Source organism: Pimephales promelas, chromosome 6, assembly GCF_988280905.1.
Source record: "Pimephales promelas chromosome 6, fPimPro1.hap1.1, whole genome shotgun sequence".
Taxonomy (NCBI): Eukaryota; Metazoa; Chordata; class Actinopteri; order Cypriniformes; family Leuciscidae; genus Pimephales; species Pimephales promelas.
The window spans coordinates 28335682-28792689 of NC_142774.1; the positions used below are offsets into that span (position 1 = coordinate 28335682).

Genomic DNA, 457008 nt, shown 5'->3' on the forward strand with positions numbered 1-457008 from the left:
AAAAGAAAACAAATGTTGAGAGTAAAACAGATAGACAGATAGAATAAAGTGAAGCATATCTAAATTAATATAACTGTTTAATAAATTACCCATTTTGAGCAGATTCCTGCACCTCGCACGGGAAACGGCACGGTCCGTCACGTGTTCTCCCGGAGCAATGCCCCATATGAGAATCTGTTCTCACAGATCCATGGACTGCATCAGAAGATCACTCAGCCAGGAATACACAATAGCCTTGTACAATAGTATACAAATATTGATGGTACCGAAGTTTGTGAGCTAAAGCAGAAAAGGATAAAAGCAGACGTGTCTGGGAAATTGAACAGTCCCTTGTGTTCCTGCGCATCATCGCTTAAAAGTTGCAGCCGGTGTCTACTGTCGGTTATTTTCGTGTTTTCGGGAAACGTGTTTACAAACGCAACAATGTTTCTTTCTTGTTAAGACATGCGTGCTGACTTGATGAATGGCTCATCCGTGCTTCAAATGGAAGCGCGCGTAATCTGACTGGAGTCTGTGGACGGGCTCGCGCTTTTTCTCGGCGAACTGGAATCCATTGTATTAACGCGAGCAAAACATCTGTCGATGATTGGGAGACGGCTGCTGAAAACTGAGAGAGGAAGAGCAAAACCCCTAGCACAGCTAGAATAAGCCTTGTGTTGCGTTAAACATACGACACCACCTGTCCTGGAGAGGACGGAGGACACTGGAGGGTGATAGTGGCCGTGGACTGGACATCACCGTGAACCTTCACCGCCGGGACAGAAGAGAAAGAGACGAAGAGAGAAAGAGTAACGGGCTCCGTGATGGCATCAACGTGGTTTTTATGTCTCTGTCTATTTTGGCTGTGCGTGACAAGTAAGAAGCTATGGCAACTAGTTTTTCAATAACACTTTTTTATATAAGGCTGTGGTTTGTCTTATATATTCAGAAAATTAGTAATGACAGCACATGAATTAAGCATGCAGTACTTTTTATTACAGACATTGGTAACAAGGTGTTTTTCTTTATCCTTTGTACCCTCCTCTCTCTCTCTCTCTCTCTCTCTCTCTCTCTCTCTCTCTCTCTCTCTCTCTCTCTCTCTCTCTCCCCCCTAATGGATGTGATCACGTGGGACACGTGCAGTGAGAAACTTGTTGGTTAAGTTTATTTTTTTGTTTGTTCATCAAGTATGTCAAATACGATTCTTTTCATGTTTCTGAAACTTAACAGAGGTGATAAGTAGTTTTTACACTGCTTCAGAAGACCTTGGATATAGTGCTTGAGTTGTATGGACTACTTTTGATGCTTTAACAGGGCGAGAAAAGAGTTTGAAGGCCACTTTCATTGAAGAGCGCAACATTATTTTACTCCTCCTTTAGTATTCCATGCAAGAAATAAAACTATATAGGTTGGATATTTTATATATTTAACCTTTGAACTACATTTGATTTTGTCAAACACACAATCATACATACAGACAAATGTGTCATATACAAACATTTAAAGAACCTGCATGTAGATAATGTTGTGAAAGTATTTAAGACATTTATTGGGCTAAATTATTTCATTTTAGGTAGTTCATATGTCCATAGACCCTTTCATATAAGTTAAAGTAAATTAAGTAAAAAGAGAGCAATGTTATCACAGCATTCCCTTCCCCATACTCCAGTAAAAAAAATCTCATAACACAAATTAGAGTGTTATAAAGAGTCCATAGATTTAGACTTTTCCACTGCATTTCTGTAGAGGCATGGATTTAGATTAATTGTATAACAAGCATTCTGTTTGTTTTACATAAAAAAATATGGTCCAAGTCTTTGTGACAGTTTGTACCCACGGCAAGACAGAAAAACTTCTGTACAACATCCGTAAATGCCATGGTCAACCGTATATGTTACTGTTATATGTAGCAGTTCCGAAGAGACAAGATAAGGATCGATGTGCATATATAACTTAATAAAGATAGCATACAATTTGGATTTATTTGCTGTCTTCATTCAATTACATCTGCACATTGAAAAAAAAAAAACATAAATCATAAGATACAATGAATATGTATGAACAAAAAAGCAAAGGCACACAACAGTAACAATAATATCAAAAACAAAAATTTGTCATGGAATTGTTGCCAAGACTTTGTAAACAATATACATGTGAAATCAATTTCTAAAATGCAAAGAACATACTATATATATATATATATATATATATTTGTGTGTGTGTGTTTGTGTATTAGTTATGGTTATGCTTGTGTAATATTATTACTATACTGTAGGAGAAGACACATAATGTGGGATGAGAGCACTTAACCTCCACTAACATCCATTAACACGAGCAATCATGACAAAAGCACACAACCTCTTCACAGGCAGTTCATATAAATTACAGCTCAACGAATAGCCACAAACACACACGTGTAGTGTAAATTCTTTTCATCTTTGATTATCATCTCTTTCACAAGTTGTTGCTTATGATGTATCTCTTTTACACAGTCTTTCTGTAAATCTACTTTTAGCTGTAGTGAAAGACTTTACACTTGGGTTCTAAAATTTTTTTTAAATTGATCTCACCTAAATGTTTGTTTTTACAATGGGGTAATTTTTTTTGTTAAGAGTTTGTGCAGCCCATGGAACCTTGATTTCAATCTTTTAATTAAATTGAAAAAGTGGCACAAATAAATACAATAGATTTATTATTAGGAACGAGTCGAATGACACTTTGGGGAACACCCCTTAGCGTAGCGCCTCTGCAGCATGAATGAAACTAGACCAATTCTGATTGGTGTTGCGTCATGAATGTATGACGGCATAAGCAGAAACTACAAAGAGACGCCAGAACACAACAGTGTTTGCCAGTGTTGTAGTCGAGACCACCTCACTCGAGTCCGAGTCGAGACCGAGACCAGAGACGGTCGAGTCCGAGTCGAGACCGAGACCAGTGAGGGTTGATTACCTAATTTACTTTTATTTACTAAGAGAAATACTTTTTTTTTTTTACTGAATTTACTTAGAGTTTAAAAAATATGATCAGTTTAGGGTAAAAAGGCCACATAGTAGGTGGTGTTTAAAGTAATTTTATTACAATTTGTCATGCGCAGTTGCGCACTAGAAAATAACCAATCACTGGGCGTGTCAATCAATTTAAAGAAATATTTTTTTAACATACATTAATAATCCTGAAAAATATTTTGAATTGAACTCGAGTGGACTCGGGAATAAGTCTGAGTCCTAAAAAAAAAAAATGTTCGAGTACGAGTCAATTCCGAGTCCAAATGCAGACGAGTCCATGACAAGACCAAGACCATTAAAATATGGTCTCGAGACCGAGTCCGAGACGAGTCCGAGTCTCGAGTACTACAACACAGGTGTTTGCTTCTGTAATCAAACGCTACCAGGCAGGGGAAGGTGTGGCGAAGTGAAGCAGTTCTTGTTCCCTTTCTCAGGGAACAAGGGACAGTTGTAACCCAAGACGTTCCCTTTCGAGGGAACTCAAACTGTGTCGAATGACAGTTGGGGGAACGAGTACCCACTATGCCACAACGCACCCAGTCTGTCCTAGTGTGAAGCTGCTCACAGGCACATTTAGGACAAGAGCACAAGAGTGGCAGGCATAGACGGAATGTCCAGACTGTAAAACTTAATAAAGGTATGGGGGATGGTCCATCCTGCTGCATCGCAGACCTCCTGGATCAGGCCCCCCGAGAGGAGGGCTCTAGAGGACGGCATGCCTCTGGTTGAATGAGCCCTCACGGCCAAAGGTGAAGGCAAATTGTGCACCTGGTAGGCCAAAGAAATAGCATGGACAATCAAGTTGCTGATGGTCTGTTTGGAGGCGGGAAGTCCCTTCTTGGGCGACCCAAAACACACCAACAACTGGTCTGACTTCAGCCATGAAGAGGACCTCTGAGTATACATTTTTAGCACTGTGACAGGGCAGAGCTGATCTAGTCTCTCGCATCTGCCATCACGTGAGATGGAGAATGAAAAGCCTGAGCCCCTGTCCCGGGAAAGAAAGGCAAGTCCCAATGCTGAGGTTGCAGCACAGAGAGCAACCTCAACAACCAGTTGTGTAAATCGTGGAACAGACCACATTCCTCACGTGTGTCCAACTCCCTGTTCTAAATTACAGTAACATGTGGCCAACTGATGTTAATACGCCAATAGTTGCTAATACATCCCCAAAATCCCCGCCCTTGACGCTGAATACGTCTACTCAGAGAAGGTGAGAGAACATCGAAAATGCCAGATTAATCTCGAGAAGGTGCCTCAGCAGCCTCAAGATCCCCTGTCAGATCCATTTGCAAAACCCATGAAGAGCATCGCCCGCACCACGGGGCTCGCGAGCCATCTTCGTCAAAAATGGCCAGGCAGGAGCGCAGCGGAAGCCTCTCGCAATCCTCGCAAGTAGCCCCCTCGAGAGCTGCTCGCGCATGCTGCACTTCCAAACAATGCACGCACATTTGGTGTGTGTCCCCACCCGTGATGTAGCAAGGGTAGGGAGGCACACACAGAGTGAAACTTGCACTTGCCATTATAATAATTATAATAATAATCCGTTTTATTTATACAGCGCCTTTCCAGAGCTCAAGGATGCTTTACAATAAACAAACAACAAAAAAGGCAATAGACAAAGACAACAAACAAACCAACAGTAGGTAGAGGAGAGTGTAAAAAAATGTAGTACAACTTAAGAATTATGACTTTCAGAAAACAAGTGTTTTGAGCATGGATTTGAATTCAGAAATAGTGTTAACAAAGCAGAGTGATCGGGGAACATATTTCCAAATTTTGGGTTCAACAACACTGAATGATCTGCCAATGATCTGAATCATTGAAGCCAGACGATGCCAAGGAACGACGAGAAGGCTGGAGTCAGGGGATCGTAGTGAGCGGGTCGGGGTTTAGGGGTGGAGCCGGTTACAGAGATGGGGGGAGCCAAGGTGCAAAGATTTAAAAGTGAGAATTTAGAATTGAATACGGTAAGCCACAGTAAGCCAGTGAAGATCATGCAACATTGGGGTGATATGTGCAGAACGCTTGGTATGGGTGATTATTCTGGCAGCAGAGTTATAATATGAAATGCTTGTGACAAAAAACACCAAATAAGGCCGACAAGTTCAGACAGAGAGTGCTTGCTGAAGAACAGAAAACTTAAATACTTTTATGTGCCAGCGTCTCTTTGTAGCTTCTGCTTATGTCGTCACACATTACGTCATGACCGTAACACCAATCAGGATTGGTCTAGTTTCATTCATGCTTCAGGTGCACTACACTGAGGGGCGTCCCCTAAAGTGTCATTCGACGCAGTTCGAGTTCCCTCGAAAGGGAACATATCTGAGATTGCGCGAGCACGGGATATTTTAAAATTGTTTGAATGTTTAAACTGGTAAAACTTAAAAAGATGTGAAAATGATAAATGTTAGTTACTATACAATGATGGGCCGATTGTGCAAGTGAATATTCTGTCATGTCCCGACTCCTAAACAGCGCTTGACGTTTGCTTTGTGCACTGTGCAAAGAGAGAAGACACAGCACCGCGAGCCCTGAATATGGAAAAGAATCGATTTTGAATCGACCACATTTTAAAAAATCATTCATCGAAAAAAAGGTTTTGCCCAGCCCTAATAGAACACAGGGGCTATATATAATCAGGTGCAAACAGGCTTAACAGGGTAAGGAGGACATGAGACACACCTGGGGATCCTAATCAACATGCAAAACTACAATGAACTACAAACATGGCACTGGGACAGGAAATAAAACAAAAGTCCAGACAAGACATGGGGAAATATGTTATTCTACATTATTTTAGCGATTCAATGTGAAAGTATTACAACTATTAGATGTTGGTGACATGACATTAACAGCATTTAGTTTCAGTCTTTGAATTTGATTAGCTGAGTGGCGTTCCGAGAGTTTTGATGTACAGTCTAATGCTGCGTTCACACCGAACGCGAATAGCGCGTCAAATTCGCGCCTGATGCATCTAGTTTGATGCTTCACCATTTTGTGTTAATTCACGTCGAGTGAAACTGACGTGTGTAAAAACAATAGTTTGAAGCGAAATGTACACGCGTGACGCACGTCAGAATCGAAATCCGTTGGCGGCCATTGTTTTTATGTTTCATTGTTTTTATTCATCGAGAGAGTCACCGCTCTGTATTTGCTCTGGAGAGCAGAACAGCAGCGTGGGGATCATCGTCGCCGTATATTTGTGTCTACCGGACCCTTTGGAGGTGAACCGTTTGGTGAGTTTCACCATTTGCTCGCTCCAGGAGTTGCGCTGGATAACGGCCGCTGTCAGCGGTACTTCCGCCTGTCACTCGTCCAGTTTGATGACCTGTTGTCCCGCATCGGAGCGAGGATCACCCTCGCCCTCATCCATCTAATCCATCATATTCGCGTCTTCCGCGCCGCGCTCTACGCCTCATTCGCACCGCAGGAAATTTTACACGCATAACGCGTCTTTGCATTGACTTAACATTGAAATCATTCGTGCCTGACGTGCTATTCGCGTCCGGTGTGAATGCACCATAACAACACTGGGAGTTTTCACTGTTTGTATCAGTCTGCTTGCCTTTGTCTGTGAGTAAGTGGTGGAGATTGTTTTGTTACTCGTTCTACAGTTTTTATTGTTACGCTTGGTGGTGAAATGGGATGAATATTAAGTAGGAACACGATTCATTCAAAAATTCACTTGTATTTAAACTACCATTCAAGATGTTGGGTTCGGTAAGATTTATTTATGTTCCCTTTTGAGGGAACTCGCACTGTGTCGACACATTGGGGAAACGCCTTCAGCTCAACGCGTCTGAAGCCTGTATGGAACTTGTCCATTCTTGATTGGTGTTGCGTCCGGACGTCAGCCGCGACGTTGCATGTGATGGTTCTTCAGCAAGCGTTATTTTTGAAACTGTGTGTCTTATTTGATGTTATTTGTTCTGTAAATCAAAAGGTATTAAGATGGAAAATAAAGAGATGCAGTTCATACAGTGTGCGTCCCCTTGCCTGCGCTACTTAAACGAGGGTGACACACACGTGCTCTGTGTTGTTTGTCTGGAATTGGAGCATGCATGGGGAGCACTCAAGGGCGCTGTCTGTGCAAATTGTGATCAAATGCCCCTGAGAATACTCCGTTCCCTCCTCAGTCTGTTAGATGAATCAGGCCAGGCATACGCTCCCTGTGGATCAAGGTGCGACGACTGCATTCATGGGGATCGCAGAGAGATCTGGCCGATGATGTTGAGACGGCTTCTTGCTGTCCCGCTCGCGAGATGGAAGCCTGCCCAGCGGCTTCTTCTGCCCGCAATGAGGACCTGATGTTTGAATTATCTGGTTCTGAGGAATCAGATAGTTTGAACATAGAGGTAGGGGAATGTGAAGCTCCATTGTCACATTCTCCTGCCTTTGAGAAGCTGCTGGAGGTTGTGACCCGGGCTGCGGGTAAATTAAAGATCGACTGGCCACCACAAAAGCAGGAAGTGGCAAAAAAAAGTATGCTGGATGAGCGCTTCCTGCAAGCCTGGCCACAACCTTCACGCCAGAGTCTCCCGTTTTTCACTGATCTCCACAATGAGGTGTTGAGATCGTGGAACAAGCCCTTCTCTTCTCGTCTGTCCAGTCCCAATATGCATATACGTATATTCCTCAATAATGGGGTCGAAAGAGAAGGGCTGTGGGACGATGCCTCGGGTTGAAGAGACTTTTGCATCCCATCTTTCGCCCGATGCTGCATCGTCCCTAAAGGCTCCGGCGCTTCCCTCCAAGCTCTGCTGTACCACTTCGCCGCTGGTTGGGAAGGCATATATGGCGGCGGGTCGGGCTGGTGCATGCCTGCACACAATAGGGCTTCGGCAGGCATACCAGGCCAACCTCCTCAGAGAGGTGGATGATAGCAGGGAGGTCGCCTTCGACGATATTCGGGAGATGCATTGAATGGTCCACTTGTCTCTCCGTGCTACCAAAGAGATGGCCCACAACATTGGCCACTCTATGGCAGCATTGGTAGCCACAGAGAGACACCTGTGGCTGAACCTGTCGGGCATCGGGGACAAGGACAGGGCCTTCCCCCCCGATTTCGTCTTCTGGCCTCTTCGGCGATGCATCAATACTGTCATCGAGAGGTTTCAGGAGTCGAAACGACAGTCAGCCACACTAAGGCACCTAATCCCTGCCATCGTTCCAAGTCTCATGGGTCTGCTGCCAGGGGGCAGTCCCATGAGGCCGCTGCCAGCTCCTCACACCTGCAGCAGCAGAAGGAGAGTGTTGCCTCTTGCGCTCCCCCAAGAAAGGCCTGGAGCCAGGGGCAGCACTCTCAGTCGAAGTCCTCCAAACTAAAGGCAGATCTGAGGACTGTCATTCAGGCGAGGAAGGCTTCGCCAAAGAGGTCCTGACGCGTTGCGCAGGCCTCTGAGGGTGGTTCCCTCCATGATCGAGCTCGCTCCTTCAAGGAGCCCCCAGGAAATCGATATGTTGCTCCCACTGTTAAGTGCGCCTCAGGGCACATTGTTTTCAGCGAACGCAAATTGCAGTATCTGCCCAAAAATGTTGCGGCTCTGTCAAGTGAGTTCCTTCTCACAAGGTACGCAGGCATGGTCTTTGTCTGTCGGAGAAATGTTAAGTCGGTTAGTTCCTGCCAATCAAATGCTTCAGGTCACCAATATCTCAAGCACAACACGCGAGGTCAGTCTCGATCGACTGATTCCCCTTGCAGATTATTTAGACACCTGGAAGGGTCTTCAAAATATATCTCAGTGGGTCCTGCACACAGTGGAAAAGGGATACAGAATTCAGTTTGAGTATCGCCCACCTCGATTCAATGGGGTGATTCATACACTGGTCAGTCCAGTCCAAAGAAGTTCAGTCTCTCTTGGCAAAGGAGGCCATAGAGTAGGTTTCTCCTCAGGAGAGGGAAGACGGGTTCTACAGCCGGTACTTCATAGTTCCCAAGAAGAATGGAGGTTATGACCTACTATAGATCTCAGGGTATTGAACCGGTCTCATTTTGAACCAGTATCTCCAGTATTGAACCGGTATCTCTGGTATTGAACCGGAGATACAAGTTCAAAATGTTGACCATACCCATGATAGTGAGTCAAATCAGGTCCGAGAACTGGTTTGTCACAATAAATCTAAATGATGCTTACTTCTATTTCCATCCTTCCACAACACAGGAAGTTCCTAAGATTTGCTTTTAGTGGTGTTCTTCCATTTGGCCTAGCACTGTTGCCTCACACATTCTCGAAATGCATGGATGCTGCCCTTGCTCCTTTGAGACTTCAAGGCATTCGCATCCTCAACTACATTGACGACTGGCTCATTTTGGCAAAGTCAGTAGAAATGGCAGTTTAACATTGAGATGTTGTTCTGAACCATCTATGGTGCTTAGGGTTAATACTCGATGTCAAGAAAAGTTCATTAATTCCTCTACAGAGAACTAATTTCCTGGGGTAGTGTGGGATTCAGTCAAGATGCGGGCACAGTTGTACTTGTGCTCACATTTGTACTTTACTCGTGTACACACCATCTTGACCAGAGTTACGAGTCTCAGGCTAGGTCAGGCCATCACTGTCAAACACTTCCAAAGGGTTCTGGGCCTTATGGCAGCGGCGTCAGACGTGATCCCTTTTGGCCTGCTGTACATGACGGCCCTGCAGTGGTGGCTCAGGACCAGAGGGATTTTTCCAAGGGGCGACCCTTTTCGCATGATCAAAGTAACGCGCAGTTGCCTTTGTTTTTTGGTAATGTGGAAGAAACCAGGGTTCCTGTCCCTAGGCCCTGTGATGGGGGCACCATGTCAGAGGAAAGTTTTAACCATGGATACATCTCTCACAGGCTGGGGTGAGTGTGGCTTCTCAGGGAACGAGGGACGTTTTCTCTTATGATCAACAAGGCTACATTTATTTTATGAATACAGAAAAAGAACACAATTTGAAATAACTTTTCTAGAAGCAATAAGACTTTAGTTATCTTGACATCAGATGAGCTTCATTAAATTTACAGTGGCATCACAAAGGACCATCTAGCCTCCAGACTCGTTGGTCTTAGGGTATGATTCTCACTTTGGGTGCGAGAGGTCTTGGCTTCAAAACCTGGAAAAGCTCTGCAGTTTTAGAACGAGTGGCAGAGGCAGCCAAAAAAAATATATAAATATTTTGTGGAATTATAAATGTCTTTACTAACACTTAATTTCATCCTTGCTGAATAAAAATATTATTATTAAAAAGTATTAATTTCATTAGAAAAAAATCTTACTGATTAAATGATTGTAGCCTACATGGAACAGTTTGTATCTACCTTGGCTTTGTTCGGGACAGACAATATTGTGTCTAAAATGTAATGCAAATTGTAAAATATTAAAGTCTTGTTTATTTATAAACATGCTCATATTTTTATTAGTGGTTTTGGAACTGATAACTGCATTTGAATCCACTGCAGCTCATATAGACATTGAAATAGTGACAAATAGAATCAATAAATTGGATATTAGGGTTTGAATCAGATGCTGCAGATGTTTTTTCTGTCTTATGACGTATTGGCCAACTCCTGGAAATGGTGGTCACAGATGGGTCTAAGATTAGAGGTAATAGGTCAGACACACTCGTTCATTGATTGTCGTTCCAGAGTCATATATGGCTTTTGCATGGGAATATCGCCCTTGAAGACCGAGTTACACAAAAAACAAAAAAAAAACAAAAACAACAACAACACAAACTGATAAGTGGATCTGGACTTAGTGTTGCTTAAAGGGTTAGTTCACCCAAAAATGAAAATTCTGTCAGTATTTACTCACCCTCATGTTGTTCCAAACCTCTGTGTTTATTTGTTCTGCTGAACACAAAGGAAGATATTTGGAAGAATGTTTTAAAAGGGGGTTGACTGCTTTTTTTCTTTGCATGATTGTATTTATGGGGTGCAATATAACATGTATTCGTGGTTTTTCTTTTTTTCAAAGTCTTATTTTTCATAAACTTCACCTTTATTGTCAGCCGCGCTCTCCTCTGTCCCCTGAACGAGCGGTTCACTTCCTGATTCTATGAAAACACTCCCCCAGAAACACGTAGTGGGCTCAGATGGGTTAGTTTGGCCTGGTGTGTTGTGATTGGCTTAACTGTCGCTCACGTTGTCCGGAAGGTTAACGGCCATTACCTTTACGGGCGAAACGTACATGTCATAAGCTCCAGATGAGCCGGTCCAGATGTAAATATGTGTCGAACTGCACTATCAGTTTCAGGCATAATCAGACCGAGAAAGCCGCGATGAAGAGAGTCAAGCAGAAACTCACCACATACTACAGCTCTTACTAAACGTTTCTGAATGATAATTTGCTACATTTTTTAACTTTATACACGTTTATTTTACACAATAGCATCTGCCTGGCAACAATAGCAACTCGTGAGCTTAGAATTATAAGGTTCTATCTCCACTTTTGGTCGAAATTGAGTTTTTGACATAATCTGATCCATTAGGTGTTTATTAATGCCTGTGTGGTGTTATTTTTGTAAAAAAAAAATATTTTGTTAGTAGTTATTAATAAAATAAAAAGGTTCCATCTCACAAAAGATAAACCGAGTTGGGATTATAAGGTTCTATCTCCAGTAGATTCAATATCCAATCAAAACCCTGAATGAACACGGACGGACCAATCAAAACCCACCTCTTAGCTCTGTAGCCTGACAAGATTGTGAGTAAGATTGTGTTTTGTATAAACACTGCTTTGTTTTGCGGTACTGGAAAAGTATCTGGGAAACCAACGGCACAGAAAGAAAATGTGGCATAAAGACAACTACAGAGAAAATAATTTTATACGAAAACACCCTTCAATTTAGGAAGTACTGTACAGGTGCTAAGGAATGCAATTGTCAGGTATTAGGTATTTATTAATGCCTGTGTGGTGTTATTTTTGTAAAAAAAAAAAATATTTTGTTAGTAGTTATTAATAAAATACAAAGGTTCCATCTCACAAAACATTAACCAAGTTGGGATTATAAGGTTCTATCTCCAGTAGATTCAATATCCAAGCAATGCAACTGTGACTGTTTATCCTGTTGAGTCCTGGACAGTGCCTCAGTGGGTCCCATTGTCTAATCTGTCTAATATTTATCCATGTTCAAGTACATGCCTGCAGTTAACAAAGCATACTACAAGGCAGTATTTAGAAAGTAAAGATAGAAGGTTGGAAAGAGTCATGACAACATAAATTACATAACATGAAGTACATCATACATAACAAAACAGACATACAGAATAATAAGGGATGAAAACATAATTATCATGATGTTACAATATTTTGTGTTAATCTACTAAATTAAACGTTTTTAATGTAAGATGCTTCCTAAATGTTTTTTTTTTTTTTTTTACAGTACAGAGGAGTGAGGTGTAGTAATGTGTAATTACTCCATGTCCATGTTCTTTGAAAATATTTTTTTTTTCTTACAAACTTGCTTGCTTGGCTTTGATACTATACTATTATATTATCAATGGTTATATACAATTATTCTTTGAAATGTGGGGTTTTATTTGTAAAAGTGGAGATAGAACCTTATAATTTCAAACAGAATCAGAGCTCTCAGACTTAAAAGGTTCTATCTCCATTGGGGTCATCTTAAAAAGTCCCATTTCCAAATGTGCCAGGATTTTGATATTTTATTCACAAAGTACCTGTAGGGTGATGGTCTTGTTGAGCTATAATAGAAGATTATACTACATAACAGTTTTGCCAGCTGGGATGTAAAAACTTTGATGCTCAATATCTCAGAACTACCCTAAATGGAGATAGAACCTTATAATTCTAAGCTCACGAACTGACTGGCTACTAATGCTATACTCAAACAGCGTTGGCATGTTTACGTTCTTGATCAAATCGAAAACAACGTCATAAAGAGAAAATAACGTCATAAATAGAAAATAACCTCATATATACATGAAAAATATGTTTAAAACATTAGTACTTATAGAAAATTCAGGTCCATAATGTTTGTACGCGTTTTTCGTAGACACTAAATAGCATAGGCTAACTAGTAGTGGCTATAAAGCCAGCGCTGGCATTTGAAAAAAATAAAACACAAGGCTACGTCTGGAATTATACATGCAAATACATTTAAAATGATGAAGTCTACTTAGCCTACTTACAGGTTGTGGCCCAACACTGCTGCCTCTTGTTTTAAAGTCAGAACTGCTTCATGTTTTAGTAACAGTTTCTTTTTGAATCCGGTGTTGAACTCGTGGAGATTCTGGAAGCTGCCTTCCGTAAAAAGCGCAGCACAGAGAGCTAGATCACGATCGTCATTTTCAGGAACATAATCAAACTGTAACTGTAAATTGTATCCATTGTTGAGGAAGTATAGCGTCCATGGGAAGCCCGAACACAGAAGACCTGACAGCTGCGTGAACACACTCGACGAGTCGACGTGCCTCAGAAATATGCGCATGCCATTTTCTGCATATTCTGAGGGAGGTGCTGATGCAAATGTAGGCTATGGGTTAGTGTAGTGACATACCATAACCCAGCTGTAGTCCAGCTGTAGTCCCTTTTTATAGGCAATATACTTCCTGATTTTTAAAAGACGATATCTCTGCTTACACTGAACTTTCAGCGCTGCAACTTTGCAGATACTGTTCATGCACCAAAATTACACACTATTTAAAATGAAAAAAGTGAAATCGCAGTCAACCCCCCTTTAATCAAACAGATTTCATTCCCCATTGACTACCATAGTATGTATTTTTTCCTACTATGGTAGTCAATGGGGAATGAGATCTGTTTGATTAAATCATTCTTCCAAATATCTTCCTTTGTGTATAGCCGAACAAATAAACACATAGAGGTTTGGAACAACTTGAGGGTGAGTAAATACTGACAGAATTTTCATTTTTGGGTGAACTAACCCTTTAAGGAGACAAGCCATCCAACATGACTAAGGCTCAGCATAGCCTCATAAGCTAAAAGGTGTGTGTGTGTGCGCGCACGTGTGTGTGTGTGTGTGTGTGTGTGTCTGTTTTTGTTTGTGTGTATCTCTTCTGGTGTGGAATGGATCATAGCAATTGAGTCTGACACAATCTTGGATTCATGATGGGAACTAGGTGTGTGTGTGTTTGTTTGTGCGTTTGTGTGTCAGTGTTCTGTTTTGGGAGGAGTAGAGTCACTGGAGATCTGGTTCCACATGCAGTGAGGAAATGGCATGTGTTTGTGTGTGTGTGTGTGTGTGTTTTCTTTTCTTTTTTTGCTACAGTCTTGGCAAGTCATTGTTTTGCCATGTCATTAGCACACTCCCTTCTCAGTGGTGGGCTTATGAGCTTTGATGGGATAAGATTCATAGTAAAATTATTCTGACATGTTTGTGTTGTTTGCTCTGCAGTGAAAGCAGACATTTTTAACCTTTTCATGATATTCTCAAAAACTCAAGAACTATCACTGCTTTGTGACTTTAATGTCTTTCGATGAATATCTGAATATCCCCATGTGGATGTCTGTCTGTGTTTGTTTATGTTAGTGTCTCTTGCTGCTGATGCAGAGGAAAGGCTGGTAGATTTTCTGCTTGGTCCTGAGCGCTACAATAAACTTATCCGGCCTGCGGTTAATAAGAGTCAGCAGGTTACTATTGGCATCAAAGTCTCTCTTGCACAGCTCATTAGTGTGGTAAGTGTTTCTCTCTCTCTCTCTCTCTCTCCTCTCTCTCTCTCTCTCTCTCTCTCTCTCTCTCTCTCTCTCACACACACACACACACAGACACACACACCAAAATATTAGAGCAAAAAACTACTGACCCCAAATATTTGAATGGTAGTGTATATAGTTAATATTTTAGGCATTTAGTATAGTATCCAGAGCAACTTAAAAAAATAATATTAAAAATGTTTTACAAATTTAAATAAATATTATAAAATGTTCTTTCTTTAAAACGTTTAAAGTATTTAATGTTCATGTCACAAGCACAATACATGCAATACATCCATGGTGCACCAGAAGAATGCCCTTGACTTAGAGACTTAAGGTACATTTAGAGTGATGGGTATATTCACTGTGACACTGTACTCTAACCAGGCATAATGCCACAAAGTGACAAGCAACACAACAATTTGTTTCTATATTTGTCCGGTTGCATTCTGTATCTCCGCCTACTGCAAAATTTGTTCTACTCAATTTTTCAACTCTGTGATTCAGACAGCTGTATATTAAACAGTAAATATATTCAGACTGACTTCTACTCATTGTGAGGATGCTGGAACCCTGCCATGTTCATGTCTGATTAGGACAGTGTTAGTGCTCATGTGGGTGATACAGGTTTTAAGCCTGGATTATGAAATATCCTTATCATATCCAAACAAATTTCTGTCATGAAACTCTAGATGGTACAGGCCAATAGCTCAACCTGGTTGCAATCAAATCATTATCTATAGTGCACAGCTGATTGGTTCCCGCTGTATTAGTATCCAATTGTATCAGTAGCCTGCTGTATCAACCTGTAGGGTTACAAATTTATTATTAAAATGTTTAATTTAGATTCCAATACCATAGTATATAAACTGAGAAAGTTTATCAGTGTGCATTTGTGATGCGATCTGGGAAAACCCACCACATATATTACAGGTTTTAAGACCATATTAAAGCTGGATTCAAGCCCTTTCCAAATCTTTATTTATGTTTTTATTTATTTCATCATTTGTCTGTAACAAAAGTTGTGGTTATCTGAAGTCGGCCGATTTCTGATTTTCAGAAATGGAATTTTGAGAAAAACAGGTTTAATTAACTGTCACGTCCTGCTAGCGGGGCGACTGTCGCTCTTTCCCTTTCAAGGGAACTTTGAGCTGCCTCGAACACTGTGGGAACGCCCCTGTGTTGTGCGTCATGAAGCACGTATGGAATCAGTCCAATGGTGAGATGGAACGTCATAGGCGGGTGACGTCATCGACCAGGAAACTATAAAGCACCCCAAAAACACAAGCGCATATGTGAATCTGTCTCAGTGTGAACATTGTCTGTCCTTACATACTCTGCACCACACAAACAATTTATACTAGAGAGACTATGGCAAGCGAACAGCAATTTAAGAAGTGTGTTCCTCCCTGCTCGCGCTATCTAACGGGCAGGGATACACACATTCTTTGTGTTGTTTGTTTGGGAGTGCAGCATGCCCAGTCAGCTCTCGAGGGGGCTGACTGTGAGCACTGCGAGTGTCTGCCATTATGGACGCTCCGCTCCCACCAGGCGCTCTTCAAGGAGAGTGGTTTGGTGCACGCTCCCCTCGGTTCGGGTCCCGCTTCTGCCGAGGCAGCGGCGGCGCTTATCGTGGGATCGCAGATGGATCTCTCAGCGGGGTTAGAGACGGGCCCAGCCTTATCTCTCCCATCATCTGTGAGATCCAGTGCCTTAGCTCCGGGTTCGGAAGCACGCTCTGCGGTTCCTTCTGCTCGGGCTGAGGCACCAGTACCGCAACTATCCAGTTCAGAGGAACTGGATGTTGTTAGTATTGCGGGAAATGTGGAGGACTCGCAGCCTTACACGTTTTAACGAGAGCAGTAGAGAAACTCATTATTGAATGGCCATTGACTAAGCAGGAGTGCGTATCAAAATCGAAATTTTTGCCGTCACGAGTGCAACCTCCACGCCTGTGCCCGCCTTTTTTCACGATCTCCACACCGAGCTGTCGAAATCATGGAGAAAAACGGTTTCTTATAGTGTTTAGTTCCCAGACGTCTACTTACTCAAATATTATGTGGGCTAAGGCAAATGGGTATGGTGCTATGCCGCGGATAAAAGAGATGCTTGCGAGGTATCTCTCTTCCGAGGCTGCATCATCTTTCAAGACACCGGCATTACCCACCAAGCCTCTAAGAAACACCTCGGCTTTGGTAGGTAAAGCGTATATGGCGGTAGGTCAGGCTGCATCATGTCTGCATACTATGTCCATCTTTCAGGCATACTAGGCTGACCCAGACAGGTCGGTCTGAGTATTTCACAATCTGATCAGTTACTGGGATTTTCATGCACAAACATTTCTAGGGTTTACAAATGGCGTGAAAAGGGAAAAAACATCCAGTATCCACCAGTCCTGTGGGCGAAAATGCTTTGTTGATGCTAGAGGTCAGAGGACAATGGGCCGACTGATTCAATCTGGCAGAAGAGCAACTTTGACTGAAATAACCACTCGTTACAACCAAGCTATGCAGCAAAGCATTTGTGAAGCCACAACACACACAACCTTGAGGCGGATAGGCTACAACAGCAGAAGACCCCACTGGGTACCACTCATCTCTACTACTAATAGAAAAAAAGAGTCTACAATTTGCAAGAGCTCACCAAAATTGGACAGTTGAAGACTGAAAAATGTTGCCTGGTCTGATGAGTCTCGATATCTGTTGAGTCATTCAGATGGTAGAGTCAGAATTTGGCGTAAACAGAATGAGAACATGGATCCATCATGCTTTGTTACCACTGTGCAGGCTGCTGGTGGTAGTGTAATGGAGTGGGGGATGTTTTCTTGGTACACTTTAGGCTCCTTAGTGCCAATTGGGCATCATTTAAATGCCACAGCCTACCTGAGCATTGTTTCTGACCATGTCCATCTCTTTATGGCCACCATGTACCCATCCTCTGATGGCTACTTCCACCAGGATAATGCACCATGTCACAAAGCTTGAATCATTTCAAATTGGTTTCTTGAACATGACAATGAGTTCACTGTACTAAAATGGCCCCCACAGTCACCAGATCTCACCACAATAGAGCATTTTTGGGATTTGGTGGAACGGGTGTCACAGTGCCTGGTTGTGTTCCCTTGTTTTCACCAGAGGTCCTCGTTCTCGCGGTGTCCTTCACATTTGACTTCATTTCCCAGCATTCTGTCTGTCACTGTCACTCATCAGTTCATTGCACTCAGCTGTTCCCCATAATCGTTCCCAGCTGTTCTGTGTTAGTCTTGTTAGATGTGTGTATTCCTTGTCTGTGTTAGTATGAGTCGTTGTTATATGTCACCACCTTTGAGGTCTGTTTTCAAGTTTGTTTGTGTTTTGTTTTTTCTTGTTTTGGACTGCTTTGTTGGATTTTGACCCTTGTCTGGCTGACTACGATATTTGGATTACCCTATTAATAAACTGCTGCATTTGGATATCTGTCCCCTGTGTGTGTTCGTGACAACGGGAGCTTCGTGCCCTGGATGTGCATTCCACAAATCTCCATCAACTGCAAGATGCTATACTGTCAATATGGGCCAACATTTCTAAAGAATGCTTTCAGCATCTTGTTGAATCAATGCCACGTAGAATTAAGGAAGTTCTAAAGGCGAAAGGGGGTCAAACACAGTATTAGCATGGTGTTCCTAATAATCATTTAGGTGAGTGTATATTCCTTAGTCAGACTTGGGTAAGATACAGTGCTGTGAGTCTTGATGACTGCAGCTACCAACAGCTGGTGTTCTCAATAAAGAATTCTGCTGAAGATACACCCGAGTCTCTTGGTCTTCGCTTCTGAGTTATCAAACACTTTAGAAGAAAAAAGTTTACAACAAACCTTAAAATACAGCACTTGGTTAGCATTTTTGCCTTAGCAGTGCAACACACTTTCAGAAACCCTCCACCTTCCCCAGCTTTACCTGTATAGATCTGTTACAGGTAATTTATGTACAGCAGCATATCTTACTTGCTCACAGCAGTGTGTCATGTATGTATTAGCAGTAGCAAGTCCTGTACTTGCTCTGCAGCAGCAGCAGAAATAAAGGCCACGTTTACACAAAGCCGGGTATTTAGCAAAAGGAATATTTCCCCCCTCTCCGTTTTCAAAAAATAACATCGTTCACACACCAGCATAAATATGCCGTCGAGCGCCATCATAACTATGCCAAACCTATTGGCGGCAGTGTAGGGGTTAAGGATAAAGCCATGAAAGCCAATCAGAATCCTCAGAATCGAAAAGAGAGAACCTAAAACGCTGTTTCTCCCAGTTCACACGACAACACATAACCAGCGTTTTCAGAAATCTCCACATTGAGTTTAGAAATAATTGTTTTCTGTGATAAAAATGGGGTTTTCGTGTAAACGAGAGGCCAATCCACAGGAAATATCTGCGTTTTCCCTTTGTGTAAACGGGGCCAAAAGCAGCAGCGTAGCAGATCTATTCTGGCAAGACGAAACATTTCAACATTGCCATAGCCATTACCATGCCCCATGCCAAACAGATTTGTCATGCCAGAAATAATTTTCTTTTCTTTTTTTTTCACTTTTGCTTACAACTCTGCTAGATAAGCTAAAGCCCTCCTATGGCCAGAGTGATGTTCTCCCAACTATGCTGTTTAAGCAGGTTTTTGATAGTATTGGCCCCTGTGTTGTGGAAATGATCAATACTTCTCTTTTAACTGGGGTGGTTCCTGACTTTTTTAAACATGCTATTGTTGAACCTGTTCTTAAGAAGCCCAGTTTAGACCCATTGCAACCCTCGAATTATAGGCCTATATCTAAACTCCCTTTCATGGCAAAGATTCTAGAGAAAGTGGTAGCAGAGCAGCTTACTAATTTCTTAGAGATAAATGATATCTTTGATAAATATCAGTCAGGTTTTCGTAAAAAACATTCTACGGAAACTGCACTGGTGAAAGTTTCAAGCGATATTTTGATGTCTGCTGATTCTGGGAAGCACACAGTGTTAGTTTTGTTGGACCTTACATCTGCCTTTGACACTATTGATCACAATATTATGCTTAATAAACTTCAGGCTCTATTAGGGATATCCGGATCAGCTCTAAAATGGTTTTCATCTTACCTTACTGGTAGAAGTTTCAGTGTTTATATAAATCAAAAAATGTCAGATACTGCTGGTTTATCGAGTGGTGTTCCTCAGGGTTCTGTCCTGGGACCTATTCTTTTCCTTCTGTATATGCTCCCTCTAGGACAGATAATAAGCCAGTTTCAGGATGTCTCTTATCACTTGTATGCAGATGACATTCAGTTATACTGTTCCTTTAAGCCTACTGAGTTTTTTTAAACTTTCATCTTTGATGAACTGTCTGAGTAGGATCAAGCAGTGGCTGAATGACAACTTTTTAATGTTGAATTCAGCCAAGACTGAAACTTTAATTATTGCCCCTGAGCAGAGCATCCCTCAGATAAAGCAACACATTGGTGACTTAGGTTCGTCTGTTCAGCCCAGTCTCAGAAGCTTAGGTGTTGTTTTTGATGCGGCCATGTCTCTGGAGAAACACTCGAAAGATCTTATTAAAAACTGTTTCTTTCAATTAAGGAACATTTCTAAGATAAGAGCCTTAGTGTCAAAAGCCGAGTTGGAGATGATCATTCATGCTTTTATCTCGTCTCGCTTAGACTATTGCAACAGTCTTTTTATTTGCCTTAATAAGAAGGATCTTGGTCGTCTCCAGACTGTCCAAAATTCTGCTGCTAGGCTTTTAACCCACACGAGTAAAAGGGCACATATTACTCCCGTTTTAGCTTCACTTCATTGGTTACCAGTGAAACTAAGAATAAACTTCAAAATTTTGGTCCTAACTTTTAGAGCCCTACAAGGACAGGCACCCCCATACATCGCTGACCTGATACAGCTGCGTACATCCTCACGTAGTCTGAGATCAACAGGCCAGAGACTATTAGTTGTCCCCCTTTCATATTTTAAAACTAGGGGGGACCGTTCATTCCAAGTTGTTGCACCCAGGTTGTGGAACGCTTTGCCTCCTTCCATACGCGGCTTGAATTGTGTGGAACAATTTAAAAACCATCTGAAAACTCTGCTTTTTAAAGAGGCTTTTAACTAGATTGTAGGGTGGTTAGGCTGGTCTAATGTGTACGTATTGTTTATTTTATTTATTTTATGTATTTTATTTTGTTTTGTGATGCAATGTATTTATGAGAGTTGTATGCTTTCATTTGTTGTGAAGCACTTTGTGATCTTCATCTGAGAAAAGTGCTATACAAATAAATTTTACTTACTTACTTTTTTTTACTTACTTACAAACTAGGGCTATGTTTACACGGAAATGATTCGGAAGAGAAAACGCAAAAGTGGCGCGTTGCTTTATCACTTTTTATTCTGCGTTTAGACAAGCGTTTTGGGTGTGAAATCCGCGTGCAGATGGTGACGCAAAAGTCTGTGAAATTCACTGTAGCATGCACTCCAGGCGGCTATGTGCATACTACAACAACACCAAGCCCGCGCGCCTGCGTACAACCTTCACTGTCAAACAAACCTTTGTGTTTTTACCGTTTACACGGGAACGCGGCGGTGGAGCGTTTTAAAGATTTCCACTCTGGAGGGTGGTTTCACTTTTTTGCGTTTTAAAGCCCCAAAAATATGGTCGCCATGTAAACGGAAGGCACATCCAATAAAATATTTTTACGTTTTCACCTGCGAGCGTTCTCGTGTAAACAGGGCCTAAGACTGTCAAATGATTAACATTTGTAATCATATTAATTACATAATGTGCGTGCTAATTAATTAATCTAGTTAATCGCATCAAATTTGCATTTTTTTCCCCCAAAGGATAATTTAAAATCATTGTGTTAAATGAGAAAAACATCAAATAAACATTACAAAAAGTAGCTTTAGAAAGAAATATTTTATCTGATTGAACATAAACGTTTAAGGTCAGTAAAATAAATTAATTTGTCTGAGTATTTTTATTATTGTTCATATATTAACTGAATTCAGTTGTAACCAATGGAAACCAAAACAGTTTGGTTACCAACATTCTTGAAAATATTGTGATGTCATGAGAGGCGATACATTTCTCAGCGGGACAGTTCAAGTAGTGCAAGGACACAAAGTTCAAATGCAAACAAGGATTTTATTCAGTTCTTTGGAATTATCAGATATAGCGTTCCCAACTCAAAAGTGTAACTAAGGATCAGGTCGGGCTTCAACAGTCAAAACTTAAAGGATACCCAGACTGATCTCATGAAGTAGCGTGTGTATGACACGCCAATTCGTATTTCCATTTTTGGCGTGCTATCAACACGCATAATCGCTTTTCAGCGTGTTTATGAACGCCGTTGACTTAACGTTATTACTGTATATATGACTTACCTCAACCCCGTCCCTAAACTTAACTGTCACTGGGGTTAATGGCATTTATGACTGTTCCCTCACCATCCTAGGAAAAAAAAAAAGATAGCTCCTCAGATGTAGATGTAGATGTACATTTTGCTTCGTTTCGCTCGTACATTTGACGGCGTGTACAGACACGCGGAATGACGTGGACGTTAATGGCGTAGACATACACGCATACACGCGGATACACGCGGATAGCTCAAAATGCGTAGAGATAACACGCTAATTGACTCGAAAGTGGCGTGTATGTTTACACAAAAGTCATGATGTCATGTTGGGATACCTCTGATGGTGAAATCATAATCTTGTTTCCCTCAGGAACGTAAACTTTCAACGTCTTTTCCAACTTTACATCAGTCCGTGCTGCAGCCCTTTGGCAAAGCCAGCCGTACGTCTTTCAGATGTCTGGTGAGTATTTCCAACCTTCAGTATTCCTCATGGAAACGATCCTGGCGTGGTCTTGGTTTTCCACAGAGAGCACAACCTGAAGCTTGACTCCCCAAACCTCACACACCCAGTCACTGTGTCTCTAACCCTTAAGTAGGCCTTCAGCTCATCAGACCCTGATCAGTCTCAGGTGTGCAGGAACTTTGTGTATTGAGGGGTGGAGTTCCCGCCATCACCAACAGATGGAGCCACAGCTGTTTGTGGTTGCAGCCACCTCAGGGAAATGTAGCGCCCTTCCAGGACACAGCCTCTCGTGACATCACAATATCTTCTGTTATGTTCTGAAAAAGAAAGAAAATGAAAGAATTAAAATTTTTGGGTGAACTATTTTTAAGGAATCAGACAATTTATTTGGACAAAAAGTGAGCGGGTGAACTGGAAGCAGGTAAGCAAGAAGTGCAATGATGAATCGGAGTGTGGGATGCTAGCGGTGAATGGAATGCATCTTCTTACAGGAATGCTGATGGGTCGATGAAGACATGTAATGCAAGATCGCTGGAAGAATCACACGGAGGAGAATGAAGGCAAGATGCTGGAGAATGATGCTGGAGTAAAGGTTGGAGATAGATAGCTGGAGAATTCAGGTAGGTTGTTGCAAGGTAGGGCAAGTAGTCCTCTTCATACAATGAGACCTGACAGTGAACTGTGTGTGCTTTAGTATTGGCAGTGATGAGGGTGATGAGGTGCAGGTGTGTGTGATCAGAACTCAGGTGAGTGCGATGTGATTGGCTGGTGAGAGAAAACACTTCCTGCCCCACTTTAGATCTCCGCCGCTCTTCCATGAGATGATGGGACCATGCTGCACATGCCACGGGCACCCTAGGATCACCTCAGTGGTGGAATTCTCTAGAATCAGGAGATGGAGGGACTCTACATGGAGCTGACTAACATGTAGTTTGATGGGACCAGTGCTATATCGGACATTCTTGTGGCACAGTGGTCGCCCAGTCGCCGACTGGACCTGGTAGATGGTCTGAGTAGTGGTCGTCGGCAGGTTGAGTTGGCGGCAGAGCTTTCTGGTGATGAAATTCCCAGCTGGCCCAGAGTCAAGGAGGGCATGGACTGGGAGAGATACCTTTGAAGCAGTAAGGGTTACAATGGTAGTGATTGGTTTCAAATACTTGATAGGAGTCAACAAAACACTCACCATGGGATGTGGAGGACAAATGGGGCATGCAGTGATGATATGCCCCCCAGCACAACAATACAGGCAGAGCCCCTAGGTTAGCCGTCTCTGCTGTTCAATAAACAGCTCTGTTTGGCGCAGGAAGATAGATGGTGTTTGACCCTGGTGTTCTTCAACACATGACTGCATTCGAGTGGTGAAACAGATGGACGGTTGGATGAAACTTTCTAAACCGATGGCATCGCCATAATGCCGCGAGATGCAGCCGCACTTAAGGATTCAATCCCTGCCGATAGGTGGTAAGGAGCGAGCACTCATTTCAGCCACTGGCGGCCGCGGGGGTTCTGAATTTAAGAACAGAATTATTAATTGACAGATTCCCTTGACGGAGATGGTAAAGTTGGCCACCTATTGATGAATCAAATGTTGATGGGTTGATGAAGGTGTGGAATGCAGGATCGCTGGAGACTTTGGAGACACGGCGGAAGGACGAGACACTGGGAGAATCACACGGGGGAGAATGGAGGCAAGACGCTGGAGAATGACGCTGGAGTAGAGGTTGGAGATAGATTGTTTGAGAAGTCAAATTACAAGGTAAGGTAAATAGTCCTCTTCATACAAACAAGACCGGGCAGTGAACTGTGTGTGCTTTAGTCGTGCTGATGATGAGGTGCAGGTGTTTGTGATCAGAACTTAGGTGAGGGAGTGGGCTGTGATTGGCTGGTGAGAGACCCTGGCAGATCTGTAACAACTATCTGTAACAACTCCCTTTATTTTTTATTTTATAGGGAAATATGAAATATAATTTTTAATGAAATGATATCCTTAATGTGTTGTCCTCACTGCAGTGTAGCAACTGTAGCTATACAACCAGCTAACTCTGATGCAAAATGACGACAAGTCGTAGTGAGCGATTTCTTGCTGTTTACTGTGGCTTTAACATCATCTTACATGACAGAGTGAAAACTGTAACAAAGAAATAAAGATTGACTGTTTTAACATAAATCTTGTCTGAAGAAAAATATCTGTATATACATGTAAATAAATATTGTAACTATGTGTAGTCTTTCCTTTTTAAACACTATTGTAACATTAACTTATTAACATAAAAATGAATTTTGTACTTACGACATTGCCTCAAGTGCTAACAACATATGAATTACATGTGCTCACATTCTGTCAGCTTCCTTACTTCTATACAGGAAATGACCTCTTACCCCAAACTCCAGGTCTACGTCATATCAAAATAAAAGTCCCTAATATTTTGCCTTAATGGCAACACACTTAATAAGAAACTAAGTAGGTGTTGGTAAATGCCTAAATGAGTAAATTATTGAGTCATTCATTCATTTGATTCGTTCATTAATGTCTTTATAAATGAGCCATTGAACCATTGGTTCAACCGATTCGTTGAAAACACTGATTCATTCAGTAATGACACACCACTTTGTGTTGCTCAAAGACGCACAGCAGTTCTGCTATAATTTATAGGTTCATTTGCAAAATGTAGCAAAAACAGACTATATTGTGTCTAAAATAGATCAAATCTATTATAAAATCAATCTTATATAAAATCAATATCACATTTGCACATGTTATTCAGGACAAAGACAGCACTCGTGTGATACTTGTTAATCATGTCATGTTATACTGCTTAACTATATATTTTGATATAAATTTGATATAAATTTGACAAAAACTTATACAGGGGTTGCCCCAATATCTTGTCTTTTTCAGACAATCAATATCTTTTTAGGGGCATTCTAACTGTATTCTATTGTATAGGCTACATCAAGCAGTGAGCTGTAACCCAGGATCATGATTGTCACCAGTCAACTGAATGAAGGTGAAAGCCCTAATACAACATTCAATGTTCTGTTCTTTTTACAGAATGAGAGGGAACAAATCATGACAACAAATGTGTGGCTGACGCAGGTAAGCTTACTGTCTATGTCTGTGCACTCATCTAGACAGTGTTATAATACAGTCAAATGAGCTGTCATGTCTGTAAACACAGCACATAGCGGATTTGAGTTGAAATTAAATTATACTTAATTTTTAGGTCATTTCTGTTGCATGATGGAAAATCCTGTTTAACCGAGTGAATGCATTTAGCTGTTCTGTTTAAAATGAATTTGGTACATCGTCTTTTTTTTTCAACAGCATTTTCAACCACATTCTACTTTTTTCTGTAGGAGTGGAATGACTACAGACTGGTGTGGGATCCAAATGAGTACGATGGCATCAAAAAACTACGAATTCCATCGCAGCACATCTGGCTCCCTGATATAGTACTCTATAACAAGTATGCCATAACTGTAACCAGTAGCATAATCTGTACTGTATAGACTTCCATTCAAACGTTTGGGGTCAATAAGATTATTTAATGTTTTTGAAAGTCTCTTATGCTCACCAAGACTGCATTATAAATACAGGTAAATTATAATATTAGTAAATAATAATAAAAAAGTAATATTGTGAAATATTATTACATTTTAATTACATGGATTTCTCTGCAATGTCATCACTGCTTGCGCATGCAACCGGGAGGCTGAAAAAAGACGTGCTTTGTGGTTTCGTGTAGTAGGCTAGTAGCATAGTGGTGGTGTCTGAAATGTAAACAAGTGTAACGTAACTAAAGGCAAATTCAGGCTGTCCAGTAGATGCTGCACTGCTAACTTTGGCTATTACATTACTAGCTTAACATGATAATTCATACATACTGTATATCACAGTAACACTGCAAAATTAAAAACAAACAAATAGATCCAACTAAGATCACGTTTTATTGAGTCAGCAGTTATATACAGTACAAACAATACAAACAATAAGGAAGGCTTCAAGAATTGAATTGAGTTGTATTGCCTGTATTTAATATATTTTAAACAGCAGCCATATCACCCTGTAGCCCAAGAGTGGTTGCCCCCTGAAGCTAAACAGGGCTGAGCCTGGTTACTACCTGGATGGGAGACCATCTGAGAAAACCAGGTTGCTGCTGGAAGAGGTGTTGGTGAGGCCAGTAGGGGGTGTTCACCCTGTCGTCTGTGTGGGTCCTAACGCCCCAGTATATTGACGGGGACACTATACTGTCAAAGAGCACCGTCCTTCGGATGAGACGTTAAACTGAGGTCCTGACTCTCTGTGGTAATTAAAAATCCCAGGATGTCAAAATCCTGGCCAAATTTGCCCCTTGGCCTCTGTCCATCATGGCCTCCTAATCATCCCTATATATACTAATTGGCTTCATTAATTCGTCTCCTCTCCACCATTAAGCTGGTGTGTGGTGGGCGTTCTAGTGCAATATGGCTGCCGTCGCATCATCCAGGTGGATGTTGCACATTGGTGGTGGTTGAGGAGATTCCCCCCTTCCATATGTGAAGCGCTTTGAGGTCCCAGAAAAAGCGCTATATAAATGTAACGAATTATTATTAAAATGTAATTTATTCGGTAATACTCATAAAATAAGTAATATTATAATATAATATAAGACTAATAATAATAACTACGCGCTAATAATCATTAGTTAAGCATGAGTAAACAGTTAATTCATCATTCATAAAACATTAATATACATTATAAGCAGTTTATAAATACAGCTATAAATGATTTATTCTTGATTTAAAAGCATATCTATAATGTGTTTAATAATTGTATTTGCATCCTTTATTAATGATCAATTTATCATTTCTAAATGAAGAATTACATTTTTTATAAACCAGTTGCCAGTGGAACTCTTAGATTACAGTGGAACATAAGATTACTTATAACATGTAAGTAAATGATTAATAAACTATTTAAATGTACAATCATATATCTTATTATTCAGAGTCAGACATAATAGTGACGGTTACTTAGTGTGTTAATGCTTTATATGGATTTATGCTGTAATTCAGGGTTAATATGGGTAGTTATTAAGCAAAGCATTTCTAAAGGAGATTTAAAGGCTGTTAAATATTTGTATGTACTGTATCACAGTGTTGTGTTTGTTACATTTTACTGTTTAGAAGATTGATGTGCCTTTAAATCTCCTTTATAAATGCTTTACAAGGCATGAATAGTCCTCACTTTAGATGAGCTCACAAAATAGTTAACTGACCTCTACTAATTGCTTTATAACTACCTGTATTTACTATGAATGACAACTCTTAAATAACTGGTTTATAAAATGTAATTCTTCATTTAGAAATTGTTAGTTGACAAAGTATGAAAATACAATTATTAAGCACATTATATGCTTATAATTTAAGAAAAAAAGCATTTACAGCTGTATTTATAAACTGCTTGTTAATGTCTATTATACATTATGCTTATAATAGACATATGCTTTATAAATTATTAATTAATTGTTTACTAATGCTTAACTATTCCTGTGATGACAAAGCTGAATTTTCAGGAGCCATTACTGCCACACTGTCCTTCAGAAATCATTCTAATATGCTGATTTGCTGCTCATGAAACATTTCTTAGTAATCAATGATGAAAACGGTTGTGCGGCTTAATATTTTTATGGAAACCATAAAGCATTTTTCTTTTTGATGAAAAGAAGGTCCAAAAGAACAGCATTTATTTGAAATATACTGTATTTTTACAATATGCACTACCGGTCAAAAGTTTTAGATCAGTAAGATTTTTTATGTTTTTAAATGAAGTCTCTTCTGCTCACCAAGGCTGCTTTATTTGATGAAAAAAAAAAAAAAAAAACGACAAACAGTAATATTGTGAAATATTTTGACAATTTAAAATAACTGTTTTCTATTTTAATATATTTTAAAATGTAATTTGAAAGCTGAATTTTCAACATCATTACTTAGAAAGTTCAAAAGAACAGCATTTATTTAAAATATAATCTTTTCTAACATTAAAAAAATGAATAAAAGTATTTTCTAATTTCTTTCCCCCCAAAATAAAAAGTAAATTCTTACTGACCCCAAACTTTCGAATGGTAGTGGTTAATGTTACAAAAGCTTTCCATTTCAGATCAATTCTGTTCTTTTGAACTTTTTTATTCATCAAAGAATCCTGAAATAAAAATGTAAAAAACTGTTCAACATGGATAATAATCATAAATGTTTCTTGAGCATCATATTATAATAATTTCTGTAGGATCATGTGACACTGAAGACTGGAGTAATGATGCTGTAAATTCAGCCTTGATCACAGGAAAAAATTACACTTCATATATTCACATAGAAAACCGCTGTTTTAAATTGTAATAATATTTCACAATATTACTGTTTTTTTTTTTTGATCAAATAATTGCAGCCTTGAAGAGACTTCTTTTAAAAACATAAAAAAAATCTTACCGATCTAAAACTGTAGTGGTAGTGTATATATTATATATTCAGTTTATACAGTATATATATATATATATATATATATATATATATTAACAATGTAAAAGTCTTTATAAATTATATATAATTATAAGTATCAGTTTAAATAATTATTTATATATTTTTCTCTTTACAATTAAAAATATGCATGTTGAAACTGATAAAATAACTACATAATTTAAACACTTTTGCTGGATCACATACTGGCCATTCTCATCACTAAGCACTGAAATACTGTATATACAGTACTTACATTCATTATAGTTATATACTGTAATAGTGAATTCTCTAATGCATATCACAACATCTGATGAATTGATGTTTGATTAGTAATAGCTTGGAGCAGTAAATTTGGAAAGAGTTATTTGTGCCTTCACAGTTGTTCCCATCCATAAGCCGTGTAAACTTTTAGGATGATTTGAAGCTTTGATGCAGTCACAGTTTAGTGACAAATTCAATACAACAAGCAACTGTCACTGTTCCAAGACACTGGTTACTGTAATTATGCTAAAGAGTTGCCCGAAGCAAAAGCAGTTGCCTCCCTTGTTGCTGTTCTTTCAGGTCGTTCATGTCTTTGCACTTGACGAAGCTCAAAAGAATGAAAGAAATAAATGAAGATGAATGACAAGCAAAAAAGTTTAAACTGCTTGATCTAGGTCAGATGTTTGTTCCTAATGGAAGCATTGTGTGTTATATAATCCCCATTTTAGTGGATAAAAATGGAGGATGCACTTGCACATGTTCATTGCTTAAATGGGTAAATTGGGTGGGATGAGACTAATTTGCTTAAGAGGCATTTCCTCATGTAAAGAGACACTGGTGCATGTAATCCTTTGCTAAAATAAGCATTGTGTTTCTATGCTAATTTTAATTAAAAAGCTGTACACTAATCATTTTCAAAGGGCACAGAGAAAAAGAGAGATCCTGGATTAAATATCTTTATAATTAATGCATATTAATTCATATTAATCAGGAACTCTGTGTGACGAGGAGGTGTTTTTAACGTCTCATGTGCATGGGTTTTTCAAGCTAGGTTCTGCAAGTGCACTCTCAGAAAAAAAAAAAGTACAAAAGCTGTCACTGGGGCTGTACCTTTTCAAAAGGTAAACTTTTGTCCATTTTTTGAGCTAATAAGTACATTTTAAATGTTAATATGTGCATTTTAGGTGCTGGTATGTACATTTGAGGTGCTAATATGTACACTTTAAGTGTTAATATGTACATTTTAGGTGCTAATGTGTATATTATAATATGTACATTTTAGGTGCTGAGATGTACATTTTAGGTGCTAATATCTCAATTTCATGAGCTAATATGTCCATTTTAGGTGGTAATATGTCCATTTCATGAGCTAATATGTCCATTTTAGGTAGTATGTACATTTTTAGGTACTAATATGGACATTTCAGGTGCAATGGAAAAGGTACAGCCCCAGTGACAGCTTTTGTACCTTTTTTTCTGAGAGTGTGCATGGGGAAATTTGAGAGCAAAAATATAAAGATGCTTACAAAATGATTAAGGACAAAGAAAGTTAACTTGTTGTTTTATTCTCTTGTGATATAAATGTAATAATTTTGAACACATCAAATTTTATTTTACAACAGGTTCATCACAATTATATTATTTGATTTGACAGCTGTAATTAAAATATATTACACTAATAGTGGGCATAAAAACATGCGCTAACTTAATACGTCAACTTAACACCATATGAATATTCTCCAAATAAGGGAAATATTCAAGGGAATATTCATATTTGGCAATGGTTGGCATCAAAAAGTTTGAAAAACCCTCTGCCAGTGAATGCATTTTGGCACTGTAACACACTTATTGTTTTTTTTAAACAGTATTTACTTGATCTATATTTAGAATGTATATTCTGTTCTTTTGCAGTGCAGATGGCGTGTATGAAGTATCATTTTACTGCAATGCAGTTGTCTCCAACACCGGTGACATTTTCTGGCTGCCTCCTGCCATCTACAAGAGCGCCTGTGCAATTGAAGTCCGTAACTTCCCCTTTGATCAACAGAACTGCACCCTTAAATTTCGTTCCTGGACGTACGACCGCACAGAACTCGATCTTGTCTTGACATCTGATTTTGCCAGTCGTGATGACTACACACCCAGCGGCGAATGGGATATTGTGTCTCTCCCTGGCAGAAAAAACGAAGACCCCACTGACCTCACATACCTTGATGTCACTTACGACTTTGTGATCAGGCGCAAGCCTCTTTTCTACACGATTAACCTCATCATTCCATGCATCCTCATCACTTCTCTTGCGATTCTGGTTTTCTACCTTCCTTCAGACTGTGGGGAGAAGATGACGCTTTGTATTTCAGTTCTTCTGGCTCTTACTGTGTTTCTGCTCCTGATTTCGAAGATTGTTCCGCCAACATCACTGGCTGTTCCATTAATAGGGAAGTATCTGATGTTTACTATGGTGCTGGTCACATTTTCCATCGTGACGAGTGTGTGTGTGCTCAACGTGCACCACCGTTCTCCATCAACCCACCATATGCCCGAGTGGGTCAAGCGTGTGTTCCTGCATAAGCTTCCTGCTTTCCTTCTAATGCGACGACCGGGAAGGTCTAATGTACGCGAGAGGTTTAGAAGGAAACACAAGCAGAAATCGTTTTCCACTGATGCAAAGAGCATAAGGTTGGATGGAGACTCACTCTTCTTAAGCGATGACCCTGGACGTGTATGTGGGGCATGGAGGGTCGGCGATCTTCCTGAGGGGTCGGGCTTCAGGCAGAGAGTTAAAGTCAGACACGACCCAGATGTGGATGAGGCCATTGAAGGTGTGAGGTTCATTGCTGAACATATGAAGATTGAGGATGATGATGAAGGGGTGAGAATGGTTTTGAGATTATTTATTAATTGACTTATTAAGTGTGCTTCAGCACTAGCAGTTTAGTTTAAATCAGGGCACTGTTTGCATGAAAAATTGGTTATGTGAATGCTGTCTTGCCGACCCAGGAGTGCACCGGATTATCGAGGCTAAGACTATCTGTAGACATCCTTAGATTAACAAAGCACATGTAAGGGATGACAGTGATGATGATTTACCTTGAGCGTGCACTGTAACACTGTGTACTGTGCACGCGATGCAACGCCGCGACACGCGATAATAGGTATCTTTTCCATGTTAATCAGAATTTTTGTCCTAACCAGCGGCGGCGACATTTTCAAACTATTAGCAATCAATTAATTTAGAATTTAAAACTGAACTGTGTTGAATGAAACATTGGGGGAACGCCCCTCAGCGTAGCGCCTCTGAAGCATGAATGAAACTAAGCCAATTTTGATTGGTGTTGCAGCATGATGTAACGTGTGACGCCATACAAGGAAGTTACAAAGGGATGCAGGCGCACAATAGCGTCCGTTTTCTGTTCTTCCGCAAACACTCTCTTTTGATGTGTCTGTCTTATTTTGGTGTTGTCTGTCTCAGTATCACACACATATATAAAGAAATGGCAAGTCAAAGTTACAAGCAGTGTGTCAATCCCTGCCCTTGATACATCACTGGTGGGGATACACACCAATTGTGTGTACATTGTTTAGGAGCGCAGAATGCGCAGGCAGCTCTCGAGGTGCGTCCCTTCACCACGCCTTCCCCTGCCTGGAAGCGCTTGCTTTATCACAGAAGCTGATGCTGTTGTGTGCCGGCATCCCTTTGTAGCTTCTGTGTCTGCTGTCACACGTGATGTAATGATGCAACACCAATCAAGATTTGCATAGTTTAAGGCACTACACTGAGGGGCGTTCCCCCAAAGTGTCATTCGACACAGTTCTCGTTCTCTTTCTCAGGAAATAAGGGTTACAGTCGTAACCCAATACGTTTTTTTTTTTGTAAAGTATTATTATTAATTTGGTGCTATTGGCACAAAAGAGTGAATGAAACTTGCATCTTCTGTATGTGCATTGCATAACACCGTGTCCTCCTACCCAGATGCAATGCGATAAGATTCCAGCGACAAGCAATTTGCCTGTCTACACCAGATGTGACGTCACTACAAGATGTGTCAAAATCAATCAAAACCCATAGCCAATCAGAACAGGTTGTGGCGGGCTCTCGCGACAAATGCACAGCACCAGAAAGTAATCCTGACGGCTCTCGTAAGAAAAGGGATAAGTAGCCTACATAATCAGATTCACAAATATTACAACATTTAAAACATTATTAAAATTACATACTGAGTTACTTAAACAATCTTTGTCAAAGAATACACCTGTTTTTTCACAGTTTGAATGTTCTTGTTTCCATTCGTTTAATTTCAAGATCTGTGGAAATTATCCATTGTTTCTTTTACGGCTACAAAGCTGGGAGCACTACATGATGTTCATAGTCACATTTCACATTTTTAACATTAAATAAAGCTCATAAACAGTGCATTATCATTGCTACGCTGCAATGCATTCTCACTCCAAGGCGTCACCTTTGACCATGCTTCAATATTTGACGTCAGTTACATGCGATCCTACGGCATCATCTTACTGACGCTAAAGGAAAGCGTCAGTTAGATGACGCGGTTAGGTTTAGGTCTGGGATGGGGGTAGGGTTACACGCAATCCTAGGGCGTCATCTAACTGATGCTAAAGGGCGCCTAAAGCATCAAATATTGAAGCATGGTCAAAATGCTTCCCAAGGCGTCAGTTAGGTGACGCCTTGGGGGTGAGAATGGGCTGCACACTTTGTGTTTGTTGTTCTAGCGCGACGTCGTAAAAAAAATAGAAACTGTTTCTAAAATAGAGTTGTCGCGTGTCACGGCTGGTTAGGACAAAAACTGATTAACATGGAAAAGATACCTTTCATCACACGATGCGAAGCCGCGTGATAGTTAGGACACGGTGTTTGCTGTAAAAGCAACAATGGATAATTCACATCAGATTAAACAATTGTGTAAACTGTGAACAAATAATTTTATTCTTAGATAAAGATTGTTCCCTATCGAGGGAACTCAACACTGCGTCGATAAAATCGACTCTTTGGGGACGCTCCCTAAGCGTGCGCCTCTGAAGTATGAATGAAACTAATCCAATCCTGATTGGTGTTGCGTCGTGACGTAACATGTGACGGCATACCCGGAAGTATAAAAGTGACGCTGTCACAACACACACTAGCTTTCGCTCTTCAGCAAGCGCTTTATGTTGAAACTGTCTGTCTTATTTGGTGTTGTTTGTCTTATTATTGAAAGAAAGTATGGCCAGTGAACAATTCAAGAGGTGTGTGCATCCCTGCCCTCGTTTCATCACGGGTGGGGACGCACACTCTCTATGTGTGTATTGTTTGGGAGTGCAGCACGCACGGGCAGCTCTCGAGGGGGCTGCTTGTGAAATGTGTGAGGCTTTGCCTATTAGAGTGCTGCGCTCCCGGCTGGCGTGCTTTGACGAGCACGGTCAGGCTCGCGTTCCCCAGGGTTCCGGTCCCGCATATGTCGAGGCGATGCGGCGACTGAGATCCTGGGGTTCGCAGCGGGATCTGGCGGAGGAGAGTGAGAATGCTGAGGCATTTTCTCGCTCGCCATCGGCTGGTCCCGCAGCCTCTGAGAGTGGTGTGGGAGCCCGCGCTGCGGTTTCTCCTACCCGCGATCAGGTCCCGGTGCTTGAGCTGTCTACTTCTGAGGAAGGGGACGTGCTCAGCATCGATGCGGACGACCGTGATCTCAGCACGCCATCACGCGGCCTGGGTTATGAGGAGCTGGTGGAGGTTGTGACACGCGCTGTGGCCAGACTAAACATCAGCTGGCCACAACATGAGCAGGAAACGCAAGTCACCAGTAAAATGGACGAGCGTTACCTGCAGCGCAGGTCACAGCCTCACCGCCGGGGTCTGCCGTTTTTCCCTGATCTCCATAAAGAGATCTCGAGAACGTGGGAAAGACCGCATTCGTCCCGTATTTCGAGTCCCAATGTAATAGATTACAGCAATGTTATGGGGGCTCGAGATATGGGATATGGGAAGATGCCGAAGGTGGAGGAGGCTTTAGCGAGCTATCTCTCTCCCGAATCGGCGTCTTCCCTAAAGACCCCGGTGTTGCCTAGTAAGCCCTGCAGAGAGACATCTGCATTGGTGGGCAGGGCTTACATGGCGGCGGGTCGGGCTGGTTCGTGTCTGCACTCAATGGCGATTTTGCAGGCATACCAGGCCGACCTCCTGAAAGATTTGGATGAGGGGGAGGGGCCTACTCCTGAAGATGTCGCGGAGTTGAGGAAGGCCGCAGATTTGTCTCTCCGGGCCACTAGGGAAGCGGCCAGCGCTATTGGCCGCTCTATGGCGGCCATGGTGGCCACGGAGAGGCATCTGTGGCTGAACTTATCCGGTATTAAAGAAAAGGATAGGTCCTTCCTGCTGGATGCGCCGCTTTCGGCTTCTGGCCTGTTCGGCGACGCCGTTAATTCGGTTGTCGACAGGTTTCAGGAGTCGAGAAAACAATCTGCGGCGTTCCAGCAGTACCTCCCCCGGAAAGCGAAGGCCAAATCTAGTAGGGGGGGGCAAAGCAATCAGCCCCAGCCATCAGCCAGCTCCTCCCACAGGGCAGAGCAGAAGGAGAGCGTTTCCTCTAGAGCCCCCCCTCCGGGGTCTTGGCAACAGAGGAAACGCTCCCAAAAACCGAAGTCCTCCAGCCAGAGGGGCGACCTGAGGGACGTCATTCAGGCTAAGAGGACTTCGGAAAAGAGGTCCTAGCCAAGGCAGGACTTCAGAGGGCTGCCCCCTCCGCAGTGAGACAACCGAGGTTGTTCTCACAACGGGGCCCTCTAGGAAAAGATGCAGGTCCGCCGTTAACAGCGCTTCGGGCCGCATCAATTTCCAGCGAAAAGACACCAGAGGCCAGCCTCGAGAGGCTGGTACCCTTAGCAGATTTTGTAGAGGGATGGTATCATCTTCCCAACATATCTCCATGGGTCCTGCAGATAATACGAGTTGGGTACAGACTGCAGTTCGCGCACCGCCCCCCCAAGTTCTCTGGGGTGGTGCTCACTGCGGTGGTCCCAGAGCAGGCTCAGGTGTTGGAACAAGAAGTACAGACTCTGCTGTCGAAAGGAGCCATAGAACGTGTTCTTCCGGTAGACAGGGAGTCCGGGTTTTACAGCCGGTACTTTATAGTTCCAAAGAAGGATGGGGGGTTAAGGCCAATTTTGGATCTCAGGGTGTTGAACCGGTCTCTGAGAAGGTTCAAATTCAGAATGTTGACCATTCCAACAATCGTGAGTCAAATCAGATCCGAGGACTGGTTTGTCACGATAGATCTGAAAGACGCCTATTTTCACATCTCCATCCTTCCTTGTCACAGGAGGTACCTGAGGTTCGCTTTCGGGGGCGAAGCATACCAATATCGGGTTCTTCCGTTCGGCCTAGCACTCTCTCCCCGCACATTTACCAAGTGTATGGACGTGGCCCTTGCTCCACTGAGACTTCAGGGGATTCGCGTATTGAATTATCTCGACGACTGGCTTATTTTGGCCCAGTCTCGGGAGATGGCAGTTCGGCATCGAGATGTCGTTCTTGGCCATATTCAAAAATTGGGGTTAAGACTCAATTTGAAGAAGAGTGTGCTAGAACCGTCCCAGGGCACGACCTTTTTGGGAGTCGTGTGGAACTCGATTACAATGCAGGCACGTATGTCTCCCGCACGTATCGAGTCAATTCTGGCGATGGTGTCCAGGGTGAGGCTAGGTCAGGCCGTCACTGTGAAACACTTTCAAAGGATGCTGGGCCTCATGGCAGCGGCATCCAACATTATTCCTCTGGGCCTCCTTCACATGAGGCCCCTCCAGTGGTGGTTGAAGACCAAGGGGTTCTCACCCAAAGGAAATCCGTTCCGTATGATCAGAGTAACGCGCAAGTGCCTTCAGTCTCTGCAAATATGGAAGAAGCCTTGGTTCCTATCCCAAGGGCCAGTGTTGGGGGTGTCATGTCGCCGGGAAACCGTTTCGACAGACGCCTCCCTTACGGGCTGGGGCGCGGTCATGGACGGCCGCTTTACCAGGGGTCTGTGGCAGGACCATCATCGCACTTGGCATATAAATTGCCTGGAGATGATGGCGGTATTCAAGGCTTTGAGGAGCTTCCTCCCAGACATCGAGGGTCGCCACGTCCTTATACGGACAGACAATACGTCAGTGGTGGCCTATCTGAACCGACAGGGGGGACTCAGATCGCGCCCTCTGTGCAAACTGGCGCATCAGATTATCCTTTGGTCCCAGGGAAAGATATTGTCAATAAGGGCAATGTATATCCCAGGGGTTCAGAATCGGGGAGCAGACATCCTGTCGAGGCAGGGGCTGAGGCCCGGGGAATGGAGACTTCATCCGGATGTGGTGAAGTCGATATGGGAGAGGTTCGGACCGATGGAAGTGGATCTGTTTGCGTCTCGAGAGACGTCCCACTGTCCACTTTGGTTCTCCCTCTCACATCCAGCCCCACTGGGGTTGGATGCCATGGTACAGGCTTGGCCGAGGCTTCGCCTGTATGCTTTCCCCCCGATCGCTCTGCTCCCAGGGGTCCTGGAGAGGGTCCGTCAAGAGGGCATCAGTCTACTTCTGGTTGCCCCGAGATGGCCGACACGAGTATGGTTCTCGGATATAATATCACTCCTCATAGCTCCGCCATGGCTGATTCCTCTGAGGAGGGATCTATTGTCTCAGGCGGAGGGCACAATCTTCCACCCTCGCCCAGAGTTGTGGAAGCTGTGGGTCTGGCCTCTGAGGGGGTTCAGTACCTAAATGCTGGCTTATCAGCTGAGGTGGTTGAAACCATACTTAGCTCTAGGGCCCCATCTACCAGGAGATTATATGGCCTCAAGTGGAAGGTGTTTCACACTTGGTGTGGAGAACGAAGGTTGGATCCAGTAAACTGCCCAGTGGCTTCAGTTCTGGAATTCCTTCAGGATCGTTTCTCTGCGGGTCTCTCCCCGTCCACTCTTAAGGTGTACGTGGCTGCCGTTTCGGCTTTCCACGCGCCAGTAGATGGTGGACCTCTGGGGAGGCACCAGTTGGTCATTAGGTTTCTCCGTGGTGCTTGGAGGATGAGGCCGGCGATCAGGTCCAGGGTGCCTGCCTGGGATCTGGCAATAGTTCTGGAAGGGTTGTCCCTCGCTCCCTTCGAACCTTTAGAGTCGGCTTCGCCTAAGGACTTAACGTTGAAAATGGTCTTTCTCTTAGCGATTACCTCTCTTAAGAGGGTGGGAGATCTCCAGGCCCTGGCGGTAACGCCAGCTTGCTTGGAGTTTGCCCCTGGCAAAGTAAAGGCCTTTTTGCACCCGAGTCCGGGCTACGTGCCTAAAGTTCCTTCGAGTACGGCTCGCTCTGTAGTCCTTCAGGCATTCCATCCTCCACCTCATGTGTCGGCGGGAGAAGAGAGGCTTCACTTGCTCTGCCCCGTCAGAGCTTTGAGTGTATACTTGGAAAAGTCTGCTTCTTGGAGAAGATCTGACCAGTTGTTAGTATGCTTTGGGTCACCTAAGAGGGGGCTCCCGGCGACCAAACAAACTATAAGTAACTGGATTGTCCAGGCTATTACTGAGGCTTACAAGGTGCGTGGGGTTCCTTCACCTTTGGCCTTAAGGGCTCACTCGACTAGAGGCATGGCTTCCTCTAGGGCCCTTCTGTCGGGAGTACCTCTGCAGGAGATTTGTGAGGCAGCCGGCTGGGCTACCCCGCATACTTTCATCAGGTTTTACAGTCTCAGCCTTCCCAGTACGCCCGGTGCACACGTACTCGGCCCTTGCTGAGTGCCTAATCAGTTTCACTCTGGGGCGGGTCTGTTCGGTGCGTGGCCTAGTGGGTACTCGTTCCCCAAAGAGTCGATTTTATCGACGCAGTGTTGAGTTCCCTCGATAGGGAACGTCTCGGGTTATGACTATAACCCTTGTTCCCTGAGAAGGGAACGAGACACTGCGTCGTGTTGCCACGCCCCCTTTTCAGACCCTTGAGCGTCTTGCTTCATCGCGAGGCTAGTGTGTGTTGTGACAGCGTCACTTTTATACTTCCGGGTATGCCGTCACATGTTACGTCACGACGCAACACCAATCAGGATTGGATTAGTTTCATTCATACTTCAGAGGCGCACGCTTAGGGAGCGTCCCCAAAGAGTCGATTTTATCGACGCAGTGTCTCGTTCCCTTCTCAGGGAACAAGGGTTATAGTCATAACCCGAGACGTTTTCAGTAGCATGTGTTTTCTTTGTATTTTAAATAATGTTTAAATTGTGTATCATTTGTGATATTGATTATGTAGCCGACAACATTTTCTTGCGGTTGCCGTCAAGATTACTCTCTGGTGCTGTGCACTTTCCGCGAGATACCGCCCACATGCTGTTCTGATTGACTGTGGGTTTGATTGATTTTGACGCATCACGCAGTCGTGTCGCATCTAGTCTGGACTGATAAATTATTTGTCGTTGGAATCTTATCACATCGTGTCTGTGTCCTAACCATTTTCCTTACTATTGCTGTTTAAAATAATAATAATAATGAATGAAATCTGTTTAAATGTTGTTTCTTTTGTATTGTTGTTTAATATGCCAATTGTTATAAAGCATTTATGCTTCCAAAAGACTGTAAAAAAAAAATTTAAAGTCTGTGTAAACACCTTGTACCATAATGTGTTTATAAATATTTATTAATGAAATGAATTAATGAAATATTTATCCCTTACAAATACCAAAAGAATCATTAACCATTAAAAAAAGTTAATTCATTACAATTCCTACATCCCTAGACATACTAAGTCTGAAGTGTGGATAAAAATACCAATACCAGACATGAAAACATTGTGCTAAAACACGTTCAAAGCTTACTAAACCACTCAGGGTTAAGCTCATCCCCAATTCCCTAATTTCCACCATGACTATACATATATGTTGTAATTAATATGTTTTTTTGCTTGTATGTGTCATGCAGATTATTGAGGACTGGAAGTATGTGGCCATGGTGATTGACCGGCTCTTCCTCTGGATTTTTATCCTGGTGTGTGTCGTCGGCACACTCGGACTCTTTGTTCAGCCTCTCTTTCAGAGCTATAACACCCCCGTGGCAGAGGAAGTGTGAGTCACATTTCTTTCTCTACTCCTTCTCTTTAATTCATGATAGAGGAGTGTTTGGAGGCCAATGCCTTCTGGAGTTTTGTAAACTTCATATGCATTTAAAAATAGGGTCACCTTCAATGTGGAAAAGTTTTCTGACGTTTACTGATGCATCTGCTTCTTCTTTTTTTCCTCCCTTCCCTTTCCCATGGTGTTTTTCTCTTTCCTTGGTCTTCCTTTTACAGATATGGGGATTTCTAAAATATCTGCTGAAAGATCCTGTGACTTTTGGACAGAACTGTTGACCGAGTTTTGACATATCACAAACACAAATCCACGTTGTTCAGCAGAACATAACCATTGTGGGTTGAATTCACTAAACTGTTGCACCACTTTAGCTATGGTGAACATAAATCTTATCCACAGAAATCTACGCAAACATAAATCTTATTCACAAACCACCTGCAATCCAAGCTGGTAAAAAATTGCATTTTGCATTCAAATTAATTGGTTTCTATGGAGCACCCAAAGGGACGTGGTGGTGGTGGGCAAAAAAAAATTGGATGGGAGATTTTCAATTTTTTTTAATCTTTTGAGTTCCCCCGAGAAACTTTGCGTTCCCTCGCAAAACTTTTGCATTCCGTTGCAAAGATATTTGCGTTCACATTCAAAGTTATTTGCGTTCACACGCAAAACCTGTTGTGAGCTCGGACAGACACTTCCTGTTTAATGTCCTGCTGGCAGTGTTTCAGAGCTCCACATGTTAATGGAGTGTTTCATTATGTTTGAACTTTGAATCAAATTTAAAGAAATGCAGTCAGTGCTTAACTCAACGAGTTCAGTGAAGTTGGCAATATATTCACATAGACTATTCAAACTTCGCGTTTAAATATTCTTGAGCTAAACGTTGTTAAAACACAAACAACACCTGTTTACAATCACAGTAACATAGACAACGAGCAACAACCCAATTCTCGTCAAAACAAGTTTTATAATATAAATGTCATTAACCAGACGATTGAAAGACGAAGTCCGAATAAGGGACCATCTGCAAAGTGCAAATCCCAAAAACCTTCTGCATCTTTGAATCGAGAGAGTCCATTTGTACAGTAGAGTACATAAACTTTAAATCCCTGTTAAACAATCCTATATAACCTAGGATTAAATCCTATATAACCTAGGGTTATAAATTATATGATACATACACCGGTGGGTATTTTTTCAATGTGTTTGAAACTTTTAACCGTTTCACTGATACTTCAATAACTTGCAATTAACTTCTTTAACATTAGCATGGAAAGTAAGTATTCCATTGCTATGGAAACCACTGAGACAAGGTCGATATATATACACTAGATGTCACCTTGTCTACGGCAGTTCATTGGAACAAATGTGTCAATAGAGCCGCCATCATGGAACAGGGGAGCCCCTCCTCTTTAATGCATAACGCATATTTATAAAGTTTGTTTTGAGGAGAATTTGGTTGTAGTTCGTTGTCTATGTTATAACACAAGCAACGTTGTCAAAACACAAACGACACCTATTTAACACCTATTTGTAAATAGGTGACGTTTGTGTTTTTACAACGTTGGCTCAAGAATATTGATACGGGAAGTTCAAATAACCTATGTGAATATATTGCCAACTTCACTGATCTCCTTGAGTTAAGCACTGACCTGACCGCATTTCTTTATATTTGAGTCCAAATTCTATGAAACGCTCCATTAATGTGCAGAGCTCTTAAACACTGCCAGCTGGACATTAAACAGTAAGTGTCTGTCCGAGCTCATGACAGGTTTTGCGTGGGAACGCAAATATCTTTGCGAGGGAACGCAAAGTTTCTCGGGGGAACGCAAAAGTTTTGTGATGGAATGCAAAAGATTTGGAAAAAAAGTTCTCCCATCCTAAATTTTTTTCCACCACCACGTCCCTTTAGGTCCTCCGTAGTTTTCTTTGGTAACCACCTTTCTATGCAAATTATTAGGCTTCTTATAGAATGTGTATTAAAAATGAGTGCTGTGTGCCTGGTACAATTAACATTGTGCTATTATTGACCTTAGAAAGCAAGTTGTAAACACAATTTTTTATAAAAGGTTTGTTTGCATTTTCTATTGAACATAATAGCAGTAAATTATCAAATGATGATTAATTGGAGTAAAGTACTAATGAGCCAGAAAATCAGCCATTAACTGATTTGAATAATTCCTTGATGAAAATGAACCCATGAATTCCTCCCATGTGTCACATAACAAAATGTATGGCTTACCTAACGTAACCTTAGTTTTCTCTAGAAGAGGGAACTAGTACTGCGTAAGTTAGCTTACGCTATGGGAAAGATGAATCTTTTCAAGCTATTGATACCAAAATATTATCCTTAATTTTGTATTCATTGTCAGTGCAGCACCTAGAAGACCTAGAGCAAGCTGTCTAGTGTGCTCATTGGCTGCCCTGCGCCAACTGCAGCAGCCTACCACTGAGCCCGGTGTGACGTCATGTCCAATAAGGGGCACTTGCTCCCTAATCGCATCTTAGCCCGCCAGAATGGGCGTGGCTTAGCGTATATAAGTGGGGTTTTCATCGACTGAAGCTAAAGTCGCTCTTGGCGTGAACACAGCAGGTTACGCAGTACTCGTTCCCTCTTATAGAGAGAACCGAGGTTGACCGATATATTCTCTTATGAGAGGTTCTCTCGTATTGTGTAAGTTAGCTTACGCTACAGGAACCCTTTGTCAACGCCGTGTGTGCCAAGCATCCACTTCATGAGTCCCAGGGAATCCAGGGGATCCCAGATAAGCGGGGAATAAGGCGTTGTGGGCTGGCACAAGTACATAAGCACTCAAAGGGAATACAGAGCGGCGGCACCGGTCGGTATAGACATGTTGCATATTAACCCAATATAGTGCAGCTCAACCAGGAGAGCTAAGTCATGTGAGAGTAGCCTGCGCACGATCAGATCTGGACAGAACATACATCTCACTTATACTGACAGAAGTTTAGCTTGCAGCTCTAGACTGTGCAACCGTGTTCATCACTCCTTCTGGCAGGATAACGGGTATCCATTGATCAACCATGCGTGCAGAGACCAGTGCTCTGGATGAGAATGCCAGATTGAGCCGCAAGCTTGAGAGAGGAGATCTGTCCTCACCAGAATCGGAATTGCGTTCCCCCGAGAAAATTTGCGTTCCCTCGCAAAACTTTTGCGTTCCGTCACAAAGAGTTCAAACGTTCACAAGAGTTCAAAAAGTTCACACTCAAAGTTATTTGCATTCACACGCAAAAGTTTTGCGTTCATATCTGTCCTCACCATAATGTTTTTGATAGCCGCGTCAGCACCGGGAACCAAGTTTGGTTCTCCCATCGCGGAGCTATAAGGAGCACCGGGTGGCGCGTTTCCCAGGAGAATAATGTCCCTGGACAGTTTGTCTGGGCCGTCGTTCAGGTGGCCTGGTACATGCGCAGATGCTGCTGAGACCAAAGAGGTGGCCTTCTGTGAGATTGCAGAGGTTCCTGGATCTGACACCACCTGAACGGTTCACGTAGGACACCACAGACATGTTAGAATATGATGGTCCTGTATGAACGGGAGAAGGCGCTTCAGTGCATTCGACCGCTATCATTTCCAGACAGTTTATGTGAAGGAGCTTCTCTTGGTCTGACCACAGGGCAAATACCAGTCTGCCCTCAAAGAGAGTGCCCCAACCTGAGTTGCACGCATCTGTCGAGATGACCTTTTGATATGAGACAGCTCCCATCATCACCCCCTGTTGATACCAGTCGGCCGCTAACCAGGGCTGCAGAGCCATAATACAGCTCTGAGTCACTCTGATTCGTTCGCAGCGAGAGGCCCAAGCTCAGCGAGATGCTTGAGCGTTCAGCCAGCATTGTAGTGGGCGCATGCGCATTAAGCCCAGCTGGAGCACACTGCACTGCAGAAGCTGAGGCCATACAGCCCATCTTCCTCTGAAATGTCTTCAGAGGGGCAATACTGCCCTTCTGGAAAGACACGGTCAGGCATCGAACACGGCACAAGCGCTGTGTCGATAAACGAGCCGTCATAGCCATAGAATCCAGTTCTTTTCCCAAAAAGGAAATTGACTGGCTGGGCAGTAAGATGACTGAGGAGCACTGATCTGTGAGATAAAAGTTCTATCTCTGACTGTGCCAGAATCAGCCAATCGTCTAGAAAGTTCATAATTCGCAAGCCCTGATTTCTTAAAGGGGCGAGAGAATGTATGGTGTGCCAAAGACAGGCCGAACAGCAGGACAGTGTATTGATATACCTGGAATCTCAAGAATGGCCTGTGATGGGGTATTATCTGAAAATAGGCATCTTCCAGATCGAGAGAGATAAACCAGTCCCTCGGGCGAACGTGCACGAGGATTTTCCTGGTCGTAAGCAATTTGAACTGTCTTTTCACAAGAACTTTGTTCAAATGGGGGTGGTGATGGCGCAGTGTATAGAACACATGCCTTTGGTGTGAGAGATCCGGGTTCGAATATAGCAATTGTACAGTAAGTCGCTTTGGATAAAAGCGTCAGCTAAATGAATAAATGTAAATGTCTCAGTTCTTAAATAGGTCTGAGTGTCCCGTCCTTTTTGGTACGAAAAAATAACGTCTGGAAAAGCCTGACTCGCTTAGAGAAGGTGGTTAAAGTTCTATGGCAGCTTTGCTATTTCTGCGTGGAGTAGATGTGCTACTTCCACATTTAGTGTCATCGCGGTCTGCACTCGTAAGCGCAGGGGACTGTGATCGAACTTTAGTGAATAGCCCTGCCTTATTGTGCTCAGCACCCATTCGGATACCCCTGGAATCGCTTCCCACGCTTTTACATGTGTAGCTAGGGGCTGAATGGCCTCCGGGTTCTGATCGTCGCACTGCACCGGAAGTATGGGTGATCTTCCTGCAGCAGCGGCTTCTCTCGAAATCCAGCGATGCGAAGAGCTTTGTTGAAGAGATGAAAATCAGGGAGACAGCCTCCGAGCCCCACTTATATACGCTAAGCCACGCCCGTTCTGGCGGGCTAAGATGTGTTGAGGGCACAAGCGCCCATCATTGGACATGACGTCACGCCGGGCTCAGTGGAAGGCTGCTACAGTTGCCACAGGGCTGCCTATGAGCACGTAGACAGTCTGCTCTAGGTTTGCTAACTGCTGCACTGTGTTGACAATGAATACAAAAATTAAGGATACTTTTTTGGCTTCAATATCTTGAAAAGATTAATCTTTCCCATAGCGTATACTAACTTATGCAATAGGAAAGAACCTCTCTTAAGTGTACTCTGCACACTACACTCTCAAAGCTATAAACCAATGATCCTGTCTCTTTAGTTAAGAATTTCTCATTTGAACAGTAATAGCATCTTACGACAGCTGTCAGTGCCACTCACTTGAAATCTCTGCAGCCAAATTGTTGTATAACTATAATATTTATATGTTTTATGTAGTGTTCACTTTTATATTTTTTCAAGGCACACATTCTCTTCTATCAAAGAAGGTTTACAGGGTTTTAAGAGCAGGAAGATTTTCAGAGATCTTGATACAAGGACTAATTTTTTTAAGATGTTTTTCTCTTTCTTGCTTGACACACAAACTGTAGTTCACTCAAAATTGTTTTATATGAACATTTGATTAATGGCTTGAGTAATATCTGGAAATAAATCACATTTTAATTGCCTTAAAATAAAGTTTCATGCTGTGATCAAAAAGCACCTCACCACCACAACATTAAGATCAATAGACTTTTCAAACTAAGCATTGTAATTATAAAAATAATCAAATAAAAAAATGTTTTCCTTCATTTTTTTCACTGTTACTTTTTTATGTGAAAGCAGTTTCTTTATCTCGCTTTTACTGTTCTGTTCATTCTCTTAATGCACATTCAACTTTTATGTCCCATCTTTGAATCGAGAGAGTCAACTTACAGTAGAGTACATAAACTTTAAATCCCTGGTAAACAATCCTATATAACCTAGGATTAAATTCTATATAACCTAGGGTTATAAATTACATGATACATACACCGGTGGGAATTTTTTCAATGTGTTTGAAACTTTTAACCGTTTCACTGATACTTCAATAACTTGCAATAACTTCTTTAACATTAGCATGGAAAGTAAGTATTCCATTGCTATGGAAACCACTGAGACAAGGTCGATATATACACTAGATGTCACCTTGTCTACAGCAGTTCATTGGAACAAATGTGTCAATAGAGCCGCCATCATGGAACAGGGGAGCCCCTCCTCTTTAATGCATAACGCATGCTTAGAACCCCAAGGCGGAATCTAGTGTATATATCTATGGACATGGGTGTGCTGTCCATTTCAAAGTAGTCTTCCCTATGTCATTCATATTCCCTGTAAAGGGGTAAACCCTTATAGCAACAACTTAACCCTTTCAAATATTACCATGTATGATTACATTATTATAATTGCTTTTAATATTATTAGGGTTAATATTTGTTTATTTTCGGCACTTATACAGTTTATAATTATAAGTACACAATATTCCTTATTAAAATCAGTTTAACCCTGTAAAGCCAAAGAAAATGAAATAATAGTCAGAAGAATTGAATTATTAAAAATTAAACAGTTAATAGAACTTTTAGAAAGCATATGAAAGAAATCTTTAAAAAAATTGCATGTGTATATTTTGTCGAGTATTACATTTTATACATCAGGCTTTTATGGCACATATATTATGAAATAGGAGAATATGGAGATCAAACTTGAGGAGGAAAAAGTTTTATTTAGAGGCCTGAGAAAAATACAATTTGCTGCAGTTGTTGACATTTATATTGCCAAAAAGTAAGATGAAATTCTCATAGCTTATAATGCAAATTAATGAGATCTTTAAAACAGTTTAGTAGACTGCTTACATTAATGAAAATAAATATCAGAAATTGTCATTCTATGGTCGATCGTATCGGAAGTAAACAAGGGAGAGACGTACCCATTTACACCTGGTGTTTTTATCCATCTCTTTTGTCCAGTTTCAACCTATTTTGTCCTGATTTCTTCGAGGAGAGGGTCTATTGGCAGCTCTACTTCGATCAAATGGACACAATAAGCTTGCACAATTGACATGTGAACACGCACGGAGATGACAGGAAAACATACGGAGAGCATCAGCTTTTTTTTCTGCTCTGATAGCCACAAGACCATGCCAAACGTTGGAATGAGTGCATGTTAGAAATCAGGAATGGTGAGAGACCATTTTGCTTGATACATTTTTCGTCTTCCAACAAAACTTTGGTTTCCTGCCAACTGTCACGATTAGCCACGTACCTCCTGGGTGATTACGGACTCCATTTCCCAACATGCATCTCCCTGGACTGATTTCACCATACACCTGCACCTCATGTTCAAACACTTATTTAAGCCACCCTCACACAACACTATGTGCTAAGTCTTGTTTTGCTGCTATGAACATTTCCAAGCTTTTTTCCATGCATTTACCTGCTAGTTGTGACCTTATCTGTTCCTGATCTTCTGCCTGGTTCCTGTATCCTGTTTGTCTACTGCCTGCCCTGATATCCCGCTTGTATATTGACCACGATTTTGCCTGATCTTCTCTGCTGTGTTTGTTGGTGTATGACCCTTGCCTGGTTACTACTCTGTTTAATAAAGACAAGCTGCACTTGGATCTAAATAACTCCTGTGCTTCGTAACAGAAGACTTAGCCACACCAAGATCCAGCAGTGATGCCATGGGATACAGCAGTACAAATCCTAGTAGGTCACTGAATGGCATCATGGAAGCAATGCCCACACTAGGGTCTGTTCCATCCTGGCCCCCGATCTCTCTGGTCCACCCTGGCCCCCTGACACCAACAAAGTGTAAATACCATCTGGCTACCGCATTTCCAAAAATGTTTATGCCTTTAGTCAGAAGGTGGAGAGTAAGCAGTCTTTTGTGGCTGTTCGAACACATTTGACCACATGCAACGCCGAATGCGTTTACGACTACCTTTTAGGTACGTTAAAAACGTTTTAGATGATGATGATGCCATGCCATCTTCTTCCGCTTCATTTGGGGCCGGGTAGCGGGGGCAGCAGTCTAAGCAGAGATGCCCAGACTTCCCTCTCCCTAGACACTTCCTCCAGCTCTTCTGGGAGGACACCGAGGCGTTCCCAGGCCAGCCGGGAGACAGTCTCTCTAGCGTGTCCTAGGTCTTCCCTGGGGCCTCCGCCCAGTGGGACGTGCCCGGAACACCTCCCCTGGGAGGCGTCCAGGAGGCATCCGGAACAGATGCCCGAGCCACCTCAGCTGACTCCTCTCGATGTGGAAGAGCAGTGGCTCTACTCTGAGCTCCTCCCGGGTGACCGAGCTTCTAACCTTATCTCTAAGGGATCGCCCAGCCACCCTATGGAGAAAGCTCATTTCGGCCGCCTGTATCTGGGATCTTGTCCTTTCAGTCATGACCCAAAGCTCATGACCATAGGTGAGAGTAGGAATGTATATTGACCGGTAAATCGAGAGCTTTGCCTTACGGCTCAGCTCCTTCTTTACCACAACAGAATGGTACTGAAGGGGTGGTCAAAATCCCTTGCCTCTTCAGCATATATATATATATATATCATAATATCCTCTTGAATGATTATGTATTTCTTTTATAAAATCAATAATTAAGTATATTCATTGTTACTTAATCATTTATTGACATAAATGTATTCTTTGTGCTTTTGCTTGTGAAATAATATTATTAAATGCATGCTGATGTACATGCACAAGTCACCAGCTTCTTTTAGGTGCACAAGGCCATTTGTCTCTTTCTCTGGTCTCAGGAGAAAGGTTTATGGATCCTAAAGGCGTCGTGAACACATATGTCCACCACATATGATACTTCTCTGTACAGATGGTCAAGCTCTATTGAGCATTGCTATATTGAACTTTAATTGTTATATTAAAATGTATTCTTTCTATTATATTTGCTTTCTGATGAGCAAATGTTATCTGTTTTTCTCCCAAACAAGTGAATGTTTTACCATTATGTTTTGGTACACTTAACTGATAATAAGCCGCTCAGACTCTCTTCAGCCTTGATAGGAGCTCTTATTTGCTAGTGTCCTATGTGAATGCGGTAACAGTGAAAATAATAGGGAAATAGGGATTTTGGTTTATGTTTGAGTGTTAAAACATAAAGGGGTCATTGAGTCCAACAGTTTAAGGCACTATTTCTTTGTTGAAGTCTTACTCCAGTTAGACTAAAGTTCAGTGCTAGTCTTCTTGGTTGCAGGTTAAGGAACCACTGCCATTATTGGAGATTGAATAAGTTGTTGTTCTGGACACACTGGCGCCAGCAACCCAAATCTATAACCTGGAAGGTCATGACGTGCCTCATCGATGGAGATATGTTTCGTCTATCTGTATATGTGTGGAAAATGACTGTGTTTATCTATATCGTAGCCAATGAGAATCATTCAACGTGTAAGCAATGATGTAGCTTAGACCTTGGAAACAGTATAACTGCTGTGATCTTTGTAACTGTAAGGGGGCGGCCTACGAACTCCTGAGTGAGTCTTGAAGCTGACTTCTGCTGATGAAATGGCAAACTATGTTCAGTAAAACTTTCTTTAATTTTTATAATTCCGACTCCGGGTCTTCATTCTTCATATCTGGTTCTGGGTCCTTTAACTGTTAACCCCTAACAGTACATCGACCGCATGGCTGCAGAAGCTGCACCGATCTGTCTGTCAATCTCCCGTTCCATCCTTCCCTCACTCGTGAACAAAACCCCAAGATACTTAAACTCCTTCATGAGGAAGGAATTCTACACCAACCTGAAGTGAGCAAGCCCCCCTTTTCCGACTGATGACCATGGCCTCAGATTTGGAGGTGCTGATTCTCATCCCAGCTGCTTCACACTCGGCTGCAAACCTTCCCAGTGCATGCTGAAGGTCCTGGTGTGAAGGGGCCAACACGACAACATCATCCGCAAAGAGCAGAGACGAAATCGTGTGGTCCCCAAACCTGACACCCTCCGGCCCCTGGCTGCGCCTAGAAATTCTGTCCATAAAAATTATGAACAGAACCGGCGACAAAGGGCAGCCCTGCCAGAATCCAGCATGCACTGGGAAGAAGTCTGACTTATTACCGACAATGCGAACCAAGGTCCTGCTTCAGTCATCCCATATTCCCGGAGCACCCTTCACAGGCCGCCTCGGGGGACACAGTCGAATGCCTTCTCCAAATCCACAAAACACATGTGGACTGGTTGGGCAAACTCCCATGAACCCTCCAGCACCCTGTAGAGAGTATAGAGCTGGTCCAGTGTTCCATGGCCCGGATGAAAACCACACTGCTCCTCCTGAATCTGAGGTTCCACTAATGGCCGTATTCTCCTCTCCAGTACCCTGGCATAGACTTTCCCAGGGAGGCTGAGAAGTGTGATCCCCCTGTAGTTCGAACACACCCTCCGGTCCCCCTTCTTAAAAAGAGGAACCACCACCCCGGTCTGCCATCCCAGAGGCTCTGTCCCCGACTGCCACGTGATGCTGCAGAGGCGTGTCAACCAAGACAGCCCCACAACATCCAGAGACTTGAGCTATTCAGGGCGGATCTCATCCACCCCCTGTGCCTTGCCACCGAGGAGTTTCTTGACTATCTCTGTGACCTCAGCTAGGGTGATGGACTAGTCCACCTCTGAGCCCTCAGCCTCTGCTTCCTCAATGGAAGACATAATGGCGGGATTGAGGAGATCCTCGAAGTATTCCTTCCACCGTCCGACGACATCCCGAGTTGAGGTCAACAGCCGGCCACCCCTACTGTAAAGTAATGATGGAGTAATGATGATGATGGTGATGAATTTTATTTATAATGCACTTTATATTTGACATCAAATCTCAAAGTGCTTACAAAAATAAAAAATAAATACACTGACACTTACGTAAAACAAATAAATACGCAGAAATACTTAAAAATACGCTTTCCTAAAAAAAAAACATCCGTAGTCTTGGGAGCTCTGAGTTGTTCTGGAAGGGCATTCCACAGACGAGGAGCGGATGCTTTAAAAGCCCTGTCGCCCATAGTCTTAAGTCGTGTCCTAGGTATAACAAAGAGATGCCGTTTGCCTGCACTAGTCTTGGTAGAGGTGTTTCGGGAAAGGAGATCAGTGAGGTATGTGGGGGCCGCACCATGCAGACAGTAGTGAGTGTGCAAGAGGATCTTATATTTTATGCGGAAGTGAACAGGAAGACAGTGAAGGGATTTAAGAATAGGAGTAATGTGTTCATGTTTCCGCACCCTCATTAGGACCCAGGCAGCACTATTCGGCACAAACTGGAGGTTTTGGAGGCTCCTACCGGGGAGTTCCCACAGCAGTGCGTTACAGTAATCCAGCCTGGAAGAGACAAAGGCATGGACGAGCTTCTCTGCAGCTGAAAAGGAAAGAGAGGAACGCAGTTTGGAAATATTACGGAGATGAAAAAACGAGGTTTTACAGATTGAGGTGACATGATTGTCAAAAGAAAGGTATGGGTCAAACTTGACCCCAAAATTAGTAACGGAGGGAGAGAGAGAGAAATAGTATTGCCAAGAAAAGAAACAAGTGTGAAAGGAGATGAACTTAATTGGTGAGGTGTTCTGATTTGGATAGCTTCTGTTTTAGAGCCATTCAGCTGCAGAAATTTTTGATTCATCCATGCCCCGATCTCCTCCAGGCAGGAGGCGAGGTGGGAAATGATGGCAGAGGGGGAACCGGAGGGAGTGATATGAAGATAAAGTTGTGTGTCGTCAGCGTAGCAATGGTAATGCATTCCATGCCTGCTGACGACACGAACAAGGGGAAGCGTGTAAATAGTAAAAAGGTTTGGACCGAGTACGGAGCCCTGGGGGACCCCACAGGTAACAACGTGAGGTGAGGATTTTGCCTTCCCCAAGGCTACACACTCAGTCCTATCTGTAAGATAGGAGCGAAACCATTTTCAAAAGACCAGGAGAAGCGGTGAACAATCAGCACCAGCGTCCAGAACACAGACCATTTAGACACGTAGAGCTGTCTCGTAGAGGGAGCTTTAGACTGGGTGATCGTGTTCATAACTCCTTCTGGCAGGACAATGGGTTTCTGTTGATTAACCATACGTGCAGAGGCCAGCGCTCTGTATGGGGATGCCAGATCGAGCCGCTAGCTTGAGAGATGAGGTTTCTCCTCACTGGGATCGGCCACGGGGGTGTGCATGACATCCGTGTTAGGTCTGGGAACCATGTTTGGTTCTCCCATCACGGGGCTATAAGGAGCACCAGGCGGCACAATTCCCTGATTCTCTTGATTACCTGTGGTAACATTGAGTTTGGAGTGAAAGCATACTGTGGGAGGCTGGGCCAGAGTTCGGCCAGAACAGTCCATTGCTCACCGTCACAGAGAGGCACCTCTGGCTGATGCTCATGCCATCCAATGGAGGGCAGGTAAAGCTGTGCTGCGACCGCTTCTTCCACTTGCGGAATAGAAGTAAGTTTCATGTTTCCCTTTATTGTGATTGTAACCTGTACAACAAAATTAAAAGTACCAACCAGTTGGTGCATCAATAAAATCAATAATAATAAACATCAAAAATAGAATAATAAATAACAATAAAAACCTCCCCAACTTATTGGAGATACACACACTACCATTCATACTGTCATAGTTGTGTGGAAATTGTCTTTAATAATGCTCTGGGCTTTTTTGACACAGCAAGCTCTGTGAAGGTCAACCATGTGGCTGTAGCTATGGCGTCTTCTGTGGACCTATTAGTTCTGTATGAAAACTGTCCGAGGCCAGGATAGAGCAGCTGTCGAGCCGTGCTTAGAGCAGGATAGAGCAGCTCTGAGTTGTGCTTTTATACGCTAAGCCACACCCACTTGAGTGGGCTGTGATGCGTAGTGGGCGTGAAACGCCACCATTGAGCGTGACGTCACGCCAGGCTCAGTGGTAAGCTGCTGCAGTTGCTGCGGAGCAGCCAATGAGCGCGATAGACAGCCTACTCTAGGTCTGCTAGCTGCTGCACTGCAAAGAATACAAAGAATACAAAATTAAGGATCATTTTTGGCTTCAATATCTCGAGAAAAGATGACTTTACCCGCAGTGTAAGCTAAACGCAATACGAGAGAACCTGTTGTAAAATAACTGGAATGCATCATGAATGTAAAAAATTATTATTTATTTATTATTATATTTATATGTGAATCTTACAATGTGTGTGTGTGTGCATGAATGACTTCAGTTGTTTGCGCATCTTTTTTCATCTGTAAAATCCAAGTATCCAAGCATCTATAAAAGTATTCATCTCCAGTGTGTACATGAGCATGGGAAGCCTTTATGTACTACAATACTATGTCGTGTGTATGCACATATAAACAGAGACACACTGTCTTCATTTATGGTCTGTTCGGGTGCCTGCATTCATCTTTTCATTGCTTTTATCATTGTGAGTGGTTGAATGATAACATAAAACTTATAAGACCTAATGGAAAATCCTCTTCTTTACTCGTCTGTTCAGTAGTCTACATGTCAACAAATTACACCCCCTTCCCAGAGTGGATAACACTGTATTGCTTAATTCTCTAGAAAAGGCTCAGAAGCTGTTCTTGTGGTAAATCTTCACTTAAGCAGATCTTAATTTGACTGACTCTAAATTATTTTAAAATAAGGAGACAATTAGAGCTACATAAGAATATTGTGGCTGTAAAGTAAAAAGAATGGGGGGGGGGGGGGTCCTTTTAATGTCGAGAGACCATCATTTGTATGGCCTGTCTGTTCAATTTATATATTTATTTTTTTATTTGCACATATATTTTCTGCTGCCCATAGCGATGATGTCCGGGGGGAAGATTTAACATGGGGGAAACTTCATTGCCTCAGCAGAGACAGCCGTTGTTGTCTGCAATGCTGCTGATCAGCAAAAATGCTTAGTGTGCTGAGATATCGACGTCTCATATTTACTGTCAGATTCCCACATATGCATTGGTGCATTCTGAAGTGTGGAGAAAGAAGGGATATGTTTGTTGGTCCCAGTGAATCTTGAATTAAATGAATAAACTATGAGCAACATAATAATAATAATAATAATACAGATTTATACTCAGATGGAGAGATACCAAACATAGCAGGAATTGTGCATGCGTTGTTGGGGAGATGTGGGGATGAGATGAGTGAGTGAGGTTGTATTTTGGAGGGAACACTTTTATTTATTTCTTTAATTTATTTTTTATTCTAAATTTATTGCCCAATTCGATTTTTAGCACTGCTAATTTGATTTCATTTTTTTTTTTTTTTTTTTTTAGGAATTGAATACTCTCACTAAATTCTATAAAAGTTCACAAAGCCTCCAGAGCTCTTCAGATTATTCTAGAATGTTTGCTTTGGGCTAGAGTGTGCCAGGCTTGTTTTGCCAGACTTATCAGAGCAAACTGCTTGGCCCTTCAGCCAAACCAGTCTTCTGCAGCATTGACAGACGGCTCTTTGCATGTTGTTTTGCTCTTATTTTACTCCTGGAAAACTGCCCATCTTAAAATGTTGATGGAGTCAGAGAGAAAAAAAGCATAGCATATGAGAGAAAGCATATGACAAAGTAAACTATAAATACCATTAGAATGGGGTAATCCGAGGAGCGACTGCCACTCAGACACACACACACACACACACACAGAAATATACACATAATTTCATTAGCTTGTGAGCCTCTCCCAGATATCTCTCATTAAATATTGTCTTAAGGTCGCACATCCCCAGAGGCTTATGACTAGCTGTGCTTGCGTTTGATCACTCTTGCTGTCATTGAAGATTAAAAATAAGAGAGTGCAGTGACGTTTACTGCTAGCAGTAACCAACACAAGCATATAATGACTCCTTAACACTCTGTTAGTAGTCTAGTCTATAGGCTTACACAAGGTTAAAATTACGGGCATGCTTTGATTAGATAATTGCTCCCTTTTTGCTGTATTTTTGCTTCATTAAAATAAATGTTATTTTATTTCAAGAATTTCATAGTTGAATTCAAAATGACTCCTGTCTCCATTTAAATGTCATATGACGCATGTTTCTTGTGACCATAATACTCACTTTCTTGTGAGTTTATTTAATTAGTGCTCTAACATTGTTCAACAGTTGACATGCATATCTTTTCATTTTTTTTGCTTGTATACATATTTCATGTCATTTCCAGTACATCTCGAATGATATATTGTATTTAATGTCATCTTGTGATGCGAATGACATTTGCAATAAAATGCAATAAAATGGCTGACTTGATAATGCAAACTTCATATCTATAATTGTATATATCATAAATACACAAATGTATTTATAATACTTGTTTCATAAATTGAAATAAAATATGTTGACTGGAAATCAACCATAACAACAATTTATGGTGCATACATAAATTGTATATATTTGCCATGAAAAATTAAGAAAAATTGTATGTTTCAATAAATAAAGTTATGTAAAATACTATAAATGCTTGAAGTTTAGCAAATGCACATGTAGTGTTTTGCACATACAGTGTAATCTCTTACTTCTTCTAAATCTATAATTCACCCATGTGGATGAAATTGTATTTTTATTTGTATTTTTATGATCTTCTCTTGTGTTCCGCTGCACAAGAAAGTAATTTGACGCATGTTGGTAACCAAACAGTTTTGGATTTCATTGAATGTATATGGATGAAAAAAACACATTCTCAGACATTTCTCAAAATATCTTATTTTACATTTCACAGAAAAATAAAGAAAATCCATTGGTAGGAATTCGGCATGAGGGTGCAAAATGATGACAGAATTTTCTTTTTGGCATGAAGTATCCCAACTATTACTAAAAATCCGGGAATGACCTGTCATTGATAAATTATTTCAGAAAAGACAATCTCAGGTTACAACCAAACAATTAACTGGCACTACATCTATTTACATATTCTTCACTATCTATAAACACTTTATAGTGATTAGGCTCACTCTGGTAGCCCATGGCAAGAAAAAAAAGTGAGTGAGAGGTAGAAAAAGGGAACAGAAAGAGAAAATCTACTTCATCCCTTTACTGTCACAGCCAGTAAAAGTCATGGTGGCCTCTGTGCTTCCTGTAAGCTGGTTAAAGACTGGCAATACTTCGGGTCACTGTATTATTTAGCTGCAATACTGTATTTGTCTCTGTGTGCCTCAGTATGTGTTTATAGTGTAATGATCTTCAGAAAAGTATTCAACATGTTCAGTCGGCAACAACAAGCTCAGACAGACTCAGACAGGGGAAACGCACTAACGCCGCCTTCTCACTGTCAGTTGAAATCAGCTCCATTATACGCAATACACCCCCAACGGACGTCGTACTACTCAGTGAAAAGCGTCGTTAGCGGGTAAAACAAAAATGGCGGAGAGATTAGAAAGGTTGATTGTGTCAGTTCTGTATCATCTCTCTGATGAGGGTTACAGAGATTTTAATAGGAAGGCTGCTGCGTGAGGAAAGTTGCTCAGGACGTTGACATGTCAGATCGGCTAAAAAATGTGTGGTATAATGTCAATAGTTCAATGTCTGCCTACAATTTAATTTTATTAACTGCCCTAACAACGTAAGAAAGTCATGAAAATAAAAATTGACATGACAACTTATCGTTATAAAATCATTATTTATTTTATTAAAAGTTACGAATTCAGGTTTGTTTATCAGTACCGTAGCAACGCTCAACTTCCACTGGAATTGTCGGATAGGAACCGTCCGTAGCTAGCCTGCCCAGCTCGAACCCCGCCCACAACATTTTTTGGTCAGGAAGTTCGGTCTGGACTCGATCCATTGAGGAGTAATTATAATCAGGCAAAAAGTGTTCACGCCAATCAAATTGCCGGGGCGGGCTTTATACGATGATGGACAGGTGATCTGCAGGGACGTTATCATCACGTTATCAAATAACGCTTGACTGGTTTCCCTCAGAGATGACTGCAGCTGGAGAATTGAGATGTATAGATTCCGCTGTCACGTCTGCATTCAATTTAACAGAAAACTGCAATCGATCGGAAAGATATTTTTTGCCGTCCTTCCTACATGATTTGGGAAAAGTGTAACTTATCAGCTGGCTCTGACGGTCGCTAAGAAGATGGGACGTAATGTAAAGCCTGTGGTCGTTGTGGTTTCTCCTTTGGTCGCACTCATGGAGGACCAAGTAAAAGAAGCAACACTCGCTATTTTACTTCCAAAATAAGTAAGTTCTGTAGTTGACAAATGTATGCAAAGTATTTGACTTACTGCGTTGCTCTGATTGGTTGTAGGTCTACCGACTATGAAATTAAGTGCAGAGTTTTTTTTTTCTGGTTCGGTTAAGACACGCCTCATAATCAAAGCCCTACGGAGCAGTTTCAGAGTATGACGAAGTCAGGCTAGTCCGTAGCTTTTCGCAAGAGTTCAAATTTTTGAACGATGACCAACGGACACAGTTTTTTTAACACGTGCTAATCCCCCGTGATTTGCACGTGATAACACCCTGTCGGCGAGCTCAACGATTTGTAAATCGGGCTTAAAATCATGTAGACAGAGGCAGAGCCGTCTCAGCTGCTGCACCATCCCTCTGGAACACCCTCCTCAACCACATCAAACAGTCAAGCACTGTTAACATCCTTCAAACAGGCCCTCAAAATTAACCTCTTTGAACTTGCTTTTTGCTTTTAACAGACTTTCCCTGTTCTTCATCCCTTCACCCCACATCTCTTGCTTTGCATTGGTTTATCCATGTACCTATGTGTTTTTTTTTCATTTCTTGTGCTAGTTATGTAACCATGTCTATATACACTGTTTTTTTTTTTTTATTGACGTAAACCAACCATGTAAAGCGTCTTTGAGTGCCTAGAAAAGCACTATAAAAATTAAATATATTATTATTATTATTATTATTGAGGCTGTTTCCTTCTTGGCCCAGTCCTTTGGAGGCTTGTCGGCTAGAGTCCTCTTCAGCATTAAATTATAGAATGAGACTGTTTAGTAAGTTTGCATGGCTGCATGGCTGCATGTTCCCACCCCCTCGGTCACTACAAGAAAGTACTATTAAAACTTAATTTAGGAAAAATACTTTGTATTAAAAATCTTTATATTATCTGGCTTCCTATCAATGCAATAGTGAATAACAACTGTCTGTGGTCTCCCAGTGGCCTACACTATTGGGAGTTTAGTGTTAAGTGATTTATTTACAAAACAAAAGATAACATGTAGGGCCTATGACTTCATATGACTCCGAAAGCATTATTTTTGTCTTACATTTTTGTATCAAGGCTTGATTAGATGTTGTGGGAAGGAGGCGGGAACCGGCGAACATTCAAAGACTTCAATAAGTTACGTAAAATAAATAAATACAAAATGAAAGTGAACACAGCAGCCCCTCACATGATGCATGCATCCTTCAAAATGAGCTGAATGAAGTGCATGAAATGAAGGTTGCATTCCAAGGATTCTTTGAATTCAGATGGCCTTCAGCGGCGCTTGATGACGTGGCAGCTGATATAGCCTTACTAGGATGCAGCCTTTCATTTAAGAAGTACTTTACGTGTTGATGAGACCACTTTGTCTCTTACGATGATGAAGTTCATCATATTACAAACAGTAGATGGTGGTTTACAGTGAGTTTTGAGTAAAAGCGTTGTAATGATCTCATGGATTTTCATGTGTTGCTTGATGCTAAAGCTAGAATTTACCTGCTACCCAGGTACGTTTATATTTCATGATGTATATGTTGTCAAAAGAATTCATGTAAAGAAAATGTTTTGGGTTTTTCTTTCTATAAAGACTTTCTATTTAGACTTTTACAATGTATATCGGAATCAAAGGGATGTGAATGGGTAAGCCACATTCCAAAAAAGTAAAGAATGCCAAAACTTACATTTGACAAAAGTGTTCTTTCCATCTTTCTACTGACAAAGTCAAAGTAAAGGCGATATTTCCATCCACTGAATGTAAGCTTTTCCATATTCCTAGCTAGCCTGCTGCAATGGCAAGTGTGGGTATCTGCAATGGTGATGTCACGTGTATGTGCTTGCCCTCCTCCAGAGCCCCCTCCCTCCTTGCTCAATTGGAAGTTGTTATGACGCAGCACGGGGTGTAATGCTATGTGTAATCGGTTTTGTTTTTGTTTTCTCAGTGTTCTGCTCCCATTTTGCCTGCATGATTTGCTAGTTAGTTTCCTCGTTTGTTAATTAGTCTTACACACATGTTTAGTCACCTGGCTTTTTCAGTCAATAATCCCCAATTTATTTAAGCCCCCAGTTTCCTGTGTTTCATTGTCCGGTCTCTTGTCCGGTTCTTTAGCAATTTCCTGTCTTTTAGTTGGTGGCTTATAATAAAGTCTATTTTGTTTCTTTACTCCTTCGTCTTTTTTTTTTTTTTTTTTACATTGAGATATACATGTTTATGTGGTTTGTAACGTGGTTGTTGTGCAAGTGTCAAAGATGAATTTCTGTCCACTACATCTGAACAGACAATGAAGTTAATCAAATCAAATTCGCATTCATGTTATATGCCTATATATAGATGTCAGTCGTAGATGATGGACTTGATTTTTGGTAATTGAGAATGAACAGGTTGGAATTCATTAACACACACACATTTCACCATGACATCTGACGTTTACGATGTATTTGTGAATCAGGGGGGTATTGCACAAAAGCAAGATAAGGGATTAAGCTGGGATTTTCCAGTTATCCTGGCTGAATTTAGCCCTGACTCGGTTGCACGAATGGAGGCTAAATTAATCTACATTAAGTTACTATGGAGATTTACACTTTGCAGCTAGCCTGCTCTAGAGCAGGCTAACAACCAGGCTAAGATTAATCCTAGTGATTTATCGACTAGTTCCTCCCTAAATCCTACTAGATATTAATGTTTTAGTTACTTTATGCTCCTGCATTAAAATACTATACTGCCATTCATCTAAGAATGCGTACTGATATTTTAGTTATTATTAAAAACTGCTGTTCATTTCACTGTCAGAGGTTTGATGAATATATTATTTGAGATTCAAAGCGTTTATTGGCATACACCTGCAGTGAGGAAAGCAGATTTTCCTGAGCAATTATAACTTTGCTGTCCACAATAAATGCCAACACAATGCAAAAGAACTATACTATACAATATGAGAAATAGAAAGACTATGTATATCTATGCAAATATAGAGTAGAAATGTATAGTTGAATGATAAAAAAAATTATAGGCTATTTTATTGCAGTTGATGAGATAATAAGAAATGGCTCATTAAGTTGTAAATGTGGTTTCATGTAACAACAAGGTCAATATATAGTATATATAGACTAAAGATTTGTTTTTCCTATTCACAATGGCTTGCCCTTTGTTGGATGATGTAGTTGATGAGGAAGTTTTAATACTCAGACGAGCATTCAGCCATGAAAGAGTCATCCGAGATAGGGCAGACCCATTGGAATCACTGGCTTCCCTTTATAGGCCTGTGGTGCTGTGCTGTGGTGAAGTCTTGGGTTGGAGGGCCACCCCCGTACCAGATATATGACTTTTTTTTATTGCTAAAATCAGCACAGACGATTAAATGTCAGCAAACATGTCACCATGTTCTCTGCAGAAAAGTCACTTACCAGCCTGCAAAATATTCTTGTATTTAATCTAGACTTTCTGCCAAGACCTTTTTTGGCCAGACATGTTTGTTCTTTAAGAGGAATAGATACAAATGATAAAATAGATTAGATGGATAAAAATAGTGCAAAATATCTGATTATAGATTACATTAAATCAATTAGAAACAAAACCTACATAGAAATAGATAAGAGTAAAAAGATTAAAGAGATAATAGACATAAAATAAACTAAATATATAAAATATACACATAGTAGGTAAGTGTTTGCAATTATTCTTCATGTTAAATGTATGTCCACTGGTCACATTTAAGGCAAAATATACAATTATTTTTTTAAATGACAAGTAACTCCTCAAATTGTAATTATGAGGGTTACAATGGAGCACTGCACACTCAAATGCTCGGTTGTTTTAAACCAATTTTGGGTCAAATATGGACAAACCCAGCTGTTGGATTGAATTTATAATTGCATTTTTAAATCCAACATTTGGGTTTGTCCATATTTGACCCAAAATTGGCTTAAAACAACCCAGCATTTTTTTAGAGTGTGGTTATTTATGGACTTAGCATTCAATCGGTCTGCTATTGTTTGCCAGGCATTCTCTCTTTGTTTTATTACAGCATCTGAATTGGCTTTTTTACATATTATATGTTTCATTATATGTTTCACTTATACGTTTCCACAAGAAGCTGTTGCTCATTAGGTGAAAAGTATGCCGCACGCGTCCATTTTTGGATCGGTGATTCTGTGATCGATTTCGCGCTCTTTTTAAGAATGCCGTGAATGTTCATTTATCAAAACTATATACACCTGGCTTGACATAGCCGCGCGTTCTCATCCTGGCTCAGCAAACGTGCAACGGATTAAGCCAGGATGCACTGATCAGACTAGGTCAAACCGCGACTGTTCAGTTATCCTGGCTTTCTTAATTCTACTTTTGTGCAATACCCCTCAGGAGAAGAGTTTTCGGGAAGGTCTCTTTACGCGCAAATCACTCTCATATTTACATATTTATGAATGAGACTCACTGTGCGGAACTGCAGGCACTCCGGCCAACGGTGACGTCACGCGCATACCCTCTATTTATAATTTCTGAACATTGAATCTCAGAATTTATTCACCCTTTTCTCATGGTTTCTCAATAGAGTTCATACAAATATAGAGTAGAAAAGCAATAATTCTAATCATTTGCTCATTGCAACGCAGAGTGACAACATGCCCCGCCTGCACAACTGGGACAAAGTTCTCTTAAATATAGGATTTAAACCCGGCTGGTCTGTCTTCTGCTGTCACACCAGCATTCAAGAACTGTCTCAACTGATATAAGATAAAATATTATCAGACTTGTTTAAAATTAACACAAGAAACTTACTTCTGCTATGGTTAAATAAATGTTCAGTAATATCTTAAATACATAGGCTATATTTTTTAAATTCTATAGTGTTGATATGGCAACTAGAAAATGCATCCGCTAACCTCCATAATGTGTCGTGTTTAAAATCAATGCCAGTTGGAACTCCTAATCAAATGATAACATTAATTACTGCCAGGTGGTGGTTAATTAATTGAATTAACGAGATGAATGCGTTCCTGATATATTAGAGTCTGAAGAGCGGCTTGATAAAGGTTAGTCTTGGGTGAGCTGTCCTCGTGGCTGTGAGAGAGAGAGAGATTTGTGTTTGGAAGAAGCTCATCTTCACCCTTTTTCACTTTGCTGTTGATGGACTTAAAGAACCAGGTAAGTACCATTAGGCTTTGACGTGAACAGAAGCATCCTGTTTTTATGTTGGAGTTGTGTACTAAACTTTATAGATTGTGAAAATAAGCTTGGTTTCTTGTATGTTAACTGAACTTCTCTACAGGCTCCTCGGGTAGATGGAGATTTGGTGCTGAAGGTTGAAGTTCAAGGGGCGGTTGCGGTTGCCTAGGTCTTTGTGTCTCACTGCCTCATTGCTTCTCTGGCTACGTGGTGTGCTCCACCTCCATCACCTCCGGTAATCCCCTTGGTAGTGTTGGGACTCTTCACTCCATGGCTACTCCATTCTGTGCCGCCGCCGTGGGATGCAGTCCTGACTGTGGGCTGGGTCTCAGTCTGCCCTTCCCTGCTCAAGGCCATCTCCCTGGCTGTCACCACCACCTGCACCAACCTTTTGCATGGTTCTCTTCGGCTTTTTTCTCGTCCGTCCGTCCGTGTCCGTTCGTGTCGTCCGTTCGTGTCGTCCGTGTCGTCCGTCCGTGTCGTCCGTCCGTCCGTGTCCGTCCGTCCGTGTCGTCCGTCCGTCCGTCGGTCCGTGTCGTCCGTCCGTCGGTCCGTGTCGTCCGTCCGTCCGTCGGTCCGTGTCGTCCGTCCGTCCGTCCGTCCGTGTCGTCCGTCCGTCCGTCCGTGTCGTCCGTGTCGTCCGTCCGTCCGTGTCGTCCGTCCGTCCGTGCCGTCCGTCCGTGTCGTCCGTCCGTGTCGTCTGTCCGTGTCGTCCGTCCATCCGTGTCCGTCCGTGTCATCCGTCCGTCCGAACAAGCCGTCCGTCCGAGCCGTCCGTAGCTGGAGGAAAGGTTGGTGCAGGTGGTTGTGACAGCCAGGGGGGATGGCCTTGAGCAGGGAAGGGCAGATGAAGACCCAGCCCACAGTCAGGACTGCATCCCACAGCGGCGTTGCAGAATGGAGTAGCCATGGAGTGAAGAGTCCCAACACTACCAAGGGGATTACTGGAGGTGATGGAGGTGGAGCACACCACGTAGCCAGAGAAGCAATGAGGCAGTGAGACACAAAGACCTAGGTGACCGCGACTAGGCCACAGCGTCACAGAATGGAGTAGCCATGGAGTGAAGCGTCCCAACACTAGTCTCCCAAGTCTTTGAGGTGAAAAAAATACGGTAAGTTGTTGTGTAAGGGAAGTTCAATGACAAATCTGAGGCCTTAATCTAAAGCACTTTGTTTCTGGTTTAGTTTTGCCCAAGTTTGATGTGACCGTAAACACACCGCAGACCTACAGCGTTGCAGTTATGGGACTGAAAGTTGAGTTTTGTGCCAAGTGAGTGATGCTTTATTTTTCTTGTCTTGTGGTTGGTCAGTTCTTTTTTTTTTTTTTTTTTTTTTTATCCTTTTGCCAGTGCTTGACTTAATTTTGTCTTTGTTCTCCTACCAGATGAATGCCACGGGCTGTGCCTCTATTACTGTTGATGCGTCAGTGTTTTTCAACACCAAATTTGAAGACCAAATGCAAGACGCATTTCTTGTAAATGTAAACGTTACTGAGGAGGGAACAGGTGAGCTATTGGCTGATCTGAACCATATACTCTTTATCATCTTTACAAGACATCCACTTTAAGCCACAAAGTTGATATTTTTCACTGTTTGTTTGGACTTTCTCTCGCAGATGTAATGGTGTCAAAATCTGCAATGGAGTCCTTTATAAACAAAGCTGTATATCTCTTGGAGGGGAGCAACTGGCCCAACAAACTGCTGTTGAATCGAACCACAAACAAGAATGGACGGGCTGCGTTCTCCCTAAACACTGCTAATCTTAAGGCTGATCTGAATCTGGTGGTACGACTTGTATTTTGTAAAAATTAATACTTTCTCTAGCATGATACTGATTAAGTTTGATCTTCCCCAGGCGAGTGCTAATCCAGAGGTTTTTTTTATGGTTCTAAATCGCCATACTTCACTACAGATACAAGGTTTGTTCAGCTTCTCCTACCTGTTTCTCCTAACTATAATGAAGCTCAATCAGCAGCTCAAATGTGGTGCTTTGTTTCCAGTGACTGTGGCGTATTCATTTGTTGGAGAGGCTGGTAGCTACAGCGCTGACAATCTATATGGTGAGTGGACATTAGTTTTGTAGTTAAGTTTGCTGGTCTGTTTGTTCCACAACTTGCACACCTATGTCTTCTGTCAGGTCTTATCCAAAGGAGTGATCATCCTCCATGGATTTCAGACGGTTAAAGCAAAGGCTGGTGATGCAGTCACAAGTGGCTCTGTGATGTTCCAGTTGTCTGTCAGCGTTGATTATGGCTCCAGCAGTGCAGATTCTGGTCTACAGCGTTCTTCCCAGTGAGAATGTAGTTGCTGCTAGTGTGCCGTTTGGGACTGAAATGTATTTCCAGAACCAGGTACTGTATGATGTGGCTATTTTTCAATTTGGGAATGTTGGTGTGTGTCCTACAGCTTGTTGGTCCTTGTTCCAGGTGTCTGCAGTTTTCTCCAGCTACGGCTGTTCCTGTGGAGGGAAACGTTCTGACTGTTTCTGCTCAAGCAGGATCTCTGCGTGGTAGATCAGACCATCCGGATCATGGAGCCAGGAAGACGTCTGAGAGCTGAGAGGCTGTCTGTGTGCCTCAATCAGGTTTTTTGTTTGGGCTTTTAATCTGGATATTTCAGTGTGTGGCACTTCTGATTAGAATGCCACTTCAGTTTATCCCAGTGTCTGAAGTACAGGGGCCTGAATTTTTATCGCAACTTCAGTGTCGGTATATCTGTTAGTTTGATTTTTGCTCTAGAAATTGGTACGTGGCTTAAAGCTAAAATGGAAAAATGTAGTCTTGTGTTGTGATCTTTTAATATGAAGGACGGGCGTCCGTCCGTCCGTGCGTGCGTTTGTGCGTGCGTTTGTCCGTGCGTGCGTTTGTCCGTCCGATCCTTCACAAAGACCCAGGCACCGCAGAATGGAGTAGCCATGGAGTGAAGAGTCCCAACACTAGTCTCCCAAGTTTTTGAGGTGGAAAAAATACGGTAAGTTGTTGTGTAAGGGAAGTTCAATGACAGATCTGAGGCCTTAATCTAAAGCGCTTTGTTTCTGGTTTAGTTTTGCCCAAGTTTGACGTGACTGTAAACGTGTTGCAGTTATGGGACTGAAAGTTGAGTCTTGTGCCAGGTGAGTGATGGTTTATTTTTCTTGTCTTGTGGTTGGTCAGTTGTTTTTTTTTTTTTTTTTTTTTTTTTTTTTTTTTTATCCTTTTGCCTGTGCTTGACTTAATTGTATCTTTGTTCTCCTACCAGATGAATGCTACGGGCTATGCCTCTATTACTGTTGATGCGTCAGTGTTTTTCAACACCAAATTTGAAGACCAAATGCAAGACACATTTCTTGTAAATGTAAACGTTACTGAGGAGGGAACAGGTGAGCTATTGGCTGATCTGAACCATATACTCTTTATCATCTTTACAAGACATCCACTTTAAGCCACAAAGTTGATATTCTTCACTGCTTGTTTGGACTTTCTCTCGCAGATGTAATGGTGTCAATCTGCAATGGTGTCCTTTATAAACAAAGCTGTATATCTCTTGGAGGGGAGCAACTGGCCCAACAAACTGCTGTTAAATCGAACCACAAACAAGAATGGACGGGCTGCGTTCTCCCTAAACACGGCTAATCTTAAGGCTGATCTGAATCTGGTGGTACGACTTGTATTTTGTAAAAATTAAGACTTTCTCTAGCATGATACTGATTAAGTTTGATCTTCCCCAGGCGAGTGCTAATCCAGAGGTTTTTTTTTATGGTTCTAAATCGCCATACTTCACTACAGATACAAGGTTTGTTCAGCTTCTCCTACCTGTTTCTCCTAACTATACTGAAGCTCAATCAGCAGCTCAAATGTGGTGCTTCGTTTCCAGTGACCGTGGCGTATTCATTTGTTGGAGAGGCTGGTAGCTACAGCGCTGACAATCTATATGGTGAGTGGACATTAGTTTTGTAGTTAAGTTTGCTGGTCTGTTTGTTCCACAACTTGCACACCTATGTCTTCTGTCAGGTCTTATCCAAAGGAGTGATCATCCTCCATGGATTTCAGACGGTTAAAGCAAAGGCTGGTGATGCAGTCACAAGTGGCTCTGTGATGTTCCAGTTGTCTGTCAGCGTTGATTATGGCTCCAGCAGTGCAGATTCTGGTCTACAGCGTTCTTCCCAGTGAGAATGTAGTTGCTGCTAGTGTGCCGTTTGGGACTGAAATGTATTTCCAGAACCAGGTACTGTATGATGTGGCTATTTTTCAATTTGGGAATGTTGGTGTGTGTCCTACAGCTTGTTGGTCCTTGTTCCAGGTGTCTGCAGTTTTCTCCAGCTACGGCTGTTCCTGTGGAGGGAAACCTTCTGACGGTTTCTGCTCAAGCAGGATCTCTGCGTGGTAGATCAGACCATCCGGATCATGGAGCCAGGAAGACGTCTGAGAGCTGAGAGGCTGTCTGTGTGCCTCAATCAGGTTTTTTGTTTGGGCTTTTAATCTGGATATTTCAGTGTGTGGCACTTCTGATTAGAATGCCACTTCAGTTTATCCCAGTGTCTGAAGTACAGGGGCCTGAATTTTTATCGCAACTTCAGTGTCGGTATATCTGTTAGTTTGATTTTTGCTCTAGAAATTGGTATGTGGCTTAAAGCTAAAATGGAAAAATGTAGTCTTGTGTTGTGATCTTTTAATATGAAGGACGGGCGTCCGTCCGTCCGTCCGTGCGTGCGTTTGTGCGTGCGTTTGTCCGTGCGTGCGTTTGTCCGTCCGATCCTTCACAAAGACCCAGGCACCGCAGAATGGAGTAGCCATGGAGTGAAGAGTCCCAACACTAGTCTCCCAAGTTTTTGAGGTGGAAAAAATACGGTAAGTTGTTGTGTAAGGGAAGTTCAATGACAGATCTGAGGCCTTAATCTAAAGCGCTTTGTTTCTGGTTTAGTTTTGCCCAAGTTTGACGTGACTGTAAACGTGTTGCAGTTATGGGACTGAAAGTTGAGTCTTGTGCCAGGTGAGTGATGGTTTATTTTTCTTGTCTTGTGGTTGGTCAGTTGTTTTTTTTTTGTTTTTTTTTATCCTTTTGCCTGTGCTTGACTTAATTGCGTCTTTGTTCTCCTACCAGATGAATGCTACGGGCTATGCCTCTATTACTGTTGATGCGTCAGTGTTTTTCAACACCAAATTTGAAGACCAAATGCAAGACACATTTCTTGTAAATGTAAACGTTACTGAGGAGGGAACAGGTGAGCTATTGGCTGATCTGAACCATATACTCTTTATCATCTTTACAAGACATCCACTTTAAGCCACAAAGTTGATATTCTTCACTGCTTGTTTGGACTTTCTCTCGCAGATGTAATGGTGTCAATCTGCAATGGTGTCCTTTATAAACAAAGCTGTATATCTCTTGGAGGGGAGCAACTGGCCCAACAAACTGCTGTTAAATCGAACCACAAACAAGAATGGACGGGCTGCGTTCTCCCTAAACACTGCTAATCTTAAGGCTGATCTGAATCTGGTGGTACGACTTGTATTTTGTAAAAATTAAGACTTTCTCTAGCATGATACTGATTAAGTTTGATCTTCCCCAGGCGAGTGCTAATCCAGAGGTTTTTTTTATGGTTCTAAATCGCCATACTTCACTGCAGATACAAGGTTTGTTCAGCTTCTCCTACCTGTTTCTCCTAACTATAATGAAGCTCAATCAGCAGCTCAAATGTGGTGCTTTGTTTCCAGTGACCGTGGCGTATTCATTTGTTGGAGAGGCTGGTAGCTACAGCGCTGACAATCTATATGGTGAGTGGATATTAGTTTTGTAGTCAAGTTTGCTGGTCTGTTTGTTCCACAACTTGCACACCTATGTCTTCCGTCAGGTCTTATCCAAAGGAGTGATCATCCTCCATGGATTTCAGACGGTTAAAGCAAAGGCTGGTGATTCAGTCACAAGTGGCTCTGTGATGTTCCAGTTGTCTGTCAGCGTTGATATGGCTCCAGCAGTGCAGATTCTGGTCTACAGCGTTCTTACCAGTGAGAATGTAGTTGCTGCTAGTGTGCCGTTTGGGACTGAAATGCATTTCCAGAAGAGGGTACTGTATGATGTGGCTATTTTTCAATTTGGGAATGTTGGTGTGTGTCCTACAGCTTGTTGGTCCTTGTTCCAGGTGTCTCTGCAGTTTTCTCCGGCTACGGCGGTTCCTGCGGAGGGAAACGTTCTGACGGTTTCTGCTCAAGCAGGATCTCTGCGTGGTAGATCAGAGAGCTGAGAGGCTGTCTGTGTCCCTCAATCAGGTTTTTTGTTTGGGCTTTTAATCTGAATATTTCAGTGTGTGGCACTTCTGATTAGAATGCTACTTCAGTTTACGCCAGTGTCTGAAGTACAAGGGCCTGAATTTTTGTGCGTCCGTCCGTCCGTCCGTCCGTGCGTGCGTCCGTGCGTCCGTCCGTCCGTCCGTCCGTGCGTGCGTCCGTCCGTCCGTGCGTGCGTCTGTCCGTCACAAAGACCTAGGCGCCGCAGAATGGAGTAGCCATGGAGTGAAGAGTCCCAACACTAGTCTCCCGAGTTTGAGGTGGAAAAAATTCGGTAAGTTGTTGTGTAAGGGAAGTTCAATGACAAATCTGAGGCCTTAATCTAAAGCACTTTGTTTCTGGTTTAGTTTTGCCCAAGTTTGACGTGACCGTATACGTACTGCAGACCTACAGCGTTGCAGTTATGGGACTGAAAGTTGAGTCTTGTGCCAAGTGAGTGATGCTTTATTTTCTTCTCTTATATACTCCATCATCTTTACAAGACATCCACTTTTAGCAACAAAGTTGATATTCTTTACTGTTTGTTTGGACTTTCTCTCACAGATGTAATGGTGTCAATCTGCAATGGTGTGCATTACAAAGAAATCTGTATATCTCTTGGAGGGGAGCACATGTAAGCTTGATCGTACATTCTTCATTTCAGCATAAAACACGCTGAATTAGACTTTAAATATTACCTTTTGATTATGTGGAAATATTCAATTTGGTTTCATCTGATAGTTAATTTAAAGTGAATGTGTAAAAAACCTCAGGAAACTTACAGCTGCTGGACCTGTATAATATGTCTATCTTCATGCCATTGCATTACTTTTATATTGTTCAGTTATTACTGTTTCTGATTCATTGTATTTATATTCATTATTGTTCATTTTTAGAGCCCAGAGCACCAACGAACTGGCCGGATGCATGGAGAATCAGGATGCCTGGAGGCAATGATGGAAGGCTAGTCTGAGGACGACTTGGATAGAACCACACCCATACTGATGTATGAATCGAAAGACGAGAGTAAAAAAAACCTTTATTGTGGAACAATCTGTAGCGGTTGTCACCCAGTTCAAGATCCGCACCTCAACAACTTTCATACAAAATTTGGTCCTTCGAGCCGGAGCAGACAGCTACTACAGCATTACCATGTCTAGAACAGAAAGACAGGCTACGTCAGTGCCACCAGTGGTTCGACCACGTCGACAGGTCATCCCACCAAGATACTTGGATGACCTCTATGTTGATTACACAGTGCCACATCAGTTACTACATTCTGATGAACATCCTACAACTGCTGCCACTGGAAAACCTGGTAAAAGGCCTGCATTTAAAGAGTTCACATGTATTGAAAGCGGACCAGAACTAACGAAAAGTACAAGCACTGGATCAAGTGAGAGGAGTTCGTATGTGGAGACATATCAAGATTTGTCACCGCCGCGGCCAATGCCCCGTACTCTGACTTCTCCAAGGTGAATAATGCAAATCAGAGAGTTCTCTCCTCAAGTCCATATACAGCAGCCACTGAGGGCAGGCCAGTTCTGCCTAGAGATCAAGACGATTCTCCTCAGCCCATGAGGGCACTGTCTGTAGATTCACGAGGTGACCTTCTGCATTCTAATTCTGTCACAAAGAGATTTATTGTCTCACTGACAACCTAGGAGACCTGAGACTACCAGGCTCGGCAACTCTGCTAACTTCAAGTCATCCTTTCTCTTATGAACCAACTCAATCCCAACACAAGCTAGCCCATCAAGAAGATGCTACATATCCTCAACCTGTTATTAGGCACAGAGATGGACCACATGGTTACTACAACACAGACCACAGACCACAGAGGCATGGCCGTAACTATAGGTCCACTGACAAAAAAGATCTTGACTTGAGACTTGACTTGGACTTGTGGCAAAAGACTTGAGACTTGACTTGAGCTTGCCCCTCAAAGACTTGAGACTTGACTTGGACTTCCAAAAAAACATGACTTGTGAACATCTCTGCTTCTGATTCAACATCTTAACCAATATCCCGCAGCTGTTCAGTTTATGCCTCAGGACTACAGTCAAGAGACGGCAGCTATGTATGGGACTTATAAAGATCATAGTCTGAACTGCAAATCCGTGTGCTATTTCCCTTCCACTGAACCATGCGGTTATCAGCAACCTTATCATGGGATTCCAGCTACAAGTCCAGTCTATCAAGATGACAGACTTACTCTAAAAGATACATTAGCTCACCATGCACATGAGAGACACTCAGACAGTTATGGTCAATCAGCTCCTAATCCTACAGACAAATCAAGCTTCTTGACCCAGCGACAGTACGCAGATTACGCTCAGCCTGAGACATATCAGCCATACCACCCAGTGCGCCCTCCTTCTCTTCCATATCCTCATGTAGAGCCCACCTACAGAGGTCCTATCCCCACCATTCCTCATTTTTGCAGTGAAGATCCCAGAGAGTTTGCACGACTCAAAATTGAAACGTTCTGTAGCAAATTCTCCAGTTCAAGCACCAAATACTCGTTGATCATCTGAAACGGGAGGATGCCTTGCTTATTGCAGACTCGTACTTCAACAGCTGGTACCCATACACCAACACCATGAGGTCTCTAACTGCACTTTATGGTCAACCACATCAACTCGCACTACAAAGAATTGCAGAATTGATAGATGGCCCAAAAATCAGGAGTGGTGAAACTTTTAGAATGTTTGTCCTCAATGTGCGTGCATGAGTTGGAATGCTGGACCAACTTGGAGCTAAAGGATGGACAGAGCTCAAATGTGGGTCACATGTTTCACATCTCCTTGTCAAGTTGTCTCATGATCTTAAAGCAAACTTCAGAAGGTTTGTTAACCCCATTCAGAACCCAGTTCCAACACTGATAGAACTTGAATATGAGCTCAGAATACAAGAGGATGAGTCACAGAACGTTCGTAATGTAAGCAGAGCCTACTCTCAGCCACAGAGAGAACAGCAGAGGAATTGCAAGCCGGTTCAACGATTTGCTACTGTCTTGGATGGTGGCGAACAGAGTAAACTAGCAATTGTTACAGCAGTCAAGAAGGAGAAACCAACAAAGTACTGCCCCTTCTGCAACACTGCAGCATTACTTCAATCAGTGCGCTAATTTCAAACTGCTGAATCAAGATCAAGTGGAGTCTTGGCTGAAGTCAAATCAGACGTGCTTTAGGTGTGGCCGTGACCACCAGATCTCACAATGTTGTCTTGAAGTCAAATGTGAAAAGAGACATTTAGAATGTGAAAAGAGACATTTCATTCTCAGTAGCTTCTGCATTTCAGCCAAACAAATCCTTCACCATTGAAAGAGCTTTTACAGCCAAAGAACTGAGCCTTGCAAAACGCACTTACCCTGATAAGTTGCTGCAGAAGAAATACAGATATCTACAAGGCTCAACCACTCTTACTCATTGGCTCAGATTATCCACATTTAATCTGACCCGGACCCGTCGTTCATTTCAAAAGTTGGACCCGGACCCGTGCAGACCCGAGAAATGGCATAAATGTACTGCCCGGACCCGACCTGGACCCGTCTATTATTTGAAAACTGGACCCGAACCCGACAGGAAGACACAAACCCTACTGGACCCGACACGAGTTTCGAAAAATAAAACTTTTTGTCTTGCCTAATTTTAGTTGTCGTTGTCTCACTTCCTTGTAACGTTACCTGACTGATGCATTACAATCCACCGACAAGAAAGTTCTAGGCTATCCATGTTATTACTCTCATTTTTCCAAGCTTAATCCACTCATTATTTCAGCTTTAAAAGTCCACTTGATGTCACGGTGATGGATGACAAATGCAACCTTGGCACATTCTCGAGTTAACTCGCATAATAACTTTAACTGTTTGCCCTTTTGAACTTTAATAACGATTGCTTGTTGCTTTCAGCTTGATCATATCTGTAAATATATATCTCTAAATATAGTAAATGGTATATAAATATAAATAGTCTCTGTTATTATTCAGGAATGAGAGTATAGTTTCTAGTCATATCAGCCTAGAAAATCGCAATTCGTCAGTTTTAATGCACGATGTAACAGAAGAGTCATGCTTTAAATAGGAAAAATATAAAAACACTTTGGTCATTTTTTTTTCTTAGAAATGCTAATGGTCTAGTGCACTTCAATGATGTATGCTAAGCTATGCTAAAAGTGCTACTGCCAGAACCGGAGATCGGCTGAATAGATTCAGTAAATGACTGAACTTATTTTTAGATGAATTAGTCAAGTCACATTTATTTATATTGCACTTTTTATAGGTTTTTTTTTTTAAAACGGTGATATTGTGCAATTTTTTTTTTTATATATATATATATATTTTTTTTTATTTTAGGTAACACAATTCAGGTCGCTTTAACACATTCGTTAAAAAAAAATCTATGAAAACAAAATTGATTGAAAGTTTCTTTCTGCCACAGATAAAAAGTCATTTCTGACTAGCATGTTTAATATCTCGCAATCCTGCCTTTAATTCTGCCAGAAAACATCACCTGATGTGCTTTATCGGCTTTGAATACGAGCTGTCCTGTCTTTAATGTTGTCCGGCTGTTAGCATGAAACGCTAGCCTGAGGCGAACGAGTGCGTCTCGTGTGAAGCAAGCTAGGCATGCTAGTTTGCATGAGCTTCAGTCACTGCACACTTTATTTTACTCTTCAGTCTTATCTTCCTACTGTTTCCTCTTTTAAACCATACGTTATGTGCAAAAAACCTCCTCTTCGGTCCTGTCTGTCTGTCGCAACATGTCGTCCTGCAGGTTTCGCTGGTTGTGCGAGTCCTTTTCAGATAATCCCTCTTCTATCTACACACTTCTGCTTAAATGTAGGATGAATTACCATGGTAAACCTAATTTACACCAAAATATCAAGTATTTACCACGGTAAAATCATGATGTATATCTAACTTTTTACATGGTATTCATAATCTAAAAGCTGAATAAATAAGGTTTCCATTCATGTGTGGTTTGCTAGGATAGGGCAATATTTGGCCGATGTACAACTATTTGAAAATCTGTAATCTGAGGGTGCAAAAAAATCTAAACATTGAGAATATTGCTTTTAAAGTTGTCCATTTATGTTGTCGATTTTGCTGCATCCACTCACAAAAAAAAATCTTTTACATTTTTTACATTTACTAAATATCTTCATGGAACATGATCCTAATCCTTAATCCTGATCCTTAATATCCTAATGATTTTTGGCATAAAAGAAAAATCGATAATTTTGACCCATATAATGTATTGTTGGCTATTGCCACAAATAGGTCCCTGCGACAGACTGGTTTTGGGGTCCAGGGTCACATATGGCAGTCTATTCCATACACTGAGAGTGTGAATGTATAGCCTTGGAAAAGAAAACAGCACAATATCAGTCAGTAACTGTAACAATGTTGGTTAAGAGTGATATCAAATATATTTTTCTTTCTGAGACATATACAAGATTTTTGTTTTTATTTACCAAGATCTTGACAGGAGCATTTGGTTTGTGGGGTTGTCAGAGGCTGTGATGATGGTCTCTGTCTGGATTTCTACCCAACACCAGGCCAGCAATGCACCCATAATGGATAATTGTGATTCCAGATATTCCTGCTAGTAGTGAAGAATAAATGCACTCAGGTACAATCGTCTAGGTATTGTAGATATGTGAGGTGAATAATTTACAAGGCCATAAAAGTCCTATTGAGGAATGCAACTTTATTTTTTCTATTTTTAATATGCACTACAAGATGGCAATTCGGTTCCAAAGATAGAAGAAGCTTTTAAAGGAGTGTTTGGGATATGGCATGGTGGGTGGGGACTGGAGAGACAGGAAAAGCAAACACGCAGATTCGAGAGAGAAGGGTAGGGAGAGAAGAGAAAAGAGTGAGACATTAATGGCTCTACGAGTCACCAAGTCTTGCTTTTAGGAAGCCATGAATTAAAGATGGAGGAAAAAAAGGAAAGGAGCAAAAGAGAAGAAAAAAAAAACCATAGAGCAATACTAGTTCCACTGCTGATTTATGATGGACACATCACCCATGAATCCACTTCTGAATCCTAATGGCAAAGAATGAAAATGTAGTTTTAGTTCAATTTGACAGAGATTGTAAACCGCAATATTTGGCCGATATACAACTGTTTGAAAATGTGTAATCTGAGGGTGCAAACAAATCTAAACATTGAGAAAATCACTTTTAAAGTTGTCCATGTTTGTGATTTTGCTAAATCCACTCACAATATTCACAGTAGGAAATTTACAAAATATCTTCATGGAATATGATCCTAATCATTAATCCTGATCCTTAACATCCTAATGATTTTTGGCATAAAAGAAAAATCAATAATTTTGACCACCCATATAATGTATTGTTGGCTATTGCCACAAATATACCCGTGCGACTAGACTGATTCTGGGGTCCAGGGTCACATATGGCAGTCTATTCCAAATACTGAGAGTGTGTATAGCCTTGAAAATGAAAACAGCACAATATCAGATTGTAAACCAACTTCTTAAACTCCAATGTTAATATAGTTTTATTTATATAGTATATTAGTATAGTGTTTATATATATATATATGTATATATATGTACATATATATATATATATATATATATATTGTTTTTAATTTTAAGTAAGTAAGTTTGAGAACATTTGAGTAAGTTTACTCACTCTCATGTCCTTACAAAACTGTATGACTTTCTTTCTTCTGTGGAATACAAAAGAATATATTTTGAAGAATTTGGGTAAACAGTTTTGGTTCCATTGACGTTCATTGTTTTTTTGTCCATAATGGAAGTCAATGGGAACCAATACAGTTTGTTTACCAAGAGGTTTGGAATGACACAAGTTTCATTTACGAGAGTAAATGATGACATGATTTGTATTTTCTGATGGATTTTCCTTTTAACAATAACATCAGTACATTAAAAGTTTTCCCTTTAGTGGCAAAAGAACATCAACAGTATTTAAGGCACAAAGCCCTATGTGACAGGATTAAACATTTCTTATTCAAACACTTCTCACATCATGATAAACTATATACTGCTTTTGCATAAATGAAATTAGATTTGTGTTGTCATTTTTGACATTAGAGCTGTAGTGCTCCTAGAGATATAGGCTGGAGTCATGTCTTGATCCACTCACACTTTTGATCCACTCACATTTAAACACCACTCACTTTATTGTCTAAGGCTTTATGTCGAGCGTCGGGACGGACCAAACTGAAAAACAGGTCTCATCGCATCCGCTTGACAGAGAAAGTGTTAATGGCTGTAAGACCTGACTACGATATCTATGGATTTTTAAGGTAAACAGCTAACCTAGTTCATTTTATTATTGGCATTTTATTCATTTAAATATCTAAACGTTACTGTGAAGAAGAAAAAATATAAAACGTTTAAATATCAACCTATCAAGGGACATTGGTTATGCTAATCTTTGCTTGCTCCTTTTAAGTTATCTTGAGTAAAACCACAAAAAATTTCATGAAGCACATACAAAAGACCTGGACCGGAAGCGATGCGACCTGTTTCACAGAATGCGGAAGTAAGTTGTGCATAGAGCCCATTGAAGGCAAAGAGCTAAAAATATTGTAAGAATCATAAAGCTACAAAGTATCATTAGTATCTGCCAACCTCTAAGTATCAACCTAATGATAAGTCAGTTTATGTTTACAGACACCTACATTTTCAAAAACAGGGAAAGCTTAATAGACACGGCTTCAACCACAACTCAGTGTTTAGGACCATGGACAGCGGCAGTGCTGTAGCCATAAAATGGTCTAATTCTCCCATAGTATAGAAAAAATATACTGCTGCAACTGCTGTTAAATTAATAATGGAGTTATAATAATAGTCAAATTAGTAAAAATTGAGATCTATCTATCTATCTATCTATCTATCTGTCTGTCTGTCTGTCTGTCTGTCTGTCTGTCTGTCTGTCTGTCTGTCTGTCTATCTATCTATCTATCTATCTATCTATCTATCTATCTATCTATCTATCTATCTATCTATCTATCTATCTATCTATCTATCTATCTATCTATCTATCTATCTATCTATCTATCTATCTCTCTCTGTCTGTCTGTCTGTCTGTCTGTCTCTCTGTCTAATGGCAATCTAAAAAAATGTTCTTTTAAAATCTCTTTACTGAGTTCACTGAGTGTCACTGCAAAACAAAAAACATTTTAGAGCCGTCATTTTTAAGAGTGTATACTGATAAAACTTTTGAATGTATATGCTCTGTATTGTGCTAACATGAAGATTTGTGTTATGATTAGAATGCAACAATTTATGAAAAAAATATTATGCCAAGCATGTTTTGTAAATGCTGCCTATGACTCTTTCATTGTAGCTTACTAGTTCAATACAATTTGCTGAAATAATCACCTAAACTGAATTTGAACTGATTTATTTAATTTAAATGGAAATATGTGTGAGAAGGAAAAAAACAAAAACCCTTGATTGAACTAATTATGTAAAACAATTGATACAGGGCTCAGGCTCTTGCAGCACCTGCTCCCTCTAGCGTATGCACTTTGAGAGAGACAGAGAGAGAGAGAGAGATACAAAATCAACACAGACTGTTCCCCCACATGAAAATCTAACACAAACAAACTCCTATACCTGTGAAACGCAGGATGTGAAAACATATCAACTAGGTATACAAAGCCGAATGAAAAGGGCAACGAATGGGAAATGCAATAAATATATTTATTGTATGTTAACTTATCTATTATAATTATCAACATTTGGCAAAGTTATTACGCCAATTAAGCTTTAAATTAATTGAAATAGAGCATATAGCCAAATAAACTGAAACATCCACCAATAAAGCAAAGACAGCAACCCGAACAATACAGATAAGCTTGATAATTGACAAGATAACTTATACATTATCATATTTTTGGGAAAAGGTATGCTGCTATTAGCACTTGATGAAATTAAAACATTTATATTTATCCTGTCATTATACAAAGGCTTTAAATAAGGTCAAATATCTCTCTCTCTCTCTCTCTGTTTTCTAGCCATTTGCACATGATGATTGTAGTTTTACGGTCTCTTTGCTTGTGCACATCAGTGAAACATCAGAGTGTCCATCTCTCATTATCATCACAGCAAACATACACAGATAAACACAGCCTTTTGTTGGGAAAACAAGAGCACAACAACAGCTGCTGCGCCATGTGTGTCCCTTTAGCCTATACATACGTTTGAAAGTTAAATATGGATTCACACAGATTGAAGACCTTGAGCTGCTCCCTGAGATTTTTTTTTTGTTTGCTCTGCATAAATAAAATGAGATTTAAAACACATTTTAAATAACACTCAAAGTTTTATGGCTAAATTTAAATCAATATTCTAGAGGCTTTTCCCATGGCACTTGGTTAGTCACCTGCTGAGTTCCACCAGCCACGAAGTCTATCGACTGCTCTGCTTTTAAAACTTGACACAAAACGTTATGCAACTCAAAGAGCCTCTTCCATTTTGCAATTAAAGGAAATAAACCTCGGACTTGTTTCTCTCAAATTTTTTGCCTAGGGTGATGACAACATGTTGGAAGAGTTCAAGTAGTAAGTACAATGTATATGTTGTTAAATGCAACTGGTTGTTACTACACAAAGATGCAACTGAGCACATTTTACATTTATACTATATCATGAAGTAGCCTTAAAAAAAACCTTTAAAGTTATTCTGTCATGACTACAGTCATGTTCCAAATATGTTTTAATTGTCTTGTGTGCAACACTGGAGAAATATATTAGGATTTGTTTTTACAGTTATAAATGATGACTGAAGATGTAAGAAAACAAACAAAAAAATACAAATAAAATAAAGTACACATATAATAATGTAGTATGATACTGTAGACACAAAGTAGGCTACAGTATTATAAGTTGTCCAAACAAAGCTCCCTGTAGCCATGCATAATAGCTCAAATTGAAGTCGTGAAAAATTTGGCACTTTGATAAGAATTAGGAGTTTATGGAATGGATCTTGATTCGGAATATCAATAAATCTGCTTAAAAGGGAGTTTACAAAACTGATCTAAATGATTCGACTTGCTTTATCACACAAAGCTATCGTATTGATTTACAAGATAGTTATTGTTCATGGACTACCTACTTTTGATTTTGCATCTTTTTAAGGCTGTGTTTCTTCAGTCACCATTCATTGGCAATGCAACCAAATAGAAGGCTTATATTTTTCCAAAATGTGTTCTTTTGTTTTCTACAGACTATCTTGCAGGACGTCGACGATGAGTAAATTATAACATAATTATCATGTTTGCATGAATTACCGCTTTAAATGGCTGTATAAACGACTCTGTGATTGTGCGTCTCATTAATGACAGTTTCTTGAAGACGTGGGGAAGGATGAACGCGCCCAGGGGGAGGGACGAAATCAAATCCACCTCACCCGCTTTCTGCTCGCAAAAAGCACAACTCAGCCACACAACCGGGATCCGCAACCATCCTTTTTACAGGTTGGTCCTTCTCGATTCATTCACGAATTTGTTGCTTTCTTTTGGAAAAGGAGACGGACTCCCTAACTGCGAAGCTCGATGAATTCTGCGGGGAGAGTGACTTTGTTTTTTCTTTTAATTGCCCTGATCACGCAAGGTAAGGTCCACTGTATTCAGTTTATTAATACATTTTATGATTGCAATAACTTTTGAAAAAGTATAATTGCTCAGCTTCTTTTGTGAACACTGACCTCGTGGTATTGTGATCAAGCAAAAACAAAAAAGAGAAAAAAAGTATAGATTAGGCTATATGCTGTCAGTCGTGAACTATAGTAAACACTGTCCGTAACAAGTAAACTTGGTGAGAATGTAGAACATTTTATCAGTTCCCATGATGTATTTTTTCTTTTTTTTCTTTTTAAGAATGGTTCGCCCAAAAGGAAAATTCTTCATACCCTCATGTAGCTATTTAATTCTAAACCCTTATGACTGAATTTCTTCTGTGGGGAAAAAGAGACTCGGTCATATTTTACTTTTATTATGTGGAAAAGAGTGCAACGAAAGTGAATGGTAATTGCTCGCTTTAATCACTAGCCTAATATTCTGCCTAACACCCCCTATCCCACGGAAGTCAGAAAGGGTTTAAACTGCATTGTGTTGAATAAGTTGTGACAGAAATTTTGGGTAGCCTAAATCATCCCTTTAACATGGTTTCGTTAATGCAAAATGACCAAAACTGCTAAAGTCGTTTAGCATGTTATTTTGTAATCAGCGTGACAGTGCTCAATTCGTATTTGTCAAAAGGTTAGGAATTTGGATTTGATAGCTATCTTATAGATTTATGCTAAAGCGTAACATTTTAAAATAGTCAAATTCATTCACGCTGCTGGCGTGCGCGCGGAACGCGGAGTTTGGGGCGCATATTTTTCTCGCTTGGAAGACAGTAACTGCGGGACATATTTTAGACAACAACGATAGCACAATTGTGTTTAATCGCTTTAAAGCCTTTTATCGGCTGAATGAAACCGGTAGGTGAGCCTAGTGGCATTTTTATAATTAAATGCGGGTTATAATCAGTTCGCTTTTCATTTTCGTCAACATCCGCTTGTGCGTCAGAGCTTTGAAATATTTAAGTCTTCTCTGCTCAGAAAAAGCTGTGTACCTTGAGTTTGCAACATATCCACGTTTGGTCGTCTTCACCAGTTTTTGTCACTGGATTAAGTGTCTGCTGTTAGTTTCCCTCCCATCTTGTTTGGTTTAGGTGGTAAATCTGGATCTACTGTAAATAAGATGCAAGATGCTTCACTTTTTGTCACTGCCATGCATCCATGTCACTCAAGAGTGAGTCACACTATAAGGGGATAAACTTAGAAACAGGCAAAGACTCAGAGGACACATACTGCTTTGTTCTTTCATCCTGTTGAGTTATCACATTGTTCAATTGCTTTTGCTGTTGTTAGCTTTGAAGAGAAGAGCTGTCTGAGGATGAACTCAACTCCAGCTATTTTGTCATTTTTGCTGCAAGCATTCCCTCCATGCTGGACTGGTTACAGGGCCAATGTATGAAGTGAGAAGGAAGGAAGAGACAGACAAAGAGATAGAGTTTGAATAAAGGCACACGAGTGGCCATAGGAAAGGTTTCTCTGGAGATATCCACAAATATGAAGTTTTGGAGAGTGCTGTGGGGAGTTACTAATATAGGCTAGTACATATTGTATGCCAAAAGATTTTCTGTGGAATAGTCATGAACTTATACACTCATTATCATCAATGAGTATATTTTAATATATATATACAGTATATATATATATATATATATATATATATACATGTTTCAGAGTTGGGCAAGGCCAATGCAAATATGAAGAGTTCAGATGCAAAAGCCTCTAAATGCCATTTGAAATGTTCTTCTAAAATGACCATTTTTATCAAGCTTGTATATTTAAGTTCAGTAATTTCACTTAAATGACAATTAATAGGTAATCTTCATTGCCATTTTTTAAGTGAATTTACTGAACTTAAATATACAAGCTTGATAAAAATTATCATTTTAGAAGAAAATTTCAAATGGCACTTAGAGGCTTTTGCATCTGAACTCTTCATATAGTAAGATAAGCCAATGTATATTTGTAGGTATAAGCAAAAGAATTGCCATTTTATAAATCATGTCAATCTCAAAATAAATATAAATGCAATCTCAATATGAATGCCAATCTCAATAAATCAAATGCACGGTCTCAGCACGAGCTGTTCTAAGATTCAGTGCTTTGTGACGTAGAATTGAGCAAGGGGTTTGATTGACAGTGTGGTTGTGGCATAGACCCTGCCCTCGGTGATCTGTACACCATCCTCCATTGTTTTAACGACAGCCGGTAATGATACTGCAGTCAAACGTTTGACTGGGTTAGCGTTATGCATCCACTAGATGTGCTAAAGGCAGCGGTTGGCCGTCAGGGCCAGCAAGGCCTTCTCTGCTGGCCTAAACACGATCAGAATCACTGACTTCCACTTTAATATATTTTTTTTCCAAGAATGAGAATTAAATTATCCCCAATAGTTCGTTCTTTTAATATCACAGCTTTTCTCTTGGTTGCGCTGCTTCTAGTAGTGTCTTTTTATGTTAGAAGCGAGCTTATATCCAATCATATTTCAGCCATCATGCGTTGCCAGGGTCAAATAAATCTGCCCGGAGGCCTTCAGAATCGACAGTGCGGCGTCTGTAACTTAAAATGAATGGCAATGAAACGGATCCATAAGATTTAATCAGCCAATCAGATTTCGCTTTGACTGCAGCGGGGCCATCTAGCTGGCATTTAATAAGGTCTGTATTTTCACGTTCTTTGATTGGATGCTCAGAGCGCATAGTATCTGCATCTGTAGCGAACTGCTTAAACTAAAATATATTCCTAATAGTTTGTCAACCCACAAATTAATGTTTCTTTCCCTCCTCGACCCCCAGCAGAAAAAATCCCTTATTCAGCCTGAGCTAAACGCAGATACGGAACTCTATTCAATCTCTCCGGGTAAAAACAGAACTGACTAATGTAAGTTATGCCATGAATGGTTCTGAAGGCAAAAGTACCGCTGATCGCGTTGATTTTGTTCAAAACTCTGTGCGAGAGCATGGGGCAGCTGTACACATAGTCATGTTTTGCGGTGACTGTGTGCTTCTGTCGAGCAGGCACTCTCAGCCATAAAGTGAATAAAAACTGCTAGAAATATGACGAGACAGAAACGACATTGTTGGAACTGAAACGCAGATAGAACCTGTAGTCTTCTCGAGGAAAGAAATAAGGATGGATTTTGTGTAAAAAAATAATCTTGGTAAGTATAATATGCTTTTTTCCCCGTGGTCAATATGACTTTCTTCTTAATTTTTCTTTTGAATTTATGATCGAAGCTTAATTTTTTTTCAAACATTCATACTATTGTAACGTCTGAAAGGGACTATTGTAACCCTTGAACGACAAGATAAGGGAGGCTCCGTTTCTTATAAATATAATAACTTATAATCGGATTCGGAACGAAGAGTCTTTGCGCTGATACACTATTAAAAGTTATAAATTCAGGTAGGACAGAAGGCCTAAGTGTGAAATGCACGGACCGCCACTGGCTAAAGGGAATGTAGCGAGTGCGCAGCGCCGGAGGCGAGGCGTTTATTAGTAAGCGTGAGCATGCTGGGGCGGGCACGTAACTTACATTCGCAGCCTGACTCATATTCATTCGTGTGCGACGGATCGCTGACCGCAACAGCTGGCTGTTTTACATGAGACGACCCGGTTACTGTGAACAGGCAGCACTTTATGAACATTCTGTGACGTGCGAGCTGCGCGGGGGACAGTGTGTCTGTTCATGTGTCTGTTAGTAAGAGTGAGCGCTCGTGAGCGGGCACGTGACTTACAGACATAACCTGATTTATACGAGGTTGAACTGGCCATGTGACAGAGCGGGCATAAGATGGACACGAGCATGAGTTCGAGGGCGAATTTAATAACGCGGAGCGTTAGTAACCGATTGATCCAATTAACCAACTGAACCATATAAAAGGCGCTCCGGATTATAAGGCTTATAGTGCGGAAAATACGGTATTTATATATTCCGATTCAAACATGTACAGCAGAATGATACAAAACAGCGGGTCTCTCACTCTCAGCCATTCTGCTTAGACCGACTGCCATAGGTATACAAGTGATGCCTTCATCCAAAGGCAGGGCAGGGATATGCAGCTCATTTACATTTAAGGTCGTACACACCAAAACAGCTCTTTTTAAAACAGGCCCCAAAAATGACATTTTGACATGACAATGACATGCCCACCCATCCACGATGTTCATGTCTTTAGTGGAAAGTAAATTATGTTTTTTGAGGAAAACATTGACACAATGGACTTCAACAGAAACCAACGTAATTACGTAATGCCTGGCACGTCACAGACCAGCACAAGATGAACAATTGTGGTTAAAATGTATATACATTTTAATTTTTTTTAGAAAATGACCGATCTCTTCACTAGATAAGACCCTATTCCTCAGCTGGGATTGGGCAGATCCCTTTGAATCACTTCAAACTCTTTGAAACTGCATTGATTTGGACTTCGACAATTTGGTTACCTTTGAAGTCAATTGTGTGGAGAAAAATCCTGAAATGTTTTCCTATTTTCCTAATTTTTTTTCCAATGAAGAAGGAAAGACATGAACATCTTGGATTGCATTGGGGTGAGTAAATTATCACAATTTTAATTTTGAGGTGCACTAATACTTTAAATACAACTTAAACACAAAGCATTGCTTTCTGATGATATTAGACGACCCAGTCCCATCCTGGGTCTGAACACACAGTCAAATCTCCAGTCATAAATTTATGCCATTAACCCCAGTGACGGTTAAGTTTAGGGATGGGGTTGAGGTAAGTCATATCTTTTTTTTACCTAGGATGGTAAGGGAACAGTCATAAATGCCATTAACCCCAGTGACGGTTAGGTTTAGGGACGGGGTTGAGGTAAGTCATATATTTATATAACGTTAAGTCAACGGCGTTCATAAACACGCTGAAAGGCGATTATGCGTCTTGATAGCACGCCAAAAATGGAAATACGAATTGGCGTGTCATACACACGCTACTTCATGAGATCAGCCTGCAATTATCTAATCAACCAATCACATGGCAGTTGCTTCAATGCATTTAGGGGTGTGGTCCTGGTCAAGACAATCTCCTGAACTCCAAGCTGAATATCAGAATGGGAAAGAAAGGTGATTTAAGCAATTTTGAGCGTAACATGGTTGTTGGTGCCAGATGGGTTAGCATACGTACTTCACAATCTACTCAGTTACTGGGATTTTCATGCACAACCATTTCTAGGGTTTACAAAGAATGGCGTGAAAAGGGAAAAACATCCAGTATGCGGCATTCCTGTGGGCGAAAATGCCTTGTTGATGCTAGAGGTCAGAAGAGAATGGGCCGACTGATTCAAGCTGACAGAAGAGCAACTTAGACTGAAATAAACACTTGTTACAACCGAGGTATGCAGCAAGGCATTTGTGAAGCCACAACACACACAACCTTGAGGCGGATGGGCTACAACATCAGACGACCCCACCGGGTACCACTCATCTCCACTAATAGGAAAAAGAGGCTATAATTTGCAAGAGCTCACCAAAATTGGACATTTGAAGACTGGAAAAATATTGCCTGGTCTGATGAGTCTCAATTTCCGTTGAGACATTCAGATGGTAGAGTCAGAATTTGGCATAAACAGAATGAGAACATGGATCCATCATGCCTTGTTACCACTGTGCAGGCTGCTGGTGGTGGTTTAATGGGGTGGGGTATGTTTTCTTGGCACACTTTAGCCCCCTTGGTGCCAATTGGGCATCGTTTAAATGCCACAGCCTACCTGAGCATTGTTTCTGTCCATCCCTATTTGGCCACAATGTACCAATCCTCTGTTGGCTACTTCCAGCAGGATAATGCACAATGTCACAAAACTTGAATCATTTCAAATTGGTTTCTTGAACATGACAATGAGTTCACTGTACACAGTCACCAGATCTCATCTTTGGGATGAGGTGGAACGGGAGCTTCGTGCCCTAGATGTGCATCCCACAAATCTCCATCAACTCTATCATAGATTATATAAACTATCCTATCAATATGGGCCATCATTTCTAAACAATGCTTTCAGCACCTTGTTGAATCAATGTGACGTAAAATTAAGGCAGTTCTCGAGGCGAAAGGGCTAATAATCCTTTAGTTTAGAGTCTGTGCCAGACTCGTTGCTGGCCCCTGCCTGGCCACCCCTATGAAAAAATCCTGGCTCCCCCACTATTGAGGAGGAACATCCTTAGGGGAGGATAGCTTTTTTATCCACTCAAATGCTCCTTTTCTATAGCTGCACATCTGTGTTTTGGTACTGAAGAGAGAAATCAATGAGATTCCAGTAGGGAGCGAAATTGTTGGAGCTAAACCTCTCTGCTCCAAACGAGGAGAAAAAGGCAAAAGAAAGTAAACAAAGAAAAGAGAAAATCACCTCACCTCGATGATGAGTTTAAAGTCATTTTTCGAATCGTTCTCATTCGTTTTCTTTCTTTCTCATACCAGCATTGCCATCTCCGTTTCAACTCCGGAGGCTGGATTATTTATACATGGTGTCAAGGGTCTTGGAGCCCCAGGACCCTGCACTCGCACAATTCTATGTTTCAGTGTGATCAGAGGTAACGCTTCAATTCATTTTGTAGGGTGAACTGAGAGAAGAAATTATAATAGATGATTATAATTTCTCCAAGTTTATCTTTGAGACCAGGAGAAAATGTCACTTTTTAAAGAATGGATGACAGTGCTTGAAATGTGAATATTTCCAGGTGGCTTAGTGTCATTCCTTGTGCGTTCGGAATTAGTCACAAACTCACATACTCTTTGTTCCAGATTGAAGCTACACAGCACACGCACACACACACACACGCACGCACTACAGATAGTGACGCATGTCCTGACAGCACCTCACACACATACAGAAAAACACAGTCTGCAGTGGGGAACAGGCATGTGTATGCTACTGCAGGCTCAAGTCTCTAAGCAACAAGGACAGCTCACCTGTCTGATTCTATCTGTAATGCTTTTCCTCCACTGACAGAGAAACACACTCAGTGTCCTACTCCCTTTGAGGGAAAGGACAGAGAGGAGTGTTTCTCCCTTTCGCTTTCTCTCACTCATTACTTCTAAATGAGGGCATATGTGTTCAGCAGCAGTTCAGGAATAAGATGGCTTTATATTATCATAGATGACCCTTTAGTCTTTCCAACCAAATGAACACTCTTCATTATCTCCATCAAAACAGTTTCTGGAAAATTCATGTATTTTGGTTTGGCGGTTAAAATCATATACAGTTAAAATGATTAATTAATATTGATTTTGTTTTTATTTATATTGCACCAATTGAAAAAAAAAAAAAAAAAACCTAAAGCAGTTTTTACAACACATTTTACAAAAAAAATAAAATAATAATATATATATATGTGTATATATATATATATATATATATATATATATATATTTAAAATTCCATATTGGGACTTAAAAAAAATCTAATATATAAAATATCTGTTTTCTTTTTACCAAAAAATAAAACAATTAACTAATTGCAGTAAAGAGGGAATAAATTCCACGGTGACTCATCCCTGTGGCTTTTTCGGATGTAATTGCAATTTTAATGGGCTTCAGTGCTGAATCGTGGACTAAGTCATATGTTGGGCTTAACTGTTATGTACTGTAATTTTAACCACAGCTATTTTTGATCAGCCTCCATCCTCAATGTGGCCACTGATAGCTTTCTTGCAATTATGATAATGTATGCAATTTCTGCTCCATTCTACATTTTTATGTGAATTGGGCTCTGAAATGGAATAAATGTGATAATATAATTATTTGATAAACGTGTTAATACAAAATATTATCAGTTTTTCAAATATGTTCATGATTTGCCAGTTTTAGTAAATGCACAGAATCTTCCAAATTCACCAAGGACACTGGACAATGGTATAAAATGTGAACATATTTTCACATCCTTTTTCCAAACCTATATGACTTTTTTGTGGAACAAAGAAGGATATGTAAAATAATAATAATAATAATGATAATAATACATTCTATTTTATTTTTAATTTTTTGAGGGTGAGTAAATCATGATAGAATTTTAATCTATTGGTGAACTATCCTTTTAAGTTTCCCACCAGGGTCTGCATAAGAGTTCAACTTTAAAAGATTTTATGGTCCATGCAGACACTGCCCTACTTTAATTTAAAAGGGTTATCTTAAGCTTGATGGGGTTCAGAAAATTAACTCTAAACTTCAACACTCTGCTTTGTATCTAATGCATTTCAGTGAGGGTTAAGTCCATTTAATTAATGGAAGCAAGGTCTTGCTATCCTTGGCTAACCCCATTAACAGAGGGTGCCATTGGAGAGTTAACTAGTTGAAGTAATTAGAAGAGGAAACTAAAAGAAGAGACATACACACATGAGACAGCAGCACTGAAGTGTCCATGAGTGTGTTTGGGTGTTTCTGTTTAAAGATCACAGCATATGGCTTTTCTATAAGGCTCACTCCATTCAGTCATATTCCATTTTTGCTATAGGTTTACAGAAGTGATGTTTGCTGCAAACAATTTTTTCAAACTGATTACTTCAAAGTCAATTTATGTTATATCACTGCTAATCCAATATTTAATATAAATCTTAAAAGTTAATTTGTTGCAACAATACATGGAAGCCACTGTTTTAAGAAAACAGCTTTACGCTTGTATTGAAAGATTCTTTCAGAACTTTACCACCAAGTTACAATTTACACACTATTGAATATTTGAACATTGCATCATTACATTTAGCTGAAATGTAACCCCATGTATGGACTAAATATTTACTAGAGACAACATTCACTATTCACCAGCATATTTACTAAACAGTTATAAAATAAGCTATCAGTAAGAATAAAATGGCAGAGTGATTGAATTACAACAAATATTAGACAGAAGAGACATCATTCATAGAGATACTGTATATTATAATGTTAACCTTCGCACTCATTTATACTTTAAGAATGATGTTAATAATTAGTTTTAGTGTCTCTAAACGATTGTATTTCGCCCTATCGACAAAAAGATAATTAAATAAATGTGTATTATAAAATTATTATTTTAAAATGTATTTATTTGATACATATTTTAAATATTTATTTATTTCCTATTCTTATTTGAGATTTAGTTCCTATATTTTATTATATATATATATTAGGGCTGTGCAAAAGTTAATTGCGATTAATCGCATCCAAAATAAAAGTCTGTGTTTACATAGTATATTTGTGTGTGCTGTATATAATTATTTTGTATATATAAATACACACATGCATGTATACGTTTAAGAAAATGTGTTATTCCTATATAAAATATTTATATTTATATAATATAGATTATGTATTTATATATATATACAAAATTTAAGCGCAAATAATTCTAAAAATATATACATGCATGCATAGGTATTTATATATACAAAATAATTATATACAGCACACTCAAATATATTATGTAAAACAGACTTTTATTTTGGATGCGATTAATCGCAATTAACTTTTGCACAGCCCTAATATATATATATATATATATATATATATATATATGTATATATATATATATATATATATATATATATATATATGTATATATATATATATATATATATATATATATATGGGTGCTATATGTACATTTTCTTCTAAAATGATTTTTTTTGATTGCCTGTGTGTGAAGGGTTTGTAATCACACATTACAATGATCCACTTGTCGGGTTTTGCTATTACCTCTGAGGCCAGTTCCCTTTCGTAGTCACTCAGAGTTACGTCGGATGACGGAGAATGGGGGTTTCCCTTGGGGGTTTCGAATGGGGGTTTCGCGACAGGCACGCGAGCCACCTTGCCTATGTCTGCATACTGCCGCAACGAGCTATACATTAATTCAAAATTAAGGATAATTTTTGGCTTCAATATCTTGTGGAAAAGAGGCTTTCCCTTTGCGTATGATATTACGCAGTACTCGTTCCCTCTACTAGAGAGAACCGAGGTTATGTTTGTAACAAAGCAGGTTTTCAGATATGCTGAAATAATGGTAAACTGTAATGAAATAACAAGGTAAACTAGGCCAACAACATATATGAGACATGAAATGAATACAAAAGACTGTTCCAGAATAACAAAAAGTAGGTGCTTTAGGATGTAACTTTTATTTTATGTACTAGAGCTACAGCTGTCTAACATCACTCATCCCACTACTATCATATTGTTCAGAATACACATTTCCAGACATGTTCAGTACAATGTTACTTCCTACAATCTTACTGTTACACTGAAATTGTTCCCTCTAGTTCACTAAATGTTTTTGTTATGTTATCCATTTCTCATATTATACATTCACCTATGTTGACATTGCTGATTGTGAAAGATACACAAATACTTAGTGAAATTCTTTATGCTAGATAGCACCACAAATGTAACGGTATCATGGTACGAGCATGGAGCATTAGTTCAACGTCAAGCTGAATAAAAGTAGCCTATTATTGTAACGTTGCAATACGAGTTTACATGAGTTACCAGCATGATGTGTGATGCTTTCTCCGGTGTGTTGAAAGTCTCAGTGTGGCCGTGTAACATGAGTGCTCGATCTTGTGTTCGAGCATGCACAAGAGCACAAGCATTCTTTGAAAAATTCTTTGCAATCTGAAACATCACCGATAGAGGCTGCTAAGAAACACATATAGCAGCTTTAACTATAATTAGTTATTAATTTTTATATATATCATCTTTCAATTGATAAGGAAAAAGTTGAGGCAAAAGAAACAAAAGTACACTGACAAGTATCAAGATACACTGAAATGTAAACTTCTGGACATTGCATATGTTTAGAAAATTTGAAAGCCTCTTTTTGCATTAGTACAGGCTAACCTCATATGTGACTACTTGCGACCCATACCCTGTTCTTGACTCGTTGGGTGTTCTTCAGTGTTTCTTCAGACTTTTCTAGGTCCATCAGAGTGCACTATTTTAAAGTGGTTCCATTTTCCACTTGATTACATCTGGTCTCTTTGGTGATGCTGATGATGACCTCTAACCTTGAGAGCTATATTTGGACCCTATAGTGTCTGGTGGTAGGACTTTGGCTCTGACCCCAAGGAATATGCTAAAAGCAACCAGAGTAAACACTCACATTATAACAAAACAACATGCATTCGAAATATAAAACAAAAAATAGAGTGAGGGACAATCAAAAACAGCAGAATTTTCACGGATACAAGTACAAAATTATTTGCCCGTTTTGGATTACTGACAATAGCTGACAACTGTGCTTGTGTGTGTGTTTGTGTGTGAATTAAAGGGCACCTATTATGCCCCTTTTTACAAGATGTAATATTGGTCTCGGGTGTCCCCAGAATGTATTTGTGAAGTTTCAGCTCAAAATACCCCATAGTTAATTAATTATAACCATTTGAAAATGTCATTTTGGGGCCTGATTAAAAATTAGCTGTTTTGGGTGTATACCACCTTAAATGCAAATGAGCTGCATATCCCCACCCTGCCTTTGATGAGGGCGTAACTTGATACCTATGGCAGCCGGTACTGAGAGAGTGAGACGCCTGTTTTGTCTGTCATTCAGCGTACGTTTGAATCGGAATATATAAATAGTACGAAGAGACTCCGGCAGAATAAACACAAATGAGAATGGACCAGTACGTCTCAGTATGGTTATTTGATACATTTATGTACTAATAGAGTTGTAATAGCGTCACATTTGCAATTATGGATGTGGAACACACACACACAGACACACACAAACACTAACGCTGGCACAATTTTTTGAAACTACATACACATTCTGTGATAAAGTTTGCTACGTACAAGCGAAATTACATTTATGCGAGGGAACTGTGGCGTCATGTTTACTTGTCATACAGGTGCTTCTGTGGCAAATGTGAGAAGATGGCTAACTTAAAGAACAACAACATATATGCAGTTTTTAATACAATATCTTTAAATATAAACGTGTGGTTACAAACTATACAAACAATGTTTAAATTATATACACTGACATCCAACGACGACAACAACTTTAGACGCATTTGTTGTTGAATTGGCTGACAGACTGAAATGACTATTTGCTCAAAAATCATAAAATACACTTACTAGAGGTGACGTTGGATCGCAAACAGTAGATGACGATCCACTCTTGAGGATTAACTTTTAAGCTACAACAACAGGATTAACCCACGAGTCCACGACAGAACACTTATGTTTCCAAGAGACATTACCGGCTGTCGTTGAAACAATGGAGGATGGTGTACAGATCACCGAGGGCGGGGTCTAGGCCACAACAACCACACTGTCAATCAAACCCCTTGCTCAATTCTATGTCACAAAGAGCTGAATCTTAGAACAGCTCGTTCTGAGACAGTGCATATGATTTATTGAGAACCATTTAATAAAAAACCACTGGGTGGATTTTTATCATTCTAGGGTGGTTTTGCTCACACACTGCCAACACACATGTTCAAACACCATGTAAAATTGAATTTTCCATAATAGGTGCCCTTTAAGTAAATATTTTGTACAATAATCACATAAATTCAGCCAATTTAGCTTACTTGCTTTCCTTGAAATAAAGATATCAACCATGTTCTCTTGATTTGCTTTGGTTTTGAAAACCATATCACTTTTACATACATTACATTCCTGATTCTGAATGTTACTGTACTACAGGATGTGCCTCATTCTTTGTAGTTTCTATTTCGCCATCCACTGTATAATGAATGAAGTCTGTCCCTGGGTCCCACCCAGTGCACTGCATACTAAAGTAAATTTATGTTCCTGTATGTGTGTTTATCTCTGTATGTGTGTGTTTGTGCAGATTGTATATCATCTAAAGGAGAAGACAGGCTGTTTCGTCGTTTATTCAGGAGGTATAATCAATTCATTCGGCCAGTCGAAAATGTGTCTGACCCTGTCACTGTGGAGTTTGAGGTCTCCATCTCACAGCTTGTTAAAGTGGTAAGAAAAACTGTCCATGGTCTCAAAACATTTAACCCGATTTTTGTTCAGACATTTGTGATAAAATGTAACTCTCACTTGAATTGTGGTCAGTATTACTAGCACTACATCATATATTGGTTATTAGTCAGTATAAACATTTTTTAATGATCAATATATCAGTACTGTATATTTAATTGTGAATGCTTGCCCAGTTTTACATGTTTTGTCTGCAATCATTGAACACTCACTTACTTTAAATCTTTAAAAACAATAATTTAATATATAACATATATTTAATAAGATTCAAATGTTATATTTAGCCAATCTTAACTGGACAGACTTTTTATATATTTGTGCATATTTGGTTAATATTTATCTAAAGAAGGAACCCACTAATAAATCCAATTACAAATTAAAGCTGCAAGCAGCCTTTGCGGGGCCAAGCCCTGAAAGGGACCACAAGCAGAACAAGTACAACAAGCACATGTTCTTTCTCAGACAGACACCATGTGTAGAACTGAAACGACTTTTCCACCACTTAAGGCCACAGTACCTCTTGCGGTCTGGGCATGTGCCACACGGGATTCGAACCCACGACCGCAATGGTTCGGGATTCGTGACACGTGGTTTAGCAGCTTGCGCCACTCATAGGATATAAATTACAAAACTGCAGAGGAGAGGCTTCAGTATAAGAATAAACGCACAAAATTATGTTAACGTGATTAGCATGCTAAGCTAGCTCAATGCTAATATAGCTTATGGTCATCCTGTTAGCTGAAGAGCCCCATTAAAAAGAATGGCACCTGGTTAGCATGCTGAACAATTATTATGCTAAGCTAACTAGCATAAGGCAACAAACACAGGCTAGGTCAATTTTGGAGACGAATATCTCAAAAACGGTAACGAATATCAAAAATCTGTTCAGTCATTTCTGTGCGGCTCGGTCCAAAGATCATCTGACCAAATTTTGGAAAAATTTGAGCAAGATCTGAAGGAGGAGTAGCGAAAAAATGGTTTTTCATTTGCTCCAATATGGCGGACAGTCACTTTGTTGGAAAATGAAAAATGAGACATCGTTAGAATCGGTATAAGCCAAGGAACATATTGATATAAAGAAATTAAATTTTGAACTATATTTGCAAAAGTTATAAGCGTTTTTACAAAAAACCTTATAACTTTGTAACACTAGGTGGCGCTGTCATCAAACTTCTCATGTACCTTTGGGCCATGCTAATGATGATCCATACCAAATTTGGTGAAGAAATTTTTAAAAGTTTTAAAGATATTGCAAATTATGACAAAATTCAAAATGGCGGACACGAGGTACATCCCATCATGGCAAAATTGATATCCACGGATTCGTCTAAATATCATTTGACCAAATATTGGACAAAATTGAACAAATTTTGAAGGAAGAGTAGCAAAAAAACTGAATACTGTACTTTTCAAAATGGCGCCTACTGTAATGGGCGGAGTCTTAATGTATGACATTGGTTGTGATCAGCATGATGAGTGGAATCAAGTGTACTATGTTTCATGTCTCTAGACCAAAGGGTTCAAAAGTTACAACAATTTTAATGTTGAAATTTTGAACTGGTGGTGGCGCTATAGAGTTGGGGCTAGAGACTCAAAATTTGGCTCAATTACTTTTCATGATGATCTCTATAAGTGTGCCAAATTTCATCATTTTCCTACTTACGGTTCATAGGGCTGCCATAGACTTCCACCGGGAAGAATAATAATAATAATAATAAATATAGCTGCAAGCAGCAATGCAGGGGCCAAGCCCGGAAGCAGCAGCAACTCCGACATTTGGAAAAAAAAAAACTGTTGGGTCAGTAGTACAAGTGAAAATAACCTCATAATTAAGATTTTTTTAATATATAAATTTGCTGCATGTTATATTTTTGGAAGTCCTTTCTCAGACAGACACCATGTCTAGAACTGAAACAACTTTTCCACCACTTAAGGCCACAGTACCTCTTGCGGTCTGGGCATGTGCCACACAGGATTCGAACCCACGACCGCAATGGTTCGGGATTCGTGACACGTGGTTTAGCAGCTTGCGCCACACAGAAGACGCAAATAACTGAGCTGCAGAGGAGATCCTTCAGTATAAGAATAAGCACACAAAATCATGTTAACGCAATTAGCATGCTAAGCTAGCTCAATGCTAACATAGCTAATGGTTATCCTGATAGCTGAAGAGCCGCATTCAAAAGAATTGCACTTGGTTAGCATGCTAAACAATTATTATGCTAAGCTAACTAGCATAAGTCAACAAACACAGGCTAGGTCAACTTTGGAGGCAAATATCTCTCAAACGATAGCGAATATCAAAAATCTGTTCAGTCATTTCTGTGCGGCTCGGTCCAAAGATTATCTGACAAAATTTTAAACAAATTCGAGCAAGATTTGCAGGAGGAGTAGCGAAAAAATGGTTTTTCATTTGCTCCAATATGGCGGACAGTCACATTGTTGGAAAATGAAAAATGAGACATCGGTGGAATCGTTATAAGCCAAGGAACATATTGACATAAAGAAATTACATTTTGAACAATATTTGCAAAAGTTATAAGCGTCTTTACAAAAAACCTTATAACTTGGGAACACTAGGTGGCGCTGTGATAAAACTTCTCATGTACCTTCAGGGCATGCTAATGATGATCCATGCCAAATTTGTTCAAGAAATTTCAAAGAGGTTTAAAGATATTGCAAATTATTACAAAATTCAAAATGGCGGACACGAGGTATAGCCCATCATGTCAAAATCGATATCCACGGATTCGGCATGATCCAAGGAATCCATAGATACCACATTTATGATTTTCTGAAAAACTGTTCAAAAGTTATTGGCCAAAATAGCAATTTTGCATATCTCATGACCCGTAGGTGGCGCTATTTCCAACTTTGGTATGGATCCTCAGAACATGCTTCCGATGAAGCATACCAATTTTCGTTTCGATTGATTCAATTTTGGCCGAGATACAGCCTCTTAGCCAAATTTGGGTGCACCTCGTTAAGTTTGCGACACCATAACTTTTGAACAAAGATGAATAAAAAAAATCTGTTCAGTCATTTCTGTGCAGCTCAGTCCGAAGATCATTTGAGCAAATTTTGGACAGAATTGGACAAAATTTGAAGGAGGAGTAGGGAAAAAACTGAATACTGTACATTTCAAAATGGCCTCTACTGTAATGGGCGGGGTCTTAATGTAAGGTATTGGTTGTGATCAGCATGATGAGAGGAATCAGGTGTACTAAGTTTCATGTCTCTAGAGCAAAGGGTTCAAAAGTTATAACCATTTCAATGTTGAATTTTTGAACTGGTGGTGGCGCTATAGAGTTGGTCCTAGAGGGTCAAAAATTGGACCAATTACTAATAATAACCATCACTACAAGTGTGCCAAATTTCAACATTTTCCTACTTACGGTTCATAGGGCTGCCATAGACTTCCATTTACGGAATAATAATAATAATAAATATAGCTGCAAGCAGCAATGCAGGGGCCAAGCCCGGAAGCAGCAGCAACTCCGACATTTGGAAAAAAAAAACTGTTGGGTCAGTAGTACAAGTGAAAATAACCTCATAATTAAGATTTTTTTAATATATAAATTTGCTGCATGTTATATTTTTGGAAGTCCTTTCTCAGACAGACACCATGTCTAGAACTGAAACAACTTTTCCACCACTTAAGGCCACAGTACCTCTTGCGGTCTGGGCATGTGCCACACAGGATTCGAACCCACGACCGCAATGGTTCGGGATTCGTGACACGTGGTTTAGCAGCTTGCGCCACACAGAAGACGCAAATAACTGAGCTGCAGAGGAGATCCTTCAGTATAAGAATAAGCACCCAAAATCATGTTAACGCAATTAGCATGCTAAGCTAGCTCAATGCTAACGTAGCTAATGGTTATCCTGATAGCTGAAGAGCCGCATTCAAAAGAATGGCACCTGGTTAGCATGCTAAACAATTATTATGCTAAGCTAACTAGCATAAGGCAACAAACACAGGCTAGGTCAACTTTGGAGACAAATATCTCTCAAACGATAGCGAATATCAAAAATCGGTTCAGTCATTTCTGTGCGGCTCGGTCCATAGATTATCTGACCAAATTTTGGACAAATTCGAGCAAGATTTGAAGGAGGAGTAGCGAAAAAATGGTTTTTCATTTGCTCCAATATGGCGGACAGTCACATTGTTGGAAAATGAAAAATGAGACATCGGTGGAATCGATTTAAGCCAAGGAACATATTGACATAAAGAAATTACATTTTGAACAATATTTGCAAAAGTTATAAGCGTCTTTACAAAAAACCTTATTACTTTGGAACACTAGGTGGCGCTGTGATAAAACTTCTCATGTACCTTCAGGGCATGCTAATGATGATCCATGCCCAATTTGGTCAAGAAATTTCAAAGAGGTTTAAAGATATTGCAAATTATGACAAAATTCAAAATGGCGGACACGAGGTATAGCCCATCATGGCAAAATCGATATCCACGGATTCGGCATGATCCAAAGAATCCATAGATACCACATTTATGATTTTCTGAAAAACTGTTCAAAAGTTATTGGCCAAAATAGCAATTTTTCATATCTCATGACCCGTAGGTGGCGCTATTCCCAACTTTGGTATGGAACCTCAGAACATGCTTCCGATGAAGCGTACCAATTTTCGTTTCGATTGATTCAATTTTGGCCGAGATACAGCCTCTTAGCCAATTTTGGGTGGACCTTGTTAAGTTTGCGACACCATAACTTTTGAACAAAGATGAATAAAAAAAATCTGTTCAGTCATTTCTGTGCGGCTCAGTCCGAAGATCATTTGAGCAAATTTTGGACAGAATTGGACAAAATTTGAAGGAGGAGTAGGGAAAAAACTGAATACTATACATTTCAAAATGGCCTCTACTGTAATGGGCGGGGTCTTAATGTAAGGTATTGGTTGTGATCAGCATGATGAGAGGAATCAGGTGTACTAAGTTTCATGTCTCTAGAGCAAAGGGTTCAAAAGTTATAACCATTTCAATGTTGAATTTTTGAACTGGTGGTGGCGCTATAGAGTTGGTCCTAGAGGGTCAAAAATTGGACTAATTACTAATAATTACCATCACTACAAGTGTGCCAAATTTCAACATTTTCCTACTTACGGTTCATAGGGCTGCCATAGACTTCCATTGGCGGAAGAAGAAGAATAATAATAATAAATATAGCTGCAAGCAGCAATGCAGGGGCCAAGCCCGGAAGCAGCAGCAACTCCGACATTTGGGAAAAAAAAACTGTTGGGTCAGTAGTACAAGTGAAAATAACCTCAAAATTAAGATTTTTTTAATATATAAATTTGCTGCATGTTATATTTTTGGAAGTCCTTTCTCAGACAGACACCATGTCTAGAACTGAAACAACTTTTCCACCACTTAAGGCCACAGTACCTCTTGCGGTCTGGGCATGTGCCACACAGGATTCGAACCCACGACCGCAATGGTTCGGGATTCGTGACACGTGGTTTAGCAGCTTGCGCCACACAGAAGACGCAAATAACTGAGCTGCAGAGGAGATCCTTCAGTATAAGAATAAGCACACAAAATCATGTTAACGCAATTAGCATGCTAAGCTAGCTCAATGCTAACGTAGCTAATGGTTATCCTGATAGCTGAAGAGCCGCATTCAAAAGAATTGCACCTGGTTAGCATGCTAAACAATTATTATGCTAAGCTTACTAGCATAAGTCAACAAACACAGGCTAGGTCAACTTTGGAGGCAAATATCTCTCAAACGATAGCGAATATCAAAAATCTGTTCAGTCATTTCTGTGCGGCTCGGTCCAAAGATTATCTGACAAAATTTTAAACAAATTCGAGCAAGATTTGCAGGAGGAGTAGCGAAAAAATGGTTTTTCATTTGCTCCAATATGGCGGACAGTCACATTGTTGGAAAATGAAAAATGAGACATCGGTGGAATCGTTATAAGCCAAGGAACATATTGATATGAAGAAATTACATTTTGAACAATATTTGCAAAAGTTATAAGCATCTTTACAAAAAACCTTATAACTTTGGAACACTAGGTGGCGCTGTGATCAAACTTCTCATGTACCTTCAGGGCATGCTAATGATGATCCATGCCAAATTTGGTCAAGAAAATTCAAAGAGGTTTAAAGATATTGCAAATTATGACAAAATTCAAAATGGCGGACACGAGGTATAGCCCATCATGTCAAAATCGATATCCACGGATTCGGCATGATCCAAGGAATCCGTAGACACCACATTTATGATTTTCTGAAAAACTGTTCAAAAGTTATTGGCCAAAATATCAATTTTGCATATCTCATGACCCGTAGGTGGCGCTATTCCCAACTTTGGTATGGATCCTCAGAACATACTTCCGATGAAGTGTACCAATTTTCGTTTCGATTGATTCAATTTTGGCCGAGATACAGCCTCTTAGCCAATTTTGGGTGGACCTCGTTAAGTTTGCGACACCATAACTTTTGAACAAAGATAAATAAAAAAAATCTGTTCAGTCATTTCTGTGCGGCTCAGTCCGAAGATCATTTGAGCAAATTTTGGACAGAATTGGACAAAATTTGAAGGAGGAGTAGGGAAAAAACTGAATACTGTACATTTCAAAATGGCCTCTACTGTAATGGGCGGGGTCTTAATGTAAGGTATTGGTTGTGATCAGCATGATGAGAGGAATCAGGTGTACTAAGTTTCATGTCTCTAGAGCAAAGGGTTCAAAAGTTATAACCATTTCAATGTTGAATTTTTGAACTGGTGGTGGCGCTATAGAGTTGGTCCTAGAGGGTCAAAAATTGGACCAATTACTAATAATTACCATCACTACAAGTGTGCCAAATTTCAACATTTTCCTACTTACGGTTCATAGGGCTGCCATAGACTTCCATTTACGGAATAATAATAATAATAAGAAAACTAACAGATACAATAGGGGCTATCCCCTTCGGGGCTTGGCCCCTAATAATAAGAAAACTAACAGATACAATAGGGGCTATCCCCTTCGGGGCTTGGCCCCTAATAATAATAATAAGAAAACTAACAGATACAATAGGGGCTATCCCCTTCGGGGCTTGGCCCCTAATAAAACCAACAGATACAATAGGTGCCTCTGCACCTTCGGTGCTTGGCCCCTAATCATCATCATATTGTTAAGCATTATTGAAAAAAAGAGAATCAAGCAAAGCTGAGAAATTTGCGTCAAAACACTAGAAGATTCTTGTCCAAATAAATTTGTTGTGTAAACTAAAGCTCAATCAAATGCAAGCACGTTTGACCTCTTAGTTAGATCACCCAAAAATGAAAATTATGTCATTAATGACTCACCCTCATGTTGTTCCAAGCCCGTAAGACCTTCCATCATCTTCGGAACACAGTTTAAGATATTTTAGATCTAGGATGTACTCACACTAGCCAGTTTGAACCATGCCCGAGTGCGTTTGAGCACCAAAGCTCGGTTCGTTTGACTAGTGTGAGTGCTCCGAACCGTGCCCGGGCGCGGCTCGATTAGCTTGGAAGAGGTGGGCCAGAGCACGGTTCAGTTGGACTCGGGCACAGTTCGCATGCAGTGTGAGCGCTAACCGTGCTGGAGCTTGGAACAGGATGCGTGAAATCATGGTTTTGGGAACTGTAGTCCGTAATCAAAGCTGCAAAGTCCTTGCTGCACCTCAGCTGGTAACTTGCAAACCTCCTCATACGAGCAGCACGATTACGTGAAAATTTTCGCGCCACTAAGGCGACACATCTGTTTAACAACAGGCTGTGAGAGGGCTGTGGACCACCGTGGACCAAATGACACAAAATTATCTACAAAGACAACAGAGCGATGGACTCCATTGTGTTCAGAGAGCGCCGCTCTTCTTGTTTATCCCGAAACCGTCGCACCATAATGACGTAAGCGTGCTCCGGCACGAATGCTGCTGAAACCCTATGTGTGTGCAGGCCAGAGGGGGAGTGGGGAGGGGGGACAATCGTACTCGGGCCCGGTTCATGGCAACCGTGCCTAGTGTGAGTACACCCTTAGTCCGAGAGCTTTCTGCCCCTCTATTGAAAATGTATACTGTCCTTGTCCTGAAAGGAAATAATTAATACATCATCAAAAGTAGGCCATGTGACATCAGTGGGTTAGTTAGAATGTTTGTATGGAAAATACATTTTGGTCCAAAAATAACAAAAACGACGTCTTTATTCAGGATTCTACTCTCTTCCGGTTCTGTTGTCAATCCACGTTCAGTGACGCTGGCAACATAAGACACTGCTGACATGTTATTTGGTGCGCTCGAGCTTCGTTTACAGTCTGAAGGAGATGCGCTCTGTAAACAAAACAATCTTCACAAACATGTCTAAAGGATTTCGACACAGAGCAAGACTTGCATTTTTTTGCCCAGGCATATTTATTTAAACCCAAATACACGAACACACCAAATGCAACGCGTCTTACGTCAGCAGCATCACTGAACATGGATTGACAACAGAATCGAAGACAATACAATGCTGATTAAAGTAATGGTTTTTGTTATTTTTGGACCAAAATGTATTTTCGATGCTTCAAAAAATTCTAACTAACCCATTGATGTCACATGGATGTCTTTGATGATGTTTTTATTTCCTTTCTGGACAAGGACAATTTACCGTACATACATTTTAAAAGGAAGGACAGAAAGCTCTAAGACTAAATCAAAAATATCTTTAACTGTGTACCGAAGATTAACAGTAGTCTTACAGGCTTGGAACGACATGAGGATGAGTAATTATTAATGACATAATTTTCATTTTTGGGTGAACTAACCCTTTAATAAAGCTCAATATAGGATTTATGTAAGGATATAGTGCAAAGTTGTTTTCTCCACAGGGTGCTTTGTGTAATTCTGTGCTGTTTTCAGTTTTGAGGGCTTTTTGTTTCATTTACTGTGGTCAGAAAGTGCAATTGAGTTAAAAGCCTTTGTGCCCCGCTGTTACAGGAAGTAGTGCAGACTCTGTGCATTCCCTGGCGTCATACAAATTCAGCATGGCTCTTATAACTCCTGGATTAAATTTCCACTTTACCAGGGGAAAGAGTCAAAGATAATCATCACACCTTTATTCTTGCTGCACACACCTGAGAGATTAACAAGCCATAACCCACCACTCTATGCAACAGAATCCTGGATTATAGATTATACTCACTCACAGGATTGAGAATTTCTGCTCAACAAGGTTTTTTTTGTGTGTGTGTGTGTGTGTGTGTGTGCAGATGTTTTCTAGTGAATATGCAGAAGCTATTATCACTTTTGAGGTTACTGGGATTAATGGCATACAGTATGCAAAATTAGCCCTCTAAACCCCTTTTCTGGGATCTTGTCAGATCTTCCTTTCCCATTAGACAAGAACTGTATTGATTTTGTTGCTATGTTCCATTCTAAATAATAGAGCAAGGCTGTCTTCTTTCTTCTTCGTCTTTCTCTTTGTCTTCCTCTTTAAAGGATGAAGTCAATCAGATCATGGAAACAAACCTTTGGCTGAGACATGTAAGTGATGTACGTGTGCAGCATGTACTGTTGCACCTTGTGCATGTCATTGTTGTCTCATTGACAGTCATAATGTACTGTGACAAGAAAATGTACATAGCACAAACATTCAATAGGATGATATTGAGTAATGCAGGGAACGAGGAATAAAGTAGATATATAGAGTAGATGGAACAGATGAGAAGGTATCTATGTAAATAATTGAAAACTGAGATGTACTTTAGCACAGTTGTTATCTCCAAAACGAATGGAAAGAAAGAGGTTAAAAATATGCTAAAATATGTGCAAAAATGGTTTAGTCTAACTAGATCAAACAATTCAGTTTGGTTTTAATAATCAGCTAAATAATAATAAAAGGTTTTTCACAGTCAGAAAAGTTTTTTTAATTAGTTTAATTAATTATTTTAATTTAGAACTTTATTAATTTAGTCAACTTATTTTTCACCATATACAATATGAATTCATAAATGTCTAAAGTGCTGCATATTTTTTTCTTTTATAATGAAAATAATATTGCACCCAATTATTAGTAATTGGGTTTCTTTGGAAATGTCTGGTTATATTTAAATTCTACAATAGTTAGTTCAAGATGCTCCTGCATGACCGCTAAACTTACTGCTTAAATTAGCATTTTTGTATTTTTTGCACATTTTTCTAAGAATGTCTGTGCTTATGTTAAAGGATTAGTTCACTTTTGAAAAAACTTTTGCTGATAATTTACTCACCCCCATGTCATCCAAGATGTCCATGTCTTTCTTTCCTCAGTCGAAAAGAAATTTAGGTTTTTGATGAAAACATTCCAGGATTTTTCTCCATATAATGGACTTCAATGGGAACCGGATGGTTCAAGGTCCAAAAGACAGTTATTAACTGTTTCAGATGCAGCTTCAAATGTCTTTAAACGATATCAGACGATGAATAAGGATCTTATCATGCGAAACGATCGGTTATTTCAAAGCTTATTCCAAAAATGTAACTTTTCTAAGGACAAATGCTAGCCGTGCTCTATTCTGTGAGGCGCGTTTGTAACGTCACGTAATACGTAATTACGTTCAAAAGGTCACGGGCGACGTAGCCGGAAGTACAGAATCAAAATCGTCCGACATCGTTGTTTTACCTTTTAATTCCTTTTTTGTAAACGGCGTTTGAGTTAGTTTTCACGTTCAACCTATGCGTTCAACTTGTAAACACTCTGACTCTGTACTTCTGGCTACGTCGCCCGTGACCTTTTGAACGTAATTACGTACTACGTGACGTTGCAAACGCGCCTCACAGAATGGAGAAAGGCTAGCATTTGTCCTTAGAAAAGTTACATTTTTGGAATAAGCATTGAAATAACCGATCGTTTCGCATGATAAGACCCTTATTCATCGTCTGGTGTCGTTCAAAGACATTTGAAGCTGCATCTGAAACTGTTATTAACACTATCTTTTGGACCTGAACCATCCGGTTCCCATTGAAGTCCATTATATGGAGAAAAATCCTGGAATGTTTTCATCAAAAAGCTAAATTTCTTTTCGACTGAGGAGGAAAGACATGGACATCTTGGATGACATGGGGGTGAGTAAATTATCAGCAAAAGTTTTTTCAAAAGTGAACTAATCCTTTAAACCCTTTAGTATGGTACAACTACAACACCTGATAGCAGTATCTCGGTATCAACATAAAGAGATAAGCAGTCTTATTGAGATATCTCTACATAGAGATACCCAAAATACCAGCACAAAATCACAACTATACAATAAACCACTGTAAACATTTTCAGCTCTGTATTCACATCTGATAGTAAATGGTAATATACAATATACCTGTTCAAACAGAAAAAGCATTTTTCCCCTTGCAGATGGAGTGATGTGCACACACAAAAACACACTTAAAGACTTTTAAAGACTATGATAGGGCACGGATGACTGAGGAACACATACCAGTGTAAATCCTAGATGTAATATTTTGTGATTTTGTCATAGATATGGAATGACTACAAGCTGAAGTGGTTACCAGTAGAGTTTGATGGAATTGAGTTCATCAGAGTTCCATCAAATAAAATCTGGAGGCCTGACATTGTACTTTACAACAAGTGAGTAAAGTATTCCAACTTAACATGCAACTTGTATAAATTTAATATTAAAATATTAGAAATGTAGTCATTTGAGGGATATTTTAAAATTCTTAATTTCTTTTGGAGCGAAATGAGCATCAACAGAGCTAATAGTCATATTAGGGTTAAATTTCATAAAATCATAACATTCAAATATTCTTTTTCTGACACAGTGCTGTTGGGGACTTCTTGGTGGAAGACAAAACCAAAGCTCTGTTGAAATATGATGGAACCATCACCTGGGTCCCTCCTGCAATCTTCAAATCATCCTGCCCTATGGACATCACTTACTTCCCCTTTGACTATCAGAACTGCTCAATGAAGTTTGGTTCCTGGACCTATGACAAGGCAAAGATTGACTTGGTTCTCATTGGCTCAAAGGTCAACCTTAAAGACTTTTGGGAGAGTGGAGAGTGGGAGATCATTGATGCACCCGGTTATAAGCATGACATCAAGTACAACTGCTGTGAAGAGATCTACCCAGACATAACATACAGTTTTTACATACGCCGACTGCCCCTCTTCTACACTATTAACCTTATCATCCCCTGCCTCCTCATCTCATTTCTGACAGTACTCGTCTTCTACCTTCCATCAGACTGTGGCGAGAAAGTGACATTGTGCATCTCTGTACTCCTCTCTCTCACTGTGTTCCTTCTTGTCATAACAGAAACCATCCCCTCCACCTCACTTGTGATCCCTCTGATAGGCGAGTATCTTCTCTTCACCATGATTTTCGTCACCCTCTCTATTGTCATCACCGTCTTTGTATTGAATGTGCACTATCGCACCCCCATGACCCATACTATGCCTAGCTGGGTACGTACTGTCTTCCTCCGAGCTTTACCCCGCATCATGCTTATGCGCCGGCCTCTCGATCTATCAGAGTCCTCTGGAAAAGTAGGACTAGAAAGCGGGAGCTCTTCTGCGACTGGAGCGGGACGAGGTGGAGAGGGAAAGAAGAGGAAAAATAGTGGATCCCAACAGGGAGCGATGAACTCTTTGGAATTTGGAGAAGGGAAAGCAGCATTAGAAGGAAAGAAAGGGGGATGCCCTTGTCACCCAATGAAAGAGGCAACCGAGGGTGATTGTGGGAAAGTGAGTCGTCAGTTGAGTCCACAGGCTATTAACACAGTTGTGGCTTTCTCTGTGGTGTCACCAGAAATCAAACAGGCTATTGAGAGTGTGAAGTACATTGCTGAGAACATGAGGAGTCGCAACAAAGCCAAAGAGGTAAAGGGGTTCCTATTCACTCAGTCAATACAATCTGTACAACACATTGACTATGAAAAGATTGTTCTCTTTGGATAAACACACCGCCAAAATTCTATTCCCCTGCCAACATATAAGGTTCCTTGTCATGTAACTTATCTCCATTTGCAATAGAGCTTTTCTGTCACACAAAGAGTTGTGTTTCACAACTATCACATTAGTGTAGCTGGGCAGCAAACTAGACTTTTGCGCCTGCTTGAGCTGATGACCCCTATGATAGTAGTAGTCAAATTAGGCTTCCTGTTCAGTGCTCTATTTTGTCCAGGCATCTGTGTATATCCTGCTGACAGATTGGTGGGAGTTACATAGTCTCATGGAGGGAAAACATGGTATGCTGACATCATTAACCTACATTTAATACTCTCCTCCCATATTTTTTGCGCCTGAAAGGGAAACTCCTAGAAATGCATATGCAATAAGGTCAGCGTCTTTACTAAATCCTTACATTAGTTCTACCAGAAAGACTCCATAACAAGTCTCCAAAAAATACCATAACAAGTATATATGTAACACATATATAACACATTGATTGATAGCCCAGCAAGTAATAAAGTTCTTTGGCGTAGGACCCGTCCATAGGTTGGGTCCGGACTCTGCATTTCCTGCCTGAAGACGAAGGCAGGGGCGCAGCCGAACCCCTGGGAGGTATAGAAAGGGACCATCCTGGTGGTGGAGGGGAGGATGGAGAGGAAGGCACCATCCTGGTGGTGGTGGGGAGGATAGAGGGGAAGGAACCATCTTGGTGGTGGTGGGAAGGATGGAGGTGAATGAAAACATCAGCATCTGCAAACTCAAACATGTGTAAGTACTGGTCTTACACAAGTGTTAGACACGATTGGATAGATGAGAAGGTAATATGTGATGCTATTGAGTCTTCCTGGCAGAACTTACGCTAAAGCTTCCATTTTTTTTAGGCCAAAAGTGTGTTTGCGCTGGCACTAGCTGTTAGTATATCTGGACCTTAGTGTTTCCTATTTGCTACAGTTCTGCTCACCCAAGCAAAGGGGGAAGTTCTGCATCGCTATCCAGAGCTGTAGGCTTTGAAGTCAATATTGTGGGCTCAGTGTTGTTTCTAGAGCTCACAATGGCGAAGCCTCTACAAACAGTCTATTTTTTATTCATTTTTTCCCTTTTCTATAACTCTAAAAGTCTAGAAAATCTTTCAGCACAGACTGATCTCATGAAGTAGCATGTGTATGACACGCCAATTCGTATTTCCATTTTTGGCGTGCTATCAACACGCATTATCGCTTTTCAGAGTGTTTATGAACGCCGTTGACTTAACGTTATTACTGTATATATATGACTTACCTCAACCCCGTCTTTAAACCTACCCGTCACTGGGGTTAATGGCATTTATGACTGTCCCCTTACCATCCTATAGGAAAAAAATGATCGCTCCCCAGATGTAGATCTACATTTTGCTTCGTTTCGCTCGGACATTTGACTGCGTGTACAGACACGCGGAATCACTCGGACGTTAATGCTGTAGACACACGCATACACGCGGATAGCTCAAAATGCGTAGAGATAACACGCCACTTGACTTGAAAGTGGCGTGTATGTTTACGAAAAAATGTTATGATGTCATGTTGTTCAGCATGTCATATGGAGGTGAGGTGCCTTAAACTATCCAACAATATGTCTAAGACCTTTTCAATTGTTAGATTAAATTGTTGTCTGTTTTGCCAATCCAGCTCATTGTACAGTGCAGTCAACATCTTTCTCACTGAATTGTGGAAGCTATCTCTTGGCTTGTAACAGCCCGAGGGTTTGCACAGACATTCAACTCGTGGGATGGCTGTTTCCAAGCTGTCATATTTATTCCTGTTCTGTATTTGCTAGATATTTGTCCTTTACTCAAAGTACTGCACAGAGTAGAGCAACTATATATATAACTATGAATACATAATGACTGTCCCAGAAGCAGGGGGACGATGCGCATCTATGAACTGTGGGAATGACGTACACAGCAGTATTTGTATTTCTACCAGGTGGATGTACACTGAAGTTGCCTGTAAAGTCCTGTAATATGTTGTTAATTGCTGTAAAATAGATTACAGTATAATACTGAAAAGCAATTTACAGTTAATTGTTGTATGTAAAATACAGCAATTTGTAGTAATCCCTTTTCTCGAGAATGCTGAAACCAAAAAAATTATCCTTAATTTTACATTAAATTAAAACGCATTGCTGCACAAAGCAGACCTAGGCGAGGCAGCTCGCATGCCTATTGGTTGCTCTGCAGCAACTGCTGCAACCTATCGTGGGACTGTACTTGACGTAAGCACCAATGAGTCTACGTCATGTTCTGCCAAAAGGGGCGTGGCTTATGTCTATATAAGCAGAGTCCAGATAGGTTGTTCTTTGGTTTTTCATACTGAAGCAAAACCAGAATGCAGCACAAACATGGCAGGGTTACGCAACACTCGTTCCCTCATCTAGAGATAACCGAGGTTGAGTTTGTAACCAAGTACGTTCTCTTACAAGAGTACTTCTTTGTTGCATAAGCAAGCTTACGCTACGGGAACCCAATGTAAAGCGCCATGCGTGCTAGGGTAGTCCACACATGGCCCCAAGGGCATGTGCCCAGGGTTCACATGATAGTGGGTAATGTCTAGGCCAACGAGGCGTGGGCCTAAGAATATAACATAGCATAGCACAGTATAACAGTAAGGACGAAGTCAGCCTGAGCTGCATGATGAAATAATGGTACCGTCTGTCAATCAGGAAGTTTTTTAGGCTGAAAACAGCTTAGCCTGTAGCGCAGGAACTTTCAGGTTGTAAAACCTTATAAATGTAGACGGAGAGGCCCAGCCTGCTGCCATACAAGTTTTTTGGAGTGAAACCCAACTGGACCAGGCCCATGAAGAGGCCATGCCTCTAGTGGAGTGGACCCTAACGCCTAAAGGGCATCGAAGGCCCTTCGACTTATAAGCCAGAGTGATAGCGTCAACTATCTATCTGCAGAGGCTCTCTTTCGAAGCGGCAAGCCCTTTAGTGCAGCTGACAGATGAAATAAAAAGCTGTTCTGACTGCCTGCAAGCAGCCGAATGCTCAACGTATATTCTTAGCGCCCACTATCAGATCCTGGGAGGGCTGACAGTGAAATGACTTGCTCTCTGAACAGAGTGGAGAGCACTTTGGGGACATAGCCTTGTACTGGTTTGAGAATGACTTTAGAGTCGTTAGGCCCAAACTCAAAGCACGTAACGCTCACAGAGAGCGCTGGTTGTAACAGGTCACCCACTCGCTTAACTGAAGCGAGAGCCATAAGAAAAGCGGTTTTGAGCGAGAGACACTGCAGATCCACAGACTGCAGTGGTTCAAAGGGATTGCTTTTCATAGCATCTAGGACCGTGAAAAGGTTCCAGACCGGGACCATTGGGAGTGAGGAGGGTTTAGCCTCCTAGCCCCTCTAAGGAAGCCGACGATGAGATCATTCCTCCCCAATGACTGGCAATGCAAGGGTTTTATAAACTCTGCTATGGCTGCATAATACACTTTGAGCGTCCAGAAGCTTCTGTTGGAAGGAGAGAATCTCTGTAACGCCACAGCACTGTGGGTCTAGGTTTTTAGCTGAGCACCACCCGGAAAACTCTGACTAAGTGAATACCAAAATCAAGTGTGATTTCCAATAGTCAGTGTGTTGTACTTTGTTTCCCTTTGGGAACAGTAATTGCATGCTTAACTGTACCTTTAGTCACATGGTAATGCATGAAGTGCCATTGTTCCATCCACTTGTCCATTAAGATATCATAATGTCTTTACAATAAAGATCCTTTATTACCCATTGGAAGAAGGTTCCCACTTAGTGCCTGACTCAAATTCCAATATCATACCATGTTTTGGTTGTAATATCCTCAGAAGGACAGGTTATAGATCACAGACATCAAGCATAAGCTTACAGACTCCTCTACTCTCAGTGGAAGTGTTTACTGAGTGCTTCACTGGCAATAAGTGCTTTAGATCCCTCAACAGAGAAATCACACTTTGATATGGAAAGTCTCACCACTTAATCCTTCATCTTCACTCTTGGCTCAGAGCTTCACTACTGAATCAAATTTGCATTGTAAAGCGCCCAGTGCCTAAATATATGCAGGTAAAATGTTTAGCTCAGCTCTACTTATAGTAGCACAATATAATTGAACTTATCCCTGTCACTGTGTAGTTAGTAAACATTCTGGACGTATTATAGGCCTGCTTTTCACTCATTCTCATCCTCACTTTGCCATTTTCTCCTCCATTTACCTTGCTTTCACATTTCTCATTTTCCTTCTTTCTCTTTCTTTCCTTGTTACCTCTGACCTCTCTTTTCTTTCATTTATTAACCTTCCGTATCTCTTTTTTTGTCTATTTATTGTGTGCCCTTTCTCTCTTAGGTGGAGGATGATTGGAAGTATGTTGCCATGGTGATTGACCGCATCTTCCTTTGGGTCTTTGTGCTGGTGTGTGTGCTGGGAACTCTGGGGCTTTTCCTACAACCTCTAATTGGCTTCTTCTCGTAATTAACTATGGAACACAGATGCCAGCTTACCTATTTTAACCAACACTTATCGGAGTCACTGACATGACCACATAAATCCATATATATGTAGTGACGGTTTTCCGTCACTACAACAAAGCTCTTTTAAAGCTATATACTGGTTTCCTTGCACAAAAAGAAAATAGCTAATCAGGTGTTCTGATTTTCAATCTGCCACTAATCAATTGAAGACTTAATGACTGCTTTTTGCCTTTCTAATCACCTTCCATCTTGAAGCACTGCAATGCCCATAAGAAGACTAATAAGACTGATTGGTGCTCTGTGTCCACTACTTACAATTCCACATTCCACTTACAAGTTCTGATTACAGGCACATCATATGTGGTGTTTTATACCAAACAACAAGACCATCTTCTCTCAACCAACTACTCAACAGTCACTCAGGAAAATCTGCAACAGGCAGTGGTGTTTTCCTTGCCAGGGGGAATAGAGGAAATCTAGTTAAAAAAGTGTTGTGTAGATTAGTTCACCAAAATATCTGAGGATAAACAGTGAGCTATGTGATTATGGGATGAAATTAGTCAAGAATTGTGTTATCTCCAAATAGCTGTGAGTTGTAGCATGGCTGCATTCCAGAATAAAATGACTAATCAGGTCCATTTATGCCAAATAATTTGTGTTTATAATGAGATTTATTTATTTTTTTTTTCTCAGTGTGTCACATCCTATGATACTGCATGGTGAAGTTTTTATTTTATCATTTGAAGCAGATGTATTGACCATGATGTCTAAATCTATAACTGATTTTAGTTCTGTGCAGGCTATTAAAATGACTGCTTTTCCTCCCTCTCTTACACTCATGCTCTCTCTCTCTCTCTCTCTTGCTCCATCAGAGACATAATCCCCTCTTTAATACCAGCATTTGCATTTTTTTCCACTACCACTTGTCAGCTTCTAACAATTTTGTAAAACATTTTTTTTAAACAGATGTCTTTCAAATAAAATAAGTTTTTTTTTTTTTGTTGTGCACACTATCATCTCTCTGTCTTACTGCCTTGTGTGTTGAACTTAGCAAGCAATGAGTGTGATGTCGTGCATGACTGGGAAACGCAGTGTATGTCTGTGAAACGCACATGCTTATCTTGGTTTGGCTGCTATAGCAGCAATTTAAAGTGCCTCTGGTTTTATGATTGGTTTTTAGCAGTATTAGCTCTTTTGAAGTAGCAGATTTGTATAATCATTTCCTAAGTGTAAAAGCAGCTTCAGAATATCTGACTTAAAGGTGCCGTATGCAAGATTGTGGCCAAAACTGGTACTTTAATCACTTTCAAATTACTGTAGAGCGGTGCATCCGTGAATCAGCAATTCATTCATAATTCCATGTTTAAATTACTGAAAAAGACTTTTTTAAGAATGGCATGTGTTCCTACAGGGCTATCTTTTGAGAGAGAACAAAGATATGGCAAATGTAATAGGGTAGAAACACTATAGAAAGACTGTGCTGTCTCTGAATTGTTTTTTTTATGTTCAGGAATGTCTATTTTCTTCTTTTCTTAATATCAGCAGAATACCTTGAATCAATATTGACTCAAGCATACAGACTGCAACAGCATCTTTGATATGTGCCAACATTTGGCCTTGGCTCTAAAACCTCATGTAATGCATTAATTCCAAAGAAAAATATTCATTCACATTGATTCAGGGAAAATAGGTAATTACCAACATTTGGCTGGAATTTGCATTACACTAAATATCATAAACCGCTTCGCTTACGACTGTAACCTCGGTTCCCTGAAGAGGGAATGAGCGTTGCACTTTGCATGATGACGTCTTGAAGCAGATGTAAAACTGATGTAAAATCAGTCCAATGGTGTGGCTGAACATCATATAGAAACTATAAAGCCTGCTCGAAAACAAAGAGTGGCAGCTTCCTAAAAGTCTGAAGTAGTCGCTGACAGGCATGTAGGATATATGCCAATGTGATGCAATGCTCGTTCCCTCTTCAGGGAACCGAGGTTACAGTCATAACCGAGGCATTCCCTTTCAAGGGAACTAGTGTTGCGTCGAGATTAACGCTATGGGAACGTCTAAACCAACGCCACCATAGCGGCGAGTGTCTGTCCAATGTGAAATCGTACAAGCAGCACTAGGACGAGAGCACCTGAGACCCTGCTGTAGAGTCAAAGTCCAAAGATTAAAACCTGATGAATGTATGGAGGACCACCCTGCCGCATTATATACATTTTAGAGGGCAACTCCTGATATAAGGGCCTTAGATTCCGCCATACTCTTAGTAGAGTGGGAACGAATAGCTAAAGGTGAAGGCTGTCCGGCCGACTCATAAGCAAGTGAGATAGCCTCGACCACCCACTTGCTCATTCTTTGCTTAGATGCAGGGGACCGTTTGTTAGGGGGCCCGAAACATACAAACAGCTGTTTAGATTTACGCCACAGGGCAGCTCTGTGGACATAAGCATCTGGCGTCCAAACTGGGAAAATCAGATTATTCTTTTCCTGGTCTGAGTTCTGGAAGGGAGGAGGACAAAAGGCCTCCAGCTTAATTTATCTGGCCACATTAGTGTGGACCTTTGGAACATATCCTAGATAACTGGTCTAGGATGGCTTTAACCATGGAACAAACGCTTTAACCATGCCAGGTTCAAATTCCAACCACTAGGGAGCAACCGACAGTGCTTGCAAATCTTCTATCCTTTTAAAAGAAGAGATAGTGAGGAAGAACAAAGCTTTCAATTTCAGGAAATTATCTGGAACCTCCTGCAGTCACAAAGGGAGCCAGGGAAAGCCTTTGAAGGACAATGGCCAGATCCCATGTCGGCACCCCGGTACGAGCTGTAGGCCTCAGCCTCAGAGTACCACGGAAGAAACAAGATACCAACTGGTCTTTTCCCAAAGGTATTCCACCCAAAGGAATGTGCTAACCACCTATGGCCGCCACATAACACTTTAAAGTGGACGGGGATAGACCTGGAGTGAACCACTCCTGCAGAAACTCCAGCACTGTACCAACTAGGCAGTTAACTGGGTCCAACTGAAGGTCACTACACCATAAAGTGAAAACGCTCCACTTTAATGCATAAGGTTTCCTCATGGAGGGAGCTCTGGAATGTAGAATGTCCCTATGAGCTGGGCCCCCTCAGAGGCCAAGCCCACAGGTTCCACAGTTCCAGTCGGAGGAAAAATATCGAGCCCCCTGCTTGGGACAGAATGGGTAGCTCCATTGGATGGCATGTTGAGGAGAGACAATAGACCAGGGAACCATACTCTGCCCGGCCACCACTGGGCTATAAGAAGTAGGTGAACCTGGTCCCTGCGAACTCTCTCCAGAACTCCCAGGATCAGACCGATCGGGGGAAAAGCCTTCAAACGTAGCCTCGGCCATGTTTGTACCATAGCATCAAGTCCGAAAGGAGCTGGATGCGGTAGGGAGAACCAAAGTGGAAATTGAGACGTCTCTCGAGATGCAAATAGATCCACTTGTGCCTGGCCAAACACCCTCCATATTTGCTCCACCACCTCAGGCTGGAGCCTCCATTCCCCGGGCCTCAGCCCCTGTCTTGACAGAATGTCTGCTCCTATAATCTGGGCCCCAGGGATGTAAGCTGCTCTGAGTGACAGTAGCTTCCACTGGGACCACAGGAAGATTTGGCATGCCAGTTTGCAGAGTGGACACGATCGCAAACCCCCCAGGTGATTTATATAGGCAACCACCGATGTTGAAAAGCACATGGTGGCCTCTGAGGTGTGCAAGAAAATTAAAATATCGCTAACATCTCTAGACGGTTGATGTGCCATGAGATGGTGGTCCCTCCACAGACCCTGAGTTGAGCGCCCTTCTAGGATTGCTCCTGAGCCCTTGAGAGAGGCATCTGTCATTAGCATCTTACGACGATAAGAAGCTCCCAGCACGAGACCCTGGACAGGAATCAAGGTTTCTTCCACATAACCAGGGCACATATGCACCGCTGCGTAACCCTGATCATGCCCCTCGGGGAAAACCCTTTGGTCCTGAGCCACCACTGAAGGGGTGTATCATGTTGGACACTGCTTCCATCAGACCCATCAGTCTCTGAAACTGTTCGAGTGAGTGACTGGACTAGCCAGTGAGTGACTGGCCTAACTATATTCTTCAGCCAAAAGTAAGCACACTCTTTTTGGCTTTTAGCCGTATGCCCAACTCTTTCATGTGGGCGGGAACGACATCTCGATGCTGAACCGCCAACTGATTCCAACTGAGCCAGAATCAACCAATCGTCAATGTAGTTCATGATGCGAATACCCTACTGGAGCATAGGCACCAGAGCTGCATCCACACATTTCCTGAAAGTGTGGGCTGATAATGCTAGGCCAAATGGAATAACTCGACATTGGTAAGCTTTGCCCTCAAAAGCAATCCTCAGGAACTTCCTGTGAAATAGAAGGATGGAAATGTGGATGTATGGATCCTTGAGATCTATCGTGAAAAACCAGTCCTCGGATCTGATCTGTGGCACGATTTGTCTCAGTGTTAGCATTTTTAACTTTATAACGAACTAATTCAGCACTCGAAGATGCAACCCTTGCGATTTTTTTTTACTTATTAAACCTTTCACGCGTAAGTTTAAAATATTCGAACTGACCCCCCAGCGTGAGTTTTTCAAGGCGACCGTTATTTAGAACTTGCCACTTTAATGTTTCCATGGTGACACGTCATTGCTTGTCACTTGACAACCGCAACACAGTGCTGAATGAATGATGATCTGCTTTTATGTAATTTTTCCTTTTTTATTAAAAATATTCACAAATGTATTAGCTATAGAATGAAACACTGATATTCCGATTGTCAAATATGTGCAAGTGGATGGGTTTTGTTGTTTAAACATCTTTATAACAATTGCGTTAGTTCAGCTGTATGCACAATGGGCGGCACCGTTTTAGTTTGTTTTACCGTTCAGAGAATCGGATCTGTTGGATTTACAACGTCAATTCCTCCACTTCTCACGAAATACATGAAAGTAAGTGGCCGGTGAAATGGGAGAAGAATAGGGTCAAATGTTAAGCTACTTACACAATGTGTATCTGATATGAATAAAACGTGCCGTCTTATTATAATTGAAATGATTGTTATTGGCGCTTCCATAGACATCAGTGTGTTTTTAACTCAAAATCATTGTTTTGCTAGTACTTATTTGTATTTAAATGTCTGAAACCTAAAATAAACATTATGTGGTTGAAAACACTCAATAGTTATGATATATGACAGCACTGATAGCGTCCATCTCTGGCTCAGTGCCAGCTAACGCGCGAGAGCAAGTTTGAATTTAGCAGTTGACGTGATGCACTGACCGTTCTAATCACACCGGTGTGATCAAACGCTCCAGGGACCAGCCAAGACTGATCACACCGGTGTGATTGTACGTGTGAAAGGGTTAAATGCCCCCATTACTAGCGTTATACGCTAAACAGTTTTTAGAGATAAAACTCTTTACATTCGATTACCATGAAAACAAATCTCAGAGAACGGTCAACTAGGTACCAATGTTTTATTAGACCAAAGGTTCATTTTGCGCCGGAGTTCTCCTTTAATAGTTTCCTGGTTCGTGACGTCATCCGCGTCTGACGTTCCGCCACACCAACGCGTTCTCATCCCAAAGCGCCATATAGGACGCTTTTGCAAAAGCGTAAATATCCAACGCACATGGCACCCTTTAACGTCTAATGAGACGCTTCGGTTAATGGTTAAGTTTAGGTATGGTGTTGGGTAAGGGTTAGACCACTAGGGGACGCCTTCTGCCCAAATATATCTGCGTCTCATTTCACGTTAAAGGGTGCCATGTGCGTTGGATATTTACGCTTTTGCAAAAGCGTCCTATATGGCGCTTTGGGATGTGAACGGGCTCGCCACACCATTGGACTGATTTTACATGTGCTTCACAACGTCATCACGCGAAGTGTTCCCATAGCATCAATCTCGACGCAACGCAAGTTCCCTTGAAAGGGAACTGCTCATTATTGATGTATGGCTTCAGGGAGCAGATGCACTTTATCCTAGGTTTTATGAAAATCACAGACTAATGCTGGAAAATGACTTCGGGTTTGTTTGTTTGAGCATTAGAGGGCTGTCAAGGGGAAAATGCACCATATCTGCCCCTGTGTATGTGTGTGGAAAATCATACCTTGAGGACACAATTTAAAGCATAATACAAATAACATTTGGGGTATAAGTGAAGTGCTTTGTCTGGCACTTGCTACCACACAAACAAAATGCAATAAACTTTGCACAGTCACACAGAATAAAAAATCACAGTTGTTGTCCTTCACATACTGTAGGTCTAGAGTGAGTTTGAAACACATAATAGTCCAAGATCTGTGTATTCTTTCAGTGATCATAATAAATGTATTTATACATTTAGATGTATTTTGATGAAAACGTGACATGGACAATTAGAGAATTGTTGTGGATAAACATCAAGTTAATTTTCTTGATAGTTTGCAAATAAGAGTGCTAATCGAAACCCCATTTCTCTCTATCACCCTCTTCCTTTCTGTGTTTTCATCTGAATCATTATACAGATTACTGTGGATGTGATGCCATATCTGAAATTAACATTTGTTTGTGCATTTGCATGTTTTTGCATTTGTATTACTCTCCTTTTGTCATTTATTCCTTTGGTTGCTTACCAAACTGGATGTGTGTGGCTCAGCATGAGAGCACATAAGATGTTTAAATAAAATGCACGTTTACCTTCCTTCAATCCTATCTCTTAGAAGATTTTTTTTTTTTTTTGCAGTGCTTAAATTCTGAGGTCATGCTTGCTTCAAAATACTGCATTTCCGTCCTTCCTGGATTAGTCAGGCAACATTGTGCTGTTGTCATATTATTGTTACCCTTGTTATTGTAGTTACCCTTGTTTTTGAGCTCTTTGTTGTGGTGTGCCTTGGTCTCCATGGTCCAGGCTAGTCCCTATATATGGAATCTGAAGCTTTTGTCACTGCAATAGCAGCCAATAATCCAATAGCAAAGCCTCCTTCTCCAAGCGTATTGTGTATGTGTTCTAAAACACACACACATGAACAAACACTGATGGGATGAGCCAGGTTCCTGTAGTTTGTGTTCTTTTTGTGAGAGCTCAAATATTAGGGCATGGTAAAGGGGAAGTTTGACTTTGTCTGCTTTATAGTGAAGCAAACACTTGAATCACTTTTTTGAAGGCAGCCATTCAGAACCAAGGACAGCGGCCACTAATCACTAGCACATGACAATAAAGAAAAATAGCAGAACAGAACATGGCTGGCAAAACACCCAGAGAGTTAAATAGTACGAGTATCCATAAGAAGAGAAGGTTATCTATATGACTATCTATGGCACCTGCTGTCCCTCTGCTGTGTTTTTACATGGTCCCCTAGATGATTAAATTGTACCATCTCATAGTAGAGACCAGGGATTCTTATTAATGCCAAACTCAAGGCTAGTGATCATAGTATAACATTCTAAACCAAAGACCCCAATCATATTGCTTCCTACAGCAACAACGCACCTTCATAACTCAAACACAGATTTGGCTGGTCCGTGTTGGACTGACCAATTTGTAATATGTGTCTTCAAAGGAACTGTATGTTTCTCAACTATGCTTCAGAGACAACATTTTCCCAAGAAATTAGTTAAATCTGTCAAAAGGGATGTTCTTACAGGTTAAATGATTCATAAATTAAGTAATTTTTGCTTCATGTCTGTGGTGTCCTCATTTAGATAGATAGGTAAAAGTGTGTGTACAGGTTTGTGGTCCCCACAAGAATAGTAAAACCTGAAATTATCTTTATTGTGGGGACCAGTTAATGTTAATAAATGGATAAACATAATTAATGTTTTAATTAATAATTAAATATGCAAAAACATTTCTGCAAGGGTTGGGGGATAGAACAATATCTGTATCTTAGTATTAAAACAATGGAAGTTGATAGAAAGCCCCACAAAGATATAAAAAATAAATGTGTACCTTTTTAACCATTTTGGACACAATATAGCAAAAACACATTTTGGGAACGTATATCAAGTCATCATGTTATATAAATTGTAAAAATGAAGAACGTTTCCTGTTAGGGATATGGTTTTGTTATAGTATTTATAATCTGTATAGCAGTAAAACAATACATGTATATAGATGTCCCCATTTTTAGCTAGCAACATAATTGTAAAAATGTTTTTATACATCATACCTCAGCTATTGTATCATGCTCAACATGGTGTTGAATACTATCACACAGATTTTAAAATATGATTGTTTGAGCAGATGCTTTCACATCATTTTTAGTCCACTGATAATAGGCTTTATTGTCACCACATCACTTCTCACCACAGAGAAAAGCACACAGCTGTATCCCTCTCTGAATTTGGAAAGTTTGTAGATGCAGTATCCATCAAGTAGCTGAAATATTATAATAATAAAACATTTCTCCACCAAAAAGGTTTTTGCTAAGTAAGAACTGTATTTCTTCAATAACCTCCATTTTAAATTTGTGTTTGTATCCGTGATATTCTCAAGAGGTGGCACATAAGTCAGAAATAGTGTTTTAGAGATCTCTAAGGACAGCCTGTCGTTTACATTAGCATTGAGGCGTTTCACTCACCCTGTCTCTCTTTCTCTTCAAACTACATAATAAAATCTTCTCTCGTTTCCTGTTTTGATCAGGCATGCAGAATCATTTCCTAAGCTTGACTGACTTGTTTGGTTATTATCTTGTCACTGCTGGTCTTTCAAGGACATCACCTCATTTTTACTCACACACTTAATGCTGCACTGATGTATTTGCCCTTGTGTAGGGTCGTTCTCAAACAGTGGAAATGAAAACTCAAACTTTTTAATGTCACCGGTTCTTTTGTGTTTATGCTGTTATTTTATTTCTTTTTCTAACAGACATATAAAGCAAAGCTGATGAATGTTTGTTGTTTTCCACACACACACATAGAGGCACAATGAAGGGATAAAGAGCTTTTAAATGTCTAATGGATCTCTCAGAAGGTTTTAACAAGGATATGTTCTATAGATAAATCAATGTGAGCACTCTTTCTAAAAGCAGTGTGCTCATCACTGAAGTAATTTCCGAAAAATTACACAGTAAGAGAATATTAGCTATTGGCACAGTATAAAAGGGCCCCAGGTGTGATTTTTGGATGGTTCATCTGCTGGAGCCTCTTCTGAGTTCACAGTCCAACACACACAAGCTAAATCCGATGCACAGTCACATTCAGATGTCATTCATTCTTCTAAATATGCCACCCCTGTCTCTATTCAGGTTAGATTGGAAACCTATAAAACATATCATAGTGTAATTTTTAGGTCACCGAAAATGCATGAGGAAGAGAGTAAATTCTCATGCAAACTTGTGTGCAAATTCACTGACACGCATCTCAGTCAAGTCATCTGGAAGTAAAGGGAAGAGCCTATCACTCAATAATTCATTCTAGTGTGCAGAGCTTCTGTTAGATTATGCTTGTCCATTCCACACAGCATCTTTTTTTACTACCTCTCATAAACCAGCTCTTTGTCATTACAAATCTCTTTAATTATGGTGTTATGCTGCTATTAACAGCAGTAATGCTAGAGTTGTTATGTTTTTGTTCAAATTAAAGGGGGATCTAAAGGACCACAGGAGGACAATGTCCGTAATTGAGGGCACTTACATTAAATGCCCTTACTTTCCAAACTGCCTCTTTGTTATTATACACTGGTGAGTTGATTCAAGAGGTCGAATTTGAGGTATTTTGATTATCATAACATTTAAAAAAAAATTATAAATGAGAACCACTGATTCTATCAGATATTTTGACACAAAAGACAAAGACCATTTGCTTACAATATCCAATACAATTGATGTGTTTATAAAATGTATTAATTTTATTATACATTTTAATTCGTTTTATTCTAGTTTTTATTTTAGACAAACTTTTTACCACCATTTTGCATGTAGCTTTATACTACAAATAAATATGATATAACTGTTTTATTAAAATCTATATTTTTTATATTGTATTATGAAATATAGTTGTTTTTTTTACATGTTCTTCACTAAAGTTTAATACAAATTAATATGATTTTATTATAAATTTTGAAAAAAAATCCTTAATGGGCGTTTTAGTCCTGGCATACTCAAATATCAACTATTTGTAAAAATGAAAAATCTCACATGTATTTGATGTGAAAAGCTTACACTTGACCTGGAAGAAATGTACAAAACTGATTTCACAGCCTCCCATACAACTCTCCTGTGCTCCATTAGAGAGAAGGTCTGTATTTCTCTCTCTGTTAGTCTCAGTTTTATCTAGTCCTCCCCCTGCTGATAAACCAGTGCAGCTCAACTCTGCCATAAGTATCGTGCTCATTGCTCTCTCACAGTCAGAATGGTTTGATCTGGCCATCCAGCACTTTGTTCATTAGCAGCATGTTAATGCTGAGTCACATGCCCCTTTCAACCACTCTAACGGACTAACAGCCTTTTAAATTCCATTTACAGTGACCAAGGCTCAGCGGTGAACCTTTATGATTATAGGGCTCTAAACTGACTGTGTTGTGTCTGTCTGAATAAACTGTGGCGTGAGACAGAGCCTCCCTTGTGATTTATTAAATGACTGCACTGCAGGTCAGTCTTTTATGTGACTATGTGCATGTGATTTGCATTTTGATAAAGCTTTCTTTTTAAAACAGGTGTAAAGGGGGGCATAATTTTTGGGAGTTGAGATGACTTACAGAATACACATACACATACATGTATGACCTGGAGGGGGGTGCATATAGAGAACACTGGGGTATCCAGCATGTAGGGTGGAATATTTCAACACCAGGAGTGGCAGAGTGGCTTGCCAAGGACAAGACACATGCTCACATGCTTACAGTGGAACTACACATATGGGGGTAACCCCGAGGGAGGCGGTGCCTAGCCAATTGAGAAAGCTGCCAGAGGCAAAACTCTGGCGTTGATGTCAACAGCGCTGGAGGAACTCAGGGCTTGTGAGGCTCACCTGAGGAGAATTTTGCACTTATCCAGTCTGTGGAATGGAATGGCGAGCATAAATATGTAAAAAAAAGCAAAAATATGACGTCGACGCAATTTTCACGTCGAATCATCGACGCGCCGCTACAGCACTAACCCCCACACAAAAGCAGGGGTTGACTGCTTTTTTTCTTTGCATGATTGTGTTTATGGGGTGCAATATAACAATTTATTTGTGGTTTTTCTTTTTTAAAAAGTCTCATTTTTCATAAACTTCACCTTTATTCTCAGCCGCGCTCCCCTCTGTGCCCTGAACGAGCAGTTGACTTCCTGATTCTATGAAACCACTCCCTCAGAAACAGGCAGTGGGCTCAGATTGGTTAGTTTGGGCCGGTGTGTTGTGATTGGCTAAACTGTCGCTCACGTTGTCCTGAAGGTTAACACCCATTACCTTTACGTGCGAAACGTGCATGTCATGAGCTCCGGTCCAGATGTAAATAAGGTAAATAATGGTGTCGAACTGCAGTATCAGTTTGAGGCAGAATCAGATAGAGAAAGCCGCGATGAAGAGAGTCAAGCAGAAACTCACCACACACGGCTCTTACTAAACGTTTCTGAATGATAATTTGCTACATTTTTTTACTTTATACACGTTTGTTTTACACAATAGCATCTGACTGGCAACAATAGCAACTGACTGGCTACTAAACAGCATTGGCATTAGTTTACGTTCTTGATCAAATCGAAAATAACGTCATAAAACATATATACTTGAAAAATACATTTACAACATTAGTACTTATAAAAAATTCAGGTCCATAATGTTTGTACGCATTTGTCGTAGACACAAAATAGCATAACTAGTAGCCTAGTGGCTATAAAGCCTGCGCTGGCTTTTGAAAAAAAATAAAACACAAAGCTATGTCTGGAATTATACATGCAAATACATTAAAAATGATTAAGTCTTAGCCTACTTACAGGTTGTGGCCCAACAACTGCTGCCTCTTGTTTTAAAGCTGGAACTGCTTCATGTTTTAGTAACAGTTTCTTGATGAATCCGGCGTTGAACTTGTGGAGATTCTGGAAGCTATTTTCTGTAAATGTGCAGCACAGAGAGCTAAATTACGATCGTCATTTTCACGAACATAATCAAACATAAATTGTATCCATTGTTGACAAAGTACAGCGTCCGTGGAAAACTCGAACACAGAAGACCTGACAGCTGGGTGAACACAACACACTCGACTAGCCGCAGAAATATGGTGATGCCCTTTTCTGCATATTCCGGAGGGAGGGGTTGATGTAAATGTATGGGTTAGTGACGTCTAAAACCCAGCTGTAGTCCCAATCGAGTCGTTTTTGTAGGCAATATACTTCCTGATTTTTAAAAGACGTTATCTCTGCTTACACTAAACTTTCAGCGCTGCAAGTTTGCAGATACTGTTCATGCACCAACAGCAACATTACACACTATTTAAAATGAAAAAAGTGAAATCGCAATCAACCCCTTCTTTAATGACTGTCCCACTACTGGATTTAACACAGAGCTCACTACCAGTTACAAAGGACACTGTAACAGTCAGTCACAGGCAATTCTAGTTGCATTTTTCATCAATTCATTTCTTAAATTACCCATTGACTGTGTTCTGGCCCGCCATCTAGAAGATTCAAAATATTTTTTGGCCCGATGCCAACCTTACTTGCCGACCTCTGCCATGGGCGCTGGGGTCTTGTCCATGAGCCAGCGGCAGCATGCCCATTGCACATGGCACCTCAGCCTGTGGTGGAGGCATCTGTTGAGACAACAACATGCCTGGAAACTCGTTCTAAGGGCACTCCGGCCCGTAGAAAGCTGAGGTTCGTCCAGGGGGTGAAGGTCTGCCGACAGGTCCGTGTAACTGATACTCAGAGCGTGCCGTGTTGCCATGCCCACCTCGGGACTCGGTCGCAAAGCCAGAGCTGAAGCAATTTCATACGAGCAATTTGAGTGGTGTGGGTGAGCATGGGTGAGCATGTACGGGTCAGCTAATCTGGTTCCGTCCATTAAAATGAACTTTTGAACTTTTTTGGCCAGAGGGATCGTTCTGCCTCCACCTAAGCCATGCCTGCAAAAAAACCTCATCATGTTTACTCACTGAAAAGGAGTCTATTGGAGGACTCAATAGCGGTGACAAATGTGAAAAGTTTATTAGTAAATATTGTAACACAAAATAAATGATTCTCCATATGGTGGTTCCTGTGCGCTCTGCACACAGACAGAGAAGACCACTGAGAGGAAATTAGCACAGGATGACACAGAAAGACAGGCCCCGAGTCCAGCAAGCGAAACAATGCTGCTACAGGCTCCTCGTCTTAGGTTCCTGAGCACAAACTCAAGCAGGTGAGTAACTGAACACACAAGAGATCACAGAACATGAGACAAACGCACGGCAAACTGATCAACTGACAACAAGAAGTTGACACAGCTGGAAATATAAAGGGTAAGGGAAACAAGCAACAGATAGAGGAGATCAGCTTGTGATTGTACACAAAGTGCTACCAAGCAGCACTGATTGCTCAATTCACAAGCTGCAGAAAATGACAGGACCCTGACAAAAGAGAAGAACCAGTGACAAACCTTGACCCATGACAATTTGTTACGGAAGTAAATTTTTCATCTCTGTTTTTGATTTTATTTAAAATTAGACAAATCTGATTTTAATCTTATATCTGTTATTTAACAGTTGAGATAGTTTTTTAATGCTGATCTAATCAGCAGAAGACACTAGTCGGGTTTAAAGGAGAACTCCGGCGAACAATGAACCTTTGGTCTAATAAAACATCGGTACATAGTAAACCGTTCTCTGAGATTTGTTTTCATGATAATCGAATGTAAAGAGTTTTATCTCTAAAAACTGTTTAGCGTATAATGCTAGTACTGGGGGCATTGACTAAGTAAAAAGAAATCGCTATTTTATACCACTAACAAGGCTCAAAATAGCCCCACACTCACGCAGTAACATAATGAGGCTCCATACATGTAAAACGAAGCATTGGGAACTTTGTAAGTGTACAGACCGTTTAATAAGAAGATACTTTATGAAGACAGTTCACAATACATTTATTACATTATTACAGGTGCATCTCAAAAATGTATTATAAAATTGTGCTGCACCACCAGAACAAGACTAACAGATTAAATTCTCAGGAAACCTTTGCAGGTGTTGAGTTGATTAGCTGATTAGAGAAAAAATTATTTGTTTTAAAATTCTAATACATTTTGCCATTACTATATACTACTGGAGTTTTGATTTCCATGAGCTGTAATCCATCATCAAGATTAAAACAGTAAAAGGCTTGAAATATTTTACTTTTTTATTACTGTAGAATATATTAAAGAGGCTGCATGCGTTTCCTGAAATTTAAACTCGCGACTGACACCTGTGGCCAAAAAACAGAACTGCTCTTCCTTTCTGCTCGCTCTCGCAACGCGCGCTTTTACGTGCACACTTCACTAGCCATCTGCTGCAAGGAGGTCAACATTATGTTTACCGAGGTAAGAGCATTGTTTGAGATAAAGTGTTCTGCTTGCGAGTGTAGGCTACTTGCTGACTAGCGGTGGTGGCATAGTGATCTGAAACGTTTAACATGAACGCGCTTGACGTCACATCCGCAAACAGCGCGGGAAAAGTCCGACCCGACAGAAAATAGGAAAAATAGGATACAGGCTTATAGGTGCACCCACTGTGAGCGGACAAGGTGTCAGTATGCTCATCAGGAGAAGTTTTAGTCATAAATGGTAAAATAAAAAGGGTATTGTTATGTTTATTTTGGGGAAAAAGCTGCATATAGCCTCTTTAAAGATTTACTTTTTAAATTAAAGTATGAGGGGAAAAAATACTTATTAACGATATTGATGCATCTGTAACGTGACTTGTAATTGCTGTCATCAGGAGGAAATATACTTTCTCATGTCTTTCTAATCATCTTTAGCACTATATTTCTAAATTAGTCTCTGTGCCGAGATTAGATGTGAAGAGTTCAGAATGCAAAAGCCTCTAAGTGCCATTTGAAATTTTCTTCTAGAATGATCATTTTTTTTATCAAGCTTGTATATTTAAGTTCAGTGATTTCACTGTAATTGTTATTTAAGTGAAATTACTGAACTTAAATATACAAGTTTGATAAAAATCATCATTAAAGAAGAAAATTTCAAATGGCATTTAGAGGCTTTTGCATCTGAACTCTTCATGTGTCCCCCAAATCATCAGACAATTATCTGCCCATCTCTATTAGCAACTAATTTCTCTTAATAACACCTAACGATAACTTGCTAACCAGCAGCAATAAAATCACTTAACTCAAGTGTTAAGTTACAACAGTGGATTCACAAACCAGTAAAACTTGTCCATGGTTCATCTGACGCTGCTTCTGAATCTCTCTCCAGCCGGTGAGGTTTAGTTTTCTGTATAAAAAACTTTGTTGTGTCCATAATAATCTATGTAAGCTCACTACGACGCCAGTGAAACCAGTCCCTGATGACAACCATAGACATCATGATGACAATGACGACGAATTTCTTCTTCGTTAGTTTTTATTGGCAGTTGAGGTCCCAAATTGGTGCTAATAATGGGGCAAAGGTGGGCTACACAAAAAATCGTATGTGGCCCACATGGGTGATTGACCCACAAATAGCCCTAAAGAGCAAATTAAAAAAAAAAAAATGTTGGTAACTACAAGATTAGCGTTCTTTCAAGCAGTCTTCTATGATAGAGCTTCCATATCTATTTATACAGAACAAGTCCCAATGCTGTTGATAGCTAAATCAAAGAATTATTGACGTTTACAAAGTTCAGCCACAGAGGCCTTACTCAGCTACCCCTACGCACACTAACACAATGCCACAAACACCAAACTTCTTTGAGGAGTTATGCAGCACAATTCATCTGCCCACAGGGTGAATCTAATGAAAGTAACTCCCTATCTTTCTAATCCTTCTAGCCCTCTTACTGTGCCCCGCAGCTGTGTGTGCGCACTCAGAAATGAGCACAGTATGCGTCACTGCATGTGTAACATTCAGAACATGCAGTTTCTGTTTTGATTTTTTGTCTTTTCTTGGTCAAGAGGGCACCAAATTCAAAAATGATTTTACATTTTGAATATATATGATCCACTTTCAATAAAGATTAATGTTGAAATGGGTGAAGTGCTCCTTTAAGAAATCATGTTGATTTCACATACTTATATCACTGACAACTGTAGTCCAGCCAGGATATTGTCATTTAAAAACAACGCATTCTCACCCCAAGGCGTCACCTTTGACCATGCTTCAATATTTGACGTTTTAGGCGCCCTTTAGCGTCACTTACATGACGCGATCCTACGGCGTTATCTAACTGACGCTAAAGGAAAGCGTCAGTTAGAGGACGCGGTTAGGTTTAGGTGTGGGGTGGGGGTAGGGTACACGCGATCCTAGGGCGTCATCCAACTGACGCTAAAGGGCGCCTAAAGCGTCAGATATTGAAGCATGTCCAAATGCTTCCCAAGGCGTCAGTTAGGTGACGCCTTGGGGGTGAGAATGGGCTGTTAAAAACTGATGTTGATGTTGTCATGTTGTGTTTGGTCTGATGCGTCACCCTCCACCGATCTACTAATCAATAAGTCAGTAGTGTCGCAGCATCCGGGTTGCCAGCTCTGAGTTACCACATCTGCAGATAAAAACGTGTTGGATAAAAAAAAAATGTTGGATCCTGCAGCCTATCTGGCAACCTTGAGTCAGGTGGGAGGGGGAGGGGATACACTGCTCTACAGTAATTTGAAAGTGATTGCAGTACCAGTTTTGGCCACAATCTTACATAAGGCTCATTTAAAATATTTCTCTCAGTCATATTTTAATTTTAAAGCACGATTTGCATTTGAAAGTCAAAAGTAATTATTTTTATGTGGAACAAATTATTTTATGTTAGTACATTAGTCATTGGACTTCATCCACTTCCTTCACTTGTAGTTTTTCATATTTGAGGTTTTTTTTTTCATCAATCATAGCGCTACCTGAACAACGTGATCTCATGAGAATACGTATGTATTTATACGTAAAGTGTCGTTCTATCATACGTATATATAATTACGTTTTATATGCGCAGAAACGTATAATACTGACGTATTTACAGTACTAAAACGTAAAATATTTACGTATTGACAGCACAAAAACGTAATTTATTTACGTAGGCTATGAACAAATCCACCGACGTACACATTGTACGTATCACAATTTATGCATATTAATATCGTAGCAGCATTATGATTTATGCATATTAATATCGTAGCAGCATTATGTTTTGACTCTGTTGCATTCCACTGTCTTATTAATGAAGTTTTCAGTCGCATTTATTGATATAATACTCATAAATATGAACATTTTGCTCGTTTCGCCTGCATGTTGTTAAACAATACACTATAAAACCTTAAAAATACAGTCTTTAACGTTAGCTACTCGTTCAACCATTTTGTAATAGTTTATTTACCTTGAGACACATAAAGCGTTTTCTCCTATAAAACACAACAAAAAATCACAAAAGACATCAATTTGATTAGTTTGATGTAATCCAAATCTTTAGAATCCATAGTTGTTTGTAAGAAACAACTCCTAATTCAGCCTCTTATCCAGTCGCGATCTCTCCATTCTCAGCAGCGACCGTACATGTCAAACCCCGCGCTGATGAATTCAAATTCAAAAATTGCGCCCTTGAGAAGCGATACGTCATGTTTTACGGCAGTGATATCAAACGTTCATTGGCTCTTCCCTGCTTCGTCACAGTTTGCGACATGAAGGACTGTGCCGGTTGGTTAGTTTAGTTCATTTGAATTTTGAAATGGAGAAGCGCGAACCGAAGCCGGATTAACATTTTCATTATTTAATTTCTGCTCTGTACTTTATACAAAACTATTACAATACTGCCAGAGACAGAGAGAAGACTGCGACTGCAACGCTTCATCATGTGAACGGCTTTTGGTATCGGTTTTCGACATTTTTGCAATAAATAAATTATTGTGATTATACTTGTCTGTTAGTTATGTTTTTCTTAATAATTGTAGTTTGTTACGTAGTTTTAAGGAATTGTTATGGGTAACGTTAGGTTTAGGGGTAGGATTGGTGGCTCAAAATATATTTTAATGTTATATTGTTAATAAAACTACCCTTTCCCAACACCTGTCCGTTACGTTTTATCCTTTTTTATATTAAGTATAAAATGGGTATGTTTAGGTTTGGGATTAGGGTTACGGGATCTTACATGTATGTATAAAATGATAAAAAGGGAAATTATACAGATATCTTTATGATATAGAATATACGTAAATAGTTTACGTTTTGTAGCTGTAAAAACGTAATAATGTTACGTTTAAATGTTGCAGATACGTCTATATTATACGTTTCAGCACCTATCCAAACGTACTGAAAAGTACGTTTTCTATCTTTGCAAAAAACGTAAAATACCTACGTATTAACAATGAGACCAGGCTGACCTGAACCAAGCCAGCTAATTTACTGCCTCACTGTCCAGTCAGTGAATGTAATATGAAGATAGTAGGATATCATAAGCAGTAAAAGATACTTCCAAGCTGCCTTCTTGAGAAGGCATCTCAGTTGCAAAATGTGACAAAAACATTAACTAGGTGCAGGTTTTTTTCCTTGCTCAAAAACGAGGCGGAGGAGGTCAAATCCTGATAATGTATTTATTGTAATATAGACCATAACTGTGCCTGTGCTTCCCACAGTATATTTGTTGGTGGAGCCCCCCATGTCACAGTCCTCGTCTGCACCTTTCTGTCTGTGTCTTCTGCACTACACGTCCCAGGATCCTCTTGTCTCCATACCTGAACTCACTCCCTCATCAGCCACCTCTTCCTCGTCTTGATCATCTGTGTCACCTGTTTTCACATCGTTATGTTTGATTCCTGCTTGTATTTAGTTCCCTCTGTTTCATTCAGTCTTTGTCGGTCGTTGTTGAATGTTACCCTGTGTTGCATCCGTTTACCTTCTTCTTGCCTGTTATTTATGAGTAAAAGCTATATTCGTTTGTATCTGGACTCCTTCTGTTCTTCTGCCTGCACCACACCGTGACAGATCGACCGACCACAAAAGAAGAGACAGCATGGGGATTATGCACAGAGTAGCATATATATATATATATATATATATACTGAATATATTACTGTATTATTTCTATATGCAACCACATATACACTCACCTAAAGGACTATTAGGAACACCATCAATTTCTCATTAATGCAATTATCTAATCAACCAATCACATGGCAGTTGCTTCAGTGCATTTAGGGGTGTGGTCCTGGTCAAGACAATCTCCTGAACTCCAAACTGAATGACAGAATGACAAAGAAAAGTGGTTTTAGCAATTTTGAGCAAGGCATGGTTGTTGGTGCCCGACCTGCCCGTCTGAGTATTCACAATCTGCTCAGTACTGGGATTTTCACGCCCAACCATTTCTAGGGTTTACAAAGAATGGTGTGAAAAGGGAAAAACATCCAGTATGCGGCAGTCCTGTGCGGACATGCCTTGTTGATGCTAGAGGTCAGAGGAGAATGGGCCGACTGATTCAAGCTGACAGAAGGGCAAATTTTCCTAAAAATTGCCACTTGTTACAACCGAGGTATGCAGCAAAGCATTTGTGAAACCACAACACGCACAACCTTGAGGTGGATTGACTACAATAGCAGAAGATCCCTCATCTCTAGTAGTGGCCAAATGAAGCGTTTCTAAGCATTATTGCTTTCTGATACAATCGTGTGGAAAATGGTGAATTACTTGAAGCTTCATTCAGATAAAAATTGCTGTATAAAATAAAATACAAGTAGGCGTGTGTTAACGCCCAGTTTATGAGGAGTTTACCAAAGCGATCAAAGCTGAAACAGTGTTAGTGCTGTGAAACTCATTTATGTAGGTGAATTTTACAGATATGAATTTCATGTCTTCACTTTGATAATAAAACATTAAGCATGATGTGTATGTAATTATTTCTTTAGACAAGGACAAAAGATCAGACTAGCTTAAAAAAGTTGGAAACCATCAACAGAAATGGTTTCAGTTGAAATACCAATAGGAACCATTTGCTCCATTTGCAGGAACCATTAAATCCAACAGAATTTCTATAATGGTTTCAATGACTATAGAAACCACATTACTGCTTCTTTCCTGTGGGAACCAGAACTCTATAACTTGTTTTCTGGTGGGACTGATATTTTTGTATGTTGAAAAAGATGTGCTTGTGTAACTGGTTGAACTTGAATAATGTAGCAAAGTTTTATGACCATATCATTCAGTACATATGTAAAAAGAGTTGTATGCAGAAATGTCAGAGAAGTAATCTTGTTCAGGAAAATAAGTTTAAAGTGTTCCCAAACTTGCGAACGACTTCTCTTTCTTGATGGCTCCATCATAACACTAAAATAAACTCATTCAAATAATATAATAACGCCAATCCAAACACTGACTACTACATACGGTGTTGGCATGGTTTGACTTCACTTTTATAAGAAATTCAGCCGCCAGATTTCAAACCTGTCGACACTGGATCACGTTCATTGGTTCATTGCAAGGACCATTCGAGTTGCAAGCAAGCTTCAGAGCGTCGGTGTCAGATGCAACATCACTACTCATCTCCATTACAAATAGGAAAAAGAGGATTACAGAGCTCACCAAATTTGGACAGTTGAAGACTGTAAAAATGTTGCCTGGTCTGATGAGTCTCGATTTCTGTTGAGACATTCAGAAGGTAGAGTCAGAATTTGGCGTAAACAGAATGAGAACATGGATCCATCATGCCTTGTTACCACTGTGCAGGCTGGTGGTGGTGGTGTAATGGAATGGGGGATGTTTTCTTGGCACACTTTATGCCCCTTAGTGCCAATTGTGCGTCATTTAAACACAGTATTAGTATGGTGTTCCTAATATTATTTTAGGTGAGTGTACGTACAGACAGTAAGGCAGAAATAGGCTTTCATAGTTGCTAATTTGATCACAGTTGTAACGTTTTATTTTAAAAGTTCTAAATGTACTTGCATGACATTTTCATTAAAACGAAGTATAGTATAAGCTCATTCATTGACCTTTAACCATTGGTTACCTAATCCTAGTGTTCTGCAGCAAGACATACTTATCCTATGACTAATCACTGTTACATCAGTAAATATCCTCAGTGTATTTGCCATAATTATAGATGCACTCTGAGGCTGGTGCCTACAGCTGTTGTCTGTTGGAAAAATAAAAATCCCAAATGAAAATCTTTTATTATAAATACATGCTTGTACAGTTACTAAAGCAGTTTAAGTGTGAACATCTTCCATTGACAATCTCCAGTATGTGAGCGGGTGAAAGGCCATATGTGAGTGTCCTCTGTATGGTGGTATGGCGAAGCAGAGCGCCTGTTGTTAAAGCAGCCACACCACTGCTCTCTGTGCCTTTGCAGCAACTGGAGCAGAAAATCGTCTCTTCATGCAGTGCTAGATTACACATCTCTCCACAGACTGTGTCTGTTTCAGCAATGCACAATCTCCTTGTTTTTTTTTTTCTGTTTGTACAGTTCACGTTGTTTCTTGTCGCCCCACTTTGTGTAAAGCAGTGTTCTTATTTTCATGTCCTGGCGCCCCACCACTCTGCCACATTCCCTGAAAAGTGGACTGTTGAGAGCCTCGAAATAACTCGGTGCTCGAACTCAACAACGTGTCTTTTTATTATTCACTCACTGGTCACCTATTTCACTACTTTTATGTCATCATTGCTTGTATTACATACAAGGGCTCCCTCTAGCGGATTACTTAGAGCACGACATACCGCTCCCTCTAGCAGCTTACCCAGAATGCCCCTCTCTCTTAACTTCTTCTTTTTGAAAAAAAGTTGCCAGCCACCTCCAGCATTTATGATAATTTTCACAAAAGTGTCATGGCCCCTAGAAAATGTTGTTTAAATATCTAAATATGCAATATAGAACATACCCTCTTCTTAAAAAAAAAGTTGTATAGCTTCATGCATTCTTTTTATAAATACTTGAATTTGGGAAAGTTTCATAAAAAAAGCAACATTTTGAGCAAAAGCTTGAGAAAATCAAATTGTTGTCAAAGACTACGTCTGGTTGGGATTCAACGATGATCAGAAGGTATGAATGAAATGCAGGTTTCAGTTTAGATACATGAAAGACGGGATGAATTCTCCTGTACGCAGGAGGAAGTTTCAAACTGCCACCGGACTAAGGATCTTGGTAACACAGTAAATGGGACAATGAATTTGGGAGCAAGTTCATTAGAAACGGACCAGAGTGGAATGTTCTTAGTTGAAAATCACACTTTTTGACTAACGACATATTCCAACCCTATCTCAAGACCAAGTCGTACTAATTCGACGAATGATTAAAAAGTGTCTAATTCGTAACAATTCATACGACCTCACTCGTACGAATTAATACGATTTTGCTAAATCGTACATATTTTACGAATTGGCCAATTCGTATGAATTCGTACGAATGACCTACCCCTTACCCCGCCCCTAAACCTAACCATCACGTGGGTTTAGACAAATCGTATGAATTAGTACGAGTGAGGTCGTTCGAATTAGTACGAATTAGACACTTTTTAATCATGCGCCGAATTCGTACGATTTGGTCGTGAGATAGTGTTGCATATTCATGTTACTTCGACCAGTGGCGATTGGCCTTAGTCTTGGTGTGCTGTTGGTGCACTTGGAGAAGAGTCTGGGCTCTGTTCCAAGTGTAGTGGCACCTCTGGATGAAGGCATGTGCGGAGGGGACAGCGACTACGGATTCCAGACTAGGAAAAATTGGTGGCTGGTAACCTAAACTACACTCAAACGGAGAGAGGCCAGTAGATCACGCTGGCAACAAGCTATTAGCATACTCAAACAGTGAGAGCTGGCTCCAGGAGGAAGGATTCTTTGATACCAAACATCACAACACTTTCCAAATCTTGGTTAGTTGACCAACAAGTTGACTTGTAGTTGCTAAGTTACATACAGTCAGTTGAATGTCTGTTGGGAGACCAACAAAATAAAGTGTTAGCAGATATTAAGCTGACTACTAATACTCTAATGATAGTTAGTTGACATGTAGCGGCAAAGTTACTTATAGTTGAATGTCTAAAGTGGACTATCAAAATAAAGTGTTACCGATTAATTACTTTATTGTTAGTGCAAATTCATGTACTACAATTACTAAATGACTAGTGATAATGATGTGCCTCAACAAGTAAAGTCATAACATAATGATACCTTTGCAAATGATTAGCTAATGATTAATTAAAGCAGACAACTGGAAGTTGAAGTGCATAGCTTTGACTAATTGTGGTAATTAAAACATTAATTTACAGTATTAGTTAATAAAATATGTTATTAAGGAATTAATACTCAATGACACATTGAATTAATATCAATTCATGTATTACTTAATCTATAAATCATATAGAGTCTTCATTAGTTGCTGATGCAGTAATCATTAATTAATGGTTTAGTTCTTCATCAGTTATGATTATCTGTGCATTAGTTAAGCATGAAATGATGCATATTAGTGCACCCGTATTACCGTAGTGTTACCGTTGAGTCCTTGTTTAATGTTACGGCACTTGATTGTTACTATGGAGATCTGTACTTGGTTTGTTTTCTGTTTCTGGACAGCCTTTGTATGATATTGAACCTGGTGACTACGATTTTGGATTATCCCAACCACTGCACTTGGACCCTTACCTTTTGTGTGAGTGTCATGACAACTATATAAACACATCTCAACATTTCAGTAAGATCAACATTTCAAGATCAACATAAGTCAACATTTGAACACACACAATTTATAGACAAAATGGGAGTAGCTGAACTTCTGTTGTGTATTGTTCTAGCTTTGAGTATGAAGATGTGCTTGGCAGAGTGTGTTGGAGAGATCAGGTGCTGGATTCTCTTGCTGTTTGATGAGCTTTTCATGCTTAATTAGACTCACATTTCACACATCGAAATTCAAAACCTCCTTTTCTTAGTTGTTTTATGCTGATGTGTGATTTAGTTGGCCAGTGCCCATCAGTTTGGGGCTCCCTCGTGGCTCAGCATGGGAAAACATACAAACTCTTTTACACACGTGTGCACGCACACACAAGCATGCATGCAGTATAAAGGTTTAAGTGTGTAACAGGATCCCTGCTGGTCTCTGTTGATCTGATCAGTAGAGAGTCTTAATTAGTTATGGGAGATTTACCCAGCATGCTCTTTTAAACTCATGTCTCGTTGCACTCTCTTCTTTCTCACAGTCTTACTCTCCTTATCGTTCTCCTTTACTTTATTTTATTTTACTTTTAAACTGTGTTAGTCTTTTGTCATGTATAGATTAGCAATCTGATAATAGTACAGCTGATTAATTTCGTTTGTGTTCTTAAGTTGCATGTCTTGGAAAAATATTTTATCTTGTGCATTACAATCTCTTATATAACATTATTATTCCATACCTTATTGTTTCACTAATAAGTTTAATTGCCTATATAGTGTTAGCATGCTATCTTGTTTTCATATCTTTGACCAGCCGACAGGCTAATCTCTTATTTAATTACATGGATATTAAGTGTTTGGCTGTGTCTTAGATTTATTTTTCAGGCAGACCATATAATGATAATAAAAATCCTGACTGGGCCCTGATTCTAAAGTTAGTAGTGGTAAACACTCCTACTGTAGGTATTAGCAAATGAAAAATAAAGTGTCTTTTTTTCTGTTTCAATATATTTTCAAAGCTGTGGCTGAAAGTCACACTTATTATGTCTGCAAACCTTGTCAGTGCATATTGTAAGGTGGGTAGGGTTCTTCTAACTATGAGCATGAACACAGTATTCTGTTTGCATTAGCTTAAATTTATTCAAAATACTGCCATAATGTACTGCCAGATGTAAATTTATCTTGTATTGATTGAAGAATATAAAATAATAATTTACTGAATACAATATGGGGAACTAAATAGTATATAATAGAGATAAAAATATAGACAATACTATAGTTTAAGTTTAAATGAAGGCATTTTGCAACATTCCAAATGCAAAAATGAATGTGTTTGGACGAAGCTCAGGAAAAAATTGTGTGCTTTGTGTGGTCAGGCACTGTCCACTTCCTGGCAACCATTAGCCACAATCTTGTTTTTTTTTTTTTTTTTTTTTTTCAAAGTATGCTCTGGGTGGAGAAGACACCTTCAACAATGTGTAAAATTTTGCTTTGGAGGAAGTGGGTTTAGATTTGCAAGACAAAAGGGACACACCCATTTGCATTAAGCTTTGTATTTTTAGAAACCCAGTCATATTTTTGAATGGTCATGGTTTATTCCCTTATTTTCCCCTAAGATGGGAGAAATAAGGATTTAAGTGTTTTACTTCCTGCTTATCATGACGTAAAAATCTTAATTGTGCGTCATAATCAGCAGGAAGTCACCTTTCATTGAAAAGTGAGACTACAAAGTTAGCTCCTCATTATTCATGAACAGGAGGCGGCTGCCTGTCATGGTCGAGGAGCCACTGTCACTGGCTCGTTATGCGTTACGGACATAGATAGAGTCCGTCTGCTGCAGAGAATTTCAACAATGGCAATTTCTCCTGAACAAAATCTGTGAATCAGATGAGCACACAGACGTTTATGTTGTGATGTGAACCATCCTAGTTTCGTCTGACTGAACATCCAGGTATCATGCAGTATATAAGGAACAAATACAAAACTAAAGTATAATCCAGCAGCCCCTCATTGACAACTGCTGTCCACACACAACAGAAACAAAACACAACATAAAATCAGGCCTGTTTCTCTCTCGATCTGCTGTCGTCGCTCCTCATTTTATGCTTCCGTGAGAGATGCGAGACCGGTCGGTGCATCTCTGTCACATCCCTCTCCCCTCGCCCTGCTCGCCACACCCAACAAACTAGAAATTTAGTGTGAAATGAATTTCAAACTCTGGTGACAGCTAACGTTAGCCTTGTAGACGCAAGAGTGATTTGTCTAATGTTTGTGCTGTTCTGGATTAGTGGGAGTGGCTTGCGGAGATATGCAATGTGGTGCACTGTGGGAGTTGTTGTCTTACATACAAATGTGCCCTTCAGTTATTTTCTGTCTTTTCTCGGTCAAGAGGGCACCAAATTCAAAAGTTCTTTTACATTTCGACTACATATATGATCCACTTTTAATAAAGATTAAAGTTGAAATGGGTGAAATGCTCCTTTAATTGGCATTATTTATTATTATATAGTTATTATTGGTAATAAAAAATGTGCTTGAGAGGATTAGTGAATGAATTTGGCATGAAGATTTTCTATAGATTTGATGACGAACAAACGAGTCGCCGACGGCCGAGAGATATTTGGCATGCTAAATATCTGGACCTGTCAGCGATTCACAATCCTGCTGTGTGAAAAGTGTTCTGACTGAAAACTACATCGGTGATTACCGACAGCCAATGAGAGAGCAAGATACAGAGCAGAGGAGTTATAGATTACATATCAACATAGCATTGTTTCAGAATTACTTTTCTATTTGGACCCAAGAATGGAAGAAAAATTAGTAGGCTATACATTTAGCAGGAGCACCTGTGTCTGTTTGACGTTTCGTCTAAGCTGCGGGTCGAAAAAGAAAAAGTCTCAGGTGAGAACTCCGGTATTTTACATGTGATGTCGCATTGTTTCCTTGTCACATCTCGCATGTGTTTGTTGTGAAACATATGCAGTTTGCGTGCAGTGTGCTAGACAGAGTTGTCAGCAATTCTTCCTATTGTAAAGTCATGCAGTGTGAAACCTTCTGTCGCCGATCCATCATGCAGTGTGAACACAGCAGCGACTGCTGGCCAAGATTAGTCATGCAGTGTGAAAAGAGCTGCAGAATACTTTGAAAATCGTGCAGTCTGAACTCGGCATAAGCTGAATCATCTTTATGTTCCCTCCAGTTCTACCAGCAGGGGCTACCAGGGCCAAAACCTTGACCCCCAACAGACCGCAAAATGATGGCATATTTTTGTTTGCATCACCCTGGTCCGCTTAACAAAAACTAATTTTCCTTTGCTTTTAGGTTTTTGCAGAAAATGCTGTAAAGCTCTGTGATAATAATTCTTACATGATCAACATGATATCTTCACAAATGAACACAACCTTTGAATTTTTAAGCCTAAAAATGATCACCAGAAGTATTAAAAAGCTAGACATAAGCTATAATGAACAGTGGGTAAAAACATATGCTAATATAAAATACAATAATTAGTAATAAAAAAAAAAACTCCCCCCTTTGATTTTCCACATGCTACTATAAACTCTCACATGATTAAGCAAAAAACAGTTGAGAACCAATGTCTTTACCAAAAGTACATTTTCGTTTCGAAGACTGGTTTGTTTATCCCCTCCCCTTCTAGAGGCGAGCGCTTATTTCACTCTGCTCCGCTGCAGCTGCTCCAATGAAGGGCATCTTTCTCGACATCACGTAAACGCCGATTGGGGAGAGATCAGAGCGTCTTCCTCCGTTGTTCGCCTCAGATGGAGCAGGCTAAAAACACTCTGTTGATGATTAATTTATAGCTTCATCACACAGCAGGTTGCAGTAAGTCTGATAGTTTAACAAAACGGTCCGGTGTCCGGCCGTATGAATAAAGGACAGCATATATGTATACCCCCCTTTGTCGATGACAGGGACTCACAATTCAAACAGCATGAAATAATTCAATTGCACGAAGGAACTGAATCCGGGAAGACAGCATGCAGTTACAAATCTCCGGTCTTTTGCTCGTAATGGCTGTAGCCTATGCAACGATAGAGGGTGAGTAATGCAGACGATCTTTAAGAGTTTTCCTGCGTTTTCTCTGCATGACATTCCTCAGTTAAATGTCTTTTATACGAATTACTGAAATTATGTACGTGCTTTCGGTTCCATTGTGACTTCAAATGTTAATTTAGACAATTCATAAATGATCAGAATGAAGCAAGATCAGTCAAGCATATACTAGCCGTTTTATCTTCAACCCTGAATGATGCAAAATATATCTTTCCCATGCTTAATTTACGCTTATTGTTTGACTTCTAGCGCCCTCAATTGGGTCACTGAGTTATAGATGTTGTGTGTGACCTGTTCAAAGTCACACAGCCATACACTTTTAATGGTTTCTCATACCCACTCTTTATTTTGAACCAGCTGTGAAGCTTTAAAGAATAATTTTAACAGAATAATTTGTTTGTCTGGGTTTGGCAGAGTGTGTAATGTGAAGATGTGGGGTTCTCAATGTGGAGGCAATGAGTGCCTTCATCTGCAGCTTTAATCTGAAAATGGAGCTGCTGGACTGGATGTTCATCGGTCAGCAGCACTCAGGAGAGAAATGCTTGACAACAGCTTTTCTCTTCCTCTCTCTGTTCATTTTTTTTATTTTATTTTTTAAACAAGAGAAATGTAAATCAAGGGGAAATTGCTGTCAAACTTGGCATTCGTTGATTCACAGATTTGCAGTTTTGCTCAAATGGAAATTGTGTAGGCCTATGCTGTTTCATATAACACAAGGCAAGGCCTGTAGGCAATATTACATTTGTAATCTTGCTGTTGCTCTGAATATAATCATGGGCATGACTCTGAGTTATAGTCTCACACTAATATCCATAACAGCTTGATTGAAAGTGTGATTTAACTTTTTTATACAACAGTTCAAAAAAGGAGTTATTGTTTATTGTTTATTAACTTTTTAATTTTAACATGGCTGGTTATTTTAATTTGACCCCAAAGAAATCAAAGTCAAAATGATTTGACTGTAGTGCCATGAAAATTATTTATTTTGACTCTTGTCTTTTGACTCAGCTCTAAAATGTACCCAAACTATCTTTTACCCTTAAAATCTTGCTTTGACCAGATGGCTTGCTGTAGGGGAGGAGAAGAGGTCGTCTGTTCACATTTGCAGCCAATGAGTAATGAGGTCAAGTCTGTGAACATTGCCCACATAAATATGCAAATAAATCCATTTCTTTCATGATTTTTATTTCATACTGTAATACTGTAATAAGGAATTATTTGCCCTGAAGAGTCTACACAATGTTGCAACAGATGAATGCCATTGTCCTTGGACTGAGAAGGCTTGGCTATTCATAGTGAATGTGCATTTCTGCTCTTTTGTGTATGAGGTTCTATGAATTGAAGCTTGTCTTGAGTGCATTAAAGTGGCTTTGAAAGTCCTGATGCAATGGACAAAAATCTTAATTCTCTAGAGAAAAAAAGAGGAACTCATTAACACAGAGAAATGGAAAAAAAAAAGACTCAAGCATTACCATTTTCTCACAAAATGTTAACCTGTTCTTACACTGAAATAGGTTAAAAGGGCTAAAATAACATACACTTCAACATGAATGTACAAACACACTGTCTGTTTTTCACTCTTTCTCTCACCCTCCTCCACTTTCTTGTCTTTTGATTTACACATCCCTGTCCACTCCCTAGTTGGTTGAATCGTAAACCCTGGAGAAATGGCCTGCCCTGCATAGTCTTTATTTATGATGTCATTTCATATACTTGCTGTTCCAAGACCCACAATCATTAAGGTGATGGAGCACAGAATCGTGTGGCACTAATGATGGAGGTGCCAGGCATGCGTGCCTGTGCATGTATGCATATATAAAAAAAAAAAAGTAATTACACGAATAGTACACATATATACATATGTAACTCCTTAGAGTTTTACACTGGTTTACACTTTTGTTAGTTATATGCAGTACCATAGTTTTCCTGTTGGGGCCGCTATATGAACTGGTTGACTGAGTCGTAGATATTGAGAGAAGACTGTTTATTGCTGACACCAAGGGGGAAATCCACCAACCGGAAACTGAAGCCTCCCTGGGGGGGTCGCCATTGGTTATCAAGCCTTCACCTGCTGTTTGCATTCCATTGACTCCCATTCATTTTGGTGTCACTTTGACAGCAAGTAACTTTACATATGAGGCATTTAAAGACTCCATGTGTCCATTGTTTATTTCTAAAGAAACACGACAATGTATAAAAGGCTCCATTACCTTGTATCTTACGTTATGGCCCCATAGAATTAGTTTTTGTTAAAATAGGCTAATGATTGCGTCATAACCATGTGACTCTCTGTCGCACAGTAGAGAAATTACGGTATAGACAGGAGGAGAAGCTTGTGGGCAATCGGTTGGACGTGGAGGCATAAGGTCCGATAAAGTCGAGGGAGAAGCCCATAGAGAGTCATAAAGTTGATCCTGCTGCTAGCTCATGGACAGCTCCTACTCACGCTCTCAGTCTCTGCAAGATTCAGAAGGGAATGATTCAGATTCAACTGTAAGACAGATTACTCACGTCAAGCTCACTTTGGGCCTGCGCAGTACGCTTGGCCATCAGGAAGTGATTGACTAATTGACTTCACTTTTTTCCATTGAAGTCTATGGGATCGCTGTGTCCATTTCTTTTACTGTCGATGGCTGATCGATACTGATGTGTACGAGGTGATCAACCACTGCTTTTGAAGTGTCATTTTAATTTTATTCTTGGACCTTTCAGACACAACCTGGCCTAAATAATGCTTTTCTCCATTTCAGATAGGGTTGTGTTGGAACAAGACATCAATATATGAACTTGCATGTACCATTGTTAATTGTGAGTGTTCTTTTTTTTATCAACATGATAAAGAAATGTATTGAGCCGATAAAAGCAACTTTTAAAAGCTTTATAAAAATGTTAGTGAGAACCGGAACTGACAGTGTGTCGTTTCGATGAAAATAGATTGACTACCTCCTGGCTTAGGGTTAGGTTATCTCCATATCAACCCCACCACCTTGGGTGGAGTCTCCATTCACCAGGCCTCAGCCCCTGCAGGATCTCTACTCCCTGATTCAGGTAACCGGCGATGTAGACTGCTCTCAGGATCTGGTGTGCCAGTTTGTAAAGTAGGCACGACTGCAGACCTCCCTGATGATTTATGTAGAAGACAACCAATGTGTTAGTTGGCTGTCTGGACAAACACATTATGGCCCCTCAGGTCTGGGAGTAAGTGTTTCAACGGTAAAAAGACAGCCATCATCGTCAGGCAATTTATGTGCCAAAAAAGATGATGACACCTCCAAAGACCCTGTATTGACCCTCCATGATGGATAAAGCACACCTGACATTGAGCCTTAACCCCAATTTCTTCATGTGGGCTAGGACGACTTCTCCATGCCAAATCGCCATCTGCTACAGTTGAGCCTGAATAAAACTTTCGTCAATGTAATTCAAAACACAAATGCCCTGGAGTCACAGAGATGACAGAGCTGCAGAGTACCAGAATTGGGAAGAACCCAATACTGGTACTTTTCACTTCTGAAAGCAAACCTGAAGAACTTCCTGTGTTATGGAAGTATGAATACATGGAAGTATGCGGCCTTGATATTTATCGTGACAAATCAGTCCCCGGATCTGATTTGAGTCAAGTTTAGTTTCAATGTCAACATTTTGAACTGTACGTTTTTAGTGTACGATTTAACAGGCACCGCCACAGATCTAAAATTGGATGCAACCCCACAATTCCTTTTTGGAACTAGTTGTAAATCTTGGATTCTCTTTTGGGTGGAGGAACATGCTGTATAACCTCCTTACCCAAAAGAGCTCAATAGCAGATTTCAATACCAGAGCCTGCTCAGGACTTACCACTGTGGATAGGACCCTGTTGAACCAAAGTGGACAAGAACAAAACCGAATGGTCTGGAGGACCCATTGTTACACATTTGGCAGAAGTTTCCTTGCTGCTAGATGGTCTACTAAGGGAACCAGCCTCTCAAGACTGGTCTTTGGTATATTTCGAGTAGTCAGCTCAGCACCCTGAAGCCGATGGCCAGCAGGGAACAACCGTCCTGGCTTCTCTAAAGTCCTCCTCGAAGGGCACCAGTCTCCCAGTGCTCCAACATCTTCAGGCGGACACTGAGACCTGAACTCCCTGGAAAGCACCAAGGTCGGCAGGGTTGAGGCCTGCCCTCAGAGGCCTGACAATACTGGCATCAGGGCCTCTTAGCCAAAGACTTCTTAGTGAGAATGACGGTCCTCAGATCCATCTTTCCCTTTGATGACGGCCAAGGTTGCTCTTGTCCCTGGACCTTAAAGGGGCACTTGGCAACTCTAGTCATTTCTTCACTGATTTTCACTTTTATTGTCACATGTTGTCTCATCAGCTCCCTCTACAACCGTGTGGCGTATATTTTCACAACACCGTCATAAACAAACTCACTTGCAGCACCTTTCTACCGCAGCTCATGTGCTTTTGTTATTATCGGAGCCGGCCTACTTTATAGTGTGGTTAATACATCATACACTGTATTTCATATATTTATGTTGAATTTCTATCAAGCAGTTTGTGTTTCTCACTCGTTCTCGCTTCTCACAAGACTTCTATTTCCAACTTACTGGGACGTTAGCCCCCATGTTGCAAGGTTGGTTTTCCACTCAGGGACGCTGGGGGGAGCAGGGAAGGTCACCATTCTCTCCAGAACGGGTTATTAAACAATTCAAATGATTTCTAAATGGTTTTATTAAGTTGAAGTAGTTGCCAAGTGCCCTTTTAAGGGACAATGCCATATCAAGGGACAGATATCTCACATGCGTCAGTTCCATCTTATTAGGCATTGCCCCATACCTGTGTTATTTCAACCCATTCTGTTTGAATAATTTGTAATTTGTTGGCTGAAAACACAGGCATACAGACAAAAACAGCCAAAAGACCAGCTTAATTCAGTGAAACAATAATTTCAGGGACATTGCAAGTGTTATGGAATGCAAAGTCAGGAGAGGAAGATGTCAGGTGAACAGTGAGTTTTATTGAAAACAACAGAGGGTGAGGATGATAGTTGATACCGTGGGTGACTAGGCAGATGAACAATGGTGGGAATGGAGACACTGTAGAAGGACGAGACACCAGAGATAGACAGATTGCTGGAGACATAGAGACTCCACTATATGTAAACGAGATCAGACCATGAGCTGAGGTGAAGAGTGTGCATTTATAGAGGTGATGATGAGGTGAAGGTGTGAGTGATCATGAACCAAGGGTGACCAAGGAGAGTGATGAGAGATGTAATGCAGATCTGTGAAACCATCTAGATTTCCAGCTTCCAGTTCATCTAGATTTAAACCACATGTACACCATCCTACACTGACTACAAACACATTTCCTATCAAGTATGGCTATAAAAGATAGAGCAAATCAGAGTAGGTATGGGGCAGAGAAACATGTGCAGCCTCCCAAATAAAAAAATCTAAATGAAAAAATGCCCATCCTTGTGGATATGTGTGTAGTTGTAGAGTTCTCCTGACGCTCTCTGTAGTGCTCTTGTCTGAGGTCATCATATCATGGCAATGGTTGTGTCAGCAAAAGGAACTCTGAGGAGCCTGGGCCAGCTGTCACTTCATGACTCTGTGCTCATCTAACACTTGTGTGAGAGTGTATCTGAATTTAAAGTGTCATTCATCAAGACGGCATATCAAATGTGGACCTACTTTCTACATAACCAGACAGATATGTTTATGTATAGGCCTATACAGCACTGAAAATTAGCATGGCAGCTTTAGATTATACTATACCTTATCAGCACATGCCACTTCAGGCTTTAGTATCATTAGTTTTTTCTAAACTGATCTCATATTGTTCCACCCTTTTTCTAGCTCCTGAAGAGTTTGTCTCATTGGCTGAGATGGAGGACACTTTGTTGCGGAATCTTTTTCGGGGCTATCAGAAGTGGGTGAGACCTGTCCTTCACGCCAACGACACGATTACCGTTCGCTTTGGTTTGAAGATCTCCCAACTGGTGGATGTGGTGAGACGCACACATATTCACTATAAAATCTGATCTTCAACTAAGTCACAAAATGAATGAACAAATAGCACACACATAGGGATTGATGATAACAATATCATATCGAGATTGCGTTCAAATGTTTCTTACCCCGATAACAATTATAAGCCTTGGACATTTTTACTCGATGTGGATTAACAGCCTATCATGTAGTACAAATGAACACAACTCCCAGTCTGTGCATGCCACTAAAGAGTAATTTTTGTGTCTCTATGTGAATGAACGGTGCGGTTTAGTCTGATACGTAAACTCACACACTTGTGACGACCAGTGTTTTCAGCGTCTGCCATCTCAATATATGAGGACAGAGGACGTGAACATATGAACTTTATCTCCAGAGCTGCTTTGAGAGTCACTTCACAAGATTTTCACAATTTAATTTGAGAAAAATGGCCATCGAATACAATAAGATCTTCATGACAAACCATCAAAATAAAACCTCAAGAAATGATGACAGAAATAAATCAAAATTGTATGTAGAAATATCATTTTTTCATCTATCTTGTAAATTTGCAAAAAAAAAAAAAAAAAAATCTGTTTTGTTGTTAATTAATTGTTATCTTTTCATTTGATTACATTTTAAAAGCTTGATTAAATTGTTAAAGTTTAAATAAGTTTATATTAAATTATAAATCATAGAATGACAAAAATGACTTAAAATCAGTTGTCATCTTGGAATGGCATTCCCCTGTTTTTTTTTTTTTTGTTTTTTTTTTTCTGATTTTAATATTCACTCTGAAATATGACATAATGCTGAAGTCAGTCGCAAATTTAATTGGACCAGCCTGGTCTCTCTCTCAACTGATTAGTTTTGGCAGGATATGAGAGTGGCTACTCAGATCATAGTTCTAGACTATATTTACTCAACACATCATCATGGCAACCAGCTGTATCACATTTTGCACAATTTTCCTCTTCTCTCTTTTGACCCATGGCCATGTATTGGTCCTGATTAGGCTAAGCATTCAAGAACCTGATTGAAAATGCTAGTGTGTGTGTAATATTACTAGATGTACTTTTATCATGCCATTCCACAACACAATAGTTCCATAAATGCTTTACCAATTTGGCAGTTTGAAGATCATTTGTGTCAGTGGTTATGTAGAACCCTTTTTAAAAAGAATCCAGGAGACACTGTTTGGTTTGTGGTCGAATATAAATAGATGTTAAAATGAATCTATTAATACTATTTATATAATAGATTATACAGTAGTATTAAAGTATTTAATCATTTATTCACCTTCAAAGAGGGTGGTACCATGGAGAAAAAAAACACAGATCACTATCCCTTTAATATATCATTTAATATTGTTTGTTTCAACATTACATTGATTATAACAGAGTAGGCTATACCTCTGCTGTACATAATAATTTTAAAAAGACTGATACAGAGAACTGTATTTTAAATCAAAAACACAATGCAGCAGTAATTTGGAAAATTACAGTAGGTTTCTATTAGGGCGACTATCGTCAAATATGATTGACAATTAGCCTACAGTTTGGATTTTATTGGTTCTGTTCTGGGCAGGAGCTGCAATAACACCCTTTGGGTAAACAGAACAGAACCAAAATGATTGTATTGCAGATATCATTAATGTCAATATTTTAATGTACAGCATTATTCGAGAGTTTAGTCTGATTCAAGGGGAATCAGGATGCCAAATCCTGACTGGACGAGAGGAGGCGGATGGAGGAGGGTATTTCGCTCCTAAGAAGTACGTCCCTTTAAGCTACTCCCAGTTGCCCACGTTAAATAAAATGTTTAATCTTTTACCTATGAAATATTAATTGCCTTTGCATACTTCACAGGAATCAGAGAAAGGCAAACACCGTTCTTGGTGATCATTTGATCTTTATTGTAGAGACAAGTTGTTAATACAGTTACATTTGATTACTTATTCACAATTATTTCTATTTTTTTTAAAAACTGCATTTACACTGTCACGCGTTCACAAAACAATTCATGCTGAAATGTGCTATATAAATAGTTTGATTGAAATGGATGGACATGGACCTAATGGACCTAAACTGCCTAAGAATCATATTGTCTATACTACTATATATAGTACAATATGTACTACTATATGTCCCTCTTATTTTATCATCATGACTAGGTAGTATAAGTGTCTGAACGCTTATTTTGATATATAAATGTGGTTAATGTTTTAGATTTCTAACATGCATTGGATGTCATTCCTTTTTGTTGTTTCATTAGGGGAGGGAATGTGACACAGAATGTGAACAGACTAAATTGTACTACCATGAACAATTCAAACTTATTATGATCAGTACCAATTTGTTTCTGTCATTATTCTTTAATTGAAAACTTGGAAAGACGTGGCTTAACGAAGATCGAGAATTTCTCACTGGCAGTTACAACTTTATTGTGGAGTTCTTATGTGCTCAACTTGTGAATTTGATCATATCGCAAAGATGGACAGAAATAGATTTTTGGGCTAACTATCCCTTTAAAACCTTTCATTCACATAGAGTAGAACAATGGGTGTTAAAAATGTGGCCTATGCAATCAGGACGTCGGAAGCTGTCCAAATCTACAGTAGTGTTTACATCCACATCACATCCTGCCAACTAAGATGCCTTAATCTGATTGTTTTTTTTTGTTTTTGTTTTTGTTTTTTGAAGACTGCTTATGATATCCCACAATCATGTCCGTGTTTTTCAGTGGTTTGTGGAAATAATAAAAATGGCACCCAATAAAGAATTTAATTATTAAAATAGTTTATAAATGTTCTTTTTTTATTTTTATTTTTTAGAAATAAACTATAGTACATATTTTAGCCACTAAATATTTGCTTAATTATGTCTAAATCTCACTATAGACATGACCAGGATGATCAGCGTGACAGTATGGGGCTTTGTTGGAAGCTTGTTTCTGAGCAGTGAGGCAGCAAGGTTTTTTTTTTTTTTTTTTTTTTTTTTTAGGATTCAGTCATACCCTATATATATATATATTTATATATATATATATAATTTGTCCTGCAGAGCCACCTGATGGTCATATCCTGTAATCAACATGATATTCAGCACTCACCTTGTTGTCATGATTCGACAGTGTAAATTTTCTGGCACTGAACACTGTGGGAACAATTGATTTTCACACCACATCACACGTATTATTTATACACCGTTCTGTCTCAGTATATTGGTTCCTAATCAGGGTCTGAATTTTAATTTAATGAAACAAAAGACATAAAATACTATCTTTTTAGCTGCATATATAAATAGCACAGCTGAGTTAATCCTCTGCATAACACAAGTAGGTCAATGGTGAAATATTTTGAGGCTTTGCGAGAAATAGTGCATTTGGGTTAATTTAAAACATGTTATATGCTTCAAGCTCATTTTTCGTGTAAACGCATTTTTGCAACTATCGAAATATTTTCACCTTTCATTGTGTATTTTCTTCATTTCTCTCTTCAGGATGAAAAGAATCAACTAATGACTACAAATGTCTGGTTGTGGCAGGTAACCCAAAGAAATGTGGCTTTCATTTTTAAGTATGTCGCAAAATACCTTCTTGATTCATGCATGGTCTCTTTCTTGTAGGAGTGGACAGACTCTAAGCTTCGTTGGAATCCAGAAGATTATGGTGGAATCACCTCCATCAGAGTGCCCTCAGAAACTATCTGGCTACCAGATATCGTTCTTTATGAGAAGTAAGTCTTTTTATGACCTCTTATACGTATATAATGTCATACAGGTGCTCAAATTAGAAAATGCAGTTGTGTCTTTACTTCATCTAATGTTAATCGGAGTACAATTGGCCAGTTTTTGTGTGCTTGTTCTAGATTCACAATTTGTATTTAAAGCACCCTGTCTAATGATCTATAACATATTTAAAAAAAAATTCAAATACTTATTAGAATAGAAATTGAAGAAAAAAAACATTTATTAATTAAAATATTTTTTAACTGCTCCATCTGACAGCATTATTGTTCTTTCCAAATACATGCACAATAATATAATTTACCAACCCAGCAGCATTACAGTAGCAATGTAAATCACAAAATCTTTGCCATATTGGTAACATTTTACAATATGTATAATATATAATAGTAAATTACTTACAAATATTTTGGAAACTATTATTTTTTTTAATTCATGGTTTAGTCCCTATAGTGAGTTCTTCATTCTGTCACTGAAATTAACAAAATGATTATTGTTTAATTAGCTCACATTAAGAGTTTTATAATGTTTTTTATGCTTTGTTAACTACTTATTAACTGTAAATAGTTCTCACTTTAGATTAAGTCACGGAAAATCTAAAACGATTTCATTAAGTGCTTTAAACCAACCTTTATTGGACATTAATTGCATTAGTATCAAGTGCTCCTTAAAATGTTTGCAAATACGTTAAGCTATTGTTGGATAACTTACAGTTAAGACCCAGGACCAGATATAATGAAGACCAGGGTCCGGTTCCTCGATAACGCTAACTCTTTGCACGCTAAGAAGACTCAAAGAGATATATCTTACCAAAGTTGTTTGTTCCTAAGTGTGTTCCTCAGTTGGCATCGATTGCTCAGGAATCGATTTTCCACTTCACGCAAAGGTGCATTACGGCGTTAAGAAAGACAACATGTTCTATGCAAATTATTCCAGTAACATTTTTTTTATCATAGTTATCAGTAAATATTAATTAAATTTTCAAATTGTCAGTAATGTGTTCACACAATATGTTGTGGCGGGTAGACGAACGTATCCCTCGCTAATCATCCACCCTCGTTATCCCGTTGTGCCGCTTCTTGACATGGGTTTAACAACTTCTAAAAATTATGTAATACACTTTTATATTAATGGTAGCACTTTACAATTAGAATTGATTGGCAAGCAGCTGCAGTTAGTTCTGTTTAATGCGGTATTGATTGCCATTGGTTAAGGAATAGGTTAAGAACTACTTAGCGATAAGAACGTTTTGGGGAACTGGGCCCTGGAGTCTGTGTTGCCATCAACTGAAGCAAATTTTACTGAACAATAGTTTGCTGCTTGGTAAATGGTAAAATGGTAAATGGCAACTGCATTTATATAGCTCTTTCATAGACCTAATGGCCACCAAAGCGCTTTACATATTGCCTCACATTCACCCATTCACACACTCATTCATGCACCGACGGTGCTTCATCAGCATAAGTCAGCTTCAAACTCAGCGAGGAGATTTTAGGTCAACACAGGTCACTAAACTACGTCATCATCAGGTCAGGTTGAATGATTCTGATTGGTTAGGACATAGATAAACATCCACATATGGGCTGTTAGTCAGAATCATATCTCCATTGATTATCTGGATGACACCCAGGATCCCTGAGGACACACATCTGAGTTTCTAGGCTCCAGTTTGTCTGTCAGATGGTCATTTTATCTCCCCTGGGGGCCAGTTGCTCACCTCACAAACATCAGGTCCTATAACAGAAGGGTACTGACAAACACGCACACCCACAGACACACAGCTTCTTCAAGGTTAAAGTTGGTCGAGCTCTTGCTCCGATCAGGAAACTTTCCTAAAACATACTGAGATGTACTTTCTCTCTGTAAGAGGTTCAGACAAAATGTGTCATTATTCTCAAGTGATCGAAGATGAAAAGTTAATTAAATGCTTGAAATAAGAATTGGTCCTGTATGAGACAGGCCTATGTGACCCCTAAGCTGTCAGAGTCAGCTAGAACTGTAATTTTTTTTATTTCTTTTTATTTATTTATTTTTTTAACAAATGTTGGGTGCTACTCTCAAAAACAAATCACTTAAAGGATATGTATTGAAGCGACAGTGGATTCCAGAATCCAACCTCTTCACTATGTTCCTGCCTTAACCTTGTACCTTAAGGGATGTATTTTATGTATTGTATGCTGTCAATAGACTATTTTTTTTTGTGTTTATGCGAATGTAAGTAAATATGTGTGGTAGAAAAAAATACAAACAAATACTCATGAGATCACATTGTTAAAATACATCAGTTGGGGTTAGAGGATAGAATATACTATTGTTTGTATAATATAAAAATCTATATTTCAATGGAAAGTCCCTATAAAGTGTGTCAACTAATGTGTGTGTGCTTAATATATTTGTAAACATTTTAAGAAACACTTAATATGAATGCAATTAATGTCCAATAAAGGTTAATTAATGACATTTTCTGACCTAATCTAAAATGAGAACTATTTACTCCTGATAACAATTTAAACAACTGGTTTAAAATACTAAACATTTATATTAGGTTAATAAGTTATAAAACATAAATAAAATATTTAAAACATTATTTTTATGAGCTAATTAAACAATAATAATTTTGGTAATTACAGTGACAATGAATGAAGAGCACACTATTTGATATGCTATTAATATATTAATAATGTAGAGACTACATATAAATATTAATAAGCTATAAATGAATAGTATGCAAATGATTTGTACATACTTTATTACTGTATACTTAATATAAAGTATTACTGCAATGTCCAGAACCTCTGAGCAGTATTGACATCTGCATGGGCAATAACTACTCACAATTTCATTAAAAAAAAAAAAAATGAAATATAGTTGCTAATATCATCTCTCTCTCTCCCTCTCCATCTCTCTTAGTGCTGATGGCCGGTTTGAAGGGTCTCTAATGACCAAAGCCATTGTAAGGTCTAATGGTACCATCATGTGGACTCCTCCTGCCAGCTATAAATCCGCCTGCACCATGGATGTCACCTTTTTCCCCTTCGACAGGCAGAACTGCTCGATGAAGTTTGGATCATGGACATACGATGGCACTATGGTGGACCTGACCCTGGTAGATGCATATGTAGACCGTAAAGACTTCTTTGACAATGGCGAATGGGAAATACTGAACGCCACCGGCCAGAGGGGCAGTCGGCATGACGGCATTTACTCCTATCCCTTCGTCACATATTCGTTCATAATGAAGCGTCTCCCTCTCTTTTACACACTCTTTCTCATCATCCCATGTCTCGGCCTGTCCTTTCTTACCGTGCTGGTCTTCTACCTTCCCTCGGATGAAGGAGAAAAGCTTTCCCTTTCCACATCGGTCCTTGTGTCTCTCACTGTGTTTCTTCTCGTCATTGAAGAGATCATCCCATCTTCCTCGAAAGTCATTCCTCTGATAGGAGAATATCTGCTTTTTATCATGATCTTTGTCACATTCTCAATCATTGTAACTGTCTTTGTCATCAATGTCCATCACCGTTCTTCTGCCACATACCATCCCATGGCACCATGGGTTAAGAGTCTTTTCCTCCAGAGATTACCCAGACTGCTCTGCATGAGGGGGCACTCTGATCGGTATCAGTACCCAGACATCGAGCTAAGGAGCCCAGAGCCAAAACGAGGGATGAAAAAAGGGCAACAGAAGAGTGCCGGAGGTGGACGAGGGGGGTTAAAGGAAGATGATAACCAGGACTGGATTGCCCTGTTGGAGAAAGCCACTAACTCGGTGCACTACATTTCCAGACACATCAAGAAGGAACACTTCATCAGAGAGGTACCACTCAATCAATTATAAAATTATTGATAATAGGTGCTTGCTTTATACTATATATTTAATGTATTTGTGTCTGTTTGTTTCTCAGGTCGTTCAGGACTGGAAGTTTGTGGCTCAGGTGTTGGACCGGATCTTCCTATGGGCCTTTCTCACAGTTTCTGTGCTTGGGACAATCCTCATCTTCTACCCGGCTGTGCGGGTTTACCTTAGCTCATCGTAAAAACCCACTAGATTTCAGCCTACCTAATCTCTTATGACCCCTTTGAAATATATGTAGTTCCCACAACACCATAGTAATCCTTCTAAAAGTCCTTTTCTGATCTAGCCACATCTGTAATCCGCCACAAATATAGCTAATCTCTCTCCCTCCTAGATCCTGTGTTGAAATATCTAGACTGAAAATAGCAAAACTCAGCTGAAATGAAGTGTAGGAATCTTCTTCCCATTAAACATATAACTGAGAGGCAGCTGATACAGTTGGAGGGGTTTGGATCGGTGTATAATCACTTTGAAGGGATCATGGTTTTAATAATCTTCAATAAATTGACTTTATTGTGATGTATGAGGTAAAACCACATGTCTTAGGCTTCTCATTTTGCTTTAAGATTTATTTATTTATAAAATTATTTATAAAAATTATTTACCTAATATTTTTACAGGTTTAATGTGTCCACTGTCCACTATGTACTGTAACAAACCTAATTGTATTTCTTTTTTTAATTTAATTCACCACTTTTGGAATGAAAATGCAATCTGTATGGAGTTTAATCAGAAATGATCACCATGCAGGCTTAAACATATATTAATCTTATTGCTCAGCTCACATTTTGTATAAGGTGTCTTTAACTACTATACTTACATCATCATCATCATCATCATCAATAATAATAATAAATGCTAGGTACCATATAGTTTTTGTGTTCATGTTGTACAATGCAAACACATAAAGGGTAGGGTTAGGGTAAGGTTTCAAGGTATGGTTAGGTTTAAGGGCTGGGTCAACAATGTTATTCTAAATGTAATTACAGAAAATTAATTACATGCAGGAGTTTTAAATACGATGTATGTGCACAATAAATGCATTGTAACAATTGATTAATTTAAATGTTAGTACATAGTTGTTAAAGACACTTCATATAAAATGGGCCCCTTTAACTAATAATATAAAGTTTCTCTGGATGATAACTTTTTTTAGTAAGCATAATCAATTATAATAGGATCTCTCCTATGGGCACATGTGATATTTACTGTACAGTCTATAATCTATTTTCCTAGTTTTTAGTACTGTTAAATGCAGTAGTATCATGCCTTTGGATGGCATTATGCATATGTACAATTTATTCAGATGAGGCCATGCATAATACAAAACGCACGTGTATGTATGTACAATATTCCACCATTTGGGATTTTTAAAAATAACTTTGCACTGGCACATATGGTTTTATAAATTTTAATATCTGTCATTTGCACTCACGCTTACTTTTTAGGATAAAGTCTAGGCCAAGTGTTACACACAAGGCCCTAGATCTTTATGGATACTGTTGCTGATCCAATGGTAAGAGCATTAACTGATCACAACTACTTGTTTATTAGCAAGGACTGGATTATGACACCCTCCTTTGTTTCTGGTCATTGTTGCTGTACCATAGTCTTATGTTGTTTGCATATTTAATTGTACAAAAACTATTAATAAATAATCTTGTCAGTGACCTGTTTTCTAATGTTTTATACTCCACAGTGTCACATCAGAAACATTTCTCTGGTTCAGAATAGCCTGGCATTTTGCATTGTAAACTGAGTAAATCAGTGTTATTTATTATTTATCCCTTAAATCAGTGTTTCCCAACCCTGGACCTGGAGGCAAACCAACACTACACATTTCCAGACTCTTCCTAATCAAGCACAACTTATTCAGCTCATTAGTAGGGACTACATGACTGGAAATGTACCCTTCAGGAAGAGGGTGGGGACACAATTCCTTAAAGGTGGGGTAGGCGAATTTGTTCCAGAATCAATTTAGCCAGCAGCCATATCACCCTGTAGCCCAAGACTGGTTGCCCATTAAAGCTAAGCAGGGCTGAGCCTGGTTAGTACCTGGATGGGAGACCTTCTGAGAAAGCCAGGTTGCTGCTGGTAGAGGTGTTAGTGTGGCCAGCAGGGGGTGCTCACCCTGTGGTCTGTGTGGGTCCTAACACCCCAGTATAGTAATGGGGACACTATGCTGTCAAAAAGAGCACCGTCCTTCGGATGAGACGTTAAACCGAGGTCCTGACTCTCTGTGGTCATAAAAAATCCCAGGATGTCTTTCGTAAAAGCAGGGGTGTAACCCCGGCATCCTGGCCAAATTTGCCCAGTAGCCTCTGTCCATCATGGCCTCCTAATCATCCCCATATACACCAATTGGCTTCATCACTGTCTCCTCTCCACCAGTAAGCTGGTGTGTGGTGAGCGTTCTGGCGCAATATGGCTGCCGTCGCATCATCCAGGTGGATGCTGCACATTGGTGGTGGTTGAGGAGATCCCCCCCTTCTATGTGAAGCGCTTTGAGTGTCCAGAAAAGCGCTATATAAATGTAACGAATTATTATTATTATTATTATTAATCATGTTATGCTGATTGAAAGTCTCTTCACATCCTGATAGCATTCACTAAGTTAATTGGTCGAAATGTATTATGTATATATCTTCTTTGGAAGATGTAGGACCATAAATTTCCATCCAATCCTGTCTGTCAGCATATGGATTTTTAATAAATTTTTTTAATTAATATTTTAATTAACATTAATTAAAATAATGCTTAAGGTTTAATGTTTAAGGACCAAACTTGTTTTTTTTTTTTTTTGAAGACTAGAAGAACAATGTTCAGTTTACATTTGCGAGAAAGTAGATATTGGCAACTTGTATATTGTTAGTTCCTCTCAAAAGCATCCATTGCTATTCTATTTATTATTCTGTCATATAAAAGGCAACATGAAATCTTACCGTACATGATTTATCAATACACTCTGCCTCTCCAATGACTTTTCTTAGTGGCTTTCAAAATATAATTACAGAAGTAAAATGAATGCATGTTGCCTTTCGTATTCATGAAGACTGTGTATTTAATGTCTACATTACTGAATGCTTCTTTTGTATTGCATCAAAGAGAAATTATTCAAATGCACTGCAAGGTGTTGTTGACAGTGTGTTTTGGCTTCTTGATAGACAGGCCTCGCTTGGGAGTGATATTAACAGAGCATGAAAAATTTCCATTTCTAGAGCATGCGAATTCCTCCGATATGTTTTCAAGTCACATCTGGGCTCTGTTATCATTGAGCAACCGATAATGTGTAAATGGTAGATTGAATTTCTCGCGGTTGTGCCATCCCTTTCTTTTCAAAGCATGAGCTGTAGGTGCAATCTCTTGAGGCACGTGCTCTTGCAAATCACACAAGCTGTTCTCTATCAAAATTCATTGTTGACTATTATCAATATCATTTTAATGCATGTCATAAAAATACTTTCTTTTCTGTTCAAGCCAACATAGGCTTATATAGCCAACACAGCATACTATATGTTGTCCTAACATCTAAAATTATGGTTGAAACATGGTTTTCTAGGGGAGATGAGTGGCCATATACTGAATGTAACTGAACCAAAAATAAACTTCATGATGGGATAAGGGAAATTTAGAGAGAGATGTGTGCCTGCAACAGATATATGCAAAGGTAGGGGCATCCCAGAAAGACATCCCATATACTGAGATGTTGAAGTCGGCCAAAATAGAACATGATAATATTCAAATCATAGTAGATTAGTTTATATTTTAAGTATTTATTTGCCATCATAAATACAGCTCTTCTGGATATATTATTTGAAGAAAGCATAATGCAATTCTAGACAATGCTACAACATTATTCACATAAAATAATTTAATTACAAAATGCTTAATGGACCTGTCCTTTAATTGAAACAAACCTAAAACAGACAGGCTCAGGTTTTAAATAGTCTGACTTCATCTCTTCCTGTATAATTCAGTAGAGGAGATGTTATGTGGTGTGACAGCACTGGTGCTTGTGCAGTCTCAAGTCAGAATCCTAACAAGTTTTCCTAACCTACTTTACAATCCACTCTCAAAGCTTTATTTCTTATTTTACAACGGTCAGAATGAATCTGTTATGGATTAATATGAATGCTTGAGTCCTTAGAAAAACAGTGTGCACTTTAGTTTGCACTAAATTTAAAGTCTAAATATCTAAATGGATTGGTTGTTTGTGGGGTGAGATGAGAAAACAATGTACACATTTAAATAATTTAGCATGTGCAGGATGATGATGCATCAGCTAAAGTGTTATTAAGGGACACAAATAGAAACATTTGCTAATTTAGTTGTCACCGGCTAAACACAGTTGAAAGAAAAAAAAAAGATTCAACACACACACACACACACACACAATTAAATCTGATTCATGTCACACGGTTAGCCTATATATTTTAATGAATAGTGTGATCTAACTAATGGAATTCCTGAATAATAACCCAGGAATTACTGAATAATAACCCAGTAAATTACAATAAATATTACCAGGCTATTTAAAATTTTAAGACTAGTAACTACATGCCATTTGGGACCTTTTGTCCCAATTTCTTTCCCCCAAGAGGTGTCTAGTTATGTATTTTCACTATATACTGTATAAAAGTTAACATTGCAAAATGAGTAATAAATAAAAAAAGAAGCATGGCTTGCCAACAGATGGCAGCATAATGACATTAGATGGAAATGACATGCATCTTCATGACCAACATTACTTGTGAAAGAGCGTTGACTTACACAATACACTTATCTGCTAAAAAGAATTTAAAAATAAATGTTTTTACTGAGGTAAAACTACACTACAACTCTCTCAGAATGGGTTAAAGCTAATTTTCTGTTCTCATTCCTGCCCTTGATGTGTTCTAGTGTTATCATTAACTGATATTTGCAAGTTAATGTTCATTTATAATATGCAATGCAACTTCAGGTTTGCATTTTCAGGAAATCAAAATCAAATTAATTCCCATGTATCTATATTCTGATCATTTATACAGGCACAACTGTTTCATATGGTTAAACAATAGTTTGTTGAAACTTCACATCATGTCTAAATCAGGTAGGCTACCATGGTAACATGTTAGTTAAAAAGGACCTAGTGTCATCTGCTAAAAGTAGCATGCACACACACACTCTCAACTGTGCTACATCTTTATCTCTATAAAAATTAAATATGAAGAGTTCAGATGCAAAAGCCTCTAAGTGCCATTTGAAATTTTCTTCTAAAATGATCATTTTTATCAAGCTTGTATATTTAAGTTCAGTAATTTCACTTAAATGGCAATGAAGATTACCTATTAATTGTTATTTAAGTGAAATTACTGAACTTAAATATACAAGCTTGATAAAAATAGTCATTTTAGAAGAAAATTTCAAATGGCATTTAGAGGCTTTTGCATCTGAACTCTTCATATGTTCTGGGGTGCATGATGCATCGTTCATAAAGTAAGCTTTTTACAAAGTGAAATCAAGAAAGCTACTATTTTTTCCTCATCTCTTCTTTTTGAGTTGATTGAGGGTCAGTCACAGTTTGATTCTGTTTCTCTCTTTTTTCTCTGTTTTTTCCTTGCCTTCTGCCCTCCAATCTCTGGAGCTTTTATTCCAATCTTCTGGAGTCATATTCTTTCTCATATGATGAAAGGTGAAAGAGTAAAAGATAGGGAGAAAGATATGGAAGCCTTGATAGTGTGCCCAGGGTCGTCTGAGGGGTTATAAGGGTAATCCAATATAAATCTATGCCTGGAATGCTTCTGTCACATCACATCTCTCTCTCTCTCTCTCTCTCTCTCTCTCTCTCTCTCTCTCTCTCTCTCTCGATAGCAATCGGAAATGAATTTGCTGCACAAATTATTTTGACTGCATCAAGGATGAATAAGTCTATTGTTGTCTTTCTGAAAGAGTTAACTATGGTGGATCATTTAGTTGAGTGTGGTGTATCAGTGAGAGATAATTTTATGCCTGAACTGCCGCTGTCCAACTTATCAAAAAAGGTGATTCTTTCAAATATCGAAGTGCTGCTGGTGATCGTTTAAAACAGGATGGTACAGAAGCTGTTGGTGTTGGAATCTGAGGGAGCGACAAATATGATGTATTCACAAATACTAGATAACTTGTCGCACAATTCTAGAGATGGTTTGGAAAATGGTGGATTCTCTCGTTGTGATTCTGATAGTGAATACTCATATAGTTGCGGAGGCAGCATTGATGCAACCTCTCAGGGAAGTTTCACTACTACAACAAATGCATCCTACGGTTGGACAGTTTGAATCATTTTCTTGATTCTACATAAAATTATTCGTGTGCCATTGCCTTGAGAAAAGCTACTTTAGAAGAACTTGATAAACCGAAACGTTATCGACTTAAGAAATTCATGTGTGATGTCAGAAAAAGAATGAAGACTCGATCTATGAAACGCTATTAATGCCGCATTCCAGGCAACCTGTAAACCTGGTTTACCAACCTGTTACCCGTGAAAGTGCACTGGAACGGCATAACTTGTGACTTCCCACCCATAAACTCGTACTAGATCGATGTACTCCCAGTTACGAGGTCTGACATCACATAGCCCGCGAAACCATACAAAACAACAATGGCAGCCCCTACAGATGCAGTGTTTCTGCAGGCGGTACGGTACGGTGTGAATACACTTTAGGACAATATAACATTAACTAGTTTTCAGTCCATTGAGTGCAAGGATAAATTAATACCATACATTTCCAAATATTCAAGTCAAATAAAACAGCTTATCTTGCCTTATGCACCGTTTTTCCTCCTCCGTTTCCCTCAAATAAACAAGGAGTAAGCACCTTTGGTGACAGAAATTATTTCAAATGCGCATAAGCACCGTATGGTCCGCCATGCTGCTTTGTTTACATCTAGCTACCACAATTCTTTGCACTCAGGTAGTTTGACCTGACTGACCTGGAATGCTACTAAGTTGTGAGTCGTGGTTTGAAGTCGTGATTTGAGTGCTCAAAAACCTGCCTGGAACACAGCATTAGATTATGATGAGTTTTTTGGGGTTTTGTGCTATTGCGCTTTGAATTTCTTTATCTTATCCCCATGACTTCATTTAATATTGGTTATTTATTTATGGGTTAACTGTACTTTAGATCAAGGTGTGGATAGGAATCATGAGGAACTTCATGCTTGTTCGGATGGAGCTCTTAGATCTTTAATTAATTTGTCATAGTTTTACTGATTTATGGAGAGACCATTTTCCATGGGTTAGGCAGTATACCTGGCTCAAACAGAATTCTAATGAAATATTTGCAGCAAGACTTGATCGGTTTTATGTGAGGAAAGAGTCAGATTTAAAAAAAAAAAAAAAAAAGTCCTGAGATAAGAAGAAAAAAAGTCAGGAGATAAGAAGTATTTTCATCAGTTATAACTTTCTAATGGACAAAAAATAACTGATCAACAGGAAATCAATGCTGTTGCTTTGTATTTTTATAAGAAATTGTATTAGGCAGAAGCATGGGATGAATCTGTTGTAAATGCGTTTCTATGTGACCTTCCTCAGGTCCTAGAACAAGATAAAAAAGATTTAAAGAGTTCTCTTGATTTTTCTGAGATTTCAAAAGCAGTTTTAGAGCTGAATCTGAAAAAAGTCTCATGGGATAGATGGCCTGACAGCGGAGTTTTAAAAATTGTTTTGGAATTTGATGGGACAGGATTTGTATGAAGTTTTATTTTAGAATGTTTAGACCAGGGGATTTTTCTTCTGAGCTGCAGAATAGCTATCTTGACACTGATCCCAAAGAAAGGAGACTGTTTTTTTGAAAAATTGGTGCCCTGTATCACTTCTAACTGTTGATTTGAAGATATTGTCAAAGGCTATAACAAATAGATTAAAGCAATTCATAAGTGTTATTCTTGAAGCTAAAACCTATTACGAACAATATTTGATAATCTTTTTTTTTTTTTTTTTTGATAAGAGATTTGATATCTATTGGGAATAGAGATCCATTGGACATAGGTTTTCTTTCTCTTGATCAAGAAAAACTTTAGAGGCTTTTGGTTTTGGGTCAATTTTGTTTCTCTTATTAAGCTTCTGTATATTAATATTTACAGTATGCTTAGAATTAATGGTCCCTTGACCAGCCCCTTTCCTGTATCTCGAGGCATATGACAGGGGTGTCCACTTTCTGGATTATATGCCATTTCATTCCAACCATTGTTGGTTTCTCTAAGGAATAGACTACGTACTGTAGTGTGAGCTGTTCTGGTTATCCAGATTTAACCCCTTTTAAACTTACAGCATATGCTGATGATGTCACTGTTGTTGTAAGCAATGTTGATGATATAGACATTAACAACACAATTTCTTTAAAAAGCGACATCTGCACGTATAAACTGGGAGAAATGTACAACATTATTGATGGAAGAATGGAGAGAAAGTGGACCTCTTCAGTTACCTCAGCAGTGTCAGTGGACTCGAGATGGTCCTTGGGATTTACTTAACTATATGGAGAAAAGTATAAGTATAAGAAAAGTATAAGTATATATTAAGTATATGGAGAAAAACTGGGAGTGCTTTTCTGACCAAGTGATCGAGAGAATCCAGAGCTGGAGATGGATTCTTCCACAGCTCTCATACAGATGAAGAGTTTTGATCATCAACAATCTTGCAGCTTCAATGCTGTGGCATAAACTCGTAGTTTTGAACCCTCCTGAAGTTTTCCTCTTTCCTCATGAAAATACAAAAGACATTTGTTGAGGTTTTTCTGGAAAGGCCATCACTGGCTTCCACCTGAAGTTCTTTATCTGCTGGTAGCAGAAGGGGAACAAGGCCTCATCCATGTGGAGTCAAAGATGAAATCAATGAGACTACAAACATTAAAAAGATACTTTATTGGACAGATATTGTCTTGGATACCATTCAGTCTCATTTTTCTTCAAAATGTGACCAATGTAAAGCTGGACAGACAGTTGTTCCTAATTGAAAAGTGCTATGATCTAGAAACTCGTATGTCTTGTGTTGACGTCTATGCATCAGTGTTGAAAGCATGGGGATTGTTTGAGATGATAAGAGATAACAATGAACATTATGGTTTTATGGTAATACAATTAAATGTTTTGAATTCATGTATTGCAATGTTTTCTAAAGCAGGGATGATAAGAATTATTGATTTGTTTGATTTGCACAATGGTCAATGAAAAAGTGTGCAGACTATTGCTGATCAAGTTGATCTTGGATCAGTTTGGATATGGATGGTTTTATGAATAGTCTTAAAGCCTCTTTTACTTCTGGATTTTTGTCCTTTTCAAAGGAGTTTATTTACAATGATGCAGTGCCTCAGACGTTTCCTGTTTTAAAAGTTATACCCCTCTTGTTGAGGGCTTATGAAGCATTGGAGTTTCAAGCCCTTGGAAAAAAAAAGGTTTTGTATCAGATGTGTGCAAAAGTGAGCATTTAAGGGAAAGGGTTTAGTAAACGGAGGATTTATCTTTCTGCCCCTGAGGAAGTTACTCTTTCTTGGACACTTTTATATAAGCCTCCAATTCCAAAGAGAATGGGGATCTTCAGTGGAGGATCATTCATGGTATTCTGGCCACTAATAATTTTTTTTTCCAGGTTTAATCCGTTGGTTTCATCATGTCTTTTTTGTAATGATACTGAAAATGTTTTTCATTTATTTTGTGATAGTTTTCATTTAGTGCCTTTGTTTGTGTTGCTTAATGGAATGATGTGCAAACTTGGGTGTCGATTCAACAAGACATTATTTATTTTTGGAAACAGTTTTAGACGTTCTTGGCAAAGGGAGTGTAAGCTTGCCAATTTTTTGTTGGGACAAGCTAAACTTGCTATTTTGAAATCCTCTCAATGCAATGTGATGTTGATTAAATCACTGGTAAAATCTCTAGTAGTTACTGAGTATACGTATTATCAGCAACCAAAAAAAATGTTATTTTATTTGAAAAAATATGGGGTGTTAAAAAAGCAATTGTTACTGGTCATGAATCTGGTAGTTTGGTTTATCACTAAACATTTATTTTATTTGTTTTGTTTTGTTATCTGTGTTAATTTTGTTTTGTTTTGTCGTTTGTCGTTTGTTGTTTTCTCTGTACAAATTGAAGGAAAGCTGAACAAATGTGAAAGTTATTGAAAGTCTCTCTCTCTGTACTTTATAAGCTCATGTTATCTCATTTCTTTTTGTTGTAATATTACGTCCTAGTGTGTATATAATTGTTTTCAAACATTTGCAGCATTTATAAACTTCGTATAATACATAATGAAATTAATAATTAAATATTATAAAAACACATTCATTTTTTTTTTTTTTTTTTTTGTGAAAGCAGGATGATTCTAAAGACTAGATTTAGCACAGATTACAATCATTTGTTTCCTTAATGAATGTGTTGAAAATTTTAGTGGAACAGTTTCCAAAGTATTTAAGCTAAACTACATTTCCAATCCAAAGGAAAGTGTGATAATTTTTCAATATCTCCAGTGAGTACTTCACATCACATGTTTGTAACCTCTAATTTCATGGCCAAAGGCTATGTTTAAATATATACGTGTATTCAGCCGAATGCAAGATTCATGGCTGTAGGCTGACAGTAAGGAAATGACTTCTGACTCCAAGAAGAAGAGGGGAGCGGAATGAAAATAATGTGTTTATTGTTCTGCTAAGTTAAAACGCTCTCATTTTCATACAATAAAAGTTAGTTCATGCGCTCTGAGTCAAGCTGACAGAGCATGAGGCTTGCCTATATTCCCCAACTGCTCTCTGCACTCGTCTGATGCTGAGAGACAGTTGTGCAAAGCTTGTGGATGCCGTGAGAAGGAGAAGAGGGAGAGGTCACATACCGGTGTCTGCACCGATGGGGTTTTGGGGACTGTCAGTTTCAATGCACTGCTCTCTCATTCATAGTCCTGTGTGAGAATGAATGTCTGCCAGCCAGGGCACCAGTGTGTGATGAATCTGGTTGCAATTCATGCGGCTGCAAAGTGCAGTATGTAAACCATATGTGCTCCAAGGGTCAGTTTAATTTTTCTTCATTTAACACCAAGCATAATAACGTGTTCAAATGGATTTTACCGATAATCATTTTGTACTGGTATTCTCTATCCATTTATTGGATAAAGAATGTATTGGATGGCTTATAATGACAATGCAGAAAAAATGAATCTATAAAACATTGACTGGATTATCGGCTAACAAAACTGTGCCAACAATACCATTTAGCATTAAAGTAAAACAACAAACATTATTATATTTCATGGTGGGCCCAGTGTTGGCACGGTATGGCCTCAAGCCCATACCGTGCCTACATTGTACTTTAACTGATGAAAAGTTAAGCATTATATAATATGATGCTGTTGGTTAATTTCACTTGGCAAACTTGTCATGAATTGTTACCATAGCATTTCATTAGAAGATATTCATTATTTCATTAGATATTCATTATTTCATTAGAAGATATCTCGAGGCCACGAGTTAGTATCTCGTGGCCACGAGTTACTATCTTGAGGCCACGAGTTACCTTCTTGAGGCCACGAGTTACTATCTTGTGGCCACGAGTTACTATCTTGTGGCCACGAGTTAGTATCTTGAGGCCACGAGTTACTATCTTGAGGCCACGAGTTACTATCTTGTGGCCACGAGTTACTATCTTGTGGCCACGAGTTACTATCTTGTGGCCACGAGTTACTATCTTGTGGCCACGAGTTACTATCTTGAGGCCACGAGTTACTATCTTGTGGCCACGAGTTACTATCTTGTGGCCACGAGTTACTATCTTGTGGCCACGAGTTACTATCTTGTGGCCACGAGTTACTATCTTGAGGCCACAAGTTACTATCTTGTGGCCACGAGTTACTATCTTGTGGCCACGAGTTACTATCTTGTGGCCACGAGTTAGTATCTTGAGGCCACGAGTTACTATCTTGAGGCCACGAGTTACTATCTTGTGGCCACGAGTTACTATCTTGTGGCCACGAGTTACTATCTTGTGGCCACGAGTTACTATCTTGTGGCCACGAGTTACTATCTTGTGGCCACGAGTTACTATCTTGAGGCCACGAGTTACTATCTTGTGGCCACGAGTTACTATCTTGTGGCCACGAGTTACTATCTTGTGGCCACGAGTTACTATCTTGAGGCCACGAGTTACTATCTTGAGGCCACAAGATAGTTATAATTATTTTTTTTTACCAAAGTGGGACTAGAGGGGCTCCGTAAAAGTCAATATGTGGCGGTCAGCGCTGATAATGTGGTGGGCTGCCACTAATAAATGTATGGGAAACACTGTACCGGTTATCACTCAGATAAACATAGGCTATTTTTAATTCCGCCGTCTCCCTCATAGGAAACCTTGACATTTTTATTTTTAAAAATTGCGTTTGCTCCCTAGGTCAGGTTGCACCCCACAGCTCACCAACCTGCTCATCACCTTAACTTTCACTGCATTTGTAGTCAATGCCATATTATCCAGTAAACACTAATAAACGAACAGAACGGAAGTTAACTTTGGGCCAGCTCATCACCATGGCAACGCGTCTGATGAAAGCGTCTATAGCGAACTGTATAATTTGTATAGTACATTTCTGAAATACATTAATTGGATGCATTCAGCTCTGATGTAGACAATGTGTATTGTAGACACTAGGGCTGTCAACTTTAGTCGTTTAGTCGACTAATCGGTCGATGCCGTCGTGGTCGACTGACATTCTTATTGGTCGACCAGTTGCATATTTTTTTTTTTTTTTTTTTTACCAATAGAAGGAATTTTTCAATGACTTACTCCTTGATATTTATTCATTTATAAGCAGTTATTTATTACTGTATTCTAAATATAATTAGCCTATGTTTTGTCCCCAACTTTAAAATGCTTTAATTTAGGCTATTTTTGTAACTGCGCCACAGTTTAGCGCACACACATAATACACTCGACTCGGGAACCGCACCTGTGTCTGGCTGCGCTGCTGCTCGCGCTCGGTAAGGGATGCTGTATTCATTCAGTTAGAACGCTGCTTGTTTTGGCTTTAGTCGACAAAATGTCCAGGAAATATAAATCTTTTGTCTAGCTGCATTTTAAAACAAAGACGACAAGACTGTGGAGGGAGGCGATCGCGTTGCCATTATGAGCGCGCAAGTCGCGCGCCTACATTTAAAATCGAACTTGAGCGCGCAAAAGACGTGAGCAGCCTTTTAACGGCTATATCATGCTGACTCAATAGATTGTGTTTTCTTAATGTTTTCGTTTTTATTTGTACACTTGACGCATTTGAAAATAGCCTAAATAATGCAACAAAACGAAAATAAACCTATACGCGGTCCTACAGCCTATTATAGGATTGTTTTTAAGTTATTTGGGTTTTTTTGAGTGTTGTTTAAAACGCCTTGATCGTCAGGACTAAAGTTAACCCATAGCTTTGAAAGTAAAGAAGAATATAAAGCCTGTAAACGAGAGCTTTTGTTGGGATTTTTCATTATGTGGCAGATAGCAGTTATATTTTTTGCAGCGTGTGGTGTGGTCAGGTGCGCGATTGGGACTGTACTATAGACCTAGGACAGAGCTCTTCACTTTTTGCAGTTAAAAAATCACTTAATTTTCAAAGAATTGTATTATTATTATAGTTTTATTTATTTGTGATGTTTTTTCGTTGTTGTTTTATAAATGCTCAATGACAATTGTTTAAAAAAATGTTTAATCAAAACATCACGTTTTTTTTTTTTTTTTAGTCGACTAATCGTTGAGCAGGACTCGACTTTGGTCGACTAAGGATTTCTTTGGTTGAATACAGCCCTAGTAGACACATGCATTTTCTGAAAAATTGGTTTTGAAGGTGGTATTGTGAAAAGTGATATACAAATTAATGTGAACTGAATCGAAAATATTAAAAAGCTTTTTGTAGACACTGTCAATACCCGGTCTGCGGTATCTGCAGTCAAGACACCTTTGACTTCGCATTCCCTCGCGAATACGGCTTTAAGTGCTTTGTTCATATACGGCACAATAATGACAGGAATCATGAATTAAACCACAGAAAAAAATCGACCTTCCGATAATTAGGTAGCGTCTTTAACCTCGAAAATAAATAAACGAGAGGAATATAATACCTTAGCTATTTCAGATTTAGTGCAGCGACAACAAACACCAGATGATGCGCTCGGGCTGCAAATTCATAACCAAATAATGATCCATGAAGAACATTGCCCAATAAGAGGCGTTTAAATCTCCCCTCGGATTCAATACTTTAAACGCAGATTTTACAAGCATCATATCGTGCTTTCAGCATATTAACCACAGCAAGCGACGGAGTGAAATTATTTCTGCGGATAGCGCGTGTCCAGGTGGCGTCTTTACGCATGTATAAGCGCGCGCAATCCTGCAAAACTGTTTATTGTAATGCATAGTTATTGGACTTGGCTGAGATTGATAACCAAATAAAAGAAAAAAAAAACAGTTTGTGGGTCCCAGTTTATAAGGATAACATGCTGATTATAGACAGAATGATCTTGCATTACGGAGTGTTTGAGAAATTAAAAGCAAGCGAGAGAGAGAGAGAGAGAGAGAGAGAGAGAGAGAGAGAGAGAGAGAGAGAGAGAGAGAGGAGGGCGCAAGCAAGTGTTCCACCTAAGCACACAGCTCGGATGCTGACAGACTAAAGTTTCGTCGGCTTGTGTGAATGAGGACAACTTCCAATTAAAAGAATGATGCAGTATCAAAGACATTTTGGAATTCTACACCTTGGATTTTTTTTATGGACGTCATTTTGTATTAAAGGTAGGTGCTGCTGTTTTCTACTTGTAATTTGCGTAACACAAGCTTTAGTAAAAGTGAACTCCTCGAAGGTGCATATGAGTTGCTTTTCCTTATGAGTTTTCCTTTCTAGAGTTGCTTTTATAACCTACAGTGTAACTTGGTGTGAATAGTATAGGCTACGTTGCTATTTAGGCTATATGACAAAATAATTACTTAGACTGAATTAGATCCAGGATGGATCATTTAATTGTGTAAAAATATGACCATTTAACGTTATGTTTGTTTTTATGTTCTTGCGTTTTTGTGTTCGACCTCGTAAAACCCCGCAACATCTGGCATGATCGCACTGACGCATGAACACTGACAGAAATATAGTTAACCCTTAAAGAGTTTAGTATCCTGGGGGATACAGACATTTAACAGGCTGTAGGGGGAGGGGCTATGGGGGGAGAGGCATTATTTGGTTGCAGTTGATGAGAAACACTGATGGGGTGATGGGTCATGTAATCATGACATGTGACTTTTTGCTATAACATTCCAAATATTTGTATCAAAATCCAAAATGGCAGCATATATGGACAAAGACACTCGCCATGAGCTAAGTGTTTTTATATTTTTCACGATTATGCTATTTTAGAGTGATTTTGTTTTAGAAAGTAGTTTTTTAAGGATAGTTTTACATGTTCTTGTTGTTATTTTCAAAATAATCTTCTCACAACTTTGATTATTAGGCATTGAATGTTTGTATCCCGGGGGATAGATTGCCCATATAAGGGTATTTTCCAGGGCTGATCACTCACAGATATTCTCATGTTTTGAGGCCTGTTCTCTACAGATATTGAATAGGATAAAGGTTTTGGATGTGCCAGGATGGGCAGAAATCCATCATGTGTCAGAAGTGCAAAGTCAGGCTTTGTCTGGTCACTGGTCAGCCCCCCGCCACCCCCCCCCCCCTTTTTTTTTTTTTTGAGAATGGGGGTTAAATGCTCTATTCACACTTAAATGGTTATAATTCAAGAATGCCTTGGAATATATACCCAAGTTTGGTCTTGTTTAAAACACTTAGCAGATTATTGCTGAAGTGAAAACACTTCAAAAAATGAAAGTATGAAAAAGTTATGGAAGTTTTAATTCACAGTAAATCAAATATACTGTACTATGTGTTTTTTATTTTATATAAAATATATATTTTACAAAATATTTTTACTCTAAAATTACTATAAAATCAAAGCCATAAATCTAACCAAGTTATGTTCCAAATTTGAAGTTGATATCACAAAAATTGAAGTTCCCATGAGATTTTGTTTAGGCGTAGTACCAAAAATAGCCACCGGGTGCCATTGAATTCCATTGAATTTAGTTGTGTACATTCTGCCTTAACAAATTAATACATTTCTGTCCAAATATCAATTTTGTCACAAAATTTTGAAACTTGAGACCTTTCTGACAATATGTGTTTTGTCAAGATTAGAAAAGGTTTTGATCATAAATTATGAAATATAAGGATGCCCAAAAGGGGAGGAGCCTCATAAAATAAGTACCGTTTCTATGGTAACGCAACGTTCAATTATAAAATGGTTTTCACTGGATGAATTCTGAGTTTATAAGCTTTCAAATGATACCTAATTTATGATAACTACTAAAATATGTGATATAATAAAAAAGGCGATAAAAAATATTATTATATTTTAGAGGATAATATATACATATATATTATAATTTTTTGAGGATAATGTTATACTATACTTTTTATTTTTTATTGAAAAATACTAGATGATATGTTTTATTATGAACTTTTAGCATAAAAACAGAAGTTTTTCAATGATTAAAAGTGGGTGCATCAACTTTTTGTGACAAAGGTCAGACCTCCTGTTATGATGCAGATTTTTTTAGGTGCACTCTTGTCATAAATTCATTAATTACTCTTCCTACATAATTTTTTAACACAAAACAGGGGTCGAATATTTAATTAGAAGTCTTAGACCTTTCCAAAAATATATAATTTGTCATAATTAGATTAGGATTTAATAGAAATACAGTGAAGTAAAGTTAGGCGTCCCGGTACCGGGACGGTGACAGTTAAGGGGTTAAAAAGTTATGAAATATTAAATGTATATCCTACATAGGCAATGCATCTTGGGAGAAAAAGTTCATTTTTTTCCAATTTTTCTAATGTTGTATGGATAACATGAAAAATTGTAGCTAATTAATTGTTCATTAAATGTTTTAAAAGTTGTCATATTAACTACAATTAAAAAAATAATAATAAATTGCAAAATGTAACCCTAAATGGGCAATGTATCTCGGGAGATACAGAGTATAACTTAGAAACTATAGGTCATATTTTGAAAAAAAAAAATTATGAACTCTGCCATTTTAGTCTAGATACATACAAAAATAGCAATGAATCATTTTTCCATCAAAATTATTTATACTTGCCCCTTAAAGGGTTAAACATCCTTAGATCTGCTCGCCAATACGCCGATGTGAGACAAGCAACCAAGTAGCCTTCACGAGGGATTTATAGGCTAACATAATTTTATGGTAGGCTATTATAGACTATATGCGCCCTCATTAAGTGCATGTCTTGACTTTTGATGCTTTCAATTAACGCCTTGGTCAATAAATCTTTTATGCGCTAGTGATATTAGGCTATAGGCTACCTGAGTGGCATTTAATATTGATTAAATCACGTTTCAGACAAAAATTGACGAGTTGGTAGGCTATGCCTTTGCTGACACAGAAATGTGCTCCAAAAGAAACCAAAGCATCAATATTTGTTTGTAAACACAGGAAAGCAGACTGATATAAACAGTGTGATGTTGACTGTATAACAGCACTTTTGGAACACCACTCGAAACTTTGTATAAACCTCTCTCACACACATTGGAACTGTTCCTCTAAATAGAACCTGTCATAAAAACATGTAGGACTTGGTTTGTGTCATGATTACTTTTTGGATAAGCAACACATTCTGTTCCTGAGACATGAAAGAGGTCTCTTGGTGTTCTTTTATTCCCCTTGATGCCAAAAGCTTGATTAAAACTCTCAGATTGATATTGTCTGGACAGTCAGTATCTGTGTGTGGGTTTTACTTCTATCCATTTAAGGTCTGGGATTGCCCTAAAACTATTTACAGAGGTCACTCTCACACAGCTGTGCCAATTATGGTAATATTATAATGCGGACTGCAGATTTCTTTAAAAGGTAAAACATTTACAGACAAGGGCCTCTGGATACCTGGATCACTCATGTACATTCTTTAATAATGAAATTATGAGCAATGTTGTGTGAATTCAAATAGAATTTTTTTGAAAAATCCGACCCCAATTCTAACGTCAGTGGGGCATGAGCAGAAAATGTAAATGAGATTGCACAAATTCATACGAATTATCCACCAATTCACAAAAATATAAAAAAGTACAAATTGCCACGAGAGTGTGTTGTCCTTACACATTTCAAATCTGTATTCTTTTTTTTTTCTTTTTCTGTGACACTGACTCGCTGTTTAAAAACTGTTTTGTTGTTAACGGCATTGGTATTTTCCTTATATTGCCACCACTCTCCCAGCTATCATGGAGGGTTAGAATTATACCATGACCTTAAAATCCCATATACCAGAAGCTTACACTAATTGGCTGAGAGAAAATGGTCAACATGCAAATTAAAGAGAGGATGGAAGCAGTCATATGTTTTGCACCAATGGAAATGGCTGGAGAGAGCCAGGCCTCATCATCATGTCAGTAACATACCCCACTGATTGTATCAATATTTACTTTCAAAATCCTCACAAAAATGCATTAATCCTTCCCTTTGCTTCCACACGTCTGGGAAGCTCTTCCAATAGATGTTGGATCATAGACGCAGTGATTGGCTCTAATTCAAATGCAAGAGCAGCAAGTGTTCCAATTCATTGCATGGGTTCAGTATGGTTTAGGTCTGAGCTTGAACACCAAACCCAGTAAACTATTTCTTCATGAACCTCACTTTGTGAACTGGGCCATTGTACATCAAGTTTTCTAAAGGTTTAATAATTGGTGATAATTTAAAAATAAATCATGTGAATAAAATAATTTATAAGTGACAAAATTGTAATTTTTGACATAAAGAGTTCCTTGAGCCAAGAACTCTATGGTTTTATTTAAAAAAAATTCTAAGAGTATGAGACATGGAATTAAGATATATTCATATAAATTACAGGAAAACTAGCTAAACCCATTAACTCACACTTACAAATGATCAGATAAAATAGTATGCGTATTTGGCTGTACGATTCCGTTTTTTGAACAGAAACAGTGACACGTTGAACACACTGTTCTGATGACGCAAGAGTTGCAACTATGGCAGCTGAGAAGGCCGTTCTTTTTGTTCTTGGTGGAGAAAACTAAAACACATCTATTTAGCCTCACGTACTGAATTTATTTGTAGTTCATACTGTTTTAATACCCTGTATTTTCTAATCATTTTTAGGAAAAGCACTTAATTACCATTGTTTATTTCTACACCAAATGTCATAGACTTGCAATAAACAACTACATCATTATGTTGATATCCTATATTTTTACAATAAAATTTACAACAAACATGTCTTCTAATATCCTCAGTTGTTGCGTATACCGAGCTGCATCGAACACATTTGTAAATAACTTTCCTTGAACCCATTGAGCGAGTTCACTATAATACAAAGACTCTATTTGTCCATTATTTATTTAAAAAAAAAAAAAAACACGACAATGTATAAAAGGCTCCATTACTTTGTATCTTACGTTACAGGCCCCATAGAAGCTCTTTTTGTAAAAATAGGCTAACGATTGCGTCATAACCACGCGACTGTCAGTCGCACAATAGAGACATTACTGTATAGACAGGAGTCTTTTACTGTCTATGAGGCAATTGGGGGACATGGAGGCATAAAGTCCAGGGAGAAGCCCATAGATAGAGAGTCCATAAAAGCAACTGGACAAAATATTGCAACGTTTTTGAGGTATTAGGTGATTCACATTTGTCTTGGCAGTTGGCGCAGCTACTAGAAGATTTACAACTGTCAGACTGTCATCAAGCTCAGTCGCTCAGACATCAGGCAGGAGGGGCAAAAATCAGGCTTCAGTCTTCTCTGTTGAAATCAATGGGGTCGTTGTGTCCATTTCTTTTACTGTCTATGATCTCAAACCCCATTGCACACCGTTGCATGCCGTTTCCAGGAAACATGGCGTTCAACCAGGAAACTGTAGTAAAACATTGCGCTGCATTTTGAACTTGAACATAATGATTGGGATGACATGATTATTGGAGTTAGGTGATGATTGGATAGATATTTTGAAAGTATTCCTCACAACTTTTTTAATAAAACATCATTTAGAGGGGTGGTAAAATATGATTTCACTTTTCTAACTTTAGTTAGTGTGTAATGTTGCTGTTTGAGCGTGTGGAACAGTATCAAAGTTACAACGCTCAAAGTTCAAAACAAAGGAAGATATTTGCTTTTAAAGAAAAGGACTACAATAAATGGCTGGTAGGGACTACATGAGATTCCCTTAGTGACATCACCAACCCTAAAATGTACATAAACCCGGCCCCCCGGGAACATGCAGTCCACTGAGAAGAGGAAGAGTTGTATGAGATTTCTGAGTCAGCTCAAACTTTAGCATCCATCTTTTGACAAAGTCACTCTGTGTGAATCTCACAACAGTTCCTATATGAGTGATTTATTGATTACATGCCAGAATATCCTAATTGAAGAGTTACCTCCAGATCAGCAACATAAATTCATCAACTAACCATTCAGAGACGTCCTGTTGTATTCTACATGTTGCCACTTCTGTGTTGTATTTCACGTTTAGTCTCTCCATCTTTGACTGACTCCATTTTAACATTAACAAGGGAGAACAGTTTCTGTCATTTTAGTCTGTCTGTGTGAGGTAATCGCAGCTGCTAACACACTCGAGCTCTTGAAACTCCGCCCTCTGACAAAAGTGACACCTTTAACATGCTATATAAAAATATCTGTGGGGTATTTTGTGCTAAAACTTCACACACACACACACACACACACTCTGGGGACATCAGAGATTTATTTTACATCATGTGAAAATGGCATTTTACCACCCCTTCAATGTCTTTAGCTGCTGTTTAAGGTTGCCAAGCAACATAAATTGTCACATTATGGTAGAATTGGTAGAACTGGTATTCATATATCATAGTGGTTTTGTGCAGGGTGAATCCAATCAGATTTTAGACTCTGTTATGTAATTTACAATTGTATATAAACACAAAGCTGTGGTAAAGGTGCCTCTCCTAAATGAGCTCTAAATTAGACGTCTAGTTCTCCAGCGTATATCACATTCACATACAACATCTGAAACCTTCTGATGCAGATTGCATCGCAAAAAAAAAAACAATTTCAATAAAGCCAAAGTTCCACTTTGAAACCAGCATACAGTACACTAGGGCAAAAATACTATGGTATCCTTGAGCACAATGCATATATAGGGCTCGTCAATCCTGTCAACGCATTCTCATCCTTTAGCGTCACATAGAACGCTATATGACAAAACGGAGCTACGTACATGGCACCCGTTATCATTAATATAACATGCGCTGTGATGGTTAGGTTTAGGTGGGGTAGGGTAGGGTAGTCTCATATTACGCGAAAGGATTTATGACGCTTTGGGTTCACGTGAATATTAACGATAAAGGGTGCCATGTGCATAGTATATCGCCGTTTTGTCATATAGCTTTCTATGTGACGCTAAAGGATGAGAACGGGCTGATCCTGTTCATGTAAATCTTTAAAGACTAGTCTGAAACTAATAAGCAGGAATCTGAGTTCAGTTGCAATCCCACACCAACATATCTAATGGTCAAGCCTTCCAGAAGACTTGTACGCAAACAGTTGCAAAATACATTGGATAGTTGACTTTATTTAAACAAACAAAAGTCCTGGTATGTGAGGATACATTCACATTCACACGCACACACACACACTCCAGGGGATGGAGTTGGGAAAAACCTAGTGGTATACTGAAGGAGAAGATTAGGCAGAGGCATTTTTTTTTACCTCTTTGTGCACATCCAGAGACTGTTCTGTACGCATTCATCACTTATAGTCCACTTAAAATATTGACCAAATAATCATGATTATGATCTTTGCAATAATAGAGCAGCCCTAGATGCAATCATTTAAATACATTGCTCCTAATATAGATCCTTTTTGGCATTCCACAATAGTTATTGATGAAAAATATTTGGCAAAAGCATTTTCTACCTCTTTGTGCACATCAAGTGACTTTTCGGTATGCAATAAAAATCATCACTTAAAGCAATTGGCAGCCAGAAGAGTGAGAAAAGGAGAGGAATAACATGAGCCATTAAGGTCTTAAGACCACATGCATCATCATCATGCATTCATTTAATGCTGCATATAGAAAAAAAAAACAGAAAAAAAAAACTGTTGCAATCAGTCATTACAGGAAAGGTCTGCTTTTCTTAATATTATAGAGCAGAGGTTCCAAAATTGTCATGCTAGGATCCACTAAAACATTTTAAACTGAATTATGTGCATTAAATAAACACATTTATTCACTATTCAAATATACATACACATACCTATACTTTCAGGAAGACACAGGGATCTCACTTCTCAAATTCCTTCTAAAAAAGTAGCTTATATTATCATTAAATACTAATTAACAGTTTACTAGATAAATTGGATATTTTAGAAATGGATTTAGAGTAAATCCTATCAACAGGTAGTAAGTTTATAAGAAAATGTAATTTTAATCATCTTCATTTACAACAAAAAATCTGTTACTTGTCATCTGATTACATATGTAACACATTACTTTTTTAATATTCTGTAAATTGTTATAAAATGAAAAATAAACATTTTACTGATTAGGCCTAATTTTCCACTTATATTAAGGATGAATAGCAATTCAGTTAAAAAATCCATCCATGATTCAACCGAGGCATCAGTATAGATAGATATCAAATATTTAACATCATAACAACATATTTAAACAATAAATCAAAAGGGGTTTATTGAACACTGAGAATGCGTTGATCTGTGTGATATGTGTGTGGTTCTACAATAACATAAAGAAATAATCAGCATAACATGACTTGACTCTTATATAAAAATAAATCACACTATACATCACATTGCATCACACTATATAATGCTTTAAAATACAACTTTCCAAATTTAGAATGCAGTTTGGCGCTGTCGCTTTAAGTAAACATAATCGGCACGTTGAAACCGAAAGTGTCCATATGAATATCACACAGCGCTCTATACTCCATATGAACCTAACAAACAATTAAAAATAATATCATAGTAACATAAATAAACTGGAATGGAAAAGGCTGAAGATATCCTCAATTGCGGTATTATATTGTGAATGGGCCTACAGCTTGTGAATGCACCGGGCACTCTCACTGTTCATTCTGACTAACTAGAGGCCAAATACCAGATTGCCATTGGAAATAAAGAATATGATTAAAAAGGATTGTCTGCTAACACAGTCTCATCCCAAAAAGTCATATAACTGACGTTTTGGGACGTATTTTGACCATACGTCAATATCAGCCTTTTTAGGGCCCCCTTAAACGTCGGTAGATGGCGATCCCGGGCCGTCATACAACTGACGCTTTACCTTTAACGTCAGTTAAGTGACGGGTTAGGTTTAGGGTTAGGTTTAGGTATGGGGTAGAGTTAGGATCCCATAACCTCATCTACCGACGTTTAAGGGGGCCCTAAAAAGGCGAATATTGACGTATGGTCAAAAGACGTCCCAAAACGTCAGTTATATGACGTCTTGGGGTGAGACCAGGTTGTGTCTGCTGATCAAATCAGGTACTCACAATCAGTAGCAGATCGGTTGACTGCCTTACTTTTAGCACATTGCCCTGGATTTTTACAGGACATGTGATTGTCCACAGAGTTGACAAATCTAAAAGCAATGATTTGAAGGAAAAGTGATCAAGTTAATGTAAAGTTAATAAAGTAAATACTTGTATTTCACACTCTAGTCTAAATAATGTGTGACCTTATTTAGGCTCTAGAAAGCAGACATCATGATAATAAGGGATTAGTCACTTTCCAGGGTTAGTCTCTTCACCCCTATTCTCTCAACTCTGCCCCTTTTAGCCCAGTACTGCCATTAGTGAATGACTTTACAGGGAAAGTGTGCTTTGTTTAGCCCTGTCCCCTACCATATCTTGTTTTTCATCAGGAATAGAGTGGTATGATAGCCATTCAGCTTTTAAAACCAGACGTTCATCACTAATCTGGACTATATTACAATCCTACAGAGAGTGAGCTGACCCATTTATTCCACAGGGACTCTCTCTCTCTCTTTCTCTCTCTCTCTCTCTCTCTCTCTCTCTCTCTCTCTCTCTCTCTCTCTCTCTCTCTCTCTCTCTCTCTCTCTCTCTCTCTCTCTTTTCACTCACTTTTTTTCCAAATGCATGAGGCGCAACTCGATGCGTTATTAGACCGAATGATTTGATGTTTGAGTGAGTCAAAGAATATCTTGTTCCTGATCAGGCTTCCATATAAATTGATTTACTCTTTATCCTCAGTGGAGAAGAAGAGTAATAAAATGGGTATTTTTTTCACATACAAGTGTACCAGAAGATTAAGCCAAATTTACAGCGTTTCTACTTCTGATCTAACTTGTGTCGCCATAATCATGCTTAGATAAATCCCCATAAAAGGCCTGGACTATGAGTAAGTAAACACTCATACACACGCAAATACCATCTGTGTCTTTCCAGCAGAAGATGTAATCAGAGAAAGAAGAGCTTGAGAAATTGAAAAAAAATATATAATAATACAAACAACATCTGTCTTTTTCCATTTATTTCTTTTTCTCTCACATATCTACGGGCATCCTTCACTTTTCCTCTAATACAGTGATTCTTAACTGGTGGGTAAAGACCCAAAAATATGTAATAAGTAAAAAGAAACTTTATTTTAAAAGACACACACTGAATTTATAGGAAGTGGCCAGCACCATTCAAACAAAAAAGGGGAAAACAAAACCATACAAACTCTCACAACAGTAACAACCCAACCCCTACAATTAAGTATTTTATTAGCTAAAATCAATGTTTTTATTCATAATTATGTCCTCATTGGTGTAAAATTAGCTCTGCCAATCTGACTTATCCTCACAAGCAAAACATTCCTTATCTTTAATTACATGGGACGGGTATGGAGGCTTCCATGTCATTCCGCCATCTTAAAAAACTAAAATAGCTGAGAGGGACAAAAAGCATTAGCCTACCTCAATGATATTGGGATAGCTTTTCCCAGGTGGATAGAGCTAATGAAGGAGAAAGACTTTGAAAGGGACGCTGAAGTTGCCTGCTTTCTTTTTGACAGGTAAGTCAATGTCATGGTCTAAATTACAAAAGCTTTTTTTCATTGCTTGGTTGTGTACTTCATTATATAGGCAGCATAACAGTAGAACATGTATAATTAAACTCAATGAATTGCTTTTGGAAGAAATAACGGCTACCGTAGTTGCAACACACATTTGAAAAAGCGAGGCAGTAGAGAGCACTATTCGTTTGAATATAAAATGGGAGAAATTCCTACACAGTGTACATTTAACACAAAATAATAAACTAAATTTAAAGCCAAGGATACAATTTTAGTTAATGCAAAACAAATACTATAAGAAAAAAGTCACATTGATCAGGACATTACATTTTCCTGTGTCCCATCTAATACATCAAAGTGAACACTTCTTCATGGTATTCCTTTTGTTTTCCCACAAAAAACAGTTCAACTTCTGTTTTAAATTCTTTGTCGGCTGGTCCATTCCCACAACACACCAGGTACTAAACATTTCAAGTCATCTTAATTTAAAAAAAAAAAAATGTATTTGAACAATTTTAGTTGTTTTTAAAATTACATTTTATCCAAAGAGGTTTTTTTTGGTTCTAATGTTTTAACCTTAAACCAAGTGAAATAACTAAGCCTGTGCACTGACTCGGGACAATTAAAGATATCAAAACAAACCAGTTTAGTAATGTCTTTTCATTTATTGATTAATGCAAAGATGAATGTATAAGAATCATGTGTGGCATAAATCCTGACCATAACAGAGTCAAACATTTAAACAAGGAAACATTACTTTACATCCCCTCATACACAATATTATAATATTATATCGGTAACACTGTAGAGTACAGTTCCTTTGTTAATGAATAACTACACAAGAACCAAGGAGTAACACAATATTAACAATCAAGTAACTATTATTAACTAACAAGAAACTCTGATTAACGAACTAGTAAGTAATAGCGCACAGACGAAAGTGGTAGTTCACTATTAAGTAATCAATAACCACTATTTTTTTTAATACTTCCCAGAGAACTACTGAAAAAGTTTATTAACAATCTAGAAACTACTATTAACTAAAAGAAACTCTTGTTAACGAATTAGTAAGTAATAGCTCACAGATGAAAGTGTTACTAGATACTTCTGTGGGAATTACTAATTACGTATTTGGATTCGTATTATAAAATGAAGATCATTGGAACTAACTAGTAATGACTCAAGTGTTACTAAAGACATTTTCTAAAAGTATACTAAAGTTCACCAAAAATCTCAAACGTTTGCACAAATCATGACTAGATCATGTACAGTAGTAATACTACAGTCATTACTAGTTAGTTCCAATGATCTTCACTTTATAATACAGATCCAAATAATTAGTAATTCCCACAGAAGTATCTAGTAACACTTTCATCTGTGAGCTATTGCTTACTAATTCATTAATAAGAGTTTCTTTTAGTTAATAGTTACTAGATTATTTATAAAACTTTTCAGCAGTTCTCTGGGAAGTATTGAAAAAATAGAAGTTATTGATTAGTTAATAGTGAACTACCACTTTCATCTGTGCTATTACTTACTAGTTCATTAATCAGAGTTTCTTGTTAGTTAATAATAGTTTTGTTTAGTTATGTACTTAGTTTTATAATAAACAGTTTCCATACTGTCGCCACTTAATGGGCAATGTAAAATGCTAAAGCAAAACCAGTCAAGACCAATACACACTCTCTCACTATTCTTAGTTCTCTTTTTCTCTTCCATTTCTGTCCAGCTTTCTCTTTTGTGACCAGTCTCACGGTTACAATGCTTCCATTATGCTCTCTTCGCTATTATGTTTCAGCATTTGCATGAAGTTCTAAAAATCACCCATCACACCATCACTGTCAGGTCCAGACTCTCTATGTGCTTTCTGATCTCATAATCACCCATCTCCCCCTGGAGTCTCCTTGACTGTTGTTATGGGGTTAAGCATTAGTGCTAGCACTCAAGTGAGGTGTGAGGAAAAGTTCAGTGAGCACTTGTTTCCCAGGCTGGCTGAAGTGCCATATACTTGCTCCAGTCTGTTTAAATGTGAAATATCACTCTGCCCCACATTGTGTTTCACAGCATCTGTTTCTCAGTTTATTTATTTACCCACCTCCTTTGTGATTTGTGTTTGTAATTCATGGTCTTTTGTCTACTTTGTTTACTTAATGTTTATTTTATCTAAGTTTCATAATGTTCTAATAAAATTACAAGCATCTAATGCACACATTATGGAAGCAATGTTAAAACATTTAATTGTGTTGATGTCAAAATACTAAAAACTACTTGATTATTGGAACTAGGTTTCCCCAAGGCAATAGAGGGTTAATCAATGACGGCACATAGATTGAAATGGGATTGTGCTGACCAGTGGGAAAAAAGATTTAAATAAGTAATGAAATTTAATGAACGTGATTTAAAGACTTATGTGCTATAGATGTGACCAGAATATTGTTGGTCTGGAACACAACAGCCACAGTATCTCTTTCTTGGTTTCCATCATTAGACGGTCTCCTCCATGCCTTAAATATGCATTTGAATCACATTCACTAGATACTGCATCTGCCCTCAGGCTGATATGTGCCTGAGGCCCAAACACTTATTCCATTAGGATGAATAGAGTAATCTGGAATACCTATACTTGTCACAAGCAAGTCTACAGTGTGTTAACATTAGACTCATTTGAGATGCCAAATCCCTTGGATTCAGTGTAAATGAGAGAAGACGCCTGCAGTCAGGGGAGGAGTGAAAGAAAAGGAGTCAAATCAGACAAATCTCACTTCTCATGTGGATCAGCAATCTACATGTTAAGGCAAATATTGCTTTCATTTACTTTCTGGCCAATTAAGTGGATATACAGTAGCTGAACAAGTACAGCGTATCTATTAAGCTTCACATTCTGTCTTTGCTTCTCCATTTTAGTGTTTATTAAAGTACTGTTTCAGAAATATAATTTAAATCATACATTCTAGAAATTACTGTTCACATATTATTCACACAGATTAAAACGTACAGGTATATTACACAAACAAACATAGAGTTAACAAGATATTATTTTAGACCAACTAAACATCCCGTTGTTCTAAGCCAATGATTTCTGAGCCAATACGTTTTTATTTGCTTTTAGTCATGTCTCTAAAAGAGTGTTTTGGCACACGTTACATCAAGTTGGACAGCATTTCTAACCGGCATACATTATGCTGGTGATCACCAGTGGTCCATCTGATTGTTCATTTCAAATCCTATTCATGTGATATCTCAGTCACATTCTTCCCACTGGAAGATTTCATTTCAAAATGGCGGCTACATGAAATCAGCGTATTCCTAACCCTATAGTAAGTACCAGTTGAATTGGTAGAGAAAGATTCCAGTGATATTTGTCAGTCTAAGAGTTGGATGACATCATAGTAAATTGCAGAAATAACAAGTACAAAAATGGCAGATTACTCTGATTATGTGAGAGAACAAATGAGAATATATCATTTCCTCCCTGTAGGGACCTTGTTAAGAGTGTCAGTCATTCTCGTCATGGTCTGTAATCCTTTAGTGTCATAGTGTTAAATCCTCTGTTGCTTTCTTTATTGTCAGTGCTCTATGCTGTGTTTGGTGTGTGTGTGTGTATGCGTGCGTGACATTATTGCCAAAACAATCCTTTAGAAACTTTCAAAGCAACTTTTAATTATGGTTTTGCTCGATCATTTACAAGCCCATGTCTGTATCCTGTTGCTTGACATGTCGTGTATCCAGCGGCTATCACTGTACAGGCCAGGGTCATTCAGATAAAAAAGAAAGAGATTGAAGTCCCATTCTTTAACAAATGCCCATTCATGCTACAATATGTACGATTTTTGTAATAAAATATCCAAAATTCACACTGTTGTTGTTTCTTTAAAACATTATAGATATGGCAAGCAGAGTTTGGGACAAAAGGAAAACTAAATGAGGATCAATATCAGCGTGTTGTTGAGAGCTCCAGACCGTGACAAACTTCATCTTGACAGAGACGCCACTCTTGCAAATGTACATAAAACGAATCAACGTTATATAGCTCAGCATGATGAAAAGTTAGAATATTATTAGTATTTTATTCTAATGTTGATCTAGCTTACTGCTAGTCTCATACAGACAAACTAACACATAGAATAACATTATAACTTTCAACACACTCAAATACAGTTTAGTGTGATAGTGTAGACCAAGTGAAACAGTGCTGTGTTACCTCAGAAGTTTAATTTGTCAAATAAACTGACCTGTGTGAGTAGTAATTCAGCACTTGCAGGAAGTTCGGTAGAATGAATTTGTCCTAATTCATTTATATCTGCGGAACTCGCATGTCGTGCTGATGTCTGTCTCTTAGCAATCGCGCCATGCTTCATACCACAGTCATGATAAAAACATCAATGTATTCTGTGATCTATAAACATTATTAGATCCTTCGGTATGACGATAGGTTCCATGATGCCACTTATCTCTGCGTCATCAATCTATGCCTTTGTTATTGTAAGAGGTTAGCAATGCCCAGCGGTGGAAAAAAAATACATATTGAAGCTTTAAAGGGATACTTTACTTCTGGGAAGATGAATGTGTATTTAATTTTGGTCATTTATATTCATAGACTAGAAATGTGAAATTATTTTTGAAATTGAAGCATTCTAGATTGAGAAAAGGCAGATTTAGGCCTAAAAAATGTATTTTTTACTCATGTGGCTGAAAGACGACGAGGGTCTCTCTAATCATTAGGCCACAACTGCCCCCCGCAAGTATCAGCTGTCAGAAATACCAGAACAAAAGAACACAAGACTGTTAAATGGTATATGGTATAGAAGTAATTAAGATCATGTGCTCTCTTAATAAAATTAAATTGTGTCCTAAAGTAGGAGATATCTACCAGGCTACTTCTTGTGTTAAACTTCTCTGCCCATTTAGTTGTTGTTTTTGGACAAAATAAGATACATTTGTTTCTATTTGAATTATTAAAGAAAATTAATACATTTTTATTAACAACAGTGATATTTTAGGTTGACCAGATTAAAGACAAACCATTCTTGTTGGTTGGCATGTTTAACTCTTAGTGCATTGATACAAAAGTTGATTCATGCTAAACAGATTTATGTGAGTTGCATATTGTCTCTTTCTCTGAAACAACTACAAACTCATGCACAGATCCACAGAACATACGCTCCTTTTAATTTCCTCACACGCATTGTGAGTCAGGAGAGTGTGAATGATGCCTCTCGCTTACAATGTGAATAGGTTCCTTTGATTTATGAAGGAAATTCTGCTTATATAACAGCATAACCATACTGAATCTAAACATAGACATCGTCACAGATGTTCCAAGAAAATTCAATTATTCACATTGAATTATCTTGGACTGCTAATATTATGTTATTCATTAGTTTCTTGAAATTTTCCGTTTCATCTCTCCATCTCATCATGTTTTCACATTTGAGCAAATCCCATTTGTACACATCAGGGGGCTTTAGTCCATCTTTGTGAAGTAGTGTGGTTATTTTATACTGCTGATATAACTCAGTCTTCTCCCATGTGTTTTTTTTTTTTTTTTTTTATCTACAGGACAACAGTAATGCCCCTGAGGGAATTCGTCTCTGTTACTAAATTGCCTACAAGAGCCTGTGCAAATCAAATTTAAAGATCAATTAAACATTTGACTGCAAACCATCTCTCGTGCATTCACTCCTGATGAGATTGTTCACAAAATTCTCTCATTACTTACACTTTTCAGACCATTATGTCACAAAACATAGTGTGCCTATGGAAAAACATGTTGTTGTTTTTTTGCTGTCACATGATAGCTTGCTGTGAAAACCATTCCAAAGCTTATTTTATTTTTCAATGATACTATTGCCGTCTGTTATGCAGATAAACCACTACAGAGGGATTTTGTGAACAAATGATTTAGACCAGGCTTGTGAACTGGATCAAATGTTTGGTTTTTTTGGGGTTTTTTTTAAGATCCAACTGAAAATGTTTCATTCACAAAAACAACCTTGCTACTCATGAACTATCATAAACCCACATATCATTAAAGTCACTATGAAAGGAGTTGTTCACTTTAAAAAAAAAAAATGTATGCTGATAATTTACTCACCCCCATGTCATCCAAGATGTCCATCTCTTTCTTTCTTCAGTCAAAAAGAAATTAAGGGTTTTGATGAAAACATTCCAGGATTTTCTCCATATAATGGACTTCAATGGGAACCAAATGGTTCAAGGTCCAAATGACAGTTTCAGTGCAGCTTCAAAGGGCTTTAAATGACACCAGACGATGAATAAGGGTCTTATCAAGCAATTTTTTTTTATTTTAAATTTTTTTATTTAAAAAATAAATAAAAAAGTTTAAGTTTTATAAGCACAAATGCTCGCCTTCCTCTGTTCTGTGATGACCTTAATTTCTTGTCTGAAGAAAGAAAGACATGGACGACATGGGGGTGAGTAAATTATCAGCAAAAGTTTTTTGTTTGTTTTTTAAAGTGAACTACTCCTTGAAATCAAATTGGAAAATTCTAGTTTGTTTTTAATGTGCACTGAGCCCCACCACACGCTTGGGACGGCCCTACAAAGAGATTAGGAAAATATGACAGAATTCTAATCTGTTTTTCTTTCTTTCTATAGACTCGTTACAAGGGGAATATCAGCGAAAGTTGTATAAAGAATTGCTGGACAACTATAACAGACTGGAAAGGCCTGTGCTCAATGATTCTTCACCCATAGTGGTGGAGCTGGGACTCACACTGCTTCAGATCATAGACGTGGTGAGTTTCTGCATCTGCTTCTCATTTATGTAATCTTTCTTTCATGAAGCTGATTTGTATCACACCATGCATATTCCCCTTCCCAGTGTTTTAAGTGGTGATTTGCAGTTGGATCAATCTCTTCACTACCGCATCCATTGATTTCAGTTCGATTGAGAAGACTGTACATGGAGGACAATGAAGGTCACTGTGCTAGTTTCAGCATCAAATTCAAATTAAAAACTGTAAGACTTTCCTTGAAAGGTGCAATTCGCAAGTCTCTGAGTTTTTGCAGAACTACGCCCCCTCTGGCGACAAGCAAAACCGCAACCAGAGGTGTCTCATGGTTTTTGTTTCCATCTATCTCCATGTTGAACTGCTTTATGTGCTTACTGTATCCACTTACGATTGTATTATTATGGAAACACGTTCATGAACAATATAAGTTATCACTTTGTATAGGACCCGTTTCAGCCCCAGAGCAGACCGGAGATCTCTCCATTTGTCGTAAGCTTAAAGATGTTGACTCCTCTTATTCCGACGCCTGGCACTAGACAGAAGTTTTATTTTCTTTGTCTTATGTGGAATTTGCGTTGGGGTTTGGAATGAACTACAAGCCGATCTCTTTGAATCCATCTTCTTCTTTTGTGGAAAGTTGACTAAAGTCGCTCGAGTTGTCTTTGCTGACGCATGATGTCACGCCCAGTCTCAAATTCGAGCCAGAATCCCTCTTATTTATTTTACTGTACAGGATTATAGAGGCAATCGCAGTGATCAGAAAAGGGTTCATTCAGCCCATGAGACAATTGTTTAAGCATGCATGAGTTAGAAAAAAGTCTATTTTTACCTTGATTTGTTGCATAATGCACCTTTGAAAAAAAATGTGGTAAAAGATCTATGAAGAACAAACTAATTCTATAAAATCCCTGAATGAACAATATATTCACACTCATTATGTTTCAAACTCTTATCTGTAGGTTCACCAAAGTCCATAATTTACCTTCATTCTACCATATCACAGGACTGTCCTAGTTCTGTCAAGGAATCAAGATGCAAGGACTCAAGTGCAGAAACAAATGGGTATATTTATTAAGTAACAAACAAACACAAACTGCAAATAAAACTCCCTCGTGGGGGGAAAACAAGAACAATAACAGGCAGGATCAGGAAACACTAGCCTGGGTTTCTCCATTCTGCCTTGCCGCAGCGCGATTTTATTCGCACTGCTAGGCAGTCTGGATACCATGAACCAAATTTTCCCCTGAAATAGGGAACCAATCACAGTACGGAGAGGGAGCACAGGCACATTTATCAAACAAAAAAAGGAGTTTGTTAGAATTATAAAACAATAGATTTATTTAAAAGTAAGACTCATTCTCAAGACTCATTTAAGACTCAAAAGTCATTTTCTGATTGTATTTGTACACTATATGAAAATCAAACTTTAATGAAGGTGCAGAGACAAACTCTTCTTCATCATCAAAGATCATCAGAGCTTCCTCTTGTAAACGCATTCCATAGCATAAAGCAATGACGCAGCATTGATGTTCCCTCAAAAAACAATATAGATTGATATCAAGGGCTTATTAAGGAAATGGGGTACATTTTGTCTTCAGAACTATTTAGTTCAGTCTTTGGCCATTGCGCTGCATCTCCCACTTTTTGAAAACCTTTCTAGTATACAGCCTTTGATTTAGTGAGGCCCAAATGGCCATATGGTTAATCCAGCTCTTCTCAGTATATTAAACCTAAACTGTGTACAATGTTAGTAAAAATACATACTGTACTCTGCGCTTAAGATTTTCACTTAAAGCATTAATGATGTTTAGATCTGCTGATATGTATGGCAGTTGAAGGCACTGAACACCATCCTTGCATTTAACAGCATGCAATTTAGCTTTATCCTCCTGGAAGATGAGTGCAACATGTTAGCATAACAGATTATCCTGCAAAATAGTTTGCAATTATCAGATTTAAAGTGCATAATTTCTATGTATTGAGGCACCAAAAAGAATGGTAAAAATAATAAAATATTTGAATATTGCTTTTAATATTTTAATCACTTTCTGTATGCAAAATAAATAAATAAATAAATATATAAAAAGAAAATAGAAAAGAAAATAGACGTATGCATGCCTGACTGTCCCATTTCCGCTTTCCCAAAGGACCGTCACCTGGCTGAAATCTGTCTCCTTCACCCATTTCACTGTGTGAATTATGAAATATCTGTTTATCCTGAGCGTTAAATCATGGCTGCCGTGGTGTGGCTCTTGCACGGCCCCAGATGGCGAGAGGCCCATAAGCTATGACTGGGATGCTGTGAAACCGTGAACGCATGAGTTGTTCTCAATCAGCTAAAGGGGGGCTGGGGGTGGCAGCTGCCACACCATTCTACATCACCGCAGTGCCGGGAGGGTTATGAGAGTGAGGATAGGTGGACTGTGTGAAACAAAAGCTGAACAATTCTTGGCATTTAAAATGGCTCTTTTTGATTTGTAATGCAGTGTGTCCATTATTACAGCATTGCGTAGAATTTTATGATCATGTGCAATAAAAACTTTACGCAAATGTATCAGAAGTGGCTTAAATGGAAACAGGTTGTCGTTTTAGGAGACAATACAGTAGTTTGAAATTAATGTTGGCTGATGGGAAGCCTAGTTATTGGTCTAGAATTGAGTTTAAATCCAGACAGGGTTGACCAATGACCTACTGAGCTAATAAGCTATTGAACCCAAACAATTGAATTGTTAACCACAGAAAAATATTTGACAAGTCCTTCATATTTTTTATTAAAGGAAAATGATTTATGGTAAAACACTAACAATCAAAGTGGATGGGGTCAGGCAATAAACTTAATAATAAACAATAAAACGCAGTTTCAACAATTAAACACATACATGTTAGCATGAGTCTGAGTGAATTGATAACTGCCTAATATCATGACCAAATAATGCTGATAATTTGTATTATACACTCACCAGAAATAGGAAATCAGAAATAGGCTGTTTACTTTACCAACGGAAGTCGGTAACTCATAACCAGAATCCAGCTAGAATAGTGTCCCCACTTCAAAAATGTCAATTTTAGGCAAATGTACAGCTCAAATTATAAACAGCTTTTGACTGAATAATTTATATAAGTGTTCACATTTCAGCTTTTTAAATCTCCTGGAGCACTGGCCCGGTTTACTTATGTTGTAAGAGCATTGACAACAGTTATCATCTACAAAAAACAAAACAAAACAAAACAAAAAACTAAGGATCCTTTTTGCTGGTACTCAACATACAATATGATACAATTGACTTGTGTTGAACCTGAAACATTCCTTTAAGAGCGGACTTGGGGAGCTCAAACACCATGTAATACATTTGACCCCTTGAGTATGTGTATACATGTCCTCATAATGGTTCATTAAACACCTAAAGTGAATTCTGGAAACACAAACAGCAGTGTCAGAGGGGAGGTTTAGTTGAGGGTGAGAAATACTCACGCTCACCGGTTGGCCAGAGAAACAGTAACCCCTCTGTGACCTCCATCCTTCTGTCCTCCAGTCTCCATGTCTTCTCTCACTCACCGTCTGCCTTCCTCAAACCACAAGGCAGCCAGTGCCACTCTTTCTCTTTTACATGGAAACCTGCACTCATGGAAAGACATTTTGTAAACCATCCACTCCAATTTTTCCATTTCCCCATCCAAGCTAGCTTACTGAACAATGGTGAAAGTAACCTGGCTTTGAATTACCTCTATCCACCATATAGTTAACCTAAAAGTGGGCGCGGACATTTTAAGACTTCCAGTGTCAGTCACTTCCAGTCACTCTAAACAGTCTGACAATGACCCTTTTTTTACTTGTGAAATTTCACTAAAATTCAGCTAATGTGACCGAACCTTTAGTACATTAAAGTTGTTTTCAATTATGTATATTTTTCTTTTGTTACTTATTTAAAATTGGCAATAAAAGGGTGGATCATCAAAAAATAACCTAAGCTGGACAAGATTTCTGGCTAATCTCAACACAAGAGCAATCACGCAATATGTCAGAGCATGTGCACAGCCCACTGGGCAACACCTCTGACATTAACACATGGAGAATTCTTGCTGACATCTAATTGTATTATACGCTAACGTGTTTTTAGCGAGCAGGATGAGGTCGAGGGACGTGATAGATACAAGATTGGTGCGTTTCACAGGTGTCGTTCATCATTAATCACGCCACCGGCCTCGTGCTGTTCTCTCGCGTCCCTCGACCTCGTCCTGCTCGCCACAGTGTTGAGCTCATGATTGGTACAATCTTGGAATGAGGGAGAAGAACACTGAAAAATGTCCTAAATGCTCCTCGCTCCATGCAAAAATCATACACTATTTACTCACACACTCTGGGTTTACAGAGAGTGAGAGAGTAAGAGAGAGATATAGATATAGATAGCCTAGAACAGTAGCTCCGATTCTCTTTAGTTCTGCTCCATTGCTCACTTCCACCTCATATCAAGTGCATATTATTAGTCACATCCTCTTTTTATCAAATTAATTAACACATTATTATATTCTTCATTTAAAAATCTTTCAGACTTATGGATAATCTCCAGTCATCTGCAATGTGTGTTCATTTCACAGCTTTTCCATGTAAGATTCAATTAATCGGTTCACAGAGCAAAAACGCTCACTCGCCTCCTAATCTACAATACGATCACAATAGTCCGTCACTGCTCATTACCACAGGCAGGTTTTCATGTGTCTCATTTCCTCTAAGTACGGTAGAAGTGTTTATTCACAGAATTGCGTTAGACATTTGCATTATCTAAAAGCAGTTGCAGTAAAGCAGACATGGCTTTTGTACGTTTTCCGTACAACGATGTTAACTCACTGCTTCACTAGTTGCATCGTTGAAGAAATCAACTAGCTAGTCGCAACTGTTTCCCAAAACCATATTGTCGCAAAGTGGTCATTAAACCACATTGGTTTATGACATCACACACATGGTGGAGTAATAACTTATTTTAATGAAACTAAGTATAGGACTATGAAACTATGAAACATAGTGGTGGTTCAAATCTCTAAGCAAACTAAAATACGTAAATTGCATTTGTATGTATTCCAAGCAAAAGATACAGGTTGTACTGAATGTCGGCTTGCTTGTTTAGCTCAAGATAAAGATTTATCAAGTCCACATTTCATGCAAACTAGAAACTATGTTTTTAACCACAGGTCAAGAGCCATTGAATGATGTTTTTTTGGAAACACAGACTGGTTGAACTATGCTGAAAACGACAGAACTTGCGACCATATTTGGCTAACGATGCTTTTGGGAAACGCATCCCAGACTAAACTCATTGATGTTATTGACTGTGAAGTTTTATGAAGCCTGAAGAGGTAAATGAGGGAGTCATGATGTTACTACAGCTATCTACAAAATCAGCACTAAATAAGCAGCATATATCTCATGATTAACTCATATTAAATTCGCTGACTTTTTGGATGCATATTCATATTAATGCCTGGGTTTTTTTTTATTTAGGCCTTTATATTAATATTACTGTAACTGTAAACACTGATGCAAGACTGTGTAGTAGAACCACAATGATTCTTTGCATTACCGTGATCTCTTATTTATTGACATATAAAGTGTAATAGTGTTCACAGAAATGTGCTGACACTTACAGAAGTTTCCCAACATGCAATGTGGCATGAACACATTATGTGGCTGCATGTTATCTTGTTGGCTCTCTTTGCTGATCTATGTTTTATAATGTTCAGTGTTTGACCTAAAATATTTGTTGTCACTGTTGTTTAGTTTTGTATGCTGATTGTTATTATCAGCAGAAGATACTGTAGGTTAAAACTTCAACCTCATGTTTAATGGTGATGATAACCACCCCTCAGACAAGTAGCCCCATTTTGTCACAGAGTCACAGCCCCAACCATCACTCAATCACCAGGACCCGCCCACTGGTTCACAATCACCAGAGCACTGACTCATCAACACACCCTTTATATGCCCCATTTACCTTTCACTCCTTGTTTGATCTCATTGCTGTATACACTGCTTTGTCAGACACCTACCTCGTCCTGTATCCAGTCTCCTGTCCGTCTTCCGTTCGTCATCCTGATCCAGATCACCTGTCTTCGTGTTCATTTGTCACCTGCACAGAGAATCCATGCCCTCTGCAGCACCCGCTCCTTCGCCACCTGCATCTGCCAGTCCCATGGCCCGACCAGTGACCTACAACGGTGAGATGTAGGATTGCAGCGGGTTCCTTCTACAATGTTCACTATATTTTGGAATGCAATCACAGCTTTTCTTTTTCACAGAACGGGCACGTATCACCTTCATAATTTCTGTGCTATCTGGGCGCACACTCCTTTGGGCCCAATTTATCTGGCACGCCAACGGCCCGGTCACAACTTAATTGGCATCTTTCATCAGTCACTTCAAGGAAATCTTCAATCAAACCGCATCAGAATTATCTGCCCATGATTCTCTGTTCAATCTCCGCCAAGGTAATAATTCTATAAATGCTTATGCTCTGCAGTTCTGCACATTGGCTGCATCTATTGGCTGGAATGAGACGGCCCTGTTGATAGCCTTTCGCCAGGGTCTGAACCCGGAAATGTGTCACCAGATGGCCATTTATGACAACACCATTGGTTTGGAGAGTTTCATTCAGAAAGCTGTGCGTATCTCTCAATGTCATTCAGCCGACTCATTGGATAAACCCGCTTCGTATCCTCCGCCCATCTCTCCATCTGTCGCCCTTCCAGCACCAGAAACCATGCAGGCAGACACTTACCATCTGGCCAACGCTAAGCATCAAATAAGACTAACACAGCACTTGTGTCTGTATTGTGTAGGAGAAGGGCATATCATCACCAACTGCCTGATATGACCACCATGCCCAGCGTGAGTAACATCGAGTTTCTGGCCAAAGTTGTACGTCTCACTCGTACGCCTGTCCAAATTCTAACCCCAAAACATCTTGTTTCAGCGCAAGTGCTCATCGAAACCAGGTCTGCAGGAAACTTCATCTCTCATTAACTTCTACAAAGACTCCAGAGGAAACGCTGCTCACAAGAAGTGTCCATTCACACCATCCTCGGGCCAAGCTGCTGGGCCTTGGTCGTGTCTGCCACTTCTCCCCCACAGTCACGCTCTGTGTCGGCTGTCTGCGTGAGGAGAAGATCTCATTCTTGGCGCTGGAAGGATCCACAGCTGATATCCTGGGACGATCCCACTATCAATTGGGACTCTGGAGAAATTCTACAATGGAGTGCTTCTTGCTTCCCGAAGCAAGTCTGTCACCTGTTATCAAACTGTCTACATGTCGAACCTGTCGACATCTCTCAAAATCTTCATCTGTCGAAAGCCCAGAGATGGAGAGTAAAACTAAAATCCCTCCAGAGTACCGGGCATTCCAGGATGTATTCAGCAACTCGGGTTGAGGTTGCCAGATTGACCCTTTCGCTAGGGAAAGGAGATCCCTTCTCAAAGGGACCATCTGGACCATTCCAGGGAACCACCATTCATGGTGCCATGAGTAAGACTGAGATAGGTCATTTCTCCTCTTCTGTCTCTCACTTCTCCTGTGGCATCTAACAAGGCTCGCTCATGGCACCCTCCCTTTTCTTACTGTTCATGCTACCCTTGGGTTCGATTTTAGGTAGACATGGTGTTTCCTTCCAATTTTATGCTGATGATACCCAAATATATTTACCTATCAAGAGAAATGATCCGTCTGCATCAACATCTATTTTATTTTGCTTAGACTAGGTTGAATCTTGGCTTGCTCAAAACTTGTTATCTTTAAATGAGCCAATAGAGATGGCTGTTCAAGCTTTTATTACTTCTTGTTTAGACTACTGCAACTCATTGTATTGAGGAACTTCCACAAATCGCTCGCCTTCAACTGGTCCAAAATGTTGCTTCAGTATAGAATTCATTTTAAGATAATTTTATTTGTATATAAAGGTCTGCATAACCATGCTCCTATATGCTGCATTCCTATACCCCTTCCAGAAGCTTAAAATCAAGTGACCAAAACCTCCTTCTAGTCCCACACTCACGACTCAAACGCAGTGGGGATTGAACGCTTTCTGTGGTTGGGACCTGCCCTCAGAGATCAGAGCGGCACCTTCCCTGACAAATCTCTTTCAAAAAAAACATATTTGTTTTCTCTGGTGTATTTATTTTTTTATTTTTTATTAAAGGACTATACAGTATTATATCTGTGTTTATCATCTTAAGTGTGTATATTTAGGATTTGTATTTAGATGTCTTATACAGCACTTTGGTCAGTCTTGAGGCTGATAAAAATGTGCATTATAAATAAATTCAACTTGAAACTTGGAACTTAAAGTTGATTCTTAACCCCAAGTTTTTTAATTGGTTGAGGAGCAGATATCTGTGCGCACACAGTTTCTACTTCGATTGGGCCAAGAGAAGCCATTCGTCTTGGTAATTCAGGACACAAACTCCCCTCTGTCTCAGCAGGGAGAAAGCTGCATCTATTTCGTTTCGTAACGGTGGTGGAGCCAGAGACAGTCAGAATGGTAGGACTGTATATTATTGATAAGCCACCCCTCAAAAGTGAATCTCAAGAACAGTCTGTGATGGGGTATCTGGATATGAAAGTATGCATAAAAACCAATCCCCAGGGCATATCTGTGAGATGATTTGTTTCAAAGATAGCATACTGAACGATTGTCTTATTCGAGTATTTATCAACTTCTGCTCTGAGGACATGATAGTTGGTGGTCGATTCTGTAATGTAAATCACACCCCTGAAACTAGAGGTGTCTGCGAGCAAATTGGAGCATGTATCCCCATTTTATTGTTTCTAAAACCCAGTTCAACACACCCAGTATGGCTTCCCAATACTTCCCAAAATCCGGGGAGGGGTTGGAGAGCCGCAGATGACAGCCCGCTTTACTGTGACAGGGGGCTGACAATTGCAGTAGCATTGAATGTAGGGGAAATGCTCTTCCCCATAACAGCGAGAAAAAGTCTGGGTGCCCTAACAACAGGTGACGGGGTCCAGTACTGGCAACAAACACAACACCTCCAATGCCCAGAACATAATATGAGGTTGGGAGGTAAACACATAGTCTCGTTGGTGGCAGTCCGGCCTTGGCAGGACTTGGCCACCTTCTCCATGTGCCTGAGACATAAGGACAGCTTGGGTGGCTCAAGAGTCCAGAACTAGCTTAGGGCAGGGTCCCTGGTGCTTAGGAAACAGGTACTGCTTTGCTGGGCGAAAGTGCTGTTTCACCTTTGGTTCTGCCTTCTGCTGGGGCTGAGTGGGCATGGGTACCAGCTTGGCACGCTGCTGAGTCAACAGTGTTTTGGGGTGATTGTAAGCAGCTGAGGAACTTTCTGTCTTGGGCATAAAATGGCACATGGCCTACTATGTCCTCTGCGCTGCCGTGAAGCTCTCTGTGAAGCCATCCACTGCAGGACTGAAAGAGGCCAAGGGGAAAATAAGGGAGTCAAGGAAAGCTGTCATGATCTCTGTCAAGGTGAGCCATAGGTGGCGCTCGAGCATAACCAAAATGGGCATGGTGCGCCCAATTGCCTGGGCTGTGACTTTGGTGGCACGCAGGGCAAGGTCGGTTGCACCAGCAGCTCACTGAATGCAGCCGGATCTGGGCCGTTCTCATCCATTATACTTGAAGCACCCCTATCGTGTGGAGGGCAGAGCCAGCCAAGCCGCTTGTGGCAAACACTCTGCCTGCAAGCACATATGTCATCGTGCACGACTTAGAAGGATGGAAAGCCTTGGTCTTCCAGCCAAGGGTCGTGGACGAGCACAGATGTGCAGCGACAACTTCTTCCAGTGGGAAGCTTTGTATGCCATTTTTCCTCTGTGAAACCATGCCGCTCGCACCAGTGAAGGGGCATTGGTCATCATTGATGAAGAGCGCTGAATCAGCACACTTTTGGGAGAGTGAGTCCCGCTGGCGCTGGGAACATGAACTTTTCTTCCGTCTTGTCTGGAAATGGGAAGAGAACAGGAGAGGAAAACCACTGTGAGCTCAGCAGTGCAAGACTCATTTACCTTGTAGTATGAGCAGCTGGTCTCTGTGAGGTCCGCCTCTAAATGGGCGCAGCCCCGACAGCTGCCGAAATCAGAGCGCTCGTCCAAGGGATGCAGGGCAGCTCTGCATGAGCCACACACATGGCGAGACATTTTGCAACAAACATGCTCAGTTGTCAGTGGAAAGCCGCAGGGAGGAAGCTGCTAGTCAGCTGTGAGACGCCGTTGATCCTCTGCAGAGGCTGTTCTCGATGGCGAGTAGAGGCTTCTTTCTCTTCTTCAGAGTCAGCGAGGAGATGTGACTTCATGCTGAAGGAGAGTAAATCTGACTAGATGGCTGTTTCAATGTGACTTATGCAGGCAGTCGCCCCCACCCATTCTGGTGGGCTGAAAGGCCATTTGTCTGTGAAATTCACAGACATGAACTATCAGGCTTCAGTATTCTGAGAAAACAGAGTTTCCCCATGGCAAGCGAGAGAAAATCTCGTACGCAATGCCAGAGAACCTTATCGAAAGGGAACTAATTAGTCTCTAGCCCAATTACACACCTTCTTCTTGTTTAATGGCCATCCTACTGTACTTAATAGCAAACCATATTTCTTGCATGGGTGATGTGTCTGAAGTTTAAAATCTGAATCGGTGTTTTATACTCCGTCGCAATTCGGGGACCAATCAGATTGTTTGTTCCTGCTAGTGCTGTGTGTTTAGCTCCTCTTACGCTCGCAATTAACACCCAATTGCACTGACTGAGAGAGGATTAATTCATATATAATTAATAATACTGTCCAAATTCCCAGTCAATTGGAACAGCTTATTTGATGCTCATACAGAATTGGCTGCTGCTTGTGGCTGTGTTCATGTTTCATTAGGTTTCAGTTAGATATTGGAATGAAACTGCAATATTATGAGTATTACCATATGTATGCAGGAAAATATATTTGGAAAAGCTTAGCTGTGGAGGTTGTATCCATAAATCCAGTAATATACAGTTTTTTGTCCCCTGTGTTCCCCTGTGTCCCCCACGTTCAATGACCATCTAATGTATACTGCTCAAAAAAATGACAAGAATGTGCTGTTCAAATCTGATTGGCTAGCTAGAACACAGTCTAAAAGTCATTGTGTAAAGGTTTATTAGTTTGCCAGGAAAAACACTCCTGTTTAAGTCAAGTCAAGTATATTTATATAGCAATTTTCATATAGATTGCATCAAAGCACTTCACAGTTTCAATCATAAGCTTACTAAAAACATTAAGCTTAATAATCATTAGAAATTAAAGTTTATGAGATTGCTGGAATCAATTCTTTGAAAGATATTGAGAGGTTTGTCTGAGGAACTTAATCGAAAGTAAATTAGATTTCTACAGCAGGATTCTTCTCACTTTATGCATTTGAATTTGTGGGTTCTTATTTATGGACAGACAATCTGATCGAATTGAACACATTTCCAAGGACTTCCCCATGCCATTCTGATGGTGTAGGACATCCAACTCTACTTTTGTAAAACATTTATATATAGAGAAATTATGGTTGCACTTTATTTTACATTATGTGCACTTTCAATGTACTTACAGTGTACTTACCCATGAAAATACTACTGTAAGTAATGTAAGGTTAAGGTTAGGTTTAGGTTTAGGGTTAGTATGCAGTTAGTGTCATTACTACAATAAATACAGAGTATGTACATGCGAAACATGACTGTAAATATGGTCTGCCGAAATTTCTTTAATTCAACAGTTCACCAGAAGGGCACTCACAATCATCCGCAACTGAGTGTTCACAACTTCACACAAAACACAATTACAAAACACAACAATCATAGTCAAATTACATTTTCAATGTCAAAAGGATTTTTTTAATTTGAAACTTTTTAAATTAATTTTAGTAACTGATACTCAACTTTAAAAAAAAAAATTGTAACAAATCAAAACCTATGTTGTCAATTTAATTCAATTTGAGAAAGCAGTTAGTATGTGTACGTATAAAGTATAAATAGTCTGGCTCTGTGAGACGAGCCATACAGATGAAATTTTGTTCAGGATTGTGCTGGCACTCTTATTACACTCTTATCATCCTCCCTGTCTGACGTTGATTGCATGTCACAAACCCTCAGTTCATCCTTCACAGACAACACGTTATGTTCACTTTCTTCTGCAGGAGCAGAAAACAACAGGGACTTTAGTGTGACAAAGGAAGAGACAGAAGGAAGGAAAATAAAAAGAGACAGAGAGAGAGAACAAGAACAAGAAAAAGAGAAAAACAAAAGATCAAACAGGCTACTGATGTGTCATGTTTATGGGTGTAAATTTTAGGGTGTATACCTCTCTCTCTCTCTCTCTCTCTTGCTTTTGCGCACACTCTCAGGTTTTGACACATAACACATATGGAGGATATATAGAGAAATTACTAACCTTGTGTGGGGATGATGAGTTAACAAATAGTATTTTACTCGCTGAACCCAAGAGTGAGAGGCAATTATTCTTTCAAGTGACAGTGTTTCAGCAGACAGGCCAATGGTAATTTAACAATAAAGAACAAGTAGGGGAAAAACAACAAATCATTGTTCCATCAAGAGTGAGAATCGAAAAAAAATAAAAAATATAGCTGCGAGCAGCGATGGCGGGCCCAAGCCGGTGGCACCGCAACCCCGGTTCCTTTAGTTACCTAAAGGCACCCGGGTAGCGGTGCCGAAGGCTTTGGCCCTTTTATGATTAAATGTTAAAACGGCTTGCCATACTCTGTCATTTCGACTAGTCACAATTATGTTACAGATGTCTTAAATGATAATACAAACTATCCAAAATGTAATTACGAATAGACAGAAAGACGTTGTTGATATCTACAATGTTAATTCCGGACAGGCAAACTTAGCTTTTAAATGTTAAAAGGGCTTGCCATACAGGGACGTAGGCTCAGAGAGAGGCTCACCATATTCAAACCAAAATATCTGACTTCCTCTTGGTCCGAGCTAATGACTATGTATTAGAAAGTTGTCCGGCTTGAGGAGTACAATGTATATACCGATTTTTGTAACTGTAGATAAAACTAACAACCCCACTTTTGTCAAAAGGTGGCGCTATTTAGTCCTTGCACATTGCCCGTTTCTGAAACTTTGCACGTCTACTGGCTAATAAATGTGATGTATCTGTTGAGTTTCAAGCAATTTCAATTTCAATTTGACTGTTGAAAAGAAGTGCGCCGATTAGATACTCAGGATCGGTATCGGCTCTGACACTGCCATCTTTGACGAGGCTGATTCAAATTCTATATTGTGCATATACTATTCTGTTAGGCACAAAGGCACAAAAACTTTCTAAAGTACCATAAAGTTTTTGTGTACTGTATTATTAGTGTTCTGAAGCTATTATGTGATATAGAAATTAATATTTAAGTCATTAAATTCAAGAACACAAACTTTTCCCTCTCTGCGCCTGTCAGTCATTCTCCATTCAGCATTCAAACAGCACGTCGCATTCGGTTACAGTCAATGATGAAACGATCTTCAATGATTCAATGTTAATCCTATTATACTGGATCTTTAAGATAAAGGTCTAAAGGTCTATATTTTCGAATGAAGAAACTTTTTCTTGCTGGACTTTATTGCTGTAACTTAATCGTGTTACTTTCTACCGGGTGTCGGACGCTGTCGGTTAGATCACAACACTAGAGTCAGAGCACTATAATTGTTCTTCACGCACACAGTAACTGAAATTTAAAACCTTTAAAAGAAAAGGCTCAATAAACTATTGCATAGATAGATAATGTATAATACACTGTTCATAAATATGTATTTCCTTTGTGCTTTGAACTTTTCAATACGGACTCAATGCGCTGTAACTTCATGTGGCTTCAAGCACATCATTCTCCGCTCGGGATGCACATAAGTGCTTTGTGCTGCACCGTATTGGAGCCGTAATATCATAATGCAGTGACGTAATGACAGATTATTAATTGCCTTTCAATTATATGTTGCTTTATAGCAGCCATGGCTATATTTTTTTTTAATGATTTTTGTTATCTTGTTTTTCATGAATGTATTTTTCAAAAATAAGAGCAATGTGTATTATCTATTATTAATATGGTTTATAATAGCATTTTTGTCATAGATTATGACAAAGTAATCATATGATCCACCAGCGAGGAACCAGCAGAACAGAGTGAACATTATTTCTGTTTAGTTCAATCCTACTTAATAGGAATTTATTTAAAATGCTCGCTCTACTCCACACCATTAATGTCTTGTGCGGACATCCGTATTTTGACTTTCGGTTTTAAGTAAGCGATTTAAAAGCTCCCAAGTCCCAGCGGAGTCACACGTTGATTAACCGGTGGGAATATACACAATAGGCCTACCTGATATTGAACACAAGAGGGCAGTATAGCACTACGTATGACTCAGATTATTATTTTTTTATGAATTTTACAACAATTCTGGCTGTTTTTGAACGTAAACACAATTCTTAAATGAAAAAAAAGGAAAAATTGGGGAAGTTATAATATTTGTATAATTTAATTTAGAAACAAATGATGTATAATTACATTTTTAGAAGATATGAGGCTTTTAGTGTTTACTTTTTTGACATTACTTTAATCTTTTGCCATAGTTGCACATGTCTATTGGCTAATAAATGTGATGTATCTGTTGAGTTTCAAGCAATTTCAAGCAAGCTAAGAGTCCCAAAAGCATCAAAAAATAATGTTAAAGTTTGTTTCGTTGCCACGGCATTTTGAAAGTGACACACTTCCTGCTGCCAGTTGGTGGCGCTATAACTTTGACTCACAATAGTCACATCCATGTGATCAGTCTCTTACAGCGAAAACACTGCTGAAGTTTCATCAAGATCAGTTAATGTATGCTGAAGTTATAACACACATCCTGTTCCATGTTTCTCGCCATAATTTCGTTTCCTCGCCACGGCCAAACCGTTCGAGATATCAAAAATCCCGTGGCACTTTTTCATCCTTAATGTCTTGACTTCACGCTGATCGAGTTTCGTCGAATTTGGTTCAGTGCTCTAGGAGCAATAATTTAAATTACATTGCATGTGTTTTAAACACAACCCTAAATAGCCAACTTCCTGTTGGGCTGGGGTAAAAAGTAAGAGTGTGAAGTATATATGAAACGATGAGATCTATATGTGTACCAAGTTTCATATTATTACATGCAAGTGTGTTTGATTTATGGACCAAATTTTCAGACCAAGTTTATTGACCAAGTTAATCTGATTAATAAACTAATTATATAAAACTATTGTCAATTCACTACAATTAAACTAGTTATATGCCTTTACTTATAAAAAATAAAAATAAAAACTTATTTAAAAAATACCAGGCTTGAGAAATGTATTTTCTTTATGCAGGTCATACACACAGCAGTGAAATGGTTAAGCCCCCTCCCCCTGCACACACACACACACACACACAGACAGCCAGCCAGCCAGCCAGCCAAAGGCTCAGAGTGGCCATATTCAAACAAAAATATCTGACTTTCTGTGGGTCCTAGCTAATAAGTGTCAATTAGAAAGTTGTCCGGCTCGAGGAGTACAATATACATACCAATTTTTGTAACTCTAGTTAAAACTAACCACCCCACTTTTGTCAAAAGGTGGCGCTACTGAGCCCTCACCACGCCCGTTTCTGCAACTTTGCACATGTCTACTGGCTAATAAATGTGATGTGTCTGTCGAGTTTCATGCAATTTGAAGCATGCTAAGGGTCTCAAAAGCATCCTAAAAGCATCCTAAAAGAAGGGTAAAGTTTGATGCGTCGCCACGGCAACAGTTTCAAAGATATCAAGAATCCATTCACAGGTCTACATCTGCCGTATGTTTACATTATACATATGAAGTTTGAAGCAAATCGGGTAAAAATAAAAGGGTGATATCTAAGCATTTTGAAAGTGACACACTTCCTGCTGCCAGTTGGTGGCGCTATAACTTTGACTCACAATAGTCACATCCATGTGATCGTCCTCTTACAGCGAACACACTGCTGAAGTTTCATCAAGATCAGTTAATGTATGCTGAAGTTATAACACACTTCCTGTTTCACGTTTCTCGCCATGATTTCGTTTCCTCGCCACGGACAAACCGTTCGAGATATAAAAAATCCCCTCGCAAACTTTCATCCTCAATGTCTTGACTTCACGCTGACCGAGTTTCGTCGAATGTGGATCAAAGCTCTAGGAGGAGTATTTGACATTCCATTGCGAGCGTTTTACAAACAAACCTCAATAGCCAAATTCCTGTTGGGCTGGGGTAAAAAGTAAGAGCGCGAGGTATAGATGAAACGATGAGATCAACATGTGTACCGAGTTTCATATTATTACATACAAGCGTGTTTGAGTTATGGACCAAGTGTTCGGACCCCGTTCCAGGGGGCGCTGACGAGCTGCCCTGCCACGCCCGGGTACCATCTTCAGCCCGGCTCTGATGGCCGCGGGTTCTGACCCGTGTGCAAAGTTTCAAGAGTTTTCGAGCACGTTAAGGGCCCCAAAAGTGCCCAAAAGGTAGCAAAATAATAATAATACTAAAGAATAAATATAGCTGCGAGCAGCGATTGCGGGCCCAAGCCGGTGGCACCGCAACCCCGATGCCTTTAGTTACCCAAAGGCACCGGGATGGTGGTACCGCCTGTTTTGGCCCTTTATCGCTGCTCACAGCTATATTTATATTTAATATAAAGCCGGTGGCACTGCCACCTTGGTGCCTTTAGGGTTATTCTGTACGACGTGTAAAAACATAACCCCCGCTTTGACTATCAAAAAGAAGTGTATTGTAGAGTTTGCATCAATGCAGACTCGATGCGCTGTGCGCTGTAACTCCATGTGGCTTTAAGCGCATCATTCTCCACTCGGGATGCGCATAAGCGGTTTGTGCCACACTGTACTGAGCCTTTCATATCATAATGCAGTGACGCAATGACAGATTATTAATTGCCTTTCTTGTTCTGTTCCATCTATTATATGTTGATAATAGATAGGACAGAGCACTAAAAACCTCAAACAAAGCACTAAAAACTTAAGCTGTTTGCTGTGTAGTCTGAGAATGAGCTGTTTGATTTGCACCCTCTTCCTCTTCACTGTCCTCCATAAAAACCAGCTATCCAGGTCCATGTTGTTCTAGAAAGTTTGTATGTTGCTGCCTCAATTAACATCTCTGCTATACATTTAAAACATGGCTATATCTAAAATAATTTATCTTTTTGATTTTTGTTATCTTGTTTTTCATGAATATTTTACAACAATACAAAGAGCAATGTGTATTTTCCATTAATATAGTTTGTAATGGCTTTTGTTGTCATAGATTATAATCATATATTTTTTGGATTAGTTATTTATCTTTATAATGAAGTTGTCTGTATTAAGTAGATTGTGTTTAACACACACAAGAGTGATTTTATTAGTTCAACACATAGTTATAGAAATTCTACTTCATCTAAAAAAAACCCTGCACTTTATACACACACACACACACACACATACACGTCTATATTACTAAAAGGGGACTATCACTCTACACTGGCCAAGAGGGGACTAGTGTTTCTGGTCATTTTGAAGAAACAAAAATTACGTACAAAATTCTCTTTTAAGGTCTTTTTTCATAATATAACTTTAAATATGCATTTTTTTATTTTTAAAAAAACATGCCAAGTGGGGACCTGAAACTCTGGCCGATGTCTACCTTACCAACAGGGGACTCATATAGCCTGCAATTGAACTGTGTGTCTGTGTGAACAGTGAAGTGAACTGGCAGTGAAATCTTGTCTTCATATTGTAACTTATACATACTTATACACATATATATGTGTGTGTGTGTGGGTGTGTCATTATATAATGCTCAAACATATACATGTCTATATTGCTACACAGCAGTGTCGCTGTACACTGGCGAAGAGGGGACATTCTGAATGATATCTATCCAACCAAGTGGGGACTTTGTGTGTGTGTGTGTGAACTGGCAGTGAAATCTTTCTTAATTCCGCTTACATTATATATCTATTATATACATTATATATATATATATATATATATATATATATAATATATTCACATAGAAAAACGCTGTTTTAAATTGTAATAATATTTCACAATATTACTGTTTTTTTTTTTTTTAAATAATTGCAGCCTTGGTGAGCAGAAGAGACTTCTTTTAAAAACATAAACAATCTTACCGATCTAAAACTATATATTTCTATACTACTAACAGCAGTGTCGCTGTACACTGGCGAAGAGGGGACATTCTGAACGATATCTATCCAACCAAGTGGGGACTTTGTGTGTGTATGAACTGGCAGTGAAATCTTTCTTAATTACGCTTACATTATATATCTATTATATACATTATATATATATATATATATATATATATATATATATAAAATATTCACATAGAAAAACGCTGTTTTAAATTGTAATAATATTTCACAATATTACTGTTTTTTTAATCAAATAATTGCAGCCTTCGTGAGCAGAAGAGACTTCTTTTAAAAACATAAACAATCTTACCGATCTAAAACTATATATTTCTATACTACTAACAGCAGTGTCGCTGTACACTGGCAAAGAGGGGACATTCTGAATGATATCTATCCAACCAAGTGGGGACTTTGTGTGTGTGTGTGAACTGGCAGTGAAATCTTTCTTAATTACGCTTACATTATATATCTATTATATACATTATATATATATATATATATATATATATGAAGAGTTCAGATGCAAAAGCCTCTAAGTGCCGTTGGAAATATTCTTCAAAAATGATCATTTTTTATCAAGCTTATATATTCAAGTTCAGTAATTTCACTTAAATTACAATTAATAGGTAATCCTCATTGTTATTTAAGTGAAAGTACTGAATTTAAATATACAAGCTTGAAAAAAATGATCATTCTAGAAGAAAATTTCAAATGGCACTTAGAGGCTTTTGCATCTGAACTCTTCATATATATATATATATATATATATATATATATATATAATATATTCACATAGAAAAACGCTGTTTTAAATTGTAATAATATTTCACAATATTACTGTTTTTTTTATCAAATAATTGCAGCCTTGGTGAGCAGAAGAGACTTCTTAAAAAACATAAACAATCTTACCGATCTAAAACTATATATTTCTATACTACTAACAGCAGTGTCGCTGTACACTGGCGAAGAGGGGACATTCTGAATGATATCTATCCAACCAAGTGGGGACTTTGTGTGTGTGTGTGTGTGAACTGGCAGTGAAATCTTTCTTAATTACGCTTACATTATATATCTATTATATACATTATATATATATATATATATATATATATATATATATATATATATATATATATATATATTCACATAGAAAAACACTGTTTTAAATTGTAATAATATTTCACAATATTTCTGTTTTTTTTATCAAATAATTGCAGCCTTGGTGAGCAGAAGAGACTTCTTTTAAAAACATAAACAATCTTACCGATCTAAAACTATATATTTATATATTACTACCACAGCAGTGTCGCTGTACACTGGCGAAGAGGGGACATTCTGAACGATATCTATCCAACCAAGTGGGGACTTTGTGTGTGTGAACTGGCAGTGAAATATGTCTTCATTACAGTTAAATTATACATCTATTATATACATTATGTATATATATATACTATTTTTCTTATTTAACGCTCTCTCTTCATATACTTTCTATGCTTTGTTATGCAGTCCCTAACAATTTACTTGCCATAGTTATGTGCCATTGCACACACACGTCTATATTACTAACATATACATGTATTAACACAGAAGTGTCGCTGCACACTAGCCAAGAGGGAACTTTCTGAATGATATCTATCCAACCAAGTGGGGACTTTGTGTGTGTGTGTGAACAGTGAATTGAAGTGGCAGTGAAATACACAACCGTAAAGGGGGTCGCACACCGAATGAGAAGCGCAGCGCTGCGCCACGTCTAGGACAACTCCAAGTATCGCACACCGGACTCACACTTTCTCATCAGTGTATGGGCAGCAATATTGTTATGTTTAATGACATGAAATGAAGATGTTTGTTCTATGTTATAATTGTACTGTACAATTAAATACAATCGTTGCTGAGTCTGCAGTCTGAAAACTACCTCAGAGCATCAGTTAACTGAATGAATTGAGAATCTCACATGAAAACCCAATTACATCAGCAATTGTCATTCAAGCAGCTGATTTATGTAAATGAATGCAAAACTAAATTTATTGCAGCATAGGGCAAAGTCAGTATACATTATCAACGATTTGAGACAATAAAATAATTTAAACTTTATATAAAACTAAATGGCACTCTGTGGCGGCAGCAGGATTACGTTCAAAAGGTCACGGGCGACGTAGCCGTAAGTACAGAGTCAGTGTTTACAAGTTGAACGCATAGGTTGAACGTGCAAACTAACTCAAACGCTGTTTACAAAAAAGTAATTAAAAGGTAAAACAACGATGTCGGACGATTTTGATTCTGTACTTCCGGCTACGTCGCCCGTGACCTTTTGAACGTAATTACGTAATACGTGACGTTACAAACGCGCCTGACAGAATAGAGCAAGGCTAGCATTTGTCCTTAGAAAAGTTACATTTTTGGAATAAGTTTTGAAATAACCGATCGTTTTGCATGATAAGACCCTTATTCATCGTCTGGTGTCGTTTAAAGACATTTGAAGCTGCATCTGAAACTGTTATTAACCGTCTTTTGGACCTTGAACCGTCTGGTTCCCATGTAAGTCCATTATATGGAGAAAAAATCCTGGAATGTTTTCATCAAAAACCTTAATTTCTTTTCGACTGAGGAAAGAAAAACATGAACATCTTGGATGACATGGGGGTGAGTAAATTATCAGCAAAAGTTTTTTAAGAGCCACAAACCTGTATATAAAACTCTTTTTATTCTAGATACACTAAATGCATACAAAGAATAGACAGGATTTTGATGCAATATGCAAAAAAAGTCAGAACAGTCACACAGCTTGATCAAACAGGATCATGTTATTTTATGTTTGAGATAGATATAGATAAATAAAAATATAAATATTTAGACATTTTTTTTAACGTTGATCTTACCTAAATGTTTTTTTTTTTTGTTTTTTTGTTTTTGTTAAGAGTTTAAGTAACACATGGAAGCTTGATTTCAATCTTCGAATTAAACTGAAAAAAAGTAGCAAATAAATAGAATAGAATAAAGAGTTTTTTTGGTATGTCAGAAATACTACAGAAACTGAATAAAGTAATCCAAATGTAAAATAACACTGGATAGTCTTTTTAGTCCAGACTGAATTAAATACAAAGGCTATTAATTCTGATTGCTTAGAATTAATGCTATATTCTGTTGTTTTAATTCAACAGAATTAATGACTGACACATATGGCTGCGTTCACTTTAAGAACGGATCCCTGTCTCATTTGTACTGTCTGTCTGTCAAACGCGTTTAATGCTTATTTAAGACATTAGACTGTCTTTACGAGGTTACTCACCAATACCAGAGTTTTGACATAATGTTGCGTGTTTTTAACTGTTAAAGCGATATAATCCAGGGATAAAACGTTTGTTTCAGGCGAGCTGTTTGAGGCGGATTGGCTTTACTGTATGTGCACGCAGTGAAAGACATCTCTGAGAGTGCGCGAGCACGGGATGGTTTAATATTGCTTGAATGTTTAAACTAAAACTTAAAAAGACGTGAACATTATAAACGTTAGTTACCATCATAGGTTACGATGCAATGCTGGCCCGATTGTGCAAGTGAATATTTCGTCGTGTCCCGACTCCTAAACACAAGTGTGTATCGACAGCTGCAGCGCTTAGTGTAGGGCTGCAGCTATCAAATCTTTTTGTAATCGATTAATCTAGCACTTAATCGATCGATTAATCGAGTAATCGGATAATTTGTTTATGTGTGTTTTTAAGCAACCAAAACAAATAATGTATTACGAAAATGATAAGGTGTTTGGCTTTTATTTATTTAAAAGAAAATAGAGGTATTTATTCCAACTGCAACATTTGGCTCCACAACTAATTATTGCAATTTTTACCCGTGTTTATAAGTGCCAGTGCCAACAATTATATAACAATACAGTTAAACAATTTACTGTAAAACCTGTTACATGTAGCCCATAACATGTAAAACTTTGAATACAAACTTAAATAGTAAAGCCCATTTGGCCTTAGTTTTGTCTTCTTAATACAACATTACAAAAAAAGGATTGCACCTTCTGCAAATTACCCACCTGGAAACAAAAATATATTAATATAAAATATCAACCCAAACAGGTACACAAATGTGTACAATTTATAAAAAATAAATAAATGGAAATAAAACAATTATAAATAAGAATCAGACTTTTTCAACTGTAATCTCAAGACAAACATCAGAGTGTGTGTGTGTGTGTGTCTCACAATATTTGTTCCTCCATCACGTCCCGTTGAATGTATGCTGAAATTTTTGTTGCGTGGCTACATAAAAGTTTAAGCATATGATGAATTGCCGCAATTGGTCTGACTGGCGCGTGAGAGAGACATGGGTGCACGCGCTCGCTTACCTCTCTGCCGTCGTGCGCGAGCCGCGGTTAGGAGCTCAACATCTCGCATGCGCGCTCGCACTAGATTACAGGATATTTTAACTTGCGAATTAATATGCGGCGGTAAAACTAGTCGATCACGAGTGGCTCAACAGGTAGATCTATAGACGAACTCATCTTTCAGGCATTTGACCGAAGGGATATACACGCAGCGTGAAAAATCGAATTGCGCGAGTCTCACGCTGAATGCGTGAGAGTTGGCAGCCCTGCCAGGTATACTTTGCAGACACATTGCATCTTGTTCTCTCCCTTTATAAACATATAATGATCCCAAACTTTAGACATTCTCTGCAATTTATGAAGTCATATGTATCATGCGCTGTGGTGTGCTTCCTGAATAACGGTCCGTGTGAAACAATCAGATCCCTGCGTGCGCCATAGGAACTGCGTCATTTAACGAGGCTTCGAGGCAGATTTTTTGCCTCAAGGAATTTTTGTAATCGAGTAACTCGAGTAACTCGAGGAATCGTTTCAACCCTAGCTTAGTGCTTGCCTAGTGCAGTGAGACGAGAAGACGCCGCACCGCGTCCGCGAGCCCTTTATATGGAAAAAATCGATTCGAGGCCGTTGAGAATCGATTTTGAATCGGCCACATTTTAAAAAACGATTAATCGAAAAATCAATTTTTTTTGCCCAGCCCTAACACACACACACATATATATATATATATATATATATATATATATATATATAAATCACATAAAACATAAAAGCCTGCCGGAAAAGATGGGTCTTAAGGCAAGATTTAAAAACATGAATACTTTCACTGTTTCGCACATCCTGTGGCAGCAGGTTCCATAAATAAGGAGCAGCAAAACTAAAAGCCCGGGATCCCATAGAAGTAGTGCGGGTTCTAGGGAGAACAAGAGTGAGCGAGGAAGACGATCTTAAAGTCCGAGATCGAATATAGATATTAAGAAGGTCCAATAAATATGAAGGGGCAAGGTTATTGAGTGCTTTAAATGTCCGCTTTGGACAGTATTCATGTAAATTATGTCGGTTATGTCTTAAACAGTTGTGAGTGTATCGGATGTGCATCAGTGCAATTGGATCCGCATGTCATTGGAAATAATCCGACGTCTTAAAGTGAAAGTGGCAACAAACATAATGTGGTCTGTGTCCTTAATATTGATCAAGCAACCAAAGAAAAAGAGAAAAGCAATCACAGTTTGTTAATAGCTTTAGTATAATAAGGATTAATTATATTTAATTTACACAAAGAATATTTCTGCTTGAAAGAATAAAGAAGGATGTATGCATGGTTATAAAGAATGCATACTGTATATCATCCATTGAAAAGGCTGTGTTGTACTTTAGGAAAAGTGGTTTTTATTTAATTTTAAGATATTTTTTAAATCACAGTAGTTAAATCCGTATCTGTATTGCATGTTCAGACTTTTAAATCATTTATATTAATAGGATAATAGATGTTTTCTTCGGGAGTGTATGGGTTTGTACATTTTATTCTATTCTAAATTCTAAATTAACGCATTACAATTTAACTAAACCCATTATATTTTAGTCGACTAAAATCCAATGTGATCTCATGAGAATACGTATGCATTTGTACGTAAAGTGTAGTTCTATCATACGTACATATAATTACGTTTTATATGCGCAGAAACGTATAATACTGACGTATTTACAGAACTAAAATGTAAAATATTTACGTTATTGACAGCACAAAAACGTAATTTATTTACATTTGAACAAATCCACCGATGTACACATTTGTACATATCACAATTTATGCATATTAAAATCGTAGCATTATGTTTTGACTCTATTGCATTCAACTGTCTTATTCATTACGTTTTCAGTCTCATTTATTGATATAATACTCATAAATATTAACATTTTGCTCGTTTCGCCTGCATGGTGTTAAACAATACACTATAAAACCTTAAAAATATATTCTTTAACTTTACTCGTTTAACCATTTTGTAATATAGTTTATTTGCCGTGAGGCACAGAAAGTGTTTTCTCCTATAAAACAAAACATAAATTCACAAAAGACATCAATTTTATTAGTTTGATGTAATCCAAATCTTTAGAATCCATAGCCTACGTTGTTTACAAGAAAACAATCCTAATTCAACCTTTTATCCAGTCGTGATCTTCGCCTCCATTCTCAGCAGCAACCGTACACGTCAAATCCCGCGCTGGTGATGAATTCAAATTCAAAAATCGCGCCCTTGAGAAGCGATACGTCGTGTTTTACGGCAGAGATATCAAATGGTCATTGGCTCTTCCCTGCCTCATCACAGATTGAGACATGAAGGACTGTGACGGTTGGTTTAGTTCTTTTGAAATAGTGCGAAGCTGCGAACTGAAGCCGGATGAACATTTTCATTGATTATTAATTTAAATTCTGCTCTGTACTTCATACAAAACTATTACAATGTTGCCAGAGAGGACTGCGACTGCAAAGCATCTTCATGTGAACGGCTTTTGGTAGCGGTTTTGACATTTTCGCAATAAATATATTATTGTGATTATACTTTTCTGTTAGTCACGTTTTTCTTCATAATTGTAACGTTAGTTTACGTAGTTTTAACGAATTGTTAGGGGTAGGTTTAGGGGTAGGAGTAGGATTGGTGGCTCAAAATATATTTTAATGCCATATTGTTAATACAACTGCCATTTCCCAACACATCTGTCCATTATGTTTTATCCTTTTTTTATATTCTGTATAAAATACACTGTAAAAAAATGTCTTGTCAAATTAACAGTAACTTACTGGCAACAATTATCCAGTACTTGCTGTATTTCATTCAACAATAAAATTACTTTAACACTAACTACAGTACTGTTAAGCATACTGTAAAATCAAATAACATTATTTTACTGTAATTTCTTACCATATTAAAGTACAGTATTACACTGTTAATTTTTAATAATACTGTATAGTATTATACAGTTATGAAATGTTATTGTATTTATTTGGTGCTACTGTGTAACCTGTAGAATATGTAGAAAATCCGTAGAAATAGAGTATTATTTAACAGTTAAAATAATATTTCTATGGATTTTCTACATATTCTACAGGTTGCACAGTAGCACTATAGGAAATAGAAAAAAGAACAATTGAAGCTTTAACTGCTCAAGGTTTATTGTGTATTTTCAAACACATTACATTTACATATATACATTTAAATACATGAATAAAATTAAATACATGAATAATAATAATGTAATATAATACAATTTAAATCATGCATGAAAATCATGAACAATCATGCGTTTCAATTCATGCAAAAATTATTATGAACAGGTAAAATAGAAAAGATTAAAGGGGCGCTATCTGATCAATCTATTAGAAAGGGGGGGGGGGCTTAAACTAGATAGTCTATTGGTTTGAGATAGACTGTCTAACTGGTCAGACTGGTCTGTTGCTGATTTTAAAGGGTTTTGGGCTCCTTTATAACTAGAGGACCAGATTTGCAGGGCTGGGAGAAATGTATAACTACACTTTAACAACTACAGACCAGTGTCATTGCTCTCTCGGTTTTCTAAAATCCTTGAAAAGTTGTTTGCTCAAAAAATAATTTTTTTTTTTAGAAAAACACAAATTATTTAATGAAAAACAATATGGCTTTAGAGATAAAAAAGATTAACTGCTTTGGCATTAATTGAACTCATAGGAAAAATTACATCTGCAACTGAGGATAAAGCAATACACAGTGGAGGTCTTCATCAACTTAAGCAAAGCATTTAAAGGGTTAGTTCACCCAAAAATGAAAATTCTGTCAGTATTTACTCACCCTCATGTTGTTCAACCCCGTAAGACATTAATTCATCTTCCGAACACAAATTAAGATATTTTTTATGAAATCTGAGAGCTGGATCACTCCTGCATACTAGTCCATAGGCTTTGGTATGATTTTTTCTTTGGTATGATTGGCTTGATTTTTGTTAACGCAAATACACACAAATGTGGCATTTTCTTTTCATCCATTATCTGTTGGTCACAAAAGTACACAAACACACATTTGAAAACAAAAACAACAACATTTGAAAGACCCACAACTGTCTAGTTTGTAATGTCAAATAATGCTACAATCAAGATGAGGCTCTATAAAAGGAGTAATTAAAACAAAGAATAAGACAAACAATACGAAAACATTAAATACAGACTTACTATTTTAATTTTGCTGTTTGGCTTGATGTGGTCATCATTTATGTATCGTCCGAGATTTTCTGTAGCTTTACTGCCATCAACACTGTATGGTGAAATATTTTAAAAACACTGTATATAAACATACCATAATATGATGTAATTATACTTCATTAGAACATTCATTAATTTAATCTTACCAGTAAGATTGTCCCTGAAAGGAGTAGAAATATAAAAAAAACTGCATCTTCAGCTGAGTAGTCTTTGAGCAGGGTCTCTCCTTCAGATCCAGCCATGTGTCTTCCAACATACTCCAGTAGGAATTCTCCTGGCTCAATATGTTTTGTGGCGATTACTCCAAAACCTAATAAATTGGGTATAAATAAGTGTAAATTAAGTATGAGAAAAGATTCATAAAGTTGTTAAGGTTGTCTAAACTGTTTTAAATGGTAGCCCTGCTTGGAAAACAAATACGATATCTACATCTAAAAGTGCAAAACTACAAAACTCATATGTATCATGACACTGAATATTGATAATTTCCATTGTTAAACAGGCCCCCGGAGTCTAACTGGCAGTTACATACAAATAATATCAAGATCACTCGCACATCTACACAATGGAGTTTAATTTGGACATCAGCAGCTAGCATAAATACAGGCAGGAAAACAGATATAAATCCACCTTTAACTGATTCAATCATGTTTTTTTGTTTCTCTTGTGTTTTTTTTTAACAGCCTGTTGTTTTTAGCTACACATTTTAAACCCAACCATTCGCCATTATTTAGAGACCAAACTTAGCTTTTAATTAAGTTTTGCAAAGTCATACTGATGGCAGAATTGAATGCCGTAACTTACCTTTCTCTTCACACATTAATTTTTTCTCGAATGTGTCTTTATCTTTCCCCGAAGCAATGAAGTACAAGGCTTCCTTTTCAGGAGAAACTCTTTTGGGTCTCATTTTCCTGTGAAATATAAGAACATTTTATGCAGGATATAGTGCATATGCTAAGTAAAAAAAAAAAAAAAAAAATAGAAAATACTCTAAAAAAAAAAACTCCTTAGAATTGTGTAGACAATAACTTATTGAAAAGATGACAATGTGGCTGATAATTTACTACATTTTTACTATACTTTTTATATCAAGTATTTTTATAAAATCATTTTAAAAAGAAACTGAATATCAATAATACCAATCTGCATGCACATTTACATTGTAAGAGGATGCAAAAACATTGTATAATGTTAGCATTTACAAATCATCATAAAATGAAGTTAGAATGTACAACTTACCTTTTACTTCGGAAAGAAAAAAAGTGAGATGAGAAATGGCTCAGTGCGCTTAGGATCTTGGGATCTTGTAGGTAGATAAATCTTTAAACTATAATAGAAAGATAACTCTCCAATGTAGGAAACAATCTCGTTGAAGTCTTCTAAAGTTGTGCTCTTCCAAATGCCAAACATGAAGTGTGAATTAGGAACCTGGAATAGAGAGATATACGTTCTGCTATCGGAGCAGTGATTGGGCCATCGGATAAACCACAGTTAGCCAACATTACTATTGGTTCTGTAATGCAAATGTTTTGTGATTGAAATCAAATAGCTAGATTAACATAAGGGTAGAATCTGTTGGTAAATTAGTTTTAAATCCAGTTGTAAACATCAACTGGATCAGGAAAAAGTACTTTTCATAATTAGTATTATTTTGCATGCATTTTAAATAGAGCACAGAACACAAACCTATATCAATGGCAGATAAAACATGATAAAGTTAATAAAGGAAAAGTTCAAAAATAATATCAAACTATGGGATGGTGCAGCATTTAAAGAAAGTAGGCGATATACAATTAATTTACTATTTAAAATATTTTAAAAGACAGAAAAAAGTAATTTACCACAATGTAAAAAAATAAATAAATAAAAAATCTGCTCATTTATAAATCAAATGATGTTATAGGGATGTAGCAGATTACCATGGGCATTCATATTTTTGTTGGTTTAACTAAACCTTTATACCACATCTGAAACGAAAGCTCATATTAATAGTTCCTCTTGTTGAATCTCTAAAAAAATACATGCAGAGTCCTCAGAGTGTTTTAAGTATAGGATGACTTGTTTAAGCATGTGTATTTTTAGGTCTAAGGTAAACTTTCACAGCCTGGCCTTTGAAGCCGTTCTCCATAGAGATGCTAATGTCCTGCAGGTAGTGGGGGTTGCAGCTCAGTCCACTCAGGGACTGAAAACACAGTGAGAAAGCGTCCGATCACAGCCATTGGGATATGTTTCAATCAGCTCTGTAATTTAGCAGAGCTGTTTACAATACAGTCAAATCACACCACATGTATTTTTACACATTTATATATCAATGTTTATACTTAAACACATTAACATTTTCTAAGACAGCCCTTGTTTTAGCAGGTGGGGAATAAATGAAATATGATGAGTATGTCATAAATCTTGCTTTAGTAAGCAGACACTTGAGAGCTTAATGTTACTTACTCAGACTGTTAGTATTAAACAGATATGTTAGCTCAAATACAAAAACTTATACAATTGATAATACTTGATAATACATATTTGGAATGTCTAAAACATGGATGTGGTAAATGGATCTAGGAACACAACAAAGCTAAAACCATTACTGAAACCATTTTGATTCTGTCAAAAATAATTTCTAACAATTGCACCCCTTACATGTCCAGTCAGTCCCTAATTCAATTTTTTAAGATGTTTTCAAAATATCCACAGTGTATTTTTTAATGTATGTTTGTTTTTATTTGGTGTGGCTCAGATGATGAATGGAAGTGCATGTTTATGTTATTTTTGTGTTGTTGTTTTTTTGTCCCAAAATAAGAAACCGTAAGTGAGTGCTTGTAATAACTTCCAGTTAAAAAATATTCATAATTACCGGTTGCTTACATGCGCTCCTCACAAAGATTAATACATTTTTTAGGTTAAAGAGCTAAGGATGTTAAATCCACAAATATCTTAACTGTTATCCATAAGCCAACTGCAATTAAGACATTTGATCAAGAAGTTTATGACAAAGAGAACGATATATCTAGCACAGAGAAACAACCTGTAGGAGCGGGATTTGATCAGATGTGAGTGTGAGCGGCACACAAGTGGAACGTTTGCTTGGATTGGGTCGAGCGCAATGCAATCTTTGCTCAAATGCTCTGATTGGGATTAAAGATTTTTAAATAAAATGCCATAGAGAAACAGATACCATATTATTAAGATATCCACAGAACTAACCATTTAAAAAGTAAAATTCCTGTTTTTTACATAATGAACCTAAACAAAAGTATTTTACTTTTAAAAATCCTATTTACTTTAACTTTTTTAACGTTTTACATCAACCACCAGTATGTAAACGTTGAATTAACTATAAAGTAAGGTGAAGTAAATGAGTGACAGCCCTTTTCACGTCCCTAAGTTGTGGCCAAAATGTTTTTCCAGCTTTTGCGAAGAGTAGAGCAGACAATATAATAAGTGCCGAAGCAAAAACAGTCGATACACTTGTTACAACTGAACAGGTTATTTACAAATAGTTGATGAATGAATCCGCTTAGATGAATAGCTTATTTACAACAACAATATGATTTTCTGTCTTAATTCTGCCTCTGATTGTTTCACTGCTAGTATATCTGCTAGTGAATTGAAGCATTTAATGTAGTCTATTAACACCTGGTCTAGCGAGATAAAAACATGCAGGAAGTTACTAAACTGCAATCACCTGTGATTATCATATGTAAAGGCAAATTTACCTAGCTTGAATGTAAATCGTTAACCACACATTCCAAAAGAATAGTTTTAAGCACTATGTCAATGAAAGGATATTGCTGTTTTTTGTAACTAAAACAACTCAATTCACACTAGTGAATAGCTGCTACTATATGGCTACTTCACATCTGGGTCATTCACCCTTCTCAGTGTTTATTTTTCGATAATAGACGGCTGGATGTAGCCTACATCCCTTACTCACTTTACTAACTAACCAACAAATTATTTAAACAACAAAAAAAAAGTTAGTAAAACTTAATGTTTGTAAAAAAATAAGTGGTTGGTTCATTTTCATTAATTTGGTTAAAAAACAATATTAATAAATGGAAACTTATAAAGTGCTACCCATTTTCAATGAGGTTGTGTTTTTTAAGAGTTACTATAAACTTATAAACGGTTGTGTTTTTATGAGCTCATATGAATAAGATAAATACACTTAATTAATGTATTATAATAGCATTGGTTACTTCAGATTACTGAATGCATTAAATTACCGACATTAAAGGAATAGTTCACTTTGAAATTAATTTTTGATATGTTTTATCTTACCTCAAGGGCATCCGAGATGTAGGTGTCTTTGTTTCCACAGTATTTTCAATTTTGACATTTTTTTGGTCAAACCGTTCTTGTCTATCAGTCCAACACTATCTCACGACCAATTCGTACGAATTTGACGCATGATTAAAAAGTGTCTAATTCGTACTAATTCGTACGACCTCACTCGTACTAATTCCTACGATTTGTCTAAACCCACGTGATGGTTAGGTTTAGGGGTGGGGTCAGGGGTGGGTCATTCGTACGAATTCATACGAATTGGCCAATTCGTAAAATATGTACGATTTAGCAAAATCTTATTAATTCGTACGTGTGAGGTCGTATGAATTGTTACGAATTAGCCACTTTTTAATCATTCGTCGAATTCGTACGACTTGGTCGTGAGATCGGGTTGATCAGTCATACACTGGAGGTGAAGGGGGTCCACCAAAGAGCAGCACAGAGAAGTCCAAACCGCAATGGAAGACGATTTCGGGATATCTAAATATGTTTAGTAAAAGGTAAAACTTCCGAAATCTCTGTGTAAATATTGAGTGACGTCACACGCAAGCGATCACTTCCGGCGTAACATTGAACTGATTCAGTTCGGTTCAGTTGGACATTGAACAACAGATTCAGATCACTGTGATTACAAGAGGTAAAACGATATAAATACTGTTGGTTTTCTCACACAAACCGCTCATTTCGTGTCTTAGGCCATCAATGTGTACTTACATTTACGAGTCATTAAATCATGTTTAATTTGGATTTCTCTGTGCGTGCTTTTTGGTGGACCCCCTTAGCCTCCAGTGTATGACTGATAGACAACAACGGTTTGACTGAAAAATGTCAAAATTGAAAATACTGTGGAAACAAAGACACCTACATCTTGAATGCCCTTGAGGTAAGATAAAACACATCAAAAATTAATTTCAAAGTGAACTATCCCTTTAAGAAAGTACTGGACCATGTGTTGTTTATTTGGAGTTCCATGCATATTTAATCTAGTTCACTGTTTACTCACCAATACATTGGTATAACCCCAATTAATTTACTATTTAAAAGATTTTAAAAGACAGAAAAAAGTAATTTACCACAATGTAAAAAAATAAATAAATAAAAAATCTGCTCATTTATAAATCAAATGATGTTATAGGGATGTAGCAGATTACCATGGGCATTCATATTTTTGTTGGTTTAACTAAACCTTTATACCACATCTGAAACGAAAGCTCATATTAATAGGTCCTCTTGTTGAATCTCTCAAAAAATACATGCAGAGTCCTCAGAGTGTTTTAAGTATAGGATGACTTGTTTAAGCATGTGTATTTTTAGGTCTAAGGTAAACTTTCACAGCCTGGCCTTTGAAGCCGTTCTCCATAGAGATGCTAATGTCCTGCAGGTAGTGGGGGTTGCAGCTCAGTCCACTCAGGGACTGAAAACACAGTGAGAAAGCGTCCGATCACAGCCATTGGGATATGTTTCAATCAGAGGGCTGTTTCACAAAAGCAGAATTAAGAAAGCCAGGATAAGAGATAAAGCTGGGCTTGACCTAGTGTGATCAGTGCATCCTGGCTTTATCAGTTTCACAAAGGCCAAACCAGGCTCAGGAGGAGCGGCTATGTCAAGCCAGGTGTAAGTAATTCAGATAAGTGGGAGTCAACAGCTTTCTTCAACAGACCACACAGTCCATCACAGATTCATTGATGCTACAATGGATAAGTTGCGTGCGCCATACTTCAAGTGTTGGGTGTAACTAATTACTAAGTAATTAGTTACTGTAATTTCATTACTTTTCCTTGAAAATGTAAAGTAAGGGATTACTCTTAATTTATCTGTAATTTATTTACAGTTACTTCTGATGTAATTGAGGTAAAAACTCAGCGATTCGTATGCATTTTATGAGGAATCTAAATATTACGACCGCACTCGTATGAATTATTGTAAAATATGTATGAAAAAAGTGTGAAATGTCATGAGATCAGACATAAAACAGTAGTGGGTTTAACATCAAAATGTAGCCCAGATAGCAAACTGACATTGAATCAACGTGGAAATATGACATCGAAACAACGTTGATCTGACATCGTTTTGCTCATCGAATTAACGTTGAACCAACGTCAGACGCGTCATTCTTTCAAAACTAACGGAAAATCAACTTGAAATCAACGCGTTGTTTCAACGTTATGAAAGCGAACCAATTTTCGATTTTCATTTAGCTTTGAAGAATGCCGCGTCTGACGTTGGTTCAACGTTAATTCGATGAGCAAAATCAACGTTGTTTCAATGTCATGAGAGACGTCGTTTCATTACGTCTTACAGGTTGCATTACTTGTCTTTTACTTTTAGAGATTAAAAACTATGTTCATTTTGCTGTTGATCTATGAAGGAAACTGGTTGGTAAGAAAGGGGGCATTTTACCCCACCTTGGGGGGTGTTTTACCCCACCGCTGGGGCAAAACACCCTCTTTGTACAAAAATATTTTCAGTCAAAAAACAAATTAATTATGAAGGTTGAGCAATTTTAATATTTGGTAAATAACTCCTGCCAAAGACACTCAAAACTGGGATGGCAATTCTAGTCACATTTATGTTTTGCTTTACAGTAATGTCACATTTTCCTTAAGGGGGGCATTTTCCTCCACTTCTACCCTATTGCTCTTGCAGGTAATTGTCGGGAAAAGCCAATGGGTCGGACCTGTCCCGAAACACTCTTTCACGTCTGAAAGGCCTTCTCAATATAAGTGCTTCATCAGATGTCATCCAAAAATGGGCATGCCAAAACTTCATTGACAAAACTTTTGCTTCTTTATCAGCCATTTCTCTAATTCCCTCATCATCACATACAATAGACTATTAAAGACCTATCTGTCTTCAAAAACACAATTGAATAGTAACAATGCCCATATGGATAATTATTATTATAGTTAATAATGGTAGGCTACCATCATAAAGTTTACAATAATAGGCTATGCTTGACTGAATGCCAATATGTATCTGAGGTATTTTAATGCAGACTGATAAAATTGCGCTGAACTTATAGATGACAAAACGGAATAACTGACAAAACACATTGGATTCTGATCGGCGTGACCGCTGACTGAACAGATAAGGCACGAGGATTGACTGAGCCTGGCTGTTAGCCTGGTCTGGAGCAGGCTAGCTGCACAGAATAAAACGCCATGGTAACTTATGTGCTACTGCTTTCGTGAAACCGAGTCCCGGCTTAATTCAGCCAGGATATCTGGAAAATCCCGGCTTAATCCACTATCTTGGTTTTGTGAAATAGCCCTCAGCTCTGTAATTTAGCAGAGCTGTTTACAATACAGTCAAATCACACCACATGTATTTTTACACGTTTATATATCAATGTTTATACTTAAACACATTAACATTTTCTAAGACAGCCCTTGTTTTAGCAGGTGGGGAATAAATGAAATATGATGAGTATGTCATAAATCTTGCTTTAGTAAGCAGACACTTGAGAGCTTAATGTTACTTACTCAGACTGTTAGTATTAAACAGATATGTTAGCTCAAATACAAAAACTTATACAATTGATAATACTTGATAATACATATTTGGAATGTCTAAAACATGGATGTGGTAAATGGATCTAGGAACACAACAAAGCTAAAACCATGATATGATTTTCTATCTTTTAACTTATTTATATTTTTAAACATAAACGAGGATATTGTAGAGATTACCATATTGTTGTTTTACTGTCTACCTCTCAGCAACAAAAACTAGTGATTGAATGTGTATGTATGTAAATATTCACTGATTCAAAAAAATAAACAAGGTCCTATACACTTGGCATTAACTTATATATTTTTTTAGATACAATCATATTGGGACAATGATATACAGATGTAATCAGGATCTGAATGAGTTTGATCTTGTCTACTTTCGGCCATGATGATTGAAAACGAGGATGAAATAAAAGCTGTATTTAAATGGAGCAGTCCAGTTTATTTAAAGTACATTGGTAAAACCACAATGAGCTGAAAAACCATACACTGATAAGAACCGACAAAAAAGGAACAAAACACAGACAGAAACCTAACACTTTCAAGTAGGTTGAAATCCAATCACACATGGTGACATACACGTTTAAAGTGACTATGTGTAAACAGCCATTTGTCTTTTTAATTTCTTGTGATCAGATTGGTGAAAATTCATGTTAATAACAGGTGTAAATGTGGCTCGATGTACATAATTTTCTTAGATTTTTAATTAAATTCATTTTTGCTGTTGTTTTGTTTTGGTGTAAGACTACCCCAGGTGAAATACACCAATATGAAATTAACAGGAGTAAAAATGTATTGTTAATTGTTAAACGGGAATTGTAACAGGACTTTTAATGACTTACATAAAATGTTGCAGACAAAATAATCTGAAAGTTATATGGTGTTTATTTCTTTGGGACATTTAAAATAAATATATTTTATTAAAACTAATCTGAAGTAAATAATAAGATCTATCACAAAATCTATGTTATAACTAAGTCTTAAATTTACTTTTATATTTGTTTTTTTTTGTTTCTTTTGTTTTTTGCAGTGTATAAGGTCAAAATTAAGTGTTATTATAACAGCAGTATTTACCAATGTAAGTAACAGCCACCCCATTTAACATATTTGGAGGCGTCTGTTTGTTTCCAAAGAGAAATTAGCATTTCTGTAGCAACAGTAATCTGGAGACCCAATCACTGTCCAGATAGCTGGTTGGGGTTGTGGGATATAATCACAGCACATTCATTCTTGTCTTTTAGAAGTGTTTGTCTCTGTTAGAACCTTGCTGTATTGAAGGAGGAGAAGATAAGATATTAAAAACTTTATTTCAACTATTCGTTTATTTCTCCCTCTGCGCGAGTCAGGTTACTAGTTTAATAGCGTAAGCTTCTGTTATTATACGTCACACGCATCACACACATGACCAGCGTCGGCCAATAGTGAGCCTTCGTGTGATGTAGCTCTACGCAATCACACTACGTTAACTGACTACAGGCCCATGGAGAAGGAAGTGAATAGTTGAAATAAAGTCGTTATTTTTGTTTGTTTTTGTGCACAAAAATATTCTCGTCGTTTGATAAAGTTAAGATTGAGCCCCTGAAGTCACTTGGACTATTTTAACGATGTCTTTAATGTATTTTCGGGGACAGCAAGTGTCATTCCCTCAAGAAGCCTACGGACTGTATGCAGGAGCGATCTTAATATCTTAAATATCTTAATTTGTGTTCTGAAGATGAACGAAGGTCTTACGGGGTTGGAACAACATGAGGGTGAGTAAATACTGACAGAATTTTCATTTTTGGGTGAGCTAACCCTTTAAAAAGCACAAAATTTTCTTACGGGGGAGCATGCCCCCGAACCCCCCTAGAGGGACAGAGGTGCGCTGACCAATACTATATTTCATTTATTCGGTTTGGTCATTTACAGATCATTCAATCAATCAATCAAAACATTCGAAACATAAACAGGGATTAAAGTTCTCCGTCGCTTCGACGGATTTCCTTTAATTGCAGCGGGTCTATGACGGATATCCGTCAATTGCAGGGTTCCCGTCTGTCCTTATGTCTTAAATTAACTTTTCATAATTTTAAGGCCGTAAATAGGCTTTCATTTCGCGAACAGTGTGATAAATGTCTTATTTTTAGTTTGAATAGGTCTTAAATTAAGGAAAGATGATGCGTATTCACCCTGCCGAGGGGGGATGTGATAAAGCCTGGAGTGGAGCGAAAGCACGTTACTCTCTCCACTCTAAGCATTCTGTAATCACTTTGCTCATGGTCCACTCCGGTTTTTCAATTCCCGCTCACGGAAAAACTGCTCCCTGGACCCTGTTCACTCAATCTTGTCAGGCGAGGCCACAGCTCGTTTGCTGCGGTCCCATGATAGAAAACAGAACGTGGGTCAATATTGGTCGTTTCTCAATACCAAGTACACAAACTTCGGACTTGCGTCCTTGGTAGTTCGGACTTGCCAAGTTCGACTCGAGAGAACAAACTCCCGAGGACGAGAGGACGCTGCTAACAGCGCGTTCTTGATCGCGTCACTCAGCACGCGGCTACTCCGGTTATCAACTCGGCCTTTTTTCATCAACACCACTGTGCCTCTTTTCATTTATAAATGAACATAATTATTATCAAAAACATATAAATGGCCACACAAATGTGGTTCAGGCAACGCACATTGATTATAATATATTTATAACAACACGAAATATAGCTAAAACACAAACCTGCTTCTTTTTGTTTTCATTTTAAAAATATATAACATTATTTATCATTAAAACTGACATTTAACAAACAGACAGGGTTGTGTCGTTTTATTGTATTATACGTACACATACAGTGAAGAGAATGAATAGTAATATAATATTTTATATATTTTAGAATATATAAAATTACACAACCATGTCTCTTTTTTTGTTAAATGTCAGTTTTAATGCTAATATCCCGTTCAAAGGTATAAGTACCCTAATAGGTAGGCTATAATAAGCTATACAATGAGAAATAAAGCAAACAATTCAGTTAAACATAAGTAGGCTCTCTAATAGGCTACAAAGTTAAAGTTAAATAGCCTACATAATAAAGTTATAAAACTTCACTTTGCCCTCAGCCAAAACAATTTGCCATGGCACAAACTATATATTAATATAGTTTAGCATTGTTTGGTCTCATAAGATAAAATAAAAACATGCACTGAAAACTTATGTATATGGTTGATTATTTGTCAAGATAAGTAATTGTTTTTCATAGATTAAAATAGCTTTTAAATTAAATTACAAAAACTGGCAATATTAGATTGGTTTTAAACATCTCCCCTTAAAACGCTATTGGTCTCGACTATTTAAATAAAGTATTAATAAAAATTTTGTAATAAAAAGATTGGATTAGTTCTAGTTTTGTATGTATTTCCCCAAATTTCAATACCATACGTTAAGTATGGTGTAACAAGTGAAGTATAAAGTAAATGTAATGCATTTTTACTCAAGATATACTGCAACTTGTACAAAATTGCAATCATTTTAGATACTTTCTTCTGAACATTAAAAATATGCGGTTTCCATGTCATTTTACAATCAATAATTACTCCAAGAAATTTTATATGATTTACTCTTCTAAAATATTTTTATTAATAGTAATCCTGATCTCATTATTTAACTCTTTATTACTAAATACCATGAATTTTGTTTTATTTAAATTTAGTGACAATTTATTTAAATCAAACCAATTCTTTAGTTTATACAATTTTTTCTCTACCACCAACACAAGCTCTGTAAGATTTGGGCCAGAACAATAAATTGTTGTATCATCCGCGAAAAGAATAAAATTTAAAACATCCGACACTTTGCATATATCGTTTATATATAACAAAAATAACTTAGGGCCCAAAACAGAGCCTTGCGGAACGCCACAATTAATGTGGCGTTAATATACAGTTAATATATAAACATCTTGTGAGAAAGACTGGTATTGCCAATGCAATTGGAGAATTGTATTTTAAACTTAGTAGTTATTTCATCTCACTCATTAGATGGGGTTGGTGGTTTTAATAGGAGTTGTTGGTATACATATTCAAGGGCGTACACAGTTCAGTTGTGTGTATGTTCATATGTAGTGGGCCAGTCTGGGCCAAAATGCCCAGGCCGATTTTTTTGTCCCAGTCCAGCCCTGGGCGGACTGATAATACTGGAGCACCAACTAGCGTTCATGACTTTTTTTTACAGTCTATGCCTCAGCTAATAAAAAAAAAGCAGTGAACATGAACGAAGACGCTGACAAGACCCCTTCGGTTGGTCCTGTGGATGGGAAATTTAGTTATAAGAACGAACCGATGGCTCCACATTAAGAGCATGGTTGTTGTGTGCAAGCTATGCAACAAGGAATTCGCATATCACATCGACCCTCAAGTTTCACCTCAACGCAAAACATACACAATTGCACTGGTCTGTTGGATTTGGTTGAACAAAAATAAACAATATTTTGTTGCTTAAGCTTATGTATTCAGTCATTATTAAATGATATACTAAAAATCCATGTGAAAAAAAATCTTCTCACTGTTCTCAGTTCAAATATTTATGCAATTAAAATGCGCTTAATTTCGATTTATTAATTACAAAGCCTCTAATTAATTAGATTTTTTTTTAATCGAGTCCCGGCCCTAAAAATAATATATATAATTTACTCACACATTCTAAGTGATCTTATGAACCACTGACAACTCCTAAATAACTGGTTTGTAAATAATGCTATACTTCATTTAGATGTAAATTGATCATTAATAAAGTATGAAAATACAATTATTAAACACATTATAGATATGCTATTAAAACAAGAAAAAAAACATTTATAGCTGTATTTACATATATACTGCTTATTAATGTATTTTAATGCTTAATAAATGGTGAATTATCAGTTCACTAATGCTTAACTAATGATTAATACCATGCAGTTATTATAAAGTTACTGAAAGTTCCTATAAGCAGCCAGTTCACCAGCAGCTCTACAGTCTCAGAGCCTCTGGGACAGCAAGGCATTCAGACAATAGAGAAGTGTGAACGACGTGTGTTAATGGGCCATTGCAGTTCTTGCTCCAGCCTACAGGAGCGCTGCTGAGTATAGGCTTAAACACACACACACTCGCAAGTCCCCACTTGGTCAAAAATGTAAAAAATTCACCAGAGCGTTTTTTAGTTGATTTTAACATGTTTTAAGGCATAACTAACAGGGGACTTGAAAAATGTCCCCACTTCCCTCGGCGGTCCCCTGTTAGTGAGTGTGTAACGACACCAAAGTCCCCTCTTAGATAGGTAGACAAGTACACGCACACACACACGCACACACGCACACACACACACACACACACACACACACACACACACACACACACAAATACATGTAAATAAAAATACAAAAAAAAAAAACATCAAATGTGTTTTTAGTCAGAGTATTATTTTATACAGAAACAAATATTTGTAATTCAGATAAGAATGAAGTTAGTGTTTTAAAATCTTAAGGAAAACAAATATATTGAAATATAGCACATGCATTTTTAATTAATTCAACTTCAATTACAAATACAATCTTACTTTTATTTAAAGCAAACTATACATTTAAAAGATGGGGGTTATATGCCTATTTTGTCATTTAAAAATATTGTTATGCAAAATTGTTATGCAAAAAGACAAGGACTTAGAGACAAGGACTTGTAGGAAAAATCGCAGCCAGCCACACACACACACATAAACACAGACAACAGCCCTCCCCTCCCCACACAGACACACACCCACACACACACACACACACACACACAGAGAGAGAGAGAGAGAGAGAGAGAGAGAGAGAGAGAGAGAGAGAGAATCGCAGGGGAATTAAATCCATTCAAACTACAATATCTGACTTTCTGTTGCTCAGAGCGAATGACTTTAAATTGGAAAGTTGATCGGCTTGACGAGAACAATATACGTGGCAAGTTTTGTAAGTGTAGGTAAAATGAGCAAAGTTATAACACACTTTATGTGTCCTTTTTTAGTCATAAAATTCATTTCCTCGCCACGGCCAGACCGTTCGAGATATCAAAAATCCGTCCGGAATTGAGCATCCTCAATGTCTTGACTTCATGCACACCGAGTTTGGTTGTGATTGGTAAACACATGCGTTGTAATTTGATGTATTTCTCCTAGGACAATTATTCAAACAACCCATAATTCATAATTCATAAATAACTTCCATTTGAACTGTCATAAAACTTAGAGCACGAAAGTTGTTTGGCCTGATGTGATCTATAATTGTACCGAGTTTCATATTAATTCATGCAAGTGTGTTTGATTTATGGACAAATGTTCGAATCCCAGTCCAGGGGGCGCTGTCGAGCCGCCCTGCCACGCCCGGTTACCAGCTTCAGCCCGGCCCTGATTGCCATGGGTTCTGACCCGTGTGCAAAGTTTCAAGAGTTTTCGAGGATGTTAAGGCCCCCGAAAATGCCAGAGAAGTCGCACACAGCAAATAAAGGGTTAAAATTAACCTGACAGGCGCCCCTCCTCTCACTCACACAGAGGGACACTGAGAGACTGGCAAAATTCTGAGATTTTCTCTACATTCAAACAAACATATCTGACTTTCTGTGGGTCCTAGCTAATGAGTGTCAATTAGAAAGTTGTCCGGCTCGAGGAGTACAATATACATACCGATTTTTGTAACTGTAGATAAAACTAACAACCCCACTTTTGTCAAAAGGTGGCGCTACTGAGCCCTCACCACGCCCGTTTCTGAAACTTTGCACGTGTCTACTGGCTAATAAATGTGATGTGTCTGTCGAGTTTCATGCATTTTGAAGCATGCTAAGGGTCTCAAAAGTATCCTAAAAGCATCCTAAAAGAAGGGTAAAGTTTGATGCGTCGCCACGGCAACAGTTTCAAAGATATCAAGAATCCATTCACAGGTCTACATCTGCCGTATGTTTACATTATACATATGAAGTTTGAAGCAAATCGGGTAAAAATGAAAGGGTGATATCAAAGCATTTTGAAAGTGACACACTTCCTGCTGCCAGTTGGTGGCGCTATAACTTTGACTCACAATAGTCACATCCATGTGATCGTCCTCTTACAGCGAACACACTGCTGAAGTTTCATCAAGATCGGTTGATGTGTGCTGAAGTTATGATACACTTCCTGTTTCACGTTTCTCGCCATTATTTTGTTTCCTCGCCACGGCCAAACCGTTCGAGATATCAAAAATCCCCTCGCAAACTTTCATCCTCAATGTCTTGACTTCACGCTGACCGAGTTTCGTCGAATTTGGATCAAAGCTCTAGGAGGAGTATTAAAAATTCCATTGCGAGTGTTTTACGAACAACCCTAAATAGCCGACTTCCTGTTGGGCTGGGGTAAAAAGTAAAAGCACGAGATATAGATGAAACGATGAGATCAACATGTGTACCGAGTTTCATATTATTACATGCAAGCGTGTTTGATTTATGGACCAAGTGTTCGGACCCCGTTCCAGGGGGCGCTGTCTAGCCCCCCTGCCACGCCCGGGTACCATCTTCAGCCCGGCCCTGATGGCCGCGGGTTCTGACCCGTGTGCAAAGTTTCAAGAGTTTTTGAGCATGTTAAGGGCCCCAAAAGTGCCCGAATAGTCGTATAAATAATAATAATAATAAATATAGCTGCGAGCAGCGATTGCGGGCCCAAGCCGGTGGCACCGCAACCCCGATGCCTTTAGTTACCTAAAGGCACCGGGATGGTGGTACCGCCGGCTTTGGCCCTTTATCGCTGCTCACAGCTATATTTATATTTAATATAAAGCCGGTGGCACCGCCACCTTGGTGCCTTTAGGGTTATTCTGTATGACGTGCAAAAACGTAACCCCCACTTTGACTGTCGAAAAGAAGTGTATTCTAGAGCTTGCATCAATGCGGACTCGATGCGCTGTGCGCTGTAACTCCATGTGGCTTTAAGCGCATCATTCTCCACTCGGGATGCGCATAAGCGTTTTGTGCCACACTGTACTGAGCCTTTCATATCATAATGCAATGACAGATTATTAATTGCCTTTCTTGTTCTGTTCTATCTATTATATGTAGATAATAGATAGGACAGAGCACTAAAAACCTCAAACAAAGCACAAAAAACTTAAGCTGTTTGCTGTGTAGTCTGAGAATGAGCTGTTTGATTTGCACCCTCTTCCTATTCACTGTCCTCCATAAAAACCAGCTATTCAGGTCCATGTTGTTCTAGAAAGTTTGTATGTTGCTGCCTCATTTAACATCTCTGCTATACATTTAAAATAATTATCTAAAATAATTTATCTTTTTGATTTTTGTTATCTTGTTTTTCATGAATGTATTTTACAACAATACAAAGAGCAATGTGTATTTACCACTAATATAGTTTGTAATGGCTTTTTTTGTCATAGATTATAATCATATATTTTTTTGGATTTGTTATTTATCTTTATAATGAAGTTGTCTGTATTAAGTAGATTGTGTTTAACACACACAAGAGTGGCACCAAACACAGCTCTAAAAAAACTTGACACAATCCATCATTCAGCCATCCGTTTTGCCACTAATGCACCCTATCACACTCATCACTGCGACCTGTATAAACTGGTGGGTTGGCCCTCCCTTCATACCCGGCGGCTCCATCATTGGTTTCTCTTCATATATAAGACAATTCTGGGCAAGGCACCTCTCTATTTGTCATCCCTATTTCATGCCGCTTATAACACCTATCACACAAGATCAAGTAATTTGATTAAATTTAGTATCCCCCCTACTTCTACTACCTTTGGACATAATGCCTTCCGCTTTGAATCAGTACACGACTGGAACATACTACAAAATACCCTGAAACTTACATCTCTGATCCCAATCTCCACCTTTAAGCAAAACCTCGAAAATTACATAGTTGACTGCTGACAATCATGAACCATATTTACACACTTATTTAAGCACTCTATTCGTTTTCTTTTTCCTCTTTGTTGTCTGTTTTATTTTTATTTAGCTGCTTGTTCTAAGTGTTATGTGTTTGACTATGTACAGCTGTACATTATGTTCTTATTTTTTCCTGTAGCCTCTTGGCCAGGTCATGTTTGTAAATGAGAAGTGGTTCTCAAACATTTTACCTGGATAAATAAAGGTTAAAAAAAAAGAAAAAAAAGAGTGATTTATCAGTTCAACACATAGTTATAGAAATTCTACTTTATCTCAAAAAACCTGCACTTTATACACACACACACACACACACACACACACATACATAAATACATGTAAATAAAAATACAAAAAGAAACATCAAATGTGTTTTTAGTCAGAGTATTATTTTATACAGAAACAAATATTTGTAATTCAGAAAATAATGAAGTTAGTGTTTTAAAATCTTAAGGAAAACAAATATATTGAAATATAGCACAAGAATTTTAAATTCATTCAGCTTCAATTACAAATACAATCTTACTTTTATTTAAAGCAAACTATACATTTAAAAGATGGGGGTTATATGCCTATTTTGTCATTTAAAAAAAATACAAAATTGTTATGCAAAAAGACAAGGACTTAGAGACAAGGACTTATAGGAAAAATCGCAGCCAGCCACACTGTGTGGTTCAAACATACATAAACACAGACAACAGCCCTCCCCTCCCCCCACACACACACGCACATGCACACACACACACACACACACACACACACAAACACAGACAACAGCCCTCCCCTCCCCACACAGACACACACACCCACACACACACAGAGAGAGAGAGAGAGAGAGAGAGAGAGAGAGAGAGAGAGAGAGAGAGAGTGAATCGCAGGGGAAATAAATCCATTCAAACTACAATATCTGACTTTCTGTTGCTCAGAGCGAATGACTTTAAATTGGAAAGTTGATCGGCTTGACGAGAACAATATACGTGGAAAGTTTTGTAACTGTAGGTAAAATGAGCAAAGTTATAACACACTTTATGTGTCCTTTTTTAGTCATAAAATTCATTTCCTCGTCACGGCCAGACCGTTCGAGATATCAAAAATCCGTCCGGAATTGAGCATCCTCAATGTCTTGACTTCATGCACACCGAGTTTGGTTGTGATTGGTAAACACATGCGTTGTAATTTGATGTATTTCTCCTAGGAGAATTATTCAAACAACCCATAATTCCCAACTTCCTTCTTAAAACTTAGAGCACGAAAGTTGTTTGGCCTGATGTGATCTTTAATTGTACCGAGTTTCATATTAATTCATGCAAGTGTGTTTGATTTATGGACAAATTTTCGAATCCCAGTCCAGGGGGCGCTGTCGAGCCGCCCTGCCACGCCCGGTTACCAGCTTCAGCCCGGCCCTGATGGCCATGGGTTCTGACCCGTGTGCAAAGTTTCAAGAGTTTTAGAGGATGTTAAGGCCCCCAAAAATGCCAGAGAAGTTGCACACAGCAAATAAAGGGTTAAAATTAACCTGACAGGCGCCCCTCCTCTCACTCACACAGAGGGACACTGAGAGACTGGCAAAATTCTGAGATTTTCTCTACATTCAAACAAACATATCTGACTTTCTGTGGGTCCTAGCTAATGAGTGTCAATTAGAAAGTTGTCCGGCTCGAGGAGTACAATATACATACTGATTTTTGTAACTGTAGATAAAACTAACAACCCCACTTTTGTCAAAAGGTGGCGCTACTGAGCCCTCACCACACCCGTTTCTGAAACGTTGCACATGTCTACTGGCTAATAAATGTGATGTGTCTGTCAAGTTTCATGCAATTTGAAGCATGCTAAGAGTCTCAAAAGCATCCTAAAAGAATGGTAAAGTTTGATGCGTTGCCACGGCAACAGTTTCAAAGATATCAAGAATCCATTCACAGGTCTACATCTGCCGTATGTTTACATTATACAGATGAAGTTTGAAGCAAATCGGGTAAAAATAAAAGGGTGATATCAAAGCATTTTGAAAATGACACACTTCCTGCTACCAGTTGGTGGCGCTATAACTTTGACTCGCAATAGTCACATCCATGTGATCGTCCTCTTACAGCGAACACACTGCTGAAGTTTCATCAAGATCGGTTGATGTGTGCTGAAGTTATGATACACTTCCTGTTTCACATTTCTCGCCATAATTTTGTTTCCTCGCCACGGCCAAACCGTTCCAGATATCAAAAATCCCCTCGCAAACTTTCATCCTCAATGTCTTGACTTCACGCTGACCGAGTTTCGTCGAATTTGGATCAAAGCTCTAGGAGGAGTATTAAAAATTCCATTGCGAGTGTTTTACGAACAACCCTAAATAGCCGACTTCCTGTTGGGCTGGGGTAAAAAGTAAAAGCGCGAGGTATAGATGAAACGATGAGATCAACATGTGTACCGAGTTTCATATTATTACATGCAAGCGTGTTTGATTTATGGACCAAGTGTTCGGACCCCGTTCCAGGGGGCGCTGTCGAGCCCCCCTGCCACGCCCGGGTACCAGCTTCAGCCCGGCTCTGATGGCCGCGGGTTCTGACCCGTGTGCAAAGTTTCAAGAGTTTTCGAGCATGTTAAGGGCCCCAAAAGTGCCCGAATAGTCGTTAGAAAAATAAAAGAAAAAAAAAAAAATATAGCTGCGAGCAGCGATGGCGGGCCCAAGCCGGTGGCACCGCAACCCCGGCTCCTTTAGTTACCTAAAGGCACCGGGGTGGCGGTGCCGAAGGCTTTGGCCCTTTCATGATTAAATGTTAAAACGGCTTGCCATAGTCTGTCATTTTGACTAGTCACAATTATGTTACAGATATCTTAAATGATAATACAAACTATCCAAAATGTAATTACGACTAGACAGAAAGACATTGTTGATATCTACAATGTTAATTTCCGGATAGGCAAACTTAGCTTTTAAATGTTAAAAGGGCTTGCCATACACAGACGTAGGCTCAGAGAGAGTCTCACCATATTCAAACCAAAATATCTGACTTCCTCTTGGTCTGAGCTAATGACTATGAATTAGAAAGTTGTCTGGCTTGAGGAGTACAATGTATATAACGATTTTTGTAACTGTAGATAAAAATAACAACCCCACTTTTGTCAAAAGGTGGTGCTATTTAGTCCCTGCACCATGCCCGTTTCTGAAACTTTGCACATGTCTACTGGCTAATAAATGTGATGCGTCTGTTGAGTTTCATGCAATTTCAAGCATGCTAAGAGTCTCAAAAGCATCCTAAAATAATTTCAAAGTTTGAAGCTTTGCCACGGCAACAGTTTAAAAGATATCAAGAATCCATTCACAGGTCTACATCTACCGTATGTTTACATTATACAGATGAAGTTTTTCATCTGTTTTTCATCATTATACAGATGAAGTTTTTCATCTGTTTACATTATACAGATGAAGTTTTTCATTCATATTATTACATGCAAGCGTGTTTGATTTATGGACCAAGTTTTCGGACCCCGTTCCAGGGGGCGCTGTCTAGCCCCCCTGCCATGCCTAGGTACCATCTTCAGCCCGGGCCTGATGGCTGTGGGATATGACCTGTGTGCAAAGTTTCAAGAGTTTTCAAACCCGTTAAGGGCCTCAGAAGCCATTAAGAGTCTCAAAATCATCAAAAAAAAGAATTTTAAAGTTTGATGCGTTGCCACGGCAACAGTATCAAAGATATCAAGAATCCATTCACAGGTCTTCATCTGCCATGTATTTACATTATACAGATGAAGTTTGAAGCAAATCGGGTAAAAATAAGAGGTTGATTCCAAAGCATTTTGAAAGTGACACACTTCCTGCTGCCAGTTGGTGGCGCTATAACTTTGACTCGAAATAGTCACATCCATGTGATCGTCCTCTTACAGCGAACACACTGATGAAGTTTCATCAAGATCAGTTAATGTATGCTGAAGTTATAACACACTTCCTGTTTCACGTTTCTCGCCATAATTTCGTTTCCTCGCCACGGCCAAACCGTTTGAGATATCAAAAATCCCCTCACAAACTTTCATCCTCAATGTCTTGACTTCTTGCACACCGAGTTTGGTTGTGATTGGTAAACACATGCGTTGTAATTTGATGTATTTCTCCTAGGACAACTATTCAAACAACCCATAATTCTCAACTTCCATTTTAATTGTCGTAAAACTTAGAGCACGAAAGTTGTTTGGCCTGATGTGATCTATAATTGTACCGAGTTTCATATTAATTCACGCAAGTGTGTTTGATTTATGGACAAATGTTCGAATCCCAGTCCAGGGGGCGCTGTCGAGCCGCCCTGCCACGCCCGATGACCAGCTTCAGCCCGGCCCTGATGGCCATGGGTTCTGACCCGTGTGCAAAGTTTCAAGAGTTTTAGAGGATGTTAAGGCCCCCGAAAATGCCAGAGAAGTCGCACACAGCAAATAAAGGGTTAAAATTAACCTGACAGGCGCCCCTCCTCTCACTCACACAGAGAGACACTGAGAGACTGGCAAAATTCTAAGATTTTCTCTACATTCAAACAAAGATATCTGACTTTCTGTGGGTCCTAGCTAATGAGTGTCAATTAGAAAGTTGTCCGGCTCGAGGAGTAGAATACACATACAGATTTTTGTAACTCTAGTTAAAACTAACAACCCCACTTTTGTCAAAAGGTGGTGCTACTGAGCCCTCACCACGCCCGTTTCTGAAACTTTGCACATGTCTACTGGCTAATAAATGTGATGTGTCTGTCGAGTTTCATGCGATTTGAAGCATGCTAAGGGTCTCAAAAGCATCCTAAAAGAATGGTAAAGTTTGATGCGTTGCCACGGCAACAGTTTAAAAGATATCAAGAATCCATTCACAGGTCTACATCTGCCGTATATTTACATTATACAGATTAAGTTTGAAGCAAATCGGGTAAAAATAAAAGGGTGATTTCAAAGCATTTTGAAAGTGACACACTTCCTGCTGCAAGTTGGTGGCGCTATAACTTTGACTCACAATAGTCACATCCATGTGATTGTCCTCTTACAGCGAACACACTGCTGAAGTTTCATCAAGATCAGTTAATGTATGCTGAAGTTATAACACACTTCCTGTTTCACGTTTCTTGCCATAATTTCGTTTCCTCGCCACGGCCAAACCGTTCGAGATATCAAAAATCCCCTCGCAAACTTTCATCCTCAATGCCTTGACTTCATGCTGACCGAGTTTCGTGCCGTGTGTTTGAATTCTCTAGGAGGAGTATTGCACATTCCATTGCGAGCGTTTTACAAACAAACCTCAATAGCCGACTTCCTGTTGGGCTGGGGTAAAAAGTAAGAGTGTGAGGTATAGATGAAACGATGAGATCAACATGTGTACCGAGTTTCATATTATTACATTCAAGCGTGTTTGATTTATGGACCAAGTGTTCGGACCCCGTTCCAGGGGGCGCTGTCTAGCCCCCCTGCCACACCCAGGTACCATCTTCAGCCCGGCTCTGATGGCTGTGGGATCTGACCTGTGTGCAAAGTTTCAAGAGTTTTCAAACCCGTTAAGGGCCCCAAAAGCCGCTAAGAGTCTCAAAATCATCAAAAAAAAAGAATTTTAAAGTTTGATGCGTTGCCACGGCAACAGTATCAAAGATATCAAGAATCCATTCACAGGTCTTCATCTGCTATGTATTTACATTATACAGATTAAGTTTGAAGCAAATCGGGTAAAAATAAGAGGGTGATTTCAAAGCATTTTGAAAGTGACACACTTCCTGCTGCCAGTTGGTGGCGCTATAACTTTGACTCACAATATTCACATCCATGTGATCGTCCTCTTACAGCAAACACACTGATGAAGTTTCATCAAGATCAGTTAATGTATGCTGAAGTTCTGACACACTTCCTGTTTCACGATTCTCGCCATAATTTCGTTTCCTCGCCACGGCCAAACCGTTCGAGATATCAAAAATCCCCTCGCAAACTTTCATCCTCAATGCCTTGACTTCATGCTGACCGAGTTTCGTGCCGTGTGTTTGAATTCTCTAGGAGGAGTACTTCAAATTCCATTGCGAGTGTTTTATGAACAACCCTAAATAACCGACTTCCTGTTGGGCTGGGGTAAAAAGTAATAGTTTGAGGTATATATGAACGATGAGATCTATATGTGCACCGAGTTTCATATTATTACATGCAAGCGTGTTTGATTTATGGACCAAGTTTTCGGACCCCGTTCCAGGGGGCGCTGTCTAGCCCCCCTGCCACGCCCGGGTACCATCTTCAGCCCGGCCCTGATGGCCGCGGATTCTGACCCGTGTGCAAAGTTTCAAGAGTTTTTGAGCATGTTAAGGGCCCCAAAAGTGCCCAAATAGTCGTATAAATAATAATAATAATAATAATAATAATAATCGTTAGGAAAACAATAGGGCCTTCGCCCTTTCAGGGCTTGGGCCCTAATAATCGGAAGGAAAACAATAGGGCCTTCGCCCTTTCAGGGCTTGGGCCCTAATAATCGTTAGGAAAACAATAGGGCCTTCGCCCTTTCAGGGCTTGGGCCCTAAATATAGCTGCGAGCAGCGATGGCGGGCCCAAGCCGGTGGCACCGCAACCCCGGTTCCTTTAGTTACGTAAAGGCACCCGGGTGGCGGTGCCGAAGGCTTTGGCCCTTTTATGATTAAATGTTAAAACGGCTTGCCATACTCTGTCATTTGGACTAGTTACAATTATGTTACAGATATCTTAAATGATAATACAAACTATCCAAAATGTAATTACGAATAGACAGAAAGACGTTGTTGATATCTACAATGTTAATTCCGGATAGGCAAACTTAGCTTTTAAATGTTAAAAGGGCTTGCCATACAGGGACGTAGGCTCAGAGAGAGGCTCACCATATTCAAACCAAAATATCTGACTTCCTCTTGGTCCGAGCTGATGACTATGTAATAGAAAGTTGTCCGGCTTGAGGAGTACAATGTATATAACGATTTTTGTAACTATAGATAAAACTAACAACCCCACTTTTGTCAAAAGGTGGCGCTATTTAGTCCTTACACCATGCCTGTTTCTGAAACTTTGCACATGTCTACTGGCTAATAAATGTGATGTACCTGTTGAGTTTCAAGCAATTTCAATTTCAATTTCAATTTGACTGTTGAAAAGAAGTGTGCCGATTAGATACTCAGGATCGGTATCGGCTCTGACACTGCCATCTTTGACGAGGCTGATTCAAATTCTATATTGTGCATATACTATTCTATGTTAGGCAAAAAGGCACAAAAACTTTCTAAAGTACCATAAAGTTTTTGTGTACTGTATTATAAGTGTTCTGAAGCTATTATGTGATATAGAAATTAATATTTAAGTCATTAAATTCAAGAACACGTAAACTTTTCCCTCTCTGCGCCTGTCAGTCATTCTCCATTCAGCATTCAAACAGCGCGTCACATTCGGTTACAGTCAATGATGAAACGATCTTCAAGATGATTCAATGTTAATCCTATTATACTGGATCTTTAAGATAAAGGTCTAAAGGTCTATATTTTCGAATGAAGAAACTTTTTCTTGCTGGACTTTATTGCTGTAACTTAATCGTGTTACTTTCTAACGGGTGTCGGACGCTGTCGGTTAGATCACAACACTAGAGTCAGAGCACTATAATTGTTCTTCACGCACACAGTAACTGAAATTTAAAACCTTTAAAAGAAAAGGCTCAATAAACTATTGCATAGATAGATAATGTATAATACACTGTTCATAAATATGTATTTCCTTTGTGCTTTGAACTTTTCAATACGGACTCAATGCGCTGTAACTTCATGTGGCTTCAAGCACATCATTCTCCGCTCGGGATGCACATAAGTGCTTTGTGCTGCACCGTATTGGAGCCGTAATATCATAATGCAGTGACGTAATGACAGATTATTAATTGCCTTTCAATTATATGTTGCTTTATAGCAGCCATGGCTATATTTTTTTTTTATGATTTTTGTTATCTTGTTTTTCATGAATGTATTTTTCAAAAATAAGAGCAATGTGTATTATCTATTATTAATATGGTTTATAATAGCATTTTTGTCATAGATTATGACAAAGTAATCATATGATCCACCAGCGAGGAACCAGCAGAACAGAGTGAACATTCTTTCTGTTTAGTTCAATCCTACTTAATAGGAATTTATTTAAAATGCTCGCTCTACTCCACACCATTAATGTCTTGTGCGGACATCCGTATTTTGACTTTCGGTTTTAAGTAAGCGATTTAAAAGCTCCCAAGTCCCAGCGGAGTCACACATTGATTAACCGGTGGGAATATACACAATAGGCCTACCTGATATTGAACACAAGAGGGCAGTATAGCACTACGTATGACTCAGATTATTATTTTTTTATGAATTTTACAACAATTCTGGCTGTTTTTGAACGTAAACACAATTCTTAAATGAAAAAAAAGGAAAAATTGGGGAAGTTATAATATTTGTATAATTTAATTTAGAAACAAATGATGTATAATTACATTTTTAGAAGATATGAGGCTTTTAGTGTTTACTTTTTTGACATTACTTTAATCTTTTGCCATAGTTGCACATGTCTATTGGCTAATAAATGTGATGTATCTGTTGAGTTTCAAGCAATTTCAAGCATGCTAAGAGTCCCAAAAGCATCAAAAAATAATGTTAAAGTTTGTTTCGTTGCCACGGCAACAGTATCAAAGATATCAAAAATTCATTCACAGGTCTACATCTGCCGTGTATTTACATTATACAGATGAAGTTTAAAGCAAATCGGTTAAAAATAAGAGAGTGATTTCAAAGCATTTTGAAAGTGACACACTTCCTGCTGCCAGTTGGTGGCGCTATAACTTTGACTCACAATAGTCACATCCATGTGATCGGTCTCTTACAGCGAAAACACTGCTGAAGTTTCATCAAGATCAGTTAATGTATGCTGAAGTTATAACACACATCCTGTTCCATGTTTCTCGCCATAATTTCGTTTCCTCGCCACGGCCAAACCGTTCGAGATATCAAAAATCCCGTGGCACTTTTTCATCCTTAATGTCTTGACTTCACGCTGATCGAGTTTCGTCGAATTTGGTTCAGTGCTCTAGGAGCAATAATTTAAATTACATTGCATGTGTTTTAAACACAACCCTAAATAGCCAACTTCCTGTTGGGCTGGGGTAAAAAGTAAGAGTGTGAAGTATATATGAAACGATGAGATCTATATGTGTACCAAGTTTCATATTATTACATGCAAGTGTGTTTGATTTATGGACCAAATTTTCAGACCAAGTTTATTGACCAAGTTAATCTGATTAATAAACTAATTATATAAAACTATTGTCAATTCACTACTATTAAACTAGTTATATGCCTTTACTTATAAAAAATAAAAATAAAAACTTATTTAAAAAATACCAGGCTTGAGAAATGTATTTTCTTTATGCAGGTCATACACACAGCAGTGAAATGGTTAAGCCCCCTCCCCCTGCACACACACACACACACACACACACACAGACAGCCAGCCAGCCAGCCAAAGACACAGAGACACAGAGACATGTAGGCTCAGAGTGGCCATATTCAAACAAAAATATCTGACTTTCTGTGGGTCCTAGCTAATAAGTGTCAATTAGAAAGTTGTCCGGCTCGAGGAGTACAATATACATACCAATTTTTGTAACTCTAGTTAAAACTAACCACCCCACTTTTGTCAAAAGGTGGCGCTACTGAGCCCTCACCACGCCCGTTTCTGCAACTTTGCACATGTCTACTGGCTAATAAATGTGATGTGTCTGTCGAGTTTCATGCAATTTGAAGCATGCTAAGGGTCTCAAAAGCATCCTAAAAGCATCCTAAAAGAAGGGTAAAGTTTGATGCGTCGCCACGGCAACAGTTTCAAAGATATCAAGAATCCATTCACAGGTCTACATCTGCCGTATGTTTACATTATACATATGAAGTTTGAAGCAAATCGGGTAAAAATAAAAGGGTGATATCTAAGCATTTTGAAAGTGACACACTTCCTGCTGCCAGTTGGTGGCGCTATAACTTTGACTCACAATAGTCACATCCATGTGATCGTCCTCTTACAGCGAACACACTGCTGAAGTTTCATCAAGATCAGTTAATGTATGCTGAAGTTATAACACACTTCCTGTTTCACGTTTCTCGCCATGATTTCGTTTCCTCGCCACGGACAAACCGTTCGAGATATCAAAAATCCCCTCGCAAACTTTCATCCTCAATGTCTTGACTTCACGCTGACCGAGTTTCGTCGAATGTGGATCAAAGCTCTAGGAGGAGTATTTGACATTCCATTGCGAGCGTTTTACAAACAAACCTCAATAGCCAAATTCCTGTTGGGCTGGGGTAAAAAGTAAGAGCGCGAGGTATAGATGAAACGATGAGATCAACATGTGTACCGAGTTTCATATTATTACATACAAGCGTGTTTGAGTTATGGACCAAGTGTTCGGACCCCGTTCCAGGGGGCGCTGACGAGCTGCCCTGCCACGCCCGGGTACCATCTTCAGCCCGGCTCTGATGGCCGCGGGTTCTGACCCGTGTGCAAAGTTTCAAGAGTTTTCGAGCACGTTAAGGGCCCCAAAAGTGCCCAAAAGGTAGCAAAATAATAATAATACTAAAGAAGAATAATAATCCCAAGGAAAACAATAGGGCCTTCGCCCTTTCAGGGCTTGGGCCCTAATAATCCCAAGGAAAACAATAGGGCCTTCGCCCTTTCAGGGCTTGGGCCCTAAAAAGTAGGATCATTTTATTTTAACTATTTATAATAAATATATTTAAAGATACACTGTATACTCCCCCCATTGCTAAAAATAAACAGACTTTTCCTAAATTAAATAATTGCCAATGATATCATCATTGTATGATAAGTTAATTATTGCAATAATATCTAGAAAGTTTGAGTGTCTGAAATATGAACAATTAATATTTTGAATTTGGTGTATTTTATTACAATTTACTAACCATCTCTGTTAATACTAGAATGTCTTGGAACCGAATGGTTAATGCGTCCACTCTGTAGTTGCCAAAAGAGACATCTTTTGCACATTAAACAGAAAGCTCATTGACAGAGGGACTGGAGACAGAAAGAAATCACAGGTTCCTCTGCAGCATGAGTAATCATTGGTGCATTAAAGGAAAGATTTGAACTGAAATTCAAGATCAACTGCAACAAAACCAACCCGGTCTCATCCCAAGACGTCATATAACTGACGTTTTGGGACGTCTTTTGACCATACGTCAATATTCGCCTTTTTAGGGCCCCCTTAAACGTCGGTAGATGAGGTTATGGGATCCTAACTCTACCTCATACCTAAACCTAACCCTAAACCTAACCCGTCACCTAACTGACGTTAAAGGTAAAGCGTCAGTTGTATGACGGCCCGGGATCGCCATCTACCGACGTTTAAGGGGGCCCTAAAAAGGCGGATATTGACGTATGGTCAAAATACGTCCCAAAACGTCAGTTATATGACTTTTTGGGATGAGACTGTGTTAAAAATACCACATTCTGAAGGAACTCAATTTGGTAGTGATCACATCGTTATCTAAATAGCTGATTGGTTGCTGTTGCATCAGCTGCGGCTCAACATTAAAATACTCGTAATGTTTGCAGAGCGCTTTCAGAAAGCATCTGAAATCAACAACTAAGATAAGTGAACACTCTTTTAACATTACATTGGATCAGTTTAATGTCTTCTTGCTAAATAAATATTTCTTTAAAAAAAATCATATTGACTCCAAACTTTTAAATGTAATGTAAGTGTAACGTCGTGCGGAGAAATAGTGCTGAGACTGGATCCAGATGCAGTGTAGCTTTATTAACAAACTCAGACAGGAACAGGATTCAAGGACTTAGAAACAAGACTCACGCATTCAAAAACCACCAACGTTAACAAACATTTAACATCTAACCAAGACAGGGCAGAAATACAGGGCTTATAAATCAAGGACAAATGAGCTAACAAGATAAGGGGGCGTCGGGAATAAGGAGAAACACCTGGGAGAACTAATAGACAGGGAACCACAGATAATGAAAAGACAAGACACAAAACCCACATTATGACAGTAAGACATTGAGATCCTTATAGTCTAAGGGCCAATCCCAATTCTACCCCTTACCCCTTCACTTTCCCCTTCCCCTCCGTTTTGCGCGTCCACGTGAAGGGGTAGGGCTGTCCCAATTCTCTTTTGGTTGGAGGGGGAGGGCTAGGGTGAAGGGCCAGATAGCCCTTCAAACGAAGATTTTTCGGGAGCACACTTCAAACGAAGGGGTATGAGAAGTGTCACTGCTAACCCAGGCTGGCTGCCCAAGCGACAAAGGAGACCCATAAATTTAAGTATTTGTGGCTTTAATAAGTATTATAACGACAAATAATGATTTGCTTTATGTTACATTCAATATTGTGTTCATATTTACGGTCCGTTTCTTCACAGAAACGTTTGTAAAAAAATCGCTAAAATTACTGTAGTTTGCTAACGATAGTCCCGCAACATATTTTCGTCGTCTCCGTTGTTTCCTGCGAACTTCACAAGACGCAAGAAAATAGCTGTAACCCACGCGACTGAGATAACTGCAGCTGTCGACGGGATCTTGGAAGTTGTGATAAACATCGGCGCATTTCCTGTGACGTAGGCGCTAGCGGCGACTTATGCATTGCCACTCTGTTTCAAGGGTCAAGGGGAAGGCGAAGGGGTAGGGCTAGGGGAAAGGGAAGGGGTAAGGGGTAGAATTGGGATTGGCCCTAAATATCACACCATGGTTAGTGATGATATCAGATGTTAGTACAATGGTACTTTGATATATACCGTGGTACTGTATGAATAACATATTGATTACTATTATATTTACAGTAAATGGTAGCCTAATCCAAGACCATGCAACTACTGTAACAAAATCCATAGTATTACTAATAATATACAGGCCTACATGGCAATACCTCAGTATATTTTTGTTAGTGAAATTCACTCTAGCCTATATCATTTCCATTCCATTTCCATTACACGAGAGTAGATGTTAAAACTTCATGCTGATTTATACTTGGCTTTTGCCAAGGTAAGCTAAGACATAGCTTTACAGTAAACTATGCTTCTCCATCCATTTACACTTCTTTCCATATGGCGGTGTGACCCCCTTCTGTCCGGCGTTAACGGCTGCAGTGTACTTGCCGCGTTGCACACACGACGGCTGCAACTACAGTGTGGTCTCCCTAGTGGACCACCACGACAACCGTCTGGATTGAGCCGAGTAGGGGACATCTCTAGGGTCTTCAAGTGGGCACCTTCCATCCTCAGTGTTTTGTCGACTAGCCCACGACACCTCAAGAGGGCTCGACAGTGACACTGGCGTCCCAGAGTCACCCCACTCCGTCCCCCACTCAACTCAGTCCAGCTTACTGACCCCTACAGAGACATAACCACAATCACGCGCAACCCAACCATACGCGCCCAGTCGAGCCCCACTGGTGCGTTATGAAGCAGTTTCAGTGGCAAACGGTTCAGTATGGCATACCACCTACCGCAAACCACAATATCTGGCCAACCACCGTCATTCAAACAATATACACAGGAACGTAATGACTGTAATTTTAGTGCAACCTATACAAACAGACTCTTCAAGAATTATACGAAACCGTAGCGTGGTGGCCTGCACATAGCCAGCTAGAATCTTTTTCGTCTCAACCACAGCCAGTTGCTGCTCCTCTCTGCTGCTTCAGATAAGTTCTTTACCGTGCGACGCAACTCTTGGCCACTGAATCCGACGTCTCTGAGGAACCGGGTTGTAGAGTGTGCCGCAAAACCTCGACAACCCACTTCCACTGGATAAACTTGGACTCTCCATCCTCGCTGCTCTGTCTCAGTGGCCAGATGAGCATACGGCAGTTTCTTCCTCTCATATGCTTCATCTACCGCATCCTCCCATGGCAGCTGAACAATGCATGCTAACCCATACCACAAAACAATATCTGGTCGTAAGTTAGTGGTAGCAATCTCAGGTGGAAAAATAAGCTGTTGATCAAGATCAGCCGGCATCTTCCAGTCCCTAGCAGTTTTCAGTTGTCCTGGGCGAGAATTGGTGTTAACATCTTTTCTTGGTGGTTGCTCGCCTGGGTGGAGGAATATTGTCTTCTGCATGTAATGTTTTGCAGGCGGCAACTTATTGGTCAGACTACACTTGCCCTCCAATGCTAAAGCCAAACATCGTAGTACTTGGTCATGGCACCAAGTAAACCGACCCTTGCTAAGAGCCACCTTACATTCTGTCAGAATGTGCCTTAAAGGTTCTCTAAGCGATGTGGGGCCAAAACATTTTTTGTCACATACATCAAACATCTCCTCACTATCGGCTAGCTGCCTGTCCCCTAAACACACTGTAAAAAACGTGGTCTCTGTAGACACCACAGGCTCCACAAACGGAAACAAAAACAATCATGTCTCACCCGGACCACGAAACCTAACAAACAGTGTTCCAGCCAATCACTGGCAAGAAGTATTTGAGGGTGGGTCTGGGTTGTTAGTGCGTGCACATGAAAGATAGTGTGTGTGAAGGAGAGAGAAGCATAAGAGGGAAGTTTGAAAAATGGCCGAAACACGACCAAAGAGACGTCGTTCTGAAGAACAAATTAAAAAGAAGAAGGAGTCGGATAAAGAACGTGCGAAGTTCCGAATTTACATCGGTAGCAAAGCTTTTGAACGATGGTGAGAACTCCGGCGGCAGAAGGGCTTCCAGTCCGACATTCAGGTTGCTCTGTTTTTGCTGGACAGGTGGGTAATGTTAAATTGTTTTTTTTCTTCTAAATTGACGCTTATGTTCGCCAAACCCACACAAGGATATAATTAGCTAGAAATGCACGTTCACAATTATTTCAGGAAGGACGCAAGGGAGGGGGAGGAGATGAGATGCGGAGGAGGGAGGGTCTAGCTAGCCTCCGATTTGTTTGAAAATATTCCGAACATCAACACCACACCCAGGATCGCTCAGAGAACCTTTAATGTGGCAGGTGATGAACACAAACGACAAGAGGGATCCTCTCCTACCCAGAGGTTTAGGTTCTGCGGCGATGGAAGGACATCATGTGTTGACCTTATAAGGAAACTGATCCTACTCTCTTCTATTGACCAAAGGTCTTGCCAGCCCAACTTGCGTTGTTCCACACTCTCCCATCTCATCCACTCTCCCTGCTTGGCCTGGGAAATGGCCTTTATACACCTCATCCTCTCCTCCTGTTTTCGCACCTCGTTGACTACCAGCTTCCTCCTTTGAGCTGGGCCTGCCTTGTGCCATTTAGGAGGAGCTACAGTACACTAAGCCGCCCAAAACCCCCTCTTCCATGCTGTAGCTGTCCCACAATATCCCCAATATGAAGGGCAGCCTTCGCCTCTACTACAGATTTCTCTGCTGACCACTTCCTACCAGTTTTTAACACAGGGGCTGCCTCCCTTACACATTTGTCACGTGATTCTACTAAGGTCATTTCCAGCCTGACATTGGCACACTTAAACTCCTCGGTTAAAGCAGAGACTGGCAGCTGCAATATTCCTTTACCATAAACTCCCAACCATTTAAATTAGATCTCTCTTTTTTCTTTCTTTCTTTTCTTTTTTTTTAAATCTTATTTATTCTATATCTTTAAAATTGTGCATAAACTGATCACTTGAACCTGTCTGAAGCTTTTCCTGCCTCTTCTTATTGGTCAGTTACTTATTGAACAATAGATGAAGCTAGAAACAAGAATATCTAAAGGTAAAAACATGAGAAATTGATGACACTGTAGATCATCCCTGGTCCAAACTCAATGAAATGTGAGGAAATCAGAGCTGACACTTTTCTGAATAAAACCAAAATCTTTGATCATTCAAAGCTGAATGTTCTTGAGCTTGAACACAGAGAGATTCTGAAACCTATCAATGCATGTTGAGGTGAAGCTTTAAATCCCAAGAGGTTTACTAAGAGATCTGTATTGTATTTGTGATTGTCACATTGTGAAACTGCTTTAAGGTTTGATTGCTCCTATTCATTGAATGTCACAGCTGTTTTTTTGGTCTTATCTTAAACGCTACAAAAGGCAAAGTCTACATTTGTGTGTGTGAGAAAGAGAGAGATAGAGAGTAAATGATACACCGAGACCAAAAAAGGAATAAACGTCTTTGTTCATAAAAAGGGTTGGGATTATAGAAGCAGAAAGGAGATTTGTTCAATTTGATGTAATCCTTCATTTATGTCCTCATTTAATACTGAATCTATTTTCTCTCATTTTTTTCTCTGCCCCAGGATGAAAAAAATCAGGTATTAATAACCAACGCCTGGCTACAGCTGGTGAGTTTCTACCTACTTTCCTTTTGTACTCATGCATTGTGCATGCATGTGTGTGTGGTCAAAAAGTCCCTTTAAGGAAACTATTACTTGGTGGCCCTTTTGGTAATGTCCCAGGAAAACTAAAGTATTTCCTTACTATTTACCAAGTGTCACAGCTAATTTTGGGGATGACCACATTTGTTTTGACTAATTGTCAAATTATATTTCAATAACATAGGCTTATTAAAAAATGTGCCTCTGTCTACATGTTTGCAAAACTCAAAATGTCAAGAAAGTATCCTATCAAAAGAGGCCCTTGGTAACGTCAAAACGCGTGGCCTGGGCCTACAAATATTGCTCGATGGGCTAATATAATCTGGTTCTTCGACGCCGAAGCGAACCAGAGCATGTTGCAGGTACGGCAAGATACGCAGTACTAGTTCCCTCTTCTAGAGAGTTACGTTAGGTTACGTTAGTAACCGAGTACGTTCTCTTAGTAGAGGTTCTCTTGTACTGCATAATATCTTACGCTAGGGGAACACAGTGTAAAACGCTGTGCGTGCTGGGATCCAACAACAAAGTCCCAAGGGCAGGTGCCCGGGGCTCATATAGTGCATAATCACTACGGACTCACAAAGAGTCTAGGAAGAGAGACTAGAAGCGTCATTGCTAATAAGTAAGCATCCTAAGGGAACTAAGCATATTAACAGTGTTCCACACAGTCAGGGTGAAAATGTTCTGCCAACTGTGTAACAGTATGGAGTTATTATGGAGTCCCATGGAGTAATTTTATCGATCAGCAAGCGGTGCTTAAGAGGTTATAGTATTCTGAGCTGAAGCAACGGGGCAGACAATACTGATTTTAGACCGTAAGGCGAGAACCTCTAGGTAATAAAACCATAAAAATGTTGACAGGGAGGCCCAGTCTGCCTCCATACAGATATCCTGCATGGTAATCAAGCTAGACCAAGTCCACGACAAGGCCATGCCTTTTATGAAGTGCGCTCTAACACCTAAAGGACAATCCAAGCCTTTAGACATGTATGCCAGCGCTATGAACTATCCATCTGGATAGGCTCTGTTTTGATTCGGCTAGTCCCCTGAACGAAGCGAAGAGCTGCTCAGTCTGTCTGAAAACAGACGAGCAAGACACATAAGCTCTTAATGCCCTGATTGGGCAAAAGAAGCTTGCATCCTTTTCCTCGTTGTAAACTGGTAGGGCACACAGGGAAATAACCTGAGCCCTGAACGGTGTGTTGAGGGATTTAGGCACGTATCTGTGTCATGGTTTGAGTATGCCTTTTGAGTCATTTGGCCCAAATTCCATGCACGTCATGCTTACTGAGAGTGCTTGTAAATCCCCTATGCTCTTCACTGACAAGAGCCATGCGAAACACTGTCTTGAATGACGGATGCCTCATGTCCGACAAGTGGATTGGCTCGAACGGGGCACCTTTCATGGCGGACAGTGAGCGTTTACTTGGGACGCAAACAGGTCTACCTGCACTCTGCCGAAAATATTCCACAGCAGTAGAACTGCCTGGGGTGCAGAGACCATTTTCCTGCTGGAATATTGTTTCTGGACAGTCTGTTTGGTCCTAAATCCAGGTGACCAGGCACATGTGCTACTCTCAATGAGCACAGATTGTACTGAACCCAGACCAGGAGGCGTTCCGTCAGCCTGTAAAGGTTTCGGGCACCACTCTCACACTCAAGGAAGTCCCCAGATTTGCACCTGACTGGTACCAGTCTATTGCCTTCCAAGGTTTCAGAGCTGTGATGCATTTCGGATTGACCTTGTGGTGAAACAGACCAAAGGCCCATGCCCGAGCTGGTACTCACGCTTTTAGCCATAACTGCAGTGGGCACATGCAAAGCAGACCCAACTGGAGTACTGATGATGCGGAGGCCATGAGACCCAGCATTTTCTGAAACCTTTTGAGCGGGACTATAGTTCCGCAGCAGAAGGCTTTCGTGATGCACTTAATGTTCAGGCTGCACTCTGGCGACATTCGTGCTGTCATAGACAGCGAGTTCAGTTCTGTGCCCAGAAAAGATGTTTTTTGACTGGGAGAAAGCGAACTTTTCGAGATGTTTGAGTGATATGGTCCTGTGTTCTATGAGCTCTGAGTGCTAGAATCAAACTAGAATCAGCCAATCGTCCAAGTAGTTCATAACTTGCATGCCCCAAAGTTTTAGGGGTGCGAGAGCCACGTCCATGCATGTAAATGTACGGGATGCTAGGAATAGGTACGGGGCGCTAGGGACAGGCAGTGTAGCGGCGGGGACGTCGAGCAAACTGCAGTGAATAGCCTCTTTACCCATGCATTAACATGTATAGCTAGGGGTAGAATGAGATCTGGGCTCTGGCCGCAACATAGTGGAGACAGGAGAGCTTTGGTTTGCTGTAACGTAAAACACTGTGCTTGCAGCATTTGAGGCGGGGGGCGCGCCGATCGTGGTGTGCAGCCTGTGAGTGAATGTGGGCATGGGACAGCGGGCACATTTACTGCAGACAGCTGTTTCGGGCGATCTGCTGCGAATCTAGAGTGCTTTGGTAAGCAGTGCTTCATAGCCTATGACGTCTTCTGAACCTCGCTGGGGAGATGGGCGCGTCGAGGAACGCTGAGCACTTCGCGTCCGGCATCTCAGATAACGTCAGCAACGGTGAGAGAAACCACGTTCCTGCCCAATGGCCTGTGCAGCGGATTTTTTGCAGGAAACATCCATCCAGTCGGTTGTTCTCTCACAGCCGAGGCTCGCCCCGGTCTGTGAGAGTAGACACATCAGCTCGGATTCTATGCTGGCCTATTTCCCTGACGACTCGCGAGCAGAGGAGGGAGGTCCAGAGCTCGCCCAATCCTCACTGTCCAACGCCAGGATAGAGCAGCTGGCCTTCTCTACAGAAGCAGCTACGTTGTCCATCGGTGAGCGACTCGAGTGAAGCTGGTGAAGCTCGCGGGGGAACCGGGGGAAGATAATCAATACAATTAGATCAAATGCTCAGAGATAAAGAGTAAAAGATGTACCTGACTCAAGAAATGATGGGCTTATGGGCTGATCTCATTACAGATCGCCCTAAGCCTCGTGTGCTCTTCCTTTAAATACCCAGACCAAGACAGAAATTTCTTTCACATGGAAACATTTGCTTACAATGGGAATTTGCATTCAGAGTTTACACCTTTTTAGACCAGGGTGCCATTTGCCTGGAAGACACAGCCTTCTTTTATCTATAATCTCTCAAAAACTTTATTACCTTTTGGTTTACTTCTGTGGAGAATTAGACTTTTGTAACAGTTGCACTGAAACATTCCAAATGATACCAAACATGTATAGTGTTGTATGATCATTGTTCACACTAAACCATATAGATTTTTGGGTGAATTTCAGGTGATCTCCGCATGAGTGAGAGAAGGAATGGGGTAATGGAGGGTCAAGGCAAAGAGATGTAGATTAGAAGAGATGTCTTCCTCAAGTGCTCATTGTTCAGACATTAACCTGGACAGCAAAAACAACTGAAGAATTATTTGAAATTTAAATAGGTTGTTCCAGTTGCATGGCAGGTCAGGCTAACAAAAGTTTCAGACATCAGAGCAACAAGATTAAAGATTTTTCAATGGCTTCAAGGATTAATGTCACATCCCTTGGTCACATCAGGCAGATTTACAACTAAAATAACAGCTTGTAGTGGAGCAAGTCTATGTCTGGGAGCTCGACTTATAATGGACTTTCTGACCCTAGAGTGCTTTAAGATGGTGTCAGAATTTGAATATAGTAGAGTTCTGAAAACCTCATCTAGATATTGTTTACTTGAGTGAAAGCTTCCATGATGAGAAACATTAAAAACCAAATTAATTGCATAAATGTGCAGGCCCACTAAATGTGCAAAACGTAAGCATATATTTGGTAAACACATAATCAGCTTTAAAGCAGGAAAGTGTGAAAATTAATGAAAGACATGTTCATGAATGTGTATATGCTCACAAATTGCTCCAATTGGCTGATGCCAACAGTGAGTTTTAGTTGTTGAAAGGTGTTTCTATCTGTCTGAAACATTCCTTGGCTCTAATTCACCTTTATTTAACTCATCAGCCATAATGCATGATTTTAGCCAACTGAGCACTTAACCATGAAATTAAGCTGGATAAGAAATTTTCCACTAAGGAATGGCTCTGATTATGAACCCAACATCCAGACCAGTTGCTTTCCAAAGTGCTAAATTGATTTAGAGACAGACCTTGCACAGATGATCACCCATATATTGACTTGAAGGGTTAGTACACCCACAAATAAAAATAAATAAATTGTCATCAATTACTTAGCCTCATGTTGTTCTAAACCCGTAAGTCCTTCGGAACAATAAAAATTGTTCCGAGGATGAACGAAAGTCTTATGGGTTTGGAACAACATGAGGGTAAGTAAATAATGACATAATTTCCATTGGGTCAACTAAAGCTTTAAAAAAAGATTTTTTGACGTTGTAAATTATAGCAGATACATATTAAATGTACCATTAGAGACTGGATTGGAGAGATCAGGGACCATTGTAACTGGGATGATGTGTTTTAGTCCTAGATCAAGTGTGCCAAACTCAGCACCTGGAATGCCACATTCTTGAAGATTTAGTTCCAACGCTGCTCCAACATGCATACCTGTAGTTTTCAAATAATCCTGAAGGACTTGGGTAGTTTGATCAGGTGTGTTTAAAGCTACACTGTGTGATTTTTACCCCCATCTAGTGGTGAAAAGGCATATGAACATCCAGTGAATTTTAATTTCTGTTCCTCTCAATTCCGATTTCGTTTTAACTCCAACGGTGGCCAATATAGTCCAAGATTAACATGGCTTCCATTTCGTCTTTGTCCATGAGTGTTAACTCAAATGTAAACGCGAAAAGCGAAGCTTGAATTAACGGGTATGTCCCTCTTTGGCTAATGTACTTTCAAGATGGAGGGGCAACATGGCGACCGACATTAGAACCCCTTACCCGTATGTATTTTCAATGGCATATTATACACTCACAAGAATACTTTATTACTTGAACGAAGTAAATATTCATTAATGAGCACATATATTTTTGAGCTAGTTTTTAGCTAAGAGTAAACTAAAAGAGTTACACTGTGTAGCTAGCTTTAATTAGATTCAAAGCTAAACTCTGCAGAACTGTGGCCCTCCAGGGAGTTTTATACCCGTATCTCTCAAATTTTAGCATAAAGTAGCTACATATGTCTTACAAACCTCAGTTGCTTTAATATACAGTTGTGTTCATAATTTTGCACCCTCTGTAAATATGATCAAAGATGTCTGTAAAAATAAATCTGCATTGTTTATCCTTTTGATCTTTCATTCAAAAAATTAAATGGCCAGAATTATTGGCACTGTTTTATTAAATACTACAACCTCCTTTTGCCAAGATTTTTTTTAGTTTCATCTGACCATAAAATCCTATCCCTTAGTTCCAGTCGTGTCTGACAACTGAAAATGCTGGAGTTTGTTTTAGGATGAACGAGAAGGATTTTTCTTGAAACCCTCTCAAACAACATGTGGTCGTGTAGGGATTGTTTGATTATAAATAATAACAATAATGCAACTATGTTATAGTTAACTCGCAATTAATTGCAATTAATCACAAATTTTTTATCTATTCTAAAGGTCTCTTGATTTTTTTTTTTTTTGCCTCATTTTTTTTTCTCAGATTAATGCTCTTATCAACATCGAAAAAGTGGATTGGCTTGCTTTGTCCAAATGTTTTTTTTTGTTGTTGTTGTTTTTTTTTATTGAAAACAACATTGGCATTTACTGTGTTTAATTTCACACTAACATTCGCACTTGGAGCAAATAATCTCTCACACAATGTAACACTGTCCATCAATAAAAGGGTGAAAAAAAAATACTGCCGAGGTACTGATATTGACGAGGGAGCGGAGAATTCAACACTATCTCACGACCAATTCGTACGAATTCGACGCATGATTAAAAAGTGTCTAATTCGTACTAATTTTACGACCTCACTCGTACTAATTCGTACAATTTGTCTAAACCCACATGATGGTTAGGTTTAGGGGCGGGGTCAGGGGTAGGTCATTCGTACGAATTCATACGAATTGGCCAATTCGTAAAATATGTACGATTTAGCAAAATCGTGTTAATTCGTACGAGTGAGGTCGTATGAATTGTTACGAATTAGCCACTTTTTAATCATTCGTCGAATTCGTACGACTTGGTCGTGAGATCGGATTGGAGAATTCGCATGAGCTGTGATCAAGTGGTGTTTCAAACTGGACTTGCTGCGATGATAGCTCAGTTCACAACAACAAAACACAAAGATGACTTCGGTCTTTTCGATGGAACCATTTGTCAACTTTTTAAAAGTAAACTTTCCATTCAGAATCTCATAGAGTGCCAAAGTTATGACGTCACTTTGTAGGCCAAAACGAGGAAGGGAGTTAGTTTTTTAGCATTGTTGGTTCCCTCGTCCTAAAGTCTATGGGTTTTTTTAAATGGGTTTTTGCTAAATCGACTGAAATATGGTCTGTGGTTAACAACGCCTCTAAATATTTTCACGTTTTGATCTGACATAAAACACACAGTTATAACCTGCTTGTGGTTTTTTTTAAACTTTATTGTGTCTGCTTGTGTTTTCATTGAACTTTATTTAAGTTTCAAAATATATAAATTTTGGATTAACTTGTAAAGATAATCTTGATAGACAACATGTGTAAGGGTCACAACGCTTTGTTGAACAGAGATCTTATTTTTTGCGATTTTCCAAAAGTCTTTCCAAAAGCATGGCTTTTCGATCGAGGGAACCCATGCGCCACTAACTTCTGAGTTGCCCCACAAAGTGACGTTGTAACTTCGGCACTCTGTTGGCATCCATTTCGGCGTCTTGAGCTCGTCATCCACTCAAAATGTAACGTTGAACACCAGCTCGCAAGCCCAAACAAATGCGTGAGGCGTTCCTGTTGTTTAGTTTCCGGTCTAGCTAGATCTGTTTGTGCTTTGGACGACAAGCATGCCGCTGGCCGCGTCCTGTTACAAAAGCATGTGAAAAAAAAGAAAAAAAAATGAAAAAATGAAAAAATTTACGCCAATAAAATGGGCGATAAAATGGCGCCGATAAAAACGTCGTTAATAACGTGAACTGACAGACCTAATTTAAACATTTTAAAATAAGATGGTTAGAAAAAAATATCAGCCCAAGTCATGAAAATATATAATATAAAATTGGTTTAAATGTACTCTCACCTCATATTTTTTGGTTCAAAACGTTTTAGTTATTTAAAAACATTAAACTGCACATGACATTGGGACCAAAGTGGATCTGTTCTTTTCTTGGACATGGAGAAATAGTATGTTCGAAGTATGTGTTCTAGTGTATAAAATATGTGCAGCGCACATTCCCTGATCCTATTATGTCAGTGCCGAGCAAGCAATTGTGTCCGCAGAGAGAGACATCGCCTCAGGGAATACGCTCACTAAAGCACACTGGGACATCTGAGCCACAGAGAGATGTGTGGGACAGAAACTCCTCTTTCCTCCTGACTGATCTGATCTGAGAGGATGAAACAAACATCATTTCTCCCTGTTGTTTGAACTTAATTAATTGTGCATCAGTGAAAATCACACAAACAAATTATCAGAAATTGTTGAAAGGGTGCTTTATAATGATGGCAATATGTGAACATGAAAATGTATAAAAGTTGTGCCTAACAGGTATTTTTATTTTCTTAAGTTTTTGGAATTGGTAAATGGACTGCATTTATATAGCGCTTTCATAGATCTAATGGCCACCAAAACGCTTTACATAGCGCCTCACAGTCACCCATTCATACACCGACGGCGGTGTCAGCCATACAAGGCGCCATCCAGCTCATCGGGAGCTGGGGTTAGGTGTCTTGCTCATAGACACCTCGACATTTGGTCAGGCGGAACCGGGGATTGAACCACCAACCTTTCGGTTTGTAGATGACCTACATGAACCACTGAGCCACTGCCACCCCTTAAAAGTGTTTAATTTGTTCATAGGATGCTTTTGTAACAGGATGCGGCCAGCGGCATGCTTGTCGACCAAAGCACAAGAAGATCTAGCTAGACCGGAAACTAAACAACAGGCACGCCACACACATTTGTTTGGGCTTGCAAGCTGGTGTTCAACGTTACATTTTGAGTGGATGACGAGCTCGAGACGCCGAAATGGATGCCAATAGAGTGTTTCAACGTCACTTTGTAGGGCAACTCAGAAGTTAGTGGCGCATGGGTTCCCTCGATCGAAAAGCTATGCATTTTTCCCGTAGACTTTGTTTAGGGTCTCTTTAGGGAAAGTGTTTAGGGTCTTCTACCGAAATAAAATATTTTAGAGAGGGAGTAAACCTCATGTTGCTTCATACCCATTTATCTTTCATTCATCGTTGGAACCCAAATGAGGATATTTAAGATATATTATTTAAAAATTCTGTCTCAAACATGCATGCTTCACATGTCAGAACAAACCTCATTGACTATGTAGACTTTCAATGGACAAAAGGATGAGAGAATATTAAAAATAAAAGATGAACATAAGTGAGTCTTCTGGGTTTGGAACAACATGAGGGCGAGTAGCTTAAATTATTTTTTCACTGGCCCGACAGTGGAAAAGTGACATTGTAAGCCAGGGCTTACTATTCACTGGGCAGGGCCAATAAGCCCTGTAAGGAGGAGGGGTATGGCTTTAGAAACTCCAAAATGGTCGTGGCTTCCTCCCATTGAGAGACAGACACGACACGCATGCATGTACTGTATAACAAGAGAACATAAAAAGAGAACACATACTTATTCAGTCACATCTGCTTCAATTTATTTGTGTTCACAGGAATGTACAAAACAACTTCATTAAGGCTTTTATACGGTGGCCCAGTAGTACACAACAAAATGAAATCCAAGCAAAGCAAACATAAGTTGACAACACAACAAAATGAATTCACAACGGAAAATGTACAACATAACATGACAGGAATTATGTGATTAACTCTTTCCCCACTAGCATTTTTGAAAGAAGTTGCTAGCCAGCGCATATTTTTGATAAACATAGTTGCATGGCCCCCTGAATTATTTTGTTGTATGAATATCTGATCGTGCAATCAAAAGCAAGAACAGACCCTCTGCTTCTTCCCAAAATTCTAGATTTTTATATCCTAGCTTTATTCTAGCCTTTGGACACATGAAGACACGTGCCTTTGGTGTGAGAGACCCGGGTTCGAATCCACTGTGAGACACCCACAATGTGTCCTCCTGAGCAAGACACTTAACCCCTAGTTTCTCCAGAGACGGGCGACCTCCTCTGACATATATAGCAGTTGTAATTCGCTTTGGATAAAAGCGTCAGCTAAATGAATAAATGTAAATGTAAATTGTTTTAAATGTTTATGTTTGCTGGTAGCCTGATAAGATGACATGGTGAAATGAGAAGCAGCCCTGACCCTGTCCTGACTCAGGAAAAACTCCACCTTTGTTCATGACCAGTTCTCAAGCCCCATTTGGCCCACTTTGGACCAAGATAAGTGTGGGTATCTGCAGTTTGCTGAATGGGCACGATGAAAGGAAGAGATGTGCTGAAAGGTCTTTATAGTTGGTTGCGAAAGCTGCCTGTTAGGGTGTCAGGTAGGGTTAGTTTCTGTTGTAGCATTTCACCTTTCAGCCCAGAGCAAGCCTTGGAAGTGACAGTGGAAGCGCAACTGGCCCTGGCATGTACTTGCATGCTCAATTTTGGCTCGACAGTGGAAGCACAGCTAATTAAAGATTTTAAAGCTGTGTTTGTGTTTAAGTATAATTAAATATTCATAATTCCACACAGCTTTGTGGATGAATAAAACGGTTATGATAAAAAACATAAAACAAAAATGAACTCTTTTTACATTTTCCCTAATTAGGATCATTAACAAACAATGGAAACTAATTATCAATGCAGCAAGTCTGATTTCAGGCTATACTGTTAGTTATTGATGCAATGTCTTGTTTGCCTTTTGTCAGTTGTCGATAGTCTTCCTTATCGTGATGTATATTCCAGTGAAATGGCTTTTTGAACAAGAAAAAATGTAGGAGACTTAATTTTGCCCATAGGGAATTGATGTGGATCATTGTGGTGCTTTCATGTGAATGACATGTCAGGGCGTTCCACCCTCATGCCATTAAACGCATTAGAGAAGAGATGTCACTGCAAGTGGGAGGGGAATATTCCATAAATATATATATGAAGAGTTCAGAATGCAAAAGCCTCTAAGTGTCATCCGAAATTTTCTGACAGTTTAGTAATTTCACTTAAATGACAATTAATTGGTAATTGTCATTGCCATTTAAGTGAAATTACTGAACTTGATAATTATAATTCTAGAAAAAAAAAAAATATATATATATATAGACTACCAGTCTTTCTTAAAAGCAACAGGAAGCACACTACTATGTTATTAAAGTATATAAAGACTGGTAGTCTACATATATATATATATATATATATATATATATATATATATATATAGTGGCACCACATATTAACCTACCCTATAATACAGCAGAGATGCAACTTCATAGGCTAGAGAAATATAGCCGAGGACCATCTACACCTCGGAATAGAAATCAGATGCAGCTTATGCAAGATGTCAACATACATTACTCTTACTAAATAGGTTGACTTTATTATTTATGACTGAATTATTGGCATTTATGTGTGCCAATAATGCCTTTGCTAAGTGTGCCAACACATGCCTTTGCTCTGTGTTGTAAGTTCTCTCTTCATTTCCCAGTGGTAAATGTACATGATGTGTGTACCGTGTACCCTTGGCAGACCCCAGCTGTGTGATTGTGTTATTGTGTTTACTGGCTGTGTGTGTGTAATCTGTTTGTCTCTTTAGCAATCAAACATTTCAATGTTGCTGAATCTGATGTATGTTTTTTTTTGTGTTCAGGGATGGACGGATGTCTATTTGAGCTGGAACCCTGATAACTATCCTGGTGTTCAGAACCTGCGTTTCCCATCCAATCAGATCTGGACACCAGATATTTTGCTCTATAACAGGTAACGGAACACAGTCACATTTACATTTTTCTGTTTTCTTTTAGCCTAAAATGCTCTTTCTTCTTAAACAGGCTAAATAATCTGCCTTAACCTAACAACACAATAAGCCACTAGAGGCTCTCAGTGATTTTACCATCTACACACACGACGCATGCAAGAAGTGGCTTATTACTTTTATAAGACAACAGCAACATACAAATGACATAGGCAAGAAGAAAACTATTTTCGGTTGCCAAGAAACATACATTAGCATGTATATTGGATGTGATCAAAAATGTTTAAAAATGTTGGCGTTAGCAATAAGCATTTTTGGGGCAAAGGCTTGGCTCAGGAATATGCAGTAAGTAAATGGAATGTGCAAACACAATTCAATTTCAGTTCTATCAATCAATACACATGAAGTGACTAAGAGTAAATTTGTACTTCTGCTGTGTTGAATTGTGGCCGAAGGGACAGAGAAAGTGTATTTAATAATACATGAGCCCTGATTTCACTCAAACAGGAGAAAGCCAAAACCAAAATTTAAACTGAGGTTTTTCTATCATTTGGCCAAAATCACATGTTATAAAAGATGAAGGGCTAGTACAAATCCACCTGCCAACAACAGCAGAACCATTAAAATATTTACATTGAGAAAAGCTTGATAACATTGAAATAATGCATTTAATTATTTTAAAATAATTGATTGTTTTGAAAATAATGTATTTTAAATATTTAATCATTAATTAAAATTGTAATTTCACAATATTACATTTTTTTTGTTTGTATTTTTGATCAAATTAATGCAGGTTTGATGTGCATAAGAGACTTCTCTCAAAAACATTAAAAATAGTAATGTTTCCAAACTTTTGACTGGTGCTGTATATATATATATATATATATATATATATACAGTATATTAGAGATGTACGGATGTATCGGCCACTAATCAATATCGTCCGATTAAAGCTATTATTTTCGCTTTAAAAACAACCAACGATCAGTGCTGATTATATCCGATTATATCCGCCTCTTCACTACACTTCCCAGCATCCCTCTTGTCTACACACCTGCTTGTCATGATCGTCACCTGTGTTTAGTCAATTGTCATCATCTGTGCCACCTGTTTCTGTTAATTAGTATGTGTATTTAGTTCCTGCTTGTCTTCAGTTCAGTGTCCGGCTTGGACAAACTGGATTAAAGTCAACTTTGTATTTAATGGCAAGACGTATTTCTGATATATGTGACAGTTTCAATGTACCAGAAAACGTTGAGCAAATATCTTGTGGTGTAATAAATATATATGATGAGACGAGGATCATTTTATGTGACAAAATGTATACGGATTATAATGTAGTTGGAATTTGGAAGGATTTTAGGAAGGAATGAGAAGATATCTTTCTTTTTCTAAGAAATACAGGATTAGTTAACATTATATAGGTTATGTATAATTCTTATGAGTTTATTTTGTATATTTGTGTAATTATGTATATCTATATGGATAGGTGTATATGTAGGTGTGTGTGAGTGGTTATCAGGGTTTTTTTTCTTGTCTTTTTTTTTTTAACTGAAGTATGTAAAGCCATGATTTTACACACTCCTGTACAGTAGGTCAAGTCACCTTTATTTATATAGCGTTTTTTACAATACAGATTGTATCAAAGAAGCTTCACAGTGATAACATTAAAATAATACAACACAGATTTATTATATTGTTGAATATTAAATGTCCCCAACTAAGCAAGTCAAAAGCCAAGGCAACAGTGGCAAGGAACCAAAACTCCATCAGGTGACTGAATGGAGAAAAAAACCTTGGGAGAACCCAGGCTCATTCGGGGGCCAGTTCTCCTCTGGCCAACGAAGGAACAGTGTGATTCGGGTAGCATTACAAAACAAATTGAATCGAAACATTTTAAGTATTTGTCCATTTTCATCTGATTGGAAATGGACAAGCAGGTGGTGGTATGCACCTATAAATGCTGGTTTGCGATCCGCCATTAAACTAGAAGAAATAGAATTAGTTCAGTGTCCGTTCTTATGTGTATCACATGACATGAGTGTGTACTGGCAGTCTGCCTGTCTGAACCCTGGGTGTTGTTTATTGTAAGTAAAAGTTGTCGTTTTTAGAATTTTGGATATCTCGTCTTCCTTTGCCTACTCAACCCATGACAATCCTGTCAATCAAAAGGGTGCGGAAAAACATGTCAAATTGTAACGCATACAGTGTGTGAAGAAAATCTCCCTTGTTGAATTTAGGGCAAGTTAACGCGACCGTTATAATTGTTATAAAATAACAACGTTAATAGAGGCTTTATTTGACCCTTTGAATCTCCTGTAGTTCAGGGTTGTCTGATATATGTTTTTTGCATACATTAAACTTGATTTGTAGAGCCTCCCATCCAATAATCACAAAGAGCTTTGTTACTTCTGATAAGAATTTATACAAATTTTATACATTTTTATAATGAAATTCTTATAATAAATGGGGTTTTGACGCTTTTAAATGTGAAAGATCGCTGTAGTGCCCCAATTCAATCAGCTGTTTTCTTCCACTTCAATACAATTTACATCTAGAAAAAAATGCATGAATATCAGAAGGTTTGTTGAAAGATACAGTACAACTTACCGAAATCTGTATCATGACTCTTGTGTATCTCACTCAATCTGTTTCAACCGCTGAAAGACGTCAACTTGTGAACAATATCACTTCCACCGTCTGGCCGGACGGTTCTAAGAATGGTTAGGAATGGGAATGGTTCCACCGTCTGGCCGAACGGTTCAAAGAATGGTTAGGAATGGTTCCAGTTGTATTTTTGAATTCTCTGCACAGACTGTAAATATCTGATCAACCTGTCATGATTCTGCCAGTGTCCTTGATTTTTATTTAGTCTTGAGGCAGGATCATGAGTTTTGTGTGCAAGCATATGGCCTTGTGTTTTTGCCATGTGCTTGTGTTGTCTCGTTACCTAACAACACCCCCTTGTTATCCTTGTCTTGTCATCATGGTCTAGTCTGCTTCACCTGTCCTTGTCATTAGGGTTCCCTATTTAATCCCCTTGTGTTTGCAGTCCTGTGTTGGTTCATTGTCAAACTTTGTTACACACATTGTGTGAGTTAGTCTACCTGTGAGAACCCTGTTTTAGGAAGAAGTCTTGTTTGTTTGCTACTTGTATTTACTGTCAGTTTAGTGTCTAGATCTTGTCTAGAAAATTCTAGTTTTGTTTCGTTTTGCCCCCTCGTGTGTTATGTTTTCCTGTTTTTGTACCAATGAACCACGTGTTCTTTGCATTCTGTCTGCATTTGGGTTCATCTCCTCGCATCCCATGACACAACCTCCTTAACGCAGACACCATTTACAGTACTTCACCATTTACAGTATCTCATATTGTCTGTTTATTATTGTGTCAACAAGACAGTGATTGATTTTTTTTGTATTACATTCTGAAGAGTGGCCGTTATCTGCTCCAGAGTGGAAAATGAAACCACATCAGTGTCTCGTTCCCTGTTCTCAGGGAACACAGGTTACAGACATAACCTGAAAGGTTCTCTTTCGAAAGGGAACTCTCACTGTATCAGAACACTATGGGGAATGATCTACCCACGCTGCCATGCTGAGGGGCGTGCATACCAAATTATGGCTGTGACAAAATATGTCAAAAAACACTCCCCCTTCAGGTCACACACAGGCTGTCAGTGACCGTATTCCCTATGGCCACTGCCCAAGCCAAAAAACCCTTTTGCGCCGCCGTCACAGTTACATCACGGCACTAGCTGGAGGCAAAACAAAGTGAAAACTGGAGGCGGCCAATACAAAACAGCACAGATTCGGCAACATAATAAGGAGCTTAAATAATTGTTACTATTATTAAATGTCATCACGCTGTATCTGGAACTTTTATTTCTAGAAAATATTCACATCATTAAAATTGCACTGTAATTTCACTCTTTACATTGTCGTGGTCTCGGCAGAACTGCGGGTCGTACACACAAGTCTTGTACAGGACCATATAGGCATCTAAAAATTTATATGCCCTCAGTTTCTATTTACTATCGGTTTCTCTATAAGGTAGGTGTAAAAGTCAGGCCACTCAACCGAGGTAACGTACGTTAATCCTGTCAGATCGTGTGGTGTGTAGGCGGCTACAGGTCGGCCAATCTGGCCAATCGCAGTCCTGGACACTGAGTGACCTTACACATTAAGATAATATCGGATTTTCTCCAGTCATTGTTAAAAAACAAGCTAACAACCCTTGCTAACTAGCGTTAGTGAAGCGGCCAGATGGATCTTTCTGGCTCCACCTAAGCTCCGCCCACATAAAAACGTCACCATGTTTGCCAACTGTAAAAGGGTCTATAAGAGGCCTCAGATACAATGAAGGCCTACCACGGCTGCTCAAAGCTTTGGAACCAACAACATCTGTGTTCGGGTTTCCTTTAAGGGAATATAGCCTGGGGGTCCTAAGGAGTCCGGTGGACTGAGGTGGACATGAAGTCAACCCCACATACCACCAGGGAGGCTGACCTGGTATAATGACCTAGTCTTGCCAACAACCTGTCTGTTTCCTAATGGTCATCCTGTAGAGTAGAACTCTGCATAGCGCTTTCTAACCCTTGTGAACGAGGGGAGTAATTCTACCCAATCCTGGACCTACACAGTGCTTTAAAGCCATATGGAGGCTGGGCACTCTGAAAGGGACCCTAATAGGGGTGCGCTTCCAGCTCTAGTGCTGATCTAACAGGAAGGCCTTGCGAGTCCTTCGACTTCCCAACAAGACTTAGGGAGCTAAGTATTCATATAGAACGATCCTTGGATTCTGAAACACCATACTCAAGACCTGATAAGTATTGACCAGGCTCTGGGCTAGATTTTGCTTTTGCAATGTTAAGCATCCAACTCGTTGGGGTTCCTCCTTCAAGGGGACCTTGTCAAGGCCTAACTACTTGATAGCGGAACTGTTAGAGCTAGTTACAGAATTCAGGTGCCCTCACAGACATGTGGGCCTGTTTAGACTTATTTTACATTGCCAACAGGCTGTGTACTCAGCAAAAGCGCTATCGACCCTTTAAAGCAAGGGGAGTACAATCTTACGCTACCGGATTATCGAGGAGGCCTACTGTACGGCATACAGCAGCTTCGAATTTCATGGACATCACCCTCGGCATTGCTTTTTAAACAGAGTCTCTAAATAATTCAAAATTGGTCAGCCTCAGACTGATGTAAGAAGCACTTGGGGTGAGAGATTTAAATCCTTCAAATCTGTCAGAAAATCAACCTAGTATGCTTGCGACACCGTCTTGTGTGTAAGGCATCCCCAGCCAGATCTGTCACTGCGTATGCCCTGCCATTTAAGCGTGCTGTCATATTTGATATATTACAGTCATAGGGGCTTAAGAGGTAGGGCCGGAGCGCTTAGTGTCAATGCCTCTCCAGTCGTGAGACAGTTCATGAACATCTCGTCAATTGGGGCATCGACATATACCCGTGTTCGCGCATCCCCTCAACGTCATGGTAGTTTGCTGATGGTGATCAATGTGTGCTGAATAAAGGTTTGTTCATGCCTTTCCGATCTCATTGTGAAGATCCAACAGGAATGAAAGGCTCACGAGAGCTTGAGCTTTATGGCTGGAAAGAAACCATCCGTCAAGTCTGTCACAAGGGGGCTCTTTCCTCACACGCTCCAACGACAGAAGAAGCCTTGTTGAAGCATGTTCCATAACACTCAACAGCTTAACATAAGCAGTGCTGGGTGGCTGTGAGGGTTTGGGTTGTATATCATCTTCACCCTCATCAGCCATCTCCTGCTCTCTTTGGCTGATAGTTTTTATACACAGAGCACTCGCTGCTGGATCAGAGGATGTTAGTGACAATAGATCCTCATGCTGCAGCTCACTCTGGCGAGTCTCTGAAGGGTGTGAGAGATTAACAACTCTCTCAACCTTCTTATCGAGCTCTCTCTGAAAAAACCTACAATTAAAATCTCTGCTTTGCCTCAGCGAGAGTTGGACCTGAATTGCCTGGATTCAGATCTCGAGAAGGGAGCAGACAAGAGTGGAGTTTTCTCAAGGGAAAAAAAACTCACAGTGGCATAAACAGATCCCTCAGGAACTGATCGTGCATGCTCTGAATTAACAAGTTGTGTCATCATCAAGTATCAATATCTTAGACACAGATGCACACACTTCCTGAAGCGTTTTTCACAAGCCATGATTACCTTTTTGGAGTTTTCAGGTTGAAGTATACAAACAAAACAGTCCCTGAATATGAAAAAGATGTTGACATGTTCTCCAGGCTCCCATTATATACTTCTGGGTCACATTAGTGATGATGTCACAGGCTGTCGCTGGCCAATAGGATTGCCGTGATTAGATAAGCATTTCAGACACCGGTTCACGCGGACATGTTCCCCATAGCGTTTTGGAGCAGAGCGAGTTCGAAACCTTTCGAAAGGGAACACTTTAAGTTTAATACCACCAGTAAAAGAAAAAAGAAAAGAGAACAACACAGACAGAGAAGTTAGTGATGTCAGAAGAGAATTGCACCCATCATTAGGCTGCTTATCCATAGATCATCAACTCCTGATGATGGCAATCTCATTCTTCTGAAAAGAAACGAGCTATAAAAGAGATTCAGTTTAAACCTTTTCATTTCTTCTAACTAAGATAGATGAAGCACATCTGAATGAAAAGGTTCATATTTTTTTCAGACTACTACATATGTGTATGTCAGCAAACTATTTAAAAGTCTGGGTAAATAGACCTCTTTGTTCAGTCACACTATATATCAGGGTGTCTTTAACATACTTGCATCCAAAAATATTAGGTAAAATGTACTTGTTCATGTTGTATTGCAAAACACTGTTGCTGCTATTGAGGTGGAATACAGGTTTGTTATTTATTATGTTACTTATATATTTAGGGATATGTTACATAATGGTTAGGTTTAAGGGTAACGTGGTTAATGTGTAAGGAAAGGATCAACAGTGTAATTATTGATGTAATTACATATATTTAATTACAGCTGTAATTACATGCAGGTAATTTTTTTGCTTAAACTTTATTTTTATTTATTTTTAGTCTGTCTTTTGTGCCCTGTGTATTTATTGTGTAACTTATTGTTGTCTTGCACTTTTTTCACCTTATCTTGGCCAGGTCGCCGTTGTAAATGAGAATTTGTTCTCAATCGGCCTACCTGGTAAAATAAAGGTTAAATAAAAATAAAAATAAAATTAAGGTGTTTGTTATAGTGTACATTTAAGTTAAAATATCAATTAACTACATTTACTTACTATAGGGTTAAGATTGGGGTTGGATTTAGGGTTAGTTGCATGTATTTATGCATCATTATAACAACATGTAATGTGTAACAAGGACACTGTAAAATAGTGTGTCCATTTTTTAAATACAAGTAGAATATAAAAACATGTATTTACACAATAAGTGCATTGTATCTAGTAAATGATACTACATAAATTAATGTGGGACCCAGAACAGATGGCGACTCTGCAATGTATGCCGATGTACTCCCATACATAACTTAGCAGTCCAGTGTAAACCCCAGTGTAAACACCCTTTCACTTCACACTTACTGCCCCCTCATCTGTGATTTAAAACACACTGTGAGTTTGTGCATTGGCCATGTTTGTGTGCACTGAGAGAGGACAGATGCCATGTTATGTATTATTTAGACAGGGCGTTGTGGTCACCTTCACTTTCCTCTCTTTATTTAATGGACTGCACTGATTACAAAATGTCCACTCCCAATTTCTTTTCTTTTCTGTTCTTCCATCACATTAATTTGTGGTATTCAGCAGGAATGCACGTTTACTTCAAATTTTTAATTGTTCAGTGTTGCCCTTTAGTTCCCCCTAATATTCCTATTTTTGATCATTTGAGAATAAGTGTGGTTTGACCAAATAAAAATTCAAAAAATATTCCAAGCACTATTTAAATAATAAGTATTTAATTATATTATAGTAGTTTTTTGTTGTTGTTGTTTTTTAAAAAATGAGCCTTTTGTTTTTATTGGCCTTTCACATAATAGGATAGTCAGTAAAGGTCTTGGGTGTTCATGGCGTTAACCTCATTTACTTTCCTTTCTTTTACATCATCCGATTACATAGCTGTTTTATAACATTATGCCTGTGAAATGATCAGGGCTTATTATATTTGGACTGAGTGCAACAATAATTAAAATGAGCTTTAATGTTGTTGCAGAACTGCAACTACATATTGTGTGCCAGATTTTGTGCGCAACAATTATTTATAGAGCAGATTGCAGCTGGATGATTTTATTAGTGACAAAAATAACTGGGCTTGAAAGACAATAAAAAAAATTGTTGGTGCTTCACTAAAAATCTTTCACTAGCTTGAATCATTGAAATGGGTAAAAGAAAAGAGATTGATGAGGGGAAACAAATCTAACTTGAATAACATACCTGAGGAACTGTAAAATAATGAAAGAAGCTGCTGTTTATATGCACGTGTGATGTTTGACGGTTAAAGGTGCCTTGTGTAATGTCCGCCTATTGGCATAGTCTCTATGCTCCGCCCCTACCTTCACAACGACCCTAGAGCCATAGCCGAAGCCAAGCCAACTCTTAATAGAGGACATTTTGACTGCAGAGGAATTCTCTGTAGTTCTCTTCACCTTTACCAGTGAATATGTTCATATTCGTTTTGTTCATATTATATTTTTATTGTTAGTTTGAATTACATTAATTTGACAGACAGCATTCGCTGATGGTGACCAAGTCAGCACCATTCATAGCTGTCAACTCTCACGAATTCACTGTGAGAAACGCACAATTGACACTTTTCACACGCTCTCACTAGTGATGTATGTCTCGAGACCGGTCTCGGCGGGTTTGACATGATCTTGACGATTTTTGGTCTTAGTCTTGTCTTGGTCTCAGACCTCTCGGTCTTGTCTAGGTCTCACTGTCTCAGACCGACATAGTGGTCGGGGGATTCGGCAATACAATACTACAATCTCCACGACGATATCCGCAACAGATTGAAGCATGTGTCCGAGTGAAGACAGTGCGGTGTGTGCGAGCCACGCATGAAAACACCGTATCCGTGCCACTGATCTCAGCACTTTGATCACTTCATTTAAGTGATTACACTTTTTTTTTTTTTTTGCCTGTTACCATAGTCACTGTGTCAGATTACGTGATTTTGGCTCCTAAAATCTTGTCGTGTCGTGAACAAGACACTTGTCAGACTACACGTTACTTCCTGACCAGTCATCGCATGATGTCATCGAGAAGGCGAAACTCGTAGCGAGTGAGTTCCTGGATTGCTCGCATTGCCTTTTCAGCGTGAGAAAAACGCGGTGTGGCGTGTGAGTGTGTGAACTGGTTGAATTGCGTGTGTCTCACTGCCATTGCGTGAGACTTGAGAACCCTGCTTGAAGAGGACAGTATGGGCTGTCAATCCTCCAAAGAGAACTTGAGGTAAAATATTGTTTTCTATATATTTTTACTTCTAGTTTTAACGTTAGCGCCATTGTCTCTCTTCCGTTTTGTCTTTTTTAAAAGTTGTATACGGAAAAGCTTGTGCTCCTATTGGTCAACCTCATACATGTGACGGAACCGTCGTGGACGACCGTTAAAAAAATTAAACATGGCAGTCTTTTTGTCGTGATGTCGTGAAGCATCGCAGACGCGACGTAGGTTGTCGCCCACTATGACACACTATACGATATGATACGATCGAATCTTGTGTCCCGACGCCCGTTGTCGTTTACGAATCCCCACGACACCCTACTTCAAATGGATCGTGCCAAAATCGGGCTAAAATCGTGTAATCTGAACCAGGCATAACTCAGAGCCTTGAGATGCTAATCCAATCAGCCTGATTAGATCAACAACCTTTGAGATGTGACAAGAGGCTAATGTCTGAAACCGTGATTGCCCTTAAAATGAAAAACTGTGTGTGCACTTTCTCAGTTAAAAACAATGTTGTACTGGAACGTAAATGAAACATTTAAATAAAATTTGTAATCCTACATCTTTTGTAAAAAAAACTCTCACAAAATACAGACACTAATTTAGACACTTAAAAGTTGTCTTCTAACGTGTGATTGTCACAGGCACATAACTCTGTGATCTGTGTTTGCTTTTCTGTAATTTCATGCTGACACAGAAAACAAACGTCCAATTAGTGTCTGTGAAGTTCTTAATAATAGTCTTTTCTGGTTGGAATTCTGGTTTGATTTTATCTTGAGAGGTGTAATTCATTTGTTGAATGAAAAACTGTGGATGCATAGATAATACACCAATAGAACAAACAACAACATAATTGCTATTTCCTTTATCTACAGCCAGCATTTACCAGTCAAATTTCCGAACCATGAAGAATTATAGGTGTCTGCGTTGTGTGTGTTTTTTTCTTTTCTTTTGTGACAGTTGGCTCAGCAGTGAGTCTAGTTGTTTTCTGGAAGTCTTCATATGCAGGTGAAGGGGTCGGTGGTCTCGGGATAGTCATCAAGTGGTACCTGCACAGAGGTAGAAAGAAAACAAAAACAGAGAGCATTATTTCTTCAAACACTAGGGTTGTAGCAGTATTTGTTTAAACACTAGGGTCATATCCTTTTCCGAGTCTGCTATTGTTGTTCCTTTATCCCTATTTCTCAATTCTTGCGACATCTAAATAGAACCAGTGAGGTAAGGATGGACTAGGTGAGGTAAGGATGAACATTCGGTTTTTCCCTGGGCTCCTCATTGCTCTGTGTCTCATACTATCCCTGTAGGTGGGGGAACAACTTTACAGTGTGACACACCGTCCTGGTTTCTCTTCCTTCTGACAAAATACTGCAACATTCTAGCCACTTCCTTGACTACCTGTCCTGTGAAGTGTGTACCTTGATCTGCGTAACCCAATTGCGAGTCATTTCTCATTCATTCTCTAACACAAATTCAGTCATTGTAGACATCATACATGAGAATGGGTGAGGGTAGTTAATCAATTTCCCCAATGGGAGGAGGTTTTATTGCGGTCACTATAGACCCTTTTACAGTTGGTAAACATGGCGACGTTTTTTTGTGGGCGGAGCTTAGGTGGAGGCAGAAAGATCCATCTGGCCGCTTCACTAACGCTAGTTAGCAAGGATTGTTAGCTTGTTTTTTAACAATGACTGGAGAAAATCCGATATTATCTTAATGAGTAAGGTCACTCAGTGTCCAGGACCGCGATTGTTATTTTCAAAAGTTATTTTTAACCGACGGAGCCAGATTGGCCGACCTGTAGCCGCCTACACGCTCACTCAATGCATGGATGATCTGACAGGATTAACGTTCGTTACCTCGGTTGAGTGGCCTGACTTCTACACCTAGCTTATAGAGAAACCGATCGTAAAGAGAAACTGAGGGCATATAAATCTTTAGATGCCTATATGGTCCTGTACAAGACTTGTGTGTACGATCCGCAGTTCTGCCGAGCCAGCACCGAGACCACGACAATGTAAAGAGTGACATTACAGTGCGATTTTAATGATGTGAATATTTTCTAGAAATAAAAGTTCCAGATACAGCATATTCATTTTTCATCAATTCTTGCACCAAACAACACAACAAGATGACATTTAATAATAATAACAATTATTAAAGCTCCTTATTATGCAGCTGAAACTGTGCTGATTTGCATTGGCCGCCTGCAGTTTTCACTTTGTTTTGCCTCCAGCTAGCGCCGTGACGTAACTGTGACGTCGGCGCAAAAGGGGTCTATATGAGGGCATTTTAAGTTTACAGCCTGACCTAAACTCATTACTAATGAAGGGCCTGTGCTGTGGACAACATTTAAAGTTATATTTACTGAGTCTACTTAACCAGTGTCCCCCAAAAGAAAGCTGAGCCAGTCACTTTCCTTTTGTCTTTTATCGTCACTTGAGTGGTTTTCCAAACCTGCCTTCTCAGAAATCTGGTTGCGGCCATTGAAAGCTTATTTTTTTTCTGCCCAAGTCAGGTAGCTTAACCACCGTTTCTTTAACCTTGAACTTGTGAACTATGCTTCCAATGGTGTTTCTAGGATTATTTAGTCCCTTCGCCATCTTTTTGTATTCCGTTCCTTGTTTGTAAAGGGCAATGATGTTACCTTTTTCAGATTGTGGGTCTTGCCTTGGAGGTGCACAAGAGTCTAGAGGGCGAGATGGGAGCATCAAGGAGGAAAGATTTATCCTTCTCCCTGATCCCCAACATGTATAGCCACAGGTGTCTCTCCATAACCACCATCGCTGCCATCAAACAACTACTTGCCTCAGCCATCTGCTTGGTGGCCCAGAGAGCCAGATCTGTGGCCTCAAGCGACCTGTTTCTTCTGTAACCAAGTCAGACTTAAAATGGCTGTGGCACAGGCCATCACACCCAAAAATTCCCTGTATGCAGGGCTGGCAGATGGAGTAGACTCTGTCATAACACGATCTCTACTCTGGTTCCTCAGAGAACAATGTTGTCTAGATCTTCAGATCTAGGAGCTGCCAGCAGCATGCTTTCTGTTAGAAGAATTTGTAGAGGGGGCTAACAAATCGCTTAAATTGGCTTGAGGAGACTGGGAAATGGACACGTCTTTCCCAAACTCCTCCACAGGGCCCGGTCTTTGGAGTGCAGAATTGTGTCCCTCTCCCAAGCGTACTTGCAGTAAACTTTTCACAGTGAGTACATCCAACTCCTTCAAGAGCTGCATGTGCATGCTACACTTTGAGGCAAATGACTCAGAGCTCATGCAAGTCCTCAGATATAAAATAACGCCTACTGTTGTTTACTTCTCACACTTGCAAACAAACGGCCCCTGAAGACAAACAAGCTTTTGACGTGTAACTCGGGCTCCTTTTAAACTCTTGGGCAATCCACTTGTGTCAGACTGCCTTCTACCAATAATTATTGCCATTAGTTTACACGCACTGTCGGTGACCAAGGCGTTACCCATAGCGTCAACACCAGGACACATCATCAAAGTTCCACTTTGAAAAGGGAACTGTTTGGCTTGACTCAAGGGGCATGAAGTTTGTTGAAGGAAGGAAATGTATCAACTGTTTACTTCTTAGTACATTAATCCATACGTCTTCAACCCTATTCCTAGAGACGCAAAGTCCTTGAATTTAGCTTCAACCCTAAACAAAGCTTGAAAATCACAAGCTGAAACAGGATGAATATAAAATTCGCAAGGAAGTGGACCTCCAGGAGTAACATGTCCATTACTATGCTGGTCTGGGTTGGTCCCATGTGCTCTGAAAACAGTTTATTTCCACCATATTAATAGTACCACTATAAAAATAACGTCATAGTCTCTACAACAATTTGGTTTTAATTTACCCCATTTGTTATAGATAATTAGATTGGCAACTAAATGTGTCTGTATGAGATAGAGAAAGGGGAGCTGGGTTTTGTGTCAGTGACTGACAGCAGTAATTGCTCCATGGCCTGGCTTCATAAATCTGCATTATGCAAATTTCTTTTGTTGAGGTTTGACAGGTATCACATATTCCTAAAACTGTGTTATTGCAACTTACATTCTGTTCAATGAAATTATGTAAAGAGCTACATCATCCAAATTCTGACAGTTCATGCATACCTTAAAATATCGCTCATGGCAACTTGTATCACTTAGCAACAATTACAATGATCCTCTTGGCAAAAGACATCGGCTAAAACATGGCATTTTAAGATGAATATATTTAGATAACACACAAAAGAGATTCTGACTTTGCTGACTGACTCTGAGAAAGAGTCAAATGAGGATAAACCTTTAAAGACAAGGCAGGATGCATAGATGATGTAGGGTGCATTAAACTGGAGAAATATGTGGCAATTAAGTGCTGGACAGAAGCTAATGCAAATGTGTGAGCATCCATTTATTCCATTATTTGTTTGATAATAGATTGGATTACTTAAAGTCATTTGGATTACTTATTGTTTAGTATGTGACAGAATGTGACAGTGTTATATCACAGGAAAACAATGCATTGTTTTAGCAGGAAGATTGATGGAGAATGCTTCTGTGCATATAGAAAGGTGTCATCTTCACCTTATCACGGTCAGGCAAGAGGATATGGTTAAAGTGATTCTTTTTCCCCCCTCAGCTTAACAATCAACCACCTGTTGTCCACTTCAACACTAAAAAGGTTTTATGACATCAGCTACTAACTCATTGACAAAAGAGCATTCATTCTTTAGTGTCAGCATGAAACGGAAGTCTCGATAGTCTTTTCTTCCCTACAGTATATCCGAGTGAAACAGCTTCCAAACAAGACAAAATGTAGGGCAGAACTTGATTTTTTACATTGGAAGTTGATTAGATCATTGTGGTTTGCTATTGATGTGATCACATGTCAGTGACAGGTTGTCCCGTCCTCACAACAAATCAGAGAACAGAAGAGCAGAAAGGGTTATTTTGATTAAAGATTATGAGGGCACATGAATAAAAAAATAATGATGTGCACGAATAAATCATTTATAATAAATAATACATTCCTATATAAAATACCACAAAAATTGCAACTATTAAAATCTATTTCATTAAAATAAAAATTGTGACTGTTGTGAGGGATTGTTCACCCAAAACATGCATAAAGAGATCTCAAAATGAATCCATATGAATTGAGCGTATAGTCCAACATTTTCCTAAGAGACACGATCACTTTATATGATGAAGACTGAATTTAGACTTTTATTTACATGTAAATAAGGTTTGTTCTCGCACGTCAAGCAGTTTCGGTTGAGCTTCCTGTTATGTTCGATTATCAGTGTGTGTGTATATGTATGTATGCATTTATGTGTGTGTATATATATAGGCCTATAATCAATAAACGGCTCAATTTCATCATATAAAACATATTTGTAATTAACATAAATACAACATTTGATTTAAATTTATTTATAATTGATTAAATTAATTATGTACAATGTACTGTGAACTAAAATGATCAAACAATGAACAGTTTTATTATTAACTACTTTAAGATTTCTATTAACTAACATTAACAAAGAATAATAAATACTGTAACAAATGAATTGCTCATTGTTAGTTGATGTTAGTTAATACATTTAACTAATGTTAACAAATGAAACCTTATTATAAATTGTTACCAGTTACTCTAAGAATCAGAATGATCCTTACAAGGAATTTGTCTTGGTGACAGAGCACAGACAGAATAACAGTTACAAAATAGACAGTTGTATACAAATGAAAGAGAATGTGAATAAGAGTAATGTGATGCTAAGTAAACATAAGTATAAATAGTTTTGTGGATTGCACTTTTTTTGCCCTGTGGGGGCATTTAACTGTTAATGAGGAAGATGGCCTTCTTGTGACTGCTGTTCTGGTGCTCAGTGCTCTGTAGGACCGACCAGACAGCAAGAGTTCAATGATTTTGCCATTTCTTTGTCACTCAGGATGAGTACTCCCAATGATTGTCCCATTTTTTACAGGCATGTATTGCAAATGTTAAGCAAAAGCATCATTGTGAGCATGGCAAGTGATTTGTTTGGCAAAGTGACAATTTGTAGGCTAATTGCTGCCAAAATAATTATTCTGTGTCATAATGTGAGGTATTGTTTTTTTGTTTGTTTTTTTAAATTCATCTACTCATGGCTGTTAATCAGACAGCCTCCATTTAGTATCGCAGGTTGCAATCTGACAAACCACCATAAAAAAAGGAAAGCTTTCTGAGAAATGGAAAGGATTAGAGACAATATTGCTGAAAGGTCATCCTTGATGTCCGACAGCAAAGAGCAGAGACATGTTTTAATCTCACAGTATGAAACTTTTTTTCGTCTGACTTTGAAAAGAAGACTTTTAAGACCAGTTTTAAGACTGAAAGGAATGCCATGAGCATAATATCCCAAGTGGGCATGTATCTTGCATCTTGTTTTATGTTACATAATGGCATTTGTGTTTTAACTCAGTCAAATATTTAAAGAGTAAATGTGCAGAAGTAAAAGACTGAAAGAAACTTTTTGAGTGTCAAAAAAGCAAAATGAACAATGAACAAAATGAACTATGAACAATTATTTTCGTTAATTGAAATAATTCTGAAATAAGATAAAAATGTTCATATGAGATGGAAAACGTTTTAAGTTTAAGTACTAAAATTGCTAAAACTGTAATAGATATAAATTAAAGCTAAACAGAAACAATTCAAATGGAAAATTCATAATTTAAATATTTTGTATTTATTAAAGCTGCAGCCCCTTTTTTGGGTAAATTTTTTTTTTCAAATACAGGTCCTTCTCAAAAAAATAAACACATTGTGATAAAGTTAATTATTTTCCATAATGTAATGATAAAAATTAAACTTTCATATATTTTAGATTCATTGCACACCAGCTGAAATATTTCAGGTCTTTTATTGTTTTAATACTGATGATTTTGGCATACAGCTCAGCATGAAAACCCAAAATCTAAAAAAATTAGCATATCATGAAAAGGTTCTCTAAACGAGCTATTAACCTAATCATCTGAATCAACTAATGAACCCTAAACACCTGCAAAAGATTCCTGAGGCTTTTAAAAACTCCCAGCCTGTTTCATTACTCAAAACCGCAATCATGGGTACGACTGCCGACCTGACTGCTGCCCAGAAGGTCATCATTGACACCCTCAAGCAAGAGGGTAAGACACAGAAATAAATTTCTGAACAAATAGGCTGTTCCCAGAGTGCTGTATCAAGGCACCTCAGTGGGAAGTCTGTGGGAAGGAAAAAGTGTGGCAAAAAAAACGCTGCACAACGAGAAGAGGTGACCGGACCCTGAGGAAGATTGTGGAGAAGGACCGATTCCAGACCCTGGGGGACCTGCGGAAGCAGTGGAGTGAGTCTGGAGTAGAAATATCCAGAGCCCACCGTGCACAGGCGTGTGCAGGAAATGGGCTACAGGTGCCGCATTCCCCAGGTCAAGCCACTTTTGAACCAGAAACAGCGGCAGAAGTATTGAGTGCATAACTGAACATAATTATTTGAAGGTTGACTTTTTTTTTTTTTGAAAACACTAAAAACACTTCATTAAAAACACTTCTTTTATTGGTCGAATGAAATATGCTCATTTTTTGAGATAGGAATTTTGGGTTTTCATGAGTTGTATGACAAAATCATCAGTATTAAAACAATAAAAGACCTGAAATATTTCAGTTGGTGTGCAATGAATCTAAAATATATGAAAGTTTAATTTTTATCATTACATTATGGAAAATAATGAACTTTATCACAATATGCTAATTTTTTTAGAAGAACCTGTACATTTTTGAAAAAAATAAAATAAAATAAATACATAACCAGCCAGTGCTTGCCTTAGCTCGATTAAAAATGGTAAGCTTGTAAAAATGCGGGGTGCTTTTTGACTTTCTCAGTTTGTGTAAATCTACTTAGGGTTCAGAGATTTATTTTTTTCCCACATGTCTAGTACAATTATGTGGTTTTGTTTTATTAATACAGTGTATACTTTTTTCTTTATTTACCTGAAAGAATGAAAGTAAAATGTGACATCATGCCCCATAGACATTGTAACATGTGAGGGGCACGTTGTAACATCACCATATGACAGCTTAAAATGCTATCTGATCTAATAATATATATATATATATATATATATATATATATATATATATATATATATATATATATACAAGTCAAACCAAAATATTTTCTTAATAAAATTCAATTATTAACTTTTTAACAACATTATTAACAACGCTTTTGTATGGCATGTGAAAAACAGCCAAACAGGAATACCTTCATAATCAAAGCAAAGGTCAGTTTGCTAATGTTTGCAGCAAATGACATCTGTTCCATCATTTGATGAAGCCTTCATCTGAATATGTACACCCTGCCGGCAAATTACAGCTTGAATAATAAAAAATAAAAACTTATGCCAACTGTATCATATAAGGCTAGCAGGATGTCAAACATTGTGCCTACCTGCTTATTCACTTCACTTAGCATCAGACAACAGACAAGAGCAGCTGGGCCAGCGAAATGTGTATGCTAGAATCCTGTTAGCAATATGTTAGGCTGTAATGTAATATATTAATAAGTGTACGATAATATGTATGCAAAGTAACTGTAAGTAATAAGTAGACGCAGTGGCAGTGCAACAGTAACGTGTCATTCATTCTCCATGTATTCATCTTCTCATATCATATCAAATCACACACAGATGACAAAACACCAACTTTTCTATATTAAAACTGCCGATGTCCTGGCAAGATCCTTGATTAGTTTACTGGGTTTTGTTGCTAGAGAACGACGTTCTTGCCCGCCAGCCAGTACATGTGCAAAGTATAAATTGCAGATATCGAACAGAGATGGCAAAGAGGAAAAACCGCAGACTGCAGCTTTAATATTTAGAATTAGCTTTTATTTTTATATTTTCAGTTTTCATTTAAAGTTTTAGTAATTTTATGTGCTTTTGTCATTTTTATTTGTCATTTTTATTAGTTTTTATTACCATCATTTTTATTACCATCAAAATAAAGTGTTACTGAAAATGTAAGCACTATGTGCCATTACATATAGCCACTTCTATTTATATAGATATACATACATACATATACACACACACACACACACACACATCAACATGTCAACTAACTGTCATTATAGTTTTAAAGAAAAATTAAGCCAGAAAGCTCTCAGATTTCATAAAAAAAAAGTGTGTTCTGAAGATCAAGAATGGTTTTATGGCTTTGGAACGACATGAGGAATTAATTAATTATACTAACCCTGTATTAACCTTACCCTACCACTAACAGTCTACTCCAACTAATACTTAGAGGTAGTTGACATGTATAGGTGCAGCATTAGGCTACTTAAAGTCAACAGAATGTCTAAAGGGGACCATCAAAATAGAGTAAAATTTACATTTTAGCATTTCAACACACACACTTTTTGTGTTTTCACCCCCACATCCCTGTCCACTCCCATACACACATGTACAGACTCTATCCAAATACTAATTAATTTGACTTATGTGCCAAATAAAAGATCAGCGCATGTGTATAATTACTGTCATATTTAGAATCATATTGTTTGCCTATTACATTCTAATAAGCCCTAAGTGTCACATAGGTTTTATGACATTATTTTATGAAGGTATTATAAATTTTACCTGAGTTTCATTTCTTAATCATACTACTAATAGTGCTTTGGTATGTATGATTAATTTTGAATAATACAACTGCTGGACTGTCTCCTAGTAACCACAATGTTAATAGAATTGGACATTTTAATCTAAGGAGTATTATTCCTCTGGTAGGAGAAGGAGAAAAGCAAAAGTACAAGGACACATATATTATTCTACAGAGAGCGCGTTGAAATTATTTTAAGTTGCAAAATGACCCATCGCATAGTATGAAGGCAATACCTGGCATTTGATTCTTTAACCTATGTGCCATTTTATTCAGATTACAGGGTGGCTAACATTTCCAGAACAATTACAGTCATGCAGTTGAAAAAATATTTTGATTAAAGTTTAATCTGTTTTTTTTTTTTTTTTGCTCACACTCTTCTCTGCAGTGCTGATGAGAGGTTTGATGCTACCTTCCATACGAATGTCCTGGTTAATGCATCAGGTGCCTGTCAGTACATACCACCAGGTATGAATTATCCTTACCACTTTTAATTATCCAACCACACAAATACATGTCTAAGTCTGACACATTTAAGGATGCACAGTGAATTGAACATTTTGATCATTGGCTGATATTGGATTTTTTTTTTTTTAATTTGTTATTTTTATCGGTATTGGTTAATATTGGACATTTAATTGTGTGCTCATTTTCTGTTTCTACATTTACATTGCCTCTGCAATCAATTTTATTTAAAATATAAAGTTAATTTAATTTTAAAATGTCTTAGGTTATGCGTGTAACCATGGTTCCCTGAGAACTCACAGTAGCCCCTTTTCCACCAAAGCATTTTGAGAACCGGTTCGGAGCCGGTGCCTGCACGCGAACCAGTTCTTTGTGTTTCGACAGCCAAAGAACCGTTTCTCGGCCAGGAGAACTGGTTCCAAAGCGGCACCACCTCTTTGCTGGACTAGAACCGTTCTTTTACCACGTCATGCTTACGTCGGGGGCTGGTGTGGGTTTAGATGTGTTCTAAACATCTTTTCTGACCATCGCAAAGCCAGGAGAAACATTTGCAGAAACACGATGGAGTCCGCCTTTGTAATTGTTGTTATGCTTGAAGTTGGCGCAAGCGTTTTTATTTATTTATTTTTTGAAACATAAGCAAAGAAGAAAACAGTCACGATACAGAACAAATAAATGGAAAGAATAAAAAGACACAAGACAGGGGTACATAACTTATCAGAAAAGATTACATATCAAACGAAAAGATTAAGAGACTTACATATTTCAATTGTTTTTAAAGTTTTCTTGGTACACGAGTTAGAGATAATCCCAAAGCAATGTACTTGCAAGCGTTTCTAGCGACGTACACAGTGACGTAACGACGTCGTTCCCTGGGAGCTCTAGTCAGTGGAAAAATAAACAGGTTCTGAAAGGGTTCGCAAGTTGAACCAACTTTGAACCAGCACCAGTTCCGAACCAGTTTTTTTTTGGGTGGAAAAGGGGTAAGTGTATCCTCTAAGGACACTAGGGGAATGCCTCATGACAGGTGTCTGAAGCCTGTATATAAACGCGACAATTGCATTGGTCTACGACAGCCTATTGCATCATTATCAGTGCGGCCGTGAGTGTAAAAAGGCACCTGAGGAACACATCCACTCCTTTGCCTGAAGGAGAATTAGCAGACATCCCAGAAGCACGGCAACAAGACGCAGTAACTCATTCCCCTTTTCAAGGAACCCTTTCGAATGGGAACACCCACTGCATCTTCTAGAGGAAAATTACCCACTCTGCCATGCTGAATGCAAGCCTTGTGACATAAGCACTCAACATTGATTACCAACCTGAGGGATTCAAAAAATTCCCCAGAGGATGTACTAGTTAGCTGCCAGTGACACTACCCACTACGGCTACTGCACAAAATACATACCCTAAATGAGGAGGATAAGGTTCCTTGTTCTCTCCCTTGCAGGGCCAAATAGTTTTTGCTCAAGGGTAAAGATTAAAGGCTTGGGATCTTGGGAGATTGCTTAAAGGGAATATGGTCAGGGGCAAAAATACATTATCAGAATGAACGTCTTTTGTACGCTGTTCACGCCTTCACCTCCTTGAATTGAACCGACCACGGCAGCAGTTTATTTTGTCGCCCGGAGAGTGAGATCTGTGGTTGTGGTGCAACTCAGCTACCACTTTAAGGGGCTTGGAGGGCAGGGCCGAAGCCTTCAGTGTCGATGCCTTCTCTGCCAAAGAGATACCCTCACAAACTTTTCTTCAATGGCGGCATCAACAAAAATCTGTCCTCACACATTCCTTTGATGTTAGAGCATAGTTGGCATGCTGTTTTCAATTGATGCAAGCTGCATAGATGTTTTTCCAAGCTTTCTCAATATCCATTTGGAAGAACTCACGTGAGCTGGATGGTTATGTCCAAATGAACATGATCTAACATTCCAGAAGCGATGTTCTCTTTCTTACAATACCACTGCAAATCTTAAAGAGGCAAGTTCCACAATCTCCAGCCGTTCTTCATATGCAGGGCAGGCTTGCTGAGAAGACTCCGATCTTTCCACTTCTTCACCTTCCTCAGCCACATACTCGTCCTGGCTCAAATCCAGCAGAGCCCTGCCTGCTGCATCAGAGGACATAATGACAATACATTCTCTTTTTTTGCTCTCGTCAGCCGCTGAGGACTGTGAGTGAATCCTCAAACTCCACAAAGCTCCATCTGAGACCCCCACGATCTCAGTCTGCTCATCGCCTCAGCGACGCCAAACAAACCACGCATAGGTCATGCGTATCATTTGGTGTCAAAAACTGAGGACATGGACAATTCCTGAGGCTTATATCTAGGTCGCTTAGTACCTCACAACAAACGGTCCCTAACGACAAAGTGTACCTCAGGCACCCTTTTATACTCACCTGAGAAGACAAAGTCCCGCATAATGAGCCTTTCATTCGGGTGTCACACAAGAAAGAATGCTCGGAATATATATATATATATATATATATATATATTCCGCGCATTCTTTCTTGTGTATATATATACACACACACACACACACAAATATATGTATATACTGTATATGTATATATATATATATATATATATATATACATACAGATATATATACAGTATATATAATCAAAAAATAAATGAAAGCCAAAAGCATTTTTTGTCATACCTGGAAACAAATCCTGTTCAAATAGGTTATATGGGCCATTCTATAGAATTGGTTCAAAGTTAGAGTTGGAAACATCTTGAAAAGAAAATTGAGCTAGATCCGCTCCTTGAAATGATACCAGCTCTTCTGAGGTAACTTTTCCAGGATTATTACGATAGTATTATTCCTCACAGCGCAGCAAGACGTGGTAAAGTACAAGATTCGTATTAAACTGGATGTTTTATCCAGCTGATGTGGGCATTTTCATGGCTTGCCTCAACATTTGACACTATAATTAGCTGAAAGGAAAAAGACCTAACAACTCTTTTTTTCATATAAATTTGATTAATTAAATATAAATTCAATTAATGAATAAATTATTTAAAAGAAGAGGATTTCAGCTTCATAACGAAAAATCTTTCGTGCCTGTGTGATAAGTATTTACTTAGTTACAGTTCATTTTCAGACATGTTTCAGAATGAATTTCACTGACAGAGAGAAGGCAAAATTTGCATCTTTTATTTTTCTTTATTTGACAAAAAGCAGAGTATCCACACACTTATATGCACAGCACTTATATGTAAGATTAAAACCAACAGAGTAAGAAGAGTCTCTTTTGCACTGATAAGGTTAAAAGTGAGCTCGATGCGATAGCCGACCCCAGAGGGTTAATGACATCATAGGCTGTCTCCGGACAATGCAATTGTCACATTTATACATGTGCTTCAGACACCAGTCATGCCGGAGGCATTTCCCATAGTGCCTGCTAGAGGATACATTGTAATTTCCCGTTAGAAAAGGAACAAGTGTTATTTTAGTATCAATGATACAGTTTAATTTATACTTTGAGTTAGTTAGTTTGTTAGTTAGTTTGTCTACAGTTCGTTTTGTAGGTTTAACAATTGTGATATATAGTCTAATATTTAAGATAATTTCAACATTCATTTACAATCCAGCATGTCTTTCTTTATTGCCATCACTGATTTTAATTATGTATTTTTTTAATATGCTGCAGTATGGATGTTTGTGTGTAACCACGCAGGTATTCTGAAGAGTACATGTTACATAGATGTCCGCTGGTTCCCATTCGATATACAGAAATGTGACCTCAAGTTTGGCTCCTGGACTCATAACGGATGGTTACTGGACCTACAGATGCAGTCAGTGGACATCTCTGCATACATCCCCAATGGAGAGTGGGATTTAGTGGGTAAGAGTCCCAGGAAATTTGTAAGTTGTAAAAACTTGTAACATTTTCATATTTCAATATTTCAACAGTTAGTTTCAGTCCTTGAATTGGATTGGAAGGGTGGTGTTCCAAGTCATATGACAGTTATATACTTAGAAAACATTCAAACTACTTCAACTTAAAAGCATTTCAACTTAAAACCAGAAGAACCGGAGGTGCCGACTGCCGAGCCCTGTGAGGCGCTTGTCTGGTCTTAACGAGGGTAACACGGCTTTTATCAATGTCTGTGATTGCTGGCTGGTCTATTTATGAAGGCTTGTTAACAAATATCCTACAAACACAGAAAATGGAGAAAAAAAAGGAAAAAAATAATTTTGTGCAGCTGCTTAGGGGAACTCCTAAGCCACTAAAAGTCCTCTTCCCTGCTCTTAGCAGATCTCGCCTTAGGAGCCCTTTTAAGCGCCAGGAATCTTGAGGAATAGCTTTAATATTAACTGGGATTTTCGTGTCATTTTTAGGGGAAATTCTAAGAAAACGTCATGAATCTGAGAATTTTCTTAGAATTTGGCCGCTAGGAGCCACTTTTTGCACAAAAATTCTTTAGAGATACGGCCCAGGTTGCTGCTGGACGAGGTGTTAATGAGACCAGCAGGGGGCGCTGCTCACCATGTGGTCTGTGTGGGTCCTAATGCCCCAGTATAGTGACGGGGACACTTTACTGTCAAAGAGCACCGTCCTTCGGATGAGATGTTAAACCGAGGTCCTGACTCTCTGTGGTCATTAAAAATCCAATGGCATTTCTCTTAAAGAGTAGGGGTGTAACCCCGGTATCCTGGCCACATTCCACCCATTGGCCCTTCTCAATCATGGCTTCCTAGTGCTTACAGTGGTTAACGTCGCATCATCCAAGTGGATGCTGAACACTGGTGGTGGATTGAGGAGAGACACCCTGATATGATTGTAAAGCGCTTTAGGTGTAGAGTAGTACATTAAAGCGCTATATAAATTGTTCTATTCTATTCTATTCTATTCTATTCTAAAATGGCACTTTTTTCGACGTCCCCCAAAAAGTGATCTGTTGGGTATTTTAAGTTAAAAATTCACATATACACTCTGAGGACATCAGAGACTTATTTTACATCTTGTGAAAAGGGACATAACAGGTGCTCTTTAAGAGCCATCCACAAGTCTAGATACGGCTAAATTCCATATATAACTACATGCCTGAAGTCTGAAGTTTTAAAGACCAAAGTGCACAACAAATAAAGTTATTTTGTCCCCTAAAAGAAAGAATCTACCGACCGCTGCAGCAAAGTTGTGGCGCTGCAGCGAGATGTGAGATGTGAAGTTGTTTGGATGGGAGGGCCAGACCCTTAATTGTCAATGCCTCTTCCATTGGGGGCATCCACGTATCCATGCTCACACATTCCTTTGATGTTAGCATAGTTGCAATGCTGCCCTAGAAAAACCATTGGGAAAACGGCACCATCATTCGTATCACTGTGGTCCTGACTCAAATGGCACACTTCATGGATAATTTGGAGAATGTCTTAACTCTCATTCCCTCATGAGAGCATTTCATTTGTTATTCCTATGGATTAAGACAACACGGACAGAATTTTAACATCCTATCGACCACAACAAAGTAATTTACTTTTATTTGTGGCTTTATATTATAACAGAATAAAATAACATATAATATGTGCAATTCTTGTAATTGTGCATCATAGGATGTTTTAAACTAATAATACAAATATTAATATTGGAAATTAATGTTTGTGTGCATGGCGCGGGTTTTTTTAATCTCATAATCTGGTCGTGTTTGGAAATTTAATCTCTCTGTTTCTGTCTCAGTCTTTCATTTTTACGCTTTCATTGCCAATGTGACCCAGGGTCTGTTCGACAGATGGGGTCCTGATGGTAGTTGGCAGTGTTTGGCACTGATTCTGGCTGGCACCAATGGCCAGTTGGGTGCCAAGGTTGTGCAGTGACATGGTCAGTCTGAATGGGCATCTTTAACACCGCAGGGAGCCAGACATTTGCACACACAAAGTCGCAATCTACTGATCACTCTGTTGCACAAAAGTGCAAACATCTATGATAAATAAGAACCTTTCTACACTGTTGTATACAATAATAGGTTGTTTTTCCTGTTTTTACATTTATCTGACACATTTGCATAACTATCATTATATATGGAAGTTCCCTCCCCCTTCAAACCCACACACAAACCACATCACTCAGGTATGTCTTTTGTAATCAGTTAAATGACTCAAACCATCCATTTGCTTTGATGTGATTGTCTCTGAGTGCCATAACAATTGAAAACAGCGTGAAATCCTGATAAAAAGCTCTTCATCCACCTGTCTAGTTTGATTACAATTTTGATTTCATTTTTAATCAGTTGGAGAGGAGGTCTGTCTGACCCGGACAAATCAAGGCTGCCTCACTTGTTTGCAACATGTCATGTCATTGTTTTCCTTTAGTCTTGCAATTGGTATAAATAAGGTTTATTTCAAGAATTTTTGAGTTTGGGTTGACTTTTAAGGTACTGTATATTATAGTACATGACATTACTGTGTTTCATATCCTTAAAATTCGGGTTAGCCTTGTTTGGCTATTAAGAACCAAATTGTTTGATCTGTATTTTGGAGACCAGTGTAGGATTAAGTGGATTGCATTGCAAAAATTAGGGGAAAGGAAAGCATATATCCGTTTTGTGATCACCAAGTTCAAGGACATGAAACAGAATAAACAATGGCTGATTCTTGTGAATGCTTTAGATTTAGTAACAACAACAACAAAAAGTTGTTTTTTTTTTTTTTTTTTCGGTTATGCACTTTAAAAGGTCATGAACATCCTGTCTGTAATTTTTGTTCTGTAACAAATATGCTCGTCTTAGCTGACAGCCTCTTATTTTTAAAAAAGGCCTTCATCTCATTTATGTTGTAGATGAGTTACTTTGAAATTCTGCCTTAGCTTTTACCTTAAACCACTCTGCTGCCTGGCTGCATTTTTAAATATACGTTTTTTAAAGTCAAATTAAATGTTGATCATCCTCAGGATATCAAACAAAATAACATATGAGCTGTTTTTTGTATGAACTGTTTAAATTTTACTTTAAAATGTGGTTCAAAATTATGATCTTGAAATCATTTGTTAAATGAACGTCTGAATTTAACAGACAAAAATGAATCAAATAAAATAAAATAGCAGTATCAGGGTTGCAAATGTAGAGCAAATTAAGCTATCATTCAGTATTTTATGGACAAATTTCAGTAAAAATACCATACTGTATTATTAGGTATATGTATAATTAGTTTCATACTGTATATGGAACTAATTATGACTTACCATCTCATTATATTAAAAAAGAAATTCTTATAATGACTTTCTCGTAATTGTGAATTAATATGTCATAACATTTTGAAGAAAAAAAAAAGCTTAAAACAGCCACTTTTCATGCTACTGTATGTTAGACAATATCTAATCGTTCTCACAAAAAAACAACAACAAAAAAAAAACATGGGATTTGTGCCTTTACTGCTTCATAAAAGGTAATGAATGTACTGTATTTGTGGAAAATGCCTGCTGTTGTACGACATAAACCTGACTACGTTCCTTTGTGTTTTGTCAGGGGTCCCTGGGAAGCGTAATGAGCTGTATTATGAGTGCTGTAAGGAGCCTTACCCTGACGTGACGTTTACAGTAACAATGCGCAGGCGAACATTGTATTATGGTCTGAATCTGCTCATTCCTTGTGTGCTCATTTCTGGCCTGGCTCTGCTCGTTTTCCTGCTGCCAGCTGATTCTGGAGAAAAGATATCACTGGGTAAGATAAACATGCAATAAAGCTTTCTGTTTTTATCATAATGACCAAATATGCAAAATTATGCACTTTTATGTATGAAGGAATGACATTATTTTATTTTACACTTACTTTTTCCACTTTCCTGTCTGACAGGTATAACTGTCCTCTTGTCATTAACGGTCTTCATGCTCCTGGTGGCTGAGATCATGCCGGCCACCTCTGACTCTGTTCCTCTCATAGGCAAGTTAAGGGCTTCATTCAAATTGGAAATTGAACTGAATCTCATGAAGGACTACTTCTTCGTTGATGTTGTTTTAGACAGTATCTTGCCGATTTAAACGGTTGTGTCTTCTTTGGCTCTGTAGCTCAGTACTTCGCCAGCACCATGATGATTGTGGGCTTGTCAGTTGTTGTCACTGTCCTCGTTCTGCAGTTTCATCATCATGATCCACAAGGGGGAAAGATGCCAAGATGGGTGAGTGAAAACTCTTTCAATTGAGTAGTTCCCTTTCAAAGTGGACCTCAACACTGCATCATCAGCATGACCAAGGTCTGAAGCAACTGTGTAAACGCAACACTTTTATTGCCCGATGACATTCCATGACATCATTACCGGAGCGCCCGTGAGAAAAAGAGGGCGCATGTGATGCACGTCATCAGCTTTTTTTTGTCTTTAGGAGCCGTTTTTGTATTACCACATGTTTTGACACATAAGGACACACTATATGCATTATGTGTTTGGGTGAGGAGCATGCACATTTGGTTCTCAAGGGATCTGAATGTGACCATTAAGAAAAAAAAAATCACATTGAGTAAGCTCTGCTACAATTTACAAGAGACCTGCTCCGTTGTAGCTGTGGCACAGCAGAGACTGAAGTTGTGGGGATTTTAGGTCGAGTTGGCTGAGGAGTTTGAGAAAGGTATGGCTCTTGGATTCCTCAGTCACTGGCTTGATTGATCTGCTGGATCAGGATGTACTGTACAGTCTCTTAAATCTTCTGATCCAGCAGATAGCATGTTTCTGGCACCATCCAGCCAGGATGAGATGGATGTGGTTGAGGTGGGCGAGGATATCACTTGTAGTGAGCCCACTCAGTCTGCCAGTCCGAAAGACAGGAAGTTGCTTGTGGCAGACTTAACAAGCGGTTCCTGTCAGGTCATAACTGCCCCGCTCCAATGAGCCTTCCATTTATTCCTGAACTTCACACCAAGATGAAGTCATGGAGGAAGTCATATTCAGCTTGCATCTATCCCTTTCAGTGTTCAAACGATTTTAATTCCATCTTCTTTGCCTCGCTCCGCAATCCCAGATGGTTTTAAATAGGAATATAAGACACCGTGTTAAGAAGTTAAACTTTTAAAATAACTTATTGAGACCATGTGCTTTTGACATTCTGCTGCAGTGTTTTGGATTTTTAAACAAAAAATAAAACAAATTTCACAGTTAGAAAAAATGGAATGAACTCACAAACATCAAAGTGGCATTTTCACCTTATATAAATAGTTTATTTTGCAAACTTTTGCACAAAGTTGAGTATTCCTCAACTTTTTTGATGCTCTTCTGTCATTCCCACCGTTTAATGGGTGAGTGTGTTTCTCAACTCCCACAGAGAATGTATTGATGGGTGGTGATGGCACGCACAGTGGATAAGACACATGCCTCTGGTGTGAGAGACCTGGGTTCGAATCCACTGTGAGACACCATTGTGTCCCTGAACATGATACTTAAAGGGTTAGTTCACCCAAAAATTCTGTCAGTATTTACTCACCCTCATGTTGTTCCAAAGGAAGATATTTGGAAGAATGTTTTAATCAAACAGATCTCATTCCCCATTGACTACAGTCAATGGGGAATGAGATCTGTTTGATTAAAACATTCTTCCAAATATCATCCTTTGTGTTCAGCAGAACAAATAAACACATAGAGGTTTGGAACAACATGAGGGTGAGTAAATACTGACAGAAGTTTTGGGTGAACTAACCCTTTAACCCCCAGTTGCTCCAGAGGCGTGCAACCTCTGACATATATAGCAATTGTAAGTCGCTTTGGATAAATGCGTAAGCTAAATGAATAAATGTAAACGTATTGGCAACGTCAACTCACTCCACACAACTGGAGCTGTTGTGAAGTGAGCTGGAATACTGTAAATTGCACAAGTATTAAAATTTGAACAGATTTTACGCTAGGCATCATACAATTACAGACTTTGTAAATAGAGGAAAAACTGAGCATCTTACAACTTTTGAGGATCACAAACTGCTAGACGTTCAAGTCACTCAGGACATGAACTCCTGACCGATGAAAACAATACATGTTAGAAGATGTTAGAAGACATGTTTTGAGCTAATTGTATGAGTAGACGTAATCAAAGTCTGAAGATAAAAAAAACAGTCTGTGTCTGAGTCTGCCCAACATGATTTTCTGAGAAATCCGTCAACAGCGACAGCCCAAATTCTACAGACGAGCTTTGAATTTCATCAACTAGCGCGGACACTTCCAGACAGCAAATTGGGGCAAAAATCTGTACAAAAACAATTTATTCAATTCCTTTAGGCTTTTTCCATCCACCCTAAAGTCATTAAATCTCTTCACATTTTTTTTTTTTTTTCACTTTGGAACAATACAAACTATCAGGACTTAAGCAATGTTTAACTTAAAATAAGTTAAATAAGCTTGCTTTCTGTTCAAGCAACTATTGCTGCATTCACAAACAATCCAAATGAAAAAAATGAATCTGAATCTGAATATACACAATACATGGGCGAGTTGTAGAATGACTCTAGTCCAATTGGCATTCTGGTCTCCCACAGGAGAGGTAATGAGGTCTATTTGTATTAAACTTTAATGTATCCTCAGCTACTCTTATGAGAAGAAAAGCTGTCTGATGTTTCTTATTTGGTTCATGTCCAGTGGGACGCACCTGCTGCTTGAAGCATCTGAATTTTTAAACACACAAATCCTTTAGTGGACACTTTCCCCTATAATCTAATGAAATATACTGATTTCATACAGCATATCATCATAATAAAGAGAGGAATGTCTTGTTCACACATCTGAGTGCTTCATCTTTAGCAGATTCTTCTTGTTCTTCTTAGGTGCGCGTGATCCTGCTCAACTGGTGCGCCTGGTTCTTGCGCATGAAGAAGCCGGGCAAGGAACGGAACAACAAATATGACCCCTCTCCAGCGCACCATGCCAGCGCCAGCAGCATTCAGATGGGGGTAATGCCTGGTCAGCCGTCCTCTACCAACTCAACCACCAACGGTCACATGAACCTGTACTTCGGCTACCACGCCATTGACAGCGCTTGCTGCCCACCCAGCAGCGACTCCGGCATGTCTTGCAGCGTTGGTCGAGTCGGCGGGTCACCAAACGAAGAACAGCGGGAGGCAGTGAGGGTGTTTTCAGGCGAACAGGAGATCCATCACATCCTGGCGGAAGTGATGTACATCGCTCAGCGATTCCGGGACCAGGATGAGGCAGAGGCAATCTGCAGCGAGTGGAAATTTGCGGCAGCAGTCGTGGATCGGCTCTGTCTGGTGGCGTTTTCACTTTTCTCCATCATCTGCACCTTTACCATTCTCATGGCCGCGCCAAACTTCATTGAGGCAGTCTCGAAAGACTTCACATAATTACAATAGAGTTGCATTTTCTTTTCTTTTCTTTTTTTGTTTTTAAAGATGTAAAAAATAAAATTAAAAAACACGTGATTGAGTCCTTCCTCTTCTCATCGTTCTGAGGTCAACGTTGAACTATTGTTACAATAATTAAGATAAAAAAAAACTTGTCAAAGTTGTGTATTTTTGAACTTTCCGAACAAACATACAGACCCTTGGACAAGCTGTTTGGGTGATATTGTACGTCTTTATATACTGTTTTTGGACTGAGCACTTGAGGGTTGGTTTATGTAAAGATGTGTTCTCAGTGTGACAAACTTCACAGACATAGTGTCAAAGTGTTATGTGAAATATAAACAACCAATCCCATAATCGCTTTGGGAAATATGTTTCTTTTCATTTCTTGCCTTTAGTAATATTTTTGAAATCATTTAATATTGTTAGAATGAAAAGTTATCACTGAACTGTAACAAAATTTGTCAATTTTAGCAAACGTTTTCTTCATCAAAGCAACAATAACCTATGTTAACAGTAGAATTAAATAAGCTATGTAACTGTCATCATTTTGACATTTTTGTATAAATAAATATTACGCTTATTAGTGTGTTCAAATCTCTCACTTGTGTCCAGTTTGTCCACATAATCAGAGTGTCATTATTTTGTCACTTCATTCAGACCCTATGCTCTGTTGTATTATGTAAAAATACTATGTTAACACTGTGAATACAAGTAATTTTGTTAGAAAATATTAATTAAAAAATAAATAAAACAATTTAAAGTTCTAGGTGAATCCATGTATTTTGCATAAGTACTTCTTGGCATTTAATTCACACTTTCTGTATATTCTGTATGTGGCTGTGTTATGTTTACCTAGTTTCATTTACAACTAGTATATCTACTAGTTTACATGCATTGTAGGTGCATTTATTCATTTTAGAGGGGAAGGGAAAAGTAAAATCAACATTACAGGTCATTTTGATTTATAATTCATTTTTAATGTTTAATGTTTTTTTTTTATTATTATTCTTTACTGTTACCTGTGCTCAAAAACACTAAAATCTCTGTTGAGAAATGATCTAAAGTTGCGAATTAAAGCTTTGCTTATTCATTGAGTTGGCAGAGCAGTGCAGAGGCTTTTGAGATCCAGTAGTCACTGGGCCGATTGGATGGCAACATCACAGTTACCACAAAATTTGTGGAGTGTCCTAATGGACAGAACAAAAACAATCAATTTAATAAAAGAAAAAAGTAAAAATTTCATAAATAAGATAACACTTCAAAGCTAAAATCTGATGCTAATGGTTTAAACAGTAGATTTTTTAAGCATTTTTTTTAATATATAGCCTACTGGAGGTAAATATATGGATGAATGTTTCTGCCTATAATAATAATAATAATATAATAAGAATAATAATACAAATTTAATTGTGGATTTAAAGTTACAACTAACTTTTATTTTACTCTGTGGCAGGAACAGGATAACAATTTAAACTTCACAAGACTCATAAACTGACCTGTGGTTGAAAGAGTTCCAGCACGAGCAGAGGTCTTGTACAGTGGTGCCTCGTAGAAGGTGGACTCAGGAACATAGTTTTGCTGAGGTTCAAAATGCACCACAGGCAGCACGGAGTTCATCACCCTTGGCAGTGCGTCTTCAATAACCATGTTTATGTCATCCCAGCGACAAGCATCCATGTACATCCCATGAACCAACACACCATCTTCCATGGAGGGAAGCTACAAAGGCAGACCATAACATATTGACAACATCACAAAGATGTGAGATTTAACCATGACAACATTTTTCTCTTGAGCTTTTTATACAACTAAAATGCACTTCGAAATGTCCTTCGAAATATAGGACAACACCTATTCTGTGTTTTTCTGAAAGCCATTAATACTTTTGTTCCACAAGGATGTATTAAATTCATCAAAAGTGAAAGTAGAGACATTAGTGATGGAATTTCTATTTCAGATAAATGCTGATATTTTTGAACTTTCCATATATCAAATAATCCTGAAAAAAAAAAACATTATATTTTACAATATTACAATTATTTATTTATTTTTGATCAAATAAATGCAGTCTTAGTGAGCTTAAGCCTAACCCAAACATCTAAACTGCAGTGTAATTCAAAGAGGAAAATCATTAAAAAGTAAATTATTACTGTTATTTGTGCCTAAAAAAAGGACCTCAGTGAAATCATGGGATGATCATGGGATGTTCATGTTTACAGTATATCTAAAATTTTTGTAGTAAAAATATATGTTAAAACATCTCTGCAAGTATTCCTGCTTGTTTCCAAGCTGACCTCCTTGTCCATGTCAAGTTCCTTCCCTGGCTCAAGGCTTTTCAAAGCTTCAGTGACAAGAGTCTGGTCTCGGTACACTGGTACCACGTTGAAACGAAAATTCAGCTCATCAATGGGCAGGTTGTATTTACGTGCATGATTCTGCAGTGCACCTGTGAGACAGAAACAACTCTTTATTAAACAAAGGTGTTTCAAATGACATTGATTGAACCTATTTTTAGGGCCTAAATCTGTTTAGGCTAAAAGCCTAAAACTTTTTTCTTTACCTGTGAGGAATCCTTGAGGGAAAAATAAACCAGAAATCCAAAAAGACTTGGGCTGACCCCTTGTGACCCAACTCTGTTTACACAAACACACAACCAATGGTATTTTACAATCTTATGAATTCAAAATGGAAAGAACAAAGGTCATTCAAAGGAAAACAACAACAAATATTTTCCAACAGTTCCCTTTCGTAGTCACTTCGAGTTACGTCAGAAGTGACGGAGATTGGGGGTTTCGCATAGAAAGCCAATCCTCTTCGAGTATTTAAAAACGAGCCAATGGCATGCAATGCCTTGGGGCTGCGGAAATTTGCATAGCGTACTCCGCCCTACTCCGTGAGTATAAAAGGAGGAAGTGAACGCAACCGCAGTATGTTTTCGCTTCGGAGCCAAGAGAACCTCTTCACTCCTGAAAGCCATTCTCACTGTTCAAGACTCTTCGAGACGAGCGTCCTCTTCAGTGTTGGTGTGACGGCGGTACCCAGCGAGATTCTGCATCGCCTGCGATCTGAGCAGTGGTCTGCCAGACTTTGCGCTTCTCCCTGGTCGCTTCAGCGCTGAAAGAGTGAATTTCCTCCTCTCATTGAAAGAGCTGCACGCGCACGTCTTTTTAAAGACGGTTCGCCCGTGTTCTTCTGGGTGTGGTTGATTTCTGTCGTCATCTGATGGTCACGATCGCTGCTTTGTATGCCTGGGCATTTCAGCATGCAGCAGCAGCGTTCGTGGATGACTCATGTTCCTTCTGTGGGAACATGACCATCTCTACACTGAGGTCGAGACTCAATGATCTCACTTGAGTGAGAGTCCCGGTCCCCCCCGCTCGATCGGTTTCCTCCATAGGGGGCCCGTCGACCCGGGGACCTGGTGATTTTACGGTGATGGTGTGGGCAAAGCCCCGACGATTCCTCGGGCCACACCTCCCGCCTCAGTGCGAGAGCCAGCGAGCGTTAGTTCGATTCAGTCGGTTGCTTCTTTGGTGGCACCGGCTGCTTCGGGCAGCGCTCCAGATGATGATGCGATGTCGATCACAGCATCACTAGGCGGGCTTGACTCCTCGGGAAGTGAGGATGCGGCCGCGTTGCCTCCCTCGGGAGCGTCAGCGCCGCCGTATCTGATCCCGCGATGATGGCCGTGCTATCATGGGGGGGGGGGGTGGAACTCCGTCCTATCCCGATCTCTCGCGGCTGAATAATTGGTTTTTGGGTAACGCTGCCGCCTTACGGCCACGGCCAACCCCAATTTCCTTTTTTCCCCGAGTTGCATGCGGAACTGACACGCACTAAAAAAAAAATAATAATAATAATATATATATAAATAAATAAATAATAAAAAAAAAAAAGCGTGCTTTAGTTCCCCGCCCTTCCTCCCCTCGGCGATGCGGCTGTCTGTGGGTACGCTGGGGCTCCCCCGGTCAACCGGCGGTTGCTCTCAGATGCCCCTCCAAAGCCTATGGGTTCTCGTCGTCTATGGCGGCGCGATTCTGTAGAGCGGCGGGACAGGCAGCCTCCGCCCTGCATATGATGAGCACCTACAAAGCTAGCTGCTCAGGAATGTGCACGAGGAGGTGACGGACCAAGCGAGCTGCGAGCCTGCCGCCTACCTTGTCCTTAAACGGGTCACGGAGGCGGTCGCTCGCTCCCTTGGTCAGGTGATGCCCACCGCTGTGGTCCAGGAGCATCATAATGTTCGGCGGTGTGGTCCAGGACTTTGCCCAGCACTTCTCGACCGCCTAGGAGCAGACGAAGGCGGTTTCTCTGCCCCGACGGCCTGCTGCTGCCTCCAACCAGCCGTCGGCTCAGACGCCTCCGCCAGCTCGCCACCGAGGACGCCCCCCTGCGGCTCCCTTCCCTCCCACGCGGCCCCAGCAGCAGCCTTCAGCCGGTTCGCGTCGCGGAGGAGGCCACAGGTAAGCGTGTGTCCCCCCCCCCCAGGCCGTGTGCCCCGCTAAACGCCAGGCGAAACGATGTTCCTGAGGCGGGCCGCTCAGTGATAGTGTCATGGTTTTTCTCAGGAGGCGGTAGCAGGGCCCCTCCTTCCCCGGTGGAGGGCCGGCGGAGAATCTTTTGTTCTAGCTAGCTCCCTGAGCTGGTGGAGGAAAAGCTGACACTGTCATTGAGCACACAGACTGGAATGAGCGCGCACGACGTCCAGTGCGTCGCCCCGTTCATTCCTCTCTGTCTCTAAGGGCGCGGAAGGGTGCGTGTGTCGTCCCCGGGCTACGCCAATCCCTTCCCCCTCTATCGCCAGACCCCCGGCAGAACAGACCCCCGTGGAACGCTCCGCTTTCCCTGGTCCCTTCTGTCGGGGAGCGGGCTTCGACGCATCCGAGCGGGGTAACTCCTGCACGCGTGCCAGTCGACCCGCCCCGCTGCCCCTCCGGGGGGACGTCTGTGGTTCGCATGACCCCGTTGGCTCACTTCCTGGGAGCCTGGCTAGCGCTTCCCGGGGTTCCCGCTGGGTCATCAGAACGATCAGATTCGGCTAGGCGATTCAGTTCGCACGGTCTCCTCCCCGCTTCAGGGGAGTTCGCTCCACGATGGTCGGTGGCAATGCCCCAGTCTTGAGAGCGGAGATTGCGACCCTGCTGGCGAAGGGTGCAATCGAGACGGTCCCTCCAGTCGAGGTGAGGTCCGGGTTTTACAGCCCCTACTTCATTGTCCCCAAAAAGACCGGTGGGTTACGACCGATCCTGGACCTGCGCATTTTGATCCGTTCTCTCCATCGACTACCGTTCAAAATGCTCACGGCCAAACGCATTTTCGAATGTGTTCGGTGTCAGGATTGGTTTGCAGCGATCGACCTGAAGGACGCGTACTTCCATGTCTCCATTTTTCCTCGACGCAGACCGTTTCTTCGGTTTGCCTTCGAGGGCCAGGCATACCAGTACGCCGTTCTCCCATTCGGGTTAGCTCTGTCCCCTCGCGTCTTCACGAAGATCGTCGAGGCAGCCCTTGTTCCCCTTCGCGAACACGGGGTTCGCATCCTGAATTATCTCGACGACTGGCTGATACTAGCACACTCTCGAGCTCAGGTTGCGAACACAGAGACCTGGTGCTCCGGCACCTAGCCCGTCTGGGCCTTCGGGTCAACCGGGAAAAGAGCAAACTTTGCCCCGTGCAGAGGATCTCTTTTCTCGGCATGGAGATAGACTCGGTCGCCATGTCCGCGCAGCTCACGAACGAGCGCGCGCACTCACTGCTGGCTTGCCTTCGACAGTTCGAGGGCAAGAGTGCGGTTCCACTGAAACTATTTCAGAGGCTCCTGGGGCATATGGCATCCGCGGCCGCGGCAACGCCGCTCGGTTTGCTTCATATGAGACCGCTTCAGCTGTGGCTTCGCGATCAAGTCCCGAGGTGGGCATGGCATCGCGGTTCGCTCCGAGTTCCAGTGACTCCAGCGTGCCACCGAACCTTCTTCCCGTGGTCGAACCTCAGCTTTTTACGGACCGGCGTCCCTATTCAGCGAGTTTCCAGGCATCTCGTTGTCTCCACGGATGCGTCTACCACGGATTGGGGTGCCATGTGCAATGGGCATGCAGCCGCCGGTTCCTGGACAGGAGCCCAGCGCCTCATGCACTTCAATTGCCTCGAGCTGTTGGCAGTACGGCTCGCCCTGCACCGCTTCCGAGCGTTGCTCTAGGGCCAGCATGTGCTTGTCCGCTCAGACAACACTACGGCAGTAGCGTACATCAACCACCAGGGGGGTCTACGCTCGCGCCAGTTGTCGCAGCTCGCCCGCCACCTCTTGATATGGAGTCAGAAGCACCTGAGGTCCCTTCGTGCAGTTTACATTCCTGGAGACCGGAACTGGGCAGCCGACGAGCTGTCCCGGGCCCGTTCCATCTCCGGCGAATGGCGACTCCATCCCCAGTCGGTCCAGCTGATTTGGGACCAGTTCGGGGAGGCACAGATAGACCTGTTCGCCTCTCGGGACTCGTCCCACTGCGCCCAGTTTTTTTTTCTATGACCCGCGGCACTCTCGGCTAGGATGCGCTGGCGCACAGCTGGCCACGGGGCCCGCGCAAGTATGCGTTTCCCCCAGTGAGCCTCCTTGCACGGGTGTTGTGCAAGATCAAGGAGGACGAGGAGCAGGTCTTGCTGGTAGCCCCCTATTGGCCCACCAAGACATGGTTCTCCGAACTCATGCTCCTCGCGACAGCACCTCCTTGGCCTATTCCTCTGAGACCGGACCTACTCTCTCAGAGACGGGGCACTCTGTGGCACCCTCGTCCCGATCTTTGGAGGCTGCACGTGTGGCTCCTGGACGGGACGAGGCAGGTTTGAGTTCGCTGCCACCTGCGGTGGCGGCAACCATCACTTCCGCAAGAGCGTCGTCCACGAGACACCTTTATGCGTTGAAGTGGAACCTCTTCGTCAATTGGTGTTCTTCTCGCAGAGAAGACCCCCGGAGATGTTCGATCAGTGTCGTGCTTTCCTTCCTGCAAGAAGGGTTGGAGCGCAGGCTGTCGCCCTCCACCCTTAAGGTTTACGTCGCGGCCATTGCCGCTTCTCATGAAGCAGTGGAAGGTAAGTCCTTAGGGAAGCACGATCTGGTCATCAGGTTCCTGAGGGGAGCGAGGAGGCTGCATCCGCCTCGTCCTCCCCTCGTACCCTTTTGGGACCTCTCGGTAGTTCTAAGTGCTCTGCAGAGGCATCCCTTTGAGCCTTTGCAATCGGTCGAGTTAAAGTTTCTGTCCATGAAGACAGCACTCCTGGTTGCATTGGCCTCCATCAAGAGGGTGGGGGACCTGCACGCATTCTCCGTTGACGAAGCGTGCCTGGAGTTCGGGCCGGCTTACTCTCACGTGATCCTGAGACCCCGGCCTGGATATGTGCCCAAGGTTCCCACCACTCCCTTCCGGGACCAGGTGGTGAACCTGCAAGCGCTGCCCCTGGAGAAGGCAGACCGAGCCTTGGCACTGCTCTGTCCGGTACGTGCTCTTCGCACCTATGTCGACAGAACTCAGTGTTTCAGGACCTCAGACCAGCTCTTTGTCTGTTATGGGGGGAGCCAGAAGGGAAGGGGTCTCTCAAAGCAACGGCTGTCCCACTGGATAGTGGACGCCATTGCTTTGTCTTACCAGCAGCAAGGCCGTCCGTGCCCCCTTGGTGTGACGGCCCATTCCACTCGGAGTGTGGCCTCCTCTTGGGCTTTAGCGCACGGCACCTCGCTAACAGACATCTGCAGAGCTGCAGGCTGGGCGACACCCAACACCTTCGCCAGATTCTATAATCTGCGAATTGAGCCAGTGTCCTCTCACGTTCTCGTTTCGGCCAGTTCTGGATCCGCTCAGGTGTCTTCGCTTGCTCGCCACTCCACTCCCCGGACTGGATAAGTGCGATATTTCCTCAGTTCTTCCATTGAAGTCTTGAGTCCTCCAGCACCGACGATGCGGGCACCACTGCTGTGGCTCTGGATGCTGGCTAGGTGCCTCCATGCGTACGGTTCCCCCTGGTAACCGTCTCATGTGTATTATCCACTGTAAGCCTCTCTGAGCATGTGTCTTCCCTTGGCAAGCCATCTGCCACCCCTGGAGTTGAAATCTTAGCAGCCACCTGCGGTTGGTGCTCCAGTGTCTCCATATGCGTTCCTACGTGGCCATATGAGTATTCTTAAGTCCTCCCTTCGGTAGGCATCTGTTAACATGTCCCTCCCGGGATATGTTTCCCAGTGTACCTTGGTAATCCTGTGTCAAAGTCGGATTCCCCAAAAAAAAAAAAAAAAAAAAAAAGAGGTAAATCTCGGGGGTCCAGACTTTCGCAGGGCACTGGAAGACAGCTTGAAGATGGCGTGATGGCACAGACCCCCAATCTCCATCACTTCTGACGTAACTCGAAGTGACTACGAAAGGGAACGTCTCGGTTACGTATGTAACCCTCGTTCCCTGAGTAGGGAACGGAGACGTTACGTCTCCCTGCCACTTCTGCTGTATCGCTGGGTAGACGCCGAGTTGAGTCTTGGCTCCTCAGCGAAGACATACTGCGGTTGCGTTCACTTCCTCCTTTTATACTCACGGAGTAGGGCGGAGTACGCTATGCAAATTTCCGCAGCCCCAAGGCATTGCATGCCATTGGCTCGTTTTTAAATACTCGAAGAGGATTGGCTTTCTATGCGAAACCCCCAATTTCCGTCACTTCTGACGTAACGTCTCCGTTCCCTACTCAGGGAACGAGGGTTACATACGTAACCGAGACGTTTTGGATCATTTCTATTTCAGAGCATGTGAAAAAAATAGTAACTAGTGGGTTTAAGGTTCTAGTTGATGGAAAACTACATAACCTTAAAAAAAGACCCTCAAATCATATAGCTGGGAGAGGATATCAGAATATAAGCTAATAAATAATAAATGCTTATATTAGTGTGTCATAGTCTTTTTGTAGAGAAATGGTTCACCTCATTTCCCCCCCCAAAAAAGTTTTGTGTGACAAAAAAATGAAAATTTAATTTATTCAGTGAAAATCTTGCCTTCTGGCTTAGCTCTCAAATCTCATTCACCCTCCAAACATTTAAACTTCTGGCTTCACAAGAAATTAGACAAGAATTTCAATGATAGATGTGTGCATGCATGTTCTTCTTTACCTCCTCCTCCCCCTGCTTTTCATCATATCATTCTGGAAGGCATTATAGTACAGCACAAGTATAGAATAGCACGTTTACTTATTGTCCTTTTTGACAGTGCCATTTCCCATGTATATCCATTATGTGGAAAATTTGTTTCACAAATGAAAAGAAATTGTACACAACCATTCAAAAAGTTTAGGTTTCAAAATATATATTTAAAAAACAAAACAAAAAACATTTAAATTAATGATTATTTAGCAAAAGTGACAGTAAAGTCATTTATAATGTTACAAATTGTTTCTGCTTTAAATAAATGCTATTCTTTTTTTATCAAAGAACCTTTGAAAAAAATGTATCAGTGTCCACAAAAATATAAATATCAAAATATTACTGTTTTTGGTCAAATGAATGCAGGCTTAGTGACTATTATAGACAAAAAAAAAAAAAAAACTTGGTAGTGTATGTGTTTGGAACAAAATGACAGTGAGAAAAGGATGACAGAATTTACATTTTTGTAAGAACTATATATTTCTGAGGAGAATAACAGCAATGGGTAATTAAAGGGATAATTCACCCAAAAAATAATAATTCTGTCATCATTTGCTCGCCTTCAAGTTGTTCCAAACCTGTATGAGTTTCTTCATATCCCTTTAAGTTTTCTCTCTCATTTATGATGGTGGGCTTAAATTATGCAGTGTACCTCAGTCTATTCATGCTGATGTAGAGGAAAATTTCTCACTTCACTGCTGAAATTTTAACTGGTCCATTGAAATATGCTGAGCCTGTTTGTCGAGTTCAGAAACACAATTTTTTTTCTGAAATTCATCCATATTAGCATGAGCTTATCGTGTGTGACTGTGTGTTATATAACAGAGCACTCAGACCAGCCACACGGAACAGCACATCCAGTCAGAGATAACAGTTTGGTGTGCCCATCAACCCGTGCAACGCAATCACCATATGCAAGTGCCAGACAGTGAGGCGAGGATATACACTAAAGAAATTGTAGTTGTTTATGTAGCCTCTTTGAGTGTGGTTCAGAATGGCTGTGAGCCCCTCTGGCTCCATTCTTGAACTATAATAACAACGGCACACAGCTCATATATCACTGGCCTTTGCTGGAATCCCCAACCCTGAGGAAATTGTACATGTACAATGAGAGTGAACCTCCTGAATACAGAGAAAAAAAGTGTGTGTGTGTGTGTGTGTGTGTGTGCGCACATGCATGTGAGTGGAGTCTTAAACCTAAGACTATTTTTAAGGCCGTGACTTTCTGAAATACGATAGTACATATTTACAGAGAAAGCCTGTGAGCCATGTATTAAAATGCACGATGCATTTCAAATGCCATGCAAATTGCATTGACTTGATTTGTACCTGGACTTTAAAGTAGGCAAGGCAAGGCAAGGCAGTACACTCAAAATGTAGGAAGCTAAACAATTTTAATATATAATAATAATAATTATCATAATAATAATTCTAAGACAGAAATATAATATTATTGTAATATAACTGCACATTAAAAATAAAAATGACATTTAAAAATAATTACATACAATGATTATATATTTTACTTATTATTATATATAACTACATAAGTAAAATTACAATGCTTATTTTTTTATTTCTTCTTTTGCAAGAGTTAAAACCTTGATATTATTATGTGTTGGAAAAACTGTAGGGAGACCTGTGTTTAGTTTATAAATGCTTCTCATTACAAATCAAGTGGAGTTCTGTAAATTTTTGCACAAAATTCTTCATGTTTTAGACATCTTTTATGTTGTTATGAAAAGTCTCAAATATTTTCTGTTCTTGATGAAACTGTGGCCGGATAAATGAGTGAGCTGCCACATCTAGGTAATTAATGGGAAATGGTAGTGACATAGACATACCTCTACAAATGCTGTGCGCAGGGTGAGATCTCTAACCCAGCTGCCGAGAGGTTTGAGAGATGGGTAAGCAGCATTAGACCACTGAACAGGAACTTGGTTATTCAGAAAACTGTTATAAATCTTCTCAATGTCTTCTGACATCACCACTAGACCAGCTATTGCCTTCTGCAGAGTACATAATGAAGTCTGCAGAAAATGCATGCACACACACACAAAAAAAAAAATAAGATTGGGGTAATTAGTGTGATCATTAATTCATTCTTGTTTGATTAGCAGCTGTAATCAATTCATCATGTGTAGTTTACAATAAAAAAAATGGTCTCTTACCTTCAGCACACGCAACAGGAAGTTAAAGCGGTCTACTTCCTGACCAAGCACAGTGGTTAGGGAGTTAACTCTACCATTTGAATCTTGCAAGAACAGACTCTCCACTGCTGCATCCATATCTAATTTCTCTGCTCAGATGTACACACATCATCCATAGAGAAACACACATTGGCAGTTAAAAAAACTCATTATAAAACCGATGAAGTTACAGTAGACTTGTGTGCAGGGAGTAACAGGGGTCTGACCAGGGATCTTTGCTAAGATGGTGTCAGCCAGCTCATGGACCACCTCATCATTGCTCTTCCCTCCACCAGCTGCTGAGGAGCGGGGTTGGACTTCCAGAATGGTGCAGATTAGTGTCATTGTCTCCTGCCTCTGTTTTCAAAGATGGAAAGAAGACCCATATGTGTTAGCTATATGTCAAGTAGCAGGTGCTCTTTATCTAAAGATGTGCTCCTCATCCCAAGATTTTTTGTTCTTTTGCGTATAGCAAGAAGAGGTGAGAGTTACCTGGAAGGCCAGATTAGCGTTTTCATGCATGCCAAAGACCTCTGGATCATCAATAAGAGGCAGATCATCAATATAATTCTTATACTCAGTCAAGCTGTCTGAATCAGGAGCAAAATATATCCCTACACAAAAGAAAAGAGAGCCTTTGTTATTTAAAGTTGAAGTGTGTAATGATCTACTGGCACTAATATGATGTCTGTAATAAAGTGTAGTGGAACTAAACAAAACATATAAAAAGGTTTCACAAACGTAACACTCCCCCCTCCCATCATGCTTTTCCACTCTCAGTACGCAAATTTAACTTTAACTTTGTCCTAGAACGCATTTTTATGTAGATAGCAGTATACAGAACATACACAAACAGCAACACAACACAAACGAAATAACACACATTTATAATAAGTAGGTTTGGGTATCGAGAATCGAGTATCGATTGGAACCGAGACTAACTTTTCGTTTTTCCCGGAATCGTTCAAAAGTTAAAATTTCGATTCCTAGTTTCGATATTCACAGTCCGCCGAGCGGAAGAAGAAACCGCTGAACAACACCAACGAAGAAGCGTCTACCGGAAGTGTTGGCATAACCACGCGAGTCGAACATGAGTACCTGGCGATCCAAAGTGTGGCTTCACTTTTCTAAAAATAACGAAATCTCGGCAAAATGCAAAATTTGTGACAAAAGGAGTATTTTTACAGAAGGAGTATTTCTTTCAGAAAGGATTATTTCCTTCAGAAAGGCCGTTGGTTAGCAAGGTTAGCTAAACTTTTTTGACCCTGCCTCTTAAAAGAATCGGAATCGAGAATCGTTAGGAACCGGAATCGAAACAAGGAATCGCAATCGGAATCAGAATCGTTCAAATTCAAACGATACCCAACCCTAATAATAAGTCACTTAAAAACATGATTGCAGCAGGAATAAAGGAATTCTAAGGGAAATTAAATCTCCGGCCTGAAGGAAGCAGGTGAAATTCAGTACAAAATGGATGGGTGACATCGGAAAGGACTAACCGGCCCTTCCTAGTCACCCTACGTTCATAAATTTGTGTGATAGTCTTTAAGTTAGTCCCCACTATTTTGCTGAACATTGTAACTATATTACTCAACTTACTCATATTCTTTACATTAAGATAATTTGCCATACCAACAAATAATGGAAAAACTTGAGATTGTTTCACTAAATCAGGTATAACTGATTTTCATAAAAGAAACACTCAAATTAAAAGCTCAAAGTTTCCTCAGAAAATACATATGCTAAAGAGCTTTCCCTCTAATAATGTCGGTGTTTGCCTCGAATTTTAGTTTATCATCAAATACATCGAACGGCAATTACATTGAATAATTTGTCTTCAGACCGTTGCTTGTCACCGTTGGAACAAGCCCAACATAAAAGAAGTTGCTCGCCATAGAAAAGCACCTCTTCAGGTGGTAAATAAATCTCTAAAAACTACTCTGCACAGTTCCTCAACAGTCTTCCACCAATGTAATCGGGGCCTGGACTCTTCCTAACCTTAACCTGAACAAAACAACTACGTATATCAGCTCTGCAAATTTAAAGTTCAAATTTAGAGTCACTGATTTCCCACAATAATCCGACAATTCAGATGTAAAATCATGAGTATCAAAACGTGCATAAAATGAGTTAAAATCATCTACGTAATTTGTAATCGAGTTTCCGTCCTAAAGTAATACTTTTTGTCTTCTGTTTAGTGACTCAAGGCTTGCTATTCGGAAATACTATACAAGGTTTCTTTTGAAAGACCAAATCTTCACAAAATATAATTAGTCACAGTCTCTGTAAGATCATCTTAATCAGTGCATACGGATTTAAACAATTATCAGTCAGTACATTCAAAGCATCCCATTAGGTCTTGAACTGAGTCATCAGACCACACAGAAATGAATCTTTTCTCTGTGGTTTTTTTTTCTCCCATCACAATGTTAGGTGCGTCAGGAGAGATGCTTTTCAACCGAAACACTGTTTTACATAAGATGTCATATGTATTTGTTTTTACATTAGCCCATGGATGTATAAAACAGAGATATTTGTGGAAACTCCCGGGGCAAGTAAAAGGGTGGCAAGCGTTATGTGTGCGCTTGAACGTAAGGCATTTATTCTGCCCCGCCTGCCCTACCTAGCCAGTAACATTTAACTGAAATATCTTAAAAATCCATTTTACCAAAGGTGACCATTGGGGAAGTCAATATACCAGTACTTGTGATTATAGTTGTCTCTGCACATTAAAACTGGGACAGTACAATGTATTTCAGCGTTGGAAAAACACACACTCCATCTTTAATTTATGTAATTTGCAAGTATGCATACCAGATGGTATTTAAAGAGTGAAGCTGAATCTATATTATCTGTATTATTTACCAATTAATAGTGTGTGTGTGTACCTACTTAACCATATTTTGGGGGCAAATTTGTACACAGAAGTGAGCTAAATCTAACAAAACCTTCATTGGGGACAAAGTCTTTTTTTTATTATTATTGTAAAAATTCGGAATGTTTTCTGTTTTTTGTTGAGATTAGGGTAAGATTATAGTATTTAGAACTAGCTGTATATAAAATAGCATACGTCTATGGAATTTCCCCATTTATTAAAGCATGTGTATACCTGATTTAGAGTAGGTATAGCCGTCCTCTAATGTGGCTGGGGAGAAGAAACTCTTGAGTATGGTGCGCAAGCATCGCTGATCCCAGGCATCCGTCACCCTGCCTCCATATGTAATCTCACCTACAGAGACAATAAAACAAACATACCACATTTCAATTAGTTGCATGACTGACTGACACCTTGCCAAAAATTAATGAGACAATTTGACATTGTGCGAAGCTTCCTTAATGAGTCTTTTCCCAGAGCCTCTCATAACAAAATTACTGGAACACTCTCTCACACACCATCAGCTGCACCTAATTTAATGACATTTATTGTCTCCAGCTGATGGTCTGTAAAATGATGCCTACATATGAGAAATGCATTTGCAACAATTCTAAAACATTTTGGAAGTTTTTGTGAAAGAAAAGGATTTTTTGAAAAATGTCAATAATATGACACAAATATTCATATTTATTTAATATATTTAACAGACAAACACATAGAAACAAAAACATTTTACCGGTACTGGTATTACCAACACTATCTCACGACCAATTCGTACGAATTTGACGCATGATTAAAAAGTGGCTAATTCGTACTAATTCGTACGACCTCACTCGTACTAATTCCTACGATTTGTTGGTTAGGTTTAGGGGCGGGGTCAGGGGTAGGTCATTCGTACGAATTCATACGAATTGGCCAATTCGTAAAATATGTACGATTTAGCAAAATCGTATTAATTCGTACGTGTGAGGTCGTATGAATTGTTACGAATTAGCCACTTTTTAATCATTCGTCGAATTCGTACGACTTGGTCGTGAGATCGGGTTGGTATTACCGGTATGAGCATTGAAAAGTTCAGAATGCAGTGAAACTAAAGCGCTTCTCATCTAGGTGGATAAAGGATCAGTGTTTAAAGATCATTTTCGATGATTGACATCACAGTTTACCAGTATGTGTATTTTATCGGAAACATTATTCTGGTAATTTTACGGTGATTTTTACGGGATTGCTGTGTGAAAGGGGCTAACGACTGATGCTATAAAAACTTCTACAATAAGCACACACATATACCTGTGATATATATAAGAGCATCCCAGGGTATATGTCCTGTCTGGCAATAGAGGTTTTGGTTGAGAAGAGCACACTCTCTGTCGCTGTCATTGAATTCATAACGGATGTTCCAGCCCAGAGGACCAAATTTCTTCCTCTCCTATACACACATGAATGCATACACACACAAAGGACATTACATATAGACACAGAAGAGAATGAATTAGAGGATGTGAATAAGTAAAGCCATCCTGAACATCTATTGTACTGCAAATAATTGGCTTAATTTGGATTAAAAAAAAATTAACATTTGGGTAACACTTTTAATGAAGACCATGCTTAAAAATAAGTATTAAAGGGGCTATAATTAATTATATGTATTACCATTCTATAAATATATTTATAAAGACCTATACTGCATTATATACTGCAATTATTTTTATAATTACTTATAAGTCATGTATTTGCTTTTTCAATGTGCATGCTAATACACTGATTTATAAATGATCAAATATAAAATAGGTCCAGAGAAACTTGTTTGCTGTTCCAGTTAGTAATCAATTATGTTTTGAATGGCTAATGTTCGCATTACAGGACATGAATGGTAATTCATGCTAGTATGCAACATAAACTTCTTTTTTTTTTCAACTGTTTGTATTAATGGTTTCTGTTTTTTCCCCATTAAATTATTACAGGAAGTCATGTTCATTAGTTACATTTACAAGTAAACAATTTAAATGTATAATGAGCAAATCTTCATGATTTATAAACATTTGCTTTAGTAAAATTGCATCTTATGTTTTCACTTTACTTAAAGCCACCAATTATGCATTTGTGGATGTTAATAACTGTATTATCACTCATAATATGTATTTTTAAGAACACAATACAGCTATTAATAACAATATATTCACTTATTTGACAGAAATAAATCTGAATTAATAAAATGTCATAATATAACAACAATATATATCAATGCAGATTGCCTCTTTATAAATACATTCATGGAACCATACGACCGTCTAATTAATAATTATAAATAAGTACTGTATATAATTGATTATGAAAATGCGCACTGAAAATCAGCCCAGCCGATAATGGAATATTGAAATGTCCATTGAAAAAGAAAATGCATGAATTATAAGTAATTATAAAAATATTATAATTGTAACTATAACTGGTCTTGTAATGCAGTATGATCTTAAATATATTTATAAATTAGAAATACTTATAATGAATTATACTTATTTAATAAGCAAGGTCTTCATAGAAAGTGTTACGAACATTTGTTACCTAGATTATAGTAAAATTTAACAAATGATTTCAAGATTTTTTTCTATCTTGAAAATTGTCAGTTTCCACAAAAAATATTAAGCAACATAACCATTATTAACTTTTAAAAGAATATTTAATCTTACTAATTAGAATGATATTAGTATGATTTCTAAAAGATCATGTGAATGATCAAGACAGACAAGTAATGGCTACTGAAAATTCAGCTTAGACATCAAAATATAATAAAATATATAAGTAATATAATATTAATATATAATTGTAATATTACTTCACAACATTAATGTTTTTTACTGTATATTTGATTTAAAAAAGCCTTAATGAGAATAACATCAAAAAACACTTTTACCAACCTCGAACATATGAATCTATAATAAATCTGCCCTATAAACGTGTAGGGTATGAAAATACTATATTTACAAATATCAACATATTAAGAATTTTAAATCTAGACCTTGAAAAAAAATAAAAGAACACTCTATCTAATAATTTTCATTTAATCATAAAAACTTAATTCATGCTTTTAAATGTACAATCTCTTGAGGCTTCAAATTGAATAGAAACAGAATTTTCAACTCTTAAGCCCTGACCTGAATGATGGCGTGGAAAAAACACACTCCAAAAATGATCTTCCTCCATTTCCTGCCAAGGATGTGTTCCTCAAAGAACGTACTGCTGATCTCAGTAAAGGCACGTCTCACATTTGCACGGAGACCCTTTGGGGGCTCGTTAGTAACCTACCATTAAATTAACAAAGGCTCATTAGTTTCCTGGCAACACAAACATTTTAGCAACAAAACAAAAATTTGAGCCAAAGACAAAATAGAACTGCTAAAATTAATAAACTAATTTAAAAACTCTAAACAGTCTGACCACTAAAAGACATCCATGTAACTGCACTTTCATTATAACTAAATATTGTTTATGGTCTTATAAACTACTATTGTTTCCAGCGATTTGAGTAAAGCTGGGGTTTAACTGATAGGGACGTTAGCACAGGGGTGTTAACGTATTAGATAAAGAATAAAATATGAAAGTACTCCTTCTTGTGAAGTGTTATCATCTTCTTGCAGGAGTGTGTGACTGCATTAGTGTGACTAAAATTTAAATTTCATATACATGCAGATGCAGCATGCAAGTCCTGGAAGGATGAATGATGTGTAAAGGCAAAAATATGTGCATGTCATCAGCATATGGATGCCACTGACGCATGAAACGTCGCTCTACATTGATGCACGTTTTAATCTCTGGGAAAAAAAAAAGAAAAAAAAAAAACGGTAACACTTTACAATAAGGTTCATTTATTAAACATTAGTTAATGTATTAACTAACATGAACTAACCATGAGCAATATATTTGTTACTGTTTTTGTTAATCTTTGTTAACGTTAGTTAATACAAATCCAGCTGTTCATTGTTTGTTCATGTTAGTTCACAGTGCATTAACTAATGTTAACAAGATTTTAATAAAGTATTACTAAATGTTGAAATTAACATTAACAAAGATTAACAAATGCTGTAGAAGTATTGTTCATTCTTAGTTAATGTTAACTAATGTAGTAACTAATGAACCTTATTGTAAAGTGTTACCATCAAAAACAACAAAAACTAAAAAAACAGATAAAGGCATGTTCATACCTTCCTGAAAAAAGTGTACTATCAGTTATTATTATCCCTTTTTTATAAAGCTTTTATGTGTGTGTATGTATGTATGTATGTATGTATGCAACTTTGTGTCCTTGTATTACCTTGATAGAGTTTTGTAATACAGTGACAGGAAACACATTGGTAGGCATGGAACTAAGGAACAGTCTGAAGTCCTCGTGGATAACTGTGTCTGCAAAAGTTATACAAGAACAGGACAACATAAAACAGGCCAACAAACATTTGCTTCACAATGGATTCACAGGTTTAACACACAATCTGTAAATAGGGTTGAAGCAGGTACAAAACACGTGAGTATGCCTTAAAAAAATAACAATATTTTCATTGAACCATACAAACATGTACACAGACACAAATATAAACACAAAACTACTTCATAAATCGAGTCATTCATTTGACATATTCATTTGGAAGATCATACTAATGTAATAGTTTCAGTGGTTCTGGAGAAATTATAGTGACCACATATCAAGTGGTCATATATGATATTCATAAAGTTTTGATGTACTAAAAAAAGCACTAAAAGGGTGAGATGGGTCACAGATCTGCCTTGACAATCACCAGTGACAACTGGAGATTCACCCGTTTTAAAAGACTTCAAACTTCAAACTCAGGTTACGTATGTAACTCTGGTTCCCTGAGAGGGAATGAGACGCTGCGTTTGAACGTGGTGGGAACGCTCTGCATGATTGCGTTGTGAAGCCTCTGTACAATCAGTCCAATGAGAGAGCAGGACGTCATGTGACGTCATAGACCAGGAAACTATAAAGCACCATTGAACTCAGACCGCGACAGCTTCTGAAAAGGCTTGAAGCAAATCGATCAGGGTAGGCAGGAAGTATGGCAGACAGAAACGCAGCATCTCGTTCCCTCTCAGGGAACCAGGGTTACATACAGTACGTAACCTGAGACATTCCCTTTTAAAGGGAACTTCGAGCTGCATTTGAACGTTGTGGGAACGCCATACCCACTATGCCATGCTGAGAAATGCCTGTTCTGTGTGAAGACCAAGCGCACACTAAGAAGCAAGAAACCTAGCCCCAAGAGTGGAAAGGTCTTGGTCAAAAAATCTGACAAATGTATGCAGTGAGGACCAACCTGCCGCATTACAAACGTCCTGAAGGGAAACACCTGAAATCAAAGCCTTAGAGGCAGCCATACTCCTAGTCGAATGGGCACAGACATCCATAGGTGAGGAACGTCCGACCACATTATAAGCAATAAAGATAGCCTCAACTATCCACTTGCTCATCACTTGTCTCGATGCCGGGCAACCTTTCTTGGTTGAGCCAAAACAGACAAACAACTGCTCTAACTTACACAGGGCAGCCACAGGGTAGCTCTGTGAACGTAGGCATCCAATGCCCGAACTGGACATTGAGATTGAGACTTTCCTAATTTGGGTTATCAAAAGGTGGAGGACAGAAAGCCTGCAGCACAATAGGACCCATCACATTAGTAGGGACCTTAGGAATGTAACCCGGCCTAGGGTATAAAAATGCTTTAACCATACTAGGTGCAAATTCCAGACATAAAGGAGCAACCGACAGAGCTTACAGATCTCCAATTCTTTTAATGGAAGAAATAGAGTCTTTAGAGTGAGGAACTTTTCTGAAACCTCATCGAAAGGCTCGATAGGAGCCAAAGCCAAACCCTTGCCAAAGCCAAATGGCCAGGTTCCAAGCCGGTGCTCTGGAGTGCAAAGCAGGCCTCAGCCTCAATGATCCACGGAGAAAACGAGTGATTAGAGGATCTCTCCCAAGAGAAGAAACCCCCACAGGGGATTGAAAGGCAGATTTGGCCGCAACATACACCTTTAAGGTGGAGGGAGATAATCCAGAAAAGAAACGGTCTTGTAGGAAATCGAGAACTGAAAATACAGACCGGAAGTCAAAAGACAACAAGCACTGAAAAGGGGCGGGGCTACATAAGGTCTATAGCTTCCTTGTCTATGATGTCACATGACGTCCTGCTGATTGTACAGAGGCTACACGACGCAATCACGCAGAACGTTGCCTCCGCTTTCAAATGCAGCTCGAAGTTCCCTTGAAAGGGAACAAGGATAAATAGCGGAAGGGCTTTTGAAAGGTAAAAATTAGATTCTAGTTTTAAAAATGCATCTGATTACAGATATGTGTGTTTCTTATTGACAGCCGCACATTCTCCTCATAACACTGGATTCATCTGCGCTGTGCCATGCCGAGGCACAACCCATGTAAAGTTGATAATTCTGCGAATAACTACAATTGCAGATTTCGAACAGAGATGGCCACAAAGAGGAAACACTATGGACAGCAGCTTAAAAAAAAAAACTCCTGAAAGGAGAATACTTTGGGGTTGGCTATCGTGCCGGCACGACAAGCTCACTTTTTTCCATATCAGTGCAAAAGAGATTCAAATTACTCTGTTGATTTTGATCTTACATGTAAGTGTTGTATATCATTAGATCCTGTGTCTTTTTTTGTGGATACTCACAATAAAAACAAAGTGTTCTGCTTTTTGTCAGATAAAGAAAAATAAACATGCTGCGAATTTCGCCTTCTGTCTGTCAGTGAAGTTCGTTCTGAAACGTCAGAAAATGAACTGTAACTAAGTAAATACGTGTCACACAGGCACGAAAGATTTTTCGTTATGAAGCAAAGATTCTCTTCTTGTTGTGTAGTTAACCTTCAGCTTGTTAACCTTCAGCTTTTAAACTTTAGGTTTGGCTTTTCGTTTGTTTTTTTTACACAAATAATATTGATATTACACATTAAATTACCTCTGGGGACTGTAGGGATCATTGGTGAAGATCCCAGTCTTTAAGGACAAGGTTCTAATGCAAAACCTCACTCATACACAAACTAACCAGGTTCAGTGAAGGTTTTGATGAGCTCTTCCATTGCAAGCATCCAAGACACAGCAAGGTGGCAGTTTTGAAGAAAGATCCAGTCACCAATCTTCAGAGCTTCCATAATCAGCTTCTCTGCTATAGGACCCTGACCCTGACCCAGCGAGATAGATTTTAACCTGCAATACAAGAAAACGTCTCCGGTTATTATCGTAATATCGATTCCCTGAGAGGTGGGAACGAGACATTGTGTTGCAACGCTGCAACTCCACTTTTGGAGGTTGGAAAAGCAGGAAAAGAGGTTGACAATTCTGTCAGAATAACGACTGAACACTGGGAGAGGATTTTGTGACGGAGCAAGAAGGTACAAATATACCAAATGACATACATTCAGCACCTACAGCCCATACATATCAGGCCTTCACGAGCAGCAGAGTCCGTTTCACCTCTCACAGAAGAGGAGAGAGAACAGCTTAGGTCAAAGATAGGTCAACTTCTGTGGGTTGCGAGACAGAGCAGGCCTGATGTCATGTTTGATGCAAGTAACTTGGCATCTTGTCTCAAACTAACTACAGTACAGAACATTAATGAAGCTAACAGGGTAGTCTGTAAACTCAAGACCAAGTCAGTTCAGTTGAATTTTCAACAGCTTGGGAAAGACAGTAATTTAAAGATGGTAACATTCACTGATGCATCGTTTGCAAATCTTTCAGATGGGGGTACTTCATCGTTTTGATGGGTGAAAATGGGCAGTTCTCTCCTATTTCATGGCAATCTAAGAGAATTAAGAGAGTTGTCAGAAGCACTCTTGCAGATGAAATGCTATGTCTGAGAGGATTGATAATGCTATTTTTTGTCAACTCTGAACTGAATGCTGGTTGTACTGTTTCTCCTGTACCCATAATCTGTCACCGATTATTTCTCTCTTGTTGATGTACTGAAGTCTACTAAGTTTGTTGCTGAGAAAAGACTGCGTTTGGAAATCAGTTCGATAAAAGAACTGATCGAAACTAAGAGGGTTGATCAAGTGTTATGGTCGGAAACAAAAGATCAACTTGCAGACTGTCTTACAAAAAAGGGAGCATCCTCAACCTCACTTTTTAAGGCTCTCTATGAAGGATGCTGGAATGTTAAATTAACTCAATCATGAGTTCCCCCTTCCATAACTAATAACCTTTATGTTATATTGTTGTTTTTCATGTTTAACAGTTTTTCATGTTTAATAGTGTAAAGCTGCTGACTTAAAGCAATATATTGTATAAAGTGCTATAAAATTAAATGTGACATAACTTGATTGGAGTGCCGAATTGCAGAGGTCATGCAAACATATTCACGAAGTTGACAATGTATCGCTGAAAAGGTATCCCTGAAAAGCTATTTACAAACTGTTCTCATAGTTGGCAAATGGATGCAACCGATTGTAACATCCAGGCTCAGGTTTAAGATTTAACACAAGACTGAAAGTAATAGGAGGACAGGAAATTGTATGCCAGCAATGTATTCTGGCAGCTGGTAAAATGATCTGAGCAGAAGCATGACTTGAAAAAAAATTACACAGGGTTAAAAGCCATTTGAGAGATAGAATTTTGGACCCACTCTGGGAATATAGCAGAATTATAGCAGATGCTGGTTGGCAAACAATAAAGTAATTCCAGACATCTAGCTATAAAATCAACAAACCATGGAGAAGGAGCTGAGTAAACCAGTGGTCAAGTAAGCTGCTATCATAATGTTCTCCTTAAGGAAGAGCCTGTCACTCAGGCTGACACAATGTAATGATACATACCAGGAGGCAATGACTATGTGACCTCTGAATGAGACAGAGGAATTTGTTGAGGGATGTCATGGCTGGGAGGAAGAGGAACTTGTCACAATTAAAGCTGATATGTCAATGAGGCACATACAGAGAAGGAGGACATGATGTGTACATCTGAATGTCATCAGTACAGCAGTGCTAAAAAGCATGGGTTTTGAAGCAGTATAGATAAAGAAGAATGAAAGTCCAAACGCTAATCCCTGTGGTACCCCAGTTTTAAGCGTAATATAAAGAGGGAAAGCATTTCTTGCATGAAAGCCAAGACAGCAAATAAATTATCTTCATAAGTTTCATATACTGAAGTTTTTTGTTTAGGAAAACTGTCCAAAGCCTTTGGAAACATGTAACACATTCGGTATGGATATAATCAAGACATGTAGCATTAATTAATGTAAGTTATGTCCTTATATGTGCCACTTAACTAGGAAGTGAGCGAGTAAAGAGAGTGTATAAATGTCAGTGCACAGTACCGATCCTGGTATCCTCTCTCATTGGCAAACCGCTGAAATGCCCCCATTGGATCTGAGCCCGTGCTTAGAATGAAGACCAGGGGAATGGTTGGGGACATGTCTGTGTACAGGGTTGAAAGATCCACTGGGGGATTCTCCACAAATTGCTGTCCCAAGCCAATGATAACAAACTGAGTCACTGCAAGCACAACCTGGAACACACAGAGTCAGAGACTTGAAATACACTTCAGTGATACCATTATTTATAAAGCGGATAATGATACATAACTCAAGGAGACTCATGAAACTCGACACAAACAGGCACCGTAACACACACATCATATTTATGTAGTACAAACTGTATATTCTATCCCCTAATCCTACCCCTAAACACATCCCTCACAGACAACTTTCTTCATTTTGTGAGGACATTTGTACTATTCTTGTGGGGACAAACGCAAAGAAATCACAGCTTTAATATCAAGGAAATAGATCCATTGTGGTATTATGTAAACTAATGTAGTGCATGTACTGTAACTGTGAATAAATATAGTGAAGCTGTAATTTTATAGAAGAGAGCCTCTCCTGAGATATACTATGTTGCTCTGAACTTGTAATTCTGAGAAATAAATTGAGAAAAATAACTCAAAATTGTTAGATATAAACTTGGAATTGTGAGAAATAAAGTCAGAATATTGAGACAAAAGGCTGTAATTATCTTGTTAAAAAATGTTTTATTCAGTCTCTTTGAAAGCGAGTCAAATCGCCAAATATAAACTTCACAAGAAATGAAGTCAGAATTGTGTATGATAAATTTCCAATACTGAGAAAGTCTGAATTGTGAGATTTTAATTAACTTGCAATTTGGAATTGCAACTTGGTATAAACTCAGAATTGCAAGAACTATATATCTTTTCTGTGTTGAAAACAGTCTAAACAGTCTAACTAAACTTTCTGCTCTGTTACTAAAAATGTAATGCAACAGTTTTGACATTACAGTAATTACAATTCATATCGAATCACCTTATTATTATTATTTTTTTAATAATTATTATTTTACCTTCTCCTCCATAAAACTCTTTATGAGGATGAGTTTTTGGAAGGCCCCAAGCCGCTGGTTCCAGTAACCTCTGACTTGTGGCTTTTTCTCAGAGGGTATGTCTTCTGAGAAAGGAGGAAGGTCAGTAACATATCCGTCCCACTGCTTTGGGTTTACTGTTACCTCCAGTTGCCCTACAGAAAGGGAAAAACACACATCTTAGTGTTGGGATAAGAATTACTGTAAGATTTCTATTTTGTGATTGATGCTTTTCAAGAAATTGTATAAGTTCAGTATAAGCCAGTGATATTTTATGGAATATTTAAAATCATACCTAGTTTGACAGATATAGGTGTGGATATCATCTCTTTTTTAATGCCATTAAAGCAGGGTAGTCGGTCTTCTAAATTACAACAAGTCTCCCAGGCAAAATCAGACAACCATGGCACTTTTGGCTTCTCTGGCAATTCCTGCAGTGGGAAAGGGGAGTGTTATGAACAGAAAGTACCTGTGCGTTTGTACATAGGGCTGAGAGAGTAATATTTGTTCATACTGATATACATTGGAGTAGACTGAAATAATAAAACCAGTCAAAATTAAGAAAATGAACTAGAAACAGTATATTGAATGATTAAACTTGGAATATCGTTTCTCTTATTTCTCTCCCCAAAACTTTTCTCAATTTTTCACAATTTCTAAACACTATTAACATCCTATACTAAGAAGTTTGTAAATAAAGACAGGGTGAGATATCAAGTTTAATATAGGGTGGTGTACAATCGCAACAGAGATGCTTGCTTTAGCAACAGAACAGAGGTGGACTCTGTTTACTGGAATACATGCAAAAAATCCCTGTTTTAACACACTAAAACAATATAACATTGCGCTGTGAAAGAAATGCCTTTTTTATAGGGGCATATAGCGCTGGCCCCTGAGGAAAGAGAAAAAAATAGAACACAGCTCTCCAATCTAACAATTAACACAATTAAATCTCATTCATGTCTTGTAGAAGGATAATTGCCAAATACAGAATTATAATAAGAACACACATACAAAAGCCCCCCCCCCCCTCTCTCTCTCTCTCTCTCTCACACACACACACACACACACACACACACACACACACACACACACACACACACACACACACACACACACACACACACACAGGTGTTTTCTTTCTCTCTTTCAAATGCCCTTTCCACATCCCTGACCTTCTCCATGCCTCCAGCCCCTCTCAGGAAGAACTGCCACTCCTGCTGGGAGATCTCTCCCCTCTGCATCATGATCTCCACACACAGCATGAAGCTGTAGATCGCCTTGTGTTGCTCAAAAAGGCCACGGGACACGTTCGTGTAGGCACTTAGCAGAGTCTGATCCAACAGGATCTGTAGTCTCACACTCAAATCTCTGTGCTTCTCTGCTGACTCAATAGTATTGTTGAACAACTGTGAAAAAAATTCCAGGGAAAGCATGACATTTACCTTAAATGCACTGGAAGTCGCTTTGAATAATATAGATATCCAAATATATATATATATATATATATATATATATATATATATATATATATATATATGAAGAGTTCAGATGCAAAAGCCTCTAAGTGCCATTTGAAATTTTGTTCTAGAATGACCATTTTTATCAAGCTTGTGTATTTAAGTTCAGTAATTTCACTTAAATGACAATTAATAGGTAATCTTCATTGCCATTTAAGTGAAATTACTGAACTTAAATATACAAGCTTGATAAAAATGATAATTTTAGAAGAAAATTTCAAATGGCACTTAGAGGCTTTTGCATCTGAACTCTTCATATATATACTGTATATATATATATATATATATGAAGAGTTCAGATGCAAAAGCCTCTAAATGCCATTTGAAATTTTCTTCTTTAATGATGATTTTTATCAAGCTTGTATATTTAAGTTCAGTGATTTCACTTAAATGGCAATGATAATTACCTATTAATTGTTATTTAAGTGAAATTACTGAACTTAAATGTACAAGTTTGATAAAAATCATCATTAAAGAAGAAAATTTCAAATGGCATTTAGAGGCTTTTGCATCTGAACTCTTCATATATACACACAAATGTTCAAAAATTTATCAAATAAGACATTTATGATTACAAAATAATTATATTTTAAATAAATCTGAACTTTATACTCATCAAAGAATCCTGAAAAAAATAGTAAGCAGCAAAACTGTTCCCTTTCAAAGTGTAACTCAACACTGAATCTTGGATGTCAAAGTGTAACTCAACACTGAATCTTGGATGTACGCTATGGGGAATGGCATCGGTGTAACCTGTGTCTGAGTGTCTCCACGTGTATATACATGACAATTTCATTGGTCAATGTAGCATATCTAGACTGTGTCAGGAAGACTCATTTAATCCTACATGTGAAAATGCGTTTAACCCCTTTGACTCTTATCCGTAAATCTGGCCTGGCATCATAGAGTCTGCTTTAAAATTGCCCATTGACACCTTTACAGCATAAGAGTGTTTGCCCAAACACCAATAAAATAGAGCATGCCAGAGACTCAAAGAGATCAGTATCTCCTTAAAACCCCCTTTCTGCAGAGAAAGGAATGCCAGGTCATCGAATAGAAAGCTCCTTTCTTCACGCACACACACAAACTTTTACATTAAACTCAGAATATGATACGTTTCTGTGTATGTGCATGTTTTCTAGCTGATAATAGCCTATAGTTATAACTTTCTAGTCACATTAGTTGAACTTTAAACGCCTATATTCAACCTATAGGCAAAAACTCTAGGCAACAACATCCATTAGTCAAAAGTCTTGTGGACACACACATATCTAGAATGTGTTTTGTTGCCTTATTTCAGAAACTTTAAGTTTGAGTTTTTTCAATAACCATGCATAAACAATATTCTCTCAAAAATACAAAAATGTACATGTATGTTGCTCAAATATTATGGTTGCCCTGTTTGTGCTAAATATAGTGTAATTTCACCTGTGCTATTAATATGTTTATAAGCAACTGAAAAAAGCACAAATATCAGGGCATGTCAAAACATCTCAAGGACCCCAAAAAACACATTAGACCCCAGGAGGTTAATTTGCCTAGCCTAGTAATACCAGACTCTGCTACTTCACTTTGCTTCGTAGACAGAGTCTGGAATGGCATAATAGAGAAGAGTTTTCTCTCTCGCTAGGGGGCGCTTGTCTGAAGTTTAAAATCATTGGTTATCCGTAAGCCAATCAGATAAGTTTATTTATGACGTATGCTATACGCCAACACAGCCACATCGATCCACAGACATCATGCATCGAACTCAAATCTATGATCGAACTTCCACTGTAAGCCTGCTGTAAACACTTGATGATGCGAGCAAAATACCGGAGTGAACATGGCTGTAAACGACTTTTGCAGATAATGCGAAGTTCATCTACGCATCCATGGTGCAATCACGACCTCTAAACTTATTTTTGCCAGAGTGAAACAAGAAAATATTTGTAGCCAACTCTCAAACTTAGGAAAAGTATCACTACCTGTTTACAAATCTAAATTTAAAATTAGCATTTGCTTTCTGTCACTTTTTTTTTTTCATATGAGAATGTTTGGAAAACCATGGAATGTTCTCCATAACAGAGCGAATTGCATCCCGTGTCTCATTTCCCATTTCCGCGGTCATTTCGGTTTTCGATTTCTCTAACTTCGTCACGGCTCTAACTTTCTCTAACTATGTCACGGCTCTCAGCCCGCCCTCTGTTCGTTGATTGGCCGGCCGTCCGAAGGCCGCTGGAAAACTGAAAGATAGGCTGCTATCTCAGACTAACTACAGGAGCGAAATGAAATTAGCGGAAGTAGGAAGTCTGAGGTAATCAGGCTATAATTTGCCTTCTGGCAGCTCTTCTTGTTATCAGGCACATTTCTCAGATGCTTGGAGTCTTGGGGTCCTGTACTAGTCAAGGCAGGGTGTGAGCGCTTTCTTCCGATTGTTCTGGGGTAATAGAGCTGAAGCTCCATTGAGGCTTCCTAGAGGTTTAAATTCTATGTAACCAGGAGGGTGAAAAGTTATTCTAAACGAAAACCTCCATATTTGCTCCTTCTAGTGTTAGTGGTAGGCTAGGGTAGTGTATACAATGGTCTCCCTGGGCCAGTATTCCCAAATAGATGCCTCAAGTTAAAGAAGCTGATGTAGCTAAACCTTAGAGATCTGCTTCTGGGGCCACAGGTGGCTAAGGCTGGGCCCACAAGAAAGGCTTATGAGCTTGGGTAATGGTCGAAAGGGAATATTACCACTTGACGGTCTATGAGTCTTACGCTGTGCCATGTATGATTGACGCTTCTGACTCCGGCTAAACAAGTCCATAGAGTCAATAATACTGTGCCCATTGTGGTTGTGCATAGACACAGCTAATGAGGCAGGCATTCCCTCAGCATGGCGGAGTGGGTATTTGTTCCCCATAACGTTGATCCACGACACAATGTTGACTTCGAAAGGGAATGTCTCAGGTAATGTCTCCTTCTCAGAGAACCATGGTTACATTCGTAACCTGAAACGTTTTTAACCGAACAATAATAAGAAATCAGTATATTAGAATGATTTCTAAAGGATCATGTGACACCGAAGACAGAAATAATGGCTGCTAAAAGATAAATTGACCAAATTTAATAAATTCAATTTTTAAAACAGAAAAGAGTTAATTAAATTTCACAATATTACTAGTTAGCATTTAACTGTATTTCTGATCAAATAAATTCAGCCATGGTTAGTATACTGTAAGAGACTTAAAGAGAGAATTTTTAAAAATCTTACTGACCCCCAAACCGGTAGTATTATATAAAAATACTATGTTTGATATATTACATCCAGAAAAAAAAATGTATAGAATGATTACTCTTAAAGGACATTACCTGTTTAAAGTACTTTAGGGAAAATTGGTACATGGGGTCAATCTCAGAAAGGCTGGCAATGACAAAGTACATGATGGAGCCACGTGTGGCAACAGGGCGATATTTCTCTCTGGCTGCATTTATCATCTCCTCTGTCGTCTCCGCCTCCAACAGCCGAGACTTAATGGCCTGAGATGTCACCTGTACAAGAGACAAGAGGATAAATTGTGAGCTGATCTGCTTTACATCAAGTATAAGTATTATATCCCAAACAGAGAGAAATGTAATGACTTTAAAAAAGCTCGATGTGTTTATAAAAAGCTCCTAAAATGCAAAAGGAGCTGTAAGCCATCCACATCGACAGCATTATAAGTGTCACAGAGATACATGAGACTGTAACAAAGGTGTCAGAGGGAGACAGATTTTTGGCTTTAAGACAGACATTTCATTCATTGCCAGCCCAACTATCTATCAATCCGTTCCTCCCATTCAGGCCTTTAGGAGTGACATGCAGTGACGTGCTTGCTCATAGTTGGCAGTGGCACAAACATACTATTTTGAGGGAATTTGCTAGAAATTTAGTGTGCTAAAACAAATAAACAGAAGAAAAGCTATGGATTAAAGCATGCATCAATTCCCAAATAAACACGTAATCACTATCAAATGAGGCTATTTTCTTTTCAGTTGAGCGTGGCATTTGAAATTATTTTAAAGTAAACATCTCCTTTTTCTATGAAGCATTTATTAGCATATTGGGGGAGGGGGTGGGGGTAATGACAATTATTAAACAAACAGTTGCAACAGTGGAGTTTAGACACTAAATGTCAATGTTGCCTTGGTATTAAGATAGCATAAGATACCAAGCCCAAACCTTTGAACTGTAGTTTAATAAGTCAGTTTAGAGTAACCAGTTTAAATTCCATAACCTGCTTTTCTACATAATCATTGACCTGCTTTAATCTACTCTGCTCAAATGTCATTCCCTCTCTTTAAATTTCTGACCCAAAACCACTGACCTTTGACTCTTGTAAAGTATTTATAAGATCCACATTGTCAAGGATGTTGCCCTCAGAGGTAAAGAGCAGTTTAAGGATTCGGTCCTCAATAGCTTTCAGCTGATTCCGGTCTGTATTGATGCGAACTATTAGCTGGCTTCTCTGTTCTTCCAAGTCAGGACGCTCCAGACGGACTACATCGCTGGGCACAGACACAGATTAATTATCACAACAAAGTCAGCCAATATTTTACATAGTGAGCATTGGCAAGAGAATAATAAGTTAATCAACATCAAATAATATATATATATATATATATATATATATATATTTTTTTTTTTTTTTTTTTTTTTAGACAGTTTATGTGATGAATTACAAATACACCCAATACAGTAAATGGTAACGTGTCTTGTTTGGACAGTTTTGACTGGAACACCAAAGATGAATGGTAGTAGTAGAAGGTAAAAAGAGGCCAAAGTGAATGTCTATTATAATTCTATTATTAATATTAATATTCTAACTCTAATACTGTGAGCTAGTTAGCCTCTTACGCTACTATACTATTCTATCGCTTCTTGCTTTTAGAAAAAGAAAAAACACTGATTCAGCTGCTGTCTTTTAGGTGAATATTTAGACCTTTGCCGGATTAATTAAAGTTTATTAAGTTTTTCTATATAGCAAAAAATAAAGATTTCACAAAAAAAAGTTAAAAGCAGGGGATTACCTGAGGATTTGATCTTCCAGTCCAGACTTGGTAACAGTGAAGTTTATGATAGTCACTTTGATACACACCTGACATAGAAAATTGGTTACAAAACCATTATGAATGAACAGTCTCAATATTAATTGAAAGCGAGCTATTATAAACTTTTAATTTAGATGTTGATGTGATGATGATGATGATGATGGCTCAGAGAAAGGAGGACCGGGTCATGAAAAATGTAATTGAATAAATAGCACAATCTAAACATGTATTCTTTAGGGGCATGTCCTCTAAATAATGATTGACATTATCTGCTAAATTAATCCCCCAAGAGATGCTGCTGTTGTCCCTTTCCTCTTTAAAAATCCTCTGGAGGCACACTTTGATTGGCCCTGTGTATTTTGTATTTGCTGTCTGTCTGTGAGAATGTTTCTTTAGTCCAGACTGGTCTGCCAGCATAGCTCATCTCCCTTATTTAAGCTGAGATGACAGGTCTGTCCTGTCTCTAATGCTGGAGCTTACAACGGCACAGCCCTGTTTGACAGGCAACCATATCTGATGGCGTGCTCTCTGCCTGCTGCAAGCGCTGTTGCCCGTGGTCCTGTCTGTTATGATTGCTAGGGCATTGTCTCTTGGCAGGTGGGCGCTGATCCGCATCCACCCCAGAATTATACAGCGAGAGATGATATGGAATGGAGCCAGAGAGGGATGGGTGCACAAGGTGGTGGCAGAACAGATATGTGAAGGGCTGGTGCAATCCAAGTTCACTTTGCTACAGTGCCTGCCAAATCCAGTTGACCTTAAACAGGTGTCAACCTCGACCCCAGAATCCCCTTTCTAAATCCCCCATCATTGTTTATAAAATAACTGCTAATAAAACATACAATAATTACATGAAACAAACAAAAAACTGCAGGGGTCAGACATTTGCATGGAAAAATGAATTGTCATTGTCTCTTCCAGTAGCCAATGAATCCATGCGACTGAGAGGCCCACCTTACAACAAATATTTAATTAAATAATAATAATAAAATGAAATGCAAAAAAAAAACAAAATAAAAAATAATATAATTTTGTTTCTTATTTCTTGTCAATATAAATACATGTATTTCCTCACACACACGCACCTCAGGAAGATAGTGGGGATTGGCCATTTTGGTGGTCATGTAGAAACGAAAATTTTTATCGTAGTCAATGTCAGAATCTCCCAGTCGGATCAATGTTCTGCCACCTAACACAAACGTCTGCTTCAGAAGAATGGGTTCCAGTGCAGGGTCTAGAGTTTCTTTTAGCTGCAAACACACACACAGACATGAGTGAAATGCATGATATTTCATCATTTTGCAGATATGATTAATATCATTCAGCATTAATTAAAATTTTTATGTTAGATCTCTTTTTAGTATAAACTGGCCTAAAATAGGGGGGAAACATACGTTTCAGTTGTCAGAAGTGAAAACAAAGATGACTGAAACTAGATTAATCAGATAAGTTACATCTGGCAAGAGTCAGAACTAATAAACATACTACAGAATCACTAATTTAAGACTGAATTAAACCATTCAAAGCCAATCAGATAAGTTTGGAAGTGTTATCAGTTCCTCACAACTGTAATTCATAATTTAGAATATTTATATGATTTTTTTTCAGTAGAGAATTTGACTAAAAAGTGTCAAACGTGAAAGAAGGGTTACCTCCTCCAGAAGTACAGGCATTCCCAGCCGGATGGAGTTCTCAAGTGTTCGGAGGAAGCCTGCATCCGTTAGCTTGATCACCTTTAGACCGTTCTTTGCCTCTTTAGATCGTATCCAACGGTTTGCCTAGATACAAAATGAAAAAATAGAAAATGTAAGCTGTAAAATGTCATGTAGTGTGACTCCCTAAAAACTGAACTTGAACTGAACTTGAGATCATAATTAAATTAGAATACCAAATCATACCACCAAATTATTTAAGAATTTCACTTTATTGAGACTTTTTTTTCTTCATTATGACATTATGACATAAAATATCAAAATAAAATATCAAAATCAAAATCAGAAAATAATTACATGATGTTTATTCTTTAAATAAGCATCACTTACTGCACTTTGCTTCCAGTCGTTCCTGACAGATATTACATAAAATATATATTTTTTTTACTCATCATGCATGTGCATGCAGAGCCGGACACTAACAGAGTACATTTACTTGAGTACAGTACTTAAGTACAATTTTGAGGGATCTGTACTTTACTCGAGTGTCATTTTTAGGGAGTACTCATGACTTTACTCAAGTACATTTGAGAGGGAAATATTGTACTCTTTACTCCACTACATTTCTATCCATAACCGTGAGAACCCGTTACAACTTCTAAAAAAAATAATAATAAAATAACATTTTTTTTAAAAGTGGAAAAAAGAAAAATCTCAGAAACCCTCAATTTGTTGTTTCCCTCTCAAACATGATTGGATTGTGCAGGCGCCACTGATTAGGACAGCATATGAGCAATCACCTTCAGCTTTCCGCCAAAGTCAACTCCATGCTCAGATTTAGATAAGAGACGAAACCATGGACAAAACAATGGATGAAGATGCAGAAGTGTACTAATAGAAGTGCGTATGTGGAATCTAAGCATCATGCCATCAGTGCCACTAAGCAGAGTGGAGCTGAGTTGAGTGTAGAGTGTTTGTGTGTGTATAAATGCGAGACAGGCTGATGTTTGAATGTCTTTTTCAGTCTCTCTAGAAGACAGATTCTCCCAGGAGAGACAGCCAGATGGAGAGAGAGCAAAACACAAATGACAAGAAAGAGCAGAGAAAAAAAGGAGAACGACAGCCAAGTGTGCTGAAACCGGAGGACTGTAATGAAAATGGACAGGGTGAAATGGGAGAAAGATATTTGTATGATAATGCAGAGAGTCTGGTTGTTTTCCTATTTGGATTCTGAAGGCTGTACTTTGAACCAATCTCCAACCAATTGAACAAAACTCAGCTATTAAAGATGTCCTTCACCTGACGTGTCCATTTATGTCACAGAGAGGATATGAAATGCAAAATGGGAATCCAGTGGGAATAGATCTATTGAGGTGTCAAGAATTATTCCGCAATCATCTTTCAATATGTCAGTGTCAGTTTAACACCATATTACTTCAATTTGTCCCTAAACCTAAGACTTTCATGGAAAAGATTGAAAATATGGACACAGCTAGACTAAACTCTTTACATTCACAGTACACCATTTCAAATGACCTGTCTGTGCTACATTGATCCAATCATCAATGTCTTTCATTTGACTCATAATGCATGTAGTGCGTATGCTGTGAAGTTTTAAAAGTCAGTTTAAACACACCACTGTTATACACTGATGTTTGGGATCAGTAACATGATCAACATCAGAATGAATACTTTTATTCAGCGAGGATGCAAGTGACAGTAAAGATATAATGATACAAATGATTTCTATTGCAAATAAATTATGTTCTTTTGTACTTAAAAAATATTTATATTTAAATATATGAAATATTTAATATTTAAAATTAATTATTATAGTTTATACAAAATTATTAAGCAGCACAACTGTTTTCAACTGTTTCAAATTCTTAAGGATCATGTGAATGGGGAAATGGCTATGGAAAATTCAGCTTTGCAATCAAAGAAATAAAGTGCATTTTTAAATACATGAAAATAGAAAACAGTTATTTTAAATTGTAATAATATTTAACAATATTATTGTTTTGCTGTATTTTGATTACATAAATGCAGTCTTCTTTCAAATCAGTAAAAAAAATAATAATCTTACCGACCCCAAACTTTGAATTTTCCAAAGGTAAAATACTTTGCCTATTCAATCTGTTATGTATAGGTTAATCTGCTTAATATACAAAGGTTTCTGCAGGTTTTATGAAGGTAAATTTAAGACTTTTAACAGACCTTTTTAAGACCAAGTAAAGAAAATTTAAGGAATAAATTAATGGGAAAACAATATGTCAACATGTTCTCTAATGTACATGTCTAGGGAGAAACACAATGAGTTGTATTTGCAAAACTTTAGAGCTTGATAATCCAAATTAAAACAGATATCCATTCCTTTTTAATTCATTTTACAAAAACAAGACATTCATTTCTGTTAGGGCAAATTCAACTTTTTACTACCTTTATGAGACCTGCAGAAACCCTGATTTATGGGTTAATTTCCCCCAAAAAGTGTAAACAGTGTAAGTTTAGTGTGGGTCAATTTGATAGCATACAGGAGGAGCATTCTGAAAACTTATGAACACAGATATTTTTGTAAATCCATTTAATGACACTAATGCTGCAGAAATGTACATACTGTACTTCGCCTGTACGAATAAATTAATATGAAACAAAATAAGAATGAATATAAAATAAGACAGAAAGGAACACAATCTGTACATGCACATAAACAGACAAATAAAGTACTGCAAATTTATAGGGTGTCTACTTGAAATAATGCAAATTACCAATGTTTAAAGCCTTTTCAATTACATTAGAAAAACGTGGTAGTGTTTGATGTAGGATGTTTAAATGCACAAAAGATATGCATAGTAATTGTCGTATAGTAATGTCATGTACTGTAGCGGATGGTGTCATGTGAGATTCTACTTATGGCAGTGTCCCTTGGCAGTGTCCTCATTAAGAATTCAGAGTGCTTGAGGGAAGTAGCTCCTCCTAAGCCTATCCATGCAGGTCAGAAGACCGCAGTAGCATTTACTTGGTCGCAGCAGTGGGGAAAGTCTGTGGTTGGGCTATCATAAATGTTGATGTCACCATCAAGTTTGCATGGGGTAAACTATAATGATCATGCTGAAACAGTGTGTGGCAGCTGTTTCGCCTGCCAGAAAAATAACTTATTAACTTCCTTGCGACCTAAAAATAAGCTGCTTTTGAATACACTGATCTTTCTTAACCCTTTCATGAAGAGTTTTAATGTTTATGTGAGGTACTGTAGTCTAGAAACTGCACTGTTTTGTACCATTTAAGAGGACTATAAATGTCATTATTAAATTAGAATTTGTTCTTGTGACTTACCTTGCTTATAAATTAACAAGGTACTGTATTTAAACACAGAGCACTGATGGAAGGTTTGGATATGTTAGAGGTCACCTGATCTTGAGGGTCAATCATGAGTGGCCAGCGGCGTCCCCGCATCACAAGTATTCCATTCTCTGTGGAGACATTGTCCCGTGGCAACCCTTCGGCATTCCACTGTCGGATCTCGTAGGGATCTCCTAGAATGCTGATAAGACTAAAGTTGTCACTGATAGGAATCCCTAACTGTTGACAGCGTTTGATCCAGTGATCTATAAGCTACAGGAAAAAGAAAAATGTGCAATAAACACATGCGCATTTCCCAGAAACAAGTGTTAGTGTTCATTAAACTGAAGGGGAAATTTTGTTTTAATGTGTCATTGGTATGGTGGGCGACTGACATAGGTCAGGAGAAAGAAGATACGGCAGGCTTGACTTTAAAGACCTTTAAAGATCTTATATTCTCAGTGGCATTACATAATCAAGATATGTTATTGGGTAAGAAAAGGTTGTGATCTAATATACTACTGTACCAATTGTCTGTAATGGGAGGTGAAGGCTCCATAATAAGCCACACAAGCTGCAGCGATGAACACATTTCCAATGACGTTGTGGATCTCCAGCTCAAACAGAGTAATGGATTCCTGCCATCGAACCTGCTCGTCTCCCAAAGCAGATGTTAACTTTCCCGACCGACCCAGGCGTGCTTCAGTCAGAGCCCTGGTTTTAGCTACAACCCACAAACAAACACGCATTAACATACACATAAATTCATATAGACACATGAAAATGGAAAATAACCTATCCTGTGTAGCATCTTAAAAATTGATAGCTTAAAATAGTTCAGTATTTTAACATTTTTAAAACTGTCTGGAGACCCCAGTAATTTCTTGTGCCATGTGTTTTTGAAAACAAGAATGCGCGTTATGTTCCTTTAAGAAATCAATTTTAACTGGTGCAGGCTTCCATAAGACTGATAAACTAGAAATGTCGACAACCTGGCTAGTCGACATGAAAATGTGTAGTTTCGTTCATCCCTAATAAAAAATAAAAAAATACATTATTACACATGCACAAAATTCCACTATTTCTCGAACCACAGCGTATATAAAGCACTGCATTGATGACGTATTTTTTTAGGGCAACTCAAAAGTCAGAATCACCCTGGTTCCCTTGACAAAAACCCCATTGGACTGGCTTTTGGATTATTGCAGAAAATAACAACTCTTGAATTTTGAAGCCTAGAAGCAAAAAGCTAAATATAGGCTATAAAGGAACTACACCACGGTGATATGACTTCACCCTCACTTCCAACAGCTCTTTAAATTGTTATTTTAAAAAAATAGTTAGTTTACAAGAGTGCGATTATAAACACAACAAGGCTGTGAAAGCAGGCTAGCGAGTAGATGAGTTTTCCTGTTTGTTGTGATGTTGCTTTATGTCTCCAACAACGAACCATGTAGTCCGATTTAGCCACTTGTTAACAACTGACTTTTTAAAGACAAGTAAAAGCTTTATAAAAAAAAAAATCACAAGGGAGTATGTATTTTATGTGATAAAATTAAATGGGAAAATATCTTAAATGCTTTCTGTCATTTAGTGCCCTCAGTGACACATTTAACTAATTTTAGTAATTATAAAGTTGTGAAAGCTTATACACTATCTGTCTCTTCATCTCTCTCACCTAGAGTCTCTTTTTCAGCCACACTGGACTCAAACTGCTCCTGCAAAACTTTGATCTGGTTCTCCACATCTTGTAGTTTCCTTTGCTTTTCTTTCAAGGTGGCCATTGTTGCGTCCAAATCGGCCTGATAAAACAAATTAGATTAATAATCAAAGGAAACAATACACAGTGAAAATCATAATGGAAAAGTAAATGATACTCATAATGCATTATTAATTAACCCTCTATCTTTTTCATGTTCTCATTTACAACACACAAAACTAGACTCACCTGAGCAGTAGCCAGTTTTTCACGTTTGGGACCAACCTCCCTCACAACTCTTGAGTACAGATCCATGGCTCTCACCCACATACACATGGACTTGCAGGCCTTAGACACTTTTTCCACCTTTTCAGGTACAAAGTCTGGATTGTTAATGTATTTCTGAAGCTTCTGAAGAATCTGATGTTTGATATTGTCCTTGTCATAGTCCATCAGCTTTTTCAGGAAGTTGCCGTCACCCAAGACCTGCTTTGCACTGGCCCAGTCTGTCCTAGTTGGAGGGAAATAAGGGAATGAAGGGACATGTAGACTACAGCTACTGTAGGTCTCTTTGACTCAAAGCATGTATAGCCAGTTTGTCACTATGTAATGCAGAATTAAGTAGCTAGGAAATAGAATCTTTATTACCAAAATAAAAATAGAGATACTATGATTTTAAAAACTGCCTTATTTATAATTGAATAAAATGATGAATGTCCTGTTTCATGAAGAAAGGCAAAGTGGAAGTACTGTAAAGTGTTCAAATTCTACAAGACTCAAGATGTGTTTTCAAGTGTATTTTGTTATTTTCTTTTGACAAATGATTATGACCGGTATATCTGAATGTTCAACATATTAGAACACCCCCGCATCAATTCCACCAAACCTTAATTACATTATTAGATTTAACACCAGCTGGATGAGTACGCAGCTGGAAATATAAAACAAAGGCGATTAGAATAGCAGTTGATTTAATGTAGGTGATTTCCAGCTGCACCAAAGCAAATCACATGAAATTAATTCATAAATATTTAACACCTGAAAAAAAAAAAAAAAAAAAACAGGCAATATAGAGAGAGGAAGGAGTCTAATTATGTACTGGAGTTAATATTTTAAACTCATACTGTACATATAAAATTTTAATCTGCAAATGCAAGTCTCATATTAAACAGCAAATGAACTGCACACTGTTTTGTAAGTAATATTACAAGTCATTGCAAAATGCTCTTCGCAACACATTTTAGTCCCATGAAGTTAAATATCTCCAAGTGAAACAGGATAGTTAATGCAAGTCGAGTTGAGTCAAGTGTGGCCTGAATTTATCCATTGTACATTAAATGTATAATAAAAAGTGGTCTATATGACAGGTGTGAGGAAAGTAAGGGGTTGAAAAATATGGATGAATAATTCACAGTAAGACCAGGAACATGTATTAAGAAAGTAAATGGGGTCAATTTTGATTTCATGTTGAGTTTAAACTCCTCTAATCTGCCACTTAGATCCAGCAGAGGTTTAATATCATGAACAAATTGAACAATTAGAAGGATAAAAGAACAGCAGAGATGGAGGGATGTGAAGGGACAGAAACACAGACTGTTCAGTCTGTGTTATGACATTTTAAAACACCCATTAAATTGGTGTCTTATAAAGTTAATAATGAGTGGCTCAGCTGCAGATGATGATAATGATTCTGAAAGTAAGATGGAGTGGGATAAGATTGATGATTGAATGAAAAGATCACAGATGCTGCACAGTCACAGTATCTGATATTAACAAGGCCAGCACATACTGAGTCACACTGTGGCGGATCTCACAGCCAGAGGGGGTTTGCTGTGTGAGGACATGTTTTTTTTTTCTGCAGCTAGATTAGATACCTAAAAAGATTTAATATCAAAACCTCACGAACCTGATGAAATGAAATACCAGAAATAGTGGACTACAGTACAGGTAAATGTCCCAATCATTCCTGCTTTATTAGATAAGCCTTGTCTGTTATCTATCACATGCTCAATGCAATGGCAGTTCAGTGCTTTTTCTTTACTCTGCAAGCCCTGCAGGACAGGTGTCTGATCACAACCATATTATCTCGGATTAAATATGATTCTGCACAGCCTGTATAAATCTACAGGAATTACATTTTTGTAGGCCAACCTGGAAGTTGGTTGCTGGCTCATAAAATTCAATAAAATGACTTCAGCGGCACCCTCACTCAGTTTCCAGCAACACTTTTAACTTTTGTTTTAAGATACAAGTTGGAAAGTGAGATTAGTTTGCAAGAGCACGAGTATAAACACAACACATATAAACACCAGGTATACACCTTGAAACACAAGATAACGGGACCACATTTAATGATTTCATCTGCTTATTTTGTGGCTCCAGTAATTTACGATGTAGGAAAAAAGAGTGGCTTCCCAGATTGCAACAACTTACACTTAACTACATGTATGTTGCAGCAATTTCCAAGGAAATTATGATTTTGTTCACTTGAACCAGTGTTAATTTTGACAGCAAATTTGCATTTAGTTTTAATCATAGTCTTTTGACTAAAATGCCATTTGGTTTTATTCAGTTAAGTCCTATTTTAGTCATCTGAATTGTTTTAGTCTAGATTTAGTCAGTTAAAATTTAAAAAGTCAGTAAAAAAAGAACAAATACAATAGAAAAAAATATTCAAATGAAATAAACAGTGATTTCATTTTGTCCGATAGGTCTAACAGTAGTATTCAGGTAAGAGATACTACCTACACAGAAATGTAATAAAGTAATAAAATGTAAAATAACGTTATTTTTTGGTTTATAAATCCTTATTAAAGCTACTAAAGTTACTCAGTCAAGAGCAGCGGGAGACTTCCTCTTTTTCTTTTGTTATTTGAATTAACATTATGGACTCAGGAGCAGGTTTATTAGGCTAAACTGTCACTTTAAGAACTAATGGAAGAATCCAAATAGACACTGAATTTTCTCCTAACTGTCTATTTTCATTTAATACATAACAGACTGTGTTTAAATAAATACTAGAGCTGCACAATTCAGGATAAATTGAAAATCAATTTTTTTTTTGTTTGAAATAGAAATTGTGATTCTCCCACAATTCTGAAGAAAAAAACAAGACAGCTAAACAAAATAACATGCAAACTAGAGTTTCTGACAAAATGGTCATCGCTTTAGTCTATTTAAAAGATTTGTTTGAACAAATTTGAATAGGATAAGAATAGCTGTAAGATGAATCAGTGTTTTTCAATGAACACATGAGATGGAAAAGGTGCTTTATTTGTAAATGTTTTATACTATACTTCAATTTTGCGCAAAGGTAAATGCCCAACTTTAGGTTGAAACCTACTGTTAACTCATTTCTGCATTTTAGGACTCCTTGCTAAAAAAAACTAAATCTAATACAATATAATGTAAAATAAAGATATAACCCACTTGTTGTTGAGCAGAATGCACACTGCCTCCATTACAGTCATGACGAGGTCTGGTGGTTTGGTGAAGACACGTATCTCTGATATGTCAGCTTTATCCAGGGAATTCAGGGCCTTGTTGGCACTGTCGAGTGCAGGCAGAGCCTCATCCAGATCACGCTGTGCATCTTCCGCGATGGCCTGTGTCTCTTCTGCCTTTACCTTAGCTAAAGCTTCATCCTCTTTCACAACCCTACGAACCTACAGGTAAAGAGGTCAATAAAAGCAAATGTTAAACTGTTAGAATATCTAAGAGTATTATTGAGCATTTATCATAAAAAAAAATAAAAGTTATAATTTGTTTTTTTGGGATTGGGAAGTGGACAACATTTCAAGAGCAAAAAAGGTAATTAATATACAGGTAATTGAGAGATGCTGTGAAAAAAGAGGCAGAATGGTTGCATTATTATTAATACACACACCTGGTCAGCGCTCTCTTGGTCGACAGCAAGCTTCTCCATCAGGGCATTGACATCGATCGATTTCTGTTCAAGCACGGGCTCCAATGCAGAGAGATCTTGCTTCATCTTATCCACTACCTCATTTGTCTCCAGCAATTTAGTAAGACCATTTTTCACACGATCTCGTGCCTATGCAAACAAATACATGTTACATTTTAAACATTTATTTCTTTGTCTAGCTCAGATGACACCTTTACTTGAATAAATTATCAAGTTGTGACATCCATTAATACAGTATTTAAAAAGATAACCTTTTGTCTGGAAATGCATTTAAAAGAGTGTTATAAGTTTAAGTAATGGCGTAACAACATCAAAGATTTATGCATCTTGCTTCACTCATCCATAGATTTGCGTCCTCACCGCCTGCAGCTGTTGTCTCTTTTCTCCCAGCATGCTCAGGTATAGGTTAATGAGCTCTAAATAGGAGGTGGGCGTGGTGTAGTAGTGTCTGCGCAGTTCGGAGTAAAAACGTTCTGCCATGTCAGTCACACTAACATGGATTTCTACACACATCTCTGAAAAACACTGCTTCATCTCATCACTGCCAAAATCCACGTTCTGGAAGAAGGTCTGGGACACAGAAAGCAGAGCCTCACGAGGCCACTGAAAAATAAACATGGAAAGAAAGAGAAAATTTAACTGACTGCCACAAATGTATTATCATATCACAGAGTGAATTGCATATAGCAGTTGTAGTTTTTTTCGTATGCACTATTCTTTTAAATGTTAATTTCCTTTTTATGACTTTTTATATATGATAAATTAGTAGCTTCCACAAACCAAGTACAAAAATATCATGCAGATTGCACTGAAGACATTATAATAAACTATTCTTTTTTCATTCAGCAAGAACCATAGCTGTCACCTTGAAATATGTGGGGCGAGTGTGATTGTGTGTTCATACAAAAGTAAACAAACATGCGGTTATGGAAATAGCCGTACGGGCTTGCTGCTTAACGCTAATGAACAGCTGCAGTTGCCAAGCGCTGAGTCATTCATCACACCCATCAACACAACACTACAACAGACAACACAACAAATAAAATTGACACTAGATGCAAATGCACTACACACACTTTATAGTAATTAGCAGAACACCTTGTGCAAAGCAACAGCCCACAGAGGTCAGTCAACATGTGTCTCCTTAGATAATAGAATGAAAAAAATGAAATGGAGACAAACAGATATTGAATGATGGGGCCAGAGCATCTGTATGTGTATCCCCCTCCCTTTTTTAGAATCAAATTTCCGTCTCTGCGTCATTCTTTAAAAAAGTAACATTTGTGTCCACAAAATCTAAAGAAAATGCTAATATTAAAGAGGCCATACTAATGCCCTTTCACAAAGTCTTGATTTTGTTTTTGGGGTCTAGAATAGGTTTTCATGATTGAATATTCAAAATTTCACATGTTTTACATTGTTGCAGCACCTCTCCTCTCAGTCTGTAACTGACAGTAATGCTGTCTCTATGAAGCCCCTCTTTCTGAAAAGCTAAACGTCGGCTAGACCAGTGTGTTGTGATTGGTTAACCCGATTCAGCATGTTTCTGAAATGTCAAGCCCCTTACCATAACCACAAGTTCAACATACTACTAACGCAACTCAGCCAGGCCTCGCCCCTTTTTTGCGTATGCCTTGGGCAGGAATTATCTAAATGTGGAATACGTTTTTGTGACATTTACGTTCATGGAAGAAAACTCAAGACTACAATCGAGGCATTTCAGGGAGTTCAGAAACAGTGCTTACTGATATAAAGAATACCTCCGTTAGGAGTGGACTTTGTGCTTTATAACTAAATATCTATTTTAATTTTTCACAGCAACAAGTTCAAAATGTAAAAATGTAAAAAAAAAAAAAAACACAATGGGTCTTTCTTTAAGTGTTCTGAAAATGACATTAATTCAAAATTAAATCTAAACTTATTCTATTTAAACATTACATGTGACTGTGGTGTATTTTTATAAACATTTTTATAAAAATATGTTTCGACGGATTTGAAATGGGCTTGAATGAGCTCTTTGTCAGACTAACTTTCAGAGCAAATCTAAATTTGCTGGAAGTTGTCTGGGTTTTCCCAGGCTAGGAAAAACATAGTTTAATATGAAAAAAAAAAAAAAAACAGTGGAGTATCCCTTTAAGGCCCGATCTTTACGAGTTGGGGGCGTGTCAGTGAGAAACATAGTGGACAACCACAATACTTAAAGGTATTTTGCAGCGATATTGTCAGGCTTTTATATTTACAGTGCTAATTGGCTGCACAGATTATGATAATAGCATTATAACATACCAATAAAATATATAACAAAGTTTGCAGAGGCTCCATTAATTAAAAACATAAAAAAAATCAACACACCTGATGCACATTTCTTTGTTCTTCATTTTCGAGAACTAAAGTTCAAGAACCTGCTGTATTTTTGTGTAATTAAAGGGTTAGTTCACCCAAAAATGAAAATTACGTCATTATCAGATATTTTAGATTATAGTTAGAATCATTTGAAGCATCGAAAATACATTGTGGTCCAAAAATAACAAAACCTACGACTTTATTAGGGGCCAAGCACCGAAGGTGCGAGGCACCTATTGTAATTAATTGTATTCTCTTCCGGTTCTGTTGTCGAGACGCATTTTATGTACACAATTTCAATGGAGGAACAGAAAGCTCTCAGGACTAAATCTAAAATATATTAAACTGTGTTCCGAAGATAAACGGAGGTCTTACAGGCTTAGGACGACATGAGGGTGAGCTATTAATGACATTTTTTTTTATTTTTGGGTGAAGTAACCCTTTAATTAAGAGAAAGTACACCTCCATTTGAATGCACCATGAGTGAACGCTGGACGCTATTTGCATGACATTATTGCAACCAGTTTAAAATGCTGCTTACCACCAGCTTTTTGTAATTAGCACTGATTTTTGTATAAGGTACTATCTATTTTAAGCCATTATGTGATGTGCCTGTGCATATTTAAAATAACTCATTGTTATTCTTTTTAGTACACCTATGTTTCACAGTGAAGTACTATTCCAGCACATACAGCAGCTGGTTAAGTGTGGTTGCGGGTGGAATCTGAATAGAACACAGGATTTTAACAGGTGCAGCGGTTTAGTGGTGAAGTTGTTTAATTAATTAAATGCTCAGTAATTTTGGTTTGAATAACCACAAGTAAGATTCTGTCTGAAAGGATAAGGGAGTGATAAAAGGGGAAGTGGATTCTCACCTGTACAAACCAGTCAATGGTGCAGCAGTTAACTAGCGAGGGGAACATGCGGCAACGTGAGCGGAAGGAGTCGCCCACAGGGCTCATGCACAGCACTATATGCAGCTTCTCACGAACACGAGAGATGAAGAATTGGTAGACCTTGAGACAAACAGACATAAACAGAGATTAGACCACTGACCTCTAAACAGAACAGTAGAGAAGCTGAGAATTAATAGTGCCAATCTTTTGTTTAAGGTCATGTTGCGAAATTGGATTGTTATTGGTTGTATCACATACCTCATCCCTGTTTCCTTCAGAAATGCCAGCTTCTTTGGCCTTGGGGCTAATGGCAGCCAGCACCTGTTTCAGTTCATCCTTCTCAAAGAGGTTTGGTACTTCACCAGAGTTCAGCATGTTATTAATGTCCTCCAGGAACTCTTCCACAACAATCTGAAGCAGATGAGAAAAACAAAATCGCATGGCCAATCAACATCATTCGACCAACAAAAATGTAAACATTCTGATGCTTCAATATTAAGAATTAATGCCATGTGGCGTTATTGAATTAAAATCTGGCATGTCTTGAAGGACTGAGTTTGAATATATTTATTTTTAAATTAGATAAATCAGAGAGGAACATTTTCTGTGAATGATTACTTAAATTTCATTCTGTTCACTCAAACCTATCACACTTAGGTCTGCATATACACACACACACACACACACACACACACACACTCGTGGGTATTTCTGATATAGAATTTAAACTGAAAGGTCACACACACTCCAAGGCCAAGTTTGAAAAACAATGTTTCAACTGTGTGACTCCCTTAAGTTTACTCCCTTTAGTCTATCAAAACACTCAAATGAATGACATTTAAAACAGCTGTACAGATGGGCACACACACGGACACTTCACAACATATATTTCATGTATATAGCACCAGTCTGTATCTGTCTCGTTAGGAACTGCTCATGAAATAATTTAAGGGGTCATTACTGCTGCAGGGCCTGAATGCTGAATCACAAAGCAGTAGCATCCTATGCTTTCATGAGGCAAGACAGCACTTTACATTACTGGCAGAGGGCCCAGAGTCATAACAGAGATGACCAACTGTCTACTCCACAGCTAAGAGAAAAACTCTCTGCATTCAGATTCATATCAGGATATAAATAAATCATAAATTTTGAATTGGATACAGGAAGCTGTTGGAGTGGTGTGGTTTTGTGTTAGACTGGGGCAAGCATTACAATTTCTAGACCCTTATTTGAATTCACATCAATCAATCAACAACAAAAAAAAAACTGAATTGAAATTGAAGACATTAGGACAATAGCTGTTGCCCCTGTTGAAAGGACAGAATGGAGCAGAAATGTCATTGATGCACATGCTTTTGTGGAACAAAAACTCAAAATAAGCACACATTTATATCTCATATTTTCCTATATTCTATGTACAGTAAAATTTATGATACACAGGACAACCTTTTAGAGGAATGTTGCCAGGCAATGTTGCAGAACGATGTTGCTCGGGCACTTTCCCATTGAGAATGGGCGACAAATTTATATCTGGATACTTTAGATCGGTCGTGAGCCCTGTGTCTCACCTGGTTGCCCGTTGATGGCAACATTGCCAAAAAAGTTGCCCTGTGTATCATATCATCACCTTTAGTGTTTGGGACTGACCATATGTCTGCACAACAATGGTAATGTCAGTTATAGGCTGATACATTTTCAAAGTAAATTGGACAATATTGAAAACATATCTATCATATTTATAGTGATTGTATATGATCATTTCCCCTGTTTTTATATTCATAATGCCTTTGCAGTCATTCAAGTTCATTTTTAAAAAAAACACTAATCACTTAAAAGTTAAATGTAACCTTTAGCAAATCTCAAAATAAATATCCATATAGCAAATTATTATATTGTGAAGCATACGTTGACATGTAGCATTTAAAATGGCTGATTTGAGTTTTTATTTGTACAAAATCATACAGAATTATCGTAGACCATTTATAAACAGATCTCTTTGATTGTACCTGTGTGTCTGTAAAGAGGAAGACCATGTCCTGGCCTTCCACACCTGCCATTCTGTAAAGTTTACGCAGATCTTCGTGGAAGCTCTCGTAATTATAACCACGGCACAACTCAATCTGAAAGCAGCGGTAACCACACATGTGAGCAGCCAGACGTGTTAGAGATTGCTTTCCTGTGCCCCCCACACCAACCAACAGTGCATTGCCACGTTCTTGTCGAATCATGCGGGCAATTCTGTTGACAGGGGAAGAGATGTATGGTAAGAGAAGGTGGTCAACTGGGTGGTTGATAACAAAACATTCTATTAGTAAACTGATCTCAATGCTCAGGCTGAATGGCAGGGTCATTTGAACACCTTTTGTGATCGCCAGATGAAAAGGTAAGCTGCTTGCTTACCGAGACACGTGTTCAATGGCATCTTGGAAGAACACAAGCTTGGTTTCCTTGGCAAAGGTCGTGTTGTAGTCATCCAGGTAGTCCTGCAGCACCTGGCGAATCTTTTTCATGTCCGTTAGATCCTCATAGACACGATCAGTCTTGTCTGCTCCAACCTGCACAATATGCATTCAATAATTTAATTCAATCAAAAAGGACCCTAATCAAAAAGATGACTATTGCTCTAACTAACTAAATACTGCAGTTTAAAACAGTAAAATGTAAACACAAAAAGCATTCAACTGACAGATGTAAAACAGTCAGAACAATCCCCAAAGTACTTTTACCTTGATAAAATCTCCAAAAATGATGGGCTGATTCACAAAGTACATTGGCTCTATATTTATGCTGAAATGTTTACCTGTTGGACAAAAGGAGCAGTTTAGGGTACTAAAGTTGAATGTGGTGACAAAGGGTGACAGATTGGGGACAAAACAAGAATAAATAGAACATTCTGATAAGTCACACTGCAAAACGAAAAGGATTATAACTGTGATGATGCAGCTGAAGAAGCAGGAGGAATCCGGATCCAAATGCAGCCCACTTTATTAAACAAACTATAACAGACTAGACTCAGAGTCAGACTCAGATTAGGGAACTGAACAGTCAACATGTCAACAGGACTGAACCAAAAATACAATAACTGGGAAACGCATGACAGACATGAACAAGACACAAAACCCACACTGTGACAATAACATTGTTATAAGAAGTTACATTTCATAAACTAATGTTTGCCTGAAGAAGGTCGCAAGACCTAAAGCTTGCTTATAAATTGATGTTGCACAGTTTTTGAGTGTGCGTCTGCTATTCTTACTATTTTTCATAAACTAATGTTTGAAGAATCCTTTTAAAGTCCCCCTGTGGTGAAAACCAAGCTTTTAAAGTTGTTTATATGTATATGTGTTTTTTTATATGCTTTAAGACAAACCATGTGCAAATTCATGTCAACATCATTGCTGAGTATTCTCTCCTTAAAACTGTAGTGAACCAGACAGTCTCAAAAACATGGTGTGAAATCACTGGTGTTATTGACGTCATAAACTACCTTGTAAAGCACGGTGAGTGAAGACTAATTTGCATATTCATAGAACCACATATACTAAATGAGGCAAGGTTCTAGAGTTACATTCAAGCTATTTTAAAGCATTACAAATATGTAATTTTGGTGATCAAAGGTGAGTTTTAAGGGATAAAATTGATTACAGGGGGACTTTGAGGACTTTGAATTATTTACTCATACATTTTACCTCTACCCACCTACTGTAAGACATATCAATGTAATTGTATTGCAATATTACATTAAGAATATATGCTTTCAAAGTTGTCTGAACTGAACTAGACTAAGAGATTAACAGTGAAAACGGATTCAAGGGTCAGAGACTCACTGGCCATCTCAGAGATCATGGTATTGAAATAGCTCTTGTCCTCGTTGTTGATGAGTCGATCGTGGAAGACACGTTGACACTCGTGACAGAACAAACGGAAGATCTGGGTTTGATCTCTCACTGTTGTTGGCTCACACTGCAACATACCTATACAGAAACACATGCACAGGCAGAGAATTTATATGATTTTCTTTAACATTCATACAGATTCTTCATTATATCTTTCATTTTATAAGAATGACTTCTGGTAAAGAATCAATTATTTGTCTACAGATCAGACGATGAACTCGTCTGTGACCTTTTGTTAATAAAAGCACACATAAAAACATAATGGTGATGGTGCAGATTGGTTTTAGTTGATATTATACTAGCCTACAATTCAAACCCTGGATGGGTCATAAAGGATAAAAGAACATTTTAGCAGCCCCCAAGTCTCCTGTCAAATTACGAAAGAGCATTTTTATTGGTAAATTGGAAGCTCAGAAACAAAAGAAGCTCTTTACAAGCCCTTGGTGTATTTAAGCACTAGAGTTGCCAAATACTCAGGACAAAAAGGCTATGACTTATGGATTCATTGTGATTTTAAATTATTTGTGTGCAATTTATAAATGGCAGCCCTGGTAAGTGCTTTGCAAATGTCTGAAATGTCTCTGAAGATGTGTGTTTGTACACTTTTCTGTGTCTCTTACCTTGCACACATTTAGAGAGGTCTCTAAGGTTGAAAACGTAGTGAGATTTTGCTGGTGTAGGCAATAGGTCTACACTCATACGTTGGTAGATCTCAACAGCAGCATCCACAATGTTGTCAGCTGCCTGCTTCACTGCTAGGGGAAATTCAGTGAGGAAACCCCCTAAAATTGCCTACAAACATGCATATGAGAACAGAAGTCAGTATGCGGAGTAAGCGTATAGTAGGATAGTAATAGTTTTAAGTGTAAAGTTTGTCTGAAGACCTTTACCACTATGGACAGCTCCAGCATTGACCAGTTAATGCACTTAGACTGTTAGTTCAAAACCATGGACAACTCCAGCTGTCAGGCTGTGGCTTCAGAACCCGGGACAGCTCCATTTCCTAATGAGCTACGCTGCCATCAACTTTCTATATATTTCATATTTCTACTAGAGATATGGAAAATTGCATATTTTAAAACTTATCTAGTCAGTGTGTTGTCTTAATGAGGAAGCCCAATTATGCAGGTTAAGGCTCATGCCTACTGAACACAATTCAGATGCTGATTCTGAAGGAATGTTCACGTAATATTAATTCAAACACAGCTAGATTGACAAGCATGTGTTGTTTCTTAAAAACAAATGGTTCAGAAATGTCTTGTATTTGTTGGTGAAAGGTATTAAATGTAACAATTAATATTTGGCAAAATAGTCCCAAGTTAACGGAAATATATTTATTTTTATCATTATTTTTCAGTGTTGAATACAATACGATGAATCTCTCAACTCATGCATAATCTCGTCAACCAAAAATTGTTTGTTGCAATGCATTCTGGTACTGACTTATCTGAGATTATCCGCAATGCATTCTGGTACAGACTGCATATGAAATTCTGCCTTAAATGTTGGCCAACACATGGTATTGTTATCTTAAAATAAATACTAATAATGTTGCCTACCTTTTCAAACAGCTGTAAATACAAGTGAGGTATACTTTCAGCTTAAAAGGTCCCCAGACATGAAATTTTCACTTTCTGAGGTTTTTAACATTAATATGAGTTCCCTTAGCCTGTATATGTTCCCCCAGTGGCTAGAAATTTCAATCTGTGTAAATACAGAGCTGGCCTCGATGAATGTTTGAAAATTAATCGATCGATCTACCAATTAAGCATCAATTTCTGATGTGTAGCCTAATTGTTCAAGTTCAGGTAATCTTTCTCTCAAAATCGGTCAATACTGTTTATGCATCAGTATTTCAAGCCGGTGACTAAAATATCAACTTCACATCGTTTCTTTAAGTAGGATGAAAGTAATCTTGTTTAAATTGTGAAAAAATTATATACAGAAAGCGATCAAAGAACAATCTTTACACACACCGGAAGTTTATCTTGACAACTCGTTATGAAATCTATGACACACATTACACTGCACAACAAAGCTCTAACTGTATGTGCATCATCACGTTTGCATTGGTGAAAGCATTAGAAAGAGTGCAGAAACTGCGTTGCAATGCTTGCTTGCTCAATGCTCATCGCGCCAACATTTTACATAATGTGATGGGAATAGATTCTAAATACTAAAAAAACTTCTCATGATTCGTTAATCTCAAAAGCTCTAATAGTAAAAACGTATAATAGCTGTGGTAAAAGTATTCGAGAGAGATTTTTACATGTAATACGTAGATATTTCATTTGTAAGCATGTCAGCCAATCACAGCAGTGGCCGGTTACACTGAATCCCACAGCAGATACGCCCCTCAAACAGAGAGTTCAAATCAGAGGCTAAAATCAGGCTAGGAACAATGCCTTTTATTTATAAATTATGACTATTTTTGATCTTAAAAACATACTAGCATTATAAGGGGGGTCATTAACCCCATGTTAGGGGACCTTTAATATGCTGTCTAGGTAGGCAGCTCACCAGGTTTGGGAACGCAGCTTAAGTTGGCTCAAGATCATTGCATTTTCTATGTCAATAGACTGGCACAGCATGCAACAGCTTGCATACTGCATGCTGTATATGTGACATATTTCTGAATGAACCAGGTTATTCAATGAGAAAAAAAATAGAGCAGGACATGATTTTATCAAGAGGGACACGATGGATGTTACATACAGAATGGAGCCAGGTGTTTGGAAGGGAACTATAATGTCAACTAAAAGGGAAAGTTGTTTCAGATGCAGAGCAAGTTATTTATTTTTGATATGTTTATTTGTAATAATGTGCACCGGTGACTCAAGCACAATAAGACCAAGAACATAAAAAAAGTAAATAGGTCAATTTTGATTTTATGTTGACTTTTAAAAGAAAAATTTTACTTCAAAATGAGTGCTACCATATGTCTGACCTTAAAAATCTGTTTGAGGCTGTGCTCAGAGGGCGTTGGGAGGCACAGCATGCTGAAGTGGCGGATGAAACGAGGAGTCACAGGGTTACGACCTCCACCGGGGGGTGCACAGGCTGCGGCTATAGTCATATCCTTTAGGGAGAAGAAGGCGAAAGAAGATGGGGAATAAGTGCATATGAAAAAATATCCAAGGGACATCACTTAACTTTTTTGACACTTCCACTAATGTCATCAAACCTTTACTAGAAGAAACTAATGTAATATTGATTACAACCCAATTTAAAAGAGCCTTTTTGACAGCTAGAATCTTAATGACCAAAAAATCATTCAGGAAATGTTGCTGTGTCAAAGTCAAAGCACTGTCATATTCAAGCAACCAAAGAGCTACACTAACCCAAATCAGTTTCTCCAAGGGCAAAGCTAAATTGACTACCACAAATCATCGTTTTAAACCTCAGCGGATTCTTTCCTCTTGTCATATTTCGGACTTTTATTTTATCGTAACTCATATTTGAGATTGATGAGTACTGAGGTCGACTGCAATGTCTCAGATCATCACCATATCTCTCTGTAACCTTGCCAAATTGCATAATTGTCCTTGTTTATATTATGCACTTTTATCTTTGTTTGTACAAGTGTATGTGTGTGTGTTCAACAAGCAGAGGGTTTACTTGATCCTGGTGTGTGAAAAACACATAATTAAGCATCATTCCCGAGGTGAGACAGCAATCAAATGAGAGCAGCTACTTCAAACATCAAGAATTAGTGCCGCTCATCAAGTGATAAACATTACAACATACATTATTTTCTATCCCGATAGAGAGAAGGCAGAGAGAGAAAATGTTTAACAATTAAAATACTTAATAAAATTTAATTGTGGTTCCTGAGGATTCTGCGCAAATGTCTCGGTTACTGATGTAACCCTCGTTCCCTGAAGGAGGGAATGAGAGACGTGACGACGTTAGGGAATCACTTCAGGGAGCCCTATCAACTTCAAGTATCTACAGAACGAGCCAATGAACATTGGAGTGCGTGAGAAGCGTCACGTGCCGAACCGTGTATACGTGTATAAACAGGAAGTGGGCGCATGCACTCAATGTCTTTCGAGGTCCGCGTCCAGTCAGTGTTGAACTGCGTAAGCACGCTCAGATGCAAAACAGTGGCACCACTGAAACTATTTCATAGGCTCCTGAGGCACATGGTATCTGCAGCCACGGTAACGCCGCTCGGATTCCTTCATATGAGACCGCTCCAACACTGGCTCCACGATCGAGTCCCGAGATGGACGTGGCAGAGCGGCTTGTGCCGGGTCCAAATTACCCCACACAGAGCTCCCGGAGGAGGGGTCAGAACCACCCTTGTTCATGTCCATGAGCGCCTGGGCCTGGTGGACCTGCAGAAGTGCAATAGCATGGAGGACGGAAGCAGCCTGTCCACAGGCTCTGTAAGCCCTCGCCGTGAGACCGGACGAAAACCTACAAGCTCTGGACGGGAGGCGTGGATTGCCCCGCCAGGAGGAAGTGGACGCCGGACACAGTTGCATTGCGGCGGCACGCTCCACCAGCGGGACATCCACATACCCCATAGCTGCTCCACCGTCGAGGGTGGTGAGGGGGGAGGAGCCACTAGGACGGCTTCTGGCACTATACGACGCCATCCACGTCCTGGACGCTTTTCTGGCAAGAATGGTACCAGGGTGGCGCGCTGAGAATAAGCTTGGCCCGCCCCGAGAAACCAATCGTCCAATTGGGAAGGTTCGGGACATGGTGGAGGATTCCACTCAAGCTCGACCCTCTCTGCGGCCTGATTTTGGATCGGTCTCGGACCCCGAAGGAGCTAACGCAGCCGAGTCGTCATCTCCAGAGGACTGAAGCACCCCCTCCGATGCTGCGATAGACATCTGGTCGTCAGGTGGAGCTCCAAAGGATACGGCTGGTCGTTCATGAGAAGGACCAGCACGCTCCTTTGGAGGCTCCAGCGGTGGCAGCGCTTGTCAGATTGCCTTGGTGGGATAGCCCTCACGGTAATCCTCAGATCACCCTGACCATGCACCGAAGTAGGTCTATTCTGAGGTCCAGAATAGACACTAGATAGACTTCTCAAGCAATAAGAATATTTTTTGTGCGCAGGAAAAAAATTATAATAATAATAAAATAGAAGTTTATGGAAGAGTGAGATCCCTTTCAGATTTAATCAAAAATATCTTAATTTGTGTTTCGAAGATGAATGAAAGTCTTACATGGTTGGAACAAGGGAAAGTAATTACTGACCGAATTTTCATTTTTGGGTGAACTAACTCTTTAAGTACACATAAGAGTTTATTTTGACACTACAAAAAGATCCATTCTGATCAATTCAAGGTGTCCAAGTGAGTCATGAGACTAAAAAAAGGTGGTTCATGAGAGTTCACAAATAAGACTACAGTGACTGTGCTGTATGTTTGTTTTGTGGTAATACTGTGGGAGCTTTTTAGTGTTTTTGAATAATTCTGACCTTCAAAAACCAAACAGAACAGAACTTAATTCAAACTACACTGTTTATTTTTCTTTTTAACTAAACCGGTTATGAATAAGAAAGATTTTTTTATTTCCCATGCATGCCAGGCCAGTAAAGTCAAACCAGGACAAATATGTTAATATTTCTCAAGGAAACATGACACATGATTCTATTTTCTATGCGTGAGTGTCTGGATTGCTTACATGTATCTCCTTCCAGAAGAACTTTTCTCTGTCATAGAAGCCATGAAAGTCCTGGAACTGTCTAAGCAGCTCTATAGGGGGCTGAGAGCCATAACTGTCCAACTTTGGCATGTTCAGATCATCCACAAACACCACAATCTTTTTATTAGCAGGAGCACCTGTGATACATAAACACACAGATGATTTTCTGTATGGCAGTTTATACTCATAGCATAATTGTGTCTAAATTCCCCTTACCAAGTATATTCTTTCTCTTCTTCTCCAGTTTTGACTCAATGATCTCTTGGGTTCTGGCTGATGAAGTTTGGGCTGAGAAGTTGATGTAGACGGGGACATAACCTGCCTTTTCATGGACACTGTTCAACAATGCCCGTGCCACAACAGACTAAAACACACAATAAGCCTAGTAAGCAGTTTCTAGTAACGAAACATAAAACTTTACTGCTGCACATACTCTTATATCACATTAAACATATGCCCATCTTACCTTACCCACTCCAGTGATGCCAGTAAAGAGGACAGAGTGATTAACAGACAGCAGTTTTTCCATCAGGTATCCATACCTCACCGTATCTGTGGTGGGTACCAGCATCTCAAAGAAGGGCAACTCACTGTTATAACTAAATTGAGGAACGATCCTCTCCCATGGCTCCAAACATTTAGTAGCAAAGTTCATATATACGCTCCATAAATCACCTCCACTGGGCAACTGTTATTGAGAGAGAGAGAGAGTTCACTGAATTATTTATTCCATTTAGAATGCTCTTTTTCATGAAATGAAAGTAATTGTCAGTGTTGACCCATGTCAGTGAAAGAACTATTTCAAAGTTCAGTTCACAAATTTTAAAATGAACTAGTTCAGTTCATAGTTCATACTTCAAAAAATGAACTAGTTCATAGTTCTTTTTTTCCAGAGCCTATGTTGCTGCGAGCTTCTTTTATTATTATTATTATTATTATTATTATTGCCACAGCCTATATACAACCACAGATAAGAATTATGTTATCAAGGGGCAAAGTTTGCACAGAAACGTAAGATTTTTCGCATCCTCGCCGACCTTGTCATAAAACCCGTTTAAATGATCATGACGCCTCCTCGCTCACTGCTTTGTCGACGGCGGCCGTGGTGCGACAATGGTGGCTTGTGTTGATTGGGTGTTTTTTTGCTACATCTTAAGGCGTGTTCACGGTGTGTTTTAGCCGGGCTTTCGCCTGGAAGGCTCTATAGAAATCTGGGAACGACGTTAAACTGAGAGAGCATGCCTTCACAGACACCAGAATGAATGAGTTCACAGTAACGTTCATCAGTACTCGGTGCATTCAGTTCACGTTCGCCCAAAATCATTGAACGCGTTCAGGCACAACACTGGTAAAAACAGGTCAAGTTACTAAAACAACAACATATAACCAAATAAAAGTAGTTAACTTTAAAGATCATATTGATGTGTTGTATAAAGAAAATAAAAAGGATGAGGAGCAAATATAAGTATCACAAAAATGTGTTATAAGGAAAAGAAAAAGAAAGTTTGTAAAATGAATTATCACAAAGATGTGTACAAGCAAAAGACAAAGAAAGTTTGTAAAATAAACTTCAACTGTCAGAAAGACAGCTCATGGAGAACCAATCATGTACAGAAAGGAATGTTCAAATTCAGAGGAACAGTTCAGAAGAAACGTTAATAATAAGGATTGAGAAGATTGGATCAGTTGTGCTCCTTTTTTGGAATACTTGAATACTATTATTTAGGGAATACTTGATGCGGCCAAGCCTGACCCACACTCTACCTCCAGTGGCCCCCAGTTAAGTTGAGTTTGAGACCCCTGCCTTAATCCTTATACAAATGTCTTGGACATTTTGTTTTGTTTTTTTCAATCTATTTCCCTTTTAAATATTCCTGACGTCACATTTATGACACACGAGACAAGACACAGCTGTCTACATAAAAAAAAATGCTATATATTATTTACAATGACCTCTCAGTCAGTCCTCTTTTCAGGGTCAAAGCCCAGAGGAGCTTTGCAATGTCTTCAGTGTTCCACATCATTTGTTTAACAGGAATTGCTTTTTTGCCTTTTAACCCAGGAATAAAAATGATTACCTTTTGAATTATGTAAGATTATGAAAACATTAAGGCTGTAGATCTGTAAAGAACTAAACATGTTCATCCATATCTTGCAGAACTTTCCCTGAACAAAATGCTATTAGAAAGCTAATATGATTGTCATAAATTAAGGCAATGATACATTTCCATAAATGTAAGAATACTTCACAGGTTAATCAAAATGATCTGAAATTATTTCAGTGTATAGGAAATGTACAGTACATATGCTTTACATTGCATTTTACATTTATTCCTTTACCTTTGCATCACTGTTGTCCTCAAACTGCTGCCTGACAAAGGTGTCGAATGTGTCCCAGTGGCTGTCAATCAAATTACCGCCCACTGCCCACAGGTAGCAGAACACAAACGTCTGACATAACATATTGCTCAACTGGCTGGACTCCTACAAATACATACACAAAAAGCACATAAAGAAAACAGTTAGATATCACCACACTGCAATTTCAACTGATGTCGATATGAGAGTGTTACGAGTGTGCATATAGGCAGTTTTGGGGTCTGAATGTTCTGTACTGTGCCAGTCATAGACGGGTTTTTGATTTGTGGTATTTAATTTACAACTCAAGTTCCCACTCCTCTCTGAATCCTTATATTTCCGCATTTTTCTTGCAAAGGCGAGAAACCAAACATTCAGAGAGAGGTGTAAATGTGAATGTAGTGGGGGGAAAAAAGTGGGGAAGTGGGGGGAAAAAATAAGTCAACTTCATGCAAGTAAATATTTTCCAAATAAAATGTGAAAAAAAATAGTTGGTGATACTTTGATACTTTTTTCAGGATTCTTTGATGAATAAAATGTTCGAAAGAACAGCATTTATTTCAATTAAAAATCTTTTGTAACATAACATTTTACTATGAATTATTTAATTTTTGCTTAATAAGCTACTTTATTATAAATTTAATGCACCCTAGCTAATTAAAATTATTATTTCTTTCTTTCAAAAACAAACAAACCTTGAACTACAGTGTAGATCTTCTAGGTTTTCTTTAACCACATTATCAATTAGACGTCCTGTAGAAGCTTTCTAAAATATGTTAGAATATTGTGTCTGATTAATTTTAATTTTGGTGATAGCTATGATGCATAATACCATTTTGAGGTTAGGGGCTCCATCGCTGAACAGTAACGCTTCCAATAGGCAGCAGAGGGTTGTGACTTTACTAATGTCCACCTGTCCAATAGCCTGCACACAGTGCTTTGAAACAAACTGCAGGCCCTTTTCCACATGTTTTTGAAACAGCTCCATCAGATATCCACGTACAGGCTCTGTAATCTAAAAAAAAACAAGAGAGAGAACAAAATAAAAACACACATTTACAGTTCTAAATGTTTTTTTTTTTTTTGTTTACAGTTCTACAAACTAAAAGACATTCTAAGTCCAAAATCTTTAAGGTTTGCCTATAAAACTATTAATTAAGACTCTTTATAATGCATCCATGACTGTAAAACAATGTGAACACTGCTTTGTGAGTCCTTAGAGAGTTTTAATGGCTTCACCTTCTCGGCTAAACCTGTGAGCCACGTTTGAACATACGGCATCCACTTAAGCTCCTCTGGGTCAATGTACACCATACCGCAACGGCTAACTGTAGCAGGAGACGCCACTGCTAGGTCTTGAACCTGATTGAGAAATTGAGCGTGGCATGTAAGCGTGCGTGACTAGCCTCTAGTTAAAAACGGGAAATGCATGTGGAATTTTAACAAACTGGGAACATGTACACATTTGGACATCTCACCTCAAACAACATGTGTATGGAAGGTGTGAGCTTAATCCTTTCACTGTTGGCCAAGCAGAGCATCTTATTATCATCCAAGACTGTGTTCATATTCTCAATCCACAGTGCATCCACCGGCCCATCACTGATCACCCATTTGTGGTCATCACTGAAGTCCTGAACTGCTGCCCGCACACAAAGCGCCATGAGACCATCCCGCCATTCCAGCGTCAGCGGGTTCACCTCCCCGTAAAGCTCGCCCATGCTCACGGACTTTGGGTTGAGCACATAGGTCTTAACAGGGTGGTAGAAGGGATTTTGGTGGCCAGCGTGATGCAGGGTATCCAAGGTGTCTGCCAGCACACGATAGACAGTAGTCTTGCCACTCCCGGCAGGCCCCACGAGCATTACCCCATGGCGGACCAGCATGGTCTCGTACAGCTGGATGACCTTGCTTATGATGCATGGGAGGGGCTGGAGTGAGCGTTGGCACAGAGATGAGTGAATGGTAGACTGCAGGACACCGTAGTCATGCTCTGGGATGGCGACGCCAGGAAAGAGGTCCGACAGGATGCCACTAAGGGAAAAAAAGAGTGGGTATTCACATACAAATATAGTGGCACAGACAAATCCTAGGACTTTAAAGTCACACTTAATTTCACTTTTTTTTACTTGATATCTAGAGAAATGAAAGGTACTTCTAACAAATATGCCTCAAATAATGTACACTCACATGAGATAGAAAAGCTATTTTATTCTACGTAATGGTGGCTCCCCCTCATGGTGGTTGTCATGGTCAATAACTATTTATCTCTCTCTCACACAAACACACAAATACTGTGTGTATGTTGTTTTTTGTCCTTTAGGATTTTATACTGTATAAACTTTACAGAAAACAATGTGCATTTTACATTTTCAAAAAAAAAACAAAAAAAAACAAATTTAGTATGATGCAGATGGAGATCTTTTTGAATATGCAACAAAAATGTTTTTAACATTGATTATAAAAAGCAACTACTTGAGCACCAAAACAGTATATTAGAATGATTTCTGAAGGATCATGTGACTAAAGTAAAGGCTGCTTTATCATCAATTAAATACATAAAAAATTGACAATATTATTTTAAAAATATTACTGTTTTTATTTTATTTTTTTCACATACAATATTAAAAACCTGGGGTCACCTGAAAAGCACTGCATCATCTTTGAGGAACTTGGGCAGGTTCGAATCTCGCAGAGCTCTGATCAGCACAACATCCTCGCTCAACTGAGGGTTTTCTCTTTTTAATGACCTGAACACCGCACATACATAATAAATAATATATTAACAGTTGTTCAGAAAATGTGAGCAGGAATACACAACTTGCAGCACAAAAACACTGCATGCACACAGGACATCACACGATATATCTTATTATTCACAAAGCATTCACAAATTAAACAAGATTTTTACATTTTCTGGAGAAAATGAAAGTGATGCACTGCGAGTGCTTTTAGTGCATTGCTATGTGGTTGGCTGCTAGGGTGGAAAATATGAGGTAAGTGGTACTTCCACGCCACAATATTAGGATGTTGTAGGTGGTTTTGCTAGGGTGGTTACTAGGTCATTTCTAGATGGTTGCTCTGTGGTTGCTTCCTGGCTTAGGGGATTTTTTTACACATTTTAAAGATGCCCTAGAATGGGGCTATTTTATAATTGTATAATGTTTTTTGGGTTGCCCTTATAAAGTTAGTATTTTTTTAGATCAAAAATAGTCATAATTTCGAAATAAAAGGCATTTTTCCTAGCCTGATTTTAGCCTCTGATTTGAACGCTCTGTTTGAAGGGGCGTGTCTGCTGTGGGATTCAGTGTAACCGGCCACTGCTGTGATTGGCTGACATGCTTGCATTGAAATAGCTATGTATTACATGTGAAACTCTCTCAAACACGTTTTTTTACTATTACAGCTATCGAGATTAACGGATTGTGAGAAGTTTTTTAAAGTATTTAGACATATTCCCTTCTCATAAAATGTTGCCGTGATGAGCATTAAGCAAACTCATGCTGTGTGGAAAGATTGTTCTTTGATCTTTTTCTGTATATAATTTATTCACAATTTAAATAAGGTTTTTTTCATTCTACTAAAAGAAACGATGTGAAGTTGACAATTTAGTCACTGGCTTGACTGATTTTGAGAGAAAGATTACCTGTGTAACAATTAGGCTACACATCAGAAATTGTTGCTTGGTACTGTAGCTCGATGATTTATTTTCAGACGTTCATCGAGGCCAGCTCTGTATTGCCCCAAGTTGAGGAAACAGTTGAGGCATACATATTAATGATCCCGACTGTTGCGTCACAGTCGGTCTTGTGTGGAGATTCACCTATTTTTCAGGGGTGTTTTTAAAAAATGATATTTAAATAAGAAGAAGAAAACAATGGTGTTTGAGACTCACTGTATGTCATGTCCATGTACTGAAGTCTTGTTATTTAACTATGCCAAAATAAATTCAATTTCACATTCTAGGGCACCTTAATGTTTCAATGATCAATTTACACCTCTCCTCAACAAGACACATGATTCGAGGTGTCATTCATGCCTTGATAAGCACCACTAATTAGTACTGTGGGAATCATAAAAGACATCAAGCTATTAAACAGCCTGTATTAATTCCATATCAGTAATTTACACAGAACATGTACTCTCACTTTTTAAACACTCTCTGCCAACAGCTGTTCATATATTCTTGTAAATAGTTTAGTAGCCTAAATTAAATTGACTTAACGCCTTTTGAACCACTGAAGAACACAGTGAAAATAAAGGGACACTGAAGTGAATTTATACTGCACATAAAACCTGAGTGCTAATAAAATGTGCCAGTGACATGAGGTCAACACACAAACACACACACTGAAGACTTGCTGTTGGCCATGCTCTGCTTAGAGGTTTCTTGCATAGCTGTATTTTATTGGCCTTCACCCCAAACACATCACTGAGACTGAGCATGTGCAAATTAATTCTCAATCAAATACTGAGTTGTTTATAAAACAAAGACAATAAAAGTGTGTGAAGACAAGAGTGGCCAAGAAAAGCCCTAAACAAACACTTCCCAAGATTGATTTATAAGCTATTTGTTATATAAATCGCTGGCAGCCTAATCCAAATGCCATGAAAAAGACGATTGCATATTATATACATTTAGAAATGATTAATTTTATATTTAGAAAACGAAATAGGCACAATAGTCTGGAAACATCAATATTTTTCCATACTTTTCCAGACCTGGAAATTACTCAAATCAAATTCCATACTTTTCCATACTTTTCCAAACTGCGTAGGAACCCTGTAATAACGTTCATTGTTGAAAGATTTCTTTTTTCAAATAATGTTGTTCTTTTAACCTTTCTATTCATCAACAAATCTTGAAAAAAATGTGTCATGGTTTCCACAAAAATATTAAGCAGCACAATTATTGATTTCTGAAGGATCATGTGACACTGAACCTGGAGCATCACAGAAATACATTACATTTTAAATTACATGAAAATAGAAAACAGTTATATTTAAGTTGTTACAATATTTCACAATAATATTTTTTTTTTTTTTTACTGAGAGTTTGATTAAATAAATCCAACCTTGGACATTTTAAAAAATATATATTTTTTTTATATATAGTACCGACCCCAAACTTTTGAACGGTAGTGCACTCTATGTGAGATTGTGAGATTGACTCATTGAGTAATGTGAAAATGTGTTTGTGCTGTAGAAAAAGAGCAGAGATCAACCCTGAATGCCTCACCCTGCCATGACTAGCACAGATTTGACAGCTCTCATGCCAAAGTCATAGTGATCCTGCTGAGAGAGCTGCTCACTGCAGAGCTTGTACATCTGAGTCATCTTCCTAGCAAGAGTCTTACTGGACTCAAAGCCCTCAGAGTACAGGATCACCTATAGGGAGAGATAGAGAGGTTTTAAGTTAAAGATACTGTAGAAACTGTTTGGATTGTCAGATAAGCCATGCTAATATTAAGAGAATTGTATATAGGACTCATGTAAATCCTCTAAACAGATATCCCCTAAGGCTTTGGTTTCTGATAAGATTTCAATAGTTCCCAAAAACAATCAGTAAAAAAATATACTAATATATATTATTATTAAGGTTGCCAAAAGGTTTGTTTTGTTTTGTTTTTTTTTAAAGAAAATAAATCACTAAATAAGATGCTTAAGATAAGATAAAATACCAGGGCATGTGAGCTAAAGTTAACCCTTTTTGAAATGGCCTGCCACACTATATCACAAGGGAGATACTGTAGGGGGGAAATGCTATTGACATTGGTATGTTCATTCCAAATTTATATTTAAGTTATATAAAAAAAAATCATTTTTAAATTGTAGAGTATACGTGATTTTAAGTCAGATATAATGCAACATTTTCTTTCGGCCTAAAACACATGATCAAGTATGATTTTTGGCCTTTGCAGTACAAGGTTTAGGCACCTCTGCTCTAAATGATCCAAATTACTTTATTTAATAATTTTACACAGGGAATAAAGTGTATATTGAAGTTAAAAGTAAATTTTCAAACCAATGAATTGTGAAAATTTACAAACAGGAAATGAAAATAGTAAGACACCAGTTTCCTCACGGGAAAGGCTAATTCTCACTGCACCAACATACGTCGAATGAAGGTGACAATCACCAGATTACAGCACATCACTTCTCAAACATTCCACCACCCGATTATGTTTAATCTGCGAAAACAAGCAAGCACTAAACAATGGCAACAGACGCAGACTGGTGACACACTGTTCCAACAAATCCAGAAGAATGTGTCTGTTTCCATTGGTCGGTCAGTGCAGTGTGAATTAGCCTTAATTCACACACAAGAACAGAGAAAAGCTTTTAATGAGTACACACATTAGGTGAGCAGTGCCATCTCTGACCCCTTTATCATCATTACTGGGATCAGATCAAGGGGTTTAATCACACACCTCAGCGATAAGAGCATAGTTGGGCACCATCATGGCTATGGGTCGGAAAAGGGCTTTCAGGTTGTCAGGGAGTTCTGTTCTGCCAGCATAACCCGGGTTCATAGTGATGAAGGCAGCACAAGTCATCACCAATTTTATCTCTCTTCCTTCAAACATGAAGCGAGGTAGCTGCAGAAAACAATCACAATCCAGACACATGCAGTTGCACAAAATGTTTGTGAGCATATGACACTGTACATGCATATGTGAGTGTGTATGTGCTTTACCTTGGCTGCCTTGGCATTTCTGATAGTGATGAGTTGTTGAGCGATGACTGACAGTACCTCGATGTTGATGCGATTGAACTCATCAAAGCAGCACCAGGCACCTGACTGAGCCAAACCACTGAAGAAGGTCCCCATCATCTGAACACACAAATGTCATACAACACTTGTAGCAAGCTGAATACTGAACTGAAAATATAGTAGTACATAGCATTACAATACCACATAGCTAAAGTAATTAATAAACAAATAGTTGAAAACTCAAAGTATATGTACCATAACACTGCCACAGAGTGAATATTTACATATGGTCACCTTAAAGGTAAAAACAGTAAGCAATTGTTGTAAGTGCAATGACAATGATAAATACACTGCAGCGACAGTTTGGCAAGGTTGATTAAGCCCATGTTTGGCTATTTCAAGATTATTGGACAAAAATCATGCCTGTCTTGCTTTCATTATAACCAACAAAGTATAAACATGATGGCAATCAGAGATTCACTGCAAAGCTTCATTGATTATAATGAGAGTTTTCACAAGAGTGCAGCTTATTTACCTTGCATTGGAATTGACAGCTTCAGTGATTATAATGGCAATGATCTTTGCTCAACACTGTATAAAAAAAAACAAGTCTGCCCATCATTATAGTGGTAAATGTGTGTTTGTTTCTACTGTCTTGAGCAAGATCATCTTATCAGATCAATCATCACATCAAGATCATCAGCTAACTGAGACCTGGAAACAGAGGAATCCCCCTTATCAACCCAAATGTGTTGGTGTTGCATCCTTTCACCCTGTCTTAGATCCTTCTTCTTTTTCAACTCAGTCTTTTTTCTACAAGCCTTTCATGTTGTCTGTATCAGTAGCACTCACTAAGAATTCAAAACCTACATGCTCCAGAATTCCTGTTGATGGTGTTGACCTAATTCTAGGTAATGATTTGGATGGACATAAGGTGTTTCCCCAAAAGACTGTAGAAAATCCTCTGTGATGTTTAGATGTGCCACTGTCACACCCTTAAAATCAGTAATTTGAAGTTTAGTGGTGCAGAACTTTGTCGAAATGTGGTAATGTGACGTGTTATGTATGTCCTGGTTTATAGAAACATTAAAAAATACTTCCAGAATCAATGCCGCTGAAAAAGTGAGCACTAATTCACTCTATATATAGACTCTATACTGATCCACAGTATGTCGTTCTAACATGCCACCCATGTACTGAACTACACCAATAAAAATCCCCAGCCCAGCAAACCCCCAGGGAAAGGCATGATCTACAGAAAGAGCTATGGTAAATTAATGTTCCTGTGGCAGAATAAAAAAAGAAAGATGTCTACAGTTGTTTTTATGTAATGTACAGAGAACTTCAGTTGGAGCTCTGCTGCCTCCTATTGACAATTGCAATGAATGAATTCACTCTAATTTGACAGAAAAACAAGCATCTCTAGGTCATACTGGTTGTCTAGCTCCTTAACGAAATTGATTAGGAAAAATAGAAAATAGAAGTTGAACTGTAATAGAGACAGATTAGTACCTTATAGTCGAGTCCATCTGAGCAGTTAAATACCACACATTGGATTGCCAGAGCTTTCGCAAGGTCTTTAGTGGTCTCAGTTTTGCCTGTGCCAGCTGGACCTGCAGGAGCTCCCCCTAGATCCAGCTGCAGCGCCCCCATTAGGCAGAGGTAACATCGATCCTAAAGTAAAAAAGTAAATATATAGGCAGTTCGCACACATTATTAGTGCAATCATGCTCCTGATAAATCACACTCACAAAATTTCATAAAAAGATTAATTTATTTGTTAAACTTGTATTTATTATGACGTGAAAAGATGCGAACTGATATTGGCCTTGAGGGAATAAATGCCACCATTTTAATATTTAAAATGTAGCGGCAAAAAAAGCCCAGGGCTCCATCATGACCATCTGTTTTTAATCTTGATTTGATTGAAATTAAGTTAAAGCCATCATTGTTCAAATTGCTAATTTATTTACATTATTTGATATACGTACTTAGGGGAAACTCAAAACAGACAGCACACAGTATGTATAAAATCATCATAAATGAGGGGAGGGATGAAGATAATTATTATTATTAAAAAGATAATATATGTACCGTCAGTGGTGTTATCACCAGACGAGGACACGCTCCCAAATATTCATATCCATAGACATATTGAGAGAGAGCCATCCGAGCCACACAATCATCCAAGTCCACATCCCAATAGTACCGCAACTGCCTCTGCCACTCAAAATTATCGCTGGAGTCCACCTACAAATGCATAAGCACATACGCAATAACCTCTTGAACTATCAGACATAATAGGTAAATGATTGTCATTTTATGTATGGCAGTGGTTCTCAACTGCTTAATCTGATACAACTACAGCTCTGTTCTGATGTTCACGGACAACAGGGTTAAAATTTATAATTAATAAAATAATAAAATAAATAAGCTTATTGACTTCTAAAACAGAGCAGAAAAGGCTGTTGATAGTGTCACTTGATGAACTATGTTGAGAATTTCTGATCTATTGCAAACAGGCCATGTTTTCTCCATCCCTGTTACAAGAAGAAGCAAATAAACAAACCTTCTCTTTGACAAGCTCTGTGACAATGTCTCTGGCGTGCACATCTATGGTGATGAGAGCCGTGATGATGTTCCGATGAAGACTAGGCAAATTCCCACGGACCAGAGCAGCAAGAGAATTCAGTCTCTGTTTATTCAAACAACAAAAGATAAAAACAGACAGACACACACACATATGCAAAAAACAAATGAAAATAGCACAAATATATTCACCTACTTGCAAGGGAACTTCAAAGTAACTAACACATTCATAGAAAGATACATAGTTTGGTTAATGAAAGCAATATGTTGTCACCTCAAAGTTGGTGAGCTCAAATTCTTGTAATGCATGATAGTGGTCATGATCTCCCTCTAGACAGTTGTCCATGTCTCTGCACCACATGAGCTGTGAAATGGTCAACACCACCTACACAAAATCACAGGTAAGAATCGCTCATACACTCAGAGACACACATAAGAAATCTCACCTATAGTGAGCACAAACCTGTGAGGGATGCCCAGCCACAACCCACTCTTCTCTGGCTTTGCTCTGGTAGTCAGCGATTGCGGCCTTACTGAGTCTCCTAAGAGAGGAGAACATGGCCTCCTCCACCTTTCCCAACCAGTCCTCTACATTTCCGCGAGCCTTCAGCCCTTTCCCCAGTGCCACCTACAGCACAGACACACACATATATACAGTATTCCTATCCTTTGTCATTTTAGAAATCACTGAACAAAAAAATAAAATAAATAAAAAATACAATAAAATAAAAATGTAAGACTTGACCTTTTCTCCCTCAGGTGACACCATGGCTAAGATGTCATTATTGTATTGTATTTTTTCGCCAGTCACGCCCTCTCCGGGTGTAGTAGGGGTAAGCAGGCCGAACTCCAGCTGTGATATTGCATCAAAACACTTTCTCAGATGAGGCTGCACAGCCTGAGGGTTTCGCGTCTGAGCCAAAATCTCCAACAGTTCATCATTAGACAGAAAGTAGAACCTGAGCCACCGAGAGAAATGAGTGAAGTCATGGCAAGGCATCAAGAGAAATCCGCATTCTGATGAGAAACTGCTGTGCGTGTGTGAGTGTGCATAAACACCTTGGGAAGATAACTCTCTTGGACTCCAAGTAAGCTTCCAGGCATTTCTGTATCCGCTCCAGGAGTGCATTATTATTCTGGAAAATATCCAAAATCCCTGGAGAGACGGCAATAGAGGAGTAGAGGGCAATACTGGTGAAAGTCATACACAATTTTTCATAGTTGCATTTCACCGACAGCTTTCATATAGACAGTGTACCATTTTGCATATACAAACTTTTTGACACTGGACAAGAATTTTGTTCTTGAATGTAAATGTGTTAATCTAATGTTTGGATTGTAGATATTTAGATTGTCTATGCTTTATGTGTGTTTCCTGAGCTACATCCTATCAGACCTGATTGTGTGGCAGCACGAAGGGCATTGGGCATGCGGTTGACCTTCCTCATAATCTCTTTCCAGGATTTGTCCACTTGCAGGAACATCTTAGACTCAGCAGGCAACTGCCTCTGGATGTCAGGAGCACTGAAAATACTCTCAAGATAAAGCCAGCTTCTCTGACACACCAACCACTCTTCCTACAAAGAGTAGAAGAGAGATAGAGAATGTTTGATTTATCGAAACAAAAATCAAAAATCAATGTATTTGATGATCACCACTCTGATTACCAAGGTCTGGCTGAAAATAAGGAGCAGTCTCTGCCACTTGTCTACTCTGGCCTTGACGGAGCCAGCATAACGTGATGAAGCAACTGTGGCGACATTGACTATACTGTCATCGAGAAGCACCTACAAAATTTACATTCACACAGACAAAATACAAATATTACTAGTACGCAAGGAAATGTTAGGTTTTAATGATAATTACACATAAATCTAATGGTTTAACAGTCTGAAAACTCCAACACATTCCTACCTGAATATCATCGGTTCCTCCGAGGATAAACACATCCTTGGAGTCCCGATGAGACAGCACCACAAATTCTGTCGTCTTCCAGGATTCCTCAATCTATCAAAAGTAAGTGTGTGTGAAGATGAATATAAGGACATGTATAAATGTTGTTAAAAGAGAATTAGAATCATAGCTATCACCTTTTTCAGAATATTCTCCAGAGATGCTTCTCCTGAGGCTTGTGCTGACACCTGAGAGTTTAAGAGGATTCATAAGGTTACAAGAAGAATCTTTAGCAACTATACACTGATTTACTCCTTCCTGTCAGGTTGCACTTCAATACCTAGTGAGCTGCATACCAAGACAACATGTTATGGAAATTTGGAAAGCGTCTATGATGCCCAAAAATGTTGTTTAGGAAAGTATATCAGAAAGTTTTTAAGAGCATCAGTGTTTCTCTCACCTCCTGTATTTGTGGTCCAAAGTTGAAGATGTTGAGTTCTTGCAGGAAGGCGAGAGTCAGTGGCTCTTCCAGTAGTTTGGCTTCCACAATTTCCTCCAGCATTTCCCAATGATGAGCTTTCAGACATGGGTTACGCAGGTCTGTGATCACTGGCAACTACGCAAACACAGAACGTTAAATACACAGATGCATACATACACTACATTTTTTAAAAGTGTTCACAACATGTTTTTCCATTCACAAAACACTAAATTGATCAAAAGTGACAGTAGACATTTATGTTACACACACTTTCTATTTCAAATACATGTTGTTTTTTTGAACTGTTCATCAATGAAGACTGAAAAAAGTATCACAGTTTACACAAACATATTGAGGAAAGCAATCGTTTTCAAAATTGATAATATATATATTGATAATATGAAATGTTACCTAAGCATCAAATCATGATATATGAATGATTTCAGAAGGATCATGTCACACTGAATACAGGAATACTGAATATACTGTAGCTGCTGAAAATTAAGCTTTGTCATCATAGGAATAAATTACATTTTAAAATGTAATTAGAAAACAGTTATTTTTAATTGCAATAATATTTGACAATATATTGATATAACAAAACAAAAAAAGCTTAACAGACGTTTTTTAAAAAAACATTTTTTTTTTTTTTAATCATACTGACCCTAAACCTTTGAATGGTAGAGCACTCCTAAATAGGCCTACTACACTTTGTTATGGGGTTTAGAAATTTTCCCATGGGCCAATGCAAAATACAGCAGTCAACTTCAAACGAGGAGACAGTTAAAGAGCAATGACACACTGGAATAAGTGCCAACCTGACCCACCTTTTCTCGCATCCTCTCCACATTCTCTTTGAGGCAGGGCACCACATTGTTTGGTGGCAGTCCTTTTTCAAGCTGGCTGACATATTTGCCAAACTTATTCATCTGCCTGCTCAGCAATTCTGGATCCAGCTCATCAAACTTATTCTGTATCAAAGAGATAATTGACCATTTGACATTTAAAGGACACTTTCATTCAAAATGGCAACCAGCACACCATTTTACAGGGACACTTCAGCTGAAGTTATAAATCATAAAAATGACTTGTTTAAGGCCATAATTATGAAAAGCATGACTGTGTATCTCAGTAACTCTTTAGTTGCTGTATCCATGCTCCACAGTACTGAGGAACTGGCCTTCCACCTTTTTTTATTTTTCTTTTTAATTGTAAGGAGCTTTGTACAGTATGTCTTGACTACCCTTAAGTGGATTTCAGTGAAAGGAAAAAGTCAAATATTTCAAAAGTAAAAAATGACCCCCTTAAAATGACCTGCAACCAGCTGTTCTCTAGATTTTCCCATTCTTCCAGAGAGTCCCAGAGTAGCTGCTTCAGCTTCACTTCAGCAGTCAGTTCCTCTAAAGTGTCATATTTAGTCACCTCCACCTACATAAACAAATACAGATTATTATTTGTATATACATATATAACTCATGATGATCAGACAGACAAACCCAAAGCAAAATGTACAGAGAATAAATAAAGAAAATGTGCCCTCTGCTGGACAGAGAGACACACTGACCTTAAAGTTCTTCTGGTAGGTTTTATATTTGAAGGCTTGAGCCTGCAACTCATCGATTGAGATCTGAATATCTCCCAGCAACCGGCGTATGTTAGAGCGATCTGCATCAATGTCAAGGAGCTGATGGTTCTGGAGAGGCAAAATCCATCCAACAAACATAAAAACAGGCTGTGAGTGCTTCAGCAGGGTTTCAGTATTTCACATTACCAGTTCAGTACCATGTTAAATTTGGATATACACTACTATTCAGTGGGTCAGTATGATTGTTTTTTGCTCAAGCAGACTGCATTTATTCAAGCAAAGAATACAGTAAAAACGGTAATATTCTGAAATATTAATTTAAAATAACTTTAATAACTTTTGTTTTCTATGTTTTAAAATGTAATTTATTCCTGTGATGGCAAAGTTAAATTCTCAGCAGCAATTACTCCAGTCTTTGCATGACTGAAAGAAACATGACTATCAATGTTGTGCTTTGCTGCTTAATATTTCATATAGTTTTATATAATATTAAGGTTGCTTAATATTTTTTAACAGAAACCATTTAACATTTTTTCAGGATTCTTTTATGAATGTTCAAAAGAATAGCATTTAAAATATATATACGTATATACTGTATACGTGTGTGTATATATATATATATATATATATATATATATATATATATATATATATATACACAGTATATCTTTTGTAACAATCTGACAGTACTTACTGTCACTATTGTTCAAGTTAATCTTTCCTGAATAAAAAAAAATTCTTTTAATTTTAATTGAAATTGTATTCATTTCTTTAACAGTTCACACAAAAAAATCTTAATCACCCAAAAATTTTAAACAGTATGTATATGTGTATAATATACTTATTATTAATGATTTCAGCAAATTATTCTGATATACTATTACTATTTCTTTCTCTCTCATTCTCTCTCCTTTCTTTCACCTCCGCTTGCTCTTTTACTGCCAACACATTGTTGTTAAGTTGGTTGATATCTTGCTGGAGGTGTTGGCAAAATTTGTCCACATTAGAGTCTCGCTCTCCCACCGCTTTGTCGATGGTGTTCTTTATGGCAGTTACACATGGCGGCAAAGTGGCATACACTGCAATATCCTCAGGAGGGGTGGGGACAGAGTAACTCTCAATCAACTTGTACATCTCACAGACAGTCAAAGTCTCCTTTTCCAGCACCTCAATCTTGAAAAAAAAGAAAAAAAAGATACATTAAATACATCTGAACAAATCGCCATCTGATGTCTGATACTCAATAGATTGCAAGAATGATTGTTTAAATCACTACAAAACGTATTGATGGGTCATGGTTCTCTTTTGATTCTTACCCTCTTCTGAATTTCCTCCAGGAAGTTAAGGGAGTTGACATATTCGCTGGTTACTGTTGGAACAAAGTCCAGTCTGAACTGGGCATCCTGAGCTTCAGCAATGATGTCATCCATCTTTTTCTTTGCTAGCCGAGGTAGGATGTCATTAATAGCCTGAAAAAGGGGGTTCAAAATGAGGTGGGCAATCTGTGCATTTATGTGCCCTATAGCCAACTGTGTTGGGGTCAAACAGTGGGAATGCAAATATTACAGGAGGAATCCATTTTCTATTTCTGTATATTCTGTTTCAATGTGTGTGTTTCTGACAGTGTGTTACCTCTATGCAGTGCAGAGGGGATGGTATAAGTCTGTCCTTCAGTTGTGTAGTATCCACCAGCAGAATTCCCAGGGGTCTTTTCTGTTTGATGGCTAAAGCCTCTTTATGCTCTCTATGATATTTATCCAAATTGTCCCCAAAAAATGCAACTTCTGCATCCACATAAAACAAGACAGATACACAACATAAGAAGTGTGAGATGATCATGATTTTGAGGAATGCTGTGGATCATGATGATGATGATGTACCATGGTCTTGCTCTTTGAGAGCCTCCAGGTCCAGGTCTTCATTCTCTTTGTAAAACAGTCTGAATGGCTCAAATGTACGAGCATACACATTAGCGGTATCAAATGCAGTCTGAATAGATTTCTGAGAGGGAGAAACATAAAACATTTTCACAATTAGAGACAATAATGAACACATCATTTTAAAGTTCATGATAAACACGAAATCCCAATTGTTCTTTCTTGGATTCTTCTCATTTATTAAGCATGGTGGAGCTTCCTTTTACCATATTAGATGCGCTCTATAGTGTATGTACTGTATGTACAGAAGACTTAGATTAAACTGCTAGATTCATTTGGATTACTTTTACAATGTCATTTTGCACTTCTAGAAAAATTGGAGAAAAGTATGCATAATTTGCACATCCAATTATCGAGAAAAATATGAAAATAAACAAGAGTGTGGAGATTTCCATTGGTTATTTTGTTTTTGTACTATTAGAAACATGAACATTTTGGTTGCGTAAACTTTTAATGGATGGACAAAAATGATGAGAGAAAGTAAAAAACATTTTAACTTGTTTTCCACCGGAAGTCTTGTGCGATTGGAATAACATGAAGGTGAGTAAATAATGAATTGAGTTTTGGGTCAACTGTTCCTTTCACCTTAACACTGATTATTTCTCATTTGAGAACAGTAGCTAACAAATTCCCAAATGTCCTCAAGTATGCAAATCTATGCAAAGAAAGATTAGTCATGAAACCCTAGATGGAACAGACTGATCCTTTACATGGAGAAAAAAAAACATTTAAATACTGTAAGTGTGACGATCACCAGTTGGAGTGCCCTAGAGAATCACCAGAGGGCACTCCACATCTGAACTGATCACTCCCACCAGAACTCCGTTTCCCATAATGCCTCTTCCCTGTGACTGATTACACACACACCTGCACCTCATTTCAGACTGCCTATATAAGCTACACTCATACAAGGACTCTTTGCGAAGTATTGCATTGCCACGGCTTGTAATTTCTGAGCGTATCTCCTGTTTCTGGTTTCTCTGGTTTTGATCCTGGTTTGTTTCCTGACTGCTGCCTGTTTGCTGCCTGCCCTGATCTTCTGCCTGTTACCTGACGACTCTCTGCGCTCACTCTCTGATATCCCTGTTTTGCTGTTTCCTGACCCCTGCCTGTTTGATGATTCTAAATAAAGCTGCACATGGATCTCATCTCATCTCCAGCTTTGTAACAGTAAGTAAGTTACATTACCTGAGAACAGTTGTTTACAGTATGGCAATTTTGGGTGTTATTCTTTAGAAATACCAAATGGTGACACTTATCAACACGATATTAAAGAAACCAATACATGATTTCTCTAACTTGTTTTAAAAAAATGTAAATACTGGTATATATATATATATATATATATATATATATACACACATATACACTTTAATCTTCCTTTGGAAAACTCTAATTTTTAACTTAATTTAAAATGGTGAATGAAAACAGTTTATTTCTTTATTTCTTACTGCATTTAGGTCATAGTCATATTAGAATAAAATAAAAACCTTAATATTGAGGATGATGTTCTGCAGATATGTGTCATCTTTCAGGATTTCTGCAAGACGAGGGCCGTTCCCACATGTCTTCTCCTCAACCTGAAATACCACCCATAAGCATGTGCAGACACACATCAGCCAGGGTCAGATTATAAAAGAGCGTGTACTATACATTGAAGAGGTAAATGTTGGTCTAGTTTAACCTTTTTGTTGATAATTGGTTGAGTAAAAGCATCAAAGTAAGTGTCTTGCACCAGATTATCCAAAGACAAAACTGTTTTCTCAAACCGCCCAGTAATTTCTGCTACACACTCCTGATGTTCACACAAACACATGGAAAGCATAAGCATACTGTAGTGTACACATATACACACTGGGCATGCTGCAATGTTTGCACAAAACACACAAAAACTGATAGTGTGCCTAAAAACACAAACCTGGAAGTCATCAATAGAGGGCTGGTATGATAAGGAGTGTGTGTCCAGCATCAGCTCAGTTATGAACATTGGCTGGTGGGGAGCAATGACATTCTGCTCTGCTGTGACCTGTAACACACACACACACACACACACATATACAGTATGTATATGTTTGTTTCACTATATTAGTGTGGACATCTCAAACTTCCAATGTTTTTATATCAGGTAACTGATTTCTATCGCATAACCTAACCCCTACATACAGTAACCCTCACAGAAATCTGTGCAAAACCCTACATTTAAGTATAAACATGATTGACTGTTTTAAAGGTATTATTAGTTCTGGCTCACTAGTTGGTGTTCAACAGGTTTGTCAAACAGATTATTTTTCTGAAACAAAATGAACATGAACACCACAAAATGTCATTTCCACCACATCTTAGGCTATGCATTGTTTGTTAATAATATTCTGTGGTGGAAATTACTTTCTTCTGCTTTTTAATCAACTAAATGAAAAATTTATCCAAAAAAATGCATTAAAGCTTGGTTGAAAATGCACCACAATAAAACAGTTGATAATAAATATGTGATGTTTATTTTGTGTACTAACATACTAACTAGCATACTAACCTTTATTTCAGGATCCTGGCTGGTCTCGCTGCCTGCCCAGCTCTGGATGAGGGCGAATGAAGGGGTGTGTGTGTTTTGCTCCTGAAACACACTCAGTAGCTTACTGACTGAGTTGACAACAAGCATGTGTGTGGTGTTCACAATCAGATAATCAGCCATTCTGATGAAACTATGGAGACCAAGAAAAATATTAGACAGTTCACCAAGAAAATTAGTTTTTTTGTAACTTAACAGAGGGGTCACTATTACTGTCATTGTGAAAGAACTGAATACATTTTGGTTTGACTGTATATACAGTATGTATACATACATATAGTCAAACCATAACAAAATTTATTCAGACACCTTCAACATTTCTCACATTACCACAGTTTATTCTCTATAGTGTAGAAAATGGTAATACAATATGACACAAACACAAAAAGTTATCAAATCAGTTGATATTTCACTGGTTTTGGCCATCCTTCAGTTAGGCCCCGTTCACACCGCAAGTCTTAATGCTCAATTCTGATTTTTTGCTCAGATCCGATTTTTGGTTTAGCTGTTCACATTACCTTTTAAAATGTGACCTATATCTGATTCTAATGTGAACCGTTTGCATGTTTCAAACTAACCCGCATGCGCCAAAGAACAAGAATAACATCATACGCGGCACACTGTTGCACTAATGTTCGTGTGGTTATGGAGGAAGTAAGCATTTACGCTTTTATTTCTAAATGTCTGTGTAATGGAAGCCGCAAAATTAATGAGCAGGTGATGATGAGGAGAAGAATCAAGAGAAAGAAAGAAATGTTGACTAACCAAGTAAGACGTTCGCAGTAGTATCTCTTGTTTGCTTGTTGCGTGTGACTCATCTTCTCAGGTGTGTCTTCAAAGAACAATCCAAAATCTGGTGATGCTAACTCTTCATTACCGTCTGATACATGCATGTAAGAGAAAAAAACACTCAAATTCTTAATATACCAGCTTTTTGGCACATAATTGCTTGTGTATCAGGATAAAATTGTCACCAGTCTCCAAGTCGCCGTAGTCTGGTCTGTGTCCAAACTCTTTCAAAGCATTTCGACAGGCACTTCTTGCCACTTCCATTGCTAGCTTTCTGAACTTTTCAAGACGGGAGGACACCTAGAACACGGATCCACAAAAATAACCTATCATAAATTACAGAAAAAAAGACACTTCCCACTGTACAGCGAACATAATAGATTTTTTTTTGGGATCTAAAGTTCCATGAAAATCCTTAACCTTTCCATTGCACAAAAGATTCAAAATGTTCTTCATACCAAGAAAAAAAAAAAAGGGTTATTTTAAGAACTATTTTATTGGGGATTTTTATAACGTGTGTATAACGCATGTAAACTCAAGTCTCTCTCACCTCCTCCAGCTGTTTGTATTGTGCACTCTGAAACTCCTCAAGCATGTATGTGTGGTCTTTCTCTAGCCGATACAGAGGCATGTCACTGATGTGGTAACACATTTCCCTGATGTCAATCAATGCTGGTTGCAGAGACTGAAACACAGACATGATCATTTTCACCATACGTTTTGCTGTCTTTTTATAAAGAGGGTGATGGATTCAAGGAGAAACCTTGACAGTCTCTCTCTTTGATATATCTTTTTTTTTTAACAAATTTTTAACAAACCCATATCTATAATATAAATTCACATACAAAAAACTTTGGAAAACCTCATTAAGAATGAAGAGATGCTCTTGCAATGAGCGTCTGCATTGGCTGATTTTCTTATAGCGCACATTGGAACGCCACACACGAAAAGCCTTCCACTTTCGGAAGAGGGCAAACACGGGGATGTGCAAAAGCTTCCGGTGATATTGGTATTCCTGCACCCAGTGTTCCAAAGGCAAGTAGTCCACCTCAGACCCACAGTAGTGCATCACTGCATGACTACTGACCGTATAGTAGTCTGACTTGTTGACATTGTCAAACATTGCAATCCTGTTGAAAGAATAATTGGAGTATTTAGAGACAAAGATATGGTTTAACACACTGTTAACGGTTCATGTGTATATTCTTTCCATACACTTTTTCATACTTTACTATCATTGATAGTGATCATGTGGTTTCACACATTATTTAGAATACAAATGAAAGGTTTCTGAATATTAACCTTTATTTGATGAAATTAGTGAAATGGTTAACTGAACTTAAATTATGAATTTAGGCAAAACATATTTGAATACATTTTAAAATGTATTTTATTTCTGCAATGGTAAAGCTGAATTTTCAGCAGCCATTAGACTTCAGTGTCACATGATTCATTAGAAAATGCTGATTTGGTCCTCAAGTAACATTTCTTATTATTATCAATGTAAAAAAAAAAAAAAAATTTATAAAAAGCCATAGAACATTTTTCCAGGATACCTTGATGAATACGAAGTTCAAAAGGATAACATTTATTTGAAATATAAATATTATAAAAATCTTTATTGTCATTTTTGATCAATTTAAAATGATGAATTTCATTAAATAAATCGTACTGACCCCAAACTTTTGAACAGTAGTGTACAACCACACCTCTAAATAATTGCAAAAACAGGATTTCTTACTTGAGGTTGTATCTGTCATATTTGATGGATGATTTAGGTGCTGCAGACGTCACATAGAGCAATCCCAAGTGAGGGTTATTCCTGATGGTTTGAACGATGTCGGTTGGGGAGTGAATTTTAGCACGAATTACTTCCTCTACAGAGTTGAAAAGGGGTGGAGAAAGGGTGTAGTTCAGAGGTGAAACTGTAACAGGACCACCTCTAGATGAGCTCTTTGTTCTTTTAGGAGGGGATGGGATCATGAGTGAGCCCTGCGTCAACTGCACCTAAAATCATCACATTAAAAGCACGTCATTTTTTTACTAATGTTATAAGAGGCATCTGCCAGAGTTGTTTATGAGTAGAGTGGCCAGACCTGTCTATCTTTGACATGGTCAGGAATTCTAGGCAGCTGTAGCGTAGAGGGTCCTCTCTCCAGGGCAGGGTCAATGGACTGGACCTCATACGAGGAAAAAGGCATCTTAGGACTCAAGCTGAGCCTTTGGATGTTCTCCAATTTCATACTTTCACTGCGTCTCTTCAGAATTGGCTAGGGTAAAATAAAGATCATGCAGTTAAATTGTTAACACGAATGAGTATGACTGTTGGGTTTTTTTACCACTGTAATTTTATTTGTTTATTAATATAATATTTGAGTCAATTACATACAGCAATATCATTGATTACGAAAAGGAAAAAAAAATTAAATATCTAGTTCAAAATACATGTTCATAGAAATATACTCATTGTTGTACTCATATTGGTTCCATTGCACTGAAAATGTGCATTCAATCTTCAAAAAAAGTTTAAATTTAATGACTCTAAAAATATCAAGCAGTATAACAAGTAATCAAGTAATAATGTATTTTCAATTTAAGTAATAATGTATTTAACTTGAATGCATATGAGTGCATGTGTGATTGAATGCATATGAGTACAACTGTGATTAAAGGGGTGGTTGATTGCGATTTCACTTTTTTCATTTTAAATAGTGTGTAATGTTGCTGTTGGTGCATGAATAGTATCTGCAAAGTTGCAGCGCTGAAAGTTCAGTGTAAGCAGAGATATCGTCTTTTAAAAATCAGGAAGTTTAATGCCTACAAAAACGACTCAAATGGGACTACAACGGGTTTTATCCGTAACTAGCCCATACATTTGCATCAACCCTCCCTCCGGAATATGCAAAAAAAAAGGCCATGGCCATATTTCTGCAGCTCATCTAATTATTTTCACCCAGCTGCCAGGTCTTCTGTGTTTGGGCTTCCCATGGATGTTGTAGTTCGTCAACAATGGATACAGCTTATTTTTGATTATGTTCCTGAAAATTACAATCGTAATTTAGCTCTCTGTGCTGCGCATTTTACAAAAGACAGCTTCCAGAATCTCCACGAATTCAATGCCGGTGTTGTGCCAAATTTCGAATTTCGAATCCCGAATTTTGTGCCGAATTTCGTTGAAGTCAGTACCTGATTGCCTAATCCTAACCCCACCCATAATCCTAACCCCTCCCCCACAACTAATCCAAAGCCTACCAATACTAGGGGGGTGATAATTTGGCAGGGGTCAGAATTCGGCACAACACCTGATTCAACAAGAAACTGTTATTAAAACATGAAGCAGTTCCAACTTTAAAACCAGAGGCAGCAGTTGTTGGGCTACAACCTGTAAGTAATACGTAATCATTTTAAATGTATTTCAGATGTAATGTTTTAGTTTTATCGAATGCTAGTGCTGGCTTTATAGCCACTTAGTTATGCTATTATGTGTCTACGACAAATGCGTACAAACATTTATGACCTGAATTTGTATATGTACTAATTGTGTAAATGTATTTTTCATGTATATATACTTAATGACGTAATTTTTCGATTTGATCAAGAACGTAAACCAATGCCAATGCTGTTTGTGTATATAGCCAGTTATAGTTCAATGCTATTCTGTGTAAGACAAACGTGTATAAATGTGTATTAAAAAAATTATAGGCAATGTAATCGCAGCAAACTTCAGCTGTTGTTATCTGTGTACAGTATGGTTTTAACACAGTTGGCACATGTAAGCTACACCTCAATAAAACGATACACTGAGTAAACTAAGTTTTGTAAATAGATAAAGGGTTGTTCATTATATCCATAAAACAATAACTTTAAAAAACATTTATTCAGTTGTATTAAATGTTAAATGTTGAGTTCCCCTCCTTGAACTGCCACCTTAACGTGGTGGAGGGGTTTGAGTACCCGAATGACCCTAGGAGCTATGTTGTCTGGGGCTATATGCCCCTGGTAGGGTCTCCCAAGGCAAACAGGTCCTAGGCGACGGGTCAGACTAAGAGTGGTTCAAAAACCTCTTATGGAAGAAGTATATTCAAGGACCGTGACGTCACCCGGTATGGCGCAGCCGGGGCCCCACCCTGGAGCCAGGCCCTGGGTTGGGGCTCGTATGCTAATCTTCTAATCTGAACTAATCTTAAATTTTCATGAAAATAGTATTATTTCATATTTAAAATAATTATTCAGGGTCTGCAGGGATCTTTTCTATAGAGCATCACAGTCCCGCACACAGCCCGAGAGAGCTTTGGTGCCGGAAGTAAATTTCCCATTCATTTCTCCCATTGACGTTTTGTAAAATCCATATCTAAAGAGTTTTAGAGCATGTCTAAGGATAACCAGCTACGGCTGAACTCATAAGCATACGACATATCATTTTGAGTGAAAAAACGAAGTAAAGATCAAAAAAAAGTCAAAGGTACAAGACTGTGTACAAGCCTTTTGAGTGACTTCCACAGTGAATTTTATATAGTGAATGTGCAGGGAAAGTCCTTTTCCTCGATTTACTGAAGCTTATATGTAAAACGCACATTGTTTGCAGCTGCACAGCCAAAACATTAAGCATCAGGCTCACCCACAGGCTGTGCTGCGGCAACTGCACATCCGATGGCGCGGAGGCGTCTCTGAGGTGCGACCAATGAAATAGCCGTACGTCATTACACGATCTTCAGTCTTCACGGACCTTCGCAGGGTTTAACCAGACAGTTACAAGACTTCCACCAATCAGGTTTATTACTGTGGGATTGTTCAGGATTGTGGGTAATGTAGTATTTATCCAAGACATCGTGAATAAAGGCATTTATCTTAAAACAAGGTTAGTGCCCCATAAACTTTTGGCGTTTATATGAGCATATACAAACGCTTAGTACAGCCGTAGCTGGTTTTAAGTCTACCGTAGGGTTATGTTTTTATGGCTTATAACCCAAATGTCAATGGAGAAATTGTATTGAATTCTTACTTCCGGCACCAGCTGTGGGCGGGACTGTGATGCTCTATATGATATCATCTCTCTCTCTTTCTGCATGTTTCTGCATGTTGGATGGACCACATGGTTTTTAAATTGCTATAAGATGGATAAAGAATTTACTTTTTTTTCTAGAAAGTAGTAATAATGAAATATTATACTAAATACTTAAGAATTTTATTCTTTTGATGAGGCTTTTTTTTTCATCATGACATCAGTGCTGTTGTATCACCCTGATCTTTTTTTTTTTTTTACTTTATATTCCCAAAACATTATTAAATACATTTAAATTACAATATTAAAAAGATGCGAATACTGTAGGTAGGTATGTGGACATTTCAAAAAATAGCGGCCGCCATTGTGTTCCAAATTTCTGTGCCGGATTTTCCCGAATCACTCTGAGCGGGTCTCCTAAAATGCGCTGTTTTCATTGACTTGCTGTGGGAATCCTGGATTATTTTTAGCCAATCACATCATTAGCGTTTTCGACTGCACATTTGTTTTCAATTTTTTCTAGTCAGGCTGCATTTTCCTCCTGAAAGGCGATTTCAAACAATACGGAAGAATTCAACTGTCAAGAAATTATTTTTACCCACTTTGGACACTTTCCAGAGGAAGGTAGACATGAAGAACATATGTTTGTGGTGTGCTGTACAAAATTTCGTGGCCATTTAAACTCCCCCTCTTTTTTTATGACTACTGCCACTGAACGTTACCTGTAGAAGAGCTGTCAAAATGCAGCGCGCCGTGTAGGCTACACTCAACATTTGTGTGGTCTCCTCCACTTTCTTTCCTCCACCAGCATTAGTATTGTTAACTCTATATTCTTACACAACTGGAAATAGCATGAATCAACCAAAATCCATCTTTTAAATTAAGGATATATAATTTTCCTTGAATTGTTGTTTTCCATTCAATTATTTGTATTTTCAAAATCTGCTCCAAAAATACTATAATAGATAGGCCAAATCAGTCTTTACGTGTGTTAAAATAAAGTATTGATCCAAATAACTATATGAAACCCACGTTAGATCCAAATAACTATATGAAACCCATCTCCACAGAAAATTTCATTAAGATATCTTGAATATTGAGAAAGTTATGAGCATTTTTGTGAAAAAACAACTTGTTTTCGGTCACACTAAATTCTATTGTTTTCACCTTAGAAATGAGACAAAAATAGGCACTGATTACTGAACTATAAAATGTTGTAACTTTCTTCATACTTGACATAATTACCTTTTTTTTTTTTTTTGTAAAGGGGGTACCCAGGTCTTTCCACATATGCTATCCATTTGTCTATTTGTTGAGTTTTAATTTTTTGTCCACATACCTACTGTAGGTGTGTTCAAGTTCACTGTAAAAGTATTTTCATGATTTGTTATCATAACATTTTTTCTTTGGTCAAATCATCTTTTAGATTTAATCTATGTGGTTCAGACGACATACTATTTAGGTTTCTATTGATTAAATTATCTCCTATATTGTATTAACTTTTTTTCAGTGAGATCACATTTATCTTTTTTTTTTTCACATTTATTTTAGATTTGTAACTTCATCTACCCAATTTTGACAGCCAAAAGGAATTAAAACAATGAATGGACGGACAAACAAACAAACGATTTTTAATGTACACTGAGTCCTGATGTATTGCTCTTACCAACATCTCAACTTGTGCTGGCCTTTGTGAGTTCAGTTGTCTCTCCTGAGCCTTAGTTCTGTGAGGGAATACCAGAGCATCAGGGTTCGTCTGTGGACATCTGGGCACTGCTGAGATAAGTCTAGCCCTCAGCTGCTCCACGTCAACAGGTGGCAGAGAACCAAGTGCATTAGTAGTAGCCACAGGTAAAGGAGACTTAGCCGTCCCAAACAGCTTCTGTTTGCCATGATCTTGCTCTGGCCCTGCCTGGCTTCTGGTGGTGCCTTCCTGAAAAGAGTGCATGACCAAACTTTCCTCTTGTTTTGTGTTCTTCCCACAAAGTTTCAATTCCTTCTCCTCTGAGTTATTCCTGGACAGTAAACTCTTTTAAATACAGTCAAGACAGCAGCATGTTAGTGAGAATCGCAGTGAACTGCTACAATAAACCTGTACAATAAAATTATTAGATATAACGTTAGTGTTGCTAAGTAACAACGTGCGGGAAGTCTCGTATTGTTTTTCTTTTTAACTTTGTGCCAAATTATAGAGGAACATATTACCAAAATATTGTAGTTTATTTCGTCATATGTATATCGTCGCATGTATAAAGGTATATCCTCAGGCGTTTTAATATATATTTTTTAAAAGTCGTTAGCAAACTATAAACGGCCCACTGACTTTCCTGCAACAAGACAGCAGCAATACTTACAAAATGTGTTTACAAGTCCCAGAGTATGACATGCCAGTCAACTGCAAACTAAATTAGCTGCTGCCAAGCATTCGTGAAAAGCGACGGCATTTTTGTGTCTTCTAAACGGGACAACTGAGTGGCGGTTATTATCTTCTACTGGACTGTTTATAGTTACTTAGCAACAAAGTGTACTTTTCACCACTTCCGGCTTAAGGTGACAGCAGGACAGATATCGGGCTCGTCCGCGCTGCTGGCCAATGGAAGACGACGTCAGCACCTGGCGGCCATCTTGCCACAGGCAGCTCGCTCACTGGTAACATTGTTTTAATGCTGCATGTACTTTTTAAATCACCGTAACTTGCTCAATTTTCTACCGATTTTCAAACGGTCTGGTTTGTTATAAACGTGGTATCATTTTTTTCACTCCATGTTTGTGTGTAACGTTAACTCGCAGCGCTCGTGCTCACATTTCTTTTCACCATCAAAAACTAAAATTGTGGTCCTGGTTACCCATCCACTTCTGTCTTTGAACTGGTTAAGATTCAGATTGTGATTGTTTAAAAACTGCCATTTATTTTAGCCTATGTTTCTGTTGCTCTTGCAAATTATATTCAATAGATTTGTATAAATCCCTACCTATATATCAGCTATATGTTTTAAAGCAAATTGTGGAGCATTTCATCAATGAGATCAAGGCACAGACCACAAAGCATCTTTAATTTTTGTCAACAGCTACAAGCACCACATAGAAAAGAAAGAATAAAGCCCCAAATAAATAAAGAAATCATGACTATAAGTAAAAGGTGACGTGTGCTTTGCTGGACATCAGTAGCAACTTTTTTTATTAGCCATTTATACCATTTTAAGCTAAATGTTTCAGTGAAGGAATGGTGCATGACAAGACAAATCATTTACAAACCAAGCATGCGGGTGAAATTAGTCTCAGCAGTGTTGGGGAGGAAATTACATGATTACGATGCTACAGAATATGATTTGAGGCAAGAAAAACCTCTGAAATATAACAGGAAAAACTTCTAATTTAGAAAAAACATTCTTGTCCCTGACTTATGAGACCGCAGTATTTCTGCCACTTTTAAAAATCATGATCTCACTGATGTACAATCTTCAAGTCCAATTGAAAACAGCTCCTTGTTATTCAAGGGCTCGTTTTAACTCCATTCATCGTTTAGTTGGCTTTGCCGTGCGTTTCTGTGATCCTGGCGAAGGTTCGAGGGCTGATATGGGCGATATAATCCGTCTGGAACCGAGAATTTGGAGTGCGTCGCCTTTTCCTTTCACCTTGTGTGGTAAAAAATGCATCTTGGAAACGCATGCTGGATGCCGTGGACTGCAAAGGGGTGAAACAAACATCATTCATGAAGAAACAAAGAACAGGACAATATTTTTATATTTTCGATATATTTACAATATAAAATATTTTAATATTTTATATTTTTGTCCACCTATTGAAAGTCCAAAAATGTTCAAACTTCAAGTAATCCATTTACGTAAATCGAGAGGTTTAATATTACAGTTCTTGATTTTCAAGTCTTGTGGGTCTGAAACAACATGTGTGTGATTCAATTTTGACAGAATTAAAATTTTGGGGTTAAGTGACCCTTTCAAGAAAGAGTTCAGTAAGTGAGAACTCACCAAACGACCTTTGACTTTTTTGGGCAGGTCTTCATCCAGCGTATAAATGTCCTCTCTCTTCGCCAATACTTGGGATCCATCTTCAAATTCCACCTACAAGAACAAAAGATATACCATGAATGATTGGAGAGGTACTGTAGTAAAGCAGCAGTACTTGAGAGAATACGTGTGTGTGTGTGTGTTTGTGTGTGTACCTGGTACATATATGAAGTGTTAGAGCCAAGGTACTTGGCTCCATAAAAAAGTCCATCGGGCCACTTCACCTGAACAGCCTCCCCCACTTCAGGAGGTCCAAGCTGGGTACAATCTCTGCTCTGCAGGGTGAAAGAGAATAGATTCCACTCAGACGCCAGAATTAAAAACTAGAAATATTGAGCTCACTCTTACCAACGCGTTAGAATTTTCTGTGAAAAATCAGAGGCTGACAACTTTGTATGCTTATATTTAGTATATTTAAGTTTGCATTCATCAGTTCAATGAAAACATGTCACAGATTATTCATTAGAACAACTACTGGCTAGTAGTGATGGAAACACTCACTACAATGTCTTCAGGGAATGTATCATTGCTGAATGAGCCATCGTCAAACATGACTTCATAGAATGTTTGGGCCGTGACCTGGGTAACACGTGAGCTGTAGTAACGGAGATTCTTGTGTTTGGAGATCACTGTCTGGCCCACTTCTAATTCACTTCTGCTAACTTTCAATTTCTGAGGGGACAAGAAAATCTTGATGTTAAAGATTCAATTATGTGACAGTTTTTTTCTGTATGAATTGACTTATATATAAAAATAAAATAAAATAAAAATGATAAATGGAAGAGCTCAACAGTACTTGGTTGACATGCAAGAATAAATCTCAGTAGTTCTTGCAGAAGCTTAAACATTCTTGCAAACTTCAAACTTCACTGGTTCACAGATGTCAATCAAGCATGTTTGAGCTTTTTTACCATATTTAATGTGCCTATGTATGTGTTGATCAATGTTTATATGTGTGTAAGCTAAAAGCCTAAATAAAATCTATCCATCAAATAAAGTTGTCATGCCTTCAGAACACTTGTATTAGACGCTCGATTCATGTACATTCCAGTATCCATACATGTCTTTATGAAGTTTTTGAAGCATTAATGTTTTGGTTACATGGACTGCTAATGGAGGGACAGATTCTTCACAGGTTTCATTAAAAAAATCGTTTTTGTAGTTCGAACATGAACAAAAGTCTGATGGGTTTGGAATTACATGAGGGTGAGCAATGGAATTTTCATTTTTGGGTGAACTAAACACTATACCATACACTATAAACCTATGGGGGAAAAAATCATGATATAAAAAAAAATGGGGGAAAAAATCATATACAGTATATATAAGAAAAATAAAGTAGAAACATTTTATTTTTAACTTGAAATTTTAAAGATATTCTCTGAATTGCCCGGAAGTGTACTCACAGCACTGGAGCTCCGTGACTGGTGTCTGTGACAGGTGATAAAAACCACATATGGCCAATCATCAGGCTCCATGGGCACTCCAGCAGCATGTGCACAGGTGACATGGAAAGAGGTGGGGCAACGGCCACATGAGCATTGAATACATGCCCCAGATAGCTTTTGTATCCTGTTACGGCAATATATACACTTCTACAAAAGGGAAAGGAAGAGAGGGAACGAGAGAGAACACATAACATAACACATTAAAGAATGCCAAGACTTTGTAAAATCATTGAAAGAGCAGTGTAAGAAACATTCAGATAACACTTTCAATAAGGTTTCATTGGTTAACATTAGATAACCACATTAGTTAACATGTGATAACAATGAACAATACTTCTAAAGCATTTATTAATCTTAGTAACAGCCTGGTAATCTTAAATTCCACATTTAGTCAAGTCAAGTCACATTTATTGATATATCGCTTTTTACAATACAATACAAGATTGTTTCAAAGCAGCTTTACAGACAGAAAAATAATGCAAAAAAGTTTGTTTCAAGAAGAAAGTTCAGCGATGTTTCATTTTTGTTTTAAAAAAGTTATTAATTTAGTTCATTTATATATTTATATAGCCACTCTGGAGTAAACCGTGATGTCAACGAACAGTGTCGGATTATGATTCAGGCAGCATTATAGGTCAGAAGTCAGATTAGTTTGGACCAATCAGAATATTATCCAGATCTATCTGGTTGAAGAGTCACATTGGTATGGAGACGGGTTTGTTGAGAGTCAGTGCAGATGGCTGTCGTGTCGATGAGGCCATCATCACAGGGGAGAGTCCAGTTGACACAATCTCTGCTGATACTTCAGGGATGCGTTAAGGTCGTGTCTAGGTGCAGGTCCACCATCTGATTTGGATACGGCCTGGATCCGGCTGACTAAATCATGCGATGTGGTTGTGTCTAGGCGATCCTAGATCCTCAGATTTACTAATACATTATTAAAATTAAAAGTTGTATCTGTCAAAATTATTAAATGGGCCTGAGCTAACATGAACTACCATTGAACACTTGTATTTGTGTTAACTAACGTTACCAAAATTATTAATACTGCCGCAAATGTATTACTCATTGTTAGTTAAATGTTAAATAACATTAACTAATGGGACTTCACACCATACACACATGCACTTTTAAGAAGCTGGGTGAAGATAAATACTTAATCATACTAAATTAACATTTATTAAATCGACAACCCTAGAGTAAATGTTTATTTTATGTATGTCTCAGAAAATGTAGAGGAAAGTGAAATGAAAGAACGAGAGAGTAAAGTATTCTCTTTCAAACATTTGTTCGGTATCTCACTATGGGAAATGTGACAAATCCTGGAAGCACCAAAAGGGAGGGAAAAGAGGGAAAGATCCCTTGGGTCTACTTCTAAGAACTCTCACCCTATGTGCACAGCATGTTTGGTAGTTAGACACGGACAGGCTGTGCTTGCTAATCCCGAGTGCTGCCTGCACTGCTCTCATTTCCCATTAAGGGTTTAAGAGCATCTAAAGGGGACCTGAGTCTTTCTGCACCTCCCCCGGTGTCAGATGAGGCTGCTCTTCAACCCTGGTGCAGCTGGAGAGAGTTGATGAGTTCTCTCTTGAATTTCCTCCCCTCTTTGAATCAGACCCATGCGGGGCACAAAGAGGGGATGATGAGGTGAATGCTTGTCACTTGGAAGAGGATGTTATCTTCCCTCCTAATCTTTCTACTGGGCTGGCTGTGGCATGGATGAGTCTCCCTCCCCCATGCCAGGAGAATTGGATCATATTGATATGTGTAGCAGAGTGGCTGCTAAACACTATCGACTGGCCATTGAAAGCAAGAAGCAAGAAGGCCAGGGCGCGGAGATGGATTTATATGACAGTAAGAGGCTGCAGTCGCGCACTTCGCAGGTCAAGCAGATGATTCCAGCGATCCCAGTATACGTCGCAGAGACATTTATGGGACAACCACTTCTTACATCGGCGTGCAGTCCTATCCTCCGCCTCTCCTTCACTGCCGGGACAGACAGAGAGGCTGTCTGCCTCTCTTTTTAAAAAAATGTATTACTCCTCTGCCCTGGCTGTCAGAGCCTTGAATGCCACCTCACTGCTGACAAAACATCAAGTTGAACTCATGGTGGAGATGGGGAGGCAGATTGATGCTGGGTCACCAGATTCAGTGTTGTGGGAAGAGATCTGTGTCATTACAGGCAACCTGCTGCACTCATCTAGGGGAGAAGTCCAAAGCCGCAGCCGCTGCATAGGCTTGGCCGTGGTGGGCGAAAGATCCCTGGATTGGGCCTGTTAGGCTTATCGGAGAGGGAGTTACTTTATGCTCCTGTGGAGCTGAAATCCTTTTTCAGCGTCAACAGAGAGACTTAGGCCCCGTCCACACTACTGTGTTTTCGTTTAAAAAACGGAGACCAGACCTTTTGCTACGTTTCCACCTCCCGTCCAGACTAAAACGGGAAAAACGAAGACCTAAAACGGAGAAGTTTAGAAACGCTGCAGCTCCGTTTTTCGTTTTGAATCTCCGGAGGGCGTTTTAGTGTGGACGAGACAAAACGTAGGACTTCAGAAACGCTGACGCAGGGGCTGACGCTTGGCTCCATGATTGGGTGTTATCAGTCATGACGTATCCTTCCCTGATTCGCCAACCACTGTTTACACCGGCACACGCATGCCCAGTGTTGATCCGCGTTTTCAGTCGTTTTAATGTGGACAGAGATCATTTCTAATACGCAGATAAAACGCTGGTGTGGACGGAGATCGTATTCGTTTTAATTCTCCGTTTTTGGACGAAAAGGCAGACGGGGCCTTACGCAAGAAGGATGGAGGTTGCTTTCAAGGGTGTTTGAGATTTTTTTTGTTTGAGATTTTTTATAAAATATACTTTATTTCACAAGAACATGTGCAGCATGCATTTTTCGTGTAAAATAATAATGTCAAAATCTAAAAAAGAGAGAAAATTCGGCATTGTTTTGTTAAAAAATCTATACAAAATGACAAATTCAACCCAAGCTAGGCCTGTTTTATCACAACAATCTTGTATAAATTTAACTTACAATGTATCAAATGATGAACTCACTCTCAGGCCCGTTGTGTCCTTACATTCTTGCTAAAATAATTATAATGCAATAATAATAAATCCGTTCCTCCCTCACTTACGGTTCTGGCGCTGGGGTTCTGCAGCTGGATAATGGATATATCTCTGATCAGCAGCAATGCACTGACAAGCTACGCATAAAATTATCACAGCCTTTGCTAAATCGTGTGTGGTTTCAGTGCAATTAATTCTTCAGCCCTAATAGATAGTATTGATTTAAAGCTCTTATGTAACCACAGTTTCTCTGATAACAGAAGTGAAGTATACAACCACACTTCCCTCCTTGCAGTTGCATGGAGAAGAGATATGCTGAGAATAAAGTGGGGACCGCTAGCAGCAATACATACTAGGGAGGCGGGATTCCCGCATCACTGTCATGATTGGTCTGCCAACTAACAGACAGGGTGTAATTGGTGCTTCCAGGATTGGTCACGCCAGAGGTGTTTTCCATTGTGAGATACCTCACTTCTGTCACGTAACTGGGGTTACGTAGTTTACCTAAAGTTACCAACATTCATTTTAGCTTTAGTTCTACCCTATAGGTGGTTTGCAGTCACGTGATTGTGTTGACGCGCGGAATGCAGATGGAGGGCAAGGAGTGAAGAGCGCAATTAACGAGATGGAGGAAAATCCGTACTGTACTACTTTAGACGCTATTACAAGAGAAATATATAAACAGAAAATCGAAACATATGTTGGACGTGATCCTTACGTTATGAAGAGGACCGATTTTCAACTGAATTGAGAGATTTGCCTGCCATCGAGGCTGTAGATATCAGCAACTACCTCGTCTTACAGACATACTTTGACTTTACTAAGTTCGGAAACTGGTACGTTACACAAACAGCCACATAAGTGTATTTAAACACCTGAATAATGTAATTATAAGCCACATAAATAATCTATTAACTCACATTTGACGAAGTGATCACTGCACACACACACACACACAGGCATTTTCCCATTCGGCTCCTCCCGACCGCAGACGTAGGTTTGCAAGGCATTTTTCCCGGTGTTTTTCTGTCAATTTCTTGTATTTTCCACCCTTATGAACAACAACTTTTGGCACACGATAAAAACTCCTCGTGGTTTGATCGATTTGAGCAACCATAAACGACGCAAAACATAGGCATTTTGAGTGTGTTATAGTGCTTCCTAAATATAGAAAATTACTTCCTGCCCTCCATCTGCATTTGTGACGTCACGTGAAAACAAGCTATTGCTCCAAGAGGCATTACATTTCTCAGCTCTTATGGGGCATTAAGACCCATTTGCATTGAATTTTACTTTTTCTGCAGTCTATGACTTTGTGTGTTTGCTTTTACGCTCCATTTCCAACAGTTCAAATGACAAATAAATGCATACTCCAAGAGCGCTCCACAAAATATATTTGATTATACCATCTGGATGCTCAAAATTGGTCTGTTTTAAACACCTTATTGTACATGTAAGTTAATCGCCGCTTAAAACGAATTCACTGCACACACATACAGTAGCTCGCACATCAAGGGCAGATTCACACAGAAACATTCAGTAGCGCAGAAATGTATTCTGTGATTTATCAGTACGATACCTCAGAAACTGAAAAGCTCTTGCATATACAGTATGTCTTAGTATCTAAAACCCACACATGCACTAATGCATTGATTTAAATGTAATCTTTACTGTGCAACTTTATCTGTGTCTGATTTAAAACAAGCTGAATCATTAAGAAATATAATGGCACAATGACAAGAACTTATAAAAATAAGCTGTTATGTAGAAGCAATAGCTTTGTGGGCAGCACTGTGTTTATGCCATTGCCATGGTTCAGGCTTATTTGTTCATTAATGACGTTACCAGCGGCAGGTCAACGTCGGCTCAACTTTAATCACAGGTTAGTTATATTTGTGACAGCCAAATGTCCTCACTCATATAGTGAAATATTATGACAAACTACTACTGAGGGCATTTTACTGGTCCTCACTAGTTTAAAAAGACTTATAAATTGGCCAAAAACATGTTTTTATTTAAATCTAGTGTTTTGCACGTTTCTGTGATTGGTAGGTTTAGGGATAGGTGATAAAAAATATCATTAACCTGATATAAAATCATTGGAAGTCTATGCAATGTTCTCACTACTATAGTGAAACAAAAGTGTGTGTGTTTATTACTCACCAGTTTATATCTCTGTACAGGTATGGCACTGATGTCAATAGGAGCTCTTTTCACCACATCTATGAACTTCACCTCAGGGAGACCAACAGCACACATAACATGGGCCCACCTACAACATGTATAATCCATGAGCCGCTTGACTCATTTACTGATATCTAAGAACACTGGCTTTGCTGAACTCGTAGTCGTATTTGTGTATTATGTCTATTTTAAATACTGGAGGATGTGTGTAAAAAAGCGTACTGAGTCTTCTGCTCTGTTTAGTATTTAAAACCACACTATATTAGTATTAAGGGATTTGAATACGGGAGCTTACCTGTCATCTGTGGTTCTCTTTAATGCACCTCCCCTCAGGTTACACAAACAGCATCCCTTGTATAAAACACACACAAAACAGATACAGTATAAGATATTCGCCATAATTTAACAAAGGCAAGCAAACATATAAGTGGTCCATAAATTATACTGATAGAGAAAATTTTGACTGACTGCATGATTACTTACAGCTGCCAGGTCTCCGCTCACACATCGGTCACATGTCCACAATGGGCCGACATCATGAATAGAAACACCGTAGCAACCTGTGGACCAATCAAATTGTTACATTCTCTGCTATGCCAAACTATTTGTTTTAGAATATGCATTTTTTTAGAGTAGTGAAATTGAATGTGTATGCTAAAGATATTAATTTTTAAAGTTAACAAAATGTCAGAAATGAGATCATGAGCTGAATTCAATTACTTTATTCTACTAACAGCCCTGAAGCATGGTACAAAAAAAATGTATTTGAAGTGAAAATGTTTCTCTTCCAGTTTATATATACCTAACATTACTGTAGAAGTGAGCAGAAAAATTTAACAATTGAATACAAATTAGAGAAAAGATTTTCAGATAATATAATAACTTACTTATTAAAATATTTATAAAAGCCATGCAAAACATAATATGCTATATAAAAGCCAATCATTTAATGGATCATGATTAAAGTCAAAGTCAAAAGTAAATTAATGAATAATTATTATAGTATGCATAGTATAAATTGATAATTTAATATTTATAACTAACAAATGAAATAAATTATAAAAACTACCATTTGAATTGTTTTTTAAAGAAATTAACACTTTTATTCAGCAAGGAGTAAACTTTTTCAGAAGTGGCAGTAAGGACTATTACATTATTACAGAGCATTGCTATATCAAATACATGCTGTTTTTCTGTTTCATAAAGAATCCTGAAAACATTAATATATCATCACAAAAATATTATGCAGGACAGCTGTTTCTTAAGAACTAAATCAGCAAATATAATAAATTCTGAAGGATGATGTGACTGAAGACTGGAATAATGTCTGCTGAAAATTCAGCTTTGCATCACAGGAATAAATTACATTTTAATATATATTAAAATAGAAAACAGTTATTTTAAATGGTAATTCTTCACAATATTACTGCTTTTACTATTTATTTTTTTAGCACCAGAGATTTTTAAAAAAAATTACAGACCCTAAACTTTTGAATGGTTTTATATTATTTTGTAAAGTCTGGGTTTCCCTTGCCAGAGGATCATGATATTTGGGGCTTTTTCACTCGTTAATTGTGTTGTTAAGTGATCTCAGTGACGTACTGGCATGAACTTGAACACAGCAACTGTTGCAGCCCACAAGAGGACTGGATCCATCCTCCTCCAGTAGTGTATTTGAAGGGCATGGGCCCTCCTGGTATGTAAAGCAAATTTCAGGGATCAGAGGTCGCGATCTCATGCCTGCCACCTGTGAACATGACCCCTGAGACTCTGTGGCAGGATTCATCAAGACATCATGCCTTCTTTCCTCTAAATTCTCAGGCTGTGAGAAAAAAAAAAAAAACAATAGCTTGAAATAAATGTTTTTGCATCACATAGCACATATACACAACCATATTAATACCTAGTATCAGTTACCTGATAGTATGGCATGAAAAGGGTGCAGACAGCACAGTGAGGAGCAGTTTGAGCTGCAGCTGTATTGTACTCTCGTTCATATTGAAGATGAGCTTTTCTCTGTTGCCACAGATGCACTAAAGGCTTTGCCCATTCCTCAGTTTCTGGCTCCTCTTCTTTAGTTTCACACTCCTCTAGAGTCTCTGAGACACACACACACAAATAAATATTTACTCTAGGGCTGAAAATTTCATTTAGTATGATTAATTCTTTAACTCGACACAGCTTTTTAAAAGTGCATGCATGCAGGGAGTGAGATGCTGAAAAGCAGCAGGACATAGCATTATTGGTGCAATTCTGTCCTATGACAACATACAGTTTAATAAAATGGTACATACATTTTTTTTTAAATCCATTACAATATGTTACAAATAAGACATTTTTGCTACTTTTTTTCATCCAGCATTTTTTTTTGCTCATAATAAAATAAAAGTGGTTAAACATCCACCATCATCGCTGGCAGCCTGCTGTTTCACAGCACTGGGAACTGCTCTTGCAGTGGGCTTTCTGAGGGGGTGACGCCAACTCTTGGTAGTCTTCTTAACAGTTTGCATGTGATACTACGAGAGCAAAAAAAAAAGAGATAGGGGAAAAGGGGAGGTCAGTGAAAGAGACCATACACTATCCAAACATATTGTTGCTACCTTTATTGTGCATGTGTATACAGTATGTGCACATTTTTTAATGAGTTAACATTGGTAAATGTATCAACTAACATGAACTAACAATGAGCAATACATTTGTTACAAAATTCATTAATCTAAATTGTTCATGTTAGTACACAGTGCATTAACTAATGTTAACAAATACACCTTCTGATTTTAATAATGTATTAGTAAACGTTGAAATTGATATTAACTAAGATTAATGAATACTGTAGAAGTATTATTCATTCTTAGTTCATGTTAAATAATCAAACCTTATTGTAAAGTGTTATCATTAATGTGTTGGCACTGTAAAGCTTTGTTAACAAGACATGAAGGTGTGAACTAATAAAGTAAGTGTTCTGATGTATGAGTAGAGAAAATGTTCTCACAAAAAAAGAAAAAAAACTGGATTCACAGCAAATTAATATACATAACCATTCAAAAGTTTGTGGTAAATAAAATTAATACTTTTAATAAATTAGAAAGGATGCATTACATTGCTCAAAAGTAAAGACTTACATTGCTGCAGTTTATCTTTAGCAATGTAAGGGGTTGAGAGTATTCTGAAAATATAAGTTTCCAAAAAAAAGGTGTGTATATATATATATATATATATATACACACATTCACACACACACACACATACAGTAATCAACATTTGAAGTGGATAGAAAAGCGTTCTCATAGTTGTCCTAACACAAGAATGGGTATTTTTCAAAATTCATATATAACTTTGATGGAAGGTTTTGATCCACTTCAAATTTGGTTACTAATATATATATATGCACACATGAATAATAAATAATAAACTATACACAAACAACAACAAAAATTAGCAAAATGTCTTGTCACTGTGGTCGGTGTTCGGTGGGACAGAGGCTCAGAACAAAATACTGAAGAATACAGGATGTATTGCTTGTCATGGTGTAGCACGAGAACTCACTGTACAGACTTCTCCTGGCTCCAGGCCCGTCTCCACATACTCAGTGTCACTCATGGCATTCTCCTCACTGGATTCACTGCTGCTGTCCGCACCTTTATCTCCCGATTCACACGAATCCGAGTCGCTCACAGACCCATCATGCTCTGACTTCACACCTTCGTAATACTCCTGCCCTTTAAACTCTTCCTCCTGAGTTTCCCGAGAGCCTGTCTGCTCACCGAGCACACAAGCTACAGCTGATACCATCTCGACGTTCTGCTGCTTGAGATCTATGGGGGTGTTTAGAGCATCGTCTGCACCAGAGCACTGCATGGGAATGGGCTCCAGGTTGGTCCAGGTCTGGGTGCGTGGTGAAGAGTTCGGAGAATCTGGGAACTTTTCTTGTTGGCACCCTGATTCAGACCACATGGTGTAGGACAGAGAGTCATGGGAATATTCTGTGAGACTGTTTACACCCATTACCAACTCGGGCTGCAAGCTCTCAATTAGCACTGCAGGATTTTGGGAGCTGAGGTTTTTCCAAATGGTGAAGGGTTTGGACTCCACAAAGGGGCCATGGGAGGATGTGAGAGAGCTGGACTGCTCTTCAAGAGATATAGAAGTTTGTTTGTCACCTCCTTCTGCTGAGTTATTAGAGTTGTGGGAATCTATAAAATCCATGTCTGCTACTTGTAAAATACTGTGAGTAGTGATTTTAAACTGAGAAATTGACTCATGTTGAGTGTTCTGGTCTGTGGATGAGCATGTGTGTTTATGTCCTTCCTGTTTGGACCCTTCGGTTGGTTCCCACTGTGACACCAAAGGAGGAGATGCTGGTTTTGCTATAACGGTGTCTAAGATTGAGTTATTAAATGATTGGCTCACGCCTTCTTGCGGTACAATTGGCCAATTGGGACAAACTTTTCCAGAACAAGTTCCCACATCATCTGTTATAACAGGAGGTGAGTGTGATTTTTCCAGATGGAGAACAGGTGCAGGACTGTGAGGTCGGTGATTTGCAGTGTCGGGTCGTACAGCGAGAGTCAGCGAGGGCATTTCAGGTGCGAGAGAGTGAGGATTGACACTCTCTTCTGTGAGCTCTGGCATTAGAAGAGGCATTTCACAAAAAGGAGCAGTCTGGATTTCAAAGTTTGTTCTGTTCTCCAAGGTTTCTGAATCCTGAAGAGTAGAGTGTAGACGGATCGAGCTTTGCTCCTTGTAAAGTGCTGATGTGCTGTAATCGATGCTGCTCTCAGTCAGGATATCGGCGACCGTCTCTTCCATTTCAATTTTAGCCTGTTGGGAAACACTTTCCGAAAATAAAACCGCAGCACCAGTGGAGCTACGTCTCTGTAAATGGGTCACAGGAACAGAAGGTGTACTTATTCCTGAAACAGATTCACAGTCTGTTTGATTAAGATTTTCAGCAGTTCTTTCTGAGTCCAAGGTCACATACACAGTGATGTCACTCTCTGAGATTGGTTCAGCCCCAGGCTTTGCTGTGGAGACTGTGTTTGTGGATACTCGACCTTCATCCAAATTTACAGACGCCTGGGAGCTTGCGTGACCTGGATCAGGGCTACTCTGACTGGATGTGGAGGTGAGTGGAGAAGTCGAGAGTCGTTCAGGTAAAGCATCTTTGACTTGTACGGTAGAGTGGGCCAGCAAGTCACTCTCCACTCTTGTTACTTTAACAACACACATTTGTCGACATGGACCAGTGAGCCCTAAAAAGACAAAACAAAACAAGTGTCATGAAACAATAAAACATGTAGGTTTTGAACACACACTACTGTTAAAAAGTTTGGAGATTTTGATCATGTTTTTAACCAAGGCTGCATTTATTTGATAAAAAAAAAAAATACAGTGAAAACAGTAACATTGCAAACTATTAAAAAACTCTTATCTATTTCAATGATGGCAAAAACTGAAATTTCAGCGACCATTACCCCAGTCTTCAGTGTCACATGATCCTTCAGAAATTATTTGAATATGCTGATTTGGTGATGAAGTAACATTTCTTATTATTATCAATGATGAAACTGTGATGCATTATTTTTCAGAAATCTTCGATGGATAGACAGTTCAAAAGAACAGCATTTATTTTCTAAAAAATAAATCTTTTGTGATATAAATAATTTTACTGTTGCTTTTGATCATTTTAATGCTTAATTTAAATTGATCAATTTGAGACTGATACTGTCGAACACAAACAATATCTGTCCTTAATGTGACTGTTAACAGATTATAATAAAAAAATCAACGCCACAGAAAATAAAAATTGTATTGTGTATTTCTGAATCGGAGAAAAAAAATGTGGAATGTATTGTGAACTTACAAATCAATAGAGATACTAGCCTTTTAAGTCAGTTGGGAAATGCGATTCTTTTTGATGTTTCACTGGGTCTTCCTCTTCCTTGTCTTTTGATTCCCCTCTACTCCTCCGACTTGCTCCCTTCACTGGTGAAGTATCCATAGTCTTCAATCGTTTGGAGCATGTGCGTGGATAATGGAGACTGTTGATGAAAAATTTCAATCAGATGCTGTCAAAGATTGTGAATTGAGCCTGTCAGTAAACAACCATAACCAAATCGCTATAGTGATTGACCTCTGCATCAAAGATGTATTATTATTATTATTTTTTTTTTTTTTAAATGCTCATTAAGATGACATTCAGGAATTTTGTCCAGTCTTGTTGGAACTGGGTGGCCATTCACCAACCATCCAGAAATCGTCAATGAATACAACTATTTGAAAAATGAGTCTTCATGCATTTCTTAATCCATTGTAAACGTTTCTCTTTGAGAGCTTTGGTTAGGTGTGGCTGAAATGTAACTGCCAGCCTGCATGGAGAGGTTCTCATAACTTCAGAGACAGAGTGCTCAAGCGTGGCTATTTGTATAGCAGCCCTTTTAATGCAATTAAATTATTTGACAGAAACTTCCGTGCTCTAAATCTCACACATATCTTTAAACAGTTTGACAATCTCTATTCATTTTTGCTAAATATTAAATATCAATCTAAAAATTAAATAGAAGTCTAAATATTAAAATATGATCTAACGCTATGAGCACTTAGTGCTGCAAATAGTGCTGCCGTCTTATTATAAATGATTTATCCATGCATATCATTCAGTTTTTCTTTCTTCATCAAAAATACGATTCCTTCCCTCGCCCTCAAAATGGCATCTGCTGTCTTCTTGACGTACAGAATGTCTAAAATCCACAACTACAAACTGGCATTCAGATCTGCCTCCATTTAGTTTACAACACCCAACTTACATAGATTCAATTACCATTTTTTACTCATTCCAGAAGCCGTTTCACTCGTATATACGTTACAATAGGAAAGCAAAGACCTTTGAAACCTCCGTTTCATGCCGACTTTTAACCGACTTAATTGTTGCTCAAACTGTTGTAGTTGACCTGAAAGAGAAAACTGACCATAGAAGACGGCAGTATACATTGACACTAGCTATAGCAACCCTTGCTGAAACCCTGATAATACCTCGTAGTGGAGGGTGCTTTCCTGCGACGTCTCTGAAGCCAGCTCTGCAGCTCTGGTGTGGTGCTGGGGGTTGCCAGGGTGTGATCCAATGAGCATGAGTCTTTGCCTTGTGTCCAAGACTGATAGCGATCCGGCTGGAATCGTCTGACAAACGGATCCATGGAGATCTTCACCATGTCCTTGCTGCATGTACACTGCAAGAGGACACAAAAGTAAAGTGTGAAATGTTCACTGGCTGAAGATGAAGGAACAGTAACATGAAGTTGCCAGATTTACTTCAGCTGTTATTATGTGCTTTTTAGTACCTGCGTAGCAACTTTTCCATAATTAATCCACCGGAGACTGGCAAAATTGGTGGATTCAGCACAGTTGAAGCCGTGGTTGAAGCCAGCGTGGTAACCATAGGGAAATGTGATCATAAACTCCCCTGCTTCCTGTGTTATCTATAAACATATATCAGTTTATTGTGAAGACATACAAGGGAGAACTTAAGACACAGCAAAATAATCCTAAAACTAAAATGGTTGTAAATTGATTCTGAAAGACTGTGGATTGCCTTATCAAATGGTATGCTGTATTTCTTTAGTACAGAGGGGGATATTAGTGTCATCTTGTGTCTCAGGAACGCCTCACAGCTTTTAAAACTGTTAGGAAAGAAACCTAAGGACAAACACAGTATTTATTACACAGTACAACACAGTGTATATATGCAGCACATTTCTTTAAAAGACAACTTTATAGTTCTACGTTAAAGTTTTTACCTGTAGCGAGACGCTCCAATCTCTTCCCGTGTTCTGGAGGAATGGCATACCTGTGAAATTGGTATATTTATTAAGAAATGGGAAAATTCCTGGTCCTCAGGAGAGGTACGTGCTGAAGAAACACAGAAAACCACAGCGAGCCCTACCAGGATTTGGGCTCGCCAAAGTGCAGGTAGTTAATGCTGTAGAGGTCCATGTCCTCCGTGTGCCAGGAGAAGCTGGTCTTCCACATGCCAAAGTACAGATAAGGTGTGTTTACTCCCTGAATGGACACACCACAGTCCTCCTCAATTACGTCCAAGATTGAGTTCAAGTGCCCGATGTTCCATTCTTCAATGTCCTGAGATAAGAGGGGTAGTAACAGTATGTCAACTCCTTACCAGTATACAGCACAAATAGGAAAGTAACATGGCAATACCCAGACTTTTTGGATTTGCTGATTGTTAATTTCCTAATTTTTTGTGTTTTTTTTTTTTTTTATATTTTTAATGTGTATAGCTCAGATGTATATTAAAATACCATGTAAATATCCTGGTAATTCATTATGGTAATCATTCACGGTATATTTTAAAGCAGTGAAATTTCACAATACTCATTAATAATTTCAATGACAGCAAAAAAAAATAACTGAATGAATTAAATTAATAGCAAATAATATTCTATTGAACACACTCCCATTTTAAATTTATAATAATAGTAGTACATTTCAAGAGCTTTTCTCCAGCTGCATCCTCACCTCGTCATAAAGCGTGCCGCTCACATCAGCACCATAGATGGGCGAGACAAATGTGAGATTCTTCCAGTACTTCCTCTCCAGGTCATCATAGTTCAGGTAGCGAGGTGTGCAGTACCTGAGTAGGTAAATCACACATCTCCAGATGGCCTTAACGGATATAGGTCAATCGATGATTTAAAAGAAAACTCATTGCAGAGTGCTTTAGAAGTCCAGCACATAACAATAAATAAAACAAGGAACCAAATTAGAGGTGTTTATAAGCTGTATGCCATTTCATGACATTGGAATTTGCGGCACAATACAAAACTGATACCTACAACAACCTGCTTATGTAGGTTATGGCTGACCACTTGCTGACAGAATCCGACAGAATGTGCATACTCTGCATAAAATATATACTAAAAGAGTAGAATAACAGTATGCGACTTTGAACCAGACATGTGCATTTTTGAGTTTGTCACTTACATGTCACTGTTGGCCAGTCTACGGAATTCTTGCACAGTGAGTGGTTTCTTCTGGATGTTGTACTGAGTGAAGAGTCCTGATTGGCCAGCTACCATTTGCTGAATAGGTGCTTGGATGACAAAATCGTCAATATCATCGTAATTGCGACGTGGCTTCCAGCCCTTGGGTGGAATTACCTGTGTAAATAATTAAGATCTAAATGTAAGAATTAACACGCACACAAACACATACATACATACATAGACATTATTATTATTACTATTTTTACTATATTATTATAATTATATTATCTATTAGAGTTGTGAGCTTTTAGTATCCATCACAAGCGTAAACATACAAGCATACCAACCTTGGCCAGGCCAGCACGATGTGCTCCCTGAGACTCCATATACACCAGGTATTGGTTGAAGTCCTTAAACTCCTCCATGGTAGGTCTGAAGGTCATGATCTTACAGGCAGGGTTAGCCAGGGCACTTTCCCCAACACCTGCCATCCTGACCTCTCCCTCCAGCCTCCCAGAGGATCTACCTGTGGAGTGCACCTTCACAATATTGATCATGCAATAAAACATACATCCTAGTTTGGGTATTTACAGCTGGAAGTCCAACAGCTTACATGCATATGACTGACTTTATAGCCATTGTAATTATTTTCATAGAATGATTTTGCTCCAGATAGTACATACTGATATGAACTGTGCAGATAATTCATCTGATTTTAGGATTTCTAGGATTTCATCACTGCCAGTCAACCCAACACATATCCTCAAGCAGTGTGTATTTACATCATACTTCATTTTTTAAGAAATTTACCATTAAATCATATATGTGGCATTAAATCGGACCTATTATCTTAATTATATCTTAATATATCTTAATTAAATATAAATGCACAATGCAGCAAGCCTGTGACTATCATTTAACGTCAAGTAGAATGAGTTTTAATGCAGGCCCACTCCCATAATCTGCAGATAAAACAAAAAACCAGAAAAAGACGAGCAAGATAAAGGTGAAATATACATATAAAATCTCGTCGCGTGAAGTCGCAGGAAGTGTAAACTCCCTGCGTTACGATTTTTATCGTTCAAACTATATTGCTTACTGTACCCAGATAGGTTTATTTACAGTTAGCGCATTAGCTGCTAGAGTCACTATATATTAAATGTCAACTAGTGTCATTGTCAAAGTTCTTCTCTGGGCAAATAATAACAATATGAAGCTACTTCTGTGCGCATAATACATCTGTGCTCTGTTAGGTATATAGATTAGAAATACCTCAGTGAAGTGTGATCGTGGGCACGCAGTCCAGTCCCTTTAAATCCCCCAACTGTACTTCATGACAGCTCTCTTCTCTCGCACGATTTCATGTCCGCCTCTCTTCATATCGCTGGGGCTTCAGGGAGACCAGCGCCACCTGGTGGCCTGTATGTATGTCATACATTGCAATACATCACAACAACTTTTTAATCAGAGGGGTGAAGTTTCGTTCTGGGCATTGAAAATTATGGAAGCAGACGCAACACAGCTATTAGTGAAGACTGTTTGTCTAAAAAAGTACACTGAGTAAGTAAAAGAGTGAAGAATAATAGGTCTATGGATTTGGGGGGAGCCCGCTCTGTCTTCTTAACTGAACAGTGAACACACCTATGCTGAACACACACAAAACATAGGCTACATAAACCTACTTATATTTATGCATATGCTGTGCTATTTATGTGATGGCACAGCATATAAAAACTGTTCGCAAACGTTGTGATGTGAAGATGAAGGCGCCTCCCTCTGAGGATATCTGCACGTCCCTTTGGTTTGTAAAATATCTTCATTTGTTTCGTTAGATATCTTGATTTCGTCTGAAGATAGAGAAGTGTGCGTGTGTGTGTGTGTGTGTGTGTGTGTGTGTTGTTGTTGTTGTTGCTGTTGATAAACTAAAAATAATAGGCCTATAATTTTATTAAACATACACGTATTAAACAATAAATTAAATAAAAATGTAATTATATAAGAATTTTTTTTTTCACCGATGCTTTTGCACAACAATCAACGTAAACGCGCACACCTAACAATGGCATGATAGGCCTTCAAAAGGTGCATATGCGTTTATTTTAAGTTTCAATGGTGCAATCGAGAAACAGAGAGAGGGAGAGAGAGCGAGGGAGGGAGAGAGAGAGAGAGAGAGAGAGAGAGAGAGAGAGAGAGAGAGAGAGATCAAGCGCTGCTAGCAGATTAAACGGTTCAACTGAAGTGCGTCTCTGAAACTCCATCGGACTAAGCCGTCTTCATTTTATTTATTTAACGGCCCAATGACTCTTCGCAAGGCGATTTATAGTTCGTGAAAATGTTACTCTTCATGTAAGGTGAGTGATAGCACAGCATATAAATATTGTTCGCAAACGTTATAATGTGCAAGATGAAGGCGCGTCATGACTTGACGAGGTGAATCAGACAGATAAAGGGAATTAACGCTAAGTGAATGGCAGTTTCAATCGCTCTATCAGCGTTTAGAGAAACTTGTGTATGTTTGACTGCATAACTGCAATAAATAGGATTTTTGTTTTACATATGCTTTTTTGTTGTCGCTTATTTGTTGCTCATGTCTCACGTCTGACCAATAAAACCATGTTTTATTTATTTTATTTAACAGTAATAGCATTACTATTTGTTTTTATAGTCGTCTGATAAAGAGATTCTGCACCAAAAGCAATATTATTACATAAGCCATTTTGTTTATTTGAGTGAGAAATGAAATCAATGCTTCCTATGAAATAGAGGCTGGTTTTATATATATATATATATATATATATATATATATATATATATATATATATATAGCCTATATATATATAAAAGCCCCATTTCATAGGTACATCACTGTAAAAATAATTCTATCCTCCCTAACCCAAAATTTTCTAGTGTCTGGTCAGTGGTCACATTTAAATTTTTCACTTGGCCCAAGTGCAAATTTAAATTTGATCACTTTACAGAATTTCACTTGGGCCAAGTAAAAAATTTAGATGTGACCAGTCACTAGAAAATTATGAGTTGGGAGGTTATACATTTTTTATAGTAGCCTAGTGTCTGGATGATTCAGGGAATTTGGCAGTTGACAGGGATCAGTACAATTAGTATACACTAGGTAGCATATTGTCCAAGATCCGCAGCACGTTTTCTAAAACTTCATTCATTTGATTGATGTCCTTGATTGATTTGTAGGCCTACCATTTTTTTTTTTTTTTTTTTTTTGCAAACATTACACAGCACTGTTATAAAAATTATAGTGAAAACAAGGGCAGAAATCAGACAGGAGATCCGGCAAGCTTCAGAAAGGGCCATAATTCATTTATGCTGTTATTTTTAGGAGCAGCTGAATACTGTGAATTCTTGATGCCTTGTAATTGTAAACTTACCAAAACAGACCGTGCTTAGATGTCTGTCACTTATTTAAAACCTAATAATCTAGTGATGAAATGCTCAGTAAGATTAAAAAAGGCACATGCACGTAAAATAATGCTTAAAACATCTGATGCAACTGTGCTCTTTGCCCTACCATAACACAGACTTTATATAGCACATCTGTTTTCAGGCATGAAGCAGCATTTTACAAGCAGCTAACAATTGAAATTGGGGGATTTGTGCCAATATTCATTTAAGTGGCTCTTGGAGCAGGAGATCTCCAACAGGAACTGATCTGATTACACATATAAAAGTGACTGAAGCCCCCAGGGCAAATGACAGCTCCGGTTACAGACACCAAATGTAGCACACACATTTGTGCATGGAAAAAGGAAATCACACATCCATCCAAAGACACTGACTTTGTTCACAATTACCGATATTTGGGATTTAATTGTTATTTCTGGAGAGGTATAGAGACATTTACTGTGTCTAGTATTGATTTCATCAGAATTTACTGCGCGTAAACCACAAGAATAGATTTTGTGTATGCAAAAATATCAATTAAAAACAACAACCAAATAAGGTAAAATTAAGAAGCTAAAGTTCAACTAAATGTTTCATTGTCCCTCATAATACAAATATAAATAATTCATATTAGTAAATGTGATATACTCTACTGTTCAAAAAATGTGTGTGTATATATATATATATATGTGTGTGTGTGTGTGTGTGTGTGTGTGTGTGTGTGTGTGTGTGTGTGTGTGTGTGTGTGTGTGTGTGTGTGTGTGTGTGTGTATTATCTTTAAATTTTTCCGTTTCAAATAAATGCTGTTCTTTCTATTCAAAGAATCCTGAAAATATTGTATCACGGTTTCCACAAAAAATATTAAGCGGCGCAACCGTTTGCATTGATAATAATCAGAAATGTCTCTTGGGCACAAAATCAGAATTTTAGAAGGATTTTTTAAGGATCGTGTAACACTGAATACTGGAGTAACATTTGGCTGCTGAAAATCAAGCTTTGCCATCACATAGTTGCAATATTTCATAAAATTACGATCAAATAAATACAGCCTTGGTGAGCATAAGGGACTACTTTCAAAAACTAGAAAACCTATTATATCAAATGCCTAAGAAAGATTAAGAATAATAGATTTAGAACAATAAGGAAAAAGATTATGTTAATCAATTTGCGAAGTTAATTGTTAATAAAAGTTAGTTATTTTTCTTTGTTTGTTTTGTTATTTTTGGTTGTATTTTTTGCTACCTGAATAAGTACATAATTGAGGTTAGGTAAATACTTGTCAGTGGTCACTATGATGTGTATGTGTATGTATGCATATGTTTGTATGTATGTATGTGTGGGTGTGTATATAGATGTATAGAACAACATAATATTAATAACATAACAATTATAAATTGAATTACCATAAGAATTAAGGGGGTAGGGGTATATAAGTTTTACTTATTCCTACTCCTTGTAATAGAAGTAGTTAACAGGAAAGAAGTGTACAGTACTTCGTTTGCTGCTCATTTGTTGTTTTTTTCTCCTGTTTTTAAACATTGTTTTATATTTTTATATACTTTCTTTTCCATGTTCGATGTTGGGCCACCATGCCTCTGGAACTCTACTGGAGGGGTGGAATACCATTATTAAGTTATATTTCCTCATATGGTGTTTTGATGATGGTGCGGTGGTGAGCGTTGTCCAGTGCATCAGGCTGAGATTTGGTTACTGAGAAGGATATACAATGTGATTTATATTAATGTTTACTCGTCAAACCATTCAGTGACCCCTTGTGCCCTATGGATGGGGGCATTGTCATCCTGAAAGAGATCACTTGTTTCATCATAGGATAAAGATGATTGCTTAGAACAGCTTTGTATTGATTTGCAGTGACCCTTCCCTCTATGGGTTCAGTCCGGCCTACACAATCCCAGCAATCTGCATAACATAGCCAACTTTTGTTTTAATTTGTCACTCATCTGTATATGGGTTGCTTATATATATTTTATGACTCAATGGACTTGTTGTCAAAGTATATAAATACATTGGAGTAATACTATACACATTGTATTATAGAGGCTTCAAATGCAACACTCCTTGGTCTGAACAAGGTTGAAGACCCATGACATAGAGTTTGGTTAGACCTTTATTCTGATGTCAATATAGTGGTCTTAGATTGCAGGACATTTTTCCTACTAGCAATTTAGTTAGTTATTTACTAGTTAACAATTTAGTTAACTGGTATAATTACTATTTTAAATTTAAATCTCTAAATACATCATAATTAAGAAAAAAGCATCATGAAAACAAGTATTAAAAACGAAACCTTATTAAGTAGTTTGGCATATTTTTTTATTATTAGGCTAATTATTAAAGTATTTATAAAATATTATTATTCCAAGAAACACGCAGAAAAAAAAATATAAAGAAATGATATCATAGAGAGGTCCCCTGAAGACCCTCAGGACTGTGTGTCTGCTGCAAGTTCTGTTAGTTGGACTTTTAGTTTGTTTATCGTCAGTTTACTGTTTTCTTTGTTCCAGTTTCTCGCCAATCATTAGTTTCCATGGACACTCATTGATCATTACAGCTGTTCGTTATTTTGTCATTACCTTTGTGTTTTAAAGTTCCTTCTTGTGCACTCTTCATTTGTCCAGTGTTGTGTCATTGCATGCTGGATAGCCTACTTCTCGCAATTGGATTAGCTTTCTTAAGTTTGTTTTATTAATAAATACTTAGTTTTGTAACCTTTTTGAATCATCTTCATCTGGAATAAAATGTGAAACCGAAAGGTCAATGTCTCTTAGGTTATCAAATACTTCGATTTTATGGTTGTAAAATATCATCTGGTGCAACCCCCAAAAAACCTAATTTATGAATTTACTAATGAATTAATAAATATACATACATACACACCTCTCTCCTCATGCTAAGACTCCCAGAAGCCAAGATCCAAAGAACAAGTAATGCACACATGCACTGTCACATGCAACTTCCCCCGTTCATCTTTCTATGTTCTTATTTAGCATCTATTTCTCTTCCTTCAACCTTATCATCTTCCCAGCTTTCTCTATCTTATTCTTTTCCCTTCTATCTATACATCTTTTTCTCATTTTCTCAATCCTCTTTAATTCACCATTTACTTATATCCCCCGATCAGCACATGCAGTGGTCAGATCATGCTGATCTTCCACTCTTTCACTGTCTTTTTGTTTTGTTGTGCTTGTGTGTGAGTGGCGAGGCAGCATTAAGATACATTATTAAAGCCTGTGCACTCTGTGGTTCTCTCTCTCTCTCTCTCTCTCTCTCTCTCTCTCTCTCTCACTTCCGGTGTGATTGTTGAGTGAGCGTGAGAGTTGGGTGTGTTTGCTGAGAGACTTCGCGTTTCTTTCTGTTTCCTTTTTTTTGTTTTTTCCTCTCGTCTTTATACAGAGTAGGAAAGTTCTGAGTGTGCGTTTAAGACGCCAAAATGGCGTCTGTTCCCACGCCAGGAACGCCGACACTGTCACTGCGAAACGGGTGCCGGTGTGTGCCGGAACCCGGGGTGACAGTGGAGGATCTGCTACTGGTGATAGGAGAACAGGTGGATTTTGAAAATATAATCTCGGCCTCTCGGATGAATAAGGCGGTTGTTGTGTTTTTAAAGTCTGAGGCGCTAGTTAATCAATTGACTGTTAGTGGCATATGGGTGAAGGAAGCATTTGTACCGGTTACTCCGCTATCCGCTCCAGCAACAAAAGTTACCATTTCAAATGTTCCGCCGTTTGTATCAAACGATGTTATCATTAAAGAATTGCAAAGATTTGGTAAAATCGCGGGTCCTGCGCGAATGATTTCCTTAGGCTGTAAAAACACCGCTCTAAAGCATGTCCTGTCATTTAGACGTCAGGTTTACATGTTTTTAAATTCACCGGAGCGAACGTTGGAAGTCTCTTTCCGTGTTAATCAAGGAGGGAATTCTTTCATGGTATATGCCACTACCGACAGTCTGCGCTGTTTTGATTGTGGCGATCTGGGCCATAAGCGGTTTGCTTGTCCGCACAAAGATGAACAGCGCGAGTCCACATCTGACGCACAGGACATCGTTAATACAGGAACAAAAAATGCTGAAGAGCAGGATAAAGTTACTACAGAGGAAGAGCAGGGACAGCAGGAGGTAAGTGAACACAACAATGTAATCATTGGAAGTGAGGAACAACCTGGCTGCAGTTTTGTTCCTGATAAATCAGTGTGTAGGTCTGATATTGTAAATGAGAGTGAGTCTCAAGGTGATGTTGGGGATGAGGGTCAGAGGAATGATACAGAGCAGGTAGAAGGTGAGAAGGAAAATATGGATGATGAAATGGAGGATTTATCTCAGTGTAGCAATGATGGAATGAAGAATGATGAGCAGTGGTCAGAGGATGTAAAGGACATGTATACTGTTGAACAAATCAATTCCTTTCTTGACGAAACAAAAGGAAAATCCGGTGTTGAAATAGAAGATTACTTCCCTGATATAAAGAAGTTTATTTCTTCTGTAATGTGGGCTAGAAAAATGAGCAATTATGATGAGCTTTCGCAACAAAAGAGGTTTCGTTTAAAGAAACATTTAACTACTTTAAGAGTAGGTAAGAAACCAGGAAAGACGAGGGGAAAAAATAAATAATTATGACTATGAGTTTATCTTTTATTTACTGTTTCCTTTTCCTCTCTCTTTTCCTAATGGAGACCTTACGGGTGGGATCTCTAAATGTAAATGGGATGAGGGATGGGAAGAAAAAATGGTTACTTTCAGAAATGATACGATTGAAAGATCTAAACGTTGTCTTTTTGCAGGAGACTCATAGTGATAAAGGGAATGAGGTTGATTGGGGTTTGTGGTGGGAAGGAGAGAAGGTTCTCAGTCATGGGACTAATTTGAGTGCAGGAGTGGCTGTGCTTTTTTCACCTGGTCTTAAAGAAAAAATTTTATCGAAAGAAGAGGTTGAACCAGGAAGATTGCTAATTATTAGGGCTGAAATTAGAAATCTTGTTTTTGTGTTCATAAATATTTATGCTCCTAATTTAGGAACAGACAGGGTGAAGTTTTTTAACAAGCTGGATACAATAATAAGCCAACAGCAGGATGGGGACTTAATAATATTAGGAGGAGATTGGAACTGCACTTTAGACTTTACAAAAGATAGGAATGGAGAAGAACCTCACGCACTGTCAGCTGCAGTCTTAAGCAATGTAATTAAAAAATTTAATTTATCGGATGTTTGGAGGGAACAAAATCTATTAAATAAGCAATATACATGGGTAAAATTTAGTAATGGTAGGATCTCTGGGGCACGTTTGGACAGGTTATATACATCACATGTAATGAGGAATAGAGTTAAACACACAGCTATCACTCCCACATCTTTTTCTGATCACAAACTCATTACAATAGAGTGCTCATTGGTGGAAAGAGCTCAAAGGAGTTATTACTGGCACTTTAACATTAAACTTCTAGATGATAAGTACTTCTGTGAGAACTTTGGAGTTTTTTGGGAAACCTGTAAAGCTGAAAAGTGTTTGTATGAAAGTATAATTCAGTGGTGGGAAATCAGCAAGATCCACATAAAAGGATTCTGTCAGCAATATGCAGCCCATTCTTCTTTGGCTCTAAAAAAGACATTAGAGTTGCTTGAAAAGGAGATCATTGATATTGAGAAAAACATGACTGTTAATGATGCTGCAGATCTACAAGGGCAGTGGACCGAAAAAAATCATCAGCTGAATTTCATTCTGAATGAAAAAGTTAAAGGAGCCCTTGTAAGGAGCCGTTTTTTAACAACAAGGGACATGGATGGGCCAACTTCATATTTTTTTAATTTGGAAAGAAAAACTGGACAAGAAAAACAGATGTATTGTTTAAAAGAAAATAATGGACAAGACACCTCTGATCCAGTAAAAATGCGCAGAATTGCTGTGAACTTTTATTCTGATTTATTTACTGCTGGAACCTCGGATGAGCAGTGCACAAATGAACTGTTACAGACCATTCCTGTGTTAACTCCTGAGCATAAGCTGTTGTTAGAGACTGAACTCTCCTTTGAGGAGGTCACCGCTGCCGTCATGGGCCTTTCCTCTGGACGCGCACCTGGCTTGGATGGATTACCTGTCGAATTTTATAAGAACTTTTGGACTGTTTTAGGACATGATTATTTTGAGGTTTTGCAAAACTGCATTACGGAAGGAATCCTTCCTACAAGCTGTCGGCGGGCTGTTTTAACACTGCTCCCAAAAAAGGGCGATTTAACGCTTTTAAAGAACTGGAGGCCTGTAGCAATTTTATGCACGGAATATAAAATCTTTTCCAAATGTCTAGCCAACAGACTAAATACTGTATTGAATGAAATTATACACAAGGATCAGTCTTACTGTATCAAAGATCGGTCCATCACAGATAATTTACATTTGGTACGGGATATGCTTGATTTTGCTTTTCAAAACAACATTAATATTGGGTTTCTGTCATTAGATCAGGAAAAAGCTTTTGACAGAGTTGACCACAATTTTCTTTTTAATACTTTGAAGGCTTTTGGATTCGGGGATGTTTTCATTTCTAAAATTAAACTGCTATACACTGAGGCTGTATGTATGGTTAAAATGGCTGGTGGCCTCAGTACTCCTGTGAAGATCCATAGAGGGATTCGGCAAGGGTGTCCTCTCTCGGGTCAGTTATACAGCATAGCTATTGAACCTCTGCTATGCAGATTAAGAAGACAGCTTTCTGGTTTAAATGTTAATACAATGGGTTTTAAAGAACCTACTAAACTCTCTGCATATGCAGATGACATCACAGTGTTAATCAGTAATCAGTGTGAGGTTCAATCTTTAAAAGGAGCTCTAGAGAGTTACGGGAAGGCATCTTCGGCTAGAATTAACTGGGGTAAAAGTGAGGCTCTTTGGTGTGGTCTTGGGCTGAATAGTCCATCACTTCCTGGTGGATTAAAGTGGGGGAAAACAGGATTTAAATATCTTGGGGTGTTTTTGGGAGTAGAGGAATATAAAAAGAGAAACTGGGAGGGCCTAGTGGAGAAAGTGTGTGCTCGGTTGTCTCACTGGAAATGGTTGCTGCCTCGGCTGTCCTACAGGGGGAGGGTCCTGGTCTGCAATAATCTGGTGGCCTCATCGCTATGGCACAGGATGATGATTCTGGAGCCTCCAGAAGATCTAGTAAAGGAAATCCAGAAAACCCTGGTGGACTTTTTCTGGTCGGGACAGCATTGGCTGAGGGCGCCTGTATTGTACCTGCCTACTCAAGAAGGAGGGCAGGGACTAATCGACATCAGTTCTAGGATCAGAGCTTTCAGGCTGCAGGCGGTTCGGAGACTACTCTACGGGAAAGACGTGAGCTGGGCCGAGGTGGCCTGTGCCCTTCTGAGGAGAGCAGGCAACATGGGGCTGGACCGTCATCTGTTTCTTATGGATATCGATAAGTTGGACTTAACAGGACTGACAGCATTCTACCGGTCAGTAATGAGAGCGTGGACACTGTTAAAGATATCTCGAGAGCCAAATGGTGCGCTGGAACTGTGGAAGAGGGAAGAACCTCTGCTATTTAACCCAGCACTGGCATTGGACATTTCAAATTCAGTCTCCCTCAGAAGAGCTCTATGGACTGCAAATATTACAAAAATTGGACTTTTGATCTCTGGGGATGGTTGGATATCTGCTGAAAACTTAGCTAAAAGGCTGGACATTAGATCAGTTCGAGTGGTGGAGAGAATGATGACTCAAATACGTGAGTTTTTGCCCCAGGACTATAGACTGGCTCTGGAGTCATCTGGTGGGGAGGAAGAGACTTCTACTTTTCCAGAATTATGCCTTTCAGCAAATACTGGAATATGGCAAGAGACTGAGGGAGGCCTGCTTTCTTTTAAGACCCCCCAGTTGGACTTTTTTAGCAACACTGGGAAAAAAGCCTTGTATTTACTGTGTGTGAAAGTGTCACATCTGCACTCACTTGAGAGTGTGAGAGAGTCCAAGTGGCAGGAGGTGTTTGGGCCAGGCGCTTCCCCCAAAGGCTGCTGGAGGTCCCTGTACAAGCCTCCAATAGAGAAAAGGTCTGGAGACCTTCAGTGGAGAGTAGTGCATGGGATAATAGCCACAAACAGACACAGAGCACACCTTGATCCGCAGGTTGGGGAGGATTGTCCTTTTTGTGGGATGAGGGAAACAGTTTTTCATCTGTTTTTTAATTGTTTAAGGCTAAAGCTTTTATTTCACAAATTAGAAGAGTGGTGCCAGACCCTGGGGGAAGTTTTTGTGCACACTTTTTTTATTTATGGACCTAAATACAACAAGAAAAAAAAAGAAGTTCACGTTTTATTAAATTTTCTATATGGACAAGCTAAAATGGCAATTTGGTTGTCACGAAAAAGAAAATTAAATGACGGTGTATCAACTGATGTAGTCGCTGTGTTAAAGGGGTTAATACAATCACGAATCAATATAGAGTATTGCTATTACAAGGCTGTTAATGACTTGGATGTTTTCAGAGGTAAATGGGGCATAGAGAAATGTCTTTGTGATGTTGACTCTGATGGCTGTCTCCAAATGAATGTATAATGCTCACAGTTAGTCCGCTAAAGGAGTCCTTAACTTTTTTTTTTTTTTTTTTTTTTTTTTTTTTTTTTTTAATGCTCTCTTTTTAATTGGAAAAAATTACTAAAGATATTATACCTTAAATGTTTTTGTAAATAAAGTGATCTTAAAGTCAAGTCTCTCTCTCTCTCTCTCTCTCTCTCTCTCTCTCTCTCTCTCTCTCTCTCTCTCTCTCTCTCTCTCTCTCTCTCTCTCTCTCTCTCTCTCTCTCTCTCTCTCTCTCTCTCTCTGTAAGTCTGAAAGAAGAGTTTAAGGGCAATGATAGGATTACCAAAGTGTTTAAGGAGAGCTTGAAGGATGCATGCAGTGCTGGGAGCTTCATAAATATGCATCTGCTCAATCAAATTAATCGAATCAATCAAAACCATTACTGTTCTGTAGTGCTAACAATTTTTAACATTTTTTTTTTGTGAAGAAAAAAAATTAATTATAAATATTTCATAGGTTCAATATTTTTCATTCATCCATCATAACAACTTTCATTGTTCAACTTCCATCTCTATTGTATAGTTTAAAATTATTCGTTTGAGAAAGACACAGAGGTAACAAAAACGAAATAATGTATCTGAAAGATTCTGACAAGGCATGCTGTGGTTTTGGGAGAAAAATAGCGCTGAGAGAAGGATAAACTAAGGAAAACAGAGAACGAGAGAGAAAGAGAGCTGTGTTCTCTGTTTTTGCACTGGGATACATTAATTATTCAATAGCTAGAAGATGAAAATATTCAGAGGGGACTCCGACAGGCCTGATGGTTCTGTCTCTCTTTCTCTCTCTTAATTTCCTCCTCAGACTTCCATTGTCACTTCAGTGTTAAGGAAGCTGCTTTGTAACTGCTTCTCTATAAGCTTCCCAATACTCAAAATAGAGCATTATAGTCAAACTAGCCTTTTGAAAACACTAAAGAATAAGCTAACTTTATGCTATTCAAGAGGGAAGTACAGTATCTTTTTTAAATCAGATTATATCATTTATGTTTACAAAGCACAAAGGTTTACACAAGTTTGAAATCATTATTATAATCATTATAAGTCGTTGTTAAAAGATTCTTAACTGTAAATACCAAAATTGCAATGTAAAACCAACAACCTGTGAAAGGTGCTGTGACGCTCAGTAAAATGGGTTCAATTGCAAGTAAAATGGTGTTTATTGATAGCAGCATGTTAGAATAGCAGTGAGTAATCAGGTGAAGCAAGTGCCCGGAAGAGTCTCTCTTGTCAACGCAGGTTTGGTGAACAACCCGATCCTCCATGGTGGGCAAAGGAGCGAAAGCAATCCCACTCAAACTCAGAACAGACACAAGAACTCAAAGATAAATATCCTCTGTGGAAGAAGGCAGCGTGACAGGACTGGTTCGCTAAATCCAACGTGGAACTCGACGACAGGCAGGAGACGAGAACAACACTGGAAAACATCCACAACGATGTGACAAACACTATGGACGAAAACTGAGAGTCTAAATAGGCGCCGCTGATCAGATACAGCTGGTGCCGATGACCAGAAGTGGTAATCAGCGAACACGCCCACACGCACACAAAACAACACAGGGTGAGAAAGAGTCATGAATTCATGAACCGTGACAGTAACCTCCCCCTTGGAGCACCTCCTGCCACTCCCAGAAGAACTTACTCGTTGATTGTAATCATCAATAGGGAAATGATCCAAAATGTCCCAAGCAGAAACAAAATTCTCTCCTCTGGAACATAACCTTCCCAGTTCACAGGTACTGAAATGCGTGTCCCCTCTGTCTCAAGTCCAGAATACGATTGACCGAATGTGTTGGTTCCCTGTCTACGAGTCGCGGCGGTGGGGGAACCGGACCTTCGGATTAATGTGGAATGAAACCGGTTTTAATTTAGACAAATGAAATAATGGGCTGAATTTTCCTGTACGCAGGCGGAATTTTGAGTCAAACTGCCACCAGACTACGGACTTTGGGGACAGTGAAAGGGCTGATGAATTTGGGAGCTAACTTGTTAGAAACAGAGAGGAGGAGAATGTTCTTGGTTGAAAGTCACACATTTTAACCAACGATGTATACGGGAGGCCTTGACCGGTGGCGATCGGCCTTAGCCTTTGTGCGTGCCCCCACCTGGAGCAGAGTCTCACGGGCTCTGTTCCATGTGCAGTGACACCTCTGGACGAAGGCGTGAGTGGAGGGGACAGCAACTTCCAGACTAGGAAAAAACAGTTGTTGGCTCCAGGAGGAAGGATTCTTAGACACCAAAACATCTACAAAACTCCTGCCAAAATTGGGACCCCATGCATGTCGATCAGGAGGCCATGTAAGCGAAAGATGTGATCTACGACAGTCATCGCTGTCTCCTTGGCAGAGGGTAATTTGGGCAAGGGAATAAAATGATCCGCCTTCGAGAACAGGTCCACTACGGTCAAAACAACCGTCTTGCCTTGGGAAGGCGGTGATGAAATTTAGCGCTATATGGGACCAGGGTCTCGAAGGGACAGACAGCGATTGGAGTAACCCTTCTGGGGGGGCGATTAGAAGTCTTACCAGTGCCACAAACTGAGCATGCAAAACAAAACTCAGAATGTTGAGAGCCATCATTGGCCACCAGAACCATTGCTCAACCAAAAAACTAGTAAGGTTTACCAGTACCCAGACGGTACAAAAGAACAAAATCAAAACGACCAAAAAAAAGTGCCCACCGAACCTGTGCCTGGAGTTAAATCTTTTGGCAGACCTGATATAAGTTCTTGTGATCGGTCAAATGACAAAGGACCCCCGACCCTTAAACAATGACGCCACTCTTCCAACGCTAACTTGACCGCCAACAACTCTCTGTTACCAATGTCATAGTTATGATCGCGGATGATAGACGATGGGACAAAAACTTCCGTGGAAGAGCTCAGGTGTTCTCGCTGAATCCATGATTGGTCAGATCGTTCTGTGACGCTCAGTAAAACGGTGGATTCAATTGCAAGTAAAATGGTGTTTTTATTGATAACAGTATGGTGGATAGCTGTGAGTAATCAGGTGAAGCAAACCTGATAAAACCTGAGAGTAATCTCTCTTGGCAGCACAGGTTTGATGAGCAACCCGATCCTCCATGGTAGGCAAAGGAGCTTTTAAACAAAATGGGACCATCTTTATTAGCATTGCTGTGGATTAGCACATTAGATGATTGCAGTATTGGCAAAACATTATGCACTTACATTATACAGTTGTAGGAAATAAATAAAATGGAGTAAAAGAAACACAATACAATACAATACACAAATAAATACTGTTGCTACAATATCATTCCTCATTTAACACCCTGGGGTCGGCGGTTGTGTTTTAAAAAAAAAAATGTGTTGTTCTAAAATAAAGAAAATAAGCATGTGCATTCTGTTGTCTCTCTCAATGTGAAGTTCATTCTAAAACAGAAAATTAACTTTAACTCATTGAATTTTGTCACTGTCACACAGACTTGAGACATACAGGGGTTGGACAATGAAACTGAAACACTGGCCAATGTTGGAGGTTTCACATCTATATGCCTGGCGGCCAATCTTCAGAGTGAAGCGCGGGTGGATCAGTGATGGTTTGAGCTCCAATATCATGACAATCCTGATTGTATTTGATGGACACGACACTGCCGAGGACTACCAAACCCTTCTGGAGGATCATGAGCACCTGATGCTCAAACCGTGTATCAGTATGATCATGCACCAACACACACAGCAAGACTTGTGACAGAAGGGTTTGATGAAGATGAAAGTGACGTTGAACATCTCCCATGGTCTGCACAGTCACCAGATCTGAATATTATTGAGGTGTTTTGGAGGAGCGAGTCCACCAGCATCATATAGTGACCTGGACACTGTTCTGGAAGAGAAACGGCTCATAATCCCTCTGGTCACTGTGAAGGACTTCTATCTGTCAATTGGTGCTGTATTTGGATGCAAAATGAGGCCCTCACCATTCTAACAAGTTATTGTGTAGTAAAACCAGGTGTTTCAGTTTTTTTGTCCAACCCCTGTATGTCTTTACAAAGCATGACGTCTCTATTTTTAAATTATGTCCATTATATCAAAAACAAATATTCTCTGTTTAAGTAATCCGTATGAAAGCAACGACATGTACAGCTTCTTAAGTCCGTGCTCATTAGCTCTAATGTGACCATACCCACGCGCAGACGAACGATTGACATGCAAATCATCCACGTGGAGGAATACAGACCTGAAAACACCCCATCACCTCAAAAACAAAGAATCGTAGACTTCAGTAGCCTACTCCTGTGTTTTTCATCGAAGACACGTTGTGTTTGTGCTGTGCTGTCCTGTTTACCTTGGATTTACCTTAGAAAAATTAGAAGAATGCGATTTGAAGATGAGAACGATTTTTAAGGTAAGACATGTTCACTCATAATAGTAAGCATGTTATCATTATATAAACTTTACATTATAGCAACTAGTCAAACTGGTACCAGACTGAAATGTACTTTATGAAATGAGACTGGAGTAAAAACATGAAGCCTAATGCTTACATACTTGTACACAAGGATGTTTTTATGTTCGATAATAATACACAGAAGCATGATATAAAAGTAGGCTCTGCTTTCTTCTCCTCCAGATAAATCACCCACCGTACCCAAAGCTATCCTTCACTCTGCACGCCAGCATTTACTTCAACACCTCCTCTGCCTGTATTGTGGGGGTGATAAACACCTTATCAACACCTGTCCTGTTCGACCTTAATGCACAGCAGTAAGCCCCAGTCAAATTCTTCCTAAGATTGCAACCTTGAACCGAACTACTATCCAGTTGTTAAGCTCTCGTGTATGTGTCTCAGCACAAGTCCTCCTCGACTCTGGTTCAGCGGGAAACTAAATTTCCACGCAACTCCTACAAAAACTGAACATCCGTAAAAACAGAAGTCATCAAACCATCTAAACTGCTAAGCAGAGGTCGAATTTGTCATTTCACCCCCACAATGACACTCTGCGTAGGCTGCTTACACTCACAGGATATCTCCTTTATGGTGCTGGAGGAGTCCACTGCTGAGCTCATCCTTGGTTCCCACTGAAGAGGAGCCCACCTACCAGGTCCACACCATCTTGGACTCACGAAGTCCACGGCTAGAATACCTGGTCGACTGGGAGGACTATGGTCCAGAGGAGTGGTCATGAGTTCCTCGCGAGGACATCCTGGATCCAGCTCTCCTCACTCAGTTCCACGCCGACCATCCTGATTGCCCTACTCCCAGGCCTTGGGGTAGATCTCGTTGCCATCTTCGTTCCTCCTCTCACACGTCAAGAGCTGCCTCAGAGGAGGGGGGTACTGTTAGGATTCCACCAGCTCCATTCACTCCTCCCACTCATTCACTCATTCCTCCCTCTCGTTCATTATCACCCGAGTTCTGATCACCATCACCTGCACCTCATTATTCCATCTCCCTTTATATTTAGCTCCCGTTCACACACTCAATGTTTGGTCTTGTCTCTGACACACAGATACTTACCTGGCCTCCTTTGTATTCTCTTCAACCCCTGGCCTTCGTATACCATCTTCAGTCTTCAGCCATCCCTCTACAACCCTTCCATGTGATCTTCCATCTGCATCTGCAACAGAGACTCTTATTATCCATCAGCTAAGTTCCCATCTAACTATCATATGTTTAAACACTCACCATATCTCTGTCTGCTTCTGTAAAACCTGTTAATAAACATTGTTACACTTACCACCTGTCTGACTCCTGTCTATCCGTGACAATAGGCTATTGTTATTATTATTTAATATTGTATGTGATATGTTATGTTAAATTATTATTTAAGCCTTACACATGCCTACAAGGCACAACAAACCTGGTGTTCATTATATATATATATATATATATATATATATATATATATATATATATATATATATATATATTTATGGAGAGACTCAAAAAATGACAACATGTAGAAAGCAGCAGGACATTTTTGAATGGTTAGTGGATGAATTTATGTTAGCTGATATGGAGTTAACTTCGGAGAGACAATTATGGAGACAATTCAAAGTATTGTCAAACAAAATGGAGGCTAGTTAGACACTGCATTGTTCTAGCTAATTATATCTTTGTGTTTGTTAGGCAAACATGAAAGTCCATTTAGAAAAAACTAACTGGATTTACCCACCTGTCCAGCAAAAACAGAGCTACCTGAATGTCGAATTGGAAGCCCTTCTGCCGGTGGAGTTCTCGCCAACTTTCAATGGCTTTTCCAATGTAAATTTGGGACTTTGCACATTGCGCATTTTGCAGTCTGTTAATTGGAACGTTGTCTCTTCGGTCGTGTGTCGGCCATATCAAACTTAAAGAGTTCAAATTCTAACTTCCCCCTTCATGCTTCTCTCTCCTCCACACCCTCTTCATGCATAGGCGCACACTGTAAAAAATGATTTTTTGGTTAAGTAAATACTAGTGAAAAAACCCAATGTAATTTACTTGAAAAAGTTAGTTCAGGCAAGAATTAAAAAAACTAAGTAAATTCCATATCAGTACTTATTTCAAGCGAGTATAAATGAAAGTGTAATATCAACTCAATAAAATTAAGTAAAAATTACTCAACTTTTCTGATACTGGGGTTCCCATCATGCACTGGACCTTGAATAATTAATGAGGTTCATTTTTCACTGGTTTCCAGCTGTATTTACACTGTTTTATCATTGATTTTTGTTTTCAGTATTAGTAAATTGCCATTTTGTGACATTTCGAGTAAATTTTTTGCTTAAAACGACACATTCAAACACAAAAACGATCCATCAAATGTTACCACCATTGTGTATTGTCTACCAAGTACTGAGGCGTTTGCATTCACATAAGGGTTAAAGTCTGACATGATGTATATATAAATTACTTAGATGATCTAAGTAAAGAACATACTATAAATGACTAATAAAATTCAAGATAATTGTTTTAGTGAAGTGTAATACAAAGGCAAAGGAAATCAGTATTAATCAACCTTTTACAAGCCGAGTTAAAATTACTTATTTTTTGTAAAGTTTACTTAATTCCACATTCCAAGTAAATTTAACTTAAAGATTTCCAATTAAAGCTACTGATAAATATGTTTAGGTTTTTACTTGGCAAATCTTTGTAAATTTACTAGCATTTTCTGAGTGAGATGGTTTAGCAAGGTTTTTTCAAGTAAATCCTACTCCAAATTTTTTACAGTGCACTAAACCCACCCCCAAATCATTGTTGTCAGTTATTGGCTGGAACAGTGTTTGTTTTGTTTCGTGGAGTGGGTTGCCGCAGTTTGTTTTTGTTGCCATTTGTGGAGCCTGAGGTGTCTTCAGAGACTTCGTTTTTGTACAGTGTGTTCAGCTAGCGGATCGTGAGGATATGTTTGCTGTATGTGACGAAAAATGTTTTGGCCTAAAAAAACGTAAACATATTCTGTCATGACAATTTATAAATTGCGTTCCCAGAGGAGGGGTTTATGTAAATTTGAGGGTTGGTGATGTCACTAACCCAGGAGGAATGTTGTGTACTCCCTACCAGCCATTTGTTAGTTCTTAAAAAATGATTTCTTTAAAAGCAAATATCTTCCTTTGCTTTGAACTTTGAGCGGTGTAACTTTGAAGACGTTGTTTATGCTCAAACAGCAACATTACACACTAAATAAAGTTAGAAAAGTGAAATCATATTCAACCACCCCTTTAAAGTAACTGGTATAGTAACGTATTACTTTTCAATTTACAACAATTTTTTTTAATTTTGATAATTTGATAATTTTAAATTAATTATATCAGTAAAAGGAACACAAAGGAATCAAAACAGTTAAACGCAAACCTACAATAAGTACTTTATGCATTTAATCTCACTTTATTAACCAATTTGCTGCTGACCTTTGATTATTCATTTCAACTATACTAATAAGCAAACATTACTTTATAAACCTGACATTTGTTTTTGTTTTTTTTTATTGTTTAAGTAAGTGTAGATCTTTCTTCTCATGTGACTTATTCCTTTGCAATCCAGAATGAAAGCACAGCTGAAAGTTTTTTTGTGCTGCGCAATCTACTGTAAGGGTGTGAATTTGCATTTCCTTCAGCCTGAGGCTTATTAATTTCACTTTTGTTGCATAAGGGTTTTACATTTGCCAAAGATGGAACTTAATTGGTATTTAAAATTTAAAAAAAAAAAACAGACAGAGTACAGATCAGGAAAAGTAACTCAAAAGTAAAGTAATGCATTTCTTTCCTTAAAAAGTAATGTAATTAGTAAAAAAAAAAAAAAAAAAAAATGGGAGTAACGCAATATGTATTACTTTTAAAAGTAACTTTCCCCAACATTTCATACCATGAGAAATGTCTCAGGCGGAACTGACCACAGATAAAACACTCCTCACTACAAAATCGACCCTGCTCATCACACAGACAAAAAAACGTAATGAGTAGCGATGTTACCATGATGGCTAATCTATAAACTTAATTTTCTCTTCAAGTTGAGAAAGAATGAGAATGATGCAATAGTGTTAGTGAATTATAGTACTGTGAGAGTTGTCTTCTTTGGTCAGTTATGCAGGAGTTGTTTCGTTCATTGTGAGATTAAAAAAAAACAAAAAAAAAACATCAGATAACATATGTGTATTTTTGATAGAGCTGACGACCCCTTGGAGCTCCCACCATGGCAACAAAGAAGAGTCCATGTCTGATGCAGAGGACCAATGGATCAAGAAGAAAACAAAGCACCTACACACTCTGGAATTCATTACTGATGAAAAAAGACTTCTGAATCTTTCTCTTTTTGCTCATATTAACCTCTGAATGTTCAGTTCCAAAACATCCATATAGATGCAGTGCAAATGGATAGGACAAAAACTTCAAAATCCCTTACACTGCATATATGTATTCTGAGATAGCCAATGAAATAAATAAGTTTATTTAATGTTAGCTGTCAATTTAACGGACTGAGGCACTGAAAAGTCCTTTAAAAAAATGAGTAGACCAAAATGATCAAATGAATGCTTTGAAGAATTGGTGATGCAGTCCAAGGAAAAGTTCCTCTTCAATGGGGCGACATATTATCTGACTTTAAGGTAAGTGTAGAGTGTGTATTTGTGTCTGTGTGTACTAGTGTATCCATAGTGTTAGGTGTTTACATGTGTGTATATGGCTCAGTGATCGGCTCAGTGTGTGACGCAATTACACTTTGTCCCAGCCTTTACAAACCTAATCCAATTAGAATATTTGTCAGTAACCAGGGTCAGCTGTCTGTAACTCTCTGAGCATGTACACTCTAAAAAGTCCAATGGGTTCAATGTTAATATGAAGAATTCTTCCGTATTTTTTTCAGGTGTTCTCCCGTAATTAGAATTTTGCATTGCACTGTGTGCATGAAATGGATTGTTGGGTTAGGGTTAGGGTAGTTAAGGTTAGGGTTAGGTCTTTTCTTCTTTATTGTGAAGTATATCTGAGTGGGACAACTTTTTTTAGAGCGGGACTTTATTTTGTCTTCGGGAATTTAATCATAGGAAGTTAACAGTATGCTGACAGTTGTGGGGGATATTTAGTCCCACCCTCCCCTGAGATGTACTTTATTTAAGGTGCAACATTTGTTCAAGGCAGAACGTAGGTCGTAAGCTCTTGTAAGCAGCATTCGAACCTCAGTTTATTCTTGCAAAAGGTAAATCGTGGTACAACAGCTTGTCACTGGGACAGTAAGCTTTAAAGGGACATCTTTGTATCTTATTTACCCGTAAAAGTAGTACTTAAGGTTATATATTACCACACTGAGGTAGTAAAATGCACCTTTTAGAGGTGGATAAGGTACAAAGTTGTCCTGCTATTTCATTCCAATAGAGTGCCGAAGTGATGACGTCACTTTGTAGGACAACCCGGAAGCTAGCGGCGCATGGGTTCCCTTGGTCGAAAAGCAATGCATTTTCCCCATAGACTTTTGGAAAATCGCAAAAAATAAGATCTGTGTTTAACAAAGGGTTGTGACCCTTACACGTTTTGTCTAGCAAGATAATCTTTACAAGTTAATCCAAAATTTATACATTTCGAAGCCTAGGCTATATAAAGATTTTAAAAAACACAATCAGACACAATAAAGTTTAAAAAACCACAACCAGGTTATAACTGTGTGTTCTATGTCAGAGATCAAAACGTGAAAATATTTAGAGGCTCTGTTCACCAGAGACCTTATTTCAGGCGATTTAGCAAAAACCCATTCAAAAATCCCATAGGCTTTAGAGCGAGGGAACCGTAATGCTAAAATGCTAACTCACTTCCGCGTTTTGGCCTACAGAGTGACGTCGTAACTTTGGCACTCTATTGTTACTTTAGGTTAGCCTGACTTCGTCCTACTCATATTCTATTCAGAATGTGAGTCTGATACTGCTCCATAGGGCTTTGATTATTATGAGGCGTGTCTTAATCGAAACAAGAAAAAAAAAACCTCTGCACTCAATTGGATAGATCTACAAGATAGATCTAGATATTGCAAAAAATAATTTAAGGATTCGAGTACTTGCAAACTCGAAAAACATTTTTTTAATGCAATAGAATGCAATGTATATACAAACAAATTCTCCGTTTAGGATTAGATCTCGACAATAAGGCCAACAAATCTGCTCGCATTTGTCTCAACCTGTCTCAACTTTTTAACATGGTTGGAGCACAACTTGACCGATTTTAATAAATGGAGTGACGACGAAAGATTCCAGGCTGAAGAGTGTTCATTTGAGTCTTCAGAGAAAAGAGACCGAGAGGCAAAATTACGTTAACAATGTATTTAATGATGATTTAAATACAAAATGATGAGTAGCATATAATAATTTATAAAAAAAAAAAAGAAAGAAATACACCGCTTATAAGGGGTACAGTGACTACCAGTATGGGTGTTGTGTGCGAGTAGTATAGCAAAGCATCACCATTGTTTGATGCAGCGGCTTTGACATGAGTTACATCGCTGTGATGCCCATTTCGGTTGCTTCTTTTACTTAGTCTTCCATGAGTGCGACCAAAGGAGAAAGTTAAACCACAATGACAACTGGGTTTTTATTGCGTCACATCTTCTTAGCAACCATTGAAACCAGCTGATACTGTAAATTAAACTTTTGCTGAATCCTTTAGGAAGGATGGCAACACATCTTGACGATCGACAAATGCCTTAATTGTAGTTCTCTGTTCGTCTTTTAAAATTAATACACTGCCGATTTCTTCTAAAACAGACGCGATAGTGGAATCTATACATCTCAGTTCTTCATCTGCAGTCATCTACGTCGTAAACCAGTTCAAACCAAGCGTTTTTTGATGATGTGATGATTACATTACTGCAGATCACCTGTCCATCATCATATAAAGCCCATCCTGGCTTTTTGATTGGACCGACCATTTTTTTACTCATCATAATTACTCCTCAGTGGATCGAGTCCAGACCGAACTTCCCGACCAAAAAATGTTGTGGGTGGGGTTCGGGCTGGCATCCAGGCTAACTTTATGTCGGATGCTTCTGTAAATATTTAGTAGTGCATAAGTTGTAACTTAGTACCTTTTACCCAAGTTGTAACTTGCGCAAAGCTGGTGCAACCCCTGATATTGTTCGTAGGCTATATATACAGTATATGTTCAGTATAGCATATAACGATATTTACCGTCAGCACTGTCTGTAAGTGATTTTTGAGAGAGAGACTTGTTGCAAAACATCTGATGTATGTAACTGCATTGGACACTTAGCCTGCTGAAAGATCTATTACACGCTAGGATCCCGACAGACTAAGTGTACATTTTTAAGCTATTTAGCTGTGCTCAGTGCTAACATTACATAGTCTGGCCTAACTGGTCCACTGCCTGTAATCCTCCCATGTGAATGTCAATGAATTGTAGACAATTATTACGTTAAGTAGTCAAACCTAGCCATTAGCATTAGCCTCCCATGCTAATGATGGAGTATAGCCATTATCTCTCAGAGAGAGCATGAGCAGACCTTTTTTATGAGGGAACATGGGCGTAAGGGGAAATTAAACCCCACTCTACAGGCCACTAATCTAATCGATCGAGAGAGAGGGAGAGACAGAGAGAGAGAGAGAGTAGTCAACTGAAATGTTTTATTGTGAAATTCACTGACTATGGGCTCCTATATCTAAATGCTACAGCACAAGACCTAGTTCCAGGATCCGTTTTAGTGATCTAGCAGTTCACAGACTCCTAAACGTAATTGAATCCCTCCATCTTTAGTAGCTATATAATGTAATCTTAAGATTTTGCAGTGAGAAGAGGCCTTACGTATCCCCATTGATCCCCATTGGTCAAGAGGGCACTGAATCATATCATGAATAAAATATATTAAATAGTGCTGAAAAGGTAATGAGATTTTTACAGGAAAACCTCAACAATATTTCATGCTAATACTCTCGAAGTCCGGGTGAGAGAGGGGAGGTGATTGGTATCCTTAGGTAAACTTTAAAGAGAAAATAAAAGGAAGGGATCTATCGATGGCTACCTGACACACCTTTGTATTTAAAAAAAAGAAAGAGAGTTGTTGTTTTTTAGTGAGCAACGTACTTTGGTAGGATTGCCACTTACTGTACATGTTATTATTATTAAACTTATAAATATTTAATCTGGAAACAATAATGCAATAACTGAATAGCTGATCTGTTGCAGTACAATGGGGAAAAAAAGGCAGGTGCATCATGGTCAAGGGGTGTTTTTCTTTATGCAAACCGCCTCAGGTACAAACAGCGTTGGAAACTCTTCAGAGAGCGAATTATAATATTTTGCTATTTCAATTCCTTTCCTTCCTTCCTTCTCTCTCTCTCTATCTCTCTTTCTCTCCGAGCTGAGATTAGATAAACAAAAAAACTGTAATCTTATTAAACTTAATGGTATTAGAATTGTCACCTGATACTAATGAAAATCTGCCCCAGTAATCTTTAATTAAATAAAGTTAAATAAAATTCCTTAGCCTAGAGCAAAGCAAAGTTGTGCTTTACAGGGAGGACGATACATAAATACATAAATTGATTTTTAGTGATTTAGTCATTATAAATAATTTAAAACACACCTAGCACAAGCTCTGACATTGTTATGTGTTGATGCAGTGGAAGCTACAAGTTTCATAAATTATGGGTGCAAATTCAGAATTTTCACCAAATTACGTCTACAAACTAAACAATTCCAAATGGTTACTCAAGACTCGGTAACACTTTATTTGAAGGGGTGTGCATAAGACTGACATGACACTGTCATAAACATGACATAACACCTGTCATGAACATGAAGGAGTCTTTATGAATATTTATGACTGTTGTTATTAAGTGTCATTCGGTAAATTATGACACTTTTAATGCAAAGTTGACATTGTTTAAAATGTCTTTGTTATGACAACTTGACATTAACAAAGACAAAAAATGTCTTGATTATGACAACTTGACATTAACAAAGACAAAAATGTCTTGATTATGACAACTTGACATTAACAAAGACAGAAATGAAAGAAAAAAAGAAAGAAATCATAATCTTTATAACTACTCCAACGTGTTCCACTTTACTTGAGGTAAGGGAAAATATTAATGACACTGTTGTTAAAGCATTTGACAGTGTAATAACCCTTAATGACATCTTTATAACTAGTACAATGTGTTCCACTTTACTTGAGGACAAGTAAAACCATAACATATGACAGGGTAATGTTAACACAAAGCTAAATAACTTCTTAAAGTTTGATAACCTGTTATGACATATTTGTGACAGGTTATGATTTCTTTGTTAATGTCAAGTTGTCATAACAAAGACATTTCTGTCTTGGTTAATGTCAAGTTGTCACAACAAAGAGATTTTAAAACAATGTCAACGTTGCATTAAAATCGTCATAATTTACCGAATGACACATAATGACAAATGTCATAAGCATTCATAAAGACTCCTTCATGTTCATGACAGGTGTTATGTCATGTTTCATGTCAGTCTTATGCACACCCCTTCAAATAAAGTGTTACCCAAGACGCTTCAGTCTAATTCACACCGCGTCAACAGACGGCAACAGTCAGAGTCTGAACATACTGAATTGGATTTAAAATATCTGAGAAGTGACATGCTGTAATCGGGTGACTGTCGGCATTGGCCTGCGTCTGTCGGTGCAGTGTGAATATGCCTTTAGATTCCTTAAATATTTATACATTTTGCAATAAACATGTTCACGGTTGTGTTTAGTTTAATTGTCTTGTTTAGTTTCTAGTCATGGTTTTCTTTATGTTTTGCCTGGGCTTGTAGTTTCCATTAGTTGGTTTCAGATTAGTCCACGGCTGTTCATTATCATCCTCAGTGCATTTGAGCCATTTATTCTGCGTCATGCATCTCTTTTAACTACATGCACTGCTGACAACTTGTAAATCTATTGTATTTTAAATGTGCAAGTGCAATGCCTGCGCAAAATCTGTTTTTAATTGACCTTTCACCGACCCCTCCCCCAAAACGGCCATTGTCCAAACACACATCATAGCAACAGTTATGTGAGCAGGTCCGTCCAACATTGACTTAAAGCAAGATGGTGAGCCGGTGTGCCCACGGCAGTGTTGGGAGTAATGCATTACAAAAGTAATACATTACAGTAACATATTAGTTTTTGCTGTAGCGCAGTAGTGTAAGGCATTACTAATCAATTTTCAGTATTATTTTACTCGTTACATGTTCAGTGAGGCTTGTATTACAGTTGTATTACAGTGTGTTGTCTGCTTTTACTTCTTAAAGGCAACAGACTATGTGAAAGTTTTAAAGCAGTCTTTTAGTGCCAGTTCAGAGCGGTCGCGTCTGTAACATTGTTTTTTCCTTATAAATGCGAACACGAAAACTAAAATAAAATGAATATTTTAAGTTCTATGGAGACTGCAGAGCCAACCCTTCCTCATCCGATTTGCGCAGTGTAATTAACAGAATTACAAAAAATCGATTTTGCCTCCTATTATTTGTCACGCATGAATGTGTGTCTTTTCCCTAATATTAAAAATAAAACATAGACTGATATTTGTCTAATGTCTGGAGTCCTTTAAGGAAGTAGCCTATATACGTTTCAATACATGAATTTTCTGAGAATTTTTATTTCAAGTTTTGACTGCAAATGTCCATAATGCCGGACTTCCCCAATTTTAAATAATTTATCCTCAACTAGTTTTGTGGTGTAGGTCTACGTATTTTATAATGTTAACTTCAAATAATACTAATAGCCTAATTTAAAGATAAGGCAGCATTGGATATGGACGGTAAGGAGAATAACGCTGGAGTTGGAGGTGTGTCGTGATTCTGTAGGTTCGTGGATCTGAGTCGTGTGGCGAATGGCGATTTCGGTTTCATATTGCATATCGTTACAGCCCAAAAGTTCTACTTATTTTGGTGAAAGTAACTCAAAAGTAATACATGAGTAATGTAACGCAGTAATATTGTAAGGTAATGAATTACTTTTAAATAACAGTAACAAGTAATACCTAATGTATTACAGTTTGGAAGTAACTTGCACAACACTGGCCCACGGTGTATATAAATCGGACACTACTAGGTACCCCGATAGATTGTCTGGAGGAGTTGTGTTCTATCCGTTTCCAAAGCCAAAAACACAACGTAAGCAGTGACAATGGATGAAACAGTTTGACCATTTGTTTGATGGACGTAGTAACAATAACTAGGGGGTGTGGTTTTTGCGAACGATTGATTGTAGGTTTGGTATGTTTTGAGTTGCTGAATAGCCAAGGCTGCTATTACACAGGAGCCATTAAATGAGGGCCATTGTGCCTAGCCTGACTAGAGTTTGGTTTTTCCAGCTCGAAAGTTAACGAAGAGTTGCTAGACCACCCTGGCTGCAAAATCAAATTTACTGCCACTAGGGTGCGTCTAGATTTCTGCACAAGAAACAAGATTGAAGAGGGGTTTTTTTTGATTTTTGAAACAACAAAAATGTGAATTTGTAAAAATGGTGATGTCATGCACATGTGTTATGTGTTCAGTCAATAGGTGTGTAGTGTTTTACAAAGTGACAATTGCCAACTACTGGCCTGGCCAGCATAATACAGCTTATTGTCGTTTTCGTGGATATGTGTAAACGCAGATCATTTGTTGTCATCTGTACATAAAAAAAACACAGGAAAAAGGAAAAACCTTTTTGTTTTTAGTACATCATTGTCGTGTAAACGTACCCTCAGAAAAAAACGGTAACAAAGAAAACTAAAGCCGCTTTCCGACCAGAGGGACTTTTGCAGTTCCTAGAACCTAACGTTCTTATAACCCTTTTTTTCTCGTGTTCCGACCGGACTAAATTTGGGATTTTTTAGTTCCTTTCAGTACCTAGTCTAGAGCGAGGACTTTTTTAGTTCCCTTTCCCTAGGTCTACGTTGATTGGTTCAATCATGCCCACTGTCAACACGGAACTTGTAGCGCGCTGTCTGCCATACGCTGTGTGTTTTTGCAAAACATTACAACAAGGATTAAGAAAAACATAACGCATTCAACCAGCTGATTGCTAGTAATAGCTAAACTTACCCGTTTTGTTTGCCTCCTGCGCTCTGCTCTTTTATCTTCTTCCATCATATTACTTAATATCATATTACGCTGGAGCCTTCGTCTTCTGTGTTTCTCTGTACAGAACTCAAGCATAATCTTTAAACGCCGCCGTTCGTTCTCCGTTATTAAGGTCCCGGCAAGGCAGAACAGGAATCAGGAACATTGCAATAGCCTCCATGCTGGTTTGTTGTAAGACCGTCGCCGTGCTTGCGTCCTACCAGTTCCTATAGCCACTTGGCCAGTGCGAACGCAAGCAGCAAAACCGAGTTTGGGGGGTAGAACTGTTTAGAAGTGGACAGTTCCTATAACTAAGTTCCTGTAACTACTTGGTCGAAAAGCGGCTTAAGACAAGACTGAGAGGCTGAACATAACTGTGACAAAATAGTCCTCTGTAACGACTTTGATGTGGTGTATACAGTGTTGATAACAATGTTGACAGCAGTTAAAATAAATGGAAAGTCAGATCCAAATCCTGTGAAATCTGAGAACATAATGGGACCATGACTCATGATCTCCTGGGATCTCTCTATTATTTGTCGCAATATGTAATTTGTCTCTTTGCCGTATTGTTTGGCCTTCTCTCTGTTCACCATGCGGCTCCAGACTGTCTCTCACATTCCCTAGTGAGAAATACCTCACCATATAGAAGCACCACAAACGTCAAAAAGCAGTTCTGCAACAACATCACAATTTACAGAACCTACAACATAAAGAGAGACAATGTTTCATACCGTTATAAGAGAGGTTGACCGCACATTATTAGTGCTGCGGTACAAGCCATTTTGCTTGCCACAGCTATGCCCATTATTAGAGTATACTCAACCTGAAGTCCACTGTAAACAGCATGAAGTGTACAGAGTTTTATCACTTCTCAGAAAGTGGATCGAGAAATTTACCACCATAGACCTAAAAGTTTGGCTTTTTTCTTCAGCTTAATTCACCTAAAGAGGGTTTCAATGTAGGCTTAATACACAGATATGTCACTGCAATGCAGTTATTATGAACACGAATTACTTTGCAGTTAAAGTCACATGAAATCAAAATTGATAAATCTGTTTTTTTCTTTTTATGGAATATTGCAGTATTTATTATAAATGATTTAACTGTGCACATTTTTATGTTTATTTTATTCATGTGCCCTTGTAATCTTTAAATAAAATAACTTCCCCTCCCTCTTGCAGTGACATCACTTCTGTTCTCTGGTGATGTGTTTACTGGAGTGAGGGTGGGACAACCTGTCACTCACACGAGAAAGAAAAGACGATCACTACTTCTGTTTCATGCCGACTTTAAGACACGACACATACTGTATATAATATAAATGAGCCTGACCACATTTATTTTAATATTATGCCTACAACAAATTATCAAATTTAATTCTAATTAAATATAATATAATACTTTATACTTGAAGTACCCTCTTTATTATTTAAATATGTTCTCTGATGTTCATTAACAGTCACATGACATGCAGATAAATAAATAAAATATTTAATCCTTTGATTGTTTTTATTTATTAATTTATTTTATTTGACATTTTTATGTTTTATATATATATATCACTGAAATTATTACCTTATTTTCTTTGCAATAAATGGTGGCCTAATGGTGACCTTTCACCCTGTGTGTAGCTAAATGGAGGAGCGGGACCGCAGTCGCTCACCATCTCGCAGGACCAGCAGAGTAGAACAGGTGGTGGGACGCTGGCTTCGCCGCTCCAGAGAGTCCATCAGCCGGTACCACTCTTTTAATCTAAGAAAAACTGTGTGGACGAGTACTTTTACATTTCGTTTTTGTATATTGTGTTCAAATAGCATCACCTATTTCCCCTCTCTGTCTGTATATAGTGAGCGTGTGTTAGAAGATGGGCAAGTTGCTGACAATGGCTCCCAGGATCAGAGGAGCTGTTCAATCAGAGTCACTGTTAAGATCCCACTTGACCCCACCCTTAACTCCCATGGCTTCACTGTCTCAACACACACTCCACCCCAGGTGCTGGACGTGACAGAAGGTACATTACACCCACAATCATCTCTAAAAATATTCATCTGGTCAAATAGTAAGGTTTTTTCATAATTCTTTCTTATTCACCTCACATGTACTGAAAGCACTGAGCTCAACTGTGGGACTTCCAAATTTTTATAACACTCACAGGGGTAACAGGCAGGGGACCATTGACCATTCAATTCTGAAACGAGATTATCCTTTTTGGCGATTTGAGAGTTTAAATACGTTCGATTTTATTTTGAAATAATCCCACAATGATCATTTCTAGCTTGGTGGCAGGAAAATGCCCATGGACTCCATGAATATGTCATCGTAATAAGAAGTGGGTGACCAGGACTGCATTTCTCAAAAGCATCATGAGCTAAATTGATCGCAGAGACCATTGTTGCAAATGGCTTACGATGCTTTTGAGAAACGCAGCTTTGGTCTGTTGAGCCATTTGATCTGAAGCAGCATTTACATTTTGAAGTAAAATTTTGATTATACAGCACACAAGCCCTTCATGAAAATCAATAAAACAGTTACAGTGCATTAGCAACAAAAAAAGGTCCCATTAGTGTAAAAAGGATACTGCAGTATATTTCTTATTAGAATATATCTGAGTCAAACAAAAATAAATCTTAAAAAATATCATAATTAAGGTAGTTCCCTAAAAAATCACTATGAAATATATTTTGACTATAAAACAATTGTAGTGAATTTTGCAGATAAATTTTGCCCTTATATAGTATATATATATATATATATATATATATATATATATATATATATATATGTGTGTGTGTGTGTGTGTGTAGTATATAGTTATACTTTACAATAAGATTTAATTTGTTAACATAAACTAACAATAAGCAATACCTCATACAGCATTTATAAATCTTGGCTAATGTAAATCTAAACATTTAATATTGTACATTTTTAAGATTAAAAAAAATGTATTGAACTAACATGAACATGAACTAATTTTTTTTTTATAAAGTTATAGTAACAAAGGTTAATAGAAATATATTGCTCATAGTTTGTGTTAGTTTAAGGGACAGTCCACCCAAAGATGAAAATTTTGTCATCATGTTGTTCCATTTCTTTCTTCTGCTGAACTCTGAAACTCTGAACTTTGAAATATATATATATATATATATATTTTTTTTTTAAAGACATTGATAACCAAACCATTTTAGTTCCCATTGACTTAGTATTTTCCCATTGTATTTATTGTCTATACAATGGAAGTCAATGGAAACCAAAACTGTTTAGTTACCCACATTCTTCAAAATATCTTCTTTGTGTTCCAAAGAAGAATGAAAGACATACAGGTTTGATACAACATTAGGGGGAGTATGATGACAGAATTTTCATTTTTGGATGGACTATTTCTTTAATGCATTGACAAATGAGACCTTATTGTAATGTTTTACCTTAAATACTATAATCTTTAATAGAGCAATTTAAAAACTGATTCATTCTCTGAACATAAGTTTAAGGTTGAAATGTGACCAAGTAGCTATGTGAATGTATTGCCTGCATTGACAGCAACATGTTGGCTTACTGGTTTGGCACATGGAGCAATGTCTACAGGAACTCTTGGAATGCCTCATGCCATCTGGTTACTCCACAGCCAAATGGGATGACATAAACATTCTTTCTCAAACATTCCTTCTCTTACAGCAACAGACAATCTTCTAAACAGATTGATAGCTACAGTGTCATGGTATGTTTGTCTGCGTTTTTATAGGAGGCCCTGCTGATGGAAAGCTTGTCCCTGGTGACCAACTTTTCAAAATAAACAATATTGCTGTTGATGATCTATCTACTGAGCAAGCTGCTGACATCATCAGGTATGCGACATGTAAGAGTGTCTATGTGAAACTACAAAATCAGCTGTTTTGTATTAAAATAAATATTTTAGATAATTTTCATGTGCCCAATGTATTTTCGGAAAAATGGGACATCTGGCGACTTTAGCTATCTTTACGACTAATTCTGTTGTACTCTTTTTCAATTATTTATAGAGAATGTCTGAACACTCTAATACTGACTGTCCTGAGAAATACTGTGGTAAGTGTACTCACACATACTGTTACTTCTGATTGGAGCATGGCAGGAGGATGCGGTGTGTTGTTATGCATTATGGCAGCAGGAGGAAATTACCAAAAAGTTTTTTTTTTTTGATAGATAACAATTGGAATAATAAAACTTCTACAAATCCCACCTCTTATGTTCATTTATTAAATATTTGTTTATAATTTTAATATGCTTTCAGTTTTCGGTAAACCTATTAAATACAAAGCATCAGAGTATATAGGTATATATTTAGGTCTGATGAAGATGCAAATGGTTCCAAAACAAAAGTATTTATTAAATAAAACAAACTCAGGTAATCCACAGGAATGACTAAGGCAAGAAAACAGTGGGTTGACATGACAATATCGGAACAATGAATGGGGCACAACGAGGAACTTACATACACATTGATGATGACTAAATAATAAACAGGTGAGATGATTTAAAGGAGTAGTTTACTTTAAAAAAAAAACTTTTTCTGATAATTTAATGTCATCCAAGATGTCCATGTCATTCTTTCTTCAGTCGGTTTTTGATGAAAACATCCAGGATTTTTCTCAATATAATGCCCTTTACTGGGCACCAAGGTTCAAGTTCCAAAAGACAGTTTCAGTGCAAACTGCAAACTGTTCAAAGGGCTTTAAATGATTCCAAACAATGAATAAGGGTCTTATTAAGCGAAACGATCGCTCATTTAATAGATAAATAACAAAGTTTACGTTTTATAAGCTCAAATGGTCGCCTTGCTCGGTTCTGTGATGCGCGTTCATGACTCTCCTATTCGGACTCATTCATCAAAATGAACGAATCTTTTTTTGAGTCATTTGGTTTATTCAACGAACGAAATGAACGAATTGACTCGGAAAAAGATTTGGTCATTTTGATTGACGAGTTCGAACAGGAGAGTCACTAACGCGCATCACAGAACAGAGCAAGGCGAGCATTTGAGCTTATAAAACTTAAACTTCGTTTTTATTTAAAAAAAAAATGACTGATCGTTTCGCTTGATAAGTCGTCTGGGATCGTTTAAAGCCCTTTGATCAGTTTGCACTGAAACTGTCTAGGACCTTGAACCGTTTGGTGCCAAGTAAAGTGCATTATATGGAGAAAAATCCTGCAATGTTTACATCAAAAACCTTAATTTCTTTTCGACTGAAGAAAGAAAGACATGGACATCTTGGATGACATGGCGGCGAGTAAATTATCAGCAAAGGTTTTTTTTTTAAAAGTGAACGAATGTCCACGAATGTTAATGAATGTCCATGACCACTAATAGCTGGCAGGAAACAAGAACAAAGGGAACCGGGAACTGAAGAGAAACAAACTAAAAGTCCAAGAAAATCAAACTAAATACACAGATCGTGACAATATACAATTGTTCGGAACTGCAACTGCTGTTTAACTGAAAAAAATATATAATTAATAAATTATTAATAAATAATAACATTTTCAGGTAAATATCACAGTCTGCAATTAATGTTTTTGGAAAGAATATGTCATTTGATTGTCATTATGGCTATGTCATAGGGGCCAAAGTCGTCCTTCATAACTCCAGAGAAGAGAGCCAAGCTGAAGTCAAACCCTGTTAAAGTGAGGTTTGCAGAGGAGGTGGTGGTCAATGGTCACTCACAGGTTGGACACATTCTGTTCATTCATGCTATGTTAAATTTGTTTATTTTTTATTTTATTTTAAGTTTATTTGAATAGGGACAAATATGTTACATAAGCTCATGTTCCATGCTACAACATTTTAGCCGAGGCTAATTCTCAATGTTAGTCCCTAGTGGGCCTTTACAAAAAACTAAACAATCCATAGTTAAAATAAACATAATAATACAATAACATGATATAAACGCAGCGGGCAGTCAGTGGTCACATTTCTGACCTCTGATTAAAGAGTCTTTAAGTTTGTATTTGAAAAGGACCCAGTTTGACACTCCCTTCAATGGGTAAACAATTCCAGGCTTTAGTGCATTGTACAGAGAAAGCTGAATGTCCAAATTAAGCATTACATTTTGGGATCTGACAGTTCCCGTTCCGAGCTCCTCTAGTCCTTGAACCCACAGCCCTGAGAGCAACTATGCACTCACTCAAGACCTGTGGGGCTTGCTGATATAAACATTTATGCATCAGCTTCAACAGAGAAAATTTAGTGAAATTTGCTAATAAAAAGATAACATTTAAATTCCTCAGACAATGATGTGACCTAATGGACTGCCTAACTAGGAATTGATAAATCATTTTAAGTGGCTTAACTGTAGTAACAGTATCCTATGACCATGAGCACATGCAGTAACATATGCAAGATGATCCACATTCACAACAGAGTCACATTCGCTAAATTACAAAAAAGAGATAAAGTGAATAAGCGATAAAGAAAATAAGAGCAAGAGAATATGAACAAAAGATGTAACAATAGAGAGGCATTGAGAGGGAGAGATTTGGCAGTCTACCCAGTCTTGGGAAAAACCTTAGTCAATAATTTAGCACTTATTTATTAATTATTCAATTAACCATTAATCATAATCTCTGTGCAACTGTGCTGACATGGTGTATAGTCGAGCTGTAATTGTGATTTATGATAGAGCACCTTAAAATATATAGAGCACAGTTAACCTAAAAATAAAAATCCTGTCATTATTTTTGAGTGAATCGTTCCTTTAGGTGGAGTGCCCTGAGTCTATTAATTTGCCTCAACGTTTTTTAATTAACATCTAATTAAAAACATTATCAGGCACACCATATGACTAAGCCAGTGATAAAGCGGTTTTGTCTTTGTTGAATGCAACATTTTGAGTGCTTAATCTTTTTAATGTGATAATGGGACTGATAATATTGCCTGGCTTAACTAGCGTTGTTTAAACACTGTTGAAACAGGCAGTTGTTTTACCTTTGCTACAAATTATATTAACATATATTGACCTTTGACCCCCAGGGTAACTCTCTGCTGTTCCTGCCCAATGTTCTGAAGGTCTATCTGGAGAATGGCCAAACGAAGGCTTTTAAATTCGAATCTAAAACCACTGTTAAGGTACTTTACACATATGTTACGTGATGGCTTGTTTTTCAGTCAGCATTATGTTGCTTTTTTATTGTTTATTGGTATCTTAAGATAATTCTATGCATTCTCCAACAGCATTATCGGGGAATTTGGGGAAATGCTATACACTACCATTTAAATGTTTAGGGTCAGTAAGATTAAATTAAAAGAAGTATGCATTAAATTGATCAAAAATGATAGTAAATACATTTTTAATAACACATCAGTTATTTCTTTAAAAAAAAAAATCTGATTAGAGTTTTGTATTCAACAATCCTGAAAAAATTTATCACGGTTTAGGACATAGTGATGACTCTGAAGGAGAAACTATCAATCACCCGGATCGAACACTTCTCTCTGGTACTTGAACAACAATACAGCATCAGCAAACTATATCTACTACACGAGGAAGAAACCATTCAAAAGGTACACACACAAACACGAGAAAAAACAAACAAATACACACATCAATAAATGATAATGTATTCATCCTCATGTAGTTACAAACTTGTGACTTCCTTTCTTCTCTTGAACACAAACTATTTTTTTGAAGAATATACTGGCTACTTACCTCCATGTAATAAAGGTGAATAAGGATGCGGGTTACAAGTCAAGATCTAAAACTCATTAAAAGCAGTCCGGAAGATTTTTGATTATGACTTTCTTACACAAAGCTCTCATTTGACTCCAGAAATGCTTTGGCATATGGACCACTTTTATGGTACTTTCACAATGTTTCTTTTTTTTTTTGAGAGAGAGAGAGAGAGAGAGAGAGAGAGAGAGAGAGAGAGAGAGAGAGAGAGTCTTTTTCCTCTTTCACTTTCAATCCATTAAACAGAGTATGTTCTTCATATCACCTTTTGTGTTCCACAGCAAAAACAAAGTCATACAGGTATACGATGAGGATGAGTAATAACATTTACATGTTTGGTGAAAATGTTCCTTTAAAGAGTTTACTTATTTCTTCCTACACTCACATACAGTATACATCTAACACACTGTGTATATCTGACAGGTGGCTGAAAAGAAGGAGACTCACGACTATAGGTGTCTGTTTCGTGTCTGTTTTCTACCGAGAGACTTTAAGAGCATGCTCAAAGAAGATCCTGTCGCCTTTGAGTATCTATACTTACAGGTGTGCATTTGTCTATATAATATCCCAGACAGCAAACTGACATTGAATCAATGTGGAAACGACGTCTCTCATGACATTGAAACAACGTTGATTTGCTCATCGAATTAACGTTGAACCAACGTCAGACGCGGCATTCTTCAAAGCTAAATGAAATCGAAAATTAGTTTGCTTTCATAACGTTGAAACAACGCGTTGATTTCAAGTTGATTTTCCGTTAGTTTTGAAAGAATGACGCGTCTGACGTTGGTTCAACGTTAATTCGATGAGCAAAACAATGTCAGATCAACGTTGTTTCGATGTCATATTTCCACGTTGATTCAATGTCAGTTTGCTATCTGGGATACGTATACATATATATATATATATATATATATATATTGCCACAGATTGAATTTAGATTGTCTTTAATAGTGTGTGTGTATGTGTGTGTAGAGCGTGAGTGATGTATTGCAGGAAAGGTTTGCAGTGGAGATGAAATGTAATACAGCTCTTAGACTGGCTGCTCTACTTGTACAGGAAAAGCTAGCAAGCTGTGGACAATCTCTTAAAACACCTCTGAAGGCCATGATGTGAGTACACACACACACACACACACACACACACACAAGTGTCCATGCTATTTTAACTAATAAATGAAAACTTGTTGCTGCATTTTCTAGGTAGCTTCCTTAGCAAGTAGCTAACTAGAAAAAGTAGCTAACTAGAAAATAGTTTTCTTAGCAAGTAGGCTACACTACTATTCAAAGGTTTGAGGTCAGTAAGATTGAAATTATATTAAAGAATTATATTTAAGAAACAAAATGTCTCCAATCATGTTTCACAGCTGTTTTAATAATAATAATAATAATACATCTTTCTTGAGCACCAAATCAGCATAATGATTTCTATGACTGGTCATGTAAAGTACTGAAGAAAAGTATGATAAAATAGAAAATTCTTATTTTAAATTGTATCAATATTTAATATTATTGTAACATGTAGACTAACATGCACAAAATCCAAGTTAAATAAAAAGTATTTTAATAAACAATGTGAGCACATATAGGAGGAGTCAGAATATCAACTACATATTGTAACAAACAATTCTGGACGATGAGGAAAAGCAGTGGGAACATAATCAGGATGAAACAGGAGTGTAGGACTAATTATCAAACAACTAGGAAACTGATTAACTAGGAAATCAGGGCAACAGGAACAGATCAAACAAAGTGAACAATGAACTATAACTATATACACTATAAACTATAACAAGACATTACAGCACATAACAATTACAATTATTGTTTTTCTGTATTTTTTATCAAATAAATGCTGCCTTGGTTAGACTTTCAATAGGATCAAAAACTATTCTGTCTGTACTATTTCTGTCTGAAGGAAGGAGTGGGGTATTGAAAGCTTTGTGTCCCACACCTTACTGCGAAACATGAGAGAGAAGGACTTGAAGAAAGCCATCAGTTACCACATGAAAAAGATTCTATCTCAGGAGCCAAAGCAAAAGGTGCAGGCACGTGTATACTGTATTTGTGTTCTGTTCTGGGCACTGAGTGGAAAAAATGTAAATCATGTACATAGTATACAGTATACCTGTAACTCTAACCCATACTGTGTGCCATAGAACAGTGATGGTTTCAGATAGTATTGTGATATATGTTACAGAATAATACCATATCCATTTATCTTTTTTTTTAATGGGACATGTAAAAAATATACCTTAGCATTCCCATCGTAGATGTGCTCAAAACATTAATATTTTGGGATTCCTTCTTAGTGAAGAACAGTACAATGTGTATTTACATTATTTGTTTTCATAGGTGATCTCAGTGAATCGTGCTAGACTGAACTACTTGAATGAGATGTCTGAACTCAAGTCCTATGGAGGAAAAGCTTTTAGTGCAACTATGATGGTAAGAGATGCACTCTTGAGTCCTAATATCCAGTTTCATACATGAAATCCATTAAATTGCTTTAAAACAAATTGCCATTAAATGTAGCCCACCTGCATTTACACATGCAATGGCTTTATCTTTCATCCGCATTGCTGCCACTCACACACCAGCACCAAAATGCCGCATTGGAGAGTCAGAGACCTACATTGAACTTGCTCTCTTCAGTCATGCAATTTTACACCAGTCGGACCAATAGTTTAGATTCACTGCCCACACCACAAAACATTTAATTTACTGTACACTGTCATTCAAAAGATTGGGGCTGCGTTTTCTTTTCTTTTTTCGGGTTTTTGAAAGTCTCTTATTCTTACCAAGGAGGCATTTACTCAAAAATAAATTAAAAACAGCAAAATTGTGAAATATTATTACAGTTTTATTCAACTGTTTTCTATGTTAAGATATTTAAAAATAGCAACACAGAATTATGCCCTGTTATTTTTTTCAGTGTTGCATGATCCTTTAGACATCATTCTTATATGCTGACTCAAAATTTCTTATCATTATTTAAAAAAAAGTTGAAAACCATTGCACAACTTAATATTTTTGTGGAAACCGTGATACATTCAATGAATTAAAAAGGTCCAAAAGATCAGCATTTATGTGAAATATATTTTTTTGTAATTTATAAGTATTGACTGTCGCTTTGTGCGCCTTTACTACTTATTGTCAACATAATGCCTCATTGATGGATAAAGTATTATTTTCTTTAAAAAATAAAAAACTTACTCACCCCAAAAATTTTGAATGGTAGTATATTTTTACATTTTCTCTAAATATTAAGCTTTCTTAAAGAATGCATAAAAAATGTACAACTAAATTTTATTAGCTATCTATTTTTGATTGATAGCAAGAAAACGCAGCTATAAATTAACTGAAATCGATAACCGCACAATTCGATACGTCACAGAAAAACAAATACTTGCAAGACATAAAAAGTATATGTTGAGTCCTGAAGTGGGCCATTATTTATTTCCTTTCCATACAAATGTTAACTTTCTGTTTTAATTCAAATATACTGTATTTATGAATAAAACAGGTGTGAGAGAGAGGAAATTAAGTACAAAAAAAAAGATGAGATTAAATGTTCACATATTTTTCTTTTGGTTAATCTTTTTGGTTTATATGGTCTTCTCCCTGCTGTCCATTCCATATATCACATGGTTTACCACACTATACGCTCTTTCTCTATATATCTAGCTACAGGACAGAGAGTCAATGGTGAGTTTGTTGGTGGGAGCTCAGTATGGGGTGAGTCAAGTGATCAACCATAAACTGAGCATCATGACCACACTAACTGAATTCAGCAGCATTACCAGAGTGGAATTATTACCCGAGTCAGACAGAGTTAGTCTGGTCAAGATCTACCTGCAGGATATAAAGGTAAACAATATACATGCACTCGTACTTACATCTACATATATACATACACTCACTATAAACCTTTCTTTGTACTATCTGCTCTGACTTTGTTGCTCACACATGAATTGCTCACACTTTTCATGTCTTCAGCCAATAACATTGCTGATGGAGTCAGTGGCAGCTAAAGATTTATTGTGTCTGGTTGCTGGATACTGCAAACTATTTGTGGACCCCCAGATCTGCGTGTTCCCCTGGTCAACTTATTCAAAGTGCCACCGCATATCAGCAGAGGAGGGTATAAAACCTATTTGTCTGTTTCTCTGAATTCTTTGTTCTGGTGAAACATTACATTTTGAACTTTAAAAACAGAATTTTAGAATGTGGTAGGATTTTCAAGATTTTTAAGGCATTAAGGCATTTCTACAGAGCCAAAAAAAAAATAATAATAACACTAGCAACACTAACATTATCAATGCAAATTCTAGACTAGTAAGGGTAAGTGAGTGAGCGGGTATGATAGGCCGACAATGTGACCACATTACTGGTTTTGCAGGTTTGAAAAGGATATTTTCACAATGCGATGTAATTGAATTTGGTCTCTGCTTCTGCCTTTGTGTGTAGGTTATGTGTCACACTGTGGCAGTGACTCTGACGACTCAGACACAGATGTGGATGCTCTCCTTACTCATGTTGCTAGCACTGCTAAAAGCAACAGATCAGCAGTTAAACCTAGAGATAAGCTACCAGAAGGAACTGAAAACACACAAAGTAACAATAAAAAAGATGAAGAGGTGGAGAAGGAACGAGGCAAAGCAGAGGAGGTGGCTGAGGAGAAAGAACAGGAAGAGGATAAAGAAACCATCCATGATAATAATGGAAAGACAGTAGAAACAGATGATGAGAGAGTAGGCACAGAAAAGGAAGACAAAGAGCAAGAGAAAACGCCTGAACAACCTCAGTGTGTCATCATTGTGGATGACCCCTCATCTGAAGCATCTGATTCATACCAAACTGAATCACATTTCATGACCAGCATGTCCAGTGACTCAATAGATGCCCTAGAAGAGGACGACCTGATGACCTACTTCTCTACCAGACGCCCATGCCATTTACCAGTGAAAGACTCTTACTGCTGTGAAGACCGCTATTCACCAGCATTGTCTCCACAGCAACTGCACAGCAAAGATTCCCATTCTCAAAGTGACCTGTGCTCTGCCGATTCCCATTGTGAGTCTGATGTTGACCAATTCTTTTGCTTTGCTGCACTTTCAAATATTGCTGAATGTCTACCTAGTCCCCCTGCAGCCAGTGAAGAGGAGGACTGTGAGGAGTTGGGGCCAGAGACTGAAAAACATGAAAAGGGGTCACCTGCTACATGTCCTGGAACAACCCTACCCCCTCCTGGAGACTATGTGTTCACCTTTGAACAAGGAGATACAAGACACTACTACAACATCTGCTCCAATGTGACCCCTGACAGTGCCCGCAGCCTTCCACAACCTCTTTCTCCACCAGGTCCTATAGAAACGCAACCGGATCGGGAAGGAATGGAAGTAAATCAGACAGTAACAGTGCCAATTTTTCAACCACCACCAGGGTTTGGAGACAGCAGTTCAGATGATGAGTTCTTTGACGCTCAGGAAAGATTCATATCCCCTGAAGAACTCTCCTCAAGTGCGATGACAAGAGGTATGGCATAGGGAAGATTCTCTATGAAATGTTCTCAAATTATTATAAGAAATGTTGTACAAGTTAAAGAAGTTCTCATCAACACTCATCAAAAAATTCAAATCCAAAATAGTGATGTAGAGTTTTGCTAACAAATACTTACCATGTGTATTTGCTGATTTTTCTCTTTATAGCAAATTCTGCTAAGCCGAGCACCATTAGCCTGGGTGAGATTGGCATCTGTGTCAGTGAACAAGAAGCAGAGGATCTAGAGAAGAAACAAAAGGAGGAAGGAAAAATGATTACACAAGATGAATTTTCAAATTTCAATAAAAGATCCAAAAAGCGTCGCTCATTTATGGAAACAAATTACACATCCCTGGTATCATTCCCAGAACAGGATCAATTAGATAACAGCTATGGAAATAGCATAACAAGCTATGGCTCTATATCAGTCAACCATGATGGTGCTGGACAAATAGGATGTTTTGATGGCAGATTCTCAGATCAAGGTCCATGTCCAACAGTCTCATCTTTGACCGATTCTGAAGGAGAACCATCACCACTGGAATCAAAACCCATCAATCCATCCAAAGTCAATGGATCAGGACCAGATAATCCTACTGATACACAAGTGGGACACTCAAGCAAAGCCTATCAGCGGAAACAACAACTTATAGAGATGGAACCAGATTCCATGGAGTTCAAATCAGTCTCTGAGCTAATGTCTTCAGTATCGCCAACTATAGTACCAATACGCTCCCGCATGGACCTACAGGACAAACGTAGTTCCAGTAACCGTGGCAGAGATGATGAGGAGGAGGGTGCAGTTGGAGGTCTTGTTGAGAGACTGCTTGGAGGCCACTTGTTCCTTGATATATCTGGAGTAAAGTCTGACAGCAGTGTTTTATTTGGTGAAAGAGATGATCATGCAACCAAACAAATGGAGGATTCATCCCAGGCCAGATCAGTGACCCAACAGAGCAGTTCACTGCCAAGACTTGGCCAGATATCCCCATCAAGTTTACCCTACTTCCATCTCCCGAGTATATCATACACCACAAGCCCTAATATAGACAAGGATGATGATAATGTATATCTAGAATCTGGGATGGGAAAATGCTCAGTAGACCCCACAGAGAGGACAAGAAGTCACAGCATGTCTACATCCTTTGGCAGTGGTGCACCACATTGCCCATCAAGACAATTATTTTCCCAGCGAGTCGTAGGACCAGAATCTGATGAAACTGACAATTCTTGTAATGCTTCCATCCAAGAACTGTCTTCTGGCGTTCCCTCTTATGAACCAGCCCAGAGGTTCCTTCTTACGCCCTGTTCATCTGGCATCCTTGGGCGACTTTCTGCCTCAACATTGCGGGGAAAGATCCAGAGCCTTCCTCTCTACCTATCACGTTCCCAGGAAATGCTAACTGCCAGTTCTAATAGCAGTGGCAACGTTAAGCCTGTGAGAAGACTTTCAGAAACACAACTACAAAGACATGAAGTTGAGGTAGCAAAAGAAGTAACTGAGGATGCGACCTTGAATGTAGGAGCTCCTGAAGTAACAGAGGTAAAAGTGGTTACCATAGTATCTGAAGAAGTAACTGAAGTCATTGAGGAGATAAGAGAGGTCAGCCATATTAGTCCTCAAGCATGTGGGCAGCATAAAGCCAAAACTGAACCAAAAGGGTTTGCTCTATTAGCCATATCCCCCTTGTGTTCAAAGGATGACAACTCTCTCCAAGTCAGCCCCTCATCTGTAGTGGTTACTACACAAAACCTAAACGGACCCTGGGGGGTGGTAACGTCTGGTGGATTACATGAATTTGGCTGCCCTCCCTCAAGCACAACTCCCGAAAACTTTACCTCTAGCTGTGGGGTTTTTACAAACTGCCAGTCCAAACCTACCATTGCCCAGCCACAATCCTTGCCCATCCCCAATCAAAATAAGAAACAAGACTTTAGCTGCAGCTCAGTATTGGCTATGGGTTGTGACACTGTAATGGAGAGTGCTGAGACACCTTTAGAGGTTTGCCAGACAGTATACACCAACTGTTTCAGTGGAGTTCTTGACAGTGCCAGCTTCGATGATGAACTCACTGTCTACGAGTTTTCCCGCAGAACGAGCCAGGGTGAAACTGGGGATACAGTGCTGACATCGGTCCCTCCTTCCTCTCTCTCTGCATCCCCTGCATCTTTCTCTCCATCTTCTCCATTGCCCTCATTCCCTCATCTAGTACTGCCTGCTCCGTCATCTACAGAGCTCAGTCCCCTTTTGTCTCCCTTGGATGCTCCGAACTGCTTCCTAACAAACCCCTATGAAGATATCATGACTTCACTGCTGACTCGTCGGTATCCCCTACCACCAACAGGATTCCTTTCTTTGCAAAGGGATGTGGATACCATCTTAAGTGTTCTTGCTGGTGCTATAAAGAATCAAGATAGGGTCCACGAGCACCCCAGGGATACCTGTGTAGCTCACTTTTCAGAGAACAAAAGGCGATTACATGCAGAGGCTCGGGGGCTTTTAGCTGGATGCCAGAGTGTGGTCAGGGTTGGGCAGACGCCAGAGGAAACACTTCAATCATTGTCTGAAAGCTTCCGCTCACTAGTACAGCTGACAATTGTATGCTTATGTTTCTCTAGTTGCCAGCGATGCAGGGAGCGCCATGCCCAAGCACTTACAGGACTAGAAAATGTTGCAAAAACTTATCAAGACTTTGCTCGGGCAGCAGAGCTTGTGGGAAGTGCTACCGAAAGGAAGACTTGTCATGATCTGAGTATTAAACTCCTGGCTCGCCAATGCACTGCCCTGACAACCTCAGTTTTCTGCCTCACCCAGCTCTTCCGCACCCTCACTGCCCTTTGACATTTGGACAGTTACACTCAGTAGAAAAAAAATATATATAACAAGAAACCTGTCATTTAATAACAATAAATGAAGAACTCATAAACTTTTGGAGATATACAGCATTAATATTGAGGCAGTGTCCAAAGGCACTGGCATACCAGTAATAAGCATAAACTAATACAATCACACACATCCAGACAGTGAAACATAAAACCTGCCATTTAAATGCATTGAATGGATTAGCCTAAAGTGACAAATGTGCTGAGAACAGAATTTCTAAACAGGGTACTAAACAGTTTGTTTTACAGTATTTGTATGTTGGGTATAAGTATTTAGTATTGAATGTAATTCAAAACTATAACTGTCTTTGTACTATGGTTGTCAGTAATTTATTCTGCTTCATGAGGAAAGCATAACAGGGATTTTCCATAGTATCTTCCAACATTCTCTGCAATCTTTCTCGTAATTGCTTCCTCGACAATGTTATGCATATATATTCTCTTCTCAATACCTAGTGTCAATTAGAGAATGCTTGAAAAGTATGAAAGTATGAAAAAATGTATGAAAGCTTTCTGCAGTAATAACCTGGGTTATAAATGTTTACTAATACAAACAATATCTTACTTGAGTTGCCAGTAATGTTACGTGTTCTTTTAGAAGAATATACCAAAGCCTACGGATGAATGATTTTGCAGAGGGAATGCAGATTCGTTCAAGACTTTTGCATATACGTACTTTACAGCTTAATAAGGGGGAATATTATTTGGATCACTAGAGTATCTTTGTGGAGAAATAACAATACCATTTATGGTGCCATTGATTTATTTAACAGACAAGTTATTCCTTTTTAGTCATTCCTCCCCCTAAAATATTTTTGTCTTCACAAAACACTGCTCACATAATCATACAATGGTCAAATTATTGTAGAAATTGGTTGAAAGGTGACAGGAGTGGAAAATTACAAATTTGAGTGTGAGAAAATTTGAAAATGACTAAATTAATAGCAAAGCAATTTACCTACCAGTACGTGTCTGAATACCAAAAAGCTGCCATGCACTCTCTTCTTATAAGGCATGCTGTAAGCCATAGACATATACCTTGGAAATAGTGTGATGCATGCAAAATGAATGCATGATTGAAAGACTGAACAGTGAGTGAATGAATGGTTATAGCAATGAAAACCGGCTTTGTAATGCAGCATTCACCCCCATTAAAATTACTTCTAAACAACTGGAGAAATTTGTTTTATTAATTCAACTTCACACTATTCTCTTCCATATCAACGCCAACATATATTTGCATCAACACCACGGTACAGCCAGGAATTTGTTGCGATGACTGATATATGGGTCAGTGAATTCGATTTACCACTGAAGCAGCTACAGATACAAACTACACATGTAAGCAAAAGTTTTCAGTCAGAGTGTGATTGTGACATTCCCTGTCAGCTGAGACTAATTTATTCAGTGAGTGAAAGTGTCTAATAATTGGCCGATTGCCAAAATAAAGTGAATAGGCTAATTTGCTGGTCAAGTGATCTTAACGCGTTGCTATGAAACTGAACATATTTTCTTCATATTGTGACGTAGCCTACATCCAAGTGTAAAGGGATTATTGAAAAAAAAAATATGGTGGGGATTTGGTTCTTTGCTTCGGTTGTTTTGAGATGTGGGCATTGCACACAAAAGTGGAGAGTGGAGACAGATAAAATGCAAGCTTGAAATGGCAGGGTTTAAGCAGAGATGTCATACGTCACCAGAAAGAACTCGAGTTCATATATATATATATATATATATATATATTGTCAATATACTGTATATATATATATATATATATATATATATATATATATATATATATAACATGCACAGATGAATTGTTCACTGAGATCAATAACATGCATTTAATTAGAAAATATGGTGAATTTCATTTCATGCCGACTTCACAGCAGCCCCCATAAGACAGCACAGCTTCATGTAAATATAATTTTTTGTTAAATTAATGATAGGATTTCATTTTAACTATTTTTCAAAAGTTATATAAATTTTGTTTAATATTTAATACTGATATACGACTTGGAGTTCCGAAATCCATTAAGCATGTCAATTGGAAGTTTTTAATATGAATAAATAAAATAAGAATAAAAAAAATATATTAAATCTCAATAACCAGCATTGTCTCGTTTTTACCATAGCACATCATGATCACATTGCTCTTCTAAATTATATGGAAAAATGATTAAGAATATTCCATTATCAACGCTTAAATTAGTAAGTGAACATTTGAAATATTCAGCGATACCTAAACTACAAGGACTTATTATAAGCTTTATTGACAGAAAGTGTTCAAACAAATTCTTAAGAGTATATATATCCAACAAAGGAATTTTTAAGAAAAAGATTTAATATTGGGGATTCAACTTTATGTCAAATATGCAAGGTAGAGATAGAAACAGTTGAACAAATTTTGGAAGGATCCGTTGTGCTGGTTGCAACAAAGAATACCTGTAAGGCTGTTATTGTCATGGGAATTTGTCAAATTTGGACTATTAATCAAGGATAAAAATATGTCTTTTCTAACTAATAATGTGTTGCTTCTGTTGAAATTTTACATTCACAAATGTACATTTTTCAAAATTCCTCCATGGATTTTGGCTTTTAAGGAAGAATTTAAAGCATATTTTGAGACAGTGAAAAGAATGAAAAGCCCTAAAGCACTGTATTTGTACTCCTTATTGGAAGATTTTGGTTTTATTTGAATACTCCTACTTCCCTACCTTTTGTTCAATTGTTTTTTTTTTTTATTTGTATTATTGATTATAATTACTATTATTGTTATTATTATTATTTGATGGTTCCACTTTGGATGTACTGATGGAATGTTATTTATATTATGATACAATATGTGTATTACGCCTAAGGTTGGCTGGACAATTTGAATTTGTGGAAGCCTTTGTTAATGTTATATAACTATGTAAATTAAAAAAAAAAAAAAAAAAAAAAAAAAAACATCATGATCACATGACATCACGCAAGCTCTATTAAGTCCAATATTAACCAACCCTTGGTCACAGATAAAGTTGTAAACGTTTGCCTTCCCTGTTTAGTAAATTAGGACATTTTTTTAACATTTCATTGTGACAACGTAACTATTGGGTAAGTCACTTGTGACAACTAGTCTTCCGAAAAATCCGATCATTCACATTAACATGTCATGTTTTATTGCTACATTAAGTAAATAATCAACAAATAATAATATACTCACGATATTCGGGGGAAAACACATTCCACCCGACCTAAGAGACTTTTATCTAAACCGGAAACAGGAACTCGCTTGAGTGACGTAGCAAGTGGGAAATTCAAATTTTAAAACATGAACGACTGAAAGATGTTTTGGCACTTTTCATTTTATATCGGATTATATGTGTATTCTTGAGTAATATAGTAAACGATTGCCTTCTTTTAAGCTTAAATTATAAGTTCGTTGTTGTTTTGAACTCTCTTTTATCTGTATTTTAAAGTGAATCATTGGAGCACAGCTGGTGAGTTTGTTTTTTAACATGTCAGTCAGAACAAGCTAATTTGCATGCATGAGTTATTTTTTTTTTATCAGTTCAATTTATGTTAGTTTGGCCCATTTACATTTTCCATTGTTCACCTTTATTTGGGTTGGAATTTGCTAACTTGCATCATTACTGTGATTCACGATATGTGATCCACGTCATGCGAATCAATGCAGTTTTACTCATTAGAAAACTGATCGAGAGCATTAAATAATAATAAAAAACATGGGATTCTTTCTAAAGATAGTAATTAAATGAGTTAAAATTGAATATAAAAGCTACACTTTTTGGTTTAATCCTGTTTTGATCGTGTTTTGTACACAGTGGCGTGATCATTGTCATCAAGTAACGTTAACGTTACTTGTTATTGCAAACGTGATGAGTGTCATTTAATCAGTGTTCTTAAAAAAATATGTGCCCTTAATATATTGGAATACAAATGTGCTGTTATTAATGCAGGTCTAAGTGTCACCAGGATGCCTGTAGACAGCACTTCTGAACTTCTCAAGCACTATGAGGTTTATGAAACCATTGGCTCTGGTAATGTAATGCCCCTTGATTATGCTTTTATGGAAAACGTTCTTGATTGCTTCAGAGATTGTGTTTATTAGAGAAAGTTGTAAAATCACCTTTAATCAAGAGCAGTTTTTATTTATTATTATTATTTCTAACCCACAGGTGGGTTTGCCAAGGTCAAGCTTGGCAGACACATACTTACAGGTGAGAAAGTGGCCATCAAAATAATGGAGAAAAAAGACCTAGGGGTAAGAAATTCTCCTTAATCCTGGCCATGAAACAACATTTGCTTAAATATGTTATGGTTATGGAGGAAGAATGGGAATATTTCTTAATTTATTCTACATTTAGATCAACATGAACATGAAAATAGCATTAAATGCTCTTTAAAGTGTGTTTTCTCTATCTAGGATGATCTTCCTAGAGTAAAGATAGAGATCGAGGCTATGAAGAACCTCAGTCATCAACACGTTTGTCGTCTCTACCATGTCATTGAGACCTCAAGCAAGATCTACATGGTGCTTGAGGTATGTTTTGCTGAACGCAATTCTGCTGCTTAACAGAAATAGATGAATTTGCTTCATATGTTTATGTATCTTGTCACTTTGTCAGTACTGTCCTGGAGGAGAACTGTTTGATTACATTATTGCTAAAGACCGGTTACCAGAGGAAGAGACCCGAGGGTTTTTCCGTCAGATCATCTCTGCATTGGCATATGTTCATAGCCAAGGCTATGCCCACCGAGACCTCAAACCTGTGAGTTGGTTGATAAGAACTTGACTTTTAAATAGTTTAAGCTTATGTGTACTGAGTTCTCCCATTTAAAAGAACTGATTACTCAAAAAGTGTATTAGTTTACCCGCCTTCATGTCATTCAAAACCCATAAGACTTAAGGAACGCAAAAGAGAAATTCAGAACACTGTGCTCATCCCTTTTTCCCATTCAATTACAATTTATCTGGACTGATGTTTCAAGCATTAAAAAGGACACCCAAGCCCCATCAAAATGGTCATTTTCTTAAAGGGATACTCCACCCAAAAATGAAAATTCTGTCATCATTTACTCACCCCCAAGTTTGACTCCCATACACCTGTATGAGTTTCTTTCTTCTGCTGAACACAAAGGAAGATATTTTGAAGAACAATTTGAACTTTGGCACTATTGACTTCCATAGTATTTTTTTCTACTATGGAAGTCAATGGTGCCAAACAACTATTTGATTCCAATCATACTTCCAATCTTATTTTTTTATCATACTTATTTTGGTTCCAATCATACTTCCAATCAAATATCTTCCTTTGTGTTCAGCAGAAGAAAGAAACCCATAGACCTTATTCAGAGCAGCGCCATTACAGGTATAAAAGTGAGGCTGTGAGGGATAGAATTACCGTGTTTCCAATGGCATCTGCTGTAAAAAGCTGAATAAAGCTCCCTCTTAGATTACGTACAATTGTCCACAGCTTATATTGTCGGGAGTTTTTTGTCAACTAAAATTTCTTGGAAAGATATTTTTCCAGTGTTTCATGAGCAGAACAAAATGAAAACACATTAAATTACAGTACAGCCCATTGAAGAGATGCATGTCTATCCCTCACACCCTCACTTTTATTCTAATTAAAAATCAAAGATGGCATTGCCGTGAATAAGGCGTATACGTGTTTGCAACAACTCAAGGGTGAGTAAATGATGACAGAATTGTCATTTTGGGGTGGAGTATACCTTTAAGCCATGTGAAAGCTTGGTGTAAAAAAATTGACTGATATATACTCACGGTTGGAACAACATGAGGGTGAGTATATTATGGTGGTATTTTCATTTTGCAGTTATTTATTACCTTAATTGAGTACAATAAATGTTCTTATTGACCTTAGGAAAACCTGCTGATTGATGAAGATCATAACCTGAAACTCATTGACTTCGGCCTTTGTGCAAAACCTAAGGTGTGTGTGCATCTATTATGCCTCATAAATTCAAGTCACATTTACTTATAAAGCTAGTTATACAACACATTGTTTTCCAGAAGCTTGACAGTTATAAACAGGGAAATAACAAATTTAAAATTCAACATTTATAAAACCACCCCAATTTTAGCTACAACTATATATAACTATATAACAGCTTAACAGAATACAATAATGTCATTATTCAGCTCAAGTTAGTTCAGTCAGTGTTAATTGTTCAATTCAATAGTGTCAATATTGTTCAATTCATGTCATTAATATCTTACCTAAACTTGTGGTAACATGTCCCTTGTTTTAGTAACAGTTTAAAAGTTTTGAATTTTACTTTTACTTAGGGTGGTTTGGGTTTTGAATTGCTGACCTGTTGTGGCAGTCCAGCATACGCAGCTCCAGAGCTCATTCAGGGCAAGGCTTACATCGGCTCCGAGGTCAGTGTGGCATGTGTGTTTCAGCATATTTAAAAGGAATGACTAATTAATTTTAAGTTTAAGAAATGATTTATTGTGTGTATATATGCTCCAGGCTGATGTGTGGAGTATGGGTGTATTGCTTTATGCTCTACTGTGTGGTTTTCTACCATTTGATGATGACAATTGTATGGTACTCTACAGAAAAATCACAGTAAGTTTGTTGCATATGAGCATTTAATTACACCACCACATTTTGTTCATCCATGCATTTATTGGGCTACTAAAATAGTAGTTTTGTGTAGTAAGTGATCTCATATATTAATATTGGCTTGTGTTTTGACAGAGGGGAAAATACAGCAACCCCAACTGGCTTTCACCTGCTAGCATTCTACTTCTAAACCAGATGATGCAGGTACTATGCATGGTTTGTATGTCTGTTTGATGTGTTTTAGGAAGTCGATACAATTTCTTGGCACTTTATTCTTTCCTCCTGCAGGTGGATCCAAAGAGGCGTTTGACAGTGAAACAGTTACTTGACCACCCCTGGGTTATGAAGGAATACAGCACACCAGTGGAGTGGCACAGTAAATATCCTGTAAGATAAACATGCTTATAGTTGCATGATTTGCATCTCATGCCTCCAAGGTACAGTTAGTCAAGTGATGCCAATATGGCTCTTGTAAGACATTGTTTAGTATAAATGCTGTTGTCAGTCTTATTGATAACTTGTCCATAAATTGTATCTGATTTTGTTCTCTTGAAGCTTTAACAGATCAATATGAGCTTAATATTTTTAGTCCTTTTGATAAATTACAATAACATGACTCGGGATGTTTGTTGATCAGCAGTGTCTGGTTCTTTATAGAATAACACTGCTAATAAAAGTAGAAAGCACTGTATAAAAGGTCACGCATGATTTTACTTTTGAAAAACAAGCAACTATATTTTTTAACTTCCTAAATTATTGTATAATTTCCTTTTATATGTTGTTCTTTTTTTTAGTTGGGTCACATAGATGAAGACTGTATCACTGAAATGGCAGTGGCTTTTAAAAAGTCCAGGCGTCGCACAATCCAACTAGTGTCAGAGGTAGAGAAACAAGACATATTACAAGAAGACAATTGTAGTATAACAAATGACAAATAAAAATGACAAATAAAATTGTAATGTTGTAAAAAAAAATTTTAATTATTATTATTAAATGATTGATTTCTTTAAAAAAATAAAACCCCACACTTTTTAATGGCACTCTGTACATGTAATTTGAGTAATAATTCAAGCAAATACTTGCAAACTGTCCCTTTATAAACATGCACTGTTTGTCTCTTACTGAAGAGTTTATTTGTAAAGAATTTAAAATTCTTACTGACGTATATAAACGTGTTATGAGTAATGATTATGAAAGTGACATTTGACTTGAATTTATGTGAATTTATTACTATGACCACTAGATGTCAGTAGATTCCAGAGCATCAGCCAAAGCTGCTTGCCTTTTAAAGGTATACTCCACCCAAAAATGAAAATTCTGTCATCATTTACTCACCGTCAGGTTGTTTCAAACCTGTATGAGTTTCTTTCTTCTGCTGAACACAAAGGAAGATATTCCGAAGAACGATCAGAACTTTGGCACCATTGACTTCCATAGTATTATTTTTTTTTGTTCTACTATGGAAGTCAATGGTGCCTAACAACTGTTCGGTTCCAATCGTTCTTCAAAATATCTTCATTTGTATTCAGCAGAAGAAAGAAACTCATACAGGTTTGAAACAACTTTAGGGTGAGTAAATGATGAGAATTTTCATATTTGGGGTGGAGTATTCCTTTAACAGCTGAAAAGAGACTTATCAACAAGAGAATACATGAGTCACGCAAAGAGAAATCATTACTTTGTGCCTGTTTCTTCAGTGGAAGTATGATCACATGACCGCCACCTACCTTTTATTGCTGGCTAAAAAGCGTCACGGCCGCCCAGTGCGTCTGAGTGCAGAATGCCCCATGCTTGAGCCTATGTACTCTCCTTTACAGGACATACAAGTAAGTCTTTCATATTCATAAAGTCATGACCAAAAAGCTATTATTAGATGCTTTATGATTGCATAATGTTCAGTTCATGCTATGTGTTGGTAATGTGTTGGTACTTTTTTGAAAAGGGTATTTCAGATTCAGTCACACGGGACTGGAGTGATAGATGTGTTTGTTGATTTCATTATTCTCTCCCCTGTTATGATGTATATCCGAGTGAAACGGCTTTTCGGATTAAAAAAAAAGTAGGGTGGGTCTCGAATTTGTCCATCAGGAATTGATTGGATCATTGTAGTTTGCTATTGCTGTGATCTCATGTGAGAGACAGGTTGTCCCGCCCTCGCGCCAGTAAACGAATCATTAGAGAATAGATGAGATGTTGCTGCAAGAGGGAGGGGAAGTTATTTCCATTAAAGATTATAAAGGTACATTTAATCGAAAAAATGTGTGTAGATAAATAATTATAACAAATACTGTGACTTAAATATCACTGTATTCAGGTGTTTATTGATGTGTAGTTGCAGTCGTTTTACAGGAGTTTAATTTTGTGTGTCCGTGTCTCAGCTGAAGAAGAGTCTACGCTTCAGTGAGGATGATGATGGTGTTCACCCAGTGGTGCTTGGCTCTATGGTCTTCCCCCCTGATTGCTACGATGACGAGAATCCCTGGACCCCTCTCACACCCAAGAACACACAGACCACAAACACTCCACGCATGGTTAGCCTCCATGTTCTCTTTATTTGTCTGCTTTTCCCTCTTGTCCAGTGCTGCTTATTTGGCCTGTCTTGTTTTTACATCCTTTTTATTTCTCCGCAATCTCCTTTTCTCTGGCCGCCTTTATTTCGTCTTGTATTTCGGTGGTATTATGTAAAACTATTCGTCATGTCTATGCCATGGAGGCAGTCATATGCAAATATATTTGCCCATGTGACTGACGATACAATTTCGAGCCGTTTTTGGAGCTTGATTAAATAAATGCTTTGTTCATAATGAGGAGGATGTTTTAAGCTATGAAACTTTAATGGTACAAGGCCTCTAATGTCAAAAGATCCAGGCAAATTTGATTTATGTCATGACCTTTTTAATGTGGAAACTCTTGTCTTTTTCAGAAGTTCACCTCTGAAACATCAGAGAAGAGATGGAATGAAGTAGACTACTCCCCCATCATAGGGCTTGGAAGAACCCACCAACAGAAGTCAGAGAAGCGTGGTCGAACCAAAGAAAATAAAGAGAATGTGGTGACTGGCACAGATGGAGATGTTTTTGCTCTGCCTGCCCCCCGAACTCCAATGAGCAGCAGAAAGGTCAAATCCAACAGAACTGTAGCAACAACACCCAACAACAACATCACTTACACAAGCAGTGACACAAACAAAGGTGAGCTGGGTAATGAATCATTATACATCATGGCACCACAACTGTACAACTGATGGACTTTTGTATACTTTTGAAGTTGTTATCTGAAAACATGCTAAGTTTTGCAATCCTGTGTTGAAATAATGTCTTTTTCTGTACATCTTATATATCTGAAGAGCACACTTTTCTAAAATCAATTATTTTTGCCTGTGTACTAAATGATACTCTTCTGTTCAACAGTTTGTGGTTGGTAAGATTATATATATATATATATATATATATTTATTTTAAAGACTTGCTTCCAAGGCTGCATTTATTTGATTAAAAATACAGTAAAAACTGTAATGTTGTGAAATATTATTACACAACAAAATGAAAGCTTAACGAAATTGCTTTATTGGTGAATTGGGGTTATCTGGCTCTTCACTAGTGGCAATACCTGGATCATTTCTCTGGATAATTTTTTTTTCTTGTAATCTGATAGAGCCTAAATGCTCATTTTCTGCAAATGATGCATTTTAGGTGTCATTTTGCACAGTAGTGTGACAACTGCAGATGCTTCAATGGCATCTGGCATCAAGAGTATCTAAGAATGCACCTAAAAAGAGAATGTGTGTGTTTTGTGCTTTTCATTCATCTAGCGTCTTTAGTTTGATTCACTTTGACCGGAGTGTGTGTGTGTGTGTGTCTCTGTATGGGCTCAATATACCTGGGGAAAAGTATTCATGTCCCAACATCCACTGTGTCCACCTCGTTACTGTCACACACCACCTCCTGCACTGGAACAGACAGGAGCACACTGGGGACGGAGCGCGTGTGTGTGTGCGCATGCCCGTGTGTACGAGACAACTCCCGAAGCGCATACTGACAGGTGTACATGTCGCTGTTCCCAGTGCTTCGGCAGCATGTAGCATTTAGTGACACGTGTTTATCCTTTGTGTTGTGTGTGCAGGACCGGGCAGTGCCACTAAAGAAATGTCCCACAGGAGAGAGATTGACCAACAGCAGTGCAGCCAACAAGGAGAACTAAATATACTGGCTTTTAGCCCTGAGAGAAGGTAGAGAACTTTCTGTATTTTGTGAGAAGGGTCAAATTAACAGTGGATAGAAAGAATGGAGAAGAGGGCTGTGGGATTTAAAGGTGTAGTGTATAACTTATGCCCCATGAACAAAAGGGATTATAAAAATTGCTTCCATTCCAAGCAGATTTCACAGTTTAAGTGTACAAAGGGCTTTTTAAATATTCATAAACATAATTGTGGTCAGAAGAATTATTGCCACTCTTCATAAATATGAGTAAAGAAGGCTTAAGGCTGTGAAAATAAATAGATCTGCTTTGTTTATCCTTTCGACCCTTCATTAAAAAAATATATATATATATATAATAATAATAATAATGAAATCTTTCCAGTGGAGGCTCATAGATTTTAAAATAGAGGCACATTAATTGTAGCTGTCTGTGTATCCTCTCTCTGTTTTTTATTTTATTTTTAAATTTTTACACTGCCTTAAAATGGCTTTTTCGGCACTTTTATATTTAAAAGTACATTTAATATTCAACAATATTATTGATCTGTGTTGTATTATTATTTTCATGTTATCACTGTGAAGCTGCTTTGATACAATCTGTATTGTAAAAAGCGCTATATAAATAAATGCGACTTGACTTTTAAACATAAAATGTAAAAAAAAATAAATAAAGTAAAAATAAAAAGACGCATACAGCAAGAAAATTAAATTGATAAAAGAATCCTTGTCCTTTTAGATGTCCACGTTAAAAGAGCACATTTTGCCATTTAAGCGAAGCTGATTGCACAATATGTCCAACTTCAACATTTAATGTTTTATTAACATTAAATCATCCTTCTCCCATTTTTCACCTCAAATCTTTGGATAGGCTGTGCCTCCCCTGACGAGCCGCCACTGAAGCTTTCCCTGAAGTAAAACAATTGTAAACGGAGGGTGGAATCTCATTTTGAAATAAATTAAATAATCATTGACACTTTACCTTTAAAAATCATATTTTAAAAAAAAGAATTTTTCCCCAACTCAAATTATGTTTTTTTAGCCAATTATATAAATCGTTCAAACATTTTGTTTTTAAAAGAAGTCTTTAATATTCACCAAGGGTACATATATTTGATCAAACATACAGTAGAAACAGTAATATTACTATTTGAAAAAGCTGGATTTTCAGCATCATTACTCTAGTCTTCACAGTCAAATTATTCTTCAAAAATATTTCTAGTATGCTGATTTGATGCTCAAGAAACATTATCAATGTTGAAAACAGATGTTCTGCTTAAAGGAGAACTCCGGCGCAAAATGAACCTTTGGTCTAATTACACATTGGTACCTACTGTAGTTGACCATTTTCTGAGATTTGTTTTCATGATAATTGAATGTAAAGAGTTTTATCTCTAAAAACTGTTTAGCGCAGACACTAGTATATGGGGGCATTTAATAAGTAAAAAGAAATCACTTCTTAATACCACTAACAAGGCTCAAAATAGCCCCACACTAACACCGTAGCATAATGAGGCTCCATACATGCAAATTCGTGGTTCGACTTGTCGAGACTGTTTTCCAAAGATGGCTGCTGCCTGTATACACGAAGTGTACTGCCTTTATAAAATATCTTCTTATTAAAAGGTCTGTACTCTTACAAAGTTCTCAATGCTTCATTTTGCATGTAGGGAACCTCATTATGTTAGTGTGGGGCTATTTTGAGCCTTGTTAGTGATATTAACTAGCGATTTCTCTTTACTTATTATATGCCCCCATATAGTAGCGTATACGCTAAACAGTTTTTAGAGATAAAACTCTTTACATTAAATTATCATGAAAACAAATCTCAGAGATTTGAGAAAGAGAAAGTATAAATGAACAGTATTGACATGTATTTTTATTTTTTTTTTATCATGTAAAAGTCTTTACTCAAGTCTTTAAAAGTCACTTTTCATCTTTTTAATGTATCTTTGCCGAAAACAAATTATTATTATTATTATTTTTTAAACTTAATGATCACAAACCCTTTAAAAAGTAATGCATAAATGTTTTGTTTTACCTTTATGACTTGCTGGACTTGCTGCACGCACTTTGAGTAATCTGAAGCCATTTATAATTTTAACTGTCCCATTGTCCAGTAATTGCATCTTGGCGAAGCTTGTATTGCTTTATAATAATTTCACAACTACAGAAATGTGCAATTGTGTTCTAAACGGCATTTCCTATGTGTCCAGGTCTCGATCTCTGGACCTGGCTGGCTGTCAAGTGGACAGTGGGCAGAAGCGTAAGGGAGGAAAAGTGTTTGGCAGTCTGGAGAGAGGCCTGGATAAAGTCATTACAATGCTTACACCCAGTAAGAAGAGAGGACATCGAGACGGACCACGCAAAATTAAGGTATTATTCATTTCTTCACATCTTAGTCTTTTAAGATTGTGTTGTTTGTCCTTTGTGCTTTTGACTGCCTAAAATGTTCCTTGTTTTTCCATATTCCATAGATTTATAATTATTATTTTTCATATTTATCACTCTGCTGCAACCAGTAGCTTTAACAGCGTCTCACCATGGGTAAACAAAGTAAACTTATTTTAAGATACGTCAGTGCAAGTTGCTTTCAGTTAAAACCGCTTAAACAGGCATTTTAGTCTGGGACTAAATTTAAGACTTATTTGTGAAACTGGGGGCAAATGTGTTTAACAGGGATAGGTCATCATTTACACGTGACCCTCATGTTGTCCTAAACCTGTGAACTAAAAAAAATAAAAAATACTTAAAGTTGTCCACACAGCATTATGCAAAGTTCCCATGAGTGTTCTTATGCGAAGTTCCCATGACTCTTTCCTTTTTTTGATACAGGAAAAATGATTACCCTATAAAATATTTTTGAGTTTAGCATAATATGAAAAAAATATATTCATTATAAAAATTCCAATAGAGTTATAAGATTTTATTAATTTTCGTGACTTTTCTGTTCTGTATAATGCATGCCAGACAAGTACTGTAATTAGCAATGTCACTTTGTAAAGAAAGACAATGAGCCCACACACATATGCATTCTTTTTTTTTTTATTTACACGGAGATGATAATGGTATCGTTTTCAAAAACTCGCACTTTAAAACCCATTTTAAAGTTTGCGTTCTCAGGCACCAAAACGCTGTCGTGTAAATAAATGGTTAGAACACGTAGAAAGTTCTATTTTCAGTTGAAAGCAGTGTCGTGTAAATGGCACATAAATTAAAACTAATGATCTTCACAACGGTAATGAATCAACTCTGTGAACTTACTTAAACTAGACAATGACTTTCCTTTAGAGCTGCTGTACAGCTAAAACAATCTCCGTTACTTAATTTCCTGTTATCACTGTAAAGCTGCTTTCTGTATTGTATCTGTATTGTGTATTAGATCTGTATTGTAAAAAGGACTTCTGTATTAGATCTGTATTGTAAAAAGGGCTAAAGGTGACTTGACAGATGTGGTGACCATTTACTTTCATTGTATAGAAAAAACTTAAGAACATTTTGTGATCAAAGGAATAAAAATGGTTTCAAAAGACATGTTTTCACCTGCTGTTAAGACGATCAGATCACAAGTAGACGATGCTAAATACAGGTGTTTTGAGCTTGTCCACTTTCGACCACTTCCAGGTAGTCGAAAATGCAACGCATTTCTTTCGTAGTGTTAACGCTCATCACCACCTTCTGTCCTAATGTGTAAACAACATGGGAAGTGCGCTAGCCTGATGGGATTTACACTGTTGGCTGAAGACACAAAAATGTCCCAAGTTGTTTTTGGTTTGGTTTGTTTGTTGGTTTGAAGACTAAAATGTCCCAAGCACTACAGTATGTTCTCTCACCATTCCTGATTTCTGACACACACTCACAGCGAGTCTTCTCCATATGTTTTTCCGTCGTCTCTGGGCATTTTCATATGTAAATTGTGCAAGGTTATTTTGATCTGAAAAAAAAAACCATACATTTACCCGCCCATAGACCCTCCCCTTGAAGAAATCAGAACAGGAGTGGTTGAAAGTGGACAAAAGAGACAGATTAAAATTCCAGGTGTAAACGGGAATTTGTCTCCCTCGTCTACTTGTCATCCGATTGACAAACGCTTCTTAATACCAGGTGTAAACAGGGCCCTTGATAAGTGAGGAGAAAAGTTGTTGAACTGTCACTTTAACATTTGCTACACACCTTTTTTAATGTGTCCATTGCTGGATGTCTCTCCATAATGCAGATGTATGCTGTTAATGTTTTCCAGGCTCAATACAATGTGACATTCACCAGTCAGACTAATGCTGACCAAGTGCTCAATCAGATTCTCAGCATTTTACCAGAGAAGAATGTGGACTTTGTTCAGAAAGGGTAAGTTCAACTCTTACATCAAGTGTTTCCTGAAATGGCAATTTAAATTTGTGTTTCCTTTTCCAGTGGCATTTTAATGCTAACTTCAGAATAAAATAAAAGTATTTAAATTAATAAACTGATATTATATTTTAAAAAATCTAATTCTTATCTAAATTAAAATGCTTAAAAAACATCAACTAAGTTGATTTTAGAAATCAACTAAAATCCAATTTATTTTATTTTCCCCTCAATAACTATTATTTAATTCTAATACAGAACATAATTGCATGTTAATTAATTCTATAAATCTAAATAGTTTGTAAATGTGCAGCTTTGTCATAATTACAGCTAGGGATGTCAATTTTCACAAATTCCCATGATCGATCGTCGTTCATATTAATGGTCAATTAATCGATCAATAATTAGCCTTAATACTGCAATATGTGCTACAGTGGCACATGGCCAACAGCATGACAGGGTATGCAAATGCTCAAAAGGCTACCTTTCCGAATGAATGAGAAGGGTTTTAATCTAAATAAAGGGCTTGTAGGATTGTAAAATGTTTCGATGTGATTGGTCATTTAATTAAATTACTTAAAAAATGTGTGTCACCAACGCAGTTTCGGATGCATCCTTGTCAGACTGTGTACGCTCTTCCTGGAACAATGCGCTGAAAACGGGATACCGGTAGTTTAAATATTATTGAACTAATATAAAATAGTGTTCTCATGTTATGTATGTGACAGTCCCAATTATAGTTATTGTTAGCCGTGCATTGGTGCTTGAGGTGCGTGTTGAATGAACACTAGTAAACTGGAGCACTTTGCTAGCGCGTTATTTAACTCAAAAGAAATGCATCCTATATGAGATTAAGCAGATGCAAAATAAACATAATATTGAAAATTATATCTGCACAAAAAGTTACTAGCCATACAGCATGACTCATGTTGTGGAGGCGCTCTTCCTGGAGCAACACGATGAAACACGCCAACTAAACCCAAAAAATTCACATTGTTTTATTACAAATGTTCTCTTTATAATGTTATGTAATGTGATATGACAGTCCCAATCATAGTCATTATTAGTCGTACATTTGCCGTTTTAGCTGTGCGCACTCAAGATGATCACCGCACGCTTTACAACAGCGCGCGTTAATCCTTAGTCTACCGCCAAAACTACTACGCTGCTACAACTACTTTTCGTATCCTAAAAAATCCCACAATGCCTTGCATTACTGGGATCAGCTGACATCACGATCCTATTCTCTATATTAAATTAATCAGTCATAAATAGGCCTACGCAAAATAAACACAAAATTAAAACTTACATTTTCACAAAACAAACTCAAGATGGTGTAAAATAATCCCAAACATAACTCCGGCGCGCTCGCTTTACATGTTTCGCGGTTGAGCAGCATGTACGTGCATTAACCTGCTTAGTTTTATCGATTAAATGTATTATCGACAATTAATCGATCACCGATTAATCGTTAACATCCCTAATTACAGCACAAATATTGGATATATTGTAGCGCATGTGTTGGACAACAGGTGGTATTTGTGTCAAAAAGGTTGAGAACCGCTGCTGTAATTAATTTAGTATAGTTGTTAAATGCTATCATGTCCTCTTTTTCTGTTAGGTTTACACTAAAGTGCCACACACAGTCAGACTTTGGAAAGGTGACCATGCAGTTCGAGCTGGAGGTTTGTATCCTGCAGAAACCTGAGGTGGTTGGGATCCGTCGACAGCGTCTCAAAGGTGACGCATGGGTGTATAAACACCTGGTAGAGGACATCCTGTCCTCCACTAACATCTGATGTCACTCTGACATCACCATGGGTCCACCCTGTGTTACATCAGAGGATTTGGGCCGAGTATTTTTGATGTACATTATAGATGACCCTCCAGTTGATGTCCATCATTTTTAATCATTTATGTGTGGGAGGCAGTGCAGTATTATTTGATGTTCTTCTCTAGACAGAAATGCAAAAAAAAGTTTGTTTCTTTATACATCCTAGTTTAGCAATAAGCAATACTTCATAAAGCATTATGGCAGCACATTTCTGTCTCGTCTTTTATTTGTTTTTGTGTTCGTCTCCATGATATAGTGTTAGTGTCATGTTTTATTTGTTTTAATATGTACAGCTTCTAATCTATTACCCTTTTCAAGATGTCTGTCATTTTGTTCATGTTTGCTTTGTAATAATGAAAATCTGACTTGTGATTGATTAAATAAATCTTTTTAAAGGTGCTGTAGAATGGGGTTATTTGATTATTTTATAATGTTTCCTGGTTTACTTATGTTATCATTTTAGCCTCTGAATTGAACGCTCTGTTTGAAGGGGCGTGTCTGCTGTGGGATTCAGTGTAACCGGCCACTGCTGTGATTGGCTGAAATGCTAGCATTGAAATAGCTACGCATTACATGTGAAACTCTCTCGAATACATTTTTACTATTACAGCTACCGAGATTAACGAATCATGAGAAGTTGTTGAAGTATCCAGATCTATTCCCTTCACATAAAATGTTGCCGTGATGCGCATTGAGCAAGCAGATGACAGTCTGTTGATCGCGAGATTGAAGATCTTATCATTGCTACGCAGTTTCTGCACTCTCTCTTATGCTTTCACCAATGCTCCAATTTGTTTTAATTGATTGAGCTTAGTACACTATAATATATTGACTTAACGCAAAATGGAATATTTGTAGTTATATATGTAGCGACAGATGTTTTCTTCAGTATTGTGACTTACATATACATAGAATGGATTATGAAAAGACTAAATATAGGGTGGGAAACTTTTTCTTTTATCCATCGGTTGTTGATTGGATGGAGGCAGATCTGAATGAGAGCTTTCGGTGGATTGTAAAGGGGTGGGATTTAAGGGACTAAATGATTGAAGCGGTCTACTCTACATCATCAAAGAGTATCGGGTTGTTTTAATTAATTACAAGGTCAAAAAAAAAACGAATGGATGATTCACACTTTGAAAATATAGTGTGAAGTTTCATTTTATGACTTTAAAGTCAAGTTCAATTCTAAGCTTATCTTATAGTCAAGAAATATTTACTCTATCTACTATATTGGAAGAAGAAAAAAAGGTAAATTAAACGGCTCATTTAATATTAATTCAATAGCTAAAACCCCTCCCATCATTTTATGTTATGTCTGTAAAACCAGTAAGTCACATGCTGGTATGATCATGTATTTATCTTGCTTTAACCGTTCTATTATGATTGAAGTGGGAGCAACCTGTGTGTCAGTCCTACTGTGCATATCAGCATAACAATAGCTATTAGTGTGACAGATATGAGTGCTTACATAGTTAACATCAGATGAAGTGTGCGAGCTGCTGGGGAGGTGGATGGTTAATGGGGGGGTAAGGTGGTAATATGGGGTTGAACTAACCCCCCCACTGATAATGACTCCTGCTGTGCATTTCATAGAGGCGGGGCAAGGGCCAGCTGTGGGAACAGACGCTTGCTGTCATCACTCACATCTCCTTAAGCCGTCTCTTTCTGTTTTTCTGCTCTTCCTCATATGAATGTTCTTTGGTACCTTATCCAGACAAAATCTTTTTATGAATTACTTTAAGCCAAAGTAATCTTGGACTGTATAGTGTTTTAAACAGGCTTAAAGTGAGAAAAGGTGAATTTGATTTCATGTAAGTGCATGTACCCTAAAGTGTCTGCTAACACATGACCCCGTGTCTTTTCCTTCATTACTCTCACTTATACAGCATTGAGGAGCTAAACGTAATGAGGTGAACATGTTTACCCCTTCCTCTGCTTGTCTTTGTGTGTTTTCTTGGGTCAACGAAGGCAGTGATGTTTCTCTTCATTACGAATCTGACAGATTCAGAAGGCGCCTGCACTGTGATGGCTCACTTTCCAATTACCTCCTTCAGTTTTAACGAATTTTGCTTTCCATTGATGGTGCCTGTTCATTAGGGGACTTCATATTCCAGAGATCTGGGTTTCCATCACACACACACACACACACACACACACACACACACACAGAGCCAGAGCTAATAGGCATGTACAGTAGATGGCGGCGTGTGATGTCTCCAATGGGAAAAATTATTCACTGTGTTGTTTTGTTAACGGACGACTGGTTCCAGTGGTTGAGAAACAAATGAAGAGTTTGATTCTCATGCCGAAATGTCTTTTCAGCCTGAGAAAACTATTGGCAAATATGCCAGCAGTGCAGACCAATGACATGATATTTGTACTGTACATACAATTATAGTTGAAGATACAAGACAGAATTACATTTTTACTGCTTTTTAATGGGCGTCACACCTTTTTTTAGACATACAAAGGCTACAGGTGAGCTTACTTGTACTAGAATTAAAAGGGATATCATGAACATTACATTTATATCAAATGCATTTTAATAATCTTTAGAGAATGTTTTTTTTACCCACTTAAATTGGACTTCAGCACATCTATTCAAGTCAACTTTATATATATAGCCTAGCGCTTTATACAATAGATTGTTTTAATGCTTTACAGAGATAACAGGAAAATTATTCAATGATGCAAACTGCGTTCAATTCGGTTTTACAGCCTCTCTAAAAGAAAACAGCCATTGTTTAGCTGAAGTCAGTTCAGTATTGATTCTGTTCTGTAAAGATCATCAATTATTGAATTAATTAATTTCATCTATAAAGCAGTTTTGCTGAAAACAGGGATGTTGACGTGCAGCTCAGTTCAGTTCTCATCCAATAGTGTCAGTGCAGTCAAATCAATTATATTGATATCTTTATATTTAACTTCATATTTACTTCTTGTCTTTGAAATATATTTACTGACAAGCATTTATGGTAATCTAAAATATACTGTAATGTCAGCTTGTATGTCATGTTGAAATATATAATGATGTTGCATTTTGGTATATTTAAAACATTAACTTTAAATGCAATATTTAGTTACATAGGCCTACTTTAGCTAAATTATACATACTTTACATGTGTTAGCCAACACATCAAGATAAGTGTAGCCTACTTTTAAAATTATGACAAGGGATTATACAAGGGATATATTATTACAACAAAAATATTTTAGACTAGCCTACTAGTAGCCTAAGTGTGTTAATAAACAGTCAAGAAATTCTGTGAAACCCAACAAGTAACTCAAACCATTTGAGGAAACAAATTGCCATAAACCATTTGATTATTTAAATGAAACTATATTCCACTTAATACAATGTGTGTTGAAAAGGTGCATTTTGTATCTTTTGATTTTTTTTGTTTAAAATTAATTAAAATTAAATTTTGAGTCAATGCTGCTTCACTCATTCTTCCAAAACACGTTTGCCTAATTCACTATGGTAAGCATATTGTGCTTATTTAGACCTGCATGGGGATGTTTTCACTCTGCCTTGTCATCATATCGAAATGGCCTCTCGTTTACACGAAAACCCTGTTTTTATCACAGAAAACGATTATTTCTAAAAACTCCGGCCAACGTGGAGATTTCTGAAAACGCTGGTTATGTGTTGTCGTGTGAACTGGGATGGGAGAAACCAGTAGTGTAGTCTACGTGGTATACGCCGTATACCCACTAGAAAATGTCAAAGATTTGTGTATGCCCACTAGGAAATGTCAAAGATCTCCGTATGCCCACTTTAAAAAGCGTGAGGATTCGTAACAACATCGTTTTGTGAAATAAATTTCCTACGACATCAGCCCCCCTAAACGTAAGGCGACAGAATTTCGTGTTCAATCTGTTTTTAACAGAATTTTAATGTTATCAGATTCAGCGCGCGAGCAGAGAGCACGTCAAAAACAGAGGACGGGTGTGTGTGTTTGTGTGTGTGTGTTCGTGTTCATCTGAGCCTCATTGGTCTGTCACTGCTCGTCAATGTCAGAATATTTGAGATGACAAATCAAATCAAAGTAGGCGGGCTTTGTGTTCACAGACGCTGCTGAGCGCGAATTTCAGCAGAGCGACTCGACACTTGTAAGAAAAGATGTAAGTGGCTAAACTTAACATTTCATATTTTAAATTTTTTAGGTCATAAATTTTAAACGAATGACAAAAAATAATCAGGCAAATTAATAGGCTATAGTTTTGTCTAATTTCGCCAATAGGCCTGTAACGTGACATATGCAATTTAACCCCTACACTGCCGCCTATAGGTTTGGCATAGTTATGATGGCGCTCGGGTGTGTGAACGATGTTATTTTTGAAAACGGAGAGGGGGGAAATATTCGTTTTGCTAAATACCCGGCTTTGTGTAAACGTGGCTTGATAGAGAACGTTCTATCAAGCCACGTTTACACACGTGCTCCAGCTACTTTGAGGCATGAATGGCAAATTCCAATCGGAAGTGAGCATGCATGGTGCTCTGAAGGGCAGGGCCCTTGACGTGGGGACTTTGTAGGGCGCAGTGTAATAATAAAGCCATTTAAACAAAAGCCAGAACAATAAAAGACCACATAATGTTAGCTTCACATGGAAAGTTACCACAACAAAGCTATGCAGGAATATATCCAGACTTAAAATGAATCACCCTAGGTCACATGACCATGATGAGTTGCTTCCTTGAAGTGACCATCGCATGTTCTTTTCAGGTTCCTTTCGCTTACCGACTTGAAGGGATTCCGTTCACTTTTCGTTTGGAACTCCCCTACAAATGGTGTCATCTTCTCAAAGTTCTCTTCGAGGGTACAGAAATGGCGTTTGACATTGACCCATGGTGTGGAGTGAGAGCGGCACCGGTTAACATTATTTGTCATGACCATATCCATAGACTGTAAAAAAAAAATGACGAGCAAGAAAGGTTGACATAAAGCGCGCTAAATCTCCAACCCCAGGGAGTCACCCATTTTAAAAAAAAAACGCAGAACAGAGGAGTTAAAGCTGTTGGCACGAAGAGAACATGACTGAGCTCATATAAACGACAATCAACATTGGCTTGGTTTTTTGGAGATGGCATCAGGATTTGGAATGTTGAAAAAGCAACACTTACTCGACAGGTGAGCAAGATAAAACATATACATTGCCATATATACCTCTCTAAAAGAGTTTAACTGAGTTTATTGTAAATTATTATCTGTAGTAAAGGGTCATTTTCATCCGCAGTCATTTGGTGTCAGAGCTGAAGCACAACCAAAGCAATGTTCTTCTGCAAAATGCATGCAGTTTTGTTTTTAACTACTAGAGTTAAACCGCTTTTGCACCGGAGGAACCTTTCCATAGTTCCTAGATCTATTGGCGGAAATTCCCGGATTTTGGTGTGTTCGCACTGCAGGAAATATGATCGAATTTAGTTCTAGGAACTCCTTTTGGAGTAAGTTAACTAATTTATCTCCTACTTCAGAGTGCTTTCTGTGACGTTAGTGTACGCCGATTGGCTGAACGCACGAAAACACTGGCACCCGCCATTTAAAAAAGGCAGTGTAAACCATGGTGTAAACACCACTGATCTATAATGGCATTATATGGATCAGTGGTAAACACCGATTTACTCCAGAAAAACGAAATCTACGAACATGGAAAACAGTAACAGATGGGCCTCTTAAAGGGATACTTCACCTCTGGAAAGATGAATGTGTATTTAAAATGGGTCATTTATGTAGAAGAAATGTGAAATTATTTGGAGCTTTCTAGACTGAGAAAAGCAAGAAAATTTATTTTTGGCTTATGTGGATGAAAGACAACATCTCCCAGAATGCACTTGCTTCGCTGCCCTAGGAGGCCATGCCTACTGGTAACAGAGTGCAGTAGTTAAACAACAAGTCTAGGCTACTAGTGAGTCTCCGTGATGAGTCTGCCTGAAAATGTGTTTCAAGATCGCCCAAAATGTCCGGGATTCGGCTTGTGCGTTCTACAGTCGCCATTCAATGCATTCTTCTGGTCTTAGTCTCTGTTTTTTCTGTTTCTTCATATAATTTCAGAGGCACTCTGATGGTGAGATCTGACCTCACCATCAGAGATGAGACCATACTTCTGGTGAAATGGGGGAATTGCCTTTATTAAACTGGTGCATAAAAACACCATTAAAAAAATCATTTAAAAAATATAGAAAATTGGTGAATATTTCTGCCCCTACTGGACTGAAGTGTGAAGAAATGGATACTATAGTGCTCTGTTCTGAAGAAAGAAAGTCATACAACATGAGGGTGACTGAATGATGACTGAATATTCTATTTTTGGGTGAACTATCCCTTTAAGGGTTCCAGAACAGATAATTTCTGAAACTTTCAACAAGTTTTAACAAGGCTCAGCCTAGTCTTTTTACTTTGTATAAAATGTGCTGAATATTTGTGAAAAGAGAAATGATCAACGTAAACCTGGTTGATGCCATGCAGAGAGAGAGTGTGTGTGTCAGTGTATCATAAAGATTTATTACATTGAAACTGCTCATTATCATGTAGACTGGACTTACTCAGTCATGCAGAGAATTAAAATCCCTAATTGTGCTGTCATCCTCTCTTTATCCTCTCTCTCTCTTTCTCTCCCTCCTTGTATCTGACCCCCTCCAACTCCCATTCTTACCCTCTCTTCCTGTCTGTTTCTCCTCTCTTCTGTGTCTGATCACTTTCTCTGGACTGTCTTTAAATTTAACTTCCAAATCCATCTCCTCCATCTCTTCTTGGTCTGTTTTCTATTCAATCACTCTAGAGCTATACAAAGTAATAACTTATATTGTTCATGAACGTGTTTCCATAATGATACAATCATAAGTATACAGTAAGCACATAAAACAGTTCAACATGGAGATAGAAGTTTTCTACCACCCCCGTTTCCCCCTCACACACACACACACACACATAAGTGTGTAATTTACTCAAATGCCTTTCTTTTCATATATTTTAAATGACTTGCAGATTTATAACTTTATTACCTCATTATGACTGTAACAAAAGACGTGTGCGGCTGATGCTCCTTTGGTTATGAACAGCTCATTCAAACGTGCGTGTGTGTGTGTGTGAGCCATGAGCGCGCACACCTCTGGTTGCAGTTTCGCTTGTCGCCAGAGTGAGCGTAGTTCTGCAAAAACTGACTTGCGATTTGCACCTTTAAAATCCTGTTAAAATCACTCTTTTTTTTCCTTCTTGGACAACCACCCAATCACAGACTCTTTAAAAGATTGTGTCATACATAGCAACGGGGTCAATCCCGACTCCTCACTAAGATGAAAGTTTTTGTCTTTTCCTTACTCATAGTTGCTTTTAGATCGGTCCCGAATTGCTTTTAAGTTAAGAGTCCTACGTAAAAGTTTTTAAGATAAATTAAAAGTTTTCTGAGAGGATTCATCTTCAATCTTTATGAATACGGGCCTAGGTCTTTATCCCACTCTAACTAGATGTATCTGTTTAGTGGCTGCACTCCGAAGGTGATTGTGGAAGTTCTCACCCATGCCTGTAAAATGTTCAGTAGTTAATTGAAAAACAATTTTACAGTAAAACCTATTTTTTTATAAACCAAAATGTTTCCTATAGATTTCCCTATTTTTTCATCTTTATTTTTTCTGTATCCTGATTTTTTTTTCTTTCTTTTTTTACCGTTGATGTAACAACAGTATTAATGGATTTTCCAAATGTAGCCTATGCATCCCTGTGTTTTAACGGGGGAATCTTTTTAAATCTGTTAAAATTAAGGATTTAGCTTTCAATCCCCTCCAAGTCTTTGAGTAATTTTCTATTTTCTCTCAGTTTCCCTTCTGTCTCTCTCTCTCTCTCACACACACACTCTCTCTCTCTCTCTCTCTCTCTCTCTCTCTCTCTCTCTCTCTCTCTCTCTCTCTCTCTCTCTCTCTCTCTCTCTCTCATTCACGCAACACACACACACACACACACACATACTTCCTGCTGTCTTCTTGTCAGTTACATTACAGCTTAAACCGACAAGGTTAAAGTCCTAAGACCTCTTTCAAGAGAGAGAGAGAGAGAGAGTGTGTGTGTGTGTGTGTGTGTGTGTGTGTGAGTGTGCGTGCCTTTGAGCTACAGACGACTAATACTCACACACACTCTCCACTTGTAAGCAGGAAACAAACACACCAAAACAACAAAAGCCCAGAGGAAATTGAGAAGCATCAAGGAAAAGCCCTCTATTCACTGCTGTACAGAATTCTCCCAGTGGGTCTTTCAGGTGGGTGTCTGATCTTCCTGTGTGTGTGTGTGTGTGTGTGTGTGTGTGTGGGCGGGTGGCCTGGTAAAACCTACATTATGGGGATAAAATGTGCCTACAAAGATGGCAGTATCCAAAATCGTTCTCCGAAATTGTTCTCATAAGTTGTTATAAGTTACCTCTACTTGGCATAAACTCCCTCTTGGGACATTTAAAGGTAAAAGTGTTATTTAATTTTCTCAAGTTGCTAATAATGTAAAATTGTATATATAAATATATATATATATATGGGATAGAATATACAGTTTGTACAGTATAAAAGTCAGTATGTCTATGGAAAGTAACACACACACACACCCACTACTTAAACTTGAGAAAAAATAGAAAGGTTTTACAAAATCTATTTTTGAGACTGTGTAATTAAATGTTAATTTAATTATTTTAAAGCAGTATTTAACACATTTCCAGAATTTGATAGTTTCGTGCTTGTTAGACATTTTCAAATAAATTTGAATTTAAAATGTATATTTAATTTTTATTTTTTATTTTTTTACAAATTTATAGCTCTATTAATACACAAACAATGTGCAGAAAGATGTACTGTCAACTTACAGTGTGATGATAATGATTTGATTTACCTTCAGTACAGTGTACATAAACAATATAGACTCCCAAAATCTGATCTTTTTGTGATCCCCTCCTAAAATATAAAACGAGTTCTATATTTTCATTGTCAAACAATGCATAAAAATAAATAACTGGGAGACCTTGGCATCAAGAAGTTTAAAACCCCTGCTGCAGCATTTTTTTTTTTTGTCTGTACATGTGCGTTTAAATGAATTCAGACCAGCAGTCTAGTACAGTGTATGAAACACTATAGAAACCCTGCTTTGAAAGTGAGTATAGACTAAAATAATACAGTTCTTTCCTGAATAGCTTACTTGTTTTGGGGATTCTTTCTCTCTCTCTCTATCGCAGTCTCCCTGTCACTCTTTCTTACTCTCACTCATCCCCTCTCTCTCTCTCTCTCCCTGTCTCTCTTCCTCTCTCTGTCTCTAATTGGGTCTAGGATGAGTTTCTTTAGACAGGTCCATTCATCATGGACGAGACCAGAAGGACAAACCCTCTGGGAGAGACGGAGAGACGGAGAGAGAGAGCAAGGAGGGGGGTCAGACAGCTGGATGAGAGGGTATTTTGCCTGTCAGCTCACTTCTCTCCTCTTTTTTCCCTCCTTTCTTTTTTCCAACTCGTCATGAGTGTCAGTTTTACAGGCGTAGGAAAAGACAAGGAAATTGTACTGCTCACTGGAGCATTAGTTAGACGATTAGATCAACATTTGTTTTAACCCTTTAATGCGCACACAAATGTCCACATACCTGAACTAAACTTTTACTCTGTTCTGCATTTAAGAAATGAGAATGGAGAAGTGGGTTAAAGAAGAGTGAATGGTTGTGTGTGTGAAAGCAGGACGATAGCAAGAACTCAATGGCTACTCATGTGAGTAATGTAGTATTAAATCACAGTGCACACTTTACGACAGTCCGTGTCCTCTGACATCCTATCGGCAAATGACTGATGTTTGAAACAATCTAATGTCTTAGAGACACATGGAAAGTGCAGCAATTCTTGTGATTTTTATCTGTTTTATGCCTGCTTTTGCATCATGTGATTCACTGTAAATGAAAACTGGGTTGATGTCAAAACCCAATGTTGGCCTGATGTCTGCTTCCAACACTGGACAGATGTTGGATTTTGGTTGAAAATTCAAATCAGGTTGATCTTAAAGCAGCACTATGCAACTTTTTCAATCTTTATAATATTTTTCCAAAACCCTTGAGATGGTACATCGACTTAAAATAGTTTGAATGACAGGTCTACCATAGCCTGACAGTGTCTGTATATTTTACTGGCACTACGTAACTTCGGGGAGCGGGTAGGCACCAGAGCACAAAAAGAACTACAAAATTCGACTGATTTACGGCATGCGTCACTTCCCCCACTTCCTCAAATTCTGACGCGATAGCCCAACGAGCGTTTTTTTCCCTCTCTGTATGTTGTCATGGCTGAAGCAGCAAGTAAAACCAAGAAGCCAAAGGTTTTGTCGGAGGACAGTAGAAAGAGAAAAAGGGAGAGTGGCTAAATAAAAGGCTGAACGAGGATCAATATTGGTCCAGCTTTAGCTCGCTGGTGTGACCCAAAGAAGGAGGAGGGGTGCCCGACGGATCTAAGAGGTCCTCGCTCCTAAAGGTAAAATTTTTGGGGTAAGCCAAAATGAGCGAACGAGTGATTTTTTAAAAAATTTTTATACTAATACTATTTTACTCCACAAAAACGTAACTAAGTCCCCCGACTCAGGTCCGGTGCATCAATCTTCCCCCTCCTAGCAAACGTGAAGTGCGTCAGAAACAGAGCGCGCGCGTGATCAGTTTACTGTTGGTAATGTGTTGTGTAGCTTCGTCCCATTTCGGGCATTGCTTTCTTTTGAGGGCGCTTTACACACTCAAGCATCCCCGTAGAGCCGGGGCGGGCAGCTCGCGCTAGCTTGTGAAAGTATACTGATTACTGAGTTT

The 457008-nt window shown here is 38.6% G+C and overlaps 9 protein-coding genes, 4 long non-coding RNA genes and 1 other non-coding gene across 20 annotated transcripts; 9 read left to right on the forward strand and 5 right to left on the reverse strand.

Annotated features, from left to right (window-relative positions):
• Nucleotides 1–221: 221 nt before the first annotated feature.
• Nucleotides 222–40705, forward strand: chrnb5a (cholinergic receptor, nicotinic, beta 5a). 2 transcript variants are annotated; one of them, XM_039693224.2, is made up of 7 exons: nt 222–855; nt 14471–14616; nt 25490–25534; nt 25795–25904; nt 30826–31786; nt 39840–39982; nt 40207–40705. In XM_039693224.2, exons 1-7 carry the CDS (start codon nt 804–806, stop codon nt 40220–40222), a joined length of 1473 nt encoding a protein of 490 aa, XP_039549158.1. In that variant the 5' UTR covers nt 222–803; the 3' UTR covers nt 40223–40705. The 2 variants fall into 2 exon arrangements, with proteins under 2 accessions (XP_039549158.1, XP_088988466.1); XM_089132340.1 differs by lacking the exon at nt 40207–40705 and having other exon boundaries at nt 39840–39986.
• LOC148978738 (uncharacterized) lies at nt 21625–24797 on the reverse strand. 2 transcript variants are annotated; one of them, XR_016168887.1, is made up of 3 exons: nt 24728–24797; nt 23621–24565; nt 21625–22754 (listed from the first exon to the last, which is right to left on the reverse strand). It is a non-coding gene; the product is annotated as an uncharacterized LOC148978738 (long non-coding RNA). The 2 variants fall into 2 exon arrangements; XR_016168888.1 differs by having other exon boundaries at nt 21654–22754; nt 23621–24146.
• Nucleotides 40706–63278: 22573 nt separating the features above from the next.
• LOC120494086 (uncharacterized) lies at nt 63279–63778 on the forward strand. Its single transcript, XR_016169029.1, has 3 exons — nt 63279–63382; nt 63456–63540; nt 63655–63778. It is a non-coding gene; the product is annotated as an uncharacterized LOC120494086 (transcript).
• Nucleotides 63779–64277: 499 nt separating this feature from the next.
• LOC148978739 (uncharacterized) lies at nt 64278–66052 on the forward strand. Its single transcript, XR_016168889.1, has 5 exons — nt 64278–64330; nt 64408–64621; nt 64697–65382; nt 65508–65628; nt 65739–66052. It is a non-coding gene; the product is annotated as an uncharacterized LOC148978739 (long non-coding RNA).
• Nucleotides 66053–66079: 27 nt separating this feature from the next.
• On the forward strand, nt 66080–68935 carry LOC120494099 (uncharacterized). The gene is made up of 9 exons (XM_089132341.1): nt 66080–66182; nt 66260–66473; nt 66549–67238; nt 67350–67470; nt 67581–67748; nt 67819–67882; nt 67964–68023; nt 68101–68313; nt 68389–68935. The coding sequence occupies exons 5-8, from the start codon at nt 67602–67604 to the stop codon at nt 68145–68147; spliced, it is 318 nt and encodes a 105-aa protein (XP_088988467.1). The 5' UTR covers nt 66080–66182; nt 66260–66473; nt 66549–67238; nt 67350–67470; nt 67581–67601; the 3' UTR covers nt 68148–68313; nt 68389–68935.
• A 9880-nt stretch (nt 68936–78815) lies between these two features.
• Nucleotides 78816–110470, forward strand: chrna6 (cholinergic receptor, nicotinic, alpha 6). Of its 2 annotated transcripts, none has more exons than XM_039693174.2 (6): nt 78816–79134; nt 91921–92060; nt 101533–101577; nt 103545–103654; nt 103849–104908; nt 109330–110470. In XM_039693174.2, exons 1-6 carry the CDS (start codon nt 79077–79079, stop codon nt 109453–109455), a joined length of 1539 nt encoding a protein of 512 aa, XP_039549108.1. In that variant the 5' UTR covers nt 78816–79076; the 3' UTR covers nt 109456–110470. The 2 variants fall into 2 exon arrangements, with proteins under 2 accessions (XP_039549108.1, XP_039549117.1); XM_039693183.2 differs by having other exon boundaries at nt 78817–78998.
• Nucleotides 110471–136968: 26498 nt separating this feature from the next.
• On the forward strand, nt 136969–151085 carry chrnb3a (cholinergic receptor nicotinic beta 3 subunit a). Its single transcript, XM_039693156.2, has 6 exons — nt 136969–137229; nt 143086–143237; nt 146718–146762; nt 146844–146953; nt 149874–150777; nt 150866–151085. The coding sequence occupies exons 1-6, from the start codon at nt 137169–137171 to the stop codon at nt 150995–150997; spliced, it is 1404 nt and encodes a 467-aa protein (XP_039549090.1). The 5' UTR covers nt 136969–137168; the 3' UTR covers nt 150998–151085.
• A 14330-nt stretch (nt 151086–165415) lies between these two features.
• chrna8 (cholinergic receptor, nicotinic, alpha 8) lies at nt 165416–284927 on the forward strand. The gene is made up of 10 exons (XM_039693124.2): nt 165416–165582; nt 182567–182706; nt 242431–242475; nt 253395–253504; nt 272988–273067; nt 276746–276913; nt 280530–280724; nt 280857–280943; nt 281069–281178; nt 283800–284927. The coding sequence occupies exons 1-10, from the start codon at nt 165510–165512 to the stop codon at nt 284334–284336; spliced, it is 1545 nt and encodes a 514-aa protein (XP_039549058.2). The 5' UTR covers nt 165416–165509; the 3' UTR covers nt 284337–284927.
• LOC148978740 (uncharacterized) lies at nt 207391–210977 on the reverse strand. The gene is made up of 5 exons (XR_016168890.1): nt 210707–210977; nt 210272–210378; nt 209614–209777; nt 209438–209519; nt 207391–209257 (listed from the first exon to the last, which is right to left on the reverse strand). It is a non-coding gene; the product is annotated as an uncharacterized LOC148978740 (long non-coding RNA).
• LOC148978741 (uncharacterized) lies at nt 261202–280971 on the reverse strand. The gene is made up of 3 exons (XR_016168891.1): nt 280833–280971; nt 280583–280703; nt 261202–263981 (listed from the first exon to the last, which is right to left on the reverse strand). It is a non-coding gene; the product is annotated as an uncharacterized LOC148978741 (long non-coding RNA).
• A 302-nt stretch (nt 284928–285229) lies between the features above and the next one.
• On the reverse strand, nt 285230–367399 carry dnah6 (dynein, axonemal, heavy chain 6). The gene is made up of 79 exons (XM_039693114.2): nt 367233–367399; nt 366545–366907; nt 361973–362146; nt 361618–361883; nt 360739–361006; nt 360427–360561; nt 360062–360176; nt 359853–359967; nt 359052–359220; nt 358440–358547; nt 358206–358316; nt 358012–358101; nt 356465–356585; nt 356217–356368; nt 355901–356053; nt 355506–355757; nt 354564–354692; nt 354314–354427; nt 353827–353970; nt 352979–353134; nt 352716–352766; nt 352540–352632; nt 352293–352412; nt 352022–352202; nt 351685–351781; nt 351371–351584; nt 351089–351253; nt 350900–351010; nt 350606–350731; nt 350131–350286; nt 349549–349710; nt 348019–348156; nt 347753–347920; nt 346561–346709; nt 343964–344071; nt 342800–343355; nt 342561–342683; nt 342154–342336; nt 341304–341447; nt 339430–339651; nt 339180–339327; nt 338943–339100; nt 336244–336375; nt 333917–334088; nt 333228–333374; nt 332127–332200; nt 331801–331955; nt 331407–331638; nt 329659–329811; nt 329380–329520; nt 326522–326764; nt 326123–326290; nt 325666–325901; nt 322486–322747; nt 322216–322339; nt 321065–321261; nt 320607–320810; nt 317196–317321; nt 316629–316793; nt 315523–315590; nt 314820–315000; nt 313825–314004; nt 310144–310377; nt 309264–309399; nt 308951–309123; nt 307912–308102; nt 305644–305804; nt 302879–302967; nt 301722–301868; nt 299860–299998; nt 298804–298923; nt 296187–296308; nt 295922–296051; nt 295677–295804; nt 295350–295535; nt 286900–286972; nt 286634–286785; nt 285836–286058; nt 285230–285526 (listed from the first exon to the last, which is right to left on the reverse strand). The coding sequence occupies exons 2-79, from the start codon at nt 366824–366826 to the stop codon at nt 285423–285425; spliced, it is 12495 nt and encodes a 4164-aa protein (XP_039549048.2). The 5' UTR covers nt 366827–366907; nt 367233–367399; the 3' UTR covers nt 285230–285422.
• Nucleotides 367400–367910: 511 nt separating this feature from the next.
• kdm4c (lysine (K)-specific demethylase 4C) lies at nt 367911–386006 on the reverse strand. 3 transcript variants are annotated; one of them, XM_089132342.1, is made up of 22 exons: nt 385879–386006; nt 384954–385132; nt 384605–384780; nt 384140–384254; nt 383550–383743; nt 383404–383453; nt 383199–383302; nt 382948–383085; nt 382643–382836; nt 381494–381651; nt 379157–380862; nt 378015–378126; nt 377528–377709; nt 377213–377432; nt 376094–376170; nt 375906–375961; nt 375590–375698; nt 370313–370501; nt 369408–369578; nt 369062–369181; nt 368868–368960; nt 367911–368562 (listed from the first exon to the last, which is right to left on the reverse strand). In XM_089132342.1, the coding sequence occupies exons 2-22, from the start codon at nt 385095–385097 to the stop codon at nt 368401–368403; spliced, it is 4470 nt and encodes a 1489-aa protein (XP_088988468.1). In that variant the 5' UTR covers nt 385098–385132; nt 385879–386006; the 3' UTR covers nt 367911–368400. The 3 variants fall into 3 exon arrangements, with proteins under 3 accessions (XP_088988468.1, XP_088988469.1, XP_039549002.2); XM_089132343.1 differs by lacking the exon at nt 369408–369578; XM_039693068.2 differs by lacking the exons at nt 384954–385132; nt 385879–386006 and having other exon boundaries at nt 384140–384286; nt 384605–384732.
• Nucleotides 386007–386798: 792 nt separating this feature from the next.
• frmpd1a (FERM and PDZ domain containing 1a) lies at nt 386799–430404 on the forward strand. The gene is made up of 17 exons (XM_039693056.2): nt 386799–386957; nt 405210–405648; nt 414739–414843; nt 414955–415118; nt 416847–416949; nt 417124–417169; nt 418703–418807; nt 420111–420206; nt 420516–420641; nt 421231–421350; nt 421783–421919; nt 422725–422848; nt 423162–423254; nt 424494–424676; nt 424806–424950; nt 425277–426344; nt 426518–430404. The coding sequence occupies exons 3-17, from the start codon at nt 414743–414745 to the stop codon at nt 429190–429192; spliced, it is 5286 nt and encodes a 1761-aa protein (XP_039548990.2). The 5' UTR covers nt 386799–386957; nt 405210–405648; nt 414739–414742; the 3' UTR covers nt 429193–430404.
• A 2047-nt stretch (nt 430405–432451) lies between these two features.
• melk (maternal embryonic leucine zipper kinase) lies at nt 432452–446615 on the forward strand. Of its 2 annotated transcripts, none has more exons than XM_039693035.2 (18): nt 432452–432715; nt 433196–433276; nt 433415–433500; nt 433663–433779; nt 433865–434008; nt 435125–435193; nt 435550–435642; nt 435737–435835; nt 435968–436036; nt 436121–436219; nt 436627–436713; nt 437530–437658; nt 438211–438363; nt 438756–439023; nt 439955–440060; nt 442245–442404; nt 444269–444372; nt 445994–446615. In XM_039693035.2, the coding sequence occupies exons 2-18, from the start codon at nt 433213–433215 to the stop codon at nt 446169–446171; spliced, it is 2025 nt and encodes a 674-aa protein (XP_039548969.2). In that variant the 5' UTR covers nt 432452–432715; nt 433196–433212; the 3' UTR covers nt 446172–446615. The 2 variants fall into 2 exon arrangements, with proteins under 2 accessions (XP_039548969.2, XP_088988470.1); XM_089132344.1 differs by having other exon boundaries at nt 432498–432715; nt 433415–433456.
• The last annotated feature ends 10393 nt before the right edge of the window (nt 446616–457008 follow it).

Excerpts from the sequence above, each read along its gene's own strand:
- LOC120494099 (XM_089132341.1), top strand. The coding sequence starts at position 67,602 with ATGGTGTCCTTTATAAACAAAGCTGTATATCTCTTGGAGGGGAGCAAC. Across the intron at positions 67,749-67,818 it reads AGGCTGATCTGAATCTGGTG|GCGAGTGCTAATCCAGAGGT; the intron begins GTACGACTTGTA and ends GATCTTCCCCAG. Across the intron at positions 67,883-67,963 it reads TACTTCACTGCAGATACAAG|TGACCGTGGCGTATTCATTT; the intron begins GTTTGTTCAGCT and ends CTTTGTTTCCAG.
- kdm4c (XM_089132342.1), bottom strand. The coding sequence starts at position 385,097 with ATGGCAGGTGTTGGGGAAAGTGCCCTGGCTAACCCTGCCTGTAAGATC. Across the intron at positions 384,255-384,604 it reads AGACTGGCCAACAGTGACAT|GTACTGCACACCTCGCTACC; the intron begins GTAAGTGACAAA and ends TTACCTACTCAG. Across the intron at positions 382,837-382,947 it reads ATGGAAAAGTTGCTACGCAG|TGTACATGCAGCAAGGACAT; the intron begins GTACTAAAAAGC and ends GTCCTCTTGCAG.
- chrnb3a (XM_039693156.2), top strand. The coding sequence starts at position 137,169 with ATGCAGTTACAAATCTCCGGTCTTTTGCTCGTAATGGCTGTAGCCTAT. Across the intron at positions 137,230-143,085 it reads AGCCTATGCAACGATAGAGG|CTCCTGAAGAGTTTGTCTCA; the intron begins GTGAGTAATGCA and ends CCCTTTTTCTAG. Across the intron at positions 146,954-149,873 it reads GATATCGTTCTTTATGAGAA|TGCTGATGGCCGGTTTGAAG; the intron begins GTAAGTCTTTTT and ends CATCTCTCTTAG.
- frmpd1a (XM_039693056.2), top strand. The coding sequence starts at position 414,743 with ATGGAGGAGCGGGACCGCAGTCGCTCACCATCTCGCAGGACCAGCAGA. Across the intron at positions 420,642-421,230 it reads AGGAAGAAACCATTCAAAAG|GTGGCTGAAAAGAAGGAGAC; the intron begins GTACACACACAA and ends TATATCTGACAG. Across the intron at positions 421,351-421,782 it reads TTGAGTATCTATACTTACAG|AGCGTGAGTGATGTATTGCA; the intron begins GTGTGCATTTGT and ends ATGTGTGTGTAG.
- melk (XM_039693035.2), top strand. The coding sequence starts at position 433,213 with ATGCCTGTAGACAGCACTTCTGAACTTCTCAAGCACTATGAGGTTTAT. Across the intron at positions 436,220-436,626 it reads AGTGGCACAGTAAATATCCT|TTGGGTCACATAGATGAAGA; the intron begins GTAAGATAAACA and ends TCTTTTTTTTAG. Across the intron at positions 442,405-444,268 it reads ACGGACCACGCAAAATTAAG|GCTCAATACAATGTGACATT; the intron begins GTATTATTCATT and ends AATGTTTTCCAG.
- chrna6 (XM_039693174.2), top strand. The coding sequence starts at position 79,077 with ATGAATTCTGCGGGGAGAGTGACTTTGTTTTTTCTTTTAATTGCCCTG. Across the intron at positions 101,578-103,544 it reads CAAACCTTTGGCTGAGACAT|ATATGGAATGACTACAAGCT; the intron begins GTAAGTGATGTA and ends ATTTTGTCATAG. Across the intron at positions 104,909-109,329 it reads GTCGCAACAAAGCCAAAGAG|GTGGAGGATGATTGGAAGTA; the intron begins GTAAAGGGGTTC and ends TTTCTCTCTTAG.
- dnah6 (XM_039693114.2), bottom strand. The coding sequence starts at position 366,826 with ATGCACTCTTTTCAGGAAGGCACCACCAGAAGCCAGGCAGGGCCAGAG. Across the intron at positions 329,521-329,658 it reads CTGAAGGAAACAGGGATGAG|GTCTACCAATTCTTCATCTC; the intron begins GTATGTGATACA and ends GTTTGTCTCAAG. Across the intron at positions 315,001-315,522 it reads CTGGAAGATCAAATCCTCAG|CGATGTAGTCCGTCTGGAGC; the intron begins GTAATCCCCTGC and ends GTCTGTGCCCAG.
- chrnb5a (XM_039693224.2), top strand. The coding sequence starts at position 804 with ATGGCATCAACGTGGTTTTTATGTCTCTGTCTATTTTGGCTGTGCGTG. Across the intron at positions 14,617-25,489 it reads TTGCACAGCTCATTAGTGTG|AATGAGAGGGAACAAATCAT; the intron begins GTAAGTGTTTCT and ends TTCTTTTTACAG. Across the intron at positions 25,905-30,825 it reads GATATAGTACTCTATAACAA|TGCAGATGGCGTGTATGAAG; the intron begins GTATGCCATAAC and ends GTTCTTTTGCAG.
- chrna8 (XM_039693124.2), top strand. The coding sequence starts at position 165,510 with ATGATGCAGTATCAAAGACATTTTGGAATTCTACACCTTGGATTTTTT. Across the intron at positions 273,068-276,745 it reads CTGTCAGTACATACCACCAG|GTATTCTGAAGAGTACATGT; the intron begins GTATGAATTATC and ends GTAACCACGCAG. Across the intron at positions 281,179-283,799 it reads GGGGAAAGATGCCAAGATGG|GTGCGCGTGATCCTGCTCAA; the intron begins GTGAGTGAAAAC and ends TGTTCTTCTTAG.